Here is a 576,716-nt window from a genome sequence, read left to right as displayed (position 1 = left end):
TGCAGTCTTAGTGCAAATGAGATCAGTGACAGACTGATAAGTCCCATAGTGCTCAGAGCCATTTTGCTCAGATCAGTGACACTTCATCTGTGGTAACACGGAGGAGGTATGAAGGAGAGAAATATTTTTGAGGGAAGGGGTTTATCACACTCACGCATAACTGTCACCCTCTGTCTCTCTCCCATCCTCTCTTTTTCAACTTGTAGTTTTACTTGTCGACCTGCTTGCCAGAATTTCGTTTCGTTGAACGATTTCGCAGTTACAGATGCTTTGTCTTGCTACTGGATTTGCAAAATTTTATGCCAATAATACTTAGTCGGTAGTTGTTGCATAACATTTTTTGTTGCTTGCGCGCTGCTTCACGTTAATTCAAAACTTTTTATTTTAGCAATGTTCTAGTTAAGTATTTATTTTTTAACAGTGAAGTTAACAATCATGTGTTAAGGTAGTTGTATTGCATTTGTTTGCCGTTTTCTTTGTTGCTACAACAGCAGTGAAAACTAGAGCACAGGCAGGAATGGACAAGCCAATAGGAGTAGCTTTAAATGAAGTTCCGGGAAATTTGAGACATAGTTTACAAAATTCTTTTCGTGGTAATGAAGCCAGGGAATTTTCGAAAAATGCTGCAGGTAATAAGAGTACGTATAGGCTATTATTTGCCGATCATGTGTGATGAACTGCAGGGAACTATACTCAATTAAGGCGATCAAAATACCGCAAAACAGTCCGATATTGTTAGAGCAAAATAATTCTGTCTTCCTCTCTTTCAGTAATAATTTAATATAATTAATACTACAACAACTTGGAGAGATCAAAGAATCTAGAAGCAGACAGGGATAAAATTTCAAACTGCAGGAAGAGAACTTCAAATTATTTTGGGATGAGGAAATGTCAGAACGTTTGAAAATACAGGTACGTGAGGAACTCAAAACAGAAAATAATCTAGAGTCCAGACTTTATCATGTAAAGTCTGTTGATATTGTGTTGAGACAACAGAGGTCACAACAAAAATTGCAAACAGTGGAGTTAGCACGAAAGTTCGAGTCATCACATTTACATACCAACACTGAAGTTCCAAAGCCGCAAAATCAGTTGATGACTGTTGCAAAATTTGTCGAAGAATTTTTCAAAAGAGTGACCCAAACAAGCACTGATTCAGGTAAAAGCTCAGACGATACTCAGCCGGTTCCGTTCACTGATATCGAAGATTACCGTCTCTGCAACGCTTTAAAGAAGGGCAGATGACGATTAAACAGCAAAATAAATGTGACTTAAGAAAGAGTCAGGAGCCACTTGCCAATATTGAAGAAAAGATCGGTTATGATAAAGATACCAGTATGTTCAATCATTATCGCGTTGGAAATCTGAATGAACGCACTAGTTTTGGAAATGCTGATAACTTCTTTCGTTAACGATATTTGTTTGCAGGACATAATGACTGGGAAATGCTGATCACTTCTCTCGTGGACGAGATATGTTTGCAGGACATAATGACTGGAATACGAGCTACGGTATATGTGAAAACTCATCCGTTAGGAAAAACGATGGCTTTGATTACAAACATTTTCTCGAAGTTACATTACGGGATAAATATTACTTAAACAATACGGGAAAGCAAAGTTGTAGTATCTTGGCTAAATTCGAACTGTGCGAAAAGGCAAACCAATCTACCATCATGCACAGAACACCACTGTTTCCGATCAATCCTGAGAAAGTAACAGGATTAGATGCTGTTGACATTTTCGGTCCTGTTACGAGATCTAAATATGGTCATTCATTTGTTTATGTAACTGTTGAGCTTACCTCTAAATTTTCTTGATTTGTGGCAAGGCTTGTAAGTGGAAGTATCTGACAGCTGCCGTAGTCCCTCTGCCAGGCAATCCTTGCGGTTCAAAACAACAGTGGTGGAGCCTTTGTCCGCAGGTGGGATTATAAGGTTGGGATAAATTATTAGATGGTGGACTGTGGTTCCTTCTGCGGGTGCCAGGTTAGTTTGCATGTTGAAGGATTTGGGAAATTATGATGAGGCAAGGTTCGAGATTAAAATATTCTGGAAAGTTAACATGGGGTGATTTTGGGGCAGTGGGGATGGGTCACGGTTGGATGGGATATGGAACTGAATTAGGCAGGTTTCAACATTGGTCTTTGGTTGAGTCTGAATGGTAGGGTTAGTGGCTAAAAAGTGTTTCCACTGTAGAGACTGGGAGAAGGAGAGAAGGTCTTCAACAAATCCTGCGTGATTGAATCTGGGATTAGGGCAAAAGGTGAGGCCTTTGGAAAGGATTGATATTTCCATAGGGCTAAGGCTTCTGGAAGAAAGGTTCATGAGTGTGCTACGAGTCTGTTTAGGTTCTGGATTCTGTGTTGTGGTGGTAGGAAGTTTTGGAGGGTGGGGTAAATAATAGGTCTGCGAGTCAGGGTTTGTCAGCTATGAGGACATGTAGGGGAGGTTTGGAGATTCTTGTAGAGGTGGTGGACAGTGATACACCAAGGCGGGAGTAGGAAGTGAGCAGGTTGGAGAGCATTTTGAGGTGGCGGTGTGCATGTTGCTCTAGTTCCTGGAGGGCAAGTTTCAATGCATGTTACGGGTCTCAGGTATTTTGGGATTGCATATCTGGAGAATTTTGCAGTTGTGGGGAACGTACTGCAAGGTTCATATGGACTATGATGGTGAGGGCTAAGGATTGGCGGAATCTGGACAGGTGGAGGTCATTGTGGAAGGAGGGGTTGCAGCTTGAGAAGGATAATTTGATGGTAAGGCCATTTGGGGCGACTTCTTTAGCCAAGGAACTACCCAGGAACAGTATGTGGGCCTGGGTTTCAGCTAAGGAAACTCTTCTGTGTTTACGGAGATGGAAGGAGCAAGGATTCATGGTGACGGAAAAAATGCGAAAAATTACGTAAATAATGTAGAATTATGTCCAAAAATTTCGCAAAAATACACTCAAACACATGTGAAAAATCACGAGATTGAAGAAACGGATGCAATATATATATTGTGGGAAGCAGTTCTGAGGGTGAATAAGTGTGAGGAAGGGGGACGGCAGATGTGGTTGGATGAGGTGGAATTAGTAGGTGCGAAATGGGATAGAATGGAGAAAGAGTGGGGGGTGCGGAGCGGTTCATAGGACGAGATACAAGATCATGTGGCACTGGAAAGGTGCGGGAAGTAACACGAGAAAATCCGAGAGGGTGACGCAGGGAGGGTGATCAATTTGAAGGTATAGGATTAATGATATCGGCGGGAGTAATGTGGGACATAAGATGATGCACCAAAAGCAATGTGGTCTTGTAGCCTTCTGTTGCGCGTGGCCGAGACGGTTGATACAGTGTAGCTCCAAAGTAGAGCTTGCATTGTGGTTTGTAAGAGAAACACAGGAAAGAAGAAAAAGGAGGACGGACATATAGTGATGCATTAGAAAGTTTAATGGTGGCCTCAGTTGTCTGAGACTACAGTCATATATGTGTGTGTGTGTGTGTGTGTGTGTCTTGACACTCATTTTGTTATGCCTATCTGCGACTCAGCTCCTCCGCTACATGTTGAGTAGCAACTTTCCTTTTCATAATATTGTTAACTATAAATTTGTGTCATTTACACCTCTATGGAAAACTACTGCAAAATCTGTTTCTACAGCATTCGTGAAGAATTTTCTGAAAGAACTAGGGCATGATGACAAAGTAATTTCTGATAATGACCTACAATTTCGTTCTAACATATGGCTAAGAACTTTCAGACGTAGAAGAATTTGACCAATATTTATATCACGTTTTATGCCATCCTGTAACCCCTCAGAACGCATTTTGAAAGAATTAGGCAAACCTTTTCGATTGCGTTGTTATGGACAACACAGAAATTGGGATTCGCATCTACCTGATTCTCAAAATATCATTAACGAACTACCGAATGCTTCTACTACTTTACCTCCACTCCTTGTTCTAAAGAATAAACCACCACTAGATTGTATAAAATAGATAGTAGCCTTCACAAACAATGACGTTTAAGACTTCGTGAAATAATTAATTTAGCGTTACAAAACATCAAGAAAGGCACAGAGAAAAGGAAGAAGTTACAGAGTTTGCAGGTAGGTCAGAAAGGGTTTCTCAAATCGCATCGTTTACTTCATGAAGGAAAGTCTTTAAGTAGCAAGATTTTCTTGGTATGTGAAGGTCGTTTGCGCCTATGGCGAAACGCACATGCAAATACTGTGAAACTGGAAACCATAAGCACACGTAAATCACGAGGTCCTCATCATCTATTGAACATCAAAGTGTACAAAGGATAGTACCATAACGGGTTTAATGTACATATGTACATTAAATGTACATATGTAATGGCGAGAATTAGTGCCCCAGTTGTCGGAGTGCATTTTCTTACTTTCGCTTTCAGCACTGTTTCATAGCCTTCGACTAATCTGTGTATCTGTTAATGTATCTCTTACTGTCAATCTATTTACTAAGAAATTTTAAAGAATAGTAATGATCTATGATTTGTCTCGTGTGAATAAAAGTACTTTGAATTTGCTAAACATAGTCTGACAAGCTGATAACACAGTGGAAACAGACTTTTTTTTTGCATCTGTATTTGCACTATGATAGTATGGAATGGTAAGCCATCTGTGAATGATTTGAATTCAGCTGGTACTATTCTGAGTGTACTTGTGAAGTATCTCATTGAAATGTAATACTGTTATCTTATTTTATGAGTTTGCATTTTTTTTTTTTTTTTGAGTTCTTGGTATAGCAGATTAGACTTGGTTTTGAGGTTCTAAGATACTCATTTTTTTCCCTTCTGGAAGATAGTTTGCACATATAACGAAGTTTCTTGTGTCTTGTAATAACTTGTGATGTTCATTTTTCTTTACTTTTACCAACCAGAATAATGCGTTATTTTTTAGGGAAGTGTATGAGATGACGTTTTCTGTAGGTACATATTTTGTGATGTAGGACTGGAGTTGTGCAAATGTATCTGCTGACTTTATTTTGAATTAGAGACTGCATATGTGTGGTTCTGAATTGAGAAAGATATTTCTGATGGCCAAAGGTTTAACTAGAATCCTTTATGACAGATGCTTGTTCTGAAGTATTTTGAAGAGTGATAATTTGAGTTGTATGCATACACATGATGAATCTAGGGAATACTGCGCGATATAGGTATGGAATATGATGATAAATTTTGCTTTAGGATTGCCATGTGAGGCTTATAATGTTATTGTGAGTTATTATGGTGCAACTAATGTATATTACTGTGCTATTATATTATATTACGGGATGTGGACTACGATTCGTCGGATATGATGCTTAAGCTTAATGAAATACGTTGGTCTGTTGAAGACAGATGAGGCATTATATACGATTTAGTGGGGAAGCATTTTTGCTGCTATTTATGGAACAAGACAAGGTAATGAATGTACGCTCTTTAAACGAAGCAACCCACAGCTGTGTTACATACATTGAGGTTCTGTTTGTGCACACTCTATTCGAAGATAGTCACAGTGATAAGATACTTATTTGTTCATGAAAATATTTCTAAGAGCACATACTGTTGAAGTTTTGTTGCTACTAACGTGATGTATTATGATGATAAGAGTTATCGATTATGGAAAAAAACGAATTACCGTTCGAGATACCAATCACATCTGCTGTTAATATTGTAAACGCTAGGAAACACGAAACTATTACCTCTACGAAACAATGGGGGTTGCAGATGACATATTTTCTTTTCACCTATTTGGAGATAAGAGTGCACATGTTGATGTATCTGTTGAGTAATGAGCATGGATAGTTTTACAAAGATTTTTTCCTCTACTGCTGAATTATATGAGATATCCTTGAAATGAATTTTCTAGACTTGCAAAATTGTGGAACGAAACTGTCTCAGAAAAAAATGTTTTCTTCTTATTACTGTTTACATTCACTATATTTTATTTTTTTGTGTGACGTGATCACAACTGAATTTCATTTGTTGCAGACGTAATAATAAGAACACAGAACTCTGCATTTGTAGGAATTAGGCAATATTTTTCAGATCGGAGCATAACGTACGTTGTGAGCGAGTTACATTCTAACAGTACAAATGTTGCAGTGGTCTGTTATGGAGAACTAGACTTTCTAGAAGTACGCAGTCGTACTAAAATTGATCCATGACGTGTATATAAACATGTTATGCATTTTAACAACCTTTTTCCAGTGTGTAGCATTTTTACGAATTGCTGCAAGTTGATCAGCTACATTTTTATGCATAATGTAAATAATTGCATGAAATAAGTTACCCCAATACCTTAGCGTCTTTCTATTTACGGATTTTTATTTCCGACTTTCTCTTCTGGTTCTGCTACACCAGTGATACAGTGCCGATTTTATCACGGTAAGTTAATGATGGTAAGATGATGACTTTTTCTCTTCTCATTTAGTAATACTGAAGCTCAAGAGAAGTTATTTGCTTCATTTTTTGTTAATAAACCATTTCTTTCAGCTTCTACTGAACAGTAGGAAGAAAAATCTTCTTTGTGTTGCATGTTGGCCTGTGTATCTATTAGTTGCTTTATATCTTTTGAATGTCGTATTTATTTTGCTGTTGTGGCTACATATGGCCATAGGATTCTGACTTTACACAGAAACAAGTTCACATTTGACAGCTGACGATACTGACCTTGTGTTGCTACCTGCTATTTTGTGTTCAATGACCATCATGTAAACATTAATATCATTTTTGAGAAATGAAATAATTATGTTGTAATACTGAGGAAGTACTTGTGATAATCACAGACCCACGACTCAATTATTGAATGTGTAATAAGTTATGGGAAATAAACTGAGTATGCAGTCATAAGAAACGACATTCTTTGCTAACTTATGTTGACAGGAGCTCAAGCCACTTGTACATATGAGAAGAAATTGCATGTATACTCACATATATATATTTTTAAATATTTCTCACAGAAATTGGATTGTATGAACTTCATAGTTTAATTGCTTACCTGTAATTTTTACTGTGTATGCAAATGTATCTTCGAGTACTGCTAATTTTCTGTTGTATGATAATCTTAATGACATGTAACTACTATTTATATCAACTCTGTGATCTACTATTAACTGTAATCTTTTTTCAGATATGTCACCATTAATGTCGTTGGATATATCTGTATGTCATTCTAAGATGTTATGTGTCACATATTCTGTATCTTCTGAATCAAGACATTCACTTTGTGGTACACTGTGTACCGCACAATCAGGAAATTAATTTGAATAAAATAAGTTTACGACTATGTGATTGGCCTAAACATCATATTTACAACTGTAATTCAAGGAACTTGCAATAGTTATACAATTATCTGTGGTCATAGATATTTTGAGTAATTTACTGAGCACTGAGCTTAAGTGCCTATTCACATAATGTTGATTTTTCTTTCAAGAGCATATAACTGTCTATTATTCATTTATTCCCTATGATTTGTTTCTGGTACTGTGTCATATATGAGACTTTTGATCTCCTATGTCAGTTATGAGAACCTGTTTTCTCAAAGGGATACAACATCAGTGCTTTTATGATCTTCATGAATTCTGTGGTACTCAACAAGGTATACTTGTGCCTTATACTATTACTACTCATTCTGTACCGTATCTTTATCTGAATATGAAAAGGAGTGACGCAATAAAACATTTTGGTATGGTTGTCAGTGAGCATAATGTATGTAATGACTCCCAGAGTCTGCTTACACCTGAAAATTGTGTGTCCTCAAATGAAAAAGTTAACATCTTGGTGTGGTTTTCAGTGGACGTAATGTGTGTAATGACCCATGTGTGTGCTTGCATCTATAACTTGTGTTTCACCATAGGAATGTATTAACGTTTTTGTGTAGTTGTTAGTGGACACAGTTCGAGTTGTCCCTGAGTCGGCTGCACCTAAAACATGTGTTTCTTCACCCGGTTTTCTGGTCCCAGGTGATTTTTACTCTGTTAAAGAGCTGTAAATAACATTTCGTTATTTTGTAAAAAGAACTATCCCCAACGTCAGGCAAGTTTGAGTGTTCAGCAGCATGATGATAATTGTATATTTATTTTCTCTCTTTGAACTGTTTGCAAGTCTATGTAATATTTGTATCTACACAACTGAAATACAGTTTTTTACGCTCTTGGTGAACAATAAATAACATTTTGTTACTGTGCCAAATTAAGTACTATCAGTGTCAGCTGGAAATGAGTGCTTACATTCACAAGATATGTGTATATAATTTTTTCCTTGATTACACAATATGGCTTATGAATGCCCTATTAAGTACATAATTTATGTAATCTTATGCTTATGTTTATGTATTCTACTACTTTTGCAAAACATCTGATGCTATTTTTCTCAATTTTGTTATGTATGAATTTTACGTATGCTCCTTGCCAACGTGTTAGACAAGAACCATCTTACAAAATTCTTAACAGTGGGGATGGGGATTATGAAAGTTGGATGTCTATGATACTGCTGTGTGCACACACACAGACTCTGAGTCTGAGATATTATTATTGCGAGTAGTAGCGAGCGAGCAGTTGTTGAGAGGAGCCAGAAGTGGTCGGACGCAGTGTGCAGTAGAACGAAGCTGCGTGACGTGAGAGGTCGCAGCCTGCCAGGATCACACGAGCAGCATCAGAGGAGCCTTTGGTACTAATCGAGGATTTTTTGGTACTTTTCCTTTTTGCTGCAATAGTTGTTGGTTGCTTGCACACTGGAGTGATATTGTCAGATATCTGTACGCATACATTGGGAGTAATATTCGTATCTTTGTAGTGGCCAGAAACGTATTATTCGTGTACGGACATTGTGGCATAATTAAAAGTCTGTGTATAGTTTGTCAGTGTTTAAATAACGTATTGAAAATACAGGGTGCGTCAAAAAATGTATAGACAATTTATTTCCCTTTCTACAATGTTAAATATCTGTGAGAAAGTAATGTTATGTTTGTTCAACAGGTGGCAGCAGCGGCAAGGAAATAACTGCAACATGGCGGACGTGCGTTTGAGCTTTGAAGCGCGGAAGCAGATAATTAAGTGGTACTGGATGTTTGAGAATGTAGCTGCGGTTCGAAGACAGTGGAGAAGTGAGTATGGTACAGAACCACCTTCAAGGTTAACAATTACACGTTTACGAGACAAATTCGAAATTTGCGGAACAGTGTGTGATGTGCATAAAGGTCGATCAGGGCGTCCTCGTACAGCTACAAGTGATGATTCCACAACTGCAGTCTTGGAACTGTTTCAGCGCTCGCCTCAAAAATATTCTAGACCAGCGGCACGTGAGAGTAATGTAAGTGCTAATAGTATGCTACGCATTCTGAAGAAAGGCAAGTTTCGTGTGTACATTCCAAGGCAGGTGCAACAGCTAATTTACGACGATCCAAATCGAAGATTAGAATTTTGTGAATGGGTTCAGGAGATGGTGAGACGTAAACCGGGATTTATGGGTAGCATAATTTGGTCGGATGAAGCCCAATTCAAACTCAATGGAACTGTCAATAGGCACAATTGAGTGTACTGGGCTGATGATAATCCTCACATTACAGTTGAAAAGGTGTGAATTTGCCTGGTGTAAATGTGTGGTGTGGTCTGCAAGGGGACTCATTGGGCCTTTCCGCTTTGAAGGTACTGTTACTGGAGAAACGTACCTAACATTGCTTGCTGCCTCCATATTCCCTGCCATTCGTGCATTATACGGTTGTTGTTGTTGTGGTCTTCAGTCCTGAGACTGGTTTGATGTAGCTCTCCATGCTACTTTATCCTGTGCAAGCTTCTTCATCTCCCAGTACCTACTGCAACCTACATCCTTCTGAATCTGCTTAGTGTATTCATCTCTTGGTCTCCCCCTACGATTTTTATCCTCCACGCTGCCCTCCATTACTAAATTGGTGATCCCTTGATGCCTCAGAACATGTCCTACCAACCGATCCCTTCTTCTGGTCAAGTTGTGCCACAAACTCCTCTTCTCCCCAATCCTATTCAGTACCTCCTCATTAGTTATGTGATCTACCCATCTAATCTTCAGCATTCTTCTGTAGCACCACATTTCGAAAGCTTCTATTCTCTTCTTGTCCAAACTATTTACCGTCCATGTTTCACTTCCATACATGGCTACACTCCATACAGATACTTTCAGAAATGACTTCCTGACACTTAAATCTATATTCGATGTTAACAAATTTCTCTTCTTCAGAAACGCTTTCCTTGCCATTGCCAGTCTACATTTTATATCCTCTCTACTTCGAGCATCATCAGTTATTTTGCTCCCCAAATAGCAAAACTCCTTTACTACTTTAAGTGTCTCATTTCCTAATCTAATACCCTCAACATCACCCGACTTAATTCGACTACATTCCATTATCCTCGTTTTGCTTTTGTTGATGTTCATCTTATATCCTCCCTTCAAGACACCATCCATTCCGTTCAACTGCTCTTCCAAGTTCTTTGCTGTCTCTGACAGAATTACAAGGTCATCGGGTAACCTCAAAGTTTTTATTTCTTCTCCATGGATTTTAATACCTATTCCGAATTTTTCTTTTGTTTCCTTTACTGCTTGCTCAATATACAGATTGAATAACATCAGGGAGAGGCTACAACCCTGTCTTACTCCCTTCCCCACCACTGCTTCCCTTTCATGTCCCTCGACTCTTATAACTGCCATCTGGTTTCTGTACAAATTGTAAATAGCCTTTTGCTCCCTGTATTTTACCCCAGCCACCTTTAGAATTTGAAAGAGAGTATTCCAGTCAACATTGTCAAAAGCTTTCTCTAAATCTACAAATGCTAGAGACGTAGGTTTGCCTTTCCTTAATCTTTCTTCTAAGATAAGTCGTAAGGTCAGTATTGCCTCACGTGTGCCAGTATTTCTACGGAATCCAAACTGATCTTCCCCGAGGTCGGCTTCTACTAGATTTTCCATTCGTCTGTAAAGAATTCGTGTTAGTATTTTGCAGCTGTGGCTTATTAAACTGATTGTTCGGTCATTACCATTATACGGTAATGATTTTTATTTCTAACAAGATAGCGCCCCGCCGCACTATCATAGGGACGTACGAGGATACCTGGATCACAATGTGCAGGCCATTGGATAGGATGCAGGGGACCAATAGAGTTTGCTGCACGCTCTCGAGACCTCACGCCACTGGATTTCTTCTTATGGGACACAGTAAAAGGTGAGGTGTACAAACGTAAACCACGTAACCTGGACACACTTTGGAATGAGTTTGGGGCAGTGTGAGCAGAAATCTCATAGGACACTTTGGTACGATGTACGGAATCAGTGGTGACTCGTACTTAGAAATGTATTGATGCTGAAGGCCACCAGTTTGAACATTAATCACATTTGCAAAGTACATTTATTTTTCCAATTGGACTTTAAGCTTTCCATTTCCAGAAATTTAACATTGTAGAACGAGAAATAAATTTTATATGACGCTTCAAAGTGTGTATACATTTTTGACGCACCCTGTATAATAGACTATAGACCTTACTGGTTTCTTTCACTTTTTTTCACCGTTTAAGGCTAGTTGACCAAACCCCTCCATAAGATTCAGTTTCTATGTATTAAAATGTGGTAGTAATTGTTGAAATTAGTCCAACCATTTCACTCTGCATGGATCGAAACATTGCTTCTGAAATATTTCAGCATGTTGCTGATCACCATGCTCCGGCGGCAAGACGAGGTAAGTTGTCTCATGCGTACAGGAGCATTCCAAGGAGACTTTGGAGGATTTTATTTAGAACTCGTAGTGAGATAGTTGAGAATTGATTTCTTTATAATTGGTAGGAGGAGAAGTAATTTTATGGTTGTTTTTTTGTTTTCAGTCAAAATTCTATTCTCATCAGAGACGCAATACACATTTCTGTACATCTTTGAAAATAGTTACCGACACAGTTTCAAAATGCACTTTCAATAACTAGCAGTGTAGACTTAATGCGCTAGCGTAATGCATGAATGGTCAAATTACTCGTGTGATGGTATGCAAATGGCATGACAATAGCTGACTAGATAAACCGAGGAAAAGAGACTTCAAAAGTCTACAAAAGTTGTTAGCATTCGCATAATGCTACCGAAAACTGCGGGATAATTTTCGTGCTGACATCTTGACAGGATCCTGATGCCTTGTGCCAGTCAACATTACTATGTGGTGGCGCAAGAGAAAACACCTACACTCCCGGTGCTTACGTAAGGTAGAGACGGCAGGAACTAAAGGAAGCACCTGCACTTAAAGTACTTATGTAAGGCAGAGACGTAGGAGCAGCAGTGGAGGAACTAGTCTGTTACCTCATCGTGCCCTCCGGAATCCCCTCTATCGCAGGAGCACTTTGATTGGGCAGCAGCCCAGAAGCGAAAGTGGGTGGGGCGATTTGAGGCCAGCCTCTGGTGCGCTGCGTACGTGTTCACGTCTGCTCCATGTTGTACGTTGCAGCAGTCAAGGTGAAGACCGCAGCGAATGGAAGCACGCCTGCAGGACACGGTCCCAGTTTGTCACAGAGCACTGTCCGGCCACTGGACACCAAACAGCGGCCAACCCGCAGAATAAGGAATTCGGCTGTGTGGATTCGCTGACTGTTTATTACCTGTCGTCCTCGGTAACACTCGCTGTGAACTTTGGCTAGGCTGCTTCAACCCCTAACACTGCCTGCTAGCTTACGAGTCTCAGGTCGACCTGTGGATCACCGCTACTGAGAGACTCGTAAATGTGCTAGTGGTTACTCAATGCGAAGGTGGCACGCTGATAATTCGGAATGGTTAGTTTCTTCGAAGGTTTTCTGATTATATCCAACTGATTCTAGCGAGATTTACTTAGTTGGAAGGCCAGCTGAGAAAAGGCACAGTGATTGTGTAATATTACACAGACACTTTAACACTACCTATATTCCCGTACTAATAAGACTGCGATTCACTTGCTGCATTTATTACGGCTTCCGTTCCTCTCTGGAGAGATCTATCTGCTCTTTAAACAATATTAAATGAAATTTAATAAAGTTTCGTAGCACGCCTATACGCTGTCTGGTCGCAACTACACACTTACTAAACTTGTAACGTCCTCTTAGAAAAATTATGAATGACTGTCCTGATAAACCTCTTACGTTATTTGATTTTCAAACAGCTGAGCAAAACTGAACGTACTGAGACATTTCTATCTTTACTTATTCTGATCATCACTAAACTGACATACAATATTTTTAGCGCAACGCAGTCTGACTTTGAATAATCCCTACAAAAGAATGGCCATGACTAACAATAACCTATACCTTTCATGAGTCACTTACCTCACAAAAATCTTCGTTACTCGAACCACTTCAATACAGCGAGCGCCAATACTGCCAATTAAATGAAAGATTCTAACTACTGAAGGCACTAACTACTGATAGACATAGTTAGTAAACGAAAGATTTTGATAGAGAACAATGTATTTACCTTAATAATGTTCAAAAGTCATCACATATATATCAGTCTTACAAATTTCCTTTTTCTGACGGACTCACGCCCAGATCGTCCGCTCTCAAAACTCCGCCATCTCTCTCCCCACATCCACCACCGCTGGCGACTCACCTCCAACTGCGCAATGCTACGCGCTGTTCACATCCAACTGCCTAACACTACACAAGCGAATATTCCAACAATGAGTCCAACCAGCCACAGACTGCACACAGCACAGTCAGTGATTTTCATACAGAGCGCTACGTGGCGTTACGAATATAAAAACTTCAACAGCCTACTTACAAACTGTTGATAGGGGTGTACAGCCTGATCGGTTACCATAAAATTCGCTGACCACGAAAATTCCATCATCATCGAAGTACAGGGTGGTCGAAGCAAAGCAGGCATACTACGGAATCTGGTGTAGCAGTAAAATGTGTTTGTCGCATAAAGACTTGGAATTCAGGGAGACATCTGTCTCGCGAAAACGAGGAAATTCGAGACGTTAGAGCTAATACACAGGTCTACAAAACTGTATGGAACTGAAACATGTGCTGTAGAAAAACGTTGGAAGAAGAACCTTGGAACAGAAAACGTAGTTAACTGTAATAAGTGACCAGTTAATTAGAAAATGAAGTACTAGACAGATTCAGGGAGGAGAGAACACTATGGAACACCTGACCGGAAAAAAAGGATAGTTAAATGTTGATATGACGCAACTAAGTTTGGTCACGGAATCGTTTAGTCGGCGCGAGAGTGTTACAGAGATGCTCCAGTGGCAGACGGTGGCCACCTGGGAGGCATTGTGCTTCTCGCAGAGTTTTACTGTTGTGTTTCCGAGATAACACGTTCCGGGAAGAGTCGGACAACATATGGCTTCTTCTCACATCCGTCTCGCGAAAACGAGGCAATTCGAGACGTTAGAGCTAATACATAGGTTCAAAATGGTTCAAATGGCTCTGAGCACTATGGGACTTAACAGCGGACGTCATCAGTCCCCTAGAACTTAGAACTACTTAAACGTAACTAACCTAAGGACATCACACACATCCATGCCCGAGGCAGGATTCGAACCTGCGAATACATAGGTCTATCAACAATTATTATTCGCACGTGCCATTTGCGAATCGAACACGGAATGGAACGCGTAGTAATACTAGTACACTTTGCACACACCGCCAGGCGGCTAGCGGAGGGTTGATGTCAATGTAACAACACTGGAAGGCAAAGAGGAACAGCAGCGAAAAATAAATGTGGGGACACAGAATGGCAGTTACAGTCTTAAGAACGGACGATAGTGCTTCAATGACGCTAAGTAAGGTTCTTGTTCTGACCGAGAAAGATGATAGAGTACTTTACTGTAACCTACCAAACGTTCACTAAGGTGTAGGAGTGTCACTCTGCCTCTATAATGTATAATACCAGTGATGTTGGCTGCATGAAGTAAACATTAAAGTCGACCAGCCCGCGCTACTTGATTAGGAGGAATCGAACAGGAAACACCATATTTTCACCTAGAACCTCTTGTACCGGCTTCAGCCTTTCATTCGGCAAATTAAGTGCTTCTAAGCGCAATGGAATTGGGGGTTTCTTCCAACAAACACATATACCTACTCTTATTTGTTTGCAAAAATGTGTCACTGGACCAAAACAGCTGTTGAATCGTCCGTAACTTACATTTGGTAATGCGCGCAAAACTTTATCAAGAGTAATTATTCGTGCAAATACTTCAATCTTGCTACAGACGTTGAGTTTATGGACATATTTTAGAATACGCTTTCTTCAAGACGTACAGATGAGTCACCTGTTAGTGCACGGTGACTCTGCGAAGCAGGTGGAGCACTTTCTGGTTTGCTGTGCTCGTGTATGATTGGCAACTACTCTGACATCTGAAACTTCCTGGCATATTAAAACTGTGTGCCGCACCGAGACACAAATCTGCCACGAAGTTTTATATCAGCGCACACTCCGCTGCAGAGTGAAAATCTCAATCTGGAAACATCCCCCAGACTGTGGCTAATCCATGTCTCCGCAATATCCTTTCTTCCAGGAGTGCTAGTCCTGCAAGTTTCGCAGGAGAGCTTCTGTGAAGTTTGGAAGGTAGGAGACGAGGCACTGGCGGAACTGAAGCTGTGAGGACGGGGCGTGAGTCGTGCTTGGGTAGCTCAGACTGCAGAGCACTTGCCCGCGAAAGGCAAAGGTCCCGAGTTCGAGTCTCGGTCCTGCACACAGTTTTAATCTTCCAGGAAGTTTCATATCAGCGCACACTCCGCTGCAGACTGAAAATCTCATTCCGGTTACTCTGACAACTGTTCGAAAGTACCAGATGTTCTATTAAAGAATAAGCCCTTAAAACGTGTTTATTTTTTCGAGGGCGAAGAATGCTTAACTGAAGAAGAGCGTAAATTGTTAAGAAATAATTTATTGGTGGTGCGAAGACCTAGACCTGGTTACTCAAAACTAAGGGCATGCCCTAGTCGAATTTTGCGGACATCAGTAGAAATAAGATTTTGATGTATTACAGAATAGATAAGACACTTCGCTGCTATGACATACCATTCTGGCGTATATGGTGTGAGACACTTCAGCTTTAGGTAGAAACGCGTTCAAAACTTTGGGCGTCCGTATAAGAGAAGATTAACGGATTCATTGCTTTTACATGCCCATTCCACTCTGGCCGGGCCACTGCCACACGAAGAATAACTACTGCATATGTATATAGTATGAAAGCCATGAGTCGTTCGACTCCAGTACAATGACTGGGCACCATAGGTAATTGGGAAACACACGCAGTTAATTATTTGTATTTAAAAGGAGTCACAGTGTCGGGCGTGTCTGTATCCGAGGAGACATAATCGATATGAAATATAAGGCGTTAAATACGTTGTATTGTTTTATTTTACACCCGTTAGATTAATTATAAAAATGTTTAGCCAGAGTGCAAAAGCATCATTTGTGTCATCCAGCTGTCCTATATTTTCTTCGAGATGTACAAAATTTCCTGAATAGATTATAAAATGCAAGTACGTTAATTGCCGAAAACAGAGAGTTAACAGGCCGAAATAACCTCATTTATTCTGAAATTATCAGCGTCTATATTCATCGTGTCGATAAAATATGCAAGACCTGCATGAAAGCTTACACCAGCTGTGATGAAAAAGGTATATCCCGCAACGCTATTCAGTCTCATTTCCTTCAGAACTGGTTGCACGAAAATGTATACGTACAATCGACTCTTTCGTTTTTTCGTACATTGTGTAGAAAACCTTCACCGATTTATCTGATTCCATGATACATCACTTGCATTATCTTCAACACAGCCCGTAAAAGATCCAACACAAAATGACCTTTACATGAACATAATAGCTTTACTTTAGATGGTTCATGCGTTTTTCTTATTTTGTAATAAATACGTTGTATTCAGCTTGTCTTACTCGTTGTGTTTACATGACGTTTTGGATGGCCAATTGACCTCTGCATTGCTGCAAAGGCTGGTTATCTCAATGTTAACGCCAGCGACACAGCCCATTGGTGAAACAAATGACATACTTTATTAAATAATATAATTTATTCGATAAACTATCAGCCCTGTACTGAAGAGTTAACACACATTTTTGATCCTCTCGATGAGATCTCCCTTCAAACAAAATCATACGATTCTTTGACCACTTAGAATTTTTAAAAAATGGACACGTATTACATAAAAAATCTGTAGCTGGAACGCCTACAATTATTGAATCACGGTACGTTCACATTCATTGTTGTTAGTTTGTAATGGTAACGGTTCTTTAGTTTGTAATAAGTTAGTTCTAGGTTTAAACACTTTAGAGCAAGATATTAACCCATCTAGTTAAGAACAGCCACCGAATGGATAATTCAGGTGTAAGTGAAATCAATTATGATAACTTTAATTATGTTACTGCAGTTTCTGTAATATAATACTTTAATGTTATTGTCTGAAAATGATGCACTTATCGTATACCGTATATAGGAAAGACAGATTAAACGCTATAGTATGGGGGTGTTTATTGCAGCCGACAAAAATGTTGTCCCTACTGAGGTCGAAGTTGAGTGTGACTGAAGTTATTTGGTCTCATATAACAGGTCTGGGTGAAACCAAGTTAATTGTTGGATGTTTTTAACGGCCACCTGATGCTTTTGTGATAGTTCTAGAGTCATTCAAAGAAAGTCTACGGTCAGTAGTGCTTAAAAACCCAGATCATGGAACACTAACTGGAGGCGACTTTAAATTGCCGATTGTGGATTAGGACATCCATGCATTCATTGCCATGGGTACAAACAGATGAATACTTCTAAGCACGTTTTCTGAAAACTGTGTTGAACAGCTAGTACGACAACCCACACGCAATGGAAATACACTCCTGGAAATGGAAAAAAGAACACATTGACACCGGTGTGTCAGACCCACCATACTTTCTCCGGACACTGCGAGAGGGCTGTACAAGCAATGATCACACGCACGGCACAGCGGACACACCAGGAAACGCGGTGTTGGCCGTCGAATGGCGCTAGCTGCGCAGCATTTGTGCACCGCCGCCGTCAGTGTCAGCCAGTTTGCCGTGGCATACGGAGCTCCATCGCAGTCTTTAACACTGGTAGCATGCCGCGACAGCGTGGAAGTGAACCGTATGTGCAGTTGACGGACTTTGAGCTAGGGCGTATAGTGGGCATGCGGGAGGCCGGGTGGACGTACCGCCGAATTGCTCAACACGTGGGGCGTGAGGTCTCCACAGTACATCGATGTTGTCGCCAGTGGTCGGCGGAAGGTGCACGTGCCCGTCGACCTGGGACCGGACCGCAGCGACGCACGGATGCACGCCAAGACCGTAGGATCCTACGCAGTGCCGTAGGGGACCGCACCGCCACTTCCCAGCAAATTAGGGACACTGTTGCTTCTGGGGTATCGGCGAGGACCATTCGCAACCGTCTCCATGAAGCTGGGCTACGGTCCCGCACACCGTTAGGCCGTCTTCCGCTCACGCCCCAACATCGTGCAGCCCGCCTCCAGTGGTGTCGCGACAGGCGTGAATGGAGGGACGAATGGAGACGTGTCGTCTTCAGCGATGAGAGTCGCTTCTGCCTTGGTGCCAATGATGGTCGTATGCGTGTTTGGCGCCGTGCAGGTGAGCGCCACAATCAGGACTGCATACGACCGAGGCACACAGGGCCAACACCCGGCATCATGGTGTGGGGAGCGATCTCCTACACTGGCCGTACACCACTGGTGATCGTCGAGGGGACACTGAATAGTGCACGGTACATCCAAACCGTCATCGAACCCATCGTTCTACCATTCCTAGACCGGCAAGGGAACTTGCTGTTCCAACAGGACAATGCACGTCCGCATGTATCCCGTGCCACCCAACGTGCTCTAGAAGGTGTAAGTCAACTACCCTGGCCAGCAAGATCTCCGGATCTGTCCCCCATTGAGCATGTTTGGGACTGGATGAAGCGTCGTCTCACGCGGTCTGCACGTCCAGCACGAACGCTGGTCCAGCTGAGGCGCCAGGTGGAAATGGCATGGCAAGCCGTTCCACAGGACTACATCCAGCATCTCTACGATCGTCTCCATGGGAGAATAGCAGCCTGCATTGCTGCGAAAGGTGGATATACACTGTACTAGTGCCGACATTGTGCATGCTCTGTTGCCTGTGTCTATGTGCCTGTGGTTCTGTCAGTGTGATCATGTGATGTATCTGACCCCAGGAATGTGTCAATAAAGTTTCCCCTTCCTGGGACAATGAATTCACGGTGTTCTTATTTCAATTTCCAGGAGTGTATCTTAGATCCTGTAGCTACAAACTGGGCAGGCCTTATCGACAGCGTCAGTATAGAGACAATGATCAGTGATCATGATGTCATTGTAGCAGCTATGGTTACAGAAAATAAGAGACAAGTCAAGAAGTGTTAATGCTAGAATAAGCAGATAAGCAGCTGAAACTTCCTGGCAGATCAAAAGTGTGTGCCGGACCGAGACTCGAAGTCGGGATCTTTGCCTTTCTCGGGCAAGTGCTCTACCAACTGAGCTACCCAAGCACGACTCACGGCCCGTCCTCAGTTTTTTTTCTGCCAGTACCTCGTCTCCTACCTTCCAAACTTTACAGAAGCTCTCCTGCGAATCTTGCAGACCTAGCACTCCCGAAAGAAAGGTAGGAGATGAGGTACTGGCAGAAGTGAAGCTGTGAGGACGGGCGTGAGTCGTGCTTGGGTAGCTCAGTTGGTAGAGCACTTGCCCACGAAAATCACAGGTCCCGAGTTCGAGTCACGGGTCCGGCACAGAGTTTCATATCAGCGCACACTCCGTTGATGAGTTAAAATCTCATTCTAGATAAGCAGTTGCTAGCATCTCACTTACACAGTGACTTGACATCACATAGTTCCAGTAAGATGGTCATAGAGTAATTACCCGCAAAGTTTAAACAGACTGTCGCATGGAGAACTATGTACCTACTAAGCTGATTAATGATGAAAAAGTCCCTACAGTGATTAACAACGAAATCTGGAAAAGGCCGAGAAAGAAAAGGGTGTTGAATTCTCGGATCTGAAGAGCACACGCAGTTAACGACAGGGAGAAGTTAATAGAGATTTGTGCGTCTGTGAAAAGAACTATGTGTGAACCATACGACAACTACGACCGTCATAGCTTAGCGAAAGATCTGCCCGAGAACCCGCGAAAATTCTAATACTATATAAAATCTCTAAGCGGGTCTAGGTCTTCCATCTAGTCTCTCGTTGACCAATGTGGTGTGGCAGTTGCAGATACCAAAACGAGAGCTTGAGATTCAAATTCCTCGCTTAAGACATCGTTAACGCAGGAGAATTGCACAAACGTACAGTCGTTTTACCATCGAACAGAGTGTCGTAAGGATGACATTGTAATAAGCATCCCTGACGTAGAGAAAGAACTGAGAGTTGAAAACAAATAAGTTGCTAGATCTGGATGGAATCCCAATACGGCTTTATAAAGAGCACTCTGCGGCATTGATTCTTTACTTAGCTTGCTTTTATCTCGAACCTCTCGCTCAGAGCAAAATCCCAAGCGACTAGATAAAGGCGAAGGTGACTCTTGCATACAAGAAGGGTAAAAGAACGGAACCGCAAGCTTACAGTATATTCTTAACATCGGTTTGCTGCAGAACCCTTAAACGTATTCTCAGTTGGAATACAACAAATTTTCTTGAAAGGCAGTAGCTTATGTCCACGAATCAGCAAAGTTTTTGGAAGCAGTTTTCTCACATGATATATACCTAGGTGACCAAAGTCACTTCTAAAATCGTATCGGACCTCCTTTTGCCCGGCGTGGTGCAACTCGATGTAGCATAGACTCGAAAAGTCGCTGAAGTCCCCTGTAGAAATATTGAGCCACGCTGTCTCTACAGCCGTCCATAATTGCGAAAGTGCACGGGCTGACCTCTCGATTATGTGCCATAAACGTTCTAAGGACTTCAGGTCGGGTGATCTAGGTAGCCAAAACACTCGCTTGAACTGTCTAGAATGTTGTTCAAACCAATAGCTAACAATTGTGGGTTTGTGACGTAGTACATTGTCATCCATAAAAATTACATCGTTGTTTGGGAACATGAAGTCCATGGATGGTTGAAGATGGTCTGCAAGTAGCTGAACGTAACCGTTCCCAGTGAATGATCGGTTCGGTTCAATTGGACCAGTGGACCCAGTTCATACCATGCAAACGCAGTGCACTTGTTCGCAAAAAGCGATGGTCTCGAGTTCGAGTCTCGGTCAGGTGCACAGTTTGAATCTGCCAGGAAGTTTCATAGCAGCGCACACTCCGCTGAAAAGTGAAAATTCCATACTAGACAGCCCTTTCCAACATGAAGCCACAGTGACTGCAAAGTGCCTTGTTCTCAACCTCGGTCCATGGCTTCGTGGGTTAGTACCGCACTCGAACTCTACTATCATCTCTTACCAACTGAAATCGGGACTCATCTGACCAGGCCACGCTTTTCTAGTCGTCTGGCCACGAGGCCGGAAGAGGCGCTGCAGGCGATGCCGTGCTGCCAGAAAAGGCATTCCCGTCGGTCGACTGCTGAAATACCCTATTAACACCAAATTTCACCGCACTGTCCTAACGGATTCTTTCGTGGTACTTCCCACATCGATTTATGCCATTATAGTGTTGCCTGTCTGTTAAAAGTGACAACTGTACGCAAACAGCGCTGCTCTCGGTCGTTAAGTGAAGGCCGCCTGCCACTGCGTCGTCTGTTGTGAGAGGTAATGCGTGAAATCTGATATTCTCGACAAACTCTTGAAACTGTTGGTATCGGAATATTGAATTATCTGACGATTTTGGAAATGGACTGTCCCCTGCGTCTACGTCTAACTACCATACTGAGTTCGAAGTCTGTTAATTACCGTCATGCAGCCATAATGACGCCGGAAACCTTTTCACAAGAATCATCTGAGTACAAATGAGAGGTCCGCCAACGCACTGTTCATTTACACCTTGTGTACGCTACACTACCACCATCTGTAGAAGTGCATTCGCTATCGCATGACGTTTGTCACCACGGTGCACTGTGAACTATGGATGAAAGGCAACAGGCAGATTGCATATGCCTAGATTTCCGGAAAGCATTTGACACAATGCCCCATTGCAGAGTGTTAAAGAAGGTATGAGCATATGGAATACGTTCCCAGATTTATGGGTGGCTCGACGACTTCTTAACTAATAGAACACAAAATATTGTCTTCAACGGAGAGAGACGGTTAACGTCAAGCGAAGTTTGATAGGACCGCTATTATTTAGCATATACACTCCTGGAAATGGAAAAAAGAACACATTGACACCGGTGTGTCAGACCCACCATACTTGCTCCGGACACTGCGAGAGGGCTGTACAAGCAATGATCACACGCACGGCACAGCGGACACACCAGGAACCGCGGTGTTGGCCGTCGAATGGCGCTAGCTGCGCAGCATTTGTGCACCGCCGCCGTCAGTGTCAGCCAGTTTACCGTGGCATACGGAGCTCCATCGCAGTCTTTAACACTGGTAGCATGCCGCGACAGCGTGGACGTGAACCGTATGTGCAGTTGACGGACTTTGAGCGAGGGCGTATAGTGGGCATGCGGGAGGCCGGGTGGACGTACCGCCTAATTGCTCAACACGTGGGGCGTGAGGTCTCCACAGTACATCGATGTTGTCGCCAGTGGTCGGCGGAATGTGCACGTGCCCGTCGACCTGGGACCGGACCGCAGCGACGCACGGATGCACGCCAAGACCGTAGGATCCTACGCAGTGCCGTAGGGGACCGCACCGCCACTTCCCAGCAAATTAGGGACACTGTTGCTCCTGGGGTATCGGCGAGGACCATTCGCAACCGTCTCCATGAAGCTGGGCTACGGTCCCGCACGCCGTTAGGCCGTCTTCCGCTCACGCCCCAACATCGTGCAGCCCGCCTCCAGTGGTGTCGCGACAGGCGTGAATGGAGGGACGAATGGAGACGTGTCGTCTTCAGCGATGAGAGTCGCTTCTGCCTTGGTGCCAATGATGGTCGTATGCGTGTTTGGCGCCGTGCAGGTGAGCGCCACAATCACGACTGCATACGACCGAGGCACACAGGGCCAACACCCGGCATCATGGTGTGGGGAGCGATCTCCTACACTGGCCGTACACCACTGGTGATCGTCGAGGGGACACTGAATAGTGCACGGTACATCCAAACCGTCATCGAACCCATCGTTCTACCATTCCTAGACCGGCAAGGGAACTTGCTGTTCCAACAGGACAATGCACGTCCGCATGTATCCCGTGCCACCCAACGTGCTCTACAAGATGTAAGTCAACTACCCTGGCCAGCAAGATCTCCGGATCTGTCCCCCATTGAGCATGTTTGGGACTGGATGAAGCGTCGTCTCACGCGGTCTGCACGTCCGGCACGAACGCTGGTCCAACCGAGGCGCCAGGTGGAAATGGCATGGCAAGCCGTTCCACAGGACTACATCCAGCATCTGTACGATCGTCTCCATGGGAGAATAGCAGCCTGCATTGCTGCGAAAGGTGGATATACACTGTACTAGTGCCGACATTGTGCATGCTCTGTTGCCTGTGTCTATGTGCCTGTGGTTCTGTCAGAGTGATCATGTGATGTATCTGACCCCAGGAATGTGTCAATAAAGTTTCCCCTTCCTGGGACAATGAATTCACGGTGTTCTTATTTCAATTTCCAGGAGTGTACATAATAGATCCGGTAGATAGGTTGAGTAGCAATCTACGCTTGTTTTTTAATTGTGCTGGGAGGTGTCGAAGAGACTGTAGGAGGATACGAGTAATGTAAGTTAATGCGGATGAGTACGAAAATCAGAACCGTAATGTTCGAATACACCGTTAATAGTGTATTGCTTGACGCAGTGACGCTGCGTTTACAAAGAAGGCCGTTGTTGCAGAAATGATCGAATGTTTTTTGATGTCAGGGCACACAGTCCTCGTTTCCTTGGACTCCACTACGCTGCGGGGTTGTTGCGTTGTGGAGTGGTGATTCCTGAAGCCGAATTGCTCTGGCCTCAGAGTGTTGTTGTTGATCCACTGCTCAGTGAGTCGTTTTAGTATCACCTCAACAATGTTGGTGGTGATCGAACTCAGCAGCTGGAAATTTTGTGGGAGGGAGCGGTCTTTCATTAGCTTCCTAAACATGAGGATGTTGGTCACCTTCCAATCGGCAAGGAAGTGTTGGTGTCGCACGACGGCATTCGTGATATGTGTCAGATATTCTGTGGCTTCACCCTGGAACTCGTTGCGTACACGGTTTTGAATTTCATCCTTTTCTTGATGAACCATGCTTGATAGCACATGTGATTTCATGTGTGCTAGCACGTCTAACTGCCTCGCGTGCCTGAAGGGTCACAAGTCGTGTAACCTCCTGGTTCATTTCAAAAGTGAATACTGGGCCTGAGGGAACCAGAATCTGAGTGAAAGAGCTGCTAGCGTTCTGGACATTAGTTGTGTCTGCTTTTCTGCAGAGTATGCAGGTCCGTATAGTCGCACCATACGTTGCCGTCCGGGGTTCCCACTTCTGTTACTTTCATTTCTGACCAAGCACTATATGTTCCATAAAGAATCATAAATATGGGCGAAATCGGTGATGACGAGAGGGCGCGATGCCCCTGTAAGTGCGATGGTTGGTGTATGGACGGGCGGTTGGCTGCCAACACACACTAATGTAGCGCAACCACAGCTACTTCGATAGTGTCCAAGCATGGTTGGTTCGAAAACATTTTTCCACACAGGCGACGTATCCTTGCTAGGTGGAGCTTAAACCTATACTAGCAGTAGCTCTAAAATTGCCTTTGGGAGTGGTGACATCGTAATAACAGTCTACATATGGAAAGATTCTTCAAAACCAGCCCCAGATATCCAAAATGGATATTGGTCATTTATATTGTAGCCTCCCCACAGATAAATACCGTAACCTACCAATAATAAAATGTTACTAACCTCCCAATAAAATTGTGGCTCACTTATAACCTTTCAATAATTGACTGACTGTGAATTTAAACTGCTAAATTTGGACGTCAGCAGTGCTGCGTCATGGCCCTGAAAGATCATTCTGAGTAAAATGGAAATTCTTACCTCAATGAAGTCGCCGGATAACGCGTATATATCTGCTCCTATAAGAAATTTTTCTGGCACAGCCCAGTGCAATGCTGGCCTCTAGATTTGTCATGTATGAAAAGAAACAACAGATATTTTTTTATATTAACTGGGATGACCATGGATTGCAGAAATTAGTAAATTCTTTAAATTCAGATGAATGATTGTCAAAAGTTAATTTTTTATTAGAAAGATTATTATTAAAAGATTTTTAAAGACATATACATGGTACTTTATATAATAATAGTACAAATTTAGTTGTAACAAACTACATATACACGCGGCTGCTTTTACCTTATACTACATCGCTTAGGCACGACCGGCCCAACCGCCCGACTGCGAGCTACCACCACTACTAAATGGTTCAAATGGCTCTGAGCACTATGGGACTTAACTTCTGAGGTCATCACTCCCCTAGAACTCAGAACTACTTAAACCTAGGACATCACACACATCCATGCCAGACGCAGGATTCGAACCTGCGACCGTAGCGGTAGCGCGGTTCCAGATGGTAGCGCCTAGAACCGCTCGTCCACTCCGGCCGGCCCACCACTACTACCGACACAGCTCCTACCGCCGCCGACACTGCTCTCTGGTCTGCGATTCTATTATAGCTTACATATCGCAGGCAGCGCGCGAGCAATCTATCGAAATTATATGTGCTCGAGGGCGCCAGCAATAAATCCCTTAAGGCCTGGCCAGACAGAATGCGGCCTGGCCGTCCGGCCTGTGGTCTTGAACCGCAGCGGGCAGGCCGCACTGTTGAATCGCTCGTTATTGTATGGTGGCTGTCACACAGAGTGCGGCTCTGACGCACCGGCACGCGGCCTGCCGCACCGGCCGCCGCCGGGTTGTCACAGATTACAGATTCGCCGCAAGCCGGAGCGGCTGCTTGCCTCCGTTGGCGCACTCAACCGCTCTGTGGTCACACTGGAAGCAGCGGCGTGAGGCGGTTTTTGTCTTGCAGCTCGTTGGGCATGCATCATGGACACAGAAAGACTTATAGAGGAGGTGAGACAATACAACTTTTTGAACGATACACGCGATCCTGATTTGGAGGTAGAATAATTTTGCCCTCGATATACTCATGATAGAAAGCTGAATTCTCAGAAATAGTGTTGTCACTGTGACGTCCATATTTTGCAATATCAACTACTGTAAACTCGTAGTATGGATCAACGATCGCCAGGAGAACCAGCGAAAAGAATTGTTTGTAACAGAAGAACTGGGATCCACTATCTTTCGGGCATTTTAACCTGATATGCTTTCCGTCTATGATTCCAAGGCAGTTCAGAAACCCCCAAAGTTCTAGAAATCCTTTTCAGATTTCTTCCACATCTCTGTTGTAGGAGTGGGTAAATACTTGGGTTGTAGAACAGTCCATATTGCCTGGCACACTTGTTTCACAATTTCTGAGACTGTTGAACGTCCTAACCGAAAAGCAAAAGCTATGGTCTGGTGACTTGCCTGTAGTCAAGTATCTTATGCCGATAGAACGAATAGATGAGTTAACGATCAAAGATATGTTTCCAGAATGAGATTTTCACTCTGCAGCGGAGTGTGCGCTGACATGAAACTTCCTGGCAGATTAAAACTGTGTGCCCGACTGAGACTCGAAATCGGTCCCGAGTTCGAGTCTCGGTCGGGCACACAGTTTTAATCTGCCAGGAAGTTTCAAAGATATGTTTGTTTAAATTCTATGACAATGTTATGAATACAATGAAACAAAACAATCTATTAAGTAGAAAGTTCTCTCTATCGGGACATACGGAACTAGATGTGACTATCGTTTGCTGTATTCGTAAACACTGCAGATAAATTTATCACTCCACTCGTAACTACGTTGTGGGATAGCATTTTCTTCCGCCGAACCTTTCATATGATACAGCAAAATTGAAATGGAATAAATTATAAGACTTCTGTTTGAAGCACAAAAAGGCAAAAAATGGTAAAACTTACCGCAAACAAATGGCTAGTCTGTGCCCTGTATCAACTGGCTTTCTCCAGTTCGTTGTGCACTTCTCGGTGTTATCTTTTTTATCAGGCGATGCAGTTCCTCGAAACATTCTCGCGACATACGAAAATATTTGAAGAACCTATCTTCGTCAGACTCTAGATCAATACACAGATGATAGTTTTCTCCTAAGCTTTCTCTCTTGCTATTAATGTCGTGCACCCAACACCTCCTCTTCTTGGTGCAATTTCGTATGGCTAGTGCGAGCTACTCATTTCTGCACTTAAAAAAATAATAATAATAATAACTCGCACAAAGATAACGTGTCCCGCGTGAAGCTTCCAAATCGTCTACCGCCAAGACAATTGCGCTACGAACGCAAGCTTAATAATGGGGTTCGGCCCTTTCTATAGTGTTAACAGCTGACGCATCAAGAGTCGCTGCGGCCGGCCGTTGCCTGTGTGGCGTCCCTGGCCGCTGACTGGCCCGGCCTCCCGCTGCGTCGTCCGTCTCAGCGGCAGGCCGGATTCTGTCTGGCCAGGCCTTTAGTCATGGACCTGTTGCATTACCCACCACTAGGGGGGGGGGGGGTAAAAATTTGGCAGAGATGGTGAGTCAATTGGACTTGCCATGAGCAACAAATTTTTCTGCAATCTATTTAGTTTACTGTCTACAGTCACAGAATATATACATATATATAACAGTATTGATAAGTAGAGAACATATTACGAAATTACATAAAGTCCACACGCACTGTGTAAGTCTTTACCATTTTACAAGAATTGAAACATATTGAGAAATGAAATAAAGTGTACACGCGCTGTATAAGTCTTTACCATTTTACAAGAATTGAAACATATTGAGAAATGAAATAAAGTGCACACGCACTATATAAGTCTTTACCACTTTAAGAACTAGGAAAGGAATGGGAAGGATGGCATCATGGTTGTAGGACAGTGGGTTGCACATAGCTGCACTAAAAGTCCATATCTTTCTACAGAAGCACAACACCAAGTGAGACAATCTGAAGTTCTCTTCCCTGAAGTATTTATCAGTGTAGCAAAGACAATAAAATTTATTAATATTGTATGTTATCATTTTGGTAGTACATTAGATACACCAAACAGTAGGCTCATAATGACATCTCCTTCGGTCAGAGTGGCGGACAGTTTGATGTCATCGCCACATTCATGCAGAATTCGTACTCTTGCATCAACGTAGAATTAGTGCAAAAACCAACTACAATGCTCCATGATCACGAGGATAGACAGGACATACGGAGGTCGCAGTAATTGGTGGTAATTACGTCAGAAGGTGAAGGATATATTATGTCTTATGCTAGTCATCATTCAGAACTACAATAGTGTATCATCCGATTTGAATAATTATTGGCACTCATTGGCCAGTTTCAAAGCATGTATGTACTATGTATGGAGTATTACAAAACATTATTCATAAGTCATCTCATTTCAATAATTATTGGCACTTGTTGGCTAGTTACAAAGCATTTATGTTGTATGTATCGAGTATTTCAAAACATTATTCATAAGTCATCTCATTACAGTAATTATTGGAACTCATTGGCTAGTTACAAGGCAATTATGTAGTATTACAGAGCATTATTCAAAAGTCATCTTATTTCAGTAAGTATTAGCACTCATACCAGTTACAAGACATTTATGTAGTAATACAGAACATTATACACAAGTCATCCCATTACACTAATTATTGGCATCATAGGTCATCTCATTACAGTAATTATTAGCATCATAAGTCATCTCATTACAGTCATTATTGGCACTCGTTGGCCAGGTACAAAGCATTTATTATGCATTATTCAGAAGTCATTATTCAAAACAGGAGTTATTGCATTTAGCACGTAGTATTCAAGGTGTTTAATCCAATAATACATAGACATAATGGAATCAATACATCAGAAAAATTTGCATTATATTTATGACTAGAAATATATCTTAAACTGGTAGCATTATTTAGTTGTATATTGGTAATAGTTGGGACGTAATAAAAAAATTGTGCTAGCAATGCATTGGTTGGGATCCATAGTCAATTGCTGGGGCATGAAAAAATTTGCTTTTGACTTATTGCTGGAAATAAGGATTAATAACGTTATTCGTCATTAGTCAGCCAAAGCAAGGTTATGAAACAAGTAGAGTATATGTGATCACATTCATGAATGATACACACAGCTGGTAAAAAAAATGCAATTACTAGTACAGGTGTAATAACTAAGTGCTTGTAGCATATCAATACCATGAAAAGGTTCTCCTGGAAGAAATACAAAGTGAATTATTGAGCTGAAAGAAGAAATGTATTCATATTATGCTGAACAGTGGTAAATTTCGAATTAACGTGTACTTCATATGTATGTACTCTAACTGTCTTTCCCAAAACCAGTCATTATACTATGCAACATATGACATACTGTCAAGAAGAACTACAACAAATACTTAAATAACTACACAGCATCTCTTAACTTATATAAAATATATAAACTTCATCATTATCATCATCTTCAAAGAGAAACGTCATTATTCATATTCATGTAACTATTCATCATTTATTATCATCTGCAAAAAATATACTCTTCATTATTCATTATTCATATCACCATTTCCCTCATACAACTATTCATTATTTCATATATTATAGAGGTTCTTACTTCTAGCATATTTCATCACTAAAATTAACATGTGTAGTTCTGTCTGACAGCCTCGTATTCTGAAAGAAAAATGATTAGTCAAGACTGCTATCATACAGTGTGTATAGTATATTATTGTTACTGCTTGTTAATTCTGATCCATTTACTCTTCATGACAAGGTATTGCATTTTCTTTCGTTCATTCCGATTATGAAATTTCCATTTCATAGTAAACCACTGTGGGTGTATTGCATTCTGAAAGTGATGAGTATGGATTAATATCTTGCATTTAAAACATAAACGCATTAAATGAAAACTTGTTTCTAGAGATATAACTAATCATACAGCATAGCATGACAGAAAACGTATTAGGTCAAAATATAGACAGTTTTCAAGTGCAAAAATGTACACATAATATCATGATGTAGTAGCTTTTACCTTATAGTACATCGGTCAGGCACGACCGGCCCAACGGCCCGACTGCGAGCTACCACCACTACTACCGACACAGCACCTACTGCCGCCGACACTGCTCTCTGGTCTGCGATTCTATTATAGCTTACATATCGCAGGCAGCGTGTAAGCAATCCATCGAAATTACATCTGTTCCAGTGCGCTAGCAATAAATCTCTTAGTCATGGACCTCTTACAACATTTTTCTAAAATTTTCGCGATCTTCAACTCTGAAGTAGTTGGATCTCGATTTTGAGTAAAATTAGATGTTAAATATCAGACACTACCATTAAACTTACGGGAACAGAAGAGTAATATTGACCTGTTGATAACTTTATATATTGATTATAGCCTTAAATGGAATCGGTAGTCCGCAGCTCGTGGTCGTGCAGTAGCGTTTTCGCTTCCCACGCCCGGGTTCCCGGGTTCGATTCCCGGCGGGGGCAGGGATTTTCTCTGCCTCGTGATGACTGGGTGTTATGTGCTGTCCTTAGGTTAGTTAGGTTTAAGTAGTTCTAAGTTCTAGGGGACTGATGACCATAGATGTTAAGTCCCATAGTGCTCAGAGCCATTTGAACCATTTTTTTTTTTTTTTTTTGAATCAGTAAAGCATAAAGCGTAGTAAAACTTTCTGGGAGGTAAAAGCATTATGCTGGTTCTAAAACAGGTCCTTTGGTTTTCTCAGCAAGTGCATTACCGACACCCTGTCTTCTTTCTTTCTTTTTATACACCAGTTTCTTCGTCGCTTTTCATTAGTAGTTCTGTATACGTGTCACATGACACTTCCGCAACGCCAGCGAAACCTATTTCACTCAGTTTCTTAGTAACGGCGGATGGTCAGCCTCCCTGACGCGCAGAGGTCCCTCGCCGGCAAGTAATTCGCAGGTAGGAGATGAGTACTCTTGGAAGTATGGTTGTGAGCGAATTCACGCTCGGGTGGTCGGCCGGTGGAGAACTTTTCTGCGAGGGGCAAGGGTCCTGGTTTTGACTTCTGGTTCTGCACACATTTTTAATCTGCCAGGAATTTTCATAGCAGTGCACACCTCGCTGAGGGGTGAAAAATTCATTCGCAAACTGTGATAACTGATAAAAATTTTTTAATGACAAACACGCATTTGGAAACATATGGAGCAATCAGAACCTGAGAAAAGACTATTGGTAAAAGGGAGAGGGTGTTTAACTTGCTACTGCATTAAATGAGAAGCAGGTCCATAAATCTGAAAAGATGTGTTTTACGTAACTGGCGTCATCTAAAAGTAACCGTAATGTGTCCATAATTTTGGCTATGTAGTGTATTTACAAAGTAATTTAATAGATGTTATTCAAATGTAATTACTGTGATTATTGTTTTGCTTTCTTTTTTAATAGGTTTGAATGAAGCAAATGCTTTTAATTTTAATTTTCTGTATTAACTCGGAGAGCGAAACTGGACAAAACAATTACTTCCCACAAAATGATTCGTTCACTTACGTAAATGTGCCTTTTCTGTCATTTTGACGTGAAACTGAGAGAAGAAAAGATAACTGTGCTTTGTGTGTGTGTGGGGGGGAGGGGGGGGGGGGCGCACAGAAAGTCCGATACACTAAACTTTTTAGTGTACGGACTATGGTTAATGTTACACGTAACGCACTCAACACACAGATCAGGATCCAGGAACACCCACGAAACGGTGTATTTATACAGACGTATGTAAAGCGGAGCAGATTGTTGCAGACAGGAATTGTTAGGAGGAACTGCAACCATCCGTCATTGAAAGAAATGCAAAACGAGACTCCGAGAACAACGGAACTCCACGTGCAGGAAAACTCGAAGAAATTTCACTTCAAGGACGTTATGAAGCCGACAAAAAAAAATTCATTTCTTCATCCTTTCATTCATTCGCTCATCGAATATCATCGATCGCAAAACGAGAATCTTGTTAAATGCGGAAGATATCAAAAACTACCTTCATCTCGCAGTGCACAATCTTCCGCATTTCACTGGTCAGAATTTCTATTTCACATGGCACTCTACTAACGACCAACACAGTCAGCGTGTTTATTTGAAGCAAATCTGTCTGTAAATACATAGATTGTTCCACAGAAAAACAGTGGCTTGTCAAACGTTCAGCATGCAACCAGTACACAATTACCACTAACGGCAGCATTAGCAAATAGTAAATTAAAATCATAATGTACGACGTTCTCAGCTTCAGATGCACTCAGTTGGGTTGAGAACTCAAATAGCCAATGGAATAGCTATATGCCATAAACAACAGTGTCAAGTAACTAAGTCATTGACTAACGTATCGTTATTAAACAAGAAAATATATTTTCAAATAACTTCCGGGAATTCAGCCAGGTAACACTTTCAGCAACCGCCGATATTTCGGCGGGAGAACACCCCGCCATTTTCAAGGCAAACTGCAACGGACAGGCGGCGTACATGCAAATTTAATACCTCGGTTCTCCGACAGAAGCAGGAAAGATAACACACACACACACTGAACACTAGTGCCACCAAAGATGACCAAAGTCAGAGCTATCGATAGTGAGACTATGAATTCGCAGGTGAGGCAGCATTGACTCTGTTCCTCTGTTTTTTGACAAGGGAGAGAGCCGGATTCCAAACAGAGTTTAAACAGAAACTTCCATCCCTGTTAACGAGGTTGCTCGCTAATTTAATCTCAACTGCCTCCCTAATGACACTGTCCCAATAGCTGGACGTGCACGCCAATATCTCGGTGTTATTATATAACATGGGGTGACCAGTATCCAAGCAATGTTCGGCAATAGCAGATCTATTTGGCTGCTGTAATCGTGTGTGCCGTTTATGCTCAGTACATCTGTCCTCCACGGTCCTGATAGTTTGACCAATATATGCCATGCCGCAGCTACAAGGAATGCGATATACACCCGTCTTACGCAGTCCAAGATCATCCTTAACGGAACTCAAAAGTGCTCTAATTTTAGATGGAGGTCGGAAAACACATTTCACATCGTATTTCCGTAAAATACGACCGATCTTATTGGACGTGTTTCCTATGTAAGGCAAAAAGGCAGTAGACTTAGGTGTTAGAATTATCATCAATCACCCGATGTACAGTTGGTCGATAGCGCAACGCACGTTCAATCTGTCTATCACTATAACCATTTTGACGAAATGTAACTTCAAGATGGGACAGCTCAGCTGGCAAAGTCTCAGCGTCAGAAACGACATGTGCCCTGTGTACCAAGGTACGAAGTACCCCTTCACGCTGAGCCGAATGGTGACAACTATTAGCTTGTAAGTACAAGTCGGTGTGAGTACGTTTCCTGTAGACTGCATGTCCCAATGATCCATCATCCTTCCTCCTAACCAACACGTCTAGAACGGGGAAGGCAACCATCCTCTTCCACCTCCATCGTAAAACGAATGTTCGGGTGGATCGAGTTCAGATGTTCTAGAAAGACATTCAAATTTTCCCTACCGTGAGGCCAAACAACGAAGGTATCGTCAACGTATCTAAAGAAACAGGCGGATTTTAAAGGCGCCGACTCCAATGCACGCTCCTCGAAGTCTTCCATAAATAAATTTGCAATCACAGGAGACAACGGACTACCCATCGCAACTCCATCTGTCTGCTCGTAATACCGGTCATTAAATAAAAAGTAAGTGGATGTCAACACATGCTTAAAGAGATTAGTTAAATCAGCAGCAAACCTGGCTTCAATTAACCGCAACGAATCAGACAGAGGAACACGAGTGAAGAGAGAGACCACATCGAAACTCACTAAAATATCAGAGTCATTCAGCCTCAGTCCCTCCAAACGACGTAAAAAATCAGCTGAGTTCCTGATATGATGTTCACACCGTCCTACTTGAAAATGGCGGGGTGTTCTCCCGCCGAAATATCGGCGGTTGCTGAAAGTGTTACCTGGCTGAATTCCCGGAAGTTATTTGAAAGTTGTATACGCCAGGAGAAACTGAGGTCTCAAGAAAATATATGCTACCGCCAGACAACACGCTACGTTAGCCCGATATTAGAATCACTTCAGGTAGGGGAAATTGCTGAAATTTATCGTGCGATAGATTCTGTGAACCCTGGAGCGAACCCACAGACAGAAATCAATGGACACGCCGCTTGGTTTCTGTTGAGTACAAAGTATGCACTGTAAGTGCAAGCCAGCCCTGGAAGGCTTATCAGATGTTCTGATTATGTTCATATTGGGCAAATATTTGTAAACCAGAACACCACCAACCACGAAAGTACTTCCCGTACTACAACAGCACGATGGCATCTTCGTCCTTCTGGGTATATCAGTCACGCTACTGGTAAACAATAAAAATTATTGTAGTGTCGCAGTGGGTACACGAACCAGGGAAGGCTGACGTTAGCATCAGCACTTTCTTGTCTGCGGTGTCATATAGTGAAGCGCCAAAGAAACTGGTATAGACATGCGTATTCAAATACAGAAATACGTAAACAGGCAGAATACAGCGCTGCGGTCGGCAACGCCTACATAAGACAATAAGTGTTGGCACAGTTGTTGGATTGGTTACTGCTGTTACAGTGGCAGGTTATCGAGATTTAAGTGAGTCTGAACGTGGTGTCACAGTCGGCGCACGAACGATGGGACACAGCATCTCAAAGGTAGCGATAAAGTGGTGTTTTTCCCATACCACCATATCACGATTGTTTCGTGAATATCAGGAATCCAGTAAAATATCAAGTCTTCGACATCGCTGCGGCCGGAAAAAGATCATGCAAGAACGGGACCAACAACGACTGAAGAGAATCGTCCAGCGTGACGGAAATGCAAACCTTCCCCAAATTGCTGTAGATTTCAGTGCTGGGCCATCAACAAGTGTCAGCGTGCGAACCATTCAAAGAAACATCATCTATATAGACCTTCGGATGTGGAGACAAGCTCATGAAATCATGGGCCGGCCGTAGTGGCCGAGCGGTTCTAGGCGCTACAGTCTGGAACCGCGCGACCGCTACGGTCGTAGGTTCGAATCCTGCCTTGGGCATGGATGTGTGTGCTGTCCTTAGGTTAGTTAGATTTAAGTAGTTCTAAGTTCTAGGGAACTGATGACCTCAGCAGTTGTCCCGTAGTGCTCAGAGCCATTTGAACCATTTTTTGAATCCATGGGGCCTGCATGTCAGCAGGGGACTGTTCAAGCTGGTGGAGGCTCTGTAGTGGTGTGGGGCGTGTGCAGTTGAACGGGACTCCTGATACGTCTGAGTCTGACTATTGACGTGTACATAGGCATCCTGCCTGATCACCTGCATCCATTGATGTCCATTATGCATTTCGATGGACGTGGGCAATTCCAGCAGGACAATGCGACACCAAACACGTCCGGAATTGCTACGGAGTGCTTCCAGGAACACTCTTCTAGGTTTTAACACTTCCGCTGGCCACCTAACTCCCCAGCCATGAACATTATTGAGCGTATCTGGAATGTCTTGCAACATGCTGTTCAGAAGAAATCTCAATCCTCTCGTTATGTACAGTCTGCAGGGTTCATGGTGTCAGTTCCTCCCGCACCACTTCAGGTATTAGTCGAGTCCATGCCACATCGTGTTACGGCACTTCTGCGTGTTCTCAGGGGCCCTACGAGATATTAGGCAGGTGTAGCAGCTTCTTTGGCTCTTCAGTGTATAATTACGCATGTCATAGTTTGCTGAAAACAGCATCAGCAGTTCCTTATCTCCAAGACCACATCGGGAATTGTGACATATATGACGTAAGTATCATCGCATGGTGGGGGGGGGGCGGGGGGGGGGGGGGAGGGCTTTCCCGTTCCCTCGTTCGCCACCCCCAGTCCTCATGCAATTTGCATGTGTAGTGTCCGCATGTAGCACCGCCCCACCCACTTTGAGTGCACCTGCTCGGGGGCCAGTGGTTAGCGAGGCCAACTTCCCATCCTTAGAGGAACTTTTTATAATAATTTAACTGCATCTACATAACCATTTGCTGTCGAGCATAAAATGCTGCCAGCAGCTGCGATGAACTGGGAAGAAGAAGATTGTTGGTATGTTTTATGTCAGTCAATCTCTAATTAATCAATACATGTACAAGTGGGACGTGTGTCTGTATATTTTGCTTTATAGCCGAAACTATTCACTGCAGGCGTTTATACATGGAACTAGTCTTCGGTCTCGCATTGTGCACTATAGTGTTTTAGTCATGGTGGGTGGAAGTGGATGGTTGTGGATCGCAAAAATTGTAATGTTAATGTAATTAAGACTCAGGGCTGCCATCGAAAATTGCATGGTGTAGTCTCTGCCTATCACGTGCCAATATTATTCACAATAATCGCAGGAAAAAATGGTAAAGGGAAACCCCCTCACGAAAACTGTGATTCAGTTCCAATTCACCATTTAATGGAAGCGTAATAAATATCCGTTTGCAAAAATAAAGAACGTGAAATATATTGGAGTAAACTTCCCCTAACGAAAAAGCAAGTTTTACGACCCCTTATAGTGTCCAAAAGACAAAAGGTGGTGCGGAACAACGAAACTGGTCAAGAAAGAGAAGCACTTCTAGCAGTGTTACGATAATATTCTCAACGAAGAAGAAATAATCTAACAGATAAGCAATGTGAAAATATTAGGGCGACTGATCGAAGAAGAAAGCAGTCATATAGAAAAACGAGAACAAGATCGGTTGGTAATAAAAGTGATAAACAGAATATAGAAATAATAAATAACCCTTGCTTGGGGAACAAGGTCGTGGCACAGTCATTGAAGACGCCTTCAAATGCTGGACGTGCAAGGAGGCAACGACCTAACTGTGTTACAAATGAGGCATTTCATTACGATCCAATTATAAAATATAATGAACATCAAAGTATAGCAATCCAGAGAATGAATAAACTATATAAATATTGTAAGGCGGAGCTATTTAAAGGCGAAACAATGAGTATGTGTTGCTCAAATGGTAAAATTACATTGTCAGCACTTAAATTACATTCACCTGAATTCTTTGAATATGTGAAAGGCAAAACACTGATATCGAAGTACTTTTCGAAATAAATAAGTCATTATAAGGCATGCTTCCAAATGACATCATTTGGACCAACAGCAATAACCGAGTAGGAAGGATTTAACTCGGTGTCTAGAATCCAAGGAAAAGTGTATCATAAAACTGAGTCTTCGTTACCATTTCCAAATCTAACGCCTACGTATTTACAAGTTCATTTTGTGGGAAACGAAGATGATGAAGCCGATGAGTGGTCTCTGAACATCACTGGATTTTGTTGAGATAGAATTCTTGATCTAAAACAATTTCTACATAAAAATTATGACTTCGTACAAATGTTTAAAAATCTACGCTGTAGGCCATTTTCTTACAATTTCCTGTAAAATTAGCTTATAGTATGACAATCAATAAAGCCCAGGGCCAAACGTCACTACTGTGGATCTAATGTGAAGGAACCCTGTTTCTCACATGGTCAGCTCCATGTTGCGTCGTCACATCTCGGATAAGCAGAAAATATACAATGTATGTGTATACACTACACAACCAAACATCATATGTAGTATCTAAAAATGTAATTTAAGCTAAGGACTTGTCCACCTAAGGATTTGTCCAGAAAAAAAGAAACGAAAGAAAAATTCTTTCACTATAGTTTTTTGTCCTTTATTGCATTTATAAAAGTACTGATAGAAAACTAAATCCACAGTGAAACCGATTATTATCGGCTAGTTATGAATATTATTATTGGTATGTATGCTTCATTGTACTTCTAGTGCAGGCGCAGCAGCAGCCCAACCTGGGTCTGAAAAATACTGCTGTTTGCCAATATGTGCAAATTTAGCTGCCAGTAGATCTAAACGTCGGCCTAGCACTTAATGTGACTTCGATGTGATGATTAAGCGTTCAACGTCTTGGCACTGGTAGGGTACGAATTTGTTGAGTTTTTGTGATATAACAGAGTAAACCTAACGGAGCAATCCATCAAGGCCTCTGTTATCTCCCTCCTTCCCGTACCAACGTACGAAGTGTTCTGCCTGTAACTATGAAATCAGTGGAGGTTGAATTCGCTGAAGTATTTCCCCTATACGTAATCGCACCTATAAGCTTGGATACGATTCAGGCTGAATTCAGAGCATATAAAAACAATTATTAGGATACTTCCGTAAATTTGAAAATGAAAACAGAATTCTATAAAAGTGGTCCTATTTGCTTCAGTCCTATAATCACATTGTCAGTGAGAGAAGCTCAGATACTAATAATAACATAATTGTAGCAGACTGACTCATGGTTTATTATCAGAAACAATACATTTTACTTTCAAAACAGAACTTTCTTATATGTGGAATGATTTTATTTATTTAACAGTAACTGATGCACTACACAATGTTCACAGCAGCAGAGATACTTGCACCAGTAACAATATATGTGTTTCAAAATGATGCTGCATAAATGCAGAATTATTTTATTTGCATAACAGCAAATAATAAACTACACAGTATTTATACAGAGTGGGGTAAATAAAAGTGACCAGGAGAACGGAGTTCCAGGATACGAAGAAATGCACCAGAGGAAAGGAAATGCAGTAGTGGCCTGTCTATAGCAGGAACTGAAAGCGACCACCATTCATCTGTTGGTACTTTTTGGCCTTAGTTGCCAAGTTACTGAAGGCAGATCGAAGCTGTACTGCTGGAATTTCTACAGTCTCATCCGAAATAGTCTGCTATCAAGCTTCTTGCAATACACCTTAGACTTGAGGGCTCCCACACAAAGTAATAACACACTGACAGATCAGGTGACCTGGGTGGCCAGCTAGGGCCGCAACCAGACTGACATATGCTGACAGCTCTGCCAAGCATGAAGAATGTGAAGGTCTGGCTGGTTGTACGGGCAGTTGCTCCATCCTGTTGGAAGTTGGTGCTGCTGATGTCATATGCATACCTTCACATCCAGTCATATCCACTTGCCTGGTTGACATTTATTGTCCCATCCTGCATCATAAATATGTCATACTAAAAGAGGAGGAAAATGATTTCTTTTATTTACAATATGTCCAGTGTATAGATACTAGCAGCAGCAGGTGAAGAACCACACACAATTGCAACTGCATTATATATATATATATATATATATATATATATATATATATATATATATATATATATAACGACTAGTGTGAGAATGGAAGGGTCCAGGTCCAATCCACATGAAATGTTTGTCATCATGGTGCAACAGACGGACTTTCAGTTGAAACTTCCTGGAAGATTAAAACTGTGTGCCCGACCGAGACTCGAACTCGGGACCTTTGCCTTTCGCGGGCAAGTGCTCTACCAACTGAGCTACCGAAGCACGACTCACGCCCGGTACTCACAGCTTTACTTCTGCCAGTACCTCGTCTCCTACCTTCCAAACTTTACAGAAGCTCTCCTGCGAACCTTGCAGAACTAGCACTCCTGAAAGAAAGGATATTGCGGAGACATGGCTTAGCCACAGCCTGGGGGATGTTTCCAGAATGAGATTTTCACTCTGCAGCGGAGTGTGCGCTGATATGAAACTTCCTGGCAGATTAAAACTGTGTGCCCGACCGAGACTCGAACTCGGGACCTTTGCCTTTCGCGGGCAAGTGCTCTACCAACTGAGCTACCGAAGCACGACTCACGCCCGGTACTCACAGCTTTACTGCTGCCAGTACCTCGTCTCCTACCTTCCAAACTTTACAGAAGCTCTCCTGCGAACCTTGCAGAACTAGCACTCCTGAAAGAAAGGATATTGCGGAGACATGGCTTAGCCACAGCCTGGGGGATGTTTCCAGAATGAGATTTTCACTCTGCAGCGGAGTGTGCGCTGATATGAAACTTCCTGGCAGATTAAAACTGTGTGCCCGACCGAGACTCGAACTCGGGACTCATTCGGGACTTTCAGTTGCAGTGCAGAATGCACTTCATGGCTCCACACCCGAGAGACTATTTGTTGCACCACTTTTGGTGGATCTAATATGAAGGAACCCTGTTTCTCACATGGTCAGCTCTATGTTGCGTTGTCACATTCAGATAAGCAGAAAATATGCAATAGCAAACAGACGCTTCTTATACTCTTCGATTGTGAGCAACTGTGAGGCCACATGATCCACACCCTCAGCCCATATTAAGGTGATACGTGCTTCTACATGGTATGTACACGTCTTAGACCTGAACTTTCCAAACTATACAATGTGAGAGCCATTCGTCTCGTCTTATATCACCCAGTTGACGAAACTATCTGTGTCCACTGACATCAGCAAAGTTTAGTTTCGCACCCTTGTAATGGAATCGAGCATTTATATTTGATAGATGTCAAAGCACACATTTCATCAACGCTATTGAAACCACAGCCGTATCCATGGCGACCTTCATTGAAGGTTTTGGCTCACTTAAAATTTGGCCTGGTTATGTAATCCCTATCACCATAACACCCATTCCACAGATAACCTAAATAATTTTCATAGTGGTTTGTGAAATTTTGCAGAAAACATAATTATTCATTTATTTATAAAAATCTTTTACAAAATCACACTTTGTGAGAGCCCTCTTTTTGAAATCAATGAACTTCTTCAACCAGGTATGCTGCCTGAAGGAGATCCTAAGAAGTTAGATACCCAATCATAGACAGTGATGGACGTTTCTGTAGTGTAGAATGTATCTCAGCTTTTTCCTCAGCATTGTCATCTGTTTGAAGATGGAACAATTTCATGAGAATAAGTTCGCTGGACGCAACAGCGTGTCATTGTGCTCATTATGCAAATAGGTGGAATATTCCAGGTCTGTCTCCAGGACATATCCGCTACCAGTTTAAGCAGCCACATCGTCGATCTTATCTCTCAGTCCAGCTATTACATCTCTGGACAGCCACTGGAACCCTCCAAACGCCTAAGTTTGTTTCATGGCTTGTCCATAGAGATTGCTTATATCAGAGTAAAGAGATGGCCTGTAGTCCTCCTAACTCAATTGTGGGCTAGTGATGTTCGTGTACCTGTAGGTGCACTGACAAAATCCACAAATCCCACGTTTGAAAAAAGGCGACATAAAAATCAGTCAACCATTCCAGGTTGATACGTGTCTTTTCTAACATTGCATCCAATGAAAGCCCTGGTGTCGATCTAGAGTGTATGTGCTCAATCATAGACTACAAAATTTCTCAAAAACGTCTGCACTCATTTGTATCATGTACAATTTAGCGTACCCACTAAGTCAGAGATGTTTAACTCCTGCCAAACACTCACTGCATGCCTACGCTCTGCATCCGTTATGGCAGCTCCTGCGACTTTGCTGGTGAATCCTTCCATATCGGGCAAAATGGTTTTGCAGTACCTCTCCATTCATTCCATGTACCGTATTCATATTGGAAGGCCTATTTCTTTGTTACAAGTTGAAACTTTGCAGTGGTAGGAGTGATATCCGTATCCTTTCAACGTATCGTCTCAACAAATTTCTGAAGAAGTGCGTGCATAATTTGTAATGAATCCAGGAAACAGAGTGCTATTCTTGGCGTTATTCTTTTGGAGAATCGATTGTAACTTTTTACATTGTCAGGAATGATACTGACCTTACCATTCTCTAACATGAAATCCCACAAGTGCTCAAGAAGAAAGTGAGCGTCATACCCACTCAAATTATGGAAGAAGACAGGTGTGTGTCGAGGCAGTTTCAAATTCAAGTTACATGTACTGTGGACTGCATCAAAGAACTTCCCCACTGGATGACAGCGGTCTCTGTGTGGAGTTCCCAGTTTTTTATGCAAAGGCAGGTCACCAATATGTCATGTAACTGCCTGCTTGTACAAAAGGCATCGTTCTCCTGTGAGTTAGTCACTAGAAAGCTTTTGCTATGAAGGCCATCGACAACCCACACATGTTTTCCGACTTAGAGAGCAACCATCTAGCAGGATTATCCCGAACGTAGGAGTCAAATTTGCCATGACTGGAATTATATGAGCATACAATTCGATAGGCTGGCACATAGGGTACATGTCGTTCACATGGTGTGAAGTGCTTTGGAACAATATTCACAGTGCACCACAGGAACAAGTAAGCACTCAAAATCAGTGCATACAACACAGATACGTCGTTTCTCGTGGTGGGAATTCTTACACTTAAAGAACTTTTTATTCTCAGTGGGCATTTCCATACATACCAATTCCTAGCTTGAGGAATCACTCAGATGTGTTTCTAAATATTTGCTCATAGTAAATGAGATGAGGCATCTACAGCAATAATACCTTGCTCCATGATGTGTCGATGGCTCGATCAAAAGTAGGTTGGGCATGTTTTTGTTCCAGATGTAGTGTCAGTTCTCGATTTTGGGCAGTGACCGGCTGCTTAGGAAAAGTAGAGAGGTCAACTATGTTCACATTCATGATTTGCTTTTCTTCTCATTTACACGCAGACCATATACATGAATCGAATAACTAGGGTTCTCTTTCTGGAATTGTTGTAGGGAATTAGGTACCTTCAAAGTTATAATGGCCATGGATATTAGACGTTTTGTATCTATCTGTAACATGTGCATAATCTGAATACTTTCTTCCACAGTCTGAAGCGACCATGCGAAGCAATACTTATCCCTCTGATATAGATTAGGGACATTAATGCATACCCATTCAGTGGCAATACCTGAAGGAACAGGGATGAAACTGGATCCCCCCCTCCACTTAAATGGGTCAAAACTGTGTAAGTATACATCAAGATGGAGTACACTGCTAAGCACCTTACCAGATCCTCTTCCCTTCATACCACAAAAACGCTTCAGCATGACTCTCTCCATAAATGTTTCATACCAATTTGAAATTGACATGTCCTGCAATATCACTCAATTCTTTCCCCACAGTTTGACACTGCTTGTCTCTGCAGCAACGTCTGCATCACTCTGACCCCAGTCTAGCAGTAGCAGACTCACAGATTGTGTTGTTCACCAACATGCGACCACATTAGACTATTTTGTGTGTGTGTGTGTGTGTGTATGTGTGTGTGTGTGTGTGTGTGTGTGTGTGTGTGTGTGTGTGTGTGTGTGTGGTGGGACCAACATGCGACCACATTAGACTATTTTGTGTGTGTGTGTGTGTGTGTGTGTGTGTGTGTGTGTGGTGAGGGGGGAGGGGGGGGGACAGCTCACATTAGGAAACTGCCTTGCATCTGATGGTGGGAGACAACTGGCTGTTGACGGTTTCAGGGAGCTCCCTTTCCAGCATTTCTTTGCATTCATGAAGAAAGGTAGCTGGCTCTAGAAATCCAGCATTGACCGATATCACTGTGGGTCTGCAGTATCCTATACCTGAGGACATCACAAACCAGACGATATGCTAGTATGGCTGTGTGACTTACCTGGTGTTGTTGAACAAGCAGGGCTGTGTGGCTGCTAGTGCTTGACTGGGAGAGGGTTATGCAGACATTAACAATACTGCCTTTCTATCACTACACTGGGGGCACCAGCCATATAGCTCTAGACAAGGTGATGCATATGTTAAAGATACAGCCATGCTATTGCTAGGCTGGGGGCAGCAGTCAGATGGTCCCAGATAAGGTAACTTGGACAGTGACAGTACCGCTAGCGTGTGGTGATGCAGCTGTCAACAGCTAGGTCAATGATTTGTCCAGCCTCACTGCAGCAAGGTCACCTCCAGATGCTCGAATACAAAAATGTTCAGGGAAATTCAGAAATACAAGACGCTGAGAAACGAAATAAATAGGAACTGCAGGGAAGCTAAGATGAAATGGCTGCATGAAAAATGTGAAGAAAACCAAAAAAGAAATGATTGTCGGAGGGACTGACTCAGCATATAGGAAAGTCAAAATAACCTTCGGTGAAAATAAAAGCAAGAGCGGTAACATTAAAGGTGCAATGGGAATTTCACTGATAACTCCAGAGAAGAGAGTGGGAAAGAGTACACTGAAGACCTCTGTGAGGGGAAAGGTTTGTCTGATGCTACAGATGAAGAAACAGGAGTCGACAAAGAAGAAATAGGGGAACCAGTACTAGAATCAGCATCTAAGAGAACTTTGGAGGACCTAGGATCAAATGAGGCAGACGGGATGGACAACATTCTATTAGAATTTGTAAAATCATTGGTGGAAGTGGCAACAAAACGAGTACTCACGTTGGTGTGTAGAATGTATGAGTCTGGCGACATACCACTTGACTTTCAGAAAAATATCGTCCACACGATTCCGAAGACTGCAAGAGCTGACGTGCGAAAATTATCGCACAATCAGCTTAACAGCTCGTTCAGCCAAGTTACTAACAAAAATACTATACAGAAGAACGGAAAAGAACATTGAGAATGTGTTTGACGAAGATCAGTTTGGCTTTAGGAAACTAAAATGCACCAGAGGGGCAATTCTGACGTTGAGGTTGATAATGGAAGCAAGGCTAAAGAAAAATCAAGACCCGTCCATACGATCTGTCGACCTGGAAAAAGCATCAAACAATGAAAATGGTGCAAGATGCTCGACATTCTAAATAAAATAGGGATAAGCTACAGGGAGATGTGGGTGATATACAATATGTACAAGAGCCAAGAGGGAATAATAAGACTGGTCAAAAAAGTGTGCAAGACAGGGATGTGCTGTTCAATACTTACTTCGAAGAAGTGATCATGGAAACAAAAAAAAAAAAAAAAGATTCGGGAGTGAAATTAATATTCATTGTGAAAGGATAGCAGTGATACGATTCGCTGATGACATTGCTATCCTGAGCGAATGGGAAGAAGAATTACACGATCTGCTGAATGAAGTGAACAGTCCACTGAGTACAGAATACTGATTGAGGGCAAATTGAAGGAAGACGACAATAATGAGAAGTAGCAGAAATGAGAACAGCGAGAAAGTTAACATCCGGATTTTTGGTCACGAAGTAGATGAAGTTAAGGAATTCTGCTACCTAGGAGCAAAATAACCAATGACGGACGGAACAAGGAGGACACTAAAGGCAGAATAGCACTGACGAAAAAGGCATTCCTGGCCAAGGGAAGTCTACTAGTATTAATTTAAGGAAGAAATTTCTGAGATTGTATATTTGGAGCACAACATTGTATGGTAGTGAAGCATGGACTGTGGGGAAATCGGACCAGAAGAGAATCGAAGCAATTGATGTGTAGTCTTTGATTTATCGTGGCTTTTCCTGTCTGGTTTGAGGATATCGAGGAACAAACAAATAATAATAAATTCAAAAATGGTTCAAATGGCTCTGAACACTATGGGACTCAACTTCGAAGGTCATCAGTCTCACTTTTAAGGACATCACACACATCCATGACCGAGGCAGGGTTCGAAACTGCAACCGTAGCGGTCGTGCGGTTCCAAACTGTAGCGCCTAGAACCGCTTGTCCACCCCGGCCGACTAATAATAAGTAATGATAATAGTATGCCATCAGTTTATACAAACTTTGAGCGCTTGACAATGGCTTTTTGCGTAAGAAAAAAATGGCTCTGAGCACTATGGGACTCAACTGCTGAGGTCATTAGTCCCCTAGAACTTAGAACTAGTTAAACCTCAGTAACCTAAGGACATCACAAACATCCATGCCCGAGGCAGGATTCGAACCTGCGACCGTAGCGGTCTTGCGGTTCCAGACTGCAGTTTTTGCGTAAGGTCCGTTCATTGTAAGTTTGACCGTGTGTGGTTTTTCTGAAAATATTTCTTTATCGGACTTCGTACATAATAATTCCAAAACTTTGTTTCGTACTGGACATTTGATATCATTTGTGACACGAAACCTTTAGTCTTGTCAAGACGCCGTTTAACTGGGACAATAGCGTGCAACATAAATGAAACACAAGCTTAAATAATATCACTATCTTCAGAAAATATTATACTAAATTAAGTTACATACACACTTAAATTACTGTGTGCAACTGTGAGTACGCCTAGTGAGATTGCGTCTCATAAAATAATGGCTGTATCCCAAATAATTACCTGCAGCGATGGCAGATATGCGTCCGATCACGACGGCTTCCAGAACAAAAAGGATACCGTCTTCTCGGCAAGACAACTGAATTGCGTAATTATTCTAATGTTTCAGTGTTTGCACGCCACAATCGACACAACCGTTTATACAAATTAATATCTATATTTTTGCTATATATGCACGCCCATCCTGAAAATGTGCCTTTAAAGGTCCTACAAACGAAAGGTGGACTGATAGGTAAGAAATGAGGAGGTACTGCGCAGAATCGGAGAGGAAAGGAATATGTGGAAAACACTGACTAGGAGAAGGGACAGGCTCATAGGACCTATCTTAAGAAATGAGGGAACGACTTCCACGCTGCCAGAGGGAGCTGTAGAGCGTAAAAACTGCAGAGGAAGACAGAGATTGGAATACAGCTAGCAGATATTTGAGGACGTAGGCTGTAAGTGCTACTCTGAGTTGAAGAGTTTGGCACAGGAGAGGAATTCGTGGCTGGCTGCACCAAATCAGTCACAAGACTGGTGAAAAAAAGGGGAGAGAGAGAGAGAGAGAGAGAGAGAGTGAGAGAGAAAAGAGACAAAGGCCGCGATCTTCATGTTGCGATACCAGCATCAGAACTGGCGGGATCTTTATCATTAGTACAGTTTTCGTTCAGGGGAGCCATACAATTATGAGCGGAATGGTGGAATAATGGGAGAAAAGGTCAACCTAACAGAGGCTACTGACATAGTTTTGAGAGAAGAGTAGGCAGTCATGTCTACCAAAGAAAAAGAATTTTGTGAAAAAAGTCATCAGGGCACAAAGGAGAAGGATAACCTCAAGTGTTTCTCATATGAATGCGTAGGACAGACATGTAAGTGTAAAGCCTGTGGCAAATCCGGGAATCTAAAGTGAGACTGAAGACTTGTGATAAGAATCAGTAAACTAGAATTGGCTCAAGCGTGTCGATGGTCGAGGGTTCAAAAGCCAGTCAGATACGAAAGTTGCAGTTTACTGTGACGCAGAGAAAGTGTAACCAGTTGTGTGTTTCGCGTGTCATAGGCTAGGGCATATGGATAGAGAGTGTGCTGAGAACACAGAGTATTCTTTGAAAAATAGTAATAAGCAGGGAACGAAAGAAAAAAGCGTATGATTACAGTCTCCTTATGTCGAATTGAGAAAGATATTTATAGTCGACTGTGAAAGAAAAATGAGGTTGTGGAATTGAATTGGTAACTGTGTGCAGAAATGCCATTCAAACTGCGTTTAGATAATGGAAGACCGATTAGCTTGTTAAGAATGAAGTATCTGTGAAGCCAGGTCAGGTATGGACCTGAAGAAAGTATGAAGATTAAAGGTATCACAAATACGGTCAAAGATTCGTGTTGGACGAGAATTTTAGATTTTGAGACAAGTTTGGCATTGGGAGCGAGACAGCAGTTTCATCTATAGGAGGGAATTGGGTATTTCCTACGCCGGTTTAATTGGTACAGACTTCTTTACGAGCGTGGTGTAGTAGTTGATTGCAATAAGGGAACCCTTTGGATCGGGGACAGACCCGTCAAATTTGTACAGAGGTAGAAGCGCAAGGCTCAGATACACAGGATCAGCGGCTTAGAAAGCTAAAACATATTCTGAAACTACAGAATGTGAATACAGTAGAGTTCATAGTCCTCTGAGTAGCTCGGAGTAGCCAGTAAACCAAACTACGCCGAAGAAATGACGAAGTAAGCAAAGTACCGGAAGACAGACGTTTCACCGACAGGAAGCAGACGTTACAGAGCCTAAGGAAAGCCAGATGACTGGAGTAAAGATAGGTTCTCGTGAGGAGAGGATTTAGAGGATAAAAGCTACAGATACTCACGTAAGAGTGGGCACTGTTAAAAAACAGGAATTCCAGGTAGCTGTGTATCTATCAGAAGCGGTGGTGAGAGTACGAAAGATCTCTTGTTTAATTATCTTGTTAAATACACGAGAGGAGGCGGTTTCTATTCATCGCCTCTCGTTAAGATGGAATAAGTTCCGTCATTCAGTGAGTCCGAGGCAGACTGTGCGCAAGGTAGAGAAAAAATTGAGAGTCAGTTTACTAAAAGAAAACATGGGGTTAGATCATTTAAAATCAACATAAAAACATTCGATAATAGAGGTATGTTCTGCGTGTAATCATATCTTTCATTTGCCAGGAGATAAGATGACATACAGACATTATTCGGCATAAAAAAAAAACTGATTCTCTCAGCAGAGGGACGAGAAATTTGTTCTCGTCCTTACAGAGCACCAGAAGCGCAGAAGGAAGCGTTAGAAAAGAGGCAAATCGTATGTTAGAGGACGATGTTATAGTATCTTCAACAAACGTCTCGAATCTCCCGTTAAAATTATTTCTAAAAAGATGGCTGCATCTGCTAAAAAGAAATAGATCGTAGTAGCTGATTACAGAAAACTAAATGGTATTACTGTCAACACAATCTTCCCACTCTCACAAATCGATGAAATTTTGGATGGATTGGACAAGAACAATATTTTTCAACGTTTCATTTGGCTAAGGAATACTATTCGGTGTCATTAGATGAAAAGGACCGAGAATTTACAGCCTTTTGTACACCGTCGACCATAATAAGTGTAAAAGAAAGCCAATGGGACTCATATCTCCACACTTCACATTCGAAAAACTGATCGGTTCAGATCTAACGAGTTTACAGGGCGAAAAATGTTTATTTGTCTAGACGATGTAGTACTTTTTGGTCCATCTATGGAAGAACACTGTGCCCGCTTGGGCGAGGCTTTCGAGAGACTAACGCAACACACTCCTAAGGAGAGAGGTCACAAATCTGGGACATGTCTTAAACTAGGAAGTCCTAGAGCAAGATCCAAACAAGGTATAAGCGGTGGCGGAATATCTTCAGTCCAATACAACCAAAGCATTAAAACGTTTCCTCGAGTTACGTGGATATTAAAGGCAATTCCTAAGTGACTTTAGTAAAATGACAAAGCTACTACATGAGTTGCTGAAGAAAGGTGTTAAGTACGAATGGAGCGCCAAGAAAGAAGGTGCGTTCCAAGTGCCAAACGAGAAGCTACTCAATAACCCCTGTTTTGCAATACCCAGAGTTTTGAAAAAGTTAACACTCGCTACCGACGCGAGCGAGGATGATAATGGCTCTGTTCTTAGCAAAGGAGAGGTAAGTGAAGACCATCCATCTACATATTCATCCAGTGCTCCGAGCTAAATTATAGCATCAAAGAGAGAGAGTTATTAGTCGTAGGTTGAGTGGTCAAACTTACAGATATGTTTCGTCGTTGGTTTACCAGATGTACACATCACAAACCATTGCAGTGGGTCGGAAATATTAGCGATCCGCCGTCACGTTTAATGAAGTTCATACTGAAACTGGAGGAATATTTTATGAAATTGTTTACAAAAAAGGCAAGAACAGCTGTGTTGCGGATGCGCTGTGGAGGATAAGGGAAGTGCAGTCAGCTGATACCGGAACTGGGGCAAATGAAAGTGAGGAACTTCCGGTAGTCGAGGAAGACGAACAGCAGGAGATTACTGCTAAAGCAAAGGTGGAAATTTTGCGGGAATTTCATGAAGCACACATAGGTCGTCATCGAGGGATTTTGGGAATTTACAATCGAAATAGTAAATGCCGAACGTGGTCCGGTATAAAGAAGGTGTGTTGGGGACTACATCAGAATATGCGTTAGTTGTCGGAAGAAAAAGGAACGCTAAATAAGAGAAAAATGACATTGGTTATAACTCCAGTACCAGAATGGCTGTTTGATAGGTGTCACATTGATGTCGTCGGTCCCCTGACGGTAACAGATAGAAATAGTAAATGTATACTAATGTTCTAGAATGCTCTAACAAAGTTCGTCCTTGTAGAACCGACAGAAATGCAAGACACAGATGGAGGACGCGTTCGACATCATGCACTGATATAGCATCGGATTGGGCATCTACATTCAGTGTGTAAACTTGGACACGTCCGAAAGCGATGGCTCCTTGCTACCACTTTGTGTGCACGTCTACCCATTTTATTCCGCTGATTCCGTCCAGCCGAGTGGCACAAAGGCGCCTATTCAGCATCAGTGGCGGTGGTTCACATGACCAACTGATAGAGTTTCCACAGCATGTACAGGGATCCAGAGCAACCTGTGTACTCTTTCAAAGGAGTGGTTAGTATAGTTTGTCTGGCGAGCCCGTGGAAACGGTTGGAAGGTTTGCGGACTGTGTGTAGGGCTCAGATATTAGCACTACTGGGGCCGTATTCTGTATCGCTCATACCGATCGGTGTAGTAGGGTAGCCTCGATAGTGACGTCATTTTCGGTTCTTTATCGAAATATCCTATTCAGTAAGTTTCTGAGACCTGTTACCGAACGTCCCTCCTACCGATTTTACGACAATTGTACCGAGAAGTTTTGGATTTCGGTGTGGCCCTGTCACTCGGTGAGCTGTGGTTTATGTACACCTTTAATTTGTTATTTTAAACATATTTAGCGGTTTTAGCGTTGGATTTAGTGATTGTGTTCCTGAAGAATCACCAGAGGACGCATCCGATTGGAAAGTGAGTTCATAATAGACTATTTTCCTTTGTAAGAAATATGGTTAGGTTAGGTTGTTACTGTGAATACATTTAAAAATACGTTTTCGGTCAATATTCTCTCAAAATACGTGTTATTTTTTATTCAAATAAGAGTTTAAAGGTCATTAAATATGACATCGGCTCTGCTTACGTATATTACATGAGTGTGAACTGACATTACTAGTGACTTTGTGTACTTTTTCCCACAAACGGTTTAGTTACTAATTATCGAAACGTGTTTACAACTTTCTAGTAATAATGGAAAGCAATTATGTGAAGCCTGATATTGAAAACCGTCCAAACTATCACGCATTTATGACTTACGCAGAACCGTTTGGCAACGAAGTCAGCCTACATTCCTCTCCACGATAGTACAAGAATTGAGCTCTGCGTTATTGTTGTTTGTCGTGGCTAAAAAAAAAAAAAAAAGTGGTTAGCGCGCGTGTATGCGATACGAAAGGAAACGGGTTCGAGCACGGATGGGGTACAAATTTTTTTTTCCTCTTAATATGTGCAACACTTTCTAAGACAATGTTATTCGTGTAAGTGAAGATTTTTCTGCAATATTTGTTATTATTTACATGTAAGAGCGCACTTCCTCAGTAATGATTTCGTGATTTCTGTGTGTTTAAAAATCGAAATACGAAACTGCTATGTGTGAAACAGCCGACAGTGACCTTTATATTTTTTCTTGTCAGAAATAAATCACATTTTTTTCCGAATATGTAGCGATTTCCGAGAATGCGGTTAGACAGGAATCTAAGAGCAACTTAAAATACCGGGAATGTAACTAGCAGCAGTCATCTTCATAATCTTGCTTATTACAAGTATTTATCTGCGATCGAATCCTCAACAACAGTAGACAGAGATGAAAGATCTCCGCCATAATATTTTTAGACTGTAGCACCATATACGAAACATTTTCATTCATGAGATTCATATTATGAACTTCGACGAACTGCAGGAGCTCTCGAAAAATGCGTTTTTTCAATTTTGTTTTTAATACCAAAATCGTTGACGTATCATGTAGGGAAGTGGGCTACTTAATCATTTGGATCTCTTGGAGCGAGTTATAACCACATCCTGTTTATCTTCTTATTCGTTGAAACTCTCAGAATCAATTTTTCCGGTGTTTTTATAGATGTATTAGTACAATGTGGTACTACACATTATTCAAAAATGGCTCAAATGTTTCTGAGCACTATGGGACTTAACTTCTGAGGTCATCAGTCCCCTAGAACTCAGAACTACTTAAACCTAACTAACCTAAGGACATCACACACATCCATGCCCGATGCAGGATTCGAACCTGCGGCCGTAGCGATCGCGCGGTTCCAGACTGTAGCGCCTAGAACCACTCGGCCACTGCGGCCGGCTACACACTATCCCAACACATTTTCCGAAACGTAAAATCCAAAACACGGTGTCAATATGAATGAGAATAAGATGACACAATGCGGCATTTATGACAATCTGCAGAATACAGTCAAATACGCAATTTTTCGGTACTTCGAAGAATGTCGCGCCTGTGTCGTCTGCTAATCGCTTTGTGTTCGTGACGCTGGGCGCCCTGCAGTGCGCATGCGCGGATCTGTGGTCGTTTGCTTTTGATTGGATTGCGCGACGCGAACCGACAGCAGCGCTTCGGTTCTCTAGATCCGAACGGTATAGCTTCGAAAGTAGATAGTATATGGGGTTTCTGGAACACATTGATGACGTATACGTACCGTCCTTAGCACCGTACCGCTCCGTGACGTCACGACTGCTCGCTGCTTGCTCTGGCAGCTCTCCAGTGCAGATGTTACGCACGTCCGCGCAGACACACACACACACACACACACACACACACACACACACACATACACACATTCAGCATGTACTATGCATTTTTTTAAATTTTCTTTTTACAAATTTATCCAGCTGTTGTGTGCATTGCTGAATCCAAGCCACTTTACCAAAGCTTTTCTTCCTTTCTTCCGTATTATTTTCTCCACAATATATGATGATGGATATTTAGTTTTTTGTAACTCTTCAACATAGAAAGCTCCAGCTATGGGCTGTGATTTGTAATCTTCAAGGAGATACGTTCTCGGATTGGTTTCTTGCACTTTACGTATTTTGAAAATTTCCGTGGACCAATTGGCGGTGTACCCTTTGTCAAAGACTGTTTTCTGTTTACTAATTCTGACGTAATCACCAACTTTGAGTTTTGACCGGCGTGGATCAATCATTTTAATTTTGTTATACACAGTAGATAGAAGACTATTATCTTTTACATCCACTGGTCGCATTTTAATCGTTCTGTGTGTCAAGTGATTATACTGATGGACCAGATCTTGTACAGTGTTAATCCATTTGTAGGAGCCCTGAGCAGTAAATTTTCGGAACATAAGACTCTTGAGAGTTCTGTTAAAGCGTTCAACTACGGAAGCTTTCATATTTGAAAAAGTGGAGTAGTGATTAATTCTGAGTTTCTGCATTAACTTTTTAAAACTAGTATTGTAGAATTCTTTTCCTTGATCAGTTTGTAAATTTACTGGGGCCCGCTTACTTTCTATATATATATTTTTTAAGTGCGTTTGCAACTGCAATTCCAGTTTTAGTCTTTAGAGCAGCGACCCATGCATATTTTGAATAAACGTCAATTACTGTTATCAAATACTTATACCCAGAATTCCATTTAGAATATGCAATCATATCGACTAAGTCTGCTTGATGGAGATCATCAAGTCCTTTCGTGATAACTGACCGCCTGGGGTACGTTCGGCGAGCAGGACGATGAAGCTCATCAGCAATAGCAGCTTGCATCTTCTTTTTTTTTTATTCTAACTTGCTACTTACTGAAGGCAATATGCTTTTCGAAATGACACAGTTGTGATAGAAATGTTTGCTTATATGGAGCTGGAAGGGGGGCGGAGACACGAGGAGGAGAAAGAGGAGCAAGGGAGAAAAAGAAAGATAACACGTATTTTAGGAAGACGTTTCATTTTCAAAATACCATCGCATAATTAATCGTACATTAGTCTTTGCTAAACATCGATCATTTTCCTCATCAGCAATATTGAAAGATTTTTTCAGCAATTTCAATGATGGACAGTCCAGAGATTGCATGTTAACTACTCTGCCATGATCTGTGCCCAACAAAGTCATCGTCCAATCTGCTTTTTCCAGACCCATTACCATAATGTAGTCTCAAGATTTGCACAACTCCCACAGCGTATTTCTGGCAGTAAGTAGTGACACTCCATCCATTCCCCACTGCTGATGCAGGTGATTGCGTGTGACCCACGAGTTTATCCTCTGAGTTTTTTCTGGTAAGGTGCTGAATGCTAAAACTTGTGCGATAGTGACAAACTGCTCTGCAATAACTTGATTGCCGTCCACGAGGATAGCAGCAGCTTGTTTAGGCACAAAATTATTTGCATCGTCTTTGAATCCTTGCAGGTCTACGAAAGCTATCTTCATTCTGTCATGATGTGAGAAGGAAAAAAAGAAAAAAATAATTGATGAAGGTATCGTCTAATTTCGTTTAATGTTGCTAGTATCATTGTAAATCCCAATCCATCACCTACTCTTACCTGACAAACAGATAATGTCTCTCTCTCTCTATAGACGATAATGGCGATGATAAAAGGAGCAGCCACCTCGGTGAAACGTAGACCGATAGCAGTTCTCTAAAAGCATCTCATTTTATTTGCTATTTTTCAAAGCAGAAGTTATTACGTAAAAGCAAAAACAATAATAGCAATGTTAGCAACAGCAGGAGGTTAGCAGCTGTTCCTGGAGGGGGGCTTTAAACACCAGCTGTGTAAAAGAAAGACAAGAAGACGAAGTCGGCTGGCAAAAAAAAAAAAAAAAAAAAAAAAAAATTCATTGCATCGTCTTCGAATCCTTGCAGGTCTACGAAAGCTATGTGATCGTGGCTGGCGGGACGAACCGTTTTTTCTTGTTCTCAACCATCTGGCGTAAGGAGTTACATCATGGCCCTTGCTTTCGGGCTGGCGGTCATTGTCCTCGTCCAACAGCTGATGTTATGTGAACGCATAAAGTGAATGCGTGATACTGCAGGGTCAAACAGAGTGCTTCAAACAAGGTGAACATTTTGCTGCTTTTCAAGTCTATGATAAATACGAGTGTACTTATTACACAGAGTTATATGTTACCAAGTTTAATAATCTTGTTGATGCTTACATCAAAGAGATTTTGTTTGTATTGTATACAATTTGTTCTCATAATGCATTTAGTTGTCAATTTGATTTTCTAAATGGAGCTGCTTGCCTCAAAACATGGCTAAAGAGTGGGGATGTTTCATTTATATATTCTAATTGTAATGTCCTGTTGTCTGCCATATACGATATTTTGAGAAGCGCTCAAAGTGAATATTGACCGAACCATCGCCAAAGCGCATTAAGCTGAATCATGATCATCAGGAAATTAATACTCTGGAATGGGTTTCGGTTGAAGGTGCGTTCAAAAATAGAATATGTACAGGTGAGATATCTAACCGAGGGGGGTTCAAGGACCCAAAATATTTCTTGGATGCGTGTTTCTCTGTCTTTGAGGACATAGTGCGTAAAATTAACAAGCCTCTTAAAATTAATTTTTCACTCATTTGCAACTTTGTGCTGCCCAAATCGGGTGACGTAGAAGACAAGTACTTAAATACAAAGAATTTGAATCTATTCTCCTCTGACATTACCGAAGAGTGGTATTCAACTAAAATTAGGGATGTACTGTTAAAGAAACTGGAGAAATTTCAATTGAGAGATTCAGGTTGGGCGTTGCGTAATATAGTAAAACTATGTATTAATGTTAACGAAAACAAAGGGTTTTATGCAGGACGTCACACGAAACTACCAAAAGTGATTGCGAATAAACATGCAGTAATTAACGTTCACTCGAAAGGTAATGCTTGTTTTAAATGGGCAATTCTAGCTGCTTTGTATCCTGTAAGCAAGAATGCGCACCGTGTGGCTGCATATTTTGCACATGCAAACAAATAAAACTTTTCTAATATACCGTTTCCTACAGAGCTAAAGCATGTCCATATATTCGAAAAGCAGAATGAAAGTGTGTCTGTCAATGTGTACGGTATACAGTACTCGGATTATGAGTGGATGGTTGTTGAAGAGGGAGAAGCGGATGAGGAGAGAGAGGGGGCTAGGAGGACGAGGGAAAGGTCGAAAGATTTCCGAGTTATACCACTGCATGTTACAAAGTACCAAAGAGAAAAACATGTAAATTTATTAATGTTGCAGCTAGAAAATACAAATATAAATCATTTTTATTATATAAAAAGTTTGTCGAAGCTAGCACATAATAGCATTACTGCTCATCATAAGTCTGTCGTGATATGCCCCCGTTGTCTGTCTTATTTTCATGCAAAACAGAAGTTAGAAGCACACTTGCTTGACTGTGCGCAGTTTAAGCCAGTCAACACTATCATGCCAAATGAGCACAATAAATATATAAAATTTTCCAATTTCAGAAATAAGTTAAAGCTGCCTTTTATAATATATGCGGACACTGAGTGCATGCTGCAACCAGTTGCTGGCTGCAGTAGAAGTAGTAACTCTGATCAAATACATTTACATACACCATTTAGTATTGCATATTACATACATTGTACTTATAATGATGACTATTCGGAATTTCAGTTGTATCGCGGTCGTGACTGCATGCAGTGGTTCACGAAACAGCTGTATGAAATTGCTGAGTATGTGAATGGTTTCTTATTACAAAATAAAGAGATGATATTAAGCCCAGAGGAAGAATCGGCCTTTCACTCTGCACAGATCTGTCATATTTGTAAGGAAGCCTTTGAGGCAGGCGATGTGAAGCATCGTGACCATTGCCATTTTACAGGTGAGCACCGCGGTGCAGCGCATGCTAGCTGCAGTGTAAACTACAGACCTCTGTTTACAGTGCCTGTCGTATTCCACAATCTGTCCAATTATGATAGTCATTTCGTAATTACAAATATTTGCGAGCAACTAGTGAATGAGACCGGGAGGAGGAGGAAAACTAAATTAAATCCAGGCCGCGTTTCTATATTACCATCGAATATGGAGAAATACAAATCTTTCACGAAGAGCATTCAAGTAACACGTAAAGACCGGCACTGCTACATAAATTTCCGATTTATAGATTCATTTAATTTTTTATCATACTCGCTAGAAAAGTGTGCGTCTTACCTAAAGCCAGAGGAATGCAGGATAATGAGGAAATACTTTCCTGATGATCGTGAATTTTATTTAGTCAATCAGAAGGGTATATTTCCATATGAGTATGTGAGTGATGAGAGTGTTTTATCAGAAGAACACTTACCTCCGATTCAGGAATTTAAAAGTTTACTGACTGGTGGAAGAACTGTCTCAGAGTGTGATTATCAAAGGGCGGGTAATGCATGGCATTTGTTCAAGTGCAAGACACTGGGGGAATACTCAGATCTTTATTTAAAAATTGATGTGTTATTGTTAAGCGATGTTTTTGAAAATTTTCGAAATCTCTGCATTAAAACCTATGAGTTAGATCCCGCGCATTATGTTACTTCACCTGGATTGGCTTGGGATGCATTATTGAAAACCACCAAAGCAGAATTAGAACTCATCACAGACATTGAGCAACTTCAATTCGTCGAACGAGGTATTAGAGGCGGCATTGTTCACTGCTCGTGTAGACATGCTGTGGCAAACAACAGGTTCATGTCTAATTATGATGAAAATACTGATGAATCCTACATTATTTACCTTGATGTTAATAGTCTTTACAGTTGGGCAATGATGCAGTACCTCCCAGTTTCACATTTTTCTTGGCTCAACCCTGAAATTGTTAAAACTTTTGACGTAAACAACATACCGGATGACTCTGATATAGGCTACATTCTGGAAGTAGACCTTGAATATCCTGAAAACATCCACGATATGCATTCTGATCTACCACTATGTCCTGAGAAAATGATACCACCATCTAGCTGTGTGGTAGGCAAGGCTAGTGCTCCCAAAAAATTAATTTCTACTTTGTATGATAAGAAAAAATTATGTAATTCATTACAGAAATCTCAAACAGTGTTTGCAACATAATTTGAAATTGAGAAAGATTCACAGAGTATTGTCATTCAGACAACTTCCATGGATGTACCATACATCGATATTAACGCACAGAAACGTATGGCAGCAAATAACGATTTTGAAAAGAATTTTTTTAAGCTAATGAATAACAGCGTCTTTGGTAAGACAATGCAAAATGTACGAAAGATGAGGGACATAAAACTAGTAACTTCATGGGATGGTAAATATGGAGCATCTGCAATGATTGCAAAACCAAATTTCAAAAGGAGCGTTATATTTCAGGAAAATTTAGTTGGTATTGAATTAGACAAACTCAATGTAGTGTTTGACAAGCCTATATCTGTAGGTATGGCGATTTTAGATATTTCAAAGACGCGTCTTGTTGACTTTCATTATGGGTATATACTGAACAAGTTCCCTGTAAAAGATATAAAACTGTGTTACACTGATACCGACAGTTTAATTTACCATATTAAAACTCAAAATATTTATGAGGATATCAAAAGTGATGTGCAAAAATGGTTTGATACTTCAGGTTTTCCCATTAATAACAGATATAACATTCCACTTGTGAATAAAAAGGAGGTTGGACTATTGAAAGATGAATTAAACGGTGAACTTATTACTGAGTTCATAGGCCTGAGAGCTAAACTGTATGCACTAGAGACCGAATCACTACGTGTAATGCAGAGAGCGAAAGGTATAAAACAGTCTTCAATTAAAGCATTGAGCATCGATGATTATCGAGAATGTATGTTGAATTTAGATGCTAAACCTTCTGTACAGTATATTATTCAATCAAAGTGTCATGTGGTATCCACTGTTCAACAACAAAAGCTTGGTTTGTCTGCATATGATGATAAACGTTTTATACTGCCAGATAAGGTAAATACTTTAGCGTGGGGTCACTACCAACTGAAAAACAAAGAAAACTTGACAACGTCTGACTAATTTTATTGTGTGTGTGTGTGTGTGTGTGTGTGTGTGTGTGTGTGTGTGTGTGTGTGTGAAGTTGCGTACATGTGAGTTTGCAAAAAACATAATTTGATATTGAGGAAAGATTCACAGAGTACTGTCATTCAGACAACAACTTCCATGTGAATTTGTAACTGATTTGTATAATATATCTGTAACTAATTGTGTACATGTGAGTTTGTAACTGATTTGTATACAGAAAATAACAAAACATTATACATTCATTGTAACTTTTTTCTTTATTTACTGAGTGAAATAAAAAAAACACATACAATAATTGTTATTTTATTTCATCTGAAATTTCCTTTCTGCACTCTTTACAATTCTTTTTAATAGGAGGTGGTCCATCAATTTGACAACGTGCATTCACATTATAATGCTTGTAACAATGTTGATACTTAGAAATGAGAGCATCATTTTGAAACACTTGTGGTAAACTGTGAAATATAAGAGAAAGATCACATAAAAAGGTTAACAACTGTTTAGGAAATAAGTAATAATCAATTGCGTTTAGATTTTGACACTGTTGCACAGTAAGTTTCCTATAAATTCGAGAGAGCAGTTTACAAACAGTTTTCGATTTAATCCACTCGAACAAAAAGTAAGCATCGTCATCATCAGCAGCAGCAGCAGCAGCAGCAGCAGCAGCTGCACCTTTCTCTTTCTTATTAGCACAGTCCAATCCATAATCTTCCAATCGTAGCATTTCAACATCTTTATGAATAATAATAATTTGTTCTAGAATATTTAGGACGAGTGGACACAGCAGATTTTTTGAATACACTAATGTTTTGCAGTCACTGTTCTCTTTTAGCAATGAATCGAGTGAACAATTCAGTGCACTGAAAGAGGCCTCCATGTTATGAACTTGCAGTACACATTCACAACCATCACTTAAATTAGTCACTAACACTATCACTGGATGATTCTCGGACTTAGCGGTAATTATTATAACTTTGTTCATATTTCCTTCTCAAGCTACTGGTGTGAGGGGGAGCAAACAGGACGACAATGATGAAATGCTTGCACATTTTTTTTTCCTCTTTTATATATCTCTGAGTATGCCTTATGTGACCTGATTGGCTGGATGGGGAACAAATCCTCCTTACACGACATCTAAAAAAGCGACTACGGTCGACAGCTGCTTGCATCCATGTAACTTTGCGAGCCTCTCTGGTATATGATAAAATTCCGCCCCCTAGTCATCCAATACGTGAATTGATGTACAGGGGGCTCATCAGGAAAGTGAACCCTTTTTTTTTCTTTCCAGCTTCCATGTCTTTTCCCTTCTATATCCGAGTACGCTTTGTGACTTGATTGGTTGATGGAGTCATTTCAATCACTGAATCATGAATGACCAGGCAGTAAGCTATTGTATTTTTAGCAAATGCTTCTTTTGTTTCTATTTCAATCTTCATGTCAACGACCGAAGATTTCAGTGTTTCGTCTTGATGAGAACAATCAATGAAAAATATAGGACAGTTCTGAAATTCAGTACGGTTCATGAGCGGGTTCCCTCTTCTTACACTGCTATCTCCATAATACAGCGATTGAAAATTGGCAAACATTTCAAACGCCTGTGCAGTATTCTTCGTGTCAAAATCAACAGCAAAATTCTCCTCTGGGAATTTAGAAGAATTTAAATACACCTTCAAGTTTGATATGTTTATTTTGTCGAATACACTAGAGTCAGCAGTAATCAAATTTCTGTTTGACTGAAAAGCCAATATTACATACCTTGCTGTTTCAAGAGCTGTATTAAATTTAATTTGCCATTTCCATGAGTTAATTTCCGGCGCAATGCTTTCAACCAAATCCCAGTGACGAAAAGGTAGAGTCAAACTGATATCATTTTTTAAGATATTCCACAGTGATATTTGTTGCTTTTCAGACACCTGAACATGTGGCATTTCCCAGTGAACTTTTTCCAACACAATTTTTGATTTAGTATCTGCTTTATCTGAGACAATACAGTTAATATCTTGCCTGCTACGAATCAGTACCAGTTCATGGCAATCATTTAAAATAATCTTTTTGTAATCCTCTGCAAAGCCTAAGATCATTTTAAGCGGAATGCAAAAATTAAAACGACCATCATCATCGTCGACTAACTCTTTCAATTCGCTTCTTGCCCCCCATCCGGCATTTTGTAATGCATTTGCGTCACCTGGTGTAAAAGAAGCATATCCTTTCATTAATGTTGCAATTCCTGGATTACGTACATGATCGATAATTTGGTTATTGAGACGGTACTGAATATCCGAAAACAGATGAAGTGCACAGTTTTTTGTTAATATCAGTAGCTTTTCCATTTCCCTCTGCATTGACAAGTCGTCCTTCTATATACAGCAGACTCTCGGAAGGAAGCAGGTAAGTGTTTTCATTTTGTATAACAATTGATATGGAATCGTTCTGAGCAAAAGCCGGTTGACCGAAAGGTTTATACTTATGATACTGAAGGCGAGTAACCGAGTCGTCGACGAGAATTTTTTCTGTTACATTCAACTTTTTTTTGTTTTTTCCTTAGCTTCCTCCTCTTCCTCCTCCTCCTGTTTGATCACTGAAAGTCGGACGACTCGAATGAGAGTTTGCAGATCAAGGTATCAGTATTTATAGCACTCTGTATCCCAATGACGACAGAATTTCTCTGTTGTGTGGAGTTAAAACATTTTTTGACTTTTCTCTTCTTTGCTTTTCTTTTCTTCTTCTTGTTATTATTGCTCACATTGTCAAGGTATCTTGTGTCCTTGCTTATGCAGGCATTCTGTTTGTATACGATACCCATTTCTTTTTTTTACCGTATTTTCCTCAAATGTAATCGCACAGCTATCTCTTCCCCGTCAAAATCAACAAGATTTCCGTCTTGATCTCTAATTGACACACTTAATTCTGAAACGTATCTTGCAACTACTGGCATATAAATGGGTGAATTCGGTGTTTCCACAATCTTATATCCTGGTGGTACAGCAGGCCAGAACTGATGCAATGTATGTGTAGGTTCCCCATTGTGAAATGAACCTCCTGAGATGTTACAGTCAACACACAAGACATTAACACTTTGAATGTTAACTGAATATTCGGCAGTCTTCAAGACTTTTTTATCCACTACAGTTTTTGCAAACCCTAAAACTGAACCTATGTTGTCTGGGAGATTCAAATCTATAGTAAGATTACTCCTAATCTGACATCGATTCAGTGTTTTATTGAAGGTAATATTTAATTGCAAGTCATGCTTTTTCTTATTTATCGAGTTATCACTGCTAACCTTCAAGTTGTACGCTTCAATTTCTTTCAATAATGCTGAAAAAATGTCGTGCAGTTCATATGTTCCATGTTTCAGACTAACTTTATCCAAAATTTCTACATCATTCAAATAGTTGTGGAAGTAGAGATTATTATTTAACGATGTAATATTGTGAATGGAATTATATGTAAAAAGGTTTAGCAGAGCAATTTCGTAAACATGTGAGGATAAATTCAGTGCAGGATTGAAGAGAGCAGTTATAAGTGATTCTTTACCCGTCAAACTTAACGTTATGCCGTGTTCAATGTCCATTGTTAGACTACAACTATACCCTGCAAGACTGTCTGTTTTATGTTGAGTTCAGAAACCTTAAACATAAATGGCCACATCTCTGGCTGTTAAGTGACTGAAATGTATTGTAGTTATATTTTATCGTACAGTTTTTCAGATACCTTACTATTTCCGGAGGAGGTGGTAAATTTCCAAAGCTGTCGAAATAGTAGACAATTTTGCCTTCCTTTCTGTAAGCTACCCAGTGTGAACCTGGTTCCTCTTCAGTATTGAGATTAATAATTGCACACTCACAAGTGTTAGGTCTTGAAGGTAAAGTATCTCTCATAAAGACACCTCGAAAGTGTGCTATCTGCAGCTTTTTAGCATAGTGTTCTAAGTCAATGTTGGTAAGTGCTCTTGTAGGAAGACTGTTTATGGAGAAGTTTTTTTTTATTATTCCTTGTTCCATTTATACCGGCCAGATACAGACCGAATCCATTTTTCCTGTATGGACCCAAGTACAGGCCTTTTCCATCACGCAAAGCAATTGCTTCAAGTACACGATGATGCCTCTGCATTTCAGCTAACTCCTTTCGAGCACTTTTCGCATCATTAACAGCCTTAGCAATTCCAGCAGCACCTCCGGCTAATCCTCCAAGTGCTGATAAAGCAGCAAATATTGGAATTAGAGGTATTATTCCACCTGTTTTGGGCACAGGTATTACACGTTCTCTGTCTAATAATTTCCCCACAGCTTTCGTCGGAGCAACCTGTGATGCGATTTTACGAGCCACTTTCACAACTGTCATCAGATTAGCACCAGGCTTCAATTACTTAAGTCCACTTCGAACTTTTTTAATTACTTTGCTCAGTATATTACCACCTTTCTTTCGTCCAGAACTTTTGTTCTTCTTCTTCTTCTTCTTATTCAAACCCATACCCATTTTAACTTAAGCTTTCATTGCTCGAGTCACTGCCAGCGCAGCTAACTTTTCCTTCAAATTAGCGTTTTTTGCTTTTACTCTACTCCACGCTTTTCTAGCCAGAATTCTGTCTGCTTGATGTCTGTCAGGCAAACTGTCTGGATGAGTTGCATAAGCTATGTCATGTTCTTTACACGCCTCATCTAGTGGATTGATACCGACATCACCTCTTTTGAGTCTTTCCTCTGTGCCAGGACCACAGTAGGAGTAGCCAGGTATGTGAAGTTCAACAGGTAGTTTATTAATCATGCGGTTAAGCAGGGAACCACCACGTTTTTTTGTCCCTCTCTTATTCTTCCCCTTCCTCAACTTATTTTGCTTGTTGTTGTCACGATGCTTCTTCATAGCTTGAGTGTTAACTAACGACTGGTCTTTTTGACACCCAGAATGCTCTATTATAACAGTATTTGTAAGATAGGAATTGTTTTCTCCAAAAAAAAAAAAAAAAGAAAATGGTGGCGCTTGTTACAAATCTGTCAGATTGGCCGAGTGGTTAAGGCGTTAGATTTAATATCGTGTGGGGAGTGTGGGTTCGAATGCCACATCTGACAACTTTTTTTTTCATAATCATGATCATTGCCCGAGTGCTAACTTTGCCACCTAGAGTGCTCTATTATAATAGTAATTGTAAGATACGTAGAGTCCTTAGTGTACTTAAAGATGCAATTAAGGAAACATGCACTTCAACTTCCTATTAGACCTATTGCTGAACACAGAAATGAACTGCAAAGGCAAGATCGTAGGCATGGTGATCTATTTCCTGATACGATTAGGTGTATTATTGCAGGTCCTTCCAATTGTGGAAAAACAAATGTGATTGTTAATCTTCTAATTCATGAAAATGGTCTCAAATTTAAGAATGTCTACATATTTTCCAAATCGCTGCAACAATACAAATATAAATATTTGGAACAAATTTTTAAAAACCTACATGAGATTGGCTACTTTACATTTTCCAGTAAAGAAGATGTAATACCACCAGATCAAGCCCGACCACTTCCAGTTTTTATTTTCGACGACATTGCCTGCGACAAACAAGATCACATGAAAGCTTACTTTTCGATGGGTCGGCATTACGGTGTAGACAGTTTCTATTTGTGTCAGACATATAGCAAAATTCCTAAACAGTTAATCAGAGACAATGCTAACGTTATTGTTCTCTTTAAACAAGATGAGCGTAATTTAAAACATGTCTTCAGTGATCATGTTAATCCTGACATGACATTCAATGAATTTCTCGAAATGTGTAAACGAGCATGGAATGGGAGTGCCTACGATTTTCTTGTTATTAGCAAAGATGATGAATTAAATAATGGTCGTTATCGTATAAACTTTGATAATTATATCTGTATTTAAAGCAACAGCTTGACCATTACAGATTATTACCATCATGGCTTCTGCACAGGTAACATCTTCAAATAACAGCAGTAGCAATACTCTATTGCTCGTACTTGATCCTCAATACAATAACGATGTTGCTAATAAAAGATATGTGGATTCGAAATTCCAGTCATACTCGAACATTATTACAAATCTTATCGATAAAGTAAATCAGCTATTTGAGAAACAAGTGAGTATCACCTCTTCTTCTTCTTCTTCTTCTTCTTCTACCGGAGACTCGACACCGAGAAAAAGAGGAAATGATGCAACAAACTCTAATACTGATGCTGCCTCCTCGAGCTCTTTAATAACGAAATTTTTGCCGCAGATAACAGCTTTCTTTTCCTCCATATACACTACAAGTGCAGCAATATATTTTAATAATAAGCGTTTAAGTGGATTACATGATCCTGCTGAAGATCATGATGCATGTACGAAAGTTTATGTGGATAATGCCGTGGAAAAACTGAACGCGTTCGATGTAAGTGAGAGCTCACTTACGGTCAAGCACCGCAAAACCATCACTAACTTAGCTGATCCGCGAACTGATGATGATGCAGCAACGAAAAAATACGTAGACGACATCCGTAGAAGAATCGAAAATTCTGTGAAACGTGTGAAAGACAAAGTTGATTCTGCTGAGAAGGCAAAGCCGAGGGCAAGTGATGTAGTAAGTAAATCGTATGTCGATCTGTTGTTCCAAAAGCTGGAAAATCAGCTTAACGACTTCAGAGAGCTAAAAAACTCTATACGTACATCTATGAATGCTGGAGTTCAAAACTTTTTAGACTTAATTAGTGTAACAGAACGAGTTTTAGACGTGCAGAATAAACGCATCACGAATGTGCGCGAGCCAATTTTAGACTTGGATGTTGCAACAAAAGGTTACGTTGAAAAAAATCGAATGTGTTCCATCATTTTTAGAATTGACAGCATCCCTTCAGGAGATCCCAATGCATCAGCTTACCTTTTACACAATGGTCAGTATGAGTATGTATTACCTTACACTGGTAAAGTTATTTTACGCTCTATTACCCCTGATATTGAAACAATTAGCTTTGAAGTGAATGAAAACAGTTACCAACTTTTGATGAATACGGAGATTGACGTACGTAAAGGAGACAGATTCAAGTTCCATAAAGCCTCGCATTTAACACTTGGGAATCGTCCACTTCATGCTGAATTTGAATATCGGGTTGTAAATTAAAGTGTAATTTATCTGAGCAGTTGCGTACTACAAAGCACTCGCAATTATCATCATGTTCCTCAGATTCCGAACAGACGTCAATGAGTGCACATCTTACACGCTAGCATTAAAGACCTATATAGGAAATGGAGAAGGTGAGAAAAAAAAGAAAGTGCACTTTCCAAATGAAGTATGTACCTCAGTGCACATTTTAAATGATTGGGATTTTTCGGTATACAGAGAGGCTCGCATAGGGCTTTGCTGGCAACGTGCCGCCATTGACAGTCTTCGATTCAAGCAACGTATAGAACAAATGTGTAAAATTATCTCACCAATCCTCGACGATGCGCATAGGCAGCGTGTGATAAACACATACTTTGAAACCTCTAAGTGAAGAAATTACTGTTATAAATTGAGATGTCTACGTAAATTTAGTTCAGATAGCGAGTGGGCAGTTTTGAGCTAAAAACATGCTGCACGATTCGATTAAACGAAACATTAATATTAAAAAACAGATCGCTAAAGCTAGGCAGAATATCCGAAGAAAGATGCTATCTCTACATAAAAGAGAAACTGAAACAAAATCTGTGCTGGAAAAGACATTTAAGCCCATTTCACAACCACTAAAGAAACTGATTTACCGATTTCCGGCGAGAGAAAACAATAGCAATTCTGCAGCTAGATGTCAAGACAATATCAACGGCTGTGACATTAAAGGAAAATATGATGACGATGATGATGTGGAGAAAAAAAAAACGAAAAGTAGCAGAAAAATACAAGAGTTGCGTATAGCAGAAAATGCAGCTGGTCACTGTCGGCTTCGTATTTTAATAAACCTATAGACAAAACGCGCGACACCGTGTACGGCCTAAGATTTGATCCATTATCAAGTGAATGGATGATTGGAAACTCACCAGTGGAAGTTGATGAAAATGACTTAATAATACACAACGTAAGATATCCTGGAACTAGAGGGCTATACAGTTTATTGTTCAAAATCAAGCCTAAGAATTACACGAGCCGTGATCTTCAAGATTATGCAAAAATTCTGAAGGCAACCAATGCCTTTAGACAACAATACCTCGCCTTCAAGCCTGTAAATGCAAACAAAGGATATTACACGTATCATAAAGCCATTAATTGGAATACTTGAGGGTCCAAAACGTCGTACTGCAGCAGCAGCAACTGCAACGGTTTCCCTAACATCTACAGAAAAAGACCGTGAAGAGGATAATAATAGAAGCGAGGATGACGATAGTGATGATGACATTGTTGGGGAATACAAAATTGGTAAAGCAGCGAAAATAAAAAGTAAAATACGTACAGGAAAGGGAATTCCCTCTGTACATAGAGTAAACAGAGAAGATGAAGAACAAGAAGTAAAAATTGACTGGAAAGACTATTCAAACAAATCACATGTTGACTACATTCACTGGAATAACCCAAACGAACTTGTTGAACGTCTAGTTTTTCTCCTTGCATCAAAAACAGCCGGCAACATCTCAGACAATGAAATTATTTCAATAGAGGAAGAACTCCGAGAAGCTGCAATTATTGCTTAACATAAAAGAATAAAAAACTAATCTAGCAGTGCTTAAAACTTTGTATATTCATATCAACTGAATAAATAAACATTTTCACTTCAAACTATTTTTTTCTTTTGTGGTTTCCTCTTTTATTTCTCATATCCTTCAAAGAAACAAATCTAAGTATATTTGATTACAGAGAAAAATGTAATTGTAAACTGTGTGTGTGTGTGTGTGTGTGTGTGTGTGTGTGTGTGTGTGTGTGTGCGCGCGCGCACGTGCGTAACATCTGCACTGGAGAGCTGCCAGAGCAAGCAGCGAGCAGTAGTGACGTCACGGAGCGGTACGGTGCTAAGGACGGTACGTATACGTCCTCAATGCGTTCCAGAAACCCCCTACACTATCTACTTTCGAAATGCATACTGAATAACGCAGGGACTCTAATTCGAGTACTAGCCCGTTCGGTGCTCTTGAGTACCGAAACGATCGGCACAACGGCGGAAAGACACAGAATAGGCACCCTGGCTGTCAGCCGGCAAGGATTCCCGTTCGAGAGCCACTGTGAGACAGTCTACATTTCTCACGAAGCCTAAATACACTTTACATTCTGCTCAAAGTGAACGATCCTTATCGTCGAGACCACGCTGTTCGTTAGCTGAAGAGGTCGGAACATTTTCGTGAGTTCCATACTCACAAAGAGAAGAATAATGAGGCCACCGACGAACGGTCTTTACTAAAAGAAGAAGCGAGGCCGCTCCAGTCACCGTCTTTTTACAGTATGTGTCTCTGTCCTGAAAAACCCGTCCAGGAACCTGATGTCTCCACGCAGATACAGTGAGCCCATGCCAGCTCAGCCACCTTTTCCCGCGAGAGCTTTGTCCCTCGAGAGGCACAGCCAGCGGCGACCAACCAGCTCGTCCAGCGCTTAACCCCTTACCGCATACTGTGCCAGATATGGCACATACCACTTTTCTCTTTGTCAATCTCATATCTGAGAATATATTTCCAAACTGCATGTTGGGACAGATATGGCGCACAGTCAAGAGCAGCTGTGCAAGTAGTGTATGCCATCTGTTAGGAGAGTAAGGAATTATGTGTTATGAATCTTTGCTTTGTGTTGCTAGCTGTTTACATCCAAGGTTGGTCACACAAACAGTTGCATTAGGTACAGTAAACGATTGATTTCAGTGTTAATATTATTTGCAGAGGGAAAAGGACATCTGTGAACAGTTAAAAAGAGGTAAGTTTATATATTTGTTCATTAGAATAAATATAATATTGAAAAATAGGTCTGTGATGGATATGGCACAACATGCAGCCTTGAATGCGTAGGGTAAAAATTAAACATAACCTAACCTTTCCTACTAACATATAGCAGTTCGTTTTATTTCTTTTCAGCTCTGTTACTGCAATGAACGTAAGAAAGTTTTATGGCTCTTCGGCCGCAATAAGAGTTATAGAGGACGTAAATGCTAGTGAGGAACGTGATATGTCAGATGACGAAACATTGTCCATGGAAAAAAACTTGCAAAATGGACATCTTGTTTTCTGTTCGGAATCAGACAGTGATGATGATATTAGGCCTAAGAGTTATAATACAAAAAAATAAAAGTACTGTGATATCAGAAACCGAGTCAGAAACAGAAGACAACAGTGAGATTTGGTCTACTGATGATTGTGACCTTGAAAGCATTCCTCTTGCAGACAGGATGACAGCAATGCAACGAGATTCAAAACCTTCAACTAAGGTGGGGAAACCTACCATACATTGGAAACCAGGGCATTTGATTAGCGGGGATGATGAGACGAAATTCGCCGGAAATACTACTCTTCCTCAGGAAGTATTGGAACTTGACGCTCCAGTGGAATATTTCCAGTATTTCTTCACTAAAGACATAGTGCAGTACATAGTCGAACAATCCAATCTGTATTCGATACAGTGCCGACCCAATAAATGTGTAAATGTTAGTGCTGGAGAAATTGAACAATTTATTGGTACTGCCTTGTTTATGTCAGTCATTCAACTCCCAGGAACAAGACATTATTGGTGCAAATATCTCGGCTACCCTGCTGTGGGTGACATAATTAGTTGTAATCGATGGGAAGAAAAAAAGCGATTCATACACTTCTGTGATAACAGTAATCTGTTTCCCGCTGGTGAACCCAACCATGACAAACTTTTCAAAATTCTCCCACTGCTAGACCAACTGCGTGAAAGACTGTTGCGAGTACCAAAAGAGGAATTCTTAGCTGTGAATGAAGATTATTCCAACAAAATGCAGATCTTCACTAAAGCAATACGACCCCAGTAAACCACATAAATGGGGCTTCAAAGCTTTTGCCCTAAGTGGAGTGTCAGGCTTCAGCTATGATTATGAAATTTTTGCTGGAGCTCAGAGTAATATCATAATGCCTGGTGCTATGGTTCTAGAAGCTAGCAGCAATATTGTTGTGCGTCTTACACAAACAGTCCCACGACATGTGAATCACAAGTTATTTTTTGATAACTGGTTCACTAGTGTACCCTTGGAAGTGTATTTGCACAAGGAAGGTATACAATCACTAGGGGCAGTACGGTCCAATCGAGTACGTGGTTGCATTTTACCTAAGGAGGCAGCAATGAAGTAGAATGGCCGAGGCAGCATGGAGGAAAAGATAGCAACAGTATACGGTGTGCAACTGTCAGTAGTCTCCTGGTTTGATAATAAAGCAGTCAACGCTTTGTCAACTTACGTTGGATGCAAACCAGAAGGCGAGATCAAGAGGTTTTTCAGGAAGGAAAAAGAATACAAAATGGTACTTGTCCACGCTCTGTGATGTACAATGACTACATGGGGGGTGTCGATCTATTAGATTCTATGCTAGGATATTACAGAATTCAAATCAGATCAAAGAAATGGTACTTGAAGATATTCTTTCATATAGTTGACTTGGTTTGTGTGAACAGCTGGCTGTTATGGAGAAGAAGAAATACGGACTACATGCCCCTTGTTGATTTCAAGGTCGCAGTTGCAGAGGCCCTCTGTAAAACTGGGAAATCCTTATCCAAGAAACATGATAGGCCAAGCAATGAAATACAAAAACAGCTTGACTGCAAGAAGAAGAGGGGCCTACAGCAGATCTTCCACAGCGTCAGGTGCGACTGGATGGGGTAGATCACATGCCTATCTGGCTGGAAAACCGTTGTCGTTGCAAGTATCCAGAATGCAAGGGAAAATCCTATATAGTGTGTATGAAGTGCAGTGCGACATTGTGCTTGAATAAGGAGAGAAATTGCTTCATCAAGTTTCATAATGAATAGAGAAGAATGGAAACAGAATTTGTGTTATTTTCTCAAAATATGTGTATTGTAATGAATAGAAAGTGTAATTGTTTTATATAAATACAGTTCTGCTAGTTCATGTACGTATCGTATTGTATATTTTCCACATTGTGCATAATCAATCCCAAAACTGGTATCACATGGTATTAGTCATTACTGCATGCTGTCCCATGTGTGGCACAAACCCTTAATTCTAAAATAACAGCCGCTACTTAAGATTTAGAATTTTTAAGCATTTTTTATGAAATCAGAACATCGAACATAACAAGTAACTTTTTTTTCAGAAAAATGAGAAAAATCACGCAGTAAGATGTTAAGATTTAGCGCCAGCCACTCTTCTTCTCGCGGACAGACAGCTTGACCCCCTCTGACCTTCTGCTCACGAGTCGGAAGGTCTTAACAGCAGCAGATGTAAGGCTGTCGGGTAGCAAAAGAGCGTCCGCCGCAGAAACAGATGAGCACCCCAGACAGCCAGCAAATTGCCCGAGCACTGCCATCCCCGACCGCGACCATTTGTCGTGGACGTCGCATCGTTACGGTCAGAACTGTCGCGCAATCAACTTGACAGCTCATTTGCGTAATTTGCTCCTGACTGAACTCGAACTCCACCGACAAGATTTCGGAGGCTGTTAAGGAATATCTTCTGAGAATTTTGATGCAATGGCTTCGTAGTCTCCACTTCATTCGATTTGCTTCCTATACCTGTGAACACTCCTTCATAACACTGAGAAATCCTCTACTACAAAATCGCCGAAATGCACAACAAGAAACATAAAATAATGCTAGCACACTCAAGCGGACACGTGTTTGCCGTCGCTGTGGGTACAGATCAGTATATTGTTGTTACGCCGCTCTTCCATTCCATTCAGTGAAATGTTACGCGAGGTGAATATTAATCAATTCAATTACCAAATATGCAGCAACCAGTCGCAAAATCATGTTTTATTTATTCTCTTTTGCTAATCGATTTCAACTTATTAACAGCCATCATCGGGGCTACAAATACAAGGAAAAAATAATTAATAACACTGACCAAATGAATAAATATACATAAAGCAACGTAAACCAATTAAATGTATATAGACGCATTAAACCATTTAAAATGAACATACAAATTTACCTTTCAACCAGTATGTGCCCTGAGGTCAAACATAAAGTGATAAATCGAGAACTGACTATGACAACGACAAACCGTAAGGGGGCGCTGCAAAGCAAACCGCCTTCTGTGCGAAAAGATACAGTTAAAATAAAAATGAGAAGAAGAAGAAGAAATAGGTATGACATACAAAGTGAGGTAAAATATAATAATATAATACTAAAATATTTACATGAAATGGATATATTGTTTTGTCAACCACATAGTACAGTTATATACGCCAAAACGCGATTGTACAAATTAGTAAAAAGGAACAAACATAGATGAGAAGCACACCATCGAAAAATTTTTAAAATTGTTTAAATTATTTGTCATATTTTTATATTCTTTTTTTTTCAGGCGCAAAAAAGTTCTATCTTCCTGAATGTCATTAACTGTACGCTAGATGGATGCCAACACCGTTTCACGTTTTGACATTATGATTAACTTTTGCTCTTGGATAAAAATGTGATAAATAATGAGAAAAAATTTTATAAAAGTTTTTTCGATGGTGTGCTTCTCATCAATGTTTGTTCCTTTTTACTAATTTGTACAATCGCGTTTTTAATTATTTATCATATTTTTATTTTATTTTTTTTTCCGGTGGGAAAACACCGTTTTACGTTTTGACATTATGATTAACTTTTGCTCTTGGATAAAAATATGATAAATAATTAAAAATGTTTAAAAAAAATTTTTTAATTTTTGCGATGGTGTGCGTCTCATCTATGTTTGTTCCTTTTTACTACTTTGTACAATCGCTTTTTAGCGTATAAAACTGTACTATGTGGTTGACAAAATCTTTGTCAATATATCCATTTCATGTAAATAGTACCTCACTTTGTATGTCATACCTATTTCTTCTTCTTCTCATTTTTATTTTAGCTGTACCTTTTCGCATAGAAGGCGGTTTGCTTTGCAGCGCCCCCTTACGGTTTCTCGTTGTCATAGTCAGTTCTCGATTTATCACTGTATGTTTGACCTCAGGGCACATATTGGTTTAAAGGTAAATTTGCATGTTCATTTTAAATGGTTTAATGCGTCTATATACATTTAATTGGTTTACGTTGCTTTATGTGCATTTATTCATTTGATCACTGTTATCAATTATCTTTATTCTTGTATTTGTAGCACCGGTGATGGCTGTTAATCAGTTGAAATCGATTTGCAAAAGTGAATAAATTCTAACATTCTGGGTGGTGTCTGTTTGTTCTATATCGTGTCTCCCTACCACTTTCGCACAACGACGCTCTGAGCGTGTTTTTTAGGGAATTGAATAGTTTGATCCTGGGACCTGTTGCTGGTAAGGAGACGCCAGACCACACATGACATGTAGAGTTCAGATGAGTTCAGTGAGACTAGCGATGATATAACCAAATACTTAATGATTTCAGCGTCAGCTCCACTGCACTCCCTGTAAAAGAATCTTAATACTAACTAAATTTAGTGGAAGGGGTTCAAGGCTTTCCTATATTTATTTAGTTGGTAAAATAACGTCGAAAAAGCAGTTAAGTTTACCATTGGAAATTTTATTCTACTCACAAAACATTGTTTATAAATTGCACTATTGATAAAAGGAAATGTTTTAATACAGGATGGTAAAAACCAACTGCGTTCAACAAAAATGTGAACGAATATTCCCTGAATGGGTTTCCAAGTTCTACAATGGATCGAAGGATGACCTATGCCATATCACATCTATAATCTAGGTTTAAATTAAGTTTCACAAAAGAGAAAACTATCAAAATGGTCTACAGTGACCCTCAATTATCTTTAATTACTTATCTAACTTGTCAAAAATTACAGTGGCTGATGTGGCTTCTCAGTAATTGTATAACAGAAAAATCACCGCGTTTCAGATTTTAACTTACGTAGCAAATGTGAATACCATGAGCTTTAATTGACGATCGACACTAGTATCACGCAAAACGGGGATGTAACAGATGAGACTTCTGCAGTTCTGAGTGAAGCTTTATGCGCTGTTATGCGGCATCGCGTGCGAGGGGGCGGCGGGCAGCACAGCTCCGGTCACCTCGCCGTCTCGGAAGCAACTCTGTTCTAACTTCTTCTTACTACAATTTACCGAAGTTGGTTTAAAAAACTATCTGGCTGTGTTTTCATCTGACCAGTCACGGTCAAAATGTTAACCTTAAGCTCCGCCTACAAAAATTCTGTCTATCCAATGAGAAACGTTATACTTTTCGTGGTGGGGCAATGTTTTTAAAGTTTGAAACGTAACAGAGACGCGAAAAAGTCTCACGCTAAAACTTGCAGCTGGTGTGGTCCTTTTAGTGTTATCGTAAGATCTATACTGTTCTTCTGGAGGGCTCTATCTTTTAACATGGGCTGTGGGGCGGTCCTAACGTAACAGAGACGCGAAATAGTCTCGCGCTAAAACTTGCGGGTGGTGTGGCCCTTTTTGTGTTATCGTAAGATCTATACTGTTCTTCTGGAGGGCTCCAGCTTTTAACATGGGCTGGGGGTGGTCCTAGCGGCTAGCTGGCGACGTGGGTGTCCGTCCCTTATCGTAGGGCCTTCCAGCTTAACACGGTTCTGCTCTCGGCTTCTGTTCTCGTTTCTCCCCTCAGAACTGCGTCTGTCTCACGGTGGGAAGGTATGGCATGCATTTAGGCATTCTTGTGTTAGTCTGTGGTATTCCATTTGCTCACTCGTTACTCGTATTACTTTCGTTAATTTAATGTCACGATTTATTCGGAGCTATGTGACATACTACTGGATTTGCTTATCATGTCAGGGTTTTCATGGAAGGTGTTGGATTTGCCTGACACCTTACAAAATAAAACATGATTTTGCGACTGGTTGCTGCATATTTTGTAATTTTATGGTGGTGGTGGTTAGTGTTTAGCGTCTCGTCGACGACGAGGTCAGTAGAGACGGAGCGCAAGCTCGGGGTAGGGAAGGATTGGGAAGGAAATCGGCCGTGCCCTTTCAAAGGAACCATCCCGGCATTTGACTGAAACGATTTAGGGAAATCACGGAAAACCTAAATCAGGATGGCTGGAGACGGGATTGAACCGTCGTCCTCCCGAATGCGAGTCCAGTGTGCTAACCACTGCGCCACCTCGCTCGGTGGTAATTTTATAGTTTACGGTCGCTGCACGACTTGGGAACCACATGGAGCCCACCATTCGTTATTACTCAATTCGTCAACAGCATATCTATATATTGTTTGTGCATCTCTGTTAGCGTAAAACTAACATTGCCGGAAAAACAAGCCAGAGAAAGAACCTAGGAGTATGAATGCTGGCTTGAGGGCGAAAACTTAAGTTGGCATTAATTTTGTCAACAGGACGTGTCGTGACCGATTGGAATAAGTTCATTTGCAAACAAGACGTGTAGCACATACAGTCGTCAACTGCATGGTTGTGCAGATACTTTCAACAGCAAATACCATTAGTGAATGGAATAACTTCGTTTGCACACGAGACACACAGCACGTACCGTCGACCTTTTCATTGTTTTGCATATTTCAGCACCAAGTACCGCGAGTGAACGGAACAAATTTGTTTCAAACAAGACGCACTCTCGTGCGGATATTTTCGACAGAGAGCATCACAAATTAATTAAATGAGTTTGTTTCTAAATTAGACGTACAGTGCGTATCATCGACTTTTGCACTGGTGTGCTCATATTTTTCATAGTGAATACCTTGAATGAATAGTAAAATTATTTCAGTAAATACGATGCACAGCGCATACTGTCGACATTTGCACTGTTTTTATATAATTTAAAACACAAATTATGCGAATGTATGGAGTAAGTTTACATGCAAGTAAGAAGCATAGTACATAACGTCGACATTTGCAGTGTTGTGCAGATATTCTGAACAGCAAGTACTGTGGGTGAATGGAATACCTGTGTTTCCAAACAAGACTCATAGCACATAATATCGACATTAATACTATTGTGCAGACAGTTTCGAGTAGCATGTACGGCGACTGAATAGAATAAGTTTGTTCCAAACAAAACGTACAGCGCATACCGTCGACACTTTCAATGTTGTGCATATGTTTTTAGTGCAGTAGATATACAAAAGCAGCTGAAGTTAAAAAATCAAACGAATTTCTGTTCCGCGGTGAGTCACTGCGGATCTCGGCTCCCTTATACCAAATTATCGGAAAATGCATCCCTGACCAACTCCCGAAATGTTGCAGGTGGGCTTTTTGTTGACTATGTATAGAAGAAGCGAAAAAGATATTGAAGGTGTGTTATCACCCACTGGTCGGTCTGGGCTGGCAACGGAAGACAGAAAAACGAAAGCTGAAATTTAAAATTTAGCATTTGAGAAATCTTTCACGCAGGAGAATCGTACAAACATACCGCTGTTTAAGTCTCGTACAGATTCGCGTATGGAGGACAAAGTGACAGACATCCCTAGGGTTGTGAAGCAGCTGAATGGGTTGAAAATAAATAAATCGCCAGGTCCTGATGGGATTCCAATTCGGTTTTACAGAGAGTACTCTACTGTATTGGCTCCTTACTTAGCTTGCATTTATCGCGAATCTCTTGCCCAACGTAAAGTCCCAAGCGAATGGAAAAAAGGGCAGGTGACGCCTGTATATAAGAATGGTAGAAGGACGGATCCTGAAAAATTACAGACCAATATCCTTAACATCGGTTTGTTGCAGGATTCTCGGACATATTCTCAGTTCGAATATAATGAATTTCCTTGAGACAGAGAAGTTGCTGTCCATGCATCAGCACGGCTTTAGAAAGCGTCGCTCCTGCGAAACGCAACTCGCCCGTTTTTCACATATCTTGCGAACCATGGATGAAGGGTATCAGACGGATGCCATATTCCTTGGCTTTCGGAAAGCATTTCACTCGGTGCCCCACTGCAGACTCCTAACTAAGGTACGATCATATGGGATTGGTTCCCAAATATGTGAGTGGCTCAAAGACATGTTAAGTAATAGAACCCAGTACGTTGTCCTCGATCGTGACTGTTCATCGGACGTGAGGGTATCATCTGGAATGCCCCAGGGAAGTGTGGTAGGCCCGCTGTTGTTTTCTATCTACATAAATGATCTTTTGGATAAGGTGGATAGCAATGTGCGGCTGCTTGCTGATGGTGCTGTGGTGTACGGGAAGGTGTCGTCGTTGAGTGACTGTAGGGGGATACAAGATGAGTTGGACAGGATTTGTGATTGGTGTAAAGAATGGCAGCTAACGAAAAAATATAGATAAATAAATTAATGCAGATGAATAGGGAAAAGAATCCCGTAGTGTTTGAATACTCCATTAGTAGTGTAGCGCTTGACACAGTCACGTCGATTAAATATTTGGGCGTAACATTGCAGAGCGATATGAAGTGGGACAAGCATGTAACGGCAGTTGTGGGGAAGGCGGATAGTCGTCTTCGGTTCATTGGTAGAATTTTGGGGAGATGTGGTTCATCTGTAAAGGAGACCGCTTATAAAACACTAATACGACCTATTCTTGAATACTGCTCGAGCGTTTGGGATCCCTATCAGGTCGGATTGACGGGGGACATAGAAGCAACTCAGAGGCGGGCTCTTAGATTTGTTACTGGTAGGTTTGATCATCACGCGAGTGTTACGGAAATACTGCAGGAACTCGGGTGGGAGTATCTGGAGGAAAGGAGGCGTTCTTTTCGTGAATTGCTACTGAGGAAATTTAGAGAACCAGCATTTGAGGCTGATTGCAGTACAATTTTACTGCCGCCAACTTATATTTCGCGGAAAGACCACAAAGATAAGATAACAGATATTAGGGCTCCTACAGAGGCATATAGGCAGTCATTTTTCCCTCGTTCTGTTGGGGAGCGGAACAGGGAGAGAAGACGCTAGTTGTGGTACGAGGTACCCTCCGCCACGCACCGTATGGTGGATTAGGGAGTATGTATGTAGATGTAGATGTATAGGAGAAGGCACCAATGAGGCTGCTCTAACAGTAGAGCAACAGTAGACTTAGGAAAATTAGGACACTTTCACAGAATTTCGGTTGCCCAGATAAAGCATTCGACAACGTAGAGAGGCGCAAAATGTTTTGAAATCTTCAGAGAAGTTGGCATATACGATAAAGAAATACGAGATATACACGGAGGCTACAAAAAGCGATAGCGGTATGCACATATACAGATGGCGGTAGTATCGCGTACACAAGATACAAAAAGCAGTGCACGGGCGGAGTAGTCATTTGGACGCAGGTGATTCATGTGAATTCATGTGATTACGAACGCACTACGGGTATTTTGAACTGATTTTGAACGTGAAATGGTAACTGGGGCTAGACGTATGGGACATTCCATTACTGAAATCGCTAAGGAATTCCATATTACGAGATCCACAGTGTCAACAGTATACTGGGAGTACCATATTTCAGGAACTACCTCTCATCACGGGCAACGCAGTCGCCGACGGCCTTCACTTAATGACCGAGAGCAGCAGCGTTTGTGCTGAGTCGTCGGTGCTAACAGACAAGCAGAACTGCGTGAATTAACCACAGAAAACAATGTCGGACGTACGGCGAGCGTATCAGTTAGGACAGTGAGGCGAAATTTCACGTTAATTTGCTGTGGCAGAGGACGACCGAAGCCAATGCCTTTGCTGACAGAACTAAATCACCTGCAGCTCCTCTCCTGGACTAGTCACCACATCGTTTGCATCCTAGACGACTGCAAAACCGTGGCCTGGTCAGAAGAGAACTGATTTCCGTCGATAAGAGCTGATGGTAGGGTTCGAGTGTGGTGCAGACATCACGAAGCTATGGAAACAAGTTTTCATCAAGGCACTGTGCAAGCTGGTTGTGGCTCCATAATGATGTGAGGGCTACGATAATGATCGACGCAGACGAAATGAATTAAAATTTTTGCTGCGGCCGGGACTCGAACCCGTTTCTTCTTGCTTTGTAAGTAGGCTGTTTAGGTTTTTTTATTGGTAACGCCACCTCTGTATAAAAATCACTGGCTGTGCTGTGTGCAGTCTGTGGCTTCTTTGCATTGTTGTAATACTCGCCATTGTAGTGTTAGGCAGCTGGCTGTGAACAGCGCGTAGCGTTGCGCAGTTGGAGGTGAGCCGCCAGCAGTGGTGGATGTGGGGAGAGAGATGGCGGAATTTTGTAATTTGTCATGAACTGCTATATATATTACGACTATTAAGGTAAATACATTGTTTGTTCTCTATTAAAATCTTTCATTTGCTAACTATGCCTATCAGTAGTTAGTGCCTTCAGTAGTTTGAATCTTTTATTTAGCTGGCAGTAGTGGCGCTCGCTGTATTGCAGTAGTGGGAGTAACCAAGATTTTTGTGAGGTAAGCGATTTGTGAAATGCATAGGTTAATGTTAGTCAGGGCCATTCTTTTGTAGGGATTTCTGAAAGTCAGATTGCGTTGCGCTAAAAATATTGTGTGTCAGTTTAAGCACAGTCCTGTATAATTGTTCAAAAGGGGACGTTTCATAGCTTGAGCTTAGGTAGTTCGTGCTGCAAGGTTGACCGTCGTGCTGTGGTAGTGTAAGGGATAGTAATTTTGCCTACCAAGGAAGAAGACCTGGTTTCGAGTCACGGCGACAGCACAAATTTTAATTCGTTTCGTCTGCTTCGATCATTATCGTAGATAATAAAAAGAGACTTAAATGTCTAAGGGATGTATTTAATTATAAGATGTGAGGGCTGTTTACGTGGAACGGACTGGATCCTCTGGTCCAACTGAACCGATGCAGACCATTTGCAGCATTTCATGGACATCATGTTCCCAAAATTTTTGTTGATGACAGTGCACCATGTCACCGGGCCACAACTGCTCGCAGTTGGTTTGAAGAACATTCTGGACAATTGGGCGAATGATTTGGCCACGCAGATCGCCCAACATGAATCCCGTAGAACAAATGGCTCTGAGCACTATGGGACTTAACAAAAAAAATGGTTCAAATGGCTCTGAGCACTATGGGACTCAACTGCTGAGGTTATTAGTCCCCTAGAACTTAGAACTAGTTAAACCTAACTAACCTAAGGACATCACAAACATCCATGCCCGAGGCAGGATTCGAACCTGCGACCGTAGCGGTCTTGCGGTTCCAGACTGCAGCGCCTTTAACCGCACGGCCACTTCGGCCGGCGGGACTTAACATCTTAGGTCATCAGTCACCTAGAACTTAGAACTACTTAAACCTAACTAACCTAAGGACATCACACACATCCATGCCCGAGGCAGGATTCGAACCTGCGACCGTAGCAGCCCCACGGTTCCGGACTGCAGCGCTAGAACCGCACGCCCACAATCCCGTAGAACATTTATGGGACATATTCAAGAGTTCAGTCCGTGCACAAAATCCTGCTCCTGCAACATTTTCGCAGCTATGGACAGCTGTAGAGGGAGCTAGGCTCTATATTTCTGCAGGGGACTTCAGCGACCACTTGAGTCCATGTCTTGTGGAGATGTTACATTACGCTGGGCAAAAGGTAGTCTGATGCATTATTACGATTTCAGTTGTTAGAGGGCGTGTTACACTCTTCAGTTGTAGGCAACTCCTGTGCACCAGTGTAGTAGTGCATTGGCTCCGTTTACTAATGGAGCGATACGCCTGGAGTGAGAACATTGATACGGTTGGTGCGCACTACGTAGCGCACCACAACGGACGAGCTGCACAGAGGGTTTATCGACAACAATATCCTAATCGGCGTATCCCGCATCATACGACCTTTGCTGCTGTGTACCAACGTCTGCGTGAGACTGGGTCATTTAGCAGATTACCTGGACAGGGACGCCGTCGCACGATAAGAACGCTGCAATTTCAGGAAGCTGTCTTGCAGCATGTGGAGCGGGATCCTTCAATCAGCACTCGTGCAATTGCACGCAATATGGAGACGAATCAGACGAATGTAAGAACAGTCCTTCAAGAGCTATTGTTACGTCCATTTCACTTAGAGCGTGTCCACAACCTGGAACCAGTTGATTATCCACCCAGCGCACAGTTTTTGCAGTGGTACCTGGAACAGTGTGAAATGCATCCTACATTTCCAGCCTCTGTGTTGTTTACCGATGAAGCAACTTTCGGGCGTGATGGAGTCTTCAACATGCACAATTCGCATGTTTGGAGTGAGGATAAGTACGCCACAGTTACTAGCGCTCATCAAGTGCGGTTCTTCGTTAATGTGTGGGTCGGTGTTGTTGGGGACTGTTTAATTGGGCCGAAACTGCTACCTAGGCCATTAAATAGCAGGCACTATTACAATTTTCTCGCCAGAGCATTGCCAGAATTGCTGGAAGACGTCCCGCTCCCTACAAGACAACGCATGTGGTTCCAACATGACGGGGCGCCGCCAAATTTCAGTGATCGTGTGCGACGATTCCTGGACCGACGGTTCCCAGAAACATCGATTGGCAGAGGTGGTTCTGTACCATGACCTGCTCGATCCCCAGATATGTCCCCTATGGACTTTTTTGTGTGGAGACAGATGCGCAACCTCGATTACGCAACTCCTGTTGCCCGGACAGTAGCAGCAGCAGGAACAATTCAGGATAATCCTGGGGTTTTTGCCCATGTCAGACAGAACATGATCCGACTGTGTAACCTTTGTTTACGTGTCAATGGAGGCATTTTTGAAAATCTACTGTAATTGAAATTGTGTTGTGTTAATATGTTGTCTCTTGGTCATAAAAAATGGAAAAGTGTTTGTTGGTTTAATTAATTTGCCGCCAGTAAAGCCTCCTCTACCAGTTTAAATATTCCTCATAGGAAAAATTGACATTAGGGGAAAATATTTGTTTTGATGTACCCTACAACCTCCCAGAGTTTGTCGGTTTAAATACTTTTCACCCTGTATAAGCGGCTTCAGGGCAGTAACCATGGTGACAGCAGGAACTAACAACTGTAAACAACAGAAGTGCATACGAATAGTCAGTTGTGAGCACGCAGGTTTAAGAAGTGGGAATGCAGCCGTAGTGTTTCAGTGTTGTATCACAAATTGCTGTGAGCTACCTTCTGAACATCTCCAAATCAACTATTAAAGACTTACTCCAGTACGTGTTGAAGAAGAGAAAAATGTATGCAAAGGTCGTTCCACACGCCTTAGCTTCCAAACAGATACAACGGCGCGTGGATGACTGCCGCAATTCCATTGATGTAAAACACTGACAATTCTTTTCTGGAAAAATCGTCACGCTTGTCGAGACTTGGTGTTATGAATACGAACCTACCAAAAACCGAAAGACTGTGGAGTGAGTCTCTGGTGGTTCGCCAGAACCAAAGTAAGGGTAATGTTCAGCGTTCTGGCCCGACAGGCCACCGTGTCACCCTCTGCCAGTGTAATTGGGTACGGTATGGACGGACTTGTAATCAGCACACCGCTGTCCCGATCGCCGTCGGGTTTCTTATCCTAGAATGCGCTACTAATCGGTCGAGTAGCTCGACAGTCGGCCTCAGGGGGCTGCGTGTACCTCGTACCAATCGTCCTACCAATGATAAATCCCTGTCAGTACTGGGAACCTAACCCGGGTACCCGGCATCGTAGTTAGCCACTCTGACCACTCAGATACTGAGGCGGGCACAAGACAGAAGAATGTGTGAATATGTAGCGCGAGTTCAACAACATCCCAAATTACGACTCTTCTGACAGTTTCAAATACACTACTGGACATTAAAGTTGCTACACCACGAAGATGACGTGCTACAGACGCGAAATTTAACAGACAGGAAGAAGATACTGTGATATTCAAATGATGAGCTTTTCAGAGCATTCACACAAGGTAGACGCCGGTGGCGGCACCTACAACGTGCTGGCATGAGGAAAGTTTCCAATCGATTTCTCATACACAAACAGCAGTTGACCGACGTTGCCTGATGAAACGTTGTTGTGATGCCTCGTGTAAGGAGGAGAAATGCGTGCCATCACGTTTCCGCCTTTGATAAAGGTCGGATTGTAGCCTATCGCGATTGCGGTTCAACGTTTCGTGACATTGCTCCTCGCGTTGCTCGAGATCCAATGACTATTAGCAGAATATGGAATCGGTGGGTTCAGGAGGGTAATACGGAACGTCGTGCTGGATCCCAACGGCCTCGTATCACTAGCAGTCGAGATGACAGGCATCTTAATCCGCATGGCTCTAACGGATCGTGCAGCTACGTCTCGATCCCTGAGTCAACAGATGGGGACGTTTGCAAGACAACAACAATCTGCACGAACAGTTCGACGACGTTTGCCGCAGCATGGACTATTAGCTCGGAGGCCATGGCTGCGGTTACCCTTGGCGCTGCATCACAGTCAGGAGCGCCTGCGATGGTGTACTCAACGACGAACCTGGGTGCACGAATGGCAAACAGTCATTTTTTCGGATGAATCCAGGTTCTGTTTATAGCATCATGATGGTCGCATCCGTGTTTGGCGACATCGCGGTGAAAGCATATTGGAGGTGTGTATTCATCATCGCCATACTGGCGTACCACCCAGCGTAATGGTATGGGGTGCCATTGGTTACACGTCTCGGTCACCTCTTGTTCGCATTGACGGCACTTTCAACAGTGGGCGTTACATTTCAGATGTGTTACGACCCGTGCCTCTACCCTTCATTCGATCCCTGCGAAACTCTACATTTCAGCAGGATAATGCACGACCGCATGTTGTAGGTCCTGTACGGGCATTTCTGGATACAGACAATGTTCGACTGCTACCCTGGCCAGCACATTCTCCAGATCTCTCACCAATTGAAAAGGTCTGGTCAATGGTGGCCGAGCAATACCGATGAACTGTGGTATTGTGTTGAAGTTGCATGGGCACCTGTACCTGTAGACGCCATCCAAGCTCTGTTTGACTCAATGCCCAGGCGTATCAAGCCGTTATTACGGCCAGAAGTAGTTACTCTGGGTACTGATTTCTCAGGATCTATGCACCCAAATTGAGTTAAAATGTAATCACATGTCAGTTCTAGTAAAATACACTCCTGGAAATGGAAAAAAGAACACATTGACACCGGTGTGTCAGACCCACCATACTTGCTCCGGACACTACGAGAGGGCTGTACAAGCAATGATCACACGCACGGCACAGCGGACACACCAGGAACCGCGGTGTTGGCCGTCGAATGGCGCTAGCTGCGCAGCATTTGTGCACCGCCGCCGTCAGTGTCAGCCAGTTTGCCGTGGCATACGGAGCTCCATCGCAGTCTTTAACACTGGTAGCATGCCGCGACAGCGTGGACGTGAACCGTATGTGCAGTTGACGGACTTTGAGCGAGGGCGTATAGTGGGCATGCGGGAGGCCGGGTGGACGTACCGCCGAATTGCTCAACACGTGGGGCGTGAGGTCTCCACAGTACATCGATGTTGTCGCCAGTGGTCGGCGGAAGGTGCACGTGCCCGTCGACCTGTGACCGGGCCGCAGCGACGCACGGATGCACGCCAAGACCGTAGGATCCTACGCAGTGCCGTAGGGGACCGCACCGCCACTTCCCAGCAAATTAGGGACACTGTTGCTTCTGGGGTATCGGCGAGGACCATTCGCAACCGTCTCCATGAAGCTGGGCTACGGTCCCGTACACCGTTAGGCCGTCTTCCGCTCACGCCCCAACATCGTGCAGCCCGCCTCCAGTGGTGTCGCGACAGGCGCGAATGGAGGGACGAATGGAGACGTGTCGTCTTCAGCGTTGAGAGTCGCTTCTGCCTTGGTGCCAATGATGGTCGTATGCGTGTTTGGCGCCGTGCAGGTGAGCGCCACAATCAGGACTGCATACGACCGAGGCACACAGGGCCAACACCCGGCATCATGGTGTGGGGAGCGATCTCCTACACTGGCCGTACACCACTGGTGATCGTCGAGGGGACACTGAATAGTGCACGGTACATCCAAACCGTCATCGAACCCATCGTTCTACCATTCCTAGACCGGCAAGGGAACTTGCTGTTCCAACAGGACAATGCACGTCCGCATGTATCCCGTGCCACCCAACGTGCTCTAGAAGGTGTAAGTCAACTACCCTGGCCAGCAAGATCTCCGGATCTGTCCCCCATTGAGCATGTTTGAGACTGGATGAAGCGTCGTCTCACGCGGTCTGCACGTCCAGCACGAACGCTGGTCCAACTGAGGCGCCAGGTGGAAATGGCATGGCAAGCCGTTCCACAGGACTACATCCAGCATCTCTACGATCGTCTCCATGGGAGAATAGCAGCCTGCATTGCTGCGAAAGGTGGATATACACTGTACTAGTGCCGACATTGTGCATGCTCTGTTGCCTGTGTCTATGTGCCTGTGGTTCTGTCAGTGTGATCATGTGATGTATCTGACCCCAGGAATGTGTCAATAAAGTTTCCCCTTCCTGGGACAATGAATTCACGGTGTTCTTATTTCAATTTCCAGGAGTGTATATTTGTCCAATGAATACCCGTTTATCATCTGCATTTCTTCTTGGTGTAGCAATTTTAATGGCCAGTAGTGCTTTTGTATGGAAGTTATGTTGATTGTACCCAACTGGGGGAGACAACTTATAACACTCGAAGCCTTAATACCACCATCTTTTCTCTATTTTTTTATAATCCAGTCTGGAAATCTTCCGGACTGACAAGCTGTGTAACTGCATCGTAGAATGTATAAGATTTGTCACAGGACGCCGAGAATTATGTAGATAGATAATACATGAAATTAGTAGGTTCTCCGCGGAATCTGCGAAGAAAACATGTATGGAGAAGGCTCACTAGAAGAAGAAACAGTTGGATATATCTCGTCGTGAAATATGGAATAACATTCGCGGTTCTGCAGGCAGTGGCAGAGGTAAAGTAGGGAAGGACGGAGGTCGTTATTAGTACGCTGAATAGTTGAGAACGCTGGGTGCAAGTGCTACTCTGAGACAATGAAATTGGCTCTGGAGAGAAAATTGTAACGCATGAGGCTGATGGCAAAATGAAAACGGAAAAAACAGAGAGAGCTTAAAGCAAATCAACGTTGTGTCTCATATGTAATCCGACACGTGGAGAGTTCAGTAATGAATAACAGAATTTGCGCGTATCAGATTCCCAGTCTCGATCAGAACTTTGAAGACAGCCCTGATAGACGTCTGGTAACGTAACATTTGTAGAGTTATCTGCAACATGCAGTATAGTATAAACTCATGCACCAAAGACTGTATAACTCAACGTTGCGCTTGAAATTTACAAATATTGTACGCTTCCTCCGTCAGAATTGAATCTTTTTTTTGTGAATTCACAATGGAAAAGTGATCGCTATAGATATCAGGAAAATGATCAGTCGCAAGGGAGTATGTTAGTTACTTCTCTCAAAATGTGTACTGATTAGCCAATCTCAACTCTCACCATTTATGCAGACGATCTTGCTCTGACTGCACAGTCGAAGATTTTGAAAGAGGGAAGGATTCTTTTGAAACCGAAATTGGTGGCTGAGCCGTGGTAAATTTGCTGTTTTGAAGAGCCCGCCGCAGCGCGTAGTGTGAAGCAGTCGCCCTCCGTTTCTGGTGGGGGCGCCGCTGTGGCAATCGCATCTTTGGTGTCTTCTTCTGGTCGGAAAGGGGAAAGGTAGCCTGTTCACGTGCATTTGAAGCGCGCTATGAGCTCGCTAGGCGTCGAGTCTGGTCAGTTGGTCAGCCGGGTCGGTGTGGGGCAGTCAGTGTCTGTCTGACGTCCGGAGTGCTAGTATGTGTTAGGCCGCCAGCCTGCTCGAGTTTGTTCATGCAATTGGCATTGGCGGTTGGATCGATCGGTTGGTCGGTCGCGCACTGAGACACGACTTGTCCGTCTTGAATGTCGGCACATGTGAGGTCGCCACGTCAGTCCAGTGGGCCGCGCCGTATAGCGAGGTGTAGTGACTTCTCGGCCGACACGAGAGCAACAGGAGTCAACCCACGACATCGGTCTGGCCGGCGCGAGCTGCGACGCCGTGAGACGGGAGATCGGCGCGGCTGGCAGCGGACGGTTCGGGAGAGCGTTTTGGGGGTGCTGCGCCAGGTCATCGCCAGACATCGCAGTTTATTAGAAGTTAAGTGATTCGTGATATGTTCTTTCATTTACTTGTTAAATTCTACTTTTTTCTTGGTCAGTCCCTCGTCCCCAGCTTGCTCGTCTGTCTCCCGTTCGCATTTGTTAGGCAGTTAGTGTCTGTCTGTCTGTCGGTCTGTCTGTCTGTCTGTTGGTCTGCCATACGTTAATAGCTGCCTGTGTCATGTTGGTCGGATTCGGTGTTAACGAATTTATTGCTTAAGGTGTGAAGGCCGAATTCCTGAAATATGCTTTTATCTTGCTTATCATCTTGAGAGGCGGTATATTTGTAATGTAGAGCATGCTTGTACATTTTATGTAAGGCTGCATTTCATGGGTTTTTATTTAAATGGTCATTTTAGTATATAAAGTTGCCACCCTTCCACCGTAAGAGTTTCCTTTTAAAAACAAGTTGCACTTTCGGTGGCAAGTAAATTCTTTTAAAATGTGTTTTGTACCATTTCCATCCCTCCTACGGGGTGCATAGTTTGTGTTTGTGTGAGTTGTTAAAATTTTTAGGTTAAAGTAATCTGGTGTGTTGCAGATTTGCACCAGTGTAGTCTTTCAGAGGTTGTTGTGAGCGGTCGTGACTACGGCCGTGTTAAAAGGGAGCGGCAACCTTCTCAGCCCGAAAGCTCATACTCTCAAGACATTGTTATTTCTGCCTTTGAATAAATTGTAACTTGATATTTAGAGGGTGCTTTCTGATTATAATTTATAAATCTGCTTTTTTTTTAAAAAAAAAGGAAAGGGTTTTTAGGAATAAAATTTCCATTTGCCGAAAGAAATTTGTTTTCATCAGTTACCCATTGGCAACTACTTCCACGCTCACATAGTGTGACTAAATGTGTTAATGTACTTGATGAATTTCTAGTAAATAAAGTAAATTCTTTGAGAAAAGATTTTGAAAGTAAATCCACGGTTCAATGGCTTCACTGCACAATATACGAGCAATAGACTGAAACATAATCCATCCAAACCGAAAATATATGCTTGCCATCTACCAGCCAAATATACAAGCATTGCATTAAAGGGGATGGTCTCTGCTTCAACCTGAAATATCTAGTAGTAATCTCGAACAGTAGTCTTAGATATAAATATCACTGTGTGGTCGGAAACCAGAAAGTAGCTGCCAGAAACAGTAATGTACGAAATCGCCTGCACACGCGGAAATACTACTTTAATCAGGCATTGAACTTTGGCTTTCAACTGCAGAATATTAAGCCGAGGCCAACCGCCAAAGCTAATGCCCTAGTTGCAACCACACCAAGTAACATAATGCATGTGGAGGGGAATGAGGTGGGATGTGGTAAAGGCGACATTATGTACTGGCACCAGCCAACCACACAGAGACTGAAGTCCAGAAAGAATTTTCTGAGCAGTACAATGAACCCACGTGTAGAGTACCTTGACTGGATCTTTGTCAAACTTGACTCAAGCTGGATCTCATATAGGGAAACCCAGCGACCTGCTGAAAGTCTAATGGAGGCTAATTGAGGATCAAATCACTCTGTGTTATAGGGGTGGGTCACAGACTATCTAGCACCTGTACTCCTGTCCGCATTGTGTCCGACAAATTGTACAGTGGAGACAAGATCGTCGAGCTTTCAGATTTGTCGACTGAAATAACATTTCTAACTGCGTTTCTCTTTGTCCTGTATCATTTTGTTGTTATGGGTTTCAGCCTGAAGACGGGTTATACTTGATGCAAGTCTCCATGATAACCTGTCGTGTGTAAGTACTTTCATCTCTGTAAAACAACTGCAACCTATATCCATTTGAAACTGATTATTGTAGTCAAACCTTAGTCTACTATAATTTTTACTCTTTACACTTTTCTCAGTTGCCAAACTGACGACTATTTCATGCCTCAAGAAGTGTCCTGTCAACCACTCTCCGCTCCCACTTTGTATTTTAAATCCTCTCTATTTCAAAAATCTTCATCTGTGTTACTGTTGAAACAGTAAAACTTATTTTCTATTTTCAGTGGTTCCCTATTGTAATTTTTATGGTCGCTCTGTGCATCCCTTTTAAAGCGAAACGGCTGAGGAATTATAGTTCCCCAGAGACGTATGATTTTAGGAATGTCAAAGAACTATTAACGGATGTACTCAAACTTCGGACGACCGAGAAAGATTTAGTTACAGACAGTAGGAGGTCAGATACCCTGCTCTAGAAATGTGAATCAAGGTCGGCATTCACATGACCTCCCAATTTTGAATCTATGTAGCAGCTATTTGCTGTATGAGCGTAGCATATTGTAGAGTCGTCTGAAGTTAGTACCCCTTTTTCGAGAAATATAAATTTTTTCATAGTTCTTGATAGATGTGCCAAAGTTCTAGAGTTCTTTGTACAAAATTTCAATAGTTCTGCAGAATGTAGCAAAGAAAACAATAATACCCGAAAAAACTTTCGTATCGAAACCAGTTTTTGTCAATTTTCGCAAAAAGTAAATTCGTACAACAGTTCTAAACATAAACCGAGAGCTCTATCGAAAATCATAATATCTTTTTGTGGCGATGATAGTTTATAGCCGCGTGGGATTAGCAGAGCGGTCTAAGGCGCTACAGTCATGGACTGTGCGGCTGGTCCCGACGGAGGTTCGAGTCCTCCCTCGGGCATGGGTGTGTGCGTTTGTCCTTAGTATAATTTAGGTTAAGTAGTGTGTAAGCTTAGGGACTGATGACCTTAGCAGTTAAGTCCCATAAGATTTCACACACATTTTTGATAGTTTATACAATAATTACTTTAATCTTTAACTCACTCTCTCCATAATAGTTTTGATGAGTAGTTCTGGATAACACCTCGTCTTCTATCGATAATCATAATAACATTTTTTGTGGTGATAATAGTTTGTAAAATAATTTATTAATTGTAAGGCTCACTTACTCTACAAGAAAAAAAAATATATCTATTCGTACAACAGTTATGATGACAACTCTGGATAACATTGTACGAGTTCTATCGAAAATGCTAATAACATATTTTGTGCAGGTAATTGTTTACGAAGTAACTACATTTAATAATGAATGGATATGAGCATTTCTCGTGAAGTTTGCACCCCTTTTACGAGAAATATACATTTTTCTCATAGTTCTTGATACCTATGCAATAGTTCCAGAGTTCCCTGCTCAAAACACGAATAGTTCTCTAGGATTTCGGGAAGGAAACAATAACTCGACAGAATTTTGGTATAGTAAAAAATAAATTGTCAGTTTGTAAATAAATAAATTTGTATAACAGTTCCTTTGGCAGTTTTGGATAGCATGCGAAGAGTTGTATTGAAAATGTTAAGAACATTTTTGTGGCGCTAATAGTTTATGCGATAATTGTTTTAATCTGATACTCACTTTCTCTACGAAAACAAAATTCGTAGAGCAGTTCTGATGACGGTTCTGAATAGTACCCACAGAGTTCTACCGAAACCTGTAATAACATTTTTATGGCGATAACATTATATGAGATAATTACTTTAATGTGGGACTCACTTTTGTTAAGTAAAAGTAATAAATTCATACGAAAGGTCTTATGGCATTTCTTAATAGGACCCTAAGAGTTTTCCCCAAAATTGTAATAACATTTTTTGTGGGGATAGTTAATGAGATAATATTATTTACGAGAGAGCCACTTGGTCTACATTGTAACAAATTGGCACAACCCTTTTGTTGACAGTTCCGGATAGCACCGAAAGAGTTCTTTTAAAAACCCTCATAACATTTTTATGGTGGCAATAGTTTATGAAATAGATTGTCTGTTCACTCTGCAGTGGGTGTGCACCGATGTGAAACTTGCTGGCAGATATAAAGTGTGTGCCGGATTGGGTCTCTAACACCAGTCTATGACGAAGCAATATCTTCACAATATCCTTTCTTCCAGGAGTGCTACTTCTGCAATTTTCGTAGGGCGACTTCTGTGAAGTTTGGGACGCAGGAGATGAGGTACTCCTGAAGTACAGCTGTGAGGACGGATCTTGAATTCCCACTTTTATTTTGGAATTATGTGAGACATAAACAGTGCTACAATGTGCAGTGCAGTACACAAGAAGCTCTTTTATCCGGACTAGGTGGGACCGGATGTAATCCAGATTACCGAAAATCCGGATATATTATACCAAATACAAAAAGTCTAAATGTTCAGCAATGTACAATTGCCGGTACACCTTCTTAACTGTAGATGGAATGTGGGATGTGCATGCTTAGATGATTCAAAGAGAGAAGGCTCGTCAGTGCAAAACAAACAGATGGATGAGAGAGCTGATACATTCACATGCGCCCCTAGTCAGATAGTGTCACACCTCTCGAGAAGCGCACCGTAGGTACAATGAGCTGTGGTGGGAGAACTGTTGGCGTCATTACTATGCAACTTACTTGATGGGCCCCAATACACCTGGGTGTTGTGTGCTGTCCTTAGGTTAGTTAGGTTTAAGTAGTTCTAAGTTCTAGGGGACTGATGACCATAGATGTTAAGTCCCATAGTGCTCAGAATCATTTGAACCATTTTTGAACCCAATACACCGTTATTTAATGTACAACACTTGAGAAACAGTGTTATTCACACTGAACTCCTTAATCACTCGGTACTAGACTAAATTACCGGCCTAGTGACAAGCATCCTGTGTACCCCACTGACTACATATCTTCGTGTTATAAGAACAAAAGAGAAAAAGACCAAGGGACACAAAATATGAATCCGGATAAACCGGAAATCCGGATTAGTGACGGCCAAATAAACGAGGTTCTTGTTTACAAATTTCGAACTCCTTATTAACATTAATACTGTATCCTCTCAACATAATAACACCTCTATCAGTTATGTACTGAATTAGGATTTTAACATACTACTTAGTTCGTTTGTACAATATATTCATTTAAATATACTTATATTTCTATACATTGTAAAGACTTTTGACTCTCGCTGTAGTGTAACTCGTCAAACTTCCACACTTCTTTTCTAATTAGAACAAACGTTTGCAACAATATAAACGATAGCAACTTCAGATTTACTCATTACACACAACACATGTCTTTTTGTATCCTAGAGTCTGTTGATGTTGCCACCTTTCATCCATGAGGGTGCTGGGCATATATTTAGATGGTAGTGGGTCCTGGATGTCATAAGAGCTCAAAAAAATTACTATTTTACGTAATAAAATTCTTCTGGTTCTTCCTGATTCTAAAAATATGCACTTCATGTACAGTACCTCGTCATTCTCATGCTTAAATGTCATTTTGTTCAATTTGGGCCCCGCAATTTCCTTAGAAACTCGTTTATGTGCTATCTTTGAAGAACCTGTCGACTGTCGTATGTGCAGGAAAAATGTTTAAATGGCATAACGCAAAATAAGAATGCGATTCAACAGTGGCATTTGGGAACACAAAACGAAATCTGTTTTTGCTGGCATTTCAGCTTTTCACGTTGGTGGAATGGATGTCATAATGTTTTAATGATGGAGTAAAAAGCAGATTAAAAAAATGGGCAGGCCAAGCATCAAAACTAGGAACAACATGAAAATTGTGCGGCTATGAGCGGACAGGCAACATGTCACAGAAATTGAAAAAGTTGCTGAAGGCATGAAAAAGGAGGCCAGAATAAGAAAGAAAAGAAGTAAAACTAAAGAAAATGAAAAGGACACGAAAGGATTCAACAAGATTATTGAGCAGAAATGGTTTGAAATGTCGTGATTGATAAGAAAATACATACAAATATTTAGTTTCAATTTTCTGTAATCAACGTGTTTCCATTCAGAGATATTGTTACCGGTATCTCATCCAATATTAAAGCTACATAAACAATGTAACCTCCAACAGAAAAAATATAATTATAATATTCACATTTAGTATAACCTCCCAACAGAAAAATCTCGTTTAAGTTCCCAATAGAAAAAATTTCTTTCTAATAATAAAATATTAAGTTTTAATGTGACATTCCATCAAAGACTGACTGCTTATCGACATTAATAAATTTTGACGTCAGCAGCGCTGTGTCGTGGCCCTGTGAAATCATCCTGAATAAACTGAAAAATTCTTACCTCACAATGATGTCGCCAGATAACGCTATCTATATATCTGCTCCTATAAGAAATTTTTGGCTCAGCCCAGTGCAATGATGGGCACTAGATTTTCATTTGTAGGAAAACAACTGATTTTCTTTTGCCTAATCAACATGAGTATGCACGGAAAAAATTCGTAAAATCTTTACTCATATAAATGACTGGCAAAAGTTTTCTTCAGAACAAAAGTTATTACTGAAACATTTCTGCAAGGAACTACATGGGACTCTAACATTACAATTGTGGTTAAATCATTTGTGCCAATTATCATATGCGCGCAGCAACAAAGAACAATATTTTTTTTATACTACATTGCTCAGGCACTCCCATCGTTCTGCATGACCGGCCCAACACAAGTCAGCCGCTCGACTGCCCTGTCCGAACTCCAGAACTCAAGTGCTCTGTGCGAGCTACAGAATACGACTGCTCTCTGTGAGCTACTAAACTCGACTTACTGCCAACACTGCTCTGACCTGCGATTCTATTGTAGCATAGATATTCCATATCGCAGGCAGTGCGTGAGCAATCCATCGAAATCACATCTGCTCAAGTGCGCTAGCGAATAGTAATGAACCCCTAATGAACTCCTTACAACAAAGTTATGGATGAATAATAATATAAAGCTTGCCTACACACTAAACCACATTATTCAACAATGGATTAAATATTTTAAGCTGGAGTATGTCATATTACGTTCTTAAACTATTAAAAAAAATGCCCCTTAAAATACATTTTTTATAAAATAATCAAAACATGAGACTGGTAAATATTAGTGGTTTACTGTTTCAACAATGTAATAATTCAGAGAATAAAATTTGTTTTTTATTTTTAGTTTGGAATAGCTGTTATACTAGTATCCATCATCAAGTAGCATCCGAATTCCATTTCCTCGACTGCTTCTCCGCTACATATCTTGCATTTTATGATATACTTTAGACCTCCATTTGTTGCATATACAGCCTCTTGCATGAAGTTAAGTCTGGAAAGCAAGTGCGTATCAACGGAAATATAATGTAGTTTCACATAGCGTGAATTTAGGCACGTCACACACGAAATCTTTTGGTTGGAAATCGGAATATCTTTTAATATTGTCTCGTATAATTCCCCAACATTCGCCTCTGCATTCATAGACAATATATTTCGAGAGATTACTACTGGTGTTATGAACAGTATCACAAATAAAATATCAAATCTCTGCTTAAAATGCTGGGAGTTTGTTTTTTTTTGTCGAAAACATCCAAAGCCGGATCCAAAAATGGATGGCTCATCATTTGAATGGTACTTTTGAAATCATCGCTGTGTGATATTGCTTGCATTAATAAGGTCATCAAAGAATCGAAAGCGGACGTTCCCTTGAAGTTGAGGGTAGCAGATTTTAATTTGCTTGAGGACCCATTTGGGAAAAGTGGCAAATTAATGTCTATGAATTTCTTAGTTTCCAGTTTGGCCAATAATCTAAGTAGTTTTTCTTGCTCTATTAACAATGATTTCATTTTGAAGCTTTTTCAGCATTGCATTCTCCTCCATTTTATTGTTACATGTCTCTCCGTTTTCTTGTGTTTTTGAACCACAGGATGAAATTTCAGTGACACCCCTGGTGAAGTATGATTCGCGATGGTGTTTTGTGGAATGAAATATCTCTTTAGAGTCCAAATTCGGCAGTAAATTATCATCTGAAGAGCGCTGAAAACACACACTATCACTCTTGACTGAGAGACTGTTGTTCTCCGCATTCATAACAAGTGAGCTCGAAGTAGGAGAAAATCTGTATTCAAAACTATTAAAAATTTTAACTCTGTCTCATTGTCATGTTCGTGTTGGGTTTCACTTCGTAACGTACTGTTCAGTGTGTTCTCAGAATTATCGAGTAGAAGATTGCTTTTGGGTTTCGTTATCTTCAGCTTCTTATTCCTTGCTCTCCAGTTGTCTTCTTAATCGTAAGGCAATGATGCTTCAGTTGGTTTGTGCTTCACGGCTTGCTTTGAATCTCGTTTTTCCATCATAAGTGGCGCTAACAGTTTTGTTTCCTCACGCAGCCAGTTCAAACGTTGAAAAATGAAGTTGTCTACTTGTAAAGGTAGTTTGTCAAAGCCCCTTGTCTCTAATTTTGAAAATTGTCCTTCAGTCACTGCTGACGAACGAATAGATAAAGGAATATGGAAAGAAGGATACATCACAGCTGTCCACAGTGGTATATAGTACATCAACTCTTTCAGCATCTCTGGAGCATTAGGAATGTTGTATGGATTCACATCAAAGAGATTGTCATCCTTAGTCTGATCCGCGATGACTTCAGCTTCATTGTAGATACGTTTTGCCCTATTAATCCACGCTATTCAGTAGATTCCTTAGAGTTCAGAATTGATTCCAACAGAATGTCATCATTGTTTTCAATATCATCAGTTTTCTTGTCATCATCTTTCTTTTCGTCAATATATGAATGACGTGGACCACCTGTGATAATATTATCAAGGTGGCGCTGATGTTCCATTGATGGACATTCTTGACCACACTGATCAATACCAAGATGTTCACTCAATGCAACAACCAAAAGTGAGCGCAAAGCACTTTCGATATCATGAAAATCTGTCATCATGTAAATATGGGCCAAAACGCGAAGATAAAGCTGTTTGACTTGTGATTTACTCTTGAGAAGCATTTACACCTCGATATCATGACCAGAAAATACACTCCTGGAAATGGAAAAAAGAACACATTGACACCGGTGTGTCAGACCCACCATACTTGCTCCGGACACTGCGAGAGGGCTGTACAAGCAATGATCACACGCACGGCACAGCGGACACACCAGGAACCGCGGTGTTGGCCGTCGAATGGCGCTAGCTGCGCAGCATTTGTGCACCGCCGCCGTCAGTGTCAGCCAGTTTGCCGTGGCATACGGAGCTCCATCGCAGTCTTTAACACTGGTAGCATGCCGCGACAGCGTGGACGTGAACCGTATGTGCAGTTGACGGACTTTGAGCGAGGGCGTATAGTGGGCATGCGGGAGGCCGGGTGGACGTTCCGCCGAATTGCTCAACACGTGGGGCGTGAGGTCTCCACAGTACATCGATGTTGTCGCCAGTGGTCGGCGGAAGGTGCACGTGCCCGTCGACCTGGGACCGGACCGCAGCGACGCACGGATGCACGCCAAGACCGTAGGATCCTACGCAGTGCCGTAGGGGACCGCACCGCCACTTCCCAGCAAATTAGGGACACTGTTGCTCCTGGGGTATCGGCGAGGACCATTCGCAACCGTCTCCATGAAGCTGGGCTACGGTCCCGCACACCGTTAGGCTGTCTTCCGCTCACGCCCCAACATCGTGCAGCCCGCCTCCAGTGGTGTCGCGACAGGCGTGAATGGAGGGACGAATGGAGGCGTGTCGTCTTCAGCGATGAGAGTCGCTTCTGCCTTGGTGCCAATGATGGTCGTATGCGTGTTTGGCGCCGTGCAGGTGAGCACCACAATCAGGACTGCATACGACCGAGGCACACAGGGCCAACACCCGGCATCATGGTGTGGGGAGCGATCTCCTACACTGGCCGTACACCACTGGTGATCGTCGAGGGGACACTGAATAGTGCACGGTACATCCAAACCGTCATCGAACCCATCGTTCTACCATTCCTATACCGGCAAGGGAACTTGCTGTTCCAACAGGACAATGCACGTCCGCATGTATCCCGTGCCACCCAACGTACTCTAGAAGGTGTAAGTCAACTACCCTGGCCAGCAAGATCTCCGGATCTGTCCCCCATTGAGCATGTTTGGGACTGGATGAAGCGTCGTCTCACGCGGTCTGCACGTCCAGCACGAACGCTGGTCCAACTGAGGCGCCAGGTGGAAATGGCATGGCAAGCCGTTCCACAGGACTACATCCAGCATCTCTACGATCGTCTCCATGGGAGAATAGCAGCCTGCATTGCTGCGAAAGGTGGATGTACACTGTACTAGTGCCGACATTGTGCATGCTCTGTTGCCTGTGTCTATGTGCCTGTGGTTCTGTCAGTGTGATCATGTGATGTATCTGACCCCAGGAATGTGTCAATAAAGTTTCCCCTTCCTGGGACAATGAATTCACGGTGTTCTTATTTCAATTTCCAGGAGTGTAGTTTAATTCTATTCTCAAACAACACGAGGGTAGACTTATTCTTTCATGCAAAACAATATAACACCTATTCAAATAATCTGTTAAGTCCGAGTTATTGGCTATTGCTCTAGAAATGGCCACCAACAAAGCCTTACCAAAATCAGTTACCGTGATTGGTCTGGGAGCTCCAGATCTGACGATTTCTATAAAGAAAAATGTCAAGAATGATGCGTCATGCCTAAAGTATATCATCTGATAAGTTGGGCAACTGATTGATGATCGATTGACGATATTTGGATGTTTACTAGTAACATTTACTTTGCGGATGCACATGTACTGATACAGGTATATGTACTTTGACATTTTCCACACAGTCAGCCCTGTTTGACTGATCCCCAAATCGTGAAATAACTCGAAATCAACGCCACCTGTAGCATCTACTGAATCGTATACACTGCTATTGATCTGATGACAATATTTGTGCAACTGACTATATCTTTGCCAATATATACAGAAGAATGGGTCCAATCCGATTGCTTGAATTTCGTCCTGATGGGTTGTATGTTTTGCGATCAGCAGGTTTTCAACAGGCTTACTAGTTGTTATACCAAATCGTTTGTCCCTTTCCTCTTCTTTAGCCTTTCTCAAGACATCAGCATCTGGTAAATTTGGAAGAATATGAAAGACATATTTTTCGCTTCATCATTTCGCCAAAGAGCTGCAGGCATCCTGCTATCAACTAATTTGGCAGCTAATTGTTGTCTCCTCGTGCCACGAAGGTGTCTTCTTTCCAAGTGATTACTATCATCGGAAAAATTTGAAAGTCTGCAGTTTAGAATAATATCGTTGTCCTTTTTTGGCTTCAACAGAGCAATCCCTTCGAAATTGGCTCCGCATTCTGTACATCTCCCTTTGATATACAAGAAGTACTTTGAGCTTGAGCTTTCACACACTTTCGCGTATTTGAAAGAAAAGTCACATGGAATTTTGTGATGTTCATAAATTTTATCAGTCTTGAAGGCAACCCAAGCTTCCTGTTTGTTGGTTTTATGGTAGACCATTATTCTGCTGACAGTAGTAGGTCATATTGCTTTGTCATGTTGAACGAAGAACCAAAAATATTCCACTACACATCTTTTCTATCATCGTCTTTTCCTTCAACGAAACATTCCAGCCTGAAGGTGTTTCTAACAAACGTAAGAAGAACATTACGATCTTCGTTAATTGTTGTGTAAATATATTTTGAAGACATTTTCGAGCCGATGTCGGCCATGACATCGGACAGTTTTTGGAAGACCGGATGAGACGTAGGGAATTCAATGCCTCTATCATCAATCACTTTAAATTTCTCCATGCTGAGAAGACGTTTCAATTTGGTAGATTGTACATTTTTATGGGTGTTACGGTTCATAAATACCTCTTACACAACAGCACCGACTCACAACAGGCACCGACTGCACAAGAGCTCTTACTGTACGAGCACACCGATTATTCGCATGAATGAGAGTAGTATTGTTGCGTGTACTCATTAGCGGCAGGTCAAGGAGCGAAATGCAGCGCTGGTGGGCGCCTTCACACGACGCGGCGCACGCCACCCAAAAAGTGCAGCTGTTGTAGTCGTTAGCTTTGATGCTACCGCGAGAAGCTTTGATGCTGCCACTATTGTAACTGCTACGCTGATGTCACTTGCCGATTGTTTAAAAGCGGCAGTTCACGTGTTCATTGTTGCTGTGCTTTGTTTAACAGTTTTTGGTGTTGTGACGTCTCAGGGACGCATCATGGTTTTTATTATCCTTCTATCGAGCGCAGCTGTTCAGATTGATGTACATCGAAATTTTCTGTAAATTACTTTTCAACAATTGGCAGTATTGGCACCTTCTCGTTAATAGCTTCCCTTCTCTGTATGCTTGTCATTGTTGTGTGATTCTGTAAATTACTTGTCAACGATTGGCAGCACTTTCACCTTCTCATTATAGCTTCCTTTCTCTGTATGCTTTTCGTTATTGTATGATTCAGTATCGACGCTAGTGCTCTGTTGATGAGATGTGAGCCAATTGCTCATTTTTATCCACTGCACCCTTTCGTATTTCATTTCAACAATTAATTTATTTGTTTATCAGCTTATTAAATAGTACAAAGCTCATCCAGAATGCAAAATGCACTTTAATTCTTTTTGAACTGTTTAATCGTCAATGTCCGCTGTCTGAACGCAAAATATAAAATTAATACGCGCCTGTTTGCATTATTTTATAGGAATTTTATTATTTTAAGTGGGATGTACTAGATCATGTTGAAGAAATACAAAGCATATTGTTCAAAGATAATAATATGCTGTAATTGTCTTATAGATGACGATACTTTGTGTATTGTAGTTATGTATTCAAATCAGCATTTTGAGAGCGTCAAAGCTTCATTTCAGCGTGAGAGAGGGGTAAAATCAATAGATGTTATTGGATTGAAAGCCTTCATCAGTTTCTTGTTTTTAACTATTGTTAACAAAAGTAACAGATAAAGCCTGGAAGATCTGTGTGGAAATGATGGGGATGGCACTGAAAAATTTCGCCTCATACATAAAACGTTTCAAATTTATTGTGGGGTGCCTTAGATTTTACAGTCGCGCTATTCGTGATGAAAGGAGACATTTAGACAAGCTAACAGCAATTCGGGAAGTATTTACTGTGTTTGTACGCAACTACCAGAAATATTATACCCTCGGATAAAATGTTACAGTAGACAAGAAGCTGGAAGGATTCTGCGGAAGGTGCAATTTTTGCCAATATGTACAGTCGTGGACAAAACGAGCGAGACCCCTCGCCTTTTCGTTATGCTGACCCGCACGGCTTTAAAGTCTGCTACACAGCATAACAGGCAAGGCGACGAAGTGCTACCAACATACTATGCGCAGGCGTGAAATTGACAAACTATCTGAACTTTTTTAGACTGTATTCCACAATTTGTAAGACTATATTAATGCTGATTAGTGTGTTAAATACAACACGTAAATATAAGACAGAACTGAAAGAACAAACGCTAATTGGTATGAACTGGACAAATAAATATGAATTTCAACTTATCGAGATGACTTAACTGTTTCAGTAAGACAAAGAACCCCAGATCGTTACGAAGTAGCAAAATATTATCCGCATTCGGCCGCGAAACGGTCTGTGTCAACGTTCAGACCAGTCATACTGGATTACCATTGCTGACCTACCATGAAAGTGTGCAAATTTAGCAATGCGTGAAGATTCATAACGAAATTCAGTTAAAAATCATTCAGTGCCACGCTTAAGTCAATTCCATTATTGACAGAAGCGGAAAAAGTAGGCAGTAACATGTATGAAATTCTACAAGAGTGTCATATTGACATGCACAGGGCGCCAGTACAGAATAAAGGTAGCGATAAAACGTATTGGGTGCGCGAGAATTTCTTAAAATTGCTTTACTGATATTCTACCTGCCTCCATAGAGATTAGAACCGAAAACAAACCAGACCTTCCTTTCACTATGCTAGCAGACAACCTAGGCAAACAGCCCTCTATTATTACCCCAGACATGAACAAGCAGGCAATTTCGAAATGAAAATCTGCAGTTTCTGTTGCATACAGCTTTCTGGACTCAAAAACATGAATTTTCTTCCTTTATGTCACCGCTTATGTGACAATCATTCGGGATGTTTATCGAAATAACAAATTACTGTTATTAGAGAGTAAATTTTGTAGGATAATTCTGCACCACCCCAGGAAATAAACGGCTACATAGCTGCCAAACGTATTCTGCATTGTTTCGAATTCTCCACTAGACTCGCCACAGCCAGAAAACGTTCATTAGCAGAAGTGTTTCTTAAGCTAGCTAGCAATGAGAATGTTCGTACTTCTAAAACGCGGTGGCATTAATACTGGGATGTGAATTACCACGTGTATAGGCAAATACATTCTATTTGCATTCCTGTAAACGTGATTTGGATCGAAAACGTAGCTACGACTAATATGCTTATGTATCGACAGCAACTAGAACATTTCGAATAAAGAGTAGCGGGTGTTATTTATGCGGCCCTCATCTTCAGTGTTTTCGTTGTTAGGATTTCGTCACCTAAACCGGTAAAAACGGAACCCTACTAGTCTCACTTTCTTGACCGTCTATCGGTCTACCCAACCCTTAAAACCCGTTTACCTCCAGAACGGGTGGACGTAATAAGCGGAAATGTATCGCACTTCTTGCTGTAACCGGTCCCATGCTGGTGTAAAAAAGTGAGCTTCTATGTCAACGCAATCAAAAGATACGACGGTTTATGTAAAGAAAATTTACGCGAGAGGTCAAAAAATGGCTTCAAGAACTATGCGACCTAACTGCTTAGGTCATCAGCCCCTAGACCTAGAACTACTTAAACCTAGCTAGCCTAAGGGCATCACAGACATCTATGCCCGAGGTAGAATTCCAACCTGCGACTGAAGCAGCCGTGCGGTTCGTCACTGAAGCGCCTGGAACCGCTCGGCCACCGCAACGCGGCGAAACCCTACTCACCTCATGTATAATGATAATATATACTGTCTAGTGAGGATAAACTGTATTCTCCAGCAACTCAGATCGTTTGCTCACGGAACTTTTACGAAGCTACATTCAAACTTTGTCGAAGTCGTCTGCAATATCCATTACAAACACCCTAGGAACTTCGTATGCGATATCCACTTCTGAAGACGCTGGCAGATACTGCAGTACTATAACAAGTAGGTGGGAATTTATTGTTATTGGTCCACGCATGACACTTTATTTCAATATCAATTTAACGCGCCTAGGTGTTTGTATATGCCTGAAACTATTGAACAAAAAGTAAATAAACAACAAACGAGCCGGCCGCGGTGGTCTCGCGGTTCTAGGCGCGCAGTCCGGAACCGTGCGACTGCTACGGTCGCTGGTTCGAATCCTGCCTGGGGCATGGATGTGTGTGATGTCCTTAGGTTAGTTAGGTTTAAGTAGTTCTAAGTTCTAGGGGACTTATGACCACAGCAGTTGAGTCCCATAGTGCTCAGAGGCATTTGAACCATTTTGAAACAGCAAACAACTTCGATGTTTAAATCAAATGAAAGTCACATGTCGTAATTAAAACATAATTTCGTCGTTACATCTACATTACTACATCAACAGGATTTCTTGGCAATCCGGACTTACGTGCCTGGCAGAAGGTTAGGGTTATTTCTCTACCGTCCCACTCATTAACAGTGTGCGGGAAAAAGGACCACTTAAATCTTTTCTTGCGAGCCTTGAATTACATTATTACTATGGTTTCTTCCTGTGTTCCCGAGGAAATACCCCGATCTTGCTGAAACTTCGCTCAGTGAAAGCGGGGACAAAATAAGCGAACACGTGTCTCGGCTTATCTGCTTACACTCTACCGCTTCTGAGAAAACGACGGTCAAAGTTTTCAATGCGCTGTTACTATAGTGTAGACACCTCTTAGCGGGTAAGCATTCAACTGGAGCGGTAGCTCTGCGGCTACCATAGCGATTTCTGAACTTTGCGCTGCGAGTTCGAAACCCGGTTTTTCCTTTTTTTTCCCCTCACTCTCTGAATTATCTACGAATGTTTATTCCAATTTATGTTGAAACACTGTTGTCGTTATTCGTCAGTTAATTTACTGTGTAAAGAAATAAGTTAAAAAGGGAACACACAGTGCGTAGTGGGGCGATCACTCTGTTGTAGAAATAATTCAGAAGCCAAGATCGCTTAAATATTGTTTACTGGATAACCGGTTTCAACACACTAAAGGTGCCATCATCGGATCTGAAAATATTTGGTTATAACGATACATGAGGCAGCCCAGATGATGTTAGATCAGCTTGTCTCATTCGTTTATTACTTTTTAATTCATTAATTACACATAAAGTTAATTGGCGAATAATGAAAACATTATTTCAACATAACTTAGAAAAAAACATTCGTAGATAATTCTGATAGAGAGGCAGGAAAATAAAATAATTAAAAAACCCAATATGGTATCGAACACGGGAATCAGTGTTAAGAAGGAACGACGGTAGCCACCGCTTCAATTGCGTTCTCGGCTGCAGAAGGTATCTACACTAGAGCAACAGCGCGTTGATAACTTTGGCCGTCGTTTTCTCGTAAACGGTCGAGTGTCTGCAGATAAGCCGAAACACATGTTCGCTTATTTTGTCCTCTCCTTCACTGAGCAAAGTTTCGGGACAATCAGCCTATGACATTTGGCGAGTTCCCCTCGCTCGTCGAGTCGCTTCTTACGCCCGGCGAGAATTATGTATGCCTCCGAGTAAACTGCGCCACCTGGAAACACGGCGAGCGGGGATAAACACGTTTTCCTTCTTATAAGGCAACCTTCTACAGATAATATTCACGAAGTGTTCTTCAGGTTGCCTCAGATATTTCAGAAATGTTTCTTGCCTCAGGCCTGCCGCATATGCAAAACGTAAACATTTCATTTCATGTAATATTTATCAGGATAAGACATGACAAGAGTGGACCAGTCACTTCTGAGAAAAATTAGAGATTCTAAGTTGCTCCACTATGTAATGACACGGGCACGGGCTTGCGATCTGTCTTTTATGCCATCGATTTCCGTGTTACACATACTTGGCCACTGCGTTGCGGCTGCCATCTTGGAGGAGGCAGTCTGTTTCCTGCCAGCGCTGTTTCCGCAGCCAATATTAACCGCGACGAATCATTCAGTCAACGCTAAATGGCCCATCTGGCTGAGGCAGACAAGGGCGCTATAATACTCCATGCAGAGGGATCTTCAAATGCCGACATAGCGAGAACTATGGGTCTTCACAAGTCGACGGTAGCCAGGTGGATCAGACGAAAGGAAGAGAGTGGTAACTTGAATGGGAGGCCTCATGGCCGTCGCCGCAAAACAACGCAAGCTCAGGATCAGCAGATACGCCGTTTCAGTGAGAACCACCCATTTGTCAACGCACGACAAATCAGCAATTCATGAAGCTTGGAATGAGTTACTTGAATCTCCTAGTTCTGTGGCTCGAGTTGTGGGCTCAATGCCCACAGATTTCCAGCTGTTGTGGAAGCCAAAGGAGGCTATACGCGATTTTTTTTTACAGACTTATGTTTTATATAATTTCAAGGAAACGCAATAAGTGGAATGGGGACAAACAAATTAATTCACAGCAAGATATGTAATATTTAATTTGATAAGAGAAGAAATACTCACCTTATATATTCATTCAGTCTCTATAAAATACGTGACACACGTGTGTATGCAAGAAGGGTACAAAACAGTTCAGCACAAAATAAAAATGTTGAGGAGAAGCTCCCCGATGAAGACGTAATTGCAGAACAAAGGTTGGGCTAGAAGGAGAGGTAAGGAGGCCCGAAAAAGCAGAACAAAATCAAATACCCAATAGACTTTGAGTAGTTGTCGCAGCAAAGGGCGGTTGGTATATGCGATTCGGAGCAACTGTACAAGAATAGTTTTATTTACTGATTTTTGAGGCTTTATTTTGTGACGGCTAAACAGTGCTGCATCATGAGACCCGCTATTTTTCCACATGTGGCTAAACATCAGAGCTGAAAAAATTTTGAGAGGTACCGAAGTTCTCTGGAAGAGTAAAGTGTTTTAGACAAGAAGATGATTTTTAGTTCATTTCATTTTAACCATTCACACTATGCTTCGACATTCTAATCTTTGATTTCATTTTATTATTACGTATCATTCCTTCAGTGAAAGTCAACGGTAGTAAGTTTCAAGATATGAAGAATAACTGGAAGTTTTTAATTTGTGGAATAGCGTATTTAACAGTTCATATTTTCAACAAATCTGTAGTTATAGGACATATTAAGAAGCAAGTAAAAATGGCACTGTGGAAAGATCAGGTTGGCCTCTAAAGGGTAACGACGGTAAAATAGCAAATACTAAAAAATGGGTAACAACTATTGTTGATGGTGAGTAACCGTAATCGATATGTCACTTTTCCGTAATTGTATTTCTGAAGTTTATCGTCAATCCTAGGACTGACATCGATACTCTGTTTTACGTAAAGAATACAACCTTCAAAATTTATTTAGCAGCGCAGAATATTAAATCACAGTTTATAGATCAGGAACCTAATCCAACTGCCTTTAATTTTATTCTCACGGATGACTTTGGGACAGTAAATAACAAGAGAAATAACAAAACTCTCAGATCAATATATAGAATTCAAGTGTCCAGTGGATTCAAAAGTTTGCTATAATAGCGATTAATTGCTTTTACAGACTCCTTCATGCCTACATTTTCTATCAGACAATGTTTGAAACTAGGACTAAGAAGGTAAACAATTTTTCCACAAATTGTCAAATTGGAAGTCGGAGAGACAGTTACATAAATTACGATGACAACAAACGTTTTTCAAGTAAACTGATCACAGGAGGCATCCAACGTATTTATTGTGAGTTACATGCACAGTATGTAAACTGGCAACGCCACCAACACACAATACCACTAACAAGGGAACATCCCCATCGCACCGCCCTCAGATTTAGTTATAAGTTGATACAGGGGATAGGCCTTGAAAAACTGAACACAGATCAATCGAGAAAACACGAAGAAGTTGTGTGGAAGTATGAAAAAAATAAGCAAAATATACAAACTGAGTAGTCCATGCGCAAGATAGGCAACATCAAGGATAGGGTGAGCTCAGGAGCGCCGTGATCCCGTGGTTAGCGCACGCAGCTGCGGAACGAGAGGTCCTTCCGTCAAATTTTCCCAGGAGTGAAAAGTTTAATTTTTATTTTCAGACAATTATTATCTGTCCGTCCGTCCGTCCGATGCGAGGTAACCGCGCCGTAGTATGATGACGCTACACCTAAAAAACATCGAAAGACATGACGTCAGTCGACTATAGCGCACGGAAGAGAGAGTATTCCTGCTAATGAGGCTCCCTGGCTGGCAGTTAACTGTTCGCTACTTTGGACGAGAGTGCATTAAATACGTGCGATGCATTGCGTGGGCAATATGAATCCAGCAAATATAGCTCGTGACTCCAATAACAATGTCAATGAACATTTTCCGAACTGTAAGGCATCGGAAAGTTCCTTAAGGGATCGAACGATTGTCGAACATTTGTATGATTATTTCCTACATTTGTTGAATAACAGTACGTGTGGTGATGATTGTCTGAAAATAAAAAAAATCAAACAACTAACCCGAGGGAAGCCTTAAACCAACGACCTCTCGTTCTGCAGCTCCTCACGCTAACCACGCGACCACTGCGCTCCCGTGCTCAAGCTATCCTTGATGTTGCTTATCATGCACACGGACTACTCAGTTTGTTTGGTTTGAATATTTTTTTCATAGGTCCACACAACTTCTTCCTGTTTTTCGAATGATCTGTGTTCAGTTTTCAAGGCCTATCCACTGTGTCAACTTATAACTAAATCTGAGGAGGGTGCGATGGGAAGGTTCCCTTGTTAGCTATGAAACAACTGTAGCAAAACGGAGCATCCTCGTTATCCATGTGATGGATAAGACGACTAATTCGCAACATAAATGTCAATGTAAGCATCAGTTTCTGTTGGAACGTGCTTCCCGGACCAAATAACATACATTTCCTACGTCTTCAATGCGAATCATGTAGCAAATGTAATTTAAAGGACATAAAAATATCGAGTGAATTTACTAAAATAATTATGAACCACTTGAATTTGCATTCAACAGGCAATGTTCAGAAGTCTGGTGTAGGAGTACTGCATGCTCTAATTCGAAACAACAAAAATCAACAGAGTAACTATTATTGAACGTCATCAGGTCACTCATCGAGCATTCCTATGCAGTACTGTTACTGGTGACGTGTTATGATGCCTTTATCGTTAACTTCCTAAGAAGAAATGAAAGGCTGAGCCCCACCAAAAGACGTAAACTCGAGGAGAGAGTTGCGTGAACATATTATTTTACATCTGATAAATCCAAAAGTGTGTTTTGGGCTACGAATTCTGCCCCCAGGGTGTGTGCAACACAGCTGGAATTTGTTGCCAACAACTGAGACACCTTTCGGTCACAGTGTAAGAAAATCGAGCAACAAATCTACATCACCTGTGCTACTGCATGATAACGCACTATGTTGATTTGAGAAACAAAACTATCCAGGAGATTGATAGGAAAGTCGTCTCTCAGGCACATTTGTATTGATAGGGAAGTCCTCTCTCAAGCACTTGTCCCTCTCGTCATATATTTGTAAAATTTTACCTTTCCCACTCTAGATCGATCAACCGTCAAGGCAATTCATTTCTAGACGAAAATACTTTTAAAACTACTCTGGTTTATTGACATCGTTAGAACAAGTAGGTTTCTACAGGCGTAGAATTTGTAAACAACTTTACCATTGTCATATCGTTTTAGATATCGTGAAAGAAAATTCTGCTGCTAATTAATTTCTCTTTGATAATTACTGTTGCGTTTAGTAAACTAATGGAAAATGCAATTAAAATATTCACTGTACTAATACAAACTAAAGTCAGCTTAATACAGAAACATCACGACGGCAGTCTATCTTAATAAAGCATTAAGTTTCTGTGAGACAATTGGGCTTATTTTAACACGAATTAGTAGGATATTACAGACTTTACACTTAGAAAAGATCTGTATTTATTTCATTTCCTGTACCATTCGTAAGTGTTATGAAAATGGGGCTTTTCATAGATAAAATTATGTATTCACAACAACAAAAAAATGTCGGCAGAAAACAAAAGTGGCATTATGAATCTGGCAGTACCGTAAGGTTTTCACTCTGACACTAAGAGTTACTGAAAGTAGCAAGAAGAATTTTGCTCGAGCGTTGTCTTACGATTCCCTTATTAAGTTTTTATCTGCCTGCTTGTAGCTGTGCTACAAAAGAATTAAAAATCTGGCTTTCAGCAAGTCTCGAAAGGCGAACAAAAGCAGCTTGCACCTGGTTACTAAGCATGTTACCTGGGGACTGGTTTTTTCTTAAAGCGGGAAGACATCCTTTTGTGGTTCAATTGGCAAATGTCAGTCAGACGTGTGACGTTAGTCTAAGCGTTTCGGTGTGTTGAATTTGTACCAATGATTTTTCTACACGTTTTTTCTGTCCCAAATAGAGTTGAAGTCTCCCATTAGTATTTTCACGTCATCTTGGTGAATTTTGCTCATGGTATTTTCGAGTGTGTTCCAGAATTTTTCAACATTGTCGGTGTTTTTCTTATTTTCGATGTTGGTGGGTTCAAATGGTTCAAATGGCTCTGAGCACTATTGGACTTAACTGCTGTGGTCATCAGTCCCCTAGAACTTAGAACTAGTTAAACCTAACTAACCTAAGGACATCGCACACATCCATGCCCGAGGCAGGATGCGAACCTGCGACCGTAGCGGTCGCGCGGTTCAAGACTGTAGCGCCTAGAACCTCTCGAACACTCCGGCCGTCGATGTTGGTGGGGACACGTGCATTGATGAGTGTATATGTTTTACTGGGGCTCTGAATGACCATAGTCATAAGTCGCTTGTTGACGGGCCAGCCGCGGTGGCCGAGCGGTTCTTGGCTCTTCAGTCCGGAACCGCGCGACTGCTACGGTCGCAGGTTCGAATCCAGCCTTGGGCATGCATTTGTGTGATGTCCTTAGATTAGCTAGGTATAAGTAGTTCTAAGTTCTAGGAGACTGATGACCTCCACTGTTAAGTTCCATAGTGCTCAGAGCCATTGGAACCTTTTGATTGTCGATCGGTGTGAATTCTTTGGCAGAGTTGATAGATCGGTGTTCGAGAAATGCAATGCCGAAGATTGGTACGCCTTTCGTTACCTTTTGTTGTATTCTGCTCTTGAAGATGCAATGGTTTCCCTAATGCACGGTTTCATTGTCAGTTAGTCGTGGTTCTTGAAGTGCAAGGATGAGAATTTTTTGTCGGTCCATTTCTTTTGTGAGATTATTTAGTTTTCGTGTTTGGATCAAGGTATCGATGTTTACTTTTAAATGCATGTTTTTTGCTTGTAGGGAAATTTACCAGAGATCTTCGATATTCTCTGTCGTGCTAACCTGGACTCCCCAGAATCCGAAAATCCAACTGCCGCCTGTCGACAGCCGGGTTGTGTACCACCTGGGATAAAGTTGACTTTGCTTGCATAGTTTACGTTTGCTTGTGTTTCATTGGTTGTGCTTGGGTGATACCAGGACCGGACAGGACCAGAGGGTGTTGAAGCCTTTGAAAGCAAATATTTTCAGCCAAGCTCATTGAGCTAACACGGTGACCAGAGTAACGGTGATTTTCACTCAGACGTGTCTGGATTTTGCGTTCAACGGATTGAGTAGCCGTTCAGGATTGTGTTAGTATTTGGTTCACCCCTAGTATTTGATTTCCTCGGTACCACCCATATGGGGGAGGGTTTCCACTATCCGCCACACGCGATTATTATTATTATTATTATTATTATTATTATTATTATTATTATTGTCATTATGTCTCAGCAAATCCCATATGGTGTATCTTCCCACCACTGAAATAGATGTGTATTGTTCGATTCAGTATTTCCATCACATAAATGTGGTTTATAATTACGTTACATTGCTACTAGTAGACATATTTCTCACTTTTTCTTAGACAGTTGCTACCTGTTACTCCATCATAGGAATTTATGTGCGAAGCATTGTTGAAATACAGACGTTCAAATTATCCGATTTCTGTAATTTCATTTCGATACCAGATCGTTCTAATCGGATTCAGCCAGGTAGTCTTAATGTGGATATCCGACCACGACTGTCATCATATGATAGACTGTGTAAACCACATTCTTTGTCGGACTGTTGAATATAGATCACTTATCTATGACAGGACCTGAATTCTTAAACACTGTGGGAAATAATAATCCGATGTGCTTATTACAAATACGTTATTCCAATATAAATATGTGAACTAACGAGATAACAGTTTATTTACAGGAGCAGAACTAATGTTCAAATGTTCAAATGTGTGTGAAATCGTATGGGACTTAACTGCTAAGGTCATCAGTACCTAAGCTTACACACTACTTAACCTAAATCATCCTAAGGACAAACACACACACCCATGCCCCAGGGAGGACTCGAACCTCCGCCGGGATCAGCCACGCAGCTCATGACTGCAGCGCCCCTGACCGCTCGGCTAATCCCGCGCGGCTACTAAAAGTATACTCGTCCACAAAACCCATGTGGACAATTATCTGATAATCGGTCAAGCTTTGCTTTGTCGCAGCTCTTTAGGACAAAAGAATGGACAGCTCCCTGCTTTTTGCGTTTCCGATAGCGCCTACGATAAGAATCTGGTGTCATATTATGTTTCAGAGCCGTAAACTTTATTTTTTCACCTCACACTAAAACAAAAGCTATGATATGAGACGAGGAAATGACTTATATGCTTCTCAGGAACTTAAGTTTTTCGCGTTAATTTTCTCACTTCATTCTAAAACAAGGACGTTAATATGAGAAGAGGAAATGAAATATACGCTTCCAAGACATATTATTTCCTTGTGTGCTACTACTGCATACATGAAAGCCCTGCAGTTAATTTTTGTATGTTGGATAAATTTTGATATCACCTCACATTCCTTTGTGAGAAGGTTCCTATTTTCTTAGGATTCAAATAGAGTGGACATTTCATCACTGGTTAATATTCTCATGACTAATGACATGATACCCGTTGCAATTGCTCCATGGCACCTGTGAGTAGAGTCTCACGTTGGTTACTATAAGAACACGCAGGCAGTGATATCCGCTCACTGCAGTCAGAGCCAAGGTGATTTCTTTCTGTTTATGGCGAAGCGTCTGCTGCAGTGTCCACGCTCAGCCAACATAAACAAATCGCGGCGGCATTGGGCAGTGCTGATCGCTGCGCTTGTCGCAGGCCTCGACAACAAGAGCGCACTCTCTGCTAACGATACTATGGAGTTAATACATCTTACTTAACGTCATATGCAGGACGTGGGTTAGGTGAAAATTCAGTTTGTAACATCCCATCGCATTAACATACTTTACAGTCATATTTGATGCCCGGTTGTCTGTCTGATGTTAATAGTATTGATTCAGATTGTGCATTAACACGAAAACTCACACACACACACACACACACACACACACACACACACACACACACACGCACACACTCATTGATTCCAGTGAGGATGACAACTACTGTGTGTTGAACAACACATGCACCAGTCAGTTCCTCAGTTGGCGTCGAGTGGATGAGTTTTTTCAATTACCTTGCATTGCAAGAATTGTATGTAAGAGCCTGAAAGTAAATGGACTTGTATCCTAAAGAGCTGCGACAAAGCAAAGCTTGACCGATTATCAGATAATTGTCCACATGGGTTTTGTGGACGAGTATACTTTTAGTAGCCGCGCGGGATTAGCCGAGCGGTCAGGGGCGCTGCAGTCATGAGCTGCGTGGCTGATCCCGGCGGAGGTTCGAGTCCTCCCTGGGGCATGGGTGTGTGTGCTTGTCCTTAGGATGATTTAGGTTAAGTAGTGTGTAAGCTTAGGTACTGATGACCTTAGCAGTTAAGTCCCATACGATTTCACACACATTTGAACATTTGAACATTAGTTCTGCTCCTGTAAATAAACTGTTATCTCGTTAGTTCACATATTTATATTGGAATAACGTATTTGTAATAAGCACATCGGATTATTATTTTCCACAGTGTTTAAGAATTCAGGTCCTGTCATAGATAAGTGATCTATATTCAACAGTCCGACAAAGAATGTGGTTTACACAGTCTATCATATGATGACAGTCGTGGTCGGATATCCACATTAAGACTACCTGGCTGAATCCGATTAGAACGATCTGGTATCGAAATGAAATTACAGAAATCGGATAATTTGAACGTCTGTATTTCAACAATGCTTCGCACATAAATTCCTATGATGGAGTAACAGGTAGCAACTGTCTAAGAAAAAGTGAGAAATATGTCTACTAGTAGCAATGTAACGTAATTATAAACCACATTTATGTGATGGAAATACTGAATCGAACAATACACATCTATTTCAGTGGTGGGAAGATACACCATATGGGATTTGCTGAGACATAATGACAATAATAATAATAATAATAATAATAATAATAATAATAATAATAATAATAATAATCGCGTGTGGCGGATAGTGGAAACCCTCCCCCATATGGGTGGTACCGAGGAAATCAAATACTAGGGGTGAACCAAATACTAACACAATCCTGAACGGCTACTCAATCCGTTGAACGCAAAATCCAGACACGTCTGAGTGAAAATCACCGTTACTCTGGTCACCGTGTTAGCTCAATGAGCTTGGCTGAAAATATTTGCTTTCAAAGGCTTCAACACCCTCTGGTCCTGTCCGGTCCTGGTATCACCCAAGCACAACCAATGAAACACAAGCAAAGTCAACTTTATCCCAGGTGGTACACAACCCGGCTGTCGACAGGCGGCAGTTGGATTTTCGGATTCTGGGGAGTCCAGGTTAGCACGACAGAGAATATCGAAGATCTCTGGTAAATTTCCCTACAAGCAAAAAACATGCATTTAAAAGTAAACATCGATACCTTGATCCAAACACGAAAACTAAATAATCTCACAAAAGAAATGGACCGACAAAAAATTCTCATCCTTGCACTTCAAGAACCACGACTAACTGACAATGAAACCGTGCATTAGGGAAACCATTGCATCTTCAAGAGCAGAATACAACAAAAGGTAACGAAAGGCGTACCAATCTTCGGCATTGCATTTCTCGAACACCGATCTATCAACTCTGCCAAAGAATTCACACCGATCGACAATCAAAAGGTTCCAATGGCTCTGAGCACTATGGAACTTAACAGTGGAGGTCATCAGTCTCCTAGAACTTAGAACTACTTATACCTAGCTAATCTAAGGACATCACACAAATTCATGCCCAAGGCTGGATTCGAACCTGCGACCGTAGCAGTCGCGCGGTTCCGGACTGAAGAGCCAAGAACCGCTCGGCCACCGCGGCTGGCCCGTCAACAAGCGACTTATGACTATGGTCATTCAGAGCCCCAGTAAAACATATACACTCATCAATGCACGTGTCCCCACCAACATCGACGGCCGGAGTGTTCGAGAGGTTCTAGGCGCTACAGTCTTGAACCGCGCGACCGCTACGGTCGCAGGTTCGCATCCTGCCTCGGGCATGGATGTGTGCGATGTCCTTAGGTTAGTTAGGTTTAACTAGTTCTAAGTTCTAGGGGACTGATGACCACAGCAGTTAAGTCCCATAGTGCTCAGAGCCATTTGAACCATTTGAACCCACCAACATCGAAAATAAGAAAAACACCGACAATGTTGAAAAATTCTGGAACACACTCGAAAATACCATGAGCAAAGTTCACCAAGATGACGTGAAAATACTAATGGGAGACTTCAACTCTATTTGGGACAGAAAAAACGTGTAGAAAAATCATTGGTACAAATTCAACACACCGAAACGCTTAGACTAACGTCACACGTCTGACTGACATTTGCCAATTGAACCACAAAAGGATGTCTTCCCGCTTTAAGAAAAAACCAGTCCCCAGGTAACATGCTTAGTAACCAGGTGCAAGCTGCTTTTGTTCGCCTTTCGAGACTTGCTGAAAGCCAGATTTTTAATTCTTTTGTAGCACAGCTACAAGCAGGCAGATAAAAACTTAATAAGGGAATCGTAAGACAACGCTCGAGCAAAATTCTTCTTGCTACTTTCAGTAACTCTTAGTGTCAGAGTGAAAACCTTACGGTACTGCCAGATTCATAATGCCACTTTTGTTTTCTGCCGACATTTTTTTGTTGTTGTGAATACATAATTTTATCTATGAAAAGCCCCATTTTCATAACACTTACGAATGGTACAGGAAATGAAATAAATACAGATCTTTTCTAAGTGTAAAGTCTGTAATATCCTACTAATTCGTGTTAAAATAAGCCCAATTGTCTCACAGAAACTTAATGCTTTATTAAGATAGACTGCCGTCGTGATGTTTCTGTATTAAGCTGACTTTAGTTTGTATTAGTACAGTGAATATTTTAATTGCATTTTCCATTAGTTTACTAAACGCAACAGTAATTATCAAAGAGAAATTAATTAGCAGCAGAATTTTCTTTCACGATATCTAAAACGATATGACAATGGTAAAGTTGTTTACAAATTCTACGCCTGTAGAAACCTACTTGTTCTAACGATGTCAATAAACCAGAGTAGTTTTAAAAGTATTTTCGTCTAGAAATGAATTGCCTTGACGGTTGATCGATCTAGAGTGGGAAAGGTAAAATTTTACAAATATATGACGAGAGGGACAAGTGCTTGAGAGAGGACTTCCCTATCAATACAAATGTGCCTGAGAGACGACTTTCCTATCAATCTCCTGGATAGTTTTGTTTCTCAAATCAACATAGTGCGTTATCATGCAGTAGCACAGGTGATGTAGTTTTGTTGCTCGATTTTCTTACACTGTGACCGAAAGGTGTCTCAGTTGTTGGCAACAAATTCCAGCTGTGTTGCACACACCCTGGGGGCAGAATTCGTAGCCCAAAACACACTTTTGGATTTATCAGATGTAAAATAATATGTTCACGCAACTCTTTCCTCGAGTTTACGTCTTTTGGTGGGGCTCAGCCTTTCATTTATTCTTAGGAAGTTAACGATAAAGGCATCATAACACGTCACCAGTAACAGTACTGCATAGGAATGCTCGATGAGTGACCTGATGACGTTCAATAATAGTTACTCTGTTGATTTTTGTTGTTTCGAATTAGAGCATGCAGTACTCTTACACCAGACTTCTGAACATTGCCTGTTGAATGCAAATTCAAGTGGTTCATAATTATTTTAGTAAATTCACTCGATATTTTTATGTCCTTTAAATTACATTTGCTACATGATTCGCATTGAAGACGTAGGAAATGTATGTTATTTGGTCCGGGAAGCACGTTCCAACAGAAACTGATGCTTACATTGACATTTATGTTGCGAATTAGTCGTCTTATCCATCACATGGATAACGAGGATGCTCCGTTTTGCTACAGTTGTTTCATAGCTAACAAGGGAACCTCCCCATCGCACCCTCCTCAGATTTAGTTATAAGTTGACACAGTGGATAGGCCTTGAAAACTGAACACAGATCATTCGAAAAACAGGAAGAAGTTGTGTGGACCTATGAAAAAAATATTCAAACCAAACAAACTGAGTAGTCCGTGTGCATGATAAGCAACATCAAGGATAGCTTGAGCACGGGAGCGCAGTGGTCGCGTGGTTAGCGTGAGGAGCTGCAGAACGAGAGGTCGTTGGTTTAAGGCTTCCCTCGGGTTAGTCGTTTGATTTTTTTTATTTTCAGACAATCATCACCACACGTACTGTTATTCAACAAATGTAGGAAATAATCATACAAATGTTCGACAATCGTTCGATCCCTTAAGGAACTTTCCGATGCCTTACAGTTCGGAAAATATTCATTGACATTGTTATTGGAGTCACGAGCTATATTTGCTGGATTCATATTGCCCACGCAATGCATCGCACGTATTTAATGCACTCTCGTCCAAAGTAGCGAACAGTTAACTGCCAGCCAGGGAGCCTCATTAGCAGGAATACTCTCTCTTCCGTGCGCTATAGTCGACTGACGTCATGTCTTTCGATGTTTTTTAGGTGTAGCGTCATCATACTACGGCGCGGTTACCTCGCATCGGACGGACGGACGGACAGATAATAATTGTCTGAAAATAAAAATTAAACTTTTCACTCCTGGGAAAATTTGACGGAAGGACCTCTCGTTCCGCAGCTGCGTGCGCTAACCACGGGATCACGGCGCTCCTGAGCTCACCCTATCCTTGATGTTGCCTATCTTGCGCATGGACTACTCAGTTTGTATATTTTGCTTATTTTTTTCATACTTCCACACAACTTCTTCGTGTTTTCTCGATTGATCTGTGTTCAGTTTTTCAAGGCCTATCCCCTGTATCAACTTATAACTAAATCTGAGGGCGGTGCGATGGGGATGTTCCCTTGTTAGTGGTATTGTGTGTTGGTGGCGTTGCCAGTTTACATACTGTGCATGTAACTCACAATAAATACGTTGGATGCCTCCTGTGATCAGTTTACTTGAAAAACGTTTGTTGTCATCGTAATTTATGTAACTGGCTCTCCGACTTCCAATTTGACAATTTGTGGAAAAATTGTTTACCTCGTTAGTCCTAGTTTCAAACATTGTCTGTCTGACGGAAAACGTAGGCATGAAGGGGTCTGTAAAAAGCAATTAATCGCTATTATAGCAAACTTTTGAATTCACATGATACTTGAATTCTCTATATTGATTCTGAGAGTTTTCTTATTTCTCTTGTTATTTACTGTCTCAATGTCATCCGTGAAAATAAAATTAAAGGCAGTTGGATTAGGTTCCTGATCTATAAACTGTGATTTAATATTCTGCGCTGCTAAATAAATTTTGAAGGTTGTATTCTTTACGTAAAACAGAGTATCGGTGTCAGTCCTAGGATTGACGATAAACTTCAGAAATACAGTTACGGAAAAGTGACATATCGATTATGGCTCCTCACCATCAACAATAGTTGTTACCCATAGTTTCATATTTGCTATTTTATCGTCGTTACCCTTTAGAGACCAACCTGATCATTCCACAATGCCATTTTTGACTCGCTTCTTAATATGTCCTATAACTACAGATTTGTCGAAAATATTAACTGTTAAATACGCTTTCCACAAATTAGAAACTTCCAGTTATTCTTCATATCTTGAAACTTACTACCGTTGACTTTCACTGGAGAAAAGATACATAATAATAAAATGAAATCAAAGATTAGAATGTCAAATCATAGTGTGAATGGTTAAAATGAAATGAACTAAAAATCATCTCCTTGTCTAAAAGACGTTATTCTTCCAGAGAACTTCGGCACCTCAAAATTTTTTACACCTCTGATGTTCAGCCACATGTGGACAAATAGCGGGTCCCATGATGCAGCACTGTTTAGCCGTCACAAAATGAAGCCTCAAAAATCAGTCCACATTCCATTTACTGCGTTTCCTTGAAATTATATAAAATATACGTCTGTAAGTAAAAAAAAAAAGACGAAGAAGAGAGAAACAAAGCTTGAAACGGCTGATTGGTGAAGCCTCCTTTGGCTTCCACAACAGCTCGAAGTCTGTTGGGCATTGAGCCCACAACTCGAGCCACATAACTAGGAGATTCAAGTAACTCATTCCAAGCGTCATGAATCACATCAGAAAGCTGTCGGCGAGTCGACGGTGACTGCCCTTTTCTCGTATTACTCTGACCATTTCTGCCCAGATATTCTCAATGGGATTCGTGTCAGCTCCTTTAGGTGGCCATTCCGTTACAGTAATATTACTATGGTCGTCGACCCGCCTCTTAACCACACGTGCCATATGAATAGACGAGCGATCTTGTTGGAACATGATCTGATCATCGCCAAATCTTGCTGCCACAGCAGGCAACATCACGTTCTCCAGAACTGATATGTAATTGCGCGCATCGAATCTTCCTTCCACTTCCCACAGGAGCCCACACCCTTCGGCCGATATCCACGCCCATACCGTTACCGACTACAAATGGCTCTGAGCACTGTGGGACTTAATATCTGTGGTCATCAGTCCCCTAGAACGTAGAACTACTTAAACCTAACTAACCTAAGGACATCACACACATCCATGCGCGAGGCAGGATTCGAACCTGCGACCGTAGCGGTCACGCGGTTCCAGACTGAAGCGCCTCGAACCGCACGGCCACACCGGCCGGCACCGACAACCTGCCACTCCTTCGGCAACTGTAAATATATTTTCGATTATACCTAGCACATTTAGGCCGGTAAACTAGTACTTTTCCGGATGATGCCGTAGAGAAAACTTTTTGGTGCGTGAAAATCACTCGCCTCCAAAACTGGAGAGGTTTGTCGCCATTTTCAGTAGCAAAAGCAAGGCAAGCTTCTCTTTGGGAAACAGTCAATGTCTCTTTCACAGCAGCGCTTCTTGCTCTCAGTCCACCTTCCCTTACACGAGGAGTGACGGTCTTACTGCTAACATTGAGACTCAAAGTTTGCTGAATTTGTCGTGCGTTGACAAATGGGTGGTTCTCACTGAAACGGCGTATCTGCTGATCCTGAGCTGCTGTTGTTTTGCGGCGACGGCCATGAGGCCTCCCATTCAAGTTACCACTCTCTTCCTTTCGTCTGATCCACCTGGCTACCGTCGACTTGTGAAGACCCATAGTTCTTGCTATGTCGGCATTTGAAGATCCCTCTGCATGGAGTTCTATTATAGCGCCCTTGTCTGCCTCAGCCAGATGGGCCATTTAGCGTTGACTGAATGATTCGTCGCGGTTAATATTGGCTGCGGAAACAGCGCTGGCAGGAAACAGACTGCCTCCTCCACGATGGCAGCCACAACGCAGTGGCCAAGTATGTGTAACACGGAAATCGATGGCATAAAAGAGAGATCGCAAGCCCATACCCGTGTCATTACATAGTGGAGCAACTTAAAATCTCTAATTTTTCTCAGAAGGGACTGGTCCACTCTTGTCATGTCTTATCCTGATAAATATTACATGAAATGAAATGTTTACGTTTTGCATATGCGGCAGGCCTGACGCAAGAAACATTTCTGAAATATCTGAGGCAACCTGAAGAACACTTCATGAATTTTATCTGTAGAGGGTTGCCTTATAAGAAGGAAAACGTGTTTATCCCCGCTCGCCGTGTTTCCAGGTGGCGCAGTTTACTCGGAGGCATACATAATTCTCGCCGGGCGTAAGAAGCGACTCGACGAGCGAGGGGAACTCGCCAAGTGTCATAGGCTGATTGTCCCGAAACTTTGCTCACAAGGGGAGGCCGCCAAATGTGAAATTCAGATTCGATTCATACTGCGCATAATAAAAGCTCATGGCCAGAGGTGTAATGTGGCAAAGCACCAAGATGCACTTCTCAGCTGTTGTCGAGAAAATCGACAGTTAGAAGAAACCGTTGCGGTGAAATACTCTCTACGATTAATAATTTTCTACAGCGTCGTGGCGCAGCGGTAAGCGCTCGAGTTCGTAATCCGAAGGTCGCCGGATCGAATCTCACGCCATGCAACATTTTTTATTATTATTATTTTTTTGTAATTCAAATATATATATATATATATATATATATATATATATATATATAACTATTAATGAATTGCTTATGCATGTTGGTGAAGGCGGATCGCTCTCCAATTGTACCGCCTCCATTTTACCGTTTGTTTAACAGGGTGTACCAAAGCTCTCACGTCCGCACTGATTTTCGACGGTGTTATAAGTTGTGCTAGGGACCGCATCTACCTTCTTTCGAAGTTAGCAGGCAACTACGCTGTTATGCGGCGGCTCGTTTCGGCCCATTCAACATCTGTCCTTCAAGTGTAACGAGCGATTAACGGAGTTTATATTTCATACCTGCCACAGCAAATTTGTGCTCGTGGGGTTTCTATTCTAATTCGAACGTTTGACTTACGCTATACGTATTCGTTTCGGAATATCGTTTCTACGTCTTCCGCTAACTATACGTGGTTAACATTATGAAGACAATTAATAACATTTGTGAAATACAAATTTGTTTGCGGAAAACATAATGATGTTCGAAGTCGCCAGTTTTTCCACGACAAACGACTTTCAACAACTTATTATATGCATAATTGTTGCAACCTGTTGCCGGGAATTATATATATATATATATATATATATATATATATATATATATATATATGTGTGTGTGTGTGTGTGTGTGTGTGTGTGTGTGTGTGTGTTTATACACACATTTGAATTACAAAAAACAAATACTAAAAAAAAAAAGTTGCATGGAGCGAGATTCGATCCGCCGACCTTCGGATTACGAACTCGAGCGCTTACCGCTGCGCTACGACGCTGTAGAAAATTATGAATCGTAGAGAGTATTTCACCGCAGCGGTTTCTTCTAACTGTCGATTTTCTCGACAATGGCTGAGAAGTGCATCTTGGTGCTTTGCCACATTACACCTCTGGCCATGAGCTTTTATTATGCGCAGTATGAATCGAATCTGAATTTCACAATTGGCGGCCTCCCCTTGTCAGTGAAGGAGAGGACAAAATAAGCGAACTTGTGTTTCGGCTTATCTGCAGACACTCGACCGTTTCCGAGAAAACGACGGCCAAAGTTATCAACGCGCTGTTGCTCTAGTGTAGATACCTTCTGCAGCCGAGAACGCAATTGAAGCGGTGGCTCAGTGGCTACCGTCGTTCCTTCTTAGCATTGATTCCCGTGTTCGAGACCATATTGGGTTTTTTAATTATTTTATTTTCCTGCCTCTCTATCAGAATTATCTTCGAATGTTTTTTTTCTAATTTATGTTGAAATAATGTTGTCATTACTCGACAATTAACTTTATGTGTAATTAATGAATTAAAAAAATAATAAACGAATGAGACAAGCTGATATAAAATCATCTCGTCTGCCTCATGTATCGTTATATCCAAATGGTTTATCAATGTTAATCTACATTTAGATCCTATAATGGCACCTTTAGTGTGTTGAAACCGGTTATCCAGTAGACAGTATTTAAGCGATCTTGGCTTCTGAATTATTTCTACAACAGAGTGATCGCCCCACTACGCACTGTGTGTTCCCTTTTTAACTTATTTCTTTACACAGTAAATTAACTGACGAATAACGACAACAGTGTTTCATCATAAATTGGAATAAACATTCGTAGATAATTCAGAGAGTGAGGGGGGAAAAAAGGAAAAACCGGGTTTCGAACTCGCAGCGCAAAGTTCCGAAGTCGCTATGGTAGCCGCAGAGCCACCGCTTCAGTTGAATCCTTAACCGCTAAGCGGTATCTACACTATAGCAACAACGCATTGAACACTTTGACCGTCGTTTTCTCAGAAGCGGTAGAGTTTAAGCTTATTTTGTCCCCTCTTTCAATGAGCGTAGTTAAAAGCAAGATCGGGGTCTGACACTTGGCGTGCCCCCTCGTAAATTGCGTGCGTTGGGATTCAGTAGACAGAATGCGTCCACTTTCCTCGACTACTCATTGACATGTTTGGAAACTTTCTTTGTTGTAGTTGCACTTTGCATTATGAGGGCTGGTTTTCCTGATGAGGATCTACTTATGGACTTTGCTCCTAATTTACGTTACTGTGTAGTAGACCTACTGCAACTACTTAAACCGGAAACGTTTGTTTGTTTGGATACTCCGCTTCTTAGTTGCTACATTTCGCTAAAATATTTTCCTTTTTTTCAAAACGGCAAGTTAAGATGACCACTGCAACATGGTAAGATCAGTAACAATTTAATACTTTGAAACAGTTATGTGTGGTGTACGAGGAGTCTACTGTTGTTGACTGAGGAATACATTAAACACGAAAACTGCGTCCAATAACAATAATTAACTTTCGGTTACATGACAAAACACAAGTCGAAGCACTGTCAGTTCATCTCAGTACCCAGTAAAACTTAAACTGGAAAGATCGAAAACATACTTTTGTGGGGAAGGCAAACGAATGACTGCGTTTTATTGGCCGCACACTAAGAATACGCAACAGGCCAACTGAAAACACTGCCTACACTACGTTTGTCCGTCCACTGCTATAATATCCTTGACAGACGTGATTGACTGTGCACGCAAAAACGTCCAAGGAACGGTAGCACGCTTTGTAATGTCACGAAATAGGGGAGAGAGGATCCCAGATTTGATAATCGAGTTGGGGTAACATTCATGAAAACATATGCGTTTTTCGTTGCCACGAGATCTTTTCACGAAATTTCAATCACCACCATATGTTCTGAATGCCAAAACATTATTTCCTAGGGTACTTACACAAGAAGAAACCATAGTAATAATGTAATTCAAGGCTTGCAAGAAAAGATTTAAGTAGTCCCTTTTCCCGCACACTGTTAATGAGTGGGACGGTAGAGAAATAATCCGAACCTTCTGCCAGGCACGTAAGTCCGGATTGCAAAGAAATCCTGTTGATGTAGTCATGTAGATGTAACAACGAAATTATGTTGTAATTACGACATGTGACTTTCACTTGATCTGAACATCGAAGTTGTTTACTGTTTATTTACTTTTTGTTCATTAATTTCAGCCATATACGAACACCTAGGCGCGTTAAAGTGATATTGAAATAAAGTGTCATGCATGGACCAATAACAATAAGTTCCCACCTACTTGTTATAGTACTGCATTATCTGCCAGCGTATTCAGAAGTGGATATCGCATACGAAGTTCCTAGGGTGTTTGTAATGGATATTGCAGACGACTTCGACAAAGTTTGAATGTAGCTTCGTAAAAGTTCCGTGATCAAACGATCTGAGTTGCTGGAGAATACAGTTTATCCTCACTAGACAGTATATATTATCATTATACATGAGGTGAGTAGGGTTTCGCCGCGTTGCGGTGGCCGAGCGGTTCCAGGCGCTTCAGTGACGAACCGCACGGCTGCTTCAGTCGCAGGTTGGAATTCTACCTCGGGCATAGATGTCTGTGATGCCCTTAGGCTAGCTAGGTTTAAGTAGTTCTAGGTCTAGGGGCTGATGACCTAAGCAGTTAGGTCGCATAGTTCTTGAAGCCATTTTTTGACCTTTCGCGTAAATTTTCTTTACATAAACCGTCGTATCTTTTGATTGCGTTGACATAGAAGCTCACTTTTTACACCAGCAAGGGACCGGTTACAGCAAGAAGTGCGATACATTTCCGCTTATTATGTCCACCCGTTCTGGAGGTAAACGGGTTTTAAGGGTTGGGTAGACCGATAGACGGTCAAGAAAGTGAGACTAGTAGGGTTCCGTTTTTACCGGTTTAGGTGACGAAATCCTGACAACGAAAACACTGGAGATGAGGGCCGCATAAATAACACCCGCTACTCTTTATTCGAAATGTTCTAGTTGCTGTCGATACATAAGCATATTAGTCGTAGCTACGTTTTCGATCCAAATCACGTTTACAGGAATGCAAATAGAATGTATTTGCCTATACACGTGGTAATTCACATCCCAGTATTAATGCCACCGCGTTTTAGAAGTACGAACATTCTCATTGCTAGCTAGCTTAAGAAACACTTCTGCTAATGAACGTTTTCTGGCTGTGGCGAGTCTAGTGGAGAATTCGAAACAATGCAGAATACGTTTGGCAGCTATGTAGCCGTTTATTTCCTGGGGTGGTGCAGAATTATCCTACAAAATTTACTCTCTAATAACAGTAATTTGTTATTTCGATAATCATCCCGAATGATTGTCGCATAAGTGGTGACATAAAGGAAGAAAATTCATGTTTTTGAGTCCAGAAAGCTCTATGCAACAAACTGCAGATTTTTATTGCGAAATTGCCGGCTTGTTCATGTCTGGGGTAATAATAGAGGGCTGTTTGCCTAGGTTGTCTGCTAGCATAGTGAAAGGAAGGTCTGGTTTGTTTTCGGTTCTAATCTCTATGGAGGCAGGTAGAATATCAGTAAAGCAATTTTAAGAAATTCTCGCGCACCCAATACGATTTATCGCTACCTTTATTCTGTACTGGCGCTCTGTGGATGTCAATATGACACTCTTGTAGAATTTCATACATGATACTGCCTCCTTTTTCCGCTTCTGTCAATAATGGAATTGACTTAAGTGTGGCACTGAATGATGTTTAAGTGAATTTCGTTATGAATCTTCACGCATTGCTAAATTTGCACACTTTCATGGTAGGTCAGCAATGGTAATCCAGTATGACTGGTCTGAACGTTGACACAGACCGTTTCGCGGGCGAATGCGGATAATATTTTGCTAATTCGTAACGGTCTCGGGTTCTTTGTCTGTTATCTGGATAAGCTGAAATTCATTTTTATTCGTCCGTTTCATACAAATTAGCGTTTCTTCTTTCAGTTCTGTCCTATGTTTACGTGTTGTATTTAACACACTAATCAGCATTAATATAGTCTTAGAAATTATGGAATACAGTCTAAAAAAGTTCAGATAGTTTGTCAATTTCACGCCTGCGCATAGTATGTTGGTAGCACTTCGTCGCCTTGCCTGTTATGCTGTGTAGCAGACTTTAAAGCCGTGCGGATCAGCATAACGAAAAGGCGAGGGGTCTCGCTCGTTTTGTCCACGACTGTACCTATCAAAACAAAGAAATATGCATTTCAAATACATGCTTTTGTGGATTCTTAAGTATTTTACCTGTAAAATTTGGAAATATACGCTGTGTTGCAACAAGAAGGATTGTACCAACTGAGCAATTAACATTTCGATGTTGTTCTGTGACTGTGTTAATCTATATGTAAGTCACTTCGAAATGTGAAAGAGAAGAACTGGTTTACTAATACTGGATTGATAATAGAGCTATAAAGGGAGAATTTTTTCTTTTGTTGGCATGATGAAGAAAAACAAGCGTGATATTTCTCTAGAGTTTGCTATCAGTAAAGGAAGGGCAGCCGGCAGTTCCGTTTTTGGCTTCCACAAGACGGAACTCCAGTTTCCTCCGTACCTAAAAAGAGGAAGTGTATCATCCTGGCATCACGTTTGCATACAGATAATTCGATAGATGCTGACACTGGAGATAAACGGAAGCCTTCCACTGTAAATTTTACTTTAGCGTCAAGTGGGGTATTTTCACAACGGATAAGCTGAATGCTTTGTACAACGCTGCAAGAAATGTGCGCCGTTTGTCCATGGTTATATTTTTGTAATGATCAATACGGTTGAAATCTGTGTGCAAGTGATTTATTGTGGCAACAGTAAGAATTTTACCAGAAGGAAAGGGTTCCTGAAGCAGCTATCTTATACATTGTTGTTTTCTTCGCTATATTCTGCAGAACTATTCAAATTTTGTACAAAGAACTCTAGAACTATGGCATATCCATCAAGAAATCTGAAAAAAATATGCATTTCTGAAAAAAAGGTTGCTAACTTTACAGTAAGTGAAAAGGTTTCCTCCTTAAATTGCAATTATCTCGTAAACTGTTAGACGCACGAAAGATGTTACTAGAATTTTCGATACATCTCTTGGTGTACAGTTCTGAACTGTCTTCAGAACAGTTGTACGAATTTACTTTTTGCGAACAGTAACAAAGAATGTTTTCGATACGAAAATTTTTTCGGGTATTATTGTTTTCTTCGCTAAATTCTGCAGAACTATTTAAATTTTGTACAAAGAACTCTATGGCATATCTATCAAGAAGTCTGAAAAAAATATATATTTCTGAAAGAAAGGGTGCCAGCTTCACAGTAGGATATCTTATGGGGTTCCTAATTAAGTTGCAATTACCTCATAAGCTATTACCTGCACAAAAGAATGCTACTAGGATTTTCGATAGAACTCTTCACATGGTGTCCAGAACTGTCGTCAGAACTGTTGTACGTATATATACTTTCCGTAGAGAAAGTGTGTCCCACATTAAATCAATTTAGCTCGCCACAAAAAAATGTTATTAGGATTTTCGATAGAGCACTTTGGGTTCTGTTGTGAATTGTCCTCAGAACTGTTGTACGAATTTACTCTTAGCGAAAATTGACAAAGAATATTTTCTATACGAAAAGTTTTTCGAGTATTGTTGTTTTCTTCGCTAAATTCTGCAGAACTATTCAAATTTTGTACAAAGAACTCTAGAACTATGGCACATCTATCAAGAACTCCGAAAAAAATTTATTTTTCTCGAAAAAGGGGTGCTATCTTCACACGACTATATAGTAGGACTGTGATTGTGAGCTCAGAAAAAAATGTGGCCTGAAAACATTCAGCCAGGTTAGCTGCGGTCGGTATTCAGTGTCCAGCGGCGTAGCAGCAGATTTCCTCCTCAGTGACTCGGGTACCTATTAGAATATGGTTGAGCGAAATATTCATAGTCGTTAGTGCACACCAGTAAAACAAGAACAATAAAGTGCATTTATACCATTACGTTTACTACAATGTGATGCTACTACCTGTTAACACTAGTAGTTCAACGCATGGAACCTGTTTCATCATGTACACTGTTGAGCTAATTAGTAGCCTGTTCGTGTTGACTTGTAGAACAAATGTCTTCATGCTCGTGACATTGAACTGTGTCCGATATGATTAAAGGAGCTCCAAATCACCGCTGGAGGGCACCGCCACCATGTCCAGCACCGGCAAAAATTCACTAAAATTGGACAAAATGCTTCTCGATATGTCCCCTAATAAACCGATAGTTTGTCGTCACGTGAGTTTTCAACTAAGTACATCAGTTTGGTGGACTATTCAGGAAACATATGCGACACAAACCAGAAATAGTGGGAAACATCGATCTGTAGTACACTATTTAAGATGAACGAATAAATGCACATACGAGAGATAGTGAACCGATACCAAGATAATAGGCGCAGTAGAAAACAGGCTGGCCTTCAATTTAGTGGAACGATGTGCAGTTCTCCACCCGACCATAAAAAGTTTTGTTTTCTGTTATCTCCATAGACATGTTAAGATGAACACAGGGATACTCCCTTTCAAAAGAGGACGGTTGATTAGCTGCATCATCTTTCCCCTGTGGTTATTTGTGCTCCATTTGTAATGACCGCGACGCTGATGGGGCGTCAGACTCCAAACATTATTTCTTTCACCATTCAACTCGTAGAAGTTGGTACGACAAGAATCCAAATTTTTAATTGACTGAGAAAGGAAATGCTCTGAATAATACCTGACTGCAGCTGTTTTCACCTCTCCAAAGGGAGCGCAAAGATAAGTGTCTATAGTGTTCAGCATTGAGTAAAAGGTGCAAGAAGTGCAAAATGGCTCATGACTCCATAGAGTCTACCCAGGCGTTTCTGTACCAATAATAAAGTTCAGTCACTATTGAGGTCTTCTCATTTTCTACAGTTCTTGTTCCCTAATTATTGTACTGATACCTACGGCAACTCATCGAATTCATGCCCTACCACTGACAGATTGTCTTTGTGTTGAATTGTGACAGTATAACCAGAAAAATAAAAAAAGTCCATAAGTTCGTGCTCACACTGTCATAGTAACAGGAAAAGTATGTCCTGGCCAATACTTATCTGTGTTTGCTACAGAGTCTCCTTCCTTCTAGGGCACGTCAGACGTTGACAGTCAAAACCATCAATTTACATCATGAATGTTCGTTGTATGTGTCCTAATTAGGCGTGAAGGCAATACAGTTACAAGTACGCAAATCAGGGATTCACATTTCTAGTGTTTATGTGACACAGTTTAAACTGTCCAGAGAAGTGAACAAAATAAAACCTATAGATTGATAGTGCCTTTGTACACCGATGGAAATAAAAATCACAAAAATAAGAAACAATTAAGGTAGGATAATGAAATTTCACATACATTTTTCTATGTAAGATATTTAAGTGATTAACGTTGCAAGATCACGGGTTAATGTAAGCGTGAGGTAAACCTTTGCAAATATAAGATGATGGTACATTAATAACCAGCGTAACCAACAGAATGTTGAATGCAAGCATGGAAATGTGTCGTACAGGTTCCAGATGTGAGTTTGTGGGATTGAGTTCCATGCCTGTAGCACTTGGTCGGTTAATACAGGGATGCTTAATGGTGGCTGTGGATGACACTGGAGTTGACATCCAGTCGGGTCCCATACGTGCTCGGCTGGAGACAGGTGATCGAGCAGGCCAAGGCGACATGTCAGCAGTCTGTAGAGTATGTTAGGTTACAACAGTGGTATGTGGGGGAGCATTAACCTGTTAGAAAACACCCCCTGGAATGCGGGTCACCGATGGAAGCACGACAGGTCGAATCACCAGACTGATGTACAATTTCGCAGTGAGGGTGCGTGAGATTACCGTGACAGTACTCCTACTGTCTTATGAAATCACATCCCACTCCAGGTGTAGGTCCAGTGTGTCTAGCATAGAAACAGTTGGTTGCTGGCCCTCAACTGGCCTGCTTTTAGCCAACACACAGCCTTTACCGACATCCGCGCAGAACCAGATTTCATCGGAAAACAACAGATCTCTGCCCTACCCTCCAATGAGCTCTCGCTTGACACCACTAAAGTCACAAATGGCAATAATTTGGGTTCAAAATGGTTCAAACAGCTCTGAGCACTATGGGACTATGGTTCAGATGGCTCTGAGCGCTATGGGACTTAACACCTGAGGTCATCAGTCCCCTAGAACTTAGAACTACTTAAACCTAACTAACCTAAGGACATCACACACATCCGTGCCCGAGGTTGGATTCGAACCTGCGACCATAGCGGTCGCGCGGTTCCAGACTGAAGCGCCTAGACACGTTCGGCCACACCGGCCGGCTAATGATTTGGGGTCAGTGGAATTCACGCTACAGGGCATCTGGTTCAGAGCTGTCCTTGCAGTAACCGGTTTGTAACAGTTCCTTGTGTCACTATGATGCCAACAGCTGCTCAAATTGCTACTGATGATGAAGTACTATGCGCCGCAGCCATACGCCGAACACGACGGTCTTCCCTCTCGGTAGTGCCACGCAGTTGTCTGCAACCCAGCCTTTTTGTGACTTTACACTCCCGTAATGTACAAATGCTACATTCCTGCCAAGTCTCTCTGCAGCATCGCCGAAGGAACATCCAGCTTCTCGTAGTCCCATTACACGACCTTGTTAGAATCCAGTGAGGTGATTATCATCTTAAAGGCATTCTTGACTAATATCGACTCACTACATCCAGTCTCAACGGTAACTAGCACTCAAGACAGTAGCGCATAATTAAAGCAAATGCTGTCTCCATCCTAATAGTGGCACTACTAACGCCATTCTTATGCGACTGGCACGAAATCTGAATAGACGAGATCTTTGCATCCAATGGGCCACAACAGTGAGTTCAGTGAATGAAGCTACAGAAAACTCTCTGTTATTTCTATAGAATGCGCTATCGTCTTCTTCGTCAGCTACTGCTGGTAGGATTCCAGTAGCAGACAAGCAGGTGAGCTCCATAGTGTTGACAAGTCTCAAGCCATTGAGAAGGTCCGCTTCCACTTTCGTTGATAGGCAGCAACATGGTGGATACTCGAGAATTCTCGGAGGAGGACTCACTGTGGAGGCCTCATGGTAAAACCGGTGCAAGTTGGAGATCTGGCCCGACAGCAGCAGGGCGTGTGCTGAGAGCGGATCACCCTGGGGTACCAAGTGTGTCAAGGGAGCCGCTCACGCCCTCTCAACGCTGCCGCCTCGGCAGCTGAGGGCGCAGGCCTCCCCTGCAAGCTCCACCACAGTCCTGTTAGGCCGTGATGACCCGTACACCAGAACACAGCAGTCACACCAGCAGTACGGCCTTCTCTGAAGACTCGCCGTCACAATATGGAACATGATTACCAGCAAGGCAATACAGATCCCACTAAATGTTCTTGTTATCGGTGGTGCAAGCAACAAATGGCTGTACAATAATTTTATAAAATGAGAGAGAACCTTCACACAAAGTTACTTGAAGAGAACTAAATCAGATCTAAGTTGAAGCCACCAAAAAACAAGCAGATTGACTTCATATTATATTCTTCCTTCAGTACACTGTGAACCAAGCAAAACTAATTTTCAAACTTACCTAATAAACATCCATCTTTTTGATTTGCAGCTCCTTGTATTGGCCGTGCACGCAGTTAAATTCTTTTTGAATTTGAGCTCCGCCAGATATGTAAAACACCGTTTTTCTCAGTATCCAAACAACACAAGAAACACCCATGGATACATTTAACAGGTCACGAATATATGAACTCACATGCAACACCTGCCACTCAGTGTACGTAGGACAAACATGCAGAAACTTCAAAACAAGATATTCGGATCATCTCAGAGCTTTAAAAAGCAGCAGCTCCCATAGCACATTTGCTGACCACACTTTAGCCAACAAATACCACCCAACCACAATAGAAACAGACTTAAGAATACTAAAACCCAGCCACAGCCTATACAGCAAACTGACCATTGAGGAAAACTTCCATATACAGAAGGCAACAGCAGAAGGAAAACAGATCTTAAACAAATACGCTACATTCTGCAAGGGCACACTATTTAATACATTATAGGAACTTTACATTAAAAACAGCACAAACAGATAAAGTCTGCACACACGCACGCATGCACGTACACACACACACACACACACACACACACACACACACACACACACACACAAAGATAAAATGCAAATAAAATTCAAATTTGGCGCCGAACTCTCTGGTGAAGAAATGAACACTGACTGGGCTGTGACACATAACAAACCACCCACTCCATCTGTCTGAGAACTCCCTATGAATACAAAAACATTGGTATTTAAAGAATAGTGACGGCGCACCATTTCTCCCTTCCTATAGCCGATCCCTCAGTCCACCGGCATTTGACAATCTTCGGCCAGGCTGGCGAGTTGTCCTGCACCTACAGGGCGCACGAGACAGTCGCTCTTGTCGTCAGCAGGACAATAAACTTTTGTAGATTTGGACTTTAATGGCATGGTCATACCATTCCAGCTCGATACCGGAGCTGCAGTTTCATTGATCAATAAAGACACGTACGAACAACTGGGCACACCTCCGTTGCGTGCCGCAAATGTTAAGCTCAATAGTTATTCCGGACAGAATATCCCTGTGTTAGGACAGTGCAGCCTTCTTGCCACATACAAGGGACACACAAAACTTGTGTCATTTTACGTACTTCGTTCTTCTTCTGCTGTGAACTTGTTTGGTTTAGATTTATTTCAATTGTTTAACTTGTCTATAGTCAATCAGGTCCTATCAGTGAACGAGACTGTGCCTTCAGCCAGTGTTTCTCGTCTATGTGAAGAGTTTGCAGACATTTTTGCACCGGGCCTAGGTTGCGCTAAGAACTATGAAGCACATTTGGCACTGAAAGTAAACGCGCAACCAAAATTTTTCAGAGCGCGCAATGTTCCCCACGCATTGTGTGATGAGGTCGCAAGAACATTACACGATTTGGAATCACAAGGTGTGATTGAACGTGTGCAGGCTTCTCTCTGGGCATCACCCTTAGTAATTTTGCCAAAACCTTCCGGAAAATTGAGACTTTGTGTGGACTTCAAGGCAACGGTGAATCCACAACTAGTGATTGCAACTTTTCCTTTACCCCGCCCGGAAGATCTTTTTGACAAACTGTGCCCGGGTAAATATTTTTCGAAGTTGGACCTAGCCGATGCGTACTTGCAAATACCAGTGGACGAAGAATCCCAGCGCGTCTTGGTGGTTAACACGCATCTTGGTTCGTATGGATTCAAAAGACTGCCATTCGGGTGTGCATCCACCCCTGCATTCTTTCAGCAATATTTACAAACTGTTTTTGCGTCGGTCCCAACTGCAGCAAATTATCTGGACGATATTGTTATCTCCGGAAAGACAGAAGAAGAACATTTAGCCAATCGCCGAACATTATTTCAGGTCTTGCGACAAAATGGTCTTCGCTTGCGGAAGGACAAATGTGTTTTTTTTGCTCGTGACTTACCATATTTGGGACATGTAATCAATGCCCAAGGCATACATCCCAGTCCAGAGCACCTCCGTGCCATACAAGACTTGCCTTCGCAGCAGAATTTGAAGCAGCTACAGAGTGTGCTGGGAAAAATTAATTATTATACTAAATTTGTTCCACATGCCTCTTTCATTTCAGCTCCGCTTCATCGCTTACGCCGTAAAGGTGTTCCGTTCGTCTGGACGACTGAATGCGAACGCGCCTTTCGCCAGTTGAAATCGGCGTTGCTTTCAAATACTTGCCTTACGCCATTCGATCCCCAGAAACCCCTTTTGTTGATGGTAGATGCATCGGATTTCGGGATCGGTGCTGTGCTTGCGCACAAAGATTGATCGCATGATCGCCCTATTGCCTTTGCGTCCAAGTTGCTCTCGTCTGCGCAAAGACATTATTCACAGATCGAGAAAGAAGCTTTGGCTCTCGTCTTTGGTGTAACAAAGTTCCATGATTTCTTGCATGGTCGTCAATTTACCATCATCGCAGACCACAAACCTTTGACATCGTTTTTTCATCCGAACAAGCCTGTACCTCCACGTACAGCGCAGAAATTCATTCGCTGGTCTATTTTCCTCTCGCAGTACCGCTACGATATCTTGTATTGGTCCACTGCTAAGCACGGAAACGCCGATGCGTTGTCCCGTTTGCCTGTTGCTGAGGATAGAGCATTCGATTCTTCCGAACTTGCTTGCATGTTCATTGATTCGGAAACCGATGACGTGGTCGAATCGTTTCCGATTGATTTTCGTCGTGTAGCTATAGCCACAGCTGCTGACCTGTCCTTGCTACCGTTTTGCGTTTTGTTGCTACACAATGGCTCTTGTCAAAGTCACGGATCGAGGATCCGTTGGTTCACCGATTTTTTGCTCATAAGGAGAGACTTTTTGTACGACGTGGTGTTTTGCTGTTGCGTTCTGATAATGATCAGTCGCGGGTCGTGGTTCCACGTTCGTTACAGTCCTCTGTCTTACGGCTTCTCCACCAAGGACATTGGGGTATAGTGCGAACGAAGCAACTTGCTCGTCAGCACTGTCCTTGGTTCGGAATCGATGCTGCGATTACGAATATGTGCTCTTCTTGCATGGCGTGTGCCGAACAACAATCCGCACCACCGCGGAAATTATTTGCATGGCCGAAAGCCACTTCCCCTTGGCAACGCATACACATCGATTTTGCTGGTCCATTCTGGAATGCTCGTTGGTTGGTTGTGGTAGATTCATTCAGTAATTTCCCTTTTGTTGTCCGGATGTCTTCCATGACGTCTTCTGCCACCATCCAAGCGTTATCGGCTATCTTTTGTGATGTGTCGGCAGCGGGGCCAACACCTTGTAGATCGAAGTGGCTGAAAGTGCACGCTAAACTAACGCAGACGGGCGTGAAGTACTGGAACATGAGACTTATTAATGAATAAGAAGAAAAGTACGTAGCTGGAATAATATACTTAACTTTATTCTCTTGTTGGAATACATCTCTTGAATAGTAGTAAGCTATAAGCACTGATACAAATGGCGCCTTGCTAGGTAGTAGCTATGGAATAAGCTGAAGGCTATTCTATCAGTCTCTCGGCAAATGAGAGGAAGACTTGGTAGGTCTGGTCGCAAGCTATGTCGTCCGTACAACTGGGCGAGGTCATGTCCGTGTCTTGTGACCTGCCATGTGGTGGCGCTAGGATTGCGATTACACAGTGGCGACACGCGGGTCCGACATGTACTACAGGACCGCGGCCGATTTAAGTTACCACCTAGCAAGTGTGGTGTCTAGCGGTGACACCACATTCCTCCCCCGCAAATCGGCGAACGGTCGTGAGATAAGGCTTCCGGCCGCCGTGGGGAGGACCCCATGTTGACGTATGCGATGAGGTGGGGAGCCTAACAACAGGCGAGGGGAGCTAGGAAACGCCTGCAAACCTAGTCCAGGGTGCACGTCAACATGAGGTGTATGCGCACGTAATGAGACAGAAGGGTCGACCTCCATGTGGTCGGAGCACCCGACGGGCGAAGACGACATCTGGTCCGGAGCGGGCAAGAGGTCCATGGCGGAGGACGGCTGGTCACGGGAAGCGAGCGGCGGCGCGTGACCCAGGGAGGCGCCAGGCGGTTGCAGCGACGCGTCCGCTGCGGGCGGCGCCGGCGGCGGCTGCGGTGGCGGCGGCGCGACGCCATGTGGCAAAATGGAAGGCAGCGTCGGCAACACCTGGGGATGAGGCGAGCCAGTAGATGGGTCCCCAAGGCGCTGACCTGACGGCTCCGTCGCTGAAAGCAGACGGGGAGCGGCAGAACCCAGGCGACGACAGAGGCGCAGCTGATTGAGATGCCGACGCACCTCACCAGAGGCCCCCAAAACCAAATACATCGCGCGGCCGAGGCAGCGAAGAATGCGCCCTGCGAGCCAACGCCGTGAACCGCGATAATTGCGATAATAGACAACGTCGCCAAGAGCAAAAGCAGGAGCCTGCCGCTGCACAGGAACCTGATGCGGCGGATGTAGCAAAGACATCAGGGTGCGATGAGATCGACCATGGAGCAATTCAGCCGGCGAGCGACCATCGCGGGGCTGAGAGCGATACGAAGACAAAAAGAGCAACAAAGCGTCCTCCCGAGAATGCGACTCTTTCAATTTCAACATCTGGGACTTGAAAGTCCGGACCAATCGGTCAGCGGCACCGTTTGACTGAGGCGAAAACGGCGCGGACGTCAGATGTTGAATACCATTGGCCTTGCAGAATGACTGAAATTCTGCGGACATGAATTGTGGGCCATTGTCGGAAACAAGAGTCTGCGGAAGACCTTCAATGCAAAAGATAGCAGACAAGGCTTGGATTGTGGCAGAAGACGTCGTGGAAGACATCCGGACAACAAAAGGAAAATTACTGAAAGCATCGACCACAACCAACCATCGAGCATTCCAGAATGGACCAGCAAAATCGATGTGCAAGCGTTGCCAAGGGGAAGTGGCGTTCGGCCACGCAAAGAATTTACGCGGCGGTGCGGATAGGTGTTCGGCACACGCCACGCAAGAGGAGCACATATTCGTAATCGCAGCATCGATTCCGAACCAAGTACAGTGCTGACGAGCAAGCTGTTTCGTTCGCACTATACCCCAATGACCTTGGTGAAGAAGCTTTAAGACAGAGGACTGTAACGAACGTGGGACCACGACTCTGGACTGATCATTATCGGAACGCAACAACAAAACACCACGTCGTACAAAAGTCTCTCCTTGTGAGCAAAAAAACGGCGAACCAAAGGATCCTCGATCCGTGACTTTGACAAGGGCCATTGCGTAGCAACAAAACGCAAAACAGTAGCAAGGACAGGGTCAGCAGCTGTGGCTGTAGCTACACGACGAAAATCAATCGGAAACGATGCGACCACGTCATCGGTTTCCGAATCAATGAACATGCAAGCAAGTTCGGAAGAATCGAATGCTTTATCCTCAGCAACAGGCAAACGGGACAACGCATCAGCGTTGCCGTGCTGAGCAGTGGACCGATACAAGATATCGTAGCGGTACTGCGAGAGAAAAAGAGACCAGCGAATGAATTTCTGCGCTGTACGTGGAGGTACAGGCTTCTTCGGATGGAAAAGCGATGTCAAAGGTTTGTGGTCCGTGATGATTGTAAAGTGACGACCATACAAGAAGTCATGGAACTTGGTAACACCAAACACGAGAGCTAAAGCTTCTTTCTCTATCTGTGAATAATTTCTTTGCGCAGATGAGAGCAATTTGGACGCAAAGGCAATAGGGCGATCATGCGAGCCATCTTTGTGCGCAAGCACAGCACCGATCCCGAAATCCGATGCATCTACCATCAACAAAAGGGGTTTTCGGGGATCGAATGGCGTAAGGCAAGTATTTGAAAGTAACGCCGATTTCAACTGGCGAAAGGCGCGTTCGCATTCCGTCGTCCAGACGAACGGAACACCTTTACGGCGTAAGCGATGAAGCGGAGCTGAAATGGAAGAAGCATTGCGCAAAAATTTATGATAATAATTTATTTTACCCAACACACTCTGTAGCTGTTTCAAATTCTGCGGAGCAGGTAAGTCCTGTATGGCACGGAGGTGCTCTGGACTCGGATGTATACCTTGGGCATTTATGACATGCCCCAGGTAGGGTAAGTCCCGAGCAAAGAACACACATTTGTCCTTTCTCAAGCGAAGACCATTCTGACGCAATACCTGAAATAATGTTCGGAGATTTTGCAAATGTTCTGCTTCTGTCTGTCCTGAGATCACAATATCGTCCAGATAGTTCGCAGCAGTAGGGACCGACGCACAAATAGTTTGTAAATATTGCTGAAACAATGCAGGGGCGGATGCACACCCGAATGGCAGTCTTTTGAAGCGATACAAGCCAAGATGCGTGTTTACCACCAAGACGCGCTGGGAGTCTTCGTCCACAGGTATCTGCAAGTACGCATCTGCTAGGTCCAATTTTGAAAAATATTTTCCCGGGCACAGTTTGTCAAAAAGATCTTCCGGGCGGGGCAAAGGAAAAGTAGCAGTCACAAGTTGTGGATTCACAGTGGCCTTGAAGTCCACACAAAGTCTCAATTTTCCGGAAGGTTTTGGCAAAATTACTAAGGGTGAGGCCCAGAGAGAAGCCTGCACACGTTCAATTACACCTTGAGATTCTAAATCGGCCAATGTTCTTGCGACCTCATCACGCAATGCGTGGGGAACATTGCGCGCTCTGAAAAATTTCGGTTGCGCGTTGTGTTTCAATTCCAAATGTGCAGCATAGTTCTTAGCGCAACCAAGGCCCGGTGCAAAAATGTCTGCAAATTCTTCACAAAGACTAGAAACACTGGCGGAAGGCACAGTCTGATTCACTGATAGGACCTGATTTACTATAGACAAATTAAACAATTGAAACAAATCTAAACCAAACAAGTTCACTGCACTAGAAGAACGAAGAACGTAAAATGATAAAAGTTTTGTTTGTCCCTTGTATGTTGCAAGAAGGCTGCACTGTCCTTACACAGGGATCTGCTGTCCCGAGTAACCATGTAACTTAACATTTGCGGCACGCAATGGCGGTTGGCCCAGTTGTTTGTACGTGTCGTGATTAATCAATGAAACTGCAGCTCCGGTATCGAGCTGGAATGGGATCACTTTGCCTTCAAAGTCTAAGTCCACAAAAAGTTTATTGTCCTGCTGACGACAAGAGCGACTGTCACGTGCAATTTGAACTGATACAGGTACAGAAGCACTTGCGACTTTACGGGATTTCCTGCGACGTCGACACACACTTTGGGTGGGACGAACACAGTCACTGTTAGCTAAAGTGTCACTGGACGGGTGGGAATGAACTACATTAATGTCCATGGGCGAAGGTCCACGAGCCTGATTGTCCTGGGTGCGATTCCGGCGCGAAGCAAAAGGCCTGGAATTATTGCGATTGTCTGATCTAAGCTTTTTCTGGCAAACACTTTGAACATGTCCCTTCTTTTGACAGTAAAAGCAAATAGCTTGGCGTGACGGGCAATTTTCACGCGAATGTCTAGTTGCACACCGCGGGCATGATTTCACTGCAGTTGCTTGCTTACGCGGCGCACGTGTTTGCGAGCGAGGCTGCGACGGGCGCGAGGGCCGCTTAGCGTCCCGTGCAGCGGGCCCGGCGGGCTGATTAATGTGACACACTGCTGGCGAAGTTTCAAATGAGTCCTGAGCAAAGTCAAGTGTGTCTTGCCTATTCAATATGTCTATCACTTGTTGAAGGGAGGGATTTACGAGTTTCAAAATCTGTTCCCGTATGCGAACATCAGAAACGTTCTGTGCTATTGCATCACGCACCATTGTATCGGAATATGGGAGGCCACATTCACAGGCAAACGCGCAGTCTCTAGTAAGGCCTTGCAAAGTTGCAACCCACTCCCTATTAGTCTGACCGGCCGTACGTTTTGTACGAAAGAACGTATACCGTTTTGCAACTACATTTACTGTTTCTTTGAAATAGGCATCTAAAGCCGACAAAATTTCTTCGTAGGACAGAGTTGCTACGTCGCGTCGGGGAAACAATTTCACTATCACACGGTAGGTAGACACACCGACACAAGAAAGCAAAAACGGCTGCCGCTCTTTACCTTGAATTCTGTATGCTGCTAGGTGAAACTGGAACTGGCTGGCCCACTCAGTCCAGGTTTCGCACGTGGCCTCAAAGGGCCTAAATGGCGGCGCGACAGCGTTGTGTGGCTGCGGTAGCGATGAAGCGGCGGCTGCCGCATCGGTTTGCAGCGCACGTTGACCCTGGACGAGCTGTCCAAGGGCTTCCAATAACGCCTGCGTCTGCTGATTCTGCAAGCGAAAAAATTCGGACAGTACATCTGGAGATTGTGGCGAAGCCATGACACAAGCAAATCAGAGCACAAAAAGGGAAAAAGAACAAATCAGTCCAAAGCAGAAAAAACACTTTCTCTCGTCGCCATGTGATGTGTCGGCAGCGGGGCCAACACCTTGTAGATCGAAGTGGCTGAAAGTGCACGCTAAACTAACGCAGACGGGCGTGAAGTACTGGAACATGAGACTTATTAATGAATAAGAAGAAAAGTACGTAGCTGGAATAATATACTTAACTTTATTCTCTTGTTGGAATACATCTCTTGAATAGTAGTAAGCTATAAGCACTGATACAAATGGCGCCTTGCTAGGTAGTAGCTATGGAATAAGCTGAAGGCTATTCTATCAGTCTCTCGGCAAATGAGAGGAAGACTTGGTAGGTCTGGTCGCAAGCTATGTCGTCCGTACAACTGGGCGAGGTCATGTCCGTGTCTTGTGACCTGCCATGTGGTGGCGCTAGGATTGCGATTACACAGTGGCGACACGCGGGTCCGACATGTACTACAGGACCGCAGCCGATTTAAGTTACCACCTAGCAAGTGTGGTGTCTAGCGGTGACACCACATTTTGCATTGAAGGTCTTCCACAGATTATTGTTTCCGACAATGGCCCACAATTCATGTCCGCAGAATTTCAGTCATTCTGCAAGGCCAATGGTATTCAACATCTGACATCCGCGCCGTTTTCGCCTCAGTCAAACGGTGCCGCTGAACGATTGGTCCGGACTTTCAAGTCACAGATGTTGAAGCTGAAAGAGGCGCATTCTCAGGAGGACGCGTTATTGCTCTTTTTGTCTTCGTATCGCTCTCAACCCCTAGATGGTCGCTCGCCGGCTTTGCTCCACAGTCGTCCTCATCGAACCTTGATGTCTTTGCTGCATCCGCTGCATCAGGTTCCAGTGCAGCGGCAGCCACCTGCTTTTGCTCCCGGCGACGTTGTACACTATCGCAACTATCGAGGTTCACGGCGTTGGCTCGCAGGGCGCATTCTTCGCTGCCTCGGCCGCGTTATGTATCTGGTTTTGGGGGCCTCTGGTGAGGTGCATCGGCATCTCAATCAGCTGCGCCTCTGTCCTCACACGGGTTCTGCCGCTCCCCGTCTGCTTTCAGCGACGGTGCCGTCAGGTCAGCGCCCTGGGGACCCATCTACTGGCTCGCCTCTTCCCCAGGTGTTACCGACGCTGCCTTCCATTTTGCCCCATGGCGACGCGCCGCCGCCGCCGCCTGTTCTCCCGCCGGCGACGCCCGCAGTGGACGCTTAGCTGCAGCCGCCAAGCGCCTCCCTGGGTGACTCGCCGCCAATCGCTTCCCGTGACCAGCTGTCCTCCGACATGGAACTCTTGCCCGCTCCGGACCCGATGTCGTCTTCGCCCGTCGGCTGCCCCGACCAGATGGAGGTCGACCCTTCGGCCCCTCCTGTCTCTCTGCGGGCGCATACACCGCATGTTGGCGTGCACCCTGGACTAGGTTTTCAGGCGTTTCCTAGCTCCCCTCGGACCGAATGGCCGGGTGCGGTTGGCACAGCCTCGCCTGTTGTTAGGCTCCCCAACTCGTCGCATACGTCAACATGGGATCCTCCCCACAGCGGGCGGAAGCCTTATAACTCGACCGTTCGCCGATTTGCGGGGGAGGAATGTGGTGTCACCGCCAGACACCACACTTGCTAGGTGGTAGCCTTTAAATCGGCCGCGGTCCGGTAGTATACGTCGGACCCGCGTGTCGCCACTGTCAGTAATTGCAGACCGAGCGCCACCACACTGCACGTCTAGAGAGACGTCCTGGCACTCGCCCCAGTTGTACAGCCGACTTTGCCAGAAGGGGATCACTGATAAATACGCTCTCATTAGCCGAGACGATAGTTAGCATAGCCTTCAGCTACGTCAATTACTACGACCTAGCAAGGCGCCATTTATCTTTTGCTGGTTATCTTATAAAGCCTGTACCGTCAGACCAATGTTCTACAATTATGGATTAAAGTTAAGTATTCCAAGAGATTCGTACTTTATTTATTAAACTTAATTCCTTTAACTGTTCCAGACCTCACGCCAGTCTGCGTGAGCTTAACGCGTGCATTTCGGCCTCCTCTAGAAACACGATGTTGGCACTTTTGCCAACACTTCAGATACTGCCTACAGGAAAATTAAAGAGACCTTTGGAGAGAAGAGAACCACTTTTATGAATATCAAGAGCTCAGATGGCAACCCAGTTCTAAGCAAAGAAGGGAAGGCAGAAAGGTGGAAGGAGTATATAGAGGGTTTATACAAGGGCGATGTACTAGAGGACAATATTATGGAAAAGGAAGAGGATATAGATGAGGACGAAATGGGAGATAAGATACTGCGTGAAGAGTTTGACAGAGCACTGAAGGACCTGAGTCGAAACAAGGCCCCGGGAGTATACAACATTCCATTAGAACTACTGATGGCCTCGGGAGAGCCAGTCATGACAATACCATCTGGTGAGCACGATGTATGAGACAGGCGAAATACCCTCAGACTTCAAGAAGAATATAATAATTCCAATCCCAAAGAAAGCAGGTGTTGACAGATGTGAAAATTACCGAACTATCAGTTTAATAAGTCACAGCTGCAAAATACTAACGCGAATTCTTTACAGACGAATGGAAAAACTGGTAGAAGCCGACCTCGGGGAAGATCAGTTTGGATTCCGTAGAAATGTTGGAACACGTGAGGCAATACTAACCTTACGACTTATCTTAGAAGAAAGATTAAGAAAAGGCAAACCTACGTTTCTAGCATTTGTAGACGTAGAGAAAGCTTTTGACAATGTTAACTGGAATACTCTCTTTCAATTTCTGAAGGCGGCAGGGGTAAAATACAGGGAGCGAAAGGCTATTTACAATTTGTACAGAAACCAGATGGCAGTTATAAGAGTCGAGGGGCATGAAAGGGAAGCAGTGGTTGGGAAAGGAGTGAGACAGGGTTGTAGCCTCTCCCCGATGCTATTCAATCTGTATATTGAGCAAGCAGTAAAGGAAACAAAAGAAAAATTCGAAGTAGGTATTAAAATTCATGGAGAAGAAGTAAAAACTTTGAGGTTTGCCGATGACATTGTAATTCTGTCAGAGACAGCAAAGGACTTGGAAGAGCAGTTGAACGGAATGGACAGTGTCTTGAAAGGAGGATAAAAGATAAACATCAACAAAAGCAAAACGAGGATAATGGAATGTAGTCAAATTAAGTCGGGTGATGCTGAGGGAATTAGATTAGGAAATGAGACACTTAAAGTAGTAAAGGAGTTTTGCTATTTGGGGAGCAAAATAACTGATGGTGGTCGAAGTAGAGAGGATATAAAATGTAGACTGGCAATGGCAAGGAAAGCGTTTCTCAAGAAGAGAAATTTGTTAACATCGAGTATAGATTTAAGTGTCAGGAAGTCGTTTCTGAAAGTATTTGTATGGAGTGTAGTCATGTATGGAAGTGAAACATGGACGATAACTAGTTTGGACAAGAAGAGAATAGAAGCTTTCGAAATTTGGTGCTACAGAAGAATGCTGAAGATAAGGTGGGTAGATCACGTAACTAATGAGGAGGTATTGAATAGGATTGGGGAGAAGAGAAGTTTGTGGCACAAGTTGACTAGAAGAAGGGATCGGTTGGTAGGACATGTTTTGAGGCATCAAGGGATCACAAATTTAGCATCGGAGGGCACCGTGGAGGGTAAAAATCGTAGAGGGAGACCAAGAGATGAATACACTAAGCAGATTCAGAAGGATGTAGGTTGCAGTAGGTACTGGGAGATGAAGAAGCTTGCACAGGATAGAGTAGCATGGAGAGCTGCATCAAACCAGTCTCAGGACTGAAGACCACAACAACAACAACAACAACAAAACCAAATGAACTGACCTTCCTTCCTTTCCACATAATGGATGCACCTGTTGTATGGGAACGACACCGGTTCAGTGACTCCTTGTCTGAGCACTGACTGTATGTGTCCAGTGAGCTTACGATGTTCTGTGACTCGGTATCGGTACAGAAAGTCAGAAAACATACCCACTCTTTCAGAAAAGACAGTTATTTGAGAACACAGAATGTCCTGGTCGTGACCTCTCTGCGCAGTACCGCTGATGTTAGTTAACTTGTTATCTGTCATGACTTTCATTTCCTCGTTGATCTGTCGACCCTTACGTTCTCTGTAGCCTACCTGTGTCGACAGACATACCTGACAGTGCCCATCTCTACAGTTCTCCTTACTCCAGAGTAGTCATCAGATAGTAATTTCTTTGCGGCACCATCGAACCGGATCTCTATTAAAATTAATAATCGTTCTATAACGCATAGTGATATCTAGGCCAAGGGTCAAGTCCACTGTAAATGACGGAATGATTAGAAAGCTTCCTCTGAATTCCAAAGACTGGCGCACAAATGGGATTTCAGCTTGCCTGCTAATGGCAACATACGCCAAATGGCAACGTAGGCAAGGTACTCTTATTCATACGCTTATTGGAAACTTTATGTCTAATGAAGGCTGCATGACTACCTGTATCTATAATTCCTCAGAAAGTCTTTCCCCTATCTGTGCACACAAAACAGGATAACTACAGTCAGTTACTGCCTCCTCTTTCTTCAAAAGGTTTTCCCTAATGTCATCAAAGTGTGTGTACAAAATATATTGCGATCTCCCACTAGGGTTGGGATAACATTACACTGAAATTTCTAGTTACTAGTGCTCCCTCGTCCCCCATTTCTCAGAAAATAACCTACATCCTGAAGCATGGCCTCCATCTCTACAACTTCTTCCCCGCGAATTGGCCTTGACCGATTATCATTTCTTTCGCCATAGGCTATTTCGTGGCGAATCCGGGCGCCTCCAGCTCTTCTGACTTCTGCGAGCATTGTTACATTTCGAATAATTCGGTTGTGATCGTCTTTTCAATCATTTGAGTGACGGGAATCCCTGTATTGTTTGTTGTCAGGGGGCACGAGTGGTTACGGTACAGTGCTATGTTCGTACACCAAGTCCTGCAGCAGAAACTGAAAACCGCGAATGTCATTCATATTGTGGTCCGCAATCATAACTTCTATCTATAACCAACGTGGTACTTTCGTCAAACAGATCAGAATTAACTCAAATGGGTCATAAGGCTCATCAAGATATTCGTTACGCTGTACCATATCTTTAAATTAAAGGATAGGATTCTGAAGTCGGGAATCATTGTATGCTTCCATCATAAAAATGCTCACTTTGACTTGATCCTGCGTACTCTTTGACCAATATTCGGTCAGAAAGGCTGCACAAAATTCTGCATAAATCTTGGAGTGCTGCGTAAGTATGCACATTCGTGCCGCTGCGTTTGGGCGTAAGGCTGCACATATGAAATTAGTCTTTGACGATGGACTCCAAGACAGGGGAAATGTATTGTCAAATTGAGCATTGAACGTAAGAGGATGAAAGTTGTTCATTTGATCGGGAAACAAACTGTATTTTCGGACAGTGAGCAAGTGCTCAGATTTTGTCATCTTCGAATTCATTGACGGAATCATTTCAAATATCCCTACTAGCTACCATCGGATATCGAATTCACGCCACTTCCTCTTCAGAGTCCTGGAGTTCACCTGATTCATAGCGTCGCATTCTGAATCATTTTCCTATAGTTCCTGTGACTGTTCTCCATGCACAGGTACACCGCAAAATTCTGACGTTCCATAATGTCCTTAATGTCCTTTGTTGTTTTCGATGTGGTTTTCCTTAATTACACCAAGGACTGTACTTCCTCTGTCTCAGCTACTCCAACCAGTCATGCGATCGTAATAGCGTCTTCACACTCTGGTAACTGCATTACTGCGGCCATGAGTACCTCTATTTGACTGTACACTTTTGTCACGGTGCCAAATTGCTGTTTTAAGATCTGTTCATGTTGAGATACTTGCTGACAGGCTTCCGCGGAATCTCTACTTCTCCTGCACAACAGCTGGATCAACCATCATGGTTTCTGATCGAGATCCACTGTTACTTTCTAGAACTGAGAGACGCTGTCCAAAGTCTTCGATCAGTTTCGCTTTATTTACCGTAGTCTGCTTGTGTCACTTGTTAATGTTATCAAAGATCGATTTAACGCTGGTAAGTACCGACTGAAGCTTTTTGACTATGCTTCAGTATACTACTATAAATTCATCTGGCCTGTAGTTAATATTGCTATGCCACTCTGATCTATGCAGAGTGGCGTGTCGAGATGTGACTCTAATTTTTATACTGACAATACACCTGCCTTCAAGGCTAGGCGCACATAGTCCCAGTACTAATACAAAATCGTTAAATGTTTGTCCACGATTTTTAATTGAGCCGATGTAATAGGAAATACAACACAAACTACGCATCCGACTAAAATACAAGTACACACCTTACATGCCCCTATTACATCGTACACAATCAATCAACGCTATTCTCGTCAACAGTGTTGCAATGCGTTAAAGTGGTGAAGGGTCAACACTCTTTAGTATCAGTACTTATCCTTATTGTAATTAGAATTTAATTAAATCTTGTGCAGGCTGCTCGTTATCTGAAACTTAAATACGCTCGTTCAATGAGCCTTAATGTGGGACCGAGCGAGGTGGCGCAGTGGTTAGACACTGGACACGCATTCGGGAGGACGACGGTTCAATCCCGCGTCCGGCCATCCTGATTTAGGTTTTCGTGATTTCCCTAAATCACTCCAGGCAAATGCCGGGATGGTTCCTCTGAAAGGGCACGGCCGAATTCCTTCCCTAATCCGATGAGACCGATGACCTCGCTGTCTGGTCTCCTTCCCCGAAACCAACCAACCAACCAACCAACCTTAATGTGGGTCGCTACTGACCAAAGTAAAAGTCTTACAAGACACTCACGGCAGAAGAATTCGAACACGAGTTCGTCAACCACTCTGTAGAGTTCGTGTCCTCGGATGACCCCAGTGTGCACACGCAGAACATAGACCGGCTGTGGAACTGTCTTCCATTAAAAGATAAGGGCGTCCAGGACAGAGAGACGAACTATACTTGTTTCAGTACCTCTATTTCAACAACTTGCGTTTGCAGGGAAAAGCTGTCGCATGTGACACCCTACCCATATTCTTGATTGATATTGGCCGAGTTTACCCAGGCTACGGCAAAAAGGAAATTATTCCCGTAGAGAACACATCACCTGGACTTTCACATGACGACAACACCGACGACGAGTAACTTAAGTCGTCTCCTTTGCAACTGCAAGTATTTTTATAACGCTCTTCTTTTGTCGTTGCTGTAGTGACCATCGTAAACACACTCATAACGCCCGCCACCAGCGTCGCATGATCGATTTAGGATCACACGTTGAAAGGTGGCTACACTGAGCCACAGCGCCAGAGATCGCGCTAGAGAGTATTGTTCCACCGCCTCCACTGGCAGTGATTATTGAGAACTCGTAGTAGTCAGTGCTTGGGGTGAGCTCGTGGTAGTCAGTGCTTGTTAAGAACTCGTAGCAGAGAGTGTTTGTTGAGATGTGCTAGTAGTGAGTGCTTGCTGAGATGTGATACTGAAAAGTTCTTGTTGAGATGTGATAGTAGCGAGTCGGTGTGGAGAGATTGTAATGTCTAGAGTGCTTTTCATCAATATAAATTAAGGTAACAAACTACTTTTCTTTTCTTTCTCATTATTTCAATGTCCTGAATAATGCGTCATTACTGGTTCAGTCAACAAAGCATCTGGCGTGTGTTCTTGTATTAGAGTGTAATTCTGGGTTTTTTGCGCAATTATAGTATTTCTAATTTTCTTTTATCACGTCAGTATAATTGGTATTTAAAAATTCTTGTCTTGTTGAAGAAGAACCGTGCCAGATGTGCGTTGAGTCACACTTCCACATACAGAACAGTTACACTTGTGCTTTGGTTTCGTAGGTTTTATAGTTGCTGGGGACTTAATTAATTAATTGTGTTAATGAAAATTTCCATTTCATTCTTTGTTGTTGTTCTATGCAGTCAGATTGCGCAATAATACTAGTCAGGGCCAACCGTTTACGAGACTTCGTAATCGGACATACAGCTACTAAAATTTAAAACTAAAATTATTTGCATTGTATTTTAATTAAGCCCCCATGCACGTGGCGACCGCTGCTTCGGATCGTCCCTTGGAATTCTTCTGATTGTAAAAATAGCAGACAGTAGTATTGTTGTAGTACTTTGTAGTTTAGTAATTGTAGTCTATTTTGCATGTGTAGATTTGGTAATTGTCACTCTTCTAATGGTATTTTTTTTTTTTTGCAGAATTTAATTTTGTTATCTTGTATACGGGTTTGACAATTTTGTGCAGTTTGTTTCAATTGTTCGTTAATCGTGGTTGAGGGAAGCATTTCGTGTGAATGGTATTGTTGGAAATAAAGAGGCATTGTGTGTAATTTTCGTACAGTAACGAGTTTTGTATGTTTTGTAAATGATTACGCGATCAATGAAAAAGGCGAAAATGATGAATAGTGAGAATGACGAAATTGTCGACATGGCGAACTCGCCAACACAGGACAACAGTATGATGAATAATGGAGTTGAAAACAATTTAATAAGTCGGGAAGACAGTCCGGAACCATTTCAAAATTTTTCTCAATCAGAAAATTCACAGAATACGAGATTAACGATAGAAAATTCTGGAATAGCATCGAACACAGATAGCTTTACAGCTATGACGAATGAAACTGGTTTTGCGGGAAATGTTAGGGGCGAAAGGAATTTCGAAACGGCTATTATGGAGCAGTTGATGGGTGCAATATTAAATTTGGGATCACAAATAGGAACAATTAAAACAGAGATAGGAACTTTGGCAACACGGTTAGACTCACAAGGATCTGAATTAAAAACAGAAATAGGAACAATTAAAACCGAGATGGGAACTTTGGGATCTGAATTAAAAACTGATATGGGAACACTGGAAACACGGTTAGATTTACGAATAGGGACATGTTTCAAAAATATGAAAGATGAATTAAAGAAAGAAATTAGGGAAGAAGTACAACCGATTTTGAATTCTCACAATAATAGACTAATTGCAGTGGGGATTAGACAAAGGGAACAAGATAGAGAACAGGAAGAAAGAGATCGCGTGATAGCACAAAAATTTTCAGAGTTAAATTTACAACGTGCACACGATAAGGAAGAAATATTTGAGAGAATCGAGGAATCCGTACCAAATGACAGAATAAATAATCTAACACAACAATATGAACAGTTAACTACCAAATGTGTCAACACTGAAACCCGAGTCGCGACACTTACGGAAGACGTAAATAAACAGAAAGAAAAAATAGGTGACTTATCGGAAAGAGTTGAGGAGATTTCAGATAAATTGACAAATCTTAGTTTACATGGGGACAGAGAGTCGGATGATACAGCTCCATTACCATTTGCAGAAACCGAAGAGTACCAGAACATAAATAAACATGTTGAAAATCAGGGAAAGTTAATGAACGCGTTAAAAGGGAAGTTGAGGCATTACGGAAACAAGTCAAACAAATTGAAGGCGAAATCGTAGGAAAAGACAGCAAAAGAAATTTAGAATCACAGATAGCAGAGGGGTTTCAAGAAAATAATTTGTTTCATTTACGGGATGCAACAAGAGAGCGCCAGGCGCGCGAACTTGACAATAATCAACATTGGGACTGGGACAGACGCGGTAGGTCTTTGTCGCCACGAGGCGAAAACTTTGACTATAAACACTTTTTGACTGTTCGGAAATTTAAGATCTTCCGCAATTCTAAGAATGACATACATCCATGTGCATGGTTAGATCAATTTATGTACGCACTTCCACCAAATTGGCCACTAAGTCACAAACTGGAATTTATGTGTGGATATTTAGAAAACGAACCGGCGACGCGGATGCGCGCACTCATTAGAGATTGTAATAATCTGAATGATTTTTATCATGCATTTCTATCGGCATATTGGTCCGAAAACACACAAGACAGAGTCAAACATAGTCTGATTATGCAGCGTAATTTTAAACAGTCTGAGTTCCGCACGCCGGCAGAATACTTTGAAGACATGATTCGAAAGAATCAGTTCTTGTCCAACCCTTATAGCCCGACTGAATTAATTCGCATTTGTTTAACTAAGCTGCCACAATCCATAAGACAAATTGCTTTAGCCGGAAGATGTAAAGACGACATTGAGACTTTTAAGACTTTGTTACAAGAACTTGAGTATGACAACGACGAGGGACTTCTTGTAACTTTTTCAGTAACAGTAATTACGATAGATTTTCAGAGAAAAGGGATAGTGATCGGAACGGGCGTTATATGGGTAATTTTGAGAATGACAGACGTAACAGACAGGACAATATATACCAGCCTTATGACAATAACAGACGTTCTAACAGAAATTACACAGACAATTATAATAACGGTAATTCTTACCGGAATGATCAATCATACGGAAACAGTAATCGGTATCAAGACAGAAATTATCCATACATTAATAGAAATTCTTACTACAGAAATAACCAGGGTAGTAGGTCTAACAGTAATTTCAGAAGTGACAGTCGAAATTATACAAGAAGTAGTTATGCAGACAGACAGGAAAACAAAAATTTTAATAACAGACACAACCAAGAATTTGCATCTAACCGACAGGAAGGACTTAATTGGCATCCTCCGCGTGACAGAAATTCAGAGAGACAAGTGGAAATAGTAGAAATTGATCCGCGAAATGACGGGAATAATCAAAGACGTGACGCAAACAATCGACCATGACTTGCAGCTTCGGCTTCTGGCAGCAATATAGACGGTTCAGAAAGTAATGACACTACAACTTTACACTACGTACGCCTGGAAGATATGAGAGACATTTTGCTAGGCGAAAAGGAAAATAATGTAGATGCATTTTTACATCCTGTTATTGAAGTATGTGTGGGTAAGAATAAGTTCACTGCAGTTTTAGATTCTGGGAGCCCATTGAACGTCATTAGTGAATCAGTTTTTCGTATATGTGAAAGAACTATTGCCTGTCCTGTGTTACCTATTTCTAAAACTACAATTCGAGGAGCGATTTCTGGAAAAGGTGTGGAAGTTAAACAACAGACCAACCTAAATTTCATTTGTCAAGGTTACGAATTGTCTGCTAATTTTATTATTGTTCCATTACTCAGTACACAGATTATATTAGGTATGGAGTTTCTTAACACACATAAGGCAATTCTGAACTTTAAAGAAGGAAGTGTGAATTTGACTGTTGCCGGAATGCCGAAATGTTTGAAATTTTTCGAGTGTTTAGCAAGATCTGAATCAGATATAAAATGTTTAAGGTTTCTTACTTCTGATGTTTTCGTTGAGCATTATGACGACAGTGTGTTTATTCATGACAATGTTAACGAAACTGAGCATACCTTGAAGAGAAAAGAAAAGCTATTGAACCAATAGAAATTACCCTGAGTCTTGCCACCTGTACCCTGCCGAACCAATGCGGTACTTCACCACAGCGAGTATTTGTACTGCTGCGTCTTGGCCACGATGTGTGGATCGGCGTGTGTTCTGTACATCGGGTCTTTAAGACTCGCCTAGCGGTGGTTCAATTACGACTGAACTTGCCCTACACTGAAATAATTTTCCGAAAAATCCTGTCTCAATTTAAAGATGACGACCGTAAGCGTCCAGAGCAAAAGCAAAACCTGTCTTTAAAGCTGTGCGAATTTCAACACTAAATGAAGAAAAACTTCTAATGGAAGAGTAAAACATATGATCCTAAACGAAGCCCCTGAATAAACACGCACTTAGTGCCAAAGCTCCCCTAACGTGGATCAGCAAAGGAAATTGTTTCTGTTTTCCCTTTCCCTGAACACAGCCATCAGGCTGTCAAATGTTGCAGCTATGAACAGAGTTTTGTGTGTCATAACAAGCAGAAGTACCTCATGTCCGTTTCCAGGGCAGTCGGACATAGAGATGCTGGTTACTCTCAAGAAAGTAGCAAGCAAGAAGAGGAAATTCACAATTCAGAATACAGAACGCATAAGTCACAATCAGGAATGACTCCCGACTCTCACATTCGATATTATGAAACTTCGCAATTACACATTTTCTATGACAAATCCCAGAGCATAGCAAAGCGCAGGTAGTCTGCATTAAAAATGAAAATAATATTTCTGTTCAATCTCAGGTGTTGTTACATTATATGCTATGTTTCTCCATGCTTCGGCCTTCTTCAAAATGTTCATATAATCTGCATAGTCTGTACCATACAAGAAGTTGTACTTCCTCACTTGTTCGATAAGTATTTCTGTTTGCATGATTTCCACTGAGAGCACTGCACACTCACCGATGCAACAGTCCTGCCTGCGTCGCTGGTGGCTCAGCCGTCGGTGTCAGAACACGGCAAAAAAAAATGCGACTGTACGCGCTCACAGCCGCCGCCCACGACGGCGAATCTGTATTTTGACACAGACTGGCGCTCGCCGTGGTGGCTGGCCGATCGCCGCGGCAAGACCCCCCTCTATGTGACCGATACGGCGCAACAGCACGCATTTCAGCGACGCGGCCTGCCCGCCGCGGCTCAGGGTCACAGACCGCGTGGGCAGACCACGTTCCGTGTGGCCTGGCCTTAAGAAAAACTAGTCACCTGTGGAAAAAACATTGAAATAATACGTCCCAATACGCATGTATCTTTATACTAGTTATCTCATTGTGTGCTAGTTTGCCCCAACTGGCGGAGAGCGTTGCCGACGTCGAGCAATTACGTGACAAACAAGATAGTATCTCTTTATTTCCTCTCTTGTTTTGGCATCTGCCTCCTTAAATTCATTTTATTTTCATTTTTGCCTTATTGTCATTTACACGCATGAGTATAATCCGCATTTCCATAAAAGAGAAAGGTTGGCCCTCAGTCTAAAGGAATGTAGGACCAGGTCTAATTCTGCGCTTAGTATTCTGTATATAATTAATTTCCTAATTTATTCTTACCATTTCTAGTTAATATCTTTTGCTACAGATCATCATAGGGTGAAATCAGTAAATGTTTCGTTAGGTTAGGTTAGGTTAGTGTTGTTTAACGTCCCGTCGACAACGAGGCCATTAGAGACGGAGCGCAAGCTCGGGTTAGGGAAGGATCGGGAAGGAAATCGGCCGTGCCCTTTCAAAGAAACCATCCCGGCATTTGCCTGAAATGATTTAGGGAAATCACGGAAAACCTAAATCAGGATGAAGGAGACGGGATTGAACCGTCGTCGTCCCGAATGCGAGTCCAGTGTGCTAACCACTGCGCCACCTCGCTCGGTATGTTTCGTTACTTAGATTTTATTATTGAGTTATAAATAAACATAAATTCAGTACTAATTATAAACATTTGGAATAGAACTACTAGCATTCTCAAAGTATGTATTTAGGTCTATTCGAAAACATGTTGGCAAAGCCAGCCCTTAATTAATTCCAAAATAATTTCCAGGTCTGGCAAAAGTATTGTTTGTACAAGTATATCTGCTAATTTCGTTATTGAAACAAATAATTCTGCCTAACCTTCGTGGTAGATGGAACTGTTCGAAAGAAGGAATTTTTCGATGTATTCAGTTCATTAAATGAGTTATATTTTAATTGTAATTTCTGTAACTTTAACATCAAACAATGTACAGTTTCAGCGCCTACTATTCTGAGGATATATTCAGTCACCAGTTTTGGTCCCGAGTCAGTCAGCCCACGGCCGATTTTCTGATCTGAAACATGTATTCCTTAGATTAACAACAATGCATCAACTTAACAGTGGAATAAGTGTAAAACAAATAGGTTGTGTGTTAGAACAATTAATGATAATGTCTGTTTAGTTTATTTGAAAAATAGTGTCCCATGTACTATATAATTCTGCAAGAACTCTAAACGATGTGTGGCCAAGCAGTTCTAGGCACTTCGGTCCAGAACCGCGCTGCTGCTATGGTCGCAGGTTCAAATCCTGCGTCGGGCATGGACGTGTGTGATGTCGTTACGTTAGTTAGGTTCAAGTAGTTCTAAGTCTAGGGGACTGATGACCTCAGATGTCAAGTCCCATAGTGCTTAGAGCGATTTTTTTTGTAAACTGTGTGGTTAGGTTTTTACTGCTCGTAGATGTTCATCACCAGTCTACTGTAGCGGTATGCTGATGTTGCCTGCAACTTAACATCAACATTTACCAACAGTGAACTGGGTATATAATTGTGTAATAGACGGGGGGTGGGGGGAGGAGTGGGGGGAGGAGTGAGGGGGGGGGGAGTTGTGAACACTAAAAGTAAAGAACTGTGAAACGCAACTGTGCAACTACCGGCTACATCATTTGATCATTTGCGGTAGTCGGTGTCGAAGAACTTCCACCACCACCACCACCCCACTTTTCAGGCAGCGTAAAAATTCCATACATCGACAATGACGACTATCAATGAAACACTGAAGCAGGCGAATGTCACAAGCTCACTTAGTTCTCATGGAGTAACACATTGCATGTCTGCCTGAAGTTGAAAGCCTCCTACTTTCGTTTCAAATTAATAATAAAATGGCAAGGTACTGTTAATCTGAACTCAGGGAGAAGTGCTGATCTATATGACAACAGATTTATTCACCCTTAACATCCCAAGACAACAGAAATGACTAAAGAAACGTCACACAAACATTTATATTTGACAAACGCTTTCACTAACATAGGGTGTATGGTGGACAAAGTGATCAACTGGGGATCGACACACAACACTAACAGGAACACTAATCGCTTTATCTGACTTCATACACGTGAATCCGGGTTATGGCACAAAACTATGCCACCATCAAGCGTCTATATTCTACCATTCCAAAAAGAAAAATATGATTCGAAAGAAGAGGGTGCTGAGAAAAATATATTGGAGCCCTACGCCGTAGCAGCGAATACTTTACCCTCCTGCTGGTCAGGGTGGCACACCACGATGCTTTCGGCGACTGAAGTCATGGACAGCCGCAATCTGTTATTAATGGCGTGTGGCCGAAAAATGCAAGTACGTGGTTTCGCGTTCGGCTAATTCGGAATGCAGGTACTTTCCTACGAGCCTCCGAAACCCTGGTGGATTCCAGTGTGCAGGTGGACCAGTTTGCTGGTCTGCCAAACCAATTTGACTCTGTGCGATGACTATGCAAGGCGGAATATGTCAAATATTTAGGCTGCCGACTCAAGATAAGTAAGCACACCCACTTATCACGCGTTGTGTGCGTGATGCTAGAAGCAGTACCTCTGACAGTTTAGAAGGTAACTGGCACAGGCTCTAAGTGGCGCATTAGCAAAGGACACAAGTCTCACCGTTTAGGTAGAGACCTGCAGTTCTTTACTAGCGAAGTGCCAGTACAAGAGTTTTCTCTTCTCTCACTACCCGTTTTCCTGCTCAGCTCTTTAGCAAAGCCCATTTTACCTCTTAGACTTCCCCCACTTAAGCACAAGCCAATCACGAGCTGGAGCGCGGCGTTATAGGCTCGGAGAGCACCCCTTGCTCTGCATACACTGATTTGACCTATCAGCAACTTTAAAGTTAACTGGGAGAAAAGGGAAAAAGATTCAGCATCGTGGCCTCTTTCCCAAGTGGTTACACCATGCCTTTTGCTAACAACATGACCAGGATGGAACTACAGCCCTCCATAAAAAGTTATCTCCCCTGTTGCATCCATTTTCAAGTTTACACAGAATGGTCATAAACTCGCTAAAAGTCTCGTGCTTTCACAAATATGTTTTGTAACAGAGTCTGGACATCTGGGCGCCAGTGGCCCTGTCCCATGGAAAATTGCAGAACGCTCACAGTTGTTTTGTCAGCTTTCTGCCTAACAAGGGCCCTTCCTCTGCTTTATTGCCAGTCTACGATGCGCTGGCCATTGCAGTGGCGACGTCTCAGCGCTAGTCGGTCTACCTGGACGCAGCTTCCTCCCGACCAGTGCCAACTAACGTGCCTGCACAATGAGACCGTGGAACTCAGCCGTCCGGAAAAGTTTCCCCCAGGTTCTGCAGAGAAAATGCGCTTCCCCGGGTCCACCGTCGCCATGCGCTTTTACTTGCTGTCATTTAAATCCGCACCCTATTCCTTTGAATGCAGGTAAAGATTACCATTATTCCTTCCCTAGAGCATGCAAGCAAGAGCATTAACTACTGCCCATCATTTCATCATGATGTATGAAGTCAAAGTGGCAATAAAGATCGTATTCCCTAAGAAGATGAAGCGGCATAACACCGAATTAGAAGTGAGAGTGCCATGCAATCTCTCAAAATTTAGCCGTTTTTAGTGCGTCAACTGCTGAAATGTCAGATCATTTATTTAAAAGTTGACTGAATAAAAATGATTTCTTGCGTGAACTATTTCTCCATATATTCTCAAGGTGTGATTCTAATGCTTGCCACAACGACTACTGTACCGACAGACTTCACCTCACATCATTTAAAGGGCATCGGCTTACCCTTTTAAAATGAATACTGTGATGGGAATAGTGCAAACAGCGTTTATAGCACTAAAAGTAATGAAATGTCCAGCTAAATAAATGTAAACTGACATTCGTCGACCGAGTGAGGTGTCGCAGTGGTTACCACACTGGACTCGCATTCTGGAGGACGACAGTTCAATCCTGTGGTGTGCCCATCCTGATTTAGGTTTTCCATGATTTCCCCTAAATCGGAAGATTCCAAATTAGTGTTTGGCATTTACATTCGTGATTTGGAGATCTAAGATATTTATACTTATGTTATTTTCTACGCCCTACACCTGAACATAAAGTTTATAGAAGAAATACAAAATATCAAAAGTATATATTCCTTAGAGCTCCGAATCACGAACGTAAATGCCCCACACAAATTTCGAATCTTCCGAAATCCCACGACAACAGACTGTATTATACGTAATGACTCCTGCCATCTAAAACAACATAAGCAAGCCCACTTCAACTGTATGATACATAGATTATTTACTCTACTGCTGGACGAGGACGAAATACGAAAAGGATTAGCGATATTACAAAAAGTGGGTATTAACAACGGATTAGAGGCCAAAATAGTTACGGATCTACATGAACATAAAGTTAAAAGAGGGAATACAGGCCTAAATAGTGAAATTACGTTAGAAAGAGAGTACAATTCGCGCAAAAATAATAAGTACGCTACTTTACTGTACACAGCACAGTATCAGATAAAACTGCGCGGGCTTTTAAGAAAACCCCTGTTAAAATCATTTTCCACACAAGTAACACCCTAGCTAATACACAGCTACAGTAAAACTAACCCATTTAATCTTCGGTTTATAAAATACAATGTGACACTTGCGATAAGTGCTGCATCGGGCAAACAGAACATTTAAAGATAGATTTAAAGAACACGTTAGACAAACCGAAAATAGCACCTCTACATTTAGCAAACACTTAAGTGAAAATAAACACAATGTTAGTATAATAGATTCAGCTCTGACAGTACCACACGTTGTACCCAAAGGAAGAGTCATGAGTGTACTTGAAGACATAGTGATATACAACCACTTCAAAAATGATCCTGATAACCTTTTAAATGACAAAACCGACTTGAGAAATAAACGATACCGAGATAATTTTTACTCGATCTTACGATGTACCCACAAATAGCAGCTCACGTAAAAAAGCAGTATTAAGAAAGTATGTATTCACCCAACACTATTGATTTCTGTAGACATATGGCACTACGTTCCCAATTTTATGCACCCAATTCTCAATGCAAAAAACACTAATCTGTAGACGAACATAGGCAGTATCCACTACTTAGGCTAACGTAATAAAAACATTACATTACGATTATCATAAAACGACGAAATCTCGTCAAAACGACAATGTGCACTACTTGTATGATTAGTTATGTAACGATGACTGCTTTTAATACTACATCTTATATGTACCTGAATTTATGCGTATATGTCAATCATCAATCTGTGTGCTTAAAATATGTGTAAAGTAGACAGATTGTCACACCAACTGTGCTTTAATTATTCGTAGGTGGTTGTGTGGGAGCTTGCTCCTGATCAAGAAAGTGCCTGAGGTTGTGTGGGGCAATATGAGGACCTTAGCGATTGTAACTGTGTTGTATTAAAAATTTACCACGAAATAAACAACTTATACCAATTTAAAATTAAGAGTAGGCAACATCCAAAGTTATACTATGTACAAAATCATACCTACAGTTATGTAAAACGATGTAAAACCTTCACGTATTTTACCTACGAAGTTTTTAAAAAACCTGTGACGAAATGAATTATGTCCTGTTCCTACACCCATCTAACATTAAGAGTAGGTTTTGTAAGAAATTACAGTATGTTCATAATTGTAAAACGAGTGCCTAACTCCATGCTTGCTAGTACATTCGCTGGACTTGTAACGTTCCCTGGCATTTTCACGTTATTAAACAACAAGAGTGTATTTGTACCATATACGCCGCTCTGGGCAAGTTGTATATATCGTAATTATTGAACAAAAATATTACTGAATGTGGTGTAAAAGACATTTGTTATTCTCCTTATATTTTTTGTTGTAATATTTCTCTGTATTTAGAATAGGAATTTTTCTGTATCTATTATGTGATTGTAAAATGTGTCAATATTTGCGGTATCAGAGATATGAAAATTTGCCAGAAGAGAATAATATCGTTAATTTACAAAGAAATGTTAATAATCAGTACTGCTATTTAAGGACAATGCATTATGTATTCTTTGCTCTTCTCTGTTGAGAAGTTATCGAGGTAGGTCACTGTGAAGAAGCTTTTAACGAATGTGTAGACTTCTTTTGTCTCTGTCTGGACTTAGCCGCCATTAGACGATGCGTTACGAATTAATGTGAGTTGAATTGTTGTTTGAGCTAAATATATCAGTATTTATCAGAAGTGTGAATTATTTATGTAAATTAGCTTGCCCACGTCATCTATAAAATTTCAATAAGAATTTTTCAGTATTTTTTAGCGGTGTTGCTGGGCTGTGCCGCGACCAACAATCGCAGATCTGAAGAGGCGGCACATTTAAAAAATTATCAAACCCGTAAATCGGGAACAGATGCATAAAAATCAATAGTGAATTAAGAAATTGTTTTCCTTTTCAGTGATCCCGTGGCTGATAAAATTTGAATTAATTATACGTTTGTGCATTCGTAGGCGGATAGTTAATGTTAGTTAACATTGAAATTTAAACAGTTCGGTTCTTTAAAATAACTCAAATGCATAGTAAAGTAGGTTTGATCAGTGATAAAGATCGGCTTGGCAATAATTAAAACATTTTCTGCTGATAGAGATAATCTTGTGTTCTATGGCTAGTGCCGGGATAAAATTCAGTAAAAATATTTAACAAAAAAACCTACTGCATCTGGAAAGTGTATGCCAAGGCCGAATGATTTAAAGGACTCAATTCTCAACTAAATATTCTTAACCAGTTCATATGAGTTCACGTAAATATTTTTTTCTTTAAATGTACGTAATTCTTAAGAAAGTAAAATTTTTTATTACCACACGAAAATAAGAGAGCGGTTCTACAACAAAGTTCGCACGAAAGAAAATTAACTTAAAAGCAAAAGATAAAATTTATTATTATTCTTTAACGAAAAATCAATCAATTCCATTCATATTCCGACGATTTCGTTAAATTGGCGCCCAGCGTGGGGCCCGAATATGCAGTGGCCACTAAATACCCGTGAGATAACTAGGGAATTAATATAGTCGAACTTTGTTGCAGAACATTTAATAATTTTTCTATGTATTGTATGTATTTCATAACCAATATTGTGTGGTAATACCTGTGTATGATTTTTTGCATGAGAACACTATGTACCCAGAGGCAAGCTGAAGAACAGAGCTCAATATTTCGAAAAATTAATTACCTACCACAATATCAGGGGGCAGCTGCACCCAAGATAGATCACCAAAAGGTAAAGCTACAGTGTAGTTGTCCTGTGGGTAGTAAAGTAGCCTCAGTGCAGTGTTCTCGGATCATTAGTGGTGTGCTTGTTGTTAGTACTTTGTTTTAAAATAACAGGACATTTAGGTAGTTAGTCATTGTAGTATATAGTAAGTGTGTATTAGTTAATGTCCATTTCTTGTGTGATTGTCAGTGAAACCTAAGTGTTAGGATATTTAGTTCAGATTTTATTTCTTTTGTTTACTATGGTTAGATTGCGTAGTCAGAAAGATATCAACATGGATAATGAGCGACAGTCAGTAAGTAGTGACACCGAGTTGGAAATTGGGACACAAAGTAATGTTAGTGACGTAGTTCAGGAAGTACAATGTGAGAATCTGGGGGCAGAAGGGCAAGAAATGTTGCCACTGCCACCCAGTGATTCAGTTGATAGCGAAAATTCTGTGCCACCCGCAAGCACTGGACACGGACCAGAGAGTGGTGAGGTGTCAGAAGTGCAATCATTATGGTCGAGCGCATGCTCAATTTCCAGGTTGAATTCGTACGTATGCAAGCAGAGCGTGATAAAGAACGTGATGCCAAACAAGCAGAGCGCGATAGAGAACGTGATGCTAAACAAGCAGAGCGTGACCGACGCCTGCATGAGAGGGACTTACAGTTGATGCAAACTTTAAAGATTGTGCAAAAAGACATTCCGCTGTGGCAGCGGAGTGTGGACCGTCGTCTTGCCGAGATGGAGCTTAGCCTGCGGCAGGACGAGACACAGGCGTACGTCACGCCAGCCAGGTCCAACAATGATAGGCATATAAATACAGTAGTAAGAAATTGCGACTGCGAGACAGAACAGGCAACCACTGTAAGCGAAACAAATAAATGTCATTCCAAAGTAGTGATTGAAGAAAGCCTGATTAGGAACCGACAGTTTCAGATCTTTACAACGGAGAGGAAATCTGTTCACCCTGTAGTGTTTATCAAGGGATTTAGAAACATTTTGCCTAGCGTTTGGAGTCATACCCAGAAAATACAGTTCGTTATGTCTTACATACAAGGAGATGCTGCATTATGGGCAACCGAAGCAGCTGACAGTTGTGATACATATGAGCAATTCGAAAAGGCATTCTTGGCCAAATATTGGTCAACATGTATTCAAGAGAGATTACGGAAGGAGGTATATAATCCAGAGCCGTATTCTCCACGACTAGGCAATTTGCGAAAATATTTTGAGAAGTACATTAATAAGACCCGTTACTGGGACGAACGGATTTCATCTCGGGATTTGATCAGACTTTTGAAATCACACTTGCCGATACATGTAAAGGAAAAGCTTATACACGTGCCTGAAAATGATATGGAACATTTCTTGTCTGTTCTGGACTCAATTGACCTGATTCAGGAGGACGTTAAGGCAGCCTCTGAACAGGCTAGAAGTAACGGAAATGGTTATAGAAATGGTAGAAATAACACGCCTCCACCAAGTAATGGAAACGGCGGAGGTAATAATAGGAGACAAAAGTATGCACAAAACGGAAATAGAGGTAGAGACCGGAACGACTATAGTCCGCCGGTGAATAATGACCGGAAGAGGAGGTTTGATGACCGGTATGAAACAGGCCCACCAAGCAATCATAGATGGAAAAATGCCAGGGGGCCGTGCAACACTAATACTTATAATGATGCAAACCGAACTTGGCCACAGAACCAGAGGCCCAGTCCGGACCGGCAAAACAGTGAAAGATACGACAATAACCGACCGCCACCACAAAATGCGCCAATTGCGCAACCGTGGCGGCCGACGCAACACAACGTGCACATAGTGGAGGTCAGTGACACAGAACAGCCACACCCATCCACTAGCACTAATTCAACAAACTAGATGCAGCCGAGATACGCTCTCCATCGTCGGCTGAGGTTTGGAGTGAGAGCAGACCGACACAGAACAAGACACCAAACAAAATCTGTATCCTTAGGTATAATGACGGGGTACAGATGGGAGATGAATTAATAACTGAACCATCCACGTGCATAAAGGAGCACAAAGACAAGGTACAAGCGATAATAGAGATCAAAATTAACAATATTGATGTGCAAGCGGTCATAGATACAGGTGCTACTGTCAGTGTTATGAGTATGGACTTATTCAAAGTACTGGGGAAGGAAAGGCGTATGCTGACTTTTCCCGTGAATAATTGTAGAGTCACTGGAGCCATAAGTGCACAGCGACAAATAATTAAACTCCAAGTGCGGGTAGAGATGTATATAGGGGAAGAAGCCATAGCGAGCTCATTCCTGGTAGTAAAGGGTTTAAAGGTAGCCTGCATTTTGGGGGTAGATTTTTTGAGAGAAAGGGACGCAATAATCGACCTTTCCCGGGGAAAATTAAGTTTGATGAATGCTGGTAGGAGAATAGAATTGTCCATTCTCAGATCTGAAGAGGTACCTGTACTTAATTGTAACGTTATTAACATAAAATGTAGGAATCAGTCGATACTACATTTAGACAATCATTGTCTAGGACAGAATCTCTATTATCCTGACGTACAATGTGATCAATCAAAAGCAAATATGGACGCATTAGTAAACAAAGTATCACAGTCCGAAAATTTGAATTCTATGCAACAGCAGGATTTTGTACAGTTATTATCTAATTATGCAGACGTATTTTCTGAACGACCAGGAATTGTTAAGGGATATCAGTACAAGATCGAGGTGAAACCTCACAAAACCTACTGTCGAGCCTCATACTCCATTCCTTAGTCGAAGAAAGAAAATAGTAGCTATCTCTTAGCAGATCCCCACTCAGGGAGAGTACGGGGACTGTATCCGCGTAAGGATGTAAAAGCATTCCTACAGTAAAAGACTAATAGTCCTATGTGGACACCACTCTTTTGTAAATAATGAACATTAATAGTGTGTGTACTAGTGTAGAAGTGTTTAGTTATAAGTATATGATTGATTTTCTCATGTGTATGGATATTTATGTTATGTACTCTTTTAATTTCTGTTATCTAAACCATGCTCTAAATGTTTGCACAGATAATCTGATTAGTGCAATTATTTGTAGTGTTAAGCTGTGACAAAGTTCAGTCAAGAAGAACATTTTAGTAAGGATTAGTTAGTGTACTACATAATTTCCAATATGTGTGTCAAATTTGAAATTTTTCTTGGCACAATCTTTTCTATTATGTGTATGTATGTATATATGTGTAGCTGTCAGATTGACAGACTCGAACCCAGAATAATATCAGTAATATGAGGCCCTGAGAACTTTATTATCTCACCAATATTATCAGAGAAAATAATGCACCCAATAGTGACCCGAGGGCACCACGGGAGGCAAACTTGTTGCAAATTTATGTAACGCAAAGTTACGCACAAAGAAGCTTCAATTGAAGCATGTGCATATTCAATCAGTTAAAAGGAGCTAGCCAGATACAGTCCAAGTCAATTTTTGCCTACAGAGACTACACTGTAGTTACGTAGGACGTTGATAGTAAAGTGTGACAGTACAAAGGAGTTATTGAACAATATGCCTGAATCCGGCTGGAATGCACAAATAAAATCTAATCGAACACGAATATAGATGACTTTGGGCAAACTAATACCGAATTTTGAATATTTGTTACCATGTACGCAAATCTCACACCTTGGTAAAGAGTTACAAATGTGCTGTTACAAACAAAATTGAGCAGCGGACATTGTAAATAAAAATAAAGGAACTTTAACAAAAGTGCAGTATTGTGCGGCAGAGACAGACAGTGACTGTTCAACCTGCAGCAATACGTCATGAAGTTGTTGTGTATAAGTAATAAAAAACTGTATCATCGCCGTGTGTGCAAGTGGACAAGGAACTAGCACGACACGAACAGTGAGCCGAAAACGGACGGTGGATCAACTTAGTGTCAAACTTTAACTCTTTGTGTGTCAAGGGACGCTAGGAAAGCGCATTGACTACAGAAATACATTTTGATTTTGTCCTAAGGTGAAAACTTGCGTGTGACTAATGACAAGTCATGACATGGTGAAGAATATTGTGTGCCCATAAAACGTGTTACTGTGACAACGATACATTGTGCAAACCAGACTAGTGAAGGCCTACTGAGTAATAACTGCCACTAACTGTGTACGTTCTTTCCCACAGCAGGAAAAATGCCTATAAGGATAGTACACTGTTTGTGAACTTGTTGCATGTTTCCTGGAGCACTGCAAGAAGACGTCGGACGGGCGAGCTGATATCCAACGCGCATCCGGCTACATCAGCTATGCAGCGACCGCAGCAGCCCGTAGCAGACCAGCAGCCACGCCCCTCCGCGCCGTAGCTGTCTTCGCCGGGGGCGGTGACCTACACGGAGTCAGCGCGCCGCGCCGAGCGCCGCCCAACAATCACTCCGCACCGCTCACCAAATACAACATTATTGACTTTTTTGAAATGTTCACATAAACTGAATAACATGTCAATGACTTCATTTCGATAAACATTGAACATTTACTATGTATGTCCGTGAGTGATATATCCTAGGACAAGTGACCTTGTAGTGTATCACAAGAATAATAGTATCACACACAAAAAACCTTCCGTTGAACTGTATGTGACTGTGATATTGTGTAATTGTATAACCCCGTTTGTGACAAACTGCTAATTTAATTCAAATGAATAACTGTTAAAAAGACAATAGTGACTATAAACCAACTGGGATGGCTGGCCTCCGGCACAGTTTTGCCCAGGTTTCCTGTTTGCCTACGCCCAAATGGGGGAGCCATGAACTTATATAACCCTGGGACTAAATAGAAGAGCCATTCCGTAAAACATACAGAAGTGTAAAGAACGTTACTGGCACCATTGTGTCAAAGTGTAAAAACTCTTTGCCAAATGCTGCCAGGGGGCAATGTAACGTTCCCTGGCATTTTCACGTTATTAAACAACAAGAGTGTATTTGTACCATATACGCCGCTCTGGGCGAGTTGTATATATCGTAATTATTGAACAAAAATATTACTGAATGTGGTGTAAAAGACATTTGTTATTTTCCTTATATTTTTTGTTGTAATATTTCTCTGTATTTAGAATAGGAATTTTTCTGTATCTATTATGTGATTGTAAAATGTGTCAATATTTGCGGTATCAGAGATATGAAAATTTGCCAGAAGAGAATAATATCGTTAATTTACAAAGAAATGTTAATAATCAGTACTGCTATTTAAGGACAATGCATTATGTATTCTTTGCTCTTCTCTGTTGAGAAGTTATCGAGGTAGGTCACTGTGAAGAAGCTTTTAACGAATGTGTAGACTTCTTTTGTCTCTGTCTGGACTTAGCCGCCATTAGACGATGCGTTACGAATTAATGTGAGTTGAATTGTTGTTTGAGCTAAATATATCAGTATTTATCAGAAGTGTGAATTATTTATATAAATTAGCTTGCCCACGTCATCTATAAAATTTCAATAAGAATTTTTCAGTATTTTTTAGCGGTGTTGCTGGGCTGTGCCGCGACCAACAATCGCAGATCTGAAGAGGCGGCACATTTAAAAAATTATCAAACCCGTAAATCGGGAACAGATGCATAAAAATCAATAGTGAATTAAGAAATTGTTTTCCTTTTCAGTGATCCCGTGGCTGATAAAATTTGAATTAATTATACGTTTGTGCATTCGTAGGCGGATAGTTAATGTTAGTTAACATTGAAATTTAAACAGTTCGGTTCTTTAAAATAACTCAAATGCATAGTAAAGTAGGTTTGATCAGTGATAAAGATCGGCTTGGCAATAATTAAAACATTTTCTGCTGATAGAGATAATCTTGTGTTCTATGGCTAGTGCCGGGATAAAATTCAGTAAAAATATTTAACAAAAAAACCTACTGCATCTGGAAAGTGTATGCCAAGGCCGAATGATTTAAAGGACTCAATTCTCAACTAAATATTCTTAACCAGTTCATATGAGTTCACGTAAATATTTTTTTCTTTAAATGTACGTAATTCTTAAGAAAGTAAAATTTTTTATAACCACACGAAAATAAGAGAGCGGTTCTACAACAAAGTTCGCACGAAAGAAAATTAACTTAAAAGCAAAAGATAAAATTTATTATTATTCTTTAACGAAAAATCAATCAATTCCATTCATATTCCGACGATTTCGTTAAAGACTGCAATTGCGCTGTACTCAGAACAAGCCTGTAAACAGTAGTTCGCTGCTGTGGTTTAGCGCAAAAGTTACTAGTAATGGTGGAACGAACATATGTAGGTACAGACTGTGCAGTTTTACGATATATGGACATGTGTGGTCGCACTACTTATCAGCTTTATGAATGAACAGGTGACCATCATAGGTCACACCACCCTCTCCTTCCGTCTCCATGATTTATACCACACCATTTATGGCCATCCTATCATACACACAAATACCTTGGCCTCATCCTCGACCGCCACCTCACGTGGACTCCCCATCTCCTTACCATCCAAAACAAAGTTCACAGCAGACTGCACCTGCTAAAACTCCTGTAGGGCCAGACATGGGGTCTGCATCCTTCCACCATCCTTCACACCTACAGATCCTTGATCCGCCCCATCCTTTGTTATGCCAGCGTTGCTTGGATATCCACCCCTCCCAGGTTCTAAAAGCCCTCCAAATCCTCGAACGCCATGGACTCCGCCTCACCTTCCCCATCTGCCTTTCGTCCCCCACGCTCATCCTTTACGACCTCATCCCCTTTCCCCACCTTCTTCTTTTCCTTGAACGCATCCGCACCCTGTATATTGTCCGCCACCTATATCCCCCCCACCCCCTGGTGTCTCCCTTCCTCTCCATCCCCAGCCCATTGCCATACCTTTACTGTTCTGTCCCACACTCGCTCCATCTCCACACTCTTCACCTCCTTTCCCAACGCAACTTCCAGCATCTAATCCTCCCAGCTGATGAACTTCACCCTGACATCTACCCTTCCTATCAACTCCAACCCCACCTTCCTCCTGCCTCCTCCTCAGGGCTCCCTCTCCTCCCCCTCCCTTCTCCTGATCAGCTTTCTCCCTCCTACGCCCCCTCCCTTTCCTGTGCTCCCCTTCAGTGTCTCTGCACTACCTCCTGCCTTGTCTTCCCTCTTCATCTCCCACCCCACCTGTCTCCTGCCTCTTGGTGTTACCCCTGATGCCCCTACTCTTTTCATCCTGCCCCCTACCCTACTGCACCTTGCTCTCCCCTCCTTTTCCATCCTCTCAGGTCTCTCCCTCGACGGGTCCCTCCTGGCAGTTTTATTCCTTGTCGTGTTTGTGCTTCATCTCTTCAAGTGGTTTTAAAGTGTCTTGTTCTGGAGATTTTAATACGCTGGCCAACTTTTAACCTGTGTGTGTGACTTCCGAGCCCTATTTTGTGCTCTACAAACCGCCAACTTTGTTTTTTAAATTCCTGTCGACTTTTTTTAATTGTCCCCCCATGAACGTTTCCATGTCAATGTAATTTTACCTCCATTATCTCCCCCATTTTTATCGCCTTAATGTTTATAATTATCTTCTTCTATTAGCTGTCATGCCACTCTGCTGAAGAGGGGCGGGTTGTGCCGCTGACAGCTGTCCCCTTCCCATATGGGGCAGGGGAATGAAATCACAATAAAGTAAGAAGGAAAAAAAGACACATAAATGTGTCAGCTTGTATAAAGTAGATGTAACTTAGGAAGTCGGGATTAGCATGGAAAGACAAGGTCCCTATAATGTCACTCCTTCAACAACTAGTAGATCAATAGTTTATCCAACACCATATTTATAAAAGAGCTAACATATAATCAACTTGTGGCCATCTTAAAAACAATCCTAAATGACCAATAGCTCCCTTCTCATGCAAGTAGCAAATTAGAATTACTTAATGGGCAATAAATCTGAAGTAATTTAAAGATGGCTCAGATAAAAAACAATTTCAGCAATAACACAACCAGCACAATAGGTTACACTTAATATAATTCATCAGCGAGCAAATGTAAAATTTTTTTCAAAAAAAATATATGAGGTATCAGGTGTTTATCAAATGGGCAGTGACGCCAGGCTCCCCTGGGCAAAAGGTGACTTAACTTAAAATGCCGGAAGCAGCAGACCAGCCGTTCAAAGCAACACCTAAACGCTGGGGCCCAGCCGGGAGTCACTTCCCATTAGACGACACGTCACAGCTTGTGTGCATCGAAGCAGAACCTGGGGCCACACCCACACACCCCAACTCGTAGAAACTGGAACACAAACAGACCGCAGAGGACACGGCAAACACCAACCAAACATCAATCAATATACGTTAAAATACACAAACCAATTACTGTTGAGTGAGTGCATTCAATAAGGGCACGTATATAAGGAAGTACATATGACTAGCTTTCCAAGTACAAGTTTTATTAATAACAGAGTAACTGGACTGGTTACAAAACTTTTTTTTTTTTTTACAGCAATGTACCAGGGACGTCGCTTGATGGGAATAACCGTTCGTGCTAATTTGACCTTCAATAGTCATCTAACCAGCGGATTTTAAAGGAAATAGTAACTGCTGGTTTGCATACAGTCACACACTCTGCCGGCTGCTCTTACTTCGACACAACCGACCAACAAATACACTCGCTGCAATGAAATTCGCTTGACGAAACGAAGGCGCCAAAACCACTTACACGTACGATGGAGAGCGTTGTTCGAGATGGTCTCGAGGGGTGGGTCTCTCCGAACAGGCCCCAAAGCAATGCGACGAGCAGTGCCCGAAGCTGACGTCAGATAGGTCGACCACAAACTCGCCACCGTCTTGCAAGGTAGACCGGCCGCGCCATCGCTGGCCGAGCACGCGTGTTTGCTCCGTCGTCCCCTCAAGCACGTCCTAGACCTAGCTAGCGCCTCGTAACCACTCCGACGAGCAACTCCCTATACCAATACCCGCCGGCAGATCACAACATGGGGAAAGATGGTAGTACAGCCGGGTCGAAACAGCATATCCAGACACTCTGGGATGATAATGGCATTGAAACAGAGGATGACACGCGTAAAGCTGAAATACTAAACACCTTTTTCCAAAGTTGTTTCACAGAGCAAGACCGCACTGCAGTTCCTTCTCTAAATCCTCGCACGAACAAAAAAATCGCTGACATCGAAGTAAGTGTCCAAGGAATAGAAAAGCAAGTGAAATCGCTCAACAGAGAAAAGTCCCAGGTAGATGCCTGATTGGATACCAATTAGATTCTACGCAGAGTACGCGAAAGAAATTGCCCCCCTTCTAACAGCCGTGTACCGCAGGTCTCTGGCGGGACGGAGGGTTCCAAATGATTGGAGAAGAGCACAGGTAGTTCCACTTTTCAAGAAGGGTCGTCGAGCAGAAGCGCAAAACTGTAGGCCTATATCTCTGACATCGATCTGTTGTAGAATATTAGAACATGTTTTTTGCTCGCGTATCATGTCATTTCTGGAAACTCAGAATCTACTCTGTAGGAATCGTGTGAGACCCAACTCGCTTTATTTGTTCATGAGACACAGAAAATATTAGATACAGGTTCCCGGGTAGATGCCATTTTCCTTGACTTCAGGAAGGCGTTCGATACAGTTCCGCACTGTCGCCTGATAAACAAAGTAAGAGCCTACGGAATATCAGACCAGCTGTGTGGCTGGATTGAAGAGTTTTTAGCAAACAGAACACAGCATGTTGTTATCAATGGAGAGACGTCTACAGACGTTAAAGTTTGGCGTGCCACAGGGGAGTGTTATGGGACCATTGCTTTTCACAATATATATAAATGACCTAGTAGATAGTGTCGGAAGTTCCATGCGGCTTTTCGCGGATGATGCTGTAGTATACAGAGTAGTTGCAGCATTAGAAAATTGTAGCGAAATGCAGGAAGATCTGCAGCGGATAGGCACTTGGTGCAGGGAGTGGCAACTGTCCCTTAACATAGACAAATGTAATGTATTGCGAATACATAGAAAGAAGGATCCTTTATTGTATGATTATATGATAGCGGAACAAACACTGGTAGCAGTTACTTCTGTAAAATATCTGGGAGTATGCGTGCGGAACAATTTGAAGTGGAATGATCATATAAAATTAATTGTTGGTAAGGCGGGTACCAGGTTGAGATTCATTGGGAGAGTGCTTAGAAAATGTAGTCCATCAACAAAGGAGGTGGCTTACAAAACACTCGTTCGACCTATCCTCGAGTATTGCTCATCAGTGTGGGATCCGTGCCAGATCGGGTTGACGGAGGAGGTAGAGAAGATCCAAAGAAGAGCGGCGCGTTTCGTCACAGGATTATTTGGTAACCGTGATACCGTTACGGAGATGTTTAATAAACTCAAGTGGCAGACTCTGCAAGAGAGGCGCTCTGCATCGCGGTGTAGCTTACTCGCCAGGTTTCGAGAGGGTGCGTTTCTGGATGAGGTATCGAATATATTGCTTCCCCCTACTTATACCTCCCGAGGAGATCAATAATGTAAAATTAGAGAGATTAGAGCGCGCACGGAGGCTTTCAGACAGTCGTTCATCCCGCGAACCATACGCGACTGGAACAGGAAAGGGAGGTAATGACAGTGGCACGTAAAGTGCCCTCCGCCACACACCGTTGGGTGGCTTGCGGAGTATAAATGTAGATGTAGATGTAGAATTCGAAAGAGAAAACAGTTATTTTCGGGATCGAACAGAGCGCATGGCGTCACCGGACGACATGGAGCATGATGCAGGAATTAGTGGGCCATTGGCGAGTCCAAGAGGTGCAAGCAGGCACATGGAACCGGTGATACGCACGCGCGAGTTCGGCAGAGTGTCACCGCGGGGGCAAACGTCGCCCACGAGAAGCATGAGTCGGTTACGTACAGGAGGATCGGAACGGAATAGTCCGACACTGTCGTACCGAGCAGGGTTTAGACCTTACTAGACTCTGGTCTAGTATCCGTGGTCTAGGGGTAGCGTCTTTGATTCATAATCAAAAACGTCTTCGTTCCCGGGTTCGATCACCGCCACTTCAAAAATTTTGATAAATAATCAGCATTGGCGGCCGAAGACTTCCGGCATAAGAACTCAGCCTCATTCTGCCAACGGTCTTGTCAAAGAGGGCGGAGGAGTGGATAGAGGTTCAGGGCACTCTCTTGTCCTAGGGGTGGGAAATTACCCCTGAAGGCGGAAGAATCAGCAGTGATCAACGACATGAGGATGCAGAAGGCAATGGAAACCACTGCATTAAAGACACGTAACGTGTATCCACAGGACATGTGGCCTGTAATTGAAGAAGTGTCATGATGATCTCTCCATTGGCAAAAGATTCCGGAATAGTCCCCCATTCAGATCTCCGGGAGGGGACTGCCAAGGGGGAGGTTACCATGAGAAAAAGATTGAATAATCAACGAAAGGATAACGTTCTACGAGTCGGGGCGTGGAATGTCAGAAGCTTGAACGTGGTAGGGAAACTGGAAAATCTGAAAAGGGAAATGGAAAGGCTCAATCTAGATATAGTAGGGGTCAGTGAAGTGAAGTGGAAAGAAGACAAGGATTTCTGGTCAGATGAGTATCAGGTAATATCAACAGCAGCAGAAAATGGTATAACAGGTGTAGGATTCGTTATGAATAGGAAGGTAGGGCAGAGGGTGTGCTACTGTGAACAGTTCAGTGACCGGGTTGTTCTAATCAAAATCGACAGCAGACCAACACCTACAACGATAGTTCAGGTATACATGCCGACGTCGCAAGCTGAAGATGAACAGATAGAGAAAGTGTATGAGGATATTGAAAGGGTAATGCAGTATGTAAAGGGGGACGAAAATCTAATAGTCATGGGCGACTGGAATGCAGTTGTAGGGGAAGGAGTAGAAGAAAAGGTTACAGGAGAATATGGGCTTGGGACAAGATATGAAAGAGGAGAAAGACTAATTGAGTTCTGTAACAAGTTTCAGCTAGTAATAGCGAATACTCTGTTCAAGAATCACAAGGCGAGGAGGTATACTTGGAAAAGGCCAGGAGATACGGGAAGATTTAAATTAGATTACATCATGGTCAGACAGAGATTCCGAAATCAGATACTGGATTGTAAGGCGTACCCAGGAGCACATATAGACTCAGATCACAATATAGTAGTGATGAAGAGTAGGCTGAAGTTCAAGACATTAGTCAGGAAGAATCAATACGCAAAGAAGTGGGATACGGAAGTACTAAGGAATGACGAGATACGTTTGAAGTTCTCTAACGCTATAGATACAGCAATAAGGAATAGCGCAGTAGGCAGTACAGTTGAAGAGGAATGGACATCTCTAAAAAGGGCCATCACAGAAGTTGGAAAGGAAAACATAGGTACAAAGAAGGTAGCTGCGAAGAAACCATGGGTAACAGAAGAAATACTTCAGCTGATTGATGAAAGGAGGAAGTACAAACATGTTCCGGGAAAATCAGAAATACAGAAATACAAGTCGCTGAAGAATGAAATAAATAGGAAGTGCAGGGAAGCTAAGACGAAATGGCTGCAGGAAAAATGTGATGACATCGAAAAAGATATGATTGTCGGAAGGACAGACTCAGCATACAGGAAAGTCAAAACAACCTTTGGTGACATTAAAAGCAACGGTGGTAACATTAAGAGTGCAACGGGAATTCCACTGTTAAATGCAGAGGAGAGAGCAGATATGTGGAAAGAATACCTTGAAAGCCCCTATGAGGGTGAAGATTTGTCTGATATGATAGAATAAGAAACAGGAGTCGATTTAGAAGAGATAGAGGATCCAGTATTAGAATCGGAATTTAAAAGAGCTTTGGAGGACTTACGGTCAAATAAGGCAGAAGGGATAGATAACATTCCATCAGAATTTCTAAAATCTTTGGGGGAAGTGGCAACAAAACGACTATTCACGTTGATGTGTAGAATATATGAGTCTGGCGACATACCATCTGACTTTCGGAAAAGCATCATCCACACAATTCCGAAGACGGCAAGAGCTGACAAGTGCGAGAATTATCGCACAATCAGCTTAACAGCTCATGCATCGAAGCTGCTTACAAGAATAATATACAGAAGAATGGAAAAGAAAATTGAGAATGCGCTAGGTGACGATCAGTTTGGCTTTAGGAAAAGTAAAGGGACGAGAGGAACAATTCTGACGTTACGGCTAATAATGGAAGCAAGGCTAAAGAGAAATCAAGACACTTTCATAGGATTTGTCGACCTGGAAAAAGCGTTCGACAATATAAAATGGTGCAAGCTGTTCGAGATTCTGAAAAAAGTATGGGTAAGCTATAGGGAGAGACGGGTCATATACAATATGTACAACAACCAAGAGGGAATAATAAGAGTGGACGATCAAGAACGAAGTGCTCGTATTAAGAAGGGTGTAAGACAAGGCTGTAGCCTTTCGCCCCTACTCTTCAATCTGTACATCGAGGAAGCAATGATGGAAATAAAAGAAAGGTTCAGGAGTGGAATTAAAATACAAGGTGAAAGGATATCAATGATACGATTCGCTGATGACATTGCTATCCTGAGTGAAAGTGAAGAAGAATTAAATGATCTGCTGAACGGAATGAACAGTCTAATGAGTACACAGTATGGTTTGAGAGTAAATCGGAGAAAGACGAAGGTAATGAGAAGTAGTAGAAATGAGAACAGCGAGAAACTTAACATCCGGATTTATGGTCACGAAGTCAATGAAGTTGAGGAATTCTGCTACCTAGGCAGTAAAATAACCAATGACGGACGGAGCAAGGAGGACATCAAAAGCAGACTCGCTATGGCAAAAAATGCATTTCTGGCCAAGAGAAGTCTACTAATATCAAATACCGGCCTTAATTTGAGGAAGAAATTTCTGAGGATGTCCGTCTGGAGTACAGCATTGTATGGTAGTGAAACGTGGACTGTGGGAAAACCGGAACAGAAGAGAATCGAAGCATTTGAGATGTGGTGCTATAGACGAATGTTGAAAATTAGGTGGACTGATAAGGTAAGGAATGGGGAGGTTCTACGCAGAATCGGAGAGGAAAGGAATATGTGGAAAACACTGATCAGGAGAAGGGACAGGATGATAGGACATCTGCTAAGACATGAGGGAATGACTTCCATGGTACTAGAGGGAGCTGTAGAGGACAAAAACTGTAAAGGAAGACAGAGATTGGAATACGTCAAGCAAATAATTGAGGACATAGGTTGCAAGTGCTACTCTGAGATGAAGAGGTTGGCACAGGAGAGGAATTCGTGGCGGGCTGCATCAAACCTGTCAGTAGACTGATGACCAAAAAAAAAAAAAAAAGACTGGAGACGAAAGAATGAGCAGGGGCTCACCTGCAAGTCATGACAGTAGTTATCATGCGGAAAGGGTGACTTCGCGGTTGACAGTTCAGGTATCGCTGGATTCTTGGACCTCTCGCGTCCGTCGGCCGTCGTAATTTAATATATTATTATTGTTATTTTTATTTTTTGATTGTTGTCGACTTACGTGGTGGGCCTTGATAAAAATGATATTTCATTCAATTTTGATTTATGATTAAATGCTTTTGTGAAGTTCTCCTTTTTAACAATATTAATCTTAAATTTTTTGTGACGTTAATGAATGTTAGACTTGCTGAATCTTAAAACATGGGCATACAAGTTGAGCATTGGAATAAACTTTTCATATTAATTTCCTCGGCTAGTCAGTTCACTTTAAAGCAAGAAATCTTTAGTTATTAATTACAATTGCGGCCCCCACCCGCGCGAGAGTATTTTTTCTTACCTCCGTTAACCATTGTATTGGAGTCCTGGCTCTGGCTGTCGGCTATGGTACTGAAAATAAGAATCTTAAAGCTACGTATTTTCTGCAACTTCGTGCGGCTGTGGATAAAAATGTGTACTACGTTAATAGCGGGCGAGTATTTCGCTTCCGCTAAATTTTATAAGTTAATATCGCCACGTAATGGCGTCGTTGGCTGCATCGGCCGCTGCGATTGTTGAACTTTAAATAACTTTAATGCAAGTTAATTCAAGGAAGGCGGACATAAAATCGGGGTCACCTCTTACAAATTAAAAGTGAACAATGATATTAAATCAATTTATTATCTGCATAATTCGTACAAATATGGTTACATTTGCCAGCACTCGCAAGATGTCCGTCTACACACAACCAAGACAAGAGAAGTAGTGAAGACGACTAAAAAAAAATTAAGAAAAGAGCGTATCTTGTCGTCTCTTTAGATTATTTAGTTATATTTCTTTGCACTCGAAACTTACACAGAGAAATTATTATTTTACGCCTACATGATAAAAATATATTATTCAATTTTTAAATGTCTCTTCTTTATAAATACTGTTTTTTAAGTCTTTTCGTAATATAGCACTGGGGACGCTATAGAGCGTATGATGCAGAAGGTAGACGCTAGTACGAAAGTGACTCAGGAAAGAATTGAAACGTGTAGAAAGGAGACGCAAGCTAGTCTGGAAATAATCAGTGAAGAAACACAGAGCAGCATACAGGAGTGTAGAAAGGAAACCCGGGCGCAGCTTGCCACCATAAAGCATGAAACATGCAGTGTGAAGGATGAAGCAAAAGCGTTGCGCGAGAAGTTAGAGCGGGAGATAGCCGAAGCGAAAAGAACCGCCAATGATGCGAAATTAATTGCGCGGAGAGCCGAGAGAATAGCGAGAGAAACGAAGGAGGTCACAGAGAACACGACCAAGGGCGGCAAAACTGTTATACATAAGCTGCAGACGCGAGTGAAAAAGATTGAGGAAACCGTGTCGAGCAGGAAGGAGGAAGCCGGGAGAGGCACCACTGATGGCAGAATTTGCCGAATTTAAACGACAAATCGAGAGTAGGGTAGAGGCACAGTCTGTCGACAGAATTTCTACAAATACGGGACAAACTGGAGTCGATAATCCACGGAAGAGGTGACCTCGGAAGTACGGCAACGGGACACAGTATCTGTCACAGGAGCAGTGAACCGACGTGATAATGAAGCACGCATGCCGGGAAACCAGACCGTTAGAACGTCAGAGTAGCTATGAACCGAGTCACACGTACGGAGGTACCACGCGTAATAAGTGATTTGCCGGAGGCGTAATTCGATAGCATAACAAGTGGCGCAAGCAACTGCTACCCGCGTAAGCGATCCACCACGTACTTGCGAGAGTCACAGGATATCCAGGAGGCGCACACGGAGGTAGTTTATGAAAACATCGAAACGCGACCGCAGAAAGATGAAACTAGGCATTTAAAGTAGGCAGTTTGATTATAAACACTTTCTGTCGTACGCATGTTCCAGCACTATAAGGATATAATAATACGTTACATCCAAAAACGTTCATTGGACAGTTTGATCAAACGTTACCACCACAGTGGCCGTTAATGTACAAACTAGACTTTGTGTGTGCGCACTTGGAAGGTGCATCAGCGGAAAGTATGCGTAGTGTTGCTAATGGTTGCAGAACGTACCAAGAGTTCCGCGACGCATTTATGAGCAGATATTGGTCAAAGGAGACCCAAGACAGAATTAAACAGCTAATCCTTATGACACGCGACTTCGAGAGCTCAGGTTTCCGAAGTGTTGTGAAATTTTTTGACAACATGCTGAAAAAGAATCAGCATCTGGACGAACCGTGCAGCCCTGGGGAGATTATACGCGTATGCTATATGAAGTTGCCACTTACATATCAGCACACGCTAGCTGGCAGATGCGGAAATGACGTAGAAGCATTTAAGGGCATTCTTAGGGAACTGGAGTTTGCCTATAACGAGCAGCAGGTGTGTGAGAAGAAGAAGCAAAGGGAACCGCATGAGGAAGGCCAAGGCGTGAATATAGACAGAAACAGAAGCCAGAATTACGAACCGGAAGCCTGTTCGCGAAAATAAATTCATTTTGTTGCAATTGAGGCTCCTCGACGACGCAGACGCCATCGACAGCTTTCTGACCTGTCCACGACGCTGCATTTGGTAACGTGATGCTCAGTTTCGCCATTTAATCCGATATTAAGCACGCCTGTGATTACCAGAGCACAGTTTTCCAGCCACACTCTTATTGAAAATTTGTTAGTTGCAGTAGGTTTGTCTGACGTATTTTATGCCGTCTGACAAGGGGAGAGAGTAGAAAATAAAAAGCACAGAGGCGTTATCCGACCTTAAGAGTTAGTTTTGGAATTTAAGGGCCATTGCCATTACTAGCTTAATTTTATCACTTATAAATGTATGAAGTACTGTTCGGTCGGAAGATGCCATCTCCGTTTGGATTGCTCAAGACCCCACCAAGAACCGATATTTCGGCTGTTAAGGATTTATCCACAAAGTTGAAAACAATCTGGCGGCAGGTGAAAAAAATGAACACTAAGGCGTTAGAGAGACAGGACAAAGTTGACAATAGAATGGCGGCTTTACCCAAATATCATGTAGGACAATGGGTGATGATGACTAATCTGTATGTGCCAAAAGGCAAAACGAAAAAATTTGTACCCCGTTATCAAGGCCCTTTCCAGGTTATCGAGATGACATCGCCAGTGAATGTGAATTTACAGCTTCGAACTCGTTGTACTATTGCGCATGTGAGCCGAATTAGGCCTTTCAAGGGGAATTTTGAAGAACTTCCTTCATTGTCTGCAGTAACTTCTAGTGAAGAGAAAGATGAATCTAAGAAAAAGAAGAAGAAAGGAGCAGATAAACAAGAGAACCAAGTTACTTGTGGAAGCGATCAGACATGCTATTATGGTCTTAGGCCACGCGTAAAAAGGAAGAGCTAATGTGAGTTGTTTTTCTTTTGTTTTTCAGAAGGCGTGACGTTCTGGTAACACCAGCAGTTCCAGCGTCATGGGTTGCGCTGAAGAGGGAAGGTGCGCACTATCTCTCAGCGTAGTTTTTCTGTTTGCTGTTGCAACTTAGCTGAAGCCTTGAAGGTACGACCTACATCAAGTGGTGTTTTGTTCTGGCGACAAGCGGACGTAATTATGTCCGGACATCAATGGACCTTAAGGGTGGACTGTAATATTTGGGCGCTTGAAGACGAAATCTGTAAATTAGAGGATACATTTGACGAACTTCATCCCATGATAGCTAATCAGTCAAGGTTTAATGACACACAGGGGGAATACCAGCTACTAAGATCAGCTTTTGCATGCTTACAGTCTCAGTTGCGGTAAACTGCTGGGTTAATCCCGCATGTCCGTAGAAAAAGAGGATGGTTAGACGCAGGTGGTCGTATCCTAAAAACTGCTTTTGAGAAGACCGCTGACGCGGAAGATATTAAAAGTATTAATGAAACGCTAAAGCAGGTACAGGATAATGTGAACAGCAACCATGGAATGCTAGATCTTCACACAACCCAATTAGAGAGTTTGGAGAAAGATGTAGTTAATAATACGCGCCAACTGCGAATTTTGGCCGCGACCTTGATGTCCCACTTTAAGGCCACAGCCGACACAACCAATCACGACTTGGGTATAATCAAGTACCGGTTGGATAACATCGATTCACAGCTGATAATCGCTAAGCTGCTCCGTTTTCTTGCTGATAGTATTACAGAAGCACACATAGAAGCCACGGAACTACAGGACACTTTGTTGTACCTAACCCCGGTGCTGTTACCTTTGGAACAACTTCGGGAAGGTTTACGGAAAGTTCAATCGGAATTGCCCACATCCCTGGAGCTACTGACGACATTAACAGACGAACACTTATCTCTGTACTACAAAATGGCCACTGTTACCACTATGCGGACTGGTACCCTGCTGAGAATTCATATCATAATACCATTAACATGTAAGGATTGTAAATTTGAATGTTACGCCTTGCATACGTATCCAGTGAAGTGGGAAATTTTGCAGAAATTCGTACAATTAACCGTACGAGAAATACTGTTAGCGGCACGTAACAGACGAGCTCATGCATTCCTCACTGCACAAGACTTGCTGCGGTGTCGAACGGGTCCAGTTACCATCTGCACCGCAAAATTGTTACGCACTGTTCCCAAATCTTGTGAGTATTCTCTATTCCGCTCTCAAGAACCAGTCGCGGAGTGCCCTAAGGAAATTATAGCAGGCACGGTGCAGTTCTTTCAGCAAGTGGGTCCACATTGGGTATTTTCAGTAATGGAAAACACAGTCGTTATTTGCGTTTTTTACGAGCAGGGTAAGCAAGGGAGTACGCAAAGAATAAAATTGCAGGGGCGGGGACTGTTTATTAACGGCACACAGTGTGACATTTCAGGGCCAACTTTCTGTTTACCAGCCGTGATCACTGGAGCTAGAATCATGGACATAACACGCACATTGATCTATGTTCCCGATCAACCGGTGCAATTTGTCACGAAAGAAAATCTCACTCTTTTGAATAGCACATTAGACCCTACTGTACTCGCCTCTTTGGACCGGATGCTAGCAGCTCAGGATGGACGTATAACTATGGAATATCTTTTTCAACGAGTGCATGAGTACTGTAGTGAGCATAAGCAACGCTTACTAGTTATTGGATCATCAACCACCACCACCTGTATTTTTATCTTTTTTATCTTTGTCGTAGGATTAGTGTACTATTGGCTCAAGAGGAAGATAGCCCAAATCCCCCCCCCCCCGCCCCTTACAACCTTTAACCTAAGGGTCCAGACAGAATCACTGAACAGTTTGAGGCACTGCAGCAGAATACTGAGTATTGTTTATGAACAAGGATTAGACTGAGGACAGAAGTGAATGAACACAGTGTAAATAGCGAATCAATCGCATTTTGTGGTGTTTGTGAAGTGAACTGTAGTTGTTTTGACCTTTTGGTTGAATGTGGGGAAGAATTCTTTTCGTACAAGGGAGAAATTTTAGAGGACAAGGGGTTATTTTCAGGAAATATGGTGCGAAATTGTGATTTAGTGTGCTTCAGTGCGCGATGTGCCAGCCTCACGGCAGACGGCGGACGAAGGTTGGCCAGCGCGTTATGCAGCTGACACAGCTTTGCAACAAGCGTCGGTGTGTGTCTACGTGTCCGGCAGCCATCAACAGCCAGAACGCAGCATTAGCAGAATTATGCAGGCACAGGCCCCGTGTGGCACGGTTCTGTTAGCCAAATCATCGAGAAACTTCGAATAAACACCGGCGGATTCAGCAGCGGTCTGCACTATTTAAGGGCACCGGAGGTTGATGTCAGCATTCGGTTCGACCGATTGGGCGTTCGGTCGCTGTTACGTCGTCGTCATCAGTGACTGGTTAGCGGAGGGCGTTGCCCGCTGCTGCACCAGCGACCCCAGGCGTCGTCACGAGCCGCCGTGTCCGCAGGAGGCATGCTAGGCCGGGCCTCGTGCTGCTATAACCTCCTACCACCTGTGCAGCCACTGAACGAGCGCGGCGTCGCGTTCCCCGGACTGCGTGCCTCAGCACGTCTCCACCACGACACGAGCGGTGGGGCTGAGCTACAGGAAAATGTATTGGAAGAACCAACAATAAAGAGGAAGATTGCTGAAAACGGCCACCTCCTCCTACCCAGCCACGGCCAACAACCCCGACCACGTCACCTGCTCCGGCCATCCTATTACAGCGGTCACGATGCAATTTCTGTCAGTATCAGTGTGGGAGGGATCAAGTAAATGGGAAATGTTTCATCGGATACAAGCTATAGGTCTCCCAGGTGAGTTTCAATGAGGTAAAACTAGTCGCGTTAGTCTTTAAAGAAAAGTTAACTTGGAAACTGTGTTATTCAATCGAGATGCAATTTCAATATCGCATCGTGAATGTGACGTTGAAAACGGTACAGAAAATGGTCGTTGCTCCGTCGGATACAAGCTACTGGACACCCACGTGAGATACCATACAGTTACTCAGTATTCCCTTATAGAAAAGTGTGCATGGAAGAAAGCTATTTTCAATCGCAACGCAATTTCAAAGTAGCATCATGAATGTGAGTATCTGAAGGGTAGAGCTAATGGTTGGTCATGAGTCGGATACAAGCTACTAGACTCCCAGGTGAGATTCAAATAGGTGATTGTAGCCGCGGTAGTGCCTTATAGAAAAGAGTTCACAGAGGCAATAACTTTCAGTCACGATGCAATTTCTTTGTCGTATAGTCAATATCAGGGTGGGAGGGATAAAGTAAATGGGCAATGTCTCGTCGGAAATACGATATAGGACTCCCAGGACAGTTTCAATGAGGGAAAAGTAGTCACATTAGTCCATTTCAGAAAAGTTAGCTTGTAGACTGTAACACTCAATTGCGTCGCAATTTCAATGTCGCATCGTGAAAGTGAAGGTGCAAAGGGTACAGAAAATGGGCAGCTGTGCGTCGGATACAAGCTACTAGACTCCCCAATGAGATTTAATTAGGTGACCATAGCCTTGTAGTGCCTTGTAGAAAAGAGTTCATGCAGCCAGTACCTTTCTGTCGCGATGCAAATTCTGTGTCGCATAGTCAATATCACGGTGGGAGGGATAAAGTAAATGGGCAATGTTTCGTCGGATACAAGCTATGTTACTCCCAGGTGACTTTCAATGAGGTAAAACTAGTCGCCTTAGTCCATTAAAGAAAAGTTAACTGGGAACCTGTATTATTCAATCGCGACATAATTTCAATCTCACATTGTGGTTCAAATGGCTCTGAGCACTATGGGACTTAACAGCTGTGGTCATCAGTCCCCTAGAACTTAGAACTACTTAAACCTAACTAACCTAAGGACATCACACATATCCATGCCCGAGGCAGGATTCGAACCTGCGACCGTAGCAGTCGCGCGGTTCCGGACTGCGCGCCTAGAACCGCGAGACCACCGCGGCCGGCAATCTCACATTGTGAATGTGAGGTTGCAATGATTACAGCAAATGGTCGTTGCTGCGTCGGATACAAACTACTGGGTCCCAGGCGAGATACAGTGCGGGTACCACAAACGCAGTATTGCCTTATAGAAAAGTGTGTATGGAGCCAGCGATTATCAAATAGCTTGTGTCCGACGCACCATAGCCCAATTTCTTTAGCTTTCACACCCTTATACTAACTATGCGACATTGAAATTGAGTCTCGATTGAATAATACAGTCTCCAAGCAATCCTTTCTATAAGGGACTAACTCGCCTACGTTTACCTCATTAAAACTCTCCTCTGTGTCCGGGTGTCCAGTAGCTTTTATCTTACGAACTATTAGCCATTTATTTTATGCCTTCCACACATAAATCGCATCGCCATTGAAAATTGCTGGCTCCATGCACATTTTTCTATGAGGGATAACCACAGCTACGGACACAGTATTAAATCTCACCTGGGAGTCCAGTACCTTGTTTCCGATACCCCACCGCCCATTTGCTGTACCCTTCGCATCCTCGCATTCACGAAGTATCACTGAAATTGTTATGGAATTGAAAAATACAGACTTCAAACTAACTTTTCTATAGGGGACAACATCCTCTACTTTTCCTTCATTGAAACTCTCCCGGGAGTCCAGTAGCTTCTATCCGACGATACATTGCCCGTTATCTTTATCTCTCGCACCCTCATATTGGCGATGTGACATAGAAATTGTGTCGCGATTGAAAAATACAGGCTCCAAGCAAACTTTTCTATGAGGGACTAACACGGCTACATTTACCTCATTGAAATTTTATTCTGAGTCATGTAGCTTGTATCCGACGAACCATTGCCCATTTACTCTATCCGCCGCACCCTCATATTGGCGATGCGAAACAAGAAATTGCACCGCAATTGAATATTACTGGCTCCATGCACACTTTTCTATAAGACAGCACTGCGGCTACGGTCACCACATCGAATCTCACAAGGGATTCCAGTAATTTGTATCTGACGCACCACCACCCATTTGCTGTACTCTTAGAATTCTCACATTCACGATGCAGCACTGAAATTATTTCGCGTTTCATAAATACAGGGTGAAAGCAAACTTTTCTATAAGGGAATACCACAGCTACTTTTAACTCACTGAAATTCTATTGGGAGTAGTGAATATTCTATTAGACCAACCATTGCCCATTTACTTTATCCATCGCACCCTCATATTACTGATGCGACACAGAAATTACAACGCGTTTGAAAATTACTGCCTCCATTAATACTTTTCTATAAGGGGCTAACGCTGCTATGGTCATCGCATTAAATCTCACCTTGCAGTACAGTAGCTTGTATCCGACGCACCACCGCCATTTTCCTGTATTCTTCACACCCTCACACTCACGATGGGACATTGACACTGCGTTGCGATTGTAAAATACAGTCTCCAAACAAAGTTTTCTATAATGGCCTAACGTGGCTACTTGTACCCCATATAAACTCCCCTGGTTGTCCAGTAGCTGGTATCCGACGAACCATTTCTCATTTACTTTATCCCTCTCACTTTTATATTTATAATGTGACACAGAAATTGCATCACGATTGAAAGTTATTGACTCCTAACACACTTTTCTATAAGGGATTAACACGATTGCTTTTACCTCATTCAAACTGTAATGGGAGTCCAGTAGCATGTATTCGACGAACCTGTGCAAATTTACTTTATCCCTCGCACCCTCATATTCACGATGCGACCCAAAAACTGCATCGAAATTGAATATTACTGGTTCCACGCACACATTTCTATAAGGGTCTACCGCGGCTCCAGTCACCACAGTGAATCTCACGTAAGAGTTCAGTAGCTTGTATCTCAAGCACCACGGCCAAATTGCTGTAACCTCTGCGCTCTCACATTCACGATGCAACATTGAAATTGCGTAACGCTTGCAAATACTGGCTCCAAGATAACTTTTCTATAACGAACTAACGTGACTGTATTTACCTCATTGAAACTCTCCTGGGAGTCCAGTAGCTCGTATCCGGCGAACCACTGACCATTTCCACTACCCTATGCACCCTCACATTCACGATGCGACATTTAAATTACGTCTCGATTGAAAAATACAGGCAACAGGCAAACTTTCTTATAATGGACTAACGCGGCTGCTTTTACTTCATTGCAACTCTCCTGGCGGTCCAGTAGCTTGTATCTGACGAACCATTGCCCATTTAATTTATCCCTCGCACGTTCATATAGACGAAGGGACACAGAAATTGCATCGCCATCGAAAGTTACTATAAGTTACTAACGCGGCTTCAGTCACCGCATTGAATCTCACCTGGCAGTCCAGTAGCTTGTATCCCACGCACCACCGCCCATTTGCTGTACCCTTAGAACCCTCACAATGATGATGTGGCAATGCAATTGCGTCGCGATTGAAAAATACACGCTCCAAGAAAACTTTTCTATAAGGGACTCACACGGACATTTTTATGTGATTGAAATCCTATTTGGAGTCCAGTAGTTTGTATTTGAAAAAACCATTGCCCATTTACTTGACCAATCGCACTCTCATATTGGCGGAGCTACACAGAAGTTGCATCACGATTGAAAATTACTGGCTCCATGCACACTTTTCTATAAGGGACTACCACGGCTATGGTCACCGCATTGAACCTCACCTGGGGGTCCAATAGCTTCTATCCGACGCACCATAGCCCAGTTCCACTACACTTTACACCCTCAAATTCTTGATGTGTTGCGATTGAAAAATACAAGTTCCAAGCAAACGTTTCTATAAGGGACTAACCCGGCTACTTTTACTTCATTTAATTCTATTGTGAGTCCACTAGCTTGTATTCAACGAACCATTGCCCATTTACTTGATTCCTCACACCCTGATATTGGCGGAGCGACACAGAAATTGCATCGCAATTGAAATTTACTGGCTCCATGTACATTTTTCCACAAGGGGACTACTTTAGCTACGGTCACCACATTGAATCTCAATTGGATGACCAGTAGCTTCTATCTGATACACCACCACTCATTTGCTGTACCCTTTGCAACCTCACATTCACGATGCGACATTAAAATTGCGTCGCGATTCAAAAATATAGGCTCCAAACTTTTCTGTAAGGAACTAACGCGGCTACTTTTACCAGATTGAAATTATCCTGCGAGTACAGCACCTTGTATCCGACGAACCATTGACCATTTATTTTATCCCACGCACCCTCATATTAGCCATGCGACACAGAAGTTGCATCGCGAATGAAAAAAATTTGCTCCATGCACACTTTTCTATAACGGACTACCGCGGCTACGATCACCGCATTGAATCTCACCAGGGACTGCAGTAGCTTATATCATACGCACCACGGCCCATACCCACTAACCATTGCACCATCAGATTAGAGATGCGATACTGAAACAGCGTCGCTATTGAAAAATACAGGCTTCAAGAAAACTTTCCCATAAGGGACCAGCGCGGCTACGACCTCATTCAAACCATTCTGGGAGTCCAGTAGCTTGAAAATTACTGGCTCCATGCACACATTTCTATAGGGGACTACCGCGGCTACAGTTACCGGATTGAATCTCACCTGGAAGTCCAGTAGCTTCTATCCGACGTACAACTGCCCACTTGCTGTATCCTTGGCACCCTAAAATTCATCATGCGACATTGAAATTGTGTAGCGAATCCAAAATACAGGCTTTAAGGAACTTTTCTATTAGGGAATAACACTGCTACTTTTACATCATTGTAACTCTCCTGGGAAACCATTAGCTTGTACTCGACGAACCATTGCCCACTTACTTTACCCCTCGCACCCTCATAATGTTGATGCGACGCATAAATTGTATCGCAATTGAAAATTACTGGCTCCATGCACACATTTCTATAGGGGACTACCGCGGCTACAGTTACCGGATTGAATCTCACCTGGAAGTCCAGTAGCTTCTATCCGACGTACAACTGCCCACTTGCTGTATCCTTGGCACCCTAAAATTCATCATGCGACATTGAAATTGTGTAGCGAATCCAAAATACAGGCTTCAAGGAACTTTTCTATTAGGGAATAACACTGCTACTTTTACATCATTGTAACTCTCCTGGGAAACCATTAGCTTGTACTCGACGAACCATTGCCCACTTACTTTACCCCTCGCACCCTCATAATGTTGATGCGACGCATAAATTGTATCGCAATTGAAAATTACTGGCTCCATGCACACATTTCTATAGGGGACTACCGCGGCTACAGTTACCGGATTGAATCTCACCTGGAAGTCCAGTAGCTTCTATCCGACGTACAACTGCCCACTTGCTGTATCCTTGGCACCCTAAAATTCATCATGCGACATTGAAATTGTGTAGCGAATCCAAAATACAGGCGTTAAGGAACTTTTCTATTAGGGAATAACACTGCTATTTTTACATCATTGTAACTCTCCTGGGAAACCATTAGCTTGTACTCGACGAACCATTGCCCACTTACTTTACCCCTCGCACCCTCATAATGTTGATGCGACGCATAAATTGTATCGCAATTGAAAATTACTGGCTCCATGCACACATTTCTATAGGGGACTACCGCGGCTACAGTTACCGGATTGAATCTCACCTGGAAGTCCAGTAGCTTCTATCCGACGTACAACTGCCCACTTGCTGTATCCTTGGCACCCTAAAATTCATCATGCGACATTGAAATTGTGTAGCGAATCCAAAATACAGGCTTTAAGGAACTTTTCTATTAGGGAATAACACTGCTACTTTTACATCATTGTAACTCTCCTGGGAAACCATTAGCTTGTACTCGACGAACCATTGCCCACTTACTTTACCCCTCGCACCCTCATAATGTTGATGCGACGCATAAATTGTATCGCAATTGAAAATTACTGGCTCCATGCACACATTTCTATAGGGGACTACCGCGGCTACAGTTACCGGATTGAATCTCACCTGGAAGTCCAGTAGCTTCTATCCGACGTACAACTGCCCACTTGCTGTATCCTTGGCAACCTAAAATTCATCATGCGACATTGAAATTGTGTAGCGAATCCAAAATACAGGCTTTAAGGAACTTTTCTATTAGGGAATAACACTGCTATTTTTACATCATTGTAACTCTCCTGGGAAACCATTAGCTTGTACTCGACGAACCATTGCCCACTTACTTTACCCCTCGCACCCTCATAATGTTGATGCGACGCATAAATTGTATCGCAATTGAAAATTACTGGCTCCATGCACACATTTCTATAGGGGACTACCGCGGCTACAGTTACCGGATTGAATCTCACCTGGAAGTCCAGTAGCTTCTATCCGACGTACAACTGCCCACTTGCTGTATCCTTGGCACCCTAAAATTCATCATGCGACATTGAAATTGTGTAGCGAATCCAAAATACAGGCTTTAAGGAACTTTTCTATTAGGGAATAACACTGCTACTTTTACATCATTGTAACTCTCCTGGGAAACCATTAGCTTGTACTCGACGAACCATTGCCCACTTACTTTACCCCTCGCACCCTCATAATGTTGATGCGACGCATAAATTGTATCGCAATTGAAAATTACTGGCTCCATGCACACATTTCTATAGGGGACTACCGCGGCTACAGTTACCGGATTGAATCTCACCTGGAAGTCCAGTAGCTTCTATCCGACGTACAACTGCCCACTTGCTGTATCCTTGGCACCCTAAAATTCATCATGCGACATTGAAATTGTGTAGCGAATCCAAAATACAGGCTTTAAGGAACTTTTCTATTAGGGAATAACACTGCTACTTTTACATCATTGTAACTCTCCTGGGAAACCATTAGCTTGTACTCGACGAACCATTGCCCACTTACTTTACCCCTCGCACCCTCATAATGTTGATGCGACGCATAAATTGTATCGCAATTGAAAATTACTGGCTCCATGCACACATTTCTATAGGGGACTACCGCGGCTACAGTTACCGGATTGAATCTCACCTGGAAGTCCAGTAGCTTCTATCCGACGTACAACTGCCCACTTGCTGTATCCTTGGCACCCTAAAATTCATCATGCGACATTGAAATTGTGTAGCGAATCCAAAATACAGGCTTTAAGGAACTTTTCTATTAGGGAATAACACTGCTATTTTTACATCATTGTAACTCTCCTGGGAAACCATTAGCTTGTACTCGACGAACCATTGCCCACTTACTTTACCCCTCGCACCCTCATAATGTTGATGCGACGCATAAATTGTATCGCAATTGAAAATTACTGGCTCCATGCACACTTTTCTATAGGGGACTACCGCGGCTACAGTTACCGGATTGAATCTCACCTGGAAGTCCAGTAGCTTCTATCCGACGTACAACTGCCCACTTGCTGTATCCTTGGCACCCTAAAATTCATCATGCGACATTGAAATTGTGTAGCGAATCCAAAATACAGGCTTTAAGGAACTTTTCTATTAGGGAATAACACTGCTACATTTACATCATTGTAACTCTCCTGGGAAACCATTAGCTTGTACTCGACGAACCATTGCCCACTTACTTTACCCCTCGCACCCTCATAATGTTCATGCGACGCATAAATTGTATCGCAATTGAAAATTACTGGCTCCATGCACACATTTCTATAGGGGACTACCGCGGCTACAGTTACCGGATTGAATCTCACCTGGAAGTCCAGTAGCTTCTATCCGACGTACAACTGCCCACTTGCTGTATCCTTGGCACCCTAAAATTCATCATGCGACATTGAAATTGTGTAGCGAATCCAAAATACAGGCTTTAAGGAACTTTTCTATTAGGGAATAACACTGCTACTTTTACATCATTGTAACTCTCCTGGGAAACCATTAGCTTGTACTCGACGAACCATTGCCCACTTACTTTACCCCTCGCACCCTCATAATGTTGATGCGACGCATAAATTGTATCGCAATTGAAAATTACTGGCTCCATGCACACATTTCTATAGGGGACTACCGCGGCTACAGTTACCGGATTGAATCTCACCTGGAAGTCCAGTAGCTTCTATCCGACGTACAACTGCCCACTTGCTGTATCCTTGGCACCCTAAAATTCATCATGCGACATTGAAATTGTGTAGCGAATCCAAAATACAGGCTTTAAGGAACTTTTCTATTAGGGAATAACACTGCTATTTTTACATCATTGTAACTCTCCTGGGAAACCATTAGCTTGTACTCGACGAACCATTGCCCACTTACTTTACCCCTCGCACCCTCATAATGTTGATGCGACGCATAAATTGTATCGCAATTGAAAATTACTGGCTCCATGCACATATTTCTATAGGGGACTACCGCGGCTACAGTTACCGGATTGAATCTCACCTGGAAGTCCAGTAGCTTCTATCCGACGTACAACTGCCCACTTGCTGTATCCTTGGCACCCTAAAATTCATCATGCGACATTGAAATTGTGTAGCGAATCCAAAATACAGGCTTTAAGGAACTTTTCTATTAGGGAATAACACTGCTACTTTTACATCATTGTAACTCTCCTGGGAAACCATTAGCTTGTACTCGACGAACCATTGCCCACTTACTTTACCCCTCGCACCCTCATAATGTTGATGCGACGCATAAATTGTATCGCAATTGAAAATTACTGGCTCCATGCACACATTTCTATAGGGGACTACCGCGGCTACAGTTACCGGATTGAATCTCACCTGGAAGTCCAGTAGCTTCTATCCGACGTACAACTGCCCACTTGCTGTATCCTTGGCACCCTAAAATTCATCATGCGACATTGAAATTGTGTAGCGAATCCAAAATACAGGCTTTAAGGAACTTTTCTATTAGGGAATAACACTGCTACTTTTACATCATTGTAACTCTCCTGGGAAACCATTAGCTTGTACTCGACGAACCATTGCCCACTTACTTTACCCCTCGCACCCTCATAATGTTGATGCGACGCATAAATTGTATCGCAATTGAAAATTACTGGCTCCATGCACACATTTCTATAGGGGACTACCGCGGCTACAGTTACCGGATTGAATCTCACCTGGAAGTCCAGTAGCTTCTATCCGACGTACAACTGCCCACTTGCTGTATCCTTGGCACCCTAAAATTCATCATGCGACATTGAAATTGTGTAGCGAATCCAAAATACAGGCTTTAAGGAACTTTTCTATTAGGGAATAACACTGCTATTTTTACATCATTGTAACTCTCCTGGGAAACCATTAGCTTGTACTCGACGAACCATTGCCCACTTACTTTACCCCTCGCACCCTCATAATGTTGATGCGACGCATAAATTGTATCGCAATTGAAAATTACTGGCTCAATGCACATATTTCTATAGGGGACTACCGCGGCTACAGTTACCGGATTGAATCTCACCTGGAAGTCCAGTAGCTTCTATCCGACGTACAACTGCCCACTTGCTGTATCCTTGGCACCCTAAAATTCATCATGCGACATTGAAATTGTGTAGCGAATCCAAAATACAGGCTTTAAGGAACTTTTCTATTAGGGAATAACACTGCTACTTTTACATCATTGTAACTCTCCTGGGAAACCATTAGCTTGTACTCGACGAACCATTGCCCACTTACTTTACCCCTCGCACCCTCATAATGTTGATGCGACGCATAAATTGTATCGCAATTGAAAATTACTGGCTCCATGCACACATTTCTATAGGGGACTACCGCGGCTACAGTTACCGGATTGAATCTCACCTGGAAGTCCAGTAGCTTCTATCCGACGTACAACTGCCCACTTGCTGTATCCTTGGCACCTTAAAATTCATCATGCGACATTGAAATTGTGTAGCGAATCCCAAATACAGGCTTTAAGGAACTTTTCTATTAGGGAATAACACTGCTATTTTTACATCATTGTAACTCTCCTGGGAAACCATTAGCTTGTACTCGACGAACCATTGCCCACTTACTTTACCCCTCGCACCCTCATAATGTTGATGCGACGCATAAATTGTATCGCAATTGAAAATTACTGGCTCCATGCACACATTTCTATAGGGGACTACCGCGGCTACAGTTACCGGATTGAATCTCACCTGGAAGTCCAGTAGCTTCTATCCGACGTACAACTGCCCACTTGCTGTATCCTTGGCACCCTAAAATTCATCATGCGACATTGAAATTGTGTAGCGAATCCAAAATACAGGCTTTAAGGAACTTTTCTATTAGGGAATAACACTGCTATTTTTACATCATTGTAACTCTCCTGGGAAACCATTAGCTTGTACTCGACGAACCATTGCCCACTTACTTTACCCCTCGCACCCTCATAATGTTGATGCGACGCATAAATTGTATCGCAATTGAAAATTACTGGCTCCATGCACACATTTCTATAGGGGACTACCGCGGCTACAGTTACCGGATTGAATCTCACCTGGAAGTCCAGTAGCTTCTATCCGACGTACAACTGCCCACTTGCTGTATCCTTGGCACCCTAAAATTCATCATGCGACATTGAAATTGTGTAGCGAATCCAAAATACAGGCTTTAAGGAACTTTTCTATTAGGGAATAACACTGCTACTTTTACATCATTGTAACTCTCCTGGGAAACCATTAGCTTGTACTCGACGAACCATTGCCCACTTACTTTACCCCTCGCACCCTCATAATGTTGATGCGACGCATAAATTGTATCGCAATTGAAAATTACTGGCTCCATGCACACATTTCTATAGGGGACTACCGCGGCTACAGTTACCGGATTGAATCTCACCTGGAAGTCCAGTAGCTTCTATCCGACGTACAACTGCCCACTTGCTGTATCCTTGGCACCCTAAAATTCATCATGCGACATTGAAATTGTGTAGCGAATCCAAAATACAGGCTTTAAGGAACTTTTCTATTAGGGAATAACACTGCTATTTTTACATCATTGTAACTCTCCTGGGAAACCATTAGCTTGTACTCGACGAACCATTGCCCACTTACTTTACCCCTCGCACCCTCATAATGTTGATGCGACGCATAAATTGTATCGCAATTGAAAATTACTGGCTCCATGCACACATTTCTATAGGGGACTACCGCGGCTACAGTTACCGGATTGAATCTCACCTGGAAGTCCAGTAGCTTCTATCCGACGTACAACTGCCCACTTGCTGTATCCTTGGCACCCTAAAATTCATCATGCGACATTGAAATTGTGTAGCGAATCCAAAATACAGGCTTTAAGGAACTTTTCTATTAGGGAATAACACTGCTACTTTTACATCATTGTAACTCTCCTGGGAAACCATTAGCTTGTACTCGACGAACCATTGCCCACTTACTTTACCCCTTGCACCCTCATAATGTTGATGCGACGCATAAATTGTATCGCAATTGAAAATTACTGGCTCCATGCACACATTTCTATAGGGGACTACCGCGGCTACAGTTACCGGATTGAATCTCACCTGGAAGTCCAGTAGCTTCTATCCGACGTACAACTGCCCACTTGCTGTATCCTTGGCACCCTAAAATTCATCATGCGACATTGAAATTGTGTAGCGAAGCCAAAATACAGGCTTTAAGGAACTTTTCTATTAGGGAATAACACTGCTATTTTTACATCATTGTAACTCTCCTGGGAAACCATTAGCTTGTACTCGACGAACCATTGCCCACTTACTTTACCCCTCGCACCCTCATAATGTTGATGCGACGCATAAATTGTATCGCAATTGAAAATTACTGGCTCCATGCACACATTTCTATAGGGGACTACCGCGGCTACAGTTACCGGATTGAATCTCACCTGGAAGTCCAGTAGCTTCTATCCGACGTACAACTGCCCACTTGCTGTATCCTTGGCACCCTAAAATTCATCATGCGACATTGAAATTGTGTAGCGAATCCAAAATACAGGCTTTAAGGAACTTTTCTATTAGGGAATAACACTGCTACTTTTACATCATTGTAACTCTCCTGGGAAACCATTAGCTTGTACTCGACGAACCATTGCCCACTTACTTTACCCCTCGCACCCTCATAATGTTGATGCGACGCATAAATTGTATCGCAATTGAAAATTACTGGCTCCATGCACACATTTCTATAGGGGACTACCGCGGCTACAGTTACCGGATTGAATCTCACCTGGAAGTCCAGTAGCTTCTATCCGACGTACAACTGCCCACTTGCTGTATCCTTGGCACCCTAAAATTCATCATGCGACATTGAAATTGTGTAGCGAATCCAAAATACAGGCTTTAAGGAACTTTTCTATTAGGGAATAACACTGCTATTTTTACATCATTGTAACTCTCCTGGGAAACCATTAGCTTGTACTCGACGAACCATTGCCCACTTACTTTACCCCTCGCACCCTCATAATGTTGATGCGACGCATAAATTGTATCGCAATTGAAAATTACTGGCTCCATGCACACATTTCTATAGGGGACTACCGCGGCTACAGTTACCGGATTGAATCTCACCTGGAAGTCCAGTAGCTTCTATCCGACGTACAACTGCCCACTTGCTGTATCCTTGGCACCCTAAAATTCATCATGCGACATTGAAATTGTGTAGCGAATCCAAAATACAGGCTTTAAGGAACTTTTCTATTAGGGAATAACACTGCTACTTTTACATCATTGTAACTCTCCTGGGAAACCATTAGCTTGTACTCGACGAACCATTGCCCACTTACTTTACCCCTCGCACCCTCATAATGTTGATGCGACGCATAAATTGTATCGCAATTGAAAATTACTGGCTCCATGCACACATTTCTATAGGGGACTACCGCGGCTACAGTTACCGGATTGAATCTCACCTGGAAGTCCAGTAGCTTCTATCCGACGTACAACTGCCCACTTGCTGTATCCTTGGCACCCTAAAATTCATCATGCGACATTGAAATTGTGTAGCGAATCCAAAATACAGGCTTTAAGGAACTTTTCTATTAGGGAATAACACTGCTACTTTTACATCATTGTAACTCTCCTGGGAAACCATTAGCTTGTACTCGACGAACCATTGCCCACTTACTTTACCCCTCGCACCCTCATAATGTTGATGCGACGCATAAATTGTATCGCAATTGAAAATTACTGGCTCCATGCACACATTTCTATAGGGGACTACCGCGGCTACAGTTACCGGATTGAATCTCACCTGGAAGTCCAGTAGCTTCTATCCGACGTACAACTGCCCACTTGCTGTATCCTTGGCACCCTAAAATTCATCATGCGACATTGAAATTGTGTAGCGAAGCCAAAATACAGGCTTTAAGGAACTTTTCTATTAGGGAATAACACTGCTACTTTTACATCATTGTAACTCTCCTGGGAAACCATTAGCTTGTACTCGACGAACCATTGCCCACTTACTTTACCCCTCGCACCCTCATAATGTTGATGCGACGCATAAATTGTATCGCAATTGAAAATTACTGGCTCCATGCACACATTTCTATAGGGGACTACCGCGGCTACAGTTACCGGATGGAATCTCACCTGGAAGTCCAGTAGCTTCTATCCGACGTACAACTGCCCACTTGCTGTATCCTTGGCACCCTAAAATTCATCATGCGACATTGAAATTGTGTAGCGAATCCAAAATACAGGCTTTAAGGAACTTTTCTATTAGGGAATAACACTGCTATTTTTACATCATTGTAACTCTCCTGGGAAACCATTAGCTTGTACTCGACGAACCATTGCCCACTTACTTTACCCCTCGCACCCTCATAATGTTGATGCGACGCATAAATTGTATCGCAATTGAAAATTACTGGCTCCATGCACACATTTCTATAGGGGACTACCGCGGCTACAGTTACCGGATTGAATCTCACCTGGAAGTCCAGTAGCTTCTATCCGACGTACAACTGCCCACTTGCTGTATCCTTGGCACCCTAAAATTCATCATGCGACATTGAAATTGTGTAGCGAATCCAAAATACAGGCTTTAAGGAACTTTTCTATTAGGGAATAACACTGCTATTTTTACATCATTGTAACTCTCCTGGGAAACCATTAGCTTGTACTCGACGAACCATTGCCCACTTACTTTACCCCTCGCACCCTCATAATGTTGATGCGACGCATAAATTGTATCGCAATTGAAAATTACTGGCTCCATGCACACATTTCTATAGGGGACTACCGCGGCTACAGTTACCGGATTGAATCTCACCTGGAAGTCCAGTAGCTTCTATCCGACGTACAACTGCCCACTTGCTGTATCCTTGGCACCCTAAAATTCATCATGCGACATTGAAATTGTGTAGCGAATCCAAAATACAGGCTTTAAGGAACTTTTCTATTAGGGAATAACACTGCTACTTTTCCATCATTGTAACTCTCCTGGGAAACCATTAGCTTGTACTCGACGAACCATTGCCCACTTACTTTACCCCTCGCACCCTCATAATGTTGATGCGACGCATAAATTGTATCGCAATTGAAAATTACTGGCTCCATGCACACATTTCTATAGGGGACTACCGCGGCTACAGTTACCGGATTGAATCTCACCTGGAAGTCCAGTAGCTTCTATCCGACGTACAACTGCCCACTTGCTGTATCCTTGGCACCCTAAAATTCATCATGCGACATTGAAATTGTGTAGCGAATCCAAAATACAGGCTTTAAGGAACTTTTCTATTAGGGAATAACACTGCTACTTTTACATCATTGTAACTCTCCTGGGAAACCATTAGCTTGTACTCGACGAACCATTGCCCACTTACTTTACCCCTCGCACCCTCATAATGTTGATGCGACGCATAAATTGTATCGCAATTGAAAATTACTGGCTCCATGCACACATTTCTATAGGGGACTACCGCGGCTACAGTTACCGGATTGAATCTCACCTGGAAGTCCAGTAGCTTCTATCCGACGTACAACTGCCCACTTGCTGTATCCTTGGCACCCTAAAATTCATCATGCGACATTGAAATTGTGTAGCGAAGCCAAAATACAGGCTTTAAGGAACTTTTCTATTAGGGAATAACACTGCTACTTTTACATCATTGTAACTCTCCTGGGAAACCATTAGCTTGTACTCGACGAACCATTGCCCACTTACTTTACCCCTCGCACCCTCATAATGTTGATGCGACGCATAAATTGTATCGCAATTGAAAATTACTGGCTCCATGCACACATTTCTATAGGGGACTACCGCGGCTACAGTTACCGGATTGAATCTCACCTGGAAGTCCAGTAGCTTCTATCCGACGTACAACTGCCCACTTGCTGTATCCTTGGCACCCTAAAATTCATCATGCGACATTGAAATTGTGTAGCGAATCCAAAATACAGGCTTTAAGGAACTTTTCTATTAGGGAATAACACTGCTATTTTTACATCATTGTAACTCTCCTGGGAAACCATTAGCTTGTACTCGACGAACCATTGCCCACTTACTTTACCCCTCGCACCCTCATAATGTTGATGCGACGCATAAATTGTATCGCAATTGAAAATTACTGGCTCCATGCACACATTTCTATAGGGGACTACCGCGGCTACAGTTACCGGATTGAATCTCATCTGGAAGTCCAGTAGCTTCTATCCGACGTACAACTGCCCACTTGCTGTATCCTTGGCACCCTAAAATTCATCATGCGACATTGAAATTGTGTAGCGAATCCAAAATACAGGCTTTAAGGAACTTTTCTATTAGGGAATAACACTGCTACTTTTACATCATTGTAACTCTGCTGGGAAACCATTAGCTTGTACTCGACGAACCATTGCCCACTTACTTTACCCCTCGCACCCTCATAATGTTGATGCAACGCATAAATTGTATCGCAATTAAAAATTACTGGCTCCATGCACACATTTCTATAGGGGACTACCGCGGCTACAGTTACCGGATTGAATCTCACCTGGAAGTCCAGTAGCTTCTATCCGACGTACAACTGCCCACTTGCTGTATCCTTGGCACCCTAAAATTCATCATGCGACATTGAAATTGTGTAGCGAATCCAAAATACAGGCTTTAAGGAACTTTTCTATTAGGGAATAACACTGCTATTTTTACATCATTGTAACTCTCCTGGGAAACCATTAGCTTGTACTCGACGAACCATTGCCCACTTACTTTACCCCTCGCACCCTCATAATGTTGATGCGACGCATAAATTGTATCGCAATTGAAAATTACTGGCTCCATGCACACATCTCTATAGGGGACTACCGCGGCTATAGTTACCGGATTGAATCTCACCTGGAAGTCCAGTAGCTTCTATCCGACGTACAACTGCCCACTTGCTGTATCCTTGGCAACCTAAAATTCATCATGCGACATTGAAATTGTGTAGCGAATCCAAAATACAGGCTTTAAGGAACTTTTCTATTAGGGAATAACACTGCTACTTTTACATCATTGTAACTCTCCTGGGAAACCATTAGCTTGTACTCGACGAACCATTGCCCACTTACTTTACCCCTCGCACCCTCATAATGTTGATGCGACGCATAAATTGTATCGCAATTGAAAATTACTGGCTCCATGCACACATTTCTATAGGGGACTACCGCGGCTACAGTTACCGGATTGAATCTCACCTGGAAGTCCAGTAGCTTCTATCCGACGTACAACTGCCCACTTGCTGTATCCTTGGTACCCTAAAATTCATCATGCGACATTGAAATTGTGTAGCGAATCCAAAATACAGGCTTTAAGGAACTTTTCTATTAGGGAATAACACTGCTATTTTTACATCATTGTAACTCTCCTGGGAAACCATTAGCTTGTACTCGACGAACCATTGCCCACTTACTTTACCCCTCGCACCCTCATAATGTTGATGCGACGCATAAATTGTATCGCAATTGAAAATTACTGGCTCCATGCACACATTTCTATAGGGGACTACCGCGGCTACAGTTACCGGATTGAATCTCACCTGGAAGTCCAGTAGCTTCTATCCGACGTACAGCTGCCCACTTGCTGTATCCTTGGCACCCAAAAATTCATCATGCGACATTGAAATTGTGTAGCGAATCCAAAATACAGGCTTTAAGGAACTTTTCTATTAGGGAATAACACTGCTACTTTTACATCATTGTAACTCTCCTGGGAAACCATTAGCTTGTACTCGACGAACCATTGCCCACTTACTTTACCCCTCGCACCCTCATAATGTTGATGCGACGCATAAATTGTATCGCAATTGAAAATTACTGGCTCCATGCACACATTTCTATAGGGGACTACCGCGGCTACAGTTACCGGATTGAATCTCACCTGGAAGTCCAGTAGCTTCTATCCGACGTACAACTGCCCACTTGCTGTATCCTTGGCACCCTAAAATTCATCATGCGACATTGAAATTGTGTAGCGAATCCAAAATACAGGCTTTAAGGAACTTTTATATTAGGGAATAACACTGCTACTTTTACATCATTGTAACTCTCCTGGGAAACCATTAGCTTGTACTCGACGAACCATTGCCCACTTACTTTACCCCTCGCACCCTCATAATGTTGATGCAACGCATAAATTGTATCGCAATTAAAATTTACTGGCTCCATGCACACATTTCTATAGGGGACTACCGCGGCTACAGTTACCGGATTGAATCTCACCTGGAAGTCCAGTAGCTTCTATCCGACGTACAACTGCCCACTTGCTGTATCCTTGGCACCCTAAAATTCATCATGCGACATTGAAATTGTGTAGCGAATCCAAAATACAGGCTTTAAGGAACTTTTCTATTAGGGAATAACACTGCTATTTTTACATCATTGTAACTCTCCTGGGAAACCATTAGCTTGTACTCGACGAACCATTGCCCACTTACTTTACCCCTCGCACCCTCATAATGTTGATGCGACGCATAAATTGTATCGCAATTGAAAATTACTGGCTCCATGCACACATCTCTATAGGGGACTACCGCGGCTATAGTTACCGGATTGAATCTCACCTGGAAGTCCAGTAGCTTCTATCCGACGTACAACTGCCCACTTGCTGTATCCTTGGCAACCTAAAATTCATCATGCGACATTGAAATTGTGTAGCGAATCCAAAATACAGGCTTTAAGGAACTTTTCTATTAGGGAATAACACTGCTACTTTTACATCATTGTAACTCTCCTGGGAAACCATTAGCTTGTACTCGACGAACCATTGCCCACTTACTTTACCCCTCGCACCCTCATAATGTTGATGCGACGCATAAATTGTATCGCAATTGAAAATTACTGGCTCCATGCACACATTTCTATAGGGGACTACCGCGGCTACAGTTACCGGATTGAATCTCACCTGGAAGTCCAGTAGCTTCTATCCGACGTACAACTGCCCACTTGCTGTATCCTTGGTACCCTAAAATTCATCATGCGACATTGAAATTGTGTAGCGAATCCAAAATACAGGCTTTAAGGAACTTTTCTATTAGGGAATAACACTGCTATTTTTACATCATTGTAACTCTCCTGGGAAACCATTAGCTTGTACTCGACGAACCATTGCCCACTTACTTTACCCCTCGCACCCTCATAATGTTGATGCGACGCATAAATTGTATCGCAATTGAAAATTACTGGCTCCATGCACACATTTCTATAGGGGACTACCGCGGCTACAGTTACCGGATTGAATCTCACCTGGAAGTCCAGTAGCTTCTATCCGACGTACAGCTGCCCACTTGCTGTATCCTTGGCACCCAAAAATTCATCATGCGACATTGAAATTGTGTAGCGAATCCAAAATACAGGCTTTAAGGAACTTTTCTATTAGGGAATAACACTGCTACTTTTACATCATTGTAACTCTCCTGGGAAACCATTAGCTTGTACTCGACGAACCATTGCCCACTTACTTTACCCCTCGCACCCTCATAATGTTGATGCGACGCATAAATTGTATCGCAATTGAAAATTACTGGCTCCATGCACACATTTCTATAGGGGACTACCGCGGCTACAGTTACCGGATTGAATCTCACCTGGAAGTCCAGTAGCTTCTATCCGACGTACAACTGCCCACTTGCTGTATCCTTGGCACCCTAAAATTCATCATGCGACATTGAAATTGTGTAGCGAATCCAAAATACAGGCTTTAAGGAACTTTTCTATTAGGGAATAACACTGCTACTTTTACATCATTGTAACTCTCCTGGGAAACCATTAGCTTGTACTCGACGAACCATTGCCCACTTACTTTACCCCTCGCACCCTCATAATGTTGATGCGACGCATAAATTGTATCGCAATTGAAAATTACTGGCTCCATGCACACATTTCTATAGGGGACTACCGCGGCTACAGTTACCGGATTGAATCTCACCTGGAAGTCCAGTAGCTTCTATCCGACGTACAACTGCCCACTTGCTGTATCCTTGGCACCCTAAAATTCATCATGCGACATTGAAATTGTGTAGCGAATCCAAAATACAGGCTTTAAGGAACTTTTCTATTAGGGAATAACACTGCTACTTTTACATCATTGTAACTCTCCTGGGAAACCATTAGCTTGTACTCGACGAACCATTGCCCACTTACTTTACCCCTCGCACCCTCATAATGTTGATGCGACGCATAAATTGTATCGCAATTGAAAATTACTGGCTCCATGCACACATTTCTATAGGGGACTACCGCGGCTACAGTTACCGGATTGAATCTCACCTGGAAGTCCAGTAGCTTCTATCCGACGTACAACTGCCCACTTGCTGTATCCTTGGCACCCTAAAATTCATCATGCGACATTGAAATTGTGTAGCGAATCCAAAATACAGGCTTTAAGGAACTTTTCTATTAGGGAATAACACTGCTATTTTTACATCATTGTAACTCTCCTGGGAAACCATTAGCTTGTACTCGACGAACCATTGCCCACTTACTTTACCCCTCGCACCCTCATAATGTTGATGCGACGCATAAATTGTATCGCAATTGAAAATTACTGGCTCCATGCACACATTTCTATAGGGGACTACCGCGGCTACAGTTACCGGATTGAATCTCACCTGGAAGTCCAGTAGCTTCTATCCGACGTACAACTGCCCACTTGCTGTATCCTTGGTACCCTAAAATTCATCATGCGACATTGAAATTGTGTAGCGAATCCAAAATACAGGCTTTAAGGAACTTTTCTATTAGGGAATAACACTGCTACTATTACATCATTGTAACTCTCCTGGGAAACCATTAGCTTGTACTCGACGAACCATTGCCCACTTACTTTACCCCTCGCACCCTCATAATGTTGATGCGACGCATAAATTGTATCGCAATTGAAAATTACTGGCTCCATGCACACATTTCTATAGGGGACTACCGCGGCTACAGTTACCGGATTGAATCTCACCTGGAAGTCCAGTAGCTTCTATCCGACGTACAACTGCCCACTTGCTGTATCCTTGGCACCCTAAAATTCATCATGCGACATTGAAATTGTGTAGCGAATCCAAAATACAGGCGTTAAGGAACTTTTCTATTAGGGAATAACACTGCTATTTTTACATCATTGTAACTCTCCTGGGAAACCATTAGCTTGTACTCGACGAACCATTGCCCACTTACTTTACCCCTCGCACCCTCATAATGTTGATGCGACGCATAAATTGTATCGCAATTGAAAATTACTGGCTCCATGCACACATTTCTATAGGGGACTACCGCGGCTACAGTTACCGGATTGAATCTCACCTGGAAGTCCAGTAGCTTCTATCCGACGTACAACTGCCCACTTGCTGTATCCTTGGCACCCTAAAATTCATCATGCGACATTGAAATTGTGTAGCGAATCCAAAATACAGGCTTTAAGGAACTTTTCTATTAGGGAATAACACTGCTACTTTTACATCATTGTAACTCTCCTGGAAACCATTAGCTTGTACTCGACGAACCATTGCCCACTTACTTTACCCCTCGCACCCTCATAATGTTGATGCGACGCATAAATTGTATCGCAATTGAAAATTACTGGCTCCATGCACACATTTCTATAGGGGACTACCACGGCTACAGTTACCGGATTGAATCTCACCTGGAAGTCCAGTAGCTTCTATCCGACGTACAACTGCCCACTTGCTGTATCCTTGGCACCCTAAAATTCATCATGCGACATTGAAATTGTGTAGCGAATCCAAAATACAGGCTTTAAGGAACTTTTCTATTAGGGAATAACACTGCTATTTTTACATCATTGTAACTCTCCTGGGAAACCATTAGCTTGTACTCGACGAACCATTGCCCACTTACTTTACCCCTCGCACCCTCATAATGTTGATGCGACGCATAAATTGTATCGCAATTGAAAATTACTGGCTCCATGCACACATTTCTATAGGGGACTACCGCGGCTACAGTTACCGGATTGAATCTCACCTGGAAGTCCAGTAGCTTCTATCCGACGTACAACTGCCCACTTGCTGTATCCTTGGCACCCTAAAATTCATCATGCGACATCGAAATTGTGTAGCGAATCCAAAATACAGGCGTTAAGGAACTTTTCTATTAGGGAATAACACTGCTATTTTTACATCATTGTAACTCTCCTGGGAAATCATTAGCTTGTACTCGACGAACCATTGCCCACTTACTTTACCCCTCGCACCCTCATAATGTTGATGCAACGCATAAATTGTATCGCAATTGAAAATTACTGGCTCCATGCACACATTTCTATAGGGGACTACCGCGGCTACAGTTACCGGATTGAATCTCACCTGGAAGTCCAGTAGCTTCTATCCGACGTACAACTGCCCACTTGCTGTATCCTTGGTACCCTAAAATTCATCATGCGACATTGAAATTGTGTAGCGAATCCAAAATACAGGCTTTAAGGAACTTTTCTATTAGGGAATAACACTGCTATTTTTACATCATTGTAACTCTCCTGGGAAACCATTAGCTTGTACTCGACGAACCATTGCCCACTTACTTTACCCCTCGCACCCTCATAATGTTGATGCGACGCATAAATTGTATCGCAATTGAAAATTACTGGCTCCATGCACACATTTCTATAGGGGACTACCGCGGCTACAGTTACCGGATTGAATCTCACCTGGAAGTCCAGTAGCTTCTATCCGACGTACAACTGCCCACTTGCTGTATCCTTGGCACCCTAAAATTCATCATGCGACATTGAAATTGTGTAGCGAAGCCAAAATACAGGCTTTAAGGAACTTTTCTATTAGGGAATAACACTGCTACTTTTACATCATTGTAACTCTCCTGGGAAACCATTAGCTTGTACTCGACGAACCATTGCCCACTTACTTTACCCCTCGCACCCTCATAATGTTGATGCGACGCATAAATTGTATCGCAATTGAAAATTACTGGCTCCATGCACACATTTCTATAGGGGACTACCGCGGCTACAGTTACCGGATTGAATCTCACCTGGAAGTCCAGTAGCTTCTATCCGACGTACAACTGCCCACTTGCTGTATCCTTGGCACCCTAAAATTCATCATGCGACATTGAAATTGTGTAGCGAATCCAAAATACAGGCTTTAAGGAACTTTTCTATTAGGGAATAACACTGCTACTTTTACATCATTGTAACTCTCCTGGGAAACCATTAGCTTGTACTCGACGAACCATTGCCCACTTACTTTACCCCTCGCACCCTCATAATGTTGATGCGACGCATAAATTGTATCGCAATTGAAAATTACTGGCTCCATGCACACATTTCTATAGGGGACTACCGCGGCTACAGTTACCGGATTGAATCTCACCTGGAAGTCCAGTAGCTTCTATCCGACGTACAACTGCCCACTTGCTGTATCCTTGGCACCCTAAAATTCATCATGCGACATTGAAATTGTGTAGCGAATCCAAAATACAGGCTTTAAGGAACTTTTCTATTAGGGAATAACACTGCTACTTTTATATCATTGTAACTCTCCTGAGAAACCATTAGCTTGTACTCGACGAACCATTGCCCACTTACTTTACCCCTCGCACCCTCATAATGTTGATGCGACGCATAAATTGTATCGCAATTGAAAATTACTGGCTCCATGCACACATTTCTATAGGGGACTACCGCGGCTACAGTTACCGGATTGAATCTCACCTGGAAGTCCAGTAGCTTCTATCCGACGTACAACTGCCCACTTGCTGTATCCTTGGCACCCTAAAATTCATCATGCGACATTGAAATTGTGTAGCGAATCCAAAATACAGGCTTTAAGGAACTTTTCTATTAGGGAATAACACTGCTATTTTTACATCATTGTAAATCTCCTGGGAAACCATTAGCTTGTACTCGACGAACCATTGCCCACTTACTTTACCCCTCGCACCCTCATAATGTTGATGCGACGCATAAATTGTATCGCAATTGAAAATTACTGGCTCCATGCACACATTTCTATAGGGGACTACCGCGGCTACAGTTACCGGATTGAATCTCACCTGGAAGTCCAGTAGCTTCTATCCGACGTACAACTGCCCACTTGCTGTATCCTTGGCACCCTAAAATTCATCATGCGACATTGAAATTGTGTAGCGAATCCAAAATACAGGCTTTAAGGAACTTTTCTATTAGGGAATAACACTGCTACTTTTACATCATTGTAACTCTCCTGGGAAACCATTAGCTTGTACTCGACGAACCATTGCCCACTTACTTTACCCCTTGCACCCTCATAATGTTGATGCGACGCATAAATTGTATCGCAATTGAAAATTACTGGCTCCATGCACACATTTCTATAGGGGACTACCGCGGCTACAGTTACCGGATTGAATCTCACCTGGAAGTCCAGTAGCTTCTATCCGACGTACAACTGCCCACTTGCTGTATCCTTGGCACCCTAAAATTCATCATGCGACATTGAAATTGTGTAGCGAATCCAAAATACAGGCTTTAAGGAACTTTTCTATTAGGGAATAACACTGCTACTTTTCCATCATTGTAACTCTCCTGGGAAACCATTAGCTTGTACTCGACGAACCATTGCCCACTTACTTTACCCCTCGCACCCTCATAATGTTGATGCGACGCATAAATTGTATCGCAATTGAAAATTACTGGCTCCATGCACACATTTCTATAGGGGACTACCGCAGCTACAGTTACCGGATTGAATCTCACCTGGAAGTCCAGTAGCTTCTATCCGACGTACAACTGCCCACTTGCTGTATCCTTGGCACCCTAAAATTCATCATGCGACATTGAAATTGTGTAGCGCATCCAAAATACAGGCTTTAAGGAACTTTTCTATTAGGGAATAACACTGCTACTTTTCCATCATTGTAACTCTCCTGGGAAACCATTAGCTTGTACTCGACGAACCATTGCCCACTTACTTTACCCCTCGCACCCTCATAATGTTGATGCGACGCATAAATTGTATCGCAATTGAAAATTACTGGCTCCATGCACACATTTCTATAGGGGGACTACCGCAGCTACAGTTACCGGATTGAATCTCACCTGGAAGTCCAGTAGCTTCTATCCGACGTACAACTGCCCACTTGCTGTATCCTTGGCACCCTAAAATTCATCATGCGACATTGAAATTGTGTAGCGAATCCAAAATACGGGCTTTAAGGAACTTTTCTGTTACGGAATAACACTGCTACTTTTACATCATTGTAACTCTCCTGGGAAACCATTAGCTTGTACTCGACGAACCATTGCCCACTTACTTTACCCCTCGCACCCTCATAATGTTGATGCGACGCATAAATTGTATCGCAATTGAAAATTACTGGCTCCATGCACACATTTCTATAGGGGACTACCGCGGCTACAGTTACCGGATTGAATCTCACCTGGAAGTCCAGTAGCTTCTATCCGACGTACAACTGCCCACTTGCTGTATCCTTGGCACCCTAAAATTCATCATGCGACATTGAAATTGTGTAGCGAATCCAAAATACAGGCTTTAAGGAACTTTTCTATTAGGGAATAACACTGCTACTTTTACATCATTGTAACTCTCCTGGGAAACCATTAGCTTGTACTCGACGAACCATTGCCCACTTACTTTACCCCTCGCACCCTCATAATGTTGATGCGACGCATAAATTGTATCGCAATTGAAAATTACTGGCTCCATGCACACATTTCTATAGGGGACTACCGCGGCTACAGTTACCGGATTGAATCTCACCTGGAAGTCCAGTAGCTTCTATCCGACGTACAACTGCCCACTTGCTGTATCCTTGGCACCCTAAAATTCATCATGCGACATTGAAATTGTGTAGCGAATCCAAAATACAGGCTTTAAGGAACTTTTCTATTAGGGAATAACACTGCTATTTTTACATCATTGTAACTCTCCTGGGAAACCATTAGCTTGTACTCGACGAACCATTGCCCACTTACTTTACCCCTCGCACCCTCATAATGTTGATGCGACGCATAAATTGTATCGCAATTGAAAATTACTGGCTCCATGCACATATTTCTATAGGGGACTACCGCGGCTACAGTTACCGGATTGAATCTCACCTGGAAGTCCAGTAGCTTCTATCCGACGTACAACTGCCCACTTGCTGTATCCTTGGCACCCTAAAATTCATCATGCGACATTGAAATTGTGTAGCGAATCCAAAATACAGGCTTTAAGGAACTTTTCTATTAGGGAATAACACTGCTACTTCTACATCATTGTAACTCTCCTGGGAAACCATTAGCTTGTACTCGACGAACCATTGCCCACTTACTTTACCCCTCGCACCCTCATAATGTTGATGCGACGCATAAATTGTATCGCAATTGAAAATTACTGGCTCCATGCACACATTTCTATAGGGGACTACCGCGGCTACAGTTACCGGATTGAATCTCACCTGGAAGTCCAGTAGCTTCTATCCGACGTACAACTGCCCACTTGCTGTATCCTTGGCACCCTAAAATTCATCATGCGACATTGAAATTGTGTAGCGAATCCAAAATACAGGCTTTAAGGAACTTTTCTATTAGGGAATAACACTGCTACTTTTACATCATTGTAACTCTCCTGGGAAACCATTAGCTTGTACTCGACGAACCATTGCCCACTTACTTTACCCCTCGCACCCTCATAATGTTGATGCGACGCATAAATTGTATCGCAATTGAAAATTACTGGCTCCATGCACACATTTCTATAGGGGACTACCGCGGCTACAGTTACCGGATTGAATCTCACCTGGAAGTCCAGTAGCTTCTATCCGACGTACAACTGCCCACTTGCTGTATCCTTGGCACCCTAAAATTCATCATGCGACATTGAAATTGTGTAGCGAATCCAAAATACAGGCTTTAAGGAACTTTTCTATTAGGGAATAACACTGCTACTTTTACATCATTGTAACTCTCCTGGGAAACCATTAGCTTGTACTCGACGAACCATTGCCCACTTACTTTACCCCTCGCACCCTCATAATGTTGATGCGACGCATAAATTGTATCGCAATTGAAAATTACTGGCTCCATGCACACATTTCTATAGGGGACTACCGCGGCTACAGTTACCGGATTGAATCTCACCTGGAAGTCCAGTAGCTTCTATCCGACGTACAACTGCCCACTTGCTGTATCCTTGGCACCCTAAAATTCATCATGCGACATTGAAATTGTGTAGCGAATCCAAAATACAGGCTTTAAGGAACTTTTCTATTAGGGAATAACACTGCTACTTTTACATCATTGTAACTCTCCTGGGAAACCATTAGCTTGTACTCGACGAACCATTGCCCACTTACTTTACCCCTCGCACCCTCATAATGTTGATGCGACGCATAAATTGTATCGCAATTGAAAATTACTGGCTCCATGCACACATTTCTATAGGGGACTACCGCGGCTACAGTTACCGGATTGAATCTCACCTGGAAGTCCAGTAGCTTCTATCCGACGTACAACTGCCCACTTGCTGTATCCTTGGCACCCTAAAATTCATCATGCGACATTGAAATTGTGTAGCGAATCCAAAATACAGGCTTTAAGGAACTTTTCTATTAGGGAATAACACTGCTACTTTTACATCATTGTAACTCTCCTGGGAAACCATTAGCTTGTACTCGACGAACCATTGCCCACTTACTTTACCCCTCGCACCCTCATAATGTTGATGCGACGCATAAATTGTATCGCAATTGAAAATTACTGGCTCCATGCACACATTTCTATAGGGGACTACCGCGGCTACAGTTACCGGATTGAATCTCACCTGGAAGTCCAGTAGCTTCTATCCGACGTACAACTGCCCACTTGCTGTATCCTTGGCACCCTAAAATTCATCATGCGACATTGAAATTGTGTAGCGAATCCAAAATACAGGCTTTAAGGAACTTTTCTATTAGGGAATAACACTGCTACTTTTACATCATTGTAACTCTCCTGGGAAACCATTAGCTTGTACTCGACGAACCATTGCCCACTTACTTTACCCCTCGCACCCTCATAATGTTGATGCGACGCATAAATTGTATCGCAATTGAAAATTACTGGCTCCATGCACACATTTCTATAGGGGACTACCGCGGCTACAGTTACCGGATTGAATCTCACCTGGAAGTCCAGTAGCTTCTATCCGACGTACAACTGCCCACTTGCTGTATCCTTGGCACCCTAAAATTCATCATGCGACATTGAAATTGTGTAGCGAATCCAAAATACAGGCTTTAAGGAACTTTTCTATTAGGGAATAACACTGCTACTTTTACATCATTGTAACTCTCCTGGGAAACCATTAGCTTGTACTCGACGAACCATTGCCCACTTACTTTACCCCTCGCACCCTCATAATGTTGATGCGACGCATAAATTGTATCACAATTGAAAATTACTGGCTCCATGCACACATTTCTATAGGGGACTACCGCGGCTACAGTTACCGGATTGAATCTCACCTGGAAGTCCAGTAGCTTCTATCCGACGTACAACTGCCCACTTGCTGTATCCTTGGCACCCTAAAATTCATCATGCGACATTGAAATTGTGTAGCGCATCCAAAATACAGGCTTTAAGGAACTTTTCTATTAGGGAATAACACTGCTACTTTTACATCATTGTAACTCTCCTGGGAAACCATTAGCTTGTACTCGACGAACCATTGCCCACTTACTTTACCCCTCGCACCCTCATAATGTTGATGCGACGCATAAATTGTATCGCAATTGAAAATTACTGGCTCCATGCACACATTTCTATAGGGGACTACCGCGGCTACAGTTACCGGATTGAATCTCACCTGGAAGTCCAGTAGCTTCTATCCGACGTACAACTGCCCACTTGCTGTATCCTTGGCACCCTAAAATTCATCATGCGACATTGAAATTGTGTAGCGAATCCAAAATACAGGCTTTAAGGAACTTTTCTATTAGGGAATAACACTGCTACTTTTACATCATTGTAACTCTCCTGGGAAACCATTAGCTTGTACTCGACGAACCATTGCCCACTTACTTTACCCCTCGCACCCTCATAATGTTGATGCGACGCATAAATTGTATCGCAATTGAAAATTACTGGCTCCATGCACACATTTCTATAGGGGACTACCGCGGCTACAGTTACCGGATTGAATCTCACCTGGAAGTCCAGTAGCTTCTATCCGACGTACAACTGCCCACTTGCTGTATCCTTGGCACCCTAAAATTCATCATGCGACATTGAAATTGTGTAGCGAATCCAAAATACAGGCTTTAAGGAACTTTTCTATTAGGGAATAACACTGCTACTTTTACATCATTGTAACTCTCCTGGGAAACCATTAGCTTGTACTCGACGAACCATTGCCCACTTACTTTACCCCTCGCACCCTCATAATGTTGATGCGACGCATAAATTGTATCGCAATTGAAAATTACTGGCTCCATGCACACATTTCTATAGGGGACTACCGCGGCTACAGTTACCGGATTGAATCTCACCTGGAAGTCCAGTAGCTTCTATCCGACGTACAACTGCCCACTTGCTGTATCCTTGGCACCCTAAAATTCATCATGCGACATTGAAATTGTGTAGCGAATCCAAAATACAGGCTTTAAGGAACTTTTCTATTAGGGAATAACACTGCTACTTTTACATCATTGTAACTCTCCTGGGAAACCATTAGCTTGTACTCGACGAACCATTGCCCACTTACTTTACCCCTCGCACCCTCATAATGTTGATGCGACGCATAAATTGTATCGCAATTGAAAATTACTGGCTCCATGCACACATTTCTATAGGGGACTACCGCGGCTACAGTTACCGGATTGAATCTCACCTGGAAGTCCAGTAGCTTCTATCCGACGTACAACTGCCCACTTGCTGTATCCTTGGCACCCTAAAATTCATCATGCGACATTGAAATTGTGTAGCGAATCCAAAATACAGGCTTTAAGGAACTTTTCTATTAGGGAATAACACTGCTACTTTTACATCATTGTAACTCTCCTGGGAAACCATTAGCTTGTACTCGACGAACCATTGCCCACTTACTTTACCCCTCGCACCCTCATAATGTTGATGCGACGCATAAATTGTATCGCAATTGAAAATTACTGGCTCCATGCACACATTTCTATAGGGGACTACCGCGGCTACAGTTACCGGATTGAATCTCACCTGGAAGTCCAGTAGCTTCTATCCGACGTACAACTGCCCACTTGCTGTATCCTTGGCACCCTAAAATTCATCATGCGACATTGAAATTGTGTAGCGAATCCAAAATACAGGCTTTAAGGAACATTTCTATTAGGGAATAACACTGCTACTTTTACATCATTGTAACTCTCCTGGGAAACCATTAGCTTGTACTCGACGAACCATTGCCCACTTACTTTACCCCTCGCACCCTCATAATGTTGATGCGACGCATAAATTGTATCGCAATTGAAAATTACTGGCTCCATGCACACATTTCTATAGGGGACTACCGCGGCTACAGTTACCGGATTGAATCTCACCTGGAAGTCCAGTAGCTTCTATCCGACGTACAACTGCCCACTTGCTGTATCCTTGGCACCCTAAAATTCATCATGCGACATTGAAATTGTGTAGCGAATCCAAAATACAGGCTTTAAGGAACTTTTCTATTAGGGAATAACACTGCTACTTTTACATCATTGTAACTCTCCTGGGAAACCATTAGCTTGTACTCGACGAACCATTGCCCACTTACTTTACCCCTCGCACCCTCATAATGTTGATGCGACGCATAAATTGTATCGCAATTGAAAATTACTGGCTCCATGCACACATTTCTATAGGGGACTACCGCGGCTACAGTTACCGGATTGAATCTCACCTGGAAGTCCAGTAGCTTCTATCCGACGTACAACTGCCCACTTGCTGTATCCTTGGCACCCTAAAATTCATCATGCGACATTGAAATTGTGTAGCGAATCCAAAATACGGGCTTTAAGGAACTTTTCTATTAGGGAATAACACTGCTATTTTTACATCATTGTAACTCTCCTGGGAAACCATTAGCTTGTACTCGACGAACCATTGCCCACTTACTTTACCCCTCGCACCCTCATAATGTTGATGCGACGCATAAATTGTATCGCAATTGAAAATTACTGGCTCCATGCACACATTTCTATAGGGGACTACCGCGGCTACAGTTACCGGATTGAATCTCACCTGGAAGTCCAGTAGCTTCTATCCGACGTACAACTGCCCACTTGCTGTATCCTTGGCACCCTAAAATTCATCATGCGACATTGAAATTGTGTAGCGAATCCAAAATACGGGCTTTAAGGAACTTTTCTATTAGGGAATAACACTGCTATTTTTACATCATTGTAACTCTCCTGGGAAACCATTAGCTTGTACTCGACGAACCATTGCCCACTTACTTTACCCCTCGCACCCTCATAATGTTGATGCGACGCATAAATTGTATCGCAATTGAAAATTACTGGCTCCATGCACACATTTCTATAGGGGACTACGGCGGCTACAGTTACCGGATTGAATCTCACCTGGAAGTCCAGTAGCTTCTATCCGACGTACAACTGCCCACTTGCTGTATCCTTGGCACCCTAAAATTCATCATGTGACATTGAAATTGTGTAGCGAATCCAAAATACAGGCTTTAAGGAACTTTTCTATTAGGGAATAACACTGCTACTTTTACATCATTGTAACTCTCCTGGGAAACCATTAGCTTGTACTCGACGAACCATTGCCCACTTACTTTACCCCTCGCACCCTCATAATGTTGATGCGACGCATAAATTGTATCACAATTGAAAATTACTGGCTCCATGCACACATTTCTATAGGGGACTACCGCGGCTACAGTTACCGGATTGAATCTCACCTGGAAGTCCAGTAGCTTCTATCCGACGTACAACTGCCCACTTGCTGTATCCTTGGCACCCTAAAATTCATCATGCGACATTGAAATTGTGTAGCGAATCCAAAATACAGGCTTTAAGGAACTTTTCTATTAGGGAATAACACTGCTACTTTTACATCATTGTAACTCTCCTGGGAAACCATTAGCTTGTACTCGACGAACCATTGCCCACTTACTTTACCCCTCGCACCCTCATAATGTTGATGTGACGCATAAATTGTATCGCAATTGAAAATTACTGGCTCCATGCACACATTTCTATAGGGGACTACCGCGGCTACAGTTACCGGATTGAATCTCACCTGGAAGTCCAGTAGCTTCTATCCGACGTACAACTGCCCACTTGCTGTATCCTTGGCACCCTAAAATTCATCATGCGACATTGAAATTGTGTAGCGAATCCAAAATACGGGCTTTAAGGAACTTTTCTATTAGGGAATAACACTGCTATTTTTACATCATTGTAACTCTCCTGGGAAACCATTAGCTTGTACTCGACGAACCATTGCCCACTTACTTTACCCCTCGCACCCTCATAATGTTGATGCGACGCATAAATTGTATCGCAATTGAAAATTACTGGCTCCATGCACACATTTCTATAGGGGACTACCGCGGCTACAGTTACCGGATTGAATCTCACCTGGAAGTCCAGTAGCTTCTATCCGACGTACAACTGCCCACTTGCTGTATCCTTGGCACCCTAAAATTCATCATGTGACATTGAAATTGTGTAGCGAATCCAAAATACAGGCTTTAAGGAACTTTTCTATTAGGGAATAACACTGCTACTTTTACATCATTGTAACTCTCCTGGGAAACCATTAGCTTGTACTCGACGAACCATTGCCCACTTACTTTACCCCTCGCACCCTCATAATGTTGATGCGACGCATAAATTGTATCACAATTGAAAATTACTGGCTCCATGCACACATTTCTATAGGGGACTACCGCGGCTACAGTTACCGGATTGAATCTCACCTGGAAGTCCAGTAGCTTCTATCCGACGTACAACTGCCCACTTGCTGTATCCTTGGCACCCTAAAATTCATCATGCGACATTGAAATTGTGTAGCGAATCCAAAATACAGGCTTTAAGGAACTTTTCTATTAGGGAATAACACTGCTACTTTTACATCATTGTAACTCTCCTGGGAAACCATTAGCTTGTACTCGACGAACCATTGCCCACTTACTTTACCCCTCGCACCCTCATAATGTTGATGCGACGCATAAATTGTATCGCAATTGAAAATTACTGGCTCCATGCACACATTTCTATAGGGGACTACCGCGGCTACAGTTACCGGATTGAATCTCACCTGGAAGTCCAGTAGCTTCTATCCGACGTACAACTGCCCACTTGCTGTATCCTTGGCACCCTAAAATTCATCATGCGACATTGAAATTGTGTAGCGAATCCAAAATACAGGCTTTAAGGAACTTTTCTATTAGGGAATAACACTGCTACTTTTACATCATTGTAACTCTCCTGGGAAACCATTAGCTTGTACTCGACGAACCATTGCCCACTTACTTTACCCCTCGCACCCTCATAATGTTGATGCGACGCATAAATTGTATCGCAATTGAAAATTACTGGCTCCATGCACACATTTCTATAGGGGACTACCGCGGCTACAGTTACCGGATTGAATCTCACCTGGAAGTCCAGTAGCTTCTATCCGACGTACAACTGCCCACTTGCTGTATCCTTGGCACCCTAAAATTCATCATGCGACATTGAAATTGTGTAGCGAATCCAAAATACAGGCGTTAAGGAACTTTTCTATTAGGGAATAACACTGCTATTTTTACATCATTGTAACTCTCCTGGGAAATCATTAGCTTGTACTCGACGAACCATTGCCCACTTACTTTACCCCTCGCATCCTCATAATGTTGATGCGACGCATAAATTGTATCGCAATTGAAAATTACTGGCTCCATGCACACATTTCTATAGGGGACTACCGCGGCTACAGTTACCGGATTGAATCTCACCTGGAAGTCCAGTAGCTTCTATCCGACGTACAACTGCCCACTTGCTGTATCCTTGGCACCCTAAAATTCATCATGCGACATTGAAATTGTGTAGCGAATCCAAAATACAGGCTTTAAGGAACTTTTCTATTAGGGAATAACACTGCAACTTTTACATCATTGTAACTCTCCTGGGAAACCATTAGCTTGTACTCGACGAACCATTGCCCACTTACTTTACCCCTCGCACCCTCATAATGTTGATGCGACGCATAAATTGTATCGCAATTGAAAATTACTGGCTCCATGCACACATTTCTATAGGGGACTACCGCGGCTACAGTTACCGGATTGAATCTCACTTGGAAGTCCAGTAGCTTCTATCCGACATACAACTGCCCACTTGCTGTATCCTTGGCACCCTAAAATTCATCATGCGACATTGAAATTGTGTAGCGAATCCAAAATACAGGCTTTAAGGAACTTTTCTATTAGGGAATAACACTGCTACTTTTACATCATTGTAACTCTCCTGGGAAACCATTAGCTTGTACTCGACGAACCATTGCCCACTTACTTTACCCCTCGCACACTCATAATGTTGATGCGACGCATAAATTGTATCGCAATTGAAAATTACTGGCTCCATGCACACATTTCTATAGGGGACTACCGCGGCTACAGTTACCGGATTGAATCTCACCTGGAAGTCCAGTATCTTCTATCCGACGTACAACTGCCCACTTGCTGTATCCTTGGCACCCTAAAATTCATCATGCGACATTGAAATTGTGTAGCGAATCCAAAATACAGGCTTTAAGGAACTTTTCTATTAGGGAATAACACTGCTACTTTTACATCATTGTAACTCTCCTGGGAAACCATTAGCTTGTACTCGACGAACCATTGCCCACTTACTTTACCCCTCGCACCCTCATAATGTTGATGCGACGCATAAATTGTATCGCAATTGAAAATTACTGGCTCCATGCACACATTTCTATAGGGGACTACCGCGGCTACAGTTACCGGATTGAATCTCACCTGGAAGTCCAGTAGCTTCTATCCGACGTACAACTGCCCACTTGCTGTATCCTTGGCACCCTAAAATTCATCATGCGACATTGAAATTGTGTAGCGAATCCAAAATACAGGCGTTAAGGAACTTTTCTATTAGGGAATAACACTGCTATTTTTACATCATTGTAACTCTCCTGGGAAACCATTAGCTTGTACTCGACGAACCATTGCCCACTTACTTTACCCCTCGCACCCTCATAATGTTGATGCGACGCATAAATTGTATCGCAATTGAAAATTACTGGCTCCATGCACACATTTCTATAGGGGACTACCGCGGCTACAGTTACCGGATTGAATCTCACCTGGAAGTCCAGTAGCTTCTATCCGACGTACAACTGCCCACTTGCTGTATCCTTGGCACCCTAAAATTCATCATGCGACATTGAAATTGTGTAGCGAATCCAAAATACAGGCTTTAAGGAACTTTTCTATTAGGGAATAACACTGCTACTTTTACATCATTGTAACTCTCCTGGGAAACCATTAGCTTGTACTCGACGAACCATTGCCCACTTACTTTACCTCTCGCACCCTCATAATGTTGATGCGACGCATAAATTGTATCGCAATTGAAAATTACTGGCTCCATGCACACATTTCTATAGGGGACTACCGCGGCTACAGTTACCGGATTGAATCTCACTTGGAAGTCCAGTAGCTTCTATCCGACATACAACTGCCCACTTGCTGTATCCTTGGCACCCTAAAATTCATCATGCGACATTGAAATTGTGTAGCGAATCCAAAATACAGGCTTTAAGGAACTTTTCTATTAGGGAATAACACTGCTACTTTTACATCATTGTAACTCTCCTGGGAAACCATTAGCTTGTACTCGACGAACCATTGCCCACTTACTTTACCCCTCGCACCCTCATAATGTTGATGCGACGCATAAATTGTATCGCAATTGAAAATTACTGGCTCCATGCACACATTTCTATAGGGGACTACCGCGGCTACAGTTACCGGATTGAATCTCACCTGGAAGTCCAGTAGCTTCTATCCGACGTACAACTGCCCACTTGCTGTATCCTTGGCACCCTAAAATTCATCATGCGACATTGAAATTGTGTAGCGAATCCAAAATACAGGCTTTAAGGAACTTTTCTATTAGGGAATAACACTGCTACTTTTACATCATTGTAACTCTCCTGGGAAACCATTAGCTTGTACTCGACGAACCATTGCCCACTTACTTTACCCCTCGCACCCTCATAATGTTGATGCGACGCATAAATTGTATCGCAATTGAAAATTACTGGCTCCATGCACACATTTCTATAGGGGACTACCGCGGCTACAGTTACCGGATTGAATCTCACCTGGAAGTCCAGTAGCTTCTATCCGACGTACAACTGCCCACTTGCTGTGTCCTTGGCACCCTAAAATTCATCATGCGACATTGAAATTGTGTAGCGAATCCAAAATACAGGCTTTAAGGAACTTTTCTATTAGGGAATAACACTGCTACTTTTACATCATTGTAACTCTCCTGGGAAACCATTAGCTTGTACTCGACGAACCATTGCCCACTTACTTTACCACTCGCACCCTCATAATGTTGATGCGACGCATAAATTGTATCGCAATTGAAAATTACTGGCTCCATGCACACATTTCTATAGGGGACTACCGCGGCTACAGTTACCGGATTGAATCTCACCTGGAAGTCCAGTATCTTCTATCCGACGTACAACTGCCCACTTGCTGTATCCTTGGCACCCTAAAATTCATCATGTGACATTGAAATTGTGTAGCGAATCCAAAATACAGGCTTTAAGGAACTTTTCTATTAGGGAATAACACTGCTATTTTTACATCATTGTAACTCTCCTGGGAAACCATTAGCTTGTACTCGACGAACCATTGCCCACTTACTTTACCCCTCGCACCCTCATAATGTTGATGCGACGCATAAATTGTATCGCAATTGAAAATTACTGGCTCCATGCACACATTTCTATAGGGGACTACCGCGGCTACAGTTACCGGATTGAATCTCACCTGGAAGTCCAGTATCTTCTATCCGACGTACAACTGCCCACTTGCTGTATCCTTGGCACCCTAAAATTCATCATGCGACATTGAAATTGTGTAGCGAATCCAAAATACAGGCTTTAAGGAACTTTTCTATTAGGGAATAACACTGCTACTTTTACATCATTGTAACTCTCCTGGGAAACCATTAGCTTGTACTCGACGAACCATTGCCCACTTACTTTACCACTCGCACCCTCATAATGTTGATGCGACGCATAAATTGTATCGCAATTGAAAATTACTGGCTCCATGCACACATTTCTATAGGGGACTACCGCGGCTACAGTTACCGGATTGAATCTCACCTGGAAGTCCAGTATCTTCTATCCGACGTACAACTGCCCACTTGCTGTATCCTTGGCACCCTAAAATTCATCATGCGACATTGAAATTGTGTAGCGAATCCAAAATACAGGCTTTAAGGAACTTTTCTATTAGGGAATAACACTGCTACTTTTACATCATTGTAACTCTCCTGGGAAACCATTAGCTTGTACTCGACGAACCATTGCCCACTTACTTTACCACTCGCACCCTCATAATGTTGATGCGACGCATAAATTGTATCGCAATTGAAAATTACTGGCTCCATGCACACATTTCTATAGGGGACTACCGCGGCTACAGTTACCGGATTGAATCTCACCTGGAAGTCCAGTATCTTCTATCCGACGTACAACTGCCCACTTGCTGTATCCTTGGCACCCTAAAATTCATCATGCGACATTGAAATTGTGTAGCGAATCCAAAATACAGGCTTTAAGGAACTTTTCTATTAGGGAATAACACTGCTACTTTTACATCATTGTAACTCTCCGGGGGAACCATTAGCTTGTACTCGACGAACCATTGCCCACTTACTTTACCCCTCGCACCCTCATAATGTTGATGCGACGCATAAATTGTATCACAATTGAAAATTACTGGCTCCATGCACACATTTCTATAGGGGACTACCGCGGCTACAGTTACCGGATTGAATCTCACCTGGAAGTCCAGTAGCTTCTATCCGACGTACAACTGCCCACTTGCTGTATCCTTGGCACCCTAAAATTCATCATGCGACATTGAAATTGTGTAGCGCATCCAAAATACAGGCTTTAAGGAACTTTTCTATTAGGGAATAACACTGCTACTTTTACATCATTGTAACTCTCCTGGGAAACCATTAGCTTGTACTCGACGAACCATTGCCCACTTACTTTACCCCTCGCACCCTCATAATGTTGATGCGACGCATAAATTGTATCGCAATTGAAAATTACTGGCTCCATGCACACATTTCTATAGGGGACTACCGCGGCTACAGTTACCGGATTGAATCTCACCTGGAAGTCCAGTAGCTTCTATCCGACGTACAACTGCCCACTTGCTGTATCCTTGGCACCCTAAAATTCATCATGCGACATTGAAATTGTGTAGCGAATCCAAAATACAGGCGTTAAGGAACTTTTCTATTAGGGAATAACACTGCTATTTTTACATCATTGTAACTCTCCTGGGAAACCATTAGCTTGTACTCGACGAACCATTGCCCACTTACTTTACCCCTCGCACCCTCATAATGTTGATGCGACGCATAAATTGTATCGCAATTGAAAATTACTGGCTCCATGCACACATTTCTATAGGGGACTACCGCGGCTACAGTTACCGGATTGAATCTCACCTGGAAGTCCAGTAGCTTCTATCCGACGTACAACTGCCCACTTGCTGTATCCTTGGCACCCCAAAATTCATCATGCGACATTGAAATTGTGTAGCGAATCCAAAATACAGGCTTTAAGGAACTTTTCTATTAGGGAATAACACTGCTACTTTTACATCATTGTAACTCTCCTGGGAAACCATTAGCTTGTACTCGACGAACCATTGCCCACTTACTTTACCTCTCGCACCCTCATAATGTTGATGCGACGCATAAATTGTATCGCAATTGAAAATTACTGGCTCCATGCACACATTTCTATAGGGGACTACCGCGGCTACAGTTACCGGATTGAATCTCACTTGGAAGTCCAGTAGCTTCTATCCGACATACAACTGCCCACTTGCTGTATCCTTGGCACCCTAAAATTCATCATGCGACATTGAAATTGTGTAGCGAATCCAAAATACAGGCTTTAAGGAACTTTTCTATTAGGGAATAACACTGCTACTTTTACATCATTGTAACTCTCCTGGGAAACCATTAGCTTGTACTCGACGAACCATTGCCCACTTACTTTACCCCTCGCACCCTCATAATGTTGATGCGACGCATAAATTGTATCGCAATTGAAAATTACTGGCTCCATGCACACATTTCTATAGGGGACTACCGCGGCTACAGTTACCGGATTGAATCTCACCTGGAAGTCCAGTAGCTTCTATCCGACGTACAACTGCCCACTTGCTGTATCCTTGGCACCCTAAAATTCATCATGCGACATTGAAATTGTGTAGCGAATCCAAAATACAGGCTTTAAGGAACTTTTCTATTAGGGAATAACACTGCTACTTTTACATCATTGTAACTCTCCTGGGAAACCATTAGCTTGTACTCGACGAACCATTGCCCACTTACTTTACCCCTCGCACCCTCATAATGTTGATGCGACGCATAAATTGTATCGCAATTGAAAATTACTGGCTCCATGCACACATTTCTATAGGGGACTACCGCGGCTACAGTTACCGGATTGAATCTCACCTGGAAGTCCAGTAGCTTCTATCCGACGTACAACTGCCCACTTGCTGTATCCTTGGCACCCTAAAATTCATCATGCGACATTGAAATTGTGTAGCGAATCCAAAATACAGGCTTTAAGGAACTTTTCTATTAGGGAATAACACTGCTACTTTTACATCATTGTAACTCTCCTGGGAAACCATTAGCTTGTACTCGACGAACCATTGCCCACTTACTTTACCCCTCGCACCCTCATAATGTTGATGCGACGCATAAATTGTATCGCAATTGAAAATTACTGGCTCCATGCACACATTTCTATAGGGGACTACCGCGGCTACAGTTACCGGATTGAATCTCACCTGGAAGTCCAGTATCTTCTATCCGACGTACAACTGCCCACTTGCTGTGTCCTTGGCACCCTAAAATTCATCATGCGACATTGAAATTGTGTAGCGAATCCAAAATACAGGCTTTAAGGAACTTTTCTATTAGGGAATAACACTGCTACTTTTACATCATTGTAACTCTCCTGGGAAACCATTAGCTTGTACTCGACGAACCATTGCCCACTTACTTTACCACTCGCACCCTCATAATGTTGATGCGATGCATAAATTGTATCGCAATTGAAAATTACTGGCTCCATGCACACATTTCTATAGGGGACTACCGCGGCTACAGTTACCGGATTGAATCTCACCTGGAAGTCCAGTAGCTTCTATCCGACGTACAACTGCCCACTTGCTGTATCCTTGGCACCCTAAAATTCATCATGCGACATTGAAATTGTGTAGCGAATCCAAAATACAGGCTTTAAGGAACTTTTCTATTAGGGAATAACACTGCTACTTTTACATCATTGTAACTCTCCTGGGAAACCATTAGCTTGTACTCGACGAACCATTGCCCACTTACTTTACCCCTCGCACCCTCATAATGTTGATGCGACGCATAAATTGTATCGCAATTGAAAATTACTGGCTCCATGCACACATTTCTATAGGGGACTACCGCGGCTACAGTTACCGGATTGAATCTCACCTGGAAGTCCAGTAGCTTCTATCCGACGTACAACTGCCCACTTGCTGTATCCTTGGCACCCTAAAATTCATCATGCGACATTGAAATTGTGTAGCGAATCCAAAATACAGGCTTTAAGGAACTTTTCTATTAGGGAATAACACTGCTACTTTTACATCATTGTAACTCTCCTGGGAAACCATTAGCTTGTACTCGACGAACCATTGCCCACTTACTTTACCCCTCGCACCCTCATAATGTTGATGCGACGCATAAATTGTATCGCAATTGAAAATTACTGGCTCCATGCACACATTTCTATAGGGGACTACCGCGGCTACAGTTACCGGATTGAATCTCACCTGGAAGTCCAGTATCTTCTATCCGACGTACAACTGCCCACTTGCTGTATCCTTGGCACCCTAAAATTCATCATGCGACATTGAAATTGTGTAGCGCATCCAAAATACAGGCTTTAAGGAACTTTTCTATTAGGGAATAACACTGCTACTTTTACATCATTGTAACTCTCCTGGGAAACCATTAGCTTGTACTCGACGAACCATTGCCCACTTACTTTACCCCTCGCACCCTCATAATGTTGATGCGACGCATAAATTGTATCGCAATTGAAAATTACTGGCTCCATGCACACATTTCTATAGGGGACTACCGCGGCTACAGTTACCGGATTGAATCTCACCTGGAAGTCCAGTAGCTTCTATCCGACGTACAACTGCCCACTTGCTGTATCCTTGGCACCCTAAAATTCATCATGCGACATTGAAATTGTGTAGCGAATCCAAAATACAGGCTTTAAGGAACTTTTCTATTAGGGAATAACACTGCTACTTTTACATCATTGTAACTCTCCTGGGAAACCATTAGCTTGTACTCGACGAACCATTGCCCACTTACTTTACCCCTCGCACCCTCATAATGTTGATGCGACGCATAAATTGTATCGCAATTGAAAATTACTGGCTCCATGCACACATTTCTATAGGGGACTACCGCGGCTACAGTTACCGGATTGAATCTCACCTGGAAGTCCAGTAGCTTCTATCCGACGTACAACTGCCCACTTGCTGTATCCTTGGCACCCTAAAATTCATCATGCGACATTGAAATTGTGTAGCGAATCCAAAATACAGGCTTTAAGGAACTTTTCTATTAGGGAATAACACTGCTACTTTTACATCATTGTAACTCTCCTGGGAAACCATTAGCTTGTACTCGACGAACCATTGCCCACTTACTTTACCCCTCGCACCCTCATAATGTTGATGCGACGCATAAATTGTATCGCAATTGAAAATTACTGGCTCCATGCACACATTTCTATAGGGGACTACCGCGGCTACAGTTACCGGATTGAATCTCACCTGGAAGTCCAGTAGCTTCTATCCGACGTACAACTGCCCACTTGCTGTATCCTTGGCACCCTAAAATTCATCATGCGACATTGAAATTGTGTAGCGAATCCAAAATACAGGCTTTAAGGAACTTTTCTATTAGGGAATAACACTGCTACTTTTACATCATTGTAACTCTCCTGGGAAACCATTAGCTTGTACTCGACGAACCATTGCCCACTTACTTTACCCCTCGCACCCTCATAATGTTGATGCGACGCATAAATTGTATCGCAATTGAAAATTACTGGCTCCATGCACACATTTCTATAGGGGACTACCGCGGCTACAGTTACCGGATTGAATCTCACCTGGAAGTCCAGTAGCTTCTATCCGACGTACAACTGCCCACTTGCTGTATCCTTGGCACCCTAAAATTCATCATGCGACATTGAAATTGTGTAGCGAATCCAAAATACAGGCTTTAAGGAACTTTTCTATTAGGGAATAACACTGCTACTTTTACATCATTGTAACTCTCCTGGGAAACCATTAGCTTGTACTCGACGAACCATTGCCCACTTACTTTACCCCTCGCACCCTCATAATGTTGATGCGACGCATAAATTGTATCGCAATTGAAAATTACTGGCTCCATGCACACATTTCTATAGGGGACTACCGCGGCTACAGTTACCGGATTGAATCTCACCTGGAAGTCCAGTAGCTTCTATCCGACGTACAACTGCCCACTTGCTGTATCCTTGGCACCCTAAAATTCATCATGCGACATTGAAATTGTGTAGCGAATCCAAAATACAGGCTTTAAGGAACTTTTCTATTAGGGAATAACACTGCTACTTTTACGTCATTGTAACTCTCCTGGGAAACCATTAGCTTGTACTCGACGAACCATTGCCCACTTACTTTACCCCTCGCACCCTCATAATGTTGATGCGACGCATAAATTGTATCGCAATTGAAAATTACTGGCTCCATGCACACATTTCTATAGGGGACTACCGCGGCTACAGTTACCGGATTGAATCTCACCTGGAAGTCCAGTAGCTTCTATCCGACGTACAACTGCCCACTTGCTGTATCCTTGGCACCCTAAAATTCATCATGCGACATTGAAATTGTGTAGCGAATCCAAAATACAGGCTTTAAGGAACTTTTCTATTAGGGAATAACACTGCTACTTTTACGTCATTGTAACTCTCCTGGGAAACCATTAGCTTGTACTCGACGAACCATTGCCCACTTACTTTACCCCTCGCACCCTCATAATGTTGATGCGACGCATAAATTGTATCGCAATTGAAAATTACTGGCTCCATGCACACATTTCTATAGGGGACTACCGCGGCTACAGTTACCGGATTGAATCTCACCTGGAAGTCCAGTAGCTTCTATCCGACGTACAACTGCCCACTTGCTGTATCCTTGGCACCCTAAAATTCATCATGCGACATTGAAATTGTGTAGCGAATCCAAAATACAGGCTTTAAGGAACTTTTCTATTAGGGAATAACACTGCTACTTTTACATCATTGTAACTCTCCTGGGAAACCATTAGCTTGTACTCGACGAACCATTGCCCACTTACTTTACCCCTCGCACCCTCATAATGTTGATGCGACGCATAAATTGTATCGCAATTGAAAATTACTGGCTCCATGCACACATTTCTATAGGGGACTACCGCGGCTACAGTTACCGGATTGAATCTCACCTGGAAGTCCAGTAGCTTCTATCCGACGTACAACTGCCCACTTGCTGTATCCTTGGCACCCTAAAATTCATCATGCGACATTGAAATTGTGTAGCGAATCCAAAATACAGGCTTTAAGGAACTTTTCTATTAGGGAATAACACTGCTACTTTTACATCATTGTAACTCTCCTGGGAAACCATTAGCTTGTACTCGACGAACCATTGCCCACTTACTTTACCCCTCGCACCCTCATAATGTTGATGCGACGCATAAATTGTATCGCAATTGAAAATTACTGGCTCCATGCACACATTTCTATAGGGGACTACCGCGGCTACAGTTACCGGATTGAATCTCACCTGGAAGTCCAGTAGCTTCTATCCGACGTACAACTGCCCACCTGCTGTATCCTTGGCACCCTAAAATTCATCATGCGACATTGAAATTGTGTAGCGAATCCAAAATACAGGCTTTAAGGAACTTTTCTATTAGGGAATAACACTGCTACTTTTACATCATTGTAACTCTCCTGGGAAACCATTAGCTTGTACTCGACGAACCATTGCCCACTTACTTTACCCCTCGCACCCTCATAATGTTGATGCGACGCATAAATTGTATCGCAATTGAAAATTACTGGCTCCATGCACACATTTCTATAGGGGACTACCGCGGCTACAGTTACCGGATTGAATCTCACCTGGAAGTCCAGTAGCTTCTATCCGACGTACAACTGCCCACTTGCTGTATCCTTGGCACCCTAAAATTCATCATGCGACATTGAAATTGTGTAGCGAATCCAAAATACAGGCTTTAAGGAACTTTTCTATTAGGGAATAACACTGCTACTTTTACATCATTGTAACTCTCCTGGGAAACCATTAGCTTGTACTCGACGAACCATTGCCCACTTACTTTACCCCTCGCACCCTCATAATGTTGATGCGATGCATAAATTGTATCGCAATTGAAAATTACTGGCTCCATGCACACATTTCTATAGGGGACTACCGCGGCTACAGTTACCGGATTGAATCTCACCTGGAAGTCCAGTAGCTTCTATCCGACGTACAACTGCCCACTTGCTGTATCCTTGGCACCCTAAAATTCATCATGCGACATTGAAATTGTGTAGCGAATCCAAAATACAGGCTTTAAGGAACTTTTCTATTAGGGAATAACACTGCTACTTTTACATCATTGTAACTCTCCTGGGAAACCATTAGCTTGTACTCGACGAACCATTGCCCACTTACTTTACCCCTCGCACCCTCATAATGTTGATGCGACGCATAAATTGTATCGCAATTGAAAATTACTGGCTCCATGCACACATTTCTATAGGGGACTACCGCGGCTACAGTTACCGGATTGAATCTCACCTGGAGGTCCAGTAGCTTCTATCCGACGTACAACTGCCCACTTGCTGTATCCTTGGCACCCTAAAATTCATCATGCGACATTGAAATTGTGTAGCGCATCCAAAATACAGGCTTTAAGGAACTTTTCTATTAGGGAATAACACTGCTACTTTTACATCATTGTAACTCTCCTGGGAAACCATTAGCTTGTACTCGACGAACCATTGCCCACTTACTTTACCCCTCGCACCCTCATAATGTTGATGCGACGCATAAATTGTATCGCAATTGAAAATTACTGGCTCCATGCACACATTTCTATAGGGGACTACCGCGGCTACAGTTACCGGATTGAATCTCACCTGGAAGTCCAGTAGCTTCTATCCGACGTACAACTGCCCACTTGCTGTATCCTTGGCACCCTAAAATTCATCATGCGACATTGAAATTGTGTAGCGAATCAAAAATACGGGCTTTAAGGAACTTTTCTATTAGGGAATAACACTGCTATTTTTACATCATTGTAATTCTCCTGGGAAACCATTAGCTTGTACTCGACGAACCATTGCCCACTTACTTTACCCCTCGCACCCTCATAATGTTGATGCGACGCATAAATTGTATCGCAATTGAAAATTACTGGCTCCATGCACACATTTCTATAGGGGACTACCGCGGCTACAGTTACCGGATTGAATCTCACCTGGAAGTCCAGTAGCTTCTATCCGACGTACAACTGCCCACTTGCTGTATCCTTGGCACCCTAAAATTCATCATGCGACATTGAATTTGTGTAGCGAATTCAAAATACAGGCTTTAAGGAACTTTTCTATTAGGGAATAACACTGCTACTTTTACATCATTGTAACTCTCCTGGAAAACCATTAGCTTGTACTCGACGAACCATTGCCCACTTACTTTACCCCTCGCACCCTCATAATGTTGATGCGACGCATAAATTGTATCGCAATTGAAAATTACTGGCTCCATGCACACATTTCTATAGGGGACTACCGCGGCTACAGTTACCGGATTGAATCTCACCTGGAAGTCCAGTAGCTTCTATCCGACGTACAACACCCACTTGCTGTATCCTTGGCACCCTAAAATTCATCATGCGACATTGAAATTGTGTAGCGAATCCAAAATACGGGCTTTAAGGAACTTTTCTATTAGGGAATAACACTGCTACTTTTACATCATTGTAACTCTCCTGGGAAACCATTAGCTTGTACTCGACGAACCATTGCCCACTTACTTTACCCCTCGCACCCTCATAATGTTGATGCGACGCATAAATTGTATCGCTATTGAAAATTACTGGCTCCATGCACACATTTCTATAGGGGACTACCGCGGCTACAGTTACCGGATTGAATCTCACCTGGAAGTCCAGTAGCTTCTATCCGACGTACAACTGCCCACTTGCTGTATCATTGGACCCTAATATTCATCATGCGACATTGAAATTGTGTAGCGAATCCAAAATACAGGCTTTAAGGATCTTTTCTATTAGGGAATAACACTGCTACTTTTACATCATTGTAACTCTCCTGGGAAACCATTAGCTTGTACTCGACGAACCATTGCCCACTTACTTTACCCCTCGCACCCTCATAATGTTGATGCGACGCATAAATTGTATCGCAATTGAAAATTACTGGCTCCATGCACACATTTCTATAGGGGACTACCGCGGCTACAGTTACCGGATTGAATCTCACCTGGAAGTCCAGTAGCTTCTATCCGACGTACAACTGCCCACTTGCTGTATCCTTGGCACCCTAAAATTCATCATGCGACATTGAAATTGTGTAGCGAATCCAAAATACAGGCTTTAAGGAACTTTTCTATTAGGGAATAACACTGCTACTTTTACGTCATTGTAACTCTCCTGGGAAACCATTAGCTTGTACTCGACGAACCATTGCCCACTTACTTTACCCCTCGCACCCTCATAATGTTGATGCGACGCATAAATTGTATCGCAATTGAAAATTACTGGCTCCATGCACACATTTCTATAGGGGACTACCGCGGCTACAGTTACCGGATTGAATCTCACCTGGAAGTCCAGTAGCTTCTATCCGACGTACAACTGCCCACTTGCTGTATCCTTGGCACCCTAAAATTCATCATGCGACATTGAAATTGTGTAGCGAATCCAAAATACAGGCTTTAAGGAACTTTTCTATTAGGGAATAACACTGCTACTTTTACATCATTGTAACTCTCCTGGGAAACCATTAGCTTGTACTCGACGAACCATTGCCCACTTACTTTACCCCTCGCACCCTCATAATGTTGATGCGACGCATAAATTGTATCGCAATTGAAAATTACTGGCTCCATGCACACATTTCTATAGGGGACTACCGCGGCTACAGTTACCGGATTGAATCTCACCTGGAAGTCCAGTAGCTTCTATCCGACGTACAACTGCCCACTTGCTGTATCCTTGGCACCCTAAAATTCATCATGCGACATTGAAATTGTGTAGCGAATCCAAAATACAGGCTTTAAGGAACTTTTCTATTAGGGAATAACACTGCTACTTTTACATCATTGTAACTCTCCTGGGAAACCATTAGCTTGTACTCGACGAACCATTGCCCACTTACTTTACCCCTCGCACCCTCATAATGTTGATGCGACGCATAAATTGTATCGCAATTGAAAATTACTGGCTCCATGCACACATTTCTATAGGGGACTACCGCGGCTACAGTTACCGGATTGAATCTCACCTGGAAGTCCAGTAGCTTCTATCCGACGTACAACTGCCCACTTGCTGTATCCTTGGCACCCTAAAATTCATCATGCGACATTGAAATTGTGTAGCGAATCCAAAATACAGGCTTTAAGGAACTTTTCTATTAGGGAATAACACTGCTACTTTTACATCATTGTAACTCTCCTCGGAAACCATTAGCTTGTACTCGACGAACCATTGCCCACTTACTTTACCCCTCGCACCCTCATAATGTTGATGCGACGCATAAATTGTATCGCAATTGAAAATTACTGGCTCCATGCACACATTTCTATAGGGGACTACCGCGGCTACAGTTACCGGATTGAATCTCACCTGGAAGTCCAGTAGCTTCTATCCGACGTACAACTGCCCACTTGCTGTATCCTTGGCACCCTAAAATTCATCATGCGACATTGAAATTGTGTAGCGCATCCAAAATACAGGCTTTAAGGAACTTTTCTATTAGGGAATAACACTGCTACTTTTACATCATTGTAACTCTCCTGGGAAACCATTAGCTTGTACTCGACGAACCATTGCCCACTTACTTTACCCCTCGCACCCTCATAATGTTGATGCGACGCATAAATTGTATCGCAATTGAAAATTACTGGCTCCATGCACACATTTCTATAGGGGACTACCGCGGCTACAGTTACCGGATTGAATCTCACCTGGAAGTCCAGTAGCTTCTATCCGACGTACAACTGCCCACTTGCTGTATCCTTGGCACCCTAAAATTCATCATGCGACATTGAAATTGTGTAGCGCATCCAAAATACAGGCTTTAAGGAACTTTTCTATTAGGGAATAACACTGCTACTTTTACATCATTGTAACTCTCCTGGGAAACCATTAGCTTGTACTCGACGAACCATTGCCCACTTACTTTACCCCTCGCACCCTCATAATGTTGATGCGACGCATAAATTGTATCGCAATTGAAAATTACTGGCTCCATGCACACATTTCTATAGGGGACTACCGCGGCTACAGTTACCGGATTGAATCTCACCTGGAAGTCCAGTAGCTTCTATCCGACGTACAACTGCCCACTTGCTGTATCCTTGGCACCCTAAAATTCATCATGCGACATTGAAATTGTGTAGCGAATCCAAAATACGGGCTTTAAGGAACTTTTCTATTAGGGAATAACACTGCTACTTCTACATCATTGTAACTCTCCTGGGAAACCATTAGCTTGTACTCGACGAACCATTGCCCACTTACTTTACCCCTCGCACCCTCATAATGTTGATGCGACGCATAAATTGTATCGCAATTGAAAATTACTGGCTCCATGCACACATTTCTATAGGGGACTACCGCGGCTACAGTTACCGGATTGAATCTCACCTGGAAGTCCAGTAGCTTCTATCCGACGTACAACTGCCCACTTGCTGTATCCTTGGCACCCTAAAATTCATCATGCGACATTGAAATTGTGTAGCGAATCCAAAATACAGGCTTTAAGGAACTTTTCTATTAGGGAATAACACTGCTACTTTTACATCATTGTAACTCTCCTGGGAAACCATTAGCTTGTACTCGACGAACCATTGCCCACTTACTTTACCCCTCGCACCCTCATAATGTTGATGCGACGCATAAATTGTATCGCAATTGAAAATTACTGGCTCCATGCACACATTTCTATAGGGGACTACCGCGGCTACAGTTACCGGATTGAATCTCACCTGGAAGTCCAGTAGCTTCTATCCGACGTACAACTGCCCACTTGCTGTATCCTTGGCACCCTAAAATTCATCATGCGACATTGAAATTGTGTAGCGAATCCAAAATACAGGCTTTAAGGAACTTTTCTATTAGGGAATAACACTGCTACTTTTACATCATTGTAACTCTCCTGGGAAACCATTAGCTTGTACTCGACGAACCATTGCCCACTTACTTTACCCCTCGCACCCTCATAATGTTGATGCGACGCATAAATTGTATCGCAATTGAAAATTACTGGCTCCATGCACACATTTCTATAGGGGACTACCGCGGCTACAGTTACCGGATTGAATCTCACCTGGAAGTCCAGTAGCTTCTATCCGACGTACAACTGCCCACTTGCTGTATCCTTGGCACCCTAAAATTCATCATGCGACATTGAAATTGTGTAGCGAAGCCAAAATACAGGCTTTAAGGAACTTTTCTATTAGGGAATAACACTGCTACTTTTACATCATTGTAACTCTCCTGGGAAACCATTAGCTTGTACTCGACGAACCATTGCCCACTTACTTTACCCCTCGCACCCTCATAATGTTGATGCGACGCATAAATTGTATCGCAAGTGAAAATTACTGGCTCCATGCACACATTTCTATAGGGGACTACCGCGGCTACAGTTACCGGATTGAATCTCACCTGGAAGTCCAGTAGCTTCTATCCGACGTACAACTGCCCACTTGCTGTATCCTTGGCACCCTAAAATTCATCATGCGACATTGAAATTGTGTAGCGAATCCAAAATACAGGCTTTAAGGAACTTTTCTATTAGGGAATAACACTGCTACTTTTACATCATTGTAACTCTCCTGGGAAACCATTAGCTTGTACTCGACGAACCATTGCCCACTTACTTTACCCCTCGCACCCTCATAATGTTGATGCGACGCATAAATTGTATCGCAATTGAAAATTACTGGCTCCATGCACACATTTCTATAGGGGACTACCGCGGCTACAGTTACCGGATTGAATCTCACCTGGAAGTCCAGTAGCTTCTATCCGACGTACAACTGCCCACTTGCTGTATCCTTGACACCCTAAAATTCATCATGCGACATTGAAATTGTGTAGCGCATCCAAAATACAGGCTTTAAGGAACTTTTCTATTAGGGAATAACACTGCTACGTTTACATCATTGTAACTCTCCTGGGAAACCATTAGCTTGTACTCGACGAACCATTGCCCACTTACTTTACCCCTCGCACCCTCATAATGTTGATGCGACGCATAAATTGTATCGCAATTGAAAATTACTGGCTCCATGCACACATTTCTATAGGGGACTACCGCGGCTACAGTTACCGGATTGAATCTCACCTGGAAGTCCAGTAGCTTCTATCCGACGTACAACTGCCCACTTGCTGTATCCTTGGCACCCTAAAATTCATCATGCGACATTGAAATTGTGTAGCGAATCCAAAATACAGGCTTTAAGGAACTTTTCTATTAGGGAATAACACTGCTACTTTTACATCATTGTAACTCTCCTGGGAAACCATTAGCTTGTACTCGACGAACCATTGCCCACTTACTTTACCCCTCGCACCCTCATAATGTTGATGCGACGCATAAATTGTATCGCAATTGAAAATTACTGGCTCCATGCACACATTTCTATAGGGGACTACCGCGGCTACAGTTACCGGATTGAATCTCACCTGGAAGTCCAGTAGCTTCTATCCGACGTACAACTGCCCACTTGCTGTATCCTTGGCACCCTAAAATTCATCATGCGACATTGAAATTGTGTAGCGCATCCAAAATACAGGCTTTAAGGAACTTTTCTATTAGGGAATAACACTGCTACTTTTACATCATTGTAACTCTCCTGGGAAACCATTAGCTTGTACTCGACGAACCATTGCCCACTTACTTTACCCCTCGCACCCTCATAATGTTGATGCGACGCATAAATTGTATCGCAATTGAAAATTACTGGCTCCATGCACACATTTCTATAGGGGACTACCGCGGCTACAGTTACCGGATTGAATCTCACCTGGAAGTCCAGTAGCTTCTATCCGACGTACAACTGCCCACTTGCTGTATCCTTGGCACCCTAAAATTCATCATGCGACATTGAAATTGTGTAGCGAATCCAAAATACAGGCTTTAAGGAACTTTTCTATTAGGGAATAACACTGCTACTTTTACATCATTGTAACTCTCCTGGGAAACCATTAGCTTGTACTCGACGAACCATTGCCCACTTACTTTACCCCTCGCACCCTCATAATGTTGATGCGACGCATAAATTGTATCGCAATTGAAAATTACTGGCTCCATGCACACATTTCTATAGGGGACTACCGCGGCTACAGTTACCGGATTGAATCTCACCTGGAAGTCCAGTAGCTTCTATCCGACGTACAACTGCCCACTTGCTGTATCCTTGGCACCCTAAAATTCATCATGCGACATTGAAATTGTGTAGCGAATCCAAAATATGGGCTTTAAGGAACTTTTCTATTAGGGAATAACACTGCTATTTTTACATCATTGTAACTCTCCTGGGAAACCATTAGCTTGTACTCGACGAACCATTGCCCACTTACTTTACCCCTCGCACCCTCATAATGTTGATGCGACGCATAAATTGTATCGCAATTGAAAATTACTGGCTCCATGCACACATTTCTATAGGGGACTACCGCGGCTACAGTTACCGGATTGAATCTCACCTGGAAGTCCAGTAGCTTCTATCCGACGTACAACTGCCCACTTGCTGTATCCTTGGCACCCTAAAATTCATCATGCGACATTGAAATTGTGTAGCGAATTCAAAATACAGGCTTTAAGGAACTTTTCTATTAGGGAATAACACTGCTTCTTTTACATCATTGTAACTCTCCTGGGAAACCATTAGCTTGTACTCGACGAACCATTGCCCACTTACTTTACCCCTCGCACCCTCATAATGTTGATGCGACGCATAAATTGTATCGCAATTGAAAATTACTGGCTCCATGCACACATTTCTATAGGGGACTACCGCGGCTACAGTTACCGGATTGAATCTCACCTGGAAGTCCAGTAGCTTCTATCCGACGTACAACTGCCCACTTGCTGTATCCTTGGCACCCTAAAATTCATCATGCGACATTGAAATTGTGTAGCGAATCCAAAATACAGGCTTTAAGGAACTTTTCTATTAGGGAATAACACTGCTACTTTTACATCATTGTAACTCTCCTGGGAAACCATTAGCTTGTACTCCACGAACCACTGCCCACTTACTTTACCTCTCGCACCCTCATATAGGCGATGCGACCCAATAAATGCATCGCAATTGAATATTACAGGCTCCATTAACTCATTTTTATACGGGACTACCGCGGCTGCGGTTACTGGATTAAATCTCATCTGCGAGTCCAGTAGCATGTATGCGACGAACCATTGCCCATTTACCTTATCCCTCACACCCGCATATTATTCATGCGACGCTGTAATTGCAACCCAATTGAAAATTACTGGCTCCATGCACATAAGGGACTACCGCGGCTACGGGTACCGGATTGAATCACTCCTTGGAGTGCAGTAGCTTGTGTCCGACGGAACATTTCGCAATTACTTCATTCGTCGCACCCTCATACTGGCGATGCGACGCAGATATTCAATCGCAATTGGAAATGACTTGCTCCATGCACACATTTCTATAGGAGACTACAGCATCTACGATTACTGGATTAAATCTCACTTGGGAGTCCAGTAGCACCTATCCGACATAAAACTGTCCACTGGCTCTACACTTGGCATCCACAAATTCATGATGCGACATTGAAATTGTGTCGCGACTGGAAAATACAGGCCCCAAGGGAATTTTCTATGAGGGATTAAAGCTACTACTTTTACCTCATTCTAACTCTGCTGGGAGAAACACTGCCCATTTAGATTATCCCTTGCACCTTCATATTGGCGATGCGGGGCAGAAATTGCATCGCAATTGAAAATTACTGGCTCCATGCACATAGGGGACTACCGCGGCTACGGGTACCGGATTGAATCACTCCTTGGAGTCCAGTAGCTTGTGTCCGATGTACCATTTCGCAATTACTTCATTCGTCGCACCCTCATATTGGCGATGCGACGCTGAAATTGTATCGCAATTGAAAATTATTGGCTCCATGCACACATTTGTATAGGGTACTAACGCGGCTACAGTTACCGAATTGAATCTCCCCTGTGAGTCCAGTAGCTTGTATCCGACGTACAACTTCCCAGTTGCTGTACCCTTGGCGCCCTCAAATTCATGATGCGACATTGAAATTGTATCGTGAGTTGAAAATACAGGCTCCAAGAAACTTTTCTATTAGGGACCAACGTAGCTACTTTTACCTCATTGTAACTCTCCTGGGATACCAGTAGCTTGTATCTGACGAACCATTGCCTATTTATTTTATACCTCGCACCCTCATATTGGCGATGCGACGCAGGAATTGCATTACAATTGAAAAATACTATCTCCATTTATACATCCCTATATGGGACTACCGTGGCTACGGTTACCGGATTGAATCTCCCCTGTGAGTCCAGTAGCTTCTCTCCGACGTACAACTGCCAACTTGCTGCACCCTTGGCACCCTCAAATTTATGATGCGACATTGAAATTGTGTCGCGAATGGAAAATACAGGCTCTAAGGAACTTTTCTATAAGAACTAACGCAGCTACTTTTACCTCATTGTACTTCTCCTGGGAGTCCAGTAGCTTGTATCCGACGAACCATTGCCCAATGTACTTTATCACTCAGACCCTCATATTGGCGATGCGAGGCAGAAATTGCACCGTAATTGATAATTACAGGCTCCATGCACACATTTCTATAGGGGACTACCGCGCCTACGTTTACCGGATTGAATCTGTTATATCCTAGCCAGTAATGCCAACCGAGCCCGCTGCCAAAAAGGTTGGCAGCATCAAAGTCCGGACGCCGTCTGCATAAGCAGCGCCAGCGATACAGGAAATCGCCGCAAGTCTGCGCGCGCCACCGCTGGCTTCTGGCTTCTTAAGCGCTGGAGTCGCGAGCGCTAGGACAGTTTTGGATTCGCCGCTCAGTTGTAGACTCGCCACCGAATTGTGTACCTGCTAGTCAGTTGTGTGTTCATCGCAGCAGAGTTGTTGTTTGTCGTTAGCCGACGCTGACCTAGCCGCTCCGACTCGAACTAGACAGTTTTCTGTAGACCATGTTCACCACTGTGTTCTGTATCGTCGTTAATAAAGATAAGTACCGACTTTCATTTAATCCGAGTGTCTGGGTTTTCATCTTTCTGTTCACTGTTCCAGCGGACCGGTCGGCCCGCTATTAAAAGTGTGGCGGTGACTTCGTAGGCCGTTTCTACAGCGAAGTGTTGTCGCTACGAAGGCCGTCATAAAACTGGCGACGAGGACTTCCGAACTCGTGTGCAGGGCTGGTTCAACTTGTTTCTTGAGATAGAATTTTGGGGGCTGGTTTAATTTGTGTTCACTATGTCTGCCGAATTACAACAGTTGATCTTGTTACAGAGTCAGCAAATACAAAGTCTGGTGGACGCAATCGCCAAACAAGCGGCTAATCCACCACCACACAAGGAACAAGCACAGGCAGCACCGCCTTTTCGTGCTTTTGAGGCATCACGAGAAGAATGGCAAGAATATTTCGCGCAGTTGCAGGAGCACATGTCAGTCTACAAAATCACAGGTAATGAGCGGCAGCTTTATTTAATTTCCACTGTAGGCGTGGAAGTCTATAGACTACTTTGTAAGTTGTTCCCGGAATCCAAGCCAGAAGCTTTAGACTATGACGTTGTTGTTACCAAGCTTGCTGAGTATTTCGAGTCGCGAGTTCATGTGGCAGCGGCCAGATTCAAGTTCTTCAGATTAAAGAAACTGCCACATCAATCTAATAAACAGTGGTTAACAGATTTACGGGGCCTCACCCGTCAGTGCCGATTTAATTGTGTGTGTGTGGAGCTTCCTACAGTGATGTCATGTTACGCGACGCTATTACTCAAAACATTGCAGATTCTCGTATTCGTGCTGCTATCTTAAAGTTGCCTGACCCGTCATTAGAGACTGTGATGAACATTATTGAAGCCCAAGATACTTTTGATTATGCTGAGTGTGAGTTAGATCAGCCATGTATTTCTCAAATTGCCTATGCTAAGCAAGTTATGTCACGCCCGCGGCCCCACCGGCAGAGTCAGACTGTAAACACTAGCCGGCCGCGTCATGTTAAACACATTTGTCAGCCGCGTGTGCAAAATGATAGAGTTAAGTCTTGCCCTAAGTGTGTTCTTGCTCATCCTCGTGAACGTTGCCCGTTAAGAAACGCGGTTTGTCACTTTTGTCAAAGGAAAGGACACATCCAGACTGTTTGTTTGCGTAAACGCAAGAACAATTCTAGTGCTGCCCAGCCCATGGATATTCATGTTCTTCAAAGCCAGCCCGCCCAGAAGGTCGCGTTTAAAGACTCTTCCACGGTTCGTGTGGGTAATAATCTTGTTCGCAATAAGCCACCCACCCAGCCCTCTGCTATGCGACCCAAGCGTAATTCAAACGCTGTAAAAAGTAATGTACAGACTGCAAGTGAAGCGGGAGTTGTTGTTCCACCCGCCCAACCCACGAGTTGTCGTAAGCAGCGAACACGCGCTAAACGCGCTGATTTTGTGTCTTCCGCCTCCGCTGCACCGATCCAGAGACAGTGTAATAAACTATTTGTGAAGCTACGCATCCAGGATAAGACCTTCAATTTTCAATTAGACACTGGTGCGTCTGTGACTCTCATAAATAGTGCTACGTATGCGGCTATCGGCCGCCCTAAACTTTCAGCGGCAAAACATTCTTTGGCTACTTATAGTGGAGAACAAATTCCTGTGTTAGGTGTATGTAGCGTGCCAGCCACATTCCGTGGCAATACAAAAACAGTTTCATTCACAGTGCTCCACGCTACAGACAGTGTAAACATTTTCGGATTAGACTGTTTTGACTTGTTTGGCCTGTCTATCCAAGACAATGTGTTGCAACTTAATTCTGTTGTTGTTCCTCAAGACAGCATAACCGACTTGCGTAAACGATACAGTGACATATTTAAAGACGAACTCGGTTGTGCTGCGAACTTTGCCGCTCATATTACGTTAAAAGATAATGCTCAGCCTCGATTTTTTCGTGCTCGTCCAGTGCCTCACGCCCTCCGGGCACCTGTAGAAGATGAACTTCGTCGTTGGCAAAACAACGGTGTTATTCAACCCGTTTCAGCGAGCCAGTGGGCTTCTCCCTTAGTTATTATAAAGAAACCGTCTGGCAAGTTACGTTTGTGCGCTGATTTTAAGTCGACAGTTAATCCTCAGACTGTCATTGATTCTTTTCCTTTACCTAGACCGGACGAGCTGATGGATAAGTTAGGGGAAGCTCGTTTCTTTTCCAAAATTGACCTCCGTGAAGCATATTTGCAATTGCCCCTCGACGAGCAATCACAACAGTATTTTGTCATAAACACGTCGTTGGGGTTGTTCCGTTTTCTGCGTTTGCCTTTTGGTTGTGCGTCAGCTCCGGCTGTTTTTCAGCGTTTTTTGTCCCAACTTTTGGCTAATGTGCCATCGTGTTGCAACTATTTAGACGATATTGTTATGTCCGGTCCGACGCCTGCTGAACATTTCCGTAATTTGGAGTGTTTGTTTACAGTGTTGTCTCAGGCAGGCCTACGTTGCAACATCGATAAATGTTCATTTTTCCTTACGGAGTTGGAGTATCTGGGACATGTTATTAATGTTCAAGGCATTCATCCCTCCCAGTCACATTTAGCAGCTATTCGTGATTTGCCCGCCCCTCGCAATCTGCATGAATTGCAAGCAGTTCTTGGCAAATTGACATATTATATTAGGTTTATACCTAATGCATCACAGATTGCTGCACCGTTGCATCGTCTCCGCCGTAAGCTGATTGCCAATCAGCCTTTCAGCAGCTCAAAGAGGCTTTATTGAATGATCGTTGTCTGGTCCATTACGACCCTAACAAGCCTCTGGTGTTAGCTTGTGATGCTTCTTCTTTCGGTCTCGGTGCTGTGTTGTCTCACCGAGTCGGTAACACCGAACGTCCTATTGCGTTCGCATCTAAATTGCTAAACAAAGCTCAGTGTAATTATAGCCAATTGGACAAGGAAGCGTTGGCTATTGTGTTCGGTGTCACAAAATTCCATCACTACCTCTATGGTAGACCATTCTATTTAGTAACAGATCACAAGCCTCTGACGTCGCTGTTTCATCCGTCTAAACCAGTTCCTCAGCGGACAGCTCAGAGACTACAACGTTGGGCTCTTTTGTTATCACAATACCAGTATGAGATACTGTATCGCCCTACAGCTCAGCATGCAAACGCTGACGCGCTTTCTCGATTGCCGATTGCTGCGGATGATGTCTTCGATTCCTCTGACGACTCTTGCCATCAGATTGACGCCGATGAGCATCAATCCCTCCGGGATTTTCAGATTGATTATCGTCAGGTGGCACGTGAGACAGCTACGGATCCTCATCTGAGTTTACTATTACGTTTTGTTCAACGTGGTTGGTCGTCCAAGGCAAAGACATATCGGATCCTGTGGTTCGTCGCTATTATCCGCAACGTCATCTGTTGTCTGTTTCGCACGGAGTTTTGCTGTTACGCACCGAGAATGACCAGCTTCGTGTAGTGGTTCCCCAAGTGCTCCAATCCAAGGTCCTCGACTTGTTGCATCAAGGTCATTGGGGTGTGGTCCGCACCAAGCAGCTTGCCCGCCGTCATTGTACATGGATCGGTATTGATAAGCAGATTACGCAGATGTCTACAGATTGTTCGACGTGTGCCGAACACCAAGCTGCTCCGCCTCAACGCTATTTTGAGTGGGCACGCCCTGCCGGTCCCTGGCAGCGAGTACATATTGATTTCGCTGGTCCATATTGAAATTCTCGTTGGCTCATCGTGATAGATGCATTTAGTAATTTTCCGTTTGTTGTGCCCATGCAGTCTACAACGTCTGCACAAACTATACAGGCGTTGACTTCAATTTTTTGTATTGAGGGTCTTCCAGAAGTTTTAGTGTCTGACAATGGTCCACAATTTACCTCTGCTGAATTTGAAAGTTTTTGTTCTGCCAATGGCATTCGCCATGTTCTTACTCCGCCGTTCCACCCTCAATCGAATGGTGCAGCGGAACGTTTTGTACGCACATTCAAGGATCATATGGACCGCCTTCGTGCTACGCACTCTCGTCAGCAGGCCCTCATCACGTTCCTGTCGTACCGGACCACGCCACGCGACGGCCCTTCGCCTGCGGAGCCTCTCCACGGCCGTCGTCATCGCACCCTACTACGGTTGTTGCACCCCCCGGATCGACCCGCCGCTTCTGAGCATCACACGCGCTTTCAGCGCAACGACGCCGTTTTTTTCAGAGTTTATCACGGTCGCCGTCGTTGGGAACGTGGTACCGTGATAAGTGTCCAGGGTCGCGGTTTTTATACTGTTCACGGTGCTACTGGGGTGCACAGGAGGCATCACAACCAGTTGCGCCGCGCTGGCCGCCCGGATTCTGCCGCTCGTTCTTTGTCCACAGATTTGGTCCACGACGGGTTCCAGCCGCGCCTTCCGACTTCGCTGCCGCCCCCAGGGCAGCAGCAGCAGCAGCAGCCGTCGCCGCTACCACGCCGACAGCCCGTCCCGTTGATGTCTCCCGCGCAGCTTCATGCGGGAGCGCCCCGGGTGGTCGCTCCGGCGCCTGCGGTCCCTCTTCAGTCGCCACCGCCTTCGGAGCTGATGGACGTCGACCCCTCAGCCGGGCCGCCTTCCCAAGCGGTGGCTGTGCAGCCTGCACTGCAGCCGCTTTCCTTGGGCACCCCCAAGGAGTCTGACACCGCAGCGCCTTGTCCGGCGCCCACTCAGCAGCCGTCGACGCAGCGTCAGGAGACGCTGCCTCTCTTCGTGGGTCCCGACGCCCCGTCGCGTCCAGTACCAGAAGCTGCGCCCGTGGTCACAGGCGTGCACCCCGACCTCGGTTTTCAGTCGGTGTTTCCCGAGGCCCCGCGCAGCCAATGCTGGGGTGCGGACCGGGGACTGCCACCGACAACAGTCTCCGCCCCGGTCTCTTCTGCTACGTCTGCGGCCAGACCCCTCCCCGCCGTCGACGCTCGCCACGTCATTATTCAACGACGGTGCGGCGATTTGGGGGGGGGGGGAGTGTTATATCCTAGCCAGTAATGCCAACCGAGCCCGCTGCCAAAAAGGTTGGCAGCATCAAAGTCCGGACGCCGTCCGCATAAGCAGCGCCAGCGATACAGGAAATCGCCGCAAGTCTGCGCGCGCCACCCCTGGCTTCTGGCTTCTTAAGCGCTGGAGTCGCGAGCGCTAGGACAGTTCTGGATTCGCCGCTCAGTTGTATACTCGCCACCGAATTGTGTACCTGCTAGTCAGTTGTGTGTTCATCGCAGCAGAGTTGTTGTTTGTCGTCAGCCGACGCTGACGAAGCCGCTCCGACTCGAACTAGACAGATTTCTGTAGACCATGTTCACCACTGTGTTCTGTATCGTCGTTAATAAAGATAAGTACCGACTTTCATTTAATCCGAGTGTTTGAGTTTTCATCTTTCTGTTCACTGTTCCAGCGGACCGGTCGGCCCGCTATTAAAAGTGTGGCGGTGACTTCGTAGGCCGTTTCTACAGCGAAGTGTTGTCGCTACGAAGGCCGTCACAAAAGAATCTCACCTGGGATTCCTGTAGCTTGTATCGGTCCATCCTTGACTATCAGAATCGCTCTCGTTTGTCGGGTCTTGGTGAAACTATTGGCAGTATTTCACTACAGTTGGACGTGACATTGCATTTAATCAATATCCCGCGTGGATTTCGTGGTGAAACTGTGTAGAATCGTATTCTCCTGCGTACTTCAGTTTTGGAGTGTGTTTTCAATTGTCGCACCATTTCACTCGTGCAATCTGGTGCACCTGGTACCCGTAATGCAGAAGAACTGCATCTGCAGGAAACCCGGAACGTGTCCTCTATCTCAGGGCAATGCGCTACTCTTGTTGTGCAATGGCCTTAGCATAGAACGACATGTTTCGCTTTTGGAAATCCCCTCGTTATTCCTTTAATTGTGTAGTTACATTAGAGAACTTAAACAGAGAAATGAATAGCTGCAGCTGAGATAGGAACAAGATCTCTCGAAAGCAGGTAAGCTAGTATGAACAGAACAATGGATACATTATCGTAGCCAAAATAGACATGAAGCTGGAGCCCACCAAAGCAGCGCATCTTTCTACACATATTAGCTCCGGAAGTGGTGAAGAGAGAGAAGTAATTTATGTATAGATAAAGGAAATTATTCAGGTAGTTAAGGTAGACGAAATTGTAATTGTGGTGGAGGACTGGAATGGTAGATAGCATGGAAAGGAAGGGTGGGACTACTACTAGGGAAATATGAATACGAGGAAAGCAATGGGAGGGGAGTCGACGTGGTAGGATTTAGTACCATTTAATCATTCATAACTCTTTAAGACTCGTGCAACAATGTTGTGTTCATTGAAGAGACCCAGAAACGCAGGAAGCTTTCAGGCACCTTATACACACATCAAAAAAAGTTTTGCATCACCTCGGTTTCGAGACTTCCGGAACCTGTACAGAAAAACGGAATAGAGATCAACGTAAACATCATTTCCACCCTTTTGATTGCTCATGAAATTCATTATACAGCAAGACCTTCAGAAGTGGTGGTCCAAAGTGCTGTACACACCGGTACCTCTAATACCCAGTAGCACGTCCTCTTGCATTGATACATTCCTGTATTCGTCGTGTCATACTATCCACATGTTCATCAAGGCATTGTCGGTCCAAACTGTCTCACTCCTCAACAGCGATTCGGCGTAGATCCCTCAGGGTGGTTGGCGGGTCACGTCATCCATAAACAGCCCTTCTCAATCCATCCCAGGCATGTTCGATAGGGTTCATGTCTGGAGAACATGCTGGCCACTCTAGTCGAGTGATGTCGTTATCCTGAAGGAAGTCACTCACAAGATGTGCACGATGGGGGCGCGAATTGTCGTCCATGAGAACGAATGCCTCGCCAATATGCTGCCAATACGGTTGCACTGTCGGTCGGAGGATGGCATTCATGTATCGTAAAGCTCTTACGGCACCTTCCGTGACCACCAGCGGCGTACGCCGGCCCCACACGATGCCACCCCCAAACGGCAGGGAACCTCTACCTTGATGCACTCGCTGGACAGTCTGTTAAAGGAGTTCAGCCTGACCGGGTTGCCTCCAAACACGTCTCCGACGATTGTCTAGTTGAAGGCATATGCGACACTTATCAGTGAAGAGAATGTGATGCCAATCCTGAGCGGTCCATTCGGCATGTTGTTGGGCCCGTCCATACCTCACAGCGCGGTGTCGTGGTGGCAAAGATGGACCTCGTCATGGACGTCGGGAGTGAAGTTGCGCATCATGCAGCCTATTGCGCACAGTCTGAGTCGTAACACAACGTCCTGTGGCTGCACGAAAAGCATCATTCAACATGGTGACGTTCATGTCAGGGTTCCTCCGAGCCATAACCCATTGGTAGCCGTTATCCATTGCAGCCTGAGCGAGGCGTGTCATCGACAGTTCCTGTCTCTCTGTATCTCCTCCATGTCCGAACGACATTGCTTTAGTTCACTCCGAGACGCCTGGACACTCCCATGATGAGAGCCCTACCTGGCACAAAGTAACAATGTGGACGCGATCGAACCGCGGTATTGACCGTCTATGCATTGTTGAACTACAGACGTGTACGTCCTTCTTGGTGGAATGACTGGAACTGATTGGCTGTTGGATCCCCTCCGACTAATTGGCACTGCTGATGCGTGGTTGTTTAGATCTTTGGGCGGGTTTAGTGACATCTATGAACAGTCAAAGGGACTGTGTGTGTGTGATACAATATCCACAGTCAACGTCTATCTTCAGGGGTTCTGGGACCCAGGGTGATGCAAAAAAATTTTCGATGTGTGTATAAAGGTAAACCAGAGATTTCTAAACGAAATTTTCTAGCGCAAAACATTTATGAACTTGTAACTCTCGAAATGTATGGAAACGAGAGCAATATTGTAAATAACGCAGCGCGAAATTGTGAGGGATGCATCGAAAAAAATTTCTTTGTATTCTGTGTATTTCTTGGTATGACTGTCATAGCCTGAATTCAGCTATACGTTACTCACAATGGAAATTCCCATCGGAGCCCTCTTAGATTTAGTAGTAAAATGGCGCAGTGGATAGCCCTTCAGAAACTGAACACATATCAAGGGAGAAAACAGGAATAAGGTGTATTGAACTGTGAAATAAGAAGCAAAACAAAAACAATGAACAGTCGTAGGTCAAGATGTGCAACATGTAGCGTAGTGGAAGAGCCGCGGCGTCGTCTTTATGTGGCCACGGTGTTAGATTACCACAGAGGAGACCTGTGTCCAGATATCCCTCCTGATTTTTGTATATATATTTTTTTTTCATAAAATTGTGAACTGTTGGTCCGGTCATTGGCATATCTGTTCGCTGTGTTCAGATTTGTGTCTGTGTCGTGACGTAACGTCCGTTTGCAAAAGCGACGCTTAAGAAAGGGACCTCCGCACGTACGTACCTCCTATTTGTTCTACGCAAGTACCACATGTTATGACTCTTGCGTTCCGTTCTGTAAGTTTTGACTCTTGAACTCCTTTGTTGTGACATAGTTGACACTGGATTATTTGTTGTTTTCATTTCTGTGAGAGCTCTATATGGCATCTCGCCTTCTGTCACTATTCATTACATTTACTTGCGACGGTTATATATTCTTACCAAACAGTTCTTATTGTATACCCATTATACAGTAAGAAAATTGCCAAAACTACGGTGGAAGGACAGACAAGTCAACGACCGGACGAAATGTTCATAATTTTGTGAAAAGAAAGAAGCACAAGGGAAAGATCTGAACACAGATGTTCCGCTTTGCCGTCCAGCGCAGTGACCACACAAACACGATGCCGTGATTCTTGCAATTCTCTTGGTGTTGCACATCTTGAGCTTGGGCCGTTCACTTTTCTATTTCGTTTTACACAGGCTGATCACTGGGACAATTTATCGCTAAATCTGAAGGGGGTACAATGGGGAGTTTCCCCTGTCAGCACAATCTCGTATTATAAAGACTTAGTTTGTACACTTTATTATGTGTAGTATGATGTACGTTTGACTGCCGCTTCTTTGATGCTGTGTGCTGGCTTCAGAAGCAAAATACAAGTAGATGGCATCGTACTCTGTAGGGGTGTGAATATTCGTTCGCTGTCATTTCAAACAGAATTCTACAGACTAAGGATAACACACTATCCATAGTAAAGACATCACCCTTCAGCTGCCTTTAAGAAATCCAAACAAACTGGAAAGGAACAGGAAACAAGCATATGGCAGAACATGGCAATCACTTTATTATATTTTAATGACGATGACACAACTTTTGCACTAGACACTATTACTGTATCTTAAGTAGCTGTCTCCTTCTTGGTTGCATTAAGCTACCGCTACCGGTACTTCTTTGCAGTCTGAAACAGAAAATAACAACAAATTAAATACTGTCAGTGCTATCATTTTGACAAATTTGACACACGAACTTAAACTCTTACGTTATTTTAATCACGTTCCATGTGTTCCATTGAGAAGAACCTCTGGGATTTGGAAAGAACTCAAAAGTGTACAATTTACCGAAGAACAGTACAACAGAATCAAACAAAACTATGAAATACTGTAACTCAAACATGGAAGAATTAACTACATTGCAATCAGATGAGAAACTGAGAACAATAAGGGCCTAAAGCACAGTGTCATAGATTTTGAGATTGCAGTATGGATGCATGCCTCTGCCATATGAAAATCTTATGATAAACCAGCTCTATGCAAGTCTGTAGTCCCACGCTGAACGTATGAAAATTTACATTTTCTCACCGATATCTTGGATATTCATTGTCATATGGGCCCAAGGCACAAAGCATAATTTTGTAGCTCTGCTCTGTTCAATAGTTATCTAGTGTTGAAACATAATTTAGTGTCTACGTCACGTCCGCGGTAGTAATGCTTCATAATCGTAGGTATATCGGCAGTTTTATTTGAACATGAAGCCACAGAATGCGCTTAATGAAAATGACAACGAGGCCCATTAAGTGCTGGAATAGGTTATAAGCGCGTCTCTTTTGCATTTAGTACCTATTCTTTATGTTCTGATTCTAGTTTCACATTATTTGCAAACTTTACAACTGTCAAAAGACGTTATTGTCACTCGCCTATATATATATGAAAATGTTGTGGATTAACGTCAATAATAAATGTAATCTTAAATATTAATTAATATTTCGTAACATAACGTTAGTACATTATTTCTTCATAGGAAGTATATTATTTTGAGACTTGGTTAAAAAAATAAGTCAGACCTATGAGACAGGTTGTTTTCCTATAAATTTAATTTTCTCAAATATCTATTTTTCTCCAAACTTCTTTACCGTACTTTGGATTCTTATAGTTCTCGCTGCCTCAAATTATTGTAACATTGTTTAAGGAATTATCCAAAGATCGTTTAAAAACCACCATCGGCTCCTACATTTTTTTCTGTGAGCACTATTCTACAGCTTCAATATATTTCTTTAAAGAAATCATTGTATTCACACTATTACCACGACTTTTTCTTTTAAATGTATTAAACCTGAGTGCTCAAGTTAAACACTTTCATCCAAACACACATTTCGCATGAGAAGGAGAAGTTGAGAAATAAATCATTGTTTAATTTACTCATGAAATCCGTTGTACTTCTCACGTGTTCTATCATACTGTTAAAAATATAACTCTACTCTGACATCTACCTGAATTTTAATGCTGTGAAGATTTATATGACAAATATTAATCCCCAGATTTTGAAAACAGAATATTACATGGATATTAAAGACTGTTCATTAAAATAGTTGCCAACATACCAGGCTATGGTCAGAGTCAACAGGGGATGTAATTGTTACAGAAGGGTTTTGTACTAGAAAATAAATTTCAAAGGAGGCTATTAAGCTTCACTTTCGCTGCCAACCCTGCCAGTCAGTAAGGAAAAAACAGATTTGCTCACTCGTTAGTAAGTGGAAACATGCATAATGAAGAAATTTCTTTGTGGTAAAATATTTACTGTACGTTGTAAAATGATACAAGTGATTCAACAAAAAATGTTTCACAAATTAGAAACATTACAATCCAGAACTAACTTGGATTATAAAACTTCTATAATGACACACAACCTTCTTGCGCTAATTTGTAGATTCTAGCGTGGTCAGAATCCATTTACTTCCCTGACTACTTTGTCTACGTAAAAAGCACTTCACGCTGAGGCAGTCAAAGAAGATTACTTGATTGTGTAAGGGATTCTTGTGTGTTGCTGTCGAACAGCTCTGATGAGTTACGGAACATTGTGTATGTGTACCAAATGAGGCACGTGAGAGTAAATCTGCCCTAAATGGCTTGATAGTAACATGCCAGTGATGGTGCTGTGAGATATTTATTATCGTTGAAAATTTAATCTTCTCTGATAATTTTGATGGTATTGCTGCGACGATAAAAGGTGATTTAATGGCACTCATGCTTTATTTGGACCCAACTCTTCACAATACCACATTTTAACGAATGAAACGTTTCAGTAGTGCCAGCAACAACCCTGAAAGCAACATCGTTTTTTTCCTCATACCACACGTAAATGAGCAGATGTGTTTGCAAGAGGCATTCGTAGGTGACTATGGTAACATTTCAGGCGTATGAACGCTATTTTGCTTTTCAGTGTGGTCTCACCTGATTTATATGTCGTACCGCTGATTTTGTAATACAAGTTGGAAAATTAGAGTGATGTTACAATAGTCATACGTTTTACTGAGTGATCATTTCCCTTGATATGAATCAGTACAAATCAGTGCGGAACTAAGTGTTTTGTCTCGGGCCATCATCAAACTGACAAACATTGTGCGTGTAGTATCATTTCTGTAGTTGTCAGTGAATTCATTATTTTTAAGAGCTTGTTCTTAAATTGTAGCAGCAAGTATATACTAATCAGATATTTTCAATTTCATATCGCTTAAGCTTTCCTAATAAGGATACCACACTACCATATATATCAAGAAAAACACCAACAATAACAGCAGACTTATAATAATCATGTCGATACCGTCATTTTGCTCGCAGTTCCACGCAGTCAACATGCACGGGTTTGAGAAGGTTTTGACTTCGCTGCCTCCCTTGCAGACCGCCTTCACAGGACTTAAAATTGCTGCACAAATCTGTGGACAGGCCGCATCACAGTAGGCCAGACCTGCTAGTAGCGCTGCAAAACAAAAATGCAGAAATAGTAGCAGACAGTCCAACATTTCATCTTCCAAACATAGATCTTGATCGTCCAATAAATAAAGGCCATTTTTTATAGCTGTCAGTATATATTCAGGATGTTAGGAGTATACGTACACACATTTCTATAGATATCCGAGGACAGTGTATTAAACAACATTACATCCGTATTTGCTCCATTTGCAGACTAATAAATACGGCTGTTATGACTAGTATGTTTTTAGGACAGCTAATATCTCCAAGTACATGTGGCACAAGCAGGTGATTAATGTTTATTTTCTCCTGGGCAGCAGGTCGGCGGTTGAAGTGTGACACGTAGATACAAAATCTATAGTATATATTGCCAGGGGCCATCCACTTCACAGTGAAGTTCTGATTGTGCAGTAAACATTATGTGGTAAATTACTTGTAAGTGATGTTATTGTGGGAAGACAGTTGGATGCAGAGAAAAAACAACTAACACACTACAGTCAGTACATATTAAGGTATCGATTATCACAGAATCTGTGCCTATACTATATATGCCAGACATCGTCAATGGAAGCATCATCCTTTTAGAACACATTATTACCAAGATCGCAAGTATTGTTACACAGACAACCAGTTCCAGCTACCTCAATGACCATCTTCAGTTCCATAACCCTCAAACTTGCAACATATTAGATACTGTGCGGAAACAGGCCTGTTTCCGTCACCAGCACAACTTCCTCTGGTTCTCATGTCATGCAAGATGGCGTGTTATATTACTCATGATTAATACCTCAGGAAGTGTCAGATCATCATACACATGTGATTTTGCGCCGTTTTTTCGCACTGTATGAGAGTGCTCAGTAGTCTGTACAATAGCTAAATGTCTAATATATTGCAAGTACTCGGATTACGGGTCTGAAGAAGGAAACTGAACTGGCTGAAACTGGTTACCTCTTTGATAAAGTATTCAAAAAGGATACTAGACGCTCATACCTCAAAATTTTTGTTTCTTCTGCGAGTGTGCTATGTTTCGAACAATTGTGATAGATTGTAGAGTGCCCAGCTTCTTAAACACATGTCTACAAGCTGATTGTGTGTGAGCATCACATAATCCATATGACATCATTGAATGAAAATAGGCAAAACAGTCAACTTACTGATTTGTCTCTCGCTAAGATTTGCAATTATTCTGAGTGCAAATATTGCTGAAGTAAGCAGTTTTAGGACTTTCAAGATGTGCTTCGTCCAGTTTAATTTCTCATCAGTATGGGCAATATATTGATTATGTTGTGTCTTTTTAAAACTGAGAGTTAGACCGTACACAGAAAACCAGTCAATGATTCTTTTAGGAAAAGATATATATGTATACGTATATATACATATTACGACCCTGGACTATATTGGTAGAATTCTGCATTCTTTTGGTTAGATATGACATATTCATTGGTTGGCTATCCATCAGTCCCATAAAATGTCAGTTTATCTAGGAGAATACTGTGATTCACACAATAAAATGGCTTAGTAAAGAGGCTGCAGAAAATACCAATCGGCGCTGCTTGTAAAATCTGGTGAGTGAATGTATAAATAGCATTCTCAATTGAGCAAACTTTCTTGGAGCCAAACTGTGATTTGCTAAGGATATTACTGTTGCTAAGGTGAGATACTATTCTAGAATACATCTCCTCCTCAAAGGTTTTGGAAAATGATGTCAGCAGTGTGACAGGTCGGCAGTTATTGACATCCATGTCATCATCTTTCTTAAAGAGGGGCTTAACAATGGTATATTTCAGTCTTTGTGGAAAGATGCCTTGAGTCAGTGATGCATTACATATTTCAGATAAGACTGGCCATATTACATGGAAACAAATTTTTAGTCCTTCTATTGTAAACACCATCAAAACCAGGTGGGCTTACATTTTTGAGAGAATATATGATTTTCTTAATTAGAGAAAGAGAAGTTGGTGATATATTCATATGATTGAACTTTATGAAAGTTAAATTTTCAACATACAGCTGTAATTTTGCCCTTTATTTGTCTCTATGCTTTCTACTATATTAAAGAAATGATTATTAAAAGCATTTGCTACCTGTGACTCATCATTTATAGCTCTCCCATTTAATTCAGTAGTGATGATGTCCTAGTCTGTGGCTGGTTGTCCTGTCTCCCATTTCACTACATTCCATATAGCATTATGTCTGTTGTCAGAATTGATTTTTAATAACCTTTCTTAGTAAGTTATAGTAGTATTTGTAGTGTGCAACTACTGCAGGGTCTCTAATCTTCCCAAAAGATACATTTTCCTTATCCTTTCACGTGACACTTTAATGCCTCTAGTGATCCATGGTTTTTTACATGGCTAGTGTCATTTCTGCCTAGCTTATGCAGAAAGCTATTTTCAATAAGTTGTGATTTGATTCATTGTAAGTTACATTCCATGTCATCTCCTGTAAACCATACTTAAAAACATTTGTCCTGGAGTCATTAATCATTCTGATTTCCGTACTTTCAACATTGCAGCACAGTCAGCAGTCGTGATAATCTAATATGTAAGGCTGATAGTTTCTTATATATTCTGATTTCCACTGAGGAGTATCCACAGTGTAAGGCGTTTTGTTATTTATGCTAACCAACTGTGCATCGTGATCAGAGAGAGCATTTGTTAAAAGGTGAACAGTAATTTTCTTGCTTTGAGCTTCAATCAAAGGAAACTTTATAAATTATGGTCCTACTGTCTTTATCCAGCCGTCTTGGAAAGCTGGTTACTGGGACCAAATTGTAGGAACCAAACAAGGCTCCCAGAATATTTTTCCTAGGAGAATCCATTAGAAAACCTACATTGAAGTCACCACATACTATTAACTGCTGGCTATTACCTGACAGGTAGTACATTAAGAAATAAAGATTCCTCATATAGTTCAAAATTTCCCAGTGGGGATCTAGACACAGATGCAATTAAATGTGATCCATTTTCGGCATTAATTTACAAGTACACACGTCTATTTGCTAATCACTCCAAAATTTACTTTCCTCGGTGTTTCTGAACTTGTGACCTGTCTTAATGTATCCAACAGCTACTCTTTTTCACATGTTATTTCTACATGGTTAAGAGCTGCAATACTGTAATCTTTTATAAGTAACTTATCTAACCCTGTGGCTGTGTGGTGGTCAGACAGGCACTGGATGTGTATCTTTTCAGAGTTCCCTAAATTTTTCGAACACACAAAAACTCTTCTACATTATTGCTCGATCCTCCAATATTTTGGTGAACTAAGCTGACCTTATTTTTCTGTGCATTATTAACCATTTTGTGAGGCTCTTCTGTTATTTTCACTTCTCTCAAAACAATGTGCCTGACTCATGATTGTATCTTAAAAAGGTGCCCTCGAACACCAGTAAACACAGGAATCTTGTGTGTGTGATGGTGGACCCCATATTGTATCTACAAGAAGCTGAGCCAACCTGTCTTTCTTTATCCTGTTCAAGTGTAGGTTGTAACGCCGGAAATGCATATCCTCCTATTTCCATCTATTGTACTATAATTTTTTTCCTTATTTTGTTACCTGAATATATGACATTTCTGTGCCTTTGTATATTGTAATTGTTTTACTATTTGTATATATATGCATTTATGTCGATGTATAATTGATTTGTTGTGTAAAGATTATTTGTATTTATACGCTGGGTCTGGCCTAGGGAAAACTGCTATCGAACGATTACATCGATAGGTCGTGTGAAGAATCAAAGTGTGTAGGATCTTTGGTAGTGTTTACTCGGCCGCGTGGAGCGCGGGCAGAGAGAGTCTGGCGGGAGTAGTGCGGTTGAGCAGGTGTGTGTGTGACGCCCCCCCGCGAGTTGCCGCGCTTTCGGGATTTGGTAGTATGTAATTGCGCCCGACTTGCTATGATAGTTTCTGACACGGTGTCGCGGACGGGAAGCATTAGCTGGCGCACATCAAGTGCCCGTTTCGCCTGGTGACCGTGTCGAGGAGAAGGCACGCCAACATCCAGCTTCTGCAACAGCGACGGCCGACAATGAGTGACTGTTGCCACCTCCTCGATCGACGGCTTCAAACCTTCAATCAACCAACAAGGAAGACTAAAAGCACGTAAAGTTTTAGAACTGTATGGCAGACCTCAGCTTTTGAAATTGTTCCATTTGCCTCGGAAAATTACAGCAACTTAGCATGAACCTTTGTTGCTCATTGTCCCTAATTGCATTACCAAGCAGGGTCCCTTCCTTTTCCGAAATGAACCCGAGTGTCGTTGAAATTCAGACGCCAGCATTAAAGTACAATCATTCGATGTCACTGCTTTAATTTCAAAGTTCAGTTAAGGTATTCATAGCTGGCTACAATATTTAGATTACGCAAGCACAAATTAAGAGTGCGAGTTTTGTTACCGTATTTTAGCTTACCTGTGACTGCAGCTCAGCTTGGTACGTACTAAATTTTACTATTGTTAACTGGTCAGAATCATTTAATTCAAGTTCAAAGTTAAATCTCTCATTTCTAAATTGCGTAGATTCAAGTAGTTCTTGAAATGATTGTTGAGGTAGTCCAAGACTAACCGTATTTTACTGAATTTCGATGTCCTTCAGAAAGAAAGCTCACTATTCAGTCACTAAATTAACTTTCGATTTTCCGGTTTTATTAATTCTTTTGCTAAATTAAGTCAGAGTGTAGCGAAATTTATTACTTCTGACAAACTTTCAGTTTTCACACTACACGTGTCAACCTTCAGTTGCCACGCTTCTAGTGCTAATTATATGTGTAATAACCTTTCTTTTTCAGCTACTATAGTAATTGTCCATAGGACTGGCGACCGTAATTTCCCCCAAATCTCAAATATCTAATTACCGCTAGTTAATTGTTAACGTAACGGCCGCACATTTACTTTCTTTATTAACTTTACCCCTTTTCAAAATTAATTTCCACCAGTTTCATTTGCATTTTTCCTTTCATTAAGATGTAACCCTTTCCTCCCTCTTTACCGACAGATTAACTTCGGTGACGATTGCTTTTCCCAAATGTCCATTAGGTACACGCGGTTTAATTTTTCACTGTCATTAAGGTCGATAAGTGAGGGGGAGGTTACAAGGTCATGCCTCATATGCAAGTATTCCCATCTTCGAATTGAAGCAACTGGCACTGCACTCAGAAGAGATTTCGTTCTGTCAGCAGCAGCCTGCACAACTCAGTGCTCACACGGCACACAGTAGTGTTTGCCCGGGTTGGCCATGGTGGAAGACCTCCACAAAACTCACATTTGCGTGTGTAGTTGCTACTCAGACTTCATCCAGGTCACAGCCAATGCTTTAATTACGGTTCTTAGCCAGGCTGTTCCCTGTTCCAGCAGCTATAATAACCTGATTGTCTTTGCCAAAATGCCAAAACCTTAGCACAAATTCCCTTTGTTCTCTGTCATCTGGCTAAGGCCAGAACTTGGCTTCAGAATAGCTGTGGCTTGGTACCCTGTCCCTGATTTGTCCTGTACCATCTGGTCTACACCCTTTCCCAGACTACTGCCTAGCAACAGGACTCTTTTCTTCCTGCTCTCTTTTACTACCGACTTCCGTTGAGTTTCTTTGCTAGAAGTCTGCTGCATCCTACTGTGTCCTACAGCTGGATAAGGCTCTTCCCCCCCCCCCCCCCCCCTGCTTCAGGTAAGAATTCAAATTTATTCGATACTGTTAACTGAAATGTAGATGAAGTTGAAGATGCATTCTCCTTTCGCTTATTACTTGTTACCATTGCTCAGTTTCCAAGATATTTTTGCCCCTTCAGCCTATCTAGTTCAAATCTAGGGTAATGTAATTTGGCCTGAAGGGTACAAATACTTGCCTCCTTCTCAGCGATTCTCGTGGCTTTTTTGCAAAACCTACGTGAGAGACTCGTTGAGTTCCCTATTCAGCTCCCAATTAGACATCCCAGCGAAATTTCAACACACATTTTCCATTTACCGATTCCTCTTTGACTATCCTACAGCAACATCCAAACTTATCACGTATTCCAACGAAGATTACACACTTAAAGTAGAATTAAACCACGTAAAATACTTTGCGCTACACAAATTATCGTTACTTACGAACAGCACGGATTAGGCCTACAGGTTAGAGCTTCAGGTGTATGATACAACGTAAAAAGTTATTTATTCCCGCTTACAGCAAGAACTCAACTACAGTATCCGCTAAATTATCTTCATGACAATGGAATGTAACTTTAATTTACGCAAACTGCACGTAAATAATCGACTGGTGTGAAAAATTCTAAATCAAAAATTAAATTATTAGTTTAAAAAATTAAGATTTATGCTACTTTCTAGAAATATGAACTGAACAGTGAATGGACACAGTCAAATTAAACGGTTGGAAAGAAAAACGGGACAACTGAGCGGGATTCTCTAAGTTAATTGTGCCAAAACGTAAACAAATATACGATTAGAACCCGACCTTACGACCTTTTCGCGTTTTCTGAACTAATATTTAAAGGGAAGAGATACCTCTAATACGCACTGATACAGTATTTACACTGAAGAGCCAAAGAAACTGGTACACCTGCCTAATACCGTGTAGGGCCGCTGAGAGCACGCCGGCCGCGGTGTTCGGTGACCGAGCGGTTCTAGGCGCTACAGTCTGGAACCGCGCGACCGCTACGGTCGCAGGTTCGAATCCTGCCTCGGGCATGGATGTGTGTGATGTCCTTAGGTTAGCTAGGTTTAAGTAGTTCTAAGCTCTAGAGGACTGATGACCTCAGAAGTTAAGTCCCATAGTGCTCAGAGCCATTTTTGAACCTGCGAGCACGCAGAAGTACTGCAACACAACGTAGCATTGACTTGACTAAGTCTGAAGTATTGCTGGGGGGAAACTGACACCCTTAATCCTGCAGGGCTGTCCATAAATCCGTAAGAGTAAGAGGGGGCAGAGACCTCTTCTGAACAGCACGTTGCAAGGCCTTCCAGATATGCTCAATACTGTTCATGTCTGGGGAGGTTGGTATCCAGAGGAAATGTTTAAACTGAGAAGAGTGTTCCTGGAGCCACTCTCTAGCAATTATGGACATGTAGGGTGCCGCATTGTCCTGTTGGAATTGCACAAGTCCTTCTGAATGCACGATGGACTTGAATGGATGTAGGTAATCAGACAGGATGTTTACGTACGTGTCACCTGTCGGAGTCGTATCTAGATGCATCAGGGGTGCCATATCACCCAACTGCACTCACGCCACATCATTACAGAGCCTGGAACGGTCCCCTGCTGACATGGATTCATGACGTTGTCTCCATCCCCGTACACGTCCATCCGCTAGATACAATTTGAAACTATATTCGTCCGACCAGACAACATGTTTCCAGTCATCAACAGTCTGAAGGCGATGTTGACGGGCCAAGGCGAAGCTAAAGCTTTGTGTCTTGCAGTCATCAAAGGTACACCAGTGGGCCTTCGGCTCCGAAAGCCCATATCAATGATGTTTCGTTGAATGGTTCGCACACTGATTGATGGCCCAGCATTGAAATCTGCAGAAAATTTCAGAAGGGTTGCACCTCCGTAACGTTGAACGATTCTCTTCAGTCGTCGTTGGTCCCATTCTTGCACGATTTTTTCCGGTAGCAGCGACGTCGGAGATTTGATGTTTTACAGGATTCCTGATATACAGGGTACACTCGTAGAATGGTCGTACGGGAAAATCCCCACTTCATCGCTACCTCTAAGATGCTCTGCCCCATCGTTCGTGCGCCGATTATAGCACCACATTAAAACTCACTTAAATCTTGACAGCCTGCCATTGTAGAACAGTAACTGACATAACAACTGTGCCAGACACTTATTGACTATTAGAGGCGTTGCCGACCGCAGCGCCGTATTCTGCCTATTTACATATCTTTGTATTTGAATACGCATGCCTATACCAGTTTCTTTGGGTGCTTCAGTGTAATAAGTAATTTGTACTAAACTAACTTTTATTACAATCTAAATAACTTATCTTTACGAGAGCGAAAAACTCGGATGCCTGTGCTGGCTCAGAGAAAAGGGCACGAAGCATTGTCTGAAGAGGAGAGATGTCCTAGAGATGGAGGAAATTATATGGTAATTTGTGTCAACCAAAGAAGAAATGTAATGACGTCTCCAGTGAAAGTGAGAGTATTCCTGGAACACATCAACATCTGAAGGACGCGTAAACAGTTTCCTCTTGAACATTACAGATCTCCAACAACCTTACAGACAAATAATTCACTATGGCAGTGAGCGTGACTCATACCTGAGGAATCTGAGAAGAATAAACCGAAAATCGAGCAATGCTTGTCAGTGTGCTACGGGAGTGCAACAGACAATCAGTTCAAATGGTTCAAATGGCTCTGAGCACCATGGGACTCAACTGCTGTGGTCATAAGTCCCCTAGAACTTAGAACTACTTAAACCTAACTAACCTAAGGACAGCACACAACATCCAGCCATCACGAGGCAGAGAAAATCCCTGACCCCGCCGGGAATCGAACCCGGGAACCCGGGCGTGGGAAGCGAGAACGCTACCGCACGACCACGAGATGCGGGCTCAATCAGTAATGAGAGGTGACTATAGTAATTTCTTCCAGGAACAGACATTCCCTATAATACTGAGAGAAGAAAGGCTATGGCACAAATTTAATGAAGAAGGATATGAGGTACAGCCACTGCAGGAACTGAAGTAATCGCCTCACAAGAATCTTCATAAGAAAAACAAACCACTCGTGGGTAGATGAGACGTTTATGGGCCCAATAGAGGAACAGAGGATAATCAACACGAAGAATGCGTTGTGTAAGGAGTTTGCGAGACACGGTGCTTCTAGCATGCGGCGAGCCCCCAAATGATTGCAGGTTTTGTCGCCGGACGAGTCGTGGAGTGTTAACTGTAAGAATGGCAACACCGAATCTGCATTTGGCTAACTGACACCTCGATTTCACTTTGTGTGTGCTGGAGACATACGCAGTCTCGTGGGTAGGCGCAAGTATGAATAATAACAACGAAACATGGGAAGCCTGTTGCTCGTTTAGCATTAACAGGATTACTAAATTTATCTTCCGTTTACGGAAACTACTCAATGAAGTTCATTTTTAAATTTTACTATTGTATGTATTAATTTTGTATTAATTGCTTATTAAGTTCAGGAGTACATTTAAAGTTGCAGCAGAGAAACAGATCTTGATGATATGTCATTCAAGCAGGCAATAAAAATACGTATTGTTTGTTAAAATCGAATGACATGTTTAGAAATGTACCAGTAAAATCCCGATCCTTTGAAGAATAGAGTTCCCAAGTGTAAAACAGCTTCGAACGTCTCACTACCGGTACTTGACAAATGAGTTAAAATGTTAAATATTTGCCTTTAAGCACATAAGGGAGAAAAAGTTTAGGAAAGGTTTGACATTAAGGTAATTAGCTTTACATTTTACGCAAAACCTAGTTTCTCACATATATCCTTAGTTATGTGTCGTACAATGCAGGTGAATTAAATAATATATGTTGATACTTTGTGCAAAATGCGTTGCAAATAGAGTTAGTAATAAAGAAGTAATAAACTAAAACAATATGCTTTAAGCTCGAGTTCAACTGTATGAACAGCGAAAATGAAGTAACCGATAACCTCTTTCTTTCATCATTTAGTGGCGGTGTCAGCGAGAAAATGTTTCGTAAAGGTCTGATATTATGTGTATAGTTTCTTGGAAATCGCTAGGTGCTCCCATTCTCAAATACTGGATGAATGACGTCCTTACATTTGGGCGCCGTCAGTTACTCTGCTTCAAGGCAAATACAATTTCTAATTGCAGTACTGGTCTTATTGTACTACATTTATAAGGCCATACCTCTTAAAAAGTAGGTTATGACAGCATTTTAATTTTTTAAGTTGGGTCAATAATTACGCGACTTAGTATTTTTGTTGCCCCTGGACTGCAGGTACTGGGTACTGGATCCCGGTATAACGTTTTAGTAATACAGATTTCTGCAGTTGCATTAAGGGTGGGCACTATTCAGAGCTACTTGATTACTAGTGGAACAAAGTACACAGGCATATACATAATATAACCAGCAGGGGGAAGGGGAACTGTAGAAAACGTTACACATTAATGGAGCATCGTTGAATTGCATGTAACACCAACTATGGTCAAATAATTCTAAATGTGAAAGGAGTTCACACGGAATGAGTTTATTTTTATTTTTCATGTTATGGACTCATATGAATAGCTACGTCATGCATAGAACATCCTTTTTTCAATATTGTGTTACCGTTGATGTGGTGTCACCGCCAGGCACCACACTTGCTAGGTGGTAGCTTTTAAATCGGCCGCGGTCCGGTAGTACACGTCGGACCCGCATGTCGCCACTGTCAGTGATCGCAGACCGAGCGCCACCACACGGCAGGTCTCGAGAGACTTACTAGCACTCGCCCCAGTGGTACGGACGACTTTGCTAGCGATGCTACACTGACGAAGACTCTCTCATTTGCCGAGAAGATAGTTAGCATAGCCTTCAGCTACGTCAATGGCTACGACCTAGCAAGGCGCCATTAACAGTATCTAGTGAAACATGTACCGTGGTTCAAAATGGTTCAAATGGCTCTGAGCACTATGGGACTCAACATCTGAGGTCATCAGTCCCCTAGAACTTAGAACTACTGAAACCTAACTAACCTAAGGACATCACACACATCCACGCCCGAGGCAGGATTCGAACCTGCGACCGTAGCAGTCACGCGGTTCCGGACTGGCCTAGAACCGCAAGGCCACCGCGGCCGGCACATGTACCGTCAAGAGCGATGTACACCAATTATGGATTAAAGTTAAGTATTTCAGCAGCTACGTACTTTTCTTTATAGCATTCGTTACGTATCCTGTTTCAGACCTCACGCCAGCCTGCGTGAGTTTAAACGCGTGCATTTCGGCCTCCTCTCTCCACACAGTGTTGGCTAATCTGCCAACACTACAGTTGATATAGAGTTTTACCTCTGTTAGAATACATTCCGTGTGAATGCTAACTGCTTTAAAACACAATGTGACACAACGTGTTGATCTTTTTGGAAATATGGAAACTCAAATGTCCGAAGTCTGTATGAACACCCACATCTACACGTCTATCAAACAGCCATGAGTAGTCTGCATCTGGTTTTGCGCATTCATTTCAATAATGTCTATATAGAGATAGTTTGCATTCGGAAAAGCTGGCTGTATCTGCGTAGTGATGAAGAGACTGCTTCCAAGTACTAAAACTTTACGTGGTTTGGTGACAGTGAAATAGAAGAAAAGTTCTAAGCTAGTGGTAGAAAGATACGAGAAATGGGCTACACTTACAAAATCAAATGTAATGCCCAGAGACTGAATCCAACCAACAAGTTACATGCAAAATAGTAAATAAATTTTCTAATGAAAACTAAGATTAACCTTTTTACTTACAGTAAAATAGTGACATCAAAGTAAAAGTTACGTCTCGACATGTCATGAGATGATGCAATATAAGAACTCACCGAGGGCAGCAATAACGAAACACTTCATGTCTGTAGTGGTCAGCTGGCTGTGTAGGCACGCCGCCCTGTCTGTTTGCGTTATATAGGGAGTGCCATTAGTGCCGGCATTTGTTTCCAGATTCCCTAACTGCCACCTTGTGACCTTGAATTAGCTCGACAGTGGGACACACACAGCCATCTTATACATATCTAACCGCAGACATAGTGCTAATTGTACTGCCACTGTAGTTTCTGGACCTTCAATCTTTCATATACATGGTCGACGTGAACCGTAATTATTATCACATTAGCCAAAAGAAGCTTTCTAGCATTCTAATTTCTGGGAAGTGACAACGTAAATATCCTCAGGGAATATCGGGACATCATTCCTAACGATCTGTTTTTCTTGATGATGGCGGTCAGGAAGTGAGATACGTCTATTTTTGGAGCTAGCTAAATCTCTTTCATACTCTGGCACTAAAGTCTCAGATACTTCTTCAGCACAGTTTAACAAGTGCAGAGAGGACAAGAAACAGCGAAGTGTGTCTGACCGTAATACTGTACTCAATTACAGACGTGTCCACAATGTTGTACAGTTTTCGCCACAAACTAAATACAATGAAGTCAGAGAATACGGATGTTTCTGTGAAGTGGCGAAGGGCATGTTTCTCAGTCAAATGTCCCTCTCTCCAAAGTGTCAAGAGAGGTCTTAATCCAAAGAGAAACTGGTAGTCACATGCAGAGAAATTGAAATGGTCGCTATGTATTCTCGAAGTACGGTTTTACAATAAGGTAGTGAGAGACTGCAATCATTCATCCAATATTTTTGGCATTCATCCGCATGCATAGTCTTTTTACAAATCCTTGACTTTGTCTGTGACCATGGAAGCGATGTAAAGCAGCTGATGAAATGTTACAAAAACGCTGAAAGAACAGCTCACATTTTGGCATAATCCATAACAAAGAATAATTTATCTCTCATTGGTATTAACAACATATAGTCGTCCCTCTTTGAAAGGCAGCCACATCGCGTGGTCAAATTCTTCTTACTTTCTTTCCATCAGCAGACTGCTCGCGTTATAATTCAGTATCGTAACTGCGTAAGATTTTGTTCAGAAACTGTACATCTTTAAAGTACGTGAGACACCTACTTCAGGATGAAATACGTTTTTGGATGGTAAGTAGAGGTGGCTAATAATTAAAGGCATATGAAAAATACATTTTTGTTTGTCATATATGGTAATACGTGACACATTATTAAAACAGTGACTTAAGTGAAGTCTTCCATTGTGTGAAAACAATCAAACATGGTTTTGAAACTATTTCAGGCGTAAAAACGCACGTGTTACATTCACCCAGGTTTCTGCATCAGGACTTGTACCTACATCAAATAAGTTGTATCATAGAACGAAAGTAACGTAAGTCCGCATCGCGTAGGAATGCGTCTAGTTTTCAGCCTTTCTGCTCATCCTCCTCCATTAACCGCTGACAGCCTATGACATTTATTCTCTTTCCGAGCGTCTAGCCGCGACCTGCTCCTAGATGGGGAGAAACACTCTCCAGCATGCTGTACTGTTGCCGTACATCGCGACAACCAAATTATTCAACTGTGGTGGGTTTTTTTTTATCAGTATGCATGTGGATATCTATCTGAAAAAGTTTTAGTGCATTAAAGAAAAAATCTCAGATAACTTACAACTATTTCAAATGTGATTCTGAAGGCGTAACTCTTATTGTTGACATTTGGAGACACAAGAATAGACTGCAGAAACCTGTGGTGTTGGCAAGAACAGTGTAGAGAGAATTGGTAACGAAAATGTCAGAGCTGTAGAAACCTTAGAAAATGTTGGTTTCGTGTCGCCTGGAAAGCATCGACATCGCAAGAAACCTGTAACATTAATGGATGCTTTTGACAATGATGTTTTAAAGTGCTCCGTGTGAATGGTGAGTTTCAGATATGTTAATGAGTTCTTGCCGGCCGAAGTGGCCGTGCGGTTAAAGGCGCTGCAGTCTGGAACCGCAAGCCCGCTACGGTCGCAGGTTCGAATCCTGCCTCGGGCATGGATGTTTGTGATGTCCTTAGGTTAGTTAGGTTTCACTAGTTCTAAGTTCTAGGGGACTAATGACCTCAGCAGTTGAGTCCCATAGTGCTCAGAGCCATTTGAACCATTTTTTGAACTGAGTTCTTCGTTGAAATAAGTGACGTAGGTGAAGCATGAACCACATCCCTTGTGAAGGTGCACCATACAAGACAAGCAGGTAGACCAACAGTGTATTACCTTGATGAAACATGGGTGAATCAGAATCATTCCAGAAATACCCGCTGGAAAGTGACTGATGGTGCTGGCGGTTTTAAAGTTTCTCTAGGAAGAGGTTCTTGGGTAATTATTCTGCATGCTAACTCTTCTTCTGATCTTGTTCCTGGGAGTAGACTTGTGTTTAGGTGAAAGAAAAATATCGTTCTTGTGAAACACAACTAGCTCTTTACTCACACAGTGTTAAGTGCTATCGACAAGTATTCAAAATTGATTCCGTATATCTAGATTTCCAGAAGGCTTTTGCCACTGTACCTCACAAGCGACTTATAATTAGTTTGGAATATCGTTCCAGTTATGTGACTGGATTTCTTGTCAGAGAGGTCACAGCTCGTAGCAATTGACGGTAAGCTATCGAGTAAAACAGAAATGATTCCTGGCGTTCCCCAACGTAGTGTTAAAGGACCTCTGCTGTTCCTTATCTGTATAAATGATTTAGGAGAAAATCTGAGCAGCCATGTTAGGTTGTTTGCAGATGATGCTCTGGTTTATCGTCTGGTCAAATAATGAGAAAAAAACTAACGGACTTTAATCCCTAGACGGTCGCTGTGGTCGAGCGGTTCTAGGCGTTTCAGTCTGGAACCACGAGACGGCTACGGTCGTAGGTTCGAATCCTGCCGCGGGCATGGATGTGTGTGATGTCCTTATGTTAGTTTGGTTTAAGTAGTTCTACGTTCTAGGGGACTGATGACCGCAGCAGTTGAGTCCCATAGTGCTCAGAGCCATTTGAACCACATTTTAATTCCTACTCCAAATTTTTCTTTGGTTCAAAAAAAAAATGGCTCTGAGCACTATGAGACTTAACTTCTGAGGTCATATAGTCTGCGGCCGCGAGCTCGGCTCCAGTTCACCACCGGCAATGGAGGGCGAAGCTCTGACAATGCCAGCCACTCGTGCTGGCGGAACGTCAGTAAAATCATCAGACGAACGTCGGCCGAAGAACCCGAGACAGAAGCAAATAGGCAGTTTGTCATTAAGGCCTTGCTGTGTTGGTGCTGCGAACGGCTGTAAGCGAGGAGTAAGCTGCTGCTGCCATATTTACTGAGGACGTGGAACTGAACTGTGTGGCTTAATGATGATGGTCTCGTCTTGGGTAAAATATTTCAGGGCAAAATAGTCACTGTTTCTCATCACTGGGTGGGGACTACTCAGGAGAATGTTGTAATCAAGAAAACTGTAACTGGCATACTAAGGACCGGAGAAAGACAGGTTACGAGGGGACATCAGAGAGTACAGGTTCAGCCTAAATAATTCATTGGGTTACAAAGCACTGTTTATTGACAAGTATGTCACGCGATGTACAAAGGCGGGTGGGACATGAAAACGTAGATACACTCACCAAGTTTAAAACGCCCACCTCGTGGCTCACATGCACGCTAGGTGGCAGGCCTGTGACGGTACTGCACAAGATGGCGGCAATCCCGCTGAAGAATTTTTTCATGTTACAATATGCGAAATGTTCGTCGGTTACAACTTTTGTTCGTAAATACGGGCAAACTGTACTGGTCGTCATTAGTTCGCAGTTTCGTGATACTGCTTGTCTGTGTAAGTCCAAAAAGCACAGGCAACTCCATGTCTCAAAGGAAACCGTGGAGCACGTGAGGCAGAAGTTTATGCGCAGTGCACAAAAATCAAGCTCTCGTGCAAGCCATCGACTGCAGATTCCACAGAAAACTGTGTGGAATGTTTTGCGGTGATGTTTGTATTTCAAATCATACCGTTTGCAACACCTGACTTCCGAAGATTGTGTCCACCGACTAGAGTTTTGTAGCGTAGTGCAGCAAGCTATGCATGTTGGTGATGGCATTGCAGGAATATTGATATTCAGCAACAAACCAAGTTTCCTTCTGTCGGGAAACATGAATCGTCATAACGCAAGGCTTGCTGAACTACCGCGTGCCTCTGTGGAGCTGGAAAAGGATTCGTCAAAAGTAAGTGTTTTCTGTGCCGTATTGAAGACAAAATATTTTCTTCGTCGAGCAGATTGTGACAGTTTCCATGTACCTGCGTTATGTCCCAATTACGGTTGTTGCTTCAGCTGACGGCTAATTCCTCCACTTTGATTTTTCAACACGACGGGGCGCCACCACAATGGAGCACAATTTACCGTACCTTTCTCAACAGAGAACTGCCACATCGCTGGATGGGGCGCGACGGTCTAGGTGATGTTCGTCTGTTGCCTTGCAACCCGAGGACGCCAGATCTCACGCCATATGATTCTTTCCTGTGGAGTTATGTTGAGGACCAAGTTTATACACTTCCAATGCCAGAAACGCTGCAAGAACTGCAGGAACGCAACACTGCTTTTGTGATAGACATTGACAGAAACATTCCAATGGACGTATGGCTGTAACTGGATTACCGTTTGGATACGTGCGGGGTGGCCAAGGGCGCGCACGGTGAACAATTGTACAAGGTAACAGGATCTTGGTGTGTGTACTTATCATATCATGTGTCACCTACCTTTTTGCGTCGCACACATATGAATAAACCGTGCTTTTAAACCCGATACATCACTTAGGCTATCCCACTGTTATGGCGAGCCAAGTAACTTTTATTGAATGCTGCACTACAATTCAAAGTGACAAAGACACAGGAAAATACACTCCTGGAAATGGAAAAAAGAACACATTGACACCGGTGTGTCAGACCCACCATACTTGCTCCGGACACTGCGAGAGGGCTGTACATGCAATGATCACACGCACGGCACAGCGGACACACCAGGAACCGCGGTGTTGGCCGTCGAATGGCGCTAGCTGCGCAGCATTTGTGCACCGCCGCCGTCAGTGTCAGCCAGTTTGCCGTGGCATACGGAGCTCCATCGCAGTCTTTAACACTGGTAGCATGCCGCGACAGCGTGGACGTGAACCGTATGTGCAGTTGACGGACTTTGAGCGAGGGCGTATAGTGGGCATGCGGGAGGCCGGGTGGACGTACCGCCGAATTGCTCAACACGTGGGGCGTGAGGTCTCCACAGTACATCGATGTTGTCGCCAGTGGTCGGCGGAAGGTGCACGTGCCCGTCGACCTGGGACCGGACCGCAGCGACGCACGGATGCACGCCAAGACCGTAGGATCCTACGCAGTGCCGTAGGGGACCGCACCGCCACTTCCCAGCAAATTAGGGACACTGTTGCTCCTGGGGTATCGGCGAGGACCATTCGCAACCGTCTCCATGAAGCTGGGCTACGGTCCCGCACACCGTTAGGCCGTCTTCCGCTCACGCCCCAACATCGTGCAGCCTGCCTCCAGTGGTGTCGCGACAGGCGTGAATGGAGGGACGAATGGAGACGTGTCGTCTTCAGCGATGAGAGTCGCTTCTGCCTTGGTGCCAATGATGGTCGTATGCGTGTTTGGCGCCGTGCAGGTGAGCGCCACAATCAGGACTGCATACGACCGAGGCACACAGGGCCAACACCCGGCATCATGGTGTGGGGAGCGATCTCCTACACTGGCCGTACACCACTGGTGATCGTCGAGGGGACACTCAATAGTGCACGGTACATCCAAACCGTCATCGAACCCATCGTTCTACCATTCCTAGACCGGCAAGGGAACTTGCTGTTCCAACAGGACAATGCACGTCCGCATGTATCCCGTGCCACCCAACGTGCTCTAGAAGGTGTAAGTCAACTACCCTGGCCAGCAAGATCTCCGGATCTGTCCCCCATTGAGCATGTTTGGGACTGGATGAAGCGTCGTCTCACGCGGTCTGCACGTCCAGCACGAACGCTGGTCCAACTGAGGCGCCAGGTGGAAATGGCATGGCAAGCCGTTCCACAGGACTACATCCAGCATCTCTACGATCGTCTCCATGGGAGAATAGCAGCCTGCATTGCTGCGAAAGGTGGATATACACTGTACTAGTGCCGACATTGTGCATGCTCTGTTGCCTGTGTCTATGTGCCTGTGGTTCTGTCAGTGTGATCATGTGATGTATCTGACCCCAGGAATGTGTCAATAAAGTTTCCCCTTCCTGGGAAAATGAATTCACGGTGTTCTTATTTCAATTTCCAGGAGTGTATTTTTCAGTATAGACAGCAAGTCTTTGTTCACAAAGTTCGGAACATTCAGTTAATCGTCCAGTTCCCCAAAGACGAAAATCCTTTCCTTTGTCACAGGGACACTCGAGAACCTCATCGTCTGAAAACCTGCGATTGGTACGAATCATTTCCTCGACTGCTCAGACATTTTCTTCGATCGTCGATGTCAATGTCCATGCTTGCCCATCAGCATCACTTTCGTTTGTCGGGCATTGGTGATTCTGTTGGTATATTTCAGTACAGTTGAACGTGACATTGCATTTTATCCATATACCACCAAAATTTCATGGTGAATCTCTGTAGAATCTGTGTACTTTTGTTTGCTGATACATCGTTACTATTCAAAAAAGTGAAGATGTCCTCCAAAGATCAGTATACCAGCTGAACGAAATTTGTAAGAAGGACATCTTTAAAATTTATAGAAACAAAACAGGTTTCATGAAGTTATACACTGTTGATCCAAGTCTTTTCCTGTATAGTGCTACTTTATAAGGGATGAGGCTCGTGCTGCACCTACGTCACTTCCTTCAACTAAATACTCTGTACTTAACATATTTGCCGGCCGTGGTGGTCTAGCGGTTCTAGGCGCGCAGTCCGGAAACGCGCGACTGCTACGGTCGCAGGTTCGAATCCTGCCTCGGGCATGGATGTGTGTGATGTCCTTAGGTTAGTTAGGTTTAAGTAGTTCTAAGTTCTAGGGGACTGATGACCACAGATGTTAAGTCCCATAATGCTCAGAACCATTTGAACCATTTGAACTTAATATATTTGAAACACACCATTCACAGGGAGCACTTTAAAACATCGTTGTCAAAACCATCCACTCGTGTTACGGGTTTCTTGTGATGTCGATGCTTTCCAGGCGACATGAAACCAACATTTGCTAAGGTTTCTACATATCTGACATTTGGTTGCCAACATAACATGCTTCTGCTGTCCGTTCTTGTGTCTTCAAATGTCAACAGTAGGAGTGGCGCCTTCAGATTCACGTTTGAAAAGGTGATAAGTAATCTGACATTTTTTCTTCAATCGCATTAAGACGTTTGCAGATACACATTCACATGTATTAAAAAAAAAAAAAAAAGAAAACAGCAGTTGAACAATTTCGTTGTCGCGATGTACCGCAAGAGTGCAGCATACTGGATGTTTCTCGCCGTCTAAGCTTAACTCACTGCTAGCGCTAGGAAACAGAACGAATGTCATTCTCTGCCAGCGATTAATGGAGGGAGAGTAAGCAGAAAGGTGAAAACTCGGCCGCCATCCTAGGTGTTGTGGTCTTTAGTCCCTTTCGTTCTAAGGTATAACTTGTCTGATGTAGGTACAAGTCCTGACGCAGAAAGTGCTTCAACCTGGGTAAATGTAACACGGACGTTTTTACTCCTGAGAGCTTCAAGACCTTCTTTGATTATTTTCACGAAATGAAAGACTTCACTTAACTCGCTGTTTTAATACTTTGTCACGTATTATCATAGATGACAGACAAAAATGTACTCTTTGTATGTCTTGTATTATTAGCCAATTCTACTTACCATCCAAAAACGTATTTCATCCTCAAGTAGGTGTCTCACGTACTTTAAAAATGTATTATTTCGCACAAACACTTACGCAGTTACAGTACTGACTCATAATTGGTAAGCAGTTGGTGATGGAAAGGAAGTAAGAATAATTTGACCACGCGATGTGGCTGCCTTTCAAAGAGGGACGACTGTATGTTGTTAATACCAATGAGAGCTAATTATTCTTTGTTATTGATTACGCCAAAATGTGCGCTCTTCTTTCAGAGTTTTTAAAGCATTTCATCAGCTGCTTTACATCGATTCCGTAGTAACAGATAAACGCAGGAACTTGTAAAAGACTAAGAATGCGGGAGAAACCCAAAAATACTGGATGAATGATTCCGCTCTCTCACTATCCTATCGTAAAAAATACTTCAAGAACATGTAGCATCCATATCAGTTTCGCCCGCATCTCGTGGTCGTGCGGTAGCGTTCTCGCTTCCCACTCCCGGGTTCCCGGGTTCGATTCCCGGCGGGGTCAGGGATTTTCTATGCCTCGTGATGGCTGGGTGTTGTGTGCTGTCCTTAGGTTAGTTAGGTTTAAGTAGTTCTAAGTTCTAGGGGACTTATGACCACAGCAGTTGAGTCCCATAGTGCTCAGAGCCATTTGAACCATTTGAACCATATCAGTTTCACTGCACGTGACTACCACTTTCTGTTTGGATTAAGGCCTCTCTTGATACTTTGGAGAAGTGACATTTGATCGAGAAACATCAGTATCCTTTGATTGCATTGTACACTACTGGCCATTAAAATTGCTACACCAAGAAGAAATGCAGATGATAAACGGGTATTCACTGGACAAATATATTATACTAGAACTGACATGTGATTACATTTTCACACAATTTGGGTGCATAGATCCTGAGAAAACAGTACCCAGAACAACCACTCTGGCCGTAATAACTGATACGCCTGGGCATTGAGTCAAACAGAGCTTGGATGGCGTGCACATGTACAGTTGCCCATGCCGCTTCAACGCGATACCACAGTTCATCAAGGGTAGTAAGTGGCGTAATATGACGATCAAGTTGCTCGGCCACCATTGACCAGACGTTTTCAGTTGGTGAGAGATCTGGAGAATGTGCTGGCCAGGGCAGCAGTCGAACATTTTCTGTATCCAGAAAGGCCCGCACAGAACCTGCAACATGCGGTCGTACATTGTCGTGCTGAAATGTAGGGTTTTGCAGGTATCGAATGAAGGGTAGAGCCACGGGTCGTAACACATCTGAAATGTAACGTCCACTGTTCAAAGTGCCGTCAATGCGAACAAGAGGTGACCGAGACGTGTAACCAATGGCACCCCATACCATCACGCCGGGTGATACGCCAGTATGGCGATGACGAATACACGCTTCCAATGTGCGTTCACCGCGATGTCGCCAACCAGGGATGCGACCATCATGATGCTGTAAACAGAAACTGGATTCATCCGAAAAAATGACGTTTTGCCATTGGTGCACCCAGGTTCGTCGTTGAGTACAACATCGCAGACGCTCCTGTCTGTGGTGCAGCGTCAAGGGTAGCCGCAGCCATGGTCTGCGTGCTGATAGTCCAAGCTGCTGTAAAAGTCGTCGAACTGTTCGTGCAGATGGTTGTTGTCTTGCAAACGTCCCCATCTGTTGACTCAGAGATAGAGACGTGGCTGCACTATCCGTTACAGCCATGCGGATAAGATGCCTGTCATCTCGACTGCTAGTGATATGACGCCGTTGGGATCCAGCACGGCGTTCCGTATTACCCTCCTGAACCCACCGATCCCATATTCTGCTAACAGTCATTAGATCTCGACCAACGCGAGCAGCAATGTCGCGATACGATAAACCGCAATCGCGACAGGCTACAATCCAACCTTTATCAAAGTCGGAAACGTGATGGTACGCATTTCTCCTTACACGAGGCATCACAACAACGTTTGACGAGGCAACGCCAGTCAACTGCTGTTTGTGTATGAGAAATCGGTTGGAAACTTTCCTCATGTCAGCACGTTGTAGGTGTCGCCACCGGCGCCAGCCTTTTGTGAATGCTCTGAAAAGCTAATCATTTGCATAGCACAGCATCTTCTTGCTGTCGGTTAAATTTTGCGTCTGTAGCACGTCATCTTCGTGGTGTAGCAATTTTAATGGTCAGTAGTGTATTTAGTTTGTGGCCAAAGCTGTGCATCATTGTGGATACGTCTTGATTGTAATCGAGTACAGTCTCATGGTCAGACACACTTCGCTCTTTCTTGTCCTGATTTTACCTGTTAAATTGTGCTGCAGAATTTTGCTCCAGAAATGTCGCAGACTTTAGTGCCGGAGTATCAAAGAGATTTAGCTTGCTCAAAAGTGGACGCATCTTACTACTCGAAGCTCATCGTCAGGAAAAACAGATCGTTAGAAATGTTGTACCGATATTCCCAGAGGATACCTACGTTGTCGCTTCTGCGAAATTAGAATGCTAGGAATCTGCTTTTGTCTAAAATGGTAATAATTACAGTTTTCTTCGACCATGTACATGAAATACTGGAGGTTCATAAACTATAGCGGCAGTACAATTTGCACTATGTCTCCGGCTAGAGATGTGTAAGATGGTCGTATGTGTCCCACTGTCGAGCTAATTCAAGGTCACAGGTAGCAGCCGGGGAATCTGGAAACAGATAACACAGATGACTTTGACTGTGACCGGGGGACTTCCAGCACTAATGGCACTCCCTATATAACGCATCACACAGATCGGCGTGCCTACAGAGCCAGCTGACCACTGCCGACATGAAGTATTTCGTTATTGCCGCCCTCGGTGAGTTCCTATATTGCATCATCTCATCTCATGTCTTCGTCACTTGGCAAATTCGAGACGTAGTTTTTATTCTGATATCTCCGTTTTAACGTAAGTAAAGCGGTTATTCTTAGTTTTCAATAGAGAATTTCTTTACTGTTTCGCAAGTAATTTGTTGGTTGGATTCAGTCTCTGAGCACTACCAAATACATATGATTTTGTAACTATAGCCCGTTTCTCGCATTTTTCTACCACTAGCTCATCACTTTTATTTCACCTATCGCCGAACCTCCACGTAAGGCTTTTGTACTTGGAATCAGGCTCTTCAGCACTACACCGATACATCCAGCTTTTCTGAATGCAGAGTGTATCAGGGTCTAAGCAGCTGCAGCTGGTTTGGAGCATTCACTTCCATAACCTCTTACACGGACGTATACTATGCTGTGGTGCAACAGAACGCAAACTTATTTTACTTGACGTTGAGATCATGAGTACTCTTGGCTGTGTGACAAACCTGTAGATATGGTTAAAAGTGTTCATACAGACGTGGGAGATAACAGTTTCTTTACTTCTAAAAAACATCAGCATGTTGCTGATGCCTTAAAGCAGTTGGTATTTGCATGGAATGTATTCTAACAGAGGTAAAACTCTGTATCAACAACGAGACAATATTTAAAAAAGGATATTCTGTGCTTGACTTAAGTATACATACGAGTCCATAAAATTAAAAACAAAAAGATAGTTAAATTGTTCGGTGTGTGCTCCTTTCGCATTTAGAATCATTTGACCAGTTGGTGTTACATGCAAGCCAACGATGCTCCATTAATGTGTGACCTTTTACCCAAAAAAAAAAAAAATGGTTCGAATGGCTCTGAGGACTATGCGACTTAACTTCTGAGGTCATCAGTCGCCTAGAACTTGGAACTAATTAAACCTAACTAACCTAAGGACATCACACACATTCATGCCCGAGGCAGGATTCGAACCTGCTACCGTAGCGGTCGCCCGTAGCGCCTAGAACTACACGGCCACTCCGGCCGGCCCTTTTACACAATTCCCCTTCCCCATGCTAGTTATGTTACATAGACGCCTGTTTACTTTGTTCCATTAATAATCAAATAGCTCTGAACAGTCCGCACTTTTGATGTAACTGCAGACCATCCATATTACTAAAACGCCAGACTGGGATCCAGCACCCAGTACCAGCAGAACAGGGGTACAAAATTACGATTTTCAATATTTCGCGTAATTATTGACCGAATTTAAAAAATTAAAATGCTGCCATAACCTACTTTTTAAGACGTATAACTTTATGTTATAAATTTAACAAAATTAGACCAGTACTGCAGTTGGGCGGCGCCCAAATGCAAGAAGTTCGTTAATCCAGTATTTGAGAATGAGAGGCCTTCGTGTCATCCAACAAATTATACACATAGTTTCAAACCTTTACGAATCATTTTTTCGCTGATACCACCACAAAATGATGAAAGGAAAAAAGTTTATCTTTACTACATTTGCTCTGATCGTACTGTCGAACTTGAACATAAAGCGTGACGTTTTAATTTACTACTCCTTTACTACTAACCGTATTCACAACGCATTTTATATACGGTATCAACATATATAATTTAATCTACCTGCATTGTACGGCACAAAGTTTAGAAGGCATGACGTCATAAACAGTGAGATGCGTGAAAAAATAACCTTTCCGTAAAATGGAACGCAATTTACCCCGTTTATATTCATACAGTGTTTCATTATGAGAGCACTTCGCGACTTCCAGCAAACTGTAAGCATAATATCAAACATTTCCTAAGCTTATTCTTCTTTACATGCCTAAAGGCAAATATGTAACACTTTAACTCATTTGTAAAGTACTGCTAGCCAGACGTTTGAAGCTGTTTTACAGTTGGGAGCTCGATTCTTCAAAGAGTCGGGGTTTTACCGTTACATTTCTAAACATGTCATTCGATTTTAACAAACAATGCGTATTTTTATTGCCTGCTTGAATGTCATATCAAGGACAGTTTCTCTGCTGCAACTTGAAATGTACTCCTGAACTTAATAAGCAATTAATACAAAATTAATAAATACAATAGTAAAATTTAAAAATGAACTTCATTGAGTAGTTACCGTAAACGGAAGATAAATATAGTAATCATGTTAATGCTAAACGAGCAACAGGCTTCCCATGTTTCGTTGTTATTATTCATACTTGCGCCTACCCACGAGACTGCGTATGTCTCCAGCACACACAAAGTGAAATCGAGGTGTCAGTTAGCCAAATGCAGATTCGGTGTTGCCATTCTTACAGTTAACACTCCACGACTCGTCCGGCGACAAAACCTGCAATCATTTGGGGGCTCGCCGCATGCTAGAAGCACCGTGTCTCGCAAACTCCTTACACAACGCATTCTTCGTGTTGATTATCCTCTGTTCCTCTATTGGGCCCACAAATGTCTCATCTACCTACGATGTGGTTTGTTTTTCTTATAAAGTTTTTGTGAGGCGGTTACCTCAGTTCCTGCTGTGGCTGCACATCATTTCCTTCTCCTTCTTCATAAAATTTATGCCATAGTCTCTCTTCACTCAGTATTATATGGAATGTCTGTTTCTGGAGGACATTACTATCATCAGCTCTCACTACTGACTGTCTGTTGTACTCCCATACCACACTAACATGTATTGCTCGATTTTCGATTTATTCTTTTCAGATACCTCAGGTACGAGTCACGCTCACTGTGATAGCGAATTAGTTGTCTGTAGGGCTGCATGTATTTTAAACGAGATTGTTCTCTAAAGTTCAAGAGGAAACTGTATAGCCCTTCTGTTGTTCGTCTGAGGAATACTCTTACTTTCACTGGAGACGATATTAATTTTCTTCTCTAGGACATTTCCCTTCTTTAGCCAATGCTCCGTGTACTTCTTCCAAGTTGGCAGCCCTGCGCCAGGCGAGTCATTGGAGTCTTTGTACTCTCCTAAAGATAAGCTATTTATATAGTAATAATAGTTAGTTTAGTACAAATTACTCATTAAATACGTGCATTAGTGCGTTTTTAAACTTACTATTAAACGTATTCCATTTCTTTACGTATTAGTCCAGAAAACGCGAAAAGATCGTAAGGTCGGCTTGTAATGGCTTACGTCTTGGCACAATTAACCAGCTTAACTGTCCCATAAGTTGCGTAAATCTTAAGTTGTTTGATTTACAATATTTCGCACTAGTCGGTTGTTTACGTGCAGCTTGCGTACCATAAAGTTTTCATTCCGTTGTAATTAAAATGATTTAACGGATACTGCAATTGAGTGAGTGCTAAGTTCTTGCTCTAAGCTGAAATAAGTACCTTTTTACGTTACGTCATACGCCTGAAGGGCCAACCTGTAGGCGCAATTTTTGCTGCTCGTAAGTAACTACAATTCGTGTATTGTAAAGTGTGTTAAGTGGTATAATTTTATTTTTAAGCGTGCAACCTGTAGGCCTAATTTTCGCTGCTCATAAGTAACTACAATTCGTGTATTGTAAAGTGTGTTAAGTGGTATAATTTTATTTTTAAGCGTGCTACCTGTAGGCCTAATTTTTGCTGCTCATGCGTAACTACAATTCGTGTATTGTAAAGTGGCTTAAGTGGTATAATTTTTTTTAAGCGTGCAATCTGTGTTGCAATGCGTGATAAGCAGGATAGTCAAAAAGGGAGCTGTAAGTGTAGACTATGTTTTGAAATCTCGCTGGGGTGTCTTGTGGAGAGCTAAATGGGGAACTCATCCCATGTAGGTATTGCAAAAAAGAGAGAATTGCTGAGCAGGAGGCAAGGATTTGTACGCTTCGGGCTGTATTAGATTGCACGAAATTTGAGCTAGATAAGTTGAAAGGGGAAAAAGATCTTGGGAACTGGGTAATGGTAACAACTAATGGGCGAAAGGAGGACAACTCTTCAACTTCATCTACATTTCATCTAACACTATCGAATAAATCTAAATTGTTACCTGAAGTAGGAGGAGAAGAGACTTACCCACCGGTAGATCACAGTAGGATCAGCAGACCTCTAGCAAAGAAACTCAGTGTAGGTCGGTACCAAAAGAGAGCAGAAAGAAAAGAGTCTTGCTGCTAGGCAGTGGACTTGTGAGTAGTGTAGCCCATATAGTGGCCACCATCACATATACAAGATCACTGTCGTTACTGGTGTCAGAGGGGTACCTACTTTTAGGTTACAATCAGGATTCAGGCCCACTGTCTTCAAAGAAGTGAAAATAACAGAAAGGCCTACGAAACGCTTAATAATGCACAGATGAGTAAGGTTAGCTTATTTCATCAAAATATTAAAGGATTGAGTACTAAAGTAGAAGAGTTTCTTGTGTGTTTGGAAAATTTAGATAGCTCTGAAAACACAGATATGCTGTGCCTGTCTGAGCACCACATAACCACAGGGTTAGATAAGTTTCATGTAAAATATTACACTATTGCAGCTTACTCATGCAGAAATAGTGCGCGAAAAGTAGGAGTTATTACATACATTAAGATAGGACACAAGTTCAAAAGCATTGAGAGAAGTAGATATTGTAGTGATCAGCATACAGATATGTGGGCTTGTGAGTAACTATATATAGAACCACTCTTCGAAATTTTGAACTATTTATGATGAATCTTTATTCCTTACTGTAATACCTGTCAGACAGTAGCAGGCAGTTAAGTAGCCTATGTTTTGAAATCTCGCTGGGGTGTCTAGTGGAGAGTTAAATGGGGAACTCAATATGGCTCTCCCATGTAGGTATTGCAAAAAAGACGAGAGAATCGCTGAGCGGGAGGAAAGGATTTCTACTCTTCGGGCTGTATTAGATTGCACGAAATTTGAGCTAGATAAGTTGAAAGGGGAAAAAGATCTTGGGAACTGGGTAATGGTAGCAACTATTGGGCGAAAGGAGGACAACTCTTCAACTTCATCTACATGACTTCACTGTAGGTTTTCTAAAGGCTTCTCCTGTGAAAAATTATCTCGAAATCTTATTTGGACCCTACAATTTAATTTCAGTAACAACGCAGCTGGATAAAGACAGTAGGATCCTAATTTATAAAGTTTTCTTTGACTGAAGCTGAAAGGAAGAAAATTACTGTTTATCTGGTAACAAATGCCCTCTTCGATCATGGTGCATAGTAGGTTAGGATAAATAACAAACGTGTTACAATATGGATACTCCTCAGTGGAAATCAGAATGATTAATGACTCCAGGACAAATGTTTTTAACAATGGTTTACAGGAGATGACATGGAATGTAACTAGTAATGAACCAAGTGCTAACATAAAATTCAATCTGTTCCATGTTAAATTCATAACATTATTTGAAGATGGCTTAAACGACACTAAACAACCATTTAAAACACTTAAAACACCATGGATCAATAGAGGGATTAAAGTATTTTGTGAAAGGAGAAGGGAAACGTATCTTTTGGCAATATTAAGTAGGGACCCTGCAGTAGTTATACACTACAAAAACTACTCAAACATACTAAGAAAGGTTAAAAAAATCAGTACTGACAACAGACAGGCTATATGGAATGTAGTGAAATGGGAGACAGGACAACCAGCCACAGAACAGGACATCATCACTACTGAATTAAATGGAAGGACTATAAATGATGATTCACAGGTAGCAAATGCATTTAATAATCATTTCTTAAATATAGTAGGAAGCATAGAGACAAACAAATCAAAAGCAAAATTACAGTCTGATGTTGAAAATCAATTTTCATAAAATTCAATCATGTGAATGTATCACCAACTTCTCTTTCTGAAATTAAGTAAATTATATATTCTCTCAAAAATATAAGCCCATCTGGTTTTGATGGTGTTTCCAATAGAGATTTCAGAACCTCTGTCTGACCATGACGTAATACAGCAAGAATCTTCCTGTATTTCCATCCCTTTTGCAAGTGAATCACCTTCTCTTGTCATTTTTCAGCAGTACATTTACTATTACTAGCTGAAATTTATTGCATAACTCACTTAAACTTTCTCACCTCTCATTCCTTTTACCGAGCCCATACTGTCCCTTAACTCTGTCTTCTGTTCCTTTCCAATCACTCATGATTATTTGATTTTAATCACCATTTTCATACTGAATTACATGTTCAATATTCTCGTAGACTTTCTGTATCTCCTCATTTTCTGCTTGTGACGATGGCACATATACCTGAACTACTAATGTCGGTGTTGATTTGCTGTCGATTCTAGTGAGAACAACAGTATCATTAAACTAGTCAGAGTAACTCATTCTCTGTCCTATCCTCCTATTCATAACGAATGCTAGTTCCACTACATCATCTTCTGTAGCTGTCGATACTCGCCTATATTCATCCAAGCATACATCCTTATACTCTTTCCATTTCACTCCGCTGACCGCCACTAAGTCCAGACTGAGGCTTTGCATCATCCTTTGCAGACTCCCTAGCTTTCCTATTACTGAAAAATCTAAAATTCCACACTCCGACTCGTAGAATGTGGTCTTTTCGTTGGTTATTCAGTCTTTTTCTCATGGTCGCCACTCCCTTGCCAGACTCCTCCCGCAGTTTTGAATAGTTTTACTGTCTGGAATCTTTACCCATTGTAGGGATCATAACGACACTTTCTCAACTAAAGGCCAAAGGTCCTATGGACACACATTATGTTTCTGTAATGGAATTGTTTCCGTTGCCTTCGGCATTCGCACTATTGCAGAAGCGGCGGAAACAAACGCCAAATTTAAAAGAACGCAAAATCCTCAAAACTGGGGAAGTTTTACAGAAGCTCGTAATCTGGCGCCAACTTCAATGCGAGATGGTTTTAATACTTCCCACAACGAAACTCTATCTCGAAATCTGCCAGAAAATCCAAAGAGTCTCTGGTCGTATGTAAAGAACACCAGTGGGAAGACGCAGTCAGTACCTTTACACGCGGTAACAGTGGTGATGTTATTGATGACAGTGCCGCTAAAGCAGGGTTACTAAACATGGTTTTTCGAAATTCCTTCACAAAAGAAGACGTAATAAATATTCCATAATTCGAATCAAGAACAAATGACAACATGAGTAACTTAGAAGTATATAGTAACTTAGAAGTATACAGCAACTTAGAAGTATATAGTGAGTTAGAAGTATATGTAGTCGGTGTAGCGAAGCTGCTTAAAGCACTTAAGAAAGGCAAGACTATTTACCAGTCAAGTTTCTTTCAAACTATGCTGATACAATAGCTCCATACTTGAGCAACCATATACCGTTACAACCGCTCGCTCGTCGAAAGATCGGTACTCAAAGACTGGGAAGTTGCACAGGTCACACCAGTATCCAAGAAAGGAAAACCTCTGTACTACATATCCATATCATTAGCGTCGATATGCAACAGGATTCTGGAACGTATATTGTGCTCGAGCATTAAGAATCACCTCCAAGAAAACGATTTATTGACAAACTGCCAACACGCATTCAGAAAATATTGTTCTTGTGAAACACAACTAGCTCTTTATCCTCACGAAGCAATGAGTGCTGTCGACAGGGACGTCAATTTGATTCAGTATTTTTAGATTTACGGAAGGCTTTGGACACTGTTTCTCACAAGCGACTTCCAATTAAATTGCGTGCCTGTGGAGAATCGTGTCAGTTGTGTGACTGAATTCATAATTTCCTGCTACGAAGGTCACATTTCGTCATAACTGACGGTATGTCATAGAGTGAAACAAAAGTAGTACCTGACGTTCCTCAAGGATGTGTTACAGGCCCTCTGTCGTTACTGATCTACATAAACGATGTAAGAGACAATCTGAGCAGCCCTCTTATATTGTTTGCAGATAGATGATGGTGTCATTTACCGTAATGTTAAGTCATTGGATAATAAAACGAATTGCAAAATGGTTTAGACAAGATATCAGTATGGTGCAAAAAGGGTAGTTGGAATTAAATAAGTATGAAGACATTTGCATTTGCACTAAAAGGAATTCGCTAATTAAAGTTACACGATATGTTACACAAATCTAAAGGCTGTAAAATCAACTAAATGCTTAGGGATTACAATTACGAATAACTTAAATGGGAACGATCACATAGATTATACTGTGGGGAAAGCAAACCAAAGACTGCGATTTATTGGCAGAACATTTAGGAAATGTAACAGATCAACTAAATAGGGTGCTTACACTACGCTTGTCTACCTTGTTCTGGAGCATTGCTATGCAGTGTGGAATCCGCGACAGGTAGAACTGATGGAAGATACCGAAAAAGTTCCAGGTAGGGCAACACGTTTTGTACTATCGTGAAAAAAGGAAGAGAGAGTTACGGATATGAAACACGAATTGGGTTGGCAGTCGTTAGAACAAAAGCATTTTTCTCATTAAATTACAATCACCAACTTTCTCCTCAGAGTGTACAAATAACTAGTCGGCACATACCCACAAAGGGAGAAGTGATCATCATAATAAATTAAGGGGAATCAGAGCTCGCACGGAAAGATTCAAATGTCCAGTTTTCCCGGTTTAAAAGCAGCTTAATGGTGGTTCAGTGAACCCTCTGCCAGGCACCTAACTGAACTGCAAAGCAAACACGTTGATTTAGATTCAAATGCTTTTGATCATCGCTTATTCGTCCGCCTTTCAGGGGCAGTTTCTCACTCCAAGGACAGGAGGTTGTCTATAGCTCTGTGCGCTCCTCCGTTCTCTTTTGCAATACCGTAGGTAGAACAAGAGTGACTTCTTAAGCCACAAGTATAGAACCGATATTTCTGATGATTTTTATGCAAAATTTAAAAACTTGCTGGAACTGAAGTCAGTACCAGCACGCTTTGATTACTAACCAAAGGCTCCACCCCTATACTGTAATATATGTTTGTTTATTATAATGGAATATAGGTGTATATGAGTTTACACTACTATAGGTACATTGGGTAGTAGCGATAGATATTGTCCCTTCATAGCTTCATGTACTTACTAAAGCTTCCTTATTACTCGTACACCAGGCAGAATAATCCTATCACTGTACTTACAATTAAATGTTACGATTGCACTCTCAATTGGCCGACATTCGACAATGGGCGAAGTATCAGAAATACCCTGTGCTGATGGCTGTAGCTCTGGAAATGGAAACATCTGTACCATTCTTATGACTCGACATACTTCTCCAAGTAAAAAAAAAAAAAAATCTTCCATTCCCTTTGCAGCTATCACAATACTCCACGTCAAATCCATACCTTCCTTACGACTGAACATAGTCATTTCCTTTGCACCTGTCGGAACGCGCACACACACACACACACACACACACACACACACACACACACATACACACACACACACATACTTCATAAGCCTGAGCCTCAAGGCGAACCTACCACACATCCCCAACTACTGAGTATAATATTTCACCAATAACTGATTTTTGGCGATATGAGACAAAACTCAGCGAAAACCAGCGGTGGGTGGACATGTCTCATAAGTTTTTCTTGCCAGTGGTACCACTGTGTCTTAGAAAGAGAGGCGTAATCGTCTTACAAGTCGCCAGATGTTAAAAACACGATCGCAACGACCATGTTACTGTCACAATCGGCCTTGGTTCTACCGGCGCATACAAGTATCCATGTTAAAAGCTGTACTGGCTTTATAGATCGAGGTGTCGCACTACCTCCGAGTGAAGTGCTTTTTCGACACAAATACCGCGACATTGAATACAGATGGTGATCGCTCGAGTGTATATTAACAGCCCAACAACGCGGTTACACGTCACCGACGGTGTAAGCTCGTAATTAAATCACCGAATTTAGGAAGTGATTCGGCTAAGGAACGCGGTATGAAGCCGGTATTTGCAACTCCCTCATGCCGTCGCTAGATATTTCTACAGTATTTGAAACGCATTCTGTCTTGATGCCACATGAGAGGTTCTGCGATATATCCACTGGGTTATAGGTGATGGTTGATTGCGGATTATCACATATAGTAGATGGTGTGCTGATTGAGGTTGTAAGATATGTACAGTAACTTTTCAGATCTCTAGTGCTATGCTTTCCAGTAGAAATGCTGTCTGATCTGGAATCAAGTCTTTCCATTCAACCACAAGCCTGCATTGGACCCTATGGAGAAGTCTTTTAATGATTACAGCCACAAGTGAATCAAATTTCTGGCACTCTCATATCTTGAAACGAGTCACCTTTCTCGAACCCGCCTGCTACAGTAAAATTCCAACGTGGTTTTAGATAGTCCCTATGGATCTTGCAACTGCTGCTCAGTCTCTGCGCTGCCATCCCTGCAGCTTTGCGCATCTGATCATTCCAATTTAAGTCGGAACTGAAGCTGGAGAGAGCTATATTTACCACATTCTGCAGTCTGTGTAGAAACAGTCTAGGCTGAGTTAGGGCGACAGGACCAAGTTCTGACCATTTTTTGGAAATGGGAACATGTTGTCGTATCTTCGTCAACATTGTACGATGTATGAGGTCGGCGAAAAACGAAGCCCGCTCCTGTAAAACGAGGCATTATAAAGACAGTACAAACAGTTATGGTCGTGTTTCTTATCAGGAAAATTAGGAAGAGTCAACATCATTCAGGTATTGAAGTCCAAAGCAGATCTGCATCACTCAGGGTCCATTCACGTCTATCACCCCAAAATTCTATCAGCGTTATTCTGTACCATCTAACAGAGAAATATTACGAACTATAAAAGCTCCGCTAACTTCATCCGATAGAGAACTGGATAGATTTTTACCACAACTCTCTCTCTTTTGATAAAACGAAAACAAATACTTTCTGCGTGCTGGCATCGAGCACAAGTGGCGATCCTGTTAAATATACAGGTATTCATCCGCTGGAGCACGTGGCCAGTGATCGAAGTCGATTGCACAGACCAGTGTATAGTGTCAACGCCCATACTGTGGGAGGAGGATAACCACATCCCACAGACTATACTGTCAGTCGCAAGAGAGGCTCTCTGTGTTGTTATTTGAAACATTTTTTTTCTATTGTAACACTCTTTGTACACTGTCGTACGCTTTGTTTTTTCCACCACGACTTCCAGGTCTGTGTCAGGTTGTAAATTGACAACACGTTCTGGTCGATTGCCTCTCACAGAAAACTAGACGTCTTAAGCTGTAAATCATGTTGTTGCTGCTGCTACCACAACACACATATACACACATAGACACACTAGATGATTTTAAATAAAAGACAGTCATAACATTAGGAAACTTGGAGTGTTTTGCAGCGTTGTGGAGCGTTTCCAAACTGCTTTCCAAAAGTGATCGACGACCTCTACATTTAAACTCATCTGTGTTCCATTTCGATTGATTCCTCACATTGCACTCATGTACCCAGTCACTGTTTCGGTGCTAGCCATCCGCAGAAGGTTTTGCCCCTCCCCCAAGACTCTTTCTCCATCTCAGACAGGCGATGTCAGTCAATCACACTGTAATAATAAGCATCACAGTTGATAGTGTGTCCGCCCCTGGTAGCTGAGTGGTCAGTGCGACAGAATGTCAATCCTAAGGGCCCGGGTTCGATTCCCGGCTGCGTCGGAGGTTTTCTCAGCTAAGGGGCTTGGTTTTGTGTTGTCCTAATCACCTCCATCGACGTGCAGGTCGCCGAAGTGGTGTCAACTCGAAAGACCTGCACCCAGCGAATGGTCTACCCGACGGGAGGCCCTAGCCACGCGACATTCACATTCAGTTGATAGTGTGAACAATTTTAGCAATTTTACAGTAATTTCAACACCGACCAATGAAGCAACAGCATGCTTCCAAGTTTCAGTATCAACACTAAACCGCCCCTCCTTTACTTTGCGAGTACCAAAATGTAGATAGGTGACTGTGCAGTATGTCCATTCATTGTTAATTCTCGAACACACGAGGTGGAATCCAAAATTTTCGGAACTGGTGCTGCCATGAAAAGTGGGAGTAGTAGATCTTTGCACCGCTAGGTGGCCAGAGCTGCACATCTGATGAGTCGGTGTGCGGAGTGGCGTTCAGCTGGGAGGACGTGTTGCGTGTCCACAGCGATTTCCGTAATACTCTGTGTTTGGTGTGTGGCGATTTTATGATGGATCCGCGAACAGAACAGCGGACCTTCGTCAGACCGCATCTGATGATCCAACCTTCTTGTCACGGGTTATCACCGGCGATGAGAGCTGGATTTACAGTTATGACCCAGAGACAAAGCAACAATCGTCCCAGTGGAAGAGCCCGGGCTCTCCAAGACCCAAAAAAGCGAGACAGGTGAAGAGCAAAGTGAAGAGGACGATCATCGTTTTCTTTGATACCAAGGGAATTGTGCACAAAGAATTCGTCCCACCCAACCAAACAGTGAATTCCGCGTACTACTGCGACGTTTCGCGACAGCTCCGCGAAAATATGCAGTGACAAACGCCCGAACTTTGGGGTCAAGGGAACTGGCTGCTGCAACATGACAATGCGCCCTGTACTTGCTCACGAGGACCTTTTTGGCAAAAAACAACATGGCGGTTGTACCTCACCCACCGTACTCGCCAGATATGGCACCTTACGACTTCGCGCTATTCCCAAAACTGAAACTCAAGTTGAAAGGCCATCGGTTCGACACTCTAGAGAGGATTCAAGAAGCAGCGCTGGCGGTGATGAACACCCTCAAAGAACAGGACTTCCAGAAAACGTTTGACCAGTGGCAGAAGTGCTGGGACCGGTGTGTACGTGCGGATGGGAACTACTTCGAGGGTGATGGTGACTTTTGTGTTAGCTGAAGAGCCAACACCGAGTTACGAGTGGAGGCTGAAATGCACGCGTTTTAGCTCACGCAGGCTGGCGTGACGAGGGAAGAACTATACTGACGTGAGGTCTGGAACATGACGAGGAATGAGAATTCAGAAAGTGGACGTAATTAGTTTCATACTTAACTTTAATCCATTAATGATGAACGTCGCTTTTGACGGTGCATGATTCACAATATTGTCTGTTCAGAATACATTCTTGAAGTCATTATAGTGACTGAATATGGCGCCTTGCTAGGTCGTAGCAAATGACGTAGCTGAAGGCTATGCTAAACTGTCGTCTCTGCAAATGAGAGCGTATGTAGACAGTGAACCATCGCCAGCAAAGTCGGCTGTACAACTGGGGCGAGTGCTAGGGAGTCTCTCTAGACTAGACCTGCCGTGTGGCGGCGCTCGGTCTGCAATCACTGATAATGGCGACACGCGGGTCCGACGTATACTAACGGACCGCGGCCGATTTAAAGGCTACCACCTAGCATGTGTGGTGTCTGGCGGTGACACCACACTGAGCACTATGGGACTTAACTTCTGAGGTCATCAGTCCCCTACAACTTAGAATTACTTAAACACACATCCATGCCCGAGGCAGGATTCGAACCTGCGACCGTAACGGTCGCGCGGTTCCAGACTGTAGCGCCTAGAACGGCGGCAGTAGTTGTGGTTGTGTGCTCTAGTGAAGGAATAGCAGTAAGCTTTACCTGGGGTCAAAGGAAGAGAGTGCTGATTTAAACAACTGCAGTAAATACGTATGGGGGCTGAGGGCTAAGGGGAGCGTTTTTTCTGCAGAACCAAGGTGAAAACATTTGCGGATTGCCGACTTCCTCAGTCTCATTGTGCAGACACGTTGGATGGCTCCAGTCGGTCAGTGCCTGCATCCAGGTAGGCTCACTAGCGCTGAGGAGTCGCTGCTGGAATGGGCAGAGCATTGAAGACCGGCAATAAAGCGGAGTACAGGCCCTTCTTAGGCGGGAAGCGGATGATACTACTGTGTGTTTCTACGAATTATCGTGGGACAGGTCACTGGCGCCCAGACATCCAGACTCTGTTACAAAACATATTTGTGAAAGGCAGGCCGGGGTGGCCGAGTATTTCTAGGCGCTGCAGTCTGGAACCGAGCGACCGCTACGGTCGCAGGTTCGAATCCTGCCTCGGGCATGGATGTGTGTGACGTCCTTAGGTTGGTTAGGTTTAAGTAGTTATAAGTTGTAGGGGACTGATGACCTCAAAAGTTAAGTTCCATAGCGCTCAGAACCTTTTTTTTTTTTTTTTTTGTGTGAAGGCACAAGGCTTTTAGCGAGTTTATGGCTGTTTGAAATGGACGCAACAGGAGGGATAACGATCATTTTATGCTGTGGTTCCATCCAGGTAATTTTTTTAGCAAAAGACACATAATTACTCTACCACGCAAACATTTGGAGTTACACTCCTATAGTATAAGACGTTCCCAGGGAGGTCCACAGGACACAATAACCCTGGGTTCGCTGTGGGGCGGCGGTTTGGTGTGTGGACTGCTGTGGCCTGTTGTGGGGTTGTGAAACACTGAGGGCTACTGCGGGAGAAAGCCTCTCCGTCATTTCTAGGTCCCCAGTTCAATACACACACAATTCCAGAAACATCCCTACATAAAACACGAAACTAACTAAAACTTTACACCACGTGGCGACGCCGCTCGTCCGTGTCATATTGCAGTTGCACAAAAGATCTCATCGGATAAACTCAATACCAGTGAAATCGTACCGTTCCCTGACTGAAAAAATTGGCATGATTATCAATGCCACACACCAGAGTGACTACCGGAAACTCAAACAAAGCTAACTCTTACATATTTCAACTTAGCAACTAGGGACACTGCTCAGAGCTTCCTTATTCACCGGCATCCTGGGGAAGGGTAAATATGATGAAATGGTTGGCAGTAGTTAAAAATGGTTCAAATTGCTCTGAGCGTTGTGTTGGCTGAAGAGCCAACACCGTGTTACTATTGGAGACCGAAATGCACGCGTTTTAGCTCACGCAGGCTGGCGTGAGGAGGGAAGGACTATACTGACGTGAGGTCTGGAACTTGACAAGGAATTAGAATTCGGAAAGCGGACGTAATTAGTTTGATACTTTAATCCATTAATGATGAACGTTACTCTTGACGGTACATGAGTCACAATATTATCTGTTCAGAAGACATAGTAACTGAATATGGCGCCTTGCTAGGTCATAGCAAATGACGTAGCTGAAGGCTATGCTAAATTGTCGTCTCTACAAATAAGAGCGTATGTAGACAGTGAACCATCGCCAGCAAAGTCGGCTGTACAACTGGGGCGAGAGCTAGTAAGTCTCTCTAGACCTGCCGTGTGGCGGCGCTCGGTCTGCAATCACTGATAGTGGCGACACGCGGGTCCGACGTACACTAACGGACCGCGGCCGATTTAAAGGCTACCACCTAGCAAGTGTGGTGTCTGGCGGTGACACCACAGTGCTCATTAGTCCAAAGGTAAGATTTTCAACAGATGGCAGCACCAGTCCCGAAATTTTTGGATAGCACCTCGTATACATCATCAATACCAGACAGCGATCTGTATATTTCTAGCACCTCGAGCATAGAGTATAATTTACAATCTTTCTCTATGTGGATGGGAGTAACAGGGCATGCTCGCATTCTTAGGGTAAAGTCATATACTGAAAGATCCCCTCCCACTGTCTTTGAGTAACCTGCCCTGCAGCACCGTTACTGATTTAATCCGCACCTGACCAGAAGTAGACCGCTACATTCCACATCTCGTGAATGAATGGAGGATGCTGTTCCGCACCCATGCAAGTGCACAAGATTGCACCAGATGAACCCATGTCGAGGAGGTTAGCACCCCTTATCGGTGTATAGAAATAGATTTGAAAGTATTGTGACATAATAGCATACGGTTAAGAAGAACAAGAAATGGGTGGTTTTTATGCATGATGGAGCTCCTGATGGATGGAGTTTGAAGAATTTTACGTAAATCAACCATGCTATCAATTCTTAAGTATTGTTCTAGTGTCTGGGATTAGTACCTGAAATGTACTGGTAAGAGAGAACATAAACACATGGACTCTTAAGGCTACAATGTTCTGCACGTAAAAACAAGCTACAATGTTAGATTGCTTCATTTTCCAACCTATTAGCCATGTGGAATGCAACACTGTTAATATTCCAATGTAACAGATATATTTCCAGTGCATGACATACATCCTTCTTGCAGGTTCCTCTACGATAAACTATGGTAACAAACTGTAAAATGACTCTATATGACACATGTACAATATAGCTTTCCAGAGACATATAGCATCCACTACTCACATCTGATCACGGTTCGGAAATGATACTATGCCCGCATCAATCCTATATAAAATGATCTTTAGAAACGGAGAATACAAGGAAACGCACAGCAGAGGCGTTTGACGTGTGAAATTACACGTGATGCCACCACTAACTCTGTAAACAGGTCATCTGTCGAGCAAAGGTATACATGGGGATTGTAGTGCCTCACAAACATCTGTCGCTAACTTACAATCACCTAAGTTATTAAAAAGTCCCGACTTTATACCCAACATGTGACAGAGGAATGGAATACATCGCATAAATCTTCGTTCGTTTAGAGAAATGTGTCGAAACGGGATGGTCTCGTTTCATCATACGTGAGATGGAGATATTTATTGATCTGTACACCACTTATGCAAGGTTTAATTGTCAGTGCAATATGGCGATCTGTGCAAAGTAGTTTTGCCACTGAAAGTGTCTTCTGCAGAAAAGAAATGTGGACAGTACTCCCACACCGGCAGCATCAGTAATTTGGCGGGTAAATTCAGCAAGAGCCAATCAGAATGCTCCATTCATTCACAAGACATCCTTTGTGCTGGGACATACGAGCCTCTATAGACTGGTATGAACAAGATGGTGGCAACGTATCTATGGAAAGTTCTGAGAGTAACATGTTGTCTTCCTTGTTCAAGTGTACAAAGACAAGTTGAAGCAGACCTTTTGGTGGGATGCTGTACCTCATCCGACATTGTGGCATTAGGATATCTCCAGACCAGCAGCTGTAGGACACTGGATATTCCAGTCATTTTTCTCCTCCATAGGACAATGCTTCAAATTCTGTTTGTGTAATTTTTCTGATTTTCCCGCCTCTGATTAGACAGTGCTCTGTTTCCAAACAACAAGAATGATTTTAAGATTAACAGTGTCTTCACAAGTATGCGCAGACATGATGATGGCTTTTAGCGGTGAGAACATTCACCATTTTGGAGACGTTTGTTCAATGAATGGCGTCATGATTTCCAAGAAGGGTAACATGTGAATTTCCATGCAGACAAGCTGAGACATCACGAATGCTCCTACAACAATGAAAGCGACCGTTAACTATTTCTGGGACACTTTAAGATTTCCAAGAGGGAGACTTGGCTCCTATTTACATAGACATATGACGTCAGTATAACAGTGACAACCTTTTAGCTGCACCTGCGAGTTTGAGCCACTATGTAAACATCTCGCTTGGCGCTGGACCTGCAGCTATAAAAGCTATGGGTCACCCACAGTGGCTAGGTAAACATGTGCACAGTCAGAGGGGTTTCGCATATGGGATGGGCTGTCCCATTAGGGTCACTAGGAAGAATGCTCCTTGGAGCACTGTAGTAAACAGTCCGCTGGTACTTCGCGGTCGAATTTCTTAACGATAGTCCGAAAGCGTTTTTTTACATGCAATGAGTGCTGGCGCACTGCATTATTTTGGCTGTTTAAGCTTTGTGAGCGCGTTTGAAGAGCATTATACACGCATTATTTCGCCAGTTTTACGCGTAGTGAACTTGTCGTGCAACTGTGTACTGCATTGTTCTGTGAACATCCCTGTAGGCTGTGCATTGCATTATTTCGATAGTTCACCATTAGTGAGCGTGTTTGCAGAGCGTTATATATGCATTATTTTGGCAATTTACGGGTTTTTTGCGTGTCTGTACAACAGTGTACTGAACTACTTCAGTAGTTTATGAGCAGTTTGTAGGTCTGTAGACTATGATTATGTCCCTAAACACGACAGGGCAAGTGTTTTGTATCAGCATAATAAATAAATAAACTACGTGAAATCTGTCCCTAAATAAATAGTTCCAACTTTGCACTGAAATTAAATGAAGTACACTCCTTCCTCTGTATTTGTTGTAGCTGGATTCACAGTCATACAAAACTTTCTGAAGAACATCTTCTTTACGCCAGTGACTGTTATAGGTTTTTTATTGCACTATTGCAATTTCGGGTTTAGGCCAGTATCAAGGGCTGATATTATGGCTTAATGCAATAATATCAGCCCTTGATACTGGCCTAAGCCCGAAATTGCAATAGCGCAATAAAAAACCTATAACAGTCACTGGCATAAAGATGGCTTAGTGCCATAATATCAGCCCTTGATACTGGCCTAAGCCCGAAATTGCAATAGCGCAATAAAAAACCTATAACAGTCACTGGTGTAAAGATGATGTCCTTCAAAAACTCCTTCTACAGCAGCTGGACACAGACGAGTCCTTTTCCCGCCATTTTTCCCCCATACTGCCGTCTTTCATTATGTCATGGGAGGGATGACAGCACCTTCTGGTGGCAGGACTGTGTACTAGGTCAGTTGGACTCTATGACAAATTGTTTAAATAAACACTGTATGCAAAATAAAGATTTACGTTTATCCTATCCAGCAGCCCAGCATAGGCTAATATTTTTTCCTGCCAATTCCACGAAAGGGGTGATGGTTGGATAACTTATGTCAAAATTTGAACTTCCCCCCACGACATCATTGCATCATTGCCACATTCGTCGAGACCATCTTGAATAAATTTGGCAACAATGCAGAGTGGGGTGTTGCTCTCCTTGCCCTACTACTTAGGTACAGATACTGTGATAATTGGTACCTTAATATGTACCTACTGCAGTGTGTCAGTTGTTTTTTTCTCTGCATCTGTCTTCCCACAAGAACATCACTTACAAGTAATTTACTACCTGATGTTTACTGCACAATCAGAACTTCATTGTGAAGTGGATGACCCTGGTAGTATGGACTATACATTTTGTATCTATGTGCCACACTTCAATCCCCAACCTGGTGGCAGGAGAAAATAAACATTAATGGCTTGCTTGTGCCACATATATTTGGAGGTACTAGCTATCCTAAAAACATACTACTCATAATAGCCGTATTTATTAGTCTGCAAATGGAGCAAATCGGATCTAATGTTGTTCAGTGCACTGTCCTCGCTCATCAATAGAAATATCTGCAATTATACCCCTTACATCTTGTACACATATTGTCAGGCGTAAAAAATGAGCGTTATTTATTGGACCATGTGATTCATGTTTGGAAGGTGAAATGTTGGACTGCCCGCTACTATTTCTGTGTTGTTGTTTTGCAGTGCTACTAGGGGTTCTGGTCTGCTGTGATGCGGCCTGTCCCGAGATCTGCCCAGCACTTTATAGCCCTGTGACGGCGGTCTGCAAGGGAGGCAGCGAAGTCAAAACCTTCTCAAACGCGTGCATGCTGACCGTGTGGAACTGTGCGCAAAATGACGGTATCGACATTATTATCATTGGTCTACTGTTGTTGTTGGTGTTTTTCTTGCTATATAGAGTAGTAAGGGATCCTTATAACGAATACTTAAGTGATATGAAATTAAAATGTCTCATTAGTATCTCCAATAATTGTACTTGCTGCTACAATTTGAGAAGAGGTTCTTCAAAATAACGCATTAACTGACCACTATAGAAATGATACCATAAACACAATGTTTGTCAGTCGGGTAACAGCCTGAGACAAAACACCTAACTTCGCTCTGGCTTCTACTGATTCATATCAAGCTAAATGATCACTCAATAAAACGTGTGAATATTGTAACACCAATCTAATTTTCCAACTTATATTAGAAGGTCAGCGGTACAACACATAAATCAAGTGAGACCACACTGCAAAGCAATTTGAGGTCTTACTCTTCTAACGTTACCGTAGCCAACTACGTATGCCTCCCACAAACACATTTGTTCATTTACGTGCAGTGTGAGGACAAAAATATGTTTCTTTCAGCGTTGTTGCTGGCAATACTGATATGTTCCTTCGGTAAAATGTGGTGTTTAATACGAAGTGAAGATTTGGCTGCATTAAATCATCTTTTATGGTCGCAGCAATACCACCAAAATGTTCAGAGAAGATTAAATTTTGAACGATAATAAATATGTCACAGCACCATCACTGGCGTGTTACTGTGAAGCCATGTGGAGCAGACTGACTCTCACATGCCTCATTTGGTACACATAAACACTATGTTCCATAACTCACCAGAGCTGTTCGACAGCAACACACAAGAATCCCTTACACAATCAAGTAACTCCGTTGACTGCCTCAGCGTCAAGTGCTTTTTAGGTAGACAAAGTAGTCAAGAAAGCAAATGGATTCTGACTCGTAAAAATCTACAGATTGGCGCAGGAAAGTTGTGTGTCATTATAGAGGTTTCCACACAACAATGGTGCTACTGAGCTAACCCTCATCCACCATATGTTGTCACCACATGTCTGCCACACAAAGAGCTAAACACAAGATGTACGAGGATACTGGTCACTGAGCCACTCACACGACACTTAAACACCACTGCTTAGCGAATCAGAATATGGGTGTTACAAAACGATAGTGACAAACTTCAAGGGGTTGTAGAAGGTGTCGTCAGGAACAAACTGAGGATGAGAACATACATCCAGAAACGTCATCCAGCTATGCTACAGAGTGTCAAGTTATAGGTGCCGACGCCTGTCTCTAGGCCACCCCTTTGGTAGTAAACATGACTTTGTACACCGACGGACCGTAGGTGGAATGCCTCGCAATGTTGCTTGTTGGTCAGTTATCACAGCTGATTGCCACGATCGTCAGCGGAAAAGATGGAACTAATTGCTGCGTAGAGAGGCCTTGTCTCCTACAATACGATTCTTTGTTGCCTCGGTGGATTATTGTTTTGGACACAAGTGCCCATCTGTAGTTTATTTGTCTCATGGAATCCTCTGACATTTCCGGGGTTTACGGTATAGAGGAGAAAAATAGGCTGCAGATGGTCTATGTCCAAAAACATATTCCACTGTGGCAACAGAGCAATGTATTCATAGGAGGAAAGACCTGTCTATGCAGCACCGTCTTCTCCACTGGCGATCGTGAAAACCAGTCGCCACAGCTAAATAATAAACAACATTGCGAGGCGTTCCGCCTACGTTCGTCAGAGTGCAAAGTCACGTTTGCCGCAGGAGGGGTGGCCTAGCAGCAGGCGGCAGCGCCTATAACGTCAACACTCTTCAGCATCGTTGGATGACGTTTCCATACGCGGGTTACTATCCTCAGTTTATTCCTCATGACATTCTCTACAAATCCTCGAAGTTTTGCAACACCTTTTACATCATATGTTAACAGAAAGCATAAAAACTGAAAATTTAAGATGCAGTTCCGAACTGACATGTCACTTTATGACAACACAGATCACTGACTTCATACCAAGCAAAAGTGTGCCTTCTCAAGAAAACGACTTGTATCTATGGTCTACTGACCTACATGTTCAACTCACTGAACTCGTCTGGGATGAGGCTCGTTGGCAAAGTTATCATCGCAGCCTTTCTGCAATGGCTGTTGATGGTCACATCTGCATTACAGTGAAATTCCACAAAAGCAGATATAAGGTGACTATTCGAAGTGTACACTAAATCAAACACCTAAAAAATACTGCTGAAAGGATCTGAATAGTTAACTACCATCTATATTACGGAACAACTAAAGTGGTCAACCAGTCACTCAGTGTCAGTTACAAGTTGCCTATCTAACAGCTTTCAGAGGCAACAAAAATTTGTTTCTCAGTATTCCTTGTAATCATTGACCGGATTTAAATTTTTTAAAATTCTTTCATAATCTACTTATTAACACGTATAGCCTTATGTTAAAGATTAAAGTTAGTAACTGTTAATAAGTCTTGAGGCCAAGTGATGCACAGTGTGCTACCAACTCAGGCTGTATTCATCCAGAATGAGAGAACTTAAGTGACTTACCACACACTTTAAGCATAATTTCAAACATTTTATAAACTTCTGCTCGCTGACACACTCCACAGAATAATGAGAACAAAAAGTTTATCGCTTACGTTTCTTTCGGTATTCATGCAGCAAAACTTCAGCATCAGAGATGACGTTTTAATTTATTACCTCTTCATTACTAACTTTGTCACACTTACTGCACTTCCTGCAGACAGTATCCATACGTACCACTGAATGTGCCTGCGTAATTATGTTATTGTACGACTCGTGGTTCAGTTGGTACGTCATCATAAAAACTGAGATACGTGAAAAACTTGCATTTCTTAAAATGGAGTGGAAATGACCCAGTCTATACTCATCCATTGTTTAATAATGAGACTACTTGACGACTTTAAACAAATTTTATACTTAATTTCAAACATTTACTGAGCTTTTTCTTACGTACAGGTCCATAGGGTAGAGATAGGAAAACAGTTAACCGCTTACTGAAGCTTCCGCAGCAAGCATGACGTTTTAATTTATTATATCTCTACTAGTAATTCTGTTTCCTACCCACATTGCAGACATGATCCACATATACAACTGAAGGTGGTTACAAAATTATATCATTGCATGGTATATAATTAATCGGAAAAACTAAGTCGTTCTCAGATAGGTTGTTTACAGAATCAAAGAAAAAGAGTTGTATAGTAAGATGGTTCTCGTATGAGTTACCAAATTACCGCATTAAAAACATGAACATGAGTGTCATTAGAATTGAAATTTTTCATTTGTTTGCATGTAAATACACTGAAACTAATGAAACCAATATAATTAGAGTTTTGCGTTTTCATCTGTAATTGCTTTACATGCTTAACGTCAATTTTTTCACGAATTCACTCATTTTTAAAGGAATCAGACTCTTGAAGCTCTTTCATAAACGGCATTTCGATTCTTTAAGGAATCGAGGTTGGTGAGGATAGTGGTTCTACTGTTGACTAGGTATACAGTTGGCTGAATAAAAATGGATGATAATTTTCGTTTAAAAAATGACTGTGCACGCAGCAGGTGATATTTCCATACGCACTGAAAAATCACCATATATATACAGGCTACTAGTTTATTCAATTCCATCACCTTTAAAATCATGTCTTAGCTACATAACACACTCAAACTGATGATACAGTTTTGTAATCCCTGTTAGTTGTATGTTGTAATTTTTCTAATTTGTGAAACATTTTTTGTTGACACAACGTGTATCCTTGCAAATTTTTACTACGCGCAGTAATTTCTTCATTACGAATGTTTACACTCGCTAACGAGACGCCAAATCTGTTTCCTCTTATTCGTTGGCAGGGGGGAGGGGTGGCGGGGGGACAGTGGTGGGAAAGCTTAATAGCATCTCTTGAAATGTATTTTCTAATTCAGAACCATTTTGTAACAATTGTATCTCCTCTTTACTCTAGACCATTTTACCGAAACCTCTAAACATAGCTTGGTACGTTGGCAGCTATTTGAAATAAATATCCATGTAATGTTCCACTTTCAAAACCTGAGATTAATATTTGTAATACAAATTTTCACCGCATCAAATTTCAGGTAGATGTCAGAATAAAGTTAATATTTTTAACAATTTGATAGAATACATAATATTTTGTGAGAAGTACAACGGATTTTGTGAGTAAATTAAACAATGTTCTATTTCTCAACTTCTCCTTCTCATGCGAAATGTGTGGATGAAAATATTTAACTTGAGCACACAGCTTCAGTGCATTTAAAAACATTCATGGTAATGGAATGAATACGATGACTTCTTTAAAGAAATATATTGAAGTTGAAGCTGTAGAATACTGCTCATACAAAAAAATGTAGAATCCAGTGCTGGTTTTTACAAGATCTTTGGATAATTCCTTAAACGGTGTTACAATGATTTGAGTCACTGAGAACCATAAGGGTCCAAAGCACAGTAACGAAGTTTGGAGAAAAATACATGTTTCTGAAAATCAGATTTTTAGACAAACCATCAATCTCATAGGCCTCGCTTATTTTTTTTAACCAAGCCTCAACAGGTTTATCTGAACTTGAAGCCACAGAATGCGCTTAGTGAAAATTATGACAACGAGACCGTGAAGTGCTGGAATAGGTCACAATTGTGTGTGTGGTCCATTTAGTACCTATTCTTTATGTTCTGATTATAGTTTCACATTAATTACAAACTTTAAACTGTCTAAAGACGCTATTATCACTTTCCTATATATGAAAATGTTGTGGATTAACATTAATAATAAATATAATCTTAAATATTAATTAATATTTCATAACATAAAGTTGGTACATTATATCTTCATAGGAAGTATAGGATGTTGAAGCTTGGTTAAAAAAAAAAAGTGAGACCTATGAGATTGGTGGTTTGTCTAAAAATCTTCAGATGGGAGGGGCGTGCATCCATGCTACAATCTCAAAATCGATGACGATTTGCTTTAGGTCCTTATTGTTCTCAGTTCCTCATTTGATTGCAATGTAGTTAATGTCTCCACGTTTGAGTTACAATATTTCACAGTTTTGTTTCATTCTGTTGTACTGTACATTGAACATTTTTGGGTTCTTTCCAAATTCCAGAGGCTCTTCTCCACGGAACATGTGAAATGTAATTAGAGTAATATAAGAGTTTAAGTTCGAGTGACAAATTTGTCAAAATGACAGCATTTGCAGTATTTAATTTGATGTTTTTTCTGTTCCAGACTGCAAAGAAGTAGCGGTAGCGGTAGCATAATACAACCAAGAAGGAGAAAGCTGTTTAAGATGCAGTTATAGTGTCTAGTGCAAAAAATTCTGCCATGTTTCAGTTGCCGTCATTAAAATATAATAAAGTGATTGCCTTGTTCAGCCATATGCTTGTTTCTGTTCCTTTCCAGTTTGTTTGGATTTCTTACAGGCAGCTGAAGGGTGATGTCTGTACTATAGATAGTTTGTTGTCCTTATTCTGTAGAATACTATTTAGAATGACTGCGAACGAATATGCACACCCCGACAGAGTATGATGTCATCTATTTGTGTTTTGCTTCTGAAGCCAGCACACAGCATCAAAGAAGCGGCAGTCAAACTTACATCATACTACACATAATAAAGTGGACGAACGAAGTCTTTATAATACGAGATTGTGCTGACAGGGGAAACTCCCCATTGTACCCCCTTCAGATTTAGCGATAAAATGTCCCAGTGATCAGTCCGTCAAAAACTAATAACAGATAAAGCATGAAAACAGGAAGAAGGTGTACTGAACTGTGGAAAGAGAAACGATATAGAAAAGTGAACGGCCCAAGCTCAAGACGTGCAACACCAAGAGAATTGCAAGAATCACGGGGTCGTGTTTGTGTGGTCACTGCGCTGGATGGCAAAGCGGAGGATCCGTGTTCAGATCTCCATTTTGCCCCGTTCTTTTCACAAAATTATGAACTTTCCGTGCGGTCATTGACGTGTCTGTCCTCCTCCTGCAATTCTCATAGTTTATAATGGTTACAGAATATGATATATGTGGTAAGAATATGTTACCGTCGCAAGTAATTGTGATGAATAGTGACACAAGGCGAGATGCCGCACATACCTCTCACAAAGATGAAAACAACAAACAAAAGGATGTGAACTATGTCACAACAAAGGAGTTCAAGAGTCAAAACTTACAAAACGGAACGCAAGAGTCATAACATGTGGTACTTGCGTAGAACAAAGAGGAGGTACGTACGTGTGGAGATCCCTTTCTTAAGAGTCGGTTTGCAAATGGACGTTACGACACGTCACGGACACAAATCTGAACACAGCGAACAGATATGCCAATGACCGGACCAACAGTTCACAATTTAGGAGGGATATTTGGACACCGGTCTCCCCTGTGGTAATCCAACACTGTGGTCACATAAAGACGACGCCGCGGCTCTTTCACAACGCTAAATGTTGCACATCTTGACCTAGGACCGTTCATTGTTTTTGTTTTGCTTCTTTTTTCACAGTTCAGTACACCTTATTCCTGTATTCGCGCTTGATCTGTGTTCAGCTTCTGGCGGGCTATCCACTGGGCCATTTTACTACTAAATCTGAGAGTGGTACGATGGGAGGTTCCCTTGTGATAACGTATAGCTGAATTCAGGCTCGTCGAGGAATACACAGAATACGTAGAATTTTTTTTCGATACCTATCCCAAAATTTCACGCTGCCTTATTTACAATGCCGCTCTCGTTTACATACATTTGGAAAGTTACAAGTGTGGAAATATTTTGCGGTATAAAATTTCGCTTCTAAATCTCTGTCTTACCTTTGTCTAACGTACGTGAAAGCTTCCTCAGTTTCCGGGTCTCTTCAAAGAATACAACCTAATTTCAACAGTCTTAAACAAAGAGTTACGAATGATTAAATGGTACAAAATCCGACCACGGGGCTCCCCTTCTATTCCTTACCTTGTATTCATACTACCTTTGTAGTAGCGTTACACTTCCTTTCCATGCTATAGAATTCCAGTCTTCCATCGCAATTAAATTTTCGGCTTCCTTAATTATCTGAAGAAATTCCTATATCTCATCACAGATTCCTTCAATCCCTTCACCATTTGCGGAGCTAATACACATAGAAATATGTGCTTGCTGCTGTAGTGGGTTTTGGCTTACTTGTTAGTGCCTATCTTGGTAATGTTTTGGCTTAGTGCCTATCTTGGTAGATAATGCACCCACTGTTCTGTTCATAGCCGCTTATCTGCATTCGAGAAATCTTGTTCCTATCTCAATTGCGCTTTACGAACTTCCGATATCAATTTCTCCATTTAAGTTCTTTAACGTAACTATACTATCAAGGAACTAAAGCCAGACGTGTCGTTTCATGCTAAGACCATTGCTCAACATGTATAGTGCGCTGCCGTGAGAGAGGGCGTGTTCTCTGTTCCCTGCAGTGGCAGCTCTGCTGCGTTACAGGTTACCGGTGGATCACATTGTGCGAGTGAAATGGTGAGGCGATTGCAAACGTACTCCAAAATTGAAGTATGTGGGATAGTACGATTCTTGTTGACAAAGCGTCTATATTCTACACAGGTCATCATCATCATCACCTTTCTTTCAAGGATCAGGCTGTTGCCTGTTTCGAACTCACAAACATAACCATTCCAACCTTTTCCTAGGCTTTCCAATACCTCTCTCCCCATTCGACTTGTAGTTCAAGATCTCAGGAATTCTGTCACATGGCATTCTCATCAGATGTTTCCAATCTTCACAATATTTTTGAATTTTTTTTCGTTAATGCTGGATATATTTAACTCTGTTCTAATATCTTCGCTTCAAATCATATTTCCTCCTATGCAGCCCTACGTCTTTCTGAAGAACCTCACTTCTGCTATTTGAATTTTGTTTTCTTGTCTTTTGGTGGTAACCTAGCTTTCGCTTCCGTAGGATAACACTAGAACCACCAATGCTTTATAAAATTTCATGGCGGTTTCTTTTTGCGCTTTGTGGCTCAATGTTCTGCTGATGTTACCACAGACAGCTTGGAATTTGTGTATTTTGTTTGCAATATAAGGGTGCAAATCAAAACTTATAGCACAGCCTAAATAAGAGATTTGAGACACTTATTCTAAAATTGAATTATCCAAAACAATTTTTGATCTAACTGGGTATTTTCCTCTGAATACCATTATTTTTGTTTTGTTTCTAGACTTTTAAAGTTGTCCTTGCAAATTTCTTTCAGCGGTTATACTGATCTTTGGATGTAATCTTCGTTTTTTTAATAATATCGATGTCATCAGCAAACAAAAGTACACAGATTCCACACAGATTCATCATGAAATTCTGGCGGTATATGGATAAAATGCAGTGTCACGTTTAACTGTACTGAAATATGCCAACAATTTCACCAAGGCCCGACAAACGAGAATGATGCTGATGGGCAAGGATGGACATCGACATCGAACACCGAAGAAAATATCTGGGCAGTCGAGAAAATGATTCGTAGCAATCGCACCTTTTTCCAACGACGATGCTCTAGAAAGGCCCTGCCATCAAGTAGCGGATTTCTGTCGTGGGGGAATTGAACGATTAGTTGAATCTTCCAGACATTGTGAACAAACTCTTCGTGACTATGCTGAAAAATATTTCCATGTGTCTGTGTCACTTTGAACTGTAGTGCAGCATTCAATAAAAGTTACTTGGCACGCCACAACACTGGGGTTGCCTAAGTGAGTAATCGGGTTTAAAAGCACTATTTATTCATATACGTGCGACGCACAAAGGTAGGTGATACATGATATGGTGAGTACACACACTAAGGTTCTGGGACCTGTTCAATGCGTGAGCCCGTGGTCAGGTGTCACATATCCAAACGTTATTTGGAATGTTTCTGTCAATGTCCATCACAACAGCATTGATGCGTTCCTGCAGTTCTTGCAGCGTTGTTGGCATTGGGAATATATAAACTTGGTCCTCATCATAACCCCACAGGAAAAGATCAAATGGCGTGAGATCTGGCGGCTTCGGCTTCCAAGGCAACAGACGAACATCACCTAGACCGTCGCGCCCCACCCAGCGAAGTGGCAGTTCTCTGTTGAGAAAGGGGCGGTAAAGTTTGTTCCAGTGTGGTGGCGCCCCGTCGTGTTGAAAAATCAAAGTGGAGGAATTATCAGTCACTTGAGGCAACAACCGTAATTGGAACGTAACCCGAGTACATGGAAACTTCACCGACTGTTCGATGAAGAAAAACTTTTCTTTTGAATGTGGCACACTGAAATTCAGTTTTGACAAATCCTTTTCCAACTCCACACAGACATGTGGTAGTTCAGCACGCCACACTCTTGCATTGTGGCGATTCATGTTCCCCAACAGATGGAAAGTTCGTTTGTTGCTGAATATCAAAATTCCTGCAAAGCCATTAATCTGCCGACCAGTACAGCTTTCCCGTATGTATCGAACAAATGCACGCTGAACGGTCGTAACCGACGAACACTTTGCATATTGTAAGACGCAAATATTGTTCAGCTGCATTGCCGCCATCGTGTAGAGTACCGTCACAGGCCTGCCATCTAGCATGCACGAGAGCCACGAGGTGGGCTTTTTAAATTTGGTGAGTGTATTTTCATGTATCACCCGTCTTTTTATATCGCATCACATACTTGTCAATAAACAGTGTCTTGAAACACGATGAATTATTTAGGCTGACCTGCACTTTCTGGGCCGGCCGCGGTGGTCGTGCGGATCTAGGCGCTTCAGTCCGGAACCGCGTTACTGCTACGGTCGCAAGTTCGAATCCTGCCTCGGGCATGGATGTATGTGATGTCCTTACGTTAGTTAGGTTTAAGTAGTTCTAAGTTCTAGGGGACTGATGACCTCAGATGTTAAGTCCCATAGTGCTCAGAGCCATTTGAACCATTTTTGCACTTTCTGATGTCCCCTTGTAATGTGTCTTGCTCCGATCCGTAGAATGCCAGTTATAGTCTTCCTGACTACAACATTCCCCACCCAGTGATGAGAAACAGTGAATATTTTACACTGAAATATTTTACCCAAGACGAGGCCATCATCATTAAGCCACACAGTTCAGTCCCACGTCCTCAGTAAATATGGCAGCAGCGGCTCGCTCTCGCTTACAGGCGTTCACAGGTTAATGTTAAAAGGCCAGATCACTCTGTCATGACTGTTGCCCCTGAGTCGTAATCCCATATCGTGCTTATATCAGAAATTGGGCTCGTACTGAGAACTACGAAAATAATTCCAAGCACTGCATGGAATAGCCAATCTGATCCCAAGTATCCAGACACCCCTATGTAATGTGGCATTGAACACCAGATGAGACAATAGGCGGACAGGGAAGTATGAAAGGAAGCGAGCAGTACCGTAGAGAAGCGGCAGCAACGGAATGAGTGAGTCAGGAGAGCTGACTACGCACGTTGATGTGGGAGAAGCACACACACTTATAAATAATTTAAAAACTCGACTCTAGAAAATAGGAACAAACAAACTCATAGCACACGACTCAAAATTTACAAAATAGCTGGCTGACAGCACATCACGAAAATAAAAGAGCATTACCCTGCGAAGGAAAATCCTGTCGTGGTAGGGTATGGAGATATTTCTCTGTTAATAGCATGTACCTTCTTGTGTGTGGCGTTTCTCTCTAAATATTCCAACAGATCTACAGGCAATTTCAATCAAACATCGACGATTTTTTTAAAGATATTCCCATCTATCTGGTAAATACTTGTCAGTTTGATTACATATTTAAGTCTGTTCCTGTCAGATCTCATAGGAACTCCACATTTTCTTGAACCCAAACAGAGTTCATTGCATAGCTGTTAACGGAGGAACCTGGTTTCACTCATAAGCTGCGGCTCGTCCATCTCACTTAATGTCGAATAATAGCGGCTTTGCCGGCCGGAGTGGCCGAGCGGTTCTAGGCGCTACAGTCTGGAACCGCGTGACCACTACGGTCGCAGGTTCGAATCCTGCCTCGGGCATTGATGTGTGTAATGCCCTTAGGTTAGTTAGGTTTAAGTAGTTCTAAGTTCTAGGGGACTGATGACCTCAGAAGTTAAGTCCCATAGTGCCCAGAGCCATTTGAACCAATAGCGGCTTTAATGCAGTTCACATGTGCTCTTTGTAGGACTCTGATGATAAAAGCATGGTAATTTCCCTAACTATTAAAAATGAGTCATTAACACTATATTAGTTATATTCTACGGCTTCCACAGAGGGAGGTTTCTAGGATGTGGAAAGGAGTAAACTATGGATTTTGTAGGTAACTGCAATGAAAAGAATTGGCTTAACATTATGAAATGCTGTTGCATTACTGTGATAGTCCATACACGAAAATATATGTGTGTATGTATGTGTATGTGTGTTCCACATCTCCTCCTAAACTAAACTTGGTATACATATTTCTTAGTATTAGCAAACAATCGCTATGCGAGTAATAACTACCTACCTACCACAATTCAGGAGACATGAGGACATAAACAATGATTTGCGTGAAAAACTGCCACGTCGTGCGCAACGTTTAAATTTATTACTTATGTGCTAGCCGCAAGTGCACCTACAAAATTGTATCATGGTACCACACATAATTCAGAAGATATGACGACATAAACACCAAAATGCCTGAAAAAATGCCGCATAATGCATGAAGCATTAATACAACTATTCTTTGCTACTAAGAAACTCCTATAGTTGAGTCAACTTGAGGAAATCCATGACATCTGGCAGCGCTTTTGTCTGCTTTCAACTGCGAAGCTCAAACGGCTTTAGGCGAAAACAGCAGCCGTCTATAGAGCTGTGAAGAGGCGCTTAGAAACTCGCGTTGTACACAGGTGAAGCATCTGAGCCAAGCGTTCAGAAACTGCCCGGGATCAAATGTTCAAATGTGTGTGAAATCTTATGGGACTTAACTGCTAAGGTCATCAGTCCCTAAGCTTACACACTACTTAGCCTAAATTATCCTAAGGACAACCACACACACCCACGCCTGAGGCAGGACTCGAACCTCCGCCAGGACCAGCCGCACCGTCCTTGACGACCAGGATAATCTCACACTGATATTACTTCATAATTTCAAGAGTGTTTTTACGAGTACGCTATATGAAGTTTTTTATATTATACTACAAACAAAGTTCATATATTTTTTCCGTTTCTAATAGACAAGTGACAGAATGTACGTAACAAAAGCCATATTATGTGAAAATGGGGGGTATAATACGAGGGTCACTCCAAAAGAAAGGCACACTATTTTTTTAAAAATACAAATTTCATTCTGCATGTTTGAAAGTTATACAGTGTGTAGATACATCCTTCCCGCTTGTTTTCAAACTTAGTTCAACCTGTTCCCGTGAGTGGCGCCGTCACAACATGCCTTCAAGATCGCTGCTACACTTGACGTTCGTCAGAAGCAACGTGCTGTCATAGAATTCCTGTGCTGTGAAAACGAGACAGTGGGAAACATCCACAAGAGGTTGAAAAAGGTGTACGGAGATGCTGCTATCGATCGCAGTACAGTTAGTCGATGGACAAGCAGGTTACGTGATGAAAGCGGGCACGGCAATATTGTTTGCGGGCACACACTCCGACAATGTGCAGAGAGTTAACGAATTGGTGATTGCTGAAAGACGGATCGCAGTGAACGAATTGTCACGCTACGTTGGGATAGGGGAAGGAACTGTTTGCAGAATGCTGAAAGTGTTGGCGTTAAAATAGGTTTGTGCCAGGTGGGTTCCCAGGATGTTGACAGTGGCTCACAAAGAAACAAGGAAAACGGTATGCAGCGAACTTTTGGAAAACAGTACGAGAATGGTGGAGATGAATTTCTTGGAAGAACTGTGACAGGTGATGAAACATGGCTCCATCATTTTTCACCAGAGACGAAGAGGCAATCAATGGAGTGGCATCATGCAAATTCACCCAAGAAAAAAATTCAAAACCACACCTTCTGCTGCTAAAGTTATGGCTACGGTATTTTTCGATTCCGAAGGACTCTTGCTTGTGGACATCGTGCCAAGTGGAACCACCATAAATTCTAATGCATATGTGATGACACTGAAGAAACTTAAGCTCGACTGAGTCGTGTTCGACATTTTGTAATTGCTAGCACAATCAAAATGACTGAGCAAACATTACTCATTGTTCATCGTAGTACAGAAATTGCAGTCAGCCAAGATGGCGGTGATTTGCACAAACAGATAAATGAAATCGAAGAGCTAACCGCACAGTTAGCAGAAAGCCGATATAAATCTGAGATAGGTATCACAGATGTAACAAATGACAGCACATATACACAGACAAACTATGACGATACCGTGACGACTATCCACGAAATAGTTTCACGAGTCTCCCGAAGCGATATATCGCTGCTGAACGAAACAGAGGAACTCGAAACAGCAATGTTTTGACAACATAGGGCGGACACCGATTATCGGTGATCTGAATATTAACACGCAAAGTACAGCTGATAGAAACGATAATAGTACCACCATTGCGCTGTTACAGTAATTACACTAAATTCCAAGATATAAACACAAAATTCAATACAGTTTCACAACAGCTTAGTTACTTGAACACAAAATGTACCGATTCATCACAACGTTTTTCAGAAAAGAACCAGGTGTTCGAAGATTTTCTGACAAAAAAACTACACACAGAGATATCTGAGAAATGAAAAAACAAAAAGGAGGTTATTTCTGATGTTAAAGAACGTTTTGAACGAAAAGTAGGTTCAGTTGGTGACAATCAAGAACATGTAGAAAGTGAATTAAAGTAAATCACGGACACGAATAATAGTATAAGAGCAAATTGAAACCAAACTAATGTCAACAAGCTACACAAGAACTATAAAGGTTTATCATTGGCAGTAGAAGAGCTAACATTAAGAGTAGAAAACTTGGAATTAGAGTCTGAATGTGCCAAAAGAGAAATAACTTAGGGAGGGAAAAATTTAGACGATATAACTACAAAAAGCAGAAGCAAGTACCTTAGATCAGAGCAGTACATTAGTGCAGAAGGTAGTATCTGAATGCAAAGTCTATGTAGACGTTGTATACGAGGCCTTGAAGAATAAGGAAACCGAGTCGTCAAATGACGTATGTCAGGTTGCTAATATTCAACAACCTGCGCCCAAGACGGATGCGTGTAATAGTTATCCACATCTTGTCACAAGCCCGATAGCGAGCCCAAGTGAAGATAGCAAAATTCGTAATTTACCTACAGCAGTATCAACAACACACGAGCAATTGCCACACAGTGCTCCTTACACTTATAACAACACACAGATGTCAGATAATGCCGCTTGTTTAACATCCATCTTCGGTGATGAAGGGTTGCTTAGACATAGGCAGTTTCCCACGTATTCGACAGACTGAATGACGATGAACCTAGTAATTTTTGTCAGTGCGTTCCGCAACGTATTTTCGTGTAACTGGACAGAGGTTCAAAAGATAAGATTAGTTGTTGGTTACAACCAAGGTGATGTTCTGTTATGGGCCACTGAAATGACTGAACGTTGTCACAGTTACGAGCAATTTGAATGTGCTTTCTTAGACTAGTACTGGTCGGACGCCGTTCAAGAGAGATTATGACGTGAAGTCTTTAACCGGGCTCCATTTAATAGCAAGCATGAAAGCTTGCGGGGTTATTTCAAAAAATATTTAAATAGGACCAGATATTGGACCAATCTCATATGACAGGTGGATGTATTGAAGATATTAAAGAGCCGACTTGCACCATACATAAGGGAAAAATTAGTAACCACACCAGCATACACTCAGCTGACTGAGAAAGTTTTACAACATTTTTCAGAATACAGGGTGACAGCCAATTTGAAAAAGGCTAACTTTGACAGGGATAAGGTAAAATTTCTTGGTCAAATTATCTCCAAACAAGGTATCCTCCCTGATCCTAAGAAAACCAATGCCATACGCAGTATTGTCCTGCACCTAGGAACAAGAAACATCTTAAAGCTTATTTAGGATTAGTGCCATTCTTCCGTAAGTTCATACCCAAGCAATTGATGAACAGTGACGCTCTGCTTAATTTATTACGCAATAACTAACCATGTCTGTGGGATGACAAGTGCGAAGAGAATTTCAATAATATTAAAGAGGCATTAGTGAATGTAAATGTACTTAGTCACCCCGATATGGAGAAGGGCTTCTGTCTGTGCACAAACGCCTCCTCGCAGGGTCTGTGGGCATGTCTGTTCCAGATAAAAGAGGAAGATGGTAGGATATTGCCAAAGGTAATTAGTTTTACTGGCCGCACATTAACTGTGGCAGAAAGAGCATACTCTGTACCGGAATTAGAGAATTTGGGAGTAGTCTGAGCATTCAGAAAATTTGAGTACTTTTTATGGTGTAAGAGTACAAAAGCATATTGTCATCACCAATCCCTTTCATTGTTGTTGACATGCAGATTACTGCACAGGACTTTGGCAAGGTGGTGTCCATATCTGCAAGAATTTAACTTCGAAATTATTCATATCAGGGGCAGTCAGAACATCACTGCCGATATTCTATCAAAGTTACCTCAAGGTCTAGATGAATTTAGTGAATCTTTGGAACAGGATACTGAGATAAAAACTTTTCTTATGAAAAGCAAAATACCGCAGTCTGACTACAGTAAGCTTTGTAAACAAATGAAAACCTTGCAACAACAGGACCTAAGATCTACATCTACATCCATACTCCGCAAGCCACCTGACGGTGTGTGGCGGAGGCTACCTTGAGTACTTCTATCGATTCTCCCTTCTATTCCAGTCTCGTACTGTTCGTGGAAAGAAAGATTGTCGGTATGCCTCTGTGTGGGCTCTAATCTCTCTGATTTTATCCTCATGGTCTAATCGCGAGATATACGCAGGAAGGAGCAACATACTGCTTGACTCCTCGGTGAAGGTGCGTTCTCGAAACTTCAACAAAAGCCCGTTACGAGCTACTGAGCGTCTCTGTTGTAGAGGCTTCCACTGGAGTTTATCTATCATTTCCGCAACGCTTTCGCGATTACTAAATGATCCTGTAACGAAGCGCGCTGCTCTCCGTTGGATTTTCTCTCTCTCTTCTATCAACCCCATCTGTTACGGATCCCACATCGGTGAGCAGTATTCAAGCAGTGGGCGAACAAGTGTACTGTAACCTACTTCCTTTGTTTTCGGACTGCATATCCTTAGGATTCTTCCAATGAATCTCAGTCTGGCATCTGCTTTACCGACGATTAATTTAAATCACTCCTAATGCCTGCTCCCAGATAATTTATGGAATTAACTGCTTCCAGTTGCCGACCTGCTATATTGTAGCTAAACGATAAAGGATCTTTCTTTCTATGTATTCGCAGCACATTACACTTGTCTACATTGAGATTAAATTGCCATTCCCTGCACCGTGCGTCAATTCGTTACAGATCCTCCTGCATTTCAGTACAATTTTGCATTGTTACAACCTCTCGATATACTACAGCATCATCCGCAAAAAGCCTCCGTGAACTTCCGATGTTATCCACAAGGTAGTTTATATACATTGTGAATATCAACTGTCCTACGACACTCCCCTGCGGCACACATGAAATCACTCTTACTTCGGAAGACTTCTCTACATTGAGAATGACATGCTGCGTTCCGTTATCTAGGAACTCTTCAATCCAATCACACAATTGGTCTGATAGTCCATATGCTCTTCCTTTGTCCATTAAACGACTGTGGGGAACTGTATCAAACGCCTTGCGGAAGTCAAGAAACACGGCATCTACCTGGGAACCCGTGTCTATGGCCCTCTGAGTCTCGTGGACGAATAGCGCGACCTGGGTTTAACACGATCGTCTTTTTCGAAACCCATGCTGATTCCTAAGAGTGAATTTCTAGTCTCCAGAAAAGTCATTATATTCGAACATAATACGTGTTCCAAAATTCTACAACTGCTCGACGTTAGAGATATAGATCTATAGTTCTGCACATCTGTTCGACGTCCCTTCTTGAAACCGGGGATGACCTGTGCCCTTTTCCAATCTTTTGGAACGCTACGCTCTTCTAGAACAATATCTAGAGTTTGCAGTGCAGAATGTACAAGATTAATGTATATGGCTTATTTCGATTCTATTATATCCTATGGAATAACATTCTGGGGTGCAATTAAATGTCGCTTCAGAGAGGATTTTAAATTACAGAAAAGGGCCATTAGAATTATTACACACAGCTCCCCACAAACACACTGCAATCCGTTGTTCATGCAGCTAACCATACTTACAGTACCATCTTTGTACATATTAAAAAGACTACTGCATACAAGAACACACTTGAGTAGTTTAGGTGTAAATTCAGATATTCATGACTACAATACATGTATCTGTAAGAATCTCCATGTAGAAAGAACAAGAAAAACAAAAACTCAAAAACATGTGAGCCACTATGGAATAAAGCTTTATAATGCTCTGCCACTCTGCATCAGGGGAACAGAAGATGAAGGAAAATTTAAATCAGAATTTAAAAAAGTTTATGATAAATAAATGTTTTTATAGCATAGAGGAATATTTTGAATCCTTAAATCACTAACTGATAGTTGTATTGTTAATATCATGTTCTCATTGTCAGTTCTATGTCTCATTTATACTCTTTTTAACTCTAAAATTATGTGTAATATATGTTTTCCAAAATGTGCTTATATATATATATATATATATATATATATATATATATATATATATATATATATCCATCACATACGGTACATGTTAAAGAAGCATGTAAAAGAACAACACATTAATTCAATGTTTTATTTTTCAACATATTATATAATGTTAATTTTGTGTGTTTTAATTCAATGTTTTAATTTTCAACATAATATTAATTTTGTGTGTGATATAAATTTGTAATATTCTGCTGTGCATATTCTGGACAGTATTATGACAATTCCTATATCATGTAAATGATGAAAAGGACGATAATAAATGAAATGAAATGAAATACGGTACACCGCTGCAAGAAGGGGAGCAAGTTCCTTTGCGTACTCTGTAAAATCGAAATGGTATCCCATCAGCTCCAGCGGCCTTTCCTCTTTTGAGCGATTTTAATTGTTTTTCTATCCCTCAGTCACCTATTTCGATATCTACCATTTTGTCATCTGTGCGACAATTTAGAGAAGGAACTATAGTGCAGTCTTCCTCTGTGAAACAGCTTTGGAAAAAGACATTTAGTATTTCGGCCTTTAGTCTGTTATCCTCTGTTTCAGTACCATTTTGGTCATAGAGTGTCTGGACATTTTGTTTTCATCCACCTACCACTTTGACATAAGACCAAAATTTCTTATGATTTTCTGCCAAGTCAGTACATAGAACTTTAATTTCGAATCATTGAATGTGTCTCGCATAGCCCTCCTCACACTACATTTCGCTTCGTGTAATTTTTGTTTGTCTGCAAGGCTTTGGCTATGTTTATGTTTGCTGTGAAGTTCCCTTTGCTTCCGTATCAGTTTCCTAACTCAGTTGTTGTACCACGGTAATTCTTTTCCATCTCTTACGAACTTGCTTGGCACATACTCATCTAATGCATATTGTACGATGGATTTGAACTTTGTCCACTGATCCTCAACACTATCTGTAGTTGAGATAAAACTTTTGTGTTGAGCTGTCAAGTACTCGGGAATCTGATTTTTGTCACTTTTGCTAAACAGAAAAATCTTCCTACCTTTTTTAATATTTCTATTTACGGCTGAAATCACCGGGTCTGTTTGTCACCAGAAGGTCTAATATGTTATCGCCACTAGTCGGTTCTCTGTTTAACTGCTCAAGGTAGTTTTCAGATAATGCACTTAAAAAAAATTCACTGGGTTCTTTGTCCCTGCCACCCGTTATAAACGTTTGAGTCTCCCAGTCTATATCTGGTAAATTAAAAGATGGAGCAAGATCAAACAAAAACTAACACAGGACGACAACGAACAGATAAAAATACGCCACAGGGAATATAAAGTTGTTTCATTCCCTCACAAACACCCTGACTCAGAACAGGTCAGTTTGTCCTCCTGAGAAATTCATATTGCACACCCATGAAGTGTGGGGACACTATGGGGTAAGTAAATGTACGGACGAGATAGGTAAACATTTCTACTTTCCAAATCTGAGATGACGAGTACTTCAAGTATTACGAAAATGTATAGTGTGTCGGAAGGCAAAACATTCTCTTCTAAACATATGCTTCGCCCGATATTAACTAGGAAACCTGTAGATTTAGTGTCTCTCTGTGTGGATGGTCTCCTATCAAAGAGGCAAGGGTGGAGTAAAATACGTAGTAGCACTGTATGATGTTTTTACAAGGTATATTAAGATGTACGTTGTACTTAGTGCAACAACGACCTCCATAATCAAACGGATCGAAGAAGATTACTTGAGGAGGATAGGAAAGTCACGAGTGATACTTACTGATAATGAATGCTTCATATTTTATAGTACAGAAATGGAAGCAAGTTATGATATCATAGGTTGTAAAACACATCTTAGTATCAAGATTCCACCCAGAGGCATCGTCCGTAGAAAGAGTACTCAAGGAATTTAATCAGTTCGTAAGAACATACACAACGCACACACACACAAAATGGGTAGAATATGTCACACCTATCATGCAGGTCATGAACAATCTTACAGATTCTTTCACTGGTTTCACAACAAATTAATGTTTTACACCATACAAAAGGCAACCATCTTTTGTTATAAAGACTACTGAGAAAGACTGAATGTAAAACTCAGAGTAGCGGGTCAGTGACTGTGAGATCGCGTCTCCAATTGGGTCTTCTGCAAAATTCACGCTCCCTTGCACGTGAAGTTTGTGGTTTGGCTGAGAATTGAGAGTGAAAGAATCGTTTTTCAATAAGGGGACTTCGTAGCTCGTAAATTTGTGTTACTCAGCAATAAACATTACAAGTTTGAAAATGTTAGGACACTTATTTCAGTCGAAATTCACCACATTACCACCTGAAATTAAGTTAAATCACTAGACAGGAACTGCTACGAGAATTTACACGGACTTTGCAGGACAGGTATTAGGCGACGTCTTTCTTAAAAGTTGCTTTTAGGTCATCTTTAAGTATCTACACCTGCAGAGTAAAGGAACAGTGAGCGAACGCCGTACGGAGGTAGTTGGATTTTAAATTTGAACAGTACGTCGAACGACGAGTTACAAATAAACCCCGTCCAACCGCATGTTGTACTGTGGAAAAGCGTGACAACTTTCTGTTGCCACGTCAGTGGTTATTCTCTTAAATTTCTTTGCCAATACCTTTCTCAAGATTCTGGAGATTCATTGCCCTAGCGGGCTGACGTCCGTTTAATTATCCTTTTTTTTTTACATGATCAGTGTTTTCTTTGTGTTATCACTGATTTTTATAGCAAATATTGCGTGATACCCTTTTGTCCCCCTGTGCGGTTCGTGAGCGATTGCACTATGTTAAACGCATTTCAAAATTATCATCAGTATATAGCTTAACTTTAGAATAGATTCTTCCTCTACAAAAGTCTGTCGTACACTTTCCTCCAACTAACCAACGTTATCTTCCTTCGGTAAGGCCGGTATTACGCTATCAAATTTGTCCAATATCTTTGTCAAATACACTCCTGGAAATTGAAATAAGAACACCGTGAATTCATTGTCCCAGGAAGGGGAAACTTTATTGACACATTCCTGGGGTCAGATACATCACATGATCACACTGACAGAACCACAGGCACATAGACACAGGCAACAGAGCATGCACAATGTCGGCACTAGTACAGTGTATATCCACCTTTCGCAGCAATGCAGGCTGCTATTCTCCCATGGAGACGATCGTAGAGATGCTGGATGTAGTCCTGTGGAACGGCTTGCCATGCCATTTCCACCTGGCGCCTCAGTTGGACCAGCGTTCGTGCTGGACGTGCAGACCGCGTGAGACGACGCTTCATCCAGTCCCAAACATGCTCAATGGGGGACAGATCCGGAGATCTTGCTGGCCAGGGTAGTTGACTTACACCTTCTAGAGCACGTTGGGTGGCACGGGATAAATGCGGACGTGCATTGTCCTGTTGGAACAGCAAGTTCCCTTGCCGGTATAGGAATGGTAGAACGATGGGTTCGATGACGGTTTGGATGTACCGTGCACTATTCAGTGTCCCCTCGACGATCACCAGTGGTGTACGGCCAGTGTAGGAGATCGCTCCCCACACCATGATGCCGGGTGTTGGCCCTGTGTGCCTCGGTAGTATGCAGTCCTGATTGTGGCGCTCACCTGCACGGCGCCAAACACGCATACGACCATCATTGGCACCAAGGCAGAAGCGACTCTCATCGCTGAAGACGACACGTCTCCATTCGTCCCTCCATTCACGCCTGTCGCGACACCACTGGAGGCGGGCTGCACGATGTTGGGGCGTGAGCGGAAGACGGCCTAACGGTGTGCGGGACCGTAGCCCAGCTTCATGGAGACGGTTGTGAGTGGTCCTCGCCGATACCCCAGGAGCAACAGTGTCCCTAATTTGCTGGGAAGTGGCGGTGCGGTCCCCTACGGCACTGCGTAGGATCCTACGGTCTTGGCGTGCATCCGTGCGTCGCTGCGGTCCGGTCCCAGGTCGACGGGCACGTGCACCTTCCGCCGACCACTGGCGACAACATCGATGTACTGTGGAGACCTCACGCCCCACGTGTTGAGCAATTCGGCGGTACGTCCACCCGGCCTCCCGCATGCCCACTATACGCCCTCGCTCAAAGTCCGTCAACTGCACATACGGTTCACGTCCACGCTGTCGCGGCATGCTACCAGTGTTAAAGACTGCGATGGAGCTCCGTATGCCACGGCAAACTGGCTGACACAGACGGCGGCGGTGCACAAATGCTGCGCAGCTAGCGCCATTCGACGGCCAACACCGCGGTTCCTGGTGTGTCCGCTGTGCCGGGCGTGTGATCATTGCTTGTACAGCCCTCTCGCAGTGTCCGGAGCAAGTATGGTGGGTCTGACACACCGGTGTCAATGTGTTCTTTTTTCCATTTCCAGGAGTGTATATTTAATGGTGTAATAGGGAACTTTGTCAAATGTCGTCCAATATTTGATCAAATCTAGGGCCTCGCTGTAGATTTGATCAAAGAAGCCGCTTGTCTTCTGTTCAGTGCTATGTGACATGTTACCACGTGGAGCGCTAGCATAGCTGCAGCATTCTGTCGTCTGTAGTGTTTCTATAAAAATGCTGGTAAATACAATTGGTGTGTGCCGACAACTACAAAATTAATAGAGATGTATGAAGCTGATGAGACGCTTTACAACGTGAGGCACGCTGAATACAAAAATAGATTAAGAAGATTGGAGACCTGACCTAACCTAACCTAACCTAACCTAACACTCTCCTATATCAAGGAGCTGGCCGCGGTAGCCGAGCGATTCTACGCACTTCAATCCGGAACCACGCGGCTGCTACGGTCGCAGGTTCGAATCCTGCCTCGGGCATGGATGTGTGTGATGTCCTTAGGTTTTAGTAGGACTGATGACCTCCGATGTTAAGTCCCATAGTGCCTAGAGCCATTTATAGCAAGGAATCGGAGTGTTACAGTGAGCCTGTCTTCTGCAGATGTAGCATTTCTTAAGTGAATATTATGCTTTGTGATATGAGGATACACATCATTGACCACATACAGAAATGTATGCTCATCCATTCTTAAGTAATTGATGTACGACTTAACGTCCTCCACTATAAGCTCACGTAACAAGTTTTGTTGAATGCTTTTATCGTGTCGTCGTAAAACCCACAGCTTCACCCACGTATGTTTCCTTTTTTTCCCCTGCTTCTCTTCCGCATGTGCACACAGTGCAATTGTGGTACATGCAACTGCTACGGTTAATAACAAGTTGTTGTTGTCAGCCATCTTGAACTTTGACGAAAATTATATGACAGTGTAATACCCCTTCTAGCACTACGTCAAAGATCTTTGTCAAATATATTTGACGGAATATTTGATCACATCTTTGATCAAATCTTTGACGAAGAAATTTGATCTTGTAATACCGGCCTAACGACTGTCTTTCTCACCGCAAAATTTAATTATGCATATATGGGATCGCAAACAGTTACATCACAATCCGATTAGCAAGAAGGAGGGTACAAGTCGACAAGGAAGCACCGAGGACTCCTGAAGAAATTAAGTACCGCATGACACATGTCAATGTCACATTGAATGCAGATAAAGTTCAGCATGCAGTACTGTAGGTGTAGAAGCAGGGTCAACCTTCTGTGCACCTGATGTGCCATTCGTTAGAACAAACACAGAAACTGTTGTAATAAGTCAAAATTGGTAGAATTATGCGTTGTCATATTACCACCTCAACTCATTGCGAATATCTGGACGGCTTTGTGATTGTTGTTGTTCTTGTGGTCTTCAGTCTAAACACTGGTTTGATGCAGCTCTCCACGCTACTCTATCCTGTACAAGCCTCTTCATCTGCGAGTAACTCCTGCAACCTACATCCCTCTGAATCTGCTTACTTTATTCATCTCTTCGTCTCCCCCTACGGTTTATACCGCCCCCCCTCCCCCCTCTAGTTCTCTCCAGTACGAAACTGGTGATCCCTTGATGCCTCAGAATATGTCCTACCTGCTTACTTTATTCATCTCTCCGTCTCCCCCTACGGTTTATAACTCCCCCCATCCCCCCTCCAGTTTTCTCCAGTACGAAATTGGTGATCCCTTGATGCCTCAGAACATGTCCTACCTAACGATCCCTTATTTTACTCATGTTGCACAAGAAATTAATCTTCTCCCCAATTCTATACAGTACCTTTTCATTAGTTATGTGATCTGTCCGTTTAATCTGCAGCATTCTTCTGTAGCACCAAATCTCAAAAGCTTCTATTCTCTTCTTGTTTAAACTGTTTAACGTCCATGTTTCACTTCCATACATGGCTACACTCCATACAAATACTTTCAGAAAAGACTTCCTGACACTTAAATCTATACTCGAAGTTAACCAATTTCTCTCCTTCAGAAATGCTTTCCTTGCCATTGCCATTGCCATTAAACAATAAAGATGACAAGGTAAGCCACTCATTACCTGTAGTTACCTTGTATTTATTAGTTTGTTGTACAAATGATTCTTTGTATAATGAATAACATTAAAACTTAGGAGGATAAATGTGAAACATCTGTTAATTGCCCTTACATGAGATTATTTGCAATCATGGAAGCCTTAAGTTCTCCAGTGTTTTGTATGCTACTTCATCTGCTTTGAACCAAAAAGAATTTGAGCTGTAAATGACCATTTGTTTGTATGTAGAAATATGTAAACATTAAGGGTTTCAGAAGTGGCTGTTTGTTTTACAGCATGCTAATGGGCTGCAAAATAATATGTGCACTGAATATTTCATAATAAAGAGAGGGAATAGAGAGTTGCACAATATACTTAGAAACTACTGCTGGTAGTATCTAGGATGTGATTAACTTCTCACCTAAGAGAAAGCCCCAGAGAAATGCTAAAAAATATTCTACGCCCTATGTATCACCACTATAAGTTCACCTTGTTTTATAGAGTATGTATGTAGATATCTGTGCATTAGTAACTTTTTAAAACTTGTGAAACCGCTGTAGCTTATGAAAATCCATTTTTTGCTAATGATTAGGTAAACATTTGTTCCTTGCATCTAATCCCGCCCCCTCTCCCCCTCCAGTTCCTAGCCCAACAGGTACTGACCGTCTTCACAGCCTTGTAATGGCTTTCTCTGGAAGTATATATTAATAACATTATATTGTGCATCATGTGTCATAAAAATTGCAAGCTCTTGGACATGTAGAGATTGAAGAACTGTCCATGTTTTAAAAATGCTCAAAAAATTTTAATTAAGCTTTTATTTGGCAGATAGGCAAGTAAAGAGTTACAGGGAATGTAACACATCGATTACAAGTGTAGTGGAAAGAGGCATGAGAAATAGCCAGCCAAAGTCTATGTTGTGTCCTGTGTGAAGAGAAGAAGGTGAAAATGTATTAAAGCTTTGAAAGGTAAGACCCTGGCACAAGAAAATCATTTTCTTAAATGTGCTTTTTTGTTTATGAAATTGAGTTGATGCTGCAACTAATGCTACTCCATTTGAGGTGAAACTGTTCTAAAGATTCAACCTCATGAAGCTGTGAAAGCTGATACTGAAAAGTTATTGTGGAAGGCGCTTTCTGTTGTTTTCAAACATTTTTATTAATAATCGTTGATTTAATTCTAATAATTGTGGTTCAAAACAAATACAAACTGAGGAACGTGTTTGTTATTTCCCTGTTCTATGGATCACAGTTATGAGCCCTCACTGTGATACAGAATGAGACAGTTTTGTAATTACAGTACACCTTCTCAGTGAAAAATATGGTAACATTAGGACTATTGATTATTTACATGGTTGTGTTACTCTCTCTCTCTCTCTCTCTCTCTCTCTCTCTCTCTCTCATGCAGACACACAAACACACACACACACACACACACACACACACACACACCATTTCATTGTTATTATTATTATTTGATTACTTTCTCAGACTTTTTAGAAGTCTGGTTAAGAATGGAGTGACGCGGGCCTTTATCAAGCGTCACTTCCTTTTTGCTGTACGGTACATGTTATATTGCATTTAGGAACTTTCGGGTAATTGAACATGTATCAATAATTACGGATTTCTGTAATTGTATATATATGTTTGGATGTAGCTGTATTGCATTGATGTATTGGTGGATATTGTGTGGTATGACTCCTGTAGTTGATAGTATAATTGGTATGATGTCAACTTTATCCTGATGCCACATGTCTTTGACTTCCTCAGCCAGTTGGATGTATTTTTCAATTTTTTCTCCTGTTTTCTTTTGTATATTTGTTGTATTGGGTATGGATATTTCGATTAATTGTGTTAATTTCTTCTTTTTATTGGTGAGTATGATGTCAGGTTTGTTATGTGGCGTTGTTTTATCTGTTATAATGGTTCTGTTCCAGTATAATTTGTATTCATCATTCTCCAGTACATTTTGTGGTCCATACTTGTATGTAGGAACGTGTTGTTTTATAAGTTTATGTTGTAAGGCAAGCTGTTGATGTATTATTTTTGCGACATTGTCATGTCTTCTGGGGTATTCTGTATTTGCTAGTATTGTACATCCGCTTGTGATGTGATCTACTGTTTCTATTTGTTGTTTACAAAGTCTGCATTTATCTGTTGTGGTATTGGGATCTTTAATAATATGCTTGCTGTAATACCTGGTGTTTATTGTTTGATCCTGTATTGCAATCATGAATCCTTCTGTCTCACTGTATATATTGCCTTTTCTTAGCCATGTGTTGGATGCGTCTTGATCGATGTGTGGCTGTGTTAGATGATACGGGTGCTTGCCATGTAGTGTTTTCTTTTTCCAATTTACTTTCTTCGTATTTGTTGATGTTATGTGATCTAAAGGGTTGTAGAAGTGGTTATGAAGTTGCAGTGGTGTAGCCGATGTATTTATATGAGTGATTGCCTTGTGTATTTTGCTAGTTTCTGCTCGTTCTAGAAAGAATTTTCTTAAATTGTCTACCTGTCCATAGTGTAGGTTTTTTATGTCGATAAATCCCCTTCCTCCTTCCTTTCTGCTTAATGTGAATCTTTCTGTTGCTGAATGTATGTGATGTATTCTATATTTGTGGCATTGTGATCGTGTAAGTGTATTGAGTGCTTCTAGGTCTGTGTTACTCCATTTCACTACTCCAAATGAGTAGGTCAATATTGGTATGGCATAAGTATTTATAGCTTTTGTCTTGTTTCTTGCTGTCAATTCTGTTTTCAGTATTTTTGTTAGTCTTTGTCTATATTTTTCTTTTAGTTCTTCTTTAATATTTGTATTATCTATTCCTATTTTTTGTCTGTATCCTAGATATTTATAGATATCTGTTTTTTCCATCGCTTCTATGCAGTCGCTGTGGTTAACCAATATGTAATCTTCTTGTTTAGTGTGTTTTCCCTTGACTATGCTATTTTTCTTACATTTGTCTGTTCCAAACGCCATACTTATATCATTGCTGAATACTTCTGTTATCTTTAGTAATTGGTTGAGTTGTTGATTTGTTGCTGCCAGTAGTTTTAGATCATCCATGTATAGCAAATGTGTGATTTTGTGTGGGTATGTTCCAGTAATATTGTATCCATAATTTGTATTATTTAGCATGTTGGATAGTGGGTTCAGAGCAAGGCAGAACCAGAAAGGACTTAATGAGTCTCCTTGGTATATTCCACGCTTAATCTGTATTGGCTGTGATGTGATATTATCTGAATTTGTTTGGATATTAAGTGTGGTTTTCCAGTTTTTCATTACTATGTTTAGGAACTGTATCAATTTAGGATCTACTTTGTATATTTCCAATATTTGTAGTAACCATGAGTGGGGTACACTATCAAAAGCTTTTTGGTAATCAATGTATGCGTAGTGTAGAGACCTTTGTTTAGTTTTAGCTTGATATGTCACCTCTGCATCTATTATCAGTTGCTCTTTACATCCTCGTGCTCCTTTGCAGCAGCCTTTTTGTTCTTCATTTATAATTTTGTTCTGTGTTGTATGTGTCATTAATTTCTGTGTAATGACCGAAGTTAATATTTTGTAGATTGTTGGTAGGCATGTTATGGGGCGATATTTAGCTGGGTTTGCTGTGTCTGCTTGATCTTTAGGTTTCAGATAAGTTATTCCATGTGTAAGTGTATCAGGGAATATGTATGGGTCTGCAATGTAACTGTTAAATAATTTAGTTAGATGTGAATGTGTTGAGGTGAACTTCTTTAGCCAGAAATTTGCTATTTTATCATTTCCAGGGGCTTTCCAATTGTGCGTAGAATTAATTGCTCGGGTGATTTCATGTTGCAAAATTATCACTTCAGGCATTTGTGGTATCATCTTGTATGTATCTGTTTCTGTTTGTATCCACCGTGCATGCCTGTTATGTTGTACCGGGTTTGACCATATGCTGCTCCAGAAGTGTTCCGTGTCTCTTATGTTTGGTGGATTGTCTATTTTAATGTGTGTGTTATCTATTGTCTGGTAAAATTTCTTTTGGTTTGTGTTGAATGTTTGGTTTTGTTTCCTTCTATTTTCACTTTTTTTGTATCTTCTAAGTCGTTTCGCCAAAGCTTGTAATTTTTGCTTCTTTTCATCTAATTGCTCTATTGCTTCTTGTTGTGAGATTTTACCTAACCTTTTTCGTTTTTTGTCTGATATTTCATTTCTTATAAATTGTGTTAACTGTCCGATGTCTTTTCTCAGTTTTTCTATTCTGATCTGTAGCCTGTGTTGCCATGCTGGTTTTGTGGGTTTCTTCTGTGTGTTGGTTGGTTCTGATATCTGCCTAGTGTGTATATTTAGTGTAGTGAGTGCTCCTACGTAAACCAGTAGTTGTAACTCTTCCATAGTTGTGTATTCATTTATTTTGTTGTGTATGATTGTGTTGATAGTTTTTATTGTTGTTTCGACTTGTGAGCTATTTGGTGGTCTATGCAAGAATGGTCTAATGTCTGTATTTGTGTCTTTGTATTCTATATATGTCAACTGAAATTTTTCTTCTATATCTAACATGTGTGTCACTTCGTGTTCTATTTGTGCTTGTGCTGGTGGCTGTCTTAAAATTTCATTTTCCTCTGATTGTTTAATTGATGCGTGTTGTTCTTTGTTTGTTTGCTCTGGGATGTTTGAGTCCATTACTGTATTTTCTTCTTCTTCTAATTGCACATTATTTTGTTCCAGTATTTGTTGTACTTGTTGTTTGATGTTTTCTAATTCTGACTGGGGTATCCTGTTATTTTTTATTATTACACGAATCTGATCAGCTAGACGTTGTTCTGTTAAAAATTTTAATTCTGGGTATCTGGTAATAAATGTTGTGTATACTTGTGATCTGTATCCAGTTGTGTTGGTTCCTAGGTTTGTTGCTTGGTAATAACAGAACATGAGGTGTCGATTAACTTCATCTGACCATCTCATCCTCTGTCTTTGTTTTCCTTCTAGGGTGGTTGCAGGAAGCATATCCTGCAAAACACCTCTATTTGGATTTAAATCATTTTCCAGTTGGCTAGCAGTGTCATTACCATTGTGGGCGGGCATAGGGTTCAAGCGCCGTCCCCGACCATGACGGCGCTTGTCCGAGGCTTCTTTAGTTCTGTCCTGAACCAAGTAATCACACTAAAAGGGGGGTTAGCCCTATTAGTGGTTTGTTCTTTTCGTCGCCTTTTACGACTGGCAGAACATACCGGAGGCCTATTCTTTTCCCGGGCCTCCACGGGCCTTATTATTATTATTATTATTATTATTATTATTATTAATACTACTATTACTGCTAGTACTACACATTGAGAAATTAGAATACATCTCTGAAGTTGGTAGAACTGCCAATTGTACATGACTTCAGGTTGTGTTTGAAGTTACTTTTATTATGTCCCAGGTGCATTCAATTAATAGCTCTATTGTGATGTGGTTGTCACTAAACAACATATCAATAAGTGACACTAATAATGGCAGAGTATTTTGTTTACATTAGTGCCAGCCACATCCTGAGCAATACCCACATTTGATGTCAATTTTTGTCCATTCCGTGTATTAGAGGATGATTTTAGGTCCTAGAAGAGCCTTATTATTATTAGTTATTACGCTACACCTGGCAGTCGTTGCATCCAGTAAGTCAAATGGCAACATTTTTATATTAAACAAAATGTAACCTTCTGTCTCTCGAACCAAAAATGATTAACAGTTTTCTTGTATTAAAGAGGCTCATTCATGATAACACTTCGAGAAAACAAAAAGTTACTGTATCATTTATGTGGCTCTGTTTAGATTCTATGGGAAAACGAAAGAGATGATGTCAGCCTTTGGGTCTGAAAATGCAGAAACACTTGTTCACTTACAAAGTGAACTTTTATATCATGTCCATTCTTAATGCAGTGTGCAACAGACGTTTCTATTTGAAAAAGATCATGTATAATTCTATAGTTAGGAAGGACATTTTATTGTGGTTCTAGGAACATTGTCCCAGCCTTGTCATGTCTTTAACATCATTACATTTCTTGGGTTAGTGTCAGGAATGAACTACATTATATTTTTCAGGATAAAACCACAAATACTACCACTAAGCTTACGTGATTGCTTTATAGATGTTGGCGCATTGCTTTCGATGCTGAACAGCATACAAAAGAGCTCTTAAATTGTAAGGAGTTTTCTGCTTCGTACTTCTCCTCCAGTACTGTAGAAACACCACAGAAGCTGCAATTCATTCAAAAGAGACAAGATGTCGCAGAAAACTCATTTCTGGTGTGTGTGTGTGTGTGTGTGTGTGTGTGTGCATGTGTGTGTATGTGTGTGCGTGCATGTGTGCTTGCAAATTGTGACCTTTCTTCACTGATGTAAATTGTGAATAATAGGCTAAGTTTCAGATACAAAAATTAAAACAGATTTGTAGGAACCTTTGATAATGAAAGGTTACATACTTTTCAGAACCTGATGGCATGGTTATCCAGGTAATAAATATTTTTAATCAGTTTTCCAGACAACATAGTGATCAGTGAAGCACACGTGACGAAATTATGTAAGATGTCTTCACAATTAAATCTTGCATATGATTTTACAGTGTGAGGATGAAGTTTAACATTTACACAATATCTGCTACCCAGAAAATAGCTTTTGCAGTTGTCCTCCTCGAATGTTATTATTATTATTATTAAGCATTACAATCCATGAAGGCTTTTTGCTGCAGAATGGACAATGTTGAACCACTTTGCTCTGTCTTTACAAGTAATTTGATAAAAAGTGACTCGAATGTTATGGTGGATAGTATTTTGTGTTCCTCCAGCATTTAATGCCATTATTTATTATATCAGATTCTAATAAATTTTCTGCAATTGCTAATGGTATTTGGTGTTAGTATAGAGCCTAATTTAGGTGCAATATGTGTAGCTCAAACTGCACTCCTTCACTGTTATTGTAGCTGTAACAATTACTTAACAATAGTGTTTGTCACAGAGCAGTTTCTTTGTGACAAAGCTTCTGAACTCTTTCCTCTGGTTGAATAAGAAATGGGGTAATTTGGAACAGCCGCCTCTGTGGACTTGGGATAGTGACAGTACCCACAATCCGATATACAGATGACAAATCCATTTCATTTTAGATAATTTTTTCATGTGTTGAATGTACTAATGATCTATTTTTACTTTGATAAAAAGTGACTATGGCTGCATAAAATAGTGAACATTTTGGAAACATAACCTTATTAACACATCAAATTTGCTTTTTTAAAGAAACTACTTTTTTTGATTAAAGAATAGCAGTTTTAGATTGGTAATGCTGCTCTTTATGCATTTTCCATAAGTCAGTTAGCCCTTTTTCTCAGCTTATCACATAGCTTCATGGAGTCAGCATATTAATTTGAATCTGGTGATATTTGTGGTAATGGGTGGCCAGATGCCCTTCTTGCTGCCACCTGGTCTCCCTTCCCCCCGACCTTCCATAGGACAGGATTCATGTTCCCCATCTCTCTGTGTCTAGCATTAACAGGGTGTACACGCGGACAAGAAAAAAAAATTCCTGGGTTTTTCCCGGTCAAAAATACACTTTCTCCCGGGTGAAAACACACTTTCTCTGTGTTAAGTGACAATATATTTTCCCTCGAAACTGCAAAACTTATCAATCCTTTGAATGGTAATGGTTTTATACACGGACGTAGAATTTCCCGGCACTATAGAAAACGATCAGGGAAAAAGACACGTTTTGGAAATATCTTTGATGTGCAGCAACATGTACGCTGTGTATTTTCGTATTATGAGAGTATACATTGGAATTCCATAAAAACCCTCATGTTACTTTCCGAATCATTGAAATCGAGATTGCGATGCGCTTTTGTAAGCCAGTCATAGCTCAAGTCACGTGATCTCGCCAGCCGATGACAGCCGATATTCAGAGAATAGGACACGGGATGTAGTCAACCAACAGCAACATCACTGTTAAGTAGCACGAACACACAAACAAGGAAAGCTAATAGTTTAAACTAATATACACAGTGTTGCTAAAAGAAAAGAAAAGCTCTCACACATAATATTGGTCTCACGCTGCAAGAGAAGCTAAGCTTTCGCATATAATGTTCATCTTTTTTTGCGCGTTTTACACTTTAATATATATCACACAAATTTGCCAGTAAAATTTTTAATAATGACATAAATGTCTGCTCTCCAGGGTTCGAAATTCTTCTAAATGGCTCACCATCAAAGAGTTGATTTTTAAATGAGAGTCAAACGCTCTGTGATTCATGACACATTCTTGCACATAGTTCAAGTTATCGGATATTTACTTAGAAAGTAACGCTTTTAAAACCACTATTCGCAATACTTTCCCGCGACCTGTTAGAAATAGGTTCGATTCAGCATTTGCCAGACAGCGCAGATACCAGGCGTCACCGCGCTTGCGCAGCTATCATGACGCAGGAAGCCCGTATGTACGTACGTGTAAAACATTGAAAGATCGTATATTATGTCATAAAAGAAACAAGACATCAGAGGATACTCCAAGAGCATCGCAATTTCGTGAACCATATTAAAATGTGCACGTTTAAAGTGCATACCTAAAGTGCACATTCGTATGTCCAGATTCCCAATGAAGTAGACCTCGACCTGATATTAAGCTTTTCAATGTGGTTTTCGGGATGTAAATTTTCTTGCAGCACCACTACTGTATTATATCATGTTTGGTCCTTTGTTATTACATAATACTGTGGGAGTCGCCAGCAGTACATCCGTAGACGCACAGTGAAGGATAGCATTATTCTGTGGCGGCGCGCACAAGGGACAGATTGTTTATTCTTTGATTATATATAATAGGTCTGTTGTTATTGATTCAATGTTAATATGAGCTTTTCGTTGCAATAAAACAATAAAATATTATAGCCTAACTACTTCGTGAGTCTTTCTGAAGATTGTAATAAGTAGTACGTGGCTAAAGTGGTGACCCCGTATAAAGAATTTCGTTGTAGACGAACGAATGCAGCCCAGTTCAATTTCGTCTACCAGGAGATCGACGAGTCCGCGCGGCACGCAGAGTGTTACGGATCGGCGCGACGTTTTGCTAAGAACATTGAGGAATTATGACGCGACATTGAAGAACAAGAATTTGTCTGCGCCATCAAGTAACAGCCTTCCGACAAAGATGAAATTACGCCCACCGCAGTTCAGGGTCAATTCTAGGGTCCGATACCACCCGTCAGCTTTGACCAATGACGTTATGGGAGCCTTTATATTTTAAGAAGTAACAGCTTTTTCATGAGATGAGAAAACATTTTATTTTCCAAGCACAGATCAAAAACTCACAAGAATAAACAACTCGTAACTAAGCCGACTACGGCTACGACTCTTCGGTGTAAGCAGGTTTAAGCCGCTCAATTGAGACTGTCTCTTCTTTACCATCCTTATCGATTTTGAAGCTGTGGCTTCCTCTTGTGATTACCCTGTATGGTCCAGAGTAAGGCGAAACAAGCGGCGGGCGCACCGTATCATCCCTAAGCCACACGTGGGACGTTGCTTGCAGGTCTTTATGTACAAACACTCTCCGGTCTCCATGTCTGATAGGGTTAGTGGGTTTGATGTTTCTCATTCTAACGCTGAGTTGTCTCGCGAATTGCGTGCATAGCTCAAGGGCGAACGGCTGTGTAGATGCTGGAACGATAAATTCTCCAGGAACCCTCAATTGCTCGCCATAAACCAATTCTGCGGAAGAGCATTGTAAGTCCTCCTTCACGGCCGTTCTCAATCCGAGTAGGACCAGCGGTAGTGCTTCAGGCCATGAAGTGGAACTACACATTAATGCAGCTTTGAGCATGCGGTGTAGTCGTTCCACCATTTCATTACTAGATGGATGATAGCTTGTGGTGCGTAGGTGGTTGCACCCGCACAGTAGTAAAAGTTCATTGAAAAGTTGGCTTTCAAACTGCCTTCCGCGATCTGTTGTTATGTTTTGCGGAACGCCAAACCTGGAGAATCATGAATGCTACCGTGCTTTTGCAACCGACTCCGCAGAAATGTCTTGTATTACAACTACTTCTGGGCACCTGGTAAAACGATCAATGATTGTGAGCAAATAGTGTTGTTCTGAAGAGCATGATAGCGGGCCCACAATGTCCACATGTATATGTGAAAATCTTGCAGATGGCGTCGGGAAGTCAGCAATAGGTGCAAAGACATGTCTGCTGATTTTATTACGTTGGCATGTTAGGCATGCACGCGCCCATGCACGACAATCTTTTTGTATTCCAGGCCACACTACTTTGGAGGAAACTAACTTGGCTGTAGCTCGTACTCCTGGATGTGATAGGTTATGTAGTGCACTATAAATCTCGTGACGATTTTGTTCCGGGAAGGACGGTCGCTCCTTTCCTTTTGCTACATCACACCAAATTCCGTCTGGAACATTTGGGACAGACACACGTCTGAGCTGCAGCGCAGTCCTCTGTTCCTCTATTAGACGGCGCAAGAAAGGATCTTCTCGTTGTTTAGACGCTAACTCGGTCCAACGAATTGAATTTAAACTGGCACAATTCCTAGACAGGCAATCAGCGACCAGGTTGTCTTTTCCTGAAATGTGACGCACGTCAGTTGTGAACTGTGCAATGTACTCGACTTGCCTGCACTGACGTGGTGAATTGAGCTCTGTGTCTCTTTGAAATATAGCTACTAACGGCTTGTGATCGGTAAAAATTGCAAAGTGCCTCCCTTCGACAGACCTGCGAAAATGCTTTATGGCTAAGTAAATAGCAAGCAACTCACGGTCAATAGCACTCCATTTTTGCTGCTGTCGAGTCAGGTTTTTAGAGAAAAATGCGAGCGGCTGCCATCTGCCATCAACTTCTTGCTGTAGCGCTGCACCCACTGCTGTCTGGGTCGCATCAACCATGAGCGCTAAAGGAGCGCTCAATCTTGGATGTCCCAGTAGTGTTGCCCGAGAAAAACATTTCTTTAAGTCATGGAAAGCTGCTTCAGCATCTGGACTCCATGGAATTTTACGATTTCCTGTTGTATTTTTACCTGCAAGTAACGTTGTGAGTGGCTCTTGGGCGGCAGCTAATTTAGGTAAGTGACGTCTGTAATAGTTGAGCATGCCTAAAAATCTGCGAAGTCCTTTGTAAGTTGTGGTAAGGGGCATCTGTTGTACTGCTTCAACCCGCTCAGGCAAAGGTGACAGGCCTGCTGCTGAAACCAAATATCCTAGGAACTTAACCTCGCGTTTTCCAAATGTGCACTTTGTTTCGTTAATAATTATGCCATACTCTGTCAGACGGCGGAAAAGCTGCCGGTTTTTTTAATGTCAGATGGAGCAATGGGAATCTGGGAAAATGCTTTGGCGCAATCAATCACACTAAATATTTTGGCATTGCTAATCGTACTGTTAAAATCAGTCACATTGGGTACTGGGTAGCGGTCGGGAATTGTGCGGGCATTGAGCGCCCTGTAGTCTCCACATACTCTCCATGAATTGTCTTTTTTACGGACCATGTGAATTGGAGATGCCCATGAACTATCAGACCTACTTACAATACCTGTTTTTAGAAGTCTGTCGAACTCAGCTCGCGCCGCGAGCAGCTTCTCTGGAGGCAGACGCCGCGGGCGGAAGGCAACGGGTTGACCTTGTGTCGTGCTGATGTGGTGTTGAGTATTGTGTCTGCATTTCCTGGTTGCGTTGACGGGTTCGGTAAGTGCTGGAAAGTCTTGAAGCAGTTTACGAAAACGTGATTCCTCCCACAGTGCTCTGATATTGCCTACAGTATACGAATCGTTACGACTGTCGGGTGTCTTCTTGCGTGACGCACACGTGTGCGCCCCGCTTAGTTGCGGGTACGAAATCGTATCACAATATCCCGACGCGGATGACGCGGTAGAGGAGCCGGAAATCTTCGTGAGGAAAGACACGGGCACATCGCACTGCACTTGAACCGACGCGGAAGACGCAGTAGGCAATATCCCTTTTGTGGGCACTGTCACCAAACGACGGTTAACCAGGTCGGGCATAAGTCGGTAGTTCCGTAAAAAGTCCGCTCCGATTATAGGACTCGGCACATCAGCAACCACAAAAGTCCGTTTTGGATGGAAGTTGGAATTCAGATGTAATGCCAACTGTTTCTCACCATTGGTAGATATTCTGGAATTGTTTGCCGCAGTCAGCACATGTTGCGTTGTTGTCGTGAGTGTATCACCTCTCTTTCTTGGATAAACACTGACTTCTGAACCTGTGTCAGTCACAAACTTCTCACCTGAAGAGAGGTCCAACACGAACAATCGGTGTGATTGGTTGACTGCAGATACCGTGGCGTTTTCACCTCTTTGAATCACGCTATGACTCGGGCGCCTATGTTGTTGTTGACGAACGTTAGCGCCCTTTAACGCCCGCCTTTTAAGTTTGGGTAGCTGCAGGGTTGAATACATTGACGGGCAGTGTTACCGAAGCGTCTGTGGTACCAGCACCATTGATCTGTCAAATCCTGTTGGATAGCATTTCTTCGTCTTTTCCAACTGCGACTTTGCAGCTGCTGGTGGAGTGAAGTTACTTGCACGTTGAGTTTTGCCACTTGTGCTGCCAGCTGCTGTATGGTGGGTTCGGTCGATGAGGACTGCTGCTGGGAAGTATTATTCCATGTTCCTGGCTCACTGACGTCAGATTCCATCACACTACACGTTCCTGAGCCTCTGTCCTGGCTGTAGTTGAATTCGGAACACGCAGAAACTTCGGTTAAGGTGTTTGCGATGGTGTCTGCCTTTTTTGCTAAGACTTGCAATGGTAAGTCTGTTTCTGCTGCAATGACGGCACGGATGTTGGCAGGAAGTTTACGAAGCCATATTAGACGTAAAGACTCTTCAGATAGGAGTTCCGGGCCGGCTAATGTACGTAAGGCTTTGAGTACTTGTGACGGAGTCTTGTCGCCCAAATCTTCGTATGCGAAAATTTTTTGTAGTCGCACATCTGGTGACAACGTATAATGCTGTATGAGAGCTTCCTTTAGCACAAAGTAATTTTGTTGCGACAAGGTTTCTTCTACTTGCTCTATCACTTCTAAATTTAGATGTGAAACCACTATATTAAATTTGTCAATGTTGTTAGACACCCCACGCTGCCGAAATATGCATTCAACCTGCGTAAACCAAAGCTCGGGGCGCGTCGGCCAGAACGCGGAAAGCTTAACATTTCCGTGTCGCGCGTAGGTACTCCCATCTTTTGCGTTAACACCTGTCGTTCCGTTTTGTGGCGAATCAAAGGGCGTGGACCGCGATCCTTGGTCGAACAGACTGTAGTCTTCAATCTTGATTCCACCGCCCCATGCTTTTGTCTCTGAATTCATTATTCTCGTCGGTATATATATTTTCTTTATGCTTCTGCTACGATTTTTCGGGGTCACCACTATGGGAGCCTTTATATTTTATGAAGTAACAGCTTTTTCATGAGATGAGAAAACATTTTACTTTCCAAGCACAGATCAAAAACTCACAAGAATAAACAACTCGTAACTAAGGCGACTACGGCAAAGATAAATATCTATCAGCTGCAGCTTTCACCCGCTGTTTTTGGCGCAGTGGATAAATGACGTCGCCACAACGTAATGTGTGATGTTATTTTGTTTGTGCCGCAGATTGCTGTCGATGAACGTTAAATGATTTCTCCGGATTTCCTCATTGCGCTTGTATCTTAAAAATTCGATGTAGATTGTTTTGTTTTCATCTCGTAATTTGTTTTCGGCAGCTTTTGTTAATGAAAGTAGTCGTGATTTATAAGTAGTCGTGATTTATAAGGTCTTGATTTCTCACGCTGTTCGTTATGGATGAGTCAGTTGTTTTTACTGCGAAAATTCTGCTTCAGAAAATGAGTGACCGTAAATCAGCTATAAAATTTTTGCAATCATTGGGCGTCATTTCGGGGAAAGAGAAGGATTTCAGTGTTGCAAGGCCATTTAGATTAATACTGTTGGAGGAAGAATATTCCTAAAGGTGATTGTTTATTTCTTGCATTTATGAAAGTAGTCAGCAAAATGTACAGTCCTCGTTTTGTTAGTTATGTGTTGGTGGGTCTGATACTTTTTTCTTGTTTTACGTTGCGTTTTTTTATGTTACTGTATTGTGCGAATGCTACTTTTTTGGTTTCTCTGGAGGGAGGTTTTTATGTCGTTTTAATATTTTTTGGTTACAATGGTAGGCCGAGGGGTATTGCTGTGTCTTTGCCGTAGGGTTTATGTGATTGACGCGTGGTTTCATTCTTTTTATTATTTTAAAATTTTGCGTCTGACTGAGGGCGGCAAGAACTGATTTGAGTGGTACCTCATTCGTGCCTGGACTTCGTGTTTCTTATTATTTTTCATCAGTTATTCTGGATTTTGCTTCTTTCGTTACAGTTTGACCTTCTAACATTATTATTTCTTGTTATGTTCTTATTTCGTTCTTGTCAGCCTCGATCTTTGACTCCTTTGGAAGTTCATATGCGGTAAGTTTATTTTTACGTAGCCACTATTATGTTTTCCTTTTTGATGTTTTTGCTACACTTGTCTTATTTTTACTGTCACACCTGGTGTATCGATTTTACTGAGTGTTGTTTGGAGGTACTGCAGCTGGTGTGACTTTCGTGTAGTATAGTTATCGGTTGCAAGGTTTGGTCTTTTTTGCATTTTATTTCTTTGCGTGTGCAGTAATGTGTGTAAAGGTTTTCATTTTTTGAAGGTCTAGTCGTATTCTGTAGGTCACTAACAAGATCATTTTTTACGCACTTTTCTGATTTGTTATAAGATTTTTGCGCACCAAACAGTAATATTGGAATCGGTAACTAGAAGTGACCTCCCACATAGGTTGCTTCTAGTTACCAATTTCAACTACTCGACGATTCATTATTTAGATCGGTTTTGCAGTTGTTGTTGTTGTGGTCTGTTGTGGTCTGGTTTGATGCAGCTCTTCATGTTACCCTATCCTGTGCAAGCTTCTTAATCTCCCAGTACTTACTGCAGCCCACATCCTTCTGAATCTGCTTAGTGTATTCATCTCTTGGTCTCACTCTACGATTTTTACCCTCCACGCTGCCCTCCAATGCTAAATTTGTGATTCCTTGATGCCTCAAAACATGTCCTACTAACCGGTCCCTTCTTTTTGTCAAGTTGTGCCACATACTGCTCTTCTCCCTAATTCTATTCAATACTTCATCATTAGTTATGTGATCTACCCATCTAATCTTCAGCATTCTTCTGTAGCACCACATTTCGAAAGCTTCTATTCTCTTCTTGTCCATACTATTTATCGTCCATGTTTCACTTCCATACATGGCTACACTCCATACAAATACTTTCAGAAACGACTTCCTAACACTTAAGTCTATACTCGATGTTAACAAATTTCTCTTCTTCAGAAACGCTTCCCTTGCCATTGCCAGTCTACATTTTATATCTTCTCTACTTCGACCATCATCAGTTATTTTGCTCCCCAAATAGCAAAACTCCTTTACTACTTTAAGTGCCTCATTTCCTAATCTAATTCCCTCAGCATCACTCGACTTAATTCGACTACATTCCATTATCCTCGTTTTACTTTTGTTGATGTTCATCTTATATCCTCCTTTCAGGACACTGCCCATTCCGTTCAACTGCTCTTCCAAGTCCTTTGCTGTCTCTGACAGACTTACAATGTCATCGGCGAACCTCTAAGTTTTTATTTCTTCTCCATGAATTTTAATACCTACTCCGAATTTTTCTTTTGTTTCCTTTACTGCTTGCTCAATATACAGATTGAATAACATCGGGGAGAGGCTACAACCCTGTCTCACTCCCTTCCCAACCACTGCTTCCCTTTCATGTCCCTCGACTCTTATAAATGCCATCTGGTTTCTGTACAAATTGTAAATAGCCTTTCGCTCCCTGTATTTTACCCCTGCCACCTTTAGAATTTGAAAGAGAGTATTCCAGTCAACATTGTCAAAAGCTTTCTCTAAGTCTACAAATGCTAGAAACGTAGGTTTGCCTTTCCTTAATCTTTCTTCTAAGATAAGTCGTAAGGTCAGTATTGCCTCACGTGTTCCAATATTTCTACGGAATCCAAACTGATCTTCCCCGAGGTCGGCTTCTACAAGTTTTTCCATTCGTCTGTAAAGAATTCGCGTTAGTATTTTGCAGCTGCGACTTATTAAACTGATAGTTCGGTAATTTTCACATCTGTCAACACCTCCTTTCTTTGGGATTGGAATTATTATATTCTTCTTGAAGTCTGAGGGTATTTCGCTTGTCTCATACATCTTGCTCACCAGATGGTAGAGTTTTGCCAGGACTGGCTCTCCCAAGGCCATCAGTAGTTCTAATGGAATGTTGTCTACTCCCGGGGCCTTGTTTCGACTCAGGTCTTTCAGTGCTCTGTCAAACTCTTCACGCAGTATCGTATCTCCCATTTCATCTTCATCTACATCCTCTTCCATTTCCATAATATTGTCCTCAAGTACATCGCCCTTGTATAGACGTTCTATATACTCCTTCCACCTTTCTGCTTTCCCTTCTTTGCTTAGAACTGGGTTTCCATCTGAGCTCTTGATATTCATACAAGTGGTTTTCTTTTCTCCAAAGGTCTCTTTAATTTTCCTGTAGGCAATATCTATCTTACCCCTAGTGAGATAAGCCTCTACATCCTTACATTTTTCCTCTAGCCATCCCTGCTTAGCCATTTTGCACTTCCTGTCGATCTCATTTTTGAGACGTCTGTATTCCTTTTTGCCTGCTTCATTTACTGCATTTTTATATTTTCTCCTTTCGTCAATTAAGTTCAATATTTACCCAAGGAGTTCTACTAGCCCTCGTCTTTTTACCTACTTGATCCTCTGCTGCCTTCACTACTTCATCCCTCAGAGCTACCCATTCTTCTTCTACTGTACTTCCTTCCCTCATTCCTTTCAATTGTTCCCTTATGCTCTCCCTGAAATTCTGTACAACCTCTGGTTCTTTCAGTTTATCCAGGTCCCATCTCCTTAAATTCCCACCTTTTTGCAGTTTCTTCAGTTTTAATCTACAGTTAATAACCAATAGATTGTGGTCAGAGTCCGCATCTGCCCCTGGAAAAGTTGAACCAAGTGTTAGCTATGATTAAGTTATGCTCTGTGCAAAACTCTACCAGGCGGCTGCCTCTTTCATTTCTTAGCCCCAATCCATATTCACCTACTATGTTTCCTTCTCTCCCTTTTCCTACTCTCGAATTCCAGTCACCCATTATTAAATTTTCGTCTCCCTTCACTACCTAAATAATTTCTTTTATCTCATCATACATTTCTTCAATTTCTTCATCATCTGCAGAGCTAGTTGGCATATAAACTTGTACTACTGTAGTAGGCGTGGGCTTCATGTCTATCTTGGCCACAATAATGCGTTCACTATGCTGTTTGTAGTAGCTTACCCGTACTCCTATTGTTTTATTCATTATTAAACCTACTGCTGCGTTACCCCTATTTGATTTTGTATTTATAACCCTGTATTCACCTGGCCAAAAATCTTGTTCCTCCTGCCACCGAACTTCAGTAATTCCCACTATATCTAACTTTAACCTATCCATTTCCCTTTTTAAATTTTCTAATCTACTTGCCCGGTTGAGGGATCTGACATTCCACGCTCCGATCCGTAGAACGCCAATTTTCTTTTTCCTGATAACGACGTCCTCTTGAGTAGTCCCCGCCCGGAGATCCGAATGGGGGACTATTTTACCTCCGGAATATTTTACCCAAGAGGACGCCATCATCATTTATCCATACAGTAAAGCTGCATGCCCTCGGGAAAAATTACGGCCGTAGTTTCCCCTTGCTTTCAGCCGTTCGCAGTACCAGCACAGCAAGGCCGTTTTGGTTAATGTTGCAAGGCCAGGTCAATCAATCATCCAGACTGTTGCCCCTGCAACTACTGAAAAGGCTGCTGCCCCTCTTCAGGAACCACACGTTTGTCTGGCCTCTCAACACATACCCCTCCGTCGTGGTTGCACCTACGGTCCGGCCATCTGTATCGCTGAGGTACGCAAGCCTCCCCACCAACGGCAAGGTCCATGGTTCATGGGGAAGGGGTTTTGCAGTACGTGTGGAAAATATAATAGAACAGGCTCTGCTAACGGTATACTGCGCCTTCCACATCGCTGGCAACAGGTTCTATACAACGCTGTTCTATTATATTACATAATATATGCACTCGTAATTGCTCTCGTGTTCTTATTTGTTTCAGTCATCTTCAAGTCGTGTAAATGAAATTAGCGCGTAAGTAATAGTCGCATTAAATGTATTATTTTAGGGCATACTACATTCATTTGTTTACGAGTATAATTCGTTCCATTCATAGATTGTCCATTGCAGCATCTTTGCCTTACGTATGACGTCATTGGTCAAAGCCGACGGATGGTATCGGACACTAGAAATTACGCCCACCGCAGTTCATACCTGATAAACCTGAACTGTGGCTTGCAATGCTTGATCTGACTTTCCAGCATCATGGAATTGTAAACGAAGAGACTGAATTTATGATCGCCGTTAGTGCGCTTGACAATAAAACAGCAACAAGCAGCGCACATATAATACTTCAGCCTCCCGCCACGCGAAAGTATACGCGTTTTAAGCAGTTACTCATTGAGCGGCTACGTCGGCCGGTGGAACAACGTATCCAGCAAGTATTGCACGGTGAAAAGAGAGGAGATAAATCACCTTCGGAATTTTGGCGGCACCTGCGAAGTTTAGTCAACGACACCGAGTTGCCAGATACGACTCTGCAACATGTATGGCGTGTGCAGTTGCCAGAGGCTGTTAGAACGGCTGTGGCGCTCTCAGACGCACAAGATATCTCGTCGTTGATCTCATTAGGCGACAAGGTCTGCACCTCGTTAGACGCAGCGCATACGTCGACGGTGATGTTCGGACACAACAATACAGACTCACAGGAACCGGCGGCGATACAACGACGCCAACAGCCGGACGCTTCTCAACAACTGGATGACCTACGAGAACAAGTTGACGGATTGAAGCAGCAGATGTCGACGTTGCTCGGAGGCAAGACAGGTACATACAAGAAGAGCAAGGAAGATGACATTGTGTCTAAGGAGCGTATCTGCCGGTACCATCGACGATTCGGAAGTGACGCGACGCGCTGCACGTCACCCTGAAATCACCCAGATGGCGACAGCGGCCGGCGTTACGCGCCGCCGGTCGCGAGTTCGAGCACCAGCGCCTACTGTTACGAGGTGAGATCGACGAGGGGCAGCTACGGGTGAGTAACCTTTCTTCTTTAGCTTCACTGTCCCATCGTCTGTTTGTTACAGACGTTAAGTCCGCCGTGCTTATCTAGTCGACTCAGGTTCGGACGTTAGTGCATTGCCTGTTAGAAATTGTGATGTGAAGCTCCCTCCATCTCAGTCGAAACTCAGCAAACCAGACGTCGATAGCGACTTATGGAAAACGTCAGATAGAGGTAGACATCGGGTTCCACGAACGTTTACCATGGACATTCGTAATTGCCGATGTGTCAGACGCAATACTGGGTGCAGATTTCTTGTTTCATTATGCACTTGAGGTATCTATTAGCTCAGTGAGCATTCGACGGGGGACACAGTGTATTAGAGGCACCCTAGGACGAAGCCCTATGTCCACGTCTGATTGCAGACAAGCAACAAATTGCGAATCCATGTCTGGTGGGCAGACAATAAAGCACAATACGGTACATCACATCAGGACTACATCCGGTCAACCAGTGTCTCAACGCTAACGCCGGTTGCTCCGGATCGTTTTGCTGCAGCGAAGACAGAGTTCGAAGAATTATTACTCTCGGGAATCGTCCGTAGATCCGACAGTCCGTAGTCATCGCCATTTCACCTCGTAAAGAAGAAAGATGGGACTTGGAGACCATGCGGAGATTACGGACACTAAATACTCGTACCATCCCCGATTGTTATCCGACACCACATACCACGGATTTTACGCACGCACTTGCAGGCGCGACCATTTTTAGTGTCATTGATTGCAAAAAAGCGTATCACCAGATACCGGTCGCACCTGCTGACATACCGAAGACGGCTGTCACGACACCATTCGGTTTATTCGAATACCTCCGTATGCCGTTCGGGTTAAGAAATGCGGCACAAACTTGGCAGCGTTTCATTGACGAAGTCCTCAAAGGTTTACCATATTGATTCGCGTACCTCGACGACATCTTGGTTTTTTCGTTGTCTAAGCAATTGCACGAACTACATCTAAGGACTGTTTACCAACGTATTGAGGCATATGGCATTTCGATCAATAAATCAAAGTGTTGACTTTGACGACGTCAGATGCCATTCTTGGGCTACTCAGTGACAGCAGCCGGAATCAGCACACTGCAAGACAAACTCGACCTTATCGAAGAGATGACTCGCCCCATCGACTATCGCCAACTACGCCGGTTTCTTGGAGCAGTGAACTTCTACAGACAACATTTGCCTAATGCGGCGGCCTTCAAGCACCTTTTACGTCAGCACTAGTCGGCAAGGATGCAGCAGGCAAACGACCTTTACAGTGGACATCAGAGATGCAGACGGCATTCGACAAGATCAAAACCTGTCTACGTCAGGCAATAATGTTGGCACAACCTATTCCTCAAGCTCGACTGGCAATTGTTGTGGATGCGAGCCAGCAGGCAATAGGTGCAGCTCTACACCAGAAGGTGGGAAACAATTGGCAGCCCCTAGGTTTCTTCTCCCGCAAGCTTACATCATCACAAGTAAAATGGAGTGCCTATGATAGGGAGCTACTGGCAATTTATGAAGCCTGTTGTGACTTGGCGAGACAGCCAAGCCACTACGAGGTAGCCGAAAGGCACGCGTTTAAGCTCACGCAGGATGGCGTGAGGTCTGGAAAATGACAAGGTCTTTATATTTTCAAATAACTTCCGGGAATTCAGCCAGGTAACACTTTCAGCGACCGCCGATATTTCGGCGGGAGAACACCCCGCCATTTTCAAGGCAAACTGCAACGGACAGGCGGCGTGCATGCAAATTTAATACCTCGGTTCTGCGACAGAAGCAGGAAAGATAACACACACACTGAACACTAGTGCCACCAAAGATGACCAAAGTCAGAGCTATCGATAGTGAGACTATGAATTCACAGGTGAGGCAGCACTGACTCTGTTCCTCTGTTTTTTGACAAGGGAGAGAGCCGGATTCCAAACAGAGTTTAAACAGAAACCTCCATCCCTGTTAACGAGGTTGCTCGCTAGTTTAATCTCAACTGCCTCCTTAATGACACTGTCCCAATAGCTGGACGTGCATGCCAATATCTCGGTGTTATTATATAACATGGGGTGACCAGTATCCAAGCAATGTTCGGCAATAGCAGATCTATTTGGCTGCTGTAATCGTGTGTGCCGTTTATGCTCAGTACATCTGTCCTCCACGGTCCTGATAGTTTGACCAATATATGCCATACCGCAGCTACAGGGAATACGATACACACCTGCCTTACGCAATCCAAGATCATCCTTAACGGAACTCAAAAGTGCTCTAATTTTAGATGGAGGTCGGAAAACACATTTCACATCGTATTTCCGTAAAATACGACCGATCTTATTGGACGTGTTTCCTACGTAAGGCAAGAAGGCAGTAGACTTAGGTGTTGACTCAGAATTATCATCAATCACCCGATGTACAGTTGGTCGATAGCGCAACGCACGTTCAATCTGTCTATCACTATAACCATTTTGACGGAATGTAACTTCAAGATGGGACAGCTCAGCTGGCAAAGTCTCAGCGTCAGAAACGACATGTGCCCTGTGTACCAAGGTACGAAGTACCCCTTCACGCTGAGCCGAATGGTGACAACTATTAGCTTGTAAGTACAAATCGGTGTGAGTACGTTTCCTGTAGACTGCATGTCCCAATGATCCATCATCCTTCCTCCTAACCAACACGTCGAGAAAGGGAAGGCAACCATCCTCTTCCACCTCCATCGTAAAACGAATGTTCGGGTGGATCGAGTTCAGATGTTCTAGAAAGACATTCAAATTTTCCCTACCGTGAGGCCAAACAACGAAGGTATCGTCAACGTATCTAAAGAAACAGACGGGTTTTAAAGGCGCCGACTCCAATGCACGTTCCTCGAAGTCTTCCATAAATAAATTTGCGATCACAGGAGACAACGGACTACCCATCGCAACTCCATCTGTCTGCTCGTAATACTGGTCATTAAATAAAAAGTAAGTGGATGTCAACACATGCCTAAAGAGATTAGTTAAATCAGCACCAAACCTGGCTTCAATTAACCGCAACGAATCAGACAGAGGAACACGAGTGAAGAGAGAGACCACATCGAAACTCACTAAAATATCAGAGTCATTCAGCCTCAGTCCCTCCAAACGACGTAAAAAATCAGCTGAGTTCCTGATATGATGTTCACACTGTCCTACTTGTGGACTCAACAGAGAAGCAAGATGCTTGGATACACGATATGTCGGAGCGCCGATGTTACTCACTATAGGACGGAAAGGAACCCCTTCCTTATGAACCTTTGGAAGGCCGTATAACCTAGGGGGAACGGCACTATAGGTGTTAAGCCTCTTGATTGTGTTTGGAGGGACTGAGGCTGAATGACTCTGATATTTTAGTGAGTTTCGATGTGGTCTCTCTCTTCACTCGTGTTCCTCTGTCTGATTCGTTGCGGTTAATTGAAGCCAGGTTTGGTGCTGATTTAACTAATCTCTTTAGGCATGTGTTGACATCCACTTACTTTTTATTTAATGACCAGTATTACGAGCAGACAGATGGAGTTGCGATGGGTAGTCCGTTGTCTCCTGTGATCGCAAATTTATTTATGGAAGACTTCGAGGAACGTGCATTGGAGTCGGCGCCTTTAAAACCCGCCTGTTTCTTTAGATACGTTGACGATACCTTCGTTGTTTGGCCTCACGGTAGGGAAAATTTGAATGTCTTTCTAGAACATCTGAACTCGATCCACCCGAACATTCGTTTTACGATGGAGGTGGAAGAGGATGGTTGCCTTCCCTTTCTCGACGTGTTGGTTAGGAGGAAGGATGATGGATCATTGGGACATGCAGTCTACAGGAAACGTACTCACACCGATTTGTACTTACAAGCTAATAGTTGTCACCATTCGGCTCAGCGTGAAGGGGTACTTCGTACCTTGGTACACAGGGCACATGTCGTTTCTGACGCTGAGACTTTGCCAGCTGAGCTGTCCCATCTTGAAGTTACATTCCGTCAAAATGGTTATAGTGATAGACAGATTGAACGTGCGTTGCGCTATCGACCAACTGTACATCGGGTGATTGATGATAATTCTGAGTCAACACCTAAGTCTACTGCCTTCTTGCCTTACGTAGGAAACACGTCCAATAAGATCGGTCGTATTTTACGGAAATACGATGTGAAATGTGTTTTCCGACCTCCATCTAAAATTAGAGCACTTTTGAGTTCCGTTAAGGATGATCTTGGATTGCGTAAGGCAGGTGTGTATCGTATTCCCTGTAGCTGCGGTATGGCATATATTGGTCAAACTATCAGGACCGTGGAGGACAGATGTACTGAGCATAAACGGCACACACGATTACAGCAGCCAAATAGATCTGCTATTGCCGAACATTGCTTGGATACTGGTCACCCCATGTTATATAATAACACCGAGATATTGGCATGCACGTCCAGCTATTGGGACAGTGTCATTAAGGAGGCAGTTGAGATTAAACTAGCGAGCAACCTCGTTAACAGGGATGGAGGTTTCTGTTTAAACTCTGTTTGGAATCCGGCTCTCTCCCTTGTCAAAAAACAGAGGAACAGAGTCAGTGCTGCCTCACCTGTGAATTCATAGTCTCACTATCGATAGCTCTGACTTTGGTCATCTTTGGTGGCACTAGTGTTCAGTGTGTGTGTTATCTTTCCTGCTTCTGTCGCAGAACCGAGGTATTAAATTTGCATGCACGCCGCCTGTCCGTTGCAGTTTGCCTTGAAAATGGCGGGGTGTTCTCCCGCCGAAATATCGGCGGTCGCTGAAAGTGTTACCTGGCTGAATTCCCGGAAGTTATTTGAAAGTTGTATACGCCAGGAGAAACTCAGGTCTCACATTGTTTACCTCTACGGGGAGGAAATGTATCGGTGTTTACGTAAGTTGGATAAACTTCGTAGCTGTCGAGTTAGACTGCAATGTGCTTTGTCGTTTTTATTGAGGTGTCGTGATGAAAATCATGTCCCAACATTTGCTAAAGTTGTGCACCATATTAATTCACCTGCCGCCAATCGTATCAAGCAACGTGCTGGCTTGGCTCTTGTTCGCGAAAGGATTCGTTTTACTCGTCGACGTTTGGATTCTGTTTCCAAAGAATTGTATCGTTTTCATTTAATGGTTGCATCTGAAGTGTCTGATTTCACTTGGGATTGGTTGGACGGTGCCTCATGGACCTAAGCTGACTGGGAGTACAACTCCGTTACTGCCCGGCATTTGGCAAAGTTCGAACGTTTTCATCGCGCGGAGTCGGATGTTATGTCTCGACGTTCTGTGATAAATCTCACAGAGAAATCTTTTGACGACGCAACCTTATCCGTGCTAGGGAAGGGTTTAAATTTTGCACCCACTCCGAAGAATTTGCCGGTAGTTGATTTTATTAGTTCAATTGAACAGGCAGTTTGCAAACTACCTCCTGACGCTGCAGAGGAAGTTAGGAGGGAGGCATGCCGTGTTTTGACTAGGGCTCGTCCACCCAAGAGTAATGTAACAGCAGCAGAGAGGGCTGCTTTACGCTCTCTCAAAGTTGATCCCAGTATTGTTATTTTACCTGCTGACAAGGGCAATGCCACCGTTGTTTTAAATAAACCTGATTATGTACAAAAGATGCAACGTTTATTATCTGATTCAGCGTATCGCAGAATCGATGCTGACCCCACGAAAAGTGTTGAGAGAAAGACCAACAGCCTCCTGAAGAAAAGTGGTTTTTCGCAGGACACAATCAAGAGGCTTAACACCTATAGTGCCGTTCCCCCTAGGTTATACGGCCTTCCAAAGGTTCATAAGGAAGGGGTTCCTTTCCGTCCTATAGTGAGTAACATCGGCGCTCCGACATATCGTGTATCCAAGCATCTTGCTTCTCTGTTGAGTCCACAAGTAGGACAGTGTGAACATCATATCAGGAACTCAGCTGATTTTTTACGTCGTTTGGAGGGACTGAGGCTGAATGACTCTGATATTTTAGTGAGTTTCGATGTGGTCTCTCTCTTCACTCGTGTTCCTCTGTCTGATTCGTTGCGGTTAATTGAAGCCAGGTTTGGTGCTGATTTAACTAATCTCTTTAGGCATGTGTTGACATCCACTTACTTTTTATTTAATGACCAGTATTACGAGCAGACAGATGGAGTTGCGATGGGTAGTCCGTTGTCTCCTGTGATCGCAAATTTATTTATGGAAGACTTCGAGGAACGTGCATTGGAGTCGGCGCCTTTAAAACCCGTCTGTTTCTTTAGATACGTTGACGATACCTTCGTTGTTTGGCCTCACGGTAGGGAAAATTTGAATGTCTTTCTAGAACATCTGAACTCGATCCACCCGAACATTCGTTTTACGATGGAGGTGGAAGAGGATGGTTGCCTTCCCTTTCTCGACGTGTTGGTTAGGAGGAAGGATGATGGATCATTGGGACATGCAGTCTACAGGAAACGTACTCACACCGATTTGTACTTACAAGCTAATAGTTGTCACCATTCGGCTCAGCGTGAAGGGGTACTTCGTACCTTGGTACACAGGGCACATGTCGTTTCTGACGCTGAGACTTTGCCAGCTGAGCTGTCCCATCTTGAAGTTACATTCCGTCAAAATGGTTATAGTGATAGACAGATTGAACGTGCGTTGCGCTATCGACCAACTGTACATCGGGTGATTGATGATAATTCTGAGTCAACACCTAAGTCTACTGCCTTCTTGCCTTACGTAGGAAACACGTCCAATAAGATCGGTCGTATTTTACGGAAATACGATGTGAAATGTGTTTTCCGACCTCCATCTAAAATTAGAGCACTTTTGAGTTCCGTTAAGGATGATCTTGGATTGCGTAAGGCAGGTGTGTATCGTATTCCCTGTAGCTGCGGTATGGCATATATTGGTCAAACTATCAGGACCGTGGAGGACAGATGTACTGAGCATAAACGGCACACACGATTACAGCAGCCAAATAGATCTGCTATTGCCGAACATTGCTTGGATACTGGTCACCCCATGTTATATAATAACACCGAGATATTGGCATGCACGTCCAGCTATTGGGACAGTGTCATTAAGGAGGCAGTTGAGATTAAACTAGCGAGCAACCTCGTTAACAGGGATGGAGGTTTCTGTTTAAACTCTGTTTGGAATCCGGCTCTCTCCCTTGTCAAAAAACAGAGGAACAGAGTCAGTGCTGCCTCACCTGTGAATTCATAGTCTCACTATCGATAGCTCTGACTTTGGTCATCTTTGGTGGCACTAGTGTTCAGTGTGTGTGTTATCTTTCCTGCTTCTGTCGCAGAACCGAGGTATTAAATTTGCATGCACGCCGCCTGTCCGTTGCAGTTTGCCTTGAAAATGGCGGGGTGTTCTCCCGCCGAAATATCGGCGGTCGCTGAAAGTGTTACCTGGCTGAATTCCCGGAAGTTATTTGAAAGTTGTATACGCCAGGAGAAACTCAGGTCTCACAAGGTCTTTATAGTAGCAAATATAGTACGTAGCTTCTGGAATACTTAACTTTAATCCATAATTGGTGAACATCGGTCTGACGGTACATGCATCACAAGATAAATAGCAAATGATAATGGCGCCTTGCTAGGTCGTAGCAAATGACGTAGCTGAAGGCTGTGCTAACTATCGTCTCGGCAAATGAGAGCGTAATTTGTCAGTGAACCTGTGGTGTCACCGCCAGACACCACACTTGCTAGGTGGTAACTTAAATCGGCCGCGGTCCTGTAGTACAGGTCGGACCCGCGTGTCGCCACTGTGTAATCGCAAACCTAGCGCCACCACATGGCAGGTCACAAGACACGGACTAGACCTCGCCCCAGTTGTACGGACTACATAGCTTGCGACCAGACGTACGAAGCTTTCCTCTCATTTGCCGAGAGACAGATTGAATAGCCTTCAGCTTAGTCCATAGCTACTACTTAGCAAGGCGCCATTTGTATCAGTGCTTATAGCGTACTAATATTCAAGAGAGATGTATTCCAAGGACTCATTAAAAGTTAAGTAACAAACCTATATGTACTTTTCTTCTTATTCATTAATAAGTCTCATGTTCCAGAACTTCAAGCCCGTCTGCGTTACGTTTAGCGTGCACCTAGCTACCTCATTGTGTCTATGCTTTCTGAAAGAGACACAACAGAACCATCGCTAGCAAAGTCGGCTGTACAACTGGGGCGAGTGCTAGGAAGTCTCTCTAGACCTGCCGTGTGGCGGCGCTCGGTCTGCAATCACTGATAGTGGCGACACGCGGGTCCGACGTATACTAACGGACCGCGGCCGATTTAAAGGCTACCACCTAGCAAGTGTGGTGTCTGGCGGTGACACCACAAAGCCATCAGACATTTCCTACCGCAAGTAGAAGGCAAACCATTCACTGTTTTTTCAGACCACAAGCCAATTACCTTCGCCTTCAGTAAGAACAAGGATGGTTGCTCACCACAATTTAGACAACTCGAGTTTATCGCCCAGTTTACGACAGACCTGCAGCACATAAAAGGAGCTGAGAACGTCGTGGCAGATTTCCTGTCTAGGTTGGAAACAATCTCTCAGACTACTGGCTACAAGGAAATTGCTGCAGCACAGGAAACAGACCAGCAACTTGCTAAATTCTCTCGTGATAGTACGTCCGGGTTACGCTTGCAACAAATACAACCTACGGGCGAACACTTCCGAGTTTGGTGTGACGTGTCGCAAGGAAAACCGAGACCGTTCGTACCTGAGAGATTGCGAAGACAATTATTTGATAGCATACATGGACTGGCTCATCCGGGAATAAACGCCAGCGTCAAACTAATGACAGACAGATTCGTGTGGCCCGGTATAAATAGAGACTGCCGTAATTGGTGAAAAACATGCCTGGACTGTCAGAGGGCCAAGGTGGGACGACACGTGCACAAAGCGGTAGGAAACTTCCCACTTACCACACAACGTTTCACACATGTGCACCTGGACATCGTGGGACCGTTTTTGCCGTCGGAAGGATGGCAGAGGCGATTCCGTTATCGGATATTTCAGCAGAAACGGTGGCACGCGTATTTCTTTCATCTTGGATCGCAAGTTTCGGCTGCCCTTTACATGTCACCACAGACCAGGGGCGTCAGCTTGAATCGACGTTGTTCTCAGAATTGGCCAACCTCTGCGGGTTCCAACATCATCGCACCACAGCGTACCACCCAGCAAGCAATGGGATGGTGGAACGCTGGCATAGAACATTAAAAGCTGCATTAATGTGCCATGCACAATCTTGGTCGTCAGCGTTACCACTAGTTTTGTTGGGCCTACGCACAGCATTGAAAACGGATTTAGGGGCATCCACCGCAGAATTGGTTTATGGTGAACCCTTACCACTGCCTGCAGAATTCTTCACCGATAAAGAAGAGGCACGACAGACTGAATTGCCGTTTACATTGCAAATGGTACGCGAGCATATGGCCAGACTTCGCCCATCTCCTGTCTCTAGACATGAAGCGGTAAATACGTTCGTGCACGAAGATCTACGCTTGAGAGGTGGCATGAGCCCCCTCTCATATTTCTATCTTACGATTCTCCTCTCTAGTTGCATGCGGTGGAGGGTTGCTTTTCCTTAACACGCGTACTTCCCACGCAGCGTCTCTCGTCACCCGGGTGGGCCGGTGACAGGCGGGCTCGGTGGAACTGGAGAGAGTTAAGCCGACGTGTGTGAGGCAGTCGAGTGAATGCTTTTCAGACGCCGACATTGTCAAGAGACACGCCCGCTGGGGTGTGAAGTAGCGGCTGGGCTAGAGGTTCCGTTACTTCAGAGAAACTTTGCGAAAACACTTTCTGGCGGGCTACCAGCGAGGCGTGGGAATGACTTGTGTACCCACGCAGTTGTGGCGGGAAAATTCCCGCACTTTCTGCAAAATCAGCACAGAAATTGGCGCCAAGAATCTCCATTGGTGGAATGGTAGTGCTCCGGCAATGGAGTGGAATTTCCGCCGGTTTTCGAGTTGCTGATTGGAACGTAACCACGGCCACTGTCGTGGGGGCGGGAATGTTCGGTGTTCGGCCTGTACGGGTGCTCTGAGTAGTCGGCAGTCGCCTTTCGGTCGAGGACGTTGAAGCAGCCAGCCCTCGCCTGCGGTACGCCAGATCGTGTTCTGGGAGATAAGAAGACTGTTGGTAATGTACGTCCGCAGCACCGGCAGATAGGGATTTTTCCTAGGTGATAATCAGAGCTCAGCAGAGCGCGCCTGTTCATCCTTTTCTAACTGTGTTCAGTTTCGAGTAACAGCAATTACTATTGGGTTAGCTGTGTGTCTCTCTTGAGATTTGAGTGGAAAGGAATTGGCTCCACATACCACTTCGTCTTAAACCTCAGGATCTAAGTTAGGGACAACTTCACCTTTATAGTGTTTGTATGAATCTCCAACTTTAGCCAATTTGATGATTTATAAATTTCCTGTGTTTCTTTTACTATTCTGTGTTTAAGCTTAATAAATCATATTGTTATTTTGAACAGAACTTTCATTCTGTTAATCGATAGAGCAACCCTATCATTCCTCACTATGCTAATGAAACCTTTGTTTATTTAACTTATGTATCAAATTAAATTATTGCAGGTGCCAAACTCTCTTCTACTCCACTAGCAGGGTTGATTAGAGTCAGTTCGCGTATTTTTTTTATCCTTGTGCAACAGCAAAAGTCGGAGTTAGAATAGGGGGGGCTTAGAGCATGATTTACACATGTGGATTCTAGTAGAATTTAGTGATAAATACACTACTAGCCCCGGCACCTCGCATAATATGGCGACCCTTGGCCTCGGATCTTTCCTGTGAATCTCTGATAAACAAACAGGATTCTTAGTAGGAACATTCAATTTTTTTTCTCTCTATTTTTTTTAATGATTAATACCCAAGTTTTTTTTTGGTAGTTCCGCGTTTAGTTTTAAGTAGCGGCGCATGACTACAGTTTTTGTTTTCAGTGTATATATTTTTTGTTCATTGTTTTTTTTGTGTTTCGCTGATGTGGTGTCTGTACCGCATCGCACTTTGTCGGATTTGTGTGTGGTTTCTGTACCACATCATATTGTGTTTGTGATTACAGCGTTGGAACAGCGTTGTTGAAATTTTATGTTTATGTGTAAAAAATATATGGAGTAGATTAATTTTATTGTGCATTTTAGATGAATTTGTTTTTATGAATGATAACGAGAAGTAAGGCACGACTATTATCGGGCGAAGCTAAAACAAAAGAGGATAGCATAATGGATAAGGGGCAGTTTACTGACGGGAATAGGTTCGGAGATGAGATGGGCACATTTTTAGCAGGACAGGACGCCAGGGGCATTGATGAGGAAGGTGATTTGGACGCGATCTCAGAGCAGCGTTGCGGCCGTGATTATGATAGTGAAGTAGAGGATGAAACAGAGACAGGCACACAGGTCGAGACGGTAGCAGAAGTTTATAGTCAAACGAACGAGTGCAGACAGAGGCCAGCTCGGTCACGTCAGAGCTCTAGCGCCCAGGTGTCCAGAGTTACATCGCCCATGTTTGAAGAGGATCAAGAAGATGACGTAAACCCAATACTGAGCTTCCTACGATCAATGAAAGAAGAAGCTGACGAACAGCGTAAGAGGGAGAAGGAAGAAGAGGAGAAACAACGTAAGAAGGAGAAGGAAGAAGCTGACGAACAGCGTAAGAGGGAGAAGGAAGAAGAGGAGAAACAACGTAAGAAGGAGAAGGAAGAAGCTGACGAACAGCGTAAGAAGGAGAAGGAAGAAGAGGAGAAACAACGTAAGAAGGAGAAGGAAGAAGAGGAGAAACAACGTAAGAAGGAGAAGGAAGAAGCTGACGAACAGCGTAAGAAGGAGAAGGAAGAAGAGGAGAAACAACGTAAGAAGGAGAAGGAAGAAGAGGAGAAACAACGTAAGAAGGAGAAGGAAGAAGCTGACGAACAGCGTAAGAAGGAGAAGGAAGAAGAGGAGAAACAACGTAAGAAGGAGAAGGAAGAAGAGGAGAAACAACGTAAGAAGGAGAAGGAAGAAGCTGACGAACAGCGTAAGAGGGACACTGAGGCAATAATCTCGCATATAGGGGCAATTCGTGGGGAATTATTAACAATAAAGAAAGAATGTGGAGAAGCAAAACAAATGTCAATGGTAGCACAAAAAGTAGCAGGCCTAGCAAAAACTGCAGCAACAGGGGCAATGAAAATCGCAAGAGTAACTCTTAAACTCGCAGGGCGCTTGCGACGTGCGACACAAGTCCACTCGAAATCCCTAGCGGCCTTAAAGACTCAAGGTAATATTGCGGTTACGAACATCACGAAACGAATGAAAGAAGTAGAGAGTCGGATAGCAAAACTAGAGCGAAATGGGCACACGAGCACTGCGCGTTCGGATACCAATGATGGAGCACACAGGATTGTGTCTCCGAGGAAAAGCCCGCCGTGCTCTAGCCCAGTGACAGAGTGCGGAACTAACAATGCACACGCAGAAACACCTAGTAATAGCTCCAATAATTGTAGCCCACTTAGGAGAGTGAATACTGAGTGCCACTGCCACTGTGATACAGACGTAGCACATCACAGTTATCAGCAAGATAGATCAGGACACTCCGCAGACGTGCAAGTATCGGAAACGTCTGACAACACCAGTGCGAGGATCGGACAGAATTTTGATCACAATCACTTCCTGTCGATACTCAAATTCCAGAAGTTCAAAGATAATGGAGGGTCGATGCATCCGAGGAGCTGGGTGATGCAATTTACTAATTCATTACCGTCGTCATGGCCAACCCAGGCCAAATTAGAATTCATGTGTGGACACATCGAAGGCCAAGCCGCGGAAAAGATGCGGGGCGTGGCAGCGACGTGTCGGACTTATCAGGAATTTGTTGGTGCATTCCTGCGGACCTACTGGTCAAAGGAAACGCAAGACAGGATTAAAGAGGAAATAATATTTTGTCCTGAACTGGAAGTGTCCGGGCATAAGAGCGCAACCAAATTTTTTGATGACTTACTCAAGAAGAATCAGTTTTTAGATAGTCCTTACAGCAACGGAGAAATTATTAAATTTTGCTTTTCGAAATTGCCAGTTAGGTATCAACAGACACTTGTCGGGAAGTGTGGATCTGACATAGATGCATTCAAGAGTCTACTGCGCGAACTCGAAGTAGTCTTCGATAAACAAGACGCAAAGGACAGGAAGAAGGCGCAAAATAACAAATACCACGGGCCAGCAAGGGAAGACGACAACAGATCGCATAATCGCACTGGTCAGTTAGGAAACCAGGGTTACCGAGATCAAGGTTACGCTATTCAAGGTTATGGAAACCAGAGACACGGAAACCAGAACGTCAGGGAACAGGGTCAATCCAGACAAGCAATCTGGGACAGGAGGAATGACGAACGGCAAAGCGACCGTAATTGGAGGGAGCGAAATCAAGGACAACAGGAGAACCAGGAGATTGAAATTAGACCTCCAAATCCTAATGCACGTCAGAGGAGGGGGAGTCTAAGAAGGGATTGACGCTAGTCCATAGGACTCCACCACTTCTCTCACATAAAGGAGTTCGTAGAATAGTAGTAGTGTAAGAAATGTACATAGTAGAATAGGCAAATATATGAACCTTTGTTCGGGGAACAATAATCGTTACATTAATAGATTAAGATTGCTAAAGTATTAACACGCTGCGTTGTCTTGCATAAGAATTTACTGCTGCTATCCTCTTTTTGTTTATGTTTGCGATCTCCAATGTCGATGGAGTAGGAGACACTACCTTTTCATGAGCAATGTTTTTGTCCTTTCCTATCTGGTGTCCATGTTAAGGGATAAGGATGAGTGACGAGACGTCGCACAAACGGGCGCATACAAGAACGTGCTCTTAGAAGCGTTCTGAGAGGTCGTGATACGCTCCATAGCGGCCACAACCAGTTCGTGAGACGTTCATACCAATGCTTGCAGGCACGCGTCAGTGCACTGCACGATTGTGGTATATTGCGCGATTTCGAGGGTGAATATGGGCAGTATAGTTTTTGCAGAGCTGCGCCGGTATCGTTGTCTTGCAAGTCGGGGTGAACCTGTGAGCATTTGACTCTAATGGTGCCCTAGACGAGAGAAATGAGGGCATAAAAGCCTACCATGCTAATGTGCTGGTTGGGGATTTAGCGTGCTGCTCGTTTTTGTCACAGATGAATCACCAAGGAATTGTACTTGGATATTCGTGACATACTGTGTAGCTGGCGTGTGTTGGGTGTCTGAATCCTCAACAGGAACCAGTCCTGACTTGGTCATATTACATTGCTTCTGGAAAGGTGTACTTCGATCGCGAAAACCGCTTCACATAGAGAAGGAAGTTGCAACTATAAATTTATTGTCGTGTATAGCCATGGCTAACCCAGTCTCTGGAGTTTCAGTGAGGCGTAATGAAAACTCGGAGGTCATGTCGTACGGCGCGCACATCACTGTCGTCAATAGCGGCGAGCAGCAAGACATCTCAGCGTAACAGGAACTATGTAAGGGTATTGTATAAGGTAAATAAAAAAATAAATAAATAAATAAATAAATAAATAAATAAATAAAATAAAATAAATAAATAAATAAATAAAAGGGAAAGTACGATACTAGGATAAGTTAAACTGTAGGATTTAACAATAACTAGATTAATATTGTGGGGGTTTTCTACCACAAGTGTGGCGCGCGCCTGTTGAGTTGCTATTTTTCAGGTCACCAAACCACAGACCCGAGATGGAGGGACGACGGGCGAGCGAAAGTAGCGTAGTTGCATGTTCTTTATAGCACAGTAAAACTTAGACCTGCATAACAACATAATTTAATTAAAAGACGTAGAATGTAGATCGTTGGGATATGGTAGTTAATTCTTGAAGCATGTCTACTGTCGATCTATATAATTAATAGTAATATTAGTGCGGGCCCGCACATTTAGTTGTTCATCCACTACAAAGCATCAGTTATCACACACCATGTACTTACTGAGATCGGTCTCTACACGTATATCAAAATAAATTATTTCCATGTCTAGATTAGATGTTATAATGATTGCCATAGATTAATAACTATAAAAGTAAAATAAGAGTGTCTGAAATGACAGACCATCAATGTTTCATTAGGTAAATTTATTATAACATAGAAGGTCATGGGAAAAAGTTAGGCATAAGACTTTTGTAAGAATTGTACAGATGACGAGGAACGTGGCAATGCAGAGGCCAGCCAGCGCAAAAACAAGAGGTCTTCGGCTACCTGCTAGAGGGCGAGCGTCCCGTCCTACACGCTGACAGTCACCCGGCTGCCTACCTGAGGGATTACACGGGACCCTTGCCCCGCCACAAGCGAAAGTGGGGCTGGCCGTTGACCCTGACACGCGACAGCCTGCTAGCTCTCCGGACGCGGCAGCCGCTTGGAGGGATTCCCTGCGGCAGACCACGTTGTCGTGAGTACACGAAGAAGATCACATATCGTGTCAGAACCTGCGCCTCATGTGCCTCAGGACAGAAAGGGACGCTCTATACTCACCTGTTTGGGTTTTTACAACTCACTAGCATTGGCCGATCTGCATACACAAAGCAGTATCGTGCCACACTAACAAATGTATGGTCTCATGTCTTACTTCTCCTCTCTATTAGAGAGCAGTTTTTAACAATAGTCGCTCCTAGTGCGATCCTGTATGGATGACCTCACACACTTGTGGAGTCACTCCACGTGCCATCATCCCTCGTCGAACTGCAATATTGGGAAACATAAAGTTCTGTCCAGCGAGAGAAGAGACCTAGACTAGTGATGTATCCCAACGAGTAGACCTCAGAGACAATTAATCGACGTGAGGAGAGCCTATCACTGTGTCTTCCTACCATACGGCCGTGATCATATGCGTGGGTCTGACTACAATCTCAACAGCGTACTGCAGACACTCCAGAACTCCCTATTGCTGTTGCCACAACGTAGCAACTACAACCGACGTTTAGCCTTATGTGATGTCAGTACAGTGGAATCAGTGAAGTGCCACGGATATTTCTAACAATGTGATTTAGTGCCTCATTCTCAGCACAGTCGTGAACTTTGTGCAATGTGCACGCACAATTTGATGCCCCATGAACCTTGTTTTTTTTTGTTTTTCTTAAATTTCTTTCTCTTATGTTGTTTCTGTAATGTATGTTATACCTTGTATGCGTTTGTGTTTTACACTGTAATTCTTATTACAGATTACTGTATTGTTCTCCACATCATGTTTTTTTTGTATTTTGTGTTTATTGTTGTGTGTATGCTAACAGAGTGCCTGAAGTCCCCATAAACTGAAGCAGATACCACCACTGTCATTGTGAATGGACCATCAGTTCAGGGAACATTTTGTAAAGGTTATTCTTGCTGCAGGGAGACAGAATGAATCGGAGGTTGTAACTAGATTCTGAAAACTCACAAAGAGATTGTTAACTTAAATATTATCATGTGTGAGTGAGGTCAGGTTAGTTTAATGATTAAAATTGTTGTAACATCTTGGGCATTTAATTGCGGAGCACTCCAACTCTGATTGTAAAGAATAAACTGCTCCATATTTGGCTCAGATGCCCGGGCCATGTTTAGAGCGTGAATGTCTGCGTGAATCGGTGTTTGGAAGGGGCTCCCTGGGTATGGATGTGTGATGTGAGTGTTAGTGTTCCATATTAAGAAGGTGAAGTTGGCTACATCAGAAATAATCCTCCCTCTATGAGTTGCATTTTTCAGTTGCAATGATCTTTTTTATAGAGTGCGGTATGTGGAGTCACTTTGTAAGATTGTTCTTGGGCGATTGACTCACTACCTTGCTCCTAAGTGAGCCAACCGCTCACCAATTACAATCTAAAATGGCGTAGGGGCAATGAGAGGTGGCATGAGCCCCCTCTCATATTTCTATCTTACGATTCTCCTCTCTAGTTGCATGCGGTGGAGGGTTGCTTTTCCTTAACACGCGTACTTCCCACGCAGCGTCTCTCGTCACCCGGGTGGGCCGGTGACAGGCGGGCTCGGTGGAACTGGAGAGAGTTAAGCCGACGTGTGTGAGGCAGTCGAGTGAATGCTTTTCAGACGCCGACATTGTCAAGAGACACGCCCGCTGGGGTGTGAAGTAGCGGCTGGGCTAGAGGTTCCGTTACTTCAGAGAAACTTTGCGAAAACACTTTCTGGCGGGCTACCAGCGAGGCGTGGGAATGACTTGTGTACCCACGCAGTTGTGGCGGGAAAATTCCCGCACTTTCTGCAAAATCAGCACAGAAATTGGCGCCAAGAATCTCCATTGGTGGAATGGTAGTGCTCCGGCAATGGAGTGGAATTTCCGCCGGTTTTCGAGTTGCTGATTGGAACGTAACCACGGCCACTGTCGTGGGGGCGGGAATGTTCGGTGTTCGGCCTGTACGGGTGCTCTGAGTAGTCGGCAGTCGCCTTTCGGTCGAGGACGTTGAAGCAGCCAGCCCTCGCCTGCGGTACGCCAGATCGTGTTCTGGGAGATAAGAAGACTGTTGGTAATGTACGTCCGCAGCACCGGCAGATAGGGATTTTTCCTAGGTGATAATCAGAGCTCAGCAGAGCGCGCCTGTTCATCCTTTTCTAACTGTGTTCAGTTTCGAGTAACAGCAATTACTATTGGGTTAGCTGTGTGTCTCTCTTGAGATTTGAGTGGAAAGGAATTGGCTCCACATACCACTTCGTCTTAAACCTCAGGATCTAAGTTAGGGACAACTTCACCTTTATAGTGTTTGTATGAATCTCCAACTTTAGCCAATTTGATGATTTATAAATTTCCTGTGTTTCTTTTACTATTCTGTGTTTAAGCTTAATAAATCATATTGTTATTTTGAACAGAACTTTCATTCTGTTAATCGATAGAGCAACCCTATCATTCCTCACTATGCTAATGAAACCTTTGTTTATTTAACTTATGTATCAAATTAAATTATTGCAGGTGCCAAACTCTCTTCTACTCCACTAGCAGGGTTGATTAGAGTCAGTTCGCGTATTTTTTTTATCCTTGTGCAACAGCAAAAGTCGGAGTTAGAATAGGGGGGGCTTAGAGCATGATTTACACATGTGGATTCTAGTAGAATTTAGTGATAAATACACTACTAGCCCCGGCACCTCGCACGCTCATGTACACATGTGATGCTACGGACGGACGCTGTCAAGTCACCGCTGCAGCCTCCATATTCTGGACCTCACAGAGTGCTCTCACAGGATGAACATACCATGCAGATAGATCTAAATGGAAAGAGTCAAGTGGTATCATTGGAACGACTCAAACCTGCGCATATGTTAGCGACTGAAGAGGACACACAGGTCAGGCACCAAGCGCTACCTTCCACACCACTGCACCAGGATGACACCACCTCACCACCACAAGAGGAAGCGGTGCCGTCACTACCAGCAACAGAAGCTGGAGAAGTTCAACCAACGCCTTCAGTACACACAAGAGCTGGGCGTCGGGTGAAGTATAAATACCCCTACATTCCCGGAGCTCCGCTCTATCGGAGGGGGGCTGTGTGGGAGTCGCCAGCAGAACATCCGTAGACGCACAGTGAAGGATAGCATTATTCTGTGGCGGCGCGCACAAGGGACAGATTCTTTATTCTTTGATTATATATAATAGTTTTGTTGTTATTGATTCAATGTTAACATGAGCTTCTCGTTGCAATAAAAAAAAATATTATAGCCTAACTACTTCGTGAGTCTTTCTGAAGATTGTAGTAAGTAGTACGTGGCTAAAATGTCGTACGTGCTCGAAAATGAAAACGTTCACTTGAAATGCAGCGAACAGTTGAAACTAGCCAGTACTAGCGTGGCCGAGCGATTCTAGGCACTTCAGTCTGGAACCGCGCGACCACTACGGTCGCAGGTTCGAATCCTGCCTCGGGCAAAGACAATGAAGAAGGAGACATATAAGCAGATTTACCAAAGTCTTTATTTGCAAGTTCTGCCATATGGTAGGTACGATAGGCAATAATATCTCTATCAACAAAACTTTCAAGTCCAGGTACGTTAGGCACTCCTGTACCTCCGCGTACAATGGCTACAGTGAGCCAACCATTACCATGTGAGCATGTATCGTTAATATCAATACTAAAATTAAGTCTACAACCACAGAAGGTCCGTCAACAAGGGCAGTGGCAGCAACACTCTTAACTGGTATGCTATTCTTGTCGTCTCCAGCTGTTGTGGCGAACTCGATGTTCTGGAAGGTTTTATAAACTGTCTGTTTAGAACGGCGACGAATTCTCCTGTAAGGCATCGTGGCGGCGTTCAATGCAGTTGCCTGTGCAGCAGCAGCACGTACAATGGCTTCAGTGAGCCAACCATTACCGTGTGAGAATGTTCTAAACAGACAGTCTATAAAACCACCGAGAACATCGAATTCGCCACAACAGCTGGAGACAAGAAGAACCGCATACCAGTTAAGAGTGTTGCTGCTACTGCACTTGTCGACGGACCATGTGTTTTCTGTGGTAATGGTTGGCTCACTGTTGGCTCACTGTTGGCTCACGTACGTGGACTTGAAAGTTCTAGCGGACTGATGACCTCACATGATAGTCCCATAATGCTCAGAGCCATTTGAACCATTTAGCCAGTACTGTGGAATTAAACATTTCGTTTCAACTACATTGACTGCCTCTGCGGATAAGGTTAACAAAAGTCAAATTTCCTCAGCAAACAGACAAAAACAACTTCATTGTTTCGCAAGGCGATTAATGCTTGACTGTCAGGAAAGTGGAAATAAAATAAAATCTGAAACTAATGACGGCCGGCCGCGGTGGTCTAGCGGTTCTGGCGCTACAGTCCGGAACCGCGGGACTGCTACGGTCGCAGGTTCGAATCCTGCCTCGGGCATGGGTGTGTGTGATGTCCTTAGGTTAGTTAGGTTTAAGTAGTTCTAAGTTCTAGGGGACTTATGACCAAAGATGTTGAGTCCAATAGTGCTCAGAGCCATTTGAACCATTTTTTGAAACTAATGACGTACTTTAGCCTTCCGTAATTATGTGAATGTATTTTAATTCACTTGATAGCTCCCGGCCACATATATCCGATTTGTTTTTATTTGACGTGAGAGTAAACGGAGCGGAAACAGCAAAGTCACTAAATGGAAAGACGGGTCACGGGGAGGTTACCCACTATAACTCAGACTGCTCTGCGCATCAGCCCTCGGATCTACGATATTTGCGAACCGAGTCAATACTAAAAAAAATTGAACATTCAAATATATGTCCATCTTGTAGCGCACATCTTTCTGAAAAGGCTGAAACACAGAACATATGTGTTCGAGTAAATGTAAGACATATTATTTGGTCTTAAGTATGCTTGAGTGCAGTGCCATGCCTCTTCATAAAGCATTCTGCTACCGCACGACACTATTTCGCTCTGTGGAATTGAAACTTGTGTGGTGTCACCGCCAGGCACCACACTTGCTAGGTGGTAGCCTTTAAATCGCCCGCGGTCCGTTAGTATAGGTCGGACCCGCGTGTCGCCACTATCAGTAATTGCAGACCGAGCGCCGCCCCACGGCAGGTCTAGTCTAGAGCAGGGCCGGCCAGAAATTGTGCACGCGTGCGGTGCTCCTGCACATGTGCAACTTCCGGGTCACAGCGTGCACGCCGCAGCCGTCAGCGTTCATGTAGTGCATGTCTCTACGCAGAGACGTCGCTTTATCCACTTGCTGGCATACTCTGTATCGGCGCATTCTAGTGCTCTTTCCACAGCTTGCAAGCCAACCATGGGAAGGTATTTCGCGTATCAAGCATTTAAAATACTGTCACAGTCTACTTATTGAGACGTCTACTTTTATGTTAACAGCCGGCCGCTGGTGGTCGAGCGGTTCTGGCGCTACAGACTGGAACCGCGCGACCGCTGCGGTCGCAGGTTCGAATCCTGCCTCGGGCATGGATGTGTGTGTTGTCCTTAGGTTTAAGTAGTTCTAAGTTCTGGGGGACTTATGACCTCAGCAGTTGAGTCCCATAGTGCTCAGAGCCATTTGTTAACAGTTTAACCCAGTAAGACAAGTAATACAGTTAACAACCGTGGGTTTTTATTAAGACAGCTTGACTGACGGTACGTAAATACGCTTAATGTTTTTGATTTAGTATTTAAGAAAGAGAGCACTTAGCGACTTCCAACGAACCTTATTCATGATTTCAAATAACATTAAACTAATGCAAGGTTTCCTATAACTAATTCTCGCTGCCCTCAGTTACACCCACATAATTTCTGTCTCACTGACCTCTGAACAGAATGCTAACCGCAGATCTCTCGATGATCACCTGTTATTTCAATACCATTATTGCTACATCTTTCATCAGCTCCGTCTGAAATCTGCATAATAACCGACAATTAGATGAATGTTACGTTTTATCGACTTCAGCTGAGCGTAGCCCTTCACACATAAAAAAAAAAACCCTAAATGTAAGTATACATTGGAACAATCAGTTTAATGACCAACTTTCCTGATAATAATGTAACATGGAGCAGAATGAGGCAATAATGCACAGTTAGTAAACAATTTTTAATTATGAAAGGAATAAATCCAAACACGTTTATCACTGGTCATGAGAAATGATAATCGAGTTGATGTCTCACATCCATTTTCTTAAGGACATTTAATTTTGCTTGCCGTTCTCCTCTCTTGAGTGCACTACACTCGTCTTTTTGATATGTATTGTAGTGTCTTTCAATTGAAAACTTACGCTGGCCGCCTATTATTCGGCGGCATAGCAAACACTGAGTTTTCACCAACGGCTACAAAAAAGAATTGCAGTTCCCAGTCATTTTTAAACGACTGGGAACATAGATCTCCCGTCCTTTGCTTTTTCACAGTACCTGCCATTTCTCTGTACTTCTCTGTTGAGGTTACGGTTTCCAGGGGTAAACGAGACTGGGTATGTTGCGCTCTTGCTTGTACCACATAAACAGGGAAGTGGAGCCGCCGCCGTTCTTTCATGACACATGTCTAATAACAGATGTCGCTGACGCTCGCTGTCGCACACGTGCGCACATGTGCAGCACTTCCGCACGTCTGCACACTGTGCAGCGTTTGGCCGGCCCTGGTCTAGAGAGACTCCCTAGCACTCGCCCCAGTTATACAGCCGACTTTGCTAGCGATGGTTCACTGTCTGCATACGCTCTCATTTGCAGAGACGACAGTTTAGCATAGCCTTCAGCTACGTCATTTGCTACGACCTAGCAAGGCGCCATATTCAGTTACTATCATTACTTCAAGAATGTATTCTGAACAGATAATATTGTGAATCATGTACCGTCAAGAGCGACGTTCATCATTAATGAATTAAAGTTAAGTATCAAACTAATTTCGTCCGCTTTCTGAATTCTCATTCCTTGTCATGTTCCACACCTCACGCCAGTATAGTTCTTCCCTCCTCACGCCAGCCTGCGTGAGCTAAAACGCGTGCACTTCGGCCACAATTCGTAACACGGTCTTGGCTCTTCTGCTAACACAAACTTGTATATTTTGTAATGGATGCCATCAAACTATATTCAGGACAGTGGAAATTGAAATGTCCTGTGGTGCCTCTCCTGCTCCCAGTCCCCCGGTTTGACAGCCTATCCTTTTTTTAAAAAAAAAAAATCTCGCAATTAGTAGTGGATGGGATGATTTGTAATCGGGAGAACAAGAACGCTTCAGAAAATTTGAACTCGTTATTGCCTATTAGCTAATAACTTGCTGTTTTGTGTGACATAAAATTAAATATAGGATACATAAAACAATTAAAGACAACAGATAAGCAAGAAATTACACATTTCTTCAATCCCTAGCTCCTAGCATTTTTTCCCTCTAATCTTGCTACAGCTTCTGCGAAAGAATCTATTACCTCATCAAAGTTCGTCAAACGTTTTGCTACATGAAAAATCTAAATGTCGTTATCTAATACTGAAAAAGCTGTTAACACAAATAATACCCAAGACTGGTGAGGTTTCTCGATCTGATTACGTCTGTTTTGTCACTGTCTGCTAGATAAAACAAAATAGGCCTTTCTAATATGGCAGCAGTTTTGTAACACACACCAAATAAACGAGACTGTTTTGGCACAAATGGCCATTTTTATAACACGACAGAATATAGTTCACGAAGTACCAATATCAAATGCCTATTGGGCGTATTACAAGCAAAAAGCTTCATGTTAGGAAATAGTTTCACATTTCATTCATTCGCATCAGTTTCTTAAGCATGAGATCGAAAAGTAGCATTACGAAATTTTTATATAAATTTGGAATCATCTTATTCTTCGATAATTTGTGTGATGTTTCCGTTTCTTCTCCTTACTCGTTCTAACAAAGAATCTTGCCATCATCAATTCTGTAGCTATTCCTGCCATTGTCAAAATTTGTTCACCGATTAACTTCACTAACCCTGCCAGAATCACAGGTTTTGTTATCCCGCGATTATTTTCCGGTTAGGCGTTATTACGTGTTCGTACAACACGTCTTCCACGTTACTTCCAGAGTAGAACTTAAGCGGCTGCTAGTCGGGGACTGTACTACTGGCCCTCACTAGTGTAGCGATCTAGCCAAAAAATTTCTGTCAAAATTTCATTTTCTTGGATACACCTAGAAGATAATTCGTAATCTTTCTCACCTGTTCCTGTCACTCGTTTATTTCCATTCTGGTAGTCTTAGTCTATGGATTTCGCTAGTAATTATGACTGATCATTCGCAAACGCAATCAACCACATGATCAGACAGCGATTGGCATTCATCCGTTCGGCTTTACTCCGCTCAGCTCGTATAGCCCCGTCCTCTTTTGTCTGCGGAAAGTTTATTTCTAGATGCGACGAGACTTCTCCTGACAGAGACATCACGTACACTATGCATACATTCAAAAATCAACTTATGAATCATTCAGAAATCAACTTAAAATGTGTTCAAAACTGTCCAAAAACCAACATGGAAGCGTTTCAAAATCATATGAATAATCGATGGACAGACGTGCGCTGGATGCTAGGCGCTTTGTGAAACTCTAGCTGCTTGCTGCGACTGCTTGCACAGCCAACAGCCACCACATTCCTGTATCCAGAAGCGGAAAAATCTACTAATCAAACGCGACTCAACTGCGCATGCGCATGAGCCCGCTCGTAACTGCTAAAACGAATCTAATGTAAACAGTTGTGACTTCGCGCTCACCGGAGGCAATTTGTTGTTATGAAGCATTCATAGTCTTCCTAAAGCCTTTGACACATTTTGCAGTTGGCAGACGCTTGCATGAGCACTGTGTGTCGTTGTTGTATATTTCCTTTGCAATTTTAGTTATTTTCGTTTTTTCCTCTCGTTTATGTTTTACTGTTGAAGTATTATTCTGCGTCCGCAGCTCGTGGTCGTGCGGTAGCGATCTCGCTTCCTACGCCCGGGTTCCCGGGTTCGATTCCCGGCGGGGTCAGGGATTTTCTCTGCCTCGTGATGACTGGGTGTTGTGTGATGTCCTTAGGTTAGTTACGTTTAAGTAGTTCTGAGTTCTAGGGGACTCATGACCATAGATGTTAAGTCCCATAGTGCTCAGAGCCATTTGAACCATTATTATTCTGCAGTAGCGGGGTACAGTAATATCCTTTGTTAAGTATCCGTTCCTACCAGTCAAAATTACAAAAATTTAACTGGAAACTAAAACACTGAAAAATTCCCGGAATTCTAAAAAAATTCCGGGTTTTTCCCGGTTTTCTCCCGGATGAAAAAATTCCCGGTTTTTTTCCGGATCTCCCAGGTCCTATACACCCTGATTAACCCATGTGAAAGTGTGAGAACATTTTCTGTGTTTCCCATAAAACAACACAGATTCACACACACACACACAACTACATAGACACCAAAACCACACTCCCATAGACATTTTAGAACTGATTATCGAGTGTGTGACGTCTGTGTGGTTGTTGTGAAGAAGCGTGTTCTTTTGTTAGAGCTTGAATGCTAGTGTAAGTGCTGTTTCCAATTTTGTCTATGCACACCATCCACCAGTCTGCTATAGGTGAATGGTTGCCTTTCCCATATTTTAACTATTGCTCCATGCAGGAATTTTCATTATTGTTATAGTGTGGGAAATGTTAGGACTACTAATAGTGACTAATGGCCACAGTACAGTGTCATTAGTCACTTGTATCATGTTTAGTCTCAAGTCTCTTAATCTGTCCCAAAATAGTCAAAAGGGAATAAAACTGTTGGACTTAAACTTTCTTTCCATAATTTATTTAGTGAAATTCTTTCTGAAGAAACACCAGCAGATTTTTTTCAATTTTTTCTTCAAATTCTCAGTGGTCGCGCCATTTTAAACTAATGAAATATTTTATTTATTTGAGATTTCATTAATTGTGCCATTGCTTAAATTTTTGTGTATTTAAAATTTGACTGATCTTAGAAATTGTTACATCCTCTGCTGTATTTAATTTCTCTAAGCTTCGCCCTTTTTTTAACTGCTGAAAGTTTTACTATATGGCCTCCTCCCACAACTTGACAGTCATCTGTACAGTATGACTTTTCCCTCCAAGAATCCACAACTTTCTTTGTCCTACAGCAAGCAACTGTAGACAAATATGTACTCACTTAACCTATAGCTCAGCAATATTTGGTATATGACTTGTTTTTTAAATGCTTTATTGTAATTTGCATTGAACTGATCCTTTAGTAACATACTATTTAGCTCTAGCCACTCTGTGATATCTCATTACATACTATGTGCACCATGTGCCTAACAGAGACAACTTTGTGAGCAAACACCAACCTCCCCTCCCCCAGTTCTTGTCACATACTGTCTGCTCTCCTGCTGACACAAGTCAGTACATTCATTCCTGAAGTGATTCTCATACAAGATGGGAATCATTTTCTCAATATTCATGTAATATAGTGCTGCCAAAAACAACTGTCAGTTGAAGAAAATTTGGTGTTTTAGGTAACCTCTGACCAACATTATGTGCAAGTGTATTTATGAATGGTGATAAGTCATAAATGTAGATTCTGAGAATTTATTTGAGAAAAGAGATGTATACTATATCACATATGCAACAATTTCAGCAAACTAGAAAAAAAACTTACTTGAGATGATGATAATGATAATGATGGTCATAACGCCTTTTTGCACCCAGTGTGGTGCAAACTGCTTCAGTAACTTTCAAGCCAGTTGTGTTGCTTTCTTTATTTAATAAGCTTCTCATTTGACTTCACAAGGCTGAGTAGCCTCTGCGCCACACCTTTCGACCTCAGAAAAATTATATGTGGTTATAGGTAACTGAATCCTGGATCTCTGCACTACTGGACAGTAACACTAACTGCCAAACCATTAAGGCAGTTTTATGGACTGTTGAAAGGAGCACTTATGCAACAATGATAATCATTCAAAGGCTGATGGCTATTGAAGAAAGAGAGAGTGAAAGTTTCAAGTATAGATGGAGAGGAATGTGAGAGTATTCTGAATTAAATGAAACTATTTGGAAATGTCTTTGATAGGATTCTATTAGAAGAAATTATACCAAAGAAATAATTGAAAACAAGAACAGTATGGAGACCCGAAAACACAAATGTATGTTAGGTATGCTCAACTTTTCATCATGTTAAGGTGGTAGATGTCACAGTAACTAACAATAAAGATAAAAATTTACAAACATTCCAAGATTTCATTACATGTTTGTGGAGTCCAACAGATAATCATTCACACTTATAGTCCAGTGAAAGTAACGATAACCTAGTAATGTCAGACGAATTGTAACGCAACAAATATGAAACCTATAGTTTAACAAAATATTATGAAAACAGTTGCATCTCACAAAATGTTGCACAATTTGGTATATTCTCTGTGACCAGGTAAAAAATATATATTTGAAGGTAGTATTTGCAAAATATTGATGATTACTGAATGCTGTAATTCCATCTTTGGTTTTTCTGTCAAAGCCAACCAGTGTCAAATAACTTTTAACATTACTGTAGATTTTAGGTATTAATGAAGATTAACACTCAGGATTATAAGCAGATCACATTATGAACAGCTTTTCGTATATTGCTGGAAGATGAAACAGTAACATGTACTGTCACACACTGAGTACTGAACAGTGAATGTGATGTTATAAGGGACTGTAACAAAAGTTGAAACGAAGTCCCAGCATTAAGGGACAAGCACAGGTAATGAAATTAAGTGCTGCAGCAAAACCTACCAAGTGCATCCCAGACAAAGATCAAAAGAGCAATTTTAAGAACTGAAGGAATAACAAATTGTCATACAGAATTTACAAAACATCAATATTTATTTTCACAAAAATACAACAGAGATCAGGGCAGAAATTCTTGGTAGGCATTTCAAATTACCTTGTTGATTTATTCTTGAGTTTCGTTCTCTTCCCAACTGCCTACTAACATCAAGAAACGTATTTCAATACCTCAATAAAATAGATTGACAGCTGAGGAATTTTATTTAAGAAATTCACTTCGAGATATAGATTTATGTTCTTTGTTATGCACAATGTAACGTATTTTTTGTCCATATGTTGTAAAACGTAAGCATTGTTACCCTTTCAGGTATTAGGTGTCACTGTTGGGATAACATTTGTTCAATAGCTATAGAGTTCTTGTGCAATGCATGCAGTATACCCTACAAACATTGTGCAATGCAATCAGTATACCATACAAACAATGCTAGGCAATAAAAAATATGATACACTGGCAGACAGTTACTGTAATTTCAGTGCTAATGCTTTCTGTTATAATAATGGATTTCATGAAATACATGTAGTAATGTTTTGACTTGATCCAATAATCCATTGCCAATTGAACCTTAAGGTTTACTTGATACCGTAATTATGATGTCAATGGATATGATGTGACATGAAGGAAAATAGTTGGCTTTCATACCATAATCATGATGTCAATGGACGTGATGTGAGATGAGGGGAAAATAGTTGGCTTTGAGGCCAAAGCATAGATGTCTGTGAGGAGGAGGAAGAGGGGCATGAGGGATAGTTACCCTATCAGGGAATATGGCGTACAGACTGTTGATTTATTTCTGAATTCTGGTGCACTTGTGGAAATGGTAACCTGAGCTTCTTCAAATGCTGAATCTGAGATTTAGTAGTGCAGAACTATTTGCACAAATAATGAAAGGAAAATGTTTTTTGGTACGAATTATTTTCTTGTTTCCAAATATATTTCTCTTTAAAATTTATGCACTTTCACGTGTGTTCAGACCAGCTCTGGAAACACTTTTCCACATGTTGTTATTACCTAAGAAATTATTTTGAAAGTATTAAACAGTTTCTTCAGGTGGTAAAAATTGGTGTCCTTGGATTTTTGTGGAACATAAGGAAACAAAATGAAGCCACTGCATAATAAATCAAACAAAATCGGCAATGATAGAGCAATTTGATGTTTTTCTTCATTGAAAAATCGATTTTGCTGAGCGAAAACTAACATTGTCAAGATCATGCAAAGGTTTCAGCTATTTTTCCTCATGTCATCAATGACACATAGATAACTAGTTCATCATTCAGTATTAACTTTTCTTCAATCCACTGAACAATGGTCGCCACATGTCCATTGTAACCAAAGAAACAAGTGTCCATTTTCTTGAAAATGTTTTACAAATGAACCACTTTTTTCCATCTCACATTGGAACACCCATAGAGTTGATATATGCCTAGTTTCCAGTTTGTATGTAAATAACTAAGATTTACCATTTTTTACAGTGTATATGGATTTTAACGTCCTTGATCAACTTTTTTAGCATTTTCTTACAACAATTGACATGAGCCTATTTTTTAATTTTTGTTCATGTCAAATTACGTGCAATCTTTTTTGAACAGATATTTTCCACAGATAAACTTTCATGAAAGATTGTAACTAAGGTAGTTTGGTATGCCTGAGAATGACTCTTTTTATTGTGGATGACAAGTCTTCGGAACTGCAAGATACAGCCCTTAACTTGCTTTCCTGAGACACACCAAGGCAAATGCTAAACCCAGGTGATTCATTACCCTTGGTTTTATCCTAACACATGCGACCAATGATCACAGTTCTACAACTTATAGAACAGTACAGCTTGTATAATTTTATTTGAAGGTCATACGCTATGGTCCTGTCAACCTCTTGGTGGGGAAGACTGGTAAACTCCCATTGCAGCCTAGCTCTGGGGAGTCTCAGGCTGCTTCTAGCTTGTGGCTTACGTAACCCCTACATTTTAATTTGTTTGTACTCATGTAGGGTGTTAATTGATTTACTCCTACTATTTGTCCTCACAGTTTTGCCATTTCTCTACAATAATCACGAACATGCCAGTTGGCTGCAGAATGAGCACCTCTCATTACTTGTTATGCCACAGGATCTCATTTAACTGCTTTGGGGTGGCACACAGAAGCGGGAAGCCCTTTGGCTCATTACTGTTCATTTATGTATCGTTAATAATGTGATTGGATGTGAATTTAGTGATTCTAATCCGATTAATGAGATTACAATGATTATATGATCTGATTTCATTTCATCTATTCAACCTTCTGTATCAGGTTGCTGATGAGTGAGTGAGCTTTGGAAGTGAAGAGTGCTGTGAATATGAGACAGGTGACTTGCAGCGAGCCCCAGTGAAGCAATCCCCAGTGAACCGATCTCACGCAGGCTTTCGTAGTATTACAGGGGAGGAGAGCAGCCAGAAAAACCGCCTCACCTTGTCAAGGAGACAGACGCTTAACTGAGCAGTGTGCTGGTACAGGGGCTACTGTGCAGTTTATAGCATGGTTATACTGTGGACAGCCGAGATAAAAGCATTCATTCTGAAGGACAGAACTCTGTTAGTGGGTGGATGTGCATAGATCATGTTAAGAGAAATACTTCAGCAAATAACCATTTCCCAGCTTTCCAAAGTACGTGACATAGTGTTTCTGACCCTTTACAGAATCAGAAGTTGCAGCAGAGTCAGCGAATAGGCTCACGAACAGTTTCTTAACATTTCTCGGGACCTGTAATGTGAGGCCAGTTGGTGGCTGAGAGAGCACTAATTAGTGTGATACAACTGACGTCAGGAGGTCGTAACACTTAGTGGGAAGCTTTTGGAGAAGAGAGAAGGAAATTCAGTTAGTTGATTTGTTGGCGTTTAGCCTTTCTTGGTGGGGTATTTTGTTCAACAAACAATTACGCTATTGTTGGTAACATTTTGTTGGCGGGAAGAAGGACTAAGCATCAAAGGTAGAGACTTCGTCGTGGGGCTTTTAGGTGAACAGACCGGCACTGTGCAAGCTGCGCTCTCTGCGGGGGGGGGGGGGGGGGGAGCCATCTGGGGTTTAATGTTAGTAACTTCAGGTGACTGATTGTAATGTCGAAGTCTATGGCAGTGAGGACCAGTTTCTCCACACAGCTCATATTACACTGCAGTTTATGGTGAGTGTCGCTTGTAGGGTTACAATATCAGGATGAGCAAGAGTTCGTAGTTAAGATTCATGATAGTTTCCACTGTCTCACACTTGTCAATGCATGCTCAAATCTTTGGGACAGTTCGGTTCTTGATTCAGACAAAAAGCCACTGTAGTCTTCACTTAGTCAGTTATCGATACATTTCACACAGTCAGACGCCAGATTATTAAGAAACTCCACCCCATCGAGAGAAACTTTTAACTAACAGTTGTAGTTTTCCAATTCTCATCCAGAAGTACGTCATTCTAACGATGATATCATCACAAATAGAATGTATCTCAAGATTATGGAAAAGACTGCAGGCACATTGGTAAATATATCTTTCTGAAATATACCTGAATCACTCTTCTGGAATGTCCACAAATAGTAATAGGCTAATTTTTCATTTTAATTTATTCACTCGTTATTGCAAGAAAAATGACCAAAAACAGGTGACAAAGCTACATCTTTGTTTCACATGTCCATCATTTCACTATTTTATCAGATTTAGAAAAAACTGTGCCGTTATTCTGTGCACAATATCTTATTGATATGCGATTTTTTAAATTTCAGTTAAGATTTATAGACTGCAGGACTTCTGTCATGGAAACATCTCGACGGTAATAGATCGTTAACACATGTCATATCATCCTTTCTCTTCCTCTAGACGGCATTCTTCACTTATACCTTTTCTAGCCAATTCCGTAGAGAATCTACTCATTTATTATGTTGTTAGTGTACATAATTTTCAACCTCCTTCGATACCACATCTCAAAAGAATTATATTTTGCTCTTTCTCGGTTTTCCATGATCCACGATTCATTTCCATACAATGCTTGGGCCTAACATACATTCTCATATTGAAACCTATGCACTGGTAACCTATTTTAGCAAGGAATGCCCTCTTTGCCTCTGCTACTCTACTGCTTATATCCTCTTTGCTTAATCTATCACGTACTTTTTCTTCCAAGATAGAAGAATTTCTTTGCTTTGTCTTCTTCATGGCCCATAATTTTAATATTAAGTTTATTGCTAATCTGTTATGCCTCTTACTTAAGTCTCTCACCAGTTTACTCTCAATCAGTATTTTGTCCTTATTAGAATGTTCATTCCATGAAACAGGTCTTGTAATTCTCCCTCATTTTCGCTGAGCATAGGAATGTTATCGCAAATCTTAGCATTGATAAGCATTCACCTAGGCGTCTGTATCTTATGGGAGGTCATATGCTGAAACTCTTCAGTTGTGTTGTGAACATCATTGACTTTTATTTATTTATTTTGGAACAACAACCGATTCTGGCTGACCTTGACAAAATTCATTTGTAATGGAAGCCTGCCCATATTCTGCAAACCAAGTGTAAACAGTCTTTTTGGAACGAAGTTGAAGAAATCTATCTGAAGCATTGTTGATCTAGGCCTGTATGAATTTGTAAAAAATGCTATCCAACTAAAACTTCATGTGGACTTCCAATTTTTCAAAACACTGTTATTTAAATGCTTACTGTAAACAGTCTGACTTGTCTATTTCTGAGGCACCATTCTTTTAACAACCACAAATGATAACTATTAAAACTAAGTATTGTCACATACCAATAGTGCCATCTACTGGTAGTTTATAGAAACCTATAAGGTTGGTTGCCATGCTGCTCAAGTGAAAGTGCACTCTTGTTAGTGCAGTTATGGTTTCTACACTGCCAAACAGTCGAGGAGGATACAAGAGATCACAGAACATTGTCAAAATGCAACCATAATCTTTCCTGTGTCATTTGATCATGCAGCCCATACTGAACAGCAGAAAATTCTGGTCTGACACTCAGCTCCAGTGTCGAGTACAATTTGCAGGATGCACCATTCCCTCTTCATGACCAGTACATATATATGGCTGTAACTTATCTGACCAACATCCATCCCCAAATGAAACAAGTACTACCTGTCCTATGCTGCACAACAGTAGCTTTTTTTTATTGAATTTAAGGTATTGTGACACATTTTGATGGTAATTTGCCCATCATCCACCAGTCTTTTGCATACTTATGACAAAAAGGTTTTCTATGCTAATGTGATACTATGTGATGAGTTAACAACTTCATGCACTGTATCATTGCTGCAGTTGCTTCTAGTGGGGGACCATGAGGAATATGGATGGGGAGGATGAGAAAGTGGCATCCAATAGTATTTCCTGATGTTGTTGAGATGTAGCGATTACAGTGCTGCATTGTTTTACTGTTGATTTACTTAACATCGCCTTTGTTCAAATGAAGTAATCACTTAGCATTTTGTCAGGATGTCAAATTTTCAGTCATGATTTCCATGTCACTAACTTCATTTCCCCAAAATTTCTTGCTGATGGTACACTGTATAACTGCATTGCAACTACACATGTGATGATCATCTTGCGACTGCATTTTATGAGCTTCATTGCATAAACAGTTTAATATGTTTGTATTAATACTTTTTCAATAGTACATCCATGGTGTCACTACAATATGGTGATAGAGAGCCTGGCATTTGTGAAATCATCTATGCTAGTGTAACATACTGTATTTTGTGTAGGCCAGACGAGCAGAAATGTGAAGACTTGGAGTGTCCTTCGACTTCTACAGATTTGGGAAATACAATAAATCCACAGTACAAGCACATAGTGCAGACACAGCACACTATTTGAGAACTGAAAAAACCAAGACATTTGGCTTAAAACTGAAAAATGGTAAAGGTGTTGGAAATGGAAATAGTTATCTGTATCATGGAGAATACAAATATTATTCTTTATTAAATAATATATTTAAAAGCTTAAAATCATCAAAGAGCAATTGCAAACACAAAATGATGCAGAGAGAATCTATGTCGATATCCTTCTGTAAACTGTGTGTCCATCTTGTTATAGTAACAAAGTGTGTGATTTGACAGTCATTTTTTCATTATGGTAAATAATAACTATAACTGCAGATACCTATGTAAGGTCTGGAAATGGTCAAATGGAACCACACATCTTTCACGAAGTTTTAATGTAACTTCTGGCACATCTGTTTTCTGCCACAATACTGTTTGTACATATGCCATTTTAAGCAACATTCTTCCTTACTGAAGACTAACACCCAGGATACACATTAATTTGTAACGTCTTCTAAAGTATCTTTATGCGTCTCGGGCTCGGCAGCTCGCCATTCCGTCTCACTAATGTCTGCACTCAGGTTTCGTGTGGCGCTCTCCTTTAAATCTCTGCGCTCACTTCAAAACACATTTCACACATATGATTAATTTTTGGTGTCCTTTACTGTGGCTGTTTGTGCCATTCTGTCGAATCGAACCCCTAAACAGCTCGACAAGCGGTATAAGATGCCATTCAGCTGCATCCAAATCCCCATTCATCTGATTATACACTGATATTAAGTTTTCTTGGCACAATAGTTGCATTACAAATCATATACATGTACAATTTTTACACATTTACATTAAATTTACATATCTGACATAATATAAATGGCGTCAATGATGAACAAAAATATATACACAAATATAGTTTCTGTGAAAAATTCCATCTCAGCCCTGAGTTTCATGTTGTGCAGTACGATAATTTTTAGGCACACGAAGAGGTGAAACTCTTGTAACACTGACGGAAAAAAGTAATTCCTAGGACGAGTCGAACATCAAATCACAGGCTGTTTCATTCGCACAGGATGAGGCGTGGCTGTGCAGCTGTATGTACTAAGTATTACGCAGTTCCAGACGTAAGATTAAATGAGACGCGTATTAAAAGCTGTGTATGAATCAGGGGAAACGACAGAGATTCCTATAAATGCATTTTAAGAGCACATTCAGTTGCCTTCACTTTATAGAAAGGAGGTTAAAGTAATTTATCGTAAACAGCAAGTTCTTGCATTATTTTCGTCTTTGGAAAATGTTGGGTACTGAAAAATTATTTACATTTCTGAGTTTGTGTTGGTGTTTCGTCAGAGAACCTGGGTAGAAGAAATGGGACAAGCACTTTCGTCTTATTTTCATGCAGATTCAATGTTGGGAAGTAGTTAGTGAACCTCAGTGAATTAAAATATGTGAACAAAACCTACCACGTACATACAATGATTACAAATAAGGAACAAATTAGCTAACTGATGCACTAGTTAATATTGTGACGTCAGCTGGGTCGGTCATCATCACTGGTCCCTGGCTTTGGTACGGTCTACAGCGGAGACAGCCGTTTGAGTGGAGCGTTCTCGGAGACTACAGCGAGGATTCTGCAGCCGGAGACTGCACAGTGGTTCTCTTCCTCAGATTCCTCTCGGCCGTTGAGCAGAGCTCTTGCCCCGGACTGATGGCGTCTGGGCTCCCCCACGCTTGCAGCCTCTTCCTGAGCGCAGGTACCGATGTTTTGTTGCAAATGAAAAGAACGAACATCAGTGGTCCCTGCATCATAGTTGCTATATGTACGTAATACACGTACTGTGCTATGCCTTCTGCCTGATGGAACCCGATTCTAATAAGTACACCTGTCCCACTTAAGATGAAAGTCTTAAATGTTAGGTAAAGAACTTCTGTCTTCGAGCGAATTTTATCTTTACTATAAATTTTTAGTTTACTCATAGAATTCTTCGCACGTCGGTACATGTATGCCACGATTCCAAGACAAACCAAATTGAACGCTATCGAGAGCGATATCCCCCCGAGGAATATTATCCGACTATGGAACAGATAATATTTGCTCGTATTTTCCAAAACAGTACTGGCTGTGCACACTGCACTCCAGGGTATTAGCGCATAGAGCACCTGACGACGGAATACCTTTCTCGCTTCAGCAGGTGGTAGGACGTTAGGAAGCCTGAGATGTCGAATGCATGCGTACATTTGGTAGCAGAACGTGTTTAGCCAGATACAGCTGAGAAGCGTGAGGGCGCTATCGATTAGTACCATCGTCGATAGGTCGGGGACGCCTGCCATGCGGTACAGGACCTCAGAACACAAGACCTGGATTATACCCGTGATCTGATAGGATAATAATATCTTTCCTGGCAAATTACGAAAATGGGAAAGGTACATGAATAATCCAGCAGTCAGGAACCGGAAAAGAATATTTACTGTTATAAATGAAATTTCTAATGGTTTTAAGCTGTCGAGTTTAAAGTCCTTGTATTTCAAGGTGGCACTGCTTAAACTGTATTTGTAGTTCAGTGTTCTTTCCGTTGGCTCTACATATGCTTTGACATCCCGTCCCCACGATGGACTGGTGGTCCTGGAGAACGATCCATTTCTGTGAACGTCGACGGTGCACACATTGTGACGTTTATTGAAGGAAAAATCTTCACACTTGAGCAACAGAATAGCTCTGGAAACAGAGCAGATGGAGTCTGTGGCGTTCGATTTCATACACGATCGGTCGTCAGGACTGTCAAAATAGCAACGGGCGTCATGCGCGGATTGTATTACACTAAAGGGGACGTCCTGACAAACGCCAAGTGAGTTGGCAGCCATCCAGGCCAAGAGGCAGAGGTTAATATTGGTCCTCTGCGTGTAGGCCAGGTAGCTGGTGACGGGTACGTGGGGCGACCTCTGCACCATGTCGTCCCACAGCTGCGCGCGGCACTGCTGGCGCTGCGCGATGCTCTCCGGTGGCAGGTCTTCCAGTGGGCACGTGGGGTGGTCCAGGGTGTCCACCAACAGCTGGATGCAGTCAGTGTCCACAGAGACTGTAGCATCGCCCTTGACATCCAGCTGCCACTTCTCATCTGCAAAAGGATCGCTGCAAGTTAAGTGGTGCTCTTAGGCCAAAGGTACACTACTGGCCATTAAAACTGCTACAACAAGAAGAAATGCAGATGATAAACGGGTATTCATTGGACGAATATATTATACTAGAACTGACATGTGATTACATTTTCATGCAATTTGAGTGCATAGATCCTGAGAAAAAAAAATGGTTCAAATGGCTCTGAGCACTATGGGACGTAACATCTTAGGTCATCAGTCCCCTACAACTTAGAACTACTTAAACCTAACTAACCTAAGGACATCACACACATCCATGCCCGAGGCAGGATTCGAACCTGCGACCGCAGCAGTCCCACGGTTCCGGACTGAAGCGCGTAGAACCGCACGGCCACCGCGGCCGGCAGATCCTGAGAAATCAGTACCCAGAACAACCACCTCTGGCCGTAATAACGGCTTTGATACGCCTCGGCATTGAGTCGAACAGAGCTTGGATGGCGTGTACAGGTACAGCTGCCCGTGCAGCTTCAACACGATACCACAGTTCATCAAGAGTAGTGACTGGCGTATTGTGACGAGCCAGTTGCTCGGCCACCATTGACCAGACGTTTTCCATTGGTGAGAGATCTGGAGAATGTGCTGGCCAGGGCAGCAGTCGAACATTTTCTGTATCCAGAAAGGCCCGTACAGGACCTGCAACATGCGGTCGTGCATTATCCTGCTGAAATGTAGGGTTTTGCAGGGGTCGAATGAAGGGTAGAACCACGGCTGGAACACATCTGAAATGTAACGTCCATTGTTCAAAGTGCCGTCAATGCGAACAAGAGGTGACGGAGACGTGTAACCAATGGCACCCCATACCATCACGCCGGGTGATACGCCAGTATGGCGATGACGAATACACGCTTCCAATGTGCGTTCACCACGATGTCGCCATACACGGATGCGACCATCATGATGATGTAAACAGAACCTGGATTTATCCGAAAAAAATGTTTTGTCATTCGTGCATCCAGGTTCGTCGTCGAGTACACCATCGCAGGCGCTGCTGTCTGTGATGCAGCGTCAAGGGTAACCGCAACCATGGTCTCCGAGCTGATAGTCCATGCTGCTGCAAACGTCGTCGAACTGTTCGTGCAGATGGTTGTTGCCTTGCAAACGTCCACATCTGTTAGAGATCGAGACGTGGCTGCATGATCCGTTACAGCCGTGCGGATAAGATGCCTGTCATCTCGACTGCTAGTGATACGAGGCCGTTGGGATCCAGCACGGCATTCCGTATTACCCCCCTTAGCCCACCGATTCAATATTCTGCTAACAGTCATTGGATCTCGACCAACGCGAGCAGCAATGTCGCCATACGACAAACCACAATCGCGATAGGCTACAATCCGACCTTTATCAAAGTTGGAAACGTGATAGTACGCATTTATCCCCCTTACACGAGGCATCACAACAACGTTTCACCAGGCAACGCCGGTGAACTGCTGTTTGTGTATGCGAAATCGGTTGGAAACTTTCCTCATGTCAGCACGTTGTAGGTGTCGCCACCGGCACCAACCTTGTGTGAATGCTCTGAAAAGCTAATCATTTGCATATCAGAGCATCTTCTTCGTGTCGGTTAAATTTCGCGTCTGTGGCACGTCATCTTCGTGGTATAGAAATTTTAATGGCCAGTAGTGTAGATGAACACAGTCTCCAGTGGACGGTGTCGTTTAAGTAAATCGTCGATGATAAGTCACTGGTGTAGGTCACAACCGACAAATGTCCAGGCGTAATTACTCAGAGTGATGTACGGCGGTATGTCAACACAAACTGTAACACAACCAGTTACGCTGTTATAAGTATTATTTTTTTTACTATGGCCCTATTTAAGCTATGCAACCATCATCAAGTTATCTGTAATAGAAAGTCTCATACATTTTGGTACATTTGTTGCATTATATGTGAGTTACATACAAATAATATTTTACATACTTTTCAACTCCTGACTTCCATGCAATATCGTTATTTCTGTTGCTCTTTATTTGTTACTGTCCATATTTTACGTTAATGTAGCACTAATAATCAGTTTGTAGTATGTTCTGACCTTTCGTTTAATAGTAGTCAGAAGTAAATCTGTCTGCGGTTGACGTTTAGTAACACCAGTTGTGACATGATCAGCGATTTTGCTATTTCTGTTGCTGTCTACTTGTTAACTGATTACATTTTTTGGTGTTATTCTAGTAGTAATCAGTTGCGTGTAATATCCTGATATTTCGCCGGCCGGGGTGACCGAGCGGTCCTAGGCGCTACAAGCTGGAACCGCACGACCGCTACGGTCGCAGGTTCGAATCCTGCCTCGGGCATGGATGTGTGTGATGTCCTTAGGTTAGTTAGATTTAAGCAGTTCTAAGTTCTAGGGGATTGATGGCCTTAGAAGCTAAGTCCCATAGTGCTTGGAGCCATTTGAACCATTCTGACATTTCATTAATAATGGTCAGATATAAACTTAATTTCAATTTGAGACTTTGTGTCAGATAATTGTGTCAGATAATCGGCGTTGTTATATGGTTAGCCCGCATCTCGTGGTCGTGCGGTAGCGTTCTCGCTTCCCACGCCCGGGTTCCCGGGTTCGATTCCCGGCGGGTTCAGGGATTTTCTCTGCCTCGTGATGGCTGGGTGTTGTGTGCTGTCCTTAGGTTAGTTAGGTTTAAGTAGTTCTAAGTTCTAGGGGACTTATGACCACAGCAGTTGCGTCCCATAGTGCTCAGAGCCATTTGAACCATTTGTTATATGGTTACATCTACTTGTTGACAATTCTATCAGCTATGTTACTGCATTATATTCATCGGTATTCTATCCTTTACCATTAACAGTGCCACAGGCTCTCACGCCACGAGATATTGAGCGGAAGTTTGTAATTTATCTAGAACATTAGTGCAAAGTCTGGTGGTCAGGAGTTTTTACACTTCCTTCCTCCTTCCCAGTGCTGGACAAATAGTGGTGGTGAAAATTTCTTCCACCGCCTGTTTCTGAACTAATTTCTTCAAATCGACTGCGACTGCTGACTGTACAGGCATGTGTTAACAGCTTCAGCTATGGCGGCATGTAGTACAGCATACTTTAGTGTGATAGTAAGGTGGATGGAGCGTTTATGTATGGTGCACTGGAAGTCAGAGAGAGGCAAACGATGTTTAATATTTCCTATGACAAGAACTGCAAAGCTTTATAATGTAATAGATTTTGAGGTAACAGAGGCAACATCAAAAGGGGAAGTTATTGAGGAAGTTCTGGAGGGGACGTTAGGAAGCTTGAGGTGGCTTTGGGCGAGGGGGGAGCGGGAAGCTGGCTCAGTCAAGGAAGTCGGTGTTTTCGGCAAGATGGAGCAGACAGAGCAGATGAATGGTGACTATCAGCTGTGTACGGGCACCCATGTAGGCAGATGAAGGTACGCTGGTGGGTAAGATCTACAGTGAGTGCGTCAGGCAAGAAGCTACATGGCAGACATAATTGTTTGGAAGAGCACATATCTGTAGTTTAAACATGGGACTAGTATACCATACTTGGTCAAAGGTGTCTCATTTTCTGAGGAAAGAAAAATAAGCAGAACAGCATTTTTTCATTATAGGAAAAGGCAATAGATAAGGATGAGAAGCTTGTAATCTGTGAGGTACTTGTGATGGGAGCCATACTGGATGTCGTGTAGGTGTAAGTAGTGCTTTAAATTTTTGTAGATGTTCTGGGTTAGGATGGGTTGAAGCAGCTTACTGAAGATGGAAGTAAGGTTAACAGGTTTGTCGGATAGGAATTCACAGGGACATTTATCAGGTTTAAGGACGAGGAATATTGTGCGTGTTTTCTATGACATGGGATAGAAATCTGTATACAGGATGGCATATTACAACGTGCATTGTGCTAGTAGGAAGGGTAAGACGATTTTCTTGAGGTGACGACATGTAATTGAGTCACGAGCAGACTCTGTTTTGTATTTTCTGCAATGTGTTGAGCTAACGTCTTGTGCTGTAATTACTGCATTTAATTTGTTTTGTGCCACTGTGGTCAGGTATTGTAAAGTGGGAGGAAGGGACGGTGGTACATATGCGCTGACGGACATACTGAGCTGTAGAGTGGTCAGATGGTGCAGTGAGGATGTCTTCGAGATGTGAGGCTCTGACGTCAGTATTACTCAGGTTGTTTGGCAATGACTGATTACAGTGGAAGAGAGGATAACGTGGGGGGGGGGGGGGGGGGGGTAAACCTTAACAATATTTTTTTGAGTTTATGGGCAGTACGATCTTATTTTTGCACATATCTGTAATCAGTTTCACAATTTCTTGTCCTGAACAAGGTTACAGATGTGCCGCTGTAGTTAGAAGTAGCATTTGGTGTGGAAGAAGGATCAGTAAAGCATATGAAGGGAGTATGGGCAAATATGTTTCGAGACAATTATCTTGAAGAATGGATGTGGTGAGGTATGGCACAGGGTAATAGGGTGACTTTGAAAGTGGCTATGGATGCAGTTCCTGTACACCATCCAAGTCCTGTGAGAGAATTGTTGTATGCATTTTTGTGGGGGTTGGCGGATAGGTTTGGTCTGTTAGTTGTGGTGTAGAGGATTGTGAGAAAGGTGGTTATCACTTTTAACTGGATTGAGGACACGTGCAGCAATATAACCAAGGAGGCAAGTTTAGGAAAGTGTGGTATGTAGAATAGTGTTACTGGCAGGTTGGGTGTTTTGACGTAAGGTAATCTGATAAACTTGTAGACTCTTAACCAACTGACACACTCGCACAAGTCTGGCAGGGGAGTGGCTATGGATGGTAAGGTCTGTGGCAGTAACATAGGTGAAAATGATTGGCAAAGAAGTCGCAGTTTCAGATGTAGATGATGGTGGCACAGATTAATGTTAGATTATTCAGGTAAACGGTAAAGGTGAGATGCTAAAATAAGGGGTACCTCGCAGGCAGCGAATGGCAGTCGTACCTCAGGATATATGCTAGAGTTCCTCTGTGCTTTGTAGAGAGTATGATGGAAACTGGATAGGGTAGTGTGGCTGCAAGAATGTTTCGTTAGTGCTTGGATGTTGTATTGAGGTAACATGTGAGTGAAGAGAATTTTGTTGGAGCTGAGAGGGCAGATATTATTGACAGGATATTATAGTGCTGGTATGCCATGATGTGTCAGATGACAAAGCAGGGTCAGGTAAAGACTCTAAACTAGTGTTTTCCGGTAGCTGGGAATGAGGCAGAATGGGGTTTGGCATTAGGTGACTTAGAGAATAATATGGATGGTTAGTGTGATTGTTATCATTCTCTACTGCACAATATGTTGACGTTCAAATGAACTGGATATTGTGGTACACAGTGTTACTACAATTAATGTCTTTCATGAAACTGATGGACGTAAGATGAGGAGATGGTAGACAAGTTTGGGTTAGAGGAGATGCCTTTACTTCGTTCTTACGGAATGGGGCTGGTTGTAGGTGATCCATGCGAGTAAGAATGGTACGTTTGGGTACTGTCTGTGTCGGTGGGTTTGTTTGTAAAGGGGATAGGATGGACCGTTTCTGCCATTTCGAGTCAGATTGGCATCATATGGGAAGCATTTTTGACGATTGCAATTTTTGGTTGGGATTTAGACGTTAGTAAAAGATTGAAGCGATAGTACAGAGTGGACATAAAGCTCCTCTCTTTTTTATAAACAGAGCCACCGAAGTTTTATGCTCTGTGTATATGGTAATGCTCTATAACAAGAGATGCTCCTGGGAGCATGAACTTCATGCTACTGTGTATTACTTGGTAAACCACTGCAAACATATTCCCACAGTCTTGTTTGCTGCTGACATGTGTTGTTGTGGTGTTGCTCTCCTAATAAGCAGATAAATGTCCTACATTTAACACACCTGTGCCTAGTGGGCTACTGAAGAGACTAAGAAACAGTGAAAACATAACTGAAGTGAACTAAATGTTTGTTGACTATATCGACTAGGCTGAAAACGAAAACGATAATGAAAAACTCGAATTAACTCTCGTTTCCAAGTCAAAGGTGGGGGGGTACATTTAATTATAAGTATATTTTATCAGTATTCGTTGTCAATCTCTCTCCATATAGGCTTCGGAATCGGTGCTGATGGTAGATAGATTGATAAAGTTTCAGACAACAATAGCTGTGTGTATTTTGTCGCTATTTGCGATCTGTGCGCGTAGCAACAAGAGCAAGAGGAAGAGGAAGCGAGGAGTGGAGCACGATTCACTTAAGCGTATTTTCAGTCTGTTAGAAGCTGTGCACTGGTCGTGTGATGGAAGAAAACGTTACTGAAGCGTAGATAGTGGAGGTGGTCTCTATAACGTTTTTTTTTTTTTTCTTTTGTCATCAGTCTACTGACTGGTTTGATGCGGCCCGCCACGAATTCCTTTCCTGTGCTAACTCTTCATCTCAGAGTAGCACTTGCAACCTACGTCCTCAATTATTTGCTTGACGTATTTCAATCTCTGTCTTCCTCTACAGTTTTTGCCCTCTACAGCTCCCTCTAGTACCTAGTACCATGGAAGTCATTCCCTCATGTCTTAGCAGATGTCCTATCATCCTGTCCCTTCTCCTTATCAGTGTTTTCCACATATTCCTTTCCCCTCCGATTCTACGTAGAACCTCCTCATTCCTTACCTTACCAGTCCACCTAATTTTCAACATTCGTCTATAGCACTACATCTCAAATGCTTCAATTCTCGTTCCGGTTTTCCCACAGTCCATGTTTCACTACCATACAATGCTGTACTCCAGACGTACATCCTCAGAAATTTCTTCCTCAAATTAAGGCCGGTATTTGATATTAGTAGACTTCTCTTGGCCAGAAATGCCTTTTTTGCCATAGCGAGTCTGCTTTTGATGTCCTCCTTGCTCCGTCCGTCATTGGTTATTTTACTGCCTAGGTAGCAGAATTCCTTAACTTCACTGACTTCGTGACCATCAATCCTGATGTAAAGTTTCTCGCTGTTCTCATTTCTACTACTTCTCATTACCTTCGTCTTTCTCCGATTTACTCTCAAACCATACTGTGTACTCATTAGACTGTTCATTCCGTTTAGAAGATCATTTAATTATTCTTCACTTTCACTCAGGATAGCAATGTCATCAGCGAATCGTATCATTGATATCCTTTCACCTTGTATTTTAATTCCACTCCTGAACCTTTCTTTTATTTCCATCATTGCTTCCTCGATGTACAGATTGAAGAGTAGGGGCGAAAGGCTACAGCCTTGTCTTACACCCTTCTTAATACGAGCACTTCGTTCTTGATCGTCCACTCTTATTATTCCCTCTTGGTTGTTGTACATATTGTATATGACCCGCCTCTCCCTATAGCTTACCCCTACTTTTTTCAGAATCTCGAACAGCTTGCACCATTTTATACTGTCGAACGCTTTTTCCAGGTCGACAAATCCTATGAAAGTGTCTTGATTTTTCTTTAGCCTTGCTTCCATTATTAGCCGTAACGTCAGAATTGCCTCTCTCGTCACTTTACTTTTCCTAAAGCCAAACTGATCGTCACCTAGCGCATTCTCAATTTTCTTTTCCATTCTTCTGTATATTATTCTTGTAAGCAGCTTCGATGCATGAGCTGTTAAGCTGATTGTGCGATAATTCTCGCACTTGTCAGCTCTTGCCGTCATCGGAATTGTGTGGATGATGCTTTTCCGAAAGTCAGATGGTATGTCGCCAGACTCATATATTCTACACACCAACGTGACTAGTCGTTTTGTTGCCACTTCCCCCAATGATTTTAGAAATTCTGATGGAATGTTATCTATCGCTTCTGCCTTATTTGACCGTAAGTCCCCCAAAGCTCTTTTAAATTCCGATTCTAATACTGGATCCCCTATCTCTTCTAAATCGACTCGTGTTTCTTCTTCTAATACATCAGATAAATCTTCACCCTCATAGAGGCTTTCAATGTATTCTTTCCACCTATCTGCTCTCTCCTCTGCATTTAACAGTGGAATTCCAGTACGTACGTGATTCAATATGCCTTGCAAGTAAGTAAACAGTGCTTACAATTTCTTCTACGTTTGCGGACAGGCTACAATCAAATCGCAAACGAAACCAATAACGCCGTATATTAGGAAGGCGTGCAGATTGTACTCTGGATGTGGAATCGGGGATCAGGAAAACCCATGGGCTCCTCATGTAAGTTGAGTATCTTGTATCTCGAGTCTTCACTCGGTTGTAGAATCGTAAAAGATCTTCCACGGGCTTTGCTACACCCATGGTGTGGCAAGAACCACCGAATCAGGTGAATGACAGTTCTTTTTGTGTTAGAACTCCATTAAGACTTGGTACACCCAAGAAGAAAAAGTCTTGCTTGACATATCCTAACATATTGGTCGCCCATGCGACCAGTGCCTTGCGGAGACGCCTGTTCCTGTCCCACGTGGCTGTGTCAGCGGCGAGGGCGGCAGTGAAACCAGTGCTGCACCGTCTCCTTCAAAACCCAGTTCTTCCAAACATCCTGATTCTATGTGTAAGGATGATAGTACAGAGATGCAGAAAATAAAACACTGTGAACTTAATGACCTAGTGAGAGATCTGGAATTGCCGAAAGGTAAAGCTGAACTGGTGGCGTCAAGACTGGAATTGCCGAAAGGTAAAGCTGAACTGGTGGCGTCAAGACTGCAACAGTATAATTGTCTTGATATAACGATAAATGTGACTCCGTTCTGTGACCACCATATGACATTCCTTCCATTTTTCTAAAGTGACAAGAACTTAGTATTTTGTAGTGATGCACAGGGACTAATGGCAGCTAGGCCATCGACTGTAAAAGCGATCATTGTGCATTGACTCAATCAAAATAAGTCTCCAATGTTTGCTGCATCATAATGGCAACGTGATACCATCTATTACGATTGGCTATGCACATTAAATGAGAGAAATATAAGGGGGATTCAAAAGGAAACGAGCCGGAGACATAATTACAGAAACCAGTACCTGTATGTCAGAAGTATTGACCCTGGCTGTTGAGACACTTGTCCCACAGGACACAAGGCGGTGAATGGCTGTCTCATAAAATTCCCGGGACTGCGATGTTCCCAGTTCCGCACGTACAGCTGGGTGTCGTGTTCCAAGATGAATAGTTTGCCCTCAGAGCCTTTTTAAGGGGACCAAAAATGGCGTAATCACAGGGAGAGAGGTCCAGACTGTATGGAGGGTGGCCGAGAACCTCCCATTTGAATTTCTGCAGGAGTGCCGCGACGGCCGTATGAGGCTTTGCATTGTCGTGGAGCAGAATGACCCCACAGGTGAGATTGCCTGGTCGTTTTGATTTGATCGCTTGGCGAAGGGTGCTCAAGATTTGCGAGTAATGCTGTACATTCACTGTTGTCCCGTGCTGCAGGAAGAGAATCAGATGGGGGCCATATTGGTCAAAAAAGATCGTCAGCATAACTTTTCCGATTCAAATTGGACGACGACGTCCAGCTGTACATGCGGAACTGGTTAACATCGTAGTCCCGGGAATTTTATGAGACAGCCATTCACCGCCTTGTGTCCTGTGGGACAAGTGTCTCAACAGCCAGGGTCAATACTTCTAACATACAAGTACTGATTTCTGGAATTATGCCTCTAGCTCGTTTCTTTTTGAACGCCCCTTGTATATGGTAACATGAAACAATAGTTATTGCGAGTGAACTATGACGAACTTAAATGGCAGATATCCGGAGATTTGAAAGTCATAGGGATAATTACTCAGGCTATAACATGGCTGCACGAATTTCTGTTGCTTCCTGTGCCTCTGAGAGAGTAGCACCAAAGGACTTCAGTATCAAAAGAAAGATTGGCGTATGCATCAATCATCTGAACCAGGAACTCACAATGTTATGCACTATGCATTTGTCGAATCCAAGAACATATTTCTCCCTGCTCTTCATATAAAATTGGGCCTAATGAGAAACTTCATTAAGCCCATGGACAAAACTGGGGAATCTTCGTTGATCTATTATGGATAAAAAAAAAACTGGGGAAGGATTTCTCTATTTGCGCGAGAAATTTCCATGTGTTAGTGAGGCGAAAATAAGAGGGGTGTTCAGGGGTCCACAGGCATCTAAACTGTACAAAGATGAGCACTTCAGCATCATCCTGAGAGGTGGTGAAAAGTTGGCTTAGGACACATTTGTTCAAGTGTCTACAAACTTGGTAGTAAGAGGGCACAAAACTATAAGGACCTAGTAGCCAATCTTATGCATTGCTACAGTAGACTCGGGTGCAACATGTCCTCACTGTTATGTTTCCTAGATTTCCACCTGGACTTGTTTCCTGACAACTGTGGCGCTGCAACCGACGAGCACAGAGAACTCTTCCAGCAGCAAATTTCAGACATGGAAGTGAGGTACCAGGGAAAGTGGAGTGCATCAATGTTTGCCCGGTTACTGCTGAACTCTAATCACCGAATCACCAGCAGGAATGTACAAACGCCAGGCAAAGAGCGGTAGCAACTTCAGTGACCTTTCTCCAACGGATAATACATGCATAAGTTAATATGGGCAAGAAAGTTATCATAACTATAAAACGAGAGCTAATTTCCTTTATCAGCACACCTAAAAACATAGAGATTACCTGCTCTCATGCCAGTTACAGAAAAAAAGAAAAAAATTGTTGGCTAGTGAAATTTTTCATTCAGTATTTTTTAGGTTTTCATACACTCCTGGAAATTGAAATAAGAACACCGTGAATTCATTGTCCCAGGAAGGGGAAACTTTATTGACACATTCCTGGGGTCAGATACATCACATGATCACACTGACAGAACCACAGGCACATAGACACAGGCAACAGAGCATGCACAATGTCGGCACTAGTACAGTGTATATCCACCTTTCGCAGCAATGCATGCTGCTATTCTCCCATGGAGACGATCGTAGAGATGCTGGATGTAGTCCTGTGCAACGGCTTGCCATGCCATTTCCACCTGGCGCCTCAGTTGGACCAGCGTTCGTGCTGGACGTGCAGACCGCGTGAGACGACGCTTCATCCAGTCCCAAACATGCTCAATGGGGGACAGATCCGGAGATCTTGCTGGCCAGGGTAGTTGACTTACACCTTCTAGAGCACGTTGGGTGGCACGGGATACATGCGGACGTGCATTGTCCTGTTGGAACAGCAAGTTCCCTTGCCGGTCTAGGAATGGTAGAACGATGGGTTCGATGACGGTTTGGATGTACCGTGCACTATTCAGTGTCCCTCGACGATCACCGGTGGTGTACGGCCAGTGTAAGAGATCGCTCCCCACACCATGATGCCGGGTGTTGGCCCTGTGTGCCTCGGTCGTATGCAGTCCTGATTGTGGCGCTCACCTGCACGGCGCCAAACACGCATACGACCATCATTGGCACCAAGGCAGAAGCGACTCTCATCGCTGAAGACGACACGTCTCCATTCGTCCCTCCATTCACGCCTGTCGCGACACCACTGGATGCGGGCTGCACGATGTTGGGGCGTGAGCGGAAGACGGCCTAACGGTGTGCGGGACCGTAGCCCAGCTTCATGGAGACGGTTGCGAATGGTCCTCGCCGATACCCCAGGAGCAACAGTGTCCCTAATTTGCTGGGAAGTGGCGGTGCGGTCCCCTACGGCACTGCGTAGGATCCTACGGTCTTGGCGTGCATCCGTGCGTCGCTGCGGTCCGGTCCCAGGTCGACGGGCACGTGCACCTTCCGCCGACCACTGGCGACAACATCGATGTACTGTGGAGACCTCACGCCCCACGTGTTGAGCAATTCGGCGGTACGTCCACCCGGCCTCCCGCATGCCCACTATACGCCCTCGCTCAAAGTCCGTCAACTGCACATACAGTTCACGTCCACGCTGTCGCGGCATGCTACCAGTGTTAAAGACTGCGATGGAGCTCCGTATGCCACGGCAAACTGGCCGACACTGACGACGGCGGTGCACAAATGCTGCGCAGCTAGCGCCATTCGACGGCCAACACCGCGGTTCCTGGTGTGTCCGCTGTGCCGTGCGTGTGATCATTGCTTGTACAGCCCTCTCGCAGTGTCCGGAGCAAGTATGGTGGGTCTGACACACCGGTGTCAATGTGTTCTTTTTTCCATTTCCAGGAGTGTATGTTCTAACCTAAAGAAAGAAGTGGAAAACAATTTATCTTCTCGCTAAATTTTAATTAGAGAGAAAAAAAGACAGTGTATGACAATATAATTTTCTTCAATTTATTAGATTCACACATTGTTTATTTAACTGAATATTTAACTTTCTGTACTGTTCTGTGGGTATTTGTGTTTTCCACCTTTTTTTGAGGATAACATTATTAAAAATTGGGCCATACTAGAGGATGCAGCCTTCAAAGAACCTCATCCATGTAACAGAGACCAGTTTACTTCAAACGTTCAGGAGGATTGGAACTCAATGGTCCTTGAAGAGACTGTAGTGCTCTCAGATACTTTCGGTAGACGAGTTGAAGAGTGTCTTCATAATCAGGGACATCATACAAAATGCTGGAAAAATGCAAAGATGACGGTCCAGATTATTTTTTAAAATGTAGGAATTTGTTTTTGAAAAAAAATGATCAGTGAAATAAAAATGGTCTGACAAAATTTGAGGGAGAAACTCTCCATTCACCATGTAAATCAAGGCTTCGTTGTTAATACAATATGTTGTGCATGTGGATTCGATAAATAAGCCGGCAGCGGTGGCCGAGCGGTTCTAGGCGGTTCAGTCTGGAACTGCTATGGCCGCAGGTTCGAATCCTGCCCCGGGCATGGGTGTGTGTGCTGTCCTTAGCCTAGTTAGGTTTAAGTAGTCCTAAGTCCTTGGGGACTGATGACGTCACATGTTAGTCCTCGGAGGCATTTGAACCATTTCTTTCGATAAATATAAGGGAATTATTGTGTACGAGGGTTGGAACTTTAATAGTGGCAATTATTTATGTAAATCTCGTACAAAATAGATGCGTGATTCACTGCTTTACTGACCTTCAAAGCAGTCACCAGCATTGTGTATAACCTGTTGCCAGCAATGTGGAAGTTATAGGATACTCTTAGCGGGGTGCCTTTGTGTTGACAGTTCGAGTGGCGTGCGACAAATTTGTAGCAAACTTCCTGGCAGATTAAAACTGTGTACCCGACCGAGACTCGAACTCGGGACCTTTGCCTTTCGCGGGCAAGTGCTCTACCAACTGAGCTACCGAAGCACGACTCACGCCCGGTCCTCACAGATTTACTTCTGCCAGTACCTCGTCTCCTACCTTCCAAACTTTACAGAAGCTCTCCTGCGAACCATGCAGAACTAGCACTCCTGAAAGAAAGGATATTGCGGAGACATGGCTTAGCCACAGCCTGGGGGATGTTTCCAGAATGAGATTTTCACTCTGCAGCGGAGTGTGCGCTGATATGAAACTTCCTGGCAGATTAAAACTGGGAGGACCGGGCGTGAGTCGTGCTTCGGTAGCTCAGTTGGTAGAGCACTTGCCCGCGAAAGGCAAAGGTCCCGAGTTCGAGTCTCGGTCGGGCACACAGTTTTAATCTGCCAGGAAGTTTCATATCAGCGCACACTCCGCTGCAGAGTGAAAATCTCATTCTGGAAATTTGTAGCAGTTCTGAAGCGAATGCCGTCAAGTGTTTCCTTCACTTTAGAAATTGAGTTGAACACACGGAGGCTTAAGCCAGGGGAGTGGAGTAGGTGGTATAGCAGTTAGCAGCCCCATCAGTCAAACAAATCAGTAACAGCTTGCACTGAACGCGCTTGAGCATTGTCCTGCAAAATAATGGTCATGTCCTGCAGAAAGCATCACCACTTCTGTCTCTATGCTGTTCATTTTTGGAACACAACCTACGTCCAGCTTAGAGCCAGAAGTGCTGACGCTTTCTGCAGGACCTGACCATCATTTTGCAGGGCAATGCTTAAGCATGTACAGTGCAAGCTTTTACTGATGGGGCTACTAAGTGCTCTCCCCTGACGTAAGCCCTCGTGAGTTCGAGTTCTAAACTGATGGAAACACTTCACAGCCTTCGCTTCAGAACTGCTACAAATTCGTCGGGCAATAGACCGCGCCGCTCGAACTGTCAACACAACTGGCACTGCTAAGAGTATCCTATGACTTCTGCATCGCTGGAAACGGGTTATACACAATTCTGGTGACTGCTTTGAAGGTCAGTGTAACTTTGAAACACGTATCTATTTTGTACGAGCTGTAAATAAATAGTTGCCATTATTAAAGTTCCAACCCTCGTATATGGAGGATTTTGCGGATTTGGACACTGGGATGGAAATTTCATTCCCTCGGTGTTCTCCACTGTATCTCATGTTCACCACCCTGATTGACAGCAATGAAAATGGGTAAACGCCAAAGATTAATCATTTGAAAATCGGGATTTCTGATTTTTGTAACGATGGAATCTTTCCTAAGAATTAGCTATTAGATGTTTAGACTTGGTATGTTTTTAGATTGGGCGCTAAGGATTTATGCCTAAGGAATTTGGTGGATGGATGAGGCTAACCAAGGACTAATTCGTTGGAGAGAGATCTCCAGAAGAAGTGGATGCGGAGTGTACGTACTTGATATCAGATAAATCTTTCTTTTTCTCTGGGCTAAGGGGTTTATCAAGGTTGAGACTTTTGTTATTGTTTTGTGTGGACGGCAATGTGAAGTGTTCGTGGGACCATTAGAGTGGGGGGTGTGGGGGAGAGAGGGGAGTGACCAAAAGATGTGTCACCATAGGCGGGCATTTTTATCAGTAACCAACGTGTGCAAGATGATGTGCTGTCTTCATGATTCCACATTTTAATCAAATAGATCTTTCTTTCGTAGAATAAACAATACTAACAGTAACTGAACCCAACAGTAGTAAATGGGTACATTGGTTGCACCTGGCATGTTTTCAATGCACAACCTTTTTTTACGAATTAACTTAATTGATTGTGTTGTACTATATTATATTATATTAGTTTGTAAAAACTCTTTATAAAATAAATAATCGAAGATTTTTATCTCATTAAAAAGTTTATATTGTTATTATTATTTATTTTATGGTCTTCATTTGACCACTCTAGCAAAAAATACAAAGTTGTAAACAAGTTGTTACACAGGGATACAATTTGGCTCAACAGTAACTTAATATGATATTTAGGTAATATAATTATTAGAGTCTATACTTATGTGAAAGGTGTTTTGCCCTTCTGTCTGCCCAATATTTCTTCATTCTTTCAGATATTTTCTTTCTTTCTTCATCTGAGACCACTCTTCCTGTACTCCTTTTATTGATTTTCATTTGGTTTGCGGGTCTTGCAGTATTCTGGTTTTCTCTGTCTTGTTTTTTAGGTCATCTACTGTAATTTGGAATTCTTTTATATTTTTTTTTTTTTACTAATTCTGTTTTCTGGAGTTCTCATAAGATGTCCAAAGAATGAGATGCGTTTCTTCCTGTTCGTGCTCATGACTGGTTCTATTTTCTTATATACTGTTTCATTTGATGCTATTCTCCAATGTCCATTTATTTTATACTGTTAATTTATACATTTCCTAACTATTCTTCTTTCTATTTTTAGTATTCTGTCAATTTCTGCTGTATTAGTTGTTTTCAAGATTGTTTCAGCTGCATACGTTATTTCTGGTTGTGTAACTGTTTTGTAGTGTTTTAATTTTGCATCTATAGGTAGGCTTTTTTTGTTGTATGTAGTTTTGGTAATGTAATTTGCGTAGTTCAGTTTTTTTATTCTATTATGACATGATGGCTTCTCATTTAGATTGTATGTTATTATTTCGCCCAAATATTTAAATTTATCAACAATTTTGATTTCCTGTTCTATTGTAATTTTGTTTGCAAGTGGTGGATCAGTTAGCATAATCTCCGTTTTTTCAAATGATATTCTAAGGCCTACTTTCTCCGCTATTTCTTGTAGTGATTTTACTTGTTGCCTGGTTTCTTGAACGGTGTGGGCTAGGAGAGCAAGATCATCAGCGAATCCCAAGCAGTTTAAGCTAATATCATCTTTAGCACTTCCAATTCTTATCATCTTTGGATTGTCCTTGTACCATTCTCTCATTATGTATTCCAGTGCACAGTTGAACAGTAATGGTGATAGGCAGTCACCTTCTCTTAAGCCTGTTTTTATGAGGAATGGTTCCGAAATTTCTCCTCTAAACTTCACTTTTGAGTTGGTGTTGGTTAGAGTGAGTTGTATTATTTTAATTAGTTTCGGATGGAGTCCTACATCTCTTAAAATTTTTAATACTGAAGGTCTGTGGAGACAGTCATATGCCTTCTTAAAATCTACAAATGTTATTGCCAGAGGTTTGTTCCGTTTCTTGTGGTATGTCATCAATTTTAAACTAATTATCTGCTCTGCACAGCTTCACCATGGTCTGAAACCTCCATGATATTCCCCTAACTCCTGTTCTAATTGCTCCTTGATTCTTTCATATAGGATCTTGTATAGAAAAGTTTATATATTATAATTAATTCAATTATTTCGTAGAAAGTTTGTACATTAAAAACATGACAAGTGCACTCAAGGTACCCACTTATTATTCCCAGTGATGGGCGATGATATTGAAAACCAGAACATTTATACTTTCACAGACGTTGGTCCAGTCAGAGAGAGAAATCGTGATACAGTGGCTACAGATTTGACAATGCATATGACATTTTGTGCAGCCCAAAGTGGTTTTACGGGTGAAAAAGAGCAATAATTACTTTTTCAAATTTTCCAAATATTTTTCTTGCGACTACCACTGGGCCTTAGTGGCGTGATGTAAGTTATATACGCAGCTCCGCAGCTATGGGGATGGATCCCACACTCGATTCCGCTAAGTCAGGGATCCACAGGACTGCTGGGGAAGTAACTCCTTCAGAAAGTTCAAAGCCAACCAGTGGGAGAACAGAGATCGGCCACATGGGGTCTGCGTGTTGACTGCAGCAGCGGGTGGCCCTCCCGCCTGCCAGCCCTCTTGCCCTTCTGAGGTAGGTGCCCACCTGCTCCTCCCATTGAGGGCGAAATGCTCTCCACTGCTGTCTGCGGTTTGCAACCGTGATCGTTGATAGAAAATGTACCCCGTACAATAGGAGAAGGAGAGTAAATATCCATTTTTTGACAATTGTTTTCCATTCCATATGTTAGAGTGAACAGGATGAGTCGTGGATGCCCACTTGCGCTCCTTAAGCCGATCTGGCACGTACAGTTTTCGGTGTTTGAATAAAAACACTGTTCGTGTTAGGTGCGTCATTATGAAGCACTAATCCAACTGTACCGCCGACGTCATCGCAGTGGTACTCTTACGGGCTATAAACTGACAGATTCTGGGGAAGGTATTCCATATATACGTGTAGTTTCAATTTCCTAAACGTTCCGCTGGAAATATTGCGGAAATGGAAAGTGCTATTGTTGTGCTGTTTTCACGGAATCGGTACACTTAGAAAGTGTACTTTTTGTGCAAAGAGACACGTTTTTAAACGAAACAGTGCTTAGTGATGTTAGCCGACTAAAAGTACCATAAATTAGACTGTCAGTTGTGCTTTTTCCAAGATTATGGTTCAATTCGTTTACTAGGTATCATGTTTTGAAAAGTTCCCACCATTGATGCTTGTATGTTTACATTTCATACTCTGCCATTTACTCTCCGGCTCGTAATGATGGATCCCTTTTTCCATTTTTTTTTTTTCAGATGTCCAAGAGCGTTTGTTTATGCAACTGTGCGAGTTGTTTTGGGACCCATCTTTCACAAACTCTCTGAAATCCAAGTCTTTGTGGATTATTTCGTAGGCACAACCGTGACTAATTTGCAGACGATGTGCCACAGCCACATATATACTCCGCTAGCCACCAAGCGATGTGTGGCGGAGAGCACAATTCGCACCAAAGTCATATCCCCCCCCCCCCGTTCCACTTGCGGATCCTGCGAGGGAAAAACGACTGCCTGAACGCCTCAGTACGAGCTCTGATTTCACTTATCTTTGAATGGTGATCACTGCGCGATTTGAAAGTTGGTGGTAATAATATATGCTCTACATCCTTTATGATCGTATTTCGGAATTTAGTGAGCAGTCCCTTCCGTTTAGCGCGTCGTCTATCTGTAAGTATGTCCCACTTCAAACTTTCAATGAGATTTGTAACGCTCTCGCGATGGCTAAATGTACCAGTCACGAATCTTGGCCTGCCGGTGTGGCCGAGCGGTTCTAGGCGCTTCAGCCTGGAACCGCGCGATCAGTACAGTCGCAGGTTCGAATCCCGCCTCGGTCATGGATATGTGTGTGCTGTCCTTAGGCTGGTTACTTTTAAGTAGTTCTAAGTTCTAGGGGACTGATGACCTCAGATGTTACGTCCCATATTGCTCAGAGCTTTGAACCATTTGAACCACGAATCTTGGCGCTCGTCATTGGACCTTCTCAATCTCTAGAGTCAGACCCAACTGGTAAGGAGGTCCCATACAGATGAACAATATTCTAAGAGCGGACGAACTAAAGTACTCTATGCAGTTTCCTTTGTTGAAGGACTGCATCGCTTCAGGATACTGCACATAAACCACTATCTAGAGTTCACCTTGCCCGTTACTTGTATAATCTGATCAATCCATTTGAGATCATTTCGAATAGTCACACCCAGATACTTGACAGACGTTACCGCTTCCAAAGACTGGGCATTTATTTTGTACTCGTACATTAATGGGGATTCTCGTCTTGTTATACACAGTAGGTCTCATTCACTAATATTGAGAGATAACAGCCAGTCATTACACCACGCATTTATTTTCTGCAAATCTTCATTGATTTTTTCACAACTTTCGTGTGATACTACTTTCCTGTAGACTACGGTATCATCGGCAAACAGTCTAATGCCGCTGTCAATGCCATCAACCAGATCGTTTATGTAAATCGTAAAAAGCAGCGGACCTATTACGCTGCCCTGGGGCACACCTGATGTTATGCTTGTTTCTGTTGAAGTCACCCCATTCAGGACGACATACTGCTCTCTGTCTGTTAGAAAACTTTCTGTCCAATCGCGTATGTCATCGGATAGACCGTAAGCGCGCACTTTTAGGAGCAAGCGACAGTGCGGAACGAAGTCGAACGCCTTTAGAGAGTCGAGAAATATGGCATCGACCTGGGAGCCGGTATCTAGAGCCTGTTGTATATCATGCACAAAGAGGTCCAGCTGTGTCTCACATGACCGCTGATTCCTAAAACCGTGCTGGTTTCTGCAGATGAGATTCTCAGAGTCTAGAAAAGTCATTATGTCTGAACACAAAATATGTTCCATAATTCTACAAAAAATCGACGTCAGTCAATAGTTGATCGTCTAAGAGAATCATTTCACGTGGACGCTCAATGGTTTCTTCTTTTGGGGCGGTAAACGGTCGTCCGGCTCCTTCATCGTGCGTAACACTTGTGCGACCGTTTCGGAATTTTTCACTTCGTTCCAGGACACTCCGTTGTGGTAAAACACTGTTCCCTTACTGTACCGAAAGTCTTCGATGAATTTCGGCCCCTAATACGCCTTGCGACCACAAGAAACGGATCACTGAACGTTGCTCGGAACGGCCACGATTAACAGCACGGCAGCGATAACGAAACTAACCTAGCAGCTCGAAAATTGCAAAGATATAACAAAAACGACAGTACTACCAAAATAAACAGAAATATAACTAAATTTCCGATAATAATTTACTTACCCACTTATGGCAAGTGACAGATGGATGTTTCCTTAGGAATCGTTATCTGCTAATTGCACTGCGCCACGCCTAATTCAGTTCCTCAAGCACAAGTGGATGAGTTAAGTATCTGAACTGAAACCGTCCTAGAACGAGAACATTGCGTTTCCGGATATGGGTTCCTATTCAGAATATTATGTACTGATTCCTCTTCGCAAGTCCTAGTTGTTTGTAAAGAGAATTTCTGAACACCCTATATTAGTTCTAGTCATTATAAACGAAATGAACGTCCAATATTACAGTTCCAGTGTAATCATCGTCCTGGATACAGGGATGTATTGCGAATACATAGAAAGAAGGATCCTTTATTGTACGATTGTATGATAGCGGAACAAACACTGGTAGCAGTTACTTCTGTAAAATATCTGGGAGTGTACGTAAAGAATGATTTGAAGTGGAATGATCATATAAAATTAATTGTTGGTAAGGCGGGTACCAGGTTGAGATTCATTGGGAGAGTCCTTAGAAAATGTAGTCCATCAACAAAGGAGGTGGCTTACAAAACACTCGTTCGACCTATACTTGAGTATTGCTCATCAGTGTGGGATCCGTACCAGATCGGGTTGACGGAGGAGATAGAGAAGATCCAAATAAGAGCGGAGCGTTTCGTCACAGGGTTATTTGGTAAGCGTGATAGCGTTACGGAGATGTTTAGCAAACTCAAGTGGCAGACTCTGCAAGAGAGGCGCTCTGCATCGTGGTGTAGCTTGCTGTCCAGGTTTCGAGAGGGTGCGTTTCTGGATGAGGTATCGAATATATTGCTTCCCCCTACTTATACCTTCCGAGGAGATCACGAATGTAAAATTAGAGAGATTCGAGCGCGCACGGAGGTTTTCCGGCAGTCGTTCTTCCCGCGAACCATACGCGACTGGAACAGAAAAGGGAGGTAATGACAGTGGCATGTAAAGTGCCCTCCGCCACACTCCGTTGTGTGGCTTGCGGAGTATAAAAGTATATGTAGATGTAGATGAGGCGATGCATTAGGTGAATGAGGCAGTCACTGCCGAGTGTGTGCGAGCCTCCGCCCATTTGCCCGGCCGCCTGCATCTGGCTGGACACCCTTCTATAATCAGTGAGGACTCAGCTACACGTACTGTGCGCCAATATTAGTCTCCGGCCACGCCAAGTTTCACAACTCGGCGTAGTTTCTTGGCTTCATATTTTGTACAAATTAGCTCTTAATTTAAACTACGTCTTTTGCACTTTTGTAATTTATCACAGTTAAGGCAAAATCTGTATATTGAGCAAGCAGTAAAGGAAACAAAAGAAAAGTTCGGAGTAGGTATTAAAATCCATGGAGAAGAAATAAAAACTTTGAAGTTCGCCGTTGACATTGTAATTCTGTCGGAGACAGCAAAGGACTTGGAAGAGCAGTTGAACGGAATGGACAGTGTCTTGAAAGGAGGGTATAAGATGAACACCAACAAAAGCAAAACGAGGATAATGGAATGTAGTCGAATTAAGTAGGGTGATGCTGAGGGGATTATAGTAGGAAACGAGACACTTAAAGTAGATTTCCCCTCCATGTTATAGTTCTGCGTGGACATTTTAATTTGCTGGATATAGACTGGGAGACTCAAACGTTCATAACGGGTGGCAGGGACAAAGACTCCAGTGATATTTTTTTAAGTGCTTTATCTGAAAACTACCTTGAGCAGTTAAACAGAGAACCGACTCGTGGCGATAAAATATTATACCTTCTGGTGACAAACAGACCTGAACTATTTGAAACAGTTAACGCAGAACAGGGAATCAGCGATCATGAAGCGGTTACTGCATCGATGGTTTCAGCCGTAAATAGAAATAATAAAAAGGTAGGAAGATTTTTCTGTTTAGCAAAAGTGACAAAAAGCAGATTACAGAGTACCTGACGGCTCAACACAAAAGTTTTGTCTCAAGTACAGATAGTGTTGAGGATTATTGGACAAAGTTCGAAACCATCGTACAATATGCGTTAGATGAGCATGTGCCAAGCAAGATCGTGAGAGATGGAAAAGAGCCACCGTGGTACAACAACCGAGTTAGAAAACTGCTGTGGAAGCAAAGGGAACTTCACAGCAAACATAAACATAGCCAAAGCCTTGCAGACAAACAAAAATTACGTGAAGTGAAATGTAGTGTGAGGAGGGCTATGCGAGAGGCGTTCAATGAATTAGAAAGTAAAGTTCTGTGTACTGACTTGGCAGAAAATCCTAAGAAAGTTTGGTCTTATGTCAAAGCGGTAGGTGGATCAAAACAAAATGTGCAGACAATCTGTGACCAAAATGGTACTGAAACAGAGGATGACAGAGGCCGAAATACTAAATGTCTTTTTCCAAAGCTGTTTCACAGAGGAAGACTGCACTGTAGTTCCTTCTTTAGATTTTCGCACAGATGACAGAATGGTAGATATCGAAATAGATGACAGAGGGATAGAAAAACAATTAAAATCACTCAAAAGAGGAAACGCCACTGGACCTGATGGGATACCAGTTCGATTTTACACAGAGTACCAGAAGGAACTTGCCCCCTTCTTGCAGCCGTGTACCGTAGGTCTCTAGAAGAGCGTAGCGTTCCAAAGGATTGGAAAAGGGCACAGGTCATCCCCGTTTTCAAGAAGGGACGTCGAACAGATGTGCTAGACCTATATCTCTAACGTCGATCAGTTGTAGAATTTTGGAACACGTATTATGTTCGAATATAATGACTTTCCTGGAGACTAGAAATCTACTCTGTAGGAATCAGCATGGGTTTCGAAAAAGACAGTCGTGTGAAACCCAGCTTGCGCTATTTGTCCACGAGACTCAGAGGGCCATAGGCACGGGTTCCCAGGTAGATACCGTATTCCGCAAGGCGTTCGATACAGTTCCCCACAGTCGTTTAATGAACAAAGTAAGAGCATATGGACTATCACACCAATTGTGTGATTGGATTGAAGAGTTCCTAGATAACAGAACGCAGCATGTCATTCTCAATGGAGAGAAGTCTTCCGAAGTAAGATTTAGCTACAAAATAGCAGGTCAGCAACTAAATTATCTGGGAGTACGCATTAATTCTATAAATTATCGGGGAGTAGGAATTAGGAATGATTTAAAATGGAATGATCATATAAAGTTGATCGTCGGTAAAGCAGATGCCAGACTGAGATTCATTGGAAGAATCCTAAGGAAATGCAATCCGAAAACAAAGGAAGTAGTTTACAGTACGCTTGTTCGCCCACTGCTTAGTGCTCAGCAGTGTGGGATCCGTGCCAGACAGAGAGCAGCACGCTTCGTTAGAGGATCATTTAGTAATCGCGAAAGCGTTACGGAGATGATAGATAAACTTCAGTGTAAGACTCCGCAGGAGAGACACTCAGTAGCTCGGTACTGGCTTTTGTTAAAGTTTCGAGAACATATCTTCACTGAAGCAGTATATTGCTCCCTCCTACGTATATCTCGCGAAGAGACCATGAGGATAAAATCAGAGAGATTAGAGCCCACACAGAAGCATACCGACCTCCCAGGGGGTCCACAACTCTTTTGTGGATACGTGCGTAGCGAGCACAGGACCCCGAGCTAATGTGGCCCTCCTTCCTTTCCGGGCTGCATACCTTCCATTTCCGCATCCTTCCCTATCCCCCATCTTCGCCCCCCCTCCCCTCACCTCTGGCTCTTTCCTTCCCTTTCTCCCCCTCTGGGAGTATGGTTTGTGCCTACGTCCGGAGACAGACGCTCGTAAATGTAACGCATTCTTCGTCTTCTCTGCTTGTCTGTCTTCATCCTTCCTTTGTCCTTCTCTTTTCCTTTCCTCTTCTCTTTACCCTTTTCTCCGCTGCGGCGTTTGAGACCCCTCTTCTTTCCTTTTCCTTTCTCTTTTTTCCTCCCTGTGCGTGTCTGAAGGCCAACCCAGGCATTTTTGTGCGTAGCCGGTGACGGGGTAACGCGTAATTCCCCGCCCCGGGTAGACAGGTAGGACACGTACATACCCCCTGGTAACGGCCAGGCGCAGGGAGGGGTGATTACCCGAGCTGATACCTTCCGAAAGTGCCGATTGGTCCCTCCATCCGTTTGTCGGGAGGTGTGACCTGAGGTGTGAACAATCACCTAAGGCGGGAGTGCCCTCAGAGAGGGCCCCCACAAGAGAGGAGCACGCCATCGGAGACGCCGGTAATCATGGGGGATTCTTCCGCAATGGTTTCCTCACCTTCCACTATGTCTGCTCACAAGCGTAGGTTCACTGAGTCTCAGCCACAGACAGTTCTTCCATCGTTGCCACAGTTCCTTGTTGTTTCTCGGTCTGACGAAGGTCACGACTTCTCCACGGTCAACCCTTTCATTATTCAGAAAGGTGTCGACGCAATTGCAGGTCCTGTAAAGTCTTGTTCCAGATTACGGAATGGCACCCTGATGTTAGAAATAGTCAGTGCCCTCCAGGCACAAAAATTGCTGCGTACTTCACTGCTCCACACCTTCCCTGTCCGGGTTGAAGCGCACCGCACTTTAAATTCCTCGCGTGGAGTCGTTTATACACGCTCCCTCGATGGATTGTCTGACGAAGAAATTCAGCACTACCTATCTGACCAGGGCGTAACGGCTATTCAGAGGGTTGACACGAACATCATTCCAACCCGCACTGTCTTCTTGACATTTGACAAAGTTCAACTCCCATCAAAAATCAAAGCAGGCTATGAGATCATTTCCGTTCGCCCTTACGTCCCAAACCCTACGCGTTGCTGTCGGTGTCAGCGGTTCAATCACACCAGCCAGTCCTGTTCCAATCCGGCCAAATGTGTTACGTGTGGCAAGGATGCCCATGAGGGTGCTTGTCCACCTCCATCCCCTCGCTGCATCAACTGTATGGGTGACCACGCTGCTTCCTCTCGAGTTTGCCCCGTCTTTAAAGACGAAAAGCTCATCCAGGAAATCAGAGTGAAGGAAAAGGTGTCGACCTTTGCTGCTCGAAAATTATTCGCCAGTCGCTGGCCGTGCCTCAGACAGGAAAATACAGCACTGTCCTTGCTTCTCCTCGGCCAACAAAGGAGGTGGCCACGCAGACTTGCGACCTCACCTTTAGTATCACGGTCGTCAGATCGGCCAGTGCAAAGATCGCACGTTCAACCTCACCACTTTCGCCTGCCCCCTCTATGGCTCACCCTTCATCGGGTTCTGCTAAATCTCGAGCCCAAAAGTCAGACACCCGGACTTCCAAAAAAGAGCACACTCGTGTTTTTTACGTACCCCAACTTCGCAACCATCGGTTCCTCCTCCATCTAAACATCATATTTCCAAGAAGGCTACTAAGAAACCCAGTTCATCTCCTTATATGCCAAGGCGTGTCCCATCTACAGCACCACCTGGTGGAAATCGCCCTTGACCGTCTTCTGTGTCACCAAGGCGCACTGCTGGCGGCCGATCAACCGGCCGATCGCTGGTGGCAAGAGCTGCTCCTGAACAACCTATGGATCAGGATCTTCTGCTTTCGGCTGAATGCTATTCCATGCTGTCGGTCGCAAGCTCTGAGCAGTCGATGAGTTGACAACATCCTTGGTCACATTCCTCCATTTTCTGTTCACCCTATGTCCATTATCCACTGGAATATCCGCGGCATTCGAGCCAATCGGGACGAATTGTCGATCCTCTTACGATCCTACTCGCTGGTCATCTTCTGTCTTCAGGAAACAAAGCTGCGTCCCCATGACCGCTTTGTTCTCCCCCATTTTCAGTCCGTCCGATTTGATCTCCCTTCTGTTGAAGGCACTCCAGCCCATGGAGGACTCATGATTCTTCTCCATGTTACTCTCCATTATCACCCAATCCACTTAAACACTTCCTTCCAAGCTGTCGCTGTCCGTCTTTCCCTTTCTGGATATACCTTTTCTCTTTGTACTGTATACATTCCATCGTCCACACCAATGGCACGAGCTGATCTCCTTCATCTTCTTGATCAGCTTCCACCCCCGTATTTGCTGGTTGGGGACTTCAATGCCCACCACCGCTTTGGGGATCTCCACATCCTTGTCCACGTGGCTCACTATTGCTAGACGTCTTCCACCAAGCGGATCTAGGTTGCCTCAACACTGGGGTCCTACATTTTTGTCTGCCTCCACGACAACTTTCTCTCACTTGGACCTTTCGGTCGGTACTGTTCCGCTAGCTCGGCGCTTCGAATGGTTCGCCCTTGACGATACACACTCGAGTGACCACTTTCCATGTGTCCTTAGACTGCAGCCTCAACTGCCATGTATGCGCCCGCGACGCTGGAAGTTTGCCCAAGCCGTTGGACACTTTTTTCGTCTCTAGCGACATTCGATGACCGTCATTTTCCCAGCGTCGACGATGAGATCCACAGATTATCGACGTTATTCTTACAGCTGCGGAACGTTCAATACCACGCACCTCCGAATTGCCCCGGCGCCCGCCAGTTCCTTGGTGGAACGAGGCGTGCCGTGACGCAATACGTGAGCGGCGACGTGCTCTTCACGTTTTCCGCCACCATCCTACTTTGGCCAACTGTATCCGTTATAAGCAGTTCCGTGCGCGATGCCGTCGCGTCATCCGCGATAGCAAGAAGGCAAGCTGGAAATTCTTTATTAGCTCATTTAACACCTTCACTCCCTCGTCGGAAGTTTGGAGTCGGCTTCGGCGGTTCTCAGGCGCGCCTAGTTTCTCCCCGGTCTCTGGGCTTACTGTCGCGCATGATACATTAGTGGACCCCGTCGCAATTTCTAACTCATTGGGTCAACACTTTGCTGAGATTTCGAGCTCTTCAAATTACCCGCCAGCGTTTCTCCCGAAGAAACGTGCAGCGGAAGTGCGACCTCTTGCTTTCTCCTCTCAAAATCGCGAAAGCTACAATACTGTTTTCTCCATGCGGGAACTCCAACATGCACTCTCTTATTCTCGCTCCTCCGCCCCAGGACCGGATGGTATCCACGTCCAAATGTTGCTGCATTTACCAACCCATAGTCTGCGTTACCTCCTTCGCCTTTATAATCGAATTTGGACCGACAGTACTTTTCCCAGACGATGGCGGGAAGCTATCGTCGTGCCTGTTCCGAAACCTGGAAAGGACAAACATCTCCCCTCTAGCTATCGCCCCATTTCTCTCACGAGTAGTGTATGTAAGGTTTTGGAGCGTATGGTGAATTGCCGTTTAGCTTGGTGGCTGGAGTCCCGCAGTCTTTTAACACCTGCCCAATGCGGATTCCGAAAGCATCGTTCTGCAGTTGACCATCTTGTTGCTCTCTCCACTTACATCATGAACAATTTTCTCCGGAAACGCCAAACGGTAGCAATATTTTTTGATCTGGAGAGAGCATACGATACCTGTTGGAGGACAGGCATCCTCCGCACACTGTTCTCTTGGGGCTTTCGAGGTCGGCTGCCCCTTTTTCTTCGCGAATTTAAGACAGAGCGCACATTTAGAGTGCGGGTGAACACTACTCTCTCCCGTACTTTCTCCCAAGAAAACGGAGTACCCCAGGGCTCCGTGCTGAGTGTTGTACTGTTTGCCATTGCCATAAATCCAATTATGGATTGTCTCCTTCCTGATGTCTCGGGCTCCCTCTTTGTGGACGATTTTGCGATCTACTACAGCTCTCAACGGACTAGCCTTCTTGAACGACGTCTTCAAGGATGTCTCGATCGCCTCCACTCTTGGAGCATCGAAACCGGCTTCCGTTTTTCTCCCAGTAAGACCGTTTGTGTTAATTTTTGGCGACGTAAGGAGTTTCTTCCACCCTCCTTACATCTAGGATCTGTCAACCTTCCGTTTTCGGACGTCGCTAAATTCTTGGGTCTTATGTTTTACAGAAAACTGTGCTGGTCCTCCCACGTTTCCGATCTTTCGGCTCGCTGTCTGCGATCCCTCAACACCCTCCGTGTCCTGAATGGTACCTCCTGGGGAACGGACCGAGTGGTCCTTCTGCGCCTCTATCGCGCCTTAGTGCGCTCGAAATTGGACTATGGAAGCATAGTCTACTCCTCTGCTCGGCCGTCTATTCTTCGTCGTCTCGACTCTATCCACCACCGTGGATTACGTTTAGTGTCTGGAGCTTTTTACACCAGCCCTGTGGAAAGCCTTTCTGCTGAGACTGCTGAACCTCCGCTGTCCAATCGGCGAGCAGTCCTTCTGAGTCGTTATGCTAGCCATCTGTCTTCCATGCCTGCTCATCCAGCCCATGACATTTTTTTCGACGCCTCCGTTGATGTAGGGTATGCAGGCCGCCCCTCCTCCCTACTACCCCCGGGAGTCCGCTTCCGTCAACTGCTCCATTCTCTTTCCTTCCGCTTTCCTGAAACCTTCTTGACAACTTGGGGTATAGCACCGCCATGGCTCCGTCCCCGGATCTGCCTGCTCCGTGACCTTTGTCAGTTTCCCAAGGATGGTACCCCTTCACTTGTTTATCGTCGGGCATTTTCTGCTCTATGTGCACAAATGAAGGAAGCCACATTTATTTACACTGATGGCTCGAAAACATCGTTAGGTGTAGGGAGTGCCTATATTGTTGGCGACACCCCAAATCGATTTCGGCTTCCCGACCAGTGTTCGGTTTACACTGCGGAGCTTTACGCTGTTCTCCAGGCTGTCCACTACATCCGCCGCCATCAGCGGATACAGTATGTTATCTGCTCAGATTCTCTCACCTCTCTCCTCAGTCTCCAAGCTCTTTACCCTGTCCACCCTCTGGTCCACCGGATTCAGGACTGTCTGCGCTTGCTCCACCTGGGGGGCGTCTCGGTGGCGTTCCTCTGGCTCCCGGGACACGTTGGTATATGTGGAAATGAGGCGACCGATATAGCGGCCAAGGCTGCAGTCTCTCTTCCTCGGCCAGCTATTCAATCGATTCCCTTCGCCGATCTACGGAGCGTTTTATGTCGTCGTGTTGTTCTTTTATGGCACGCACATTGGTCGACACTTCCCCATAATAAATTGCGGGACGTGAAAGCTCTTTCTTGTGCTTGGACCTCTTCCTCCCGAACGCGTCGTCGGGAGGAGGTAATTTTAACTCGACTCCGGATAGGACACTGTCTTTTTAGCCATAGACATCTTTTAAGCGGCGATCCTCCCCCACTCTGTCCCCACTGCTCTCAGCTGTGGACGGTAAGACACCTTTTAATTGAGTCCCCTATTTTACTCCGTTACGCGCCCGTCTACAGCTGTCGCCTGATATATCGTCAATTTTAGCAGATGACACGCGCTCGGCCGATCGCGTTCTCGAGTTTTTAGTGCCAGTGAAATAACGTCAGTCATTTGAAGCTTTTTTTTTGGGGACAACCAACCCCTTTCTGTAGTGGATTTTTAAGCCTTCCTTCTGCTTTTAGTTTCTCCAATTTTTTGAGTTTCGTTCCCATTGCTGCTGGTTTCCATTTTCGGTTTTTTACTGTTTCCTAAGTCACGGACCGGGCGCTAATGACCATAACAGTTTTGCGCCCAAAAACGAAAACAAAAAAAAAGCATACCGACAATCCTTCTTTCCACGAACAATACGAGACTGGAATAGAAGGGAGAACCGATAGAGGTACTCAAGGTACCCTCCGCCAGACACCGTCAGGTGGCTTGCGGAGTATGGATGTAGATGTAGATGTAGAAAGGAGTTTTGCCATTTGGGGAGCAAAATAACTGATGATGGTCGAAGTAGAGAGGATATAAAATGTAGACTAGTAATGGCAAGGAAAGCGTTTCTGAAGATTAGAAATTTGTTAACATCGAGTATAGATTTGTCAGGAAGTCGTTTCTGAAAGTATTTGTATGGAGTGTAGCCATGTATGGAAGTGAAACATGGACGATAAATAGTTTGGACAAGAAGAGAATAGAAGCTTTTGAAATGTGGTGCCGCAGGAGAATGCTGAGGATGAGATGGGTGGATCACATAACTAATGAGGTACTGAATAGAATTGGGGAGAAGGGGAGTTTGTGGGACAACTGGACTAGAAGAAGGGGTCGGTTGGTAGGACATGTTCTGAGGCGTCAAGGGATCACTAACTTAGTACTGGAGGGCAGCGTGGAGGGAGACCAAGAGATGAATACACTAAGCAGATGCAGAAGGATATAGGTTGCAGTAGGGACTGGGAGATGAAGAAGCTTGCACGGGATAGAGCAGCATGGAGAGCTCCATCAAACCAGTCTCAGGACTGAAGACCACAACAACAACAAGGAAAAATATTTTCTACATAAATTCCAAGTATTTTAAACACTGTATGACGTGTTGATGTTAACAAAACAATAATTAAAAAAGTATTTGAATCTTATTCCTTGAATTATAATGCATTCGACAGTCACGTCTGAATAAACATGAACTCGAGAGTCCCAACATTAAACTTACCTATAACGTCGATATAGCTTCTAAACTTTACAGGGCGCAACCAGTCGTGGCGATAGAGGGAGTACAGTGTGTCAGCGAAGGCAAACATTTGTGATGCCTCCGGCTGTTGCCCCTCACAAAGATCACTAAAGTCTTCACGAAAGGTAAGGAACTGCTCCTCATAGTACAACAGTCTATCGCTCAACAGCGGCCGCCTGTAACATACAAGTTCTGATGTTAAAAGTTAAAAATGAATAAAATCAATATACCAAATTATGTACAGTTTATACAAGTATGTAAAAATATCCAGTATGCGTTTTCACTCAGCAGTGGAGAGCCTGCTGATTTCAAACTTCCTGGCTAGTTAAAACAGTGCGTCGGACAACTGCTCAAAACTGGGATTTTTTGTTATTTTTTAATTAAATGCCTTTTATTGCAACGAATTACAATAAACTACAACGTTACACAATCGTTAATGCAAAGTATAGCCTTTGTCATCATATCCTTTAAATTGCTTACATAAAGGACAGCATTTTTAAAAAATGTGACAATTCCAGTGCACATTTTGTATCCATCACCCAAAACATTATGACCACCGACCTGCTATCGATATAATCCCGTCCAGACTATAGTAACGTCACCTGGCGAGGAATGACTGCTGGTCAGACACAGACAAAACGCACCTAGTACCAGCGAGCGTCCTGTCCGTGTGTAGAATGGGGAAGATGTGAGATCTATCAGAGTTTCACCCACGGCAGATTGTGATGGCTAGGAGGCCCGCCAACGGTATTTTGGACTCGGCGCGACCGTGTCTGACGAGTGCTGTGGTGAGTGTCTTCAACACGGCCAAACCGAGATGATGATGTCGTTAAAGATCTCGGACGTCGTAGGCTGGGCAGAGTGGTAAAACAGGACGGGCGGCGAACTGTTGCGGCACTAACACGAGACTTTAGTCCTGGGCAGAGTTCAAGTGTGTCCGAAGACACAGTGTGCTGAAGACTCCTAGCGAGGGGCCTCCACAGCCGACAACCCACGCACGTGTCAATGTTAACACCACGACACGGGCAACTACGACCGAGAGCGCACATGAACATCGGCAATGGACGTTAGCGCTGTGGAAGAGCATCGCACGGTCTGACGAATCCCAATACCTCCTTCATCATGCTGACCAATCGCCTTCCAGGGGAACAGTCCCTTGACACCCGCACTGTGATACCGACACGAGCTCGCGGCTGCTCCATTATGCTCTGGGAAACATTCATGTGGGCATATACCGGGTGATCAAAAAGTCAGTATAAATTTGAAAACTGAATAAATCACGGCATAATGTAGATAGAGAGGTACAAATTGACACACATGCTTGGAATGGCATGGGGTTTTATTAGAACCAAAAAAATACAAAAGTTCAAAAAATGTCCGATAGATGGCGCTTCACCTGAGGAGAATAGCAATAATTAGCATAACAAAGTAAGACAAAGCAAAGATGATGTTATTTACATGAAATGCTCAATATGTCCACCATCATTCCTCAACAATAGCTGTAGTGAAGGAATAATGTTGTGAACAGCACCGTAAAGCATGTCCGGAGTTATGGTGAGGCATAGGGGTCGGATGTTGTGTTTTAGCATTCCTAGAGATGTCGGTCGATCACGATACACTTGCGACTTCAGGTAACCCCAAAGCCAATAGTCGCACGGACTTAGGTCTGGGGACCTGGGAGGCCAAGCATGACGAAAGTGGCGGCTGAGCACACGATCATCACCAAACGACGCACGCAAGAGATCTTTCACGCATCTAGCAATATCGGGTGGAGCGGCATCCTGCATAAACATCATACGTTCCAGCATGTGTTTATCAGCCAGGCTGGGGATGATGCGATTCTGTAACATATCGGCGTACCTCTCACCCGTCACGGTAGCAGTTACAAAACCAGAATCACGAATTTCCTCGAAGAAAAAAGGCCCGATAACGGAAGATGTAGTAAATCCAAACCATACCGTGACTTTCTCGTCGTGCAATGGAATTCCACGAAAGCCGGCCGCGGTTGTCTCGCGGTTAAGGCGCTCAGTCCGGAACCGCGCGACTGCTACGGTCGCAGGTTCGAATCCTGCCTCGAGCATGGATGTGTGTGATGTCCTTAGGTTAGTTAGGTTTAAGTAGTTCTAAGTTCTAGGGGACTGATGACCACAGAAGTCCCATAGTGTTCAGAGCCATTTGAACCAATTCCACGACAGTTCTAGGATTTTCGGTAGCCCAAATTCTGCAGTTATGGGCGTTGACAGACCCTCGGAGCGTGAAATGAGCTTCGTCGGTCCACAACACGTTACTCAACCAATCGTCATCTTCCGCCATCTTTTGAAACGCCCACACCGCAAATGCCCTCCGCTTCACTAAATCGCCAGGTAACAGTTCATGATGCCGATGGATTTTGTACGGATAGCATCGGAGAGTACGCCAAAGTGCCAACCAAACAGTAGTGTATGGAATGCCGGTGCGACGTGCGACTGCACGTGCGCTGACTTCCCCGTGCATAGACGAACCCGCTACAGTCTCCATTTCTTCCTGAACTGTCTCAGCCGCATTGCGCTTTGTGATCGGTCGGCTACTACGGGGTCTATAGTCTAAACAACCCGCGGCTTCGAACTTCGAAATGATTCTCGCCACAACTGTATTTGTCAACGGACCTTCACCCGTTCGAATCCTCTTACTATGGCGATAGGATCGTAACGCTGAACTAGCACATTCCCCATTCCGATAATACAGCTTCACTAAAAGCGCCTTATCAGGTAGCGTCAACATGCTGCAACTACTGGCGCATCTGATTCTCTCTCTTTTTTTATTTTTTCTTTATTGTAATTTTAATCACCTATACAGGCGGGCTGGCAGCAGCACATTACGCTGCTCTTCAGCCTTAAGTGGAACAAGAACATGACATAGAGGTGATACAGACAATACAAAAAACGGCGGGCAAAAAATGGAGATACAAAAAAACAAACATGAAGCCGTTCACGTTGGAAGATAAAAACACTAACACTTGTGGACACGGCGCACAAAACACGGAGAACGGCGATGTCACATGTGAACAGTGGAGTCGTAACTGCACGAAACACAAAACGAAGCACACACACGAGATATGTCGATGATCTCCGGCGCGCGAATGTTCACTAGTCGTGTGCGAGTCCGGGGACCTGCCAAGAGAGGAGGAAGAGGAAGGGGAGTGGGAGAGCGAGAGGGGAGAGCAGAGATGCCACAGGCAGGGGAGAAAAGGGGAGGGAGGAAGGGGGAGGGGAAGCCCGGGGGAAGAGGGGTGGAGGGAGGGGACGTGGGAAAAGGAAAGGGAAGGGAAGAGAAGGGAGGGAGGGTGCCTAAAAGAAAGGACACCGGAAGTGGGGGGTGGGGCAGGGTCAAAGTTGATAGGAGGGGTCGATGGAGGGGAGGAGGGCATCATCAGGGAGGGGGAGCTGGCGGAAGCCACCTTGGGAGAGGGTAAGGAGGGTGGAGAGATGGAGACCGGGTGGGACGCGGGAATACAGGCGCGGCAGCGGGCGGGGGTGAGAGAGGATCGGGGAGATGAGCGGGTGAGGAGGATCGAGTTTACGGGAGGTGTACAGGATCCGTATCCTTTCAAGGAAAAGGAGGAGGTGGGGGAAGGGGATGAGATTGTACAGGATCCGCGTGGGGGAGGGGAGACGGATGCGATAGGCGAGGCGGAGAGCATGACGTTCAAGGATTTGGAGGGATTTATAAAAGGTAGGGGGGGCGGAGATCCAAGCCGGATGGGCATAACAAAGGATAGGGCGGATGAGGGACTTATAGGTGTGGAGGATGGTGGAGGGGGATTCTCTCTCTCACTGCAGCTCCTTTTATACACGATTGTCATGCGCAGTCACTGACGTTTTGCTGTCCAGCGCCATCTGTCGGACATTTTGTGAACTTAGTTTTTTTTTTCTTTTTGTTCTAATAAAGCCCCATGTCATTCCACGCATGTGTGTCAATTTTTACCTATCTACATTATTCCGTGGTTTATTAAGTTATCAAATGTATACTGACTTTTTAATTACCCGTTATATGTGGGCTCACCGGTCATTTGGCCATCTTCTCCTGTGCGGATGCACAAACAGTGCCCGAACTATTACAGGAATCGGCAGTAAAGCCGCAAGTAAAGAGTATAATGGGCAGCGGCACTATGAATATAGTGCGGGACAATAAGTGGGTCTCACGGGAGGCGTGCCAGAGATAAGTCCCTCCAGTCGCACTATCCTCTGTGTCGTCGGTGGCTCAGATGGATAGAGGGTCTGCCATGTAAGTAGGAGATCCCGGGTTCGAGTCCCCGTTGGGGCACACATTTTCGACTGTCCCCGTTGACTGTATGCAGGTAGGGGTATTCATGTCATTGTAATTGCATTCATGTGGGCACCCCTGGGTTAAGTGAAGCTCGCGCAAGGCATCATGGCAGCCAAAGAGTATCGTATGCTGCACGCAGACCATGTACACCCCTTCATGATGATCATGTTTCTCGTTGGCAGTGGCATTTTTTAACAAGATAATGCGCCATGCCGCAAGGCCTGGAGCGCGATGGAGCGGTTCGAGGAACACAGTGTCGAATTCTAATCGATATCCTGCTCCCCCAGTTCGCCAGATCTGAACGGAATTGAATAGGCCTACATCTGGATTCCGATTGAACATGGCGTCTGAGCTCATCGCCTGCTGCCCGAAATTTACGGGAATTGGGTGATTTGTTTGTGCAAATGTGGTGCGAAAACCCTCCAGTGGCCGGCCCTAGTGGCCGAGCGGTTCTAGGCGCTTCAGTCTGGAACCGCTCGACCGCTATGGTCGCAGGTTCGAATCCTGCCTCGGGCATGGATATGTGTGATGTCCTTAGGTTAGTTTGGTTTAAGTAGTTCTAAGTTCTAGGTGACTGATGACCTCAGAAGTTAATAGTAGTCAGAGCCATTTGAACCCTCCAGTGACCTACCAAGGCCTCATTGCTTCCTTGCCACGACGTGTCACAGCTGTTATTCGTGCCAAACGTGGACATACCGGCAATTATGTAGGTGGCCACAATGTTCTGGCTCATCAGGTGTCAAGTCATCGGATACCTTCTAATACCGTGTCGAACCTCCTTTTACCTGGGGAAGCGCAGCAGCTCGACGTGGCATGGACTCCACAAGTCGGTGGAAGTCCCCCGTAACAATATTGAGCTATGCTGCCTCTACAGTTGTCCATAACTGCGAAAATGCGAAAGGCTTGCCGATGCAGGATTCTGTGCACAAACTGACCTCCCGATTGTGTCCCAAAAATTTCCCCTCGGCTTCTTCATATCTAACTTGCACTCTCGGCACATGCTACTCCAATGGAACTGCAACAGAAATTATCGTCACCTACCAGAAACACAACACCTTGTTTTCTCTTATCAGGCATTCTGTCGGAACCATATCAGCTCTGGGATAGCATCTGGAGGGGTCCGCACTTTGGTTCAAACTGATGTCATTAGTGACTGGATCCCCCTTCATACCAGCCTGGAAACAAAAGTGGTTAGAGTGCAAATGACCCCAGCAGTCACCATTTGCAGAATCTTATTCCCTCCAGGTAAGCCACTTTATTATGTTGAACTGTTTACCTGAATACAGCAATACAGTATCTCCTCCTTGGGGTCTTCAATGTACACCACCCCCTGTAGGGGACTGCCACTTCGACTGGTAGGGGTCTTCTGATTGACCAATCCATCACAGACGTTGACTTGTGCCTCCTAAATGACATTTTCCCTACCCATTTTAGTACCACTTATGGCACCTTCACTACCATCGATCTCAGGACCTGCACCTCTGCTCTTGTGGCTTCCCTACATTGGTCACCCCATAATGATCTTTGTAACAGTGATCATTTTCCAGTGATATTGTCGTTCCCCTGCCACCGCCAAGCTGACAAGACCCCATGTTAGGTATTCTGCACTGGTTGGCCGATCTGGGTGGCCAAACCACTTGTTCCAACTGCCAGAATGTTCTCCAAAAGCAGCCGCAAACAAAAGTGGGACAGTATCGTGGTGCATCCTCATTCATAAAAATGCTATCGTTGAATGGCTGCAAATCAGCTACAAATAGTCTAACATAACTATTTCCTGAGAATGACCCGTTGATTTGGGGCTGAACGTCCTGTCCATTCCATATAAACACAAAACACACCGTTACAGAGCCACCACAAGCTTGCTCATTGCCTTGTTGACAGTCTGGGTCTATGGCTTCAAGGGACTTCGCCACACACTAACCCTACCGTCAGCTCTTGCCAACTTAAGCCAGACGTTTCCTGATCGATGCGTCCGTCATATGCCCACATGGATTTCTGCGATTATTTCACGCAGTGTGACGCTGTGGATCTCGGAATAGTGAATTCCCTAATGATTTTCAAAATGAAAACTCCCATGCATCTAGGCCCATCCACCACTACGTTCAGTTTGTTAATTGCCGTCGTGCGAGCATAATGAAGTCGCAAACCTGTTCACACTCGCGGAACATTTTCTCGCTCCTCTGCTAGTATTTCGTTTGAACTGATTTCAGATGTAAATTCGCGAAGTTAAACAGCACAACTAGAAAAGCTGCTTCGGAATATACGTTGTCTTTAAAACAGAAAATCACGTGTATTGCAAGAAAGTGAACATGTGATATTTATGACAATGAGTTGCATGATTTCTTCAAATTTGTTACAAATGGAGGTATTTAGGCCACGTTTATGTCAAATTCACTGTATGCATAATAAAATCGCGATCTGAAATACAAAACACTTTGAGCTACTCTGGCACGAATCACGACCCATCTTTACACTTTTACTTCCGCTAGTACCGCATCTGGGACATTCCAATCTTCACAGTAGTTCTCCTGCATACGTGCCGGACCATCACACCTGGAAGTAAGATACTGCAGTGGAATGACCTGGAGCTTCGCCTGCTGATTGAAAGTTCACTCTGTAGCAGAGTATGCGATCATTTGAAACTGCTGGGGTCGAGACCCGATGCGGCACACTCTTTTACGCAACCAGAAAGTTTCGTCTCGAAAATAACTCACGGAGCATCTGTAATAACCCTGCTTCTCAAACCTGGTAGGACAGCTCATGGCACAATACTCGAACAAAGATGACATCAGATCAATAAATGCAAATGTAACGTCGAATAATTCCGCTTATACGGTGCCTTTCAGCTAATCCAACGGTTGGGAACATTGTGATCTGGTCACTTAAGGCATTTCAAGTTGCCTTTACAACCACTAAAAATTTGTATTTACTTGACAATAGGCGTTTGGTTTTACTCATGTTTAATCACTTTCAGTGGTTGTATTTTCATCTAGTTTCTACTTAAAACCGGAAGTGCCGATTGCTTGTACATCTGTCGCTTATTCCATTCTTTCGCACTGGAATTTTTGACCTCTTCGCACCTTTACAAGCAGTACAAGTTACTGACTTAAGACACGGCGAAATAACACACCACCAATGAACACAAATGTTTCTTTACCCAGCCGCTGGAGATGTTGCATCACGTGTGGTGCAGTGGGTCTCTCGTTTGATAGGGCAAGTTATCAAAGAACAGTTGGTGTCCATAACACATGGACCTCAGGTGAGCGGACCGTACACCGATTCGATGTGTATGTACCAGGTAATCTGATGTTGAGCCTAGAAGCTTCAAAATTGACCATGGTATAATAAAATGCTCAACAATTAATTTGAGTCTGAGACTATTTCTAGTTTTCCTAACTAAAATACGACTTCATTCCCAATAACCCTGTTAATGACAGATAGTTTAAATATGACTGTTTGAAATGCATGAAAAGTAGTACTCCCCATAGTTCTCGAATGTCACCATTACTTGAGAGCAATATCGTCAATTATAAAAGGGTGAAGGTGCATGGTAACGAATTGAGTCTGATATTTGGGTTCCCAGTTTCACTGAAAAGCAATAGTTGCCAACATATGTGATATCATCGTGCTGAAAATTACGTCAGTTCCTTGTAATGCATTCCAGTTACAAGCTTGGACATAAAATACCATTCCTGCTCCGCTAGGTACATGTAGACTTCGTGCCAGGGCGAAATTCATCTGTTTCGTAAGACAAAGATGGAAGCAGGTGGATAATGACAATGGTCAAGATAATTACTATAAGGTGGTCTCCTTGGGGATGATTTTCTAGATTCAACCCAAGAATGCAGGAACGAGGTGAGCGTATGAGTTCCACTGAAACAATGTGTAAGGGCAAGCATCGGAATTCATGCACTACATACCAGTAGTGTTGCAATGTTGTCTATCACAGTCAGTTTAGGAGCAGGTGCATTGGAGCACAAAGTGACAAGTCAACAGAAGACAAAATAAATAACGCGATTTTGATTGATTATGGTCCTGAAGGTGCCTTAGATAACGACTGACAGCCGCCTTTCTTTACTCGCCATAGGGAATTGGAGTCTCCAGAGACTGTGTATAAATGCTTGGTAGACTAGTACCATGGCAGACAATCGTAGTCAGTGTGCGCAGAAAGGCTGCCCCCAAGGGTCATTGTGCGATCCATAGTTTTGGCTTGCGGCACTGGAGCTATTACTACAAATGTTATGCGACTGCAGTTATTAACTGGACTGTTGCAATTTTCAGATGACATGCTGTAAATGGTGACATCAGAACTATAGAAGATACGCGAAATGCTGCGCTACATTAAGTAGAAGCATCCTATCACAGCTCCGCTACTGCCATTGCAGCCCAGTGCCCCCTGATGCACCTTTCGCTTTCGGTCACACTAAATTACGCCACACCTCAGGTTCTTCACCTGCAGTCATCTAATGGTCTTTGGCAATAATCTCTCATCTACAATTCTGCATTTTCTTCAGGTTGGCCACTGCCAAAAGTTCCGGTTCCATCGGTACTAATACTGCCAGCTCCATCACCAACCCCCTTGCCACCACCATTGCCGGTAGTTCCAACCATATTCGCTGTCACTCCATTGATATCTTCACCATTATAAGCTCCTGTTAATGCCACCACCTACATCCAACTGGTGTCAGCTACTATCCCTGAACCTCAGCCTCAAAAAAATGGAAAATAATGAACTAACCCACTGAAGACTTCGCTGAATTCACATAGATGCAATCATTACAAACCCCCATGCTTTCAACTATTGTCTTCCAATATATTCATCTTGACATTCCACTTTCCAATTCACCTCCCCCAAAACTTACTCTTTCATACTGTCCCAAGATATATGAAAATTTCATAACCCAAAAATACCATAACAGAAAACCCGAAAATATAGCTCAAATTCATAATTATCCGAAATAATACGTAATAAATATACTATCATCATCAAATGCATCCATTCCCACTTCAACACCCACCTACTCTGCAGTCCGCCTGCCCTTGGTTCCAATGCCACTGTTCAACAACTCCCTGTCTCCTTCTCTACCCAGACAATGATGTGCTCCAGACCAACTGCCAACGGTAGGGGATAACAACCTTGAGGTCTCTGTGGAGAGTATCACGCAGAAAATAAACTCCATCCCCAACACAGAAATCCAAATCAAGATCCATATCCATAAGAAACACGTTCCCGCTAATTTAGTCCGTCTTTTCTCAGAGTCCTACAGCAGCATTGACCAACTAGTCAAAAAAAGATGCTTCATTTGTATTCAGTGGCTTAAAGTCAAACCATCCAAACCCCAGCTGCAAGTCATCCATTTCCTCCACTGTCTCCAGTACAGTGAGCCCACACAAGCCAGTATAAAAAATTTACCAACGTATCACCACTGCAAATATCATCACCTTCACAAAGACTCTCCTGACCTCCAGACGAAGACAGATTTAATACCAGTCATCAAAAATATAAAAAATGGTTCAAATGGCTCTGAGCACTATGGGACTTAACTTCTGAGGTCATCAGTCCCCTAGAACTTAGAACTACTTAAACCTAACTAACCTAAAGACATCACACGCACACCCATGCCCGAGGCAGGATTCGAACCTGCGACCGTAGCGGTCGCGCGGTACCAGACTGTAGCGCCTAGAATCGCTCGGCCACCTCGGCCGGCTCAAAAATATACATTCTTTAAAACGTCCCCCCAGTTCCCCCATCCTACGTCAATTCTCTCTAGCTGCTCAATCTGTATTTCACCTCAATATAACCGCCGCCTATTCTCACAACCAACTGAGAATTAGACAGATTATCAACCTTAGTTAGATCTGTCCACTTCTAAATCCTACTTAGCTAAATTCAAATGGCTTAGTTTTCACTCATCATTTGTTTCAAAACAAACCTTGCGAATGCACTTGCCTAACGGAATATCCATGCTTTTATTCCGCCACATTATCCGCATTTCTCCCTATAATCTGCTATGAACCGATAATCCACACACAGTAACCATGCCAGTTGTGAAGTAGAGAACAAGTAATCTCCAAACAATGGCCAGATGTGGGGTGACAATTGGGTTCCTCAAAAACACCCCCATTTGGTTACAAATCCTGTTCATTTTGCCGAACACTTTATCCTCAGCATGTGTTTTACCACCCTAACAGCCACCTCTACCATCATCTACATCTGACCAAGTCATCCTATACCATACAGTTTTCTTGCTCACGTTGCCCAGTCGTTTCCCACCTATATTATTCATGCTGACCCGTGCAACCACAGCAGTTCTAATGTTGCTGTCGCTTCCCACTTTCAGTATACACGCTGTCTTCTATGAACAGATGCAAACACACCAATTGCAACACAGGATATACAAACTATGGCCAATGGTCACCAAAACCCCCGACCCTTTGCCCCTTCCCCTGACGTCTCCCCATTTCTCATGGCTGGTTAGCCTTTCCCTTCGATTATTATCTACAGTCTAGATTGTAGACTGTAGCGTGATTTTTCCTAGTGGTGCCAGTTTTCTTTCCTTTTTTCTCCAATGTGATACCTGCACTCAGTTTTCGTGTCAGGTACCACAGGTTATCCCAGGTATTCATTTTTTCCATAAATTATTAAAACTTATGTTATATCTAGTAGTAATGGTATACTCTCTAGCGAAAGCAGCAACATAATTAATTGTAGTGGTTTTCTGTAGTCGCCTGATGAGTAATATATGGTCCATTTTAAGACAAAGTTTATAAGTAACTAGTAGCTGTAACCATCTCCTTCACTATAGCCCACCAGTCACATTTTTTTACTACATACTAAATTATATTATCTCAGTAGTTTCTATAACTTGAAGAACACGTCCCAGACAGAAAAGGAATATAAACTTAAGACGAATTGTAACTAGTTCGACAATTTTGGATGTGCACTGGCTTGTACCTTAGAGTATACTTCCCACGCTTGTTCTTGTCTTCTTCTATCTCGTAGTTCGTAATATGCTCCCTGACGTAGTGAACATCTTGTACCAAACCCATCAATTTCGTAACCAGCATATCCTTCACACGTTCCATGTCCTTCATCCATCGATGAAGTTGCTGATCAGTCGTGTGATTAACCTGAGACACACAGAAAACAGTCAAAATTACTTGCACAATATTCACAAGCATACATTCACAACTCACACTACACGCTAAGGTGACGAAAGTCGTGGGGTACCTCCTAACGCCGTGTCGGACCTCCTTTTGCCGGGCTTACTACAGCGTCTCGTCGTGACATGGACTCAGAACGTCGTTGAAAGTCCCCTGCAGAAATATTGAGCCACGCTGCCTCCACAGCCGTCCATAATTGGGAATGTGTTGCCAGTGCAGGATTTTGTGCCCGAACTGACCTGTCAATTACGTCTCACAAATGTTCGATGGGATTCATGTTGGGTGATCTAGATGGCCATGTCATGTCATTCACCGCAGCTGCCCAGAATTTTCTTGAAACTAGTCGCGAACCACTGTGGTTCTATGACACGGCGCATTGTCATCCATAAAAATTCCACCGTTGTTTTGGAGCATGAGGTCAGTGAATGGGCGCAAATGGCCTCCAAGTAGCTGAACATAACGGTCTCTCGTCGGCGATCGTTTCAGTTAGACCCGAGGAGCCAGTCTATTCGTAGTAAAGACAGCCCACACCACTACGGAGCCACCACCATCTTGCACAGTGCCTCGTCAGCAACCCGGGTCCATGGTTCGTGGGGTCCGCGCCACACTCGAACCCAACCGTCAGCTTTTACCAACTGAAATCGGGACTCATCTGACATGGCCACGGTTTTCCAGTCGTCCGAGGCCCAACCCTTAGGACATGAGCCCAGGAGAGGCGGCTCAGGCGATGTCGTGGTGTTAGCAAGGGCACTCGCGCCAGCCGTCCGCTGCCACAGCCGATTTACGTCGCATTTCACCGAAGTGTCCGAACGGATAAGTTCGTCATGCATCCCACATTCATTTTTGTGGTTATTTCAGGCAGTGCTGTTTTTCAGTTAGCAATGACAACCCTACACCAACGCTGTTGCTCTCAGTCGATATGTGTCCATGGTACCGATTTAAAACTGGTATTCTCGGCAAACTGTTTACACTGTGGGTCTAAAAATATTGAGTTCCTCAACGATTACCGAAATGGAATCTCTCATGCATCTGTTAATCTCTCTATATACACTCCTGGAAATGGAAAAAAGAACACATTGACACCGGTGTGTCAGACCCACCATACTTGCTCCGGACACTGCGAGAGGGCTGTACAAGCAATGATCACACGCACGGCACAGCGGACACACCAGGAACCGCGGTGTTGGCCGTCGAATGGCGCTAGCTGCGCAGCATTTGTGCACCGCCGCCGTCAGTGTCAGCCAGTTTGCCGTGGCATACGGAGCTCCATCGCAGTCTTTAACAGTGGTAGCATGCCGCGACAGCGTGGACGTGAACCGTATGTGCAGTTGACGGACTTTGAGCGAGGGCGTATAGTGGGCATGCGGGAGGCCGGGTGGACGTACCGCCGAATTGCTCAACACGTGGGGCGTGAGGTCTCCACAGTACATCGATGTTGTCGCAAGTGGTCGGCGAAAGGTGCACGTGCCCGTCGACCTGGGACCGGACCGCAGCGACGCACGGATGCACGACAAGACCGTAGGATCCTACGCAGTGCCGTAGGGGACCGCACCGCCACTTCCCAGCAAATTAGGGACACTGTTGCTCCTGGGGTATCGGCGAGGACCATTCGCAACCGTCTCCATGAAGCTGGGCTACGGTCCCGCACACCGTTAGGCCGTCTTCCGCTCACGCCCCAACATCGTGCAGCCCGCCTCCAGTGGTGTCGCGACAGGCGTGAATGGAGGGACGAATGGAGACGTGTCGTCTTCAGCGATGAGAGTCGCTTCTGCCTTGGTGCCAATGATGGTCGTATGCGTGTTTGGCGCCGTGCAGGTGAGCGCCACAATCAGGACTGCATACGACCGAGGCACACAGGGCCAACACCCGGCATCATGGTGTGGGGAGCGATCTCCTACACTGGCCGTACACCACTGGTGATCGTCGAGGGGACACTGAATAGTGCACGGTACATCCAAACCGTCATCGAACCCATCGTTCTACCATTCCTAGACCGGCAAGGGAACTTGCTGTTCCAACAGGACAATGCACGTCCGCATGTATCCCGTGCCACCCAACGTGCTCTAGAAGGTGTAAGTCAACTACCCTGGCCAGCAAGATCTCCGGATCTGTCCCCCATTGAGCATGTTTGGGACTGGATGAAGCGTCGTCTCACGCGGTCTGCACGTCCAGCACGAACGCTGGTCCAACTGAGGCGCCAGGTGGAAATGGCATGGCAAGCCGTTCCACAGGACTACATCCAGCATCTCTACGATCGTCTCCATGGGAGAATAGCAGCCTGCATTGCTGCGAAAGGTGGATATTCACTGTACTAGTGCCGACATTGTGCATGCTCTGTTGCCTGTGTCTATGTGCCTGTGGTTCTGTCAGTGTGATCATGTGATGTATCTGACCCCAGGAATGTGTCAATAAAGTTTCCCCTTCCTGGGACAATGAATTCACGGTGTTCTTATTTCAATTTCCAGGAGTGTATACTGTTGTTCTACATTTCATGAACAATTTACCAAAACAGCAATTAAGAGAAAATATATATTCGTATCATACGAGAAATAGGAAACACATTGATGTACCTTTTCAACGTTTAAGTAAGTCTTTAAAAAGCTATCATGTAATAGGTTCCAAATGTTGCAATAAATTTACTCTTTGTAAATTCGATTGTCCTATTGAAAAGATCAAGCCAAAACTGTATGAGTGGCTGGTCGAGCGTCCTTTTTATTCCCTTGATGAATTTCTTGATTGCAGTCAAAAACAAAAAATATCATAAACTTTGGCTGCTCCCGATATACTATATTAATTATTTCATCAGCAGTTCTCGTTACCTATTTGTTAGTAGCTAGTAATAATATTATTTCATTAGCAGTTCTAGTTACCTATTTGTTAGTAGCTAGTAATAAGCATTAATCTCTTTTTCTCAGCACAGTTGCAAAGGGCAGTTATTATAATGTGATGTAATATTTCTTTGTATATAATATGTTTTCCTGTCTTGGTATTCTGTATTCTGACCTTTTCCTGTATTTTGTACTGATACATTGATTTGGTTGTACTACCTCACTTTATATATTGTATCTCCTGTCTATTGACTATTTATAAAACTATTGTTGCGAGGTGCCGGGGCTAGTAGTGTATTTATCACTAAATTCTACTAGAATCCACATGTGTAAATCATGCTCTAAGCCCCCCCTATTCTAACTCCGACTTTTGCTGTTGCACAAGGATAAAAAAAAAATACGCGAACTGACTCTAATCAACCCTGCTAGTGGAGTAGAAGAGAGTTTGGCACCTGCAGTAATTTAATTTGATACATAAGTTAAATAAACAAAGGTTTCATTAGCATAGTGAGGAATGATAGGGTTGCTCTATTGATTAACAGAATGAAAGTTCTGTTCAAACTAACAATATGATTTATTAAGATTAAACACAGAATAGTAAAAGAAACACAGCAAATTTATAAAACATCAAATTGGCTAAAATTGGAGATTCATACAAACACTATAAAGGTGAAGTTGTCCCTAACTTAGATCGTGAGGTTTAAGACGAAGTGGTATGTGGAGCCAATTCCTTTCCACTCAAATCTCAAGAGAGACACACAGCTAACCCAATGGTAATTGCTGTTACTCGAAACTGAACAAAGTTAGAAAAGGATGAACAGGCGCGCTCTGCTGAGCTCTGATTATCACCTAGGAAAATCCCTATCTGCCGGTGCTGCGGATGTACATTACCAACAGTCTTCTTATCTCCCAGAACACGATCTGGCGTACCGCAGGCGAGGGCTGGCTGCTTCAACGTCCTCGACCGAAAGGCGACTGCCGACTACCCCAGAGCACCCGTACAGGCCGAACACACAACCTTCCCGCCCCCACGACAGTGGTCGTGGTTACGTTCCAATCAGCAACACCAAAACCGGCGGAAATTCCACTCCATTGCCGGAGCACTACCATTCCACCAATGGAGATTCTTGGCGCCAATTTCTGTGCTGATTTTGCCCCGTCACGGAGCTATGCCCTTAGCAAGCCAATCACAGTTCCTATTTTGCAGCAAGCGCGGTAATTTTCCCGCCCCAGCTGCCTGGGTACATAAGTCATTCCCACGCCTCGCTGGTAGCCCGCCAGAAAGTGTTTTCGCTAAGCTTCTGCGAAGCAACGGAACCACCAGCCCAGCCGCCACTTCCGGCTTTCGCGGCCGCGTCTCCTGACAATGTCGGCGTCCGGAGAGTATTCACTCGGCCCCCACACCTGTCAGCCTACCCTTTCAAAGTGAGAAGAGCCCGCCTGTCACTGGACCACCCGGGTGGCGAGAGACGCTACATGGGAAGTCCGCGTGTGAAGGAACAACGGAACCTCCACCGCATGCAACTAGAGAGGAGAATCGTAAGATAGAAATATGAGAGGGGGCTCATGCCACCTCTCATTGTAATATTGTACTTATAACTCCTGCATTTAACTTTATTTATACTTTGTAATTTGACGTTGTCTATTGCTTCTGTAAGCATAACGACAATAAAATCTTACTACTACTACTACTACTACTATCTCCAGCTACCATTCCGCGTTCAAAGCCTGTTAGTTCCCATCGTATAGCCATAATCATGTAGGACACATTTTGACATGAATCACCTGAATAGAAAAGACAGCTGCCCATTTATACCTCTTGCACGCGACACTACCGCCATCTGTATATGTGTATATCGCTGTCCCATGACCTGTCACCTCAGTGTAAGTACCGCTGCTACGTGCTGTTGAAATTATTGCCGACGTTTGGCTCTACATTCAATTTTGTACACGTTTTGCAACCAGTTTCAAAATTTGGCTTCTTATATCAAAGGGACTGAAGTATCCTAAGAAAATGAAAAGTTTTAATTAAAAAATATGGCGAGAAATGAGCAAAATTGACGGTATCAGAGAACATCAGTTATTTGTACAATTCGAACCGAACTCGGTTCGTGTCAGCAAAGTTTCTAATGTCACAATAAATTTTGCTACCCAGAGTATCTAGCGCACCTATGATAAGTCTGAGATTGACCCAGTTCTTACCTGGGCGCTATACTGCCTGTATGTTTCATAATGAAAGGAGGAGTGACATATCAATGGAACGAAAAGATGCACTGATAAAATTTATGCAGCCTCAAGGCCCAGCACACCTATTTTATTGGCCCGAAAGACTGTTTGCTTGTTGGATAACGGAACAACACCTCATTTTTCACGCTCTCTTTCTCTTAAGTATCACCATCTGAGCTGACGGTATTAATTCCCAGAAAATGAACTGCAGAAACTGGCTCAAAATTTCGAACAAATATTAACTACAGTGTTCAGAGTGTAAATCCAAAACCGATATTACTTTTGGCTTGCTACATACGTTAGATACTTCTGGAGATTTGAGAATCGGACGTAAGGTACTTAGCAAATGGCTCTGTAAGCGAACAGGTACCATCATAACGCTATGGAACCTTAGCTAAGAAACCAAATTACAGGCTTGGTAACCTGGATCAAGTAACTGGTAACGCAATGCTCCCATGCCGATGGGGTTGCCGATTCATGTTCTTCAACATTAGTGACAGTATCACCATGGACCAACACACTACACTGGCACATTACTTGTAGTATCAAAATAAAAACCGCTTGTAACGGAACATGGACAGCAGGTCGCTGCAACGTAGCCTGTCGCCGCGGTACACTCCCACAAATCTGCCCGTCGTTCTCAGGTAATGTTGGCGCACAGTGGAAAACTGAACATTTTCTGGGTGCTGGGAAACATGTTCTTCTGAACCATAACGAGTCTGAAATCGTTTAAGAAAAAATAGATTTTCTAAAAGCAAAGTGAATGTAAACTATTTTTGTAATTTTTACGAAAACTGAGTTTTAACTGATTCCGTAAAAGTTTGGAAGGCAATTCATGACTGGTATTTTGTATTGGATCACCTTATGTTGCTAACCAGTTGTGTCCGATGTTTCATGTTTATCGTGCCTCTGATCGACAAGATATACGAAGCCAAAGGTAAAGTTTTATTGGCAGCGCAATGTTTCCGGGTGCTTTGCCTAATTATGTAGCATTGTTAGCTCATATTGAAAATTAAGCCATTGTTCTGGAGGAGTTTAAAACGCGTTGTTTCTAATGAGACTGGTTTCGAAACTCTAAAAGAAACTGGTATTTGTAAACGAAGTGTCGAATATGCACTATTTTCACCTTTTCACAAAAATCATCCCCTTTTCGACGAATTTGTATATTATTGGAAAATAGCAGGGGGAATGAAACTTTGTATTCCACATCCTTGCTCTACCGAGCTATTTTAAGTTTTATGTTCAGCATGTGTTTACAAGAACCAAAAATTTATATTTTTTCTTGACGCAATTTTGGCGTCCAACTTTGATTCAGATTATCTGGCATTCGTATCCCGCGTTGGATAATCAAATACACTTTGTCAGGTAAAACTGTGGTTTTTATAATGATCCCAGTTTAGAGAGTTTTATAGAACTTAGTTCTTTGCACAATGAGATCCAAAACACGGCATTTTTGTCCTTTTTACAAAATCTTAAATTCTGCTCCTCATATATTTGAGAACCTTGTGTTGCTAGGTTACCACACGCCAAGTTTCACGTTCATCATGCCTTTAGTCCCTTAGATATAAGAGGCCAAACGTGAAAGCTTTTCGGGTTCCGATTCCTTCGGGTAATTTTGCCTAAACTGTTCTGGCAGAATAAGATTCGTAAAATTTTTTTCGTTAATTTTCTTAACAGAACTAATGCAGTTGTATAAGACGGCTAAAATATTGACCGAGATGTAACAGCTCAAAGTCGCCAGATGTTTACGCTTGCTCTGCGGAGAATCGTACATGGAGTCAAACAACTCAATACACCTCGGCCAGCATTGCTTCGACGAACGTTAAACCTTACCAATGTTCATTGCGGACTCGTACCAATGTTCCCATTAAATTTAGAGGAGACACTAGATGGTCGACCAGAGAGGCCTAGGTGAGCTGACGTGGAATAACCCATAATAACAACCGAAACAGCCTATAGCGCCAAAACTAAGATAGCTATACCCTTGAATGACGTGTAGCTCTTCTGGAATAAATGGACTCTGAAATATTAACTATGTTAGTGTAAACTGGAAAGACATACGCAGTTAGGAGTGCTCTGTCGTTGAAGATTAATAAACTCAGTGAAGGGCATCGCCCCTTATTTCTGGGGATCCTCGTCATGAATTTTTCTAATATTGTCTGGTTGTTAAACAAAGGTACGTTGGTTGCGGCCAGTAGCCACACAGTTTCCCCATTTTTACCAGGTGTAATCTGTTTGTCAGTTTGTAAGAGGTTCATGAATAAGGAATTCATGCTAGCGCACTCGAGCAGATGTAATTTCGATGGATTGCTCACGCGCTGCCTGCGATATGTCAGCTACAATAGAATCGCAGACCAGAGAGCATTGTCGGCAGCAATAGGAGTAGTAGCTCACAGTCGGGCGGTTGGGCCGGTCGTGCCTGAGCGATGTAGTATAAGGTAAAAGCAGCCGCGCCCATATGTAATTTGTAACAGCTGATTTTGTACTATTGTTATATCAAGTCCCATGTAAATGTTTTTTTTAAATCTTTCTTATAAAGATAACTTTTGATAATCATTCATCTGAATTTAAAGATTTTACTAATTTCTCCTATCTGTGGTCATCCCTATTATCGTAAAGAAAAATCAGTTGTTTCCTTTTATACATAACAAATATATTGGCCAGCATGACACTGGGCTGCGCCAGAAAAACTTCTTATAGGAGCAGATATATACACTTTATCCGGCGACATAATTGAGGCAAGAATTTTCAGTTTATTCATAATAACTTTTGGGCCATGATGCAGCATTGCTGACGTCCAGATTTACCAGTTTAGATTCACAGTCAGTTAATTATTGAAACGTTATATGTGAGCCACAATTTTATTGAGAGGTTAGTCACATTTTTATTCCGAGGTTACAGAAGGAATTTAAACTGTTGGTAGGTTACACCAAATGTGAATGTTACATTTATTTTTTCTGTTGGGAGGTTCCAGGTTGTCTACCCTGGAATGATAGGATTGCCTTCACATTAAATGGACTGTATTATTATAAGAATAATAGTGGCGCACCCTATACGGCTCGAAGCTACTTACAGGTACACATTTAACAGTAGAGATTTTTTGGCTCTTGTAGATAGGTGATTCTACCTTTTAATCAGAAACAAAATATACGTGACAATATTTTTTCTACAGGCATGACAGTTAAAGTCAAAAATGTGAAACAAATATCGATCCTATGAACTCAAAATACCACTGTATTTTGTTAAGAGGACTCGCCTGAGGGGTTATACACCTTTTACTGCATCTTGTTTCAGCCAGTAGATGTTTTATAAATCATTCCTCTGTTCTGTTCTTACTTATCTTTCTCTGTATGAACCTGATGCTGGAAACATGTAAGTGTCATACATTGACCACTTATGGAATGATAATCTAAAATATAATTTGATAAACTATTTCGTAGTGTTTGCTGAAATACCTTATTTAAATACCATTTTTTAATTAGATGCATTATTTATATTTTTCAGAGGGCCATCTTCAAATGCTAGGGCCAGATTATTCAGTGACCAAATGATTCCATCTACATTTGTGCTCCTTTAATAACCATTCTCTTCATTGGCAAGAACATATCTTTAACAATATCAAGGTCCGTTTACCTTAACTTCTACAAAATTTCAGTGAATGAATTTAATGAGACTTTTATGGTCAACAGATAACCAAAATATGTTAGTAGATAACCAAAACATGTTGGCCTGACACAGAAATTTTTTTAAGTGGCTGGTGTGATTAATAACGTTTCTTATTCACATCATATCGCCAATAGTTGCTCGTAAAATGTATAAATGTTTTTATAGGACCAAATATAAGCATCTACATCTACATGGATACTGTGCAAATCACATTTAAGTGCCTGGCAGAGGGTTCATCGAACCACCTTCCAATTCTCTATTATTCCAATCTCGTACAGCGCGTGGAAGAATGAACACCTATATCTTTCCGTACGAGCTCTGATTTCCCTTATTTTATTGTGGTGATCGTTCCTCCCTATGTAGGTCGGTGTCAACAAAATATTTTCGCATTCGAAGGAGAAAGTTGGTGATTGGAATTTCGTGAGAAACGCCTTTCTTTTAATGATTTCCAGCCCAAATCCTGTATCATTTCTGTGACACTCTCTCCCATACTTCGTGATAATACATGCTGCCTTGCTTTGAACTTTTTCGATGTACTGCGTCAGTCCTATCTGGTAAGGATCCCACACCGTGCAGCAGTATTCTAAAAGAGGACGGACAAGGCAGTCTCCTTAGTAGGTCTGTTACGTTTTCTAAGTGTCCTGCCAATAAAACACAGCCTTTGGATTGCCTTCCCCACAACATTTTCTATGTGTTCTTTCCAGTTTAAGTTGTTCGTAATTGTAATACCTAGGTATTTAGTTGAATTTACGGCTTTTAGATTAGACTGATTTATCGTGTAACCGAACTTTAACGAGTTCCTTTCAGCACTCATGTGGAAGACCTCACACTTTTCGCTATTTAGGGTCAACTGCCACTTTTCGCACCATTCAGATATTTTTTTCTAAATCGTTTTGCAGTTTGTTTTGATCTTCTGATAACTTTATTAGTCCATAAACGACAGCGTCATCTGCAAACAACCGAAGACGGTTGCTCAGATTGTCTCCCAAATCGTTTATATAGATAAGGAACAGCAAAGGGCCTATAACACTACCTTGGGGAACGCCTGAAATCACTTCTGTTTTACTCGATGACGTTCCGTCTTCTACTACGAACTGTGACCTCTCTGATAGGAAATCGCAAATCCAGTCACATAACTGAGAGATATTCCATAAGCACGCAATTTCACTACGAGCCGCACATCACTGTTAAAATGTGCCTTCTTGTCATGATAAAATTTTCACTCGAAATTTGGAATTGTTTGCATTTTTCAGTGTCGCTTAGCTGGAGGGTTGTTCCTTTGTAGAGCTTCCTCTATCAAGATGGTGCATTTCAACTAGCGGCCGTTTATTAGGACCTTTCTTGTAAAACATTTATTGCACTCCGTTACAACTGTACTTTTTGTTGCACATAAATCAACATATATCAGAGCAAATTACATCTCTGATTGCAAATACAATTGTGAAAGAAAGCCGTAAGAGCGCAAAGCAACCAAGAAGCGCAGAAAACTCTTTTGGAAGCAACAGTTATAAAAAGTTTTAAATGACGTAAAAGTTCCAGCCCAAAAATTACAGATAGGGGAATCACTGTTGAACCGCTTGAATTTGTGTGTTACAATTCTTTGAAACACACAGTAGATGATAGTTCATGACCCATCCTGAAATTTTTTGGTTATTTCTAATTTATAATGTAAAAATGGCCAGCTGTGGCAGGGCGAAGCTAATATCGAGTGTTGATTTGAGGTTGTTTCCATAGGTACATGCACACCATCTTGTAGATTCATTTTCTTTAAATTTACATCTCCGTGCATATTCCTGGTAAATAATAACAAGTGGTACAGATGTTTTTAAAGTGAAACAAAAACTGTTTCTGTGTGTTATGGATGAATTTGGAGAAATTACAGAAATGGAGTCACCAAGTAACAGTAAAGTAGAATCTCATGTTGATGGTAGAATTACAGCTCCAACAATATAAGACATACGAAGAAGGACCCAAAGAAAACTGGAAATTCGTCGTAACGTCTTTTTTCCTTAATATTTTTACACCAAATTTTATCAACTTCTCCACTGACCACAATGCACTTCTTAAAAAAGGTCCTTCAATTTTTCAAAACAGATTTTAAATTCACTTATCATAATGTTCTTTGTGTTTTCCAGTGAATACTGTTTTACCTCCTCCAAAGTGGCAAAACGCTTTCCTTTCATGTCCCTTTGAGTCTGGAGAACAAAAAGAAATCACAGGGGCTAGATCCAGTGAGTAAGGGGGGGGGGGGGGGGGGCAGGTGGAGTGATGGAAGAACCAGTAGCCTGTGCGCCAAAGATCTGCCGTTTTCGTCGGGATATTATCCCTAAATCTTTTCAAAACCTCCAAGTAGAGCTCCCGGTTGACAGTTTGACCCAGGGAAACGAACTCTGTGTGCACTACGTCTGCAATTGGCGAAGTAAATGAGCATTGCCTTGATGTTTGACTTCACTTGGCGGGCTTTTTTGGGATGAGGAGAGCCACTCATCTTCCACTGGCTCAATTGCTGCTTTCATGAGCAGTAATCAGCCTGGAAAAATATTCAGGGTCCTCTTTAAGCTGACTGCGAAGCTCAAAACATGCCTGAAGTCGATGCTCCCTTTGGTCGTCTGTGAGAAGCCGAGGAACTGCAACCCTTCTCATATGCAAATCGTAGCATAAAATCCTCTGAATTGAACTGCATGATATTCCAGACTTGTCTCATAGTTGATCAATGGTTCAGCGACGGTCGTTACGAACGAAGGCATTTATTTTGTCGACGTTTCCATCTTTTTTTTAAGTTGAGGGGCTCCTGAATTGGGTTGGTCTTCAATTGACGTTTTTCCATTTTTAAAACGTGAAAATCGCTTTTAGATTGTGGTTTTACTTTGGGCAGCATTCCATAAGTAGTCTTAAGCATTACTGTAAGTTCCATGCCGGCCGGTGTGGCCGTGCGGTTAAAGGCGCTTCAGTCTGGAACCGCAGGTTCGAATCCTGCCTCGGGCATGGATGTGTGTGATGTCCTTAGGTTAGTTAGGTTTAATTAGTTCTAAGTTCTAGGCGACTGATGACCTCAGAAGTTAAGTCGCATAGTGCTCAGAGCCATTTTTTGTAAGTTCCATGGCCGATTTCCCAACAGGAAACAAAATTTCATAACAGCGCATTACTCTCGACAATCTGCCATCACGTTTTCGCCGAAATGGAAAAAGTTGTCATGGTAAAAAAAAACTCTTACAGGCTAACTGATGCACTCACAGAGACAGAACTTCGCACGCTGACTCAGGTGGCGCGACCGTAACAGACACCTGGTTGAACAAATGGTTCCCCCACTCTCCCTCCCCCTGCAGCCCCATTACAGTTACTTTTCGGGTCCCCCTCGTACATACGAACTCTGTTGAAACCAAACCAGAATCCCAGTCACAGACCACGGCTAGTGCTTCTCAAATGCTTGGAGGCTCAAATCCCATGACCAAATTATTACAAAGACTTGCATCTCTAATAGAGACCAAATCATTAGCCCAAGAGCAATCTGCCAAGGTCGATGCTAATTTAAGACTATCAGCCTGCTCAAATAAACAATCATTTTAAAAACATTTCACCCGAAATTTCAGAAATGAAATGAATTTAAAAAACTGCATAAGAGGTAACTAAGAAATTATCATCTGATATTCGTTCACTTAAAATGGCTCAGCCTGAAACTGAGCAAACCATTACGTCATTAATTTAAATGCTTATGAGATTGAGTATTAACCAAGATAAAAAGTTACAGGAATGATTTAATGCTGAGGAGAAAAGATTTTCCAACAGTTTTTAGAAGTTGATTAATGATAAAGACATAGAGGTTACCGAAAAGTTGGTCACGAATACCATCCTAACGACCGGGAGAGCGGTGTGCTGACCCCACGCCCCTTCTCTCCGCATCCTCCACTGAGGATGACACGGTGTTCGGATGGTCCTGGTAAGCCGCTCGTGGCCTGACCACGGAGTGCTTTTTTATCGAAAAGTTAGATAATGAACTAAAATTACCAGTACAAATAGTTCATGTGCATGTGGTGTCCGAACACTGTACTGGTTGATGGGAATTTAATCTTGACTCTAATCAAATAAAAATGTAACTAGGGATCTCTGTGAGCTATGAGCTAATGTTACTGCACAAATATGTAAAGAAATGTCAGCAGTCAGAAGCAGTGTCCTTAAAACACTGTGCTTCATTACTAGAACACATGGCAGATATATGGTCACAAGTCTGTATGGTGAGGTGCATAGGCACAATATAGAACAGTTTTGTCCACCTACCAAGCCTTGAGCTTGAACCATGGGGCGAAGTCTACGTTGTCGTCAGTATCAATAGAGGAAATACTGCTAAACCACTGACCATTTAAGGTTTTCTCTCCAGCAACGAAAACCACACATCTGATCTGATTTATAAAACATTTGTAGGTGTTTTCCAAAAAATATGGACAAATTACCAGAAAATTTTAGTTCGGCACCACCTACATTCAGGGTGAAGCCGCCCTCTGGGCAACTGAAAATGCACAAAAATGTGCTCCATGCAAACAACTTGCACAGGTGCTCTTAATAAAATATTGATTAGCTTGCATCCAAGAATGACTACAAAAGGAAGGTTTTAATTCTGACCAATTTAACAGCAAGCTGCTCCGCATGATACAATATTCTGAATGATTCGCAAACAAAACACAATACTGGGATGGACCTTTTTTGCATGGGGACATCTTAAGAATACTGAAATCAAAATTACCACTCAGTATTTATGACAAATTCATTCATGACTCGAAACCCAAACTATATCGCTTCCTATAAATATTACATTCAAAAACCTCATACAGGAAGACGCTAGGAGTAATGATGGCAATAGTGGTGTGCATTCTCCACATTCCAGCACCCATGCGAAAAACCACAGCTAAAACACTGATGACGTGGCAATGGCACACCATCACAAGACAGATCTGTATGTCAAGACAGACGGATCAAGACAGGCAGCAAAATACACAGAATTCGTCACTTTTTAACACCAGACGATGAAACAGTAACAAGTTTAGTCTTGGGTACGATCTGAAACGAAACGAATCATCAAAATCAGTGGTAAAGTTAGTTCAAGAATCAGTGGCACCAAAAATTTATGAATCACCCGCCACCTAACATAAATGCTTCAACTCCAGGCCACAGGAAAAACCTGAACCATACACCGTCTCCAAACTGGCAGCAACAACAACAGAATCATATGGACACATTGTGAAGTGCCTCTCTATACCTATTAGCGTATCAAACTAAACTCACCGATGCCAGTCATGGTCTGGTGTGGGGTCACTAAATCAAATCAAACAGTTTCCTTGCTACGTTATGTGATGGCATAGATATGAGAGGTGGCTTCTGTTATGATTTTGATTTATGTAAATAACAGGATGAAGAAATTGTTCAGCCTTTACCAACAATCATCGATAGGTGCACAGGCTATTACATACCTGTCCAACGTGTCAAAAGACAATCCCTTTAAATCAGTCTAATAAAATAGAGTTACACTCAATTTTACCCATAGAAACACACGATATCTTATCAGTTGACATATCAGGACTGTTGCCCTAAGGTAGGGGAGGTATCTTGTTGCTCTTTGTAATCTTCTCTCGATGCATTTTAGATAGTATGTAACTATCACCATTAAGAGCCACTCTAGTAATAAAAAGGTTCGTGAGCAATTATATACCTAGGTTTGGGAAGCCAGAGGTGATTTTGCATGTAAGTGTGTCAAATCTCACATGTGAACCACGTAAATCATTTACACAGGAACAGGGGGTTAGACAGATGTTACTTTCAAAATTTCATCTCGAATCAAATCTCACTGAGTGGGTTTTTACAGAACGTAACTGCTTAATCAGGATGTATGCAGAAAATGAACAACCTAAATGGGTAGAATTTCTACTAGTTCTCTTTGAAGTAATTGTTAAAATATATCTCACACCTGAGATCATGCTTGGAGAATGAGAAAGAAATTAATGACTGGACTCCCATCCTCATATATCGAATAATGATGGAACTTGTGAAGAAAAGATTAGGCAAACTCTTGTTACATTAACAGATTGTCATATAGATGAATGTTAGTCTGTGACAAGAAACGCATACAGTGACATTGTGTGCGTAATAAAATGTTATTTAGCACCCACCCAGAGCCACTGTTACTTCAAAATAAACACAAGAAGTCATCACACCTGTGCCCTGGGCCCTACAATATAATTACGATTCACCACAAGCCAAGTTATCCTAGAGTATCCAGAATCTGACAAAATATCAGGCTTGTCCTATGCATAAAAGGCAATGTCCTGATTGACTCATGGAGTGACTCATCACGCCCAGCACAAACGGCTTAGGGTAGAAACTTGAAATTTGGAGAAGGTGTGGATCACATACTGTAGGTGTCGTTTAAGAAGGGATTTGTCGAAATTCCAATCCTTGTGGGGTGATATAGAGGATGAAGTGGTTTTTTTTTTTAAATGTCGCTATTAAGGCAATTTTAAAGCTAGACCTATGAAAATTGGTATTTGGTTTCTCAGTCAGGAATAAAGAAATCCATGATTCAGCATTTTTGGAAATTTAATCCTCTTGGTGGTAAAATAGTGGGTGAAAGCTTGTTTGTAAATGTGTCATTACTAAAGAACTACTAAAGTATTTTTAAAGTTTCGTCTATGAACACTGGTATTTGACTTCTCAGTTACATATAAGAAAATAATGTGTTTCTGTGTTTTTAGAAATTGGGCCACTTTGGTGGTGAAATAGGCCATCAGATCTTTTATGAAAATAATTTATTATGAAAGCATTATAAGGCTAAATCTGTTGTGTTGTTGTGGTCTTCAGTCCAAAGACTGGTTTGATGCGGCTCTCCATGCTACACTATTCTGTGCAAGCCTCTTCATCTCGAAGTACCTACTGCAATCTACATCCTTCTGAATCTGCTTACTGTATTCATCTCTTGGTCTCCCTCTACGATTTTTACCTCCATGTTTCCCTTCAGTACTAAATTGGTGATCTCTTGATGCCTCAGAATGTGTCCTACCAACCGATCACTTCTTCTAGCCAGGTGGTACCACATATCTATGAAAATTAAAATTTGGCTTCTCAGTTAGAAATAAAAAAAACGTGTTTCATTCTTTTTGGAAGTTAACCCCTAAGGAGATGAAATAGAGGGTGAAATATTTTATGAAAATACTTCTATACATGTGGTGTGCGTACTGTGAGACCTTCAGTACACACACCATCAGATTATTTGACTGGTCGCTCTAACGAAGTAGGCGAGTGTCAGCAATATGTCTCGTGGTCTTATCGTGGCGTGTTTCTTCTGCCGTTAGATCAGACAATAGAAATTCCACTTGCACGCTTAGAGTACCAGATTGACAGTGACCAACTTTAGACAGAACTTGATTAATTTTCACACACATTTATTAAAATAATAACAACATAAAATTACTTAACTTGATTCTGGATGCTATTTACAACTGACAATCTGAAGTTCCTTTGGTATTGATACATTAATCTTATTCTCACATATCTCAGATACTTGACAAAGTGTCTATACATTTCTCTTCATGGCTATGTACAGGAATATGATAATTTTATTAGGCGCAGACTGAAACTTGACTACAGACGTCAACTAATGCAGACTGACTAATCGGAGGTCTGTACACTCGTTATAATACCTCGAGCGTTCAGGTATCACTGTGTGAGTGTGATCCGCGAGGAGAAAAGGTTCTACATTAGCAGCAATCTCATTGGCTGCGTCACATATTAATGCGGATCGGCGGAAGCAGAATTTGGTCCGTCTTTAAGGCAGCGCCATCTCGTAGTGCGCTGTTGTGCTTAGCGGGGCGCGCTCTATTGGGAAAGTTGTGTATGCGCTGACTATGTGGAACTATGTACACAACACTGCGAAAGCATTTTTACTGTAAATCTTTGAAAATTTATGTTTGGCTTCTGAATTTGAGATAAAGAAATATGTGTTTCACTATTTTTGGAAACTCAACCCCTAATAGGGTGAGATATGGTCAAACTGATTCAGTGACTCGTCACTCAGCTCAAACCGCTAAGAATGTAAAGTTGGAATTTGGAGAGGGTGTGGATCTTATACTGTATGCATTGTTAAAGAAAGAATTGTCCGAAATTCCACTTCTAATGGGGTGAAATAGGGGATGAAAGGCTTTTTGAAAGTATGTCGCTGTTAAAGAAACTTTGATCCTAGAACTGAAAACCTGATATTAAACTTGTCAGGCAGAAAATAAAAAATACGTGTTTGATCATTTTTGGACATTCAACCACTTATGCTGTGAACTAGTGGGTGAAAACTTTTTTAAGAAATAAATAATTACTAAGGAACTACTGAAATTTTGCAAGGATACGTCTATGATAACTGGTATTTGAGTTCTCAGTTAGAAATGAAAAAAATACATGTTTCAGTGTTTCTTGAAATTCAACCTATAATGGAGAGCAATAGCAGATGAATATTTTTAAAAATGTATTTCATAACCTTAAAAAAATTTGAAGCTAAATTTATGATAACTGGTATTTCACTTCTCAGTTATAAATAAAGAAATATTTGTTAGAGAATGACAGTTGCTATGGAAATATCTCCACAGGAATGTAAAAGGCACAATTAACAAAAACTTTGGTCTCCAACTGCCAGAATCACCTTTTGGTCAGAAGATCATTCAGAAAGCACCAAGGTGTTGGAATTTGAGAACAACATAAATATTCTATAAATAAAAGCAAAACAAAATCTCTGCAAAGCATACAGTCAATGCGAATGAAGCAGTAGGTGCTAAGATAAAGATATGAAGAATTATGTTCAATGGCAATATGATCTTCGACCTGCTTTTACTTTTCCCTATCATTTTTACTTCATATATGTTTAAATCTTTATCTTGCAGTTTATGTAATGAACTATCGTCTCGAGACACGAATGTGTGAACATCGTCTTAAAGTAAAGTATCTATGTGATTCAAACAAGAAAACAGAAACACACCAAGCGAGGTGGCACAGTGGTTAGCACACTGAACTTGCATTTGGGAGGAAAACGGCTGAAACCTGCATCCAGCCATCCTGATTTCCGTCTCCTGTGACTTCCATAAATCGCTTCAGGCAAATGGTGGGATGGTTCTTTTGAAAGGGCATGCCTGACTTCCTTCCCCATCCTTCCCCAATACGATGTGACTGATGACCTCACCTAAATCAATCAACATATAAGAGAGAGAGAGGGAGAGAGAAAGTTGTGTGTGTGTTTAATTCTGTGTGTGAACGACATTAAAAACTGGTCATTAATTTGTGCACATCACGATGATCAATTTTTCTAAATGGCTCCTGATCGAATATCCTGAGAATGAGAACTGTTTATTTCTGCTCATAAATTTTATGTATGCATATATTTATGTCGACAGGCATATAGCATAGACTCTCTCCTACACTTCAGTCAGACTGTCACACTGCCTGTGCTAAAAAGTACTGGATGTTGTATACTAAAACAAGTAAATCACTGACTGATTAATGTTTTTAGTGAAGTATGCTACATTTGTATGGAGTGTAGCCATGTATGGAAGTGAAACGTGGACGATAAATAGTTTAGACAAGAAGAGAATAGAAGCTTTTGAAATGTGGTGCTACAGAAGAATGCTGAAGATTAGATGGGTAGATCACATAACTAATGAGGAGGTATTGAATAGAATTGGGGAGAAGAGGAGTTTGTGGCACAACTTGACTAGAAGAAGGGATCGGTTGGTAGGACATGTTCTGAGACATCGAGGGATCACTAATTTAGTATTGGAGGGCAGCGTGGAGGGTAAAAATCATAGAGAGAGACCAAGAGATGAATACACTAAGCAGATTCAGAAGGATGTAGGCTGCAGTAGGTACTGGGAGATGAAGAAGCTTGCACAGGATAGCGTAGCATGGAGAGCTGCATCAAACCAGTCTCTGGACTGAAGACCACAATAATAACAACAACAACCAACAACAACAACAACAACAACAACGTGCTACATTCCATGAATAACGCAACATCTTGTAATGCACAGCGTTCACTGGACTATATGGTGAAATCACAGAAAAAAAACTGTCGTAAAGCAATGTCTTTTGTCCAGGCGATCATTAATACTAAGGAGAATTCTAAGACATTAAGACATTCATTTTTCGGTCTCGGAAACTGACACACAGCCGGGAGAGCAGTGTGCTGACCACATGCCCCTCCATATCCGCATCCAGTGACACCAGTGGGCTGAGGATGACTCGGCGGCCAATAGGTACCTTTGGTCCTTCGTGGCCTGTGCGGGAGTAGTAGTTTTAGTTAAGACATTCATTTTAGTATTTGTTTACACTTCTCTATTCAGTATAATATAAGATTGATCGTTATTTCCATGTGCAGCTACAAATGATAATTCATTCTCTTTTCATTTCATGGATGGTTCAGAATCATGGTACTATATTCAGTGTAGGCCATGAATTATCTGGCCAATATTTAACTGTAGTTACCTCATTTTTTCTTGTGCTTTTGGGTGCATTTCTTTTCATGCACACAGTGTCTTTTCTGACTTACATTCCATTTGACACTGGGACATTTCACTAGGAAATGCATGAACTAATATATGTCAGTGCTGCATTCCTTGGCTGCCATGTTATGATTCCATTATAACAGAAATTCAATGGAAGCAGGTAGCTTTGTATTTTTTATGTCCCCTATGCCTTGGAAGGAAACTGCAAGATTCATAAAACACTCAGAATTTTTTATCATGAGTGAAAAATAAAGGTATTAACACATTCTGAAACTAACTACCATTCACGAAATGAAGGTGCTTCCAAATATTTTCCCCTCAGTTACATGAGAATATATTACTCTCCTTTTTCCAAATGATAATTATTCTTCCCAGTAAAGAGATTAATTATTTGATATCAATAGAGAGGCTGCTATGAACAAGTCAGATGTGTTTCATGAATTAAGACTCTTTCTTGACAGTTTAACTGAAACAAAACGTGAATACTCCTTGCATTCTCGCTAGCAGCTGAATTTTCATTAAATTACAAATTTTCCTTAGAGGTGCGATGTATAACAATACTCTATACAGCACATCCATATCAGAGCAGAATTTTTTTCATCTGATACATTAATAAATACTGTAGTTGCTCTAGTTATTTAGTCTTTGACCACTTCCTCTTCCCCAACGCCCTTGGGAGTGAAAGAGCCTGAATAAGGAAATATGCAGATGATGAGATAAAATACGAGACAATAGAATCTAGAACTATCCACAGTAAATGTATAGTCAAGAGTCTTAGGCTTGTAAAGTAAGATGTGATACCAAGTCTCCCAAATCGGTCATGGAAATTCTGGGAAAGTATGAAAAAAGATACAGACGACTTTCTTCCCTATCCTTGTCCGTTCAGTGCTTGTGCTCTGTCTCATAACCCCACAATGATCACAGACCTACAGGTTAGTCAGGACTCCCGCAGAGAGTTAACATTACAACCTGAAAGGCAACGATAATGACAGTGAGGGCTGCAAAAATCATTGAAGAGAGCTGATCACTTATGTGTGGCTGGTATGCTCACATCTCATACATACAACAAGGCTCAAAAGAGGGACAAAAAACACCACTTACCATCTGCTCGAATGCGAGGGGAACGAACAGCTTTGAGAGATGCCTCACGCGAAGTGATACCAGCTCCACTGAGTCTCGCCAGTAGTCGGAGTATTGTTTCAAGTACTCTGGAGAAGAATAGAGATGACATACTAGTGGACACTTGTTAGATCACACCTCAGTAGAAACACATCATTCAATTTCTGCCACCATCAGATTACAGAGTGTATGAAAGCAGAATTTAAGTTTTGAAACTAGATGGACATACACTGACAAAAGTGAAGTGTCACAGGACAGAACACAAGCCGGCCGAAGTGGCCGTGCGGTTCAAGGCGCTGAAGTCTGGAACCGCAAGACCGCTACGGTCGCAGGTTCGAATCCTCCCTCGGGCATGGATGTTTGTGATGTCCTTAGGTTAGTTAGGTTTAACTAGTTCTAAGTTCTAGGGGATTAATGACCTCAGCAGTTGAGTCCCATAGTGCTCAGAGCCATTTGAACCATAGAACACATTGACAGTACGTTACCAAACTCACACTCGAGTATTTTTTCTGACTGTATGACCTGCTTGTCTAAATGTCATCCTTATACGAGCTTATGTTCGGTATTTTCAGTTCAGGAACAAAAACATTCCTAAAGATTAAGAATGGTGTGAATATACAGGGTGTTTCAAAAATGGCCGGTATATTTGAAACGGCAATAAAAACTAAACGAGCAGCGATAGAAATACACCGTTTGTTGCAATATGCTTGGGACAACAGTATATTTTCAGGCAGACAAACTTTCGAAATTACAGTAGTTACAATTTTCAACAACAGATGGCGCTGCGGTCTGGGAAACTCTATAGTACGATATTTTCCACATATCCACCATGTGTAGCAATAATATGGCGTAGTCTCTGAATGAAATTACCCGAAACCTTTGACAACGTGTCTGGCGGAATGGCTTCACATGCAGATGAGATGTACTGCTTCAGCTGTGCAATAGTTTCTGGATTCTGGCGGTACACCTGGTCTTTCAAGTGACCCCACAGAAAGAAGTCACAGGGGTTCATGTCTGGCGAATAGGGAGGCCAATCCACGCCGCCTCCTGTATGTTTCGGATAGCCCAAAGCAATCACACGATCATCGAAATATTCATTCAGGAAATTAAAGACGTCGGCCGTGCGATGTGGCCGGGCACCATCTTGCATAAACCACGAGGTGTTCGCAGTGTCGTCTAAGGCAGTTTGTACCGCCACAAATTCACGAAGAATGTCCAGATAGCGTGATGCAGTAATCATTTCGGATCTGAAAAATGGGCCAATGATTCCTTTGGAAGAAATGGCGGCCCAGACCAGTACCTTTTGAGGATGCAGGGACGATGGGACTGCAACATGGGGCTTTTCGGTTCGCCATATGCGCCAGTTCTGTTTATTGACGAAGCCGTCCGGGTAAAAATAAGCTTCGTCAGTAAACCAAATGCTGCCCACATGCATATCGCCGTCATCAATCCTGTGCACTATATCGTTAGCGAATATCTCTCGTGCAGCAATGGTAGCGGCGCTGAGGGGTTGCCGCATTTGAATTTTGTATGGATAGAGGTGTAAACTCTGGCATGAGATGATACGTGGACGTTGGCGTCATTTGGACCGCAGCTGCAACACGGCGAACGGAAACCCGAGGCCGCTGTTGTATCACCTGCTGCACTAGCTGCGCGTTGCCCTCTGTGGTTGCCGTACGCGGTCGCCCTACCTTTCCAGCACGTTCATCCGTCACGTTCCCAGTCCGTTGAAATTTTTCAAACAGATCCTTTATTGTATCGCTTTTCGGTCCTTTGGTTACATTAAACCTCCGTTGAAAACTTCGTCGTGTTGCAACAACACTGTGTTCTAGGCGGTGGAATTCCAACACCAGAAAAATCCTCTGTTCTAAGGAATAAACCATGTTGTCTACAGCACACTTGCACGTTGTGAACAGCACACGCTTACAGCAGAAAGACGACGTACAGAATGGCGCACCCACAGGCTGCGTTGTCTTCTATATCGTTCACATCACTTGCAGCGCCATCTGTTGTTGAAAATTGTAACTACTGTAATTTCGAAAGTTTGTCCGCCTGAAAATGTACTGTTGTCCCAAGCATATTGCAACAAACGGTGTATTTCTATCGCTGCTCGTTTAGTTTTTATTGCCGTTTCAAATATACCGGTCATTTTTGAAACACCCTGTATAACGACCACTGTGTGAATCTGACGCTATTGTAGCTAAGCAGTGTCAGGTGGAAACACCAAATGTCTAATGTACGAGCACTTCCAGCGTACCACCATCTTTGTGGGAAAGGTCGAATCTTCGACATGAGAGGATTGAAAACATAATTCCTACAGAAGGCACAAGCATTTGACTTTAGTGCAGTTACTACAGAACATGTGCATATACAAGACGTAAGAGGACACATACATGAACAGCAATCATGCACTGAAATAACAATGGCGACAATTGAATATTTGTGCCATACCAAGAATCGAACCCTGATTTACATGAGCTGCCATCATAACGGCTTCAGCTATCCATGTGAACCTCCTGTCCAACCCACATTCTCAACTTGTTGCATACAACCAGTTTATCATCCATCACCCATTATCCTCACTGCTTGCAGCTTTCCATGATACCTGCAAAGGTTTCACATTGCATCTGTACTAAACTTATCATCAGCCATCAAGGCTCATATATGAAACTTCCTGGCAGATTAAAACTGTGTGCCCGACCGAGACTCGAACTCGGGACCTTCGCCTTTCGCGGGCAAGTGCTCTACCATCTGAGCTACCGAAGCACGACTCACGCCCGGTACTCACAGCTTTACTTCTGCCAGTATCTCGTCTCCAACCTTCCAAACTTTACAGAAGATCTCCTGCGAATCTTGAAGAACTAGCACTCCTCAAAGAAAGGATATTGCAGAGACATGGCTTAGCCACAGCCTGAGGGAGGTTTCCAGAATGAGATTTTCACTCTGGAGCGGAGTGTGGGCTGATACGAAACTTCCTGGTAGATTAAAACTGTGTGCCCGACCGAGACTCGAACTCGGGACCTTCGCCTCTCGCGGGCAAGTGCTCTACCATCTGAGCTACCGAAGCACGACTCACGCCCAGTACGTGGAAACCTCCCTCAGGCTGTGGCTAAGCCATGTCTCCGCAATATCCTTTCTTTCAGGAGTGCTAGTTCTGCAAGGTTCGCAGGAGATCTTCTGTAAAGTTTGGAAGGTGGGAGACGAGATACTGGCGGAAGTAAAGCTATGAGTACCGGGCGTGAGTCGTGCTTCGGTAGCTCAGATGGTAGAGCACTTGCCCGCGAAAGGCGAAGGTCCCGAGTTCGAGTCTCGGTCGGGCACACAGTTTTAATCTGCCAGGAAGTTTCGTATCAGCGCACACTCCGCTGCAGATTGAAAATCTCATTCTGAAGGCTCATATATGTTCAAAAGAAGTTCCCAGCACTACTGACAATAGACGTTGACTGTGGATATTGTAGCACAGACAAAGTCCCTTTGACTGTTCAGAGGTCACTAAACCTGCCCAAAAATGTAAACAACCACGCATGAGCAGCGCCTGTTAGATGGAGGGGGTCCGACAGCCGACCAGTTCCAGTCATTCAACCGGGAAGGAGGTACATGGCTCGTGTTGTCTGTAGTTCAACCACTCCTAGACGATCAATACCGTTGTTTGATCGTGTCTGCATTGTCACTTTGTGCCAGGAGGGGGTCTCAACAAGGAAGCGTCCAGGCGTCTCGGAGTGAACGAAAGATATGTTGTTCGGACATGGAGGAGATACAGAGAGACAGGAATTGTCGATGACATGGCTCGCTCAGGCTGCCCAAGGGCTACTACTGCTGTGGATGACCACTACCAATAGATTTAGCTCGGAGGAACACTGACAGCAACGCCACCATGTTGAATAATGCTTTTCGTGCATTCACAGGATCTCGTGTTACGACTCTGTGTGCAATATGCTGCACGATTCGCAACTTCGCTCCCCACGACCAGGGCGAGGTCCATCTTTGCAACCACGACACCATAGAGCGCGGTAGAGATGGGCCCAGAAACATGTCGAATGGACTGCTCAGGACTGGCATCACGTTCTCTTCACCAATGAGTGTCGCATATGCCTTCAACCAGACAACGGAGACGCCTTACACACATTGTCCAGCGAGTGCAGCAAAACTGCTGTTTTGGTGTGATGTGGGGCCGACGTACGCCGATGATGGCCATGGAAGGAGCCATACTGGCTGTATGATACATGATTGCCATCCTCCGACTGATAGTGCAACCACATCGGCAGCATATTGGCGAGGCATTCGTCTTGATGGAGGACAATTCGCGCTCCCATCGTGCACATCTTGTGAATGACTTCCATCAGGATAACAACATCGCTTGACTAGAGTGGTCAGCATGTTCTCCAGACATGAACCGTATGGAACATGCCTAGGATAGATTGAAAAGGGCTGTTTATGGACGAGGTGACCCACCAACCAATGTGAGGGATCTACGCCGAATCGCTATTGAGGAGTGGGAAATCTGGACCAACATTGCCTTGATGAACTTGTGGATAGTATGCCACGACAGATACAGGCACGCATCAATGCAAGAGGACGTGCTACTGGGTATTACAGGTAGCGGTGTGTACCACAGTGAGGACCACCACCTCTGAATGTCTCGCTGTATGGTGGTACAACAAGCAATGTATGGTTGTCATGAGCAATAAAAAGGTTGGAAATGATGTTTATGTTGATCTCTATTCCAATTTTTTCTGTAGGTTCCGAAACTCTGGGAACCGAGGTGACGCAAAACTTTTTTGCAGAATCTCAGGGAAGCATCCAACAACTCTATCAAGGACCACTTTTTTCGCTTTGTGATAGATGGCGCTGTAATAGTCGCAAACGAATAAGTGCATGGTATCACGTAACATTTCGCCAGTGCGGACGGTACTTGCTTCGTGATACAGTACCCGTGTTAAAATGGACCATTTACCAACTGCGTAATAGGTCGATATCGTGTTGATGTATGGCTATTGCGATCAAATTGCCCAACGGGCGTGTGCTATGTTGTAAGAGGTATGCGATGTATGCGCTGCCTGCAACAGGCAACACTTAGGAGAGTCTCTGACCAGAGAGCAGTATGTAGTTAGTAGTTGCTTGTCGCTAGTCGGCATCAGTCTGCTGTAGTCGACAGTAGTCTGTTGGAGTCTGCAGTAGTCGACGGTAGTCGGCGCGTGTTTGCGCTTGTGTGCAGTCTGCTCTGGTCGGGACTCTGGAGGATGAGTATTATTGTAGAAGGTAAAGAAGCAGCCTTGCGCATATCTAATAATGTATGTCAACTGTCATTCAATTTCTTTTAAAAAATGCAATAATAATTTTTATAATATAAAGTAATTTTTTTATAAAAAGCATTCATTTCAATTTAAAGATTTTATTCAATGGATTATGTTTCCTTTCATGAATCACAAAGCATAGGCCAGCATTGCACGGAGCTGTGCCGAAAATTTTGTATGTAAGAGCAGATATATTCGCAGTTTTTATTGAGGTAAGAACTTCTGCTTTTTTATTCAGCGTTGCTGTCGTCACAAAATTTACCAGGTTACGGAATTTTTTATTATTTCTGGGTTTAGGAATTGAATTTTGTAGTTAATTAAATGTGAATGCATTTCAGCACAGAGATTATAAATGGAAGCCAATTTTGTTCAGAGGTTACAATATTTAAAATTCATTTAATTCTTATTTCCGAGGGGAGGTTACATCTGGTTCATTTTTTTTATTTATAAAATATTTTTGTGGGGAGGTTATGCCGGCCGCGGTGGTCTAGCGGTTCTAGGCGTGCAGTCCGGAACCGCTACGGTCGCGGGTTCGAATCCTGCCTCGGGCATGGATGTGTGTGATGCCCTTAGGTTAGTTAAGTTTAAGTAGTTCTAAGTTCTAGGGGACTGATGACCACAGATGTTAAGTCCCATAGTGCTCAGAGCCATTTGAGCCATTGGGGAGGTTACACTTGGTTCATTTTTATTTATAAATTATTTTTGTGGGGAGGTTACAATGTATGCTGCTCGGTATCCTGGACGACATCATTCAAGTGTCCGGACCGTTCGCCAGATAGTTACGTTATTTAAGGAAACAGGAAGTGTACAGCCACATGTGAAACGTCAGCCACGAACTGCAACAAATGATGATGCCCAAGTAGGTGTTTTAGCTGCTGTCGCTGCTAATCCGCACATCAGTAGCAGACAAACTGCGCGAGAATCGGGCATCTCAAAAACGTCAGTGTTGAGAATGCTAAATCAACATCGATTGCACCCGTGTCATATTTCTATGCACCAGGAATTGCATGGAGACGACTTTGAACGTCGTGTACAGTTCTGCCACTGGGCACAAGAGAAATTACGGGACGATGACAGATTTTTTGCACGCGTTCTCTTTACCGACGAAGCGTCATTCACCAACAGCGGTAACGAAAGCCGGCATAATATGCACTATTGGGCGACGGAAAATCCACGATGGCTGCGACAAGTTGAACATCAGCGACCTTGGCGGGTTAATGTATGGTGCGGCATTATGGGAGGTAGGATAATTGGCCACCATTTTATCGATGGCAATCTAAATGGTGCAATGTATGCTGATTTCCTACGTAATATTCTACCGATGTTACTACAAGATGTTTCACGGCATGACAGAATGGCGATGTACTTCCAACACGATGGATGTCCGGCACATAGCTCGCGTGTGGTTGAAGCGGTATTGAATAGCATATTTCGTGACAGGTGGATTGGTCGTCGAAGCACCATACCATGGCCCACACGTTCATCGGATCTGACGTCCCCGGATTTCTCTTTGTGGGGAAAATTGAAGGATATTTGCTATTGTGATCCACCGACAACGCCTGACAACATGCGTCAGCGCATTCTCAATGCATGTGCGAACATTACGGAAGGTGAATTACTCGCTGTTGAGAGGAATGTCGTTACACGTATTGCCAAATGCATTGAGGTTGACGAACATCATTTTGAGCATTTATTACATTGAAAAAATGGTCCAAATGGCTCTGAGCACTATGGGACTTAGGTCATCAGTCCCCTAGAACTTACAAGGGAACCTCCCCATCGCACCCCCCTCAGATTTAGTTATAAGGTGGCACAGGGATAGGCCATGAAGAACTGAACACAGATCAATCGAGAAAACAGGAAGAAGTTGTGTGTAACTATGAAAAAATAAGCAAAATATACAAACTGAGTAGTCCATGCGCAACGTAGGCAACATCAAGGAGAGTGTCAGCCTACGAGCGCCGTGGTCCAGTGGTTAGCGTGAGCAGCTGCGGAACGAGAGGTCCTGGGTTCAAATCTCCTCTCGAGAGAAAAGTTTAATTTTTTATTTTCAGACAACTTCGCTCTCCAAAATTCCAGGGCATGTTCAGATTTGCTTGGACATATGCACAATTTTACGGTGTACACACGGAAACATTTGAAAACGTAAAAAACATATGTTTTGACAGAGCACAGGGAAAACTGTGCGACTGTGAAACTGTTGCATTCATTTGTTGCAGTTTATGTGACAAACTCTTGTGTTTTCATCACTTTTTTGGGAGTGATTATCACATTTACAAGAAAACCTAAATCGGGCAAGGTAGAAGAATCTTTTTACCCATTCGCCTAGTGTGCAAGTTAGGTGGGTCGACAAAATATTCCTGCCACGTGACGCACATGCCGTCACCAGTGTCGTATAGAATATATCAGACGTGTTTTCCTGTGGAGGCATCAGTTGACCTATGAACTTGCGATCAAATGTTTTCGGTTCCCATTGGAGAGGCACGTCCTTTCGTCTACTAATCGCACGGTTTTGCGGTGCGATCGCAAAACACAGACACTAAACTTATTACAGTGAACAGAGACGTCAATGAATGAACAGTCAGATCGTAACTTTGCGAAAATAAGGAAAGTAAAATTTTCGGTGGAGGGAGAACTCGAACCAAAGACCTCTCGTTCCGCAGTTGCTCACTCTAACCACCGGACCACGGCGCTCCTCAGCTTACATTGTCCCTAATGTTGCATATCTTGCACATGGACTACTCAGTTTGTATATTTTGCTTATTTTTTCATAGTTACACACATCTTCTTCCTGTTTTCTCGATTGATCGGTGTTCAGTTTTTCAAGGCCTATCCACTGTGTCAATTTATAACTAAATCTGAGGGGGGTGCGATGGGGAGGTTCCCTTGTTAGAACTACTTAAACCTAACTAATCTAAGGACATCACACACAGTCATGCCCGAGGCAGGATTCGAACCTGCGACTGAAGCGTCCAGAACCAAATTAATGTGGTATTTACAGGTAATCACGCTGCAACAGCATGCGTTCTCAGAAATGATAACTTCAAAAAGGTTCATGCATCACATTGGAACAACCTAAATAAAATGTTCAAACGTACCTACGTTCTGTATTTTAATTTAAAAAACCTACCTGTTACCAACTGTTCGTCTAAAATTGTGAGCCATATGTTTGTGACTATCACAGCGCCATCTATCACAAAGCGAAAAAAGTAGTCCAATAAAACATTCATATTTCTTTACGTACTACACGAATATGTAATAAAAATGGGGGTTCCCATTTAAAAAAACGCAGTTGATATCCGTTTGACCTATGGCAGCGTCATCTGGCGGGCCAACCATAGCGCCATCTGGTTTTCCCCTTCAAGCTAGACAAGTTTCGTTCTTTGTAGTTTATTCGTTTGACGCTTATTTCGTGAGATATTTGGCCTGGTAACGATCAATGGACCACCCTATATATATATATATATATATATATATATATATATATATATATATATATATATATATATATATAGTAGTGTGCAAGATTTGTCCCATCTGGTCTATACGGCAGTTTGTCGCTGTCATTGCCGGACATCACTTGTATTACAGAATAGCACCATTCCTAGTCTGGAAGCATTTTACGATGTACCGTGCAGTACAGTACCCCATTTGCCTACAAATATTAAAAAAGGACGATCCACAATAATCTTACAATATAATGTAAGGAGGAAACGGAAAATAACCGCTCATTCATAGTTTACAATAAGCATAGGAAGCAGCTGATCTGATGTCTGTGTCTACACAACATGCCTTTATCTGCTTGTAGCCCTTCAAAACGGACAACTTGACACGAAAAATAGAGTTGTTCAGCCTGTTTCCACCCTTTAGAAATAACTATTCGAAATGTCTGGTATGATTCCTGATTTCAACATGATTTTTGAGCAGAGTTTTGTGGTCGCCTGTCGTGGGTGGTGGTGGTTACTGACTTTTGCCTGTTGTGCTTTTCTGACATTAGCTGAAATCATTCTTCAAAGTTCATGTTTATTACTGGGGCTACTAGGTACCTCAGGTACAATATCTTTAACGGCATGAACTCATTTTTTTTTCTTCCCCTGTGGTTATTCCTTACTTCAAAATTACTTGTTTGCTATGTATCAGGGCAAGTCAGAACGTCTTTGCCCCTATTTTTTTTATCCAAATTACGGCTGTAAGTGCGAAGTCAGCATATCCATTTCCAGTATTAGATCTTTCTTGGTTCGGGCCAACCTTATCTCCTGATAGCTGCGCCGCACGGCGCTGCTGTCAGTTGTTAAAGATGGCGGTTGTGCTTCACGCGTCCATAGTTTTAGAGCAGCGAAGTGTAATTCGTTTTCTATGGAGCAAGGTACGGACGCCCATCGAGATCTACAGGGAAATGCAGCCCATATATGGGGGAAACTATCTCGCTTTGAGAACTGTGAGGAGGTAGTGGTGCTGTGAGTTCGACAGAAGCCGTGAAGTCTTGCATGACGATGAGCAGTCGGGGAGGCCGCGTTCACCGCTGTGTGACATTTCCCACGTGGATGCAGTCGTGGAAGCAGATCGGCGTGTGCACGTCACAGTCATTTTCCGAGAGCTTGACATATCGCGTGGGAATACTTACGACATCGTTCATGGGTCCTTAGGGAAGCGGATGGTTTCGTGTCAGTGGGTGCCTAAGCAGTTGGAGACATGATAAGGCAGTGAATCATCCCTCCAAGGAGGGTTTCTCGATGTGGACAACGTGATTCTGCTCCACAACAATGCGAGACCGCATGTGGCAGTTAGAAATGCGAAAACGGTCCAGCCATTTCACTGGGAGATTCTGGACCACCCACCATGCAGTCCAGACCTCGCACCTAGAGATCTCCACGGTTTTAGACTGCTGAAGAAGTTCCTGGAAGGACAGTGATTCACAAGTAATGACGAAGAAAAGGCAACAGCCCAACGGTGGTCCAACTGGACGAATTCTATCGCAGGGGCATCTCAAATTTAGTGCTGTGATGGGACAAATGTGTGAACCATTGTGGGGACTATGTGGAAAATTGTGTAAGGAATGAAGGATAGGATGTATATTTGTCATGTATGTACCTCACTTTGGCTAGTAAAAATTGGGGAAAAATCAGAATGTGATTTGCCCTCATACTTCGATTAGGGTACTGTTGCCAGCTGCAACCCAGACCCATCATTTACATGTTCATTACGTTGGATGAGGTTTTCTTGATAGCACAGATTAATGAGAACATTACGCTTTAGTTAACAATAATAGGCTTCCAAGTAAGATACTTACCAGTTTTGTTGAAGCGCTGCACAGGAAACTTAAGTCCCATATAACAAGTATGCCGGGCATGTCCGGCTCTTGTGATACGCCGCACAGCGTGCAGTAACTGGGATTGGATGCTATTCCTCAGATCATCTGTTTTCAGTGTGCCCACGTTCCATTCGATGTCTTCCAACCTATCAAAATTAAATGGAGTTACTTGATGTAATAAACGGTATTCTGAAATCTGATTGTATTTTCTAGAACATAATAGTAGAAGCTAAACTCAACTTACACCATCTCCAGTTTTTATGGTGTCCAGGTCATTGGAGATGAATCAGGGTATTAGGCTGCGTTATTCCGGCGTAAATTATGGGTTTTGTGTGAGTCTGTTAACAGGTTCTGGTAAAGTGAGCTGTGTCTGTTGAGATACAGGGTGGCGCACGGAAACGGGAAATTTCGAAATAACGTCCTTTCCATGAATAAATTCATAAAACTAGTAATTTATTAACGAAATTGATAGTATTCAGTATGCCATTATTCAGTATGTCTTTACAATCAAAATGTCCAAAAGTGTCTCTTTACTTTTTAAAGATGACATCGGAAAGATGTACTCCCATTCGGCGTTCACACTCTAACAGCCTGTTATGAAAACTCTGGAATGCGCGGTGTAGCAAATCTTGGGGAATGGCAGTGATTTCGTTTCCAATGTACTCCTTCAGTTCATGGATTGTTGCAGGACGTGTACGGTACACCTTGCCTTTAACATATCCCCACAGGAAGAAGTCGCACACACTAAGATCAGGGGATGTCGCAGTCCATGCAATGTCATTGTTACGTGAAATAATGCGTCTTCCAAAGAATTGACGAACTGCTGCCATCGATTGTCGAGCAGTGTGTGACGTGGCTCCGTCCTGCTAAAGCCACATGTTTTCGTCGTTAAGATTAAGCTCGTACAGTCTCGGTGTAAAGAATGTTTGAAGCATTTCAACATATCGAGCGGATGTTACTGTCACTGCACTACCATCCTCACGTTCACAAAAATAAGGGCCGATAACACCATGACATGATACAGCACACCATATTGTGACCTTGGCGCTATGTAGTGCTCGCTGGTGAAACTTACAAGGATTGTCCTGTGCCCAATAACGAAAATTCTGTTTGTTCACGAATTCGTTCAGGTGGAAATGGGCTTCGTCTGATATCCATAAGTAACCAAGGAAATTCGCGTCCTCGTTGATTTTAGCCAATATCTGGCCACTAAACTCCATACGTGACGCTGGGTCTCGTTCATGTAAGTGTTGCACAACTTATAGGGATGGAAGTCTAATTCGTGCAGTATTCTTTGTAAGCTTCGTCGCTTAATCCCTAGCGAAGATGCATGCTGTCGAACGGAGCGGCGAGGACTTGTCTCGATTGCAGCTCTAGCAGCTGCGATGTTCTCTGGGGTACGTACCGTTGGAATGCCACCTGGAGGTTTCTTTTTCAAGGCAGATCCTGTTTCTTCAAAAATTACGCACCCACGTTGTAATCGCATGCGCAAATGGAACACGTCCATGACGTCCAAACTGGTAATGCTGTCGAAATGTTCTCTGCGCGGCAGTCGCACTATCACCATTTTTGTAAAACGCTCTCACAGCTACTGCGCATTCCGCACCAGTCCAGTTCTCCATGATTACTAAATGGCAATGCGTTCACATCAATTGTGCTAAGTTTCGAACATCTGCCGGCGCTACAGTGCTGCCAACTGTAACGTTCAAAATTTCCCGTTCCCCTGCGCCGACCTGTACAGGAGTGCCTGCACACATATTCATCCAAAACAATGACAGGGCATGGGCATGCTCGAGTATTGGAGGATCGTAATTATCGTATGGACTTACAGAAAATACACATATCCACTGGTAAGCCAAAACACTATGAAAAAATGAAATGACTGTGTGGTGTTAGCCAGAAGGCCCTGCTCAGGGACGTTCAACCGCGAGGTGCAAGTCTTATTTCAGGTGACGCCACATTCGGCGATGGTGATGTCGGTGATGATCAAATGATGATGATGACAACACAACACCCAGTCCACGGGTGGAGAAGATCTCCAACCCGACCAGGAATCGCACCCAAGCCTGCTACATGGTAGAGAAGTACGTTACCACTCAGCTAAACAGGCTGACAGCCAAGACGCTACGACCACTGCCGACCGCGACGTTCGATGCCGCCTGTTGGCTTTGCGGGCATGTGACGCAGTAAGGAAAGTATGTAAGTAGAGCAGACACGCACGGGGACCACACTAGCAAAGATATGGGCTGCAAATGGGGATATCCATTGAGATAAGCGACTTTGAAAAAGGTTAGATTATTATTACACAGCGGCTGTGAACGAGTATCTGGAATCCGAGAATCTGGTGGGACTGTCGTCAGCAACTAAGGAAAGAGGCAGAAGGACAGTGAAACTACCACTAAATGGTTGAACGTCGACGACTCTGCACAGAACGTGGGGTTCGGAGGCTTGTCTGCTTTGTAAAGTAGGATAGATGGTGATCTGTGGCATCTCTGCCGAAAGAGCACAATGCTGGTGGATGCATAAGTGTTTCGCAGCACACCGTTCGTACACTGCTGAACATGAATTTCGGCAGCAGATCATCCCTACGTGTTCACATGTTCATTCAGCAACATCGTCAGTTACGATTGCAGTGGGCATGGGACCATCAGGCTTCAACAGTCGATCAATGAAAACGTGTCGGCTCCTCGAATGTATCACATTTACGAGGTGCATTCAAGTTCTAAGGCCTCCGATTTTTTTTCTCCGGACCGGAAAGAGATAGAAACATGCGCATTGTTTTAAAATGCCGCGTTCATTGTCAATATGTCCCAGAGATGGCAGCACCGTACGGCAGATGGAATTTTACCGCCAGCGGCGAGAATGAGAACTGTTTTAAATACTTAGAATGGCGACGTTTTCCTTACTTCAACAGCGTGAAACCATTCGTTTTCTGAATTTGCGTGGTGTGAAACCAATTGAAATTCATCGACAGTTGAAGGGGACATGTGGTGATGGAGTTATGGATGTGTCGAAAGTGCGTACGTGGGTGCGACAGTTTAATGAAGGCAGAACATCGTGTGACAACAAACCGAAACAACCTCGGGCTCGCACAAGCCGGTCTGACGACATGATCGAGAAAGTGGAGAGAATTGTTTTGGGGGATCACCGAATGACTGTTGAACAGATCGCCTCCAGAGTTGGCATTTCTGTGGGTTCTGTGCACACAATCCTTCATGACGACCTGAAAATGCGAAAAGTGTCATCCAGGTGGGTGCCACGAATGCTGACGGACGACCACATGGCTGCCCGTGTGGCATGTTGCCAAGCAATGTTGACGCGCAACGACAGCATGAATGGGACTTTCTTTTCGTCGGTTGTGACAATGGATGAGACGTGGATGCCATTTTTCAATCCAGAAACAAAGCGCCAGTCAGTTCAATGGAAGCACACAGATTCACCGCCACCAAAAAAATTTCGGGTAACAGTGCTGAAAAAATGATGGTGTCCATGTTCTGGGACAGCGAGGGCGTAATCCTTACCCATTGCGTTCCAAAGGGCACTACGGTAACAGGTGCATCCTACGAAAATGTTTTGAAGAACAAATTCCTTCCTGCACTGCAACAAAAACGTCTGGGAAGAGCTGCGCGTGTGCTGTTTCACCAAGACAACGCACCCGCACTTCGAGCTAACGTTACGCAACAGTTTCTTCGTGATAACAACTTTGAAGTGATTCCTAATGCTCCCTACTCACCTGACCTGGCTCCTAGTGACTTTTGGCTTTATCCAACAATGAAAGACACTTTCCGTGGTCGCACAATCACCAGCCTTGCTGCTATTGCCTCAGCGATGTTCCAGTGGTCAAAACAGACTCCTAAAGAAGCCTTCGCCGCTGCCATGGAATCATGGCGTCAGCGTTGTGAAAAATGTGTACGTCTGCAGGGCGATTACGTCGAGAAGTAATGCCAGTTTCATCGATTTCGGGTGAGTAGTTAATTAGAAAAAAAAATCGGAGGCCTTAGAACTTGAATGCACCTCGTATGCTACACTAGGTCGATGTTCGTCTCCGAAAATGTCGCCATCGACGCAACGGGGAAGATCAAACAGTGCAACAATCCTCGTTGAGTTTTGAATTAGATGGACCTTTTGCGTGGATAAATCCTTGCACAAACTTAAAAATGGCTGACATCGAAATAAGTGTCCAAGGAATAGAAAAGCAACTGAAATCACTCAACAAAGGAAAGTCCACTGGACCTGACGGGATACCAATTCGATGCGACACAGAGTACGCAAAAGAACTTGCCCCCCTTCTAACAGCCGTGTACCGCAAGTCTCTAGAGGAACGGAAGGTTCCAAATGATTGGAAAAGAGCACAGGTAGTCCCAGTCTTCAAGAAGGCTCGTCGAGCAGATGGGCAAAGCTATAGACCTATACCTCTGACATCGATCTGTTGTAGAATTTTAGAACATGTTTTTTGCTCGCGTATCATGTCATTTCTGGTAACCCAGAATCTACTCCGTAGGAATCAACAGCGATCGTGTGAGACCCAACTCGCTTTATCCGTCCATGAGACCCAGAAAATATTAGATACAGGCTCCCAGGTAGATGCCATTTTCGTTGACTTCCGGAAGGCGCTCGATACAGTTCCGCACTGTCGCCTGATAAACAAAGTAAGAGCTTACGGAATATCAGTCCAGTTGTGTGACTGGATTGAAGAGTTTTTAGCAAACAGAACACTGCATGTTGTTCTCAATGGAGAGACGTCTACAGACGTTAAAGTAACTTCTGGCGTGCCACAGGGGAGTGTTATGGGACCATTGCTTTTCACAATATATATAAATGACGTAGTAGATAGTGTCGGAAGTTCTATCCGGTTTTTCGCGGATGATGCTGTAGTATACAGAGAAGTTGCAGCATTAGAAAATTGCGACGAAATGCAGGAAGATCTGCAGCGGATAGGCACTTGGTGCAGGGAATGGCAACTTACCCTTAACATAGACAAATGTAATGTATTGCGAATACATAGAAAGAAGGATCCTTTATTGTATGATTATATGACAGCGGAACAAACACTGGTAGCAGTTACTTTTGTGCCGGCCGGAGTGGCCGTGCGGTTCTAAGCGCTACAGTCTAGAACCGAGCGACCGCTACGGTCGCAGATCTGAATCCTGCCTCGGGCATGGATGTGTGTGATTTCCTTAGGTTAGTTAGGTTTAATTAGTTCTAAGTTATAGGCGACTGATGACCTCAGAAGTTAAGTCGCATAGTGCTCAGAGCCATTTAGTAACTTCTGTAAAATATCTGGGAGTATGCGTGCGGAACGATTTGAAGTGGAATGATCATATAAAATTAATTGTTGGTAAGGCGAGTGCGAGGTTGAGATTCATTAAGGGAGTCCTTAGAAAATGTAGTCCATCAACAAAGGAGGTGGCTTACAAAACACTCGTTCGACCTATAATTGAGTATTCCTCATCAGTGTGGGATCCGTGCCAGGTCGGGTAGACAGAGGAGATAGAGAAGATGCAAAGAAGAGCGGCGCGTTTCGTCACAGGGTTATTTGGTAAGCGTGATAGTGTTACGGAGATGTTTAGCAAACTCAAGTGGCAGCCTCTGCAAGAGAGGCGTTCTGCATCGCAGTGTAGCTTGCTGTCCAGGTTTCGAGAGGGTGCATTTCTGGATGAGGTATCGAATATATTGCTTCCCCCTACTTATAACCCCGATGAAATTACGAATGTAAAATTAGAGAGATTCGAGCGCGCACGGAGGCTTTCCGGCAGTCGTTCTTCCCGCGAACCGTACGCGACTGGAACACGAAAGGGAGGTAATGACAGTGCCCTCCGCCACACACCGTTGGGTAGCTTGAGGAGTATAAATGTAGATGTAGATGTTCATTCCCAATTCTGTCCTTCACGTCATTCGAAACTGATGTTACCATGAAACCGACTGAGTCTAATGAGATCAGTTGAAATTCTGAATGCGTCGTTGCAGGAGCCAGACTAAGACTGGATAACTGAAAAGAGGGTAACATAAGAGGGTGCAGCGTGGAAGGTCATAAGCGTGAACATGGTAAGGAACCAAATCTGATTCCTGATATTGACGGTACACTCGTGAAACGGTCGTACGAGAGAATCCCCACTTCATCGCTACTTCGGAGATGCTGTGTCCCGCAGCTCATGCGCTGACTATAACCCCACGTACAAGCTCAGTTAAATCGTGATAATCTGCCACTGTAGAAGCAGTAACCCATCTAACAACTGCGCCAGACACTTCTTGTCTTATACAGGCATTCCCGACCGCTCCGCAATATTCTGCCTCTTTGCAGTCCTCTGTATTACAATATGCATGCCTATACCAGTTTCTTTGGCGCTTCAGTGTACTTGCTGCACTGGGTCAGATGAAGTAAAACATTGCACGAAATTTCCCACTAGAGCGCGCCCCGCTAAGCACAACAGCGCAGGCGCAGCGCTCGTCCGTCTCCGCACTATGAGATGGCGCTGTCTTAGAGACGGACAAAATTCTGCTTCCGCCGATCCGCGTATTATATGTAATGCAGCCAATGAGATTGCTGCTAACGTAGAACCTTTTCTCCTCCTATTAGTCACTCGGCATTAGTCTGCATTTGTCTGTACCAGTCTGTAGTCAAGTTTCAGTCTGCGACTAATAAGATTATCATATTCCTGTACATAGCCATGAAGAGAAATGTATTGACACTTTGTCAAGAATCAGAGATATGTGAGAATAAGATTAACGTACGAAGACCAAAGGAACTTCAGATTGTCAACTGTAAACAGCATCCAGAATCAAGTTAAGTAATTTCTATGCTTTTTATTATTTTAATAAATGTGTGTGAAAATTAACGAAGTTCTGTTTAAAGTTGGTCACCGTCAATCTGCTACTCTAAGCGTGCAAGTGGCATTTCTATCGTCTGACCTAACGGCAGAAGATAAACACGCCATGATAAGACCACGAGACATATTGCTGACACTCGCCCACTTCGTTAGGGCGACAAGTCAAATAATGTGATGGTGTGTGTACCGAAGGTCTTACAGTACGCACACCACAGAAGGTTTCTCGTTTCCTTCTCGATTTATTGAGTTTTATAAACGAACGACGGTCAATGCCGACTTGCCAGCTGCTATGAAACAGATATTAATCGTTTTTAAGAAAACTGCTTGGTGAAAAAATTTGATGTTTGCTCATTTTATAGTCTGACATCTTCGCCTGGCACAGGACTGATTTTTTTCCGTTATGTGGCACGTTACTGTGCTGCGTCAAATTAAGTGAAACATTAGGCAAAACGTCAAAGATTTTAACCAAAATAAAACGTTTATCAGTTGCGGACGTGGAACACAGCGACTGTAATATGAAAAGGTTTTCAGAAATTGCCACAACCAGTCGCCTCTTTAAATAGGAATATCAGGGGTCCGGTAAAACATCAAGTCGCCGATATCGCTGCGGCTGGAAAAAGATCCTACAAGAGCGAGAGCAACGACGACTAAAGAGAATCGTTCAACGTGATAGAAGTGCTACCCTTCCGCAAATTGCTGCAGATTTCAGTGCTGGGCCACCAACAAGTGTCAACGGGCGAACCATTCAACGAAACATCATCGATATGGGCCCTCTCGTGTACCCTTGACGACTCTCTGACCCAAAGGTTTACGCCTCGCCTGGACCTGGGCCTGGGCATGTCAACACCGACATTGGACTGTTGATGGTGGAAACATGTTGCCTGGTCGGACGAGTCTCGTTTCAAGTTGTATCGAGCGAATGGACGTGTACGGTTATGGAGACATCACGAAATTTGTGATAAGGCCTTATGGGACCAAACTGCTGAGGTCATCGGTCCCTAAGCCTACACACTACTTAATCTAACTTACGCCAAGGACAACACACCCACCCATGCCCGAGGGAAGACTCGAACCTCCGACTGGGGGGGGGGGGGGGAGGATGAGCCGTACGGACCGTGACAAGGCGCCCTGGACCACGCGGCTACCCTGTGCGGCCAATCTCATGAGTCTATGGACCCTCCATGTCAGCAGGGGACTGCTCAAGCTGGTGGAGGCTCTGTAATGGTGTGGGGCGTGTGCCGTTCGAGTAATATGGAACTCCTGATACCTCTAAATACGACTCTGGCAGGTGACACGTACTTAAGCATCCCGTTTGATCTCCTGCATCGATTCATGTCCATTGTGCATTCTGACGGTCTTTGGTAATTCCAGCAAGGCGTAGCGACACTCCACACGTCCAGAATTGCTACAGAGTGGCTCCAGGAACAGTCTTCTGAGTTTAAATACTTTCGCTGGCCACCAAACAAGAACAGTGTTGAGCGTATCTGGGATGTCTAGTAATGTGCAGTTCAGAAGAGATGTCCACGCGCTCGTAATCTTAAAGGTTAATGGACAGCTCTGCAGGATTTATAGTGTTAATTCCCCCCTGCACTACTTCAGACATTAGTCGAGTCTATGCCACGTCGAGTGGCGGCACCTTGCCTGCTCGCGGGGGCCCTACACGATATTAGGCAGGTGTACCAGTTTCTTTGGGACTTCAGTGAGTATACCAATGACGGTTGCACGGCGCTTCCAAGCCCGTTCACGTCACTGCACGTCGTGCATTATGTGATCATATCTATCATCATTTCTCATCAACGGTCCAAGATATCGAGACGAGATTTTCTGCAAATGATAGCACGCAGTGAGACACGTATGTTGTGTGATAAATACTCGAAGCGTTTTTTTCATTCGACGAGATATGGAAGTAACTCGTCCGCAGCAGCGAGAGGTCGGCGGCGCAGATCGCATTCAGACGCCCGCGGCACGGTAGGAAAATCCTAGCAGCGCGTTTGTATCCGTACACAACACCTGGGGAACAGTGAAGCAGGGCGTGTGTACGCCCCACAGAAGCGAAAGGGAACAGGGTGCGAACACACTTTAATGGGACACGTCTGTCTTGTTACGCTGTCTGCAATGTACTGCACAGGCCTGTACCACAATCTGAAGGACTGCAGCGCTCCTGAAGTCGTCTAGCGAGTGTGGACAGGGTTCCTGCGAAGACTTGCCTGCAGTCTCACCCGGTCTCAAGCATGCTCAAACCGGAGCACGGAACCTCTGAAGCAGTAGTAGTAGTTTTACTCACCTGCAAGTCGCTTGTTCAAGGATGTCGGACATATTACAGGTTGACAACAGAAAACGTGATTCTTAAATATAGTCATCACAGTGGCGCTATTAATTAATCAGAACACATCGTATTTTTGTGACTGAATGCCGTTGTAATCTGTCACGACGCCGGCCGCGGTGGTCTCGCGGTTCTAGGCGCGCAGTCCGTAACCGTGCGACTGCTGCGGTCGCAGGTTCGAATCCTGCCTCGGGCATGGATGTGTGTGATGTCCTTAGGTTACTTAGGTTTAAGTAGTTCTAAGTTCTAGGGGACTTATGACCACAGCAGTTGAGTCCCATAGTGCTCAGAGCCATTTGAGCCAATCTGTCACGAAAGACACATCTCCAGAGGCGGAACGAGGTACATTCACGATTGAAAGATTGTCCACAGCACCAAAACTTCACTGAACCCTTTTTACCGTGACGATATGCCAGATAAAATTTCAAAGAAATTCATTGCAGTGGAAAATAAGCAATCTGTGCTGTGTGTGATGTCCATTCACGAAAGTCATGCAGACTTTGATTTAATGAGCTGGATATTCCCATACTTTGGAAGGGGAAGCAGCAGCTCTTCAAGAGTATTCAAGAAGAAAAAGGAGATACAGATGTCTGTGAAGGCGAGTTGGAACGCCCTATCCAGACATTGTTAAATTTAGTGACTTGGCTTCCCAGTATTTCAGGAACCACTGTAGCCATTGACATGAAACTTCTACAGGACATTAAATTCTATGTAGCACCACAATCGATTGACTTATAACCAAGTATCATTTTCCAGCAAGATAGTGAACCACCACTTTGGTGACTGCATGTTCGTCGGTTCCTCAATGAAGCATATCCAGGCAGATGGATTGGGAGGCATGGGCCAATTCCTTGGCCACCACGTTCTCCAGATATCACTCCCTTGAACTTTTTTCTATGATCGTAGGAAAAAGGTAACGGTATCAAACACAGATACGGGACATTGTTGACTTGAAGGAAAGGATTCGTAATGCCATTGCCACCGTTGATGACGCTATGCTACAGCGAACATCGCAAGAAATCGAGCACCGTCTTGATGTGCTTCGTGCGACTAAATGCGCCCATATAGAGGTCTATTAAACACTGTCAAAAATAAAAAAAGCTTTATAAACACTGCGTCCATCACCTACGACACTGCAACTAAGAATGTAACAGACTGCGCAGAGGCAAAGACTGTGCCACGACAACACCAAAGATTGTCTCATAGAAACGGCACTCACTCTCTCCCCTCGGCGTGCACGTCGATAACATACAAAAACCGAAATGACAGGACCATCTTACGGAGGCATCGATTGTCTCCTGCCGCTAGCATACTTCACACACGACCAGAACCTCTTCGGGTTTTCTGCCAGGTTTCGAAACAAAGTACCATTGCGTAAACTACACTACTTGCCATTCAAATTGCTACACCACGAAGGTGACGTGCTGCAGACGCGAAATTTAACCGACAGGAAGAAGATGCTGTGATATGCAAATGATTAGCTTTTCAGAGCATTCACACAAGGTTGGCGCCGGTGGCGAAACCTACAACGTGCAGACACGAGGAAAGTTTCCAACCGATTTCTCATACACAAGCAGCAGTTGACCGGCGTTGCCTGGTGAAACGTTGTTGTGATGCCTCGTGTACGGAGGGGAAATGCGTACCATCATGTTTCCGACTTTGATAAAGGTCGGATTGTAGCCTACCACGATTGCGGTTTATCGTATCGCGACATTGCTGCTCGCGTTGGTCGAGATCCAATGACTGTTAGCAGAATATGGAATCGGTGGGTTCAGGAGGGTAATACGGAATGCCGTGCTGGATCCCAACGGCCTCGTATCATTAGCAGTCGAGATGACAGACATCTTATCCGCATGGCTGTAACGGATCGTGCTGCCACGTCTCGATCCCTGAGTCAACAGATGGGGACGTTTGCAAGACAACAACCATTTGCACGAACAGTTCGACGACGTTTGCAGTAGCAGGGACTAGCAGCTCGGAGACCATGGCTACGGTTACCCTTGACGCTGCATCACAGAGAGGAGCGCTTGCGATGGTGTACTCGACGACGAACCTGGGTGCACGAATGGCAAAACGTCATTTTTTCGGATGAATCCAGTTTCTGTTTACAGCATCATGATGGTCGCATCCGTGTCAGACGACATCGCGGTGAACGCATATTGGAAGCGTGTATTCGTCATCGCCATACTGGGGTATCACCCGGCGTGATGGTATGGGCTGCCATTGGTTACACGTCTCGGTCACCTCTTGTTTGCACTGACGGCACTTTGAACAGTGGACGTTACATTTCAGATGTGTTAAGAGCTGTGGCTCTACCCTTCATTCGATCCCTGCGAAACCCTACATTTCAGCAGGATAATGCACGACCGCATGTTGCAGGTCCTGTACAGGCCTTTCTGGATACAGAAAATGTTAGACTGCTGCCCTGGCCAAAAAATTCTCCAGATCGCTCACCAATTGAAAAAGTCTGGTCAATGGTGGTCGAGCAACTGGCTCGTCACAATACGCCAGTCACTACTCTTGATGAACCGGTGTTGAAGCTGCATGGGCAGCTGTACCTGTACACGCCATCCAAGCTCTGTTTGACTCAATGCCCAGGCATATCAAGGCCGTTATTACGGCCATAGGTGGTTGTTCTGGGTACTGATTTCTCAGGATGTATGCACCCAAATTGCGTGAAAATGTAATCACAGGTCTGTTCTAGTATAATATATTTGTCCAATGAATACCCGTTCATCATCTGCATTTCTTCTTGGTGTAGCAATTTTAATGACCAGTAGTGTATGTAAGTATGTCGCGTTTAGGTCCGCGCTAAATTCAAGTTTCTGTAAAATATCGCCAGTCTTGGAGATCTTGGGTTCGTTTAAATTTGGCATGCTTTTTTCGTTGTTTCTGCAACAGTCTTCTGACCCGCTTTGCATACCAAGCGGAATGAGCTCCGTCGTTTGTTAATTTGATTATATGTTCCAGAATACTGCTGCATATCGACGTTAACGATATGCGCCTGTAATTTAGTGGATTACTCCTACTGCCATTCTCGAACAATGCCTGGTGTAACCGGGGAAACCCTGCAGTCTTTGGGCACGGATCTTTCGTCGAGCGAGCAGTTGTATGTGATTGTTAAGTGTTGTGCACATAGTTCCGCGTAGTCAGCGCGTACACAACTTTCCCACTAGAGCGCGCCCCGTTAAGCACAACAGCGCAGGCGCAGCGCTCGTCCGTCTCCGCACTACGAGATGGCGCTGCCATAGAGACGGACCAAATTCTGCTTCCGCCTATCCGCGTATTAATATGTAACGCAGCCAATGAGATTGCTGCTAACGTAGAACCTTTTCTCCTCGCTGATCACACTCGCCCAGTGATACATGAACGCGCGAGGTATTATAACGAGTGTACAGACCTCCGATTAGTCAGTCTGCATTTGTCTGCACCAGTCTGCATTGGTCTGCTCCAGTCGGTACCAGTCTACATTTGTCTGTACCAGTCTATAGTCAAGATCCAGTCTGCGCCTCTGTAGATAGCCATGAAGATAAATATATAGACACTTTTGTCAAGTATCAGAGATATATGTGAGAATAACATTAACGTACCAATACCAACGGAACTTCAGATTGTCAATTGTAAATAGCATCCAGAACCAAGTTAAGTAATTTTTATGCTTGTTACTATTTTAATAAATGTGTGTGAAAATTAATCAAGTTCTGTTTAAAGTTGGTCACCATCAATCTGCTACTCTAAGTGTGCAAGTGGCATTTCTATCGTCTGACCTAATGGCAGAAGATAAACACGCCACGGTAAGACCACGAGACATATCGCTGACACTCGTCTACTTCGTAGGGCGACAAGTCAAATAATCTGATGGTGTGTGTACTGAAGGTCTTACAGTACGCACACCACATTAAGTTTGGAGCTATTGCATCGGCGTACTCTGAAAGGACAGAATAGAAAAGAAATCTGAGAAGAGGACACTGTGGTTGCGGGCTGCAGAGGCGTACGCACCCGTGTACAGGGCAGGCGTGGACGCAGTCGGCAGCGATTCGGCAGCTCAGAGCCGTGGCGAGCTCGAAGGGCTCGTCGACGGTGAGGCGGCGGAGGCCCTCCAGGGCGCCGCCACACCCACCCCCGCCTGCGGGCGGGGGCGGCCCGCAGAGCCAGTCCCGGGGCAGCAGCCGCCCCACGGCGGCCAGCCAGACCGGCGGCGGCTCCAGCCCCCGGCAGTCCTCCGCCACCGTGAAGGACCAGCCTGCGCAGCGCCGCCCGATTAGATTAGATTAGTACTTGTTCCATAGATCATAAATACGACACTTCGTAATGATGTGGAACGTGTCAGGTTAATAATACAAGATATTACATTAGACAAAATATTACATGACACTCAATAACTTTTTTTTTTTGAGGTTGAGAAATTACCCACTTACTATATCCAAAAATTCATCTAATGAGTTGAAGGAGCTGCCATTAAGAAAGTCTTTTAATTTCTTTTTAAATGCTATATGGCTATCTGTCAGACTTTTGATGCTATTAGGTAAGGGACCAAAGACATTTGTGGCAGCATAATTTAGCCCCTTCTGAGCCAAAGTTAGATTTAACCTTGAGTAGTTAAGATCATCCTTTCTCCTAGTGTTGTAGCCATGTACATTGCTATTACTTTTGAATTCGTTCGGATTGTTAATAACAAACTTCATAAGTGAATATATATATTGTGAGGCTACAATTAATATTTCTAGCTCTTTAAATAAGTGTCTCCAGGATGATCTTGGATGAGCTCCAGCAATTATTCTGATTACACGCTTTTGTGCAATGAACACTCTTTTACCCCAGAATATGATGCCATACGAAAGCAGAGAATGAAAATAGGCGTGGTAAGCTAATTTACTCAGATGTATATCGCCAAAATTTGCAATGACCCTAATAGCATAACTAGCTGAACTCAAACGTTTCAGCAGATCCTCAGTGTGTTTTTTTCAGTTCAACCCCTCATCAATGCATACACCTAGAAATTTTGAATATTCTACCTTAGCTACCGATTTCTGATCAAAGTCTATATTTATTAATGGGGTCATTCCATTTACTGTGTGGAACTGTATACAGGGTGTTACAAAAAGGTACGGCCAAACTTTCAGGAAACATTCCTCACACACAAAGAAATAAAATATGTTATGTGGACATGTGTCCGGAAACGCTTACTTTCCACGTTAGAGTTCATTTTATTACTTCTCTTCAAATCACATTAATCATGGAATGGAAACACACAGCAACACAACCTACCAGCGTCACTTCAAACACTTTGTTACAGGAAATGTTCAAAATGTCCTCCGTTAGCGAGGATACATGCATCCACCCTCCGTCGCATGGAATCCCTGATGCGCTGATGCAGCCCTGGAGAATGGCGTATTTTATCACAGCCGTCGACAATACGAGCACGAAGAGTCTCTACATTTGGTACCGGGGTTGTGTAGACAAGAGCTTTCAAATGCCCCCATAAATGAAAGTCAAGAGGGTTGAGGTCAGGAGAGCGTGGAAGCCGTGGAATTGGTCCGCCTCTATCAATCCATCGGTCACCGAATCTGTTGTTGAGAAGCATACGAACACTTCGACTGAAATGTGCATGAACCACATGTTGTGTCGTACTTGTAAAGGCACATGTTCTAGCAGCACAGGTAGAGTATCCCGTATGAAATCATGGCAGTGAATCGAGGAAGTACAGTACACACTGACGAAACTAAAATGAGCTCTAACATGGAAATTAAGCGTTTCCGGATACATGTTCACATAACATCTTTTCTTTATTTGTGTTTGAGGAATGTTTCCTGAAAGTTTGGCCGTACCTTTTTGTAACACCCTGTATACTGTGTTTTGTCAAAGTTTAATGAGAGCCCATTTGCAGAGAACATGGTTTACAACTTCACCAGTTAATTCTTGTCTGTCGGTTGTGATAGCTATACTTGTATCATCGCTCGCCCACAGCTCTGTACACTGACTGCTCACACAGCCTTCCCTTCACTACGCCTGTCCACATCGACACCGGGACTGTCGGTGTTTCTACAAATATTGCGCATCCCGTTATATTTATATTTAAGAAAGTATCATTATCAGCCGTCTATGTATTGAATAAATATCGATATCTCGGTATACTCACAGAAAAAAATTATCGACGTACTGGCCAAAAAAATATCGATTGCACATTGTAAATATGCTGCCCGTCTTAGTCAATTTAAGAATTGATTTGTTATACTTACTTACTTTCCGTGTACGGAACCAGACTTCCAAAAATCAGCAGCCAATATGGCCTTGTCATTTGCCTCCCATAAGTCATTCATTGTGCAGGGCTGGTCTAAATATGGACAGATAAGCAGGTGTTGAGGATCCCGGACAGAATCACACAGACAGAGAGTGTTCTCATTCTCTTTTAGGAAACCCCATTGCTGCAGGTTTGTCTTGCACTTTGGCACTTCTACCCTCATACGGCTTAGGGTTCTCCAGACTGTGTATGGTAGGTCTCCACCAGGCGCCAGTTCTTCTTTTACATCTTTATGGGGGTCGATTTCTCACTTTTTCAAACGATTCTCTGCAGCCGACCCTTCCAGGGCTCGGGTACGTGACAGGAAACTCTTCCTCGAACAAAGCCGTCGGTCAGCAGGCTGGTGTCCGTATAAAGGGTGACGCATGTCCCTTTCTTGCTTGGTTTTTTCGGCTTCGGCAGCGATGTCACGTCGTACATCTTGTGCACTGGGGTTGGCCTCAAGCATCCGGTAACAGTCCGTCCCATTTCATTCACCGCGACATCAACTTTTCTCGCCTGTGTTGATGCACACCATACTGGAGCGGCGTATTCCGCGGCTGACACACTGAGCGCAAGGTCTGAAGTTCTCAGGAATTTTGGGTTTGCACCCCAGGATCTGCTGGTTAGTTTCCTGATGATGTTGTTTCTAGTTGAGACTTTTTTCCTTGTGGCATTACAATGATGTTTATAGGTCAGTGTGCGATCCAACGTGACACCAAGATATTTGGGCGTTTTACAATGCTCGAGACGTTCACCTCTCCATATTACATTTAATTCACGATTTGCCTCCCTGTTCTTTAAATGGAATGCACAGACCTGAGTCTTGGAAGGGTTCGGCCTTGGGTGGTTCGCCTCATAATACTGGGTTCAAATGGTTCAAATGGCTCTGAGCACTATGCGACTTAACGTCGAACCTGAGACCGTAGCGGTCACTCGGCATAATACTGGGAGAGAGCTTCCAAATTACTGGTTAATTTCTCCTCTACATCCATTAAATTGTCACCTTGGGCTGCAACTGCAGTGTCATCGGCATACATAAATTGGCGCGTGATGTTTGGCACTGGTTGGTCATTTGTATATATATTATACAGAGCTGGGGCGAGAGCGCTTCCCTGAGGTAGGCCATTCCTCTGATTTCTCCACCTGCTCTTCTTGCCCTGGAGACAGACGAAAAATCTCCTATTATGCAAGAAAGTACCTCAGTGATGTTAAATGGTAATCTCTTGTCACATTATATACTTTCCTAAGGAGCATCCGATGGTTTACAGTGTCATATGCAGCTGAAAGGTCTATGAATGCCACTCCCGTGATCTCTTTCCTCTCAAGCCCATCCTCGATATGTTGGGTCAGGTTCAGGACTTGACCGCAGCACGATTTGCCTGGTCGGAAACCTGCCTGCTGTGGGATGATCTGTTGTTCCAAGACGATTCCTATGCTACTTAGCGTCAGGCGTTCCAAGATCTTAAAACAGTGACATAAAAGAGACACAAGTCGGAAGTTTTTTGGATCATCAGACTCCTTTCCTGGTTTCAGAAGTGCAACCACTTGGGCTTTCCTCCACATCTTTGGATTATGGAGCCTTTATACACATGCGTTTATCAAATGTAGCAGCCACTGTAGGGTATAACTGCCAAAGTTTTTAATTTGCTCGACTCTAAGTTCATTGATACCAGGAGCTCTGTTAATCTTCAAGCTGGAAATGGCTGCAGTAAGTTCTGACACTGTAAATGGTGCCTTGAGGTGATGATTTCCCTCTGCCGCATCTCGTGCTAATGGTTCCTGGTACTTTCTGCTTTGGGTTTTGCCACTTGTTATTAGATATTCTGTACACCAACAAGCTAGCAGCCTGCTTGTCCCTCCCTAGAGCGAGAACTGGTAGGAAGACGATGCACGTTCACCCTTGGCGAGAGCCACTTTGCTAGCAATGGTGACACCAGTAGAGTAAATATCTCTGGAGTGAGCATTGCGTTCTGGCGTTCTGCGCATGTTGTCAACATTAAACCAGGATTGTCACGTGTTTTCGGGACTTCGCGGTGCGTGTGTGTGCTTTCCGCAGAGTTTGAAGTTTATAATATCAAGAGTTTTTTTTGTGTTTTCACCGTTTGTTGATAGTGTAATAGCGATGGTGAATTACTGTTGTTGCTACGGATGCAAAGAAAAATATGTGGAAGGATGGATAGTAACTTTTCATGGATACTATGTTTAAAAATTTCGAGACGCATTATAATTAAGGCTTGATTCTCTAAACCTATTTTTCTACGATTTTATGACCATATAATAGATATTACGGCTCGTACAAAAGCTTACAAACAATCGCTTCCTCTTGTAAATTTGCTAGTGGAACAGGAAAGGGAATGGTTAGTTGTTTTAGCAAATACTATCCTCCATGCATTTATCAGTGACTTGTCGATTATGTATATAGATTTGAAAGACGGGAGACAGATAAATTCAATAGAGTGCGAGTCTGTAATTGTCTTCGTATAATATGTGTGTCCAAACCTTTTTGTTTACTATAAGTTACAGTAGGAGACCATGTTAAGTGTGTCTAGGACATGGAGAATGATTATGTGTGATTTATATTTTAGTTTACCGAAGGATGAACAACGAGTAAAGATGTGGCTCCAGAAAATTAGGAGGAGTAATTTTGTCCCCACAAAATATTCCAAACTATGTTCAAAACACTTTCAAGAGGGCTGTTTAGACAGAGAAAAATTTGGACGTGTGCGGCTGAAGGTAGATGCTATACCAACTATTTTCAATTTTCCACAGCACCTACTACCAATTTCTGCATTCAGCTTAAATACATTTCCTCCATAAATCAAGTAAAAAACTCAATAGTGTAGCTAATCAAAGTACACATTCATCTTCTTTGGTGTACTTTGCCTTCAATTTATTTTCTTCACCATTTGATTAAGAAGCGTAAAATATTGGTAAACATGCTCCCAAACTCTTTCATTTGTGTCACTTTCCACTTCCCTTAATGGTGTTATATGGGTTGACTGTTACATGACCAACTGTATTTGCTTTAGAGTACATTTATTCTCCGATCGCCTTTTTCCCCTTCTCACTCAGTCTACTATGTATTTAATAAACTGGGAGCAAGTACGTAAAATGCGTTAAATAAACACTTCAAAGTGTCACCAGTATGAAAAATTGTGCTTTAGGTCGCAAAAACGAGAAATAAATACTCAGAAATAGAAGAAAAAAAGGACGAGTGAAGGGATATAATCGCTAATGTGTGTCAAATTCGGTATTTTTCGGACACTTGCAAAAGTACTAGCGTACTGTCAAGGCGTTTTGCAAGACTATCACTGCAAAAATGTACGTCAGGCTCTGTAATACTATAAAGTGCCGTATCATACCGAAAACTACCAAAAATCGAGTGCACCTGAACTGTGACACCTATCGCAAAGAAGGAGAATGCAATATCACTTGCCCTTAAAAGTTACGTAGCTGGTTTATTCCTGGTATCAAATGGATACTGTTAAAATGTCCGCGCAACATATATAAATAATCCACGACACGTACGAAAAGAATCCGTCTGTACTAGGGATGTAGTGACATTCGAAATGTACTGGGCGCTATTCGGACAAACACACGACGTCCCGAGAACACGTGACCAGGCCGGCAAATCTGTTCTGCGCATGTGAATGCTCACTCCAGAGACATTTACTCTATGGCGACACCATTTGGTGGCACAATAAAAGACATCCCATTGGTCCGTCGTTCGATTTCGTCACACATCGACTTGTCTGGAACACTCCATGTCGACTTCCCTCTTTTTCCCATTTCTGCAAACGCCAGCGACCCAGCAGCTGTAGTGTCAAAATTGATGGTGAAGTTAAAAGTTGCAGTTTCTGTTGGTAGCGCCGAGCGCCCATAAGCTTGTCATTTCCCCTCACACGTCTCCACCCACCACGAGGACAAATGTTGTGATTCAGATTTTTATTAATCATTTTCAGCTGTTGTTTTTGAAGAATGCGGATGTGAACAAATGACACACTAGTTGCGTCAAAAATTATTTTTGCTATTCTTCACATCGGGTAACTCGTTTTTGCATTCACACCACCAAGCACAGTGCAATCGGACTTCTCCTTCGTGCCACCTATACTTCCTTCACACAGTCAAAGAGAAAGACTGGACGTGATGAAAGCTCAAAAAAGCAGTCAGACCCCTTCACAATTTCAAAAGAACAACTTCAAATATTTATCGAATTCTACGAAATAAATATACACTACTGGCCATTAAAATTGCTACACCAAGAAGAAATGTAGATAATAAACGGGTATTGATTGGACAAATATATTATACTAGAACTGACCTGTGATTACATTTTCACGCAATTTGGGTGCATACATCCTGAGAAATCAGTACCCAGAACAACCACCTATGGCCGTAATAACGGCCTTGATACGCCTGGGCATTGAGTCAAACAGAGCTTGGATGGCGTGTACAGATACAGCTGCTCATGCAGCTTCAACACGATATCACAGTTCATCAAGAGTAGTGACTGGCGTATTGTGACGAGCCAGTTGCTCGTTTTCAATTGACGTTTTCAGTTGGTGAGAGATCTGGAGAATGTGCTGGCCAGGGCAGCAGTCGAACATTTTCTGTATCCAGAGACGCCCGTACAGGACCTGCAACATGCGGGTGTGCATTATCCTGCTGAAATGTAGGGTTTCGCAGGGATCGAATGAAAGGTAGAGCCACGGGTCGTAACGCATCTGAAATGTAACGTCCACTGTGGCGTCAGTGCGAACAAGATGTGACCGAGGCGTGTAACCAATGGCACCCCACACCATCACGCCGGGTGATACGCCAATATTGCGATGACGAATACACGCTTCCAATGTGCGTTCACCGCGATGTCGCCAAACACGGATGCGACCATCATGATGAACCTGGATTCATCCGAAAAAATGACGTTTTGCCATTCGTGCACCCAGGTTTGTTGTCGAGTCCACCATCGCAAGCGTTCCTGTCTGTGATGCAGCGTCAAGGGTAACCGTAGCCATGGTCTCCGAGCTGATAACCCATGCTGCTGCAAACGTCGTCGAACTGTTGGTGCAGATGGTTGTCGTCTTGCAAACGTCCCCATCTGTTGACTCAGGGATCGATACGTGGTTGCACGATCCGTTACAGCCATGCGGATAAGATGTCTGTCATCTCGACTGCTAGTGATACGAGGCCGTTGGGATCCAGCACGGCTTTCCGTATTACCCTCCTGAACCCACCGATTCCATATTCTGCTAACAGTCATTGGATCTCGACCAACGCGAGCAGCAATGTCGCGATACGATAAACCGCAATCGCGATAGGCTACAATCCGACCTTTATCAAAGTGGAAACGTGATGATACACATTGCTCCTCCTTACATGAGGCGTCACAACAACGTTTGACCAGGCAACGCCGGTCAACTGCTGCTTGTGTATGAGAAATCGATTGGAACCTGTCCTCATGTCAGCACGTTATAGGTGTCGCCACCGGCGCCAACCTTGTGTGAATGCTCTGAAAAGCTAATCATTTGCATATCACAGCATCTTCTTCTTGTCGGTTGAATTTCGCGTCTGCAGCACGTCATCTTCGTGGTGTAGCAATTTTAACGGCCAGTAGTGTAATATGAAACAAAAACAGCTACACTCTTTTTTTGGTATTTCAGTATCAGTGAAATACAGTCTCGCTGTGAATATCGATATTCAACTGAAACAATGTTAGTATATCGATATATCGATGTTTTATCGGATAAATCGACACTACCAGCCACCGTAATCATTTATTTCCGTGCAATGTGCACTGTGTATGTAAACTGCGGACCTAGAAATGACAGAGAGGCTTCGTCTCGCCCTCAGTGGTTCACAACTCTACAACAGGCCACAGCAGTCCACCCACCCCAGCGCCGCCCCACACCGAACCCAGGCTTACTGTGCCGTTTGGCCCCCAGTGGACCCCTCCCCCCCCCCCCTCCCCTGGGAACGTCTCATACCAGACGAGTGTAGCCCCAATGTTCAAGTGGTAGAGTAATTATGGTGTACAATCACGTGGAGACAGTGTTTGCGCAGCAGTCGCCGACACAGCGTAACTGAGGCGGAAAACAAGGGGAGCGAGCCCGAGGCAGATGGCAAACCGCCTTACAAACCATCCACAGGCTGGCCGCCACACTGGAGCTCGACACCAATCTGCCGCGCGGCTAGCCGGCTGCGCATTTATTTCCTTACTCGCTGTTTTCTTTCAGTCTGTTGTCTGTGTAGAAGAATAGATGGAATGGTGCACCTCAATTGACACGAATATAGCGCATAATTTTAACATAATTTCAGATTTGTCGGTAACAAGCCGGCCGGAGTGGCCGAGCGGTTCTAGGCGCTACAGTCTGGAACCACGCGACCGCTACGGTCGCAGCTTCGAATCCTGCCTCGGGCATAGATGTGTGTGATGTCCTAAGGTTAGTTAGGTTTAAGTAGTTCTAAGTTCTAGGGGACTGATGACCTCAGAAGTTAAGACCCATAGCGCTCAGAGCCATTTGAACCATTTTTTTTTTTTTCTTTTTGTCGGTAACAATTATTTCCCGGATTATAGTTCAGTGGGGAGGTGGGCGCCGCTTCGGGCAGCTGCCGCTGCGCTGCTTGTCGCCCGTGTATCTTTGGGGGGGGGGGGGGGGACAGCAGACACACTCCCTTCACTGTGTGGGCGGCCCATCTGCCGCCTCTCACCAACGATTTTGAAGAAACAGGCACTCGGTGACAAAATTTGATTCTCGCTCTCTCATACCTGTACTCGCCATACTCTCCAGTTTCATGATGAACTGTTAATCATTGGCAGCATCTTATCTTGGATGAAGAGTCATCTTCAGATGTAGAAGAAACCTCGGGTGTGCCCCTGTGGAAATGTGTTGTTGTTGTTGTTGTACATTAATGACCTTGCAGGCAATATTAACAGCAAAATCTGGCTTTTTGCAGGTGATTCAATTACATTTAAGTGGGGTAGGACGTCAAACGGGCCGACTTGGAACAGGAGAGGCACCACAGGACATTTTAATTTCCACTGTCTATACTTTCATAAGTAAATTCATAAAACTTTGTCAGCATGACCAGGAAGGATTCAGGATTCACACTTGTAGCATCAGAAGTTCAAAAACATAACAAAATAATTTTTTTTACATTTGAAATTTCATCATTTTTTCACTTACTATTGGCTGCATTTGTTGCTATAGGTACACTTTTCTTCATAAGTAAGAGAGACTGTTCGATGAACACTAGAATCTATTTAATTTATGAAAAAAATAAGGGGCTGTTACGTTTTAAACTTTATGTTTAGAAAAAAAATCAAATTTTGTAGTTAATTATATCAATTTTACCACAGTTTCTAATAGATTTGGAAAATTCTAGAATTTCATACACCTGTAAGTATGGTTTGCATGCTGTGCAAAATTCATCAAAGAATCTCTATTACTTGTGAAGAAAAATGTACCTATAGCAACAAATGCAGCCAACAGTAAGTGAAAAAATGATGAAACTTCATATCTAAAAAGAATTTATTTTGTTATGTTTTTGCACTTCCACTGCTATGAGTGTGAATCCTGAATCGTTCCTGGTCATACTGACAAAGTTTTATGAATTTATGTGTAAAAGTATAGACAGTAGAAAATAAAATGTCCTGTGGTTCCACTGCTGCTCCAAGTCAGCCCGTTTGACGTCCTACCCCCCTTAATGAAGTACTATCTGAGAGAATCTGCATAAATATTGAGTCAAATCTCGATAAGCTTTCAACGTCGTACAGAGATTGGCAACTTGCTCTAAATATTCAGAAATGTAAGATGTTGCCCTTCCCAAAACGAAAAAAACGTAATATCATATGACTAAAATATCACTGAGTCACTGTGGGAATCGGCCAACTCATGCAAACACCTGGGTGTAACATTTTGAACGGTTACGAAATGGAATGATCACATAAGTTCAGTCGTGGGAAATGGAGATGGTAGCCTTCAGTCCATTTGTAGAATACTGGGGAAGTGCAATCAGTCTACGAAAGGGATTGCTTACAAATCACATGTGAGGACGGTTCTAGGACGTTGCTCAAGTTTGTCGCACCCGTAGCAGATGCTATTAACAGGGGATATTGAACGTATACAGAGAAGGGCAGCACAGCTTTGTTCAAGCCGTGGGACAGTGCCACAGAATACTGAACGAACTGAATTGGCACACTCTTGAAGACAGACGTAAAATAAACTGAGAAAGTCTATTAAGAACCAGCTTTAAATGATTACTGTAGGGAAATACTACAGCTCCCTACGTATCGCTCACAGGGGCATAGTGAGGATAAGATTAGAATAATTACTGCACGCATTCAAACAATCTTGCTTCCATTGCCCCATGCGCGAATCGAACAGGAAAAAGCCCTAATAACTGGTACAATGGGACGTATCCCCCGCCATGCATTTCACAGTCGTTTGCAGAGTATAGTTGGTGATTTCACTTATGGTCGTAGTTATTGTGCTATTTCAGAATTAGCTAACCTACTGCAAGAATTTCCAAAAGTTTGCATTGAAAAACTGGAGTCGCTATGAGTTTGCATTTGGTGCATGTTAGCTCGTATATTTTTGTATATATGGAAAGTAGCTAATATACTGAAGTAGAAGGATCACCAATACACTGGCGGAAAAGAAAATACCAACACAAAGAAGGAGTTGTGCATTATAAACGAAAGCCGACAGGTGTGTTTCTACGTCTGAAAGATGGTGTCTTTTCAGATTGCGCCACAGTCGCATAAGCGTGGCGCTAGTAACGTTAGTTACCTCTGCTACTAGGTGTGATGAATTGATGTTCGTCAAGAATGCCTTTCAAAAATGGTTCAAATGGCTCTGAGCACTATGGGACTTAACATCTGTGGTCATCTGTCCCCTAGAACTCAGAACTACTTAAACCTAACTAACCTAAGGACATCACACACACCCATGCCCGAGGCAGGATTCGAACCTGCGACCGTAGCAGCAGCGCGGTTCCGGACTGAAGCGCCTAGATCCGCTCGGTCACAGCGGCCGGCAAGAATGCCTTTAAGGAGACAAAGATGCCATTATCAACGTCTTACTGAGTTTCAATGAGGCTGTATGGTTAACGCTACCCGAAGCTCGATGTTCCGTCTGTGATACTGCAAAAAGCTGGAAAGTACTCACTGTGCATTATTCCTATCAGCGGTGGTCACGAAAACGTACAGTCACAAGAAGATTGAGCTCCAGACAGGCACGCGGCAGTATCAAGAGGGACGACCATCGTGTTCGGCGTCTGCACCAGGAGTCTGAGCACCAGTTGGCTCCACAGTCACACAACGAACTGTTAGGAACCGGTTGCTTCAAGAACAGCTGCGAGCCAGCCGCCTTGTAACGTGCACTCGACTGAACCCAAGCCACCGCCATTTGCGACTTAATTAGTGTCAAGGGAGAGCTCATTGGACGGCAGGGTGCGGTCTGTTGTGTTTTCTCATGAGAGCTTCTTGTCCCAGTCAGTGCCAGTGATGGCCGTGTGTTGTTTAGGACTTGGCCAGCTGAAGACCTGCAAGCAACCTGTCTGCGTGGTAGGCACAATAGACATATACTTGGAGCCATTGTCTGGAGTGCAATTTCGTGTGACAGCAGGAGCACTCTCGTCGTTATCCCACGAACTCTGGCCGCAAATTTGTATTCAGTCCGGTGATTCGATCTGTTGTGGTGCCACTCATGAACAGCATTCCAGAGGGTGTTTTCCAACAGGATAACGCTCTACCGCATACAGCTATTGTAGCCCAATACGCTCTACAGAGTATAACATGTTGCTTTAGCCTGCTCCATCACCGATCTGTCTCTGATCGAGCACATATGAGACATCATCCGACGACAGATGCAGTGATATCCACAACCAGCAGTTATTGACCGACCCAGTGTAACAGATGTAAGTAGGCTGTTTAGGTTTTTATATTGGTAACGGCACGTAGCGCTCTGTATGAAAATCACTGGCTGTGCTGTGGGCAGTCTGTGGCTGGTGGGCATTGTTGAAATAGTCGCTATTGTAGTGTTGGGCAGTTGGCTATTATCAGCGCGTAGCGTTGCGCAGTTGGAGGTGAGCCGCCAGCAGTGGTGGATATGGGGAGAGAGATGGCGGAGTTTTGAAAGCGGATGATCTGGACGTGTGGCCATCAGAGGCAGTAAATTTGTAAGACTGTATGCCATGAACTGATATATATATATTATGACTTTTGAACACTATTAAGGTAAATACATTGTTTGTTCTTTATCAAAATCTTTCATTTGCTGACTATGCCTATCAGTAGTTAGTGCCTTCACTAGTTAGAATCTTTTATTCAGCTGGCAGTATTGGCGCACGCTGTATTGCAGTAGTTCGAGTAACGAAGATTTTTGTGAGGTAAGTGATTCATGAAAGGTATAGGTTATTGTTAGTCAAGGCCATTCTTCTGTAGGGATTTTTCAAAGTCAGATTACGTTGCGGTAAAAATATTGTGTGTCAGGTTAAGCACAGTCAGCCGGCCGCGGTGGTCTCGCGGTTCTAGGCGCGCAGTCCGGAACCATGCGACTGCTACGGTCGCGGGTTCGAATCCTGCCTCGGGCATGGATGTGAGTGATGTCCTTAGGTTAGTTAGGTTTAAGTAGTTCTAAGTTCTAGGGGACTGATGACCACAGCAGTTGAGTCCCATAGTGCTCAGAGCCACAGTCATTTATAATTTTTCTAAGGGGACGTTTCACAGACAAGGATCTCCATCCCACCAATTGACATCCGGGACCTGTACAACACATTGCATGCACGTTTACATGCTTTCAGTCAACATTTTGGAACTTACACTGGTTATTAGTTTACTTTCCCTTCATATTTGCGACGGGCTTATCTCGCACTTAAATCAACCTGTGATCTTGCAATGTTAATCACTGAAATATGTTACCAAAGCAGCCCATAAAGTTCATTACTATACAGTAATTATTATTTGGTGGTGCGATTTTTCTTCTGTCAGTGTATTGCCGACCGGGGTTGCCAAGCGGTTCTAGGCGCTACAGCCTGGAACCGCGCGACCGCTACGGTCGCAGGTTCGAATCCTGAATCGGTCATGGATGTGTGTGCTGTCGTTAGGTTACTTAGGTTTAAGTAGTTCTAAGTTCTAGGGGACTGATGACCTCAGAAGTTAAGTCCCGTAGTGCTCAGAGCCATTTGAACCATTTGTCAGTGTACTGACAATCTCTCTGTTCAACCTGTTCTCACACACCCGGACTTAATAAAGGGACATAGACGGTTAATTTACAGCCTTTCCCAATCGTACTTCACGATGTCTTATCAATCGCAAAAGGCTGCGCAAAGTATATTCTCATAAAAATTTGAAAGTGAAGAGCAGTTTCACCCTACGAAACACAAACTATGTGATCAAAAGTATCCGGAAACCTGGCTGAAAATGACTTACAAGTTCGTGGCACCCTCCATCGGTAATGCTGGAATTCAGTATGGTGTTGGTCTACACTTCGCCTTGGTGACAGCTTCCACACTCGCAGCCATACGTTCAGTCAGGTGCTGGAACGTTTTTTGGAGAATGGCAGCCCATTCTCCACACGGAGTGCTGCACTGAGATGAGGTATCGATGTTGGTCAGCGAGGCCTGGCACGAAGTCGGCGTTCCAAAACATTCCAAAGGTGTTCTATAGGATTCAGGTCAGGACTCTCTCGAGGCCAGTCCATTACAGCGATGTTATTGTGTAACCACTCCGCCACAGGCCGTGCATTATGAACAGGTGCTCGATCATGTTGAAAGATGCAGTCGCCATACCCGAATTGCTCTTCAACAGTGCGAAACCAGAAGGTACTTAAAACATCAATGGTGGCCTGTGCTGTGATACTGCGACGCAAAACAACAAGGGGTGAAAGCTCCCTCCATGAGAAACGCGACCACACCATTACACCACCGCCTCCGAATTTTACTGTTGGCACTACACACGCTTGCAGATGACGTTTGTCGGACATTCGCCATACCCACACCCTGCCATCGGATCAGCACATTGTATACCGTGATTCGTCACTCCACACAACGTTTTTCCACTGTTCAATCGTCCACTCTTTACTCTCCTTACTCCAAGCAAGGCGTCGTTTGGCATTTACCAGCATGATGTGTGGCTTTTGAGCAGCCGGTCGACCATGAAACCCAAGTTTTCTCACCTCCCTCCTAACTGTCATAGTACTTGCAGTGGACACACGCTGGGCTCGCATTGGGGAGGACGACGGTTCAATCCCGAGTCCGGCCATCCTGATCTAGGTTTTCCGTGATTTCCCTAAATCGCTCTAGGCAAATGCAGGGATGGTTCTTTAGAGAGGGCACGGCCGACTTCCTTTCACGTCCTTCCCTAATCCGATGACACCGATGACCTCGCTGTCTGGTCTTCTCCCCGAAACAACCCAACCCCTTGCAGTGGATCGCTATGCAGTTTGGAATTCCTGTGTGACGCTCAGGATATGTGTCTGCCTACTTCACATAACGACCGTCTTCAATTGACGGCGGTCTCTGTCAGTCAACAGACGAGGTCCACCTGTGTTGTACATGTTACTTCACGTTTCCACTTCACAGTGGACCTAGGGAAGTTAAGGAGTGTGGAAGTCTCGCGTACAGACGTATGACACGAGTGACACCCAATCACCTGACCACGTTCAAAGTCCGTGAGTTCCGCAGAGCACCCCATTCTGCTCTCTCACGATGTCTAATGAGGTCGCTGATATGGAGTACCTGTAAGTAGGTGGCTGCACAATGCATCTAATACGAAAAAATGTTTTTGGGGGTGTCCGGATACTGTCGATCATGTAGTGTAGTGCCCCTTTGACAGCCTTAGAACGTTTCATCTGTCTGTCACAGTACGTGGAAATAATGCTTCCCCTCAGTAGTTCAAAACTGCACTGGTGTGCGAATCCGTACTGTGCGCAGACGTATAGTACAGGTAAATCACTCATTGGAGAAGTATGTGCCGAAAAATTGGGTTACGGACGGAAAAGACCCACCGTGGTTTAACAGCGCAATTCGGAGAATGCTCAGCAAGCAAAGACAGTTGCACTCGCGGTACGAGAAAGATCGGGAGAATGAGGACAGGCAAAAGTTAGTAGAGATTCGTGCTGCTGTAAAAAGAGCGATGCGCGAAGCATACAACCACTACCACCATCATACCTTAGTAAAAGATCTTGCTGAAAACCCAAGGAAATTCTGGTCTTACGTAAAATCGATAAGCGGGTCGAAAGCTGCCGTCCAGTCACTCACTGATCAGTCTAGCCTGGCAACGGAAGACAGCAAAACTAAAGCTGAAATTTTAAATTTAGCGTTTGAGAAATCTTTCACGTAGGAGGATCGTACAAACATACCGCCGTCGGAGTCTCGTACAGATACCCGTATGGAGGACATAGTGATAGACATCCCTAGGGTTGTGAAGCAGCTGAATGGGTTGAAAATAAATAAATCGCCAGGTCCTGATGGGATTCCAATTCGGTTTTACAGAGAGTACTCTACTGCATTGGCTCCTTACTTAGCTTGCATTTATCGGGAATCTCTTGCCCAGCGTAAAGTCACTAGCGACTGGAAAAAAGCGCAGGTGATGCTTGTATATAAGAAGGGTAGAAGGACGGATCATCAAATTTACAGACCAATATCCTTAACATCAGTTTGTTGCAGGATTCTCGAACATATTCTCAGTTCGAATATCATGAATTTCCTAGAGACAGAGAAGTTGCTGTCCATGATTCAGCACGGCTTTAGAAAGCATCGCTCTTGCGAAACGCAACTCGCTCTTTTTTCACATGATATCTTGCGAACCATGGATGAAGGGTATCAGACGGATGCCATATTCCTTGACTTCCGGAAAGCGTTTGACTCGGTGCCCCACTGCAGACTCCTAACTAAGGTACGAGCATATGGGATTTTGTTCCCAAATATCTGAGTGTCTCGAAGAATTCTTAAGTAATAGAAACCATTACGTTGTCCTCGATGGTGAGTGTTCATCGGAGCCGGTCGGAGTGGCCGTGCGGTTCTAGGCGCTACAGTCTCGAGCCGAGCGACCGCCTACGGTCGCAGGTTCGAATCCTGCCTCGGGCATGGATGTGTGTGATGTCCTTACGTTAGTTAGGTTTAATTAGTTCTAAGTTCAAGGCGACTTATGACCTTAGAAGTTAAGTCGCATAGTGCTCAGAGCCATTTGAAGCATTTGTTCATCGGAGGTGAGGGTATCATCTGGAGTGCCCCAGGGAAGTGTGGTAGATCCGCTTTTGTTTTCTATCTACATAAATAATCTTTTGGATTGGGTGGGTAGTAATGTGCGGCTGTTTGCTGATGATTCTGTGGTGTACGGAAAGGTGTCGTCGTTGAGTGGCTGTAGGAGGATACAAGATGACTTGGACAGGATTTGTGACTGGAGTAAAGAATGGCAGCTAACTCTAAATATAGATAAATGTAAATTAATGCAGATGAATAGGAAAAAGAATCCTGTGATGTTTGAATACTCAATTAGTAGTGTAGCGCTTGACGCAGCACGTCGATTAAATACACTCCTGGAAATTGAAATAAGAACACCGTGAATTCATTGTCCCAGGAAGGGGAAACTTTATTGACACATTCCTGGGGTCAGATACATCACATGATCACACTGACAGAACCACAGGCACATAGACACAGGCAACAGAGCATGCACAATGTCGGCACTAGTACAGTGTATATCCACCTTTCGCAGCAATGCAGGCTGCTATTCTCCCATGGAGACGATCGTAGAGATGCTGGATGTAGTCCTGTGGAACGGCTTGCCATGCCATTTCCACCTGGCGCCTCAGTTGGACCAGCGTTCGTGCTGGACGTGCAGACCGCGTGAGACGACGCTTCATCCAGTCCCAAACACGCTCAATGGGGGACAGATCCGGAGATCTTGCTGGCCAGGGTAGTTGACTTACACCTTCTAGAGCACGTTGGGTGGCACGGGATACATGCGGACGTGCATTGTCCTGTTGGAACAGCAAGTTCCCTTGCCGGTCTAGGAATGGTGGGACGATGGGTTCGATGACGGTTTGGATGTACCGTGCACTATTCAGTGTCCCCTCGACGATCACCAGTGGTGTACGGCCAGTGTAGGAGATCGCTCCCCACACCATGATGCCGGGTGTTGGCCCTGTGTGCCTCGGTCGTATGCAGTCCTGATTGTGGCGCTCACCTGCACGGCGCCAAACACGCATACGACCATCATTGGCACCAAGGCAGAAGCGACTCTCATCGCTGAAGACGACACGTCTCCATTCGTCCCTCCATTCACGCCTGTCGCGACACCACTGGAGGCGGGCTGCACGATGTTGGGGCGTGAGCGGAAGACGGCCTAACGGTGTGCGGGACCGTAGCCCAGCTTCATGGAGACGGTTGCGAATGGTCCTCGCCGATACCCCAGGAGCAACAGTGTCCCTAATTTGCTGGGAAGTGGCGGTGCGGTCCCCTACGGCACTGCGTAGGATCCTACGGTCTTGGCGTGCATCCGTGCGTCGCTGCGGTCCGGTCCCAGGTCGACGGGCACGTGCACCTTCCGCCGACCACTGGCGACAACATCGATGTACTGTGGAGACCTCACACCCCACGTGTTGAGCAATTCGGCGGTACGTCCACCCGGCCTCCCGCATGCCCACTATACGCCCTCGCTCAAAGTCCGTCAACTGCACATACGGTTCACGTCCACGCTGTCGCGGCATGCTACCAGTGTTAAAGACTGCGATGGAGCTCCGTATGCCACGGCAAACTGGCTGACACTGACGGCGGCGGTGCACAAATGCTGCGCAGCTAGCGCCATTCGACGGCCAACACCGCGGGTCCTGGTGTGTCCGCTGTGCCGTGCGTGTGATCATTGCTTGTACAGCCCTCTCGCAGTGTCCGGAGCAAGTATGGTGGGTCTGACACACCGGTGTCAATGTGTTCTTTTTTCCATTTCCAGGAGTGTATTTGGGCGTAACATTGCAGAGCGATATGAAGTGGGACAAGCATGTAATGGCAGCTGTGGGGAAGGCGGAAAGTCGTCTTCGGTTCATAGGTAGAATTTTGGGAAGATGTGATTCATCTGTAAAGGAGACCTCTTATAAAACACTAATACGACCTATTCTTGAGTACTGGTCGAGCGTTTGGGATCCCTATCGGGTTGGATTGAGGGAGGACATAGAAGCAATTCAGAGGCGGGCTGCTAGATTTGTTACTGGTAGGTTTGATCATCACGCGAGTGTTACGGAAATGTTTCAGGAACTCGGGTGGGAGTCTCTAGAGGAAAGGAGGTGTTCTTTTCGTGAATCGCTACTGAGGAAATTTAGAGAACCAGCATTTGAGGCTGACTGCAGTACAATTTTACTGCCGCCAACTTATATTTCGCGGAAAGACCTCAAAGATAAGATAAGAGAGATTAGGACTCGTACAGAGGCATATAGGCAGACATTTTTCCATCGTTCTGTTTGGGAGTGGAACAGGGAGAGAAGATGCTAGTTGTGGTACGAGGTACCCTCCACCACGCACCTTATGGTGGATTGCGGAGCATGAATATCTATACAAGGGCGATGTACTTGAGGACAATATTATGGAAATGGAAGAGGATGTAGATCAAGATGAAATGGGAGATACGATACTGCGTGAAGAGTTTGACAGAGCACTGAAAGACCTGAGTCGAAAAAAGGCACCGGGAGTTGACAACATTTCATTAGAACTACTGACGGCCTTGGGAGAGCCAGTCTTGACAAAACTCTACCATCTGGTGAGCAAGACGTATGATACAGGCGAAATACCCTCAGACTTCAAGAAGAATATAATAATTCCAATCCCACGGAAAGCAGGTGTTGACAGATGTGAAAATTACCGAACAATCAGTTTAATAAGCCACGGCTGCAAAATACTAACACGAATTCTTTACAGACGAATGGAAAAACTGGTAGAAGCCGACCTCGGGGAAGATTAGTTTGGATTCCGTAGAAGTATTGGAACACGTGAGGCAATACTGATCTTACGACTTATCTTAGAAGAAAGATTGAGGAATGGCAAACCTACGTTTCTAGCGTTTGTAGACTTAGGGAAAGCTTTTGACAATGTTGACTGGAATACTCTCTTTCAAATTCTAAAGGTGGCAGGGGTAAAATACAGGTAACGAAAGGCTATTTACAATTTGTACAGAAACCAGATGGTAGTTATAAGAGTCGAGGGGATGAAAGGGAAGCAGTGGTTGGGAAGGGAGTGAGACAGGGTTGTAGCCTCTCCCCGATGTTATTCAATCTGTATATTGAGCAAGCAGTAAAGGAAACAAAAGAAGAATTTGGAGTAGGTATTAAAATCCAGGGAGAAGAAATTAAAACTTTGAGGTTTGCCGATGACATTGTAATTCTATCAGAGACAGCAAAGGACTTGGAAGAGCAGTTGAACGGAATGGACAGTGTCTTGAAAGGAGGATATAAGATGAACATCAACAAAAGCGAAACGAGGATAATGGAATGTAGTCGAATTAAGTCGGGTGATGCTGACGGAATTAGATTAGGAAATGAGACACTTAAAGTAGTAAAGGAGTTTTGCTATTTGGGGAGCAAAATAACTGATGATGGTCGATGTAGAGAAGATATAAGATGGAGACTGGCAATGACAAGGAAAGCGTTTCTGAAGAAGAGAAATTTGTTGACATCGAGTATAGATTTAAGTGTAAGGAAGTCGTTTCTGAAAGTATTTGTATGGAGTGTAGCTATGTATAGAAGTGAATCATGGACGATAAATAGTTTGGACAAGAAGAGAATAGAAGCCTTCGAAATGTGGTGCTACAGAAGAATGTTGAAGATTAGGTGGGTAGATCACGTAACTAATGAGGGGGTATTGAATAGAATTGGGGAGGAGTTTGTGGCATACCTTGACTAGAAGAAGGGATCGGTTGGTAGGACGTGTTCTGAGGCATCAAGGGATCACCAATTTAGTATTGGAGGGCAGCGTGGAGGGTAAAAATCGTAGAGGGAGACCAAGAGATGAATACACTAAGCAGATTTAGAAGGATGTAGGTTGCAGTAAGTACTTGGAGCTGAAGAACCTTGCACAGGATAGGGTAGCATGGAGAGCTGCATCAAACCAGTCTCAGGACTGAAGACCACAACAACAACAATGTAGATGTAGACGTACTCACCGTCACTACAGAACCGCCTGTGCATCACTTGCTCACCGCGAGAGAGCGGCTCTAGGCCGCTGAGTTCGAAGGCATCGTTGATGCGGCTGCAGACGCAGTCTAGGAGCGCCGTGTCGTTGGCCAGCAGCAGACCCAGTAGCGCCACGGCGGGGTGCATCGCGGGGCGCGGCCAGCGGGGTTGGGCCGAGTGCAGCGTAGCGACGTGCGCGGCGGAAGCCTCTGCGCGGGACGAGTAAACCGCAGCAAGTGCGGCGGCGTCTGTCGTCCGCAGTGCGGCCGTCTTCCTTTCTGCTGCGAGAGGGGCCAGCTGCCCACGCACTGGCGTCACAGGAAGTTATTCGTCCGTTTTATGCGGGAAAACCAGTTCTGAGCAAAGGTGGAAAAGCAGAAAGGTGGAAAGAGTGTATAGAGGGTCTGAAAAAGGGCGATGTGCTGCTTAAGGGCAATATTATGGAAATGGTAGAGGACGTAGATGAAGATGAAACGGGAGATATTGCGAGGTGCCCGGGCTAGCAGTGTATTTAACACGAAATTCTTCTAGAATCTTCATATGGAAATGATGCTTTAAGCCCCCCCCCCCTTTTCTAACTCCGACTTTTGCTGTTGCACATGGATTAAGAAGAAACGCGAACTGACTCTAATCGACCCTGGAAGTGGCGTAGAAAAGAGTTTGGCACCTCCAATAATTTAATTTGATAGAAATTAATTTGATAAATACAGTGTGCGATTTGTGCTTTTACCAGTGGCGGGGGAGGGGGGGGGATGTCTTAGGGGGTTAGTGTAATTACATATGTTACTTGCTTGGACCGTGGCGTTACCCATGGTTAAACATTTATTTATAAATAGATGTTAATGCCGAAACTCACTATTCACGCATATGCACTATCAGAAAAGCCATCCCTTGTTATATCTTTAAAAGTACATTATAGTAAAGCTTATTTACAAAATCATCTACATACAGGTATACGAGGGAAATTCAAAAAGCAAAGGCACATTTGTAAAAAGCTGTACTTATTCTGATGATAGAAAACTGAAACATGCGCTATGTTTCTACGTAACCTCCCTGGACTTCAATGCAGTTTTCCCGACGTTTTACGAGTTTTTTATTTCATCAGAAAATGTTTTTCAGTTGCATCTCTAACCAATTTTGCACCGCAGAAATGACGTCTTCATCACTTTCAAATCTTCTTCCCTGTAGTGCTTCTGTTAAGGGTCCAAGCATGTGAAAATCGCTTGGAGCCAGGTCTGGACTGTATAGTGGATGTTCCAGCACCTCGAATCTCAACTCCTTTATTGCATCGGCTGTCCGTTTGGCAGAATGTGGGCGAGCATTATCTTGCTCCAGGATGACACCTCTTCACAGTTTTACACGACGTTTGGATCTGAGTGCAGGTTTTAGCTTTGTACGCAACACATCACATCCACCAAACAATACAGACCTGGCTCTAAAGCCTCGTTTACGCTGGGGCGACGTCTTGCAACATTGTGGCATGCTACGGAAATGTGGCGTGCTTCGTCTTGTCATTTAGTTCGAAATGTTTTGAAATGCTTAACTACTGCATAACACTTTTTCAAAATTAATAAGCAAACATATTATTAGTATTAATAGTAAGACTGTATTAAACACTTTCAGTGTTCGGCTCCAAAAATTTAAATTATATGTGAAGTTTTACTCCAGTGCGTGGGAAATAAAAATCCCAGGTTGGGATGCATAAACTAAAACCAGAGGAGGGGATGGTCTGATGCAGAGGGGGGGAAATCCCCCCCATCCCCCCCTTCAAATCGCACACTGGATAAATAAGTTTCATTAACGTTGTGAGAAATGAAAGGGTTGCTCTACCGATCTACAGAATGAAAGTTCTGCCCAAAATAACGATTTCATTTAGTATGACTAAACTCAAAATAATAAACACAACACATGAAACATTTACAATACGTCAAATTGGATACTCAAATAAATGCTGTGTAGGTGAAGTTATCCATAAACTAGATTGTGACATTTATGACCAAGTGGTATGTGGAGCCAATTCCTTGCAACTCAAATCGTAAGAGAAACACCCAGCCAACCCAACATTAATTGCTGCTACAGTAGTGAGAACTCAGACAATGAAGATCCAAGACAGAACCACCTTAGAAAAGACGGGAACAGGCGCGCTCTGCCGAGCTCTGATTATCACCTAGCAAAATTCCCTAATCTGCCGGTGCTGCGGACATACATTACCAAGCTGTCTTCTTAACTGCAAGAACACGATCTGGTGTACCGGAGGCGATGGCTGGTTGCTTCGACGTCCAGTCGTGGTGACGGTAATGTCGCGAGTATAGCCCGAAACAAATTATCCTGGTCTGGTTGTTCCAGAGTAAAGACTTCCTATCAATACAAACGTGCCTCTGAGGGAGACGAAGAAGGCTCGCCACACAATCACTGACGGTACAGTGAATGATTGTAACAAGCGAAGTCACACAGTAACTCCGATACAGTCAACTTTAGCCAAAACTGCTCAAGACGGGCAACATAGGTCGCTGGTACGCAGAACGCTCAATTGCCAACTGTACTCGGAAAGTTACGTTGAAGTCGAAACTTCAACAACTTCGTCAAACAGTTACAATTAAATGAAAGTATATTAGACAGCCAACGGAAGCCAGGCTGTCCAGAGCAGCGAGAGCTCAGTCTTGTAATCTACCCCGACCGACAGGCGAGAGCCCACCCTCTCAAGAGCACCCGTACAAGCCGAACACAGAACATTCCCGCCCCCGCGCGTGTTGCCGTGGTTAAACGTTCCAATCAGCAACTCGAAAACCGGCGGAAAATTCCACTCTATTGCCGACGCACTACTATTCCACCAATGCAGATACTTGGCGCCAATTTCAGCGCCGATTTTGCTACGTCACGGAGCTATCCCCTGAGCAAGCCAATCACAGTAACGATTATGCAGAAAAGCCGGAATTTTCCCACCAAGACTGCCTGGCAACACAAGTCATTCCCACGCCTCACTGGTAGCCCGTCTGAAAGTGTTTTCACTAAGTTTCTGCGAAGTAATGGAAACTCTAGCCCCAGCCGCTCCTTCAGGCCCCTTTGGGAGTGTCCCCCCCCGCCCCCCCCGCCCCCCCGCCCCCCCCCCCCGCCCCCCCCCACCCCGCTCGTATGACAATGTCGGCGTCTGGACAGCATCCACTCGACTCCCTCACACCCGCCGACATAACCCTTCCAAGATCAGCAGTACCCACCTGTCACCGGACCACCCGGGTGACGAGAGACGCTGTATGAGAAGTCAGAGTGTGAAGGAATAGCAACTTTTCACCACATGCAATTAGAGAGTAAAATCGAATTGCTTAGACATAAATATGAGAGGGGGCTCATGCCACGTCTCAATATGATACTGCGTGGAGAATTTGACACAGCACTGAAAGACCTAAGTCGAAACAAGGTCCCGGGAGTAGACAACACCCCTGTAGAACTAGTGATAGCCCTGGGAGCCATCATCAAACTCTTCCATCTGGTGGGCAAGATGTATGAGACAAGCGAAATACCCTCAGATTTCAAGAACAGTATAATAATTCCAAGCCCAAAGAAAGCATGTGTTGACAGGCGTGAAACTTACCGAACTATCAGTTTAATAAGTCACAGTTGCAAAATACTGACGCGAATTCTTTGCAGACGAATGGAAAAACTGGTGGAAGCATACCTCGGGGAAGATCAGTCTGGATTCTGTAGAAATGCTGGAACATCTGAGGCTATACTGACTCTACGACTTATCTTAGAAGGTAGATTAAGGAAAGGCAAACCTAGGATTCTAGCATTTGTAGGCTTAGAGAAAGCTTTTGACAATTTTGACTGGAATACTCTCTTTCAAATTTTGAAGGTGGCAAGCGTCAAATACAGGGAACGAAAAGCTATTTACAATTTGTACACAAACCAGATGGCAGTTATAAGAATCCATGGGCATGAAAGGGAAGCAGTGGTTGGGAAGGGAGTGAGACAGGATGTTATTCAATCACTGCATTGAACAAGCAGTAAAGCAAACCAAAGAAAAAGTAGGAATGAAAACCCATGGTGAAGAAAAAAAAACTTTGTAGTTTACCGATGACATTCAAATTCTGTCAGAGACAGCAAAGAACCTGAAAGAGCAGTTGAATGGAATGGGCAGTGTCTTGAAAGGAGGATATTAAGTGAACATCAACAAAAGCAAAACGAGGATAATGGAATGTAGTCGAATTAAGTCAGGTGATGCTGAGGGAATTAGATTAGGAAATGAGACACTTAAGTAGTAAATGAGTTTTTCCCTTTGGGGAGCAAAATAACTGATGATGGTCGAAATAGAGAGGATATAAAATGTAGAGAGGCTATGACAAGGAAAGCGTTGCAGAAGAAGAGAAATTTGTAACATCGTGTATAGGTTTAAGTGTCAGGAAGTCTTTTCTAAAAGTATTTGTATGAAGTGCAGCCTTGTATGGAAGTGAAACATGGACGATAAACAGTTTCCACAGAAAGGGAATAGAAGCTTTCGAAATGTGGTGCTACAGAAGAATGTTGAAGATTAAACGGGTAGACCACGTAACTAATGAGGAGGTACTGAATATAATTGGGGAAAAGAGGAATCTGTGGCACAAGTTGATTTGAAGAAGAGATCGGTTGGTAGGACACGTACTGAGGCATCAAGTTATCACCAATTTAGTATCGGAAGGAAGAGTGCAGGGTAAAAATCGTAGAGGGAGACCAAGAGATGAATACACTAAGCAGATTCAGAAGGATGTATGTTGCAGTAGTTACTCGGAGATGAAGAAGCTTGCACAGGATAGAGTAGCATGGAGAGCTGCATCAAACCTGTCTCTGAACTGAGGGCCACAAAAACAACAACAACGTGCACAAGTCTGCTACATGTTTTTAGGACGACAGCTGGTTCCACCGACAGACTTGTGGGCGATGGTTATAACTGCTGGTCTGCTATTCTGACAAAAAACTCACCAGCCCTCGCCTTGTTTAGCATTGAACAGTAAGGTGGGAGAGTTCGTAGGTAACTGCGCTCATTGTAAAATATAAGTTTGTTGACCACAGTGACTGACGATGAGAAATTTGTGTGGATAACGGCCACCGCCCACAGCGAGCCCCATCTCTGCATGGCGGCGTTGCGGGCATGTGACAGGGGAGAGGGAGGTAAGCAAGCGGAGCAGAGGCGAACGGGAAACCACCCCAGGGCTGGTAGGGGCCGCAGATCGGGAAGTCCCGCCGCTATAAGCTAGTTTGACGAAGGGCAGATTAAGACAGAAAGGAATTACAGCCCTGGCTGCTAGCGGGCACTTACTGAAATCAGTCAACAAAGTTGAAAGTTTGTACTGGACCGGGATTCGAACCCGGGTACCCTGTTTACTAGACAAATGTTCTAGCCACTAAGCCATCTACAGTACATCTACATTGTTGTTGTTGTTGTTGTTGTGAACTTCAGTCCTGAGACTCGTTTGATGCAGCTCTCCATGCTAGTCTATCCTGTGCAAGCTCCTTCATCTCCCAGTACCTACTGCAAACTACGTCCTTCTGAATCTGCTTAGTGTACCCATCTCTTGGTCTCCCTCTACGATTTTTACCCTCCACGCTGCCCTCCAATGATAAATTTGTGATCCCTTGATGCCTCAGAACATGTCCTACCAACCGATCCCTTATTCTAGTCAAGTTGTGCCACAAACTTCCCTTCTCCGCAATCCTACTCAATACCTCCTCATTAGTTACGTGATTTACCCACCTAATCTTCAACATTCTTCTGTAGCAACACATTTCGAAAGCTTTTATTCTCTTCTTGTCCAAACTATTTATCGTCCATGTTTCACTTCCATACATGGCTACACTCCATACAAATACTTTCAGAAACGACTTCCTTACACTTAAATCTATACTCGATGTTAACAAATTTCTCATGTGCAGAAACGCTTTCCTTGCCATTGCCAGTCTACATTTTATATCCTCTCTACTTCGACCATCATCAGTTATTTTGCTCCCCAAAAGGCAAAACTCCTTTACTACTTTAAGTGTCTCATTTCCTAATCTAATTCCCTCAGCATCACCCGACTTAATTCGACTACATTCCATTATCCTCGTTTTGCTTTTGTTTATGTTCATCTTATATCCTCCTTGCTAGACACTGTCAAGTCCGTTCAACTGCTCTTCCAAGTCCTTTTCTGTCTCTGACAGAATTACAATGTCATCGGCGAACCTCAAAGTTTTTATTTCTTCTCCCTGGATTTTAATACCTACTTCAAATTTTTCTTCTGTTCCCTTTACTGCTTGCTCAATATACAGATTTAATAACATCGGGGAGAGGCTACAACCCTGTCCCACTCCCTTCCCAACCACTGCTTCCCGTTTATGCCCCTCGACTCTTATAACTGCCATCTGGTGTGTGTACAAATTGTAAATATCCTTTCGCTCCCTGTATTTTACCCCTGCCACCTATAGAATTTGAAAGAGAGTATTCCAGTAAACATTGTCAAAAGCTTTCTCTAAGTCTACAAATGCTAGAAACGTAGGTTTGCCTTTCCTTAATCTTTCATCTAAGATAAGTCGTAAGGTCAGTATTGCCTCACGTGTTCCAACATTTCTACGGAATCCAAACTGGTCTTCCCCGTCGTCGGCTTCTAGTTTTTTCCATTCGTCTGTAAAGAATTCGCGTTAGTATTTTGCAGCTGTGACTTATTCAACTGATAGTTTGGTAATTTTCCCATCTGTCAACACCTGCTTTCTTTGGGATTGCAATTATTATATTCTTCTTGAAATCTGATGGTATTTCGCCTGTTTCATACATCTTGCTCACCAGATGGTAGAGTTTTGTCATGACCGGCTCTCCCAAGGCCATCAGTAGTTCTAAAGGAATGTTGTCTACTCCAGGGGCCTTTTTTCGACTCAGGTCTTTCAGTGCTATATCAAACTCTTTACGCAGTATCATATCTCCCATTTCATCTTCATCTACATCCTCTTCCACTTCCAAAATATTTTTCTCAAGTACATCTACATAGATAGTCCGTATCGGTGGACTGTACCCTGTATCGCTGCGAGTCATTTACTTTCCTGTTCCACCCGTTAACACAGCGAGGGAAATACTGCTGCCTATATGTCTCCGTATGAGCCCTTTTATGTCCGTAGTTTTTATGCACAGTGTATGTTGGAGGCAGTAGGTTTCCGAAGCGTCTCTGTAACAATTCCTTGCTGTTCGAACCTACCGGTAACCAATCTAGCAGCCGGCCTGTGAATTTCTTCGAAATCTTCCTTTGTTTAATCCAACTTGTTACGGATCCCAAACACTGAAGGATAGGTCGCAGCAGCGTCCTAAACGCGGTCTCCTTTACACGTGATCTACTCTTTCCTAAAATTCTCGCAATAAACCGAAGTCGACCAGTCGCCTTTCTTACCACAGTCATGCTCGTTCCATTTACACTACTTGCCATTACAATTGCTACACCACGAAGATGACGTGCTACAGACGCGAAATTTATCCGACTGGAAGAAGATGCAGTGGTATGCAAATGATTAGCTTTCCAGAGCTTCACACATGGTTGGCGCCGGTGGCGACACCTACAACGTGCTGACATGCGGAAAGTTTCCAACCGATTTCTCATACACAAACAGCAGTTGACCGGCGTTGCCTGGTGAAACGTTGTGGTGATGTCTCGTGTAAGGAGGAGAAATGCGTACCATCACGTTTCCGACTTTGATAAAGGTCGGATTGTAGCCTACCGCGATTGCGGTTTATCCTATCGCGACATTGCTGCTCGCGTTGGTCGAGATCCAATGACATTTAGCAAAATATGGAATCGGTGGGTTCAGGAGGGTAATACGGAACACCGTGCTGGATCCCAACGGCCTCGTATCACTAGCAGTCGAGATGACAGGCATCTTATCCGCATGGCTGTAACGGATCGTGCAGCCACGTCTCGATCCCTGAGTCAACAGATGGGGACATGTGCAAGGCAACAACCATCTGCACAGATAGTTCTACGACGTTTGCAGCGGCATGGATTATCAGTCGGAACCATGGCTGCGGTTACCCTTGGCGCTGCATCACAGACAGGAGCGCCTGCGATGGTGTACTCAACGACAAACCTGGGTGCACAGAATGGCAAAACGTCAAAAATGTCCAAATGTGTGTGAAATCTTATCGGACTTAACTGCTAAGGTCATCAGTCCCTACGGTGAACGCACATTGGAAGCGTGTATTCGTTATCGCTCTACTGGCGCATCACCTGGTTTGATGGTATGGGGTGCCATTGGTTACAGGCCTCGGTCACCTCGTGTTCGCAGTGACGGCACTTTGAACAGTGGGTGTTACATTTCAGATGAGTTAAGAGCCGTGGCTCTACGCTTCATTCGATCCCAGCGAAATGCTACATTTCAGCAGGATAATGCACGACCGCATGCTGCAGGTCCCTTACGGGCGTCTCTGGATATAGAAAATGTTCGACTGCTGCCCTGGCCAGCACATTCTCCAGATCTCTCACCAATTGAAAACGTCTGGTCAATGGTGGCCGAGCAAATGGCTTGTCACAATACGCCAGTCACTACTCTTGATGAACTGCGGTATCGTGTTGAAGCTGCATGGGCAGCTGTACCTGTACACGCCATCCAAGGTACGTTTGACTCAATGCCCAGGCGTATCAAGGCCGTTATTACGGCCAGAGGTGATTGTTCTGGGTACTGATTTCTCAGGATCTATGCACCCAAATTGCGGGCCAGAGGTGATTGTTCTGGGTACTGATTTCTCAGGATCTATGCACCCAAATTGCGTGAAAATGTAATCACATGTCAGTTCTAGTATAATACATTTGTCCAATCAATACCCGTTTATGATCTGCATTTCTTCTTGGTGTAGCAATTTTAATGGCCAGTCGTGTAGTATCGCTTTCCAACGCTACATCCAGATATTTCAGCGACCTGACTGCGTCAAGCAGGACACTAGTAATACTGTGTCCGAACATTGCAGGTTTGTCCTTCCTACTCATCCGCATTAACTTACGAGGTGCATTCAAGTTCTAAGGCCACCGATTTTTTTTCTCCGGACTGGAAAGAGATAGAAACATGCGCATTGTTTTAAAATGATGCCGCGTTCATTGTCAATACGTCCCAGAGATGGCAGCACCGTACGGCAGATGGAATTTTACCGCCAGCAGCGAGAATGAGAACTGTTTTAAATACTTAAAATGGCGACGTTTTCCTTACTTGAACAGCATGCAATCATTCGTTTTCTGAATTTGCGTGGTGTCAAACCAATTGAAATTCATCGACAGTTGAAGGAGACATGTGGTGATGGAGTTATGTCTGTGTCGAAAGTGCGTTCGTGGGTGCGACAGTTTAATGAAGGCATAACATCGTGTGACAACAAACCAAAACAACCTCAGGCTCGCATAAGCCGGTCTGACGACATGATCGAGAAAGCGGAGAGAATTGTTTTGGGGGACCGCCGAATGACTGTTGAACAGATCGCCTCCAGAGTTGGCATTTCTGTGGGTTCTGTGCACACAATCCTGCATGACGACCTGAAAATGCGAAAAGTGTCATCCACCTGGGTGCCACGAATGCTGACGGACGACCACATGGCTACCCGTGTGGCATGTTGCCAAGCAATGTTGATGCGCAACGACAGCATGAATGGGACTTTCTTTTCGTCGGTTGTGACAATGGATGAGACGTGGATGCCATTTTTCAATCCAGAAACAAAGCGCCAGTCAGCTCAATGGAAGCACACAGATTCACCGCCACCAAAAAAATTTCGGGTAACCGCCAGTGCTGAAAAAATTATGGTGTCCATGATCTGGGACAGCGAGGGCGTAATCCTTACCCATTGCGTTCCAAAGGGCACTACAGTAACAGGTGCATCCTACGAAAATGTTTTGAAGAACAAATTCCTTCCTGCACTGCAACAAAAACGTCCGGGAAGGGCTGCGCGTGTGCTGTTTCACCAAGACAACGCACCCGCACATCGAGCTAACGTTACGCAACAGTTTCTTCGTGATAACAACTTTGAAGTGATTCCTCATGCTCCCTACTCACCTGACCTGGCTCCTAGTGACTTTTGGCTTTTTCCAACAATGAAAGACACTCTCCGTGGCCGCACATTCACCAGCCGTGCTGCTATTGCCTCAGCGATTTTCCAGTGGTCAAAACAGACTCCTAAAGCAGCCTTCGCCGCTGCCATGGAATCATAGCGTCAGCGTTGTGAAAAATGTGTACGTTGGTTGGTTTTGGGGAAAGAGACCAAACAACGAGGTCATCGGTCTCATCGGGTTAGGGAAGGAAGTCGGCCGTGCCCTTTCAGAGGAACCATCCCGGCATTTGCCTGGAGCGATTTAGGGAAATCACGGAAAACCTAAATCAGGATGGCCGGACGCGGGATGGAACCGTCGTCCTCCCGAATGCGAGTCCAGTGTGCTAACCACTGCGCCACCTCGCTCGGTAAAAATGTGTACGTCTGCAGGGCGATTACGTCGAGAAGTAACGCCAGTTTCATCGACTTCGGGTGAGTATTTAATTAGAAAAAAAATCGGAGGCCTTAGAACTTGAATGCACCTCGTACATTTTTCACAATTAGGTCTAGCTGCCATTCGTCACATCAGCTACAAAGTCGTCTTGCATCCTCCACAGCATCATCACCAAACAACCTCAGGCTGCTGCCCAGCCCGTTCGCCAAATCATTAACGTATGTAGAGTCTAAAAGCCGACCTATCACACTTCCTGGCTCCCTCCAGACGATCCCCTTATCTCTGACGAACCCTCGCCTTCGAGGAGAACATGCTGAGTTCCATTACTTAAAAAGTTTTCGAGTCACTCGCATATCTGTGAACTTATTCTATATGCTCGTACCTTCGTTAACTGCATGCAATGGGGCACTGTCCAAAATGCTTTCCATAAATCTAGAAATGTGGAATCTGCCTGCTGCCCTTCATCCACAGTTCACAGTATATCACGTGAGAGAAGGGCAATCTGAGCTTCGCACGAGCAGTTTTTTCTAAAAACCGTGCTGATTCATAGAGATAAGCTTCTCAGTCTCAAGAAAGTTTATTATATTCGACCTGAGAATATCTTCAAGGATTCTGCAGTAAACCAAAGTCAGGGACATTGGTCTGTAGTTCTGCGGATACAGTGGTTGTCGCAACGGCACCGACTACCATAGCACGCAACCCGTCAGTCTCAAATTCCCAACTTGTCGACGTACTACGAATGTAGCGCCCCTTGTTCATTATCCTCATTACGCGCGACATTTCGCCGATTCCCGTAACAGTTCGAACCTGGTGTGCGTCTGCACTGAAAAGATCATTGAGTGTCTCGCCATAATTATGTATATACAGGATGATTCAAAAGTATCAGCACACCCTTCGAGGGTGCGATGTATGGATCCAATTAAGAGTAAAACGTTAAATAAAGTTTTGTCTGAAATGCGTTATTTCCAAGTTGTGATGCATAATGTCATTTGTGGTAAGCATTACATCGTAAGCATTACATCGCTGGCCAGTACAGGATTTTCATGTGTCATGTTCGCCTGCATATCTACTGACGCTGTTTCGTCGATGGTGTCCCTGCACGTTTCAGTCGGGAAGCACGATATTATCTCTGTGTTGCTTATCCCGATAAGTGGAGGAGTGGTATAGGACCAGCTACTTGTCCTGCCAGATCTCTGTATCTCACCCCCAGGACTTTGGTGTCATCTCAAGGAGCACTTGTGACGTGTTGCAACTGACAATGTATCGCAACTACAGCAGCGAACTGAAAATAGTTTAGCAACTGTATAGAATGAGCTTGCAACGTTCCGACACCGCTAAGAAGTCGAGCAGGTCACTGTCTTCGTCCACATGGACATCAAATGGTTCAAATGGCTCTGAGCACTATGGGACTTAACATCTGTGGTCATCAGTCTCCTAGAACGTAGAACTACTTAAACCTAACTGACCTAAGGACATCACACACATCAATGCCCGAAGCAGAATTCGAACCTGCGACCGTAGCGGTCACGCGGTTCCAGACTGAAGAGCCTAGAACGGCACGGTCACACCGACCGGCACATGGACATCATTTTGAACGTATCCCAGGGTAAACCAAAGGACCCGCAGTTAAACTCATAGGTTTACCCTGCGATGCGTTCAAAATGATGTCCTGCTCTGCTGCTTAACTCTAAAATAAATTCGGAAAATGAATGCAGAGTGACCTTCATTAAAACACTAATCTGTGTCGGGGCCACTCCTGTTCCTTATTTATATATATGATGTGCCCTCTAGTATTACAGGTCACTGTAAAATATATCTGTTTGCTGATGACACTATCTTGGTAGTAAAGGATATTGTGTGCGACATTGGCTCTGTTGCAAATAGTACAAATCATGACATAAGTTCATGGCTTGTAGAAAATAAACTAACGGTAAATCACAGTAACACTCAGCTTTTACAGTTTCTAACACACAATTCAACAAAAACCGACGCTCCAGTTTCACGGAATAGGCATATGATTAGTGAAACTGAACAGCTCAAATGTCTAGGAGTTCAGACAGTAAACTATCATGGAAAGCCCACTTTCAGGATCTTGTTCAAAGACTTAATGCTGCCATTTTTACGATTCGAACGGTATCTGAAGTAAGTAATCGTTCAACAAGAAAATTAGTCTACTTTGCTTATTTTCGTTCGCTTATGTAGTGTGGTATTATATTTTGGGGTAACTCTTCCCATTCTAAAAAGATACTTTTGGCTCAGAAATGGTTCAAATGGCTCTGAGCACTATGGGACTTAACAGCTGAGGTCATCAGTCCCCTAGAACTTAGAACTACTTAAACCTAACTAACCTAAGCACATCACACACATCCATGCCCAAGGCAGGATTCGAACCTGCGACCTTCGGCCGGACGGCTCAGAAACGCGCAGTTCGGTCAATAAGCGGTGTAAGTTCGCGAACCTCTTGTCCACCCCTTTTCACTAGTCTGGGTTTTTGACATTGCCCTCTCAATATGTATATTCTTTACTGTCGTGCCTTGTTAACAATATCAGCTTATTACCAAGAACAAGCAGCCGAAATACGACAATTCTGGTGCACGCACAAGTGTTTCGGAGCGCACCATTCATCGTACATCGTTGATAAGGGAGCTCCGTGGCAGACAACCCGTACGTGTCCACAAGCTGGCCAGCGACATCTTCAGTGGGCACACGGCCATCGCGATTCGACCGTCGATCAGTGGAAACGTGTCGGCTCCTCCGGTGAATCACATTTTTGCTATACTAGGTCGATGGTCGACTCCGCAATCGCCGTCATCGAGGTGAGCGGCGGCTCGAAACCTGCAGCGCGCCACGCACACAGCCCGGTGGGAGCTGTAGGAGACATTCTCCTGCGCTTGTGGCATTATTCGAAGACAGGCTGACAGCTGCAAACCAGCCGCATCCCTTCGTGCTTAATGTCTTCCCCGATGGCGATGTCATCTTTCAACAGTATAATCGTCCGTGTCTCGGAGCCAAAACCGTGCTACAGTGGTTTGAGGAGCACTGATATCTCGGCGACAAAATTCGACTGATGTAAATGCAATAGCACGCATCTGGGTCGCTATCGGGCACCACCTCCGCGTGCGCAAGTCAGTGGTCGCTTATTTGCGCGAATTACACGACCTGTGCGTAGACATCTAATGCCACAACATATCGCCACAGACCTACCAACAAACTGCTGGATCCCTGATACGCAGACTCAGTGATGTATTTCGTTTCAAAGATGGACAAAAAATCAAGTGGTCGTAATGTTTTGGCTCATCAGGGTATGTAGGACACGTTAAGGACTCACGCGAGGCATATAAAATGTATAAATGCAATGAAGAGCCAAAAAACTGGCACACCTGACGAATGTCGTGTAGGGCATCCGCAAGAACGCAGAAGTGCCGTAACAAGACGCAGCATGCACTCGACTAATGTCTGAAGATATGCTGTAGGGAACAGACACCATGAATCCTGCATTCCTGTCGATAAATCCGTAAGAGTACGAATGGGTGGAGATCTCTTCTGAACAGCTCACTGCAAGGCATCCCAGATATGTTCAATAATGTTCATGTCTGGGTGGGGAGTTTGGTGGCCAGCAAAAGTGTTCAAACTCAGGAGTGTGTTCCTGGAGCCAGTCTGTAGCAATTCTGGACTTATGGGTTTTCGCATTGTCATGCTGGAATTGCCCACTTCCGTCGGAATGGACATGAATGGATTCAGGTGATCAGACAGGGGGGCGCTTACGTACGTGTCACCTGTCAGAGTCGTATTAGGGACCGTGTATCACTGCAACTGCACACGCCCCACACCAGTACAGAGCCTCCACCAAATTGAACAGCCCCTGACAGCGTCCATGGGTTCATGAGGTTGTGTCCTTACCCCTGCACGTCCATCTGTTCAATACAATTTAAAACGAGACTCGTCCGACCAGGCAATATGTTTCCAGTCTTCAACAGTGCAATGTCGGTGTTGACGTACCCAGGCGAGGCATAAAGCTTTGTGTCGTGCAGTCATCAAGGGTACACGAGTGGGCGTTCAGCTCTGAAAGCCCGTATCGATGATGTTTTGTTTGACTATTCGCACGCTGACACTTGTTGATGGTCCAGCATTGAAATCTGCAACAATTTGCATTAGGGTTGCACTTCTACCACCCTGAACGATTCTCTTCAGCTGCCCTTGACCCCGTTCTTGCAGGATGTCGAAGATTTAATTTCTCACCGGATTCCTGATGTTCACGGTACATTCATGAAATGGTCGTACTGGAAAATCCCCACTTCACTGCCACCTCGAAGATGCTGTGTCCCATCGTTCGTGCACCGTCTATAATACCACGTTCACACTCATTTAAATCTTGATAACCTGCCATTGTAGCAGCAGCAACAGATTAACAACTGCGTCAGATACTTGTCGTATACAGCCGTTGCCGACCGCATCTCCGTATTCGGCCTCTTTACATATCTGTGGATTTGAATGCCTATACCAGTTTCTTTGGCGCCTCAGTGCATAAAAACCATCATAAAAATTAAAAAATCTAGATTCAACATTAGTATTGTCATCCCACTCCCAGCATCGTTGTACTTACATTTATCGATCTGCCGCCAGGGATTAAGTAGCTAGAATCGTCTGTGCGCTGTGTTGATATTTAAGTTGTAAATCACTGTGCGCCTCGTACTTCAGAGTCGGTGTGTTTCGCAGCTAACCTCTGGCTTGCCTTGCGCGTCTTTTAACGCCCACAGTCGTGCTGTCGCAAGCGGGAAGCGGCTCGAGGAACGAGGCCGCTATCAGCGGGGATATGGCGCCAGACCGCATGGCTTCCGCTGCTAAAACGCGCGCACACACACACACACACACACACACACACACACACACACACATGCATACATGCGTACACGCGAGGGTTATTCCTAGCGCAATACCGCAAAGTTCCGGTTTCGCAAATACGACGCGTAGGCGAGAAACCGCGTTTCCGCTACACCAGCTTCTCGGTAAGGGCTGAACCGGCCGTCAACGAACTTCCTTCTGTTCGCCGTACTGACGTTGGTCCACATTTCTCGAAAACCAGCTGTTCAAACGAGACCAAACTTGAAACACACGTAAGCTGCCATATTTTCCTTAAAGTATACAGTAGTGCAAATCGGAATTTGTAGAAAAATTCACAATGTCGGTTGGAATAGTTGTGCACAGTGTATGTGCAGTAGTATGGGATGCAGCATACTGGCAAATACGGTCAAATGGTATCGCATTTGATGTTAGCAGTACAGTATACAACAAGACATCAACGATTCAGGCGGTAGGGGGTGGAACTCGGTATAGGGGCAGGCGGCTCTGCGCGGTGTTGCGTGTGTGTGTGTGTGTGTGTGTGTGTGTGTGTGTGTGTGTGTGTGTACGTGCCTTCCCAGCAGATAGGAAACAGGCACCATTAGTGGCAGTTCATGTTGTGCAGATAAACCACGCGGAAAACAGTCATCATTAGAAAAAAGCAAAACTCGGTGCATAGAAGGAAATGGTGACCCTCTTATCGTCAAGTCGCCAAGAAGGTGAGCCGTTCAAGTACAGTCATATGACATAAGATGCCAGAAGTTTTTAGTTCAATTCTGAGGTTAGTCAGTATTCAAATCTTCAGAAAAACTTTTCATTCATTCTGAAACTTGCAATTATTTTTATGAGACCATTATTTTAAGCTGAGTTTAACTCAATTAAAAAACTGAAATATGTTTTTTTTTAAAGTTATTTGCTGAAAATATTGAACTTCCCAATCCCATCCATCACTACTCAACCAACATTTTCAAAATTGTTGACCTCAGGCCAAAAACCCACGTGGTTTAAAATGAACTCCAGACTCAGAATTATAGTTATTCTCATGACCACCAGTTTTGTTGACTTTGCTAACTCACAACGTAAGTGTCAACTTTCAAGCCAATCTACACTTCTGGTTACACTACAGTAAGATTTCATAACAACTTTCATTTTAGAAATTAACATAAAATCAAATAAATAAATGTTGTGTTGTTTTTTGTTCACATATATCTTATGCTACCACATCATTACACTACGGGTCAAAGTAAAAGCCTCGTACTTAAAGGTCTACCTCGTTATTACAGTATTTAACTTATTTTATATAATTATTTACTTTCTACAATTTCCCACAGAGCTGCTTTCAGATTACAGTAGTGATACTGCTGATCAAAATGATCCCAAACTGGTCACGCACTTTGATACATTGTAATGAAGCACATTATTCACATTCAGATTTAATAATTATACAGGATGAGTCACTAACTATTGCCACCTATAATAACTCCGAAAGTATGATAGTAACTGAAAAGTTTATGGGACAAATGTTGCATGGGACAACGGGGGCCATAATATCACATTGGTTTTCTGTTGCTAGGTGGGGTCTCGTCAAAGATATGAAGGTCAACTATGTTTCTTTAAATGGGATGCTGTAGTTTAGTACTTATTTTCTGATAGCGGCTACCGAGATGAATCCAATGATGTGTGTCTTTGAAGGTCAACGAAGGTCAAAAAGGTTGGCATGAACGTTCATTCATACAAGGTGTTCCAAGTGATGACCATTGGTATCAATGTAGTGCTGCAATCTTCTTATCATGGATTGAGTGGTATTCCTTATCACTTCTTCACTTATCTAAGCACATGCTCTGTAAATTCTCGTCCGCATCTCGTGGTCGTGCGGTAGCGTTCTCGCTTCCCACGCACGGGTTCCCGGGTTCGATTCCCGGCGGGGTCAGGGATTTTCTCTACCTAGTGATGACTGGGTGTTGTGTGCTGTCCTTAGGTTAGTTAGGTTTAAGTAGTTCTAAGTTCTAGGGACTGATGACCATAGATGTTAAGTCCCATAGTGCTCAGAGCCATTTGAACCATTTTTTTTGTCAATTCTCTCTCGTATATCGTGCAAACAGTAAATATTCGCCGATACGGCGTGTCAATCTAACTTGCCATTGACATGTAAACACCATTCGTTGGTTTCGCAATATAACACTAATAGGAACGGTAAGGCTAGTATCGTCGAATCAAGTGAATGTGAATGATGTACTTCTTTGAAGAACAAGCACATATACTTCTCATTTATGGAGAATGCCAACGAAATTCAGTGAGTGCTAGAGACTTATACTTTAAAGATATCCTCAACATATTCATCCTACATGTCATACATTTAAATATGTATATGATAAACTGAGAACAACTGGGTCTTTAACGCATCGGAAACATATCCGGCAAAGGAAAGTTACTAACAAGGAAACGTAAAATGGTACTCTTGTCGCTGGGGTTCGAGATCCTTGTGTTAGTTCGCGTCAAATCGCAAGGGAATCTGGCACGAGCCAGAATAGTGTTGTTCTTGTTCTGCATCGCCATAAATATCATTCTTACCATATCAGTCTCCACGAAGAATTAACTGGTACAGACTGTAAGCGTCGCATTGAATTCTGCCGATGGGCTCAACTTCAGATGCAGAGGGATGACATATTTATTAATTTGATCTTATTTACTGATGAAGCTACATTCACGAACCATGGAAATGTTAATTTGCATAACATGCATTATTGGGCACCTGAAAATCCATGTTGGCTGCGTCAAATTACACAGCAAAAACCGTGCACGGTGAATGTATGGAGTGGTATTCTGGAGGACAGAATTATAGGCCCCTATTTCATGGAAGAAAATCTTAATGGTTGGAAGTACATCACATTCCTGCAAGAAACACTAGGTCTGTTACTGGAAGAAATACCATTAGTAACAAGGAACAGAATGTTGTATCAACGCGATGGGTGTCCAGGAAATTTTTCGATGATGGCTAGCAATAAGTTGCAGAGACCATTCCCAAATCGTTGGATTGGACGCGGAGGAGATGTGTCGTGGCAAGCTCTTCCACCAGGCTTGACGGCTCTGGATTTCTTCTTGTGGGGATTCGTAAATGGCATTGTTTATTAAGACATTCCAATTTCACCTGCAGATATGAGAGAGAGAATTGTCAGAACATGTGCTTCGACAAGTGCCGATGTGATGAGGAATACCACTCAATCCATGATAAGAAGATTGCAGCACTGCATTGATATCAATGGTCAACACTTCGAACACCTTCTGTAAATGGACGTTCATGCCACGTTTGTGACCTTTGTTGACCTTCTAAGATCTTACTGTTACACATCATTGGATTCATCTCGGTAGCTGCTATCAGAAAATAGGTACCAAACTATAGCATCCCATTTACAAAAACAAAGTTCACCTTCATATCTCTGAAGTGACCCCACCTAGCAACAAAAAACCGATATCATATTATGGCTCCTGTTGTCCCATGCAACTTTTCAGCTCCTATCATACTTTCAGAGTTATTCTTGGTGGCAATAGTTGGTGACTCACCCTCTATAACAATCCTCCTGCAGTTGGACTAAGATGGATGATAATAGCAATATACATGATCAATGCAGACTGTTTGCAAGTAGACTGTATGGTTGGGTTAATCCCATCAATCCTGTGTTGCTGCCATTGTAAGAATACTAACCGAACCCCACGAGTTTGTATGCCTGCACACAGCTGGCCACCTTCCAAATGCTTGCATTGCATCAAATTTAAAGCCACATGTAAGTATAGCTTTGTTATTCATGTAAGCAACTGCATTAATTTTCTGCTACACTATCGTAATTTTACAAACACTATTTGTGACACTGTGAAGTGAACTTAAGAGGTGGTAAAGAAAAAGTGTGTCAATTATTGATGTGTAACCCCTTAATGTTCACATTAACTGAAAGACAATTTTTTCTTTATTTTTATAGATTTGAGCATGGTTGTTAGTCAACCAAAATTGGTAATCAGGAACTTGTAATTCATTTTTTATTTCAGTCACAATTACCAACGGTTTTAACAAAATAGTAGCTGTAATTTAGTTTTTACGGCAATCACAAATAATAACATTTTTAACAAAATATTTGTTTTAAATCTTCATAAAACTTCTAATATTAATATCCATGCTATGGATAAAATGTAATAGTGCACTACGTGCATATGTTTTATTTCTAAATTTAACTATATTGGTAATATTCACTAGAAAGTCATCTTCAGTTTTATGCTACACATTATAGTTGACATTTAAAAGAAAACACTTTATTGTAAGCATACCACCAAAGCCAGCATTAAATTTAAACTCTCTCAGCCATCCTATGTGAGGTTTGTGATTACTGGAGATTCGGATACCACCTGCCTGCTTCGATCAACGATGTCATCGCCACGCTGAAAACACCTACTGTGATATGACAACCGAATAATCGATCATAACACCCACAAAAGTACAAATACCACATGAACCAATCCACCAACTAAACCCAATTAAATTGGTGGGACAACCACAAGAAAAATGGGGTTTTCACCAGCGACAAACTAAAAATTCAATAATAAAAACACCGCCACCATTCAAGACGTAGAACTTTGTAAAAAAGAAATTGGAAAGATCTTTGATGTGGGCAGCATATATGCAGCAAATTTTCGGGAAAGATCTTTGATGTGCTCAGCATGTACGCTGCATATTTTTGTATTATGAAAATATCAATTAGAATTCCACCAAAATCAGCACATTAGTTTCCTAAACATTGAAATCAAGATTCTGTAAGCCAATCATAGCTCATGTTACGTGATTTCGCCAGCCAATGGCAGCAGATATTCAGAGCATATACAAGTGATATAGTCAGTCAACAGCAACATCACTGTTGTGTGGGAACACACGAATAGTACAAGTTAATAGTTTAAATTATTGTGCATAGTGTAGCTGCAAGAAAAGATAAGCTTTCACATATAATATTGGTCTTTTTTTGCATGTGTTACATCAAGATACATCACACAAATGCTCCAGTGAAATTTTAAATAATGACATGAATGTCTTGTCTCCTGGGCTCGAAATTCTTCTTCTAAGTGGCTGGTCCTCAAAGTGTTAAGTTTTAAATGAGTGTCACACACGGTGTGATTTAAGAAATTCATTGCACATTCTCAGAAGTAACATAATTCATGTTGTGTAAAAGGAAATTTACTTTGAAAGTAACGCCTTTCAAAGCACCATTGTGCCTGAGAGAGCTACAATGACGTAAGAAGCCCATATGTTCGTACATACACAGCATTAAGAGATCTTACATAGTGTCATAAAAGAAATAGGACATCAGAGGATACTCCAAGAACACTGCAATTTCGTAAATCATATTAAAATGCACAATTCGGCTTGAACTGCACATCCATATGTCCACATATATGATGAAGTAGGCCCCAGCCTGATATTAAGCTTTCCAGTGCGGTTTTTGGGATAGAAATTTTCTTTGAGTGCCACTACTGTATTATCTCATTTCTGCTTTTTTATTATGACATAATGCCAGAAGTGTCAAAAGATGAAAATGTCCACCTTAAATCAGGTGAACTAGCCAATAGCGTGCAATGAAATACTTTGTTTCTAATAAATTGACTGCCTCTGTGAAAAATATTAATAAAAGCCATATTTATTTAGCAAACTGACAAAAATAACTTCATTGTTCTACAAGGCGTCTAATGCTTGACTGCTAAAAACATGGAAATAAAATAAAATCAAAAAACTGAAACTAACAATATATTCCAGCCTTCCATAATTATGTGAATGTATTTTAATTCCTGGATAGCTCCTGTCCGCATAAATCGAATTTGTTTTCATTTGACTTGGGAACTGTAAATGAAGAGGAAACAGCAAAATTACTAAACATTAACACGGATCATGTGGAGACTAGCTCCCATCCCCTCCCCCACTACAACCCAGACTCCAATGCACATGCATGAATCTGGCAATGTGTGTGTACCAGAGAAATTTTTCCAGGAACCATGCAGCTGCTTGTTGCTACTGCTGATACAGCTAACACCCATACTTAAGTAGCCAGAAGTGGGAGAAGGTACTGTTCATATGCAACTTAAATGTGCATCCACAGGCACATAAGCACTCTGCCAATGGCTCAAAGGAACTTAATGCAAACAGTTGTGGCGTCACACGCATCAGAAGCAGTTGCTGTTATGAAGTATAATAGCCTTTGTCCTAAAGCCTTTAACACATTTTGCTGTTGGCAGACTCTTGTATGTGCACTATGTTTTGTTGTTGTAGGCAGTGCACTTCCTTTGCAACATAAATTTTACATTGGTTTCTCTGCCTCATTTATGTTTTATTGTTGCAGTATGACTCTGCTGTAGTGGGATACAGTAAAATTCTTTGTTAGTGCGTCGGCTTTTACCAGTGAAAATTACAAAAATTTAACTGAAGACTAAAACAATAAAAAATTCATAAAATTGTAAAAAATTCTCAGATTTTTCCGTTTTCTTCCCAATGAAAAAATTCCCAGGTTTTTTCCAGATTGCCTGTGCCTATACACCCAGTCATGGTATTCCAGTTTCCAGTTAACCTATATGGACTCAAACCTAGACCACGATACCAATACCCCATCTCCCACACAACTATGAAAAACTTGAGTCCTAGTCTCCGTTTCACCTATATAGCTCAATCACAGAGTAAAAGCGCACTTATGTTGTCTTCTGTTGCGTGTTGCAGTTGATAACTGCATGCATTGCGAATGATGGGAAGTCACCATGACGAATGTTGGATATGACAAGACAGTGGAACCCATGAGAAACAGTTTTTGATTAATGTTGTAAATGGGTTGTTTTTTAATTAAATCACAGGAGAAGGTAGGTTAATAAATCTCTTTTAACAAAATCATGGGAGAAAAAGGGTGGAGCAATGTTTTTAATTAAATAATGAGAGAAGGTATGCAGATCAATGTTTATTATTAATAGAGTAGCAGTTTTGGTATGTTAATAAACACTGATCCATATAGATTCCCCCATGATTTACATATAGACATTGCTCCACTTACACAGTAGTTATGCATGGACCTAAGAATACTGTTTAAATTTTTCGACATATTCGGTTTTATATGACAACATTCTGTACAATATATTCCACTGTGCCACAATGTAATTAGTACATTCCACACCATGATGACTAACACACCAAATGACACAATAACATACCTCACCAATAAATTGCATCATTAGACCACTAGACCATACCACCTCTTCATACATCACACCCTCTACAACAGTTCACTTCCACTCCAAAGCAAATGCATCGTGGCACAGTGTAACAGTGTCAAAGGGTGGTATCCTACAACCAACTATACCCTCAGGTTTAACACACACCACATTTTGTGTGATGTTATGTCCTGTTACATTTAAAATTGACAGATTATTGAAATTTTTTAATTAAACTGAATTACTCCTGTTCCCAGCAGCATAACATAACTTTATTCACATGTCATATCGCATGTACAAATTAATGAAACAATCATAATAAATAAAAGGAATCCACTTACCATGAAGCCGGCTCAGTACATGCCTCATTTGTTTCCTCTTTTTTAACCCACCCAGTTTTATTATGATCCATTACTGCAGGTTCAAGTTCCTAGAAAGAAAGGGATCAGGTAGAAACAATCCTTTTTACTATGACATACAGCACATAGACAATATTTTCATTACTTTAAAGTGAGTACCGCCATTAGACTTTTTTTGTTTTGTTTTTCAGTGTTACATTTACATGATCATGATTTTGGCTTTAAGGTGCCATTGTTTTAATGTTATGCAGTGCCTAATATGGCATTCTGCCGTCTTTAAAATACACTATTAGACACATTGTTGGATGGCGACTATACTCTCACTATTGTCAACCAAGTATCTGATTCCACCTGCCTGCTTTGACCTGTGAGGAAACTGTGTTGTGTGACATCACTGAGGTGTGGCATGTTTGAAATAGATTGTGTCTGCAGAGAGCATATTGGAGTAAGCGATGGCACACTCTAGTATGGGATGCTTATGTTTCTACTACTGGCTGAAGCAAATACTCCACAACGCAGGAAATAAATTTAACACTGTCTGAGGAATAAACAGTGACCAATAGCACTCACATTGATTTACACCTTCCAGTTTACAAGAAGTCAAACCACATAACCTTATAATGACATATAATCAAAATCATATGCAATGGAAAGAAATAACTAGGCTGATGTTCTCTCTGTAGCTATCCTGTTTTGGACACAGTAGGAAACATTCTATATTTTTCCACATGAATTCTAACTTTAGCACTATGATCAGTTAAAGCAATTAATCTATTAAAGTGAACTTATGAAATAAAAAATTACTTAAGTTCATCTCAATTTACAGGTGAATAAAAAAAGTGCCAAAATGCAGTTTTGCTTGTTGTCTTCTGTGAGATGAATGTTTGTGGATTTATAACCCACTATAACTATAATCCAAGAGTTTTATAATCACATTTTATTGATAAAGATAAGAACAGAACTGAATTTGCATTTCTAAATCACACATGCTGCACTTTAAATCTCCAAGCCCACACTATTCCACACGTTGTTCACTGACAGTAAGGAAGTGTCAGATTTCGCCAACATGCTTCAAACTGAGACATCATCAAGTTGGTGGCCATCTTTATTTTCAGAATTTACGTTATGGCGACTATACTCTCACTATTGTCAACCAAGAATCTGATTCCACCTGCCTGCTTTGACCTGTGAGGAAACTGTGTTGTGTGACATCACTGAGGTGTGGCATGTTTGAAATAGATTGTGTCTGCAGAGAGCATATTGGAGTAAGCGATGGCACACTCTAGTATGGGATGCTTATGTTTCTGAATAGTTTGTGAGTGATGCAAGGATCGGTCCTCTAACCCCTCCTTTACAACCTTTATACTGCACACATACCCAAGCCACCACCCCAACGTACTTCTGGCAATATGCTGATGACATCAACTTTTCCATTTCTTCCTCCAGTGGCACCTGAACCTCCTTGTCGATTGGTGTAATGCATGGAAAGTTCAAGTCAACCCACAGAAAAGCCAAGCCACCATCTTTGGCCACACTACTAGGCATTTTCACGATCCAGATTTCCATCCCTCCATCTGCAACCTGTAACTAACAAAATGTATCTAGGGCTAACTCTTGACAGAAAACTGACATAGAATGAACATCTCTTTACCATCCAAACAACACCATCAAACCGACTAAAATGACTGACAGGCCGCACCTGGGGTCTATATCCTTCTACCATTTTCCTCACCTATAAATCCCTCATCCGCCCCATCATAACTAATGCTAACATTGCCTGCATCTCTGCCCCACTTAAATTCTGTAAGTTCCTGGAAAGACATGCACTCCACATCACCTTCCACATCTGTGTACCTTCCTCAACTCTCATCCTATACCAACTCATCCACTTCCCACACCTTCTTCTCTTTCTAGAGCACCACTGAATCTGATACATAAATCACAAAACCCAGTCCAAGCACCTAATTTCCCACCCACATATCACTAATCCAGGTACTCTACTACTCCACTCATGCATATTCCACCTTCCATGCACCTCCATGCCTTATCCATCCTCTACTGCCTGCATTTTAACCAACTCGCACTCCCCAATAATGAAGGTCATCCTGAGATATAACCCTCTTTCCAACCATAATCACAATACTCCACCTCACGCCATCCTCCTATTTTCTCCTTACCCCTTCATCCACTTTGCTGACTTCTAGTGGCTACCTGTGGTTCTACAGTGCCCCATGGTCGTATTCGTCATTGCACCTTCATCATGACAAGTTTTTCGAGTGTTACCTCACATCACCGTTACATTGTGGTACCATTCATGTACAAGAGTGACTATTTTAACTGTGATCATCAAATGGCAGCCGGAATCAGACACTTCCTGATTGCCCATCACTAAATACACCTGCAAACAAAGATATCAATGACGCGAAATATTTCACCCAAGCAATAAAATGAAACTAACGGGGCAGTTGTGGGACGCCGGAGGTTTAGAGCAGGGACAAGCAAAATATATAACAAACACCATTGCACCGCCGGCCGCGGTGGTCTAGCGGTTCTGGCGCTGCAGTCCGGAACCGCGGGACTGCTACGGTCGCAGGTTCGAATCCTGCCTCGGGCATGGGTGTGTGTGATGTCCTTAGGTTAGTTAGGTTTAAGTAGTTCTAAGTTCTAGGGGACTTATGACCTAAGATGTTGAGTCCCATAGTGCTCAGAGCCATTTGAACCATTTTGAAACACCATTGCAAAACAAACAAATCCAAAAAATGACACGCCTAAAATCTTCTAAAATACACCATGCAAAAAAATTACAAAAACTGGAATCATATATATCATTCACACACACACGCACACACACACACACACACACACACACACACACACACACACACACACACACACACCAAACAACCATTACTGAAGCCCACTGAAAATGTCGCCACATACCCAGTGGTTCCTGGTTTGAGGATCACAGACTTTACTCAGTATGACGAGTTCTGCACACTGCTGACACTTTACATATTCCACCAAGAGGCCATATAAATGGAGAAAATTGACTGTAGAAGCTACAGTGTCACCTGGCAGCAATGGACGAACAACTAGTAAATTTCTTTGTAAGATCCATACATACTACCAAAAAACACGAAAACAAGCTTTCAAACTCTCAACAACAAGAAGAACTAAAATTTTCAAAACCAAAAAACAGATCAGTAGCCAATAGCTGAAAGTATCTCACTGTGAAGGTAACAAAAATAAAGTCCCAAAACACTGTGTAACACGCAACACTAAGTCTGATGCCGCAGTAGCATCATTCAAAGATTATTCAAAAACATACACATTTCACACCAGCATGCGCCACCGCTTACTGCAACACGGTCTCTGCACACAATACATTTCAAACACGCCGCAACAATGACGTCACACAACACTGTTTCGTCACGGATAAAAACCGACAGGTGGAATCGAACTCTTACGTTGGCCATTCATTGCGATATTTTCAGGCTGACAGCCACAAAATCATACGCTACCTGTATCTGACATTTAATATGCATGTTTAACTCAACTGTTGCTTTGAAAATTGCTTGCCCACGTTCATAGCTGTTCTCATGGTATTGCGTCTACAATTAATTTTCTCCATTTATATGGCTTCTTGGCGGTATATGTGAAATGTCAGCAGTGCACTTGAACTGGAAATATCCATGAAACGATGACAACTACTGCCATGCTGGAAAGAGGCCAAGGAACAATTACAGTGTTGGCGGCTCTTGTGTTGCATGCTGAAGGCGGCAATTCGTTGTTGTTGGTCATAGCCAGTGAGGTGATAATATAACGGTACCAAAACAGAATCACTGAATCTAATTATTTCTTCTGACAGAAGCTACTGGTTAAAGTGCACAAACGCTGTCAGCAGCGTAGAGCGCAGTAGACGGATGCAGTTTCGCATACAGCATTCACAACAGCCACAGAATGTATAGCTTCTAAATAATTTTCTTTCAGTCGCATTCACCAATGACTGAAACGATGTAATAATAGCATGCATTTCAACCGGAAGTATTCATGAAAATATACGATTATGCCAACATCTGGAGAAATCATACGTAAGATCACAGTGTACCATAAGCGCAAACAAAGTTGACATACAGTGTGGTTTCCGATGGAAGCGACTGCAAAGGCATTTCTCATTTACAGCCGCTTCCATCAGCCAGCGCGCCGAATGTCAACTTTGTTTTGTTGGGGATATGAGAACAAACATTTTGCAGCGTGCACAGTAGCGCACAAGATATGATGAGCAGAGTGCATTAGACTCTGTGGAATATACATGTTACGTGTTTATTGATGGGGAACGCAATATATTTGCGTAAACAAATGTATTAATGTGTGTTGTGCGAATAAAGGAAAAGTTTATTTTTTCCCTCAAATAGTTGTTGCTCGTTATTTAGCTGCATTAATCTACATAATCTACAGCAGGTTATGGGCTCAGGTACCAGATTAAAGCGAAATAATAAGCTTTAAGGTGACGTGTATTTGTGTGGAAAAAGTGCGCGGAAGTTTGTATAAAGGAGGATTGTGTACGCTATACGAAGAAGAAAAATAACTGCAAAATGAGTACAACACGGATACCGCAAATAGAGCGTCTTGTAGGGTGCGAAAACTACGCGATCTGGAAATTTGCCGTTGAGGCATATTTGCACTTGGATGACTTATGGGACGTCGTAAACGCTACATTGGAACCTACGGAATCAAGTTTTGCTGCTAAGCCTCGGAAGGCGAAATCAAAACTAATCCTTTTGATTTATCCAGTGATTTATGTTCACATAGAAAAGGCAACGTCAGCAAAAGTGGTATAGGATAAACTGAGAAACGCATTTGAAGATGGTAGTTTAACCAGAAAAGTAGGATTACTTCGTGAGCTGATAACCACAATAAATGAATAAAATAATTTCAATCTCCAATCGTCTGAGGAATATTGGTTTTGAAATTGTGGATGAGTGGATTGGAACTTTATTGTTAGCTGGATTACCAGAGAAATATTCGCCAATGATTATGGGTTCGGAAAGTTCGAGAATACCCATTACAGAGGATAGTGTTAAAGTAAAGATTCCACAGGACGTGAGGAATGAACCAGATTCTAATGATTCAGGAAAAGAAACAGCGTCGGCTTAATACTCTAAGTACAAGAAGAAGAAGATAATAAGATGTGTCAGATGCCAGAAAATTGGACATATTGCTTCACAGTGTAACGAAAATTTAAGTATAAGAGAAAAGAAGCATGTTGTTTCTATTAGTCCTGAGAGAAAGGCTATCCATAAAGGTGAGGCATTTTCTGTTTTTTACTCTTTTAATGAAGAGAGTGACGACCATGCAGAATGGTTCCTAGATTCAGGAGCATCTGTGCACATTACCAAAACTCCGTCAGGTTTGTATGATGTTCAGTCAAGGGCTGACATTGGAATTTCCACAGTTGACGGCTCTAAGTTAAGGTGTGAACTCGCAGGAAAAGTGGATCTTAATTTGCCTGTGAATGATGTACATTACGTAAAGAATGTTGCAACTAATTTGTTGTCAGTAAGTGAAATAGTAAAGAAGGGTACTAAAGTTATCTTCGATATAGAGGGAGCCAAAGTAATAGACTCTTGTGGTGATATTGTAGCTACTGCAAGTAATTGAAGAGGTATTTACACAGTGAGTACAGTTCAAAATACTCCTGAAACAGGGAATTACTCTGTTTATGCTGCAAAAGGTTTCTTGTGTCATAGGAGACCTGGACTTTTAAATAGGAAAAGTATGACTTTACTGAATTATATATAGCAACTAGGATGGAAAATTATGGATGAGTAATGTCCAACGTGAGGTGTGTTTGCAAGGGAAGCAGGGTAGATTGCCATTTAAATCGAGTCAGAGCAGATCTACCGAAGTCTTGCAACTCACACACTCATATCTCTGTGGACCTATGGAGAATAAATCCTTAGGAGGTAGCTTCTATTTCCTGACATTCATAGATGATTTTTCTAGATACATGTATGTTTACTCTATACGCAGCAAGGATAAAGTGAATAATGTATTTGTTGTTTACTGCAAAATGGTCGAAAGACAGACTGGGAAGAAAATTGAAATTGTTAGATCAGACAACAGATCACAATATGTAAACAGACGGTTTAAGTAACAGTTAAATGAAATCGATATTAGGCGTCAGACTACAATTCGCTACAGTCCTTCTCAGAATGAAGTTGCAATACGAGCCTACAGAACCATTATAGAAAAGGCAAGAAGTATGTTAAGCGATGCTGAGCTAACTAAGTGTTTTTGGGCAGAGGCTGTGTCAACAGCAGTGTATTCAATTAACAGATCACCTACCAAAGCTGGGAAGAAACTGGATCTAAAGCACTTAATGGTTTTGGAATCTGAACCATGGCTTCACATTAAAAGACTTTTAAGAAGAAAATGGGATGCTAAATCTCCAAAATATATTTTTGTTCGCTACTGTGAGGATTCAAAAGGCTACAGATTTTGTAATCCTGTGAATAAGGAGATAATAAGTAGTAGATATATAGTATTTTTAAAGAATAATAGACCTAAAATAAAGCAAAGTAGTGAAAATGATACAGTAATGCAACCAAGTATAATGTGTGACAGTGAAGAAGCAGAGATGAAAACTGCAACAGAGGAAGTAGAGAATAAAGAGGAAGCTGATGTGTTACCCGAGAATCAAATTGAGGAAGAAGATTCAACAGAGGAAGTCAGTTTAAGGTGGTCTTCACGTGTAGCAAAACCAAAAGAATATCCAGAATATGACATGTATGCTGCCCTAACAATCAACAATGACCTAATCTCAGTTGATGAAGCTTTAGAAAATTCAAATTCTCGAGACTGGAAAAAGGCTATTGAAATGGAGCTGCAATCTTTTGTGGATAATGATACATATGAATGGGTTGACATGGCTGAAAATAAAAAGCCACTAAGAACAAGATGGGTGTTAATATTAAAAATCCTGAGAGTGCAATACCAAAATTCCATATCCAGATTGGTAGTCTAGGGATATTCCCAGAAGGAAGGAATAGAGTACATTGAAACTTTCTCACCAATGGTGTTCATCATTAAGATACCTTTTAGCTCTTGCAGTAAGGGAAGACTTACTAATTCATCAAATGGATGTGAAAACAGCCTGAATGTAAGGCTGGAAGAGGAAATATATGTGATTCCAACTGATGAAGTTAAGCTACCTGATCAAGGGAAAAGGAGAATTTGGCGTTTGAAGAGAGGCATATATGGACTAAAGCAGAGTGGCCATTTCTGGAATAAATGTTTGCATAAAACTTTGATAAAACTATGCATATTACAGTGAAAGGCAGATCCAAGTACATACCATAAAAGGAGCAATGAAGAAATTGCAATCATCGCCATATGGGTAGATAATTTTTTTTTATTTTAACCCTTAGTGGAAGCCAGATGGACTTATTTAAAAAAAACAGTTACGGTCAGAATTTAATATGCATGATATAGGGGAAATTAGGCATGAACATTCTAAGAAATGCCAACAGAGAAGAATTAGAATTGATCCATCTATATACACAAGGAAAATCTTAGAAAAGTCCAGTATGGAAGATTGTAAACCTATTTCTACTTCGATGGAAAATAATAGAGAACTGCTAATAACTGATGATGACAAGAAATGTAAGGAAAGCGTACCCTATTTGGAAGCTGTAGGAAGTCTAAGGTACTTAGCACAGACTTCCGACCAGGCATTCCATTTGCCACAAATGCAGAAAACAAGTTTTGCAGTGATCCGACAGAAAAGCACTGGATGGCAGTCAAGAGAATACTCAGATATTTAAATGGAACTACTTATTAGTTAAATATTTTAAAACTGGAAATGTAAATTTGGAAGGATACATTGATGAAGACTGGGGAAATGAGCTGGAAAGCAGACACTCCATCACTGGAAGTTGTTTTAGGCCAATAGGAGGATTGATATCATGGTCATGTAAGAGACAAAGAACTGTTGCTTTGAGTACTGTAGGAGCTGAATATATGGCCTTGCCCACAACTGTCCAAGAAGCTCTTTGGATCCTTACACTGATGAGCGAAATAGAATCTCCTCCAGCATTAAAGCCAACTGTGGTATTTATGAAAATATGGGAGCTATTAAACTTGCAAAGCATAATGTCACCAGTGTAAGATCAAAACACATTGACATAAGACATCACTTTATGATATCATGTGGAACAGGGAAATCTAACCCTCAGTTATCTTAATCAAGCCTTTCAGTAAGGACAAATTTCAGAAGCTGGTCGAACATTACTGTTTAACGTGGGATATATAGTGTTGAGTATCTGAAAAATATTTGTTCAAGGGGGAATGTTGGGGATATGTGAAAAAATATTTTTCAGCGTGCATAATGGCACACAAGATATGATGTGCAGAGTGAATTAGACTCTGTGGAATATGGGTGTTCCTTGTTTGTTGATGGGCAACGTAATATATTTGCGTAGACAAATGTATTAACGTGTGTTGTGCGAATAAAGTAAAAGTTTATTTTGTCCTTTAAATAGTTGTTACTTGTCATTTAGCTACGTTAATCAACGTAAACTACAACATGTTTACGCGTTTAGTACACTGTTCTCGTCTCTGGTCGTCTCTCCACAAATATTATTACATCATATAGTTACGCAAATACGAAAAAAAGAAAATAGCCGATGTGTTTTTCTCTCATCCATCACAAAATATTTAACGACTTTGCACTTCCGCTGGTGATCATAGCATAGCGAAACTACACAATGTATAACAAATTAAGCAACTTATTTTAGGAAGTTACAGAAGAATACTTGCAGAGATGTTATCGGACGGACTGAAAAATAAGCACTTTAATGACGCTACATACAAGCTCGAAGAAGCGGTATTTATAATAAGTGATGTACACTGTGCTACATCTACATCTACATCTATACTCCGCAAGCCAACCGAGGGTGTGTGGCGGAGGGTACCTTGTGTACCCCTATCGGTTCTCACTTCCATTCCAGTCTCGTATTATTCGTGGCAAGAAAGATTGTCGGTATGCCTCTGTTTGGGCTCTAATCTTCCTGATTTTATCCTCATGGTCTCTTTGCGAGATATACGTAGGAGGGAGCAATATACTGCTTGACTCCTCGGTGAAGGTATGTTCGCGAAACTTCAACAAAAGCCCGTACCGAGCTACTGAGCGTCCCTCTTGCAGAGTCTTCCACTGGACTTTATCTATCATCTCCGTAACGCTTTCGCGATTACTAAATGATCCTGTAATGAAGCGCGCTACTCTCCGTTGGATCTTCTCTATCTCTTCTGTCAACCCTATCTGGTACAGATCCCACACCTGTGAGCAGTATTCAAGCAGTGCGCAAACAAGTGTACTGTAACCTACTTTCTTTGTTTTCGGACTGCATTTCCTTTGGGCTCTTCCAACGAATCTCAGGCTGGCATCTGCTTTACCGACGATTAATTTTATATGGTCATTCCATTTTAAATCATTCCTAATTCCTACTCCCCGATAATTTATAGAATTAACTGCTTCCAGTTGCTGACCTGCTATAATGTAGCTAAATGATAAGGGATCTTTCTTTCTATGTATTCGCAGCACATTACACTTGTCTACATTGAGATTAAATTGCCATTCCCTGCACCGTGCGTCAATTCGTTACAGATCCTCCTGCATTTCAGTACAATTTTCCACTGTTACAACCTCTCGATATACTACAGCATCATCAGCAAAAAGCCTCAGTGAACTTCCGATGTTATCCACAAGGTAGTTTATATACATTGTGAATATCAACGGTCCTACAACACTCCCCTGCGGCACACCTGAAGTCACTCTTACTTCGGAAGACTTCTCTCCATTGAGATGACATGCTGCGTTCCGTTATCTAGGAACTCTTCAATCCCATCACACAATTGGTCTGATAGTCCATATACCCTTACTTTGTTCATTAAACGACTGTGGGAACTGTATCACACGCCTTGCGGAAGTCAAGGAACACGGCATCTACCAGCGAACCGGTGTCTATGGCCCTCTGAATTTCGTGGACTAATAGCGCGAGCCGGGTTTCACACGATCGTCTTTTTCGAAATCCATGCTGATTCCTACAGAGTAGATTTCTACTCTTCAGAACAGTCATTAGACTCGAACATAATACGGGTTCCAAAATTCTACAACTGATCGACGTTAGAGATATAGGTCTATAGTTCTGCACATCTGTTCGACGTCCCTTCTTGAAAACGAGGATGACCTGTGCCCTTTTCCAATCCTTTGGAACGCTACGCTCTTCTAGAGACCTACGGTACACCGCTGCAAGAAGGGGGGCAAGTTCCTTCACGTACTCTGTGTAAAATCGAACTGGTATTCCATCATTTCCAGCGGCCTTTCCTCTTTTGAGCGATTTTAATTGTTTTCCTATCCCTCTGTCATCTATTTTGATATCTATCATTTTGTCATCTGTGTGACAATCTAGAGAAGGAACTACAGTGCAGTCTTCCTCTGTGAAACAGCTTTGGAAAAAGACATTTAGTATTTCGGTCTATAGTCTGTCATTCTCTGTTTCTGTACCATTTTGGTCACAGAGTGTCTGGACATTTTATTTTGATCCACCTACCACTTTGACATAAGACCAAAATTTCTTAGGATTTTCTGCCAAGTCAGTACATAGAACTTTACTTTCGAATTCATTGAACGCCTCTCGCATAGCCCTCCTCACTCTCCCTTTCGCTTCGTGTAATTTTTGTTTGTCTGCAAGGCTTTGGCTATTGTTTATGTTTGTTGTGAAGTTCCCTTTGCTTCCTTAGCTGTTTTCTGACTTGATTGTTGTACCACGGTGACTCTTTTCCATCTCTTACGATCTTGCTTGGCACATACTCATTTAATGCATATTGCAGGATGGTTTTGAACTTTGTCCACTGATCCTCAACACTATCTGCATTTGAGATAAAACTTTTGTGTTAAGCTGTTAAGTACTCTGAAATCTGCTTTTTGTCACTTTTGCTAAACAGAAAAATCTTCCTACCTTTTTTAATATTTCTGTTTACGGCTGAAATCATCGATGCTGTAACCGCTTTATGATCGCTGATCCGCTATTCTCCCTTAACTGTTTCAAATAGTTCGGGTCTGTTCGTCACCAGAAGGTCAAATATGTTATCGACACGAGTCGGTTCTCTGTTTAACTGCTCAGGGTAGTTTTCAGATAATGCACTTTAAAAAAATGAAATACTTGTCGAAAATTACATTTCTCTAAGTCGCAAATCGAAAACTTAATGCTCACCGGAAAGAACACTGGAGATTCATTGTGACAAACACAACGTAAAAAAATCTTATAAGCAATACACACGCTGTCCTTAAACATCATGAAAATCGTTAGGTAATCCAGAACCGGCCGTTTGTATAGAGGATGGAAAAAAAAAGACTGTGTTCCTAGTAAATGTCAATTTAATAATACAATACTGTCGCAGTTAACGTAGCATCGTAATAAGATACTCCCATACTGCTTCATAAGCTCTCCCAAACAATGATAATGTGCTCCTGTTTTGCTATATCTATGGAGTGTATGTTCAGATTAGGACAAATTTTTTGTCACCAACATGCATTTGCTATGTTTCCATGGGACACAAGTTGTAGAAGACGCATACCGAATTTCAAAAGCCATTTCCCGTTGTCGTGTTTAAGTGTTGTGGTGTGGTTTGATTTTCCTGGCCCGGTCAATATCAGTTTCCGATCGTCATTTGTGTCACACGAATGATCTATGGAAATCACCTGCTTGGGTTAACATTTCATTTAGCGCTTATCACATTGTCGCCTTCAGTAAGTGTAAAAAGATCACTTGTTTCGTTTGTGATGTTTCTTTTTAAAGAGAGAGTTCTAATGTCTAATGAATATAAGTGAATTCACGCGATATTCTCGAAGTGTCCCAAGTGAATCTTATGTTTTTCACCCCCCACTGTTGCGCACTTTGTAGGGGAAAATGCGAAGTGGTCAGTGGTTGGTCGTAATTGTGTTCTAGCATTCTGGAATATCGGATTGGCTGGAAAACTTCCATGTAAGGAACGAGACATTCGTATTTCTTTGCATGAAACTGACCAAAGTGTTGTCACCAATCACCGATTTTGTTCGTGAGCCACTGCCACAATAGAAAAGGTTGCATTAACTGTTTACAAATTCGCAAGCTCTGCTGAGCAGATGATTGTAGGGAATCAGGCTGATGTGCATAAAAGCTCACTGCACAGATACTTGTATTCTTTAGTTAAGGCTGTGAATACTATACTGCTCACGACATTTATAAAAATCCATCCCTTCGAGGAAGCAGAAAGACCCAGCGATGAGTTCCATTCAGCGACTTGATTCCCCCAACCTAAAGGAGCAAGTAGATGACATCCACATTCCTGTGTTAGCACCGTAGGGGGAATAGCTGAAGCGTCCGATACCGGCCGTCATCAAGGTCGCCGACAGCACCACTTCGGCTTTATGTAATGTGGCTACTATGACGTCACATTAAAGATGGGATCAGACAAAAACAATATCACTATACAAAACACAGCCAAAATAATTCGAAAAAGAACTGATGGAACAATTACAAGACGTTTTTGGTTTTGAGCGGGGACAAAAAAAATAAGTGACTGACAATTTTAAACATGGCTGGGAGCAGCAACCGTAAATAAATTTTCAAAATGTAAAGTATATAGGTAAACGGTTGGCTGTGTACTTTCTATATTGGAAATATGCCACATTACTAATATAAAATATACACTCCTGGAAATTGAAATAAGAACACCGTGAATTCATTGTCCCAGGAAGGGGAAACTTTATTGACACATTCCTGGGGTCAGATACATCACATGATCACACTGACAGAACCACAGGCACATAGACACAGGCAACAGAGCATGCACAATGTCGGCACTAGTACAGTGTATATCCACCTTTCGCAGCAATGCATGCTGCTATTCTCCCATGGAGACGATCGTAGAGATGCTGGATGTAGTCCTGTGCAACGGCTTGCCATGCCATTTCCACCTGGCGCCTCAGTTGGACCAGCGTTCGTGCTGGACGTGCAGACCGCGTGAGACGACGCTTCATCCAGTCCCAAACATGCTCAATGGGGGACAGATCCGGAGATCTTGCTGGCCAGGGTAGTTGACTTACACCTTCTAGAGCACGTTGGGTGGCACGGGATACATGCGGACGTGCATTGTCCTGTTGGAACAGCAAGTTCCCTTGCCGGTCTAGGAATGGTAGAACGATGGGTTCGATGACGGTTTGGATGTACCGTGCACTATTCAGTGTCCCCTCGACGATCACCAGTGGTGTACGGCCAGTGTAGGAGATCGCTCTCCACACCATGATGCCGGGTGTTGGCCCTGTGTGCCTCGGTCGTATGCAGTCCTGATTGTGGCGCTCACCTGCACGGCGCCAAACACGCATACGACCATCATTGGCACCAAGGCAGAAGCGACTCTCATCGCTGAAGACGACACGTCTCCATTCGTCCCTCCATTCACGCCTGTCGCGACACCACTGGAGGCGGGCTGCACGATGTTGGGGCGTGAGCGGAAGACGGCCTAACGGTGTGCGGGACCGTAGCCCAGCTTCATGGAGACGGTTGCGAATGGTCCTCGCCGATACCCCAGGAGCAACGGTGTCCCTAATTTGCTGGGAAGTGGCGGTGCGGTCCCCTACGGCACTGCGTAGGATCCTACGGTCTTGGCGTGCATCCGTGCGTCGCTGCGGTCCGGTCCCAGGTCGACGGGCACGTGCACCTTCCGCCGACCACTGGCGACAACATCGATGTACTGTGGAGACCTCACGCCCCACGTGTTGAGCAATTCGGTGGTACGTCCACCCGGCCTCCCGCATGCCCACTATACGCCCTCGCTCAAAGTCCGTCAACTGCACATACGGTTCACGTCCACGCTGTCGCGGCATGCTACCAGTGTTAAAGACTGCGATGGAGCTCCGTATGCCACGGCAAACTGGCTGACACTGACGGCGGCGGTGCACAAATGCTGCGCAGCTAGCGCCATTCGACGGCCAACACCGCGGGTCCTGGTGTGTCCGCTGTGCCGTGCGTGTGATCATTGCTTGTACAGCCCTCTCGCAGTGTCCGGAGCAAGTATGGTGGGTCTGACACACCGGTGTCAATGTGTTCTTTTTTCCATTTCCAGGAGTGTACATCCAAATATATTATTGAAAACCTCACTTAACTAAACTGCTAGAACAAAGTTCACTATACCAAGCAACAGCCGTGCAAAAGGAAGGACGTGCCACCAGTAGCTGTGTAACAGAGATGTCTTTCAGTAATGCTATCATATCTAAAAGTAGTAATAGCAGCATCAGATCCACCAGTAGCAGTATCAGAATCTGCAATGGCAAAACCAACTTCGGGGCTAATGGCAGCAGCCTTGTCAACTACAGTAACGGCGTGAGCAAAAGTAACTGCTTTACCAGAAACAGTGTCAACAAAACCTTTACTCAAATCCAATTAACCTACACCTAAGGATTCTGTACTGGAATCAACGTCGGGTGTCAATAAACACACTTGTATTGCAGATGAGGCAACAATTAATGAGAAAATGTGTCTTAGGCCTCAGAAAGTTCTAGTACAACACAAGATTATTTGTCAGTAATATCTGCCGTGATAACAATAATTCTTAGTTAAATAATTATCCCAGTAATTCTAGCATTGACAAGTCAGACAACAATGTTCACGTTCTCATGGAAATTGGATCAGACAGAAAGTGCACTAACTATAGTGATAATCGTACAATAAGTAAAAAGTTAAGTGTTTGTCAGGAAAACATTAAGTGGCTAAGCAACAAGTTAGCTGTACTGTCCACCAGCTAGTTAGTTACTTTCATGTTCCGTGGATCATTCTGCACAATAAATTGTCATGATGTGGAACGAGTCATTTTACATACATGTTGCAAATTAATTTGTACATCTATCTGTACTCCAAACATCACCGTATAATTTCTTTTCCAGCTAAATGAATACAAGATATACAGACTGAGTTAGCAATTCCTACTATTGTGTACATAGTTCCGCGTAGTCAGCATGTACACAACTTTCCCAGTATAGCGCGCCCCGCTAAGCACAACAGCGCAGGCGCAGCGCTCGTCCGTCTCCGCACTACAAGATGGCTCTGCCATAGAGACGGACCAAATTCTGCTTCCGCCAATCCACGTATTAATATGTAACGCAGCCAATGAGATTGCTGCTAACGGAGACCCTTTCTACTCGCGGATCACACTCATGCAGTGATACATGAACGCGCAAGGTATTATAACGAATGTACAGACCTCCGATTAGTTAGTTCTACATTTGTCAGTACCAGTCTATAGTCAAGATTCAGTCTGCGCCTAATAAGATTACCATATTCCTGTACATAGCCAAGAAGATAAATGTGTAGACACTTTTGTCAAGTATCAGAGATATGTGAGAATAAGATTAACGTACCAATACCAAAGGAACTTCAGATTGTCAATTGTAAATAGCATCCAGAACCAAGTTAAGTAATTTTTATGCTTGTTATTATTTTAATAAATGTGTGTGAAAATTAATCAAGTTCTGTTTAAATTTGGCCACCGTCAATCTGTTTCACTAAGCGTGCAAGTGGCATTTCTATCGTCTGACCTAACGGCAGAAGATAACCACGCCACAATAAGACCACGACACATATTGCTGACACTCGCCTACTTCGTTAGAGCGACAGGTCAAATAATCTGATGGTGTGTGTACTGAAGGTCTTACAGTACGCACACTACACCTACCCACCATCTTTTACACATTACAAACACAGAAATTCTTCTACGGAATAGAAGGAGTCGTCAAGGAGAAACTTTTTCAATTTATTTTCAAATTTTGCCTTGCTGTCTCTTAGACATTTTATATCACTGACCAAGTGATCAACATTTTTTGTTGCAGCGCTGTGCACCCCTGAAAGACAACCTTAATGTTGAGTAATGAATGTCATTTTCTCTTCTAGTATTGTAATTATGTACCTCATTGTTCCTTTTGAACTGTAGTGGATTGTTTACAACAAACTTCTTGAGGGAATAAATATAGATGTATCCAAGATGATCGTGGGTGAGCACCGCATATTATTCTTACAGCACGATTCTGGGTAATGGAGAGCTTGTTCCATAAGTTTCGGGTGTGCAGCCGCAAGAAATCTCCTTCTTCTTCTAATATTTGGGCTGTATAACGTTCAGCCATCTTCAGAGTGAGCCGCAAGACTGCCGCTCCAGTGCTCGCTTCGTCTCTTTATACTGTTGTACCGCGCGACTGAGCATGCAGCCACAGATGCAAATGCGCCAGAGACGTTGGTCGGCGGCAGAGACGTGCATAATGCGCGAGTTGTATCTATGACTCCGCAGTTGATCTGTGTTGGCATATCGATATATCATTGTGAGCTGCACTGTGACGACGTCTTTGCGAGTTTATTACAGCAAGTGCCAGATTCCATGATTTATCAAGATTGAAACCACTATCTCTATTAATTAAATTCGTTGTCAAGCGAATTTCTATTGCCTCCTTCACTATCGAGTCCCAAAAGGATGGATGATGTAGTTGCCAAAATTTCGCCGTTGTCATACAACGTTGGGACTCGATAGTGAAGGAGGCAATAGAAATTCGCTTGACGACGAATTTAATTAATAGAGATAGTGGTTTCAATCTTGATAAATCATGGAATCCATCACTTGCTGTAATAAACTCGCAAAGACGTCGTCACAGTGCAGCTCACAATGATATATCGATATGCCAACACAGATCAACTGCGGAGTCAAAGATACAACACGCGCATTATGCTCGTCTCTGCCGCCGACCAACGTCTCTGGCGCATTTGCATCTGTGGCTGCATGCTCAGTCGCGCGGTACAACAGTATAAAGAGACGAAGCGAGCACTGGAGCGGCAGTCTTGAGGCTTAATCTGAAGATGGCTGAACGTTATACAGCCGAAATATTAGAAGAAGAAGGAGATTTCTTGCGGCTGCACACCCGAAACTTTATGGAACAGTCTTTGCGCCGCCAAAACCTGAAGATTCACAATGGAGAGCTTCTTTCTTAAAGATGAGTTACCCCAGAACATTATTCCATATGACATTACTGAATGAAAATAAGCAAAATATGTCAACTTACTGATTTCTCTCTCTCTCCAAAATTTGCTATGATTTGACAGAGGTCTCTCTGTATCTCATACAAGTATTGAGGGCACAGTTTAAGGGCAAGGGCTTCTCAGGGGTGCCTTGTTCCGGGGTCAAGCACCATGGCAGCCATCGAGGAAGTCCAGGGGACTGCAGCCACGGACCTGGGCGCTCTAGTTGAAGCTGGGTACAGCACCGTGGTGACGCTTTTGGCGGCTAGTGGTGCTCTGGGCCCTCGTGGCAGTCAAAAGCCTTGTTTTTTCCGCCATGTTCCGCCACAACACGCTAGAGGCCCGCAGCGCCCACATCTAAATCCCTGGAACAGACTGCTTGGTGCTGAGACTGCTGCTAGCCTCCTGCTACACACTGAGGGATTCACAGCTGCCCAGTCCCACATGTCGCGGCTGCAGGCGGACAAATATGGCGTGATAGGTTCGAATATTCACTGCAAGCAGCAGCTGGCCACCGAGCTGACCACGGAGGCTGCAGCAGCTGCATCTATCTTTACTGTTAGGTACTCATGTTAAAACCCTAGAGAGGTAGCCATTACCTTCACAAAGGCTCACAATTTGTAGTTATGGCCACGCAGATGCAGCGCACACCTGGCCTGAACACACAGTAGAAGGGAGCTGGCCGCTGAATACCAACAGAAACCAGGTACATCTACCTGGATACAGATACAGATGTTAAAAATAATAACAACACAGGTAGGGAATGTAACAGTCCAAATGAATACACACATAGAAAATGTCACAGCACAGATAGGGAATGTAACAGCCCAAATGAACAAGCTATACAGGGTGATGTTTAAAGCTTCCCCGGCATACTATTTGTTCCATAAAAACACGGGAGAACTTCCGGATATCAGTAACGTCCTGCCACGATATTTCGGTGCAGAGTCTTCTGGCCATCTTCAGGTGAGTGCCACTCTAGTGGTACTGGCGAGTACGCGCTGAGCTCCGCTGCGTAAATCAGGTGTTTACAAAATTCCGTGTGAATACGGTAAATCATATATAGGGCAAACAACACTAACTGTGCAGGAACGCATTGTGGAACACCAACGGCATACTCGCCTTCTCCAACCCACCAAGTCCGCAATCGCCGAACATTGTATTTCCACAGAACATTCCATGAATTACAACGACACAAAAATTTTGGCCCATACATCAAACTTTTGGAGCTCGATTATCAATGAATCTGTGGAAATAGGATAGTCTGACAACGAGACTCTCATCAATCGAGATAACGGTTATCAGCTAAACTCTGCTTGGAATCCTGTTATAGAGAAACTGCGTAGTCGACGTAGTTATCTGCGTCAAGATGGAAATCGACCTGAAGATGGCCAGAAGACTCCGCGCCGAAATATCGTGGCAGGACGTTACTGATATCCGGCAGTTCTCCCGTGTTTTTATGGAACAAGCTAGACAGTGATGTAAAAACCCTTACTGATATGCGCAATAACCTGACGACCCAACTGACACAACTAAAAAGAGCCGTAGCGATGTGTGGTGCGTTTGTGTACCCAAAGGGTGTGAGAATAGTTTAATTTGACATATTCATTTCACTTGGGGCACTACGGTGCCCACAAGTATTGTAAAAAGTTGAATGTGTTCTGCTATGTTCCCAACATGCTTCGACGCACACAAAAAATTTTGAAAACTTTTATTGTTTGTCAAAAGGCTAAGCTTTTCAATCTGGACTGCGAGACAGAGTTACATCCTATTTTACCAAAAAACCCTCTAGAGCTGGTATGCATAGATGCTATGGGTCCTTTACCCTCTGCAAGAGAAGGGTGAAATATATAATTGGTGTATATGATGTATTTTCGAAATATGTGAAACTGTATGCCACAAAAAACAACCGCAGCTAAGCCTATTATTAGACGTATGCTAAATGACTACTTTCTGTCTGTTGGGAAACGGCAGGCGATCTTATTAGATAATGCAACCAATTTTACATGCCATGCTTGGAAACAATTTCTAAAAGCGCAGCAGGTGAAACAAATTTTGATATCCAAATATAGCCCGCAATTCAACCCGATAGAAAGAGTTTTTCGTAAAGTAAACAGGTTTATGAGGACGTATGTAGCCAACAAACAGTCTAAATGGATTGAATACTTAAACGTTTTTGAACAGGTAGTAAATAATCTTCCGATTTACGAAACAATAGTTACACCGTCGGAATTAATATACAATAGGAAAGAAAATAATGAATGGGTTAACCCCATTCCATCTCTTCCAAGGCAACATGGACATTTAAATGAAAAGGTACGACAGGTATTGATCTCTATTACAGAACAAGCTCTACGCCGTAAGAAACATTTTGACAAACAGCTACATTGTGTTACCAGATTTGTGGTTAGAGAAAAAGTATTACTTAAGACCCATGCGAAATCTTCTCTGTCAGCCAAGAAAAACGCTAAGTGGCAAATAAGATATACTGGTCCGTATATTATTGTACATATTCCGCATGACGGATGTTATTTACTTTCGTATCCTCACAATGGTAAAATCAAAGGGCTCTATGCACACAGAGACTTGAGGAAATTCCACCATGTTTAAGTACCACACTTTACGAGGTGCATTCAAGTTCTAAGGCCTCCGATTTTTTTTCTAATTAACTACTCACCCGAAATCGATGAAACTGGCGTTACTTCTCGACGTAATCGCCCTGCAGACGTACAAATTTTTCACAACGCTGACGCCATGATTCCATGGCAGCGGCGAAGGCTTCTTTAGGAGTCTGTTTTGACCACTGGAAAATCGCCGAGGCAATAGCAGCACGGCTGGTGAATGTGCGGCCACGGAGAGTGTCTTTCATTGTTGGAAAAAGCCAAAAGTCACTAGGAGCCAGGTCATGTGAGTAGGGAGCATGAGGAATCACTTCAAAGTTTTATCATGAAGAAACTGTTGCGTAACATTAGCTCGATGTGCGGGTGCGTTGTCTTGGTGAAACAGCACACGCGCAGCCCTTCCCGGACGTTTTTGTTGCAGTGCAGGAAGGAATTTGTTCTTCAAAACATTTTCGTAGGATGCACCTGTTACCGTAGTGCCCTTTGGAATGTAATGGGTAAAGATTACGCCCTCGCTGTCCCAGAACATGGACACCATCATTTTTTCAGCACTGGCGGTTACCCGAAATTTTTTTGGTGGCGGTGAATCTGTGTGCTTCCATTGAGCTGACTGGCGCTTTGTTTCTGGATTGAAAAATGGCATCCATGTCTCATCCATTGTCACAACCGACGAAAAGGAAGTCCCATTCACGCTGTCGTTGCGCATCAACATTGCTTGGCAACATGCCACACGAGCAGCCATGTGGTCGTCCGTCAGCATTCGTGGCACCCAGCTGGATGACACTTTTCGCATTTTCAGCTCGTCATGAAGGATTGTGTGCACAGAACCCACAGAAATGCCAACTCTGGAGGCGATCTGTTCAACAGTCATTCGGTGATCCCCCAAAACAATTCTCTCCACTTTCTCGATCATGTCGTCAGACCGGCTTGTGCGAGCCCGAGGTTGTTTCGGTTTGTTGTCACACGATGTTCTGCCTTCATTAAACTGTCGCACCCACGAATGCACTTTCGACACATCCATAACTCCATCACCACATGTCTCCTTCAACTGTCGATGAATTTCAATTGGTTTCACACCATGCAAATTCAGAAAACGAATGATTGCATGCTGTTCAAGTAAGGAAAACGTCGCCATTTTAAGTATTTAAAACAGTTCTCATTCTCGCCGCTGGCGGTAAAATTCCATCTGCCGTACGGTGCTGACATCTCTGGGTCGTATTGACAATGAACGCGGCCTCATTTTAAAACAATGCGCATGTTTCTATCTCTTTCCAGTCTGGAGAAAAAAAATCGGAGGCCTTAGAACTTGAATGCACCTCGTATATCTATCTATGCACACTAGTGAAATAAGTTAACTATGGTAAAAAGAAGAAATACGATTAGGTTAAAATAGATATATCTTCCTATGCAGCTACGTGAATCAGAGCATTTCACTACTTCTGTTTACATTTGTCAGTGATTGTAGACTGAATACACAAGCAAACTAGGACATACACGTCAATTGATGACTAGCAATGTTAACATAGGATATACTTAGAGGGTTGACTGAATAGTTTCTGATCACAGTGGTATTTTAGTTTTAAGTTTATGTACAAAGGATTCTGGAGCGAACAACTAGCATAGACCTCGGAACGAAGTAGATGTAAGTTTTTTTTTTTTTTTTTTTTTTTTTTTTTTTTTTTTTTTTTTTGCCACTTGTGTTTCAAGATCATAAGGTGCAGGGTAAATTACAGAAAATATTGGACTCCCTAAGGTACATACGTATATGGTCACGCAAGTACATGCCAAGTTGCAGAGAGAATATATATAGACATATCCACACCACTAGGCTTTATTTATGAATATATTGAGCAAATCGATATTAATTTTTTTATGATCAGATGATGATATGATTTTTGGCTGCTAATGAAAGTTTAGAGTGTTATACGCCATACGCATGACAACCTGATCTAAGTAAAGTGCATCCAAAGATAGAGTTTAGGAAAAAAAACTAGTGTGATCTTACTGAAATAAAAATAATTTCTCAACTGTAGACACACGTTTGAGTGCAAGTGCACTGATGAGGTACCATTTGTAAACATGATATGAGGCATACTTAATACTGTCTCTTCTAGAAAAAGTAAAAGAAATATGTACAAGGTAAGTTACAGGAAACTGACGGACAGAGAATTTGGACAATGCCGAAACAACCTTAATTCTTTACAAGCGGCTTTCATCGAGAGGCTACGAGACTTCAATCGGCGAAGAGAAGCAACTGTATTACTCTTACGTCACTACAACTTACGATCTACATTACAGAATATTACTAAGTTCACTTAGAAGTACACTACTTGACGCTCACTAACACCAGAAAGCTTTAGTAATTGGTCTTATCTTCATTATGAGAGTACCAAGAATCTATGCTGACTTTAGAGCAATATATGCACTGATTTTCTCTTATGTTTACAATATTTTGTCCAATCCGAGTTGGAAACGCTTTGTGTATATATATATATATATATATATATATATATATATATATATATATACGTGCCAGTGATACAATGATACACACAAGTAAACATGAACAAACACAGACGCAGACTCAGAAAGCACTATAGCGGCCAAACTTCATTATCAATCTGCTGTTTGTACTGCCTAACATTATTATTTTTCTATTTATGTATGAATTTTAGTATAATGATTTATTTATTTATATGTTTTTAATGTCTTTCTACTTGTTCTTGATGTGTACCATGCGTTGTTACAATCTTGGGTGACGTAAAGGTGAAATTCTCCCCCCCCCCTACCCCCACAGTAACTCGCGGGTAGTAAATGAACAGATTTTGTCTCATTTGGAGACAATTTCTATAAGCAATTTTTGCGCGTTCATTTTTTTGTAGTGTCATTTCAATGTGTAAGTGCGTCTATAGTACGATCCTAAGTTAGAGAAGTGCTGTTGTTCACGAAAACGTGTTCTCTTATGCCCTGTGAGATGTCAGATAGTAAAGCGATTGCGAACTGTAGTACTAGAGGCAAGTATGTTCTGTGAACACATTCACCTACCAACTTCTATAACGAAATATTTTGAGCAATATGTACCCCGAAAAGTTTTGAAAGAGAATACAGGAGCAAATAACGAACGTGGGCATAAACTACTAAAAATCAGCTAGTGGTCTCATGAGCTACAACTTTTTTTTTGGTTGGGGGGGGGGGGGGGACAGAAAGAAAATCAACGGGACGGTGTATAGTTACCCAACAACAGTGAGTTATTCAGTATCAGTGACATGTGATATATACACATAGGAACCAGTGAGAATACTATTATACAACAAGCTTTCTCCTTCAAAATAAAGGAGACTTGGTGAATCGAGAAAACCTGTTACGGCACGAGTGTTTGTGCAAAGTTTTCTACAGTGTGCCATTGGCAAGCTAAATAATAAAGTGCAGTACTTACCTTCGTGCAGTGTAGAGATGGGTCGAACTCGTTCATTTCCGTGAACTAATTCATTCATTTCACTCTTTGACGTGAAGCGTTCAAATGAAGTAGTTCATTCATGAAGTACGGAAGCCTGGCGAAGTTGCCCAGTTCGCTGCTCAGCTGCGGCTACGCTCGCTTCGCCTAGCTCGTACAATAAAGCTTCGTAATACTTCATAATTTTACCAACAGATGGCCGAACTATTCAGTAACGTGCACGCAACGTTTTACGCTCTTGTCTGAGTTAAATAGAGCCTGGTCGAAGGGGACAAAGGAAAGATAAACAGAGAAGCCTGTCACATATAAAGAAGGTATTACATTTTAATATTGCTCGACATTTTCTCATGAAGCGCCCAAAAAAGTTTTTATCTGCCAAATGAAACATTATTTGTTGTATACATGGACTGAAAACTAGGGCTACCAACGAAATGCAGTCCAATTTTATGTTCCTTTTAAAATCTAATCCAAAATAGAATGAGTTATGTTTACCACTGTCACAAAGTCTATATACCTACAATAAGTAATTATTCAGAAGTTTTCCTGTAGATTTTATTTTAGTTGAGAATTATGACCCTCCAGATTCAAAACGTAAACTGTCACCTGTAGTCATTGGTACGATTTCAGGTTAAATCCCTCGTTCAGTTTTATTAACAAACCTTTTAATTTCATATTGGCTGTGCGTGCTCACACAGCCAGCTTCTTCGTTTGTATCTTTAATATTCATTTCTCTGCGAGCGCTGCCAATGGTAGGCTACCCGTAGACGCGAAGTTTAACTGCACAAATAGTCAAGGATAATGATATCAGCACTGCAGGAAGCAACTGACGCTGCTTTCCCCTCGCCCCTCACCTCCCCAACCGCTCGTAAGCCTATCGTTCCCAACAAACACCGCGCGATTCGTCGACAGGCAGTAGAGGGAGGACTGAAGTGAAGGGAGGATGAGTGAATTAGCGCCTATGTAGTGGGAGAGGGAGAGGGGAAGAGAGTGAGTGAACTAGGAAAAAGTGTGGAGTGCGCTATCTGTGAAGAGTTTGAAGTACCAGTTCATTGAAATTGAGTGGTTAGTTCACACTTCACTGGAGTGAAGCATTCATTTGAACGACTCATTCACGAGTTCCCCATCACTAGTGCAGTGACCGTAGGAGGTGCCCTGTGGTCCCTTCTCACAGCCAAGGTGTACGACGAGTGGAAGCAGATGCAGTAGTTTCGTAAACGCTACGAACGCCGCACAAAACCCTTTACGGAAATGTATTGATCGGCGCGCGCGACATCGCTCTCCGGCGGTGTTTGCACGACTACTGGACTCTAGTGATGGGGAGCTCGTGAATGAGTCGTTTAAATGAACGCTTCACTCCAGTGAAGTGTGAACTAACCACTCAATTTCAGTGAACTGGTACTTCAAACTCTCCACAAATAGTACACTCTACACTTTTTTTCTAGTTCGTTCACTCACTCTCTCCCCCTCTCCCTCTCCCACTACATCGGCGCTACGTCTCTCATTCTCCCTTCACTTCAATCCTCCCTGTACTGCCTGTCGACGAATCGCGCGGTGAAATACACTTAGAACAACAGTTGCACTTTGCTTTCACATAACCTAAATCGGCGAAGAAACCCCAAATTTCACTACTTTTACGCGATCGCGTGTTGCTAGCCATTGTATAAGCGTGAACAGACACAAAAACTCCTTTCGAATAAAATAAAGAGGGATTTTACCTGAAATCGTACCAATGACTGCAGGTGACAGTTTACGTTTTGAATTTAGAGGGTTATTATTCTCAATAAAAATAAAATCTCCAGGAAAACTTCTGAATAATTACTTATTGTAGGTATATAGACTTTGTGACAGTGGTAAACATACTCATTCTATTTTGGATTAAATTTTAAAAGGAACATAAACTTGGACTGCATTTCGTTGGTAGCCCTAGTTTTCAGTCCATAAATACAACAAATAAGGTTTCACTCGGCAGATGAAGACTCTTTTTGGCGCTTCACGAGAAAATGTCGAGCAAGATTAAACGTAATATCTTCTTTATATGTGACAGGCTTCTCTGTTTATCTTTCCTTTGTCCCCTTCGACCATCCTGTATTTAAGTTAACTCAGACGCTGTAAGACGCAAAACGTTGCGTGCACGTTACTGCATAGTTCGGCCATCTGTTGGTAAAAATATGAAGTATTACGAAGCTTTATTGTACGAGCGAGGCGAAGCGAGCGTAGCCGCGGCTGAACGGCGAACTGGGCAACTTCGCCAGGCTTCCGTACTTCATGAATGAACTACTTCATTTGAACGCTTCACGGCAAAGAGTGAAATGAATTAAGTACTTCACGGGAATGAACGAGTTCGACCTATCTCTACTGGACTCCAAACAGAGCGTAGCGTGCCGCCAGACTCATTGTTGCCCGTGCGGTTGCTTGTAACTGACACATTATTGACTGACAGCGTGAAGCTGGAGGCCAATTTGAATAGGAAGCACAAATCTACGTTCAAATGGACGCTCACCAAAGAGGCGTGGAGACTCGATTTCATGACCTACTAAATAAAGTTACAAAACAAAATATAAAAGACGACACCCATGTTCATTGAACAGTACCCATGTTTGTGTATATGTTAGTGTTAAGCTAGAATAAGTACTAATCTCTGTGAATTCCACTTGTTACATGTTTATCTTGCCCATGATGAGACAACTATGAAACCCAGAAAGGACATTATCAAATAGATCCTGGTATAAAAGAGGGAGGAAGTGGAGAGCATAAACAACTATAAGGATTTCTCCCACTTACTACTCCAGATACCATTGCAGCCATACAGCCTAGATCGATACACTAAAATATACGACGTTCTTGTGAAACTTTCTTGTTTTCAGCAAAAATGTAACTGCAGAATCATAGAAAAGACTTGTGAAAGGTAATGTTATTGTCAACGTACGAGTGAAGATGTTTTTTGTACGTAGGAACAATGACACTGTGAATCGTCGTAAAGAGCTGAACTACAAATTTTATCTAAAAGACGATGTAATGTAATATCCACGTATTTGATCTAAAAGACGATGTAATGTAATGTACATGTATTTGATCTAAAAGACGATGTAATGTAATATCCTTGTATTTGATCTAAAAGACGATGTAATGTAATATCCATGTATTTGATGTAAAAGATCATGTAACATAATATCCATGTATTTAATCTAAAGGACGATGTAGTAATTTTTGTATCTAGGTTGTAAGTATTTTGTGTGCCCTAGTGCGTACGTTTTGTTTTCCTTGCTAAGTACCAGTGCCAGCACCAGAACTATATAAACTAAGTGATGGAGAGAACTTCATTAAAGAAATGAACAATGCCATTTAAGTACAAGTGTAGAGGGGTCAAGAACTACCAGTGTGTAAAGTGGTTGGGCTCATTGCGGGGAATTTCACATTTCTTCGGACAATTCGCCCAAGGGGGCAATGTAAAGGAATTGTATAAAATTTGTTATGAATTTATAGACACTAGTTCAACTACCAGAGACTAATGCGGAAAGCATTTGCTGAACAAAAGAAGCTTTACGCTTTTCGTTTATTAGTCTTTAGAATAAATTACCTTTTGCTGCTATCCTGTCCTAGTGTTAATACGTGTTGTGCCATCTCTTACTGATAAAATTGGGTTAAATGATGAAAGTGATTTTGAAACAGAGCGACTTCGTCTTTTGTGATGCCATGGGTCCCAGATCCTGTCATTCTGGAAAATTATTACTATTATTTTAATTTTAAGCCGACCTGAGGGAAGATCAGTTTGGATTCCGTAGAAATGTTGGAACAGGTGACGCAATACTGACCATGCGACTTATCTTAGAAGAAAGATTAAGAAAAGGCAAACCTACGTTTCTAGCGTTTGTAGACTTAGAGAAAGCTTTTGACAACGTTAACTGGAATACTCTCTTTCAAATTCTAAAGGTGGCACGGGTTAAATACAGGGAGCGAAAGGCTATTTACAATTTGTACAGAAACCAGATGGAAGTTATAAGAGTTGAGGGGCATGAAAGGGAAGTAGTGGTTGGGAAGGGAGTGAAACAGGGTTGTAGCCTCTCCCCGATGTTATTCAATCTGTATATTGAGCAAGCAGTAAAGGAAACAAAAGAAAATTCGAAGTAGGTATTAAAATCCATGGAGAAGAAATAAAAACTTTGAGGTTCGCCGACGACGTTGTAATTCTGTCAGAGACAGCAAAGGTCGTGGAAGAGCAGTTGAACGGAATGGGCAGTGTCTTGAAAGGAGGATATAAGATGAACATCAACAAAAGCAAAACGAGGATAATGGAATGTAGTCGAGTTAACTCGGGTGATGCTGAGGGAATTAGATTAGGGAATCAGACACTTAAAGTAGTAAAGGAGTTTTGCTATTTGGGGAGCAAAATAACGGATGATGGTCGAAGTAGAGAGGATATAAAATGTAGACTGGCAATGGCAAGGAAAGCGTTTCTGAAGAAGAGAAATTTGTTAACATCGAGTACAGATTTAAGTGTCAGGAAGTCGTTTCTGAAAGTATTTGTATGGAGTGTAGCCATGTATGGAAGTGAAACATGGACGATAAATAGTTTCGACAAGAAGAGAATAGAAGCTTTCGAAATGTGGTGCTACAGAAGAATGCTGTAGATAGGTAGATCACATAACTAATGAGTTGGTATTGAATAGAATTGGAGAGAAGAGGAGTTTGTGGCACAGCTTGACAAGAAGAAGGGACCGGTTGGTAGGACATGTTCTGAGGCATCAAGGGATCACAAATTTAGCATTGGAGGGCAGCGTGGAGGATAAAAATCGTAGAGGGAGACCAAGAGACGAATACACTAAGTAGATTCAGAAGGATGTAGGCTGCAGTAGGTACTGGGAGATGAAGAAGCTTGCACAGGATAGAGTAGCATGGAGAGCTGCATCAAACCAGTCTCAGGACTGAAGACCACAACAACATGCAGAGAATTTCAATGGAGGCGACGATCTTCACAGAGACGCTGTTCATCAATAGAGGTACGTGAATGTGTTCATCTTTTTCCTTTTGTGGCCGCTACCGTCAATTTCAATATATTTGCCGCGACATTCAGAACCTGCAGTCTTTCTTTTCTTTTTATTTAGAAGTCCTTGCATTTATGTTCTAAGATGAATAAATGTATTTAACTGTAATTCCTTTTATCCAAGTCACGGGGGATGATTGCACTCAAAATGTACGTGCCTCTATCCCGTTCGGATGTTCGCATACATTTGAATGTGTACAAGCGTAACTATATTTACGACTCATTTCCTACACAGTATTAATGCTCTCCTTTTTTTTTTTTTTTTTTTTTTTTTTTTTTTTTTTTTTTTTAACCACTCATTCGCGAATGTACGTGCCCCCTCATTTGATGTAGTCAGTCGGCCGTCTTCTTTAATAACATTATTTGTAATGTTCAGTGGCTTATTTTCCACAATTGATCTTTGCCTGTGTCACACCAGCGCTTCACGCGAAATATTTATTACGCGACATCTACAATAACTTTTATTTCAAAATTTCGACAGCCGACTGAATACAGATTTTGCTGACAATAACGATAGCAAAACATAAAAATATAAGAGGACACGTTACAGGGGGGAGCGATTCGGTAATGATTTGGGCAATGTTTGTTCTCCAACTATGAGTCTGTGTTCCAGTACCAGGGGAAATTGTTGAAGCGTTTCCCATTATCAGGACTGGTTTTCTGAACACATCTTCCCTGGCCATCAGTCACCACATCTCAATATTATTCAGCCTTTGTGGTCTACTTTGGAGAGAAGTATGCATCATTGCTATGCACTTCCAATGCCATTACCTGAACTTGTCACAATTTTGCAGGAAGAATTGTGAAAGATTTCCTTGAAAACCGTAGAGGATCTGTATTTATCCTATCCGATACAGCTAGAACTGTTTTGAATGCCAATGGCTGATTAAAGAAAAGATCAATTGTAGTACCTCAACAGAACATAGATGGCGATGGTGATGCTGGTGCTATGTTGAGGATGAAGCTACTGCCTGTGGTAAATCTTTGGAATTCTGGCTCCCAGTAAGTGTTGTAAAGACAATAAAGTAGGAAGGAGTTCATTTACATAGTGGGTATATGGATGGGTAGGTCAGGTGTGAGGTATCATGTTGAGTTGGGAACTGTGTTTAATACGTTTGGGTTTGAAGAGGGAGGAGCAAGGTGCGGATTATGGTCTCAGGAGGGTGGAAGTGGCATCACAGAGTTGATATAAGGAGGGAATACAGAAGCTCGGATTATAGCTAGTAGGACGATAAATCTCAGCGGAGAAGTTCCCTTGAAGTAGTATGTGGACAGCCTGGATGGGAGGGGGGGGGGGGGCGACATATCAGGATAGGCACAACAGGAACATGGGCTTGTTGTGGTAGGGGTGAAAATGGTATTAACCCCCAAGTGTACTGGATCTAGTGAATTCCAGAAAACAGGATAATCTAATCAGCTGGTAGAGATTACTTGTGAGGAAGGGCGGAAGATGGATATGGAATAAGATACGTAGTGCAGGGTGTCCTAGACATTGCAAGGAATGGTACAATTTTGAGTGTGCTGATCTCCAAGCTATGTTGATAGTAGTGATAATACGAGAGGACTTCTGTAAAAATGAAAGAAGAAAGGAGGTTAAAGCCATTAGAGACAGAGTGCAAGCTGGGTTTGTGGAAGTATAGGAAAGCAACTCAGTTGCTTTGCTCCATAGAAAAGTCCTAACATTCACCTTAATCTGCTAAGGGATATGACAGAAAAACTAAATCTTGATGGCCAAATCACATTTTGAACCACTGTCTTATAATAGGGCCACCTTGCTTAGTAAGCTTTTCTAAGTATAAGTGATAGATGAAAGATAGCATCCCCAAGTACAGCCTGTTTATAATTTTCTTAATTTGACTCTGTTGTGGTCTGCGGTGACAGGTTAAGAAAAAGAAAAGTATGAGTCGTCTACCATCATTGGCTTGGAGATGCCGAGAGGTAGGTTCAGCCGCCTAATCTGAAATGTGGATCACCATCAATAGTGTCACATGCCTTCACATCATGTCAAATGAGGAGTGGTGTGTGATTTAATCTACAACATTGGTAAAAAGTCTAGGAATCAGGAACTTTATGTCTCCACCCCCTCCCACCCATTACTGGCCAAACAGTATCGGTCAAAATTTCTTCCACCATCATGATTGAAACTGGATACCTCGGAACCGAATGTCACCAAATAGGAACGCATAGGCGACATCACCTGTTTCTTTACTCCTTCATTTTCTTCATTGGCCCAAGCACGTAGTCTATGGTCAATTTTTCCTAACGGATATTGTCCAAAACTATCGTCCGCACTATCTAAGCTACATACAATGAGGACATGTCCCTTATTTGCAAAGACAGATGATAATGAAATTATTGTAACAAAAATGAGTAATAATTATGAGCAAGCTCTTCACGAAACAGTTATCTTGGATAAACATAACGCTCTTCTTTGAAAATTAATAATACTTCATATTACAAATACAAGGGTCCCAGCTGAAAGAAAGTAGGGGATAAAACTTCTTGATGAATAATGAACCTGTTCTCAGCACTGATTAATGACTAATTATGGACAATAATCATTCAAATAGAGCCCCTGTTAGGAGACTATGAACAGACTCTTGCACAATCATAAAATACTACAAATAGTAAACTGGTATTGAACAGGTGAAGTACTATCACGTCTACAAATCCCCAACACAATCCACCTGTAATTAGAAAACAGCAGCAGGCACTGTTAGTAATGATTGAAGATTTCAGTTATTGCCAGACAGTCAAAATTCTCGTCATTAAATGTAACAAATCAAACACTGAAAATGCTAATCAAGAAATTAAAATCTGACTGCAGGACAGTTATAGTGACTTATGGGATGCAGTTCCTAAAGTGAAAACGGAGCTTACTAATACATTTAGTCAAAAGCATGATGAACTCCAGAATGAATTTCAAATCAAACATGATGGATTCAAAACTGAAAGTCAAACTTTTAATCTCAGATTGACCACCAATGTGAACAAATGGATGAGTTTTTTTTATCAAGGCTCATGATAAAAATTCGTCTCTGACATTGCGGAATTGCACACACAAAGAATCCTTGCTACAGCAACAACGAGTTGTTCATTATATTAATTGCAGTGTTCAGATGCAGTGCAATGAGCTGGGCAACGAAATAGAAAAAAAATCTCATGGAAGTCTCCTTGTGATACAAAGGCTCAAGGAAAGTAAATAAATAGTTAGTGCAGGAAGATATTAATACAGAGTAGTGTGGAATGGATCCTAATATTGTTAACATGCCTCAAGTAACTGTAGGGAATGGGAGTAGCGCTCAAAAATCAAAAAATATGAGCCAAAGCAAGGTACGCATGGCGTAATTTTATTCGAAGGATTCGAGATGTATTTCCGAATACATTGCAGAATGCCTTTGGGGTTAAAAAACGCACCTGGAACATTTCACTGCTCTTTAGATGGAGTCCTTTAATGGTTAAAACCGAGGACAACTGACAGTCTATTTGGATGAAATCGTCATTCTTCCGAAGGATCTAGAGGAACACGCAGGGTGTCTAAGTGATGTATTTGATTGATTTGAAACAGCTTGTACGACAATAAGCATTGACAAATATCATTTTACCCATTCACAAGTTACTTACTTGAGGCATACTATTAGCCAAGATGGAGTGAGGACACATCCTTGCCTTTCTGTAACTAAAACTTCCCACAACAGGGTCACCCAAGTTGTCACAGTTGAGCAGCACCTGCAACTTAGAAAGGGGTGCCATCTTAATCAGAACTGAACCACTTTTCAATTTTAAAATCACTGCTACTTCCACAAACCTATCCTCAAGGTGGCTTTGTGGTGGGAAAGGTGTCTCAGTCAGTCCAGTGGTGCGCATTTCTCCTTGTTTCTTAGCCCCACATTGCTCCCATGGCATAGCCAAGAAAAGAAACACTGTGAGGTCATATCTCTCCTCATTGCAATAGTATTTTCCTCCAGAAAAGATTTCTGGGGTCATGCAACCACCAGTGGAAAGAAATTTAATACCATTCATGTGAAAGTCTTCCAGTGTGGTGCGACATGCTCTAAATAAGGGTTCTCCCAACAGGCGCCATCCAGCCACATAATGGTCACCTGGCCAGTAAACCATTTCCCAGAGTCCCCTTGCCCCAACCATGATGGGCAGATATTACTTGGCATGTGGGAGGCAGGCACCAACAGTATGATTCCTGCAGGGTCGGGAGGCTACCACCACGCTGGTACTTTGATGACCCTGCTGCCCCCCCCCCTCCTGCCCCCCCCCCCCCCCCCACACACAATGGAATGGCTACCACACTGGGTTTTGAGTTACTACCTTTGCAAGAAACAAAGGGTGCATTGAGAGAAACACAAAAAATGTGTCTTTAAGATTTGGGAAAAAAATAGCTTATCAGACTCAACAACGGGGACCATATACACTCTTCTTCCTTTCCTTCAGCGTTTGTCCCGCATGCCTGTAGAGTCTGCTACATGGGTCCCTTGTCTCCATTTCGTTCTATCACAGGCTGCATCTGGGTCGATGTCACACATTTAAGGTCTTTATGAATTGTATCAGCCCAACATTGCTTAGGTCATCCTTTGAGTCTACTGCTGACGACTTCAAGTATGTAACCCACCTTGGCAATAGAGTCATCACCAGCCCGTAAAACATGCCCAAACCATCGAAGACAACTCTCACACATCTTGTCTTGGATCAGTGCAACACCAAACTGTTTCCTAATGCTGTCATTAGAAACATGACCTACATTAGTGAGGCCCGCTTTCCACTTTAGCATCTTCGTTTCCATTACACTTAGGTGGCATTCTGTCTCAACTGTAGTTGGCCAGCACTGACAACCATACAAGGCAACTTGTTGAATGACAGTGTGATAGATTTTTGATTTTGTATTATCTTTCATCCTGCGGTCGCAAGTAACTTCGATTGTTGTTTGCCACTTCATCCAGGCTGCCTGAATTCTGGTGTTGACTTCTTTGGTGAGTCAGCCATCGATGGTGATTGTGGAGCCAAGGTATTTAAATTTACTCACACGAGTCAGATCTTCACCCTTAATTGTGATGCTTCACATTTCATGTCTGTCTGATGTCATGTACTCAGTTTTCTTCAAATTAAGGCGCAAACTGTGTTGCGTCAACTGGTCACTCCATTCTTGAGTTAGGCTCTGTAGATCGAGCTTGTTTTCTGCTGCCAGCATCACATCGTCAGCATAAAGTAGGATCCATGATAGTGACCTGTAGAGGTCAGCTGTCATGGTGTCCATTACAAGAAGGAACAGAAGTGGTGATAATGCAGAACCTTGATGGATGCTGACTGTGATGAGGAAGTCCTTGGATAGTCCCGAGTTTATACGGACATAACTTCTTGGCTGTGCATAAAGTAACTGCACCCAGTTAATAAGCTGCTCTGGCACATCAAGCTGTCAAAGTGCTAGCCAGATGAGACTGTGTGGCACCTGATCAAATGCCTTTTTGAGATCATACACACTGACGGAAAAAAAATCGCAACACAAAAAATAATTATTGTAGCGTAATGAAATTTCAGGAATACATTCATCTGGGTAACATATCAGTTTGTGGGATGGTGTTCCATGCCTGTTGCACTTTGTTGGTGAATACAGGGATGGTTAATGCTGTTTGTGGATGACACTGTGGTTGTCATCTGATGATGTCACACTGTGGTTATCATCTGATGGTGTCCCATATGTACTTGACTGGAGGTAGATCTGGTGACTGTGCAGGCCAATGCAATGTATCAACACTCTATAGAACATGTAGTGTTACAACAGTGATATGTGGGGGAATGGTATCCTGTTGGAAAACACCCTTGGTATGCTGTTCATGAATGGTAGCACAAGTCAAATCACCAGACTGACACACAAATTTGCAGTCTGGGTGCAAGTGATAACTATGAGGGTGCTTCTGCTGTCATACGACATCACAATGCAGACCATATCTCCAGACACAGTTCACTGTATCTAGCATATAGACAGGTTTTTTTGAGGCCCTCAACTGGTCTCCTCTTATCCAACACATTTCCATCACTGGCAGTGAGGGCAGAAAAAGCTTTTATCAGGAAACACAACAGATGTTCACTCTGCTCTCTCTTTTGACATCATTCAGGTCATACATGGTGGTGGTTTGGTATCAGTGGAATGAACACTACAGGGTGTCTAGCTCAGAACTGTCCTATAAGTAACCAATTTGTAACAGTTCATTGTCTCACTGCGGTGCAACTGCTGCTCAAATTGCTGCTGCTGATATAGTACAATGCACCAGAGCCATACGCCGAACATGATGGTCTTCCCTCCCAGTAGTATCATGTGGCCATCGAGAGCCCAGTCTTGTGTCCATTCATACTGGTGACCACTTCTGGTAGCAATCATGTACAGCAACTAAATTCCTGCCAAGTCTTTCTGCAATATTACAAAAGGAACATTCAGCTTCTCGTAGCCCTATTGTACGACCTCATTCAAACAGAGTGAAGTGTTGATAATGGTGTCTTTGTCACCTTAACGGCATTCTTGATCAACACAAACTCATCACGTCCAGTCTCAAAGATAAATAATGCTCATGACCATTACAATTGTTTATTTAAAACAAACCTGATTTGCACCATCATAGTGGTACCACTAGCGCCACTTTTATGTGACTGGTGTTAAATTTCAATAGACATCATGCTTCAGATGGAAAAACATGCCTACCAACTTTTGTTTATGTCGCACAACTCCTCCTTAGTATTGCAATTTCTTTTTTCTGTCAGTGTAGTTAAGAATGAAAAGTTATAGAATGTTGGGAGCCAAGTCACAGAAAGACACAACAAAAAGACTGTCAGAAAGTTAGCTTTTGGCCAACAAGGCCTTTGTCATAAATAGACTACACACACACACACACACACACACAAACACACACACACACACACAAACACAGCCTGTGGCATGTGGAGCCAGAGACTGTGGTCATATGTGTGTGAGTTGCATTTTGTGTGTGTGTGTGTGTGTGTGTGTGTGTGTGTGTGTGTGTGTGTGTGTGTGTGTGTGTTGTTGTTGTTGTTGTTGTTGTTGTTGTTGTTGCTGTTTATTTTTGTCAAAGGTCTTCTTGGCTAAAAGCTAACCTTCTGACAGTCTTTTTGTTGTGCCTTTCTGCGACTCAGCATATCCACTACATGGTGAGTAGCAACTATCCTTTTCATTATATTGTTACATTCCATCCTGGTTTTTCCATTGTTTGAGAATTCTGGAAGGAAGGAAATGAGTATCCAGAATCACAAATCAAATTCAAGTGCACTCAGCACTAAGAAGACCATCAAATGAAAATGCAGATGGGAGGAAGACTAGTAGAAGGATAGACTTCAGCTCGGAAAGGGGCATTAGCCCCTGGGGCATGTTGTATGAGCTACTATGTCATACATTATGCTACAAAATGTCTACTGTTAAGTTTTAACTGTGGAAACTCCAGGTTGGAATATCAACAACACAGGAAAAGTTAGATCGCTACTCACCATAGAGATGACACATTGAGTTGCAGACAGGCACAACAAAAAAGACACTTACATATTAGCATTCAGCCTAAGCTTTCTGCAGAATGGGAAACACACACACATTCTTTCACACAACCAAGCACACTTTATGCACCCATGACCACAATTTTCACTTTGTCTTCATTAATATTTTACCTAATGATATAGTGTTCTACACTGAGGTGACAAAAATCATAGGACAGCTCTTAATATCACGTCAGACCTCCTTTAGCCCAGCATAGTGCAGAGATTCGGCATGCCATGGACTCAACAAGCCAATAATGAGCCATACTGCCTCAACAGCCATCAATAATTGTGTAAGTGTTACTGGTGCATGGTTTTGTGCTTGAATTTAGCTCTAGATTGTGTCCCACAAATGTTTGATGGGATTCATGTCGGACAATCTGGATGGCCCAATCATTCGCTCAAATAGTCCAGACAGAATGTTTTTCAAGCCAACTGTGAACAGTTGTGGTCCGGTGACATGGCGCATTGTCAATCATAAAAATTCCATCTTTGTTTTGGAACATGACACACATGAATGGCTGCAAATGGTCTACAAGCAACTGAACATCACCAATTCCAGTCAATGATCAGTTAGTTGGACCAAACAACCCAGTCCATTCCATGTAAACACAGTCCATATCATCATGGAGCCACCACCACCTTGCACAGTGCTTTGTTGACAACTTGGATCCATGGCTTCATGGGGCCTACCCCACACTCGAATCCTACCATCAGCTCTTACCAACTGAAACCAGGACTCATCTGACCAGGCCATGGCTTTCCAATCTTCTCGTGTCCAATCAATACGGTCACAAGCCCATGAGAGATGCTGCAGGTGATATCACACTGTTAGCAAAGGCACTCGCATTCGTCATCTACTGCCACAGCCAATTAACAGCAGATTTTGCCACAATATCGTAATGGATATTTCATAGATATATATTTCGTGCAGTGTTGCTTGTCTGTTAGCACTGAAAGCTATATGCAGATGCCACTGCTCTTGGTTGATAAGTGAAGGCTGTCAGCCACTGCGTTGTCAGTCAGTGGTGAGAGATAATGTTTGAAAATTGGTTTCCTCAGCACACTCTTGACACTGAATCTTGGAATGTCCTATGCATCTAACTGCCATTCCACATTCAAAGTCTGTTAATTACCATCGTGCAGACATAATAATGTCAGAAACCTTTTCACATGAACCACCTGAGTACATGACAGCTCCAACAATGCACTGCTCTTTTATACCTTGTGTACATGATAATACTATCATCTGTATATGCGCATATCACTGCCCCGTGACTTTTGTCACCTAACTGCAATTCTGTTCCACATTCTTCTGTTTGTAATGATCTTGAAACACCTACTGTATTTTTGACTGCCCTGTATAATAAAACAGCGTCCAACAGGATCTTTCACTCAACTAGTGAAGTATGGAATAGCAACTAAATTCTGGCCATATTTGGTCTTGTTTTCATTTATATAGTATATAATCCATTACTGTGGATGTTTACGAATGTTTCTAACTCTCTGAGTATAAATTTTGCTGTAAGCATATTTTTTTGTTCATGAATCGATATGTTTGGTTTATGCAAAGGTGCACTTTGAATATTAGTTTACAAAAATTCAGTGGCAAATTCTTGTATGCAGTATCTTAACAGACTGTTTCAACTGCAGATAAAACTTATGGCACAATTGATGTAACATAACAGGAAGTTTCCAGTTTTAATATTCTCAAATGTTTTAACTTCTGTTATCAACTGTTAATACTAAAAAATCTTCACATACATACATGTCTTCAATAAATGTTCAAAAAACTAAAAATAATTTGGAAACACAAGTCCCACTTACATAGTGTTAACCCATCAAAAGTGGAATAAGCTTCAAGAGAAGACAACTTGTCACATATTATTGTTCGCAGATGTTAACTGTGACAGACTGTTTTTGATGTGGATTGATTCAACATGCACAAAGCGCTTTGCAATGTGTGTGGCAAACAGACGATGAAAAAAATTGTATGTTTTATGTATTGAGATAGTCATGTGGAAATGTGAAACAATGTGTGGACTTTAATGTGGAATGATAAATAAACCACATTCTAAGTATTCAAGAATTATTAATTTGAGGTGAAGTTTCACTAAAAAAGATCAAGATGAGTGATAATGTCAATGAGAGAAAAGGGATAGTACGAGGAACCATTACACCAACAACCTGAAAACAGCTTTCGAATCCCACAACTACCCTCCCGACCTGGTACTGAAGCAAATTACCAGAGCCACTTCCTCATCCCCTCAAACCCAGAACCGCCCACAGAAGAACCCCAAAAGTGCCCCACTTGTGACAGGATACTTTCCGGGACTGGATCAGACTCTGAATGTGGGCTCTCCAGCAGGGATACGACTTCCTCAAATCCTTCCCTGAAATTAGATCCATCCTTCATGAAATCCTCCCCACTCCACCAAGAGTGTCTTTCCGCCGGCCACCTAACCTTCGTAACCTCTTGGTTCATCCCTATGAAATCCCCAAACCACCTTCCCTACCCTCTGGGTCCTACCCTTGTAACCGCCCCCGGTGTAAAACCTGTCCCATGCACCCTCCCACCACCACCTACCCCAGTCCTGTAACCCAGAAGGTGTACACGATCAAAGAGAAGAGCCACGTGTGAAAGCACCCACGTGATTTACCAACTGACCTGCCTACACTGTGAAGCTTTCTATGTGGGAATGACCAGCAACAAACTGTCCATTCACATGAATGGACACAGGCAGACAGTGTTTGTTGGTAATGAGGATCACCCTGTGGCTAAACATGCCTTGGTGCACGGCCAGCACATCTTGGCACAGTGTTACACCGTCCGGGTTATCTGGATACTTCCTACTAACACCAGCCTGTCAGAACTCCGGAGATGGGAACTTACCCTTCAGTATATCCTCTCTTCTCGTTACCCACCAGGCCTCTACCTCCACTAATTTCAAGTTGCCACCGCTCATACCTCACCTGTCATTCAACAACATCTTTGCCTCTGTACTTCCGCCTCGACTGACATCTCTGTCCAAACTCTTTGCCTTTACAAATGTCTGCTTGTGTCTGTGTATGTGCGGATGGATATGTGTGTGCGTGCGAGTGTATACCTGTCCTTTTTTCCCCGTAAGGTAAGTGTTTCTGCTCCCGAGATTGGAATGACTCCTTATCCTCTCCCTTAAAACCCACATCCTTTTGTCTTTCCCTCTCCTTCCCTCTTTCCTGATGAAGCAACCGTTGGTTGCAAAAGCTTGAATTTTGTGTGTGTGTTTGTGTTTGTTTGTGTGTCTATCAACATGCCAGTGCTTTCGTTTGGTAAGTCCATCTTTGTTTTTAGATATATTTTTCCCACGTGGAACGTTCACTTTTGACAAAGGTTTCCCACAGAAAACCATTTCCAAGGTTGCTGGAAGATGCATTCAGACACCTTTTTTGCCTGAACCGAGGGACTGCTGGCAGCCCCAGATCTAAGATATTTCTGAACCAGGGCAAAAACTTGATAGTAGCGACCCCCTGCCTGTCCCCTTGAGCATTTGAGACAGAATGGTAAAAATTTTAAGAATATCGATTCTTCAAAAATATGTTAATTTTGTGGCAAACATATTTCTGAAGATGAAACTTCCTGGCAGATTAAAACTGTGTGCCGGACCGAGACTCGAACTTGGGACCTTTGCCTTTCGCGGGCAAGTGCATTTGGTAGAGCACTTGCCAGCGAAAGCCAAAGGTCCCGAGTTCGAGTCTCGGTCCGGCACATAGTTTTAATCTGCCAGGAAGTTTCATATCAGCGCACACTCCACTGCAGAGTGAAAATCTCATATTTCTGAAGAGTTTGATATGTGAAACACATATGTTTGAGGAAATGTAAGACATGTTATTTGGTCTCAAGTGTGGCCAAAGTGCATTGACATGCCTCTTCCCACAGCATTCTTCTATTGTGTGTCACTGTATTTCTCTCTGTGGAATTCAAAGGTGTATATTTTTTAATGGAACCCATCAAACTTATATTCAGGAAAGTGGAAATTAATTAAGATGTCCTATGGTGCCTCTTCTACTCCCAGTCGGCCAGTTTGATATCCTAACCCACCCTAAAAAAATAAAAAAAAGCTCACAATTAATAATGGGTGGGATTGTTTGTGACCAGGAGACTAAGAACTCTTCAGTAAAATCTGTACTCTTTATTGTCTATTAGCTAATAACTTTCTCTTTTGTGTGAGATAAAATTAAATATATGACACACAAAACCAGTGATAACAAGAGACAAGCAAGACTGTACACATTTCTCCAATCCTTAGGTCCTAGCATTTTTTCTCTCTAAAATCTTGCTACAGCTTTACACGGCATGCCTTTCTATCTGTAAAAGTGTTTATTGCCTTATCAAAGTTTGTCAAGTGTTTTGCTACATGAAAAATGAAAATGTCACTGTCTAATAGTGAAAAAGCTGTTAATATGAATAGTGACAAATCTAAAATCTTGCTACAGCTTTACATGGCATGCCTTTCTATCTGTAAAAGTGTTTATTGCCTTATCAAAGTTTGTCAAGTGTTTTGCTACATGAAAAATGAAAATGTCACTGTCTAATAGTGAAAAAGCTGTTAATATGAATAGTGACAAATAGTAGTGTGGTTTCTTGTTTTGATTACATCTCTTTTGCCACTGTCTGCCAGGTAAAATGAAATAGGCCTTTCTAACTTTGCAGCAACTGTAACACATGCCAAATAAGTGAGTCTGTTTTGGCAGAAATGACCATATTTATCTACCCGATTTACATTAATAACATAACAGAATATAATTCATGAGGTACCAATAGCAAATGCCTATTAGGCCTATTACAAGCAAAAAGTTTTATGTTAGGAAATAGTTTCACATTTCATTCATATGCTCCAGTTCCTCAAGCATGAGATTGAAAAGTAGCAGTAGTACTAAATCTTGATGTAAATTTGGAATCGTCATATTCTTCCACATAATCTGTGTGGTGTCCCTGTTTCTTCTCCTTCCTCATTCTAACAATCTTGTCATCAATAATTCTTTAACCTGCCATTGTCAAAACTTATTCTCCGATTAACTTCACTAGTCCTGCCGTAATCACCTGTTCAGTTATTCTGCATTTATTCTCCAGTTAGGCATTATAAGGTATACGTACAATGCGTTTTCCACATTATTCCGAGAATAGAACTTATAGAACTTAAAGTGGTTACTAACTGGGGACTATAGAACTGGTCCTTAGTACTGTAGCAATCTGGCAAAAATTTTCTGTCAAAATTTCACTTTCTTGGATACACTGAGAAAATACGTAATCTTTCTTACCTGTTATTCCTGTTAGACTGGTAGTATGAATCTATGGATTTTGCTAATAATTATAACAATGCTTGTCACTCACACACCCAGTCAATCACATAAAAAACAGCGATTGGTATTCACCTATTCGGGTTTATTCAGCTTAGTTCTTATAGCCCTGTTCCATTTTGTCTACGGGAAAGCTCTTTAATTATTCATGCGTTGGGGATTCTCCTTGCAAAGGCATCACATATACTACACATGCATTCAAAAATCAACTTATGGTTCATTCAGAAATCAACTCAGAATGTGTTCAAAAACCAATGGGGTTGCGTTTCAAAATCAGATGAATAATTGATAGACCAAAATGCGCTGTATGCTAGGCGCTCTGTGAAACAAGGGTTTTTTCTCCAAGAATATTAATCTGGTGCCCCCTGAAATTGCTGTCCAAGCCAGATATTCTTGTTTGCCTTTTTTAAGGGACCAAAGGTGTGATAATCGCATGGGGAGAGATGAGGTCTAGAGGGGAGTGCTCTAGTGTCTCCAACTTGAGGTAGCTTAATTCCTGTGATATGACATTTGCAATATGGGGACATGTATTACTATGAAGTAGCAGCACCCCTTGTCACACCATTCCACAGCAATGTTTTTCAATAGACGTGCTGCCTGATACACATTTTTCCTTCTCCGATGGAGAGTAACAGCACATTGGTCCCGTCTGGATGCATTTGGTAATAACATCGCCATAGTTCACATTTCAATATTTGCAACATGCATGACAGGAAGGCACAAATATCACACTAATCCCTTGCCTATATGCTGATGCTTACATACTCACTCTGGTGTCATGCTACATTGCATATACGCTATAGCAACTGCCTCAAATGGAAGCTTTCTGATCGTCCCTTATATCTTTCAATTTCACTACATGGCATATATGTCATGTGTAATTTTGTTTGGGTGATGGGGTGGGAAGTGTGTCTGGAATCCCTGGACTCCACCCCCTCCCCCACTTTTTAGCTATGTCCTCGTTTAAGCATTTAAACTGTGGGAAAAATATCTAATATTTAAAAAAATATACAAGATATAAAATATAATCTAAACCATGCTGTAAATGTATTGGATCAAAATATAGTAGAGCTCCAAGAAAATTTTGTGACTACGTACGTATGTGTAAATAGTGGCATTATGTAGTACAACTTAGCAGTCAAATGTTTTCCCAGTGACAGTTTGCATCTTGTTGACTTCCTACAGCATTGTAAAGATAGCTTTGTGTCTGGTATGACAGACAACCTAAAAATTAAATTTATCAAAGAGTTTCTTGAAAGAGAAGCATTTTCATGGGCAAACTGTAATTTTGGATATCATTTCAGGATTTTGGAAAAAGTTTCTTAACTAAATTTTCATCACAATCAAAACAGGCTAGAATTTACAGCTAATTTTTGGATGGTCCTATTTGCAGATAGGAATGGCTGTATAAAAAATTTCTATAGGTACCAATTAAAGAAATTAGTTCATTTAAACAAAGCCTCTGATGAGATGATGCAGGCTGATGTACTTCAGAGGAGGTTACATCAGAGTTTACAGTGAGAGCTGATTCATGAGCCAGATGATTATTTTGACTTTTTTTAAAAATATGTTGATTAACTGGACAGAGCTCTGGATAGAAATATTAGACAGAACTTTAGCCAAGAATATCACCAACAAGGTGGATGGAATCCTTGTTTTAATGGTGGAAGCTTTGGTAGAAGAGATTATGGAAACCATAGATTTCAGACCGGAACAGTGGGGCAAGAGACAATAACAGAAACGTAAGAGATAATACAGTGGGAAAGAAACAGCGACAATGTGAATAGAAGATGGGATGGGGAAAATGGAACACATCAAAATTGGAAGCAGGATAACAGAGAAAACAGACAGGAAAACTTAAGATCACCTCAGTGAAATTCCACAGTTTTAGGGCAAACAAAACAAGTAAACATAAGATCTCCAATTTGAACTGGATTATAAGAGGGAAGTTCAGTGATAATAAATGGGAACAGAACAGCCTGTCGACAAACCATACAAGCAAGGTACAGGTTGACAAAAAATTCTGGATCGCCATAAGAGCTATTGATTGTTGAGAAAGTAAATGTGATCATACAAACATACAGATACCGGTACTGAGGCTCTACCTGAATTTTGCAATTGGGCAGAAAGTGAAGTAAAAAATACAAAGAAAGAAGAGACTGAGCACAATAGTTCTGATATACGGAGATTATTTGAAGAGAAAGTACACGACTGTGTGAATGTCAGTACTGGACAGCAAGAGTCTGAGGATATTACCACAGCACAGAATAGCAATGGGTAGGAAATTATAAATTTATATGAAAACTCATTAATATTGTCAAAGGCAAAATCATGTCATGCCAGAGATAGAGATGGAAGCAGGAAGTGAGCCAGTATGTCGCAAGTGGGTCAAGTGAGAATATACATTCTGCAGAGAGAAGACAGTGACAGAAAACCAAAGGAAGACAGACAAGCACATTCACAAGCTCGTAAGACATGGTGCAAGAAACCCTCTCTCTTACACAAGAGTATGTAGTGAGGAACTGACACAGCAGGTAAAAGCCTGTCAAGTGAATATACAGTAGTAGGAGGAGGAGGACAATACAGTCATTATGAACTGAGCCTCATGTCATAGCCTCACACTAAATCCCTTTAAATGCTCCAGTATTCCAGCTCTTATCATGCGTTGACCATTGGGATCGATGGCATTCACAATAATAGCTCTCAATTCCACGATTATGATACTGTGGTGAATCTATGTCTTAGATGCTCCAGAAAAATCTATGAACTAGTTGAAAATGTAGTCAAGGCAATGGTCTTCAGCTGATGTACCTCCTGCTGTTTGCTGCCTACTATCTACTGACAGAGAAGCTGATTGTCTTTGACAACAGTGAACTACATGCAGAAGCTGGCAATGAGGTCTCGGTCTCTTAGGGCCCACATTGCTTTTCAACATCCGGGTGCCTTGAGGTACTGAAACCATCAGTCCTGGAGGGAGAAAATCAACTGGTCACACACTACTGATAACAGGTACACCACTGATGGGTCATCAACAATCATTGTATAGCTTGGAGTGGGACTGAGGACACTCCAGCAGCCAGCACGAGACCACTTCACACTGGGCAACAGCTATGCCTCCTCACCAGCAACCTGCTGTGGTGCTAAGGTCACTGACACATCACCTGGGCATGCAGATGCTTAGCTGACTCAGCAGAGGTCATGGAGGATCAGCTGAGGCTGGTATGGAAGAGTGACAACTTGTAAAAATGGTGAATAAATGATTGAACTTAGTGAAGTCTTAATAGCCTCGAAGACACTACCTTGACTTCACGCAGAGGTGTTGCCACTTGGTCCCTCTGTAATATGATGCTAATGGTGGAATAAGATATGAATATGGTCACTGAGAATGATTATGATGAAGAAAACGATAATATTGCTGATAGTGAGGGCAGTGATGTTGAAATGGAAGACAAAGTTTATGTTGAAATAAATGCAGACGAGGTAACGAAGTTAAGTGATGTTAGTATTTTGGGCAGTGATATAGGTGGGAATAACGTTACTAGGAAAAATGTGTCAGAGAAACAGATGATGCCTACCAATACTTGTCAGCATTTAGTAATTGAACGATTGGGAGCAGAAAATGGAGAAAATTTGGATCAAATAAAATTATGCATAACTTAGAAGAGAAGGGAGAAAAATTTTTAAGATTAATGTGTAATGCTCATGAGAATAACAGCAGTAATGAAAAATTTTGGGAAATTCTTGTGAAAATCAGTAAGGCCTCTTATCCAAAGTGGTGGAAAGAACTGAAAAAAAAAAACAATTTAATAAAAAAATAGGAAACAATCAGCAATTTGTATTGTGTACAGCCCCTGATTAAAAAAAAGATAGTAAAAATGGAGGGTCAAGAGTGGCTATTAACCTGTCGGTAACTGAAAGTGAGGAACCTCTTGATAAAGTGGAAGACATAAATTTAAAAAAAATTAAAAGTGACTTATTGTTTGAAAATACTGCATGAAATATCAAGATGATGAGCTAGGCTGTCAATAGACAAAAGAGAAAATATATGGTTGGGAAGAGAAATGCTTATGACATACAGGAAAATACAGTGTACCTGTATTTAAGAAAGATTTGGTGGAAAGAAAATTAAGGAAATAAAAAAAGGGGGGGGGGGAGTAATGGGTATCCAAGGTCCAAAAACCTAAGAAAGAATAAACAACTTAACGTTAAACAAAAATATTTACCATGCGTAAAGGATTACTTTTTCTGAAAATCTTGACTTCTCAAGTAAAGAAATTTTTTGACATTTGCATTGGTCCCTTTTAGTTTTAGAGACTTCTTGTCCTATCACTTATAGACTTGTCTATGCTAGATGTAGAATATTATTTGGCCAACATAATGAATTAAAAATATATAAATATTATCCCTAAAACTATATTTCTTGTCAGTTTAGTTATTTTACAAAATTATTTGACTCAAATGTCAAAATTCAAAAACCAATTACTATATCTTTTAGCACATAATTCTTGTTTCTTGAGAGTAATCGTCGCCTCCTCCAGCAAAAGATTTCTCATGTCGACCCACTCCAAAGGATCTTTTCTTTCCTAAATTCCTTCAGAATTTTTTTAGGGAATTGATACATATAAGCTATTATCATTGCTGAGATCACTAGTTATATCTGTAAGCCTTGCTTCACTTTTATCTGGCACGCAGTTGGTAATGGTTGGCACCATGTGAACAAAGACTGACTTAATTGGTAGGTGAATGGCTCATACAAGGGAACCACTTAAAATTGGGTCATGGAAAAAAAGTTACTTTTGTGATAAAAATGTACTTAGTGATGTGTATTCACACATCATGTGGTGGTAGTGGTGATTCACGAGAAGTGTAAGGTGAAGAGAAATGGGAGACATACGAGCCGGTGTCCGTGTGCATCTCCCATGCTGTGAACATCATCTACTGCATTAATTACATTGCCATGAACACTGAATTTGGTACATTGCTGTGAATGGATGTGAATATGACCTCAAGAGATATCTATTATAGCTTGTTATCAATGTTGTCCTCTGGGGTGTTGAAGTTTAAATCCTCTCACACTTGTGTTATATCTGTCAGTAGTGTAGCACTCCCTCATTCTCTCTGTAGTTATCTGTTTATTGTAGCAACATTTCATCTTCATGGCAGAGCAGTGCTATGGGGGAAGAAGCAAACGTAGGCTGGACAGTGGGACAGTGCAGGTGAGTGGGATTATGTTCACACTTGTTTTACATATGTATCTCTCAACTCAAACTTATTTATTGACTTGTTGTTGTTGTGGTCTTCAGTTCTGAGACTGGTTTGATGCAGCTCTCCATGCTACTCTATCCTGTGCAAGCTTCTTCATCTCCCAGTACCTACTGCAACCTACATCCTTCTGAATCTGCTTAGTGTATTGATCTCTTGGTCTCCCTCTACAATTTTTACCCTCCACGCTGCCCTCCAATGCTAAATTTGTGATCCCTTGATGCCTCAGAACATGTCCTACCAACCGGTCCCTTCTTCTTGTCAAGCTGTGCCACAAACTCCTCTTCTCTCCAATTCTATTCAATACCAACTCATTAGTTATGTGATCTACCTATCTACAGCATTCTTCTGTAGCACCACATTTCGAAAGCTTCTATTCTCTTCTTTTCGAAACTATTTATCGTCCATGTTTCACTTCCATACATGGCTACACTCCATACAAATACTTTCAGAAACGACTTCCTGACACTTAAATCTGTACTCGATGTTAACAAATTTCTCTTCTTCAGAAACGCTTTCCTTGCCATTGCCAGTCTACATTTTATATCCTCTCTACTTCGACCATCATCCGTTATTTTGCTCCCCAAATAGCAAAACTCCTTTACTACTTTAAGTGTCTGATTCCCTAATCTAATTCCCTCAGCATCACCCGAGTTAACTCGACTACATTCCATTATCCTCGTTTTGCTTTTGTTGATGTTCATCTTATATCCTCCTTTCAAGACACTGCCCATTCCGTTCAACTGCTCTTCCACGACCTTTGCTGTCTCTGACAGAATTACAATGTCATCGGTGAACTTCAAAGTTTTTTACTTCTTCTCCATGAATTTTAATACCTACTCTGAATTTTTCTTTTGTTTCCTTTACTGCTTGCTCAATATACAGATTGAATAACATCGGGGAGAGGCTACAACCCTGTCTCACTCCCTTCCCAACCACTGCTTCCCTTTCATGCCCCTCTACTCTTATAACTGCCATCTGGTTTCTGTACAAATTGTAAATAGCCTTTCGCTCCCTGTATTTTACCCCTGCCACCTTCAGAATTTGAAAGAGAGTATTCCAGTTAACGTTGTCAAAAGCAGTCTACAAATGCTAGAAACGTAGGTTTGCCTTTTCTTAATCTTTCTTCTAAGATAAGTCGTAAGGTTAGTATTGCTTCACGTGTTCCAACATTTCTACGGAATCCAAACTGATCTTCCCCGAGGTCCGCTTCTACCAGTTTTTCCATTCGTCTGTAAAGAATTCGCTTTAGTATTTTGCAGCTGTGACTTATTAAACTGATAGTTCGGTAATTTTCACATCTGTCAACACCTGCTTTCTTTGGGATTGGAATTATTATATTCTTCTTGAAGTCTGTGGGTATTTCACCTGTCTCATACATCTTGCTCACCAGATGGTAGAGTTTTGTCATGACTGGCTCTCCCAAGGCCATCAGTAGTTCTATTCATCTTCATCTACATCCTCTTCCATTTCCATAATATTGTCCTCAAGTACATCGCCCTTGTAAAAACCCTCTATATACTCCTTCCACCTTTCTGCCTTCCCTTCTTTGCTTAGAACTGGGTTGCCATCTGAGCTCTTGATATTCATACAAGTGGTTCTCTTCTCTCCAAAGGTCTCTTTAATTTTCCTGTAGGCAGTATCTATCTTTCCCCTAGTGAGACAAGCCTCTACATCCTTACATTTGTCCTCTAACCATCCCTGCTTAGCCATTTTGCACTTCCTGTCAATCTCATTTTTGAGACGTTTGTATTCCTTTTTGCCTGCTTCATTTACTGCATTTTTATATTTTCTCCTTTCATCAATTAAATTCAATATTTCTTCTGTTACCCAAGGATTTCTATTAGCCATCGTCTTTTTACCTACTTGATCCTCTGCTGCCTTCACTACTTCATCCCTCAGAGCTACCCATTCTTCTTCTACTGTATTTCTTTCCCCCATTCCTGTCAATTGTTCCCTTATGCTCTCCCTGAAACTCTCTACAACCTCTGGTTCTTTCAGTTTATCCAGGTCCCATCTCCTTAAATTCCCACCTTTTTGCAGTTTCTTCAGTTTCAATCTGCAGTTCATAACCAATAGATTGTGGTCAGAATCCACATCTGCCCCTGGAAATGTCTTACAATTTAAAACCTGGTTCCTAAATCTCTCTCTTACCATTATATAATCTATCTGATACCTTTTAGTATCTCCAGGGTTCTTCCAGGTACACAACCTTCTTTTATGATTCTTGAACCAAGTGTTAGCTATGATTAAGTTATGCTCTGTGCAAAATTCTACAAGGCGGCTTCCTCTTTCATTTCTTCCCCCCAATCCATATTCACCTACTATGTTTCCTTCTCTCCCTTTTCCTACTGACGAATTCCAGTCACCCATGACTATTAAATTTTTGTCTCCCTTCACTACCTGAATAATTTCTTTTATCTCGTCATATATTTCATCAATTTCTTCATCATCTGCAGAGCTAGTTGGCATATAAACTTGTACTACTGTAGTAGGCATGGGCTTTGTGTATATCTTGGCCACAATAATGCGTTCACTATGCTGTTTGTAGTAGCTAAGCCGCACTCCTATTTTTTTATTCATTATAAACCTACTCCTGCATTACCCCTATTTGATTTTGTGTTTATAACCCTGTAATCACCTGACCAAAAGTCTTGTTCCTCCTGCCACCGAACTTCACTAATTCCCACTATATCTAACTTTAACCTATCCATTTCCCTTTTTAAATTTTCTAACCTACCTGCCCGATTAAGGGATCTGACATTCTACGCTCCGATCCGTAGAATGCCAGTTTTCTTTCTCCTGATAACGACGTCCTCCAGAGTAGTCCCCACCCGGAGATCCGAATGGGGGACTATTTTACCTCCGGAATATTTTACCCAAGAGGACGCCATCATCATTTAATCATACAGTAAAGCTGCATGTCCTCGGGAAAAATTACGGCTGTAGTTTCCCCTTGCTTTCAGCCGTTCGCAGTACCAGCACAGCAAGGCCATTTTGGTTAATCTTACAAGGCCAGATCAGTCAATCATCCAGACTGTTGCCCCTGCAACTACTGAAAAGGCTGCTGCCCCTCTTCAGGAACCACATGTTTGTCTGGCCTCTCAACAGATACCCCTCCATTGTGGTTGCACCTATGGTACGGCCATCTGTATCGCTGAGGCACGCAAACCTCCCCACCAACGGCAAGGTCCATGGTTCATGGGGGGATTTATTTACTTACATGCTGTAATTGCTGAAGAGAACATGTATGTTGTAGTGTCACTGCCTAGTTTAGTAGAATATGAAATAATATGCAAGAAACCATGGTGTAGCACTGGATCAATCTACTGCTGGTCCGTAAGTGCAGCGTGGTGACATGCAGATCAGAATAACATGTACACAAAAGGACTGAGAGACAGACTAGCTATACTCAGCAGAAAACTGCACCACCAATAGCTATAGCAGGCAGGAGATTGTCACCACATGAGGACAAGTCTTTTGTTCTGAGCTACGTGACCAACTGTGGGGTTTTAGTGTAACAAATGCATCTCAGAGCTAAATAAATAGAAGTGTATTTTGAGGGAGAGGCGTTTGAAGTATGGCAGAACCATCATAACATCAGTTCCACACTGGACAATGAGAGGACCGGTACCACCATCTGCAGCCATGGGTTCGAGACCGGGTCAGACCAGCCGCTGCCAGCTACGACACTCCTTGCAGAACTTAGTGCCACAGCACCATTGTCCTGGCACCTCGTCATAGCAGAAGTTGACACCTGTGAGCCTTTGTCGGCGTAGGTTGCTGGACTGGGGCATGTTTGCCTCACATGGCTAACAACGTAATGTGTATCTTGAAGTTAATAAAGTATTGTTTCCCAGTCATCAGTGTAGCTAACGGACCCAAACGGCACATAACCACACCCATCATCCTACTGAGCATGCCCGGACTCCTCAATTGAAATGATTTTGTAACAGGTGCAGATGACAATGCCATGATTAATTTGTATTACAGAGTTACAGCACTCATGGGACACAACTGCCTACCAGTGGTGAAGTGGGCCACAAACTCAAGCCAACTGATTGAAATAAGGCAGTCAGAAGGTGTCATAAACACTACAAATATGGAGGTATTAGTAGTCAGCTGGAACACAGATTCAGTGTTGTTCACAACAATGTCATTGACAGTATCACAGAATGTCCTACCAGTCAGCAAGAAGTAATCAAAGCACTCCCAGATTCTATGACCGACTGTGTCTCTTTTCACCTGCGTCATTCCTGTAAATATAGTTTTCCAGGAAATTTGGTCAACTGGAATTGAATGAGATGAGCTCTTACTTCTTGATCTCGGCAAACACTGGTAAATGTATCAACTTCGGCAGCATGCTTGCACATACACAAGCCCCAATGGATTGCTGTTTCTGAAGACACTATATCAGAAGTCGATACTTTTCTGAAGCATCAGAAAAAGCTTATGAAGCAGTCATTTATGTATGTTGCATCACTTCAAATCAGTTCATTTACTCTGCAGCAAGAAGACACTAGCTCTCCTCAATGTAACTCTTCCCCAGCTGGAACTTCTACGATTGTTCTTGGAGTGCAGCTACTTTATTATTCCTGTAATACCATGAGCCACAACAAGAGCTGTGCAACACTGTGGGCAGACTCAACTATAGTGCTAGAGTGATCCTGACTGAGGGAAGACCTAGTGTCAAAACTTGTTACAGAAAGAACGGAGGCTAACAGGTTAAGGAGAGGAAAATCCAGATGATCTGCTCTCCACGTACCACAGCAGATAAACTTCAGCACAGTGCTTGGTTAAAAAAGAATCGAACACAGTGGTCATGATTTATACAGACAAAACACCATTCCTTACCAGAAAAAAAGAAATTAACAATCCAAGTCTTCATGGTAAACAGCACTCCTTATTTTAAGAGCTGCACAGTATAGCAACTACTACAAATTATTGCAAATCACAGGCTGGATATTTTTCTTCAAATGGCAGTTATCGAAAGAAAATAGGTCATCCAAAGATAGGTCATCCAAAGAACTGACAGCATCAAACTTACATGAAGCATGTCCTTACTGGACTCAGGTTGTTCAATATTTCATAGTCAAACTGCACATTCTGGACAACTTGCCACCGTCATGAAATTCTAAGATAGCTCGTTTCAACCTGTTCTTGGATAATGTTGTGACAGCTGAAGAAAGTAAAAATAAACTTGAAATCTTAAGTTTCACATCCAAGAAATCATACACACAGGAGAATCATACCGTCATTTGACCTTCAGATAGACTCCCATATGGACGACATAGTAATAAGAATGTTTGGTGTAGGGAAACAACTGGAGGATATGAAAGCAAATAAATTACCAGGTCTGGATAGAATTCCAGTTCAATTTTACAAGGAGTACTCTATGGCATCGGCCATTTACCTAGCTTGCATTTATCGTGAATCTCTCACCATGCGCGAAGTCCAAAGCAACTGGGAAAAAAAGCACAGGTGACTACAGTATATCAGAAGAGTAAAACAATGGACCCACAAAATTACAGACTAATATCCCTAACTTTTGTCTGTTGCAGAATCCTTGAACATATAGTCAATCATCAGGAGTGCCCCAGGAAAGTATGATAACATGACTGTTGTTCTCCATATATCTAAATGATTTGGTGGACAGGGTGGGCAGCAATCTGCAATTGTTTGCTGATGATGCCATGGTGTACAGTAAGGTGTCGAAGTTGAGTGACTGTAGGAAGATACAAGATGACTTAGACAAAATTTCCATTTGGTGTGTTGAATGGCAGCTGCCTCTAAATGTGGAAAAATGTAAGTTAATGTAGATGAGTAGGAAGATCAAACCTGTAATGTTCAGATACAATATTACTAGTGTCCTGCTTGACGCAGCCAGGTCATTTAAATATCTGGCCATTACATACCAGAGCGATTCCAGGTGGAACAAGCATCTGAGAACTGTGGTAGGGAAGGAAAATAGTCAACTTCAGTTTAGTGGGAGAATTTTAGGAAAAAGTGATTCACTTGTAAAGAACAGCCTATTCTTGAGTAATGTTCAAGTGTATGGGATCTGTACCAGGTCAGATTGATGGAAGACATCAAAGCAGTTCAGAGGCAGGCTGCTAGATTTGTTACCAGTAGGTTCGAACAACACATAAACATCATGGAGATGCTTCAGGAATTCAAATGGGAATCCCTGGAGGGACATTCTTTTCGAGAAATACTATTGAGAAAATTTGGCGAACCAGCAATTGAAACTGACTACCAAACGATTCTCGTGCCACGAACATACGTTGCACATAAGGACCACGAAAATAAGATATGAGAAATTTGTGCTCATACAGAGGCATACAGTCATTATTCCCTCACAATATTTGCGAGTGGAACAGGAAAAGAAATGGCAAATAGTGGTACAGGATTCCCTCCACCACGCACCGTACGGCGGCTTGCAGAGTATCTATGTAGATGTAGATGCACACACACATGTAGACGGCCTTCTTTGTCTCGATAGATATCTTTGCAGATTACGGAATCACCCGGAGATGAAAAGCTCCCAATTCTTCTTGATACACAACATCTAGATCTACATGGATACTCTGTGAATCACATTTAAGTGCCTGGTAGAGGATTCATCGAATCACCTTCACAATTCTCTATTATTCCAATCTCGTATAGCGCACAGGAAGAATGAAAACCTATATCTTTCCGTACGAGCTCTGATTTCCTTTATTTTATCTTGGTGATCATTCCTCCCTATGTAAGTCGGTGTCAACAAAATATTTTCGCATTTGGAGGAGAAAATTGATGATTGGAAATTCATGAGAAGATTCCGTCGCAACGAAAAGCGCCTTTCTATTAATGATGTCCATCCCAAATGCTGTATCATTTCTGTGACACTCTCTCCCATATTTAGTGATAATACAAAATGTCCTGCCTTTCTTTGAACTTTTTCGATGTACTCAGTCAGTCATATCTCATAAGGATCCCACAACGCGCAACAGTATTCTAAAAGTGGATGGACAAGCATAGTATAGGCTGTCTCCTTAGTAGGTATGTTACATTTTCTAAGTGTCCTGCCAATAAAACGCAGTCTTTGGTTAGCCTTTCCCACATTTTCTGTGTGTTCCTTCCAATTTAAAGTGTTCATAATTGTAATGCCTAGGTACTTAGTTGAATTTACGGCTTTTAGATTAGACTGATTTATCGTGTAACCAAAGTTTAATGCGTTCCTTTTAGCACACATGTGGATGACCTCACACTTTTCGTTATTTAAGGTCAACTGCCACTTTTCGCAGCATTCAGATATTTCTTCTAAATCATCTTGCAGTTTGTTTTGATCTTCTGATGACTTTATTAGTCGATAAACGACAGCTTCATCTGCAAACAACCGAAGAGGGCTGCTCAGATTGTCTCCCAAATCGTTTATATAGATAAGGAAAAGCAAAGGGCCTATAACACTATCTTGGGGAACGCCAGAAATCACTTCTGTTTTACTCGATGACTTTCCATCAGTTACAACGAACTGTGACCTCTCTGACAGGAAATCACAGATCCAGTCACATAACGGAGACGATATTCCATAAGTACGCAATTTCACTATGAGCCGCTTGTGTGGTACAGTGTCAAAAGCCTTCCGGAAATCCAGAAATACGGAATCGATCTGAAATCCCTTGTCAATAGCACTCAGCACGTCATGTGAATAAAGAGTTAGTTGTGTTTCACAGGAATGATGTTTTCTAAACCCGTGTTGACTGTGTGTCAATAGGCCATTTTCTTCGAGGTAATTCATTATGTTCGAACACAATATATGTTCTAAAATCCTGCTGCATATTGACGTTAACGATATGAGCCTGTAATTTAGTGGACTACTACTACCACCTTTCTTGAATATTGGTGTGACCTGTGCAACTTTCCAGTCTTTGGGTTCAGATCTTTCGTCGAGCGAACGGTTGTATATGATTGTTAAGTATGGAGCTAATGCATCAGCATACTCCAAAAGGAACCTAATTGGCATACAGTCTGAACCAGAAGACTTGCTTTTATTAAGTGATTTAAGTTGCTTCACTACTCCGAGGATATTTACTTCTACGTTACTCATGTTGGCAGCTGCTCTTGATTCGAATTCTGGAATATTTACTTCGTCTTCTTTTGTGAAGGCATTTCGGAAGACTGTGTTTAGTGACTCTGCTTTGGCAGCACTGTCTTCGATGGTATCTCCATTGCTATTGTGCAGAGAAGGCATTGATTGTTTCTTGCCGCTAACATACTTCACATACGACCAGAATCGCTTTGGATTTTCTGCCAGGTTTCGAGACAAAGTTTCGTTGTGGAAACTGTTATAAGTATCTCGCACTGAAGTCCGTACTAAATTTCGAGCTTCTGTAAAAGATCGCCAATCTTGGGGATTTTGCGTCTGTTTAAATTTGGCATGTTTGTTTCGTTGTTTCTGCAACAGTGTTCTAACCCATTTTGTGTACCAAGGAGGATCAGCTCCGTCGTTTGTTAATTTATTTGGTATAAATCTCTCAATTGCTGCCGATACTGTTTCTTTGAATTTAAACCACATCTGGTCTACACTTATATTATTAATTTGGAATGAGTGGAGATTGTCTCTTAGGAAGGCATCAAGTGAATTTTTATCTGCTTTCTTGAATAGGTATATTTTTCGCTTATTTTTCGAGGATTTGGGGATTATAATATTCAATCTTGCTGACAGCCCTGTGTTCACTAACCCTTGAATCGGTTTTGATGCTCGTTATTAACTCAGGATTATTTGTTGCTAACATGTCAAGTGTGTTTTCACAACCGTTTACTATTTGTTGTGGGCTCATGAACTAATTGCTCGAGATTATTTTCAGAGAATGCATTTAGCACAATTTCGGATGATATTTTATGCGTACTTCCAGAATGAAACATGTATTTTCTCCAACATATCAAGGGTAAATTAAAGTCACCACCAACTATTATCGTATGATTCGGGTACATGTTTGACATCAAACGCAAGTTTTCTTTGAACCTTTCAGCAACTGTATCATCTGAATTGGGAGGTCGGTAAAAGGATCCAATTATTATTATTTTTTTACCAACAATGACCTCTGCCCATACTAACTCACAGGAAGTATCTACTTCAATTTCGCGACAAGTTAAACTACTCCTGACAGCAACAAACATGCCTCCGCCAACCGTGTTTAGCCTATCCTTTCGGAACACCGTTAGGTTCTTCGCAAAAATTTCGGCTGGGCTTATATCCGGCTTTAGCCAGCTTTCAGTGCCTATAACAATTTGAGCATCAGTGCTTTCTATTAGTGCTTGGAGCTCTGGAACTTTCCCAACACAGCTATGACAATTTACAACTGTTATGCCAATGGTTCCTGTATCTACGTTTTTCCGGTGTTCAGCCTGCACCCTTTGTGACTGAAGCCTTTCTTGTGTTTTCCCGAGACCCTCTAACCTAAAACACTGCCCAGTCCGCGCCACACAGACCCTGCTACCCGTGTAGCTGCCTCCTGCATACAGTGGACACCTGACCTATTCAACAGAACCCGAAATCCAACCACTCTTTGGCGCAAGTCGAGGAATCTGCAGCCTATGCGGTCACAGAACCGTCTAAACCTCTGATTCAGACCCTTGACTCGGCTCTGTACCAGAGGTCCGCAATCGGGCCTGTCGACTATGTTGCAAATGGTCAGCTCTGCTTTCATCTTGCAAGCAAGACTGACAGCCTTTACCACTTCTGTTAGCCGCTCGAAACCAGAGAGAATCTCTTCTGATCCAAAGTGACCCACATCATTGGTACCGACGTGAGCAACCACCTGCAGTTGGCTACACCCTGTGCTCTTCATGGCATCTGGGAGGATACTTTCCACATCTGGAATGACTCCACCCTGTATGCACATGGAGTGCACATTGGATTTCTCACCCTTCTTGTCAGCCAAGTCCCTAAGGGGCCCCATAACGCGCCTAACATTGGAGCTCCCAACTACCAATAATCCCACCATCTTCGATTGCCCAGATCTTGCAGGCTGAGTGGTTTCCTCTGAAACAGGACAGGCAACAGCACCTGGGTCAGTGACAGTGCCAGCCACAGACAGCACCTGGAACCTGTTTGTCAGACAAACCGGGGAGGCCTTATGTGCGGCCGCCTGGGAAGTCTCGCTACCTGCTTCGCCCCGGGGCGACCTCCCACTCGACCACAGGTGATGGGTCAGCCTCAGTGCGAGTAGTAACTGGGCTGGCCACCGGTGAGGACCGATCAGAGGTCTCTGACATGCTGGACGTCCCTTGGATCCCTACAGCCAGCCCACAACAGTGGTGCCCATCCACTGTAGCCCCAAGCTGTGTAACCGAAGCCATCACAGCCTGAAGCTGAGAGCGAAGTGTCACCAACTTGGCTCGCAACCGCACACAACAACTGCAGTCCCTGTCCATACTAAAGACCGTGGAAAACCAAACTATGCAGATAAACAGACTATCGGAAGGTGCTGCGGAACTCTACTGTAGACCCTGCCGAAAATGCACAAACTGTGTCTAGTAATACGTGGATATTCAAAAACCTAACTACCGAAGCACTCAGGTGAAACAAAATAATTTGACCCTGATTTGGAACTTGTAATATGTCACAAAATCGGTTTACTTTCTGACGCAAACGAAAATGCGAGAACTGTGGTTATTAAATGTTAAATTTACACACAGAAACTCAAGAAACTAAACTATTAAAGCACACAGATGATATAATCAAATTCGCTAATGGTTAGGAACTCATAAATGACAAATGCAGTTACTTATCTGTTGCTGCGTCTGTCGCGGTCAGCTGCTGCTGCTTGACTGACTGACTAACGCCAACAAGTGGTCACACTAGTTTTCCAATCATTTCAACTAGTTACAGGTCCAGCAGACTCACATTCACCTTTTAGTGCAATCAAGCCAATGATACAAGAGGGTATCGATATTTTCAGTTATATAAAAGTGACTTCATATAAATACATGTTTGTAAAACTAGTTATTTCACGCTCAAAGATTAATATTCTACATTTTTGAATTAATGCTGAAGCATTTTATTTAGTATTATGTAAATCCATTTTATTAATTTATTACATATGTAGAGCAATTGTTATTGTCAAAGCTGTAAACGCTTTGGTTTATATGTTTTATCTGTGTTCTTCTTCATTGTGCAGTTGTGCACAGTCTTGAGAAGAGCATGGTTGTAAATGAACAGTCTTAGCTGGTGAGTTATTGTAAATGCAGCTGGTGTACTTTAGTAGAACTGCTGAAGACATATGTATTTTTATTACTAGTTTAGAATGTGATACATTGCTGAATATAATTATATCAAAGTTAAAAAACTATTTAATTAAAAAATCTTGGGAAGCCTCCCGCAATCCTCTCATCAGTGAATGTTTCTTCATATGACATTAGGATACACAAAAAGCATCATGCCCTCCAGTAGACAATGAGACCACCAAAGAGATAATCAACTAAGTAATAACTTAGAATTTTAGTTGTTGATGCACAATTTGATGCAACTTACTTCAAAATAATGATCAACATCTGTTTCGATCATTGAATACTCAGCATTGAAGAGGCATATTACACTTGGGTGTTGCCATTGATAATTATATAGTACAAAGAAATATTAATCTGAGATATTTTTCAGAAAAATTAAAAGTGATTATAATTGGAGTTTTATGATGAACACCAAAGCCAGTAGAGTGGAGATGAAACGGAAGAACATTCAAGACATGCGAACAGTAGGACTGGAAAATAAAGAGGACATAACAGATACACAACAACAGAAGTATGTAATTTCAGTTTTTTTTCTTTATCTCATTAGGGAAAGAACAGTGACATAGAATTTATTACTTGTGACACCAATTTCATGTGCAAACATATTTTGAAAATGGCACTGAAGAAAGTGAAAAGTGGTTCAGTTCAGGACATGTTCGAGGAAGACAGTTTGGGGTTTTGAATTTAGCATCTGTGCTTAGTAGACTCAGAAAACAAATCATTTTTACAATTTATAAGAAAAATAGCAACAGCTGTAAGGATTTTATCTACGAACAGTGACACTCGAGACAAGCAAACTATTGAAATAAATAATTAAATTTCTGAAACAAATAAATTTCTGATAACAGTGAAGCTTTGAGAAAAGAATTACCACAAAACAATGATACTTCGAAAAAATGAATCAGCGCAAAACAGGGATGCTTTAAGAAATAAGATTTCTGAAAGTTGTGATGCAGTTAAATCAGAGCTAGGAAATCAAATTATGCCATTCTAAAATAACTAAGTAATCAATTTCTGGCCATCAGAAACTAACTCAATGGACAAATTGTAACCACAAATTTAAAAATCACAGAATTAAAAGACAAGAGTTACAATCACTGGATCCAGTGTTCGGATTGTTAATCAAAAAGTAAATTTTCATGAAATTTCAGAAGTAGAGAGTAACTTAAATAATGACATCATATCTGTTAACAATATTAGTAAAAGAAAGTTTCGTAGCATTGGGGGAAATAACAATTTCAGAATAAAGATAGTAAATGTAAAAATAGTCTCTCATGCTTAGACAATAATTTGCGTAATGTTCAAAACCAAAAACATTGTGTGGTCATAGGCTTTCCCGGCGAATTAACTGTTTGTACTGTTCTCGGGTCTCCAGCCAGGTGTAGTCGTTTTCAAACCATGATATTTTGACAGTGTTCCTTGCCGTCATCTTCAGGTGATACCTGCAGACTGAGCGTCTCTGACTCCGAGACTGTCGTGCTTTCCTGAGGCACGTGCGAGGGCAGGGTAAGCACTTGAGTGCTGTGACTGCAGAACCTGGAACAGAAGTTTAAAAAGACATCCTATCTATTTGTGGGGTCCTCGCTGTTGACATGGGGTGTGTCCTAGTGCTGTTGGGGAATGGGTTATTTCTGCAACAGGCCCGGCCAACGGGTAGTTCGTCGGTGGTGTGGCTGCAGGTCCAAGCCCTGTATGAGCCGATTGCGGGATTGTCCCGCTTTTCCGTAGAACTGGCGTGCTAAGACTCGAAATCGGTCTTGCAGCGTCAGGAGTCCAGTGTCTTCATGGAGGAAGGTGGTGGGAAGGTGCAGTGCAAGCTTGAGCGCCTTGTTTTGTACTCGTTGTAGGGAGCGTATGGAGGAGTCGGCGGCATTGCCCCACACCATTGCCGCGTACTCTAACGGGCATACCAGTGTCAGATAAAGCGTGATGCCGTGGCGCGAGGGCAATGTGGACTCTGGGTTTAATAAGGCGTAGAGTGCACGAAGCCGCCCTATAGCCTTCTTTCAGATCCACTGAATGTGTGGGGCCCAGGTGAGCCGCTGGTCCAATCTCACGCCGAGATAAGTTGCCGTTTTCGATCACGGAATGGAGCCTGCCGCGATGTGTAATTGTTCTAGGTTTGGCGGTACTTTCCACTTCATGAATTTAAGACGCCACTTGGTGGCCCACGCACCAAGTGCTTCACAGCCTTGCTGGAGGCAATGTCCCGTAGTATGCGAATTTATAATGCGAGTGAACAGAGCAGTGTTGTCTGCATAGAGGTGCGTCGGCCGTAAAAAAAGAGTAGAGCAGGGGGCCAAGTATGGACCCCTGCGGTACTCCGGCACAGATAGGCCTGTCGGTGGATATTCCCTGGTCCGCCCAGATGTGGAAGGTCCTGCCAGACAGGTAAGACCTGAGAAGGACTCTGTGATGTCAGTACCCTGAGTGCAAACAATTTGTAAACTAGGCCGTCATGCCACACGGAGTCGAAGGCGTGGGAGACATCCAGGAATACTGCGCCAAGGTATTCCCTCATCTCCAGTGCCCTCATCACGGGTTACACAAGACGGAGCAGCTGGTGGGTGGTGGAGTGACCTCTACAGAAACCATCCACGTGCCAGAGGAGTCACCTCACGTAAAGCCTTTCGAAAACCTTCGAGAGGTATGGGAGGAGGCTTATGGGCCTGTAGCTGGACGGCAACCGGGCTCCCTATCCTGCTTCGGGATGGCCACCACTTCGGTGTGCTTCCACACCGAGGGGTAAACACCCGAAGCAAGTATCTGGATAAAGATGGAGGTCAGGTATGGGTGGTAGTCCTGGGGGAGATGCTGGAGAAGTAAGTTAGGAATACCGTCGTTGCCGCCTGCCCTCTTGGCATTCAGTGAACGGAGTTGCAGAGCGACTTCTTTGGTGGTGGTGTTATCTATGACATCCCCCTCATCTCGTGCGGTGAGGAAGGCAGGAAGACGTTGTTTCACGAGCTGGATGTGGGCCTCGTCGATGTTGTCTGCTACAGGCCAGAACTTAGCCTCGAAAGCATCGGCCAGGACGCTTGCTTTGGCGTCTGGTTCACAGACGTGGTCCTGGCCGAGCTGCAGAGGGGGAATGCACTGCCTGCGGCACAAGAAACACGCCATGCACTGCCGTCGTCCGGGTCAAGGGACTCGACGAGGTCGGCCCATGCTTTATTGCAGTGTTCACGGACAGCAGCAGTGATGATATGACGCATGCGGTTCACGTGGCGTTTTGTTGCTGGCTGTCTAGTTATTTGCCACTCGCGGAATAGATGCCACTATGAGTTTGCGTATTTGTTGCGGGAGGCAACGTGACCTGTCTTGTGGCTGGCGAGTGCGACCAGGTGTGGCAGCCTCTGCAGCTCGCAGGAGCACCTGATCTAGGGAAGTGATGGTGGCTTCCGCCCCCACCTCCTCCGGATCAGGTGCATTTGTGATCACGAAGCTGATTTTGCTGATAGATGTGTGGAAGACCACACCATTGGCTTCGAGGGTGTTGAGCTGTGGTAATTGCACGGGTTAGTGCCGCAGGGACGACCTGACGTATGCCGCTGTACCACCGCCGTGGGTCAGTTGGTCGGTGCAGTAGCTGTTGTAGTTCGCGACCCTGACGTGCACGCTGGGCTTCTGCCCCCACCTCCTCCGGATCAGGTGCATCTGTGAAGTACAGCCGTACCTCTGCTTGGAAGTGCTCGATACTGGCCCTCCTGAAGGATGGACGACCAGCCCATACCGCCGCGCTGATGACGTCTGTGTCAAAGATCATCGGCAAGTGATCGGATGACAAAGTCGTGAAGCCCAAGGCCAGCGCCGAACCCAGTAAGGAACGGCGTAACGTCTGCCACAGTTGCACGTCCTGGTGGAACGGCACAGGTCATGGAACCTCAGCGCCCTTCACACACACGCAAAACAACCGCTGCAACAGCTACACAACAGCCACAGACAACACCTGAAAACCAACAAGCATCGGTACCAACACCTATGCCCCCAAACAAATGACCCCACTCCCGGAAGTCACGTGCTGCAAAGAAACGCACGCTATATAGGAAAACACACCCACACAAGAACCCCAAGCCCAGAGGAGGAATAGATGTACATGTAAACACAGGGTGGGGAACACGAAATCACCACAACATGCCACCCAGCAACAACAGACCAATAACACACAGGAAAACAGTCAACAAGACATCGAGACTGTAACCCACACTACCATCCCCCTCCCCACAGAAGTAACACAGGCGCCACAACCTCTGTCACGAAACATAACCACAAAAGCCACTCCTAACAACACACCAATATGAAACTTCCTGGCAGATTAAAACTGTGTGCCCGACCGAGACTCGAACTCGGGACCTTTGCCTTTCGCGGGCAAGTGCTCTACCATCTGCACTTGCCCGCGAAAGGCAAAGGTCCTGAGTTCAAGTCTCGGTCGGGCACACAGTTTTAATCTGCCAGGAAGTTTCATATCAGCGCACACTCCGCTGCAGAGTGAAAATCTCATTCTGGAAACATCCCCCAGGCTGTGGCTAAGCCATGTCTCCGCAATATCCTTTCTTTCAGGAGTGCTAGTTCTGCAAGGTTCGCAGGAGAGCTTCTGTAAAGTTTGGAAGGTAGGAGACGAGGTACTGGCAGAAGTAAAGCTGTGAGTACCGGGCGTGAGTCGTGCTTCGGTAGCTCAGATGGTAGAGCACTTGCTCGCGAAAGGCAAAGGTCCCGAGTTCGAGTCTCGGTCGGGCACACAGTTTTAATCTGCCAGGAAGTTTCATATCAGCGCACACTCCGCTGCAGAGTGAAAATCTCATTCTGGAAACACACCAATACCTGCACAAGCGGCCGCTAACTCCACAACAGCACCTCAGGCTGCCACACCTAACACCAGCACATCACCTGGGGGAATACTGGAAACACTATTCCCTCGACACACGACCATTCAAATCCTTACCAAGGTTCTGACGGCCATCACTACACTCATCACGCAGCTCATGAGTGCCGAACCCGGGCAATACTGGGCTGTCAGACACACTGCCATCACAACACTCTTTCACACTCTTACATGAATAATATACGACACCCGGCCCGTAATGCCAACCCGCACACACTATCACAGATCCTGTTCTGGAATGCAGACTCAATCCACAACAAAAGGACAGAATTTGCCACGTTCATGGAGCGCAAGGGAATCCTTGCCGCGCTACTCAGCGAGACTAAGCTTAAACCACACAAACACTTAAACTTTCCTGGCTACTGCGTCTATCGTACCGACCGCCCGGGTGACGCCGTGGCAGGTGGAACTGCAACCGTCATACACAAAGACATTGAGCACACAAACGTAGAGCTCCCTGAACTGGAAAAAATCAAGGCTACGGCCGTCAGAGTCAAGTTCAACTGAGCCTACACAACACTGATATTGGTATACAACAGTCCTGTAGGCATTTCAACACACGATATCAGCACACTACTCAACATCTCACCGCGAGTAATAGTCGCTGGAGATCTGAACGCAAAACACCCAGAATGGAATTCACGCATACGAAATCCCAATGGCAAAAAACTGTATGAACATTCACTAGGCAGGAACTACATTATACTAGCGCCGACTGAACCGACGCATATTCCCTATCAGAGGGGACACAGGCCAGACGTATTAGACATGGCCCTTATCAAGGACATTACATCAACACTCAACGTTGCCGTTGCAAACCATCTGCCCTCCAAACACCAACCTGTAATACTATCCATTGAGGAAACACTGCAGCACATGGAACAACGCAAGATGTTGGACTACCGGAGTGCGAATTGGACATTGTTCAAGGAAACGCTCGATAGCCACATCCAACCCAAACACGAAATTAACAAAACAGCACAAATTGACGAGGCAGTAGAAACCCTCACTAACGCCGTCCAGGACGCAATGGCAGGCACCATACCTGATCGCACCTCACAACAACACAGTGCGGCCCTGTCCCAGGAAATCCTGGGCCTAATCTCAATGAGGACTCGCCTCAGGAGACAATGGCAGCGCACCAGGCGTCAGTACTTCAAACGGCACATTAACAGGCTACAGGGCATCATACACGATAAAATACAAACACATAGAACACAACAGTGGAACCAAAAACTCGTAGGGCTGGACACCGTGCGACCTGGTGTGTGTCAACTAGCCCGACACTTCACCAGGGAGAGAATATATACCCCAATGCTTCAAGGGCCTGACGGACCTGCATACTCAGCCAAAGAGAAAGCAGAACTAATGGCCCGCACACTCGCAGCGTCATTCACGCCGAACCTGGTACCATCAGATCCAGTGTTCACACTTGCCACTGACCAAGAGGTTACTCGCACTCTAGCCCAACCATCGCACGACAACATTCGACATGCTAGCACAGCCGAAGTCTCCTGGGCTATAATGCATTACGCTGCTAGGAAAGCCCCTGGTCATGATGGCATTCACAACTGTGTCCTCCAGGAGTTCACGGATAAAGCTACTGAGTACTTAACACACATAACGAATGCCATACTAAAACACCAACACTTCCCCACCTTTTGGAAGACGGCCAAGGTCCTAATGTTCAGGAAGCCGGGGAAAGACCACAGCCCCCCACAAAATTACCGACCCATCAGCCTTCTGAGCTCGTTCAGTAAGATTGTTGAGAAGGTGATTCTCAAACGGCATCACTAGGCACTGCATAACAAATGACATCCTGAGACAGGAGCAATTCAGCTTCAGGAATCACTACTCCACAACACAACAACTCTTACGGGTTTTTGAACATATAACACATGGCTTCAACATAAACAAAGCTACAGGGGCGGTGTTCCTGGACATCGAAAAGGCTTTCGACCGTCTATGGCACAACGGCCTCATTCGCAAACTCAGCGACGCGGGATTCCCCGGCAGGCTGGTGCGTCTAATACACTCATACCTCACAGACAGGAGTTTCAACACTGACATGCAGGGAAAACAATCAACACGACACGGTATACACGCAGGAGTACCCCAGGGAAGCATCCTAGGGCCCCTACTGTTTAACCTCTACGTAAACGATCTCCCAACCACACACAACACAACGATGGCAATCTACGCGGATGACACAGCCATTGTCTTGCAGGAATGGAAACCATCAAACATTACGTCACGCTTACAGACTGCACTCAGAGTGGCTGAGCCTTGGTTGGAGAAATAGCGTGTTAGAGTAAACGTCGACAAGTGCGAAGCCGTTCTGTTCACTAGAAGACCGAAGCAACTGCGCAAACACCGATACTGCAGACCAATAACTCTACATGCACGCCCAATACGTTTCCGTGAGAAAGTAAAATACCTCGGTGTCTGGCTGGACCAGAAATTACTCTGGGGGGACCACATACAACACATGACCAACCGAGCTAGCGCGAGGCTCAAACAGCTCTACCCTATGCTCAACAGGCGTAGCACACTGAACAGAAGGGTGTCGAGGTCCATGTACATGACACTTATTCGACCCCTGATGTATGCAGCTCCTGTCTGGGGATACACTGCGCCTTCACACCTGCGCCGTCTGCAGCTCATACAAAACAAAGTACTCAAAATCATAAGCAATGCTCCACGATACACATGCATCGTGGACCTTCACCGGGAATACCGACTTGAGACTCTCACAGAGGTAATCCACAAACTCACCACAAGACTATACAGAAACTCCAGGCATTCGCAGAACCCGTTTATTCTGAATCTGGGGAACTACGACCACAACTATAGATGGAAAAATAAAAGACCAAAAGACTTACTTGTAAGGACCTAACATCTACGGCCAAGCACATGCAAACACAACGGTACAGGTGAGCCACTGTTAATCAGACACCATTACTGGATATCCAGCTGGAACACACTTCCCGAAGAACTGGCACCACGCAGGAAAGCCATACTGTACACTGCATGCAGACAAGCTCCCCCCCCCCTCCCCCCCCCCCCCACACACACACACAGTGAGATGATCTATGTGATCTATGGCCGATCTCCCACTACTATATAATGATCTTGATTGTTCCAGGAATGCAGCGGCTGCAGCAAACTGGGATATACCGCCATCGCTTGCCACGGTAATGATGCATGATACCCATACTAACAAAACCAACCTTGCATGAACTATCACCACTACTGCTCTCAGTACCCATCCCACGGTCGCAGAGGTTTTTTCCCACGGCACGAGCCTTGGCACTTTTTTCTCCTCTGCTCTTCCAATTGCTACCCTCATCGCGTTTCGTCCACCATCTATCACCTGATGGACCGTCTTAATGCGTAGTCTTTCCCTGACACACGGATAACATCACAGCCCAGCATCCTGTGATCCACTTACTAGATAACTAACATGTTGACGGAGGTGACAGTAGAACTTTTGGTTTGGTCACCACGTTGGTGAAGGCGTGGAGGGTCCCCATCTCTATATAAACGGAGAAGCTCAGTCTGCAGGTATCACCTGAAGATACGGCAAGGAATGCTGTCGAAATATCGTGGTTTGAAAATGACTGCACCCGGCTGGAGACCCGAGAACAGTACAAACACCAAAATCATTGTTTACATGAATCAGTGGCTACAAAAACAATTTTTTCCTAGAGTGCCAGTTACAATTGTTCTTGGAGACGATAGTTTGCTCTCTGTTCGATTTCTTACAAAACTGTACACAATTTCATTCCGAACTTGACTGATAATCTTAAAATCAAATTTGTGAAAAGATGTTGTGGTGGTGAAGCACTACTGTGGGAATTTCTTGAAGTGCCAAGTTACAGAGGGGTATGAAAGAATTCTGAAAAAATCAATTAAAGAAATTTTCATTTACACCAGTCTTTGGATCAACTGATGAATCAATTGAACAATTCCTGAAATATGTAGACAGGTTGGACAGATCTTTTGAAAGAAATGACAGACTGGGTTTTCGTTCAAATCATTCCAATGGGATTACAATGGAAATTGGAGACATAATAATCATGGGACAAACGACAGTAATGATTGCAGAAATCCAGAGGGGGGAACCCCAATATAATTTGATTACAGAGGGAGACAAAACAACAAGGAATACAAACATAGTGATAGAAATTGGAGTCATAATCAACATCAAGCTCAACATTTCAGGCAGGGAGCTAGAATTACACAAAATGGTTGCTACAACAGAGGGAGGGGGCGGGGAGGTATTACACAAATACCAATTTAATAAAATAAGAGCATGCTGAAAGTTTGGGGTAATGTCTGGCACGGTAGGGAACAGAATACAACAAAACAGAACCAAAATAGTGAACTGTGAGTTACAAGAATTTATTCTAGAAAACTTTTACACCATTGATCTGAGAGAAAATCTTAATGATACTGGTGGTGATAGTTTAAATATTGATGAGATCCTGTCTGAAAGTAAAGTAATAATGAAGTATGAACAGAGTGAGAACTATAAGTAGACGAGGATGCAACCAATGTTTGTAATATAAATGATGTTACTGATGAGGAAAGAATTAGGAATGAAAATGTGAATTATTTTGTTGAGTAGAAAGATGATTCGTTAGATGAGGAGGAAGATGAGTCCATGTCATTCATTAAGCTGACAGGGGTAAGTAGAAATGTAAATGGTTCAAATGGCTCTGAGCACTATGGGACTTAACTTCTGCAGTCATCAGTCCCCTAGAACTTAGAACTACTTAAACCTAACTAACCTAAGGACATCACACACATCCATGCCCGAGGCAGGATTCGAATCTGCGATCGTAGTTGTCGCACGGTTCCAGACTGAAGCGTCAAAAACTGCTCAGCCACTCCGGCCGGCAGAAATGTAAATGAATTGTCTGAAAGTTATATGAACAAATACCAGTGAGCTCATGACTTACACTCAGATTAAAATTACTTTGCGACCATGCTTCACAAGGTGCTACATGTAGCCAACAAAACAGGCTACACAGCAAGCATCTGATGCTCAAGAATGAACTACAATTAGTTTGTGGCTGCCGTCCTACCACTTGACTTGTTGACATGTCAATCACAAAATAATTTCAATCAAAATATAGCCATTGAAAGTATCTTCAGTTCTAAATTTTGAAGTTAATAATGGAAGTTTTCTGTGCAAAATATGGATAAATGTTGGGAAAGAGATGTATAGTGACACACTTGAAAAAAAAAAGTGATGCAATCAAGCAAATGATACAATAAAATCTTACGGTACTGGGGGGTGGGGTATCACTATCTTTAGTTCTACAAGAATGACTTAAAAAAATTAGTTATCTCACACTTAAAAATTAATATTCTACATGTTTGAATTAATGATGAAGGATTTTACTTCAAATTCTGTAAATTCAGTAATTTTTTAAAGATGTACCAGCGATTCTTATTGTAAAAAATGCAAACTCTTTGGTTTATACATTCTATCTTTGTGATTCTTCACTGTGTATTCTTTGTAGGAGTGTGGTTTTGAATGGACGGTCTTGGCAGAAGAGTTGTTATGAATGGGGCTATCATGTTTTTGCACAACTGCTGAAGGCACATGTATCTTTTTGTTACTAGTTCAGAGTGTGAAATATTGCTGAATTTTATCAATGTCCAGGAACTATTTCATTCAGAAATCTTTGGAAGCCACCTGAATATCAGTTAATGTTTCTTCGTATGAGTATATGATACACAATCAGCATCTTGTACAGAGGACTACAAGACTACTGAGATAATCAACTACTGAGAATTTTAGATGTGGATGTGCAATTCAATGCAAAGTTCACTTTGCTCAACAAACAGACTCCGTTACCAGATGAACAAGTTCCACCATCTAAACCATTTGAAATCAAAGGCATCAAATTTGCTGGTCCATAATATGCCAGACAGGGACATATTATGAAGAAGGCATATATTGTTCTACTCACATGCACCCTGGACCTGTAACATTGTTCAGGTATGTCAACTGACAGATTTTTCCAAGCCCTACAAAAGTTTGTGGGAAGACAAGGATTGCCCAACAAGATTTACACTGATAACACAACTATTCCCCATTTCAGGCACACAAAGCTGAAGGAGCTCTGGCAGCTCTCTCAGCTTGTAAAATGCACTAGTACTACACCCAGTGGGTTATCACACGAAAGCTCATCATCTCACACGTCTTGGTGGGGAGGATGGTGAGAATTGTAGGTATGTTCTGTCAAACATTGTCTGAAGAAGGTTTTAGGATGGTCACAGTTGGATAAAAGTCTTAACACAATCTGGTCAACACAGAAGACGCATTGGGTTCAACACCAATTACACAGGGTGGGTGGGGAATTAAGCCACTGACACCTGCACATTTCTTTGTAGGTGACTGACTCACAACGCAGCCCACATGGCCAGAACCACTGGTGATTTGACCAAGGAGATTCAATAACACAAGGTTCCAAAATAGTGGAAGAAAGAGTATCCAACCCTGCTCAAAACCTTCCACAAATTACAACAACAAAGAACATGTTCAAGAAGACTCCATATAGGTAATGTCATTCTTCTACAGGAGGATGTTCTTCCACACTATATGTGGAGAAGGCAAAGATAAAATAATCTTCATAAGAGACACGATGTGAAGATACAAACTGCAACCCCATAAACTTCAAAACGGGCCATAATCTCACATTCTGTTCAACTGGTCATCCCTCTAGAAGTTGACCAAGTTGGGGATGATGCAGGTTTTTACTTTTAATTGTAAACTCTGACAATATCATTTATGACCTAATCTGCATTGTAAATTAAACAATGTACATTCTCTTGTAAGAAATAAATCAATATTATATTGGAATCATGATGATGTGTGTCCATAATAGCACAGTGTGCACATTTTAATCTCACACAATATAGAATTTCTACTTGTGAAAGTAGTGCCTTTATTATTTTGTATTCATATCCAGTAGTGGTCATGATAACAAGTTTATTCTACTTAGATCACGTACAGAAGCATTTACGCAGTCATTCTACATGTACCATACAATGCTAAGTAGCCTCTGATAAGCACTTCATACTGGTTTGCAAAGCATATATGTAGATGTAATACTGTACCAGAACCGAAGAGTATTTGTTGTACAGGTATGCAACTATAAATGTCACAGATCAATTATAAGACAGAACAGCTCCTTTAGGCCAGCAGATAAGTCTTCCAGTCCTGAATATGTTTGTGACTGATAGACATGACCAGATATCGTATTATTTATATAATACAATATCTGGTCATGCCTGTCAGTCACAAACATATTCAATCGATATTTAACAATTGGCAGTGGTTCTTACTAGCTTGCTTGAATTCAGCACTTGTACCATTGTACTCAGAAATTCCATGGAAATATATCACCCCTCACATCTGTCATTCCATTTACAGATTGAGCCTTGCAAGTACTATGCAGTTATATTTCCTTTTCCTAGGTCTGGGAATAAAATTTCTTCATGGATTCTTCCTTTCATTAACCTTAATGTCCTTCTACATAACAAATTTTCTTCCCCCTGTGACAAGTGAGTTTACTGTGGCTGATAATACTCTTTCAGTCAGTCCTGTCGGCACCAGCATTTGGAATGTAGGCCACCAAAAGGTAAGGTTATTAATTACAAATGTCTATTTTTTGTAAGACTAGGAGTTTTGTGTATCCAAAACTGCAAGAGAGAGACCAATATTATTATCAATGTCGGAAAAGACAGATTGCTACTTACCATAAAGAAGACACATCAAGTTGGAGAGAGAGAGAGAGAGAGAGAGAGAGAGAGAGAGAGTGTGTGTGTGTGTGTGTGTGTGTGTGTGTGTGTGTTTTGATATTCCTACCTGGAGTTTCCAATGTTTAATAATATTATTACGATAGGTATAAATTTTTTCACAAGGATGAAATCTAATTTTGTTGTTTAATTAGCCCACTTGGATGCTACGGCTTATGAAGCAATAGTGGGAAGTACCAAACGGTGCAAAGTTAATCGTAACACACAGCCACTGTTGTCCCCTGGCACTGTGACTCCAATGCCTTGAAAACACTGAGCAACTGTATTCCCTATTCCAAGTTTTGAAGACACAATTTCTTTAAGTATGTTCCTTCTGTTAACCATAATGACCTTTTGAAGGAGCAACTTTCTTCTCTCTCATGATGAACAAGTTTACTGCAGCTACTAACACTGCCTCAGTAACAGTCTGTGGAACTATTAACCTCGATGCAGCCTCCAGAAATCCTATGTCACGAGAAGAGAACAATCTTTGAGCTGGGCAGAGAGAAGTAGTGTGATCTGAATCTTGGTCTCAGGAAGAAGCATGTACTTAAGTTGGCTAGTCAAGGTTCAGAGATGCATCTGCTGCATTCATTATTTATGGTAGTTGTAAATACTGGCACGTACTATAATCTACATTCAAGTCCAATGCGAAGTGGGGTCACAGCAGCTGAATATAACAGTGGCCATGTGTGTGCGTGTTGTGTTTGTATGAAAGTGTACATGTGTTTCTTCGCCTGATGAAGGACTTTTGAATGCTGAATAATAGCCAATCGTCTATTTTTAAATGTTTGTGTCCGATGCTTAACGCCTTTTCTCTGTGGTGAGTAGCAATATGTCGCAAGACATATTGTTGTTACTCCATTCCATTCCAGATTCTCCACTTTTTAATGAGGCACACTATCTTTTAAGAATACACTTATTTTAAAATTAGTGTCAACATATTTTACAAATTAAAAGTTACTCTGTTAACAGAAACTGAGTAAACACAGTTGTTAAGTAATCTCCTTTTCTCTCTCTTCTCACACTACAATTGATAGGAAATAAAAACATTGTTTTCTCCAGTGAAGATGGTCATTATAACTGAAGCTGGCAGAGAATAAATATACAATTGTACAGCTGATGGCACCACGAATATGCCTTTTTCAAACTACTTAACAGCTGTAGACAGTCATCTCAGGAAAGTTTTATATTCAAAAACTTCCATCCATGTTCATAAACAACACAGAAGTAAATAAACGTGTTTCTCAATAACCAAAAGTATTTCAGATTACAGTATGGTGCATGTAATTCAATTGTGTGTTGTTATTGTATGCATATTACAGTGAAGGAAACCTGCTTAAACAGAATAAAGTTTGATTTTTAACCAATATGCTAATGGAACGCCAATATTGTAACTATAGTTCAAAGACATAATACAGCCAACAAAGGAAAATTAAGGGAAAAATTTGCATAATCACAAATTTTTTTACAGTGGTGGGAAGGAGACCCATGAACGACATTCTAACAATTGTGGGCATATCGGTGGGGGCTATCTGAAGGTCACTTTTCAATGGTTTTCTTGAATAACTCTTAAAAACAATGGCTTCCGGAGAAAATGCTTCTCAGTACAAAATTACACTGCATTAAGTTTCCAATAAATAAAGATCCTATTCATTCTTTCTTTATGACCAAGTTTCTGCATTGCAGAAGATGGAAAATTACAGATTATCAAAAATAACATTTTAATGATGAAGTGGGTCAAAAACAAATATTAAATGTATGTACCACATTTAAGTGCTGCAGAACCACATTAAAGGATAAACAGTGTCCTTTCCTTGCGGGGCTGTAAAAGTATGGCAAGGGGGGAGGGGGGGGGGGGGGGGGGGGCGGGCGGAAGGATGTGTGGATTAGAAGTGCGAGGGAATGTAGGTCACAAAATTGTGTTCCTGCAATTAACCCCTTTACAGCTCTGTGAACTGAAGGTCAAACAAGTGATTCTCATTCTGTCTACCCAACTACATCACTACATTCAGCGTGTCTCTCAAGGTTATACCTTCACCCTTCACAGTTCACTATGTATCATTGACAACATAGTACACAGGCATCTGAGGGGCCGGCCGAAGTGGTCGTGCGGTTAAAGGCGCTGCAGTCTGGAACCGCGAGACCGCTACGGTCGCAGGTTCGAATCCTGCCTCGGGCATGGATGTTTGTGATGTCCTTAGGTTAGTTAGGTTTAACTAGTTCTAAGTTCTAGGGGACTAATGACCTCAGCAGTTGAGTCCCATAGTGCTCAGAGCCATTTGAGCCATCTGAGGGGGCTCATGTTTATATATCCTGTTTATTAAATGAGTACTTGTTTGCAATTGCAGAGTGAGTTTTTATGTAAAATATGTCCTTGTAAACAGTGGCAGCTATGTTTAATTTGTAAGTGTGATATTAATGACCTATGTAGTGTCGATGGGAAAGGGAACTGGATTGGTAATGTGGCACCTCGCTGCTCTCTCTCTCTCTCTGACAGTGTATTGTAAAAGGTGTGTAATTGTATTTATAACCACTTCATGGTGAGTTAATGAATGACCAAGTCACTGCACTTCTCTTACCATTAATTTTTTTACTGGTAGACTGCATGGATCTTTTCCATTCAAGAACTGCTGGCACTTTGAGAATGGGCTGCACTGAGTGGAGCCACTTACCACACATCCACAGTATCTCTTCCAAGATGGATGTGAATACAACTGATGGGTTAAGACTTATCATATTCAAGTCTAGAGCAGTAAACTGCCGTAATACATTGACTTTTTTGAGACATATAAAATTCTATAAAACTTAAGTGACCTACTTCAGTTGCAGATACGAGATAATTTAAGCCTGCTGAGCTGAGGCAGAGGTAGTGCATTTGACACCCCATAAGTTGTGGAACGTTTTCTAGACGGTGATACTGGAGACAATGAAACAGGTATTGTCAAATACATTTGGCACACACTCTTCAGTGTAGTAGCAGCTCCAGCTGTTGAGCCGTCTTACAGTACTTAACAACTGGAAATAAGTACTCACTTAATTAACTGATAATAACTCCACTGTACACACAAGAGTTCAGCAAAGCTGTTTCGTCTACTCACATAAGAGGATAGGGCAGGCAATGCTGAGGAGATATAGTAAGTCTGTAAACTGAAAACCTAGCAGCGCTCGTGGTGGAGGAGGTCACCTTTCCTAGAAGAAAACTATAGTCGCCATACAGGATAGCTAAGAATCAATTTCCCCTCTAGCAGTGTAGGACAGTCATATAGACTTACACAGATTCCGTCAAGATGTGTTTCTTATGCTAGTATTATTAGTAACGCGTATCTGCATTCCATGCAGTGTTAACAAATTTTGTGTCGAAGGAATGCTCCCACGCATTTATGTGCCACATTGCCAGTGATATAAAAGGTGTGCTGTAGAGGGTCAAAATAAATAAATTTGTGAGACACCCTGTAGTTGCTTCTTGTGATGTAGTTTGGTAGACAGAATGGGGATCACCTGTTCGATCTTCAGCTTAAAGACCTATAAACATGGGGAGTACATGAACACAATCAGGCAACCTATTTTCCCTCATGCTTCTAACCTCCCCCCCCCCCCTCCTTGCCACCCTGTTACAGCACCAGAACACAATTTGGCCCTTAGTATGGATATGCTAAGACATTGTACGCACATTTAATATTTGTTTTTAACCCACTTCATTTATGGATGAACATTATTTTTATACAGTTCAAACAATATTTTTAATAATCTGCAATTTTTGCATCCTCTGCAATGCAGAAACTATTAGTCACAGAGAAAAAATGAAATGGACATTTTTGTAGGAAATCTAATGCAGCCCAATTTTGTATTGGGAAACATTTCTGCTAAAGCTGTGGTTTTTGAGTTATTCCCCCACACAAATGCTCATGACTTTTAGTATGTTGTTCATGGCACTCACTCCTACCACTGAACAAAAATTTATAAGTACACCAATTTTTTCCCCCTGTCCAAATGTTTAGGTCTTCGTTGACTGGGCTAGCAAAGCAATGAACACTGAAGATGTTGCCAAATGAATGTATTACTATTTCGCCACTTGGCAGAACAAAACAGTTTTTAAAAATATGAACACACTTTTCTACTGAAGACTGCTGTAAAGCTTTTTTAAAAAGAAAAATGTACATGAATTTTACATGTTACCTTGTGCAATCCACATTTTATCATGTTTACTTAAAATTTAAATGGGTGATATGTTTCAGAGCCAGACATGACCATTTTTAAGAAATAATGAATGAATGACCAGCATAAATTAATGTAAAAAATATTTAATATCACATTTGTTATATAAAAGGCTGATATAGAGAACATATTGCAATTGTGGCCTTCCACCAAACTAAAGCCTCAAAAATATAACCTAAGGATAAATCAAACAGCATCACCACCATAAAGTAATTAAAATTTATATATCTGATGCGTGCAACATTGGCAAAAAAAAGGGAGGAAAAAGCCATTTCAGTGATTGCATAAACATACAATTGTGTGTATTATTCACACAAGTGTGTGTACATGCAATGATAGGAGTGAGGGAAAGGGGAGGGATGTAGGGGGAGGGGGATAGAGTAGGAGGGGGATGAGAGAGAGAGAGAGAGAGAGAGAGAGAGAGAGAGAGAGAGAGAGATTCATTAAATAGACAGTTACTGAAAATGTTGGGAAATGTTTACATTATTTCATTTGTTTAGCTTCTCTGTGTACTGCAAGACTACCAGTCAATATGTACGACCCAACAGCCTCAGACAATTGTTAAAAATGAAGATCTACACCCTTTACTATCAATACATTGCCTCTTCCTGAAAACTACAAATATAGTCATTACAAAAGGTACCTGTAAGCTTTTCACACTAACAATGTTTGGTAACTGATACATTAATAAGCTAATATTAATCAAAGAAATACACCTTGAGTGTATACACCAAAAACTCTTCTAACCATGTGTAACTTTCTAATGGCTATGAGAAAATTATATAAGAACCTTGAAACCTTTGTGTTTCATATGAACAACATTTAACTTGGAATTACAGTAATACAGAAACTTAAAGTGGTACAATCAACATGCATCTATGAAACAGTAAAAGTTTCATGAAAGGGAGTAAACATACCAATGAATTCACCATTTCCCACTACTATGAAGTCTTAACTAATTAATCAATGGAATAAATGAAGTTAATTATAATGACTGCGTACCAATGAGTTAAATAAACTGTGTAGACTATCAACATTGCTGTCTACAGACCGAATATGAATCACAAATACTAAGGTCATTAATGTTTTACTTGTACAAAAACCATTAAGAGAGTTTCATTGTTGATCAGTACAATATTCACAATATCATGAATCACTGCTCACTACAGAAAAGAAATTTACTTTTTCAAAGAATAATCATGTTCCATGCTAATTAAAATAAGGTAAGCCATATTAACAGTACTTACAGGTATTTCACAATAACTTACAATTTTAACAACTTCATTTTTTTTAAAGAAAAGCATAACATAACATCTGTGAAGGATCTGATAAACATTCCAATATTCACCATGCTTGGAGTTTTCAAAGCTTGGCATCACTGACAAAATGCACAGGCCCTACTTATCTATTAAGAAAAACTGTGAAAACAGCAACAGCAATACATCACTGAAATTGCTCACTAAAACTGGCAACATTACTTACAATTACTTTTATACAGCATGAACTCTAGAAATTAAAGTTGCTTTCAGGCAAACTTCTATTTACAGCATAACCCAGAGAAACTCCTTTCCTCATGTCTTTACTCTTTACTACAATATGAATCACATTTTACATGGAGCTGCTACAAATGCAGCTGTGATTTTTATGAGAATAATGACAAACATTCACCATAGTATTACTGAAATGCTATGGCACTATTACAGAGATAAAGATTAAAAAGCATAAAATAACAATACTGCAGTCTTGCTCTTGGATGTACTGAATTTCAAAAAAGTCAGTAATGCCAGCAAAAGATTCTCTATGTTACACAAAGCTAAGCTAGAAAACATTTTTCAGTTAATAGGCAGGAACATTGTTATGTCTTTGGTACACACTACAAAATCTGTCACTAAGGAGACACAGACACGTACGTACATACATACATATGCGCGCGCACGCGCGCACCCACACACACACACACACACACACACACACACACACACACACACACACGGGACATTGGCAGAAAACAGATCACATCAATGACAATTACTATAGACATAATGATGACAATTATTAGTAATATTATTATTTAGTAAGGCAATTGTTTGGTTAAACTATTTTTAAAACATTTATCTGTGCAGTACATAAAACACTAATGTGTTTCTTTGTTCCACTACTATAAAAAAATATTAATTTTCTGCTTTTAATTACATCAATGATATAATGCAATTTTTATCTAACACATACCATTTACATATAGAAGTGGTATATTTCCCATAACCTGTTATCTACATATTACTTTCTGCACTTTAAGGCAGCTAGAATCCACATAAAGCAAACTCTCTGCAAAGGAGGTATGATAAAAATTATAAGCCATAAAGGAATTACATTCCTATAAAACACCATTTATTTTACATTACTTGTAAACTATATTTTTTGCTCTATTTCTTCCTCAGTCCATTAGTGATTGCTAAAACACATGTAAAACCTTAATACATATGTAGAAATCATGATGCAGTACATATTTAAAATGCAAAACTCATACAGTGAAAACTATCCTAAAGGAAAGTATGTCACCCTTCAACAAACTGTGAAACACAGTTATTTTCCAAAAATATTTTAAATCTTCCTGGAACAAATATCACTGTTACAAACTACAACACTCACTGCCAGTGACGGTATGGCATTTCATACATGCACTTCTTAAACAGGGTACCATATTTCATGCACTGGTGTCTCTCAGGATTTCAGAATTTTAATTTGCTTGTACTAGTGTTCTCAAAAATCCTGAAAGACTTATTTACAAGTCATTTTAATGGAACCTGTTCAGGGACTACCTAAAGTGCACACATTTTCATAACCACACATTATATAAATTCACTGACAGTTTAACAGACTTTTTACCTACAGAATTTTTTTGACAGTCACACTGAAGAGCAAAATGTTCAGTAAAACTATGTGGAGCATAGAAATTTTCTTAAGAACATGCAAAGCTCAAAATCACACACACACACACACACACACACACACACACACACACACACACACACTAATGACACCATATCCTGGCACTGTTACCATCCTAACAGAGCTCCTCACATCTTCAATTATTAAGTTATATGAAAAACCTAGATTAAATCTTTCAACATTTCAACACTATTCCACAGGCAAATATTTTAGTTACATTTCCAGGGCAGGAGATTAGTATAGTGCAAATTTAACACACCTTCAAACTAGAGACTAGATATTTTGAGCATGGCATCAAAACATAAATACTACATTGTCATTTCCTATGAAACAAACAAGATAACACCCAGTTATAATCTGAATCTCCTTAGAAGTGGAATATTTGGGCAAAAATATCTAAATAACGCTTAATTTACTATCTAAACCAGCTTAATATAGGATACAAGCACCTGTCAGCTCTTGGTGTGTGAATGCTATACTAGAAGAAACCAAGCGAAGTTTTACTGTGCATGGAGATAACAAAAATTCAAAATATTTGAATGATGAGGAAAGAACCTCTCTGTTCCAAAAATGAATAATTGATTAAAAACATTTTCAATTGTCTTTCTACTGAAAGCAGGTTCTTTGGAAAACACAGGAGATAAAGGAGATAATTGACTATGTTAGGCGCTCCTCACATAACCAGGAAAAAAGATTAAACCTTTATAAACAACACTGACAGCAATATGTCAGTATTTACAAATATATAATATTTATATATATATATCTCTAATAATAGTAAAATATTTTTTTTTCTAGATGTACTACGGCAGTAATACTTGTGGCACACACACAGAACAGTGACTAATATATACATATATATAATATATATAGCGAGCATTTCTTACAAATAAATACATGCTGATATTTGAACAGGCACATTGATCTGAGATTATAAATGGAAGTCTGACTCTTTCCTAAATCTACCACAAATCTCTCTTAAGGCTCCTACAAAAGCTTGGTCACCATCATTCTTCAATTGTATATTAATTCGAAGACCACTGGTCATTGAAGATAAAATGTAAATATATAACAAACATCACATTTTTAAAATTGAGGAATTGTACCTTATTCTATTATATACAAACATCACACTTCCACACCAAAAAGTGAAGTGATAAAAAATTATGGACTGTTTCTCCATAAATATATACAACATTTCATTATATATAATCTGGACAAAAAAAGTGAACCACAATTTTAAAATGTGGTTACCTGCAGGCAGGAATGCTAGAACCGCAAAGAGAAAGAAAAATCTTGTTAAAGTTGTTGTCAAATAAATGAACTCTCCTTTCAATTTCATTCACAACTGAATTATTCCAAGAAAGACAAATGTACTATGAAATGTGTAACTTTCCATTATTTAACAAATAAAAAAGGGAACAGAAAACAGTAGAACAAAGGCATATGTCAATTCATTTAACCATACTAAAAACTAACTGATTTTACACAAAATATAATGCTGTGAACATACTTCACAATTGTTAAAAACAAGTAACAGGTCCAACATTTTGCTTTCTCAATTAATTGTATGACAGGAATATTGTTGTCCTGTCCTTCATTTTCTATTAACATTTCTAATCTGCCTGGCAATTTCAGCCTCACAATCACATTTTTTAACAATATTTATACACATCTGGTTCTCTTGACTGAGAATACACTGAGTTACACACTAACTTTGTACATGACCTGTCGTTTGTCTTCACTATCGAATTTGTGGTTCATACTGTGAATATACCTGTAAAGAAAAGAAAATCACATTTCAATATTTTGACAATGTGAAAGACAGTATTGCATACTACCTTAATAATAAAACAGCACTTAAAATGAAGTAATAACTACTTGCAGTTCCTTCACAACCTGGGGTCTGAGTGATTTGCCCTTCCAGAAAAACTCCTGGCCTATCGCTCTCTCCTAAGTGAGGAAGGAACTAGTAGTTCCAAATGCTACCTTTGTGTCATCACTTTTAACTTTCTATGTGTCTATCAGCAGCACTAAACACTTCACTACCTGTGTGTAAGTAATGACCAAAAATCCTGTCCCATCATTAATTAGTTATATTTGATTTCACAGAGTTTTAAATATCAGCTAAAAAATATAAATTTTTGCCATCAATTCTTTGCTTGGTTGTAGGCTTGTGTCTACAGTCCTGGTACACAAACAAATCTTCATGCTAAAACACCACTGCCCACTATTTGAAGAGCCAAAATAAAATGGTACAGCTCATTCATAAGCTACAGTATCATGGTATAATTTAATTTCTCAAGGTATCCAGCAATTCTAAAAAAACCCTGAGTTTTCCAGGCCAATTTTTTATTTTTCTGCAGTCTGATTCTTTGAGGATTTCCTTTACTGACACTATCTCTACTGGACTTTAAAACTCATGGACAATGACATCAGCATCATGACTACCAAAGCAATTTAAGGTAGTGAAATGTGCAACACTATGTCTAACTGTCTCTTCTCATAGTCGGCATTAATTGCCACTTCTGGGACTAACACGCCCTTCATAAAGAAATAACTCATGCATGATTTATCCAGAATTTTGGATACTATATGCTTCATAAATGGAAGGCATTCATTCCAGAACACCAAGATATCTTTCTCTGATTTGTCACACTGACCCACAAGTGGTTTGGTTCTTACCTGATGTCCATTTTCTGAGGTTGCAACTGATTTGTCATTCAGATCAGTTTTGAAGCTAGCCTGTTTCTACAAACTTCTGGTGTGACAAAATTTTCTCATTAATTCTGACTATAGACTGGAGGGAACTGTAGAGGAAAGAAGTTAAGGGAGTGTCTGACTGAAATTTAGTCACAAACAACTCCACCTGAGCACCCAGTGTCAAAAAAGGCAAGATGAGCTGTCAGCATCTTGTCCCATCAAACTATTTAGTAGATATGACTCTGAGGAACTCCAGGAAAGACCATACGTTTTGGTTTTACCTACTTCTGTTCCTTCTTTATTCATTCTACTTCCTTTACACATTTTCAAACAGCTGTTAATATTAGCCGAGACCAGACTGACACAATTTTATTTTCCACCCAACAACAATGCAAAACTTCTGTGGGTAAACAGAAGTGTGCTTGTAATATTGTCCACATCAGTTTAGTAGGGGGGAACATTGTTAAGTAGATTACATTATGCTGTTGGAAAATGAACGAGATTCCAACCAATGCTAGTAAACCTGTCCTAAAGTCGCCCTGCACTGCAGATAAGTCACATGTCCCAAAGTCAAAAAGTACGAGACCCTCTACATTACCCTCGACTGTGCTTGCTTGTCACCTCTTAAGAATGCCTTATTAACATTAGGGCCGAACAACTTGTTTTTTCAGATTTACCTTACAATGGGATGCACCTGCCTCAAATCCTTCAACTAAATCTTTTGTAGCACTTTTTCTCAAAAACAGTGACATGAGGTACCTGCTTGAGACCTGGCCCAATGCACTATTCCAAAAATGTACAAACAGATCAGACTGAATACATTAAGGAGCTGAAAATAGACCGCTCTATTGTCATCCTCCCGGCGGATAAAGGCTCCACAACTGTCGTACTTGACCATGTGGAGTAGGTGGCCGAAGTACTGCGTCAACTCTCCGACACCTCAACCTACAAAGCTGTTACCCAGGATCCCATTCCCTCCATCCAGACTGAGCTGCAAAAAATCCTAAAAATCCAAGGTCCCTCACAAGGCCTCACAATGGCTTCCAAAGACTTACTCACTCCACCTGAGCCACGTACCCCTACCTTCTACCTGTTACCCAAAATCCACAAAGAGAACCATCCTGGCCGTCCCATTGTAGCAGGCTTCAAAGCCCCAACCGAACGTATCTCAGCTCTGGTAGACCAGCACCTCCAACCTATCACCCGCAGACTCCCATCCTACATCAAAGACACAAACCACTTCCTAGAACGCCTCAAATCCATTCCCACTCCTCTCCCACCTGAAACCTTTCTTGTCACCATAGATGCTACATCCCTTTACACAAACATCCCACATACCCATGGTCTCTCTGCCCTTGAGCACTACCTCTCCCAACGCCCACCCGAAGATCTTCAAAATACCTCGTTCCTTATCACACTTACCAACTTCATCCTCACCCATAATTACTTCACTTTTGAAGGCCAGACCTACAAACAAATCAGGGGAACGGCCATGGGAACCAGGATGGCTCCATCCTATGCCAACCTCTTCATGGGCCGCATGGAGGAGGCTTTCCTGAAGACCCAACAGCTGCTTCCCCTGGCCTGGTATAGGTTTATGGATGACATCTTTGTGGTCTGGACTCATGGTGAAGAAACACACCTTAATTTCCTCCATAACCTCAATTCCTTTTCGAATCTGAATTTCACCTGGTCCTTCTCCAAAACCCAAGCCACCTTCCTGGATGTTGACCTTCATCTTGTTGAAGCTCACATCCACACCTCTGTCCATATCAAACCCACAAACAAACAACAGTACCTTCACTTTGATAGCTGCCATCCTTTCCACATCAAATGCTCCCTTCCCTACAGCCTAGGTATTCGTGGCAAACGTATCTGCTCCAGTGACGAATCCCTCAACAATTACACCAATAACCTGACCAATGCTTTCCTCTCCCGCAACTATCCTGCAGACCTTGTCCACAAACAGATTTCCCGAGCAATACATTCCTCCCCATCCAACAACAATGTTCCTACCCCCAGACCACACAGAAGCATCCCCCTTGTCACCCAATATTATCCTGGCCTCAAAAACATCAACAAATTACTCCGCAAGGGATATGACTTTCTCAAGTCAACCCCTGAAATGAGATCTTCCCTTGACAAAATTCTCCCCACATCACCCAGAGTTGCCTTTCGTCGCCCCCCTAACCTCCGTAACATCCTTGTTAAACCCTACAATATTCCAAAAAAAAATGGTTCAAATGGCTCTGAGCACTATGGGACTCAACATCTTAGGTTATAAGTCCCCTAGAACTTATAACTACTTAAACCTAACTAACCTAAGGACATCACACACACCCATGCCCGAGGCAGGATTCGAACCTGTGACCGTAAAACCCTACAATATTCCCAGACTACCTTCTCCACCCAGCGGTTCCTACCCCTGTAACCGATCCCGCTGCAAAACCTACCCCATGCATCCCCCCACAACCACCTACTCCAGCCCCGCTACTGGTAAAACATACACAATTCAAGGCAGGGCCACGTGTGAAACTACACGTCATTTATCAACTGATATGCCTGCACTGCACAGCCTTTTACATCGGCATGACAACAACTAAACT

General features: G+C 42.6%; 3 protein-coding genes across 9 annotated transcripts in view; 1 reads left to right on the top strand and 2 right to left on the bottom strand.

Annotated features, from left to right (window-relative positions):
- The first annotated feature begins 233,065 nt into the window (after positions 1-233,065).
- LOC126199393 (uncharacterized) lies at positions 233,066-237,212 on the top strand. Its single transcript, XM_049936311.1, has 2 exons — positions 233,066-233,108; positions 236,572-237,212. Exons 1-2 carry the CDS (start codon positions 233,066-233,068, stop codon positions 237,210-237,212), a joined length of 684 nt encoding a protein of 227 aa, XP_049792268.1.
- A 4,196-nt stretch (positions 237,213-241,408) lies between these two features.
- On the bottom strand, positions 241,409-486,217 carry LOC126199038 (uncharacterized). 4 transcript variants are annotated; one of them, XM_049935742.1, is made up of 9 exons: positions 486,089-486,217; positions 471,028-471,345; positions 450,593-450,836; positions 437,423-437,589; positions 426,821-426,927; positions 406,268-406,443; positions 394,990-395,183; positions 244,185-244,340; positions 241,409-241,545 (listed from the first exon to the last, which is right to left on the bottom strand). In XM_049935742.1, the coding sequence occupies exons 2-9, from the start codon at positions 471,182-471,184 to the stop codon at positions 241,514-241,516; spliced, it is 1,233 nt and encodes a 410-aa protein (XP_049791699.1). In that variant the 5' UTR covers positions 471,185-471,345; positions 486,089-486,217; the 3' UTR covers positions 241,409-241,513. The 4 variants fall into 4 exon arrangements, with proteins under 4 accessions (XP_049791699.1, XP_049791697.1, XP_049791696.1 ...); XM_049935740.1 differs by lacking the exons at positions 241,409-241,545; positions 244,185-244,340 and adding an exon at positions 362,118-365,034 and having other exon boundaries at positions 471,028-471,393; XM_049935739.1 differs by lacking the exons at positions 241,409-241,545; positions 244,185-244,340 and adding an exon at positions 362,118-365,034.
- Positions 486,218-569,028: 82,811 nt separating this feature from the next.
- LOC126199290 (homeodomain-interacting protein kinase 2) overlaps positions 569,029-576,716 on the bottom strand; it is a 236,852-nt gene continuing 229,164 nt past the window's right edge. For all 4 annotated transcript variants that reach the window (XM_049936110.1, XM_049936112.1, XM_049936113.1 and 1 more), the window contains one exon: positions 569,029-573,184. The gene's annotated coding sequence lies outside the window, so the exon portion shown is untranslated. The remainder of the gene's footprint in view (positions 573,185-576,716) is intronic.

The sequence above is a fragment of the Schistocerca nitens genome, chromosome 8, assembly GCF_023898315.1.
Source record: "Schistocerca nitens isolate TAMUIC-IGC-003100 chromosome 8, iqSchNite1.1, whole genome shotgun sequence".
Taxonomy (NCBI): Eukaryota; Metazoa; Arthropoda; class Insecta; order Orthoptera; family Acrididae; genus Schistocerca; species Schistocerca nitens.
Note: the sequence above shows the minus strand (reverse complement) of the source record. Positions and strands in the feature narration are given on the sequence as shown.

Bases quoted from the DNA above. Each gene is read 5' to 3' on its own strand.
- LOC126199038 (XM_049935740.1), bottom strand. From the start codon at position 471,184: ATGCACCCCGCCGTGGCGCTACTGGGTCTGCTGCTGGCCAACGACACG. The intron at 426,928-437,422 runs GTAAGTATCTTA...ATTCTTCTCCAG, and splicing joins GCAGCGCTTCAACAAAACTG to AGTACTTGAAACAATACTCC. The intron at 365,035-394,989 runs GTAAGTTTAATG...ATCCTTTTGCAG, and splicing joins AAGCTATATCGACGTTATAG to ATGAGAAGTGGCAGCTGGAT.
- LOC126199393 (XM_049936311.1), top strand. From the start codon at position 233,066: ATGAACATTATTGAAGCCCAAGATACTTTTGATTATGCTGAGT. The intron at 233,109-236,571 runs GTGAGTTAGATC...CTTTGTCCACAG, and splicing joins TACTTTTGATTATGCTGAGT to ATTTGGTCCACGACGGGTTC.